Below are 518,351 nucleotides of genomic sequence, written 5' to 3' on the forward strand. Positions count from 1 at the left end.
ACTACCTGGTCAGTGCCCTACCGCTGGAGACGTCCGCGCGTGTGATGCAGTTCATCACCTCCCCTGCTGCAGACGGCAAGTACGAAGCGCTGAAGGTAATCATGCTTCGAACCTTCGGGTTTAGTAGACACGATTGAGCCGAGAGGCTTATACATCTGCCAGACCTCGGAGATCGGCTGCCGTCCGTCCTCATGGCCGAAATGTTGGCGCTGGCAGGCGGGCACAGGGATTGCCTCATGTTTGAGCAGGCATTCCGGGAGCAACTCCCAGAAAACGTTAGGCTTATGCTCGCGGATTGTTCTTTTGAGGACCCCGTGGCATACGCGGAGAAAGCCGATGCGCTCATGGCGTCCAAATTGCGAAAATACAGCTCGATCAACAGAGTCTCGGTACCATCTGGCAGCCCACCGCGACACCAAGATGGCGCCGCGACTCCCGCCATTTCTCCAAAACCCCGCCAAAAGGTTGTTTTGGCGCCCAAAACCAGTTTGTTGGGAGAGGACTTCGATTAAGTTTAAGTTTAATGGTTGTCTGCGATCTCGATTGTTATCTTTGAAACTGAATATTGCTATCGCAATAAACTTCTTTGACAAAGTTACACGTCTTCAGACCAGCCATAACACTCACAAAGATCTAGTGAAATGAAATAATTTAAGAATGCATCTTGTGAATTCTCAATCCTTGTTTGTTCCCAAGTTATCCATGAATTAAATAGTGACCATTGCTGTAATTCATTGGTGCCAATGCTGATCAGTTGCCCAATCCGTGTTAATTGAGCGCTTTGTGTAGGACAGCAGTCAGATCAATGAGTTCACATTAAGCTCACTTGACAAGCATTAATCCTGATTCATTTTCCATATAGAATTGCAATCTACAACACAAGTGCAATGCAGAGCGTATCCTTTAATTCTCTACAGTATTATGTTTATACCATGCATTAGTCAAATGAAATTGGTAACGATTGGGCATATATTTTAAATAAATTATTGTGTTTTTTTTTGCAGGAAGACATCAGTAATGTTACTGTGATTTTCTTTCCAGCAAGCTGCCCATCTGTTCTTAGTTGTGGTGTAATATCCTTGTGATAAAATATTTAATGACAATTGTATTATTAATAATATAAGAAACTAGATCATTTTAATGAGTAATTTACCAAGAACCAGCTGCATTTGTTAGCAAGTTTGTATATCTGGGAATCGATTTGCTATTCTCATCATGAAATAAGATGCAAATTAAATAAACATCAATTACCATTAGTGAATAAAGAGACATTAATGTACGTAATTAAAGGTATCACCTTTTTCTAAACAATCTGCTCATCAATTATAGTCAATCACAAATGAAGTTAGCAGGTAATCAGTGAAAACACAATTTTAATTTTTTATATGCTAAAATGTAGGCTTCTCTCTCTGTAAGTTGGCATCTTGTCTGGTTTAGTTTCTCTTGTGAAGGTTGTTGCGAGGGATTTAACACATTGGAGGTCTCCCAAATTACTCCTAATGCCCATGAAGGAACACCAATAGGTATCTGGGATGATGTGTGATGTAGAGAAGAATCTGAGGATGGTCTTTCCATCCATCTGCTACCCTTCTCCTGGAATTAGGGAGAATAGAAGGTTGAGGGTGGTGGGTGGGGTTTGGTCGGTGCAGGTTTTATAGATGTTGCCAATGAATCTTATATCCACCTTTGGACCTGGACTACAATGAGATCTGGACTCAAATGATCTCAATGAAACCCAAGTTGTATAGGAAAATAACTGCAGATGCTGGTACAAATCAAAGGTATCACAAAATGCTGGAGTAACTCAGCAGGTCAGGCAGCATCTAGGAGAGAGGGAATGGGTGATGTTTCGGGTCAAGACCCTTCTTCAGACTGATGTGCACATCAGTCTGAAGAAGGGTCTCGACCCAAAACATCACCCATTCCCTCTCTCCTAGATGCTGCCTGACCTGCTGAGTTACTCCAGCATTTTGTGATACCTTCAATGAAATCCAAGCTGACTACTGCTGCAAAGACACGGATGCACAAAATGTTGCTTAGTTTAATTTAGTTTAATTTAGAAATACAAAGCGGAAACAGGCCCTTCAGCCCACCAGGTCCACGCCGACCAGCGACCCCTGTGCACAAACAATATCCTACACGCCAGGGACAATTTACTATTTTACCAAAGCCAAATAATCTATCAACCTGTACATCTTTGGAGTGTTGCTCGACAGAGCATTTCTGCCCCAAATTTTAAAGATTAGAATAAGTTGTAATCCTGATGATATCGTAAACTACATCATTGCAAATTACTGATTCTGTTGTTCACTGTTTTTTTCATTGGCAAATGGGAAATTAACTTGGACACAGCAGAGTGCCACTAACACCAATTAAAAATAACTTGTTCATCTGGTTTTAGTAAGGTTGGTTGACGGATAAATGTTGGCTCAAACACATCTTTTGCTCTTTTAAAAAAAATAGTGTTGGTGGAATAAGCAGATAATGCTTCAGTCTAATTTCATCCAATATGCAGCAGTGGCAGTGAAGTGCTCTCTAGCAGTCTACTGAAACATTTGTCTCAATTATAGTTATTCCAGTGTTGCAATCATGGGGTTTGAAACCACAACCTACAGAAACGTAGGTGAAAACATTTTCACTGAGCCAGCATGCAATTAAAAGTAAGTTTTAAATCCATTGTTTTGTTTCCAGAAATATGATGGGATTATTTAGTATTGTGCTACATGTAAAAAGATGTAGCTTTTATCTAATTGGCTGATCTACAATTTACTGGCATTTTATGAATTCGTATAGAAAGTTTTTTTTTTAAATTGGTAGGCAAAAGCTTGGAAACCTAGAAGTTTGCAATAAAATTGCCAAATCATAGTTGTATTGACATTTAACAGCTTCAACTTTAATATTTGTAATATGACAAAAGTAATAGACAAAAACAGTGTGGGCTTGTTTATTGTGCCCAAAACATTCAATAGATTAACTTAGCTACAATTGGAATCCTCTGCACTTCTGTTTAAAGTGCAATTGTCAACACAACATTGCATGATTCTAGAGCTCTAAGCAAAAATAATCTTTGTCAGAAAAGAACATGGTTGTTCTTTTTATATTTGCATTTACTATTAAGTTGAAAATAATAACGTGATTAAAATATTTAAATTTGAATTATTCACATTAATAATCACATCAACATTTCTATCTCTATCTTTCTTTTATGTTTCTTCTTATCTTTCTTTCTCCCTAACATTTGTTCTTATCTTTCATTTTCTTTTATCTATCTATCTATCTATCTATCTATCTATCTATCTATCTATCTATCTATCTATCTATCTATCTATCTATCTATCTATCTATCTATCTATCTATCTATCTATGAAAATAACTGCAGATGTTGATACAAACCAAAGGTATCACAAAATGTTGAACTCAGCAGGTCAGGCAGCATCTCTGGAGAGAAGGAATGGGTGACATCTCGGGTCGAGACCCTTCTTCAGATCTATCTATCTATCTATCTATCTATCTATCTATCTATCTATCTATCTATCTATCTATCTATCTATCTATCTATCTATCTATCATATCATTTCATATACATACAGCCGGAAACCTATCTATCTATCTATCTATCTATCTATCCATCTATCCATCTATCCATCTACCCATCTACCCATCTATCCATCTATCTATCTATCTATCTATCTATCTATCTATCTATCTATCTATCTATCTATCTATCTATCTATCTATCTATCTATCTATCTATCTATCTATCTATCTATCTGTCTATCTGTCTATCTGTCTATCTGTCTATCTGTCCGTCTCTGCCCGTCTCTGTCCGTCTCTGCCCGTCTCTGTCCGTCTGTCCGTCTGTCCGTCTGTCTGTCTGTCTGTCTGTCTGTCTGTCTGTCTGTCTGTCTGTCTGTCTGTCTGTCTGTCTGTCTGTCTGTCTATCTATCTATCTATCTATCTATCTATCTATCTATCTATCTATCTATCTATCTATCTATCTATCTATCTATCTATCTATCTATCTGTCTATCTGTCCGTCTCTGCCCGTCTCTGTCCGTCTGTCTGTCCGTCTGTCCGTCTGTCCGTCCGTCTGTCTGTCTGTCTGTCTGTCTGTCTGTCTATCTATCTATCTATCTCCTTTATGACCAGCTACACTTAAAGGAACTCGGACTTTGAAATTGGCACCAAATTGTGGTGACTCTTGTACATGGTCTCAGTGGACTTTTTCTATACACTTTGTACTTACTCTGGGATTGTGTTTATGTATAGCAATAATTTACTCAACTGTATACAAAAAATAATAATTTCTCTGTACCTGGGTACATGTGATAATAAAGAGCCATCAAAGCATTGAATTGTTAAGGGACTCTCGGTTTCTCCTGTTTGGTGCTCAAGTTTGAATATTTCAAGGTGTTATATTTGGAAGTCTTTTATGCCTTGTCTTCCCAAGACTCAGATTTAGAACAATTGCAATAAGCCTGAAAACCATTTTGAAAAAGACTTTCAATTTGCTCCTGTCTCCCACAACTTGGAAAATAGCCCATTGCAAGAGGAACTATCCGAGATTTACCAGCTAAGCTATAATATTCTCTCGGTGGATAATCTTTTATTGACCTCAGGATGAGTGATACAGGAATTACATTTTATTGGATTAAGTGGATGGATCGTAGGAAATATATAGTGATATAATGTCATGCTAAAAAATATACCTGGGTTCATATTCTGCCTTTCACAGTCTCAGGTCATTATAATCCATTCTGTAGCCAGTTCAATAGTTTTGAATTAGAGCCATAAATGGAGGAACACCAACTGTCCAAATGGACAAGGGTCTCTCAAACAGTGATGTAATCAAGGATCAGATGTTGGTTTGGGTGCTGGGTAGATTCTTGTGATTATTATACAGAACTAGACCAAGTGTGGGTCCAAACCTCTCCTGCATTGGTGCAGCACCCCCTCGACCCGTTCACCCCTCCTCCTCACCCCTCCCCTCCACCCCTCCCTCCCCTCTCCCCCACCCACTCTCCCATTGCCTTCACCCCTTCCCCATCCCTCCCCTCCCCCTTCCCCCATCCCCCGATCCTCTCCCCCCTCCCTCCCCTCTCCCCTCTCCCCTCTCCCCCCCCTTCCACCCCCTCCATCCCTCCCCTCCCACCCCCCATGGCCCAACCGTGGAGCCGTTGCCAGGCGGGGAGTGCCCACGTGGCCGTGTGCGGGAAGGGGGGGAGAGGGGAAAAAGAGGTGACCTCGTCCCCGTTCTTCCTGCGGAGCTGAAGCGTCTCCTGCAGCTCGGCTGCAATCTGCGGCAGGGAACGGAGGCGACGGCATGGACCCGTTGCCGGGCAGGGAGTGTCTCCCGGGGCCATGGGTGGACGAGGGTGGACAGGGAGAAGGCACTGACCTCAGCCACATTTCTCCTGCTGCGATTGGCGGGGAGCAGCGATCTTGTTGGCCCCTCTACTGCCACCACTGCGGCGCGCTGCACCACGGGAGGAAGGTCAGGAGCGGGGCACGCCGGGACGGGCGGTAGTCCTCCCGCTGGTGCTCCCGGAGGGGGGGGGGGGGGGAGCGCATTTATTAAAGTTTATTAGCTAAATTGTTTTTAAAAACTAACAAACGTGGGTTTATTCACACCACAGGGGAATGGTGAGTGGGGTGGGCCTGAACTTGTCGCGCTGTCCTGTACCATTGTGGCGAGAGTTTTAGTAATATACTAGACCAAGTGGACCCATTGGGTCCATTCCTCGTAGAGGGGTAACAGGGAAGGGGAGAGGGTGTGACTGAGTGAGCCCAGGACCCAAAGCCTCTCCTGTATTGGTGTAGCACCCTCAATCCCCCCCCCCCCCACTCAATTCCTCAATTCCCCTTACCCCACCCCCACTTGGCCCTCCCCTGCTCCCACCCCCACTCCCCCCTCCCCACTCCTATTCCCTTCTCCTCCCACTCCCTTCCCCTCACCCCCACTCCCCCCACCTCCTTCCCCTTCCTCCACCCCCACTTTCCCTGCCCACCCCCACTCTCCGCAACCCCCTCCCCTTCCCCCCACCCCCACTCTCTCCTCCCCACCCCCACTCTCCCCACCCTCAACTCACTCCTGCCCCCCACTGTCCCCCTTCCCCCCACCCCCACTCTCTCTTCCCCCCACCCCCACTGTCCCCTTCCCCCCACCCCCACTCTCTCTTCCCCCCACCCCCACTGTCCCCTTCCCCCCACCCTCTCCTCCCCTCACCCCCACTATCCCCGAACCCCTCCTCCCCCACCCCCACTCTCCCCTCCCCCCTACCCCACCCTCCCCTCCACCCACTCGGCCGCCACGCCCACTCCCCTCCGTGGAGCTGTTGGGTGCGAAAGCCACTTACCAGTGCCCGTGCGTTCAACGTTGACTGCCGAGGTGCGAGTCTCCCCCAGGGCCAGGGGCGGGCGAGAGGCGAGGGGCGAGGTGCGAGGGGAGAGGGGAGAGGGACGAGAGGGGAGGGGAGGAGTGAGGGGAGAGGAAGCCACTGAGCCCGGGCGGCCATCTTGTTTTGGTGAGTGAGGAGAGAAGGGCAAATGAAGTCGTACGTGGCCCATTCTGACATCATACACTGAGCACTTTCAAGAAATGGGTTAGAAAGGAAAATTTTAAACTTTAAAATCTCTCTAGCTTTAAAAATGTAGCTTCAATTTGAATGAGAGTTGTTGCATGTTGTGCCCAGGATAATGCTGAGTAACGTGGGCCAAAAATTGTGGCGCTATGGTGTATCGTTTTGGCTGTGCGAAGCACAAAGTTATGGTGGACACATACACACAAACACACAAACAGAGAGTTTTAGTAATAAAAGATAGATAGATAGATAGATAGATAGATAGATAGACAGACAGACAGACAGACAGACAGACAGACAGACAGACAGACAGACAGACAGACAGACAGACAGACAGACAGACAGACAGACAGACAGACAGACAGACAGACAGACAGACAGACAGACAGACAGACAGACAGACAGATAGATAGATAGATAGATAGATAGATTCTGACGGTCAACAGAGATCCCTCAGAAGTCTTGTCAAGCTTTATTTTTCAATTGAGCTGCATTTTATTCCCTGCCATTTTTTTACACTAATCGTGAATTATACAAGAAACACACAGATTTAAAATTGTACATGTTTCAAGACACCACAGACCCTCTCCATGGTCTGAAGAAGGGTCTCGACCCAAAACGCCACCCATTCCTTCTCTCCTGAGATGCTGCCTGACCTGCTGAGTTACTCCAGCATTTTGTGAAATAAACACCTTCGATTTGTACCAGCATCTGTAGTTATTTTCTTACACTCTCCATGGTAATGAGGGATGAGTATTACTAATTGAAGACTTCGCTCACCTGTGTAAAAAACCCCATTGATCTTTAAGACGCCCTATTCTCTCACCTTTCTCATCTCCCACACAGCTGCTTTGTGTCACACCCCCCTGCCAGACTAGCTGAAACCCAATCAGCACTAGCAAATCTCCTTGCCAGGATATTGCCTTCAACCACTGAAGGTCACCTCACCTTCTGTCTCCTTTCTCTGTTCGTTTACTTATTTATCTATTTATTCACTTCCCTATGTTCTCTAAATCCCTGTAAAGCGTCTTTGAGTATATGAAAAGCGCTATATAAATGTAATGCATTATTATTATTATTATTGACTCCTCCCCCCCCCCCCTCCCATCCTCAGCAACCTGCCATTTCACATTTTTTAATGAGAAGAAACTCAACCTGTGAAAATCAATAATTAAAGGACAAGATTAATCTTGCATCTGTGCTCCATTTCCTGGAGGCTATTTGGGCGGAGCAAAAGAACATTTTGGGCATCTGATTTTTTTTTTTGCCAGGATAGGTTATCACTTGTGCTGAATTGAGCAATATTTCTCATGTACGATTCAAACTCAATATTATGAATAATTTTCTGCAGTATTCCATGCAGAAAACAGTGAATATTTCTCTGTGATTACACATATGCTCCTGGGGAATCAATACAAGGACAGGTTGAAAACTCTATGGTGCTGAGGAAATGACGTTTGGGCTATTTTAACCATGGAAAATTATTTGAGAAGCTGCCAGCTGACAGGCTTGTCAATTCTATCATGTTTCAGTGACTTCAACAATACTCAGGTCCTAGTTGGATTTGATGAATTTCTTCAGTACCTTGACTTTTACATATATATTCCACTGAAGTGAGGAGTGAGAAAAGGTCACACGTTTGATTTCATTCAAACTCAATAGAATTAACTAAAATTTGTGCTACCCATTTTTCTACCAGTGTAATTGTATTTGTCAATCTTATATTTTTAAAATTACTAGAGCAAGTGGACCCATTGGGCCCATTCCTCATTGGGTTCCCATCGTGAAGGGAAAATCGCGTTTGTTCTTTGAAATAAATGGCGTTTTTTTTCTTTAAAATAAAATAAATCTTATCTGGAACATTTTTGCTTTTTATGGGTATAATCCTCTCTTGGAGATCCTCGAGACTGTGCCCTCATTCAGCAGCAGGGTCTGCTCGACTGCCACGGCAGTTGCTTTGAGCGGGAAGAAACCGCTCCACCCATGTGGGACCCGGACCAATCGGGCGTCGAGCGGGAGATCGGAGCCAATCATTCGACCCCACGTCGGGGTGAGTGGCAGGAGCAAATCAGGACGCGCCGGCGACCAATCAGAGCGGGGAATGTTGGCGGTCCTCCCACATGGGCACCCGGGCCTATCGGGCGTTGAGCGTGAGGTCGGAGCAGAACACAAAATGGCAACCTTCCCCCAACTGCACATGCGCCGGAGCTGAACACAAAATGGCAAACCTCCCCAAACCGCGGACGCACGAATGCGGCCACCATCCTTTGGGCCCAAAGCTCTCCTGCATTGGTGTAGCACCCTCCCCTCCTCCACTCCCCCCTTCCACTGCCTACCCCCACTCAATCCCCCCCTCACTCCATCCCCTCTCCCTTCCTCCCTCCCCTTACCCACTCCATCCCCCCTCCTTCCCCCCACTGCATCCCCCTCCCTCCCCCCCATTCCACCCCCCACTTCCTTCCTCCCCACCCTCACAATACCCCTCCCCCCACTTCTCCCTCCCTCTCCCCCCACTCCCCTCCCCACCTCCACTCCCCTCCCCCAATCCCCCACCCCCCTCCCCCTGCCCTCCCACTCCCCTCCCCACTCCCCCCTCCCCCACTCCCCTCCCCCCAAATCCCCCACGCCCCCCCTCCCCCTGCCCTCCCCCCATTCTCCCCCTCCCCTCCACTCCCCCCACCATGCCCACTACCCCACCCCCCTCCCCTCCCTCAACCCAGCATCAGTCAGACCCCCCACATCCCCCTCCCCTCCACTCCCCCCACCATGCCCACTACCCCACCCCCCTCCCCTCCCTCAACCCAGCATCAGTCAGACCCCCCACATCCCCCTCCCCTCCACTCCCCCCACCATGCCCACTACCCCACCCCCCTCCCCTCCCTCAACCCAGCATCAGTCAGACACCCCACATCCCCCTCCCCTGCAAGGGAAAAAACATGGAGATAAAACTGCGATAAAATAATCCAAAGCCGAGCATAACAATTTTATATAGATTTCACGATCTTTCTAACTTTTATTTAGTAAACTATTTGCTGAAAGTATGTCTTGACAATGTAGCCAATTATTATTTTTTTGAAATTGGTAACGCCACTTAAAGATAACTAAAATGCAGCATTATCTCATAGTTCAAAAAAGATACTGGGAAGTTTTAACTGTGGTAATGATTCTCCATAATATTTACATATTAATGGACATTATCCTGCAGGAAATCGCATCACTTCAAGGATCTTGTTAATGTCAGCCACGGGGAATGGCACATTAGTCAACACTGAAAGCAAGCATATCGCCTTCTCTGAACCTGCTGGCCAACAAGATGATTATGAACCTCAACTCAAGAGAAAGGAACTTTGTGGATCTGGTTCATGAATAAATTGAAAATAAATTAATCATCAGCTAACACACTGCGCTAATTTATCTGTGAAATGTAATCAACGCGTGCAGTGAAATTTGTGTAAAAAGAGCTATTATTATCTTTGAAAACTACAGAATGTTCTGAGTCACTTCAAAACCAAAGAAATGTAGCAATGATCAGAGAGAAAAAAAGATTCACTGGCAGGTCATAACATTTTAACCAGAATAAATTTCAGGTCATTTTGATATTAAGACATTGATATATGAATGAATGAATGAATGAATGAATGAATGAATGAATGAATGAATGAATGAATAAGTTTATTGGCCAAGTATGTGCACATACAAGGAATGTGCCTTGGTGCTCCGCTCACAAATGACAACACAAACATACAGTTAACAATTAAGAATAAAGCATAAACACATCAAAACAATAAGGATACAACATTATGGTCTAAACATGTGGGTGAAAATAAACCAGAGCAAAAAAGAGACTCCAGACTTTGGTTATCGAGTAGAACTATCACTCGTGGAAAAAAGCTGTTTTTATGTCCGGCTGTGGCTGCTTTGACAGGCCGGAGTCGCCTTCCAGAGGGAAGTGCTTTGAAGAGTTTGTGGCCAGGGTGAGAGGGGTCAGAGATGATCTTGCCCGCTCGCTTCCTGGCCCTTGCAGTGTACAGTTCGTCAATGGGGGGAAGGTTGCAGCCAACAACCTTCTCAGCTGTGCGAACGATCCATTGCAGCCTCCGGATGTGGTGCTTGGTGGCTGAGCCAAACCAGACCATGATGGAGAAGGTGAGGACGGACTCAATGACAGCAGTATAGAATTGGACCATCATTGCCTGTGGCAGATTGTGTTTTCTCAGTTGCCGCAGGAAGTACATCCTCTGTTGGGCCTTTTTGACTGTGGAGTCGATGGTGGCCCCCCATTTAAGGTCCCTGGAGATGATGGTATGGAGATGATATTTAAATACAAATACAAATCGCTGCATTTACTGGAGGTAAAAAATAAATTTAAAAAAACTATAATAAAACAAAATACTAGGCTGGGAAAAGGGTGGTAGGTAACAGGTAGACATAGGCGGCCAGCGAGCTGGGTGTTTGATAGGCAGATAGTTGGATCAAAGGCCAGAGTTAAGAATGGAAGGTGTGAGACAGGTTTGAGGAGTTGCAAATTATGAAGCCAGAGAGAGGAAAGTAGCTGGGGGAGGGGAGAAATAGGTGGGGTCCAGGTGACGTAGGGGGAAGGGAGGTGGAAGAAAGGTGGGGTGGGGGAGGATCATTAGAGGTTACCTAAAACCTTCATGTTATTGGGTTGTAAGCGACCCAAACATAATATGAGGTGCTGTTCCTCCAGTGTTCATGTGGCCTCACTCTGTAATGGTGGAGGCCCTGGACAGAAAGGTCAGAATGAGAACGGAAAGGGGAGTTAAAATGGTTAGCAATCGGGAGATCCGGCAGTCTTTGGTTCAATGTTCCCAATGTTGGAGGAGCCCAGAACAAGGGGCCACAGTTTAAGAATAAGGGGTAGGCCATTTAGAACTGAGATGATGAAAAACCTTTTTCAGTCAGAGAGTTGTGAATCTGTGGAATTCTCTGCCTCAGAAGGCAGTGGAGGCCAATTCTCTGAATGCATTCAAGAGAGAGCTAGATAGAGCTCTTAAGGATAGCGGAGTCAGGGGGTATGGGGAGAAGGCAGGAACGGGGTACTGATTGAGAATGATCAGCCATGATCACATTGAATGGCGGTGCTGGCTCGAAGGGCCAAATGTCCTCCCCCTGCACCTATGGTCCATTGTCTATTGTCTATTGTCTATTGGCAGACTGAGCACAATTGTTCAGAGAAATGGTCGCTGAGTCTGTGCTTTGTCTCCCTGATGTTCTGGTGGCCACATCAGGAACACTAGATAATGTAGTAGATGAGGTTAGAGGAGGTGCACGTGAACCTCTGTTTCACCTGGAAGGACTTGTAGGGTCGCTGGACGGAGGCGAGGGAGGAGGTATGGGGACAGGTGTTCCACCTCCTGCAGTCGCAGGGGAAAGTGGCTGTGGAGGGGTGGTTTGGGTGGGAAGGGATGAGTGAACCAAGGAGCTAGAGGGAGCAGTCTCTGTGAAAAGCAGGAAGGTGATGAGAAGATGTGACTATTTGTGGGATCACGTTGGAGGTGACAGAAATGTCGGAGGATAATGTGTTGGATGCAAAGGCTGGTGGGGTGAAAGGTGAGCACCAGGGGAACTGTATCCTTATATTACCTGGGGGAGGAGGAGCGAGACACAGGAGACACGGGAGAGTGATCTATCTATGGCAGAAGGTGGGAAACCATGATTACTAAAGAAAGAAGACATCTTGCGTGTTCTCGAATAGAAAGTCTCATCTTTGGAGAAGATGCGGCGGAGATGGTGGAATTGAGAGTGGGGATTAGTGTCTTGCGCAAAGAGGAGTTGACATCCCCCATTGATGACTTTTGATGCCAAAAATGAAAGACAAAATTGTAGGTCAAAAAGGAAAGCGTAAAGGGGTGGAAAGAAGTGACACGTGGAGATGCCAAAAGATTAAGTAATACACATGGTGTTGCCACCATTAACTGGAACAGGTTGGCGAAAAGATAAATAGGAGATAATCTGTGAAATCTGAAGTCTTCAGCAGAAGACTGAGGAAAGCATAATGCTGAAAACGATATCTGAAATTGTTGAACTTAATTCCTTAGGAGGTGAGGTGTGCCACATTTTAAGATGAGGTGCTATCCCACATGCGCTTATTGAGCTTTGTTGAAACAGTGTCAAAAGCCAAGGACCGAGATGTTGGAGTCTGAGTTGGGAATGAGTGTTACAGAGGCTGGCATCACAAAGCTTAGGGTCACCCTGGCAGACTGAATGGAGGAGCTCGGCAAATTGGTCACTTAGTCTGTAACTGCTTTCCTTAGTATTGAACAGACCACATCATCGCACTGGATGAAATCCAGCCACTCAGAACAAATGCATTAAAAAAATAACTGCATTGCCTGGCAAGAATGCCAAGAGCCCAAGGCAGACAGGAGGTAAAAGGACAGGTGTTGGATCCCTGCAGTCACCTGGGAAGGATTTCCAATGGTAGAGTGGATGTGGGTGGAGATGGAAGGGAATCATTGTCCGGGGCAGTCAATGGGGACTAATCAATTAGGCAATTTTGTCTGCATGGACTGCTTGTTCCCATGCTGTTCAGATCTATGAAATGAGAACAAGCTCAGCCAGGTGAAGGAGTGAGGCGGTGGAAATGAATTGGGTCGAGCTCCTTTCAAGTGAAGAACTCTCAGTCTGCCCTGATGTGGAATATGTGGAAATCCGCGATGAAATGAGCTAGTTGGGGGAAACTGTCAAAGTGGAGCAAGGCATCAGAACTGCCAAAGATATAGGGGGGGGAAGAAAATGGATGAGGGGTGGAAAAGGTTGGAGTTCAACCAGAAAGAAATACGTTCAATGTGACATGAACGGGTGGAAGCAATGTATCTACAGTACAGAGGTTTTGGAATCTTTTAGAGATACAGCATGGAAACAGGCCCTTCAGCCCACCAAGTCCACACCGACCCTGAACACTAGCACGATCCTACACAAGGGACAATTCACAATTTGTAGAAGCTGATTAACATACAAACCTGTATGTCTTTGGAAGGTGGGAGAAAACCGGCCAAAAACCGACATGATGACAGGGAGAACATACAAACTCCACAAAGGCAACACCCATAGTCAGGATTGAACCCAGGTCTCTGGCGCTGTAAGTCAGCAACTCTACCGCTGCACCATTGCACTGTCCTGAAGAATCAAGAAATGTATTCATATGTTTTTCACAGCTTTGAATAGAAGCCCTGATTGATCCAAAACGATAACTATTTAACCAAATCCTGAAATCTTCCACGTTTTTCCCGAGGTCATTATACCTGTGCTCTACTGTCAAATAAGCTAACTGAACCTGTGCTAAGATGGATCTGCTGTGGGTTCATCAACTCTGTTCATATCAATGGAGAGAACAAGGCTCAGGGAAAAGCTGGCAAATCCCATTTTTTAGCACTAAGTTTAATTAAATCTTTTTAATAGTTAACTGATCAAAACGTATTGTTGCTATGTTTTTTGAGTATTTTTTCACCAATATTTAAATATATTTTATGAACCTTTTAACTAGTTTAAATTATTCTTTGAATGTTTACAAAGCAGTCTTTTGAGCGTTTGTTCAGCTGGTAGGCATAAGGTCATAAGGAAGCATGCAGGTACAGCAGGCAGTGAAGAAAGTCAATGGAATGTTGGCCTTCATAACAAGAGGAGTTGAGTATAGGAGCAAAGAGGTCCTTCTGCAGTTGTACAGGGCCCTAGTGAGACCGCACCTGGAGTACTGGGTGCAGTTTTGGTCTCCAAATTTGAGGAAGGATATTCTTGCTATTGAGGGCATGCAGTGTAGGTTTACTAGGTTAATTCCCGGAATGCTGGGACTGTCATATGCTGAAAGACTGGAGCGACTAGGCTTGTATACACTGGAATTTAGAAGGATGAGAGGGGATCTTATCGAAACGTATAATATTATTAAGGGGTTGGACATGTTAGAGGCAGGAAACATGTTCCCGATGTTGGGGGAGTCCAGAACAAGGGGCCACAGTTTAAGAATAAGGGGTAGGCCATTTAGAACAGAGATGAGGAAAAACTTTTTCAGTCAGAGAGTTGTGAATCTGTGGAATTCTCTGCCTCAGAAGGCAGTGGAGGCCAATTCTCTGAATGCATTCAAGAGAGAGCTAGATAGAGCTCTTAAGGATAGCGGTGTCAGGGGGTATGGGGAGAAGGCAGGAATGGGGTACTGATTGAGAATGATCAGCCATGATCACATTGAATGGCGGCGCTGGCTCGAAGGGCCGAATTGCCTCCTCCTGCACCTATTGTCTATTGTCTATTGTCATGGCCTGGCTGACTGTCAAAGTTAATGTTGGGAAACTGGGGTTTGCTGCTTACACCAGGAAGTCCGACACTGATCTGGGACCAACTTTGAGAATGGTTGTTGTTCAGCTAAATGTGCTGGTGGACTCTTGAATGCAAGTGGCTAACCATTCATTGGAAAAGCAGGTGGAAATATCGATGCATGGATTATGTTTCACACTGTGGATGTAAGGCCACATGCTGCAATAACTCACCAACATTAATGACAAGAGTATCCCTCTTTACTCTCATCACATCTGCGAGGGTAATCTGAAAATATTGATATGAAGATTAAAATATAAACTTTGTCAAAATGAATCATTTTATATGACTTCATTTTTACTGATTTGAAAATTGACTTACCAATTAGTCAATGTTTATATGGATTTTAAACTGGAGTATAAATTGGAGCACTCCAACAAATGAAATATTTAGGCATAATCTTCCAATTTTAGAATTATTGGTCATTGCCAGTTAGTAGGTTTCTTTAATTTGCATTTTACATTTGGCTTTCCTCTGTCATAATCAAGCTGGAAAAATAGAATATGAAAAAGAATTAAACTTGCTGGCAGTCAACTAATGACTGCTTGCAAGCACCAATGATTAAAAGCTCAAATCCCTCAACAGGATAATCACTTGACTTTCAATGGTGTAAGATATTACATTTGCACAGATAATAGGACATTTTCATTTATGTATGCATCATTCTGAGCTCAAATGAGAGGACACACACAAAATAGTTTGAGTTCAAGTTTTGGTTATTCACTTGGCACCACTAATTGCAGAATCTAGGATCCCATTTGCTCCCCTTGTACAAAAATAACAATTCTGTGTATTTTGGGCACTCAGAAAGAACTCCTTTGCGAGAGGGTTGTCATGTGTCATGTGTGATTTTTTTTTGTATTTTAAAGAATGGAGGGAATTTGGGGCAAACTTTGACAACTTGACTAATCTCCTGTGGCAACATACTCCTCCGAAAATTAGCAAGAATTGTGCAGGTAAATAATATCTAAAGTTAAAGACAGATTGCGAGTGGATACAAATAAACTAATAAAGATGGGAACAAATTGACCCCTCTCCAGGTACCTTTCCCTGCAACCCCAGGAGATGTAACACCTGCCCCTGTACCTCCTACCTCAACCCCATCCAGGGATCTCAGAGTCCATCAGCTGAGACCGAAGTTCACATGCACCTCCTCTAACTTCATCTACCGCATCCCTCTAACTTCATCTACCGCACCTCCTCTAACTTCATCTACCACACCTCCTCTAACTTTATCTACCGCACCCAGTGTTCCCGATGTGACCTCCTTTACATCAGTGAGACCGAGTAGACTGGGAACTATTTCGCCACAAACTTGCGCTTCGTCTGTCAAGGTCTGCTGGATCTCCCGGCCATTTTAACTCCCCTTCCCATTTGTATACCAGACTTTCTGTCCTGTGCCCCCTCTATTAATAGAGTGAGACCACACGCAAACTGGAGGAACAGCACCTCATATTCCACTTGGGTAGCATACGACCTAATGATATGAACATTGAATTCTCCAGTTTCAGGTAACACTGCACCCCATTATTTTCCTTCTCCTTCCCCCTATCCCCCCCTCCTTTTCCCCAATGCTCCCATTCTCTCACTCTCCTGTCCCTTTCACCTTCTCTGCAGCTCTCTGGCTTCATATTTCATTCCTCTTTCCAATCTCCTCTCATTATCAACACCCTTTTGTCTCCTTTATGCCCCTAATGTCAACCTTTAGTCTCCTTTCCGTCTGTAGCTTTTGTCCACCCATCTGCCCGTTGCACATATCTAACTATCACTTGCCAGCTTTTGCCCCACCTCAACTCTTTTCCTGATTATTCTCTCCCCACTACAACCAGTTTGAAGGAGGGTTACCGAAACATTGCCGGTTCATGTCCCTTGGAGGTCTTGCTGACCTGCTGGCAACTCCAGCACTTTGAGTTCAATGCAACGTTCCAGCATCTGTAGTTCCCTGGGTTTACTGGGAACAGACTCATTTGATGACTACTGGACTGAGTTATAATACAATAACTGCAGACGCTGGTACAAATCGAAGGTATTTATTCACAAAATGCTGGAGTAACTCAGCAGGTCAGGCAGCATCTCGGGAGAGAAGGAATGGGTGACGTTTTGGGTCGAGACCCTTCTTCAGACTGATGTCAGGGGGGCGGGACAAAGGAAGGATATAGGTGGAGACAGGAAGATAGAGGGAGAACTGGGAAAGGGGGAGGGGAAGAGAGGGACAGAGGAACTATCTAAAGTGGGAGAAGTCGATGTTCATACCACTGGGCTGCAAGCTGCCCAGGCGAAATATGAGGAGCTGTTCCTCCAATTTCCGGTGGGCCTCACTATGGCACTGGAGGAGGCCCATGACAGAAAGGTCAGACTGGGAATGGGAGGGGGAGTTGAAGTGCTCGGCCACCGGGAGACCAGTTTGGCCAACGCGGACCGAGCGCAGGTGTTGAGCGAAGCGATCGCCTATCGCGATAGGAAGGACAAGTGAGGTAAGGTTACAGTAAATGCTGTGCAAATTCATAAGAATCCAAAGGTTGTATTTTACATAAAAACATAGAAACAGAGAAAATAGGTGCAGGAGGAGGCCACTCGGCCCTTCGAGCCATGGCTGATCATTCACTAGCCCCCAGAGCCCTATCTAACTCTCTCTTAAATTGGCCTCCACTGCCCTCTGTGGCAGAGAATTCCACAAATTCACAATTCTCTGGGTGAAAAAGGTTCCTTCTCTATATCATCAGTAGTTTCTAAAATATCCCGTTATATTATTCGTAGAGTCCATATTTATAGTTTATTTATAACACCAGCTAAGTCTAAAGGGCCTGTCCCACTTTAGCTATTTTAAGGTGACTGCCGGTGACTAGGCTGTCGCCAACAGTTCGCCGGGGTGTCGCGGTCATGATCGTGAGGAGTCTTCCAAAGATCGTAGTGGATCTCGGCGCGTCGCTGAGAAATCAAACGGTTTAAAATTTCTCGGCGACAGCTGGCTTGTCGCCAGGTATCGTTGCTTATTGCGGGCGCTGTCGCATGCTGTCCCCAGGTTTGATAGGTTCTCTTAGATGCATTTAGAAGCACATTATATTAAAATAAGTAAAGTCATTTCAAAATACCATAAAATGCTTGTGTTTAACCAATTTATTTACCGTCAGGACATTTGACAGGTAGATTGGAGGCGACAGTTTGACGGTCAGGTAAGCATGGGAATTTTGCGATGTTTTTGGCCTCAGCCATTACATTTAAAGTGGGCTCCAAACCCAGATATGCAACCCAGAAACCAGATATGCATCTCCCTTACATTTTCAAAGAATGCCCACACACTTTTCACAAAAATCCACTTAACCACTTAAATTTTTTTTTTTTTTAATACAGCTATTAGTAAACTGGAAGTAAATCCAGTTTATTCATTGTTACAGTGAAGCTTGGTTTTTAAGTAACCCATACAAGGTGTTATAGTTCAAAACTCTCAAGTACTTACCGACTTGTCAGTGATTTCAGCGCAAACCAGGACGCCGGAGAAGCATTGACAGCGTGGGAATTTCGCGATGTTTCAGAAGACACTGTAATCTCGACCTGACTCGGCATTGTCGTGGTCACTGTCGTTGGGTAAAAGAAAAGTTCGGTGATCTGCTACGACTTTGACAGTCGCCGGTAGTCGCCAAAAAGATCGCCTAAGTGGGACAGGCCCTTTAATCAACTTTTAAAAGTTCCAGAGGGGTGTTGCTCAGTGAGTCTTGACTAATTTAACCCCCCAGGTAGATTCTGGGCGAACTCAGTGAATTGCAGACAGGTATCTAATCCGAAGGGTTAGATGAGGAGGTGTCAGAAAGCCAGCACTCACCACCCGTTAGGATGTCAGGATGTATACTGTTCTTAGTATCAAGTTTAATATTGATCTCCCGGTGGCTGAGCACTTCAACTCCCCCTCCCACTCCCAGTCTGACCTTTCTGTCATGGGCCTCCTCCAGTGCCATAGTGAGGCCCACTGGAAATTGGAGGAACAGCACCTCATATTTCGCCTGGGCAGCTTGCAGCCCAGCGGTATGAACATTGACTTCTCCAACTTTAGATAGTTCCTCTGTCCCTCTCTTCCCCACCCCCTTCCCAGATCTCCCACTGTCTTCCTGTCTCCACCTATATCCTTCCTTTGACCCGCCCCCCTGACATCAGTCTGAAGAAGGGTCTCGACCCGAAACGTCACCCATTCCTTCTCTCCTGAGATGCTGCCTGACCCGCTGAGTTACTTCAGCATTTTGTGAAATAAATACCTTCAGTTTATACCAGCATCTGCAGTTATTTTCTTACACTTAATATTAGGTTTGGTCGTCATTGGGAAGAGAGCTTCAAATTCAGAGGTAAGCGTTAGAATAAGTGAACTGGAACTATTGGAAGAGCTGGCAAAATTGAAGATAATGGTTTCCAAGGAGAAAACGCTGCAATAGTTGGCCTACTCACACAAATAGTTGTGATTGTTGGAGATCAATCATTCCAGCCCCAGGCTATCTCTGCCCCAGGCTATCTCTTCGGAGCAGTGTCCAGGGCCCATTGACCTTGTGATGGTGAGACCTCAGGAAACAGCTTCATTAGTGACATTCTTTCCAGCAGAGCGTAAGGTTTCAACTCAGTCCACCGGGAACTCACCTGAGTCTAGAGCAGATGCAAAAATCTTCGTCAAGGCTCCCACAATGTCTTCCCTTGCCGATTTCAAATTCCTGGACAGAACTAATGAACAGAAGAGATTCTCAATCTGGTTCAAGTTATACCTGACTCTTTGTAGGGTACCTAGAACACTTTCCAGTCTCAGTCCTCCACAGGGTTGTTCCATCACCTCCTTCCCTGGTACACGGATGATGACCAACTGACTCGTTGCAGTATTTTTTGGTTTATTTCAGAAACACGTGCACGTTGCTTGGATTGCATTTAAATGTTTTTGTGGAGTTATGGTTTCCCAGTCACTTTTTAAAAAAGAGTCCCTGGAGAAGATACCAAAGCAAGGGATCAAATTGAAACTGACGGATTATATCTATCACAAACGTTTGGAAAAGGCTGGGGGGCATGTTTCTCTTTAAAAACAGAAAGCTGAAGGGTGGTCATGAATTAAAGCCAAAGGCAGCAATTGAAAATTCCAACGGGAAATTCAGGAGACACATTTTTCATCCAGCGTGTGGCCATAACACCATGAATAACTAAAATCAATGGCATACGTGCAGAGAAAGGAAAATAAGTATTTGCTTTTAAGGATAGGTGGCGAGGCGAGGATAAAGGCTCATGTTGAGCAGAAGCACTGCCATGGATTGGTTGGTTGGAACGAATAGTTTGCCTTCTGCAAGCTATGTAATTCTGCACACAATTTTCCAAACAAGTTTTAAATGAATCCTTCATTAACAACACATGTGCACAAACAGCGACACTCTCTATCGAGAAGGCCCACATGATGACGTGGCAATTATCCAAAGAATGGATTCAGATCTCGTACCATGAGCCTGTAGTTTTAATTATTTTGTAAAGAATTCTTCCCTTTTGCTGAGCAAATTATATAAGTTCCGTACTTCCAACTTTTTCAGATTTTCAATATAATTCCGATGTATAAAAACAATTCTTCGTCCTGGGCTCCTTGTTTTGGAAAGTGTAAGCTTTTAATAATAATAATAATAATGCAGTACATTTATATAGCGCTTTTCAAACACTCAAAGACGCTTTACAGGGATTACTAGAACATAGAGAAGAAAATAAATAGATAAATAAGTAAACGAACAGAAAAAGGAGACAGAAGGTGAGGTGACGGTCAGTGGTTGAAGGCAGTGCTGAACAGGTGAGACTTCAGTGATGTTTTGAATGTGGTGAGTGAGGAGGAGTCTCTGACGGTTTGGGGTAGTGAGTTCCATAGGGTGGGAGCAGCGATGGAGAAAGCCCTGTCCCCCCAGGATCTGAGTTTGGTCCGGATGGGGGGGGGATAGGAGATTGGCAGCAGCAGAGCGGAGGGTGCAGGTGGGAGTGTGCCTGTGGAGGAGGTCGGTCAGGTAGGATGGGGCCAGGTTATGGAGGGCTTTGTAGGTCATGAGGAGGATTTTGTACTGGATTCTCTGGGGGATGGAGAGCCAGTGGAGCTTGTAAAGGACGGGGGTGATATGGTCACGGAAGGAACCTTTTGAAGGAACCTTGGTAATATTTGATGAACGCCTCTAACTCCAGATGCCAATATTTGCTAATTTTTCAATATTTAAATTAATTATTCTGATTTTGTGTTCCTCCTACAGTGAACATTTCTTATTTCATATTTTTCCTGCACCATTCATTTAAAACTGTCTGTATTCAGCAATCAAGAGGGAGTGAAGGTTGTTTAATTGGCATAGGTACTGACAACAAAACACTGAAATTATTACTTGCGAAGCATAACAGGCCTGTAATCACAATACTCATAGAAAACATAAAAAACAAAGACATTCAATAAATTAATAACCCAATAATAATGCAAAAAAAGCACAATTTCACAGTATTTTATTATGAAATTCTTAATTCACTTAGTCCAACCAAAGACAGTGCAGGTTAGTATGATAGATCTAATAACCACATTTAAACATTCAGAAATAAAACACTCTCAAAATATTTGAGTCAAGAACTCAGGGCGAAATGTTTGTCCATTGCAGGTAATCCACTGGCCACACTACTTCAAAAATAAAGTACCAGAATACTAATGGAAGAATGCCACTTTGTACTATTCACCATGAGATCTTTCTTAAGTAGTGATTAAAATGTTCAATCTTTGATGAAAATAAATCATGAATTCTAGAAAAAAAGTGTTCCAGACGTTTAATGGATTGGAGCAGGCTCCCCACTACTTCAGAGATTTAACTTCCTTTAGGTTAATGAAGCATAGTATAAAGGAGTCAAGCAATTACTTTAAAAATAACATATTTAATTCTGGTCAATGCTAAGGAAATGAATAAAAGAAAGAGAAATTAAGGAGCTGGTATATAGAATTGTTGAAGTTAGATTTGGTTGAATTCCGCATGCTTTTGCAATTCAAACTTTCCACAAAATACTTCTCCAACAGCAGATCGCTCTTCCCAAGCAGAGATCTCCAGAGCTTTGGTTGGCGTGAGCAAAGTACAGGTGATCTGCATCCTTTCATTCACCACACGTTGAATAACTTTGGCATTTGTGTTTGCGTCCAGCATGTATTTTTGCACATTTAATTTTTAACCAAATTTATGCAAATACTGTGATGTTTCTACTCACCTTTCCAACCTTTGTCACAGCTAGCCTGTTCTCTATGACCCTCTGGAAGATAGAACACATTGCCTGCATTTAACTTTCAACAATTTTCAGTTTTGCCTCCCTTCTGGAACTAGTTGTAAATCCTTGTCCCCTGAATTCCAATCAGATGAAAATCTAGTTATTTCCACCGAGGGTGGATGACATGATTTTGTTTATTTATTCTTTGGGATGTTTGTGTCAAGACCAGCATTGATTGTTTATTACAACTTGTGTTTGTGAAGGCTGCGACAAAGCAAATGGAAATACTGTAGTCTTTCTGGTGAAAGTCCTTTCACAACACCATCATGAGAGAGTTTCAGGCATTAAACCCAGCAACAAATCTACCATCAAGATATTTCCAAGTCAGCATGATGTAGAACAATGAAGGGTCCTGCTGGGAGTGGCATCCCCATGCAATTTCACATCAGCAAAAATCTCACTTCTTACGCTCTGGTTGAAAGAAGGTTAATGATGAAGCTGCTTCCTGAGGACTCACCATCACAAGGTCAATGGGCCCTGGACACTGCTCCACAGAGCAGTGCAGAGATAGCCTGGGGCTGGAATGATTGATCTTCAACAATCACAACTATTTGTGCAAGTAGGCCAACTATTACACTGTTTTCTCCTTGGAAACCCATTTTCTTCAATTTTGCCAACTCTCCCAATAGTTCCAGTTCACTTATTCTAACTCTGAATTTGATGCTCTCTTCCCAATGACGAAAAGCCTAATATTAAACCTGCTACTAAGTGTTGTACAGCTTCCTGACCTCCAGCTTTTGGGTGGTAAATGCTGGCTTTCTGACACTGTCGAGTTCGCGTTCCCGGTCAGTTGGTTGATAATAATCAGAGTCGGCACAGACTTCACTTATCCGTAGTTTATTAGAGATCTCGTAGACAGGTTTCTAAAAGCACACACAGAGTCGTGGACTCCGGGGCCAGTGGAAATGTGTCTCACCAGCCCCTAGAATCAAGCTTACTTTATTCCCCAAAACTCCAAAATGTACAGTTTATTACAACCAATCAGTTATTGGACCATAGTCAGTTTTCCCTTATAAGGCCCTAACATGCTGTTACTCAAGGTTTAGCCGGCATGGCTGTTTACTGTTTTTTGTTCTTATACATTGTGTTCTTCCCCTCTGAAGACGAGCTGGAACATTCTGCGGTTTGGGATACTGATTACTACTAGCTTTAGCAAGTTCAGCATTTATGTGATTATGTAGCCTCAAGCATGTGTGTGAGAGAGAGAGAGAGCCTCAAGCATGTGATTTAACCTAGCACACAATGTTGCAAAGCCCATGCAAAGTCCAGTGGCCCAAGCAAACAAATAAGACAGATCTGGCTCTGCGTTCCTCATCTCCACAACACCTCCTCCTACTTCCCTTTTGATTCAGACTTGCATGTAATTCACTGAGTTTGCCCAGCATCTACCCAGGGTTACATTTTTCAAAGTTCACTGAGCAACACACCCCAGAACTTATAAAAGTTGATCAAAAGTTGATCCCTCCGTACATCGATTCTGTTAAGGTTTTTGGCATTTATATTTTACCCTTACATTCAACCTCCCAAAGTGCAACACCTCACACTTGCCTGATTAAACGCAATCAGTCAATTTTCTGCCAATTTCTGCAGCCTTCCATACAGTCTGTGACCCCAGCAATCTTGGCATCAATCGCAAACATACTAACCAAGCTGTACACGTTTACGTCAAAGTCATTTATGTACATTACATTTCCTCCCTCGGAAAAAGGTTCTGACTGTCTACCCGCTCCATGCCTTTCTTAATGTTAGAAACTTCTATCGGATGTCCCCTCAGCCTCCGACGCTCCTGAGAAAACAGTCCATCTATTTAACCTCTCCTAACACCTAATCCAGACAACATCCTGATGAACTTTTTCTTAACCAGCTCCAAAGTCTCCAGTCTTTCCTGTAATGGGGTGACCAGAACTGCATATAATTCTCCAAATGCGGCCGAACCTAAGTTTTATAAAGCTTCAACATGACTCCTGACTCTCATTCTCTATGGCCTCAATGTCAAATTTAACAACTTTAACTAACGTGCTTTCTGTCTGTAGTGGAACTGGCAAGTTTTACTATAGACTATCCATCTGTAATATTAATTCAGTTTTTCACTATCCACAAGCACTGTGTTGGGCTTTTCCAGCAGTTTTCATTTGGACTCAATGGTTCTTATCGATATTTCACAGCGTCATCATATTCCTCTGTTTTCTCTCCAGTTGAGAATTGGGGTGAATCTACAGCATTCGTGATACAGGATAGGGTTCTAACAATCTAATTGACTCATTAAAATCTATTTACAACTCTGACCTTAATATAATTTTTAAATTACCTCAACGTTTCTGATGAAGATCAAACAGTACAAGATGTCTTGCAGTAAACTTGTTAGTGGCAATTAAACACTGGTCAATATGTGGTATATTACAGAGCGAGGAGAGTTTTACAACTTGCTCAGGTTCATTGGGACCTATGCCAATGATTAGTTTAATCTGTGGTTTTGGTATCCTGACAGTAATCAATTACAATGTCTATATTAGAATGCTTGACAGTCCTTTTCCCCAGGGTTTCTGTGAGTTCACAGCAGGCCAATGTGGAAGAAGCTGCAGTTGCCCAGTTTATTAGTTCATCAAATTTCTCTATGATTAACTCTTGGAAACTCACTTGAAGTTAATAATCTCCACTACTTCAACACAAAATGTATTTTCTCTCTGGTAATTTTGTGTTCAAATTGTTCTCACTCCATATATTTGCTTCATGTTAGAAATATTAAAATCCAAAAAATGTTAGCCATCAGAGTTCAAAAGAAGTTTGGTCTGTACAATTGCTTACAGCTGGTAGCATGTCCATTCAGGATAAAGGATGTCAATGTATAATGGAGACACAAGAGACGGTAGATGCTGGTAGTTGGAGCTAAAGGCAAACTGCTGGAAGAACTTAGTGAGCCAAACAGCATTTGTAGAGGCAAAAGGGAGGCCAGGGTTCTGGGTGGAGGTGCCTGCAATGAAATTTTACAATTGGTTTTCTTAAATTTTACAATTTGGTTTCTCAAGTAACTAAAAGAAGTTAAAACCATTCATTAATTGAAAAGAGAATCAAAGTAGTTTTGTGCAGATTTTATTTTCTGTCCATTTAGTGGAAGGCCAGGATTTATTGCCTACCTCTAATTGAATAATTTGGTTTGTTAGGGTACTTCAGAAGGTAGTTAAGATTTGCTGGTCTGGAATCATATTTGGGTCAATCTCATTTAGAGATACAGCATGGAAACAGGTATTTTGGCCCACTGAGACCACGCTGACCATCAATCACCTGTTCACGCTAGTTTTTTAATTAATTAAAGATTTATTTGTCATGTGTAGGTTGGCACAGGGTCAACGATACAATGAAATGTATTTGACAAGACAACGGGTCACCTCAGCAGTAATATTCCAAGGATAAATAAGATAAAAATGACATTAGTAAGGTAAAAAGACAATATTAAAATAATCAACATAAATGATGTGAAATGTGTTTATGAGTTCAGAAGCCTGATGGCCTGATGGTAGAAACTGTTCTTAAGTCTGGTGGTACGCACAGCCATACTCCTGTATCGTCTGCCTGACGGTAACAAGGAGAACAGCCTGCGTGCTGGGTGGCTGTGGTCCTTGATGATGCTGCGTGCCTTCCGCAGGCACCGCCGGTAGAACATGTCCTGAATGGCCGGGAGGCAGTTGCCAGTGATGTGCTGTGCCGTCTTCACCACTCTCTGTTGTGATTTGTGGCTGTGGACAGAACAGTTCCCGTACCAGACTGTAATGCAGCCCGTCAGCAGGCTCTCGATGGTGCATCTGTAGATGTTTGTGAGGATGCTGGCGTTCATGCCAAACTTCCTCAGTCTTCTCAGGAAAAAGAGCCGCTGGTGGGCCTTCTTTGTTATTGTGTCCGTGTGCAGTGTCCAGGAAAGGTCCTCAGTGATGTGCACACCGAGGAACTTAAAGCTGCTGACCCTTTCAACCTCAGCATCACCAATGTGGATGGGGAGGTGTCCACTCCCCTGCTGTCTCCTGTAGTCCACCATCATCTCTTTAGTTTTGCTGACATTGAGAGAGAGGTTATTTTCCTGGCACCAGCTGTTTAGTGCCTTTACCTCCTCTCTGTAGGCCGTCTCATTGTTGTCTGTGATGAGGCCCAAGATGGTCGTGTATTAGCAAACTTTAGGATGCTGTTTGAGCTGTGCTTAGCAGTACAGTCGTGCGTGAACAGGGAGTACAGGAGAGGACTGAGAACACAGCCCTGTGGTGTGCCTGTGTTGAGGATCAGTGAGGAAGAGGTGTGGCTGCCAATTCTCACCACCTGGGGCCTGCTCGTCAGGAAATCGAATATCCATCCGCAGATGGAGGTCTCCAGTCCAAGATCAAGGAGCTTGGGGACGAGTTTTGATGGAATAATAGTGTTGAATGCCGAGCTGTAGTCAATAAAGAGCATTCTCACATATGTATTTCCTTTGTCCAGGTGGGTGAGCGCAGTATGTATTGCCATGGCGATGGCATCGTCCGTGGCCCTGTTTGGTCTATGTACAAACTGAAGAGGGTCCAAGGTGTCTGGGAGAGAGGAGCAGATGTGAGTTTTGACTAGTCGCTCGAAGCACTTCATGATGACTGATGTCAGTGCGACAGGACGGTAGTATTTTAAACAGGAGGTTACTGGTTTCTTTGGAACATGAATGATGATGGATGCTATGAAGGAGGTGGGAACCACAGACTGACTCAGAGAGAGGTTGAAGATGTTGGTGAACACCTCTGCCAGTTGATCAGCGCACGCTCTGAGGGCCCGCCCTGGAATACCATCCGGCCCTGGAGCTTGGCGGTCGTTGACCTTTTTGAAGGACCGCCTCACGTCTGCCGTTTGTAAGGACAGTGTGGTAGTCCCTCTGCACACCTGTGGACTCATGGTGGGCGCTGTGTTGTCTGCATGGAACCGGGCGTAAAAGGTGTCAAGCTCGTCCGAGCGCGATGCGGTAGGCTGAAGAGTGCTCCTGTTTTTCCCTTTGTAGTCTGTGACGCAGCGTAATCCACTCCACATGCGCCTGGAGTCCGAGCTGTAGTAGTTAGATTCCACTTTGTTTCTGTAGTCTCTCTTGGCTTTCGTGATGGACTTCCGGAGGTCATATCTGGCTACCTTGTAGGCATTGAGGTGGCCTGAGTTGAAGGCGGTAGTCCGTGCTTTAAGTTTAGCACGGATTTCCCGTCCGACCCAGGGTCTCTGATTTGGGTAAGTGCAGATGGTGGCTTTTCGAACCACATCATCGATGCACTTACTTATGTAGCCTAAGACAGAGTCTGTGTATTCATTGATATTGCCTTCTGCTGCATCTTCAAATATCTGCCAGTCAGTTGTGTCAAAGCAGTCCTGTAAGGCCTCATCAACCTAGTTCTTCTTTATCCCACTTTTGCATCCATTCCCTACATTCCAGGGATAATTTACAGAGGTCAATACCAACAAGCTGTCTATCTCGACCTTGAATATATTAAAATATTCATTCTCACAGTTCTTTGAGGTGGAGAATTCCAAAGATTTATGACTCTCTGAGAGAAATAAATCCTTGTCAACTCTGTCTTTCAGTCAGAGGGTGGTGAAGGTGTGGAATTCTCTGCCTCAGAAGGCAGTGGAGGCCAGTTCGTTGGATGCTTTCAAGAGAGAGCTGGATAGAGCTCTTAAGGATAGCGGAGTGAGGGGGTATGGGAAGAAGGCAGGAACGGGGTACTGATTGAGAGTGATCAGCCATGATCGCATTGAATGGCGGTGCTGGCTCGAAGGGCTGAATGGCCTACTCCTGCACCTATTGTCTATTGTCTATTGTCTTAAATGGTCTGCCATTGTTTTCTGCAACCATGCTTTTATGTAATCCTGCATGTAAAAGCAATATATCCCATATTATGTTGACATTGAATTGTTGGGCACTTTCTAGAGAGGTTAGACTGGAGAATATAGAAAGTGACCTGACTTCCTCTCAGTTGTATCTCAAAGCAATATTAACATGGGAAAAAAAAACTATGCTTCCTTCATCAAACATTATTTGTCACTAGACTTCTATCCCATTGTAATAATTATATGAAAATACCATAAACATGTTAGTGAATGCAATGAAATATAAAATGATTCACAAGAGATGCAATTGGTTTTAAATTTGCCTTACATTATACAGTGTTAACAGTTTAGTATTTTATAATTTCATAATTCTAAATAGAGTTCTCGACTTTAAATATTGACTTTACTTTTTTATGCACATGTTAACAAAGTTAGGAAAAGGGAACGTACAACGAGATCTGGGTGTCCTAGTGCATCAGTCACTGAAAGGAAGCATGCAGGTACAGCAGGCAGTGAAGAAAGCCAATGGACTGTTGGCCTTCATAACAAGAGGAGTTGAGTATAGGAGCAAAGAGGTCCTTCTGCAGTTGTACAGGGCCCTAGTGAGACCGCACCTGGAGTACTGTGTGCAGTTTTGGTCTCCAAATTTGAGGAAGGATATTCTTGGTATTGAGGGCGTGCAGCGTAGGTTTACTAGGTTAATTCCCAGAATGGCGGGACCGTCGTATGTTGAAAGACTGGAGCGACTAGGCTTATATACACTGGAATTTAGAAGGATGAGAGGGGATCTTATTGAAACATATAAGATTATTAAGGGGTTGGACACGTTAGAGGCAGGAAACATGTTCCCAATGTTGGGGGAGTCCAGAACCAGGGGCCACAGTTTAAGAATAAGGGGTAGGCCATTTAGAACAGAGATGAGGAAAAACCTTTTCAGTCAGAGTTGTAAATCAGTGGAATTCTCTGCCTCAGAAGGCAGTGGAGGCCAGTTCTCTGGATGCATTCAAGAGAGAGCTAGATAGAGCTCTTAAGGGTAGCGGAGTCAGGGGGTATGGGGAGAAGGCAGGAACGGGGTACTGATTGAGAATGATCAGCCATGATCACATTGAATGGTGGTGCTGGCTCGAAGGGCCGAATGGCCTACTCCTGCACCTATTGTCTATTGTCAAATGGCCAAAAGTAATAATTGTTTTGTCAAACATGATAACAAATGTCACCTGGTGAAAATAATTATGTCTTGCCACTTTTTAATTGTTTATGAACATAAATTCTAATAAATGGTACCAAACGTTATAGTGCTGTTGACATGTTTGCATCCATTTTTCAAAAAGTGTTAAACTGAGGCAATATTTTGCTGGTCGTGTAGAATTTATAATTTAAAAACTGTGATTGCAGAACAAAATCTTTTAAAAAGAAAATGGCATGAATGGATGATGGTCATTCTGAAAATATTTATTGGAAAACTACAATACACGAGATATAATCATGCAACAAACACACATTTGTTCATAGTAGTTAATAAAGCATGGCAACTAGTGAATTCTAACACATGGTACCAACCATCATAGGTCTGTTGGCATCAATTTTTCAGAACATATTAAATTGGGGAAAGATTTTGCTGATCGTATAGAATTTATAGTTTAAAAAATGTGAATGCAGACAAAATCATTTATATAGAAAATGATATGAATTGATGATGATGGTCATTCTGAAAATATTTATTAGAAAAAGACAATGCATTAGATATAATCATGCAACAACACACATTAGTTCATAATAGTTAATGAAATCATGGCAATTTCTCCATCTATTCCAATGTATAGGCCTTTGAGCATATGGACTAAACATTCAGTATTCTTATCAACTTTAAGTCGCAATATGAAAATGCAACTAAATGCGAATTGCTTTGCATTTACTTTGCTCGACATGTTTTGCTTGATGTGACAAGAGGAGTGCCTTTAAGAGGAGAGGACACTGCAGTTGCCATCACCTTGAGGTTTTCACGAATGAAGTTGCGTTGTCGTACCGGAACACAGTGCCTAAACCCTGTAGTGTTGACTTTGCCATGTTGAACGTTAGGAGGACTGTACTGGGGATCCAAACCATTGACCTCATACATCCATTGCATGTCTGCTGTCTATAAATACAAGTGTCAAGAGGTCAGGCTTTTTCTTCACAGCTTTAATACAGTATACATACAAAACTCTAGGTTAAAAATGTGAATATTCCCATTCCATCACAAATGGGGCAACTACTGTTTCCACACTGATTCCAGCAGATATCGTGGATCCATTAGTAAAATATTGTAATGGAGCAACAATGCAAGTGCTCTGTTGTGAAAGATAAGAGATGGATTAAGAAAGGGAATGTAGAATAAGTAGGTAATCTGTTGAGTAACTGTTGGAATTATTTGACACAGAAGGCTGTCCAGGCCACGCCAGTGGATATTTTTAAGGAAGAGATGGATAGATTCTTGATTAGTATGGGCATCAGAGGTTATGGGGAGAAGGCAGGAGAATGGGGTAAGGAGGGAGAGATAGATCAGCCATGATAGAATGGCGGAGTGGACTTGATGGGGTGAATGGTAAAGAAGCTAATTCTACTCCTATCATATATGATCTTATACCCTTATATCCACTGGGTGGCACCGTCAACGATGGCAGCCTCGCCAACAGTCTGTCTTGAATTTTCATCTTTTTATTTTTTTTTAGTGTGTTTTAAAAGTTTGTGTTAATGTTCTCTGATTTGTTTTATGTGGGGGTGGGGGAGGGGGATGGGGGAAACTTTTTTCAATCTCTTATCTTGTCGGAGATGCGATTGTTTTCTGGGTTGTATCTCCGGTCGTTCTGCGGCCTAACATCATGGAGCTGGCAGCCTTGCTCGAGACTGACTTTGAGCCCCACCGCGGGGCCCTGGACTTACCATCGGAGCCTGTGATCCTTTGCCTGGGATTGGCGCTCCTGGGATTAACGCGGCCTGCGGATTTCAACATCGAGGAGCTCAGTCTCGGGTAGAGACTGATGTCGGGAAGCTCCAAGCCACACGAAGTTCGACCAGCCCCGACCCGGGGTCCAATCGCCCAGCGCGGGGGAGCTGAGATCCCCCTGATGCGGGAGCTTGATCGCCCCGACGCAGAGGGCACGACTGCCCAGACAACAGAAGGTTCGAGTGCCCCGACCGCGGGAGAACAAAGAAGGGAAGTAGATTGAACTTTGTTTTGCCTTCCATCACAGTGAGGAATGTGGGGAGTCACTGTGGTGGATGTTCATGTTAAAAATGTATTTGGGTGTCTTGTTGCTCTTTATTGGTATGACTGTATGGCAAATCAAATGCCTCGTTTGTTGCAAAACATACTTGGCTAATAAAGTACTATTATGATTATAATTATGATTATATAACTATAAAACTGCAACTGAAGGTAGTAAATTAGGAATGGGATGAGAAAGCAGTACCTCGAGGATAGTAATCTCAGCTCATTCCTCGTGGCATGCATAAACAACAGCAGAAATAGGAGGATACATGAGAAGAAAAAGTGGCTGAAGGATGATGTAGGAAGACGGGATTTAGATTCTGAGGCATCGGAGCTATTTCAAGGGAAGATGGGACCTATATAAAATGGATGAGCACATCCACACAACATTGGGATTAATACCCTCACAGGGTTTTGCTGGTGCTGTTGTACTTTAAACTAGAATTGCACCGTGAAGACTAGGAATCAAGAGAAAAATAGAATGTAATCGAGGAAGGCAGGGAAGAATGGGGTTACACACAAAAAGCTGGAGTAACTCAGCGGGACAGGCAACATCTCTGGAGAGAAGGAATCGGTGACATTTCAGTCGAGAGGGATTAGTGACAGGAGAAATGGTAAAAAGACAAATTTAAGAACTACTTCCAAGTGCATATAGTTTCTGAAACAAAATCAATAAACAAACAGCACAAGGAAGGGGAGAGAGAAATATGTCCTAATCACCATGGTTACTTGGAGACCAAAGCTGGAAACTCAATATTAAGGGACATTTGACTTTTAGGCAGGAAGTTAAAGGTGGTGGGTGGCTCTGCTAATGAGGGATGAAATAAGTGTGGTCGTGGAGATGATGTAAGCTCAGAAGCTGGACTTCATTTGGATGGCAATTAAAAATAGTAAGGGAATAAAGAATCTGGTTGCATCACCATCATCATCCTTGCGTGTGACAGTCTCGGGTAGAGGGAACAGTCTCGGAAAAAGGAACTGTCTTTTAAGATTTAGGTGATGAATCTCTTCCTCGCAAAGGGTTTTGAGTTTTTGTAATTTCTTGTAGCTGAAATATCAGGAGGGCGAATCCTCAAATATTTTCACAGCTGAGATAAATAGATTTTTAAACAGTAAGTGAATCACAGAGGGTGGAGAAGGGGGAGGAAACTGAACTTAAGGAAAGTCGGATCAGCCATGATTCTATTGAGTGATGGAGCAGGCTTGAGGGGCTGAATGGCCTACTTTTAGTTTGGTTAGTTTAGAGATACAGCATGGAAACAGGTCCTTCGGTTCACTGAGTCCACGCTGACCAGCGATCCAGGCACACGAACACTATCCTACACACACTAGAGACAACTTATCACCAAATCCACCCAAAACTTCATCCTCAACATTGATGGTCTCCCAGTATCCACCTCACCTCACATCCGGAATCTTGGAATCATCCTTGATCAAACCCTCTCCTTCGACAAACACATCAAACACATCACAAAGACAGCCTTCTTCCACCTCAAAAACATTGCCCGTCTCCGTCCATCCCTCTCCTCCACAGCTGCAGAAACCCTCATCCACGCCTTCATCACCTCCCGTCTGGACTACTGCAACAGCCTCCTCTATGGCGCACCCTCAAAAATCATCAATAAACTTCAATACATTCAAAACTCCGCTGCCCGTCTACTCACACACACCTCGATCCGTGACCATATCACCCCCGTCCTTTATAAACTCCACTGGCTCCCCATCCCCCAGAGAATCCAGTACAAAATCCTCCTCATAACCTACAAAGCCCTCCATAACCTGGCCCCATCCTACCTGACCGACCTCCTCCACAGGCACACTCCCACCTGCACCCTCCGCTCTGCCGCTGCCAATCTCCTATCCCCCCACATCCGGACTAAACTCAGATCCTGGGGGGACAGGGCTTTCTCCATCGCTGCTCCCACCCTATGGAACTCACTACCCCAAACCGTTAGAGACTCCCCCACACTCACCACATTCAAAACATCGCTGAAGTCTCACCTGTTCAGTACTGCCTTCAACCACTGAAGGTCACCTCACCTACTGTCTCCTTTCTCTGTTCATTTATTTATTTACTTATTTATCTATTTATTAATTTCCCTATGTTCTCAAAATCTCTGTAAAGCGTCTTTGAGTATATGAAAAGCGCTATATAAATAAAATGTATTATTATTATTATTATTATTATTATTTCACCGAAGCCAATTAACCTACAAACCTGTAAGTCTTTGAAATGTGGGAGGAAACTGGAGAAAGTCCACGCGGACATGGGGAGTACATACAAACTCCGTACAGATAAGCGGAGTCAGGATTGAACCCAGATCTCTGGCGCTGTAAGGCAGCAACTCTACCACTGCCCCACTGTGCTCCTGTTCCTATTTCTTGTTGTATTCAATTGTCTAGTTTGACATCCATTTATAACTTTCACCCGTTGGCAAGATGAAATCACAAGTTGTTAAGATAGATCAGATAAAGTGTCAACACTAGGTGATGCATGATGCTCAAGAGAGCCGAAGGATAAGATATTAAAAGTGGAGAATTATGTTGCTGAATGGAAGCTCGAAAGGTATCAGCCTCATGTTTTTAAGCATTTAGAATGCTTTGTCAGAACACCGGCACCAGCAAAGGGAGTTTTCATCAGTGCCAAAATCAATCATGCTGATGGGCATGTACTAAGAAAGCAATCTGCAGTTATTTCACACAGCCACAAATGGTTAACAATATTAAAGCATGATGAAATATAACATGCTGTGGTGATCGCTAACACAGTAACATCTATGTACTGTTGAAGGTACCATTTCTTCCCTAGTCCCTATTTTGAATGCAAACGTGAGCTGCTATTTCAGTGGTCTGACTTAATGCCATTTATTTCCATGGTAATAATGAGTGGTATTCTTCATCGAAAATCCAGCATGTATCTGATTTTGTAATAATGAAATGTTATTAGACAGGAAAATAATAGATGAAATATGACTATTCTCTGCATTTTGTCCTTTGACATACATTATTTGAACGTTAATTCCTTTTATTTTTCATCTAAGTGGGTTGATAGAAAGATCGTGTGCAAGTACATGCAATCTATTGCAGCACTTAATGAAATCCACGGATACATCTAGCAATTAATGGGCCACTTGTACATTTGTCTTGCTCCTGTATTAAAGACAATAAATATGCTGCCTTGGAAAACAGATGATTAATTATTTGTTCTGTGCATGAATATTGACCAATTTTACGGAAGTCACATGTTACTCTTTTAAATGATCCAGCGACTGGAAAATTAAGTATTGTGATTACTCTGCACCACATTACTCATTTCTTGGGAAAGTTGAAGCAAAGATTACCCATGACTGTAGTACAGAACCTATTGTTTTTTAATCAAAACGATTTTGTCCTCCTTTAGATTTTCGCCAAAAAATTCAATTCAATAGAAGTCAACAGAAATCATTTTGGATGCTAAGAACTCCGTCTTGATGTACATTGCCCTAAAACGATTCTAAACATTAACTCTGTTTCTCTTTTTACTGATATTGCTTGGCCTGCTGAGTATTTCCAGCAGTTTCTGGTTTTATTTTAGTGCTGGTTCCAATTTGGTGCACTATTAGTATAAATGGAGGATGAATTTCAAGGCACTTCTACTGTGTTGCCCTTTAAAATTGACTTATTTGACCTCGTGTTTAGCATTATTCCCTTCCTTGCCAATAAAAGATGTAGAGGAGGTGCTTCCCATTCAAAGGTGCTGCTTTGCTTCCCTGGAGAATAATTGTGAATCTTCAAAGTTTAAAAAAAATCTCAAGAGCCAAGTGAAAATTGGAATATCGCAAATACATTTCAAAAAACCTGGTCGAAAAATAACAATCTAAAGATTTAAGCATAACTAAGTTAGCTCAATAAAGCAGTAGTAATTCACTTGAGGATCTTGTCAGTATTTCCAACAGATAATTCATTGTAAAATACTTGTTTCATGGAAATTTACGTGGGAGGGTGTATGCTAGATCAAAACAGCTGAACTGAGGGACCAGTAATTGTTTGGTAGAATTTCTTTCACTTTCCTGGTACAATCTATGGTTGTCGACAGCGGGTGGAAATTTTGCGGATTCACGAAATACGGTATTTTGTCCTAATTTTAAATGATTTACCGCCTGCCTTTTAAGCAGTAAAGTGAGTTTCTGGTTTGAGGCTGCATAATATTTCTGACCTGAAGATTTACTTCACACATTTTGAGTGAAATTCATTTATAGGTGTGTGGATAGAAACAATAAATTGTTAAGGAGTGTGTGAATGAACAACATTTTTAGCAGATGGAGCTTGAAGTGAAAAAGTGCAAAGTAATTTATTTTCGGTTCGGAGAAATGAAACAAATTTAGAACTTGTAAAGCAGAAGTTAGAACTTCACGTCTGGTCAAGGGAACAGGGGGAAAAACACCAGTTCGCACATACTACTAACTACAGTGCAATGTCGCCTACAGTGCAACTACATTAATGTCGCCTTTCAAAACTCATGCGCATCTTTCACCTGACAAATGCAGACACACACACATACACTTCCACCTAATGGCAGTACATCACACTTTCACAATGCACACAAATATGAACATTCCTTCCCGCTTGCAGGAAAATGGGGCAAGTGGAGATGATTCATAAATGGCCAGGGGCTAAGAAATTGAGGGCAATGACGCAAGTCACAATCTAGATATGAATGTATGACTGATTCCCTGCCTGCAGAGCTTCAGGAAACCATAACTTGCAAATACATTGGACCTCAAACAGGGGGAGGCAAAAACATTCCTTCCAGATTGACCCTCCTCATCATAATGCTCTATTTTTAATCTCATCTGCAAGTTTGAATCTAAGGAATTCCCTGCAAATTAATTACTCAAAACACTTGCATATACTTCAAATGTAAGAAAATAGCTGCAGATGCTGGTACAAATTGAAGGTATTTATTCACAAAATGCTGGAGTAACTCAGCAGGTCAGGCAGCATCTCAGGAGAGAAGGAATGGGTGACATTTTGGGTCGAGACCCTTCTTCAGACTGAAGAAGGGTCTCGACCCGAAACGTCACCCATTCCTTCTCTCCTGAGATGCTGCCTGACCTGCTGAGTTACTCCAGCATTTTGTGAATAAATACCTGCATATACTTGAAGATGCTTTTACAATGCAAGTTGTGTTTCTTACTGTTCAGGCCTTTTATCCTATGTAGTCCACACCCTGTAGAAATTGTTTTACATGTGAGTAGGGGCTCTGTAGGGGAAGTATGGTCTAAGCATTAACTATATGTTCTATGTGCTTCATGTGTATGCGTTTGAATCCCATGGAGACAAGAAACCAAACATTCCATTAATAGGAGGATGTACTCGAAGGTGTGGATCACCTTTTGCAATTGATTTTATACATCCTGTAGTACCTCAAAAAAAAGAGTAACATTCTGACTAAATTTTAATGCCCGTTTTTAATGGCAATGCAAAAGGATTTCATGACCCTTAAGTTAAAATACATTTCTGAAAGTTATTGTGCATATTCAAAAAGTAATCAAAAGGGTGAATGGAACATGGATTTTATTTCAAGTAGGTTGGACTGCAAAGTGAGTGTGTGTTTTTTATTGTACACATTGTTCTGGTCCACTTCTGGGTACTGAACATCAACGGTGTTACTAGTGCTGAGAAAACTATATCACTAAATCACAAAGTATGATGTAGTGCTTGAAGGTTGAATTATGAAAAAAGATTCTAGAATGTCAAAGATAGACATAGGGTGCTGGAGCAACTCAGCAGATCCAACAGCATCTCTGGACAAAATGAACAGGTATTGTTTCGGGTCAGAACCCTTCTTCGGACTGAAGGGTTCCGACCCAAAACGTCACCAGTTCCTTTTCTCCAGAGATGCTGCCTGACTCACTGAGTTGCTCCAGCACTCTGTGTCTATCTTCAGAATAAACCAGCATCCGAGGTTTCTTCATACACATTCCGGATGTCAATTAGTCTTCCCATGATGAAAAGTAAACTGCCTTTTTCATGTACAGTATTGTGCTCCATAAACACAGGAGCCAAAGTTGCTACAGAAATATCCTACAACCATCAAAATGATAATAAACAGATGAAGTAGAAATTTGTTCAGTGCTATCTAACCTCTGTGTGCATAAACAGTATTGGCTGCAAAATGCACGCTGCTGCCAAAATAATGGAAGCAGATTTTGGAAAAAGAGTACAATACAAAACTATTACTGCATAAATGAATTTAGCTCAGAGAACTTAGGGTAAATTTTCATCCTGTTTAGCTTTTTACCTGTTATTGGCATTTGAAAGAAGAGAATTCATCAGAAAAGTGGGGAAAAAAATCATTGTTTTCATTCTGTCCAATCTATTTGCAATGCTTAAAAGACAAAGAAGAGATAAAGAGATTTGGATCAAACCCGGGTCTCTGGTGCTGTAAGTGCTGTAAGGCGGCAATTCTACAGATGAGCCCAGTTATTTTATAAAAATGGGAGTGGAAATATAGAACCAAAATATTGTGAATAATACATCAGTTTTCAATATTTTTAATCAAAACTTAAACAAAAAAGAGAGGGAGATAAATTAGCATTATCCAAATGAATCATGCTAAAAACTTGTGGGTCTGAATATTTCACTTACATTCGTGCAGGAATAGGATTAACTGAACAATAAAATCTGAATAAATCTTACGTAATATTTTTACTTTTCACTTGTTTATTTAAATTTAACTTTGGTATACTTGGCTATTAGGACATTATGTGCCACTAAAATATTTTAAATCATACAAGTAACAGCTGTTATTTTGTTCCACTGTGGCAAGGTGAAATGGGGAATATTGCGTCTACAAAGTGGGTTGATAAGTGGGAGAATGTGCTAATAATAAATCTGAATCTATATTAATAAATCTGATTGAAACAAAATACAGAGAAGATAAATTGTTGCTTGAAGCTAAATTGGGGTGAAACACATTAAATGTAATTGTGTAATGTGGGAGGATTTTCATCACGACAAAAACAAATAAAACTTTCATCTATAGAGGTCTGTCTAAAATCAAAATGTTTATTATATTTAACCTGGTTCCATTATTTCCGAAAGATCTAACATATTCTTAAATTGTTCCACAGTACCTTAACAACTGAAAATGTACCTTTTAAATTGCAAATACTATTCAATTATCCTTGCCTTGGTCCTTAATTAGTTTATTTCTTATAATAGAATACTTTATAGGTGACCATTATTATCCCGTTAGCGAGGGGTTTATCTTCATCCCCTCCAATTGTAGATTCAGCAGTTAGTTTGATTACATAAGAAATCACAAACTATTCATGCTATGTTTGACCAGCTGATATGTTATCTGAAGAAGGGTCTCGACCCGAAACGTCACCCATTCCTTCTCTCCTGAGATGCTGCCTGACCCGCTGAGTTACTGCAGCATTTTGTGTCTTCCTTGTTTTGTGTTACGTTGTTTAAAGAAGCATTGTCCGAAAATCTTTCATCGGTGATTATGCACACCATACACATTTCCAAACTGAGTGAAGAATATGCTCTGTGTAGCCAAACCAGCTCACAAGCTTCCATTATAAAAGGATTCATCCAATTTGTTGCTGACTCAGTCAAAGCAAACTGAATTAACTGACTGCTCAGGAACAGAGCCAAAGAAATCTCGTCACCTTGATAACTTACATAGTACTATTAGTCCAGGATTCTTCCTACCTAGGTTTGGGTGCACAATGCTCCCTGACGTGGCAATACCTAACACTTTGACACCTGGTAGACTGAAGAAAATTAATTTCAAAATTTACACCTGCAACTTATTCTTGAAACAGAGTGGACGGCTCATTAATTTCAATCAAATCACACTGTTTCTAACTTGGAAGCTTTTCATATAGTCAGTGGGTGTCTAAGTGAAACGTGATTAGATTCCCAGTGCTTCAATTAAAAGTACATTCACCAAAAACTGAATATACCAAATAGATGCAGCATTGTTTAACCCTGTAAAATGTTCATCTCTTTGGTCAGTGTGGGATCTGATTAGTATAATTGTGATATACCTACAGCAATATGCGTAACATTGCCCTTGGAATGATTTCTCTACTGTTTCTTTTATCATATCATCATATCATCATATATATACAGCCGGAAACAGGCCTTTTCGGCCCTCCAAGTCCGTGCCGCCCAGTGATCCCCGTACATTAACACTATCCTACACCCACTAGGGACAATTTTTACATTTACCCAGCCAATTAACCTACATACCTGTACGTCTTTGGAGTGTGGGAGGAAACCGAAGATCTCGGAGAAAACCCACGCAGGTCACGGGGAGAACGTACAAACTCCTTACAGTGCAGCACCCGTAGTCAGGATCGAACCTGAGTCTCCGGCGCTGCATTCGCTGTAAAGCAGCAACTCTACCGCTGCGCTACCGTGCCGCCCATCGTATGTAGACCTACTCTATACAGCACTCAGTAAATTTGAAAAAATATATAATTGAACATCCTTGAATCTTCTGGTGTTCCAAAATGATATGTATACACTGATGAGCCAAAACATTATGACCTGATGAGCCAAAACATTATGACCACCTGCATAATATGCTGTTGGTCCTCCGTGTGCAGCCCCATACGCAGCACTGTGCACTGATGCACTGTGTATTGTGACACATTCCTCCCGTGACCACCATTAACATTTTCTGTGACTTGTGCCACAGTAGACCATCTGTCGGTTCGGACCAGACGGGATAGCCTTCGTTGCCCTCGCGCATCGATGAGCCTTGGGCGCCCAACACCCTGTCGCTGGTTTGTGGTTTGTCTCTCCTCGGACCACGGTCGGTCAGTACTCACCACTGCTGACCGGGAGCACCCCACAAGCCTTGCCGTTTCAGAGATGCTCTGACCCAGTCGTCTGGCCATAACAATTTGGCCCTTGTCAAAGTCGCTCAGGTCTTTACTCCTGCCCATTTCTCCTGCATCCAACACATCAACTTCAAGAACTGACTGTTCACTTGCTGCCTAATATATCCCACCCCTTGACAGGTGCCATTGTAACAAGATAATCAATGTTATTCGCTTTGCCTGTCAGTGGTCATAATGTTTTGGCTGATCGGTGTTTACCATTTTGTTGAACATATGGTGCAATATTTCATTTCCATCGCATACGTTCCAATACAAACAGTGAGCAACCAAGCATTCCTTTTGCCACTTTGAAATCTCATGTGGGACAAAGGTTATCCCATTTCAGATCTGTGGTCCAACATGAAGCAGCTGAATTTCAATGAGTTCTGAAATAGCAATTCATCTCATTAAAAATCACTTGAAGGTGGCATTCCTGACCAAACATTAATCTGAGAACTCAATTACCACATGAACTAGTGCAGTTTAAAATGGCCGGGCATCACCTTCACCATCACCATCACCATCACCATCACCATCACCATCACCATCACCATCACCATCACCATCACCATCACCATCACCATCACCATCACCAAGTCAAACAGAGGTGGCATGAATGCAACAAGTGAAACAATTTCCATCCAACCCAATCTAAATGCACGCCCAAGTTTAATATTATCATCACAGAGCTTCCAGTTACTTCTGAATACATTTCTGAATGAAAATTAATGAACACATAAGAAAACAAAAGTAAATATCTTTGACAGACACAAGGCTCCTGACCCAAAACGTCACCTATCCATCCTACCGAGATGCTGCCTGACCTGCTGAGTTCCTCCAGCACTTTGTGATTTTTGCCGAGCATATTTGATATTATTTATTTGGCTTTAAAACAACAGCTTTGAGTTCACATTATCTCATTTGTCTTTTAAATTGCAACAACCTGTGTTGGCTGAACAAATCCACAATCCATTCTTTAAATCCATCCTCCCACCAATCACACAAAACACTCTTCACAACAGTCAACAGTTATCTTCCAAACAAAATCAAGTTTTGCAATTTCTAAATAGATTAGTAAGTAAATAACCAGGTTAGTTATGTTACTCACTGAATGATAGGTTGTGTACATTATTGCAAAGATTATCTAAGAAGGTCATTCCATGGTGACATTTGGAAAGGGTGTTTTTGCTTTAAAACTGCGTTGCTAATTTTGTTTCAGAGAGACATGTTAAAATTCATCAGTTGGTCTGGTGTTCTTCTTTTGCCTCCATCACAGTGAGGGGGTGTTTGGAGTCACTGTGATGGATGTTTGTGTTGGGGTCATGTGTCTTGTGTTCTTTTTTTTTGTGTGTGACTGCAATGTAATTTCGTTCGGTACCTCGGTACCGAATGACAAATAAAACTCTGTATTCTGTATTAGAGTCAACTAAAGAGTTAACAAAAAAGGTAACATCAAGCAGTCCTGGATATTCACTCATGCATTGTGCACCAGAAGCAAGTCTTGCCTGGATTCCTCAGAACTATGCTGAGGAAATCATGGCTTGAATCCTGCATCGGATCGGTCATCGCACAGGATCTCCAACTCCAACAGCCTGACCGCGGGACAAGACGGCAGGGAAGAGAAAAATACATTCTGGCCTTCCATCACAGTGAGGAGGGACAGGAGGAGACTCACTGTGATGGATGTTTCTTTTTGTTTGGTGTTAGTTGTGATTGTATGTGTTATTGCATTTTTATTGATTAATCTTATTGGTCTTATTGTTCAACTGCGGGTAATGTTTCATTTTACTACACATTTATGTGTATGTAACAAATAAACGACTATTGACTATTGACTATTGACTGAGGCCTCTCATTGACTGTAAAGCCACAATTTTGATGGGGATGGGAAAAATAAATTGGATTTGAAAAAATATTTCCCATTAGTCTAATGTTTTCAATTGATTGTTTATGTTAACTGCTTTTTAAATTATATTTATTATTTTATCATTCTTTTTCATAAGTTATTAAGTATTCCTCAATGTCAGAGGCATTTAAATATCAATGTCAATAACACTCAACAAAGCCTCAATCAGAACTTTACTGGGTATCATACGCTGTTAAAGATGTTAAGGTTATTTTCCAGCCAAGCCTTCCTCATTGTTCCACCATAGTGCCTTTTGATGTCTGGGTGCAGATGGCCAGTGAGGTATGTGCTCGTGTGGGTGGACCACTACAGTAATTTTGACTGAGAGTGGTAGGGTAGACAGGCCAACACGATTTCAGTTCGCGATTTAAAGAGGATCCCCTTGTGCCAAAACATTTGCCACTTACTGTACACCAGCCGCACTACAGAGGTAACATGACTTTGAAGTATCATGGGATTTGCAAACCTGCTTCCAGATCAGAAACAGTAATTGCAACACAGGCACCAGATCTCTCTTTTTCAGCAAGACCTTGTTATTCCTAAGTTTTCTTTCAATTGCAGTAGTTTTATTATTGGGCTAAGCTTTGGGGCTGAAAGCTCAGTTCTGGCTCAATGCCCAAACTGTAACTTTTAAGCTGCATTAATTCTGCAGTGAGTCTGCTGAATGGCCTGATGTTCATTCATACCTTAATTGGAGATCAATCTACTATAGACTGAGCTGTTTCCAAATTACATCTGTTGGAGGAGTTAATTAAAATTCTATTAACTATAAAGTATTCACATTTTCAAAAAAGTTTTTTATTGAAGTCATGTGTTCTGATTCATTTTTGGAGATCTTCCTTGTACACTTGTGAAAACTGAGTAGATTTTTCAAAATTATGGACATTATGTAAAGTTAAGTTTGATGTATATCCGAACTAAATAGTTCAATAACAGTTAGCACATAAATGATCAAATGTATTGCACATTATGTCATCTTCTCAAATAAATAGTGTTGTAATGGAAATTGTACCTGCAAATTTATTTAATTTTAGTTTAGTTTAGCTTAAAGATACAGCGTGGAAAGAGGCCCTTCAGCCTACCGAGTCCATGCTGGCCATCCATCGCCCATTCGCACCAGTTCTATGTTATCCCACTTTCTCACCCACTCCCTATATATTAGGAGCAATTTACAAAGCCAATTAACCTACAAACTTGCATAACTTTGGGATGTGGGAGGAAACTGGAACACCCGGAGAAAACACATGCAGTCACAGGGAGAAGGTGCAAACTCCACAAAGACAGCGGCCGAGGTCAGGGTCGCACTCAGGTCTCTGGTGTGCGAGGCAGTAGCTCTACCAGCTGTGACACTGTGCTGCTCATGTTCGAAAGAGCAATATGATGCAAGATTGCTATTCTTTAATTGCAAAATCTTTCCAAAGTTAATTAATGTACCAGATCATAATTAATATATTAGAGCACAAATTACATCAGGAAATAAAAAATACATGTAAGAAAGACAATGTTACATTGGTCATGGGGTTTTCAATACGCAAGCAGACTGGGAAAATCAGGTTCGTACTAGATCCCAAGAGAAGGAATTTGTAGAATGCCTACAAGATGGCTTCTTAGAACAACGTGGTCAAGCCCACTAGGGAAAAGGCAGTTCTGGATTTGGTGTTGTGCAATGAACAAGACTTGTTTGGGGACCTTAAGATGAAGGAACCCCTAGGAGGCGGTGATCATAATATGATTGAATTCAACCTGCAGTTTGAGAGGAAGAAGCTGAACTTGGATGTATCATTATTACTGTTGAATAAAGGTAACCACCAAGAGGCATGAGGGAGGAGGTGGCCAAAGTTGATGGGAAGGGACCCCAGCAGGAATGATGGTAGCGCAGCAATGGCAGGAGTTTCTCAGAGTAATTCGGAAGATACAGGATCTTTTCATCCCAAAGAGGAAGAAATATACCAAGGGGAAAATGAGGCCACCGTGGCTGATAAAGGAAGTCAAAGTTGGTATAAAAGCAAAAGAGAAGGCATATAACATGGCAAAAATTAGTGGTGAGTTAGAGGATTTGGAAGCTTTTAAAAACCAACAGAAGGCAACTAAAAAAGCAAAACGGGGTGAAAATATGAAAGTTAGCCTGTGATCTGAAAGAGGATAAGAAAAGTTTTTTCAGTTACAGTATATAAAGAGTAAAAGAGAGGTAAGAGTGGACATGGGACTGCTGGAAAATGACGCTGGAGAAGTAGTAATGGGGGACTAAGAAATGGCGAATTAATTGAAAATGTTTTTTGCATCAGTCTTCACAGTGGAAGACACCAGCAATGTGCCCAAAATTCAAGAGAGTCAGGGATAGAAGTGAATGCAGTTACTGTTACAGAGAAGGAGTTTGAGAAGCTGAAAGGTCTGAAGTTGAATAAGTCACCTCAACCAGATTGACTACACACCAGGGTTCCGGAAGAGGTAGTTGTAGAGATTGTGAAGACATTGGTAGTGATCTTTCAAGAATCATGAGTCAGGAATGGTTCCAGGGACAATTGCAAATGTTACTCTTTTGTCTCGGAAGGGAGCAAGGTAAAAGATAGGAAATTATAGGCTAGTTAGTCTGACTTCTGTGGTTGCTAAAACTTTAGAGTTCATTATTAAGGATGAAGTGTTGGGCTACTTGGAAGCACTTGATGACATTGCCCCAAGTTAGCATGGTTTTGTTCAGGGAAGATCTTGCCTGATAAATCTGTTGCTGTTTTTAGAGGAGGTAACAAGCAGGATACACAAAGGAGGGGTCAGTGGACGTTGTATACTTGGATTTTCAGAAGGCCTTTGATAAGGTGCCGCATGCGAGGCTGCTAAATAAAATAGGAGCTCGTGGTATTAAAGGCAAGGCACTAGCATGGAAAGAGTATTAGCTGATGAGCAGAAGGCAAAGAGTGGGATTTTCTGGTTGGTGACCAGTCACTGGTGGTGATCTACAGGGGTCGGTGTTGGGTAGTTATATGTTAACGATCTGCATCATAGGATTGATGGCTTTGTAGGTAGGTTTGTGGATGCTACGAGGGTAAGTGGAGGGGTAGGTGAGTTTGAGGAAGCAGGGTGCCTGCAGAGGACTTAGACAGGTTGGGAGAGTGGGCAAAGAGGTGGTAATTGGAAAACAGCATAGCAAAGTGTACGATCATGCATTCTGGTAGACTACTTTCTAAAAGAGAAGAGGAAATGAGGGGGGATCTCATTGTAACCTACTAGATAATGAGAGGCCTAGATAGAGTGGACGTGGAAAGGATGTTTCCAGTAATGGGAGAGTCTCGAGCCAGAGGGTACAGCTTCAGAGTTCATACCTTATCCTAGATAAGGAGCAATTTCTTTAGCCAGATAGTGGTGAATCTGTGGAATTCATTGCCGCAGACAGCTGTGGAGGCCAAGACATTGTTTTTTTAAAGTGGAGAATGATTGTAGTGAAGGGAGCCTGAATTTTAATGCCCTTTGTAGCTATGGAAACCTCAACTGAGGAGTTCATAAGCTATAGGAGCAGAATTAGGCCATTTGGCCCATCAAGTCTACTCCGCCATTCAATCATGGCTAATCTATCTTTCCCTCTAACTAGGGGGCATAGGTTGAAGGTGAGGGGGCAAAGATTTAAAGGGTGTCTGAGGGACACATTTTTCACACAATAGGCAGTGGGTATATAGAATATGCTGCCAGAGGAAGTGGTACAGACGGGCATAATTGCAATGTTCAGAAGATATTTACACAGCTACATGGATAGGAAAGATTGAAAGATATGGGACAAAAGCAGGCAAACGGTTCTAGCTCAGGTAGGTAACTTAGTTAGCATGGGCGAGTTAGGCCGATGGGCCAATTTTCTCCTTGTATAATTCTATGACCGTGTGATGATTTGTGCTGTGATGGAATTTATTTGCTCTTGCATTACCTGAAGTGGAACCTAATGAATGGGAAGGATGCTCAGTACTAATGAGAATATCAAATTGTGGACAATATTTGTCTCCCAAACCAACTGATTAATTGTAAGTGGTATTTAGCAGTGAGAGTGCACATTTTACCAGGATCATTCTTTATATATTATGTTTATAGGTGATATTAACTTCAATAACCAGTTTTAAAGTAAACTCATGATCCATTTTATTCACAATAAACTCAATAGTTCATTGCAAATTCACTCAACTATTTAAAAAATAGGCTACAGAACTGATATTAACACAATTGATTGGAGTGGTAAATTACCCTTGAATCTCATGAGTCAATGCTCATTTCAGTTCCACAACCATGACGCCAATAAAGCTGTATGATCATTTTCTCCAGTTGTAAAGGGCATTGGTAGATCAGATCTTGAGTACTGTGCATTGTATTAGTCTCCTTCTGTAGCAAAGGATAGTGATGCATTGGAAACAATTCAGTGACAATTACTAGACAGGTTTGGGCAGGCAAGGGCAGGTTTCTTGTGAACAAAGATTGGATAGCTGGACATGCATCTGCTCCTGTTTGGAAAAGTGAGAGGGTGTTTGATGCAAACATACAAGAACCTGAGGAGTCCTAAATGAATATAAAGAGGGTGTTTCCTCTTGTGGTAGAATCTGAAGCTAAAGATCACTGTATAAAATTAAGGGATCCACCATTTAAGACAGAGGCTTTGTTGCAGGAACTCTCTTCCTCAAAGTGTAGTAGAGAGTAGACAGATTCCTTATGAGAGAGCAAAAGGGTTTGCACATAGACAACAATGTGGAGGTACGGTTACAATCAGTTCAGCCATAATCTTATTTAATGGCAGAGCAAACACAAGAAGTCAAGTACCTTTTCCTGCTTCTAATTGATATGGTCATATATATATTTCGACCAAAGAACTTTTGAGGGTAAGACTTTGCTGGTTGGTTCCATCTTTCATGAATCTTTTTGGCATCTGTCTATGGTAATACTCACCGTGACTGACAACTGTATAGTGGTTTGAGCTTCAAGAATAGTGTCCATGATGATCTCCATTGTCTGCTGACAATAAAGACAATAGTGCTGTGGAAGATCAATTAGCACCACGCTGTTGTATGTGTCATGATTGTGAAGAAACCATGGAGTGCCTTGTTAATGATAATCATAAGGTATTAATCAAAGGTATCACAAAATGTTGGAGTAACTCAGCAGGTCATGACTTGATGACTTGACATCAGTCTGAAGAAGGGTCTCGACCCGAAACGTCACCCATTCCTTCTCCCCAGAGATGTTGCCTGACCTGCTGAGTTACTCCAGCATTTTGTGATACCTTCGATTTGTACCAGCATCTGCAGTTATTTTCCTGCACATCATAAGGTATTACATTGTTTCTGATTACATGGCCAAAGAAAACCTCCCTTCAATAGTGCATTAACTGATCCTCTTACAGTATGCTGTTGGCTATCTTCCTCTTCCTGCTTATCGACTTGGTGTACCCTCAGACAGGGACTGAGCTCTCCAAGTGATTTTGCAGCAGACATTGACTGAGTGCAAAGACCTGTTTGGTGTACACAGCAGTGTAATGCTGGGTGGGCATAGGGAGTGGAATCTCCTTTTGGGGAGACAGATAACATACTCGACAGAAGTCAATGCAGTGACAGCGAGCTGGAATTGATGGCTCGCAAGAAGAATGAGAGCTGCAATCCCCTTAGATGTAATCATCATATACTACAGACCTGATAGACACGATTGATTGATGAGAGTTCCTATTGGCTATATTTAAGAGGGAGTTAGATGTGGCCCTTGTGGCTAAAGGGATCAGGGGGTATGGAGAGAAGGCAGGTACAGGATACTGAGTTGGATGATCAGCCATGATCATATTGAATGGCGGTGCAGGCTCGAAGGGCCGAATGGCCTACTCCTGCACCTATTTTCTATGTTTCTATGTTTCTATCACAGAAGAGGAGGGGCTGGGGGGTTCTTAAAATGCATAAAGGTAGATAAAACCCCAGGACTGATCAAGTGTATCCAAGAATGTTGTGGGAGGTGAGCGAAGAAAATGTGGGGCCCCTGGCAGAGATACGTCTGTTATGAATAGCCACGGGTGAGGTACCAGAAGACTGGAGGGTGATTAATGTTGTGCTTCTATTAAAGAAAGGCTGCAAGGTAAAGCCAAGGATCTACAGAGAGTTGAGCCTCACATCCGTAGTGGGTAAGTAATTGGAGGGGATTCTGAAAGATAGGATTTACATGCATTTATAAAAGCAAGGACTGATTAGGGATAGGGAGTTAATCCTTGAAAATGGAGAATTCAATGTTCATACCGTTGGGTAGTAAGCGACACAAGCAGAATCTGAGCTGCTGCTCTTCTATAGCAAGGGAAGAGTGATTAGCACAGAGATCAATGCTGGCTCCACTGTTGTTTGTTATTTACATTAATGATTTGGATGAGAATGTAGGTGGCATGATTAGTAAATTTGCAGATGATACGATAATTGGTGATTAGATTCATGGGCAGTAAAGAAAGTTGTCTCAGATTATCCAAGATAATTGAAGGGTGATCTGAGAGGTATATAAGATCACGAGGGGCATAGATAAGGTGAACAGCCACAGTCTCTTCCTCAGGGTAGAGCAGTCTAAAACTAGAGACAGAAAACAACAAGGTGTTGCAGAAACTCAACAAGTCTGTGGAGGAAGTGGACAGGCAATATTTTGGGTTTGAACTCTTCTTCAGATTGAACGTCACCTGTCTATTCCTTCCAAAGATGCTGCCTGACCAATTGAGCTCTCCAGCACTTTGTTTTTTGCTGTCTCTCGTGTTTCCATTAAACTAGAGGTCATGCGTTTAAGGTGAGAGGAGAAAGGTTTAACATGGACCTGAGAGGCAACTTTTTCACAAAGGGTGGTGCTTATATGGAACGAGCTTTCAGAGGAGGTAGTAGAGGTGGGAACATTTAAAAGACATTTGGATCAGTACATGGATTGGAGAGGTTTGGAGGGAAATGGGCCAGGCAAAGGCAAGTGGGACAAACTTGGTTAACATGGATGGTTTTGGCTGAAAGGCCAGAAAATGTGCTGTAACGCTCTGTGACTCCCAAAGAATGCAAAAGTCGCGTGAGCTTTCTGGATACCTAGTACTGACCATTTGGATTTCCCTCTGTGAATTTGATTATTCAGGAGAATTGTGATTCATGAAGAGATCTGGGTTTTGAAAAGTAGCCTGAAGTGCCATATCCACACGACCTATTGTTAGCTGTACTTCGGCAGACCTGCTTGGCCACATTCTTGTTTAGCCTCAGTAATAGCAGAAGCCTGCTTTATCTGGAATAGAGAACATCCATTACCTCCCTGTTACTGCAACTAAAAGAAAACTCAGACATGCTGCAGATCATCAAGGTTAGGACATTCGTTGTGATGGTGATCTTGGACACAGGAGTATAACATCTTGGACTAGCTGCAGAATGTGGCATATTTCCTTTCCAAATACTTTGACAAATATCACAGATATTGCTACTTGGTGAGGTTGGGATAGGAAAATGTTTCCCTTTAGACGCAGAGAGAATAAGTTCTTTGGACATGAGCACTCCGCACTATCTCCCTCCTCTTGCATGCAGCATCTGCATAATTGGGCCTGAAGCTTCCATTCAGTGAGAGTAGTCAATGCAATATTAAGCTAACTTAAGATGTTTCTAAGCAATGAAATGGCAATGGGCTCTGTGGAAGTCCTAGTATGCCTTGTAGGACCAGTTACTAGAATGAACAGCTGGCCTCCATCAGCTCCAGCTGACTGGCTAAGTCTGAACTATCAGTGTAAGTGGCGTTTTCAATGGCACTACTGCAAAGGAAGCTACGTTATGGAAACCTGCTTGAGTTGTGACTGACCAATACCATCTATGTGCTGGACCAAAGTCATAGAAACATAGAAAATAGGTGCAGGAAGAGGCCATCAGCCCTTTGAACCAGCGCCGCCATTCATTGTGATCATGGCTGATCATCCACAATCAGTAACCTGTGCCTGCCTTCACCCCATATCCCTTGATTTCACTAGTTCCTAGAGCTCTATCTAACTCTCTTACATCCATCCAGTGATTTGACCTCCACTGCCTTCTGTGGCAGAGAATTCCACAAATTCACAACTCTGGGTGAAAAAGTTCCTTCTCACCTCAGTTTTAAATGGCCTCCCCTGTTTCTGGACTCCCCCAATATTGGGAACATTTTTCCTGCATCTAGCTTGTCCAGTCCTTTTATAACTTTATATGTCTCTATAAGATCCCCTCTCATCCTTCTAAGCTCCAGTGAATACAAGCCTAGACTTTTCAATCTTTCCTCGTATGACAGTCCCGCCATCCCAGGGATCAATCTCGTGAACCTACGCTGCACTGCCTCAATTACAAGGATGTCCTTCCTCAAATTAGGAGACCAAAACTGTACACAATAGTGGTCTTACCAGGGCCCTATACAACTGGAGAAGAACCTCTTTACTCCTATACTGAAATCCTCTTGTTATGAAGGCCAACATGCCATTAGCTTTCTTCACTGCCTGCTGCACCTGCACACCAGCTTTCAGTGACTGGTGTACAAGGACACCCAGGTCTCGCTGCACTTCCCCCTTACCTAACCTAACACCATTGAGATAATAATCTGCCTCCTTGTTTTTGCCACCAAAGTGGATAACCTCACATTTATCTACATTATACTGCATCTGCCATGCATCTGCCCACTCACTCAACCTGTCCAGGTCACCCTGCAACCTCCTAACATCCTCTTCGCAGTTCACACTGCCACCCAGCTTTGTGTCATCTGCAAACTTGCTCGTGTTACTTCTAATTGCTTCCTCCAAATCATTAATATATATGGTAAATAGTTGTGGCCCCAACACTTAGCCTTGCGGCACTCCACTCGCCACTTCCTGCCATTCTGAAAAGGACCCGTTTACTCCTACTCTTTGCTTCCTGTCTGCCAATCAATTTTCTATCCATGTCAACACCTTACCCCCAATACCGTGTGATCTAATTTTGCTCACCAATCTCCTGTGTGGGACCTTATCAAAGGCTTTCTGAAAGTCTAGATCCACTACATCCACTGGCTGCCCTTCATCCATTTTACTTGTCACATCCTCAAAAAATTCCCGAAGATTAGTCAAGCATGATTTCCCTTTCATAAATCCATGCTGACTTGGACTTATCCTTTTACTTCTATCCAAATGCACCGTCATTACCTCTTTAATAATTGACTCCAGCATCTTCCCCACCACCGATATCAGGCTAACTGACCTGTAATTCCCCGTTTTCTCTCTCGCTCCTTTCTTGAAAAGTGGGATAACATTAGTTATCCTCCAATCCACAAGAACTGATCCTGAATCTATTGAGCATTGGAAAATGATCACCAATGCGTCCACTATTTCTAGAGCCACCTCCCTGAGTACCCTGGGATGCAGACCATCAGGCCCTGGGGATTTATCAACCTTCAGTCCCATCAGTCTACCCAATACTATTTCTCGCCTAATGCAAATTTCTTTCCGCCTCTATCCCCCTAGATAGAGTCATAGAGTCATAGAGTCCTACAGCACAGAAAGAGGCCCTTCGGCCCATCGTGTCCGTGCCGCCCGTTACCAAACACAGTCTAATTTTAATCCCATTTTCCCGCATTTGGACCGTAGCCCTGAATGTTGTAGCATTTCAAGTGCCCATCCAAATGCCTCTTAAACGTTGTGAGTGTTCCCGCCTCCACTACCACCTCAGGAACCTCTGTCCTCTAATACATCTGGGAGATTGTTTGTGTCTTCCTTAGTAAAGACAGATCCAAAGTACCTGTTCAACTCTTCTGCCATTTTCTTGTTATCTATAATAATTTCACCCGTGTCTGCCTTCAAGGGACCCACATTTGTCTTTGCTAATCTTTTTCTCTTAACATATCTAAAGACGCTTCTACTGTCCTTCTTTATATTCTTGGCCAGCTTCCCCTCGTACTTCATCTTTTCAGCCTGTATTGTCCGTTTTGTTACCTTCTGTTGTCCTTTGAAAGTTTCCCAATCCTCTGGCTTCCTGCTACTCTTTGCTGTGTTATACATCTTTTCTTTTTGTTTTATTCCATCCCTAACTTCCCTTGTCAGCCACGGTTGCCTCCTACTCCCCTTAGAATCTTTCTTCAGCTTTGGAATAAAATGATCCTGCATCTTCCGGATTATGCCCAGAAATTCCTGCCATTGCTATTCCACCATCATTCCTGCTAGGATTCCTTTCCCGTCTACCTTGGCCAGCTCCTCTCTCATGCCTTCATAGTCCCCTTTGTTCAACTGCAACACTGACACTTCCGATTTAACCTCTCCCTCTCAATTTGCAGATTAAAACTAATCATATTATGAGCACTACCTCCTTTACCTCAAGTACTCTTATCAAATCTGGTTCATTGGACAACACTAAATCCAGAATTGCCATTTCTCTGGTAGGCTCCAGCACAAGCTGCTCTAAGAATCCATCTCGGAGGCACTACAAACTCTCTTTCTTGGGGCCCAGAACCAATGTGATTTTCCCAGTCTACCTGCATATTGAAATCCCCCATCACCACAGTGGCATTACCTGTCTTACATGCCAGTTTTAACTCCTGTTGCAACTTACACCCTACATCCAGGCTACTATTTGGGGGTCTGTAGATAACACCAATTAGTGTCTTCTTGCCTTTACAATTCCTCAACTCAATCCACAGTAACGCTACCTCATCAGTCCCTATGTCACCCCTCGCAAGGGACTGAATTTCGTCCCTCACCAGCAGAGCTACCCCACCGCCTCTGCCCACCTGCCTGTCCTTTCTATAGGATGTATAACCCTGAATATTAAGTTCCCAGGCCCGATCCTCCTGCAGCCACGTCTCTGTAATCCCCACAATGTCATATCTACCAACCTCTAACTCAGCCTCAAGCTCATCTACTTTACTTCTTATACTTCGCGCATTCATATACAATATTTTTAATTCCTTGCGCATCTCACCTTTCACATCGATTCCTATTACACATGACCATACTCTCCTATCCCTTTGTGAGCTTTCTTTCCCGTTTATTCCAGGGTCATTAACTATCCCTTTACTCTCTTTCTCTTTAACTCCATCCTTGACGATCCCATTTGACACTCCCCCCCTCCCCCCCTCCCCCCCCTCCATTTCTGCACTAAACTGGTGTTGCATGATGCTGTATTTCCGGGGAGTATATGTTACTGGCCAAAGTACATGTAAATGTTCCAGCAAATGACACAATTTAACCAGAATATTTGTAATTGCTCTCTATTCCAAAAATAATTGACTTCTATTTGCATAGCACTGGGGAGGTTCAGTGTTGGGGATGGATAGAATTCCATGGCACTTTCCTTGCTTCAGTCTATTGCCAACTGAATTATAGGCTGAAGGGAAAAATACATCTAGATTTGCCTGTACTTGCTTTTGAGAAAAGCAGGAACAGCCAACTCTCCTCTTTCTGTTTGGTGTGAATGCTGAACCTCGTGACATTCGTGAAAGTTTTGCAAATAAGGCACAGTTGGGTTCAGAGGAGGTCATATTAGGTACTTGGACAGTATTCACAACCCAGCTTCTGCTAAAGCAAGATATAGAGCTAAAGTTTGGAATAACAGGGAGATGTGTGAATGTAGTAGGAAGGAAAATCCTGATATATTACTGATCTCGTGCTCTGGTGTTGGGGTACTCTAGATTAGGGAGTATTCATTAAAACACTTCAAGTGTTTTATTACATTTCTGTCACAAAATCCACACTGATGTGATTACGCACTAATATTTAGATTTAACCATACCGTTTTAAAGAAACAAATGTTCATGTTACATGATTTGTTGAAATGAAGTACGTCATAAACTAACATTCCTATCGTTAAACTTGAGGGGAAAGAGTTTCTATAAAAAGTGAGTGATACTCTGGATTGTTAATGTTTCTATTAAATACTGAAGAAGGAAGTGTTAGATTACTGAAACATTTTACATTTAATTACTGTCAATTTAATTAACTTGCATTACTGAATTAGGAGGTGTCAAAATCAATCTCATTAAGTTGACAACATGAAAGTCACCACCAGCAAAGCTCAGCAGTAAGTGTGAACTGACTTTGAAGGAAACAGCACTGTTTATTTGTATCTGCAAATGAGAAAATCAACTGAACTTTACATATAACCTGTTGCTTTGCATATGTCTTCCCTGGGTATTGAAAACAAAATGTGACCAAAAAATTATGACACAAACTGAAAATTGCATTTAGATCGCAAGTTGAAAGCACATCTGTCCTGCAATGTGATGGGAGGCAACAAAACCCGCAATAATATAATTCTGTTCTGGGTATAACAGAATAAATGGTGAGCATTTAACATGGGCTTTACCTGGGCTTTACTCTGGCACTGCCTTCAGAAGTAATACATAATGTCAAAAAAAGATAATGATGGAATAATGTTTACGAGTCTTGAAGGAAGAGGCAGTACTGCAAAGCCATGACATTTTGAATACAAACGATTTCGCTTTTTAAAACATTTTCGTCCAGATGTTATTAAATTCCAGACAGCACAATGTTTAGGTAAAGTGGGAAAAGGAGATCAATGGGGCAATGTTTTTACACAGATTTAGGTGGCATAAGCCTCTCAGCTCGATCATGCCTACTGATTCCGAAGGTTCGAAGCAAGAGTACCTTCAGCGCCTCGTACTTGCCCTGTGCCGGAGGGGAGGTGATGAACTGTCTCGGGCGGTAGGGCGCTGACCAGGTAATAATACTTTGTCTCGTCCACCGAGATGTTTCTCAGGTGGAACTGAGCTTCCGCATGGGCAAACCAAAGTTGTGGCTGATGCGCCCAAAACGGCGGAAGATGAACGCTGACCGCGTTTAGCTGCGGTACGCCGGGCGTTGGAACCGAAGAAGGGGCGTCTTGTCCTTCCATGGTAGGTGATCGGCTAGATCACGTCGGGGTCACCAATATGGCGAGTCTGGAGGCTTGTACTTTGCTAAAGAAGTTTATTGCGGTAGCAATATTCAATTACAAAGGATAACAAACGAGATTACAGACAACCATTAACTCAAACTGTTCACATCGAAGTTCTCTTCCCACTGACTGGTTTTGGGCGCCAAAACCACCACGTGACCTTGCTGGCCAATCCGAGGGTTCGATTCTCAGGACCAATCCCTATGGTCGCTACATTACACAGATTTAGGTGCCTGGAACCAAAGTGAGGGAAGTACAAACGTAGTGATATTTAAGAGGCATTTAGACAGACACATGGACTGGCAGCAAATAGGGGATATGGACAATGTGCAGGTAGATGTGCAGTTTAAATTAGCATCACCGTCTGCAGAAACATCACTGGGCCCTCGGACTTGTTACTGCACTATACTGTTCTATGTTTGATATTCATTTGTACCCATTAGGATGTGCAAACAGGGCACATCAGCAGGGCAGCAATAACCATTTACTTGTTGGCTTAGAGGTGTAAATAGGGGTGCCAACTATCGCACTCCCAAATACAGGACAAGGTGATGTCACCACCCCGCGCCACACATGACCTCACCCAGCCAGCGGCCAAGTGCTCCTGCTCCACCAATGGCGGCCATCTGGGCCGGGAGGCGGGTTGCTACGCAACCTCAGCTGAAATGGCGGAAGCCTAGAGTGTCGGGACCTAAACTATCAGGACCTACAGCGTCAGGGCCTACAGTGTCGGGGCCTACAGCATCCGGGCCTACAGTGTCGGGGCCTACAGCGTCCAGGCCTACAGTGTCGGGGCCTACAGTGTCGGGGCCTACAGTGTCAGGGCCAACAGTGTCGGGGCCTACAGTGTCCGGGCCTACAGTGTTGGGACCTAAACTGTCGGGACCTACAGCGTCAGGGCCTACAGTGTCGGGGCCTACAGCGTCTGGGCCTACAGTGCCCCTGGGCCTAATACAGGACAAGGGCGGTCCCGGACGGGACAAATCAATTTAGCCCAAAATACAGGATGTCCCGGCTAATACGGGACAATTGGTAACCCTAGCTATAAACCAGATGCCTCCAAGGCTGCGCATTGGACACTCTAATAGCCAAAAAATGTATAGCTTGTAACTACTTTGTAAGGCAAGGGTAGAATTGAGCAATGGACATCACTTGGTGTAGGGAGGTAGGGAGGAGGCAGAACAAAGGAGGACCTGGCTGGGTTACTTTGTAAGTTTGTTGGCACCATTTATGTGGCGACTCTTTGCATACCTTGGGTATGCAAAACAAAGAATTTTACTGTGACTCATCGCATGTGACAAAAAAATATTCATTCAGGGTGTCTTTTCTTGAAACATTCTTTCAAGGTCATGGAGAACACTAAATGACAACTGTGAGTAATTATTCCGTTCATGATGATAAAGGACAACAAAGCTACCATTTTAGGAATAATGCTGGAAAAAATGCATCTGATCAGATAGTTATCGTCAAGGCCAGAGCTCCTAGAATAAACTCGTCTTTTATTTTATTTTCAACAAAACCGTCCAAAACCTTAAACCGAACAACCAATTTTCAAGTTTAATACTGCCACCCCCACGATAAATCCTCCTTTGTTATTGTTTAAAATACCTCTTTTATAAATAGAACACAACCAAATCAATTCAATGTTCCAAGTGCATTGAGTCTTTTCAAATTAGTTTTACTTGTACAATGCTGCAGCTAAAAAACTCGACAACAAACTTTTTCACATTTCTTTGAGCTGCCTTAGCAACCCTCAGAAACAAAAAGGAGGAAACTTCCTTTTCATTCTATGAGAAAAAAAACATTGCCAAAATACCCCGCAGAGCTTAATTGCTTTTTCAATTCTCCCTTCAAAACTAAAATACTTCTCTGCTAAAAATGAGCAGGTAACCTGTTTGGCAAACCAACTCTTCACTTCATATGTCCTCAAAGTTAGATGTGGCAGATTGCATGGTTCAATCTCATCTGTGCAGAATTATTTTCATTATGAACAAAATATCTTATTATTACAACTGTGCATTATTTATAAGTATTTTACTATCCTTTGCATCATTTATCCCATTTTATTATGATGTTTTGTCAAGCAGCTTTAATACAACTGAATGGCTTCCTGTAGCTCTGGTTTCTCAGATAGGCAATAGATTTATTTCCCTTAAGAATAATGATTAATTAGGTGGCATGCAACATGCAACAGTCCATAATAATAGTTTTTAATTATTATTAAGATTATAAAAAAGTTGAACAAATGTTTTTGACAAAAAAAATCATGTTTGACCAATAGACTGGAAGAGAGGTCCTGCAATGAGAATTTAGAGATTTAGAAGGAAATTTAAAAAACAGGGCCTCGAGGATTGTAATTTCTGGATTACTCCACATGCTAATACGGGAAGAAATAGGAAGAAAGAGCAGTTGAATGCATGGCTAAGGTGCTAGTGCAGGAAAGAGGCCTTCAGGTACAAAGATCATTGGGCTCTCTTCTCGGCCAGATGGGTCAAATGGTGCAAGAAAAACTGGTTGCACATAAACTGGAGGGGCACTGATATCCTTGTAGGGAGGTTTGCTAGTCAGGAGGCTTTAAATTGTCGTGGCAGAGCTAAAGAGTAGCAAAGTCTCATGGAAGGTCAGGCAGAGACAGGCAATTGAACACATTAGGCCCGATGGGCTGGTGTGTTTATTTCAATGCAAGGCCTGAGAGCCTGGTTTAGTGCATGGAACTATAATGCTGAGACCATTGCAGAGACTTGGCTAGGAGGCAGGGCTCGCAGTTTATCATTGTAAGGTTTTGATGTTTCAGACATGATAGAGATGTAAAATATATGGATGGTTGCATTATTAATTAGGGAGTGTAGCGACCATAGAAAGTGGTACTAGTTGTCGAACCCTCAGATTGGCCAGCAAGGTCACGTGTGGGTGTGACCGTAGGGATTGGTCCAGAGAGCGACACCGCTGATTGGACAGCGTGGTCATGTGCGCTTTTGGCGCCCAAAAAGAGTCAGTTGGGAGATGTCTTCGAAGAGAACAGTTAGTTTTAATGGTTGTCTGTAATCTTGTTAAGAAAACTTTGTAATCGAATATTGCTGTCGCAATAAACTTCTTCAACAAAGAACAAGTTTCCAGACTCGCCATATTGGTGACCCCGACGTGATCCAGCCGATCACTTACCATGAGTGAATCAAACGCCTCGTTGTTGGTTCCTACGCCCAGCACACCGGAGCTAAGCGCGGTCAACGTTCACCTTCCGTCGTTTTGGATACATCAACCACAATCTTGGTTTGTCCATACCGAAGCCCAGTTTCACTTAAGAAACATCTCAGCAGACGCAACAAGGTATTACTACCTCGTCAGCGCTCTACCGCCGGAGACGACCGCACGGGTGATGCGGTTCATCGTCAATCCTCCGGCAGAAAACAAGTACGAGGCCATGAAGGCACTGTTGTTACGGACCTTCGGGTTCAGCAGGCAGGACCGAGCTAAGCATCTTATGCACCTACCGGATCTCGGAGATTGGCTGCCGTCCGTTCTCATGGCTGAAATGTTAACGCTAGCAGGTGAACATACGGATTGCCTCATGTTCGAGCAGGCATTCCGAGAGAAGCTTCCTGAAGATGTCAAACTTATGCTCACGGATTGTTCTTTTAAGGACCCCGTGGCATATGCAGAAAAAGCTGATGCGCTCATGGCGTCCAAATCGAAAGAAAGAGGTTCGATCAACAAGGTCTCGACATCAGCGGCCGCGCCACAGCGACATCAAGATGGCGCCGCGTCTCCCGCCATTTCTCCAAAAGCCCGCCAAAAGGATCCGCACAAGCGCGGCTGGTGCTATTACCATCTATGATGGGGTGGAGAATCCCGCAACTGCCGCTCGCCTTGTACCTTCTCGGGAAATGCCTCGGCCGATCGTACATAGAGGCGGTTGCGATTGGCCAGAACCGACGCCTCTACGTCCGAGACCGATTCACGGACACAGAATTTTTGGTTGACACGGGAGCCATTGTCAGTATCGTACCGCCGACCGACCTTGAGACTAGATTGGGTAAGACAGGTCCTACCCTCATCGCGGTTAACGGCAGCCCCATCCGCACGTATGGTACGCGGAAAATGTCCCTGGTTTTAGGCCTCCGCACGTATGAATGGCCATTCATTATAGCAGACGTCAGCCAGGCGATCCTAGGCGCAGATTTCCTCTGGGCCTTTTCACTAGTCCCCGACGTCCGCGGTAATGACCTCCGACCCTCCGCCAGCAACGATGAGCCCGCCGCTCCGACAACCGCCACCCCGCCAAGTCCGACTGTCCAGGCCGTCGTCGCGGCCCCCGACTCGTATGCTGAGGTCCTGGCGGAGTTTCCAGAGCTGCTCATCCAGCATTTCAACGCCCCTTCGGCCAAGCACGGCGTGGTCCACCACATCTGCACCGAGGGCCCCCCGTTTTCGCTCGGGCCCGGAGGCTACCGCCCGACAAGCTGGTGGTGGCGCGGGCGGAATTTAGGAAGATGGAGGAAATGGGCATTGTCCGTCAGTCCGACAGCCCATGGGCCTCTCCGTTGCATATGGTCTCCAAAGCATCTGGGGGGTGGAGACCATGTGGCGATTATTGGCGTCTCAACACTGTCACCACGGCTGACCGCTACCCCATACCGCACCTGCAGGACTTCTCGTCTGGGCTGGAAGGTGCGGTGGTGTTCTCCAAGATCGATTTGGTGCGGGGATACCACCAGATTCCTGTGCGGCCGCAGGACATACCAAAAACTGCCACGATCACTCCGTTCGGGTTGTTCGAATGGTTGCGCATGCCTTTCAGTTTAAAGAATGCGGCACAGGCTTTCCAGCGACTGATGGACCGTGTGGGTCGGGATTTGCCTTTTGTGTTTATTTATTTAGATGATATCCTGGTCGCCAGCCCCTCTGTGCAGGAACACCGGGCCCACTTGCGGGCCGTATTCGAGCGGCTCCGGGCACACGGGCTCGTCATCCAACCCTCCAAGTGTCAATTCGGCCTCCCTTCTCTCGATTTCTTAGGGCACAGAATCACCCCTGCCGGCGCCACCCCTTTGCCCGAGAAGGTGGAGGCTATCCGGGCATTTCCGCGGCCCACCACAGTGAACGGTCTGCAAGAGTTCGTAGGCATGGTTAACTTCTACCATAGGTTCGTCCCGGCAGCAGCGCAGGTCATGCGCCCGCTCTTCCAGTGCCTTGCGGGTAAACCTGTAGAGTTGATATGGTCCCCGGCCGCGGAGTCGGCCTTTGCAGCAGCTAAGGCGGCTTTGGCAGACGTCACCATGTTGGTCCACCCGAGCGCCACGGCCCTGACGGTTGATGCCTCTGACGTGGCGGTGGGTGGGGTTTTGGAGCAGCAGGTGGGTGGCTTTTGGCAGCCCTTGGCGTTTTTCAGCCGGCAGCTGAGTTCGGCTGAGCTGAAATATAGCGCTTTTGACCGAGAGCTTCTGGCCCTCTATTTAGCTGTTCGTCACTTCAGGTATTTCCTTGAAGGCCGCCCTTTTGTGGCCTTTACAGACCATAAACCATTAACTTTTGCTTTTTCCAAATTGTCCGACCCATGGTCGGCCCGTCAGCAGCGGCACCTGACTGCCATCTCCGAGTTTACCACCGATGTCCGTCATGTCGCTGGTAAGCTTAATGCCGTTGCTGACGCCCTGTCTCGGCCTGCTTTTTCCCCCATTTCAGCGGTGGGCTGCGAGGTGGATCCCCAGGAGCTTGCGGAGGCACAGCTTCTGGTGGATACCGCCTCGGTATACCAGTCCACCACTTCGTGGTTGAAGTTGGCTCAGGTGGCCTGCGGACCGGAGGGCACAAAAGTCTGGTGTGATGTTTCCCTTCCCCGTCCCAGGCCGGTAGTGCCGCCCTCCCTTCAGCGCCGGGTATTCGATGCCATTCACGGGCTGACGCACCCGTCCATCCGCTCCACCTCTGCCTTAGTAGCCGCTCGGTTTGTGTGGCATGGCCTGCGTAAACAGGTAGCTGTTTGGGCCCGTTCCTGCGTTCCCTGCCAGACCGCTAAAGTCCAACGCCATGTCCAGCCCCCGGTACAGGAGTTTGAGGTCCCAGAGGTCCGTTTTTTCCATATTCACGTGGATTTAGTCGGGCCCTTGCCTTCCTCCCGGAGCTACACCCATCTGCTCACGGTGGTGGATCGGTTCACCCGGTGGCCAGAGGCCTTCCCATTGTCAGATACCTCTGCTGCCTCTTGTGCCAGGACCTTGGCCCTCCATTGGGTGGCACGTTTCGGGGTTGCGGCTGTTATTACCACCGACAGGGGGCCACAGTTCACTTCGACCCTCTGGGCCACGCTAGCAGAGCTGTACGGTTCCCGGTTACAACACACCACAGCGTACCACCCCCAGGCTAATGGGCTTGTGGAGAGGTTCCACTGACAACTCAAGGCGGTCCTCAGTGCGAGGCTGGAAGGCCCGGACTGGGTAGACCAATGTCCCTGGGTCCTTCTGGGCATCCAGACCGCTCCTAAGCAGGATCTCGGTGCTTCGTCCACGGAACTAGTATATGGCTCGCCACTTCGAGTACCCGGGGATTTGCTTCCGGACTCCTCCGGCCAGCTGCCTCCAATTCAGTCAGTCTTAGCATCTCTCCGGGCACGCGTGGGTTCCCTGGCCCCGGTTCCGACTTCACGTCATGGGTGTCCCATGGTACACGAACCGCCTGCCCTGCAGGACTGCGAGTTTGTATTTCTGCGTAAGGATGCCCATCGTTCCCCGTTGTAGAGGGTCTATGAAGGGCCATTCCGGGTTTTGCGTAAGGGGACGGTCACCTTCACCTTAGACGTGGGCGGCAGGAGTGAGCTCGTCTCGGTGTCCAGGCTTAAACCTGCACACTTGGATCCGGACCGCCCGGTCCTGGTCGGCCAACCACCTCGGCGAGGTCGGCCTCCTGCAGTTCCACTCAGTCCAGGACCCCCCGCTCCGGTAGTTCCACCAGGTCCGGAATCCCCTGCTCCTGTGGTTCAGGCTGCCCCTCTCCTGGTCGTGAAATCCGGCTCCCTGCTGGGTTCCGTACCTCGGGTTCTGGGGGGGGGGGTCATGTAGCGACCATAGAAAGTGGTCCTAGTTGTCGAACCCTCAGATTGGCCAGCAAGGTCACGTGTGGGTGCGACCGTAGGGATTGGTCCAGAGAGCGACACCGCTGATTGGACAGCGTGGTCATGTGCGCTTTTGGCGCCCAAAAAGAGTCAGTTGGGAGACGTCTTCGAAGAGAACAGTTAGTTTTAATGGTTTTCTGTAATCTTATTAAGAAAACTTTGTAATCGAATATTGCTGTCGCAATAAACTTCTTCAACAAAGAACAAGTTTCCAGACTCGCCATAGGAGAATGTTGCAGCTGCACTCAGAGAGGACACATAGGACATCCATTGAGGCAATAAGGATCCATCTCAAAACTAAGAAGGAACAGCACCTCATATTTCACTTGGGTTGTTTACACACCAGCGGTATGAACATTGACCTCTAACTTCAGATAGCCCCTGCTTTCCCCTTCTATCCCCTCCCCCTTCCCAGTTCTCCCACCAGTCTTCCTGTCTCCAACTACATTCTATCTTTGTCCCGCCCCCTCCCCTGAGTCTGCAGAAAGGACTCGACCCGAAACGTCACCCATTCCTTCTCTCCCGAGATGCTGCCTGACCCGCTGAGTTACTCCAGCATTTTGTGCCTACCTAAGAAAGGTGTTGTCAGCACGATGTTGGTTTATATATAGGCCTCCCAATAGCCAGTGGGTCTCAGAGGAACAGATGTATGACTTTGATTTCCCCACCACTGACTGGGACTTCCATTGTGGCTTAGATGGGCCAAATATGTTTGGTGTATCTAAGAGGGTTCTTGAAACAGTATGGAGATAGTTCAACCAAGTAAATGCCAAACCTGTATTGGGAAATGAGCCTTGCCAGGGGTTTCAGTGGGAGAGCTTTTGAGTGATCATAATTCCTTAAGTTTTAAGCTAGAGTAAACTCTCTCAATAATGGGCCTCCATATGGCGGGTATTGGTTGGAATGGATGGAAGCATCTGTTGTCTCATCCCCCATTACTGCCAGGCCACCCGATGAGCTGCCGCCATGTGGCGTGCTTCTGGCCGCGGAAGTGGAGAGATGGAGTTGCGTGAAGCCGGAGTGACTACCAGGCCTGTCTCGGCGCACTGCGTGTGGGGCCGGGGGCTCTGCGGCTTTCTGGCCTGTGAATGGCCGTTTCTTTAACAACCCCAAGGCCGCGTGTTTTCCCCCCCGGACTTGGGTTAAACTTCAACCACCTCCAGCCTTCTTTCCTGTTAATTCTGGGTTCATTAACTATCCCTTTACTCTCTTTCCCTTTAACTCCATCCTTGACTATCACATTTGACCCCCCCCCCCCCCCCCCCCCACCTTATTTAGTTTAAAACCTCCCGTGTAGCCATACATCTTGCCAATTCATTCATGTTTACTTTCTATTGCTGTTATCCAGACGCTGTTTCATATAGACCAAGTTGTTCGCTCCTGTGGTATCATGGTTGTCAAGGAGTCAACATTTCAAAAATATGATTGTCCATTTAGGGCAGAGTTGAGGGAAGTTTATTCCTCCAGAAGTGCGCGAGTCGTTAGAACTCTTTTGCTCAAAGGGAATTTGAAGCAGAGTCATTAATTATTTAAAAAAGTAGAGATAGGTGCTTGATAACGAAGAGGCAAAGGTTACCTCTGAGAAGACTGGAATATAGAGTTAAGGATATAATCAGGTCAGCCATGATCTTATCAAATGACCTATGGCCTAACCCTGCACCCAACTTGTGTGTTGTTAGATACGTTTATGTCCTATTCCATTGACTTCTCATTAGCTTCAAACATTAAATTCCTTTCAAAAGTCTAAAAAACGTAAACAAATCACTCCTTAATTTTCTGTGGTATCACAAAATGCTGGAGTAACTCAGCAGGTCAAGCAGCATCTAGGAGAGATGGAATGGGTGACGTTTCGGGTCGAGACCCTTCTTCAGACTGATGTCGGGGGACGGGACAAAGAAAGGATATAGGTGGAGACAGGAAGACAGTGGGAGAACTGGGGGGGGGGGGGGGGGAGGGGGCGGGGGGGAAGAGAGGGACAGAGGAACTATCTAAAGAAAACCTTAATTTTCTGTCGTCCAACGATGCCATACAAGATCCACTGAACAGCAGGATTGGGAAAGGTAAATAGAGGAAATTGTAATTCCCTGGTGGTATGAACACAGATGCTCATTCTGTTTCTATAGTAGCTGAGGTTGCCAGAAGTGAGGAAGTTTTGCGTCAGACTGCATGGTGATTACTGCAGCAAAAAAACAAATTTCTGAAGTGCTGTTTGAAATCTAGTCCAGAGAACCTTGGGCTTGCCTGTGAACTTTAAAAGGTTTTGGAAAATTATGAATCTTGCCTCCAATCTACATTGCTTGTTCTGAAGCACTGGGATTTCCTCCAGGCACAACTTTGAAAGCTATTGCAGCAGTTGAAGTAATGAAGAAAGAGCAACAGAGACAAATTCCCACTTCCTGGCATTCTCCATCCTACAATGAATTTCAGGCAGAACTGGCTATTGCAAGACTACACAATTATAGTATTAAACATGGGATTTACGTCAGTAAACCATTCAATGACTAACAGTACTGATCTATTGGACTTTGGTATTCTTGGTTCTGCAGAGATAAATACTTGTCACCACTGACTCCATGAAAATTTTGTATCAATAGTTTTGTGAAATTCCTATATGTTCAAATGGAAACATCCCTATAGCTTTGCACTCACGCAAAATATCTGATTTTATGTTATACTAGACCAAGTGGACCCGTTGGGCCCAAACCTCCTGCATTGGTGCAGCACCCTCCCCTCCCCCCTCCCCTCTCTCCTCAAACCCCCCCCTCCCCTCTCCTTTCTCCCCCACTCCCCCCTCCTTCCCTCCTCCCCTCCCCCTAAACTTTAAAATGTGAATAACTTTAAAAATATAAGACCGATTTCAATAAAACTACTTGCATTATCACTAAAGTGACAATGGTGAGTAAGGTGGGCCTAAAATTGTCACGCTATCGTGTACCGTTTTGGCCGAAGTTCAGTCACAAACAAGATAACAAACGAGAGTTTTAGTATATAGATATTAACAATCATACTTATACATTGGTATAAGGGAAATTAAATCAAACTTAGTCATTCTTATTGTGTTATCTTTGGCAATTTTAGTTAGGGACTGTTTTAATTCACAAGTATTTAACATTTAACTCTATTTATTTATGGAAAGATGGTCGGGTGTAAGTGTTTGGAATCATTGCAGACTCTGTGATGAAGGTACTACCAATGTACTGTTGGATAGCAGGTTCCAGTATCTAGACCAATGGGTGTTGAATTTGTGCAATATGAGCCGAAAGGCACTTCCGTTTTGTTGATGATCCCTCAGAGAAATGCAGCTGATGACCTCTATATTGGTGAGCATGTGGCTGACCTCCTGCTTTACTACCAAAGATCCATCAGTAGTGCATTAATGTCCTGGGCTGAGAGGCTGGGCATCTAGTTCCTCAGTTTAACATTGCCACAGAAAAATCCTGTTCTTTGAACACGGTTGCTAAAATTGATCAGAAAGTTAAAATAAAAAGTTTGTTTATTCAACTTTTTATTTTCTTATAGCTTTTAAAATTTTTGAATTAATCTTCAGTAGTTTAAGTTTTTTAAAGCGCATTAAGTTGTTTATTTTTTGATTGTGTAAATCTGTCGGATTATCAGGGACTTTTAAAAATAGATTAACCGCCATTGATAACAGCAGGCTGTCGAAATGCCTTCAAAGCATTCCATGGGTGTACCTCAAGATCAATCACGAGGCCTCATTCTCCCATCACGTCCTGATATGCCCATGCTTTGACTGCAGCTGAGTTGTTAAAGGTAGGTGCAGCTGCAGGAAAAGCATGGGGTTTAAATGTGGGCAGCAGTGCACACCAACCACGATCCAGTCTGATATTTGTCCTTTAGAATGAGGTGAGACTTTGAGTTTGCGTATTCATGTGTGCCCCCTTCCCTTAAACGGCTGGGTGGCCATGATAGAGATGTCTAGCATGGAAACAGGCCATTTGGCACACCAGGTCAAGCCATCAGCCATTCTTTTATACTAATCCTACATTGATCACTTCTTGTTTTAATTCTCCCATGTTCTCATTAGTTCCTCACAGATTTTATCACTAGGGGCATCCACATACTAGGGGCAATTTACAGTAGCCAATTAACCTACCAACTTGTATGTTCTTGGGAAATCATCATATCATATCATATATATACAGCCGGAAACAGGCCTTTTCGGCCCTCCAAGTCCGTGCCGCCCAGTGATCCCCGTACATTAACACTATCCTACACCCACTAGGGACAATTTTTACATTTACCCAGCCAATTAACCTACATACCTGTACGTCTTTGGAGTTGTGGGTTGGTAAGTTCATTGTTCTAGATTTTTAAGGGCAATGGTCTCTATATTGGATTAGCAAAATTAAAACACATTTTCTGTCTAATTTTCTCACCTGGATGAGCAGTCTTGCTTTGTATTTCCTGCTGTACATTCGTGGGGTGAATCCAATAGTAATTAGAGTCCCAGTTGTACCAAGAGGAAGCAATTCTCCAGTTTGAGGTGACACCACAAATTCCAGATCACTACAAGGTAGGAAGTGTGCTGTGAATGGCATGGAATTCCTAAAAGTTAAAGAAAATGAAGTCAAAAACCACTTAAAAGCAACAATTTCAAAAAAGAAAGATAATCATCATGTGCTGACAATGTGTTCTTCTCTACACTGTAAAAATATAAGCAGATTGGTGATTGTATTTCCCATATGTTGTCTGCAAAGAATACCCTAAACTTCCAATTGCCCCTCATTTCAGTTCTTCATCCCACTCCCACTCGGTTCGTGTCCTCTTCCACTGTTCTAATCAGATCCAGGATGTTTTGTTAGTGTGTTTCCTTTCTGTAACCTGCTCCATTACAGCTACACAACTAATTAACAGAGGCTTGGCTACTGCCTCATGGGTAATATATCCCCGGTACTGTACCACAGAGTGCGCTATTCCCATAACATCCCCCTTTATTTACAAAACAGATATGTACAGGAACTTTACATGTATAGCCATAAATTAAATTCTTCCATGGCATTGTAGCGACCATAAAGAGTGGTCCCGGTCGTCGAACCCTCAGATTGGCCGGAAAGGTCACGTGTAGGCGCGACCGTGGGGATTGGTCCAGAGAGCGACATCGCTGATTGGACAGCGATGTCATGTGCGCTTTTGGCGCCCAAAAAGAGCAGTTCAGAGAAGTCTTCGAAGAAGACAGTTAGTTTTTGATGGTTGTCCTTTACCTTGTTGTTTAACCTTTGTATTCGAATATTGCTGCCGCAATAAACTTCTTCTACAACCAACAAGTTTCCGGACTCGCCATATTGGTGACCCCGACGTGATCTGAACGATCACCGACTATGCAGGAACACGACGCCCCGTTGTTGGATGCCGCGCCCGGCACACCGGAGTTAAGCGCAGTAAGCGTTACCCTTCCGTCGTTTTGGACACATCAACCGCAATCTTGGTTTGTCCACACCGAAGCCCAATTTCATTTAAAGAACATATCAGCCGACGCGACGAAGTATTACTATCTCGTCAGCGCTCTATCACCGGAGACGACCACACGCGTGATGCGGTTCATCGTTAATCCGCCTGCGGAAAACAAGTATGAGGCAATGAAGAAATTGTTACTGCGAACCTTCGGGTTTAATAGGCACGATTGCGCTGAAAAACTTCTGCACCTACCGGACCTCGGAGATCGACGGCCGTCCGTTCTCATGGCCGAGATGATGATGCTAGCCGGTGAGCATACGGATTGCCTCATGTTCGAACAGGCATTCCGAGAGAAGCTTCCCGAGGATGTCCGACTGCTGCTCACGGATTGTTCTTATAAGGACCCCGAAGCATATGCAGAGAAAGCGGACGCGCTCATAGCGGCTAAATCGAAGGCAAGCGGTTCGATCAACAAGGTCTCGACATCAGTGACCACGCCACAGCGACATCAAGATGGCGCCGCGTCTCCCGCCAGTTCTCCAAAAGCCCGCCAAAAAGATCCGCACAAGCGCGGCTGGTGCTATTATCACCTACGATGGGGTAGAGAATCCCGCAACTGCCGCTCACCTTGTACTTTCGCGGGAAATGCCTCGGCCGATCGTACATAGGGGCAGTTGCGATTGGCCAGAACCGACGCCTCTACGTCCACGATCGATTCATGGACACAGAATTTTTGGTGGACACGGGAGCCAATGTCAGTATAGTGCCGCCGACCGACCTCGAAACCAGAACGGGTAAGACAGGTCCCACCCTCATCGCGGTTAATGGCAGCCCCATTCGCACTTTCGGTATACGGAAGATGTCCCTTGTGTTAGGCCTCCGCACGTACGAATGGCCATTCATCATAGCAGACGTCAGACAAGCGATCCTAGGCGCAGATTTTCTCTGGGCTTTTTCACTGGTCCCTGATGTCCGCGGTAACGACCTCCGACCCTCCGCCAGCGAGGAGCCCGTCGCTCCGACAATCGCCTCCCCGCCCAGCCCTACTGTCCAGGCCGTCGTCGCGGCCCCTGACTCGTATGCTGAGATCCTGGCGGAGTTTCCAGAGCTGCTCATCCAACGTTTTGACACGCCTTCGGCAAAGCACGGCGTGGTCCATCACATCCGCACCGAGGGCCCTCCCGCTTTCGCTCGGGCCAGGAGACTACCGCCAGACAAACTGGTGGTAGCACGGGCGGAATTTAGGAAGATGGAGGAAATGGGCATTGTCCGTCAGTCCGACAGCCCATGGGCCTCGCCGTTGCATATGGTCTCCAAGGCATCTGGGGGGTGGAGACCATGTGGCGATTATCGGCGTCTCAATGCTATCATCACGGCTGATCGCTACCCCATACCGCACCTGCAGGACTTTTCGTCTGGGCTGGAAGGGGCGGTGGTGTTCTCCAAAATCGATTTGGTGCGAGGATACCACCAGATTCCGGTGCGGCCGGAGGACATACAGAAAACTGCCACGATTACTCCGTTCGGGTTGTTCGAATGGTTGCGTATGCCTTTCGGTTTAAAGAACGCGGCACAGGCTTTCCAACGACTGATGGACCGTGTGGGTCGGGGTTTACCCTTTTTGTTTATTTATTTAGACGACATCCTGGTCGCCAGCCCCTCAGTGCAGGAACACCAGGTCCACTTGCGGACTGTGTTCCAGCGACTCCAAGACCACGGGCTCATTATCCAACCCTCCAAGTGTCAATTCGGCCTCCCTTCTCTTGATTTTCTAGGGCACAGAATCACCCCTGCCGGCGCCACCCCTTTGCCCGAGAAGGTGGAGGCTATCCGGGCATTTCCCAGGCCCACCACAGTAAAAGGGCTGCAGGAGTTCATAGGTATGGTTAACTTCTACCATAGGTTCGTTCCGGCAGCTGCGCGGGTCATGCGCCCGCTCTTCCAGTGCCTTGCGGGAAAACCGGTAGAGTTGATATGGTCCCCGGCCGCAGAGTCGGCTTTTACAGCAGCTAAGGCAGCCTTGGCAGACGCCACCATGTTGGTCCACCCGAGCCCCTCCGCCCCCACGGCCCTGACGGTTGACGCCTCTGACGTGGCGGTGGGTGGGGTCTTGGAACAGCAGGTCGGTGGCCGTTGGCAGCCATTGGCGTTTTTCAGCCGGCAACTAAATTCGGCTGAGCTGAAGTATAGCGCATTTGACCGAGAGCTTCTGGCCCTCTATTTAGCTGTTCGTCATTTCAGGTACTTCCTTGAGGGCCGCCCATTTGTGGCCTTTACAGACCATAAACCATTAACTTTTGCATTTTTCAAATTGTCTGACCCATGGTCGGCCCGCCAGCAGCGGCACCTGACTGCCATCTCCGAATTTACCACCGATGTCCGTCATGTCGCGGGTAAGCTTAATGCCGTTGCTGACACCCTGTCTAGACCTGCTGGTTCCCCTATTTCGGCGGTGGACTGCGAGGTGGATCCCCAGGACCTTGCGGAGGCACAGCTTCTAGCGGATACCGCCTCGGCATACCAGTCCACCACTTCGGGATTGAAGTTGGCTCAGGTAGCCTGCGGGTCGGAAGGCACAAAAGTCTGGTGTGATGTTTCCCTTCCCCGTCCCAGGCCGGTAGTACCGCCCTCCCTTCAGCGCCGGGTTTTCGATGCCATTCACGGGCTGGCGCACCCGTCCATCCGCTCCACCTCTGCTTTAGCAGCAGCTCGGTTTGTCTGGCATGGCCTACGGAAACAGGTAGCGGGTTGGGCACGTTCCTGCGTTCCCTGCCAGACCGCTAAAGTCCAGCGCCATGTCCAGCCCCCCGTACAGGAGTTCGAGGTCCCAGCAGTTCGTTTTTTCCACATCCACGTGGATTTGGTCGGGCCCTTGCCTTCCTCCCAGTGCTACACCCATCTCCTCACGGTGGTGGATCGGTTCACCCGGTGGCCAGAGGCTTTCCCATTGTCTGATATCTCGGCAGCCTCTTGTGCCAGGACTTTGGCCCTCCATTGGGTAGCACGTTTCGGGGTCCCGGCAGTTATTACCACTGACAGGGGGCCGCAGTTCACTTCGTCCCTCTGGGCCGCGCTCGCAGAGCTGTACGGTTCCAAGTTACAACCCACTACTGCATACCACCCCCAGGCAAATGGACTTGTAGAGAGGTTCCACCGTCAACTTAAAGCGTCCCTCAGTGCGAGGCTTGAAGGCCCGGACTGGGTGGACCAACTCCCCTGGGTCCTTCTGGGCATCTGGACTGCTCCTAAGCAAGATCTCGGTACTTCGTCCGCGGAGCTAGTATATGGCTCGCCACTTAGGATACCCGGCGATTTGCTTCCGGACCCCCCCGACCAGCCGCCTCCAGTTCCATCAGTTTTAACTTCGCTCCGGGCACGGGTGGGTTCCCTAGCCCCAGTTCCGACTTCACGTCATGGGTGTCCCAGGGTACACGAACCACCTTCCCTGAAGGACTGCGGGTTTGTGTTTTTACGAAAAGATTCCCATCGTGCCCCGCTGCAGAAGGTCTACGAAGGGCCGTTCCGGGTTTTGCGTAAGGGGACGGCTACCTTCACCTTAGACGTGGGCGGCAGGAGTGAGCTCGTCTCGGTGTCCAGGCTGAAACCTGCACACTTGGATCCGGACCAACCGGTCCTGGTCGGCCAACCACCTAGGAGAGGCCGGCCTCCAGCAGTCCCGATCAGTCCAGAACCCCCCGCTCAGGCTGTTCCACCGAGCACGGAATCCCAGGCTCCTGTGGTTCAGGCTGCTCCTCTCCTTACTCGTTCGGGTCGCGAAATCCGGTTACCTACTAGGTTCCGTACCTCGGGTTCTGGGGGGGGTCATGTAGCGACCATAAAGAGTGGTCCCGGTCGTCGAACCCTCAGATTGGCCGGAAAGGTCACGTGTAGGCGCGACCGTGGGGATTGGTCCAGAGAGCGACATCGCTGATTGGACAGCGATGTCATGTGCGCTTTTGGCGCCCAAAAAGAGCAGTTCAGAGAAGTCTTCGAAGAAGACAGTTAGTTTTTGATGGTTGTCCTTTACCTTGTTGTTTAACCTTTGTATTCGGATATTGCTGCCGCAATAAACTTCTTCTACAACCAACAAGTTTCCGGACTCGCCATAGCATCTTATTTCACTGAGTACAACATGTCTCCAACAGTCCATTTTCCAACATGCCTTTGACAATCCATTTCCGTGGTAGCTTCCAAATTCTCCTCCCTTGGATTATCCATCTAAAGTATTGACTCTGTTTTTTCCTCTCTGCACAGACATTGTCTGATCTGCTGGGCATTTCCCACACCTCTGACCTCATTTCACAGCTTTTATATTTTCCTCTATTCGTTTTCTTTCCCTTAACCTCATTAGCTTACTGTCAACCAGATGAGTACATCAACATTTATCATTAAGGCAACCCTGGGGCAGGGTTACAGCTTTTGTCCTATTCACCCTCAATTCCCCTCTCTGTAATTTAAACTTATTTTCTCATTTCTCCAGTTCTGACAAAGCCTGGCAAGTGATAAGACCATTTTAGTTTGGTTTTTCTTTCCTATTTTATTTCAGATTTACAGCATCTGTGGTTTAAAAGAATATCATTGGCAGTCATTAAAGGCTGTCTCTTAAACACTGTCGTGTATGATTACATTTGATCTTAAGGTCTGAAGAAGAGTCTCGACCCGAAAAGTCACCCATTCGTTCTTTCCAGAGATGCTGCCTGACCTGCTGAGTTACTCCAGCATTTTGTGAAACCTTCGATTTGATCTTAAGAAGGTATCCAAGGTTCTAGGAGTATAGGAGAGACAAAATGCTGGAGTAACTCCATGGGTCAGGCAGCATCCCTGGAGAACAGGGAAAGATGATGCTTCTTCAGATTGAGACCATCAGTCTAAAGAAGGGTCCTGAGCCAAAACATTACCTATCCATATTCTCCAGGGATGCTGCCTGACCTGTTACGCCAGCATTTTGTGTCTTTGCTTAGTCTACAGTTGGTCTACAGTCTACAGCATCTACAGTTCCTTGCTTCAATTTCTTGGAGTATAAGAGCATTAGAAAAACTATGACCTCCCACCTCTTTACCCTTTAGTTTGAAAGATTCCCAGTAGCAAGCATGGCGTCCTCTACTAGAATTTTTTTTTATACCATTATTTAGGAAGATTAAAATAGAATGAACGAAAAACGACTTTTAAGAAGGATGTACAGAACAAGTGAACTGTACTCTGAAAAATATGTAATCAACAGAGGTGTAAGAGCATCTGACTAAGGGGATGCGTATGTACTGTGCTTCACTAAAACAAGTAACAGAGCATGGCCAAATACTGCCTGCAGCGCTGGGGATAAGTTATCTCTCTGCAGGGCATGCATCACATTTTGAGGGAAGATAGAATTCATGGGCATTAATTTGGTGCAACTTGTTTATGGAACTTATCATCATGGCAACCCTAACTTACAACGTATTTAGTTAACAGTATTTCTTACAGTATATCTCCTTTATTGAGGTGAGTGCAGCCTAAGAAGTTGTACTATCATTTGTTTAAAAATCAGAATGAATAAACTAGGAACAGATATATTTCTGGGAAGGAAAAATTCAGCAAACTTCCTTGTAGAACCTTACCGTTGCCATTTGCCTTCACAGAGGAAAAGGCAGGAAGAAAATGTCATAAAATTTTCAAGCAAACTTTGGTTGTATTGTACAGATGAAAGGAGATATTTAGAATTGATGAATTTTACATCCAATCTCAGAATTCAATTACAGATATTAACAAAGTCTCAATTGGATAAAACCCCCAAAATTAGAGTAACACTATGATTTTCAGCAAGAAATATAAATTGATTAGCAGGAATACACATTAGAAAAATCATTAGAAACTTAATTCTTCGCTTCCATTGATTCTATTTGGCCAGATGAATATTTCCAGTATTTTGCTATTTTTGACATCTGATTAACATTTATTTCTATTCTCATCAATGATGATTTTGCAACTCAGTTGGTTGTGGAAAATGCTGTAGCTCTCCCTATTCATGCAAGTCTCATTCCCCAAGGGGGATAATGTACAGAAATGGCTCTCTGATCATGCACAGCTCCAGGACAAAATCCATAGAATTTCTGCAGGCAAAGGTTTATACAATAAAACATATTGACGTTCAGTCACTACTGAAAGCAAACTCTAGCCGATAGTACACTCAGAAATTAATTTATTTTGTATGTATATCACCATAAAAAGTCTGCTTTGTGTGGAGCATTAGGGATATTAACCTTCTAGAGTACAGCAAGTAATTAGAATGTATTACAATACCTTGTCTGGCTTGTAAGCCTAAAGCATACAATAGACTCTTTATTCAGCCCAGTTGCTTCGATGTTGATGATGTCGTCTACCTGTGGCTCAGTGGCAGTCAGATGCAATGGGAATTTCCAGACCCCACCTGTAACAGACTGCACCTTCAGCATCACTGTTTGGCTGAATAAAAATTATAAAATGATTAGAAATGCAATACATGAAATGCAATCATGTTTTAAATATTGTGATACTTTGCCATTTTAACTGTCTTTTAATGAATGGAAAATACTAACTCTGACATAAAAAGACACTTAAGTGCGTCAAGAATTAACAATAACTTATCGAGATATAATGGCAAGTTGGCACTGACCCACTTCCTCAATCCAATGTTATCATCACTGTGACGATTATGCCGGTTAATTTTTCAGACACACCAAAACCATACCAAAAATAGTCAATTAATAAGATTAAGCACAGAGTTTGCCTCTGGGCACATTCCACAGACTTAAAATGCTTCCTAATATCTTGTCCAATCTAATCCCAGATAAGAATATGATGCAGGGAGAGGTCACAGTGAATTTATAACACAAAACAGAAATGGTAGAATTAATAACCTTGAAATGAAGTGTAACTGAATACTAATTTGATTATTTCCTAAGTGTGATCAAATATTAAAAGATGGCCATGACTGATTATCTTGGAGAATAAGGAAGGTTTTTTCATTTGTAAATGTGGGCAATAATCATTTATACTTGACTTGCCTTTGTGCACATAATTTATTTTTTAATAAAACAGTAATTGATACAGATGGTTCCAATCTGTGCAGAGCTACAGGAGGGCTCTGTTGTTATGAAGTAGCATGTTTAGTTACCATTTTCTCAGAGTGATGACTTTAAACAACATAAGCTCTACTCTGTGATTCAGCCAGAAATGTTGCCTCAATTTGTCACGATATTGTAAATAGTTCAGTAAATACGAAAAGATCACTCATGATCACTGAGAGGGAAGGCTCAGCATGGCTGAGGCCTAGTTTATATTTTTGAGAGTTCTTCTCTAGATATAATTGATTGTCACTGTTTTTTCTGCTGCAGAATTTTAATGATTACCAGTTATTTTTGTGAATCATCACAAATCATAATTAATTTTGAGGTGTTTACTTATTTTGGACTTTTTACATTATTTTAGGCTTTAACAAATCTATCATTCAATTTATAAATATAGCTCCAGCCATATTCAAGAAGAAACAAACACTTTAACTTCAAAGGTAAGCCAGAAATGCATTTTCATCTAGAAAATACTCCCGCATCTATTTTATTCATTAGCAAATTAATAAAATGATATTCTTGTTCAAGAATGGATATTCAATTTCAAATATAGAATGTTCATTGCCAACAACTGGACTCAAGATCAATATGGGAAGGTAACACGTGATTGATGAACAGAATGCATGTTGGATGAGGCCCAGATTATTCTTGAGGCAATATTCACAAAGGCCCTACAAAATTGATGCAAAATGTACTTTGAAGAGCCTGTTCAAATCTATAGATCTAGAAATTTATTGGCAAGTACATGGAGAAAGACCAGAAGAAGTCCTAATTAAATGTCAAAATGGGTTCTATCATATTAAAAGAACCTTCTACTTGAAAAAGGAAATAAAATCATGTCGAAACATAATGTTGAGTATAAGGGCCTGCAGCATTGAGGCCACAACATCCCCTCTCAGTCCATGTATGCATTGAAGAGCATCGTACATAAAACCTCTCCCAACTATATGTTGGTACAATGCATGCTTGCCATTGAAATCTTGCTCCACTTAGTTTTGCATATCACTGCCTTAAAGGTTACCGTGACAGCAACTCAGCCAGAAATTTCTGAATATCCTTGTTGATTTACCAGTGGCCAACAAGTGAACACCAAAAATAAGGCAAATTGCTCTTGTACGCCTTTAAACACTGCTTTCCGCATCTTTCTCACAAATTTTGCATTGGCAATGATTACTCTACGGTGCCAATTTTAAAATTCACTTACTTTACTGGAGTGGATGGTGCAAAAACCACATTGAAGGCGAGCAGAACAATGCCAGTCTGGGTGTCCCATTCCTTCTTCACAAAGCTTATTGCAACCGTTGGCTCCATTTGAACTCTTACCTTCTCTGTCTCATACAGAATTTCATAAAAAAATTCATTTCCTATGCTTTGTCCTGTTGTATAGAGCAAATAGAAAAAAATCATAACATTTCCACATCATTTATAAATTAAAATAGGCAACTCTGACAATGGCGTCATTAATAGAGACATATAATTGCATAAGCAAACAGGCACAATAATGATAATTTACTGGATATATACTGTTTGATATGTTCCAAATTTCTATAGGGAAAGATGAATGGAAAATGACAGGCGTAGGAGAAAAGGAAGGAAATCCAGAGTACAGACATAAGACATAAGAAGTAGCATGCTAATATACTGGGGACTTAAGTGGAAATATAAGGTGGCTGCAAAGACTGTAGTCCTCTGTGTCACTCATGCACCACCTTAAGAGATGAAAATAATTTTAATGAGGCGAAACCAAACATCAGGCTGCAGACGATCGTTGCTGTCTCTGAAGTACCACATTTACAAAGCACAATAGCTGCAAGGGTCTTCACACCAAGTGGCCTTGGCACGCCCTGGACTCGGTTGTTGTTGAGGCAGTTTGTGTCCTTGTTGTTACTGCATAACTACTCCAAGACATGCAGAAACCATTGGCGGCCTCTTGTTATTTGTGGCATGAAGGACAATGTTTCTGATAGTTCCACTGCCAACTGTCCAATTAAAGATGCTACAATTGCCGACAAGCTCATTATTAGGCAGTGAAATCTGGTAGTATGAAAAGTTGAGCAGAAATAGAAAACTCATTGGATCGAAATTCCTTTGTCACTTATTTTAAGAATTGTTAACATAATTAACATTGAAATAACGGCTAATGTAATAATTCACAAAGGAATTGGTCAGAATGTGTTAATTGTTGAAGAGTTAATATAATGCAGTTTCAAGATCATTAAGTTTGGTGTGAAAATTTTAGATGAATTCCCAAGTTGCTGATTTTGTAACAGAGCCCGTTTAATTCTTCTTCAAGAATTCAATCTAAAAAGAGCAGGCACCATTAATACAAATATTTATTTCCTTTTAAGAGGAAATGCCTGGCCTCAACTTGGCAATTCCCCATGGCAACGTACTTGAAATCTAGAGTTCACTGTGTGGGAAGTTGAGATATAGACCTACGTAGAACAATCCCTAGAACAAAATGTCAGGAGTATTCAGGAAATGAATGCTTCAAGAAGACACTATACAGATTGCAACCCTGGTCAAAAGGTCTAAAAGAAATGATTTTAAGGATTTACGAGAACAACACAAAATGAAAAATGTAATAAGATGCTTTTACACAGCCTTTCACGGGTTCAGATTTCAGGAGACCAGCATGTATTAAAACCATTAATTCCATCTCAGTTTTCTGTGATTCTGCTATGAATTAAGAGAGTTGAATGCAGATGAGCAATTGCAGGGAGCCAATGATCAAAACACAATTCTCCTGGAATCTGAAACATGTTATGCTTAGTGCAAATACAGAGAAAAGCACAAAAACAGCAGCCTTTTACAGAGCCAGGAAGACCCATTGACCTGTAAAAATATATATTGTTTATATAGTTTCTGGGATACAGCCAGAAGAATGAGTTTTGTTCATTCTGCATCACAAGTTAATCAGCAGGAATGATGAATTAAACAATTGCCCTACAGTTGCTAATAGTTAGGCCCTAACTTGCTTTAAAAGATACAATTTTTTGTAATCCCGTCTCAGACTCAGAACTTCAGATGCCGGTTTACCATGTAAAGACACAAAGTCCTGGAGTAAAACAGCGGATCAGGCAGCATCCATGGATACGTCACGTTTTGGGGCGGGACCCTTCTTCAGGCTTCAGGTGTTCCAGTGCTGATGGTTATTGAGGAGTAAGTGTTGTTGCCAATTCGTACTCTGTCTGTAGTCTGCTGGTCAGAGAGTCAAGGATCAAGTTACATAGGGATGAGCAGAAAACCAGTTCCCTGAGTTTGGTAACATGTTTGGAGGGGATGATTGTGTTGAGCGTTGAGTTGTAGTTGATGAACCACAGCCTGATGTACATGTTCTTAGTGTCCATGTGGAGAGGCAGCAAGTTTGTATCCCCCCTTGCTCTATTGTAATGGTAGGCAAATTGTAGAGTCAATATCCTTGCTTAAAGTAGGAGTTGATATGAGTTATAACCAACCTTTCAAAGCACTTTGCCACAGGCATTTGTACCACCAATTGGTAGTCATTGAGACACGGCCCCTTACTCTTTTTGGGCGCCTCTATTATTGATGCCCTTTTAAAGAAGGTGGGTATGTTAGACCTCGGTAATGAAAGGTTGAAGATGTCTTCTAAAACTCTGGCCAGTTAGTTCATGCAGGATTTAAGAACATAGCCAAGTACATAACTGGGGCTGGAACTTTCCAAAGGTTTACCCGCATGAAGGATCTTCTGATATTGGCTTCAGTAACTGTTCTCCCATTTGACGTGAGGATCAAAAGCATCAGCTCATCTGGGGACTGACGCCTTACTGACGCCTTGCTGCCACTTGAGCTGCCACTTGGTTTCGTCTTATAGAGAATGATGGCGTACAAGCTGTGCTGCAGCTGCAGTCCGTCTCATCCTCCAGTTTAGAATGAAAGTGTTTCTTTGTGTTTTTGATCTACTCAAGGAGATTGCCCCTGGACCTGGAGGATACAGGCTGGTGGTGGTCAGGAAGTGATTTCTTCACACTGGCCTTGTGGAAGTCCCTGGCAATGACAGGAAAGGTGTCAGGATACGATGTCTGGTGTTTAAAGTTTGTAGCTCCTCTAGCGCTCGAAGACCGTCTGCCTGGGGCGGGATGGAGACCATGGTCATGAATTCCCTCAGGAGGGAGAAGTGATGGCACTTCACCACAGCAGAACCACCACGTCTGAGCACCACAAAGAGTTTACCATGAGACAGACACCATGACCTCTCACATTCCCCGATGCTGTCATTCGGTCCATATAATGAATGGAGAAACCTTCCGGTTGGAAGGCTGAGTGTGGAGAGCTGCGGGTGAGGTATGTCCCTGTGAAATCATCTCTTGGCAATTTAGAGACCTGCGATATCCACATTTCAACAGTTCTGCAACAATAACTCATTTTAAATAACCTTTTTCTGTTTTTTACTATACTGAAGCTAATTTGTTACCAAACAGACAAATTCTTAAACATGAAATCAAAAGTTGTTATTCAAGATGCAAAGCTCCACTCTGAATTTCATGAAATGAACATGTTGCTGTCTGCCTCAGAATTGAAAAGCATGGAAACCCATGAAGTTAGCTCACTACTGAAAGTTACATCTAGTTCAAGTTAAATACTCTTACAATTACAAACATGAGATGGCATTGAAAATTTACTTTTCCTAGTATAGAAACACATTCTTTCAGATTTTAACTGTAACTACAGATTGGAATCATTTAATACTTTTAACAGTGTAATGTAATGACCAAAGATAGGCACAAAATGCTGGAGTAAATCAGCGGGCCAGGCAGCATCTCTGGAGAAAATAGATAAGTGACATATTGGATTGGGACCGCTCTGTAGATTGTACACTAGACTGTTGTTCTTCGACGACAACTCAGTGTTCAACACGGTCATCCCCTCCGAACTTTGTCAAACTCAGGGAACTGATTTTCCATTCACCTCTGTGCAACTGGATACTTGACTTCCTCATCGGCAGATCACAATCAGTATGAATAGGCAACAGCACCACAGTTCCTTGTGTATCCACTCTTGATTCTTTACTCTATGGAACTGTTGGCCTCCAGGCTCAAGAACAGCCATCAACCATGAGACTCTAGAACCCTCAACCACACTGCATAATAACAACTACAGCATGGAAACAGGCCCGTTCGGCCCTTTCAGTCCTCGCCGACCACTCTCCCTGACCTAGTCTCATCTACCTGCACTCAGACCATAACCCTCTAATCCCCTCTTATCCATATACCTACCAATTTACTCTTAAATAATAAAATTGAGCCAGCCTCCACCACTTCCACCGGAAGCCCATTCCATACAGCCACCACCCTCTGAGTAAAGAAGTTACCCCTCATGTTACCCCTAAACTTTTGTCCCTCAATTCTGAAGCTATGTCCCCTTGTTGGAATCTTCCCCACTCTCAAAGGGAAAAGCCTACCCACGTCAACTCTGTCCGTCCCTCTCAAAATTTTAAAAACCTCTATCAAGTCCCCCCTCAACCTTCTACGCTCCAAAGAATAAAGACCCAACCTGTTCAACCTCTCTCTGTAGCTTAAATGCTGAAACCCAGGCAACATTCTAGTAAATCTCCTCTGTACCCTCTCCATTTTGTCGACATCTTTCCTATAATTTGGCGACCAGAACTGCACACCATACTCCAGATTCGGCCTCACCAATGCCCTGTACAATTTTAACATTACATCCCAACTTCTATACTCGATGCTCTGATTTATAAAGGCAAGCATACCAAATGCCTTCTTCACCACCCTATCCACATGAGATTCCACCTTCAGGGAACAATGCACAGTTATTCCCAGATCCCTCTGTTCCACTGCATTCCTCAATTCCCTACCATTTACCCTGTACGTCCTATTTTGATTTGTCCTACCAAAATGCAGCACCTCACGCTTATCAGCATTAAAGTCCATCTGCCATCTTTCAGCCCACTCTTCCAAAAGGCCCAAGTCTCTCTGTAGACTTTGAAACTCTACTTCATTACTAACTACACCACCTATCTTAGTATCATCTGCATATTTACTAATCCAATTTGCCACACCATCATCCAGATCATTAATGTAAATGACAAACAACAGTGGACCCAACACAGATCCCTGGGGCACTCCACTAGACACTGGCCTCCAACCTGACATACAATTGTCAACCATTACCCTCTGGTATCTCCCATTCAGCCATTGTTGAATCCATCTTGCAACCTCACTATTAATACCCAACGATTTAACCTTCTTAATCAACCTTCCATGTGGAACCTTGTCAAATGCCTTACTGAAGTCCATATAGACAACATCCACAGCCTTGCCCTTATCAATTTCCCTGGTAACCTCTTCAAAAAATTCAAGAAGATTAGTCAAACATGACCTTCCAGGCACAAATCCATGTTGACTGTTTCTAATCAGGCCTTGTTTGTCCAAATAACTATATATATTGTCCCTAAGTATCTTTTCCATTAATTTTCCCACCACAGACGTCAAACTAATAGGTCTATAATTGCTAGGTTTACTTTTAGAACCTTTTTTAAACAAAGGCACAACATGCGCAATGCGCCAATCTTCCGGCACCATCCCCGTTTCTAATGACGTTTGAAATATTTCCGTCATAGCCCCTGCTATTTCTGCACTAACTTCCCTCAATGTCCTAGGTAATATCCTATCAGGACCTGGAGACTTATCCACTTTTATATTTTTCAAAAGTGTCCGTACCTCCTCTTCTTTAATCCTCATAATACTAAGAACAACCCAGCATCAAGACATGATGGCCTTTGTATACGGTTACACCATGTATTTCATCTTGTACTATTATGGTTGGGTTACTTTATATCACTGATAATTTATTAGATTATTGTTTATAGTTTATTGATTTGTAGCGGGGTGAGTTAATGTGCCCATAAAACTGCAGCAAGTAAGAATGTCATTGTTCCATTCCTGGTGTATTTGACAATTAAACACCCTTGACTTGAATTATTTAAAAACCTATATGTTTAAAAAAAATAACATTCAAGAAGAATGTAACTGCCCACCCACTAAAAATAATATCATTTAAACTAATTTGGACAAATCATAAAAACGGAGGCTATGTTTCCCATTCATTTGGATGCAGCCTGAGAGCTGGGAAAGTGATTGAAGATCATCATGCCCTGAGCCATTGGAGTAGCACAGTGCAGCCAGAAGCTGGGGGGACAGGAAAGAAAGATGCTTCTGTCAAGTTAGACTGACAAACGTGCAGAAAACTGGAACTTCTGTAGGAATACACAGCAACTCTTGGAAATCGTACTGGGGTGGAAGGTCTGCCTCAATAATATTAACCCAATTATTTTATGGTATAAATAATGCACATTACTGCAAAACAACTATCCCTAATCACATTCTGTTAAAGGGCTGGATGGTTTGGAGTTTGTAAAATGTGTGCAGGATAGTTTTTTGCAGCAATACGTAGAGGTACCTACCAGAGAAGGGGTAGTGTTGGACCTCCTGTTAGGAAATGAGACGGGTCAGGTGACGGAGGTATGTGTTGAGGAGCACTTTGGGTCTAGTGATCACAATGCCATTAGTTTCAATATAATTATGGAGAAGGTCAAAGGGTTGAGATTTTGGATTGGAGAAAGGCTAATTTTGAGGAGATGAGAAGGGATTTAAAAGGAGTGAAATGGAACTTTTTGTTTTATGAAAAGGATATAATAGAGAAATGGAGGATATATAAAGGTGAAATTTTGAGAGTACAGAGTCTTTATGTCCCTGTTCGGTGGAAAGGAAAGAATAATAATTTGAAAGAGACTTGGTTCGGAAAAAGAGGGAATTATACAATAAATATAAGCGGCAGGGAGTAAATGAGGTTCTTGAGGAATATAAAGAATGTAAAAGGAATCTTAAGAAGGAAATTAGAAAAGCAAAAAAAAGACATGAGGCTGCTTTGGCAAGTAATGTAAAAGTAAACCCCAAGGGGTTCTACAGATATGTCAATAGCAAAAGGATAGCGAGGGATAAAATTGGTCCATTAGAGAGTCAGAGTGGACAGCTATGTGCTGAGCCGGAAGAAATGGGGGAGATATTAAACAATTTCTTTTCTTCGGTATTCACCGAGGAGAAGGATATTGAATTATGTGAGGTAAGCGAAACAAGTAGAGTAGTGATGGAAATTATGAGGATTAAAGGAGAGGAGGTACGGACACTTTTGAAAAATATAAAAGTGGATAAGTCTCTAGGTCCTGATAGGATATTCCCTAGGACATTGAGGGAAGTTAGTGCAGAAATAGCAGGGGCTATGACGGAAATATTTCAAACGTCATTAGAAACGGGGATGGTGCCGGAAGATTGGCGCATTGCCCATGTTGTGCCTTTGTTTAAAAAAGGTTCTAAAAGTAAACCTAGCAATTATAGACCTGTTAGTTTGACGTCTGTGGTGGGAAAATTAATGGAAAAGATACTTAGGGACAATATATATAATTATTTGGATAAACAAGGCCTGATTAGAAACAGTCAACATGGATTTGTGCCTGGAAGGTCATGTTTGACTAATCTTCTTGAATTTTTTGAAGAGGTTACCAGGGAAATTGATAAGGGCAAGGCTGTGGATGTTGTCTATATGGACTTCAGTAAGGCATTTGACAAGGTTCCACATGGAAGGTTGATTAAGAAGGTTAAATTGTTGGGTATTAATAGTGAGGTTGCAAGATGGATTCAACAATGGCTGAATGGGAGATACCAGAGGGTAATGGTTGACAATTGTATGTCAGGTTGGAGGCCAGTGTCTAGTGGAGTACCCCAAGGATCTGTGTTGGGTCCACTGTTGTTTGTCATTTACATTAATGATCTGGATGATGGTGTGGCAAATTGGATTAGTAAATATGCAGATGATACTAAGATAGGTGGTGTAGTTAATAATGAAGTAGAGTTTCAAAGTCTACAGAGAGACTTGGGCCTTTTGGAAGGGTGGGCTGAAAGATGGCAGATGGAGTTTAATGCTGATAAGTGTGAGGTGCTGCATTTTGGTAGGACAAATCAAAATAGGACGTACAGGGTAAATGGTAGGGAATTGAGGAATGCAGTGGAACAGAGGGATCTGGGAATAACTGTGCATTGTTCCCTGAAGGTGGAATCTCATGTGGATAGGGTGGTGAAGAAGGCGATTGGTATGCTTGCCATTATAAATCAGAGCATCGAGTATAGAAGTTGGGATGTAATGTTAAAATTGTACAGGACATTGGTGAGGCCGAATCTGGAGTATGGTGTGCAGTTCTGGTCGCCAAATTATAGGAAGGATGTCGACAAAATGGAGAGGGTACAGAGGAGATTTACTAGAATGTTGCCTGGGTTTCAGCACTTAAGCTACAGAGAGAGGTTGAGCAGGTTGGGTCTTTATTCTTTGGAGCGTAGAAGGTTGAGGGGGGGCTTGATAGAGGTTTTTAAAATTTTGAGAGGGACGGACAGAGTTGACGTGGGTAGGCTTTTCCCTTTGAGAGTGGGGAAGATTCCAACAAGGGGACATAGCTTCAGAATTGAGGGACAAAAGTTTAGGGGTAACATGAGGGGTAACATCTTTACTCAGAGGGTGGTGGCTGTATGGAATGGGCTTCCGGTGGAAGTGGTGGAGGCAGGCTCGATTTTATTATTTAAGAGTAAATTGGATAGGTATATGGATAAGAGGGGATTAGAGAGTTATGGTCTGAGTGCAGGTAGATGAGACTAGGTCAGGGAGAGTGGTCGGCGTGGACTGGTAGGGCCGAACGGGCCTGTTTCCGTGCTGTAGATGTTATATGGTTATATGGTTATATTAATAGGAGAAAGCTAGTAAAGATAATGCCCTAATACAATAACTAAGTGTACATATTGATGCCAAGTTCTGTATTTACTCTTTGGTGAAAAATTCTACTTATCCATGCTGAAGATTAGCAAATAATTTTCACCTTCAAACAGGTGCAGTCCAAGTGTGGTAAGGGTGACCATGTGGATTGTGTGAACATTTAGACTTTTTTTTAGGTGGTTGTTCAAGGGCTGACGTCGAGGAGATGTAATTGCGGACACAATATAAGTAATTGAATGTGCACATTAGTCTTACTTTGCTATGTATGTCAGGTAGTGATGTTATTGAAGTGAAGATGTTGTTATTCTCTCTTTGTACGCTTGTATCTATTAGTGTTGCATTTGTCTATACAGATGTAATTGAATGTATACATTAACATGTTGCTATGCTGGATTACTTTTGGGAGCGCCGATTAATTTTAGAGTATTTTATGAATTTGCAAATCAAATAGTTTCCCAATGGAATTGGATTGAAATATTGCATTGTGCTTTTGGATCCTCACAGTTTTGCCACGACTGAGGAAACCGATAACTCTGTATGGATATCTCAAAGCTACTGCACCCAAGTGTATTGATTATCAAGACAGTCGGCTGGATTGTGAAGGGGGCAATGGACGATTCTTGTGAAATTAAATGGATCACCCAGATTGTCGTAGCAGGTACTTATGGACCATGGCACTAAATAGTAGAAAGTTCATAAGCCTATTATTTATTTGTGCTGATGAGCAATTGCAATGAATGAACAGGGCTTTGTCATTGACATCTCATAGCTCAGTGGGCACACCATAGATTATACTGGGTACTCCCTTGAGTAACGCAACCGTCAGTGAGAATTAAAACCCCACAAATCCAGTGAATTTTATAAATTTCATTGTGTTTCAATCCAACATTATGAAAATAACCATCATTGATGTACTTCCAAATCTCATTTTTTTCCAAAGAGGAATATTTGTCTTGATAGACTTACAAAGCATTATTAGCAATCTGAATTACTTAGAATTTTGTTAAGTATTTTCATAATTAAACAGCTAGTAAAAAAAGTGAGTTAAATGGAAAACATTAACATTTCCATGAGATGCCAAGCGATGTCTGGCTCTTTTTTGTAATGAGGGGAAGAAAACAGACAGAAGATTGTTTTGTTGAACTCTGTAACTTACTGTTGGTTTTCTGAATCTCCTCGTGTTCACAAGAACAAGAAGTGGTAGTTTCATCCTCCATTATTGCTGTTTGTGCAGAACCAGGCACGGCACCAGTCAGGACAATCTCTATTGTTTTCTCGATTCTTTGTCGAGCTTGGCATTGGATCGCAGCTACGGAAAATAAGGATATTTATATTTTGTAGATGTTGCGGGTTTAGCATTACTTTTCAAAAATCTTTGTAGTTCTTGGATACGAGTAGTTTGTGTCAACCTGCATTTATATCAACATAATAAAATTTCCCTTTGGTTTAGTTTAGTTTAGTTAAGTTTAGTTTAGTTTAGAGATACAGAATGGAGACAAGCGTTTCAGCCCACCAAGTCCATGCCAACCATTCACACTAGTCACCTATTCTCACTAGTTCTATGTTATCCCACTTGCACATCCACTTTCTACATACAAGGGGGGCAATTTACAGAAGCAAATTAACCGACAAACCTACATGTCTTTGGGATGTGGGAGGAAACCAGAACACCCAGAGAAAACCCACGCGGTTACAGGGAGAACATGCAAACTCCACACAGACAGCACCCGGAGTCAGGGTTGAAGCTGGATCCCTGGTGCTGTCCAGCAGCACCACTGTGCCACCCTTGAACAACATTTAACACCAGATCCCCAAAGAAGATATTAAATCAAGTCGACAAAAGATTTTATTAATATTTTAAGGAGCATCTTGAAGTTGCCCAAACAGTTAAAGAGACAACAGATATAGGAAGGTAGATCCGGAGGTTAGGGTCTGGCCGACTGACCAATGGTGGAGTGCTGGAAATCGGGGAAGGGGTAAGTCCTAGGTTTGCGAAACCGCAGAGATCTCGAATTGTACGGCGTGAGGAGAAGTAAGGTCATGGATGGAGTTGTAAATAAGAGGGAGAACTTTAAAACCAACATGTGGCTGGAGTGGAGACATTGTAGTTCAGCAAACACAGGCGTGATGGGCATACATAGAACTGCAGATGATGGTTTAACAAAAAAGACACAAGTGTTGGAGAACTCAAGATGTTAGGCAGCATTTCTGGAGAAAGTGAAGAAGTGATGTTTGGGTTTAGGACCCCTCTTCAGACTGATTGTGGTGGAGTGTTGGTGGGTGGGTGGGGGGGGGGGGGGAAGAGAAGCATGGAAAGTGACAGGTGGACACAGGTGAGGTGGTATTTTTGATTGTCAGATGGTTGGACAAAAGAAAGAAGGAGATAAGGAAAGAAGAGGTGAGAATTCTGAAGCCAGAGGAAGGAATTTAGGTGGAAGATGACAGGGGGTGGGGGATGGGGAGAAAAGGGGAATGGTGTTTGTAGGTTCATTACCTAAATTAGAGAATTCAATATTAATTGGGGCCGCAACTGTTGGGGCCACAACTGTTTACCATATATATTAATGATTTGGATGAAGGAATTAGAAGTAACACTAGCAAGTTTGCAGATGACACAAAGCTGGGTGGCGGTGTGAACTGCGAAGAGGATGTTAGGAGGTTGCAGGGTGACCTGGACTGGTTGAGTGAGTGGGCTGATGCATGGCAGATGCAGTATAATGTAGATAAATGTGAGGTTATCCACTTTGGCAGCAAAAACAAGGAGGCAGATTATTATCTCAATGATGTCAGGTTAGGTAAGGGGCAAGTGCAGCAAGACCTGGGTGTTGTACACCAGCCACTGAAGTTGACATGCTAGATGCAGGAAAAATGTTCCCAATGTTGGGGGACCAGAACCAGGGGCCACAGTCTTAGAATAAAGGGGAGGCCATTTAAAACTGGGGTGAGAAGGAACTTTTTCACCCAGAGAGTTGTGAATTAGTGGAATTGTCTGCCGCAGTGGAGGCCAATTCACTGGATGAATTTAAAAGAGAGTTAGATCGAGCTCTAGGGGCTAGCGGAATCAAGGGATATGGGGAGAAGGCAGGCACGGGTTACTGATTGTAGATGATCAGTCATGATCACAATGAATGGTGGTGCAGGCTCGAAGGGCCGAATGGCCTCCTCCTGCACCTATTTTCTATGTTTCTAATGCCATTAGGTTGTAACCTACAAAAACAGAATAAGAGGTGCTGTTCCTCCAGTTTGCATGTAGCCTCACTGTAGCAATGGAGGAGGCCCAGGGCAGAAAGAGAATGAGAAGGGGAGTTACAATGGTCAGCAACTTCGAGATCCAGCTGGCTGTGACAGACCGAATGCGAGTGTTCAGCAAGGATGCAGAAAGATGACCCTGGCTGAAAGTAAGTAAGTGTGAATTGCAGGTAAAAGTCCGTTTAAAAAAGAGCGCCAAAGGGGCGCTAGCAGTCATTCAGTAAAGGTCAGGAGAGCAGCAGCAAGGACGACCGTTGGCTGAAAGTAAGTAAGTGTGAATTGCAGGTTAAAGTCCGTTTAAAAAAGAGTGCCAAAGGGACTCTAGCAGTCATTCAGTAAAGGTCGGGAGAGCAGCAGCAGCTGCAAGGACAACTGTTGGCTGAAAGTAAGTAAGTGTGAATTGCAGGTAAAAGTCCGTTTAAAAAAGAGTGCCAAAGGGACGCTAGCAGGCATTCAGTGAAGCGCACACCTCCCAGCTAGTCAGAGGAAGGCAGGATAGGAGTGAGTGCAGGGATTGGCTGATCAATTAAATTAGAAGTTTGGTAAATTGGCTAGTCAATTTAGTGACTGATATAAACAAGGCTTGCACAAGGGGTGCGGCCCTGTTGAGGGAAGTGCCCCGTGAGAAAAGTGTACGTCTTTGGCTGTGAATCTTGGCTGCAAGTGCCCCGTGAGAAAAGTGCACGTCTTTGGCTGCGAATCTTCGGCGAGGAGGCTGAGGTGAGGAGGATACACTTGTTTTTGGGCTTGAATTGTTTTTGACACTAAAGTAATGGCGGGCAAGTTGGTGCAGTGTGTTTCCTGCAGGATGTGGGAAGGTAGGGACACCGCTGGAACTTCTGGGAGCTACACCTGCAAGAACTGTGTCCAGGTGCAGCTCCTGAATGGACGTGTGGCGGAGTTGGAAAAGTGGCTGGATGACCTCAGGGCCATCCGGGAATGCGAGAGTTTACTGGACAGGACCTACTGCGACGCTGTCACGCCAAGGGTCCAGGTCGAGCAAAGGTGGGAGACCGTTTCAAAGGGGAGCGAACGTGGACTACAGGAGACCCCGGTGGCTGTGCCTATTGCAAACAGGTACACCCTCTTGGGAGCTGTCGGGGCAGAAGATGCTTCCAGTCCGAGTGAGGGACAGGTCGGTGGCTCTAATCCAGGCAGGGAGACTCGACCGGGAAGACCGAAGTCGGGAAGAGCCATAGTAGTCGGTGACTCCATTGTCTGAGGTACGGACAGTAGATTCTGTGGCGGCAGGAACTCGAGGATGGTCTGTTGCCTCCCTGGAGCCAGGGTTCAAGACATCACAGACCGGCTTCAGAACATCCTAGCGAGGAAAGGTGATCAACCGGAAGTAGTTGTGCACGTGGGCACGAACGATGTCGGGAAGAAGAGGAAGGAGATACTGCGACGTGAGTTTAGAGAGTTAGGAAGAAGACTGAGAAATAGGACGTCGAAGGTGGTTATCTCTGGACTGCTACCTGTACCTCGTGCTGGTCAGGGCAGGAACAGAGAGATCGGGGATATGAATGTATGGCTGAGTAGTTGGAGCAGGGATTAAGATTTCTAGACCGCTGGGATCTCTTCTGGGGTAGGGGTGACCTGTACGAAAGGGACGGGTTACACATTAACAGCAGGGGGACCAACATTCTGGCAGGTAGGTTTGCTAGTGCTACAAGTGTGGCTTTAAACTAAGTAGTGGGGGGGAGGGGTTGACAAATTGGGAATATGAAGATGGAGTTAAAGGGGAATCGAATACAGGAGAAATTGCAAAGGACTCTCAAATAAATGGGAAGGAAAGTTCTGGATGGGATAAGAGGGTAAGTTCAGGTGACCGGTGTGAGAGGGGAGGTGAATACCGAAGTTAAAGTGTTGTATTTAAATGCGCGAAGTATAAAAAATAAAGTGGATGAGCTTGAGGCTCAGTTAGACATTGGCAAGTATGATGTTGTGGGAATTACAGAAACATGGCTACAAGAGGACCAGGGTTGGGAACTGAATATTCAGGGTTATACGACCTATCGAAAAGACAGACAGGTGGGCAGAGGGGGTGGGGTCGCTCTGTTGGTAAGGAATGATATTCACTCCCTTGCAAGGGGTGACATAGAATCAGGAGATGTAGAATCAGTATGGATAGAAATTAGGAATTGTAAGGGTAAAAAGACCCTAATGGGAGTTATCTACAGGCCCCCAAACAGTAGCCTCGACATAGGGTGCAAGTTGAATCAGGAGCTAAAATTGGCATGTCGCAAATGTAATGCTACGGTGGTTATGGGAGATTTCAACATGCAGGTAGACTGGGAAAATCATGTTGGTAATGGACCCCAGGAAAGGGAGTTTGTGGAGTGCCTCCGAGATGGATTCTTAGAACGGCTTGTACTGGAGCCTACCAGGGAGATGGCATTTCAGGATTTAGTGTTGTGTAATCAACCTGATTTGATAAGGGAACTCAAGGTAAAAGAGCCATTAGGAGGCAGTGATCATAATATGATAAGTTTTAATCTACAAATTGAGAGGGAGAACGGAAAATCGGAAGTGTCAGTATTACAGTATAACAAAGGGGATTACAGAGGAATGAGGCAGGAGCTGGCCAGATTTGACTGGAGAGAGGACCAAGCAGGGAAGACAGTGGAACATCAAAGGCAGGTATTCCTGGGAATAAAGCAGAAGTTGCAGGATCAATTTATCCCAAAGAGGAGGAAAGATTTTAAGGGAAGTAAGAGACACCCGTGGCTGACAAGGGAAGTCAAGGACAGCATAAACATAAAAGAGAAGAAGTACAACAAAGCAAAGAAGAGTGGGAAGCCAGAGGATTGGGACTCTTTTAAAGAGCAACAGAAGATAACTAAAAAGGCAATACGGGGAGAAAAGATCAGGTACGAGGGTAAACTAGCCAATAATATACAGGAGGATAGTAAAAGCTTTTTTAGATATGTGAAAAGGAAAAAATAGTCAAGGCAAATGTGGGTCCCTTGAAGACAGAAGCTGGGGAATTTATTATGGGGAACAAGGAAATGGCAGAAGAGTTGAACCGTTACTTTGAATCTGTCTTCACTGAGGAAGATACACACAATCTCCCAAATGTTCTAGTGGCCAGAGATCCTAGGTGACGGAGGAACTGAAGGAAATTCACATTAGGCAGGAAATGGTGTTGGGTAGACTGATGGGACTGAAGGCTGATAAATCCCCAGGGCCTGGTGGTCTGCATACCAGGGTACTTAAGGAGGTGGCTCTAGAAATTGTGCACGCATTGGTGATCATTTTCCAATGTTCTATAGATTCAGGATCAGCTCCTGTGGATTGGAGGGTAGCTAATGTAATCCCACTTTTTAAGAAAGGAGGGAGAGAGAAAACAGGAAATTATAGACCAGTTAGTCTGACATCAGTGGTGGGGAAGATGCTGGAGTCAATTATAAAAGACAAAATTGCGGAGTATTTGGATATCATTAACAGGATCGTTCCAAGTCAGCATGGATTTACGAAGGGGAAATCATGCTTGACTAATCTTTTGACATTTTTTGAGGATGTAACTAGGAAAATGGACAGGGGAGAGCTAGTGGATGTGGTGTACCTTGACTTTCAGAAATACTTTGACAAGGTTCCACATAGGAGATTAGTGGGCAAAATTAGAGCACATGGTATTGGGGATAAGGGACTGACATGGATAGAAAATTGGTTGGCAGACAGAAAGGAAAGAGTGGGGATAAATGGGTCCCTTTCAGAATGGCAGGTAGTGACTAGTGGGGTACTGCAAGGCTCGGTGCTGGGACCGCAGCTATTTACAATATACATTAATGACTTGGATGAAGGGATTAAAAGTACCATTAGCAAATTTGCAGATGATACAAAGCTGGGTGGTAGTGTGAACTGTGAGGAAGATGCTATGAGGTTGCAGGGTGACTTGGACAGGTTGTGTAAGTGGGCGGATGCGTGGCAGATGCAGTTTAATGTGGATAAGTGTGAGGTTATCCACTTTGGTGGTAAGAATAGGAAGGCAGATTATCTGAATGATGTCAAGTTAGGAAAAGGGGACTTGCAACGAGATCTGGGTGTCCTAGTGCATCAGTCACTAAAAGGAAGCATGCAGCTACAGCTGGCAGTGAAGAAAGCCAATGGAATGTTGGCCATAACAAGAGGAGTTGAGTATAGGAGCAAAGAGGTCCTTCTGCAGTTGTACAGGGCCCTAGTGAGACTGCATCTGGAGTACTGTGAGCAGTTTTGGTCTCCAAGTTTGAGGAAGCATATTCTTGCTATTGAGGGCGTGCAGTGTAGGTTTACTAGGTTAATTCCCGGAATGGAAGGACTTAACCTATGTTAACCTCCAGTTGAAAGACTGGAGCGACTAGGCTTGTATACACTGGAATTTAGAAGGATGAGAGGGGATCTTATTGAAACATATAAGATTATTAAGGGGTTGGACACATTAAAGGCAGGAAACATGTTCCCAATGTTGGGGGAGTCCAGAACCGGGGGCCACAGTTTAAGAATAAGGGGTAGGCCATTTAGAATGGAGATGAGGAAAAACCTTTTTCAGTCAGAGTTGTAAATCTGTGGAATTCTCTGCCTCAGAAGGCAGTGGAGGCCAATTCTCTGAATGCATTCAAGAGAGAGCTAGATAGAGCTCTTAAGGATAGCGGAGTCAGGGGGTATGGGGAGAAGGCAGGAACGGGGTACTGATTGAGAATGATCAGCCATAATCACATTGAAGGTTCGAAGGGCCGAATGGCCTCCTCGTGCATCTATTGTCTATTGTCTACTCTTGGTCTTGCCGATGAAAAGGAGAATACATTGGGAACACCCCAAATGCAGGAGATGAGGTTAGAGGAGTGATGTGTGTACAGGACTTGATTCATGCCATGCAATTCATTAAAATATTTCAGTTTCCTGAGACACAATTGTTTGGCTTTCCACCATCCTCTGTACAGTCATAGATGGCAGACTTTGGTCAATGTTGATAACTGGAGTATTGTCTGCCTATCCTCAAGTGCAACGAGATTGAAATCTAGTTAAATTCTTTGATCCCCCCCCCCCCCCCCCCCTTGTCTGAAGTGGGAAATCGTTGTATTTCATAGCTGACTCTGCATAAACACATCAAGAAAGTGCCACTTAATGCCAACCTTCTCAAAAGAGAGAATTACAATCCCCATTAATTATTCTGAAAATAAGTGAATTTGTTTCCCTTATTTACCTCTTTACCTCTACTGCTCTGGACAAGGGGAGATTTTTTGTAAAATTAAGACTTCAGTTCATGCCAACTAGTTATTAGAAAGTTTTCATTGGCTGCCAAATGAAATTATCACGAATTATCACTTAAATGGTTCAGTCATACAACAACTAGTCTCATTGATTCTTCATTAAATCATTGAGCAGGATGAATGAAAACTGGTTGAGATGGAATTTCAGTGACCAGCAAAGAGTCAGCATGTTATTTTGTTCAAAGAATACTGAAAGTATGATCCTCGTGTGCAGTGGCTGAAGAAAATCACCCGTGAGCCACCTTTCATGTGACAAGCACCACAGGTCTGTTCAAAAGCTCCTGAAAAGAATGAGTTCAAATGTCAGGATTTTTTTAGAAGGTCTATGTATTTTGTAAATCAAGAATTGCAAACACCATTAGTTGTGGTTTTAGAGGAAACGATAACTCCTGCCAGTGAATAGATTTAGTCAGATGTTTTGAATTGAAAATAACATATCCGTGGTATAGGATAACACATCTTTTAGTTGAAGTTTGGAAACACGGAAACCATAGATATGGTTAATTAATAATAAGTAAAGTGATACTTTAAGGTTGGTAGAGTCGCAGTTCATTAAGAACACACGTTATCCAAGTTTCATTCAAACTGGTCTTATAATTTTTAAATTACAGAGATTTTAAAGTTTAAAATTCCCTTATCAAAACGATTTCTTGCCATGTTCAGCGTGTGACGTCACAATGGGACCTGCCCGAGTGACGGCCAATGAGGGAGGGGAGGCCTCATGATGTGGGCCGGGGGCAGGACCCCCAGAGTGACGTCCCACATGGGGGGGAGCGCCGCCCGTTTTTAAGAGGGGGAGAGGGGGTGGTGGGGAGGGGAGAGGGGGTGGGAGGGAGAGGGGGTGGGAGGGGGAGGGGGAGAATGGGGGTGGGGAGGAGGGAGTTTGGGTAGGGGGGGGAGTGGAGGGGAGGGGGAAGGAGAGGGGGTAGGAGGGGAGGGAGGAGTGAGGGTGGGGAGTAGGGGGGGTAGAGGGGTGGCCGGGGGAATGGCAGTGGTGAGGGAAGGGAGGAATGGGGGAGGGGAGGGTGCTACACCGATGCAGGAGAGGCTTTGGGTCCACGGCTCGCTTTGGTTGCAGTGCTGGGGGTACGGGCCGAGGTGAGTGGCACCCTCTCCCCATCTCTAGCCCGCCTACAGCCCCAGGGGACACTCCCCGCCCGGCAACGGGCTTCATCAGTTGGAGAAGGTTGCTGGGCCCACAGGATCGTCAGTTGGGGGAAGGTTGCCCCAGGAGACGCCCGCAGAAGAGATTTGAACCCAATGGGTCCACGGTCTAGAATTGGATAAAAGTAAAAGTGTGCCCAATATACGTGTACGACTATATTGCACTCAGTATTACAGATAAAGAAAAATTGCTCGTGATATTTATTTTTTCTTGTGTGCAGCTTACAATCCTCAGTTCTTTGGGTAAAACATCATTCATGTGTGGTTGGGCACAAGAATACATATCATATTATACCTGCTGATTACATTCTCTTTCTGATTATCCTGAAATCAATGGAATTGATCATAAGGATGAGCGTAAAATTAACACCAATTAGTTGTCTATCAACATAGCAATACTTAACCATGTAGACTATGTGCTTTACTTTGTGCCTGTTTGTACATCTGCAGTTCTCGAAGAATGGGCATGTCCCAGTAAGCAGCAATTTTCAGAAAAAAACAGTTTCAACTATCATCCCTGCATTTGTAAATGGTTTGAACTGCTGTGCTGTGATTTAATAGTTTCAGCTGTGTGCTGCAGTTTAACCAACTTCTAAATGATTGATGACGTCTCACTGGAAGCAAATGTCCTTTACTGACTTACCAGGGGGCCATTTTGCTGGCAATGCTTCAGGGATACCATAAATCGGATACAGCCATCGAATTGCACAAATTTCCCCCTTTTCCGATCTGTAAAAGCTAAGGCAGAATAGAATTATTGCTACTCCTACAGAACGTATTGATCTGCACGGGATTTAAAGCCCCTCTCCTTTCCCTCTTAAACCTTACTGATTGCAGTGCCAGCACCATGATGCTGCAGTGGAGGGTGGGAGATAATTTTCTCATCTGTCAGCTAAGCACTAATCTTGTGGAACATAGTGATTCCCTGTTGTATAACCTGCATTATTATCATCCCATTGAAATTCGACTGCCCATGCCTTCCCTGAGCATCATCTGTCATCTTTGTCAGATATCAACAGCTCAGTTCTTTGTGTACTTTCAAAGCCAGACTACTGATTTACTGGCAAAGATAAATGAGTTTGGAGATGCCACGATTATATGAAACGTTATCTGGAAGATGAGGGACAGGTTCAGGTTGGCAAACAGTGGAGAAGCAAATCGTGATCAAGATTGGAACACTCTGGTGTGAGCAGGCAGTTGAGAACAAAGGGAGAAGAGAAATTGTGACTAATTTAACTGACTTGTGACATTTAAAGATGTAATGCAATTTTGGGTTGGGGAAATGGAATATGTGGGTGGAAATACAGGGAAGAATACTAATGCCGGTGAATGGACATGTAAAACTGCAAGGAGATTTTGAGGGTAAAGAGATATCTGGAGTTACACAGATAGGGAGGGGAGGGGGGCATATGAGTTTGATAGACAATAGACAATAGACGCAGGAGTAGGCCATTCAGCTCTTCGAGCCAGCACCGCCATTCAATGCGATCATGGCTGATCACTCTCAATCAGTACCCCGTTCCTGCCTTCTCCCCATACCCCCTCACTCTGCTATCCTTAAGAGCTCTATCCAGCTCTCTCTTGAAAGCATCCAACGAACTGGCCTCCACTGCCTTCTGAGGCAGAGAATTCCACACCTTCACCACTCTCTGACTGAAAAAGTTCTTCCTCATCTCCGTTCTAAATGGCCTACTCCTTATTCTTAAACTGTGGCCCCTTGTTCTGGACTCCCCCAACATTGGGAACATGTTTCCTGCCTCTAATGTGTCCAATCCCCTAATTATCTTATATGTTTCAATAAGATCCCCCCTCATCCTTCTAAATTCCAGTGAATCGGGAGGGAAAAAATACATCACTGGACGTGAAAACAGATGTACAGCTGCAACAATAAATGTCTTGCTTTTTACTTCATTGGCTTCTGAGTTGCAACACATCAGCCTAACTTGACCCATCCAAGCCACCTCAGGTTTTTAAGCAACTCTAGCTAGATTGTTACCAATCTCCACTTGAATCACCCCATGTGGTCTCCACATTTCTCAATAACAAGAGATGTGAAAGAAAAATTTGAAAGGCAAGTCACAGAAACAGTTGCACTGCGAGCCAAAAAAATCAAAGAATAAAAAAAGAAAATAACGAAAAGAAAAGAAGTAAACAGGACACTAAAAACTGGAACTTTATTTATGAAAAGATAAGGAATAATACCAGAATGCAGACAAATAATTTTTTTCAATAATTGTTTTCAAGGTAAGCTAGAATGTTATATAATTTTAATATATTTTTCAGGTGTCTCGAGAGATCTGCATTTGCTCAAAAGAGATAACTTCAGTTTCAACAGAATAGAGAGATTGGGAATATTGATTTTTCAAATGAGAGTTCCTGAGCTGATGGTTCTATTCGCGGAGCCCCATGCAATGAGTCTCGGAGTATGAAGTGCTTGACAGGATTTGCTTTTGCCATGCTTTGTTATTTTGAAGAAACTGGCTCCACTTGAGTATGTCTGGTACCATTTCAGAGTAGATTTAAGCAGATTTATTATCTGACCATCAAAAATTACCTCCCACTTGCCAATGTGCCATGAGATGTCTGAAGAAGGGTCTCAACCTGAAACGCCAGCCATGCCTTCTCTCCAGAGATGCTTCCTGTCCCGCTGAGTTACTCCAGCATTTTATGTCTGCCATGAGATGAAAATTGACTTGTGGCCTTCAGTTGGCCTTTAGCATCAGGGACCTAGTTCCTTTTGAAGTGTTTTTTTAAAACTTATTAATTGTGTAAAATGGTGATCTGCTGTATTGTTTCCTTCTCTGTCAAATGTTTGGTGATTAATTAATCCCCTCCCTAATCTTTTCTACAACTTGCAATAAATACTAAACAATGGATGCATAAGAATTACTGTTGTGATTCTGATCCAAAAGAAAAATAAACTATATACACAGTAAATATATATCAAAAGGTTGCTGTGATTTGCCGATAACCTAAAGTTCTTTATAGATTTTCTGTGTTTTTCCCATATCTTATTTATTTGCCTAACTTTGTCTTGGTCTTATCACCTTAATGGTTAGTGTAAAGAGCTGAAGATCCCTGTCACACCTCCTTCATTCCAGTTTGCAAACCTAAAAATGACCTATCCCCTCTCTGTTTTCTGTCACTTAACCAATCGTTGGCCCCATAGCAGAAGCGTCCACGTTGCGGGGCTGGAAACAGGAAGTGTCCTGAGCTAATTCTGCTAGCACCATCATCTATTGCACAAGTGATGGCTCCCACTGACTGTCGCCGGAAGCTTGCGTCCTTTTCAGGATGGACGATGACAGTGATGTAACATTTGAAACATAAAAGATGGACACGAAAGAAGAATATCCATAACAACTCAATACCATGAGCAATTACCTTTTAAGGTAAACCTGATACAATGTAATTTAAAAATTAAAACAAACTCAATCCAGTTTTTCCTTTTTCCACCTGCCAAGTTGCAGTCTCAAACAATTCCAATACATTTCTCCATGATTTCCTGGTCATAGGGCTTTTTACTAAATGTAGAATAATTTTCTGAATGTCCCTTGACTTCTGCTTCATTCGTGAATTTGAAGATTTCCCAGTGGCTGGTGTGCAGATAACTGGGTTATCGTACTCTGCATTCTCTCTCTTTCTTGAGAAGTGTTGTTCCCTTTTGATTCTGGAAAGGGCCAAAGAGTTCTCCAATCTGTTAGAACCTTTGCAGAATCAAAAGTGAATTTTAAAAGGTCACACACAACACATCCACTATCTCTGCAGCCAGTTCTCTGTAAACCAGACAATGTACATCGGGGGTTATTAGTCTCTAGACTCTTTGCTGCCTAAACTGTTAAGTACTTCCACCAATCTTTTAAAAAAATTTTTAGTCCTTTTGGTTTATCAGTAACCTTTGTCTGCTGCTAATGTTATTTTCAAATATTTCCCTCACTTTGCCCTTTATATCCTCATATTATTCACATAGAAACATAGAAAATAGGCGCAGGAGTAGGCCATTCGGCCCTTCGAGCCAGCATCGCTGTTCAAAGTGATCATGGCTGATCATCCAAAATCAGTACCCCTTTCTGGCTTTTTCCCCATATCCCTTGATTCCCTTAGCCCTAAGAGCTAAATCTAACTCTCTCTTGAAAACATCCAATGAATTGGCCTCCACTGCCTTCTGTGGCAGAGAATTCCACAGATGCACAACTCTCTAAGTGAAATGTTTTTTCCTCATCTCATACCTAAATGGCCTATGACTTATTCTTAAACTGTGACCCCTGGTTCTGGACTCCCCCAACATCGGGAACATTTTTCCTGCATCTACTCTGTCCAATCCTCTAAGAATGTTATATGTTTCTATAAGATCCCCTCTCATCCTTCTATATTCCAGTGAATACAAGCCCAGTCGACCCATTCTTTCATCGTATGTCAGTCCCGCCATCCTCGGAATTAACCTGGTGAAGCTATGCTACACTCCCTCAATAGCAATAATGTCCTTCCTCAAATTAGGAGACCAAAATTGCACACAATACTCCAGGTGCGGTCTCACCAGGACCCTGTACAACTGCAGTAGAGCCTCCTTGCTCTTAAACTCTGTGTTGGTAAGTATTGGTGTGTATTGCTATCGTCCACTGTGAAAATAAATTCAAAATACTGCTTTAGTGTCTCTGGCATTTTTCTTTAGCGCATTGTTAATTCCCATTTCTGTTTCCAAGGGAATGAATTTTATACTTGCTACTCACTTCTGTTTCACATAATAATAACCAGTGCTGATTTATAATTATACGCTACTTTGTCCTTCTTTATCGATTTTTTTAATCAACTTTAGTGGATATATGAAATGTTTTCAATCCTTTGATCTACCATAATTCTTCACTTTACTATAATCCTTTCCTTACAAACAAAGGCACAAAATGCTGGAGTAACTCAACGGGTCAGGTAGCATCTGAAAGATCATGGATACGTGACATTTTGGGTTGGGGTCCTTCTTCAGACTGATTGTGGTGGTGGGGGGGAGAAAGCTGGAAAAGAAAAGGGGCAAGACAAAGCCTGGTGAATGATGAGTGGAAACAGATGAGGTGGGGGTGGGAGGGAGGGTAGGCAAATGATTGGATGAAGGACGGAGATGAAAGGACAAAAGATGCAAGGTGAAGCTGCAAAATGTGAAACCAGAGGAAGGAATCTAGGTGGAAGGCTTCCACTCTCCCTCTCTTCGTTGTGTCCCACCTGGACTCTCAACCATTTCTCCCCTTTCATTGCTTCACAATTCTCACCTCTTCTATTTTTATCTTGCATCTTTTATCTTTTCATCTCCGGCCATTGTCCAACCATCTGCCTATCAACCCCCCCGCTTCACCTGTATCCATCTGTCGCTCACAAGCCCTTGTCCTGCTCCTCCTCTCTTCCAGCTTTCTGCCCCCACCTCTGCCCACCATTATCAGTCTGAAGGAGGGTCCCAACCTGAATCCATGTTCTCCAGAGATGCTGCTTGACCTGCTGGGTTACTCCAGCACTTATTTTCATAAAACAGCATCTGCAGTTCCTTATGTCCTCATCCTTTGCTTTCAATCTAATTCATCACTTAACTTCTCCAGTTAGCCACATTTGAACCTTATTTCACACGGAGACTTTATCCCTCAATGTTATGTATCTTTGTTGTGGATTGTAACTATCAAGTTTTTATATTATTTCCCAATCCACTTTGGCCAACCCACCGTTGATTTCCATATCACCATCTTTATTCATTTAAGTTTAAGAGCTAAGTTTGTGACGGTAAACCTAAGTGTGAATTTAAACAACAGCTCATTATTCCTGCCCTTGGTTATGCCCATCAGTTAGGTACCCAAGGCTCTCTGTTTCAGAAGGTTCCAAAGATTTAGAAGGAGATATTTCTCCTCCTCTCAGGCCTAAGCAGATCATCTCTTATCATGAGACAATGTTCCTGTTCTAGAGACTCCAACCAGCGAAAATAGCCTCCTAACACCCTGCTTTTCAAATCAGCTCTGCGGTTTCTTCCAAACTCTAGTGGGTAAAGGACAAACCTACTCAATGTCTCCTCAAGGGAAAATACTCTCAATGCAGGAATCAGACCAATTATTCCATCTTGCAAAGTCTCGTATCCACTGGAAATCAAAAAAACCTACAGATGCTGGAAGTCAAAAACAAAAATGCTGTAAATATGCAACAGGTCAGATTGCACCTGTGAGACGAGAAGCAGAAACAACTTGTCAAGTTGGAGATGCTTCATCAAAACTGAAAAGGAGACAAAGGAAGTTTGTAAAGGAGCAGAGAGGGTGGGGAGAGAGGTGGACTCTATTCAGGTGAAACCAGGATGACATTGAAGATAAGCTGTCGGCAAGGTTATCTGGTCCAGTCCATTAATGAATGGGAGCCATTGGAGAGTGAGAAGGTGGCAAACGACATTGGCAATGTGGGGGTTGCAAAATACAGAGGAGGAGGATGTGCCCAGTCTGACTGCTGGCAAATCTGGGCAAGCCCACCATTCCCAGAGAGAAAAAACACCAAACTGGGCTAACATCACAGATTAATGACTGATACAGACTGAGAAATCAAGTTACCTGAAGTTACAGAATTCAAGATTGAGTCTAGAAGGCTGCAATGTGCCCAGACGGAAAATGATTTGCTATCCTCAAGCTTGCGTTGGACTTCGCTGCGCCAGTACAAGAGGCTGATAGGTAAGAATTGGAGTGGCTGGGGAATTAAAGTGACAGGCAATGGGAAACTCGAGGCTACCCTTGCAGACTGAATGCAGGTGTTCCACAAAATGTTCTCCCAATCTGGTATTGGTATCTCCAATGTAGAGAAGACCAGATTGTGAACACCAAATGCAGTACCCTAGAATGGAAGAGGTACAAGTGAACGGTTGCTTCATGTGGAAAGACTGTTTGGGTCTCTATATGGTGGGAAGGTAAGAAGTGAAAGGACAAGTGTTGCTTTGCCTTTGGTTGCAAGGGGAAATGTGGAACGAACGGTTGTTGTTGGTGAGAATGGAAGGGTGGTTGAAGAAGTTGTGAAGGGGACACTCCCTGCGAAATAGACAACAGACAATAGGTGCAGGAGTAGGCCATTTGGCCCTTCGTATGGGAGGAGGGGGTAAGATGTCGGGTGATGGAATCTCTTATCCCCTTTTCAGCACAGAGACCAAAACTTCCTACAGTGCTTCTGGTCTGATTTAATTTAATTTCTGGGCAATAAGGCTCCCTTCCTCGTATACCCCAACCCCCTTGCATAAAGCAAGGCCAAACCTGCATCTATTTTTCAAACTGCTCAGAGTATCTGCAAGTTAATTGTCTGTGTTTCATAAATCAGCACAACATCCCTGAACATAACGTTTACTAATTTCCCTTAAGTTAAAAAATATCCTCATTGTTAATCTTCTTTTTAAAAAAAAGCACAAAGTTTATGTTTCTTTCACGACACTTCCTGATCCGACCTCCTTCCTATTTATTTATCATCTGCATTATTTTGCTCCCTTCACACTGATCATTTTCTCATCTAGCTTTCATCACCATCAAGCTCGTTACACTCTGGTTCATCATCTTTGTAATTTAGATGAATCCGTTTGCTTTTGCATAATTTATTCATATTTAATTGTCATTGTGCACAAATGTACAGTCAACACGTGTACATTCCACTATTTGCAGCACCATGAGTATAATAGTATTGCTTACTCAGTTAATATTTGAACCAATTATTAGAACACATATTTCTGCTTGCACATTTGCTCTGCTTGTATCTTACCTTCTCATGTCTTCAGTTGCTATATCAGGCCAAGCACTTCCATCCTGTTTCTTAATTTGGACCACAATCAGACCCTCATACATTGTCATGTGTTCTGGTGCAAATATCAAAGGGATGTCCAAATTCTCTTTTGGCGGAAGTAATATATCTATTCAAATGAATAATGTATGGTATTAGCGTGTATTGTCAGAAAATCTTAAGACCCAGAGACAAGAGATGTGTAATTCACCTTTAGTAATTTCACATTTGACAAATCTAATTTAATATATTAGATTCTGTAAATGGCATGATAGAACAAGATGCCAACTAAAATAAATTTGATGCATCACACAGACAACTCAGTTGATATGCAATTTATTGCTTGTGATAAATATAAAATGATTTAAGACACGCAATTAGATTCAGGGTGTTCTGCAGGTATAAAATTATAAATTACCATAGAAACATAGAAAATAGGTGCAGGAGAAGGCCATTCGTTCCTTCGAGCCAGCACAGCCATTCATTGTGATCAAGGCTGATCATCCATAATCAGTAACCCATGCCTGCCTTCTCCCCGTAGCCTTTGATTCCGCTAGCCCCGAGAGCTCTATCTAACTCTCTTTTAAATTCATCCAGTGAATTGGCCTCCACTGCCCTCTGTGGCAGAGAATTCCACAAATTCACAACTCTCTGGGTGAAAATGTTCCTTCTCACCTCAGTATTACATGGCCTCCCCTTTATTTTTAGACTGTGGCCCCTAGTTCTGGACTCCCCCAACATTGGGAACATTTTTCCTGCATCTAGCTTGTCCAGTCCTTTTATAATTTTATATGACTCTATAAGATCCCCTCTCATCCTTCTAAACTCCAGTGAACCCTAGTCTTTTCAATTTTTCCTCATATGACAGTCCCGCCATCCCAGGGATCAATCTCGTGAACCTGCGCTGCACTGCCTCAATTACAAGGATGTCCTTCCTCAAATTAGGAGACCAAAACTGTACACAATACTCCAGATGTGGTCTTACCAGGGCCCTATACAACTGCATACCATACCCTGATACCGTATGGGGAGGGGGTTACATATGCATGAAATTGTAAATCTTTTCTTCATCTGTACAAAGATGTAACATAATTCAGTATTCTTTGAAGTGTAAATGTGCTCTGAGGAGATAATGTATTGGAATACAGATAATGTATTGGAATACTAAATACAGTTACTCAAAACCTTTCCAATGGATTGCTTTTCATATCCAGAACCATTTGTATAAATATGTTCTATGGAAAGCAAGGATGAAAAGTTCCCACTGGATGAGTTAAATCCGGCATTTTCTATAATAAACTTGGCCTCAAGCTTCCTGTGTTTGCTGTTTTATTATGGTGGTTGTTAATGAGCAGGAGGTCAAGTCTGGGGGAAGATAAGTAAGTATGTTTGGAAATTGTAGAGATTGTGATTAACGAAGAACCAAGGTTATTCTCTTTCCCCTGCCCATCTCTTCCCACCCAGAGGAAAAGCAGGAAACCACAGGTCAGTGTGCCCTACATCTTTTGTTGAGAAGAAGCTGGAATCTACTCTACTTCCTATACTTTAATGCCTCAACCTCTTTAGAAGATTGAGGAGATTTGGTATGTTGACAAAATCTCTCTCAAACCTCTACAGGTGTACGGTAGAGAGCATATTTACTGGTCGTATCACAGTGTGGTTCGGCAACGCAAATGCCTAGCAATGAAGGAAATTTCAAAAAGCAATGGATACTGCCCGGTAAATCACGGGTAATGACCTCCCCACCATCGAAGGGATCTATAGGAAACGCTGCCTCAAAGGCAGCCAGCATCATCGCGGATTCGCACCACCCTGCCCATGCTCTCATTTCACTGTTGCCATCAGGATGAAGGTGTAAGAGTCTGAAAACTGTGACCTCAACGTTTAGACTCTCGCATGTCCTCTGCACATCCACTCTACCCAGTATACGGTAAATTTCAATCCTTCCCCCATCCTTCAAGCACAGGCCTTCAAATGCTCATCACATGTTAACCCAATCATTCCTGGCATCATTCTTGTAAACCTCCTATGTCCCCTCTCCAACACCAGTACACAGTATTGGGCCCAAAACTGCTCATAACACTCCAAATGCATCCTGACCAATGCCTTATAAAGCCTCAGCATTACATCCCTATTTTTACCTTCCAATTCTCTTGAAATAAATGCATTTGCTTCCTTACTACCGAATCGACTTGCAAATTAACATTTTGGGAATCCTGTACCAGTACTCCCAAGTCCCTTTGCACCTCTGATTTCTGAATTCTCTCCCCATTTAGAAAATAGTCTACGCCTTTATTCCTACTACCAAAATGCATGACTGCACACTTTGCTACGCTGCATTCCATCTGCCACTTCTCTGCCCATTCTCCCAACCTGTCCAAGTCCTCTTGCAGAGTCCCTATCTCTCTACACCTGTTCCTCCACCTATCTTTGTATCATCTGAAAACTTGGCCACACAGCCTTCAATCCCCTCAGCCAAATCATTGATATACAACGTGAAGAGTAGCGGCCCTAACCCCGACCACTGTGGAACATCGCTAGTCACCGTCAGCCAAACAGATAAAGCCCCCTTTATTGCCACTCTTTGCCTTCTGCCATCCAGCCAATCTGTTATCCATGCCAGCGTCGTCCCTCTGATACCAAGGGCTCTCATCTTCTTTAGCAGCCTCACATGTGGCAACTTATCAAGTGCCTACTGAAATTTAGTTTTGCAGCTGTGTGCAATCTCCTGGCATATTTGTTCTTCTAATTCCCGTTGACTATTTGGGGGCATATAGTAGACTCCCAACTAGGTGATGATCCCCTATTTATTTCTCCGCTCCACCCATTTTGCCTCACTGGATGACCCATCAATAATGACATCTCGGATTACTGCCATGACAATCTCTATAATCAACTAGACCAAGTAGACCCATTGGGCCCAAACCTCACCTGCATTGGTGCAGCACCCTCTCCTCCCCCCCCCTCCCCCCTCCACTCTCCCCCCTCCCCCTCGTCCCCTCCCTCCCTCCTCCCCTCTCCCCTCCTCCTCCCTTCCCCTCTCCCCCTCCTTCCTCCTTCCCTACTCCCCCGCCTTCCCCCCCTCCCTCCTCCCCCCCACCCTCCTCCTCCCCTCTCCCCCCCACACCCCTCCTCCCCTCCCCCTCCCCCCTGCACCCTCCCTCCCTCCACCCCCCTCCCCTCCTCCGTCCCTAGGAGATAGATTTAAACTTTAAAATGTGAATAACAAAAAATATAACACCGATTTCAATGAAACTTCTTCCATTAGCACCAAAGGGACGACGGTGAGTAATGTGGGCCTAAAATTGTTGAGCTATCGTATACCGATTTGGCTGTAGTTCAGGAACAAACAAACAAACAAACAAACAAACAAACAAGAGTTTTAGTATGTTGATAAAGCAACAACCCTCCTCTTTTAACCCCAGCTCTAGCTCGGCTGACACACTTATCTCATGAAACATTAAGCTGCTGGCCCTGCCCTTCTCTTGGCCAGGTTTCCATAATCGCTACATATACTGAGCTCATCCACTTTACCTGTCAGGCCATTCACATCAAAATAAATGCAATTCAATCCAACAGTCCTTCCTCGCTCCCTGTCATACTCCTACCTTTTCTTTCCATTGAACTCTCCTTCGTTACATCCTTCCACACTCTCACTAGCCTCGGTCCCGCGTCAGATCCTGCACACCTGCCAATTTAGCTTAAACCCATCCGTGCAGCATTAGCAAACCTGCCGGCCTGCCCTCCAGTTCAGGCGCAACTTATCCCTCTTGTAAAGGTCACCTGTCTGTCCCAGAAGAGATCCCAGCAGTCCAATAATCTGAATCCCTGCCGCCTGCACCAACTCCTCAGCCACGCGTTCATCTGTCTTATCTTCCTGTTCTTATCCTCACTTGCACAGGGCACTGGGTGTAAACCGGACATCACTGCCCTGGAAGTCCTGCTTTTTAACCTTTTGAATACTCTCTATATTCATTTTGTAGGACCTCATCTCTTTTTCTAACTATGTAATTTGTAGCAACATGCACAATGACTTCTGGCTTCTCATCCTCCCCCTTTAGAATATCACGCAGCCACTCTGATACATCCTGCGCCCTTGCATAAGGGAGGCAACACACCATCCTGAAGTCTCAATTGCTGCCAAATAATCCCGTCTGCCCCTAACCAACGAGTCTCAGATCTCTATGGCTCTTCCTGACACTTCCCTTCCCCACTGTTCCTCAGAACCAGGTGCAGTGTCACAGAGCGGACCGCTACTGCTGCTCACCCCTGACAGTCATCCCATTCAACCGTGTTCAAAAGGGTATACTTGATTTCATGGGGAATGGCCACAGGTGTCACCTGCAAGCTCTGCCTACTTGTGTAGTAAGGAGCTGCAGCGGGGGAGCCATAGAGTAGGAGGGCAGGAGGAATCACAGGGGAGCTGAGTCTGAAGAGGGGTCTCGACCTGAAACGTCACCCATTCCCTCTCTCCTAGATGCTGCCTGGCCTGCTGAATTACTCCAGCATTTTGTGATACCAAAGTAGTATAAGAAAATAACTGCAGATGCTGGTACAAATCGAAGGTATTTATTCACAAAATGCTGGAATAACTCAGCAGGTCAGGCAGCATCTCGGGAGAGAAGGAATGGGTGGCGTTTCGGGTCGAGACCCTTCTTCAGACTGATGTCAGGGGGGCGGGACAAAGGAAGTGCAGCAGTGATTTACAATTAGAACGATCTACGTATGTTTAGGTAGAGAATCCAGCAGTATGAATCGTACATTAGCCAATTTTGACAGTTAATCTGGTTTTAGGAGAGGTTCTCAAAAGAAGCAACGTGTTATTATTTTCCAAAATGTCAGAGACTGGAGGGAAGGCCACTGTAACTTGCAAACCATTAAATCTAACTTGTTTGTTCAAAGGAAAGAAAGAAAAACAGGAAACCACAGGTCAGTCTTTTGTTGGAAAAAGGGTAGAATCTATTATTGAAGATGTAATAGCAAAGCACTTTGAACCGTTTTCGGTAATCAGGCAAAGTCAATGTGTTTTTTTGAAAGGAAAAAATATTTTTTAATCAATTCCTTTGATGAACTAACACATTCTGTGGAGAAAGGGGTAAAGGTGTACCAAGATTTTCAGAAAGCATCAAATGTTATTGAAAAAAGTAAAAACTCATGGTGTAAGAGGTAACATTTTGCTATTGATACAGATTGATTGTCTAACAGAAAATAGTAATAAGACATCAATGGGTCTTTTTCTGGTTGGCGTGATACATCAGTATCCTCACCATTTACAATGGTCCTCACCATTTACAATTTACATAAACAATTGGATAAAGGCGACAAAAGTATCAGTACTAAATTTGCTGTGAGACAAAGACAGGTAAGCAGTAAGTTGTGATATGAACATAAGGAGGCAGGTTACATGAATGGGCAAACATGCGGTAAATGAGGAAGAATGTGGGGAAATCTGTAATTATCCATTTTGAAAGGAAAAAAAATTGTTGATCCAAATTACAAAAGATTGCAAAAAAGGAGAGATTATGTTGTATTAGTCGCCATTGGCTACTATTGGAGTCCTAAGGTCATGGAGCTATGCAACATGGAATCAGGCCCTTTGGCCCACCGTGACCATGCTGACCAAGTTGGCATACTGGGTTAATCCCATTCGCTTTATCCATGCCCCTCATGATCTTGTACATCTCAATCGGTCACACCTCAGCCTCCTCTTCTTCAAAGAAAAAAAGGCTCAACTTATCCATCCTCTACCTGTGCACTTCAATCCCTGGGCACTTCCTGGTGAATCTCTTTTTACTCTTTCCAACGTATTGACATCCTTCCCATAGCTGGGCAACCAGAACTGTGCGGTATTCCAACTGCGGTCTTACCAACAACTTTGGTCAGCTGCATCATGATGCTCCGACTTTTCAACCCAATTCCATTCCCAATGAAGGCAAGCTTGCCAAGTGCCTTCTTCACCACACTGTCCACCTGATATGCCACCTTTAGGGAACCATGCACCTATACTCACAGATCATTCTGCTATGTTGTAATTAAAAGCAGAATTGGCCTGGGGAGCTGAGTAAGCTGCTCCTCCTAATTCATATGTTCATACATTATTCATGAAGTAAATTTAGTGCAGTCAAAATACAAATTTCGAGATGACCTCAAATTTACAAAAGGTCGGGAGAGATCAGTCAAATTTAAAAGTAACAACGATGTGGGTAAAGGTCTCAAGAGCACATGAGATGATAAAGCTTCCAGCACTGCTTAAGACTCGATATCAATGGTTTTAATGATTGTGCAAATCTGTGATTTGAAGCTTAATCTGGTATTTGTTTCAGTTTAAGCCCATTGGCAGAGAGAAGGTTGGAAACGGTCACTGGGGAATGGAGGTTCTGATGGAGAACAAAGAGAAAATCTTTGATATGTTTAATATTCAGTTCATTTGAAATTGGATGTCAGACAATCAGTTTGATCATTTAAAAATGATTGCAGATTTAAGAGAGGTGGGAGTGAAGCGGAACTGGTAGTTGTCATGTTGAAAGCAACATTTTGTTTTCAGATGTTACTAACGGGCTGCATGTGGAATGATAAATAGGAGAGAGTGCAAATTATATTTTGAAGGATCTTCAGTGAAAACAATGAAGGTAAGAGAAGTTATTGCAGATATATTTCCTTCCATATTGCATAGATCAAAATGGCCCTTTTGGTCCCACCCAGCTGAAAGGCAGTAGAAGGACACTGGGAAAGTATGGTGCTGGGGTCAACTAGCTCAAAGACGGAAGGACAATCAAAACAGACAAGCAGATGTAGGTTAGAGCTGTCATAATCATAAGTTGTCAGAAGCAGCTATGATAAGAAAAAGTTTGGCAGTGGGAAAAACCTGATTGAAGGCATTCAAATAATGAGGACATGAAAGACATGAATTTGGAGCCTGCCACATGTTCAACAAGGAAAGGGAGTTTGTAAAATGAAAGGATTAATGATTGATTTTTGAAGGGGAGGGTGATAAAGACAGATTTGAAAGCCGAGAAGTATTAACATGATTGTCTAATGCAAGGTCGAGAAGGGAAATGGCGGTTATCAGTTAAAGTACACAGGCAAGCGTTTAGATGGATTCATGGGCAAATTAAATATTAGACAAAATCATAAAATAAATGAGGGAAGGAAGTTAGTTTGAAGTGAGGGACGGAAGATTGCTTGCAGTTTGGCTCTGCGGCAGCTGACCGAATGGGCTCTAGCTTGAAGACAAATGATATCAAATAAAGATTTTAACAAAAATATAACAAATGCTAAAAAAAAAGTTGTATTTATTTTTTAGCAAGCTGTTTGGGATAATTAATAGCCATATATAAATAACAATAAATAGAGATAACAAGCTAAATTCAATGATCTCCAACAAGAGGCCAAGGAATTGTAATTAATCCCAGCTCACTGGTTGCAATGTAAATAGTATTCCAGCTTCATGCTGCCTACTTATTATAAACATTTCAAGGTTTATTAAATGTGTTTAACATCATGAACAGTTTGCAATCTTTCATGCTCTAACGAAAGGTTGAGTTTCTAAAATATTAAGATTAATTCTCTCTCCACAGATCTGCTGAGTATTTCTGTTAAAGGGTCCCAGATCTGAAATGTTAACTGTTTCTCTTTCCATGGATCCTGCTTGACTTAGTGAGGGTTTTCAACACTTTATGTTGTATTTCAGATTTATAGCATTGCATCTTTTTTGATCTTCATCGAGCATTTTCAGCGTTTGATGAGCTGAAAGCGATTAAAATTATTTTCCATCAGCAGACGAGCTATTTTGTGCAGTGGTATCTGTCAGCAGTTGCCACCAAAGTGCAGTTTACCTGGGAAATAATGAAAACTAGCACAAGATGTGGGAGAGAGGGTAGCAGAATTTTTGGATCTTCACTGAAGGGCTTCATGAAGAAAATAGAAAGTGGGAGAGGTGTCTAATATCTGCAGACTCTCAGATGCGTGGTCAAAGGTTAAAACAAAAGATGTTGGTGGTGGCCAATGCATTATACTTTATCCTGGACTTGCTGCAGAATGCATAACCAGTGACATTTTGTAATGTACGGATCCCAACTCTACTCAATCTCTAAAAACACATCAAAGATGGTGAAGAACCAAGCATGACTATCCTGTACTCAGGCCAAATGGTAAGAATAAGTGCAGGCATGAGGTTACACACAAATTCCGTTACATTAGAGAAATTAATATATTGACTGGCTAGATTGTTGAGAAAGGCTGATGCATTGGGAAATCTGCCAGAAGACCCATGTCAAATGTCCAAGAGTATTGACAACTTGAGAGAGCACAATTTGACGCTCATTCTCACTATGGAACTTGTCTCCATTTACAGAAATGATGAAGTATGTGATGGTTGATGCTGAAGTTGAAGCAGAAATCACCGAAAAAGGTTGAGTGATGCATTGCACTTTTGTCACTATGTCTGTGGGCTTGCAGGATGTCAAAGTAGTTCAGCACTTTTCCTCCAACAAGGCAGAACATAGGTGGATTTATAAATTGTCTCATGAAGGGTCTTCAATCAGAAAGATTCATTCTGTTTTCTTCCAACAGATGATGCCTGACGAGACTTTTATTTAGGATTTCCCCTTCCCATTCCCATTGCGACCTTTCTGTCCTGAGCCTCCACAATTGCCAGAGTGAGGCTACATGTAAAATGCAGGAACAGCACCTGATAATTTGCTTGGGCAGCTTACAACTCAATGGTATGAGATTTGAATTCTCAAATTTTCAGTACGAAACCAACAATCACACATCCCCCACGCTCCCTTATTTCCACTTCTCTTCCTTGGGCCCCTCCCAGATGCACACACATGTCTCACACTATCATGTCCCCCTTTCCCCTTCCCCTTCCATCTATATCAATTCCTTTGGCTTCACATTTCTTCCTCTTCCCTCCTCACTGACAGCCTTTTGGCCTCTTTTCATCTTTGGCCTTTGTCTACCCATCTGCCAATATAACCCTCCCTCACTTATCTCCACCTATCACATGCCAGGCTTAGTCCCGCCCCAACTCTACCAGGGGTTTCTCCCCCCTACTACAAATTAGCCTGAACAAGGGTCCCGACCTGAAATGTCACCTTCCCATATTTTCCATGCTACCTGATCCAGTTTATGGACCATTTTATCCACCATTTTATTTTTTATTTGCTAGAAGGAGAGGGTTGGACAAACTTGGATTGTTTTCACTGGAGCTTTAGAGGCGAAGGAGCTACCTTAAGTGCCCAAGATTGTGAGAGGCATAGATAAGGTGCATAGTCAAGTACTAAAGGGCATAGATCACTTCAGCACAGGAACAGGCCCTTTGGCCCACAATGTTCACATCAAACCAGATGCCAAGTTAAACTGATCTCAACAGCCTGTACATGGTCCATATCTCTCTATTCCCTGCACTTGCATTTGCCTATCTAAAAGTCCCTTAACTTCCATGTCATATCTACCTCCACACCACACCTCGCAATGCGTTCCAGGCCCCCACCACGCTGTTTCAAAACTTTTACCCCACACATCTCCATTAAACTTCCTCCTTTCACCTTAAAGCTACACCCTCTAGTGGTGGACATTTCTACCCTGGAGAAAAGAGCCTTACTGTCTACCCTACATCTCCCATAATTTTATTTACTTCTCCGCTCAAGTCTCCTCTCAACCTCTGAAGTTCCCGACAAAATAATCCAAGTATGTTCAACCTCTCCCTGCAGCTGAAACCCTCTTAAAGATCTTCCATTTGTGCTGCATTGCATGGGAACAATCTATTAATGTCATCCAATTTGCGCAAAATCTTTGCAGTCAGCTAAATAATTTTCACCTGTTATTTTTCTACTCCCTCTGGAGGTTTGGCAATTGAAATAACTTTGAAAGGAAGCAAGGACTTAGAATTGTAGCAACAAACCACAGAAATCAAGCGCCACTCTCCATAATGTCTAGCCTTCAAGTTAAAGGGATTTTATGGTTCGGGTGGGTTACTTGCATTTTCCCGAGCGAGGTTTTCAGTATGTACTACTACATAAAGGTAGGTATGTCGAAGCATATTTCATCAGATAGTAAAATCCATCACTCTGGAGTTTAGATATTTCATAAAACAGCAGAGGTTTTATTATTGGTGGCAATTCAAAAATAGATTGTTTTTTTCATGAAATGGCTAGTAGAAAATGTAATGCAAATTAAAACAAAACAACATTGTCAAAGAAGTTAGCAATGAAAATTTTGATTTCTGTCTTGTACAAATGCTGTGAATTTGACAAGGAGTAAGAAACAAAAATATAAACTGAGCCCCTGATGAATCACCTTAGCAAATGCTTCAATATAAGCATGAAATGCCCACAAATATCCACAAATGCCGTCACTTGTGAATGCTAATACATCTTATTTTTTTAAAAACCTGTGAAGCAACACGTACAACTGGTGTCAGAGTGGCAGGTAGATCATGGCAAGTTGTTATGGTTTCATTTCAGAGCCAATAACCGTCTTTTTTCCAAAAAAGGGAAATACAATTTAACTGAAAAATTCAGAAATAACTAAAAAGAAGAGAACGGAAAAACAGGAGTCAAAAATAAACATAGTATGAAAATAGTAGAAACTGTTGACCTTCACTTCCCACTGTTAAGAAAAATACTGCCAAATATTGACAGGTCAAAATCATGCTTCCTTTGAAAGTGCAATGACTTAAATGTGATATAGCAATTATTTAGATGATGAATTGATTTTTGAATTTATTACTATAATGTTACACTTTAGATTTTTAGCCTCTTCCTTTGTATTTGGTATATGTTGTACATTATGGGTGTCAGAGTGGGATTGAGAACATCTTGGAGAGCTTTATTTTCTGTTTAATTGCTATTTTGAACTTTAGCTTGGACAAGTGTGAAAGAAATACCAAGTATGCAAAGAATGAAATCAGCATTCCTTTCTTATTCCCATCTGATGCTTGGCCTTTTAATAATTACTGCTGTCATTTTTCCTTCATGTTCTTGAATGCATTAATCTAAAATTAATGAATGTTATTCTTTCTTCGTAGTACTGCAACAAATGAACAATACATTCATGAATGAGCTGATTTCCTCAAAAATACACTAATTTTGTGTATCCATCTAGGCCACTCTTTATTTCCCTTTTATGTTACCTTTAGCTGTTGTTTCAATGGGATATCATAATCATGTTCCCCAGGCAATATGTCGAGGTCGCTACATGGAAGAGGGCAAAGCTGGATCTACTCTTAGGGAGGAGTAAGTGACTGAAGTATCTGTGGGTTATCCTTTTGGAGCCAGCAATCACTGTTGTTGTTAACTATTTTAAATAGTTATGGATAGAGACAGGGTGGCCCCACAAATTAAAATTCTGACTTGGAGCAAGACCAACTCTGATAGTATTAGACAGGAACTTGCTCAAGTTGATTGCTGAAGGTCGTTTGCAGGGAAAGGAACATCTGGAAAGTGTGAGGCTTTTAAAAGTGTGGTGACAAATGTTCAGGGCATGCATGTTCCTGTTAGAGTGAAGGACATGCACGTGAGAGGAAGGAAGCTTGGATGACGAGAGAAATTGAGGCTCCGGTCAGGAAAAAGGAGGCATGGGCCATGTACTGTATAGTAAGCTGGGATCAAGTGTATCCATGGAGGAGTTTCAGGATCTGAGGAGCATACTTAAGAAGGACATCAACGGGACAGAAAGGAGGCAGGAGATAGCTCTGGCAGAAAATATTATGGGAAATCAAAAGAGATTTAATCAGTACATCATATGGGAAAGTGGGTAACTAGAGAGAGAATAGGGCCCCTTAAAAACCAAAGCGGTCATCTGTGTGAAGCTGCAGCAGATGGGCAAGGTCCTTAATGAGTATTTCTCCTCTATGTTTACAGTGGAGAACGATGTGAAGACTGGGAAACTTGAGGCAGTCAATAGAAATGTCTTAAAGACAGTCAGTAGTACAGTCGAGGAGATGCTGAATGTATGAAGGTGGATAAATCTCCCAGGCCTGATCAGATATATCCAGTGAGAGGGTGGGAAGCTTGAGAAGGAATTGCAGGCGCTCTGGCTGAGATATACAAGTCATCATTAGATGCAGGTGAGGTGTCGGAAAACTGGAGTGTGCTAACGTTGTGCATCTCTTTCAGAAATTTTGTAAGGAAAGGCCTGCAAACTATAGACCAGTGAGCCTAATGTCTGTGGTAGGCAGGTTACCAGACAGTATTCTGAGGGATAAGAGATATACACGTTTGAATAGACAGGAGATGATTAGGGATAGACAACATGGTTTTGTACGTGGACGATCATGTCTCACGAAGGTATTTATTCACAAAATGCTGGAGTAACTCAGCAGGTCAGGCAGCATCTCGGGAGAGAAGGAATGGGTGATGTTTCGGGTCGAGACCCTTCTTCAGTCTGAATAAATACCTTCGATTTGTACCAGCATCTGCAGTTATTTTCTTATACATCATGTCTCACGAATCTGAATGAGTTTTTTTACGAAGTAACCAAAAAGATTGATGAGGGCAAAGCCATGGACATTGCCTATCTGGACTTCAGCAAGGCATTTGATAAGATTCCACATGGTAGACTGCTCTGGAAGGTTAGATCGCATGGGTTCCAGGGAGAATTAGGCAACTGGAGAAAGAATTGGCTTATGAAAAGAAGCAGAGGGTAATGTTAGAAGGTTGTTTTTCATACTGGAGGCCTGTGACTAGTGGTGTGTCTTAGGGATTGGTGTTAGGCCCATTGCTGTCTGTGGTCTATATCAATGATTTGGATGAGAATGTACAAAGCATGATTAATAAGTTTGCAAATGACACGAAAGTGGGTGGCATCATAGATAGCAAAGATAGTTATCAGTAGGATCTTCATCAATTGGGCAGGTGGGCTGATGAATTGTTAATGGAGTTTAATACAGATAAGTGCAAGGGGTTGCATTCTATGACGTCATACCAAGGCAGAACTTTCACAGTGAATAACAAGGCTCTGGCGAGTCGTAGAGCAGAGGGATCTAGGGGTGCAAGCAAATAGTTCCTTGAAAGTAGCGTCCAGGTATATAGAGTGGTCATGAAGGTTTTTGGCACATTGGCTTTCATCAATCCAAGTATTGAGTATAGAAGTTGGGATGTTATGTTACAGTTGTACAAAACAACAGCAATGCCACATTTGGAGTATTGTGTTCAGTTTTGGTCACTGTTATTGGAAAGATGTTGTTAAGCTGGAAAGGTTGCAGAGAAGATTTACAAGGATGTTTGCAGGACTCGAGGCTCTGAGCTATAAGGAGAAATGAGCAGGTTAGGAAATTCCTTAGAGTGCAGGAGAATGAGGGGTGATCTTACAGATGTGCATAAGATCATGAGGGGAATAGATAGTACAGTAGGGGAATCAGGAACCAAACAATCAAGGTTTAAGGTAAGAGTAAAGAAATTTAATAGGAACCTGAGGGGCAACGTTTTCACACGGAAGCTGGTGGGTATATGGAACGCACTGCCAGAAGCTGGTGGGTATATGGAACGAGCTGCCAGAAGCTGGTGGGTATATGGAACGAGCTGCCAGAAGAGTAATTATGACAGGTATTATCATAACATTTAAAAGACACTTGGACAAGTACATGTATACCAAAGGTTTAGAAGGATATCGATCAAACGCAGGCAGGTGGGACTACTGCAGGTGTGGCACCCAGGTCTGTATGGGAAAGTTGGGCTGAAGGGCCTGTTTCCATGTGTCTATAACTCTATTTGCAGACATAATCGAGGAACACATTAGTGAATTGAATAAAATTAATTGGAAATGTAAATACAGATGTTTGAGTCAAGTTTGAGATATTTTAATTGTCCATTAATATAGGTTTGAGACTCTGTATTAAAAAAAACACCCCATATATCACTTTTAAGCTTTCCCCTTCTCATCTCAAAGCTATGCCCACTAGTATTTGACATTTGGATCCCGGGAAAAAAGATTCTATCTACCCTATCTATGACTCCCATAATTTTATAAACATGTATCAGGTTCCCCTCAGGCTTCGATGCTCATGAGAATCCAAGTTTGTCCTGCTTCTCCTTACAACTAACACCCTCTAATCCAAGCAGCATCCTTGTAACCTCTCATGTTATGAAACACGTGACCATTGTGTATTGATTCTAGTACATATCAACATGCTTTTTGCAAATACAGTAAACTCGTTATCACAGACCATGGGGATGGGGGGGTGGAATGGTGTCCGTTATTGCTGATTGTTTGCTATAACTGAGTAAGAGTTTGTCCCCCATTGACATCACTGCCTGGACACCGGACCTAAATCCACAGTCACTGAGAGCCCAGTGGGACTTCCCTCACCTTGTGGAACACAGTGGCCTAAAAGCTGCCAGGCACCTCCTTTTCCAATGCAGCTGGGAAATGGCAATAACCACTGCCCCTGCTGCTAATTCCCTCATTCAAAGATTGAGAGCAAAATGGGAGGTCGAGGATGTTGGGGTAGCGGCGTAGCGAGGTGAGGAAACCTTGTCCCTCTCTGTGTGAGATGTTCAGGGTGAAAGGACATCGACCATAAACGTTAACTCTGTTTCTTCTTCCAAAGACACTAACCTACTGCCTGTACAAAGTTCTTAACAGCTAAAAATGTAGTTTTGTTACTGCATTCTAAAAATACTAAAGGCTGTTTGTTATATTGTTTAATAGAGTTATGTTTTTTTTCACAAACTCACCAGGATCTTTAACCTGTCGTTATCTCTGGCTACGGTCCCCAAGTGCCTGAAGTCGGCTACCATAGTGCCGGTGCCGAAAAAAACAAAACTCACCAACCTCAATGACTACCGTCCGGTTGCCCTAACGCCAATAATCATGAAGTGCTTTGAAAGGCTGGTCCTCTCACACATCAAATCCTCACTGGACCCACATCAATTTGCATACAGGGAAAATAGATCCACAGAGGACGCCATCTCTCTGGCTCTTCACACTGTCCTGACTCACCTGGAGAGACAGGGCACGTACGTGAGGATGCTATACATTGACTACAGCTCTGCCTTCAACACGGTCATCCCCACCAAGCTCATCACCAAACTCCACCAGCTAGGCCTCAGCTTGTCGTTATGCGACTGGATCCTGGACTTCCTGCTGGAACGACCGCAGGCAGTGAGAATGGGCCCGCACCTGTCCTCCACTATCACCCTGAGTACCGGCACACCACAGGGCTGTGTTCTGAGCCCCATGCTCTACTCCCTATTCACACACGACTGTGTTCCTGCATTCGACACCAACACCATTGTCAAGTTTGCAGACGACACAACGGTGATCGGGCTGATCACCAACGGTGATGAAACAAAATACAGAGCGGAGGTGCAGAACCTGGCGGACTGGTGCTCTGATAACAACCTGTCCCTAAACACCTCCAAGACCAAGGAGCTGATCATCAACTTCAGAAGGTCACATAATGGGGAATATGCCCCGATCTTTATCAACGGGGACAGTGTGGAGAGTGTGCAGCTTCAGGTTTCTGGGCACACACATTTCGGAGGACCTCACATGGTCCAATAACACTGCTGCGCTGGTCAAGAAGGCACAGCAACGACTGTTCTACCTGAGAACACTGAAAAAGACTGGTCTACCCCAACAGCTGCTGACGATCTTCTACCGCTGCACCATAGAGAGCATCCTAACACATGGCATCCCTGTGTGGTACCTCAGCTGCACGGAGGCGGAGAGGAGAGCTCATCAGCGGGTAGTCTACAGAGCTCAGAAGACTATCGGAACACAGCTACCAGCCTTGGAGGGCACGATGCCTCAGGAAAGCCACCAGCATCCACAAAGACTCTTCACACCCCTGCAATAGTCTGTTCGAACTTCTACCATCCGGCAGATGTTACAAGGCTTTCTACGCCCGCACCTCCAGACTTAGGAGCAGCTTCATCCCCAGAGCCATAGCTGCTCTGAACCGGTCCTGCTGAGTCTCCCCCCCCCCATGAACTGTCTCTTTTGGATGGTCACGTCGCACAGCGTCCCGGCACAGACCTATTTGCACTTTATACTGTTTTAACTGTTTCTAATTTTGTTTCTCTGGGTTGTCTAAATTTCTGTTGATTAGCTAATTAATTTATTGCATCGAATGGAAGTCGCATTCCCAATCTCGTTGTACCCCTGTACAATGACAACAACAATATATTGTATTGTATTGTTGTATTGTTCTACTAGGTTTCTAAGGGGGCCTATTCACTCTCTAGTTATCCACTTTCCCGTAATGTACTTATAAAATCATTTGTTGTTGCAATAGGATATTATAATCACAGACAGACCATAATTGCAGAAAGCTTTAGGTGGGTGAATTGGATAAGGTGAATGAGAAACCTAACCACAGAAGTTTGAATTAAGCATGAGATATTTTAATTTTCCATTAATATTTGTTTGAGCTCCTAATCACAAGCCAGGGTAACTGGAGGGCCAGTCTGTAGAATATTATTGAATTATTATATATTTTGATTTCCTCTGGGTTGAAGCCTTGCTCTCCCTCTCTCTCTCTCTCCCTCTCACTCTCACACACACACACACACACACACACACACACACACCTTCCACAGCTTCCCATTAAAATCGGACCAAATATAATTTGAGTAAATGTCAAGTGATCAAATTTTTATTAACTTTAGGTTTAGTAGTCCCATAATGTGTGGATATTAAACCTTATTTAGGCAATGTAAAGCCTGCAGTCTTATCGGCTTCCTCTTTCCATTCGGGATTGGTGTAAACACAGAAACTGATCAATAATTAGAATCATATTTTTCTTTTGACGATGAAGAAAGAATCAAATCAGTTTCCTGCCAAAATGCAGGTTGATACAGAAATGATTTCCATTGACAAATCTGCAATTGATTTAAATGTCCTTTTATCCTGCTGTTGAAAGGGTTTCACAAAACAATTTTCGAGATTTAGTTTAGCTTGTCAGGTCTGGGTCAGTGCAATATTTAATTAAACCATATTTTCGAATCTTGTTTTCTCATCCAATTCAGAAGAATACACATGTATCATGCTATTTCTTTTAAATATTTATACTGTTTCTAAGCATCCAATTAGTCCTTACTTCAAAAATAAAGTCTCAAGTTTGCTGTTTATTTTTCATTTTGCTTTGATTCCAATGCAAGAGTTTTCAACTAATTTCAAAAAGGTTGATCATTGAGATGATCATGGGTGAAAAAAAGTGAGTAAAGCCTTGAAATTATATAAAGTGACATTCGTTTTTTAATGTACTTATATAAAATATATGTAAACATTTCAACATTCGATGTACATCTTGAGTCTGCTACTTTTCTCATTAAATATTAATAATCTGGATGATGGAGTTGTTGGCATTGTGGCCAAGTTTGTGGTTGGAACAAAGATAGGTGGCGTTGAGGAAGCAGGGAGTCTGCAGAAGGACTTGGACAGGTTGGGAGAGTGAGCAAAGAAAGTGCAAATGGAATACAGCGCAGCAAAGTGTAGGCTCATGCACATTGGTAGAGGAATAAAGGTGTAGACTATTTTCTAAATGGGGAGAGGATTCAGATATTGGAGGTGCAAAAGGACTTGGGAGTGATGGTGAAGGATTCGCAAAAAGTTAATTTGCAGGTTGAGACGGTCGTAAGGAAGGCAAATGTAATATTAGCATTTATTTCAAGAGAAATGGAATATAAAAGCAATGATGTAATGCTAAGGTTTTATAAGTCACTGGTCAGGCCGCATTTGGAATATTGTGAACAGTTTTAGGCCCATATGTGAGGAAGGATGTGCTGACGTTGGAGAGAGAAGAGGAGGTTTACGAGAATGACTCCAAGGATGATTGGGTCAACATATGTGGAGTGTTTGATGGCTGTGGGCCTGTACTCGATGGAGTCTAGGCCCAGAGAGCACAATCTCAGAATAAAATTTATTTAGCCAGAGGGTGGTGAATCTGTGGCATTCATTACCACAGATGGCTGTAGATGCCAAGTCAGTAGGTATGTTTACAGCAGTGATTGAGAGGTTCTTGATTAGTAGAAATGTCAAAGGTTATGGAGAAAGGGTAGGAAAATGGGGTTGAGAGGCAATTATAGATCAAAGGGCAGAACAGACTTGATGAGCCAAATGGCCTAATTCTGCTGCTGAGACATGAACTTATAACAATCACTTGGACTTTATTTTAACTGTGGAACTAAGTAATCAAATTAGTGATTAACATAAATACAGTTGTATTTCATATTTATTTGGCTAATTTCCTACCTTATAATTTTTATCCCTGACTAAAATAATGTCTTTCCTGGAGGGAAGGAAGTGAAAGTAACTCACTGCCTTCTTATAATGACTTTATGGTTCGAACTTTAGTTTACTTTAGTTTAGAGATACAGCGCGGAAACAGGCTTTTCGGCCCACCGAGTCCGCATCGACCAGTGATCCCCGTACACTAGCACTATTCTACACCTTGGCGACAATTTACAATTTTAACCAAAGCCAATTAACCTACAAACCTGTATGTGTTTGGTGTGTGGGAGGAGACAGGACCACCCGGGGAAATACCCACGTGGTCACATGGAGAACGTGCAAATTCTGAACAGACATCACCCATAGTCAGGATCGAACCCGGGTCTCAGGTGCTGTAATGCAGCTACTCTACCGCTGTGCCACGGTGCTGTACAAACTTGCCAGGCATGAATCAAAGTCTTGTCATTTGAAGCACATTCTCTATCACTATCCCAAGGGATAACAAGTTTTCATAGTCACAGAGTCATACAGAATGCAAACAGTCCATCCAGGCCGACCAAGATGTCCATCTAAGCAAGTCCCATTGTCTGTGTTTGACCTCCGAATCGTTCCTATCCATGTATCTGTTCAAACGTCTCATAAATGTTGTTATAAATATTGTTATTTCCCTGCGAAATTCAGCCGTCATCTATAATTTCTCCTAAATCATTTCTAATCTCTTTGGATTAAATTCCTAATCATATACTATATTTTGTTTAAACAATTTCCATTTGTTTTCTGTCTTCAAGGTGTAATATCAAAGATTGTCAGCTTTATATTTAAATCTCTCCTAGCTGTTTTAGTGGCAGAGGTCTAGTAGTCCTGGATCTTAACTCTGCGATGCCAACACGACTTCAAAAAAATCCTCAAAATCTCTTTAATCATTCATTTGATAATCCTATTAATTCGACTACTCCTGCAGTCATTTTTTTTTCACTGTTGTTAAATTTCTTTGTACATCTACTGATTCGAAAAAGGATTAAACTGAATCTTTCGGATGTCAAATGGTTCCATTGTAATTTGCTGACAGGTTTATATGACTGTGACTGTGATCAATGTTATTACTGTTCATGTTCCCCAAGATATAACGTCGAGAATAACTTGCTCAGGTGGCTTCTATAAGAAGAAAGCATCTAATGTGTCTCACCACTTGATATTGCAAGGATTTATTGTTCTAAACCTTTTTGATATGAATGATTCTGCCTTACAGATGGTTAGATAATTGGTTTATAATAAGGTGCACTGAGGTCTGCCAGCATTCACTTCTCCAACTCCCAGCACAGCAGAGACTTTCTCTTGTCCCCCAGCAAATGCACCCTGTCCAATCTCATACCAATTTGCAGTAGATGTGTGGGAGCAGTTGTGAACTTTATTGTTTAGATTTAATTTATCCACAATTTTCAATTTCTGCAGCACAAAGGTAAATTAACTTTTAACAAATTAAAAATGTGACATATTAAATGGTCAGTTTTTAATACTATTTATTCAGTCTTTTATGAAACATGCATTCTAAGTTATAATCCTAAACCCAATAGTTTTTTTAATAAAGTGTATGACTATCAATACTCCTTGAGTACATTTTATTTCAAATCTATCATGTTAAATATAGATTCTTATAGATCTTTTAATTCTTTCATCTTGTTGAAATGGCAGGAGTTCTGAATGTCAGAAATTTTTAACAGTTAATTTTATTAATTTGATTCATTATATTTTGATTTAAAAAAATATCCTTGCTTTAATACTAAATGTCTGATGAAAAATAGTAAAGGTATTTTCCTACTATTATTTACAAACTCATCAATGGGAAAAGACTGCAGCCTAGAGATTAGTTGGAGCTTCCAAACATCTGTTAGCCATTCCTTGCATGGCAAATCAATAAATGTTTTGCTCACAGGCCCATTGCCAGGAAATTCAGTAGCACAAAAGCCTCAAGAACTCATGTGCCATGAATTTGTCTTAGGAGCTTAGGATTGTCTAATGCATATTCACCAGTGCAGTGTCTGTAAACAAAATCTGGCAAATCTCAAGTGAGAGGGAAGATGTGATGCAGTGAATTGCAAATGAGAGATAGGGGCCCAGTGATTCAGTAAGTGGAACTGTCAGAACAAATATTAGTAAGAAAAGCTGATGCAAGGTTACCCAACAAGGATTGAAGATAGGGGTATGAGAGTTAGGAAAGAGACAATTGCCAACATTGCAACAACTATTTGCGAGGGGGGAGTTGAATTTGGTATATTCAGCAGTCAGGAAGTGGCAGTGGTGAAGTGAAATGTTGCAAGCTGGCGTTTTATTAGCTTTTGAGTGGGTGAGGGAGTCAGTAAGCAAGAGGTAGAATGCATAGTTGGGTATGGCAGGTGTGCATTCAAGGAGGTGTTTGGTATTGGGGTTTGTCAGGCCGAATGGGCAGAAGGAGCTGGGGATGGGGTGGATAGTTGGGTGAGATTTACAAGATGAGGGATTGCTGATGGAATCTGGAAATCAGGAGTTTTTATGGGGGGGGGGACCCAGAATGGGAGTCAGAGAGATAAATTATTTAAGATTGTTAACCTGAGGCAGACTCCCAGTGATGATTTGAAGTTAGACAGAGCTCTAGGGGTTAGTGGAATCAAGGGATATGGGGAGAAGGCAGGCACGGGTTATTGATTGTGGATGATCAGCCGTGATCACAATGAATGGTGGTGCTGGCTCGAAGGGCCGAATGGCCTCCTCCTGCACCTATTTTCTATGAAACCTGATCAGATAGCTAAGTTTAAATGTTTGTATTTGAATAAATCTTCTGTAAGCTCCACAAGCATTATATCAATTTAAAGTAATGGGTGTAGAGTCAAGATTGTTTGATTGTTTTATGCACTGGGAGCAGAACAATAAAATTGTTACATGCTGCAGCTTAACAGGCACATTAGTATAACAACACAGCAGATACATATATAATAATCAATAACAAAATAAATTATTATTAATGTTTGGCAAACAGATCATAAAAGTGCAAACCGAAATACATAGTGTAACCTAAACAAAGTGCATAGTAGATCATTGGTGAGCTACATTTGTGGTTAGATTGCGCAGGGTGGTTCTATAACCTGATAGTTATGTGAAGAAGCTATTCTTGATCCTGTAGGTCATTGATGTCAGGCTCCTGTAGGTCATTGATGTCGGTCATTGATGTCTTCCTGAAGGTAGTAGTGAGATGAGAACATGGTCAGGGTGGTGTAGATCTTTGATGATATTAGCTACCCTTTCCAATGCAGTCCTTCCTGTTGACCTCCGCACCATTCTTTGATGGTGGGGATATCAATATCTGTGATGGACCGGGTAATGTCCATCACCTTATCCATAGCCTTCTTTGTTCCTGGGCTTTTGAGTTTCCAAACCAAACCAAATGCAACCAGTCATTATGCTCTCTACTGTACATCTGCAGAGGCTCCTTAGAGTTTTCTGTAACAAACCAAATCATCTCAATCTTCTGAGGAAGTAGAGGTGTTGATGATCTTTCTTTGTGATTGCATTATTGTGCTGGGGCCAAGCCAGATCTTCAGAGATGACTGATGGCATATGCATTTCTTACATAGTGAGAAGAATAATGCCCAGATTGAAAAGGAGGCATTGACCATCAACTTCACTGGTACAATTCTGCAAATTCTTCTTGGGAAGACCCTTCATATTTGGGATGAATCATGCACCTCTGCTGGCTACTGTTAGACCAAAATTAGCTCTCCCCACAAAGGCAAAATGGGGGTTACATTGACTGGGTACAAGTCCTCCCATGGGTATTAATGTCTGACTTATGGACACCTGGTACATATGAATGAGGGTTTTGGACACCGGCAAGTTGGATGGATTATCAGCTGCTGCAAGGCGACTTCTACCAGGTGGAATGGGGCATTTTCATGTGCCTTATCTCCCCACCTAAGCAATAATAGTGGGCAGCAGAGTTGGGAGTGCTCAGCAGACTCAATCATTCATCGAGTCAGTGAGACTGCCTGGCGAAGTGCCTCCCTGCAACTGTTCACTCTTCTGTCACAGTTGTCTCTGTGATTCGTGCCAAGACACTGTTTTTGTTTATTTCCACCTCATGAACAGCTTAGGTTTGAAACAGTTTTCCGCAATGGACCTCTGCATAACCAAAGGACTGGCTCTATGCTACCCTCCTGATATGATTATCATGTTGAATGATGTACTTGAAAATAGAACAATTTGGCCCATGCTCCCTTGTGGATTCTATTTGAAGGTGAAAATAGACCTCAAGATCTCTTTTTACAATACAATTAGATATTTATGATTTCCCAATTATGGCAGTAGAAATCACACTACCTGAAAAAATATATAATTTTCTGACGTATGTGAATATCCTTTAGTGTAGTGGAAAGACTCTGTCCTGGCGTAAAAGATAACATTTGGCTTTCTCATTGAAGGAGCCATGAACTGCATTGGAGTGAGTGTTGTTTCATGTGAGGCCACCAGGTAATATCCCAGAGTGCTCATAAGTGGTGAGCTGTATGCCAAGCAACCAATTGGTTTTGTTTCTTATTATTGACACGTGACAGTGAAAAACCTTGTTTTCCATGCTCTCCAGTCGATCAAACCACATCAAAGTAGTGCAAGAGAAACAGAATGCAGTAATATAGTGTTACAGCGACAGAGAACCAATTACAACTGGATGCGACAGTCCCAGCACATTTTTGCCATCATAATGAAAAATAGATGCCTCTATTTCGTCAGAAGTGTTAGGAGATTCGGCATGTCACTGAATAGTATATTGAACTTTGACAGATGTAAGGTGGAGAGTTTAGTGACTGGTCACATCATTGCCTGGTTCGATAACTTGAACACCCAAAAAACAAAGGACGCTGCAGAAAGTGGTGGACATTGCTTGGTTCACCTTGGGTATTGAGTCACGAGTATTGACCTCCCCACCATCGATGTGCTACCTCAAGAAGGCAACTGATGTTGTCAAAGATCCACACAACCCCAGGCGCACTCTCCTCTCGCTGCTACCTTTAGGAAGAATGTTCAGGAGCATGAGAACAGTTATCTCCATGTTCAGAACTAGTTTCTTCCCATCAGCCTTCAGGCTCTTGAATCACTGTATAAGGTTGTACTACATACTTCAGTTTGCCCTATAGTAATCTGGTCACCTAGTATAACTGACAATTCAATATGTAATGTTAATAGGCCTGTAAAACTTGGGTGGCACGGTGGCGCAGTGGTAGAGTTGCTGCCTTACTGAAAGTAGCTCTGGAGACCCGGGTTCGATCCCGACTACGGGTGCTGACTGTACGGACTGTACGGAGTTTGTACATTCTCCCCGTGACCTGAGTGGGTTTTCTCCGAGATCTTTGGTTTCCTCCCACACTCCAAAGACATACACTCCCTGTAGGATAATGTTAATGTGCGGCGATCGCTGGTCGGCATGGACCTGGTGGGCCGAAAGGGCCTGTTTCCGCACTGTATCTCTAAACTAAACTAAATTAAACTTGCAGCAAATAAGAATTTAATTGTCCTGGTCCCATTGCACATGGAAATGCAACATTCTTAACTCTTGATAGCAAAATCTTGATCTGATCTGTAGGTTGAAACTGATTACGTTTATTTTTGCTGCATAATGCACCTGTAATCCTGAGTTACAGGTTTACTTGGCTGGTAACTCACCGAGATTGTAGATGGTAGATGAATACATTTCTGCTGCTGATGATGGTCCATTATGGTACACACTTTTGGGTGGCCTATCCCATTTAATATGAAGGTTTATGCTTCAAATGGTTCTATCCACACCAGGTTCTATCCATCCCTCTGTGTTGAGTTTTCATGTTCTTCTTGTAGTTGTGTGTTTTTGCCTTGGGTGCTCCAGTTTTCTCCCACATCCCCAAGATATGCTAGTTGTTATATCATTTGGGTACTGTGAGTGAGTGAGTAGTTACGTGAATTAAAGGAATGTTAATGGAAAGTAAAGGGAAACAAGGGCAGAAAAGAGATTGGTGGATTTGTTCAGACTGGCATCAGAGTTTGAGTAAATATTCTATATGAAATTAAATTTGTAGTCTGATAACTAACTGACGAAGACGCATTTTGGAAGTTAAGTGGTAAAGGACTCAGCTAGCTCATTCAGTGGTCGCACTGCTACACCATTCTTGGTCATGCACAATGCATTTTCCACCTATGCTGTCTCCTTGATATTTTCAGTGGCTCTTCCAAATGGTGATGAACATCGAGGTGTGCTGATTCCTCAGCAGAAAGGAGGTAGTAGGTGAAAATCAAAAGGTTTCTTGGCAAAGGTCTTCTAGGGGCTAGCGGGATCAAGGGATATGGGGAGAAGGCAGACACGGGTTACTGATTGTGGATGATCAGCCATGATCACAATGAATGGCGGTGCTGGCTCGCAGGGCCAAATGGCCTCCTCCTGCACCTATTTTCTATGTTTCTGTTTGACCTGCGATGAGAGATCATTGGCCCTGGAATCAGAACGTTTGGGACAACTTGCTTGCACCTGGAACCATCCTGTCACCAGGTTGGGTAGATCTGTCCTCTCAGTTAGACAGACATACCAAGCGAATGTTAGTTAAGAGCTTTGTATGTGTGTGTTAGTACAACTATGGAAGGTTGTTGCTTAATTATATGTTGGACAGCTTTCCTAGTTTAGTCCTCATTCCCCTAATGTTTCTAAAAAAATCATATGAGGTCAAATAGGCTGGGATTGCCTTGTCCAAATTCCAAAGACAATTCAAGTGATTTCATCAATTATTTAAGAAGTTACTTCAACGTTTCTAATTATTTCTTAACATTGTATTGTGTGTTTAATTAATTACAATTTCAAACACATAATGATTTTATAATAAAAAACATTTACTGCAATCTTAATAGTTTTGTCGCTGAATGTTGGAGACATTTAACATCTGTATGGAAAAGCATTGCAGCTTTGACAGATGTGTCTGCCTCTGCTCCCAGCTTTGTCATCTGTCAGAAGCTGTCAGTGTGCTCCATGGGTGGTGGTGGTAAGGGTGGGAGGGGGGTTCTCAGCACAATACTGCCCAAAGCCTGCTCACCTGATGCCTCACAATGCTGAAGTGCCTGCCTATGGAAGTGGCAGTCAGCTTGATTGATTCTCCAACCCAACTCAGGAAAGTGTAGGTGTCCGGGGTCTGGGATAGTGAATTTAAAGGCAATTTGGTTCGTTATTTTGCAAAGAATCTTTACAGCCTTTGAAAAGTTTGTTGAGCAATAAAAGCCCTGCAGAAGTGCAAAATTAAGTTATCTTTTGCTTGAGGTTTCTGTAAAAATGGCAAAGTAGTCAATACTTATTTTACTAGCCTTTCTCAACATCGGAGGAGCATAGGTGAGTGCATAAGCCTCCCATCACCACTGGGAGCAAGTTGACATTTGGCACTTTGGATTTCTAACATCTTGTCCTGTGTATTTGGAAACATGGTCTTCCATTCAATGCACTGTTGGTATGTTGAACATATGCCTCATTCACATCTCATGCAAGGCTTTCAGAAAATCAACAACTCAGACTGTAAATGCCAGTGACACAGATACAGTATAATGTAAAGGCTCCAGAAAATCTACAGAATATATTAATTAATCTGCAGAATAAATAGGCCATTTAAAACTGAGGTGAGAAAAAACTTTTTCACCCAGAGAGTTGTGAATTTGTGGAATTCTCTGCCACAGGGAAGCCAAATCACTGGATGAATTTAAGAGAGTTAGATAGAGCTCTAGGGGCTAGTGGAATTGAGGGATATGGGGAGAAGGCAGACACGGGTTATTGATTGGGGATGATCAGCCATGATCACAATGAATGGCAGTGCTGGCTCGAAGGGCCGAATGGCTGCCTCCTCTTTTCTATGTTTCTATGTTTCTAACTGAATAGTTTGGTCTTGGACTTTTGAATCATATTGCATGTTGGCTGGAATACTACGGGTTTTATAAAAGCTGCCACTAATGTGATGAAATATATAATTAAATAACAATTTCAGATGTTATGGATTGAACATGCACATGATTTAAAAACTGCAGGAATCCACTTTTATCAAAATATTCTAAATATCATTACCTCTACTTTGTTTCAATGGAATGCAGAAAATAACCTTTGCATTGATGGATTGTTGCAGATCTGCAGAACATTTATCGTTGGTGATTTGGTCATCATCTGAAATGAAAGTTAAACTCCTTTTATAATTTACTTTCACATCCATGGAACAAATCTACAAGTAATACATTTTCCCATCATGACAAATCAATGTAATCAGTAAATAAGTGGAATATTTTATAAAATAAGTGGTAATTTTCAACTTCACCTTCAACATGATCCCACCACCAGTCACATCTTCCCATCACCACCCCTTCCTGCCTTCCGCAGACCACTCCCTCCGCAACTCTTTGGTTCACTCATCCCTCTCCCAACCCCCTCCCCCCTCGGGTACTTCTGCAGGAGATGCAACACATCTCCTCCCTCATCCATCCAGGAACCCCAGCAGTTCTTCCAGGTGAGACAAAGGTTCATGTGCACCTTCTCTAATCTGATTTAGTGCTCCCGATGTGGCCTCCTTTACATCAGCAAAACCAAGTGAAGACCCAGCAACCATTGCGATAGGCATAGGCCTGCTGGACCTCCCAGTTGCTAACCATTTAAACTCTCCTTCCCATTTCCATACTGATCTTTCTATCCTGTGTCTCCTCCATTGCCAGAGTGAGGCCACACAACACCTGAGGAATGGCACCTCATATTCTGCTAAGGTAGCTTACAACCCAGTGATATGATTGAATACTCCAATGTTATGTTACCCCTCACCCTCGATCTCCCCCTCGCTTCCCTGTGCCCCACATAGGTGGAGGCATTCTCCCACTACTCTGCCCAACCCCCTCTCCCCCTTACTCTTTCCTCTTCCACCTAAATCCCTTCTGCTGGCTTCATATTTCACTCCTCTTTTCACCTTATTTTAAACCATTTTGTTTCCTTTTTAACTCTAGTCTGTCCACCTTTTGCCAATCACCCTCCCCCGGCCCACCTGCATCGGTCTATCACTTGCCAAGCTTTGTCCTGCCTCCAGTTCTTTTCCATCTTTCTCCCCCCCCCCCCCCCCCCACAATCAGGCTGAATAAAGGTTCCATTCCAAAATATCCCCTACCCGTGTCCTCCAGAGATGCTGCCTGACCCACTGAGCTACGCCAACACTTTGTCATTTGTTTTAGTTTGTAAACCAGCATTTGCAGTTCCTTGTGTCTACGTCTTAGATAATATTCCCTATCTAAAGCTTTGGCATTCTGTACTGCCGTTGCTGCTGGCCTGGCTAAGATCAACTAGACAAGCAAGTTCTAGAGTATAAACATAATCAACCTAGTATGAATTGCTCAGCTACTTATTGGAGAAGACCACTAATCTGTCAGAGAAAGCCAATTAGCCCACTGGTATGAATTTTGATTTTTCTAACTTCAAGTAACCCCAGCATTCCCTCTCCCTCTATTCCTCCCCCACCTAAGTCGCACCAGCTTCTCGTTTTCACCTAAGCAGCTAACAATGGCCTGTTTTCTTTATCATCGTTACTTTTTTGCATCTTTCATTCCTTGTTCTTTATCTCTCTACATCATCATCTATATCTCTTGTTTCCCTTATCCCTAACCAGTCAGAGGAAGGGTCTCGACCCGAAACATCACCGATTCCTTCTCTCCAGAGATGCTGCCTGTCCCGCTGAGTTACTCCAGCTGTTTATCTTCGGTTTAAACCAGCATCTGCAGTTCCTTCCTAAGCCTTTGAATAATCTATTTGTGATACCAGCATATTTTGATAAACAGGAGATTTTTTCATGTGCTTAACCACTAAGTTTTAAGCTACAATAATAAAATTCAAGACGACAACTCTAAAACGATCTAATTTAATGAGCTTTGGTTCATTACCTGTCAGGACCACATCTACCAGAATATTATCATCAGTTGGATTCTTGAAAGGCACAATAACTGATGCATGAGAGTTAACACAAGTGGTGATACTAACAGGGTCCATCTGAAGGGGAAGCAAGCCTATTCCTGACAGATGAAAGGTCCACTCTTGTAACTGTTGAGAAAAATGGAAGGCAGTTAGCTACATGAGAAATCCACAGCTGTTTCTTTCAGCAATGACAGTTAACTTGCTTGCAAAATGTTTTTAAATTAGCAATGGCTGTCACCATTCATTGACAAAGAACGACTTTGGAACATTCAAATTTAGAGTGTCTTTTTTTAAGAGAAAAGTAGGTGGAAGGTAACTGGAGAAATTGATTGATTTGTGCAAATGATTCAGGAGTTAAGTTTGCTTTGATTTCTGTTTTTGTTAAGCAAAACCATAATTTTAAGAATTATACAAGATGTTAAGGTGGAAATTGAAAACAGGTCCTCCCCAGGTTATGACAGGGTTCTGTTCCTGAGAACTGTTCATAGTTTGAAATGTGGTTGCCTGGCAATATATTTAAATATGAACATAGGCCAAACGAGGGCATGAATTATTAAAGCAGGGCATTTAACTCAACCGTCAGATAGTGCTGTGAACTGAGTTCACCCATGGCATAAGATGCCTGCAGCGGCAACAGCCAGCAAATCCATCCTGCTGGTCCCCCAAATGATTGCACTACCTACATAACTTAGGCATTCAGAACCTGAGAAGGACTACAGAAACAATAGCTACTAAGGTAGTACTTGGGGAATTCCTGCCCGTTTGCCTCATGTAACTGTATTGCTTGCATTTATAAAATGGCTTACTTGAATTGGTAAATGCCTCGATATAAAGTGTCTTAAATGTTTGTATTTTCATCTATTGCAATTAACCAATGCAAACTGGCGTAATGGCTCCAGTACTTAGAGGCAAATTGACGACTGAATCAGCTCACTAATGCATCTGTACTGAGAGGAGCAGACACTCAGATTTCTGATGACAATTTTAACTTTAGAAGTGGTGGATGAGTGTAAGGAAGTCCTACACATACGTTCCTGCCACGAGGGAAGCTCCCTCTAAGTACATCATCTTCCACCACAGCCCCAAACCCTTCCTTTCTAGCTCTGCTCATTGCCCACTAGGGGTAGCTTGCTACTAGCCAAGAAAGGTTAGTGTAACTAATATCAGAAAGTTTCAACCAGGCCAGCTGGCTACTAGCCAAGAAAGGCAGCATAACGAGCATCAGAAAGCTGCAAGTGGCAAAGTATTGAAACTCCTGACTTTGTCTGCAGAAAGTAAATAGCTGGACCTCAGATGCTCAGAGCTACTGAGGGCAGACATAAGATGCAGCACGAAGGCTAAGGATGATGGGTGGTTTTTTTGTGTGTTTTTAATACTACTGCAATTCTTTTTTAATCAACCTGTTGATGTATTTTCGACTTTTATTCAATATATAACTCAATATGTTTGAATTAATCCCCATTATTGAAGTTAGCAGGTTTCTGTACATTGGCCCTAGTGCTTAGGACATAGAACTAGTGTCTGGGTGATTTCTGGTTAGTGCGGACTCGGTGGGCCGAATGGCCTGTTTCCACACTTCGTCTCTAAACTAACCTACACTAAACAATAGCCATGTGGATTTAATATCAGTGCTGCCAATTCGGACCACAAAGCTCAAAGAGAATTTGTTATAAGCTCATTCACGGTAGCTTCATAAACTCCTTAGGAGAAATGGTCAGTCTCAGAAGTTCAATATCCATAAATAAATCAGAAATGATTACTGCCTGTATAGAAGTTTCTCAATGTAATCCTAAAGATCACGATCAGTGAAGGTGCACCGCAGCAGTTTCCCACAAGTGGCAGGATTGTGAATCTTATTATGGAAATTAATATCTCGGTAATTAACACGCAAGAATCTGACCGAACCTCAGAAAATAACTAAAAGAGCTTTGTCACCCAACAATAAAATGGAGCAAAATTAATTACAATATTTTAGGTATGGCCTGATTAAGGTTTGTCAAAATATTACATTGTTTCCCTTCAGTGATCCTTTTCCCCACTTCCTTGCTAAAGCTGCCTCTTGAACATTATAACAGCAAATGCTTAACTGGAAAACGTTCACTGATCCAGTGGGTGAAGACAGTTGGGTTAATGTGTAGGAAGGAACTGCAGGTGCTGGCTTAAATCGAGCAGAGACACAAAATGCTGGAGTAACTCAGCGGGTTAGGCAGCATCTCTGAAGAGAAGGAAAGAAGGAATGGGTTCTCTCTCCAGAGATGCTGCCTGTCCTGCTGAGTTACTATAGCATTTTGTGTCTACAGTTGACGTGTGATGATGTGGGGCAGTTATCTTACGTTTTTGTCTTTTATTCTGATTTACATCTATATATTCGCAAGGTTTGTTTATCATTCCAATAAGTGTATCAACCGTGGCCTTCTGCCTCATGATGCTGGCTCTGAAACTTTAGAATCTCGTGCCTTCTCACATATTGGTGCCTTTCAGCAGGTTTTCGTTCAAAAAATATGGTCTACTGTATATGCTCCACATATGTCCACAATCTATGTTAAATGCCATTCCCTTTCGCATCAGGGCTCAATTCTTTTCTTTCTCCTCATCCAAGGCATCACGTCACCATAGATATTTATGACATCTATGTATTTACAAAGAGTTCCCCAAACTTCTACTTCCATATCATTAACATAGATTATGAAAAGAAATGCGAAAACACACTTGAGGACACTTGAAGATAATCGTCGCGCAATGATTGCCTTTTCCCAGTGTTGAAGGGAAGAATTGAACAGGTACTTCAGTTGTAGACAGCGGATTCACAATTATCTGTGAACAGGATGAAATAAAATCATAAAATTGATATGCATTTTTAAACCTTATAATGAATTATATTGCAAATATTGCTTGGTAACCTTTTTACAGCCATCAGTCGACTGCTGAGATCAAAAGGTGGTCTTGTGTTTTAATACAGAATTTCAGAAGCTGATGGAAAACCGAAGACCACAATTGTATCTTGATGACTTTGTACATTTGCCTCTGGTTACAGGAAAATGGAAAAATATTCCAAAGAGCAAAATGTATGGCACAGCTGTATTTTAGGCCATGTGCCATGGGAAAGGAACATGATTTCCTGGAGACAGAAAGTCAGATAGACAGCCTCTTTGGAAAGAAATAAGCAATGAAAGGGAGACAGCTCTCAGGATTTGCAAGAATACTGAAGGGATTTTAATGGCCTTGCCAAACTTGGAATCACAGTTCAAAGTTCAATTACGGTTTGCTTACACAAACAATGCTCAAATATTTCCATTCATATCATAACATATCATATATATACAGCGCGGAAACAGGCCTTTTCGATCCCACCAAGTCCGCACCGCCGAGCGATCCCCGCACATTAACACTATCCTACACACACTAGGGACAGTTTTTTTAAACATTTACCCAGTCAAATTAACCTACATTCTCGCACCTCTGTCAGTTTACATCAATCACCACATTATGCGGGACTATTTCTTCTCTTTTAATGTACCCACTAGACTGTCTTCTCAGTATCATAGGTGCTTGAAATCTGGTAATTTTCAATCTGACATACATGCAAAATTCGGGCATGACTTTGACATCTGTCGAAGATTTTATGTGCTTTCTCATGGGCAGAGCTTGCTCGCTCTTTGCAATTTTGGATCATGCAGCCTCTGGAAGCCAGCTGTGAGTGTGATTCAGACATGATGCTTGCATACCATTCCATAGAAACATCAAAAATAAGTGCAGGAGGAGGCCATTCGGCCCTTCGAGCCAGCACCGCCATTCATTGTGATCATGGCTGATCATCCCCAATCAATAACCCGTGCCTGCCTTCTCCCCATATCCCTTGATTCCACTAGCCCCTGGAGCTCTATCTAACACTGTTAAATTCATCTAGTGATTTGTCTTCCACTGCCCTCTGTGGCAGAGAATTCCACAAATTCACAACTCTCTGGGTGAAAAGGTTTTTTCTCACCTCAGTTTTAAATGGCCTCCCCTTTATTCTAAGACTGTGGCCCCTGGTTCTGGTCTCCCCCAACATTGGGAACATTTTCCCTGCATCTAGCTTGTCCAGTCCTTTTATAATTTTATATGTTTCTATAAGATCCCCTCTCATCCTTCTAAACTCCAGTGAATACAAGCCTAGTCTTTTCAATCTTTCCTCATATGTCAGTCCCACCATCCCAGGGATCAATCTCGTGAACCTACGCTGCACTGCCTCAATTACAAGGATGTCCTTCCTCAAATTAGGAATGGGAATGTGGGGGGTGGGCGGGAAGAACATGTTAAAGGGAAAGTGAATAAAAAAATGGGATTGCTCTGTGAGCCAGCACAGACCTCATGAGCCAAATAACCTCCTAACTTTGGTCAGGATGTATGAAATAAAGATGATCAAGGAGCAAAGCCAAGCCATTGGCAGCAAATTCCGGCTCATTAATTGTACAAGTAAAGCCATGATGCTGGAACGCAGGAAGGCAATCTGACAATGGTTATGAAAGAGATTTGTGTGTACTGGGAAGGAGAGAGATGGGTTGGGTGCAAATTGCTTTTGGAAATCTTTGGTAGCTAGGGGTATTGTTTAACAATGTTTCTCTTCCTCTTTGTGCTACTTTTCTTCCTCATTCTGCTGGCCCTGGTGGGTGGAAGGCTCATCCCTTCTTTACACATATATTACACCACATTAGATTTGAAGATAGTGATAATTTGTGGAGGTTTTCAGGATCGTCTAAAATGTTGGAGGATGTAGTCATAATGCCCACAGGACAACCGCTGGCACCAAGGATCTGCGATGATGTTGGCCTCCTGATAGAGATACTGAGCTAAGTATGTGGGCAGCACTGCCTGTAGCCAAGTTGCCAATAAAGTATCCTGATGGTCCAGTGGAATTGAAATAATAAACATGATTGAGTAAGGTTGAAGGCATCATGGTGCTGGTTGCACCATCTGTGATCACAAAAGAGATGAATAGAGGATAGCACAGTGGCAAGCTGCTGTCTTACAGCGCCAGAGATCCAGGTCTGATCCTGACTATGGATGCTGTCAGCATGGAGTTTGGACATTCTCCCACTGATCACGTGGGTTTCTTCCGGGTCCACCGGTTTCTTCCCAAATTCCAAAGATGTGCAGGGGATGTAGGTTAATTGCCTTCTGTGAACCACCCCCAGTGTGCAGGACATTGAACAGTGATCAGTGGTCGGCGCAGACTCAGTTGGCCAATTTCATCAAATGTCTTAAATCACACAGCAATCTAGTCCTCTATCATTCTGTTTCTTTCAATTTTGAAGAGATGCAGGAGTTTCTCCAGAGACGCTAGCAATGGCAAGCTCTAGAGATGCTGCCTGATTCACTGAGTTACACCAGTACTTTGTGTTTTACTCAAGATCTGAAGTTCTTTGAGTCTCCTTGCTAATATACCTACTGTAGCCATGAATTTCCCCGGTGTAAATGTTAAAACACAGACAAATGGTATCCTACTAAATGGCTATATTGAAATAACAAATGCATTTTATGATAGGCAGGTAAAGCCACCTTTAGAATCAGAATCAGAATCAGAATTACCTTTATTTGTCAGCCAAAAAACAAGTCTTTTGGACGAGATTTCGTCACCCACAGCCCAACAATAAGAGCAATAAAATACGCAATTACACAACCACAACCAACTCAAAAAAAAAAAAAAGAGACATCCATCACAGTGAGTCTCCTCCAGTCCCCTCCTCACTGTGATGGAAGGCCAGAATGTATTTTCTCTTCCCCTGCCGTCTTTACAGTGCCCTCTTCTTTCCTCTTTGCCTAGCAGCTTTTACATGTTGCTATTTTCTTTGCAATAACAATGACAATCTTTAGTTTTTAGATTTCACTTTATACTTTTAGACTTTAGAGATCGGGCATGGAAGATGCACTCGCACTATCCTCATTATTTAACTGGAGGATATTTATGCTGATCGAATACTGTGAATTATATGGCTCCAAACAAAAACAAATACTTTGGTCATATGATGATTTTATACAAATACTTACATGCTTTCTTGGATCAATTTCTACTGAAAAATTTGTTGGGTTGCTGTTGACAATTTCCAAATTCAGAGATTCAATAGTAGAATTAATAAGAGGAATGAACTGTCGAGCCCATCTGCAGAAAGACCATCATTAGCTGCAATGATTGCACAGAACGACTTTCCTTCATTTCAGTACTTCTACATTTAAAGTAAAAAAGTCTTAAAGCACATCAGCAAATCATCCAGTTTTCAGCTTTCAGCATGATTTTTACCACATTCACCAGAAGCATGAATAAAAAACATTGAAGAAAAGTTCAAATAATCTTTGAGAAATTATACAGGAGTATAACAATATTGTAGCTTCTCTACAACTAACTTTGAACAGTGATGTTCATATTTTACCGATATTTGCTGGATATTTTGGCATAGTGCACACAGTACACAGCAGAACGGGCACACAGCCATACAGGTACACAGCAGAAGAGGTACACAGCAGTACATATACAGCGCAATTGATTGAAATTACATTTTGCTGTAATCCTGTAACTTATTCTCTCCCATGTGCCATCAAATTCCCACCTTTGATTTTATGCCCACTTACTACACTAATGGGAAATTTACAGCAGTTAATTAAGCAATTAGTCCTTTGTAATTTTACATTTCCAAAAACGTCATTTATTTAATTATTTTTAATAGCAGCTGTTCAACTGGCTACAATCTATGACCTCTTCGTCCGCTCTATTTTGGGACTATGTATTGCTTTCTCCACTCCCACAGAGGTACGCTGGTATCCAATTTCGTGGGAGTAAATTTCACTTTGCTATCACATCACAAATAGCTGTTCATTGAGCGTGATTCTTTGCAGGTTATTTATGGAAATATCATGGTACACTTATATGACAATTATTCCTAATTGAGCAGAAGCTCGAGATTACTTATCCCTCTCTCTGCACACCCCACAGCTGAGAAGTCATGAAATGAGGAATGACATTGAACCTTTGATGACTGTATATCTCAGTCAACCACTGTAGAAATTCATCAGGGGTGTCCTCCAATATGGTTATTTAATCATATAAAATTCTTAAGGGGTTGGAGAGGCTAGATGCGGGAAGATTGTTCCCGATGTTGGGGAAGTCCAGAATCAGGGGTCACAGCTTAAGGATAAGGGGGAAGTCTTTTAGGACCGAGATGAGAAAACATTTCTTCACACAGAGAGTGGTGAGTCTGTGGAATTCTCTGCAACAGAAGGTAGTTGAGGCCAGTTCATTGGCTATATTTAAGAGGGAGTTAGATGTGGCCCTTGTGGCTAAAGGGATCAGGGGGTATGGAGAGAAGGCAGGTACAGGTTACTGAGCTGGATGATCAGCCATGATCACATTGAATGGCGGTGCAGGCTCGTAGGGCCGAATGGCCTACTCCTGCACCTATTTTCTATGTTTCTATTTAAATTCCAAGTCAAAATTCATTGCCAACAATCATGTTCCCATGTCCAATTTCAAGCTTATTACAAAAAGTTAACAATCATAGGTATTTATTCACAAAATGCTGGAGTAACTCAGCAGGTCAGGCAGCATCTCAGGAGAGAAGGAATGGGTGACGTTTCTTCAGACTGAAGAAGGGTCTCGACCCGAAAAGTCACCCATTCCTTCTCTCCTGAGATGCTGCCTGACCTGCTGAGTTACTCCTGCATTTTGTGAATAAATACCTTCGATTTGTACCAGCGTCTGCAGTTATTTTCTTACAGAAAGTTAACAAAGTCATTTTGGGGAACATTAATTTGGAAAATGTTGAAATGTTCAGTTAGTCCAGCAACATCAGACAGAAACAGAGCTAACTTATCAGTTCAATGATGACTGAACAGGAAAAGTTTGAAACAAAATAAGTTATAAATTGCAGGGCCAGGGGCACGAAAACAAAGATCTAGGTTATGATAGAGACCAGTAGAGTTTGAATGAGAGAGTGGTGGTGATCTTGATAAGGGTAGTCAAGATAGTCTTAAGTAGGTGTAAGCAGGGTGAGACAAGTGGAATATGAAACATGAGGAGAATTCAAACAAAATGATGCTGTTAACATGAAACAAAAGGCTAAAAATGGTTATCGGAAAAATATGAATTCTATGTTGAGTCTTGAAGAAGCTAGAATGCAAAGTTGTAAGATGAGGTAGAGTTCTTGAGATCACATAAAACTTTGTAGTAATGGTGTAGGAAGCTAAAGATAGAGTAATCAAAGTGGAAGTGCAATAGAGAATTAAAGTGACAAAGAACTGGAAACTTTGGTTACACTTGCAAATTGAATAGCAGTGTTCTACAAAATAATCATTAAATCTGCCTTTGGTTTCCTCGGCACATCAGAGATTATGTTATCAGCCTCAAAGGCAATTCACTAAATTGGAAGTTGATTTGCTGCTTCATCTCCAAGGACTGTTTGTATCCTTGGATAATGAAAACGGGAGATGTCGAAGTCCAACTACCGCCATTCAGCTGCAAAGGAAAGTGCCATGAAAGAATGGCTTATTCTTGACGGGTAAAGAATAGCGAGGAGTAATAATTAGTAAATCAGTTTGCAGCCCAGTGGTATGAACATTGACTTCTCCAACTTTAGATAGTTCCTCTGACCCTCTCTTCCCCTCCCACTTCCCAGATCTCCCACTGTCTTCCTGTCTCCCCCTATATCCTTCCTTTGTCCCACCCCCGACATCAGTCTGAAGAAGGGTCTTGACCCGAAACGTCACCCATTCCTTCTCTCCTGAGATGCTGCCTGACCTGCTGAGTTACTCCAACATTTTGTGAATAAATACCTTCGATTAGTAAATAGGGATGTGCTGATGTGCTGACAGGGAACTGCAGACAAAGCCTAAAAGTAGAGACATGGAATGCAGCTGTGATGGCACCCAAGCTTCAGGAACTGCATTGATGATGTTATAGTGTCCACCCATCATAGTAATAGAAAATTGGATCTACTGTTAACGAAGTTTAACTTGTGGATAATCATCTCATTCTGTTTGTCACTTAATTAAGTCTTTCTGAATTCCATTCTGTGTAAGAAGTCGTTTTATTGTGAGTCAAGTTTCTGTGCAAGACCTCATTTTATTGCTAGTCAGGTTTCTGTAATTAAGGGGTAGGCATAAAATGCTGTAGTTACTCAGCAGGACAGGCAGCATCTCTGAAGAAAAGGAATGGGTGATGTTTCGGGTCGAGACCCTTGTTCTGTATATAAGACCTCATTTTAATGTCAAGTTTCTGAGTAATCTAGTCATCTGAGAATATAAAAACCATACCAAAGTCACCTCGTGGTGCATATCAGTTACTTATGAAGATGGAAGCATGATGTCGTGGAGATAACCGTCTCTTCAGATTGATGAAAGGGGAGGGGAGAAGGATACATGTCTGGTGGGGGAGACTTTTTTAGCGTAGTTTAGCGTAGCACAGAAACAGGCCCTTCAGCCCACCCAGTTTGTGCCGACCAGCGGTCCCCACACAATAACACTATCCTACACACTAGGGAATATTTACAATTTTACCGTAGTCAATTAACCGACAAAACATTTTCGCTTTGGAGTGTGGGGGGTACTGGAGCACCCAGAAAAAAACCACGCTGTTCATGGGTGGAACGTACAAACTCCGTACAGATAGTACCCATAGGCAGGATCAAACCCAGGTCTCTGGCGCTGTAAGGCAGCAACTCTACTGCTGCCTCACCATCTCACCCTCTCATTGAGGGTGATGAAAATAACGGATAATGATTCACGCAATGTGAACACTGAAGGCTTCATATGAAGTTTGAAGAAGTATAACTACATCTTACCCCTTATCTCTGGCTGGTCCATTTGACTGGAGGAAGCAAAGTGGTGTTGAAAGAGAAGTTCTTCGGTGAGAAAACAAGTTTGGCTAGATGAAGAAAGGTAGTGGTAGAGAGGGTTGGTTTGAAAAAATAAAGAGCATTGGGAGCACTGGAATGAGATGGAGATGGAGGAGGATCGGACATGCACAGCAAAAATAAGCCAGATGCAGCTAGGAAAGTGGAAACTATTGAAGTTACTAAAGAAGCTTTGAAGATGAAGATGGAAAGAGAACGCTTGATGAGAGAAAAAATAAAGTTGGAAGCCATCATTTATGTGAGATACAAACTGGCTGAAATGATGGGTGTATCTGCTTGTGTTTTAAAGGAAGGAGGTAGAAGCTGATGGTCGGGGCATTACATTTAGAGGCTGTGAAGGGAAGAGATCAAAAAATATATGAGGTCAGTGATGAGCTCAATGAATGGGGAACAATGGCATGTTGTATTGTAAAGGACATGATCCCAATGGACTTATGGAAAGAGATCAGAGAGCTGACATCTAGCCTCTGCAAGACAAAGATTGAAGAAAAGCTCACTAAAAAAGAGCATCTTCATTTTGAGCCCCTGGCACTTTCAATTATGTGTTACTTCAAATGCGGGCGTCAGGTATACTCAGGGTTTATCCCAATCTGTATCCTATGTTTCCGAAGTAAAAGTGCCATTTTTGTTATTTATACTGGGACAAGTGACCTAAACAGTGATGCAGCATCTCTGGAGGGAGTGAACAGATGACATTTCAGACCACTGACGTAATTCATTGAGCTTTTAGTTACTAAATCCCTAAGGAAATTCCCAGTTGTTTTCTAGATTGTTCACAGCCACAAACTGTGCAAAGCACCCCTGATTCACTGGTGTTAGAACTCAGAAATCAGACGTAGAGATCCCTGTTTCTAAATTGAAAATCTCTCTCTCTAAACGCCACTAATTTTTCAAAAAGGATTGTACTCTTAAATGCTATTTAAAACCCTCTTGACTGAATTCACATTTTCTGAATAATACTCGGTATCTTTGCAACAAATGGACTGATGGTGAAAGATTAGCATTTCACATGCTTGGAATCTATGGACATCCAGTCTGATTTTCCTTTGAGCTCTTTCCTTTCATTAAAACTGTCACATTTTACCTTTCTTATGAATCTTGTGGGTGTTTTATGATTAACAGCACAATCACAAATATCAAACCTCCAACCTGGAGCACATTAATTTTCTCCACTGACTCCACAATAACCGCTGACTTCACTGAAATACTCAACTGCTTTAACCTCACTCAACACGTCAATTTTCCCACCCATAACCGTGGACACATTCTGGACCTTGTCTGCTCCACTGGACTAAATCTACATCACCTCTCTGGTTCCGACCCCACCCTCTCTGATCACTTAGCCATCACCATGTCTGTCAACATTCCCACCCCAGCTCCAAAGCAAAAACGCAAAATCAACTTCCGCAAGCTGAACTCTGTTTCACCTACCTCGCTCTCATCCTCCCTCTCTGAAATAATGTCCGCCTCTCCCTTCGTTGACCTCCACAGCCCCTCTGACCTCACTGACTACTACAACCGCACTCTCTCCTCCTGCCTCGACCAGCTTGCACCTATAAAAACCAAAACAGTTTCCTTCACCCACTCTGCTCCCTGGTTTACCCCTGAACTCCGCGTGATGAAAACTCATGCCCGCTAACTTGAAAGACTCTGCAACAAAACAGGTCTCACAATTCACTCCCAAGCCTACAAAGACCACATACAGCACTATAAAGATGCCCTCTCCCGTGCCCACTCCACCTACTACTCTCAAAAAATTCACTCTGGCTCCGGAAACCCAAAAACACTCTTCTCTACAATAAACAAACTCCTCAGCCCCCTGGACACCATCTCCCAATCATTCACAGTTGACAAATGCACCACTTTCCTTTCATTTTTCCAAAGCAAAATAGACAACATCTACAGCACCTTAACCACCAACGCACCTGCTCCCCCTCAAACCACCTGCCCCCCCTTATCCTGTCAGCCTCTGCCTCAGTTCTCCCCAATCTCCACCACCGACCTCTCTGACCTCTTCACAGGAATAAAAACTGCCACCTGCTCTCTGGACCCCATCCCCTCCAGCTTTGTCAAGGTCTGCCTTCCTGCTCTCTGACAAACTGCATCACTGAAATAAAATCTTGGCTTCAATCAAACTTCCTCAAACTCAATTGCAACAAATCTGAAATCATCATCATTGGTCCAAAAACGCTCACCAAATCTAACCCAAAACTTCATCCTCAACATTGATGGTCTCCCAGTATCCACCTCACCTCACATCCGGAATCTTGGAATCATCCTTGATCAAACCCTCTCCTTCGACAAACACATCAAACACATCACAAAGACAGCCTTCTTCCACCTCAAAAACATTGCCCGTCTCCGTCCATCCCTCTCCTCCACAGCTGCAGAAACCCTCATCCACGCCTTCATCACCTCCCGTCTGGACTACTGCAACAGCCTCCTCTATGGCGCACCCTCAAAAATCATCAATAAACTTCAATACATTCAAAACTCCGCTGCCCGTCTACTCACACACACCTCGATCCGTGACCATATCACCCCCGTCCTTTATAAACTCCACTGGCTCCCCATCCCCCAGAGAATCCAGTACAAAATCCTCCTCATAACCTACAAAGCCCTCCATAACCTGGCCCCATCCTACCTGACCGACCTCCTCCACAGGCACACTCCCACCTGCACCCTCCGCTCTGCCGCTGCCAATCTCCTATCCCCCCACATCCGGACCAAACTCAGATCCTGGGGGGACAGGGCTTTCTCCATCGTTGCTCCCACCCTATGGAACTCACTACCCCAAACCGTTAGAGACTCCTCCACACTCACCACATTCAAAACATCGCTGAAGTCTCACCTGTTCAGTACTGCCTTCAAGCACTGAAGGACACCTCACCTACTGTCTCCTTTCTCTGTTCATTTATTTATTTACTTATTTATCTATTTATTCATTTCCCTATGTTCTCAAAATCTCTGTAAAGCGTCTTTGAGTATATGAAAAGCGCTATATAAATAAAATGCATTATTATTATTATTATTATTAAATACAAAGCAGTTTCCAACAATAATCCATATGAATACATAAAAATTACAACACAGAAACAGATCATCCTGAAAACTATAGTCCTAAATACACTTGCCTGTTCTCAATAATCCTTTACTCCTTTTTCTTTCACCCAACGATCCATTTTAATTTTGAATATCAGTATAAATTCTACATTAACCAGTGATGCTATGAATCAGCTCCACAGTCACATCTCCATATATATATAAATCTCCCTGCAAAATCTCACCTTGTATATCTATTATTCTAAAGATATCTGTATAACTGTAATCTGTTTTCTCAAATGAAAATGAATTAAACTTTCTCATCCCATTTGTTTCTATATTTTTGAAAAGAGAGGCATCCTTGTGAATCTCAATACTGGACATAGTATTGAGGTATACTTTAATAAGATTCCACACAGGCTCATTATTCTTAGCTTTAATATTCTACAACTATTTGGTGAAATCTTGAACTCCATTTACTGTTTTTAATGGTATTATTGGGTTTATGTGCGGCGATTAACATATAACCCAGCAAGCCCATATTTTTTTACTCCTTTATTGCAGATTCCGCCTAATTCTAATATTTATTTCTTAAATATAGCGCTTCACATCCACTATTACTGAATGATATCTTCCAATTTTTAGCCAATTCTTGGTCATGAGAGAGCTAGATAGAGCTCTTAAGGATAGCGGAGTCAGGGGGTATGGGGAGAAGGCAGGAACGGGGTACTGATTGAGAATGATCAGCCATGATCACATTGAATGGTGGTGCTGGCTCGAAGGGCCGAATGGCCTCCTCCTGCACCTATTGTTTATTGTCTATTGTCTATAAATATCCCATTTGGCTTGCTTGGATCTTCTAAGTGATTTATTATTCCCATTATTTTTGGTATCATCTTTCAGTATCCACATTATTTATAATGTGCTTACAAACAAAGCAAAGAATAAAAACAAGCACCAATTCTCTTTCTGTGTTGAATTGTGTGCCTATTTGGCCCTTATCTTCAGTTTGAAGCAGAACCTGGTTTTGCATTCCTGAATTTAACCAACAGGTCTTGCCATGCATAATTTATATGTGAAAAAAACACTTATTTTTCACAAATATACAGTACCTCTGTCTTTTTCAATCTATCATCTTGAATGGAACACATTAAATTCACTTGTTGAATCATTGCTATCTGTGATTCAGTTCAAAATGTTTTGATATAGATTCAACAGAAATCTGAGCCATCCAGTCCCATTCAAGAGTTTACAAAGAGTATGTGCTGTTTTAGCAGTCTTCTTAACTTGTCTTACTATCACAAGATATCTTTGAGCATACATCCAAAAACGCTCACCAAATCCACCCAAAACTTCATCCTCAACATTGATGGTCTCCCAGTATCCACCTCCCCTCACATCCGGAATCTTGGAATCATCTTTGATCAAACCCTCTCCTTCGACAAACACATCAAACACATCACAAAGACAGCCTTCTTCTACCTCAAAAACATTGCCCGTCTCCGTCCATCCCTCTCCTCCACAGCTGCAGAAACCCTCATCCACGCCTTCATCACCTCCCGTCTGGACTACTGCAACAGCCTCCTCTATGGCGCACCCTCAAAAATCATCAATAAACTTCAATACATTCAAAACTCCGCTGCCCGTCTACTCACCCACACCCCGATCCGTGACCATATCACCCCCGTCCTTTATAAACTCCACTGGCTCCCCATCCCCCAGAGAATCCAGTACAAAATCCTCCTCATAACCTACAAAGCCCTCCATAACCTGGCCCCATCCTACCTGACCGACCTCCTCCACAGGCACACTCCCACCTGCACCCTCCGCTCTGCTGCTGCCAATCTCCTATCCCCCCACATCCGGACCAAACTCAGATCCTGGGGGGACAGGGCTTTCTCCATCGCTGCTCCCACCCTATGGAACTCACTACCCCAAACCGTTAGAGACTCCTCCACACTCACCACATTCAAAACATCGCTGAAGTCTCACCTGTTCAGTACTGCCTTCAACCACTGAAGGCCACCTCACCTTCTGTCTCCTTTCTCTGTTCGTTTACTTATTTACTTATTTATCTATTTATTCATTTCCCTATGTTCTCAAAATCTCTGTAAAGCGTCTTTGAGTATATGAAAAGCGCTATATAAATAAAATGCATTATTATTATTATTATTATTATTTTTGGATTATATACAACATCATGGCAGAACTTCCATTGTTCTCCTTAGTCATTTATTTTGTTTTTTACATTTGTTCCTTTGTGTGTTCATATCGGAAACAAGAACATTTCCCAGAATGCTGCTTGGATTAGAAGATAGGGAGAGGCTGGACAAACATGGAGTGTTTTCTCTGGAATGTCAGAGGCATGTAAAAAAAAAGAAACAGATACGAAAGACAGTCACCTTTTTCCCCAGGGTGTATAGGAGCATAGTTTAAATGAGATGTGTGGGGCAATTTATTACACAGTGAGTAGTGGGTGCCTGGAAAGCAATACCAGGAGTGCTGTTGGAGGCAGATACGATAGTGGCATTGAAGAGGATTTTCTATAGGCACATGCTTATGCAGGGAATGGAGGGATATGGATCACGTGCAGGCAGAGGAGATTAGTTTAATTTGGCATCAAGTTTGGCATGGACATACTGGGCCTTTTTCTGGGCCTGAACTATGTCCTTTGTTCTACATTTACAAGTGCTGCATGACAATGCTTAATCTGGTTCTGCTTTGTCAGTGAACCCAGTCTGCAATAATACACCACTACGATATATTTGGATATTGCCATTTAGGCATTTCTAGGAGAGTAGACAATCAGAGTTATTCGAACTCTTTATAGATCAGCTCCTGAATTATATCACAGTGCCCCTTGAGGATACCAAAAAGAGAGTGGTTGGATTGTCATGTATACATTAGCTTCCCTCTGAAAGAAATGCAAGTGTGCCTTCTAAGTCCCGTCTTAGGCCGGGAGGGGGGTTGCTTACGCAAACTCCTTTAGGCGGCGTCCGGGCCTACAGCGCCTCTCGGGCCTAATACAGGACAAGGGCGGTCCCATACGGGACAAACCAATTTAGCCCAAAATATGGGATGTCCCGGTAAATACGGGACAGTTGACAACCCTATTAGTGGTTCTTGAAGGGGTGAAGGAATACAGGCAACAGGAGCCAGATGGAGAGGAGGAAGGGTGAGTGGTGGAGGTAGGGTTGGAGGCAGATGGGGGATAGTTGGAAGGAGACAAGGGGGAAAAAAGGGCAGATGGAGCCAGGTGTTGGGGGAGGGAAAAGGAGGGTGTACATGGAGACAGTTGTTGGCGGATACTAAGCAGGGACACAAAGGCTAACAATGCTACTAAGTCAGGAGTGTGATCAAGAAAAGGAATAGAGGAAAGATGAAGGACAGGTGGAGGCAGAGGGAGTCTCGTGCGTGAAATGTGTGGGTGGCTCATGGATGGAATCATGATGGGGACGGGACAAAGATGGGTGATGGGGGCTGAAGGTGGGGTATCTGAAAGGGAACAAAGATGGGTGGACCAGAGGCAGATTCGTAGGAGAGAGAGGAGGGGGGGGGGGGGGGCACAGGAGGTAAGGGTTAACCGAAATTGGAAAATTCAATGATCATACCATCAGGTTGTAAACTACCCCGGAAGAATGGGAGATGCTGTTCCTTTGGTTTGCATTTGGCCTCACTCTGACAGTGCTAGAAGGCCAGGGACTAACAAGCCAGAGTGGGAATGGGAATGGGAAGGGAAGTTGAAAGGACTGGCAATCAGGAGTTCATGATGGGCATCCCCTACTTCTCTCCCACCTGTCTGTTACCCTCCACCTCTCCCGTCCTTCTGTCATCTACTAGCCCCTATCTCACCCCCCCTTCCTCACCCCCTCCTTTATACTCGCTATCTTCCTTTCGAGTCTCCCGAACGCAGAGTCTCAACGCAAAACATCGACAAATGGTTCTCCTCCAACAGCTGAAAGTCGACTTGCTGAGTTCCCCCAGCAAGGGGGAATCTTTTGTTCCATATTTCAGCATCTGCATTCTCTTATGTCTCCTCATATTAACAAACCGGACAAATGAAATGCAGAGAGTTTGCAACTATCTCAAGATACTGGGTAAGTAAAACAAATTGATATCACTCCCACATAGCTGTTTTGTTGTAATAAGTAAAAGATCTGCTGCAGCATTACTTATTGTCAATCAATGCTTAACCTGTTTACCTCATCTATTAAATAATGCAGTGAATTAATAAATTGTACATTGGTACATGAGTTAATGTTTACTTCATGATGACATGCATAACTATATAGAAAGCCTAAATGCACATGATTTTAATGAGGGAGTAAAGGGATATGGGGAGAAGGCAGGAACAGGGGGCTGGTTGTGGAAGATCAGCCATGATCATAGTGAATGGCCGAATGGCCTACTCCTGCACCTATTGTCTATTGTCTATTTACTTGTTATTTTAAACATGAGGTTAATTTAGTCTCTTATTTTAAAACATTAGAATGTGTTGGCAGTTTGAAAATGCATGAAGGTGGATAAATCCCCAGGGTGTGACTACGTACAACTTGGGAACTTGTGGGAAGCTGGGGAGCATGTAATACCTCCAAAATCAGAATTGAAAAGCCCCTTGCAGAGATATTTGCATCATCTTTAGTACAAGTGAAGAATGGAGGATGGCTAATGTTATACCATTGTTTAAGAAGGGCAGCAAGGACAAGCCAAGGAACTACATGCCATTTCGACTGATATCAATGGTGAGAAAATTGTTGGAGGGGAATCTTAGGGATGGGATCTACCAGCATTTAGAAAGATACAGTCTGATTAGGGATAGTTAACACATCTTAGTGCATTGGAAATCATGACTCACAAATCTGATAGTTTTTTGAAGAAGTCCCCAGAAGGTTGATAAGGCAGGGCAGTGAATGTTGTCAACATGGAGTTTAGCAAGGCCTTTGACAAAGTCCCCCATGGTGGGCTAGTCTGCAAGGTTAAAGCGATGAAATCCAGGGTGAGCTCATCAATTGGATTGAAATTGGATTGGAGGAAGGAGTCAAAGGACAGCTGTGGACGGTTGTTTTTCTGATTTGAGGACTGGAGTGCCACAGAGGTCAGTGCTGAGCCCACTGTTGTTTGTTATCTACATTATTGATTTGCTTAATAATGGAAGCAATATTCTCATTACATTTGCAGATGACACCAAATTTGGAGGTATGGCGGATAGTGAAGAAGGATATCTAACTTTATAACAGAAGGTATTTATTCACAAAATGCTGGAGTAACTCAGCAGGTCAGGCAGCATCTCAGGAGAGAAGGAATTGGCGACGTCACCCATTCCTTCTCTCCTGAGATGCTGCCTGACCTGCTGAGTTACCCCAGCATTTTATGAATAAATACCTTCGATTTGTACCAGCATCTGCAGTTATTTTCTTACACTAACTTTATAACGGGATCTGGATCAGTTGGGGAAATGGGCCGTGGAAAAGCATCCAGAATTTAACTCTGACAATTGTGAGGTGCTGCAGTTTGGTATGTCAAAGCCACACAGTAAAGGGCAGAGCCCTAGAGAGTGTTGCAGAACAGACAAACCTGGGAGTACATATGTATAGTTCCCTGAAAGTGGCGAGTCAGGTGGACAATGTGGTGAAGCAAGCATTTAGCACCCTTGCCTTCATTGGGAAGAGTATTGAGCACAAAAGTTGGGAAGCATGATGCAACAATGCAAATCATTGGTGAGAACCAATTTGGTGTATTCTGCGTAGTTCTGATCATCAAGCTTTAGTAAATTGGAAAGAGTGCAGGAAAGATTCGCTAGAATGTTACCTGGGCTCGCAGGCTTAAGTTATAGGGAGAGATTGGATACGCTGGGACTTTTATCTTTGGAGAATAGGAGGTTGAGGGATGATGTTGTTGAGGTGTACCAGATCATGAAGCATGAATAAAGTGCATGCTCACTTATGAGCATTCAAAAACAGATTAAAAAACTAGAGGGCATAGGTTTAAGGTGAGAGGGGAGAGATTTAAGAAGAGCTTCCGGGGCAACATTTTCACTCAAAGGGTAGTCCATATCTGAAAGGAGCTGCTACAGGAAGCTGTATCTTCAATTACAGCTTTTAAAAGGTATTTGGATAGATATGTGTGCAGAAGGGTCGAAAGGGCTTTGGGCTAAACTTGGTTGGCATGGACAAGATGGGCCAAAAGGTCTATTTCCGTGCTGTATAGCTGAGTTTAGTTTAATTTAGAGGTACAGTGCAGAAACAGGCCCTTCGGCCTACCGAGTCCGCACCGACCAGCAATCCCCGCACATTAACATTACAATTATACCAAGCCAATTAACCTATAAACCCTTATGTCTATGGAGTTAGGGAGGAAACCGAAGATCTCGGAGAAAATTCACGTGGTCATGGGGAGAACGTACAAACTCCGTACAGACAGCACCCGTAGTTGGGATCAAACCCCGTTCTCTGGCGGGCAGCTACTCTACCACCAACGTACCGCCCTATATGACTCTATGTTGCAACATTATGCATCTTCACCTTCACATAAAGTGCTGGAGTAACTCAGCAGGTCGGGCAGCATCTCGGGAGAGAAGGAATGGGTGACGTTTTGGGTCGAGACCCTTCAGAAGAAGAAGAAGGTCTGAAGAAGGGTCTCGACCCGAAACGTCACCCATTCCTTCTCTCCCGAGATGCTGCCCGACCTGCTGAGTTACTCCAGCACTTTGTGAATAAATACCTTCGATTTGTACCAGCATCTGCAGTTATTTTCATATTCACCTTAACATAGGTGATTGTTTCAGATGGTTTTGTGTGCCTTTTGGAAATCCCTTCTTAAACTATTCCTCCTTTTTTTAAATCTATTTTTCTACTCGATGTTGTACCATTATTTCTACTGTTCTTTTCTACTGAGAAAAGGGGAGTGAGTTTTCTACTCAAATCTCATGTTCATATTCCTCAGAGCATGAATGCATTACTTTCCTTACCTAATCTCTCTTTAAACACACTGAGAACTCATTGAAAGTAACTCAAATAAAAAATTTGAATTTTGTAGGAAAAAAACAACAGACATAATGTGGTATGATTACATTTGCTATGACCATGCAGTTAGCAAGATGCATGTCACCCTGAGATCACAACAGACATACAATGTTTTATGTAGCCACACGCTGCGTTACAATTGGTACTCAGTTATGGAATTTGCAGTAAATGTGCCAACCAAAAGTAACATGAAGAAACCAAAGACATCTAAATGCATAATACTTACTTAGCTTTACCACCGTCTCTACTTCAGAAATAATGTGCTATAACGTACTTACTTCCCCAGCTCACACTGCAGTTCTGGAAGTGATAGTGGTGTTGGTTTCTTTGCAACAAGGTTGAGTTGATACCAAAACTCTCCTATGAGGTCTGAGTAGAAGGTAACACTGTGAATAAGAGCAGATTGTCATGTAAATTTTCTAGGAATCTAACAAATTGTAAAAAAAAATTAATGAATATTGCATTGTTATATTTATTGGTGATCATATCTAAACATAGCACAAAAAGTAAGGAAATTTGTGTTTGGTAGATTATTTCTTTGTTGTAACAATGCTTCTTGGCAATAAATCTTATACCGTTGGAAAGCCTGTTTATTTCCCTTTTAAATGGTGCCACATTTGTAAGGAACATGCATTTGTGGGATGAGCAGCAGAGCTGAGTATATGGGTTGCGCCCATGAAAAATTTGCCAAATCTTCTCTGCCAATGCCAAACAGCTTATTCTGCTGTTGCTATTGACTCTTGTTTTGAGCTTCTGGTACCCCCAGGTGCTGACAATCAGGTGCATGATTGGCACCTGATTGGCAGCATCTGAGAGCATGGGCCCTGCTACAGTGGTCAGTAGGTGTCTGCTCCAAGAATCGGCATGCCACGTTTGATTGATCTGGATAGGGCCCGTGCGATAGGGCAACTTCAAGCAGGTGTTCCGCAAAACCAAGTTGCGGCATTATTTGGAGTGAGCCCTAGTACCATCTCCAAAGTGAAGGCCAAGTTCCATATAACGGGGGATGTCAGAGACAGGCCGCGAAGTGGGCGTCCCAAGAAGACGACACCCGAAGAAGACCGTTTCCTCACCCTGTCAGCACTTAGGAACCGTAGGCTGTCTTCTACAGATTTGCAGTCAAGGTTTGCAGGACGATATGGCCGACGGCTCTCTGCCCAGACAATTCGGAACAGACTGCACGCAGCCGATCTCCGGTCTCATAGGGCTGCCAGGAGGCCTGCCACAACTGCTCTTCACCGTCAGGCCCGTTTGCACTGGTGTCGGCAACACGTGCACTGGAACCTGAACATGTGGAGGAACGTTATGTTCAGCGATGAGTCCAGATTCTGCCTACGGCAGTTGGATCATAGGGTCAAAGTGTGGAGAAGACGCGGAGAACGCTATGCTGATTGCTGCACCGATAGAGTAACATCTTTTGGTGGAGGCAGTGTGATGGTGTGGGGCGGCATCTCCCTCACTGGAAAAACGAGGCTTGTCATCATTGGAGGCAACCTCAATGCAGAGAGATATCGAGATGAGATTCTGCAACCAGTGGCAATCCCATATCTCCACAGTCTGGGACCGAACTCTATCCTCCAAGATGACAATGCTCGCCCCCACAGAGCAGGGTTTCTCAGAGACTACCTCCAGAATTTGGGAGTGGAGAGGATGGAATGGCCTGCCAGCAGTCCTGACCTCAACCCCATTGAACACTTGTGGGATCAGCTTGGGCGTGCTGTTCGTGCCAGAGTGACCAACACAACCACGTTGGCTGACTTGCGACAAATGCTGGTTGAAGAATGGGATGCCATCCCACAACAGTGTGTGACCAGGCTGGTGACCAGCATGAGGAGGAGGTGCCAGGCTGTTGTGGCTGTGTATGGTTCTTCCACACGCTACTGAGGCTCCTGTTTATTAAATTTTTCAGACTTCAATCATCCAATCCACCAAACAACACCGAACAAGAGTCAATGGCAGAATAAGCTGTTTGGCATTGGCAGAGAAGATTTGGCAGATTTTTCATGGGCGCAACCCACATACTCAGCTCTGCTGCTCATCCCACAAATGCATGTTCCTTTAACAGGCTTTCCAACGGTATAAGATTTATTGCCAAGAAACATTGTTACAACAAAGAAATAATCTACTAAACACAAATTTCCTTACTTTTTGTGCTATGTTTATTTTTTAATGCCTGAAATAGTTATGACTATCAATAGTCAATAGTTCTTTATCTGTCACATATGCAACTGCCCAGTGGAATTCATTTTGCATATATTACACATGCGGGTGCTGCCATTTTTGGCGCCATTATTCAAAGTCCTTCTCCGTGGATTGTCGCCTTGTTGTGGTGGAGAGGCTTGTGTGGTCCTGAGATCCTGAGAGCGATGCCGTCTGGAACTACGCTCCTGGTAGGGTCACCCATGGCGGTAAGGTCGAGGGGGAGGTCCCTGACAAAGAGCAATCCAACCAAGATCTCAACGGTGGAACAGGCAGAGGATGATGGCTGACTTTAGTGGAGCGTCACAACGGCTGGGAAGGCCGATGAAGGCTGTAGTGGGCAGGTGCTGTAGATGGGAAGGTAGACGCTCCTGCCCCCCACGAGTCTCGGGCAGATGAGTCTCGTAAGCCTGGGAAGGCAGTCCATCTAGGAGAGGGAAAACTCTGATCTAAAACCTCCACTGCCTTGTGGCCATATCCAGTCATGGAAAAGGCTCCAGGAGTAAACCCCAAGAAAAATCCAGAGTTGGAGTCCCTAAGGCAGTTTGTCGTTGTCTACAACCTCGTTCTGGCAGCTCCTGCGACGGCGCTGGTGCCAAACTGTAACGGCTCTGCTGTTCCTTTGGATCAATCAGCGACGTGGAGAGGGGGGACGTGCTGCATGGGCAACAGCCTGTCCATATGACATCGCCCAGGCTTGCATCCAACCCACACATCCACGCTGCTCTAGCCAAGGTTTGGAGCAAGCAGCCAACAACCAGGATGCATCACCCATGGTCAGCCATGACCGAGGGGGGCCTTAGATATTCAAAGTCCAAGGTCCAGTTGTTTGCCTAGTTATTACAACATTTCGACATAGACAGATCTTATGTTTGGATCTTATCATATGCCATAATGATTTTAGTTAAAGAAATAGTACAAGTTGTTCAGGGGAATGGGATAAAATAAACTAATAGATTTAGACTAATTTGCTTAATATAGGTTCTTGCAAATTTCTAAAATATACTATAAACCAAAATAAAATTACTCAGAATTTAGAAATGCATGAGTTAATTAAAACAACCGATTGGCAGAATGCATTTAATGTTTTTTGAGGAAAGATTAAGGGGAATGTAGAGAATTTCAAAAGTTTCATAGTAAAATTGTTGCAATAAATCAGACAGATTATGCAAGAAATGTAGCAGTAGGAATCAAAGCTTCACAAATAAACAAAGTAATCAATGGGATAGGGATACCAGGGTTTTTAAAAAACATTGGAAGTAATCTGTGTCAATCTCACATTTTTCAGTAAATAAAGACATTTTTGACCTGGATGTGGACAACACAATATTAAACTTTTTTAACAACATTAATTATTTTGCAAATTGAAGAACAGTAAAACATTTCATGATGATTGCAATGGTTGATATATTTTGACCATTTTACCCAACACAAAACTCAATTTACCCTCTATGCTGAAAAACATACTCAAAAACTTCAAATGAGATCCCACAGGTTTATTAACTTTCTGCTTGTATGCCTATGTTGACAGTAAAAATGTGTTCCTGTGAGTGACACCTTATGCTAAGAATAAGTAAGTGTGGGTGGCCTAGTGGTGCAGCTGGTAGAACTGCTTCTGCATAGTGCCAGAGAGCCAGGTTCAATCCTGATCTTGGGTCCTATCTGTGTAGAGTTTACACGTTCTCCCATGGCCGTGTGAGTTTCCTCTGGGTGCTACGGTTTCCTCCCACATTCCAAAGACGTGCAGGTTTGTAAGTTAATTGGCCACTGTAAATTGCCCTAGAATGCAGAGAGTGGATGTGAAAGTGGGATTAAATAGAACTTGTGTGTTCACATGATCGATGGCTGGCATGGACTCGGTAGGCCGAAGGGACTGTTTCTATCTTTCAATTGATGAAAACCAAAGTTCCAGTTCTTTCCAAATGCCACTTCAGATCAGGAACATGTGGGACACATTGAGTCATCTCAAATCAGTCTTTTGGACTTATTTGTGATAAACACTAATTTTAGATGGGATTCAAAACTTTCATTATTGGTTTGCTGGAGTGTTTATCTAACTTCCAGCCGTTTACCAACTGTCGGCTATCTTTTTAGAAAACTGGACTGCCATGCAGTACTTTTACTTTGACTTTGTCAAACACGACTTTTAATCTGTACTCACTGAAGTGGCAAAGAATATTTGTAAGTTTATATTGTGTTTGTTGTGGTTTGTGCATTGCACATTTTCAGAAGATTAGTGGTTGAGGTTCCATTCATTGTGTACATCACACAGTAACAGATCTTTTGGCACAGCCGTTCCCTGCTGGCATCTATGCTCCACTGCAGCCTCCTCCTCTTTCCTCATGTCAATCTATCAGCACAGCTATTTTAATGCACAACACTCCCTGTTGTAGAAAGTTCCAAATGCTCATCAATCTTTAGCATAGTTTTTTCAGAATTCCTCACTGAATTCCTTGGTGTGGACTTTATACTGATGGCTTGCAGTTGTCCTTTTTAGAAACATCAAAACATAGAAAATAGGTGCAGGAGGAGGACATTTGGCCCTTCGAGCAAGCACCACCATTCATTGTGATCATGGCTGATCATCCACAATCAGTAACTCCTGCCTGCCTTCTCTCCACATCCCTTGATTCCACTAGCCCCTAGAGCTTTATCTAACTTTATTTTAGATTCATACAGTGAATTGGCCTCCACTGCCTTCTGTGGCAGAGAATTCCACAAATTCACAACTCTCTGGGTGAAAAAGATTTTTCTCATCTCAGTTTTAAATGACCTCCCCTTTATTCTTAGACTGTGGCGCCTGGTTCTGGACTCCCCCAACATTGGGAACATTTTTCCTGCATCGAGCTTGTCCAGTCCTTTTATAATTTTATATGTTTACACAGGCGGAAACATTTTCTCTGTATCCATTCTTTTAAAACTTTTCATCTTTTTAAAGATCAGATAATGGATGTTTGTTTGGACATTAAGGGAGCCAAGAGAAATTGGATTCATACTAGAAAGTGGTTTTGAGGTTAAAAAGTCTACAAGCATCTTATTTAATGGCAGAGCAGCTGTGAAAGGCTTGCCTTGCCTCAATTATTTTATTTCTTGCCCTTCAACCTTCTATGCTCATGAAAAAAGAAAAATTAAGTCTGCTCATCCTTTCCTGTCATTAATATACTCACATTGCTGGTGTCATCATTTCAAGTTTTCTCCATACACCCATTTCAATGCCTCCACATCTGTTTAACATTATGGTGCTCATGCCATTACAATCCTCTAACACTTTTTGTGATTGGTGTTATTTGTGTTTCAAGATCCCTTTATTTCTTCACCATCTAGGTCTGCATGTTTCAATTAATAAGAGACCTCAAACTCAAATGTACTAGCTCAAATAAATCCGTGTGAACTTAATCTGTGCATTGTTCGCCCATTTAGAAGTCCTGAAGTTTATTGAAACCCTCAATATTATTTTGTCACCCCTGTTGAACTTGCCAAGCCAAACTCCAGCACATTACAAGTCGGTGTCAGATACAACTTTAGAAGTGTTTTTAATTTCAAACCAAGAATTATTAATTTAAACCCCAAACATCAACAGCCATCCTCTTTCATTACGATCCCTCACTCCCAGTCTCCACTTTAAATCTGGAAGCCAACTCGCAATTCATTCTGCTACTTCCATTCTGGGTCAACATTCCCTGATGTTCAGTTATCCATTAAGAGCTGATCCTATCAAAAACCTTTTGAAAATGTACATTGCATACATTCAGCATACATTACCATTGTCAATATTTTACCTATTCCAAAAGTTCAATAAGGTTAGTGGAACAATCTTTTCCCTTTGCAATCCACTCTGATTGTTCACTACTACGCTTTTTACTCTTTCTTTCATAAGAATTTCATTAATTGCCCTGATTCTAATATAAGCTCTAAACGACCTGCAATTCCCTGGCCACGCTCTATCCTCCTTTCTAAAGTATAATAACATTCCAAAAAATTAAGTTTCTAATTTAGATTGATATCCTAGTGCATTACTTTGAAATGCTGCACCATTACAAAGCCCTTGCCAATATTTATTCCTAATTACCCAGACAGGTGATTGTTTTTATAGTTCAGTGCTACTTGTAGAGCTCAATACTTAATTGGTAAAATACCATGACTGCAATATATAAGATATGCAAATATGCTTTTTCTTTCATTTCACTGCACCTCTGAAGCAGCTGGGAATCTCTCTTGTTGCTTCTTCCAGAAAACACAGAAAGTGACTCTGCTACAGTTTAACCAAAAAAGTCACTGACAAATGGGGACAGAGATGATTGCTCCAATGTGAATACAGCAGAACAGTGGCGTGCCAAATGCAAGTTCTTCCCCAGCAAAGATGAAGGACCAATAAAAAAATAGTTCAAAGTCAGGATGATGTGAATCTTCGAGAGAAATGTGCAGGTGGTTTTCCCCAGGCACACTGTAGGCCTTGCACTACAGTGTTGGGGGAAATGAACGTTAAGGTGGGGGTTCATGGGGGTGGTGAGGCAAATAGGCTGATTTGTCCACGATGTTTCTTCACTGTTGATGATGCTGCATTGGTAAGTGCAATACATTCTACTGAGTTCCTGACATATCTTGTTGATGGTAGAAGAGCTTCAGGTTATCAGCACATCAGTCTTTTGCCACAGAATACCCAACCTGATGTTGAAGCTATTTTATTTGTGTAGCTGTTTCAGTTTCTGCTCAATAATACCCTCACGATTTTTGGTGGTGAACGGCAGTTCACTGGACGGCAGTTTTAAAGAAGTCAGAAGTGATGCCCATTTAACCATGCATTGAGCACTATATGCTATTTATTTGACACCGAGGAAATGGCCAAGCGGTGAAAACAAAAGTAGACTCAATTAAAAAGGTTTTAAGAACTTGGATAAACAATTAAGTATTGATGCCCCTTACAAGTGCCCAAGATCATAGCAGTCTGTCATCTTCAGTGGACATGACATGGGTAAGCAAAAAGTAAATTTAAAAGTAAATCTAAAATCGGTAAGAACTGGAAACTCCAGCTGTGGAGTGTTCTAATAAATAATTACTGATCTGAAGTATTAAATCCTCAAGTGCTGCCAGATCTGCCAGTATTTCCTTCTTTCAATTTTTATTTGCCATTGAATGGATACTGGAAATGGGAAAGCTGTCATCGATTTGACCGGGGCGGTGAAGTGGTCACTGCTATCATCGCCTACTCATTTCTCTGAGCAAAGCTTTGGGACAGCACATGTTCTTCCCAGCAGTTCCAAGAATTTGCTCCCATTTTTCATCATTCAGTCACTGTGTGGTATTACACCACATTCCTTATGCTGGCAATCACACCATCAGCACCTGCTTCTGTCCTGAGAACAGACTTAACACCATTCAGCTGCCATCCGGCTCCACGTAGATTGTATTTAACTGTTCTGCAAATTGATTCCACATCGGAAGCACTTCCTCCTACTACACCCCCTTGCTGACAACCTGCGGCTTCTCAGCATCACAAGAAGCTAGATTACAAATTTTCATAAATATTTCAAACACCGCATACCAATCTATCTACACTCTTCCGACAGGATGATGAAGAAGAGCTGGAAAAATAACTGAAACAATTGCTGCAACCATCCAATCTTCATCCTGATGCTGATGTAACCAAGAAATTACTGGCACAGGCAGGATGCTGAGTATTAGAAATGACAAGTCTGATGGTCAAGTAGGACAGAGCATTTTGCTATTTCTGTGACCTTTCTTCTTTCTCAATCCCACAAAGATTATTTTGATGTGTTGTGGCTATTTTCTCTCACCAGCTTCTGTATGAATATCAAGAGAGCTATCCACGGGGGGCACGGGGATTTCCGGGAACGCTGGGCACCGCGGGGGATGGAATGCATCCTTAATAAGGATAATGATATAGTTGTATAATAGTTTAATGCGTATTGAAGTATATTTGTTTGACTTGTATTATGGTGGTGGGTTTTGTTTTGATTTATTTCGTTCTGAACATATTATTGTAAATAATTGATTAAATTATTTTTGGTAAAAAAAAAAGAATATCAAGAGATGAGTAGATTCAAGCACAGAGGAGACACACAAGTCAGGAACAAGTTAAACTCAAAAAGGCTTTTACTAGAATCCTGATAAACAAGAGTTCAAAGCTCAGCATGAGAAAAAAACCCTGAACAAGAGTACAGAATCCAAACAAAAATTGCATTTTGGATTTTAAAGATCATAATTGTTGCAGTTAAAAGGCATTCATTGATTTGACCAATTTGAGGGCAAGTTGCTAAAGATTTTCCCCAATGTTTCTTGGCTTCAGCTTGCTCGAATCTCTGCATGCGCAACTATTGAAGACTGCAGTCACCTTGGACCACTCCTTTGAAGATTTAACTACAGTAGGAGCACATTAATGCTGGTGTGGCGCGTCGATAGAGGCCCGAAATAAAGGCAAGGAGCCAGGTATTTCGGGGATGTTATATTTTATTGTACCTCGGTTATCAGACGGGTCGAGTCTGCCGGAATGGCTTCGCGCCCAAAACCTTGTCCTTATATACATGGTACCGGACCGCCTCCCTGGACTGGTCCATTCCCGTGCCGAGGGGTCGGTAGTAGTATGGCCCGACCCTTGGGAGCCGCCACACTGGGAAATTTATTTTAAAAAGTCTTTTGAATGTGGGAGGTTTGCGACTGACCTCAGAATCTGGGTTAACGATGTATTGATAAAGAGCGCTTCACTGTTATAAACACATATTCTCTATATTCTGTAATTTTTCTTATCTTACCTTCCAATAGTTTCACCAACAATGCTTGGAGCAAACGTAGCCACATAGCAAATTGTTTCTTTCGGCTTAACTACCAAACAGGTGTCTCCTGTAATTCCAGCTCCCGACCCTTGGGAGCCGCCACAGGACCCCCCCCCCCCCCAGAACCGGAGGCACGAAGCACACTGGTGGTCGCACAACCCGACCGGACCGTGTACGGTAATCGGTCGACAGAGGAGCCGGCGGAGGCACAGTTGGAGGGACAGGTGGTGGGTCCCGGAAGGGTGGGCGACCTCGTGGCCGAGGCTGGGCAACCCGCACCGGTTGGTCGATGTCTAAGTGGGCCGGCTTCAGGCGGTCAATTGACACGGCCTCCGGCCGGCCCCCCATGTCCAAGACAAAGGTTGTCTGTCCATGCTCCAGCACCCGGTACGGGCCCTCATACGGCCTCTGGAGTGGCGTCCGGTGGGCATCACGGCACAGGAACACATAGGCGCAGTCCCGGAGGGCCGATGGCACGTAAGGGCGGAATGTCCCATGGCGGGACGTCGGCACGGGTGCGAGCTTGCCAACTCGCTCTCGGAGGCGTTGTAGGGTGGATGAGGGCGGTTCCTCTCGCCCCGGCAACGAGGGCACGAACTCCCCGGGCACCGTGAGCGGGGACCCGTATACGAGCTCCGCTGAGGATGAAGCCCAGCAAGACCCATGGTAGCTCGTCCATCCAGTCGGGGCCGGAGAGTCGCGCCTTCAGCGCTGTCTTCAGCTGCCGGTGGAACCTCTCCACCAGGCCGTTTGCCTGCGGGTGATAGGCCGTGGTGTGGTGCAGCCGCACGCCCAACAGGTGGGCCATGGCCGACCACAGCTCGGAGGTAAACTGTGGCCCCTGGTCCGATGAGATGACCACCGGCACCCCAAAGCGAGCAATCCAGTGCGCGGCCAACGCACGAGCGCATGTGGCTGTAGATGTATCGGCCAGTGGTATGGCCTCTGGCCACCGCGTGAAGCGGTCCACCACCGTGAGGAGGTGTGTGATGCCCCGGGACGGCGGGAGCGGGCCCACAATGTCCACGTGCAGGTGGTCGAAACGGCGGCGGGATAGACCGATCTCCTGGAGTGGCGCCCGGACATGGCGTTGAATTTTTGCCGTCTGGCACGGAATGCAGGTGCGGGCCCAGTGGCCAACCTGCTTGCGCAGACCGTGCCACATGAACCGCGCAGCTACCAGTGCGGTCGTCGCCCGGATGGATGGGTGAGCCAGCCCGTGGACTACGTCGAACACCCTCCTGCGCCACGCGGCCGGGACGATGGGGCGCGGCTGACCTGCCGACACATCGCATAGTATCGTCGCTGCTCTGGGGCCGAGGGGAACATTCTCAAGGCGGAGGCCGGAGATGGCAGTCCGGTAGGCGGGCATCTCCCCGTCCATTAGTTGGGCCTCCGCCAGGGCAGAATAATCAATGCCGGGTGCCACTTCTAAAACGGCATTGACGGCGGGGCGAGACAACGTGTCGGCCACCCGGTTTTCCTTCCCCTCGATGAAGCGGATGGAGGTGGTGTACTCGGATATATACACCAACTGGTGCTGCTGTCGGGCGGACCATGGGTCGGAGACCTTTGCCAGGGCGAACGTGAGCGGCTTGTGGTCCGTGTACGCGGTGAACGGGCGGCCCTCCAGAAAATAGCGGAATTGACGAAGGGCCAGGTACAGGGCCAGGAGCTCGCGGTCGAAGGCGCTGTACTTCCTCTGGGCGTTGTTGAGGTGCCGGCTGAAGAAGGCCAGGGGGTGCCAACCCCCGTCCGTCAGTTGCTCCAGTACGGCACCAACCGCCAACTCTGAGGCGTCCACCGTAAGGGCTGTCGGGGCATCCTCCCGTGGGTGAACAAGCAGCACAGCCCGAGCCAGGGCCTCCTTCACGCTGTCGAAGGCTGTTACCGCCTCGTCGGTCCACACGACGTTCTTACGCTTGCCAGCCAGCAGCTCGTATAGCGGCCGCATGATGTGGGCCGCGGATGGCAGGAACCGGTGATAAAAGGCCACCATGCCGACGAACTCCTGCAGGCCACGCACCGAGGACAGACGGGGAAACCGGCGGATGGCGTCTACTTTGTCCGGCAGGGGAACCGCTCCTTGCGAGGACACACGGTGGCCGAGAAAGTCGATTGTGGTCACGCCAAAGCGGTACTTGACGAGGTTTATAGCCAACCCGTGCTTGCTGAGCCGCTGAAAAAGCTGCCGGAGGTGGGCACAGTGCTCCTGCCGCGAGCGGCTAGCTACCAACATGTCGTCAAGGTAGACAAACAGGAAATCCAGCCCGCGACACACGCCGTTCATTAACCGCTGAAATGACTGCGCGGCGTTCTTGAGGCCGAACGGCATCCGTACGAACTCGTAGGGTCCGAACGGCGTGATGATTGCCGTCTTGGGCACATCCTCCGGGTGGACCGGGATCTGGTTGTAACCTCGCACCAGATCCACCTTCGAGAATATCGTGGCCCCAGCCAAATGGGCGTTGAAGTCCTGGATGTGGGGCACGGGGTATCGGTCCTCGGCGATAGCGACGTTCAGCCGCCGATAATCCCCGCAAGGTCTCCAGCCCCCGTTTGCCTTGGGGACCATGTGGAGTGGGGATGCCCATGGGCTGTTGGAAGGGCGGACGATCCCCAAGGACTCCATCGTGCGGAACTCCTGTCGTGCCAGGCGTAGCTTCTCAGGCGGCAGTCGGCGTGCTCGTGCGTGGAGGGGTGGGCCGGTAGTTGTTATATAATGGAACACCCCATGCTTGGGGGTCGACGACCGGAATTGCAGGGCCATAATATCGGGAAACTCCGCCAGAACCCGAGCGAAATGGGAGTCCACAGACGACAGCGGGCGTATAATGGGCTCATTCAGCCGCAGCGCAATGGACTCCATCGTGGCGGAGTGGACCAAGCGCTGCTGCCTGACGTCCACGAGGAGAGAATGAGCCCGCAGAAAGTCAGCCCCGACCAACGGCTGGGAGACGTCGGTGATCGTGAACTGCCACGTAAAATGACTGGCGCCGAAAACGATGTGGACCGTGCGGACGCCATAAGTCTGAATGTGGCTCCCGTTTGCTGCGGTGAGGATGGGCCCCTGCTTCCCAGAACGAATGTCCAGCGGCGAAGGGGGCAGGACGCTCAGCTCCGCCCCGGTATCCACGAGGAAGCGGCCCCCGGAGCGCCGATCCCAGGCGAAGAGGCGGTGAATCTGGCCAGCCGCCGCGGGGACTATTGGCACCCGGCCCCGGCGTTTCCCGGGAACGTGCACGGCTGGCGGCATTGTCGGGCTGCCGCACCCCAGCGCTGGTGGTAATAACACCAGTAACTCCTGCTGGTGCTGGCTGGAGCCTGCCGGTGTGGGACTGCAGGTGCATGTGCGGTTGCAGGACCCGCAATGGCCACCGGGGGCGATCTCTCAGGCCTCCGGGGCATAGCTGTCACTCCTTCCACAGCTCCCCCGCCCGACCGGAGAAAATCGGGCCCTTCTCGAGTGACATTTAGCACGCTGACGTCATTACGGCGCGCCGCCCACAGCGCGTCCGCGCGCCTGCCGAGGGCCCGGGTGTCTGCAAAGGAGGCGTCGGTGAGCTGCAGGCGAATGTCGGCCGGCAGCAGGTGCAGGTAAGTGTATTCAAACATCAGGCACGGTCTGTGCCCGTCGAGCAGCGCGACCATCTCCTTCAGGAGGCTAGATGGGCGCCGGTCACCGAGGCCTGGCATGTGGAGGAGCCTTTCGACCCACTCCATTCGGGTTAGCCCGTAGGTTTGGAGCAGCAGCTCCTTAAGGGCTTCATATTTATCGTGGGCCGGGGGGTCCTGGAGGAACTCCGTTACCTCTTCGGCCGTGTCCTGGTCAAGGGCTCCCACCAGGTGGAAAAAAACGCAGCTGGAACTGGGCCTCCGCTTGGTAAAACCAAACGCGAGCCCGGGTGGTCCTGAAGGTCGGGAGCTTGATGGCTACCACGTCGACAGCTGCGGCCTGGTCGGCCTGCGAGCCGGACGGACGGTCGGCTATCCATTGTTTGTCCATCCTAGTCTGAATGGACCGTCGAGGTCACCAATGTGGCGCGTCGATAGAGGCCCGAAATAAAGGCAAGGAGCCAGGTATTTCGGGGACGTTATGTTTTATTATACCTCGGTTATTAGACGGGTCGAGTCTGCCGGAATGGCTTCGCGCCCAAAACCTTGTCCTTATATACATGGTACCGGACCGCCTCCCTGGACTGGTCCATTCCCGTGCCGAGGGGTCGGTAGTAGTATGGCCCGACCCTTGGGAGCCGCCACACTGGGAAATTTATTTTAAAAAGTCTTTTGAGTGTGGGAGGTTTGCGACTGACCTCAGAATCTGGGTTAACGATGTATTGATAAAGAGCGCTTCACTGTTATAAACACATATTCTCTATATTCTGTAATTTTTCTTATCTTACCTTCCAATAGTTTCACCAACAATGCTTGGAGCGAACGTAGCCACATAGCAAATTGTTTCTTTCGGCTTAACTACCAAACAGGTGTCTCCTGTAATTCCAGCTCCATTCAGCGTAACATCCAGTGTCAGGGGTTCAGCAATGGGATTAGTTATCACGATCTTCACATCAATCGATTCCTAGATATGGGAAAAACAAATTGCATTATTAAAATGCTGAATCCAGATGTCTTGCGGGTTAGTTTATTTTTGAACATTTCACACACCTGGAAAAATAATGTATAATCTCGCAACTAATTTCTATAAAGGGTAAATATTGCAGATCAAAATGAAGATTGCATGCTGACTGAAACAAAATCTTAATAACTGGTATATCTAATGTTATTTAATTATAGAGATCAGGACTTACAATTTGATCGCACAGTAAAACTAAATAGTATCAGAACACAACTGATAGGATTTAGTTAACATCGTTCGTATCTGGGGGAGTCCAGAACCAGGGGCCACAGTCTTAGAAGAAAGAGGAGGCCATTTAAAACTGAGGTGAGAAGGAACTTTTTCACCCAGAGTTGTGAATTTGTGGAATTCTCTGCCACAGAGGGCAGTGGAAGCCAAATCACTGGATGGATTTAAGAGAGAGTTAGATAGAGCTCTCGGGGCTAGTGGATTCAAGGGATACGGGGAGAAGGCAGGCACGGGTTATTGATTGTGGACGATCAGCCATGATCACAATGAATGGCGGTGCTGGCTCGAAGGGCCGAATGGCCTCCTCCTGCACCTATTTTCTATGTTTCTATGTATCTTTGTATACAGATTCATGGATGACATATTTAGAAAAACTTCATAGAGCAGTACAATCATTTCAGGGGCTTTGAGGTTGAATTATTAGTGGTTTGAACAGAGAAAGGGGGTGGAAGCAGTATAATTGGGATATTTAAATTGAATAGTGTTATAACATCTGTAAATTACAGTTACATAGCTGTTAGGTAGTTCTTTTCCTCAAGATTATTGTTTACTGGAGCAATTTGCCAATCTATGTGGTATAGATCCAAATATTGCATGGCCCAGTGTATTATTCAAATTCCCCAATAAAAACCAAAATATTGTAAAACTACATGCAACTAATAGGTTAAATATTCAAGCATTTAAAAAAGCTTGAGGTATGAGCATTAACTAGAATTGATTGAGATTTGTATTGAGCCCATGCTTTTACAGATTTGCCAACCTAATTCTTAATATACTTTGTGTAGGAAAGAACTGCAGATGCTGGTTTAAATTGAAGGTAGACACAAAATGCTGGAGTAACTCAGTGGGATAGGTAGCATCTCTGTAGAGAAGGAATGGGTGACCTTTGGGGTCAAGACCCTTCTTCAGATTGAAGAAGGGTCTCGACCCGAAACGCCACCCATTCCTTCTCTCCAGAGATGCTGCCTGTCCCGCTGAGTTACTCCAGTATTTTGTGTCTACCTTCATCTACTTTACTGCATACTTTTATGCATCAGATATGGAAGAATCAGGGAAGGGGAATAGATAAGTTACGTTTTTTTTAAATGCATTAGTGAAGGCTCTGAAATGTTCTTGGAAGCCAATCAATTACATGTTCATTGTCTTCATGAGTGGGAGTTAGTATTTCAACAAAATTTGATTTCAGCATTCATCTCCAATATCTGTCTTTCCCAGGAACACTCCAGTATAAACATTGGTTATGTTGATTGTGCAGATGTTGGTATCATTGATGATGGTTTAGAACTTAAGAACATTGTGAATCAGAGCAGTAGGCCAATTGGCCACCTGTGCCACTTAATAGTTATTCAGTCTAAGATTAGTTGGTATATGGAATAAGCTGCCAGAAGATGTGGTAGAGGCAGGTACAATTACAATGTTTGAAAGACATTTGAATAACATATGGGTAAGAATGGCTGAGAAAGATATGGAGCAAGCACGGCAAATGGGACCAGCTCGGGTAGGCATCTTGGTTGGCATGGACTAAGATGCTGTATTACTGTATTACTTTATGGTGTATAACTCTATGGGGATATGGGGGAAAAGCAGGAACAGGGTACTCTTTCTGGATGATCAGCCATGATCATATTGAATGGCTGGCTCGAAGGGCCGAATGGCCTACTCCTGCACCTGCTTTCTATGTTTCTATGACTTCATTATCATCAGAGGATTAAAATGGCATATTCAACATATTTACTATGTTCTATTATAAGACTATGAAAATCTGAAATCTGTTCTACAAATATATTAATAAGGTATTACTTATGTCAATACATGACCTACAAAATATGTTTAGTTCAGTTTAGAGTTTAGAGATACAGTGCGGAAACAGGCTCTTCTGTACACGAGTCCTCACCGACCAGCGATCCCTGTACACTAGCACTATCCTACACACTAGGGACAATTTATAATTTTACAAAGCCAATTAACCTACAAATTGTACGTCTTTGGAATGTGGGAGGAAACCGGAGCACCCGGAGAAAACCCACGCAGTCACAGGGAGAACCGTTGTGCCACTGTGCCGTGTTGTATATGAAAAAAGACAAATTCCAGATTTTGGACAAAAAGTACAGAGAACGGATGTGTTGAAATGCTCTTCCATTTCGTTGTCACTTTTAGAATGAACTAGACCAAGTGGACCCGTTGGGCCCAAACCTCTCCTGCATTGGTGCAGCACCCTCTCCTCCCCTCTTCCCCCCTCCCCTCTCCCCTCCCTCCCTTCCCCCACAACCCTCTTTATCCCCCCTCCCTCCCTCCTCCGCCCTCCCTCCATCCTCTCCCTCTCCCCCCGGAGATAGATTTAAACTTTAAAATGTGAATAACTTTAAAAATATAACACCGATTTCAATGAAACTTCTTCCATTAGCACCAAAGGGACAACGGTGAGTAAGGTGGGACTAAAATTGTTGCGCTATCGTATACTGTTTTGGCTGTAGTTCAGGAACAAAAAAAACAAACAAACGAGAGTTTTAGTGTATAGATGTTTCAACCCTCTTCTGACAGGCTCCCATCCTGCTTTAACCATGATTTCGCTCATCCCTGTCTTCTGTCCATATCCTACCCTGCATTGACTCCAGCATACCTTTACAGCTTGTTGAATTGAATGGACACTCTTCTATCAGCACCTCAAATTTTAAAATTCTTATCTAAATTTTATTTTCCCCTCATTTGTAACATAAATTTCTTGCAATTTAAAAGTTGAATGACCCCATAACATTTTTCTCCTTTGTATCTATCCTTTCTTTGCTCTTCTACAATATTGGTAGCCATGCCTCTAACTATCTCAGCACAAGTTCCACAATTCCCTAACCATAGTTTTGTTTCTTTCCAACTTCATATTCAGGTCCATATTTTAATACTCTCTTTTAAATCTCTTTAATTTCCTGTTGATTCACTGTTCCTACTATTGTTTAGGTTTTCTTCTTTCCTTCAGATATTCCTCAATATCAAAAGATTCTTTGGAAAAACATGCCATTGCTGAAACTTATGTCTACTCTTTTTGGCTGTTGACTAACATGCTCAGAATTGTAATTATTTTCTGGTTTTATTTCATGTGTCATCCATAGGAAACTTGCTGCACAAAATTCATCTATTACAAAGGAGATATATAACTAAAATGAAAATATTTGACTGGATCTCCTGCTGTGAGCAAATAACCCTCCTGCAGTGAAAACCCATTGATCTAAATGCATTACATTCCACAGAGTTTAACTGAAGGAAATGGATTTAATGCTTCCACTTGGAAACTAAAATTATGATTTCAAGATTGTGGATATTATTCCAAAGCTATTTTTTTGCCATGGATCTGGAAAAAGCTTGTGCAGTGTAGAAATTATTTAAATATTAACATATTTGTGACAAAGTGGGATAAAATTGCATGGTGCAAAATATATTTTTTCTTAGAATCATACTGAAATGTATTATATGTACAGAATAACTTTATAATTTCAGGTAAAATAGCCATTGCTTACATAAATAAACCACTTTTAAAGAGATAATAGTTCACAAAAGTATTCAAAAATGTCACGATCAGCATCTGCACTTCTGATTTAAATCCTAACCAATCTTAAATGTTGCTAAGCTTAATTGTTTTTATATCACTGAATCACTTCCAGATAATAGCTATCAAAAGTTAACCAGACTCTAAAAATGTGCATATTTACAAGATTGTTAAACTTACATTTGACCATCAACTGGAAAGATCCATTTGGGTGGATGGTTTGAGTAGAATAAATATTATTATTATAATAATAATAATAATAATAATAATAATAATAATAATAATAATAATAATAATAATAATAATAATAATAATAATAATAATAATAATAATAATAATAATAATAATAATAATAAAAAATATATTTTTTAATCCTTTATTCGTCCCATATTGGGGAAAGTTAGTGTTACAGCAGCAAAGTGGATAGCAAGAGAGCAAGAGATCATTCATTATAAATAGAAGATACATAAATTGTCATCAGTTTTCCATGTGTTCTTAGCTGTTATTGTTGACTGGTCTGCTGGGACAGTGCTGGTTATGCAGTCACACAGCAGCGGGAAGGAAGGACCTCCTATATCTCTCCTTCACGCACTTGGGGTGAAGGAGTCTGTCATTGCTCTGCAATGCACCGATTGTTAGGCATGATGGTATTCTCCTGCTTGAAAGGTAAGTCCAGACAATAATGTCCATCTGTCATCCTTGCTGAACAATTCATAATATCCATGAACTTTACCTCTTCCCTCGACATTTCTTCCTTGTCCTTGCTGGTTTCTTCATTGAAGTCATGGTTGTATTGTTTGACCAGAAGTTCTTCCAGATTAACAACGGATATTCGATTAACAACCGCTGTAGGAAAGCCTTTTCCAATGTCATGGTCCTCTCTATTTTGACCACAAATAACCCATCCCAACAAGGTTTTCATGGCAAATGGTCCATCCTCTTTGCTGTGGACCACTTCCCAAGGTTCCAATACCTTGGAAGCATTAGCTCCGATGAGTAAGTCAATACCAGAGTCTATTTCAGTTATCTTGATATTCTTCAAATAAGGCCATTGCTCCAGGTCTTCCTGTCTAGGAATGCTTAACCGTGAAACAGGAATGGTCGTACTGGTAAGCATGTCTGGAAGTTGAACAAAATCATTGCTGTCCAGACCAGATATTTCCAAACCAGAAATAACACAACTGGTTATAGACTTCTCTTGATTCATGGTATGCAGGGTAAACTTCTTCCTTTGTCCTGAGACCTTCAGCCTTCTTACCAGGCTTTCGATGCAGAAAGTAACTGAACTTCCACCATCCAAGAAAGCGTATGTTTGGAACACCGTGCTCCCATTGTAGCTCTTTACTTGCACTGGTACGATCGAGAAGATGCAAGTTTCTTCACCGGCTATATCCACACATCGGAGAAAAAGGAGTGGCGTCACTCTGGCTCGCCTTTTCCTTGGCTGGTTGCTCAGGTTTCCCTTCTTTGTCCTTCTGTTCAAAATGAAGTATCTCAGGATGCTCTCCTTTGCATACAGCACAAGTCAAACGATTCTTGCAATTTCTGCTCATATGACCTTCTTTCAAACATCCAACACAAATTCTGTTCTCTTTTATAAATTCTCTTCTCTCCTTTAGTTCTTTATTTTTGATCTGCCGACACTTCTCCAGTGTGTGATCCCTCAGGTTGCAGAACAGACAAGGATCTTGCTGCTTGCCGATAGGTGAGTCAGCTTTCTCTCCTTTAGTTGCCAGGTTCCCTTGGGCCTGTTTCTCCATGGGTTCGGCAGCCATAGCAAAACTGCTTTTCTTTGTCCTCAGCGTCTCTCTTGACTTACCCGTGGTAGGGTTTTTAACAGCTGCTGGTGTTTTGGCCTCATCAATATTCCCAAAAAGTGGATCCATCAGTATTTCCACTTGTACCTTTATGAAGTTTTCCAAGTCCGGAAATGTAGGCGAACGTTTTTCGTTTTTTTGAATTTCATATGACCGAACTCTCCAACTTTCTCTGAGCTTGTAAGGCAGCTTTCGAAGAATGATCAACATATTGGAATGAACGTTCATTTCATCCATGTATTCAAGTTGCTGCATTGCATTACAACAACCTTTGAGGAATAATGAGAACACTTGTAAAGCCTTTATATCACCTGGCTTGATGATTGGCCAGGCCAATGCTTTGGATATATAAGCAGCGGCAATCTTATGCTCATGGCCAAAATGTTCTTCAAGCAATCTTCCTGCCTCCTTATAGCTCTGGTCGGGATGCACATGTTGACAGCTACGAACTAATTCTCTGGCTAGTCCTCTCGTATATTGATCACTTTCATCGTCAGTCTTCCTTTCTCCTCCTCTCTCAAATGCCTTGATAAAAGGTTGATATTGCAATGGATCACCATCATACACAGGAATGTCTCTTGCCGGTAGGGTAGAAGAAAGATTTTGTTTAGCCAGAAGTTCGGTCGTTAAACTTTGCTTCCGTAATAGCTCACATAAATAACGTTGGTCTCCATCATGACGTTCCGACGATTTAGTGCGAGCACGTCCCTGCTCATCCCTCGGTTCATGAAATCCTGTCTTCCTTCCTTGATGAGGATGTGGTGTAAAGTGTGCCGTACCGCTAGCTTTTACCAATGGTCTCCAGGTTGTTTGCTTTGATCTAACAACCTGTGGCTCCCATTCAGGCCAGGATTCAGTCCTGGGTGGTTCCCGCCCAACTGGCATCTGACTTAGGACAGCTCCTCGTCCTGAATAAGAACTCATGCTATCGGATACCATCGAGCTGCTTCTTGATCTTGGAGCGCTAAGTACACTTAGTTTTGTCTTGGCTGCTGTCATTTTAGACTCCAGCTCCAATTGTTTTTTCTCTCTTTTCAATTGATCACTCTTCTTCTTGTAATCTAATCGTCTTCTCTTCTGTTCTTCTTCTTTTCTCAGTTGTTGTTCTTCTTCTTTCTGTTGTTCTTCCTCCATTTGGCCTTCTAGCTTCTCAATCTCATGTTTCTGTGCCATGAATGCAGCTTGTTCAGCAAGAACAGCCAGTTCCACATCAGCCTCCTTACGAACAGAAAGCGTCAAAGATGCACGAGATTTGATGCTCACCTTAGAGGTCGAAATATTTGAAGCACTATCTCCAGGTTTGATGGAGTCTACGTCATCGCCACCCTCGGATAAGGCGCCCTCAATATTGGAGGGTACGGCCTCATGACCTTCTTTGCTTAGCCATTCAACAACATCTTGGATAAATCCATCGAAATTTTCGACCACCTGCTGCATCCATTTCTCTTGCGCATCCTGGTCTTCTGGTGCTAACTGTAGCTCTCTCAATGTTTCATAGATGCTGTAGATTTCGTCTTTGAGGTGGTTAAGTTGATCCAGATTGAGCTCCACCTCTGCCCTCTTTCCTAATTTTATTAGCTCTTTGATGCTTTCCATGGTCTTCCCAGCCATCTTATATTTACGTTTCTTCAGCTTCTCATTGTTTTCATAAGCCATGTGCTTGCCAATCTGAGTAAGCTTACTGGCCCTTTTTGTCACTTTAGGCCGTGTTCCACTATCGCCACCCTGTGACTGAACATCGGATTTCATTTCAGACATTCTGAGGTTTGTAACATAAGCCAGATGTGCTTTCTTTCTCCTTATCACTTGTATATTTTTTAAACAAGACTTGGTAACCAGGGACTCCCAAGGTCGTTGCTACGCTGTCCGCATTCCAAGCTCTTGATGGTTCGAAAACAGCCTTTGTTTTCTCATACAGAAAAAACTATTTAAAGCGGAATACGATTTCTGCAGATTTTTCCCACAGTCAGTTTTCAAGAGCTAATTCTCTTCAATAATTCTTAGAGACAGATATAACGCTTCAGCTTTTGGCAATAAATCTCTCACTGGTCAGTAAGCTCTCGTAGCCTACGCCTCTCCTTTGCGAAGACAAGATTTCTGAACTGTCAATTCCAATAAATCGTTCCAGCTTAGGCAGATTTCACGATGAATCACTCCAGTTCAGATAAGATCTCACACTTCGTCTCGAACGAAGGCAAGTTCTCTGAACTTTCCGAAGGAGTGGATTCAAGCTGATCGCTTCAGATAAGAAGGAATTTTACACGATGTAGCGGCCAGCTTCTCGTCTATATCAATTAGCTCCCAAGCTGCCACTTGCATAGACCAGGTCAGCGAAAAGCGTAATGACTCAAACAATAATAATAGAGATCCTCCTAGACGTTTAATAGTTAGTCTTCTTTATTTGAAGGTACAATAAACATATTGGCATATCTCTTGTCATCGACTGGTTATTAATTGCTAGGTAAAATTCCATATCTTACCAGAGTCTATGCGATCGTTACGAATTGCCAGATATAACTTTGATGCAGTTTGTATTAATCTTCTAGTTAATAAAACTTACAGGCGATTACATCATGGCTGATAAATCTTTTGGCGGAGCTTCTAGCTGACCCTCACACACTCTGCCAGCACGTACCCAACTGCCCGTACTCTGGCCCCGCCCAGCCCCTACGTAAGCATTGCATTAACTCTATAGTGTCCAAACTACAGCAGAATACAAGGTAATGATATCAATAAGCAAAAATGACTAATAGCTGCAAAATGGCTCCAACAGCCGCATTGAAATCTACCTCTATCACTTATGCAAAAAGTGCATTCCTCATGCCATTCACATGATACATTAAAAAATGTCCTCATATCTTCCTTCATTCTCATCCCCTTTATATCGGTGACTTTTCGTCCTCAACAATTCCTTCAAAGGAAATAGCCTCTCACATTCTATTCTGACTAAAATACTCATTATTTTATATAATCTCATCAAATCTTCCTTCAACCTCCCCTCGAGAGAAAATGTAGATGCCTGCCATGCATATACACAGTTGTGTGTGTGCCCTTAACGAGGTTAACCATTAATAGGTGGATTCAGGGGGCATCAATAACAAGGCCCTGCTGATGTTATCATGTGGCTACCGCTACTTCCTTAACATTTAAAAAAATATATACATTCCCTATGTTACTTCATGTTACATATTGTCAACTTATGTTTAAAGAAATTTTATCAAGAAACTCAAGTGAGCTCATGGTGTTAAAAATATATCTAAATGTGTATTGATATGTGGGAAGAAACTGCAGATGCTGGTTTACACCGGTTTATACTTAAATGTATAGATATTACTAACTTCAAAAATGTCAGTTTGAATCTTGCATCACAGATGCATTAAGATAGTAAAACATCCTATCAATAAAAAAATTTGGGATGAGATTCAGACCATTACCGAAAGTCAAGTCTATACCACAGGTGATGACATGGAGTTGACGGAAATATTAATCCATTATTAGACATAGAAACATGGAAAATCGGTGCAGGAGGAGGCCATTTGGCCCTTCGAGCCAGCATAGACATAGACATAGGCATACAAAATAGGTGCAGGAGGAGGCCATTTGGCCCTTTGAGTAAGTTCCGCCATTCATTGTGATCATGGCTGATCATCCACAATCAGTAACCTGTGCTTGCCTTCTCCATTCCAGTGAATACAAGCCCAGTCTTCCCAATCTTTCCTCATACGACAGTCCCGCCATCCCACTTTTCAAGAAAGGAGCGAGAGAGAAAATGGGGAATTACAGACCAGTTAGCCTGACATCGGTGGTGGGGAAGATGCTGGAGTCAATTATTAAAGAGGTAATAATGGTGCATTTGGATAGCAGTAAAAGGATAAGTCAAAATCAGCATGGAAAGGGAAATCATGCTTGGCTAATCTTCTGGAATTTTTTGAGGATGTGACAAGTATAGCCTTTGATAAGGTTCCACTCGGGAGGTTGGTGAGCAAAGTGAGAGCACATGGTATTGGGGGTGTTGACCTGGATAGAGAATTGGTTGGCAGGCAGGAAGCAAACAGTAAGTGTAAACGGGTCCTTTTCAGAATGGAAGGCAGTGGTGAGTGGAGTGCAGCAAGGCTCGGTGTTGGGGCCGCAACTATTTACCATATATATTAATGATTTGGATGAAGGAATTAGAAGCAACACTAGCAAGTTTGCGGATGACACAAAGCTGGGTGGCAGTGTAAACTGCGAAGAGGATGATAGGAGGTTGCAGGGTAACCTGGACAGGTTGAGTGAGTGGGCAGACGTGTGACAGATGCAGTGTAATGTAGATAAATGTAAGGTTATCCACTTTGGCAGCAAATACAAGGAGGCAGATTATTATCTCAATGGTGTCAGGTTAGGTAAAGGGGAAGTGCAGCGAGACCTGAGTGTCCTTATACACCAGTCACTGAAAGTTGGCGTGCAGGTACAGCAGGCAGTGAAGAAAGCCTTTATAATGAGAGGATTTCAGTATAGGAGTAGAGGTTCTTCTGCAGTTGTATAGGGCCCTGGTAAGACCACATCTGGAGTATTGTGTACAGTTTTGGTCTCCTAATTTGAGGAAGGACATCCTTGTAATTGAGGCAGTGCAGCGTAGGTTCACGAGATTGATCTTTGGGATGGCGGGACTGTCATATGAGGAAAGATTGAAAAGACTAGGCTTGTATTCACTGGAGTTTAGAAGGATGAGAGGGGATCTTATAGAGACATATAAAATTATAAAAAGACTGGACAAGCTAGATGCAGGAAAAAAATTCCCAATGGTGGGGGACCAGAACCAGGGGCCACAGTCTTAGAATAAAGCGGAAGCCATTTAAACCTGAGGTGAGAAGCAACTTTTTCACCCAGAGAGTTGTGAATTTGTGGAATTCTCTGCCACAGAGGGCAGTGGAGGCCAAATCACTGGATGAATTTAAGAGAGAGTTAGATAGAGCTCTAGGGGCTAGTGGAATCAAGGAATATGGGGAGAAGGCAGGCACAGGTTACTGATTGTGGATGATCAGCCATGATCACAATGAATGGCAGTGCTGGCTCAAAGGGCCGTATGGCCTCCTACTGCACCTATTTTCTATGTTTCTATGTTTCTATTAAACTCATGAACCTACGCCGCACTGCCTCAATAGCAAGGATGTCCTTCCTCAAATTTGGAGACCAAAACTGCACACAATACTCCAGATGTGGTCTCACCAGGGACACGGTACTCCAGGTGCGGTCTCACTAGGGCCCTATACAACTGCAGAAGGACCTCTTTGCTCCTATACTCAACTCCTCTTGTTATGAAAGCCAACATTCCATTGGCTTTCTTCACTGCCTGCTGTACCTGCATGCTTCCTTTCAGTGACTGATGCACTAGGACGCCCAGATCTCGTTGTACATCCCCTTTTCCTAACTTGACACCATTCAGATAATAATCTGCCTTCGACAGATAATGACCACGACAATGCCGAGTCAGGTCGATACAATTTACTTTTTTTGTGAAACTAGCACCTGGCTAAGAGATTACACCGTCTTCGGAAACATCGCAAAATTCCTACGCTTATCAATGCTTCCTAATTTTTGCTGTAATCACTGGCAAGTCTGTAATTACTCGAGAATTTAGAAATATAATATCTTGCCCGGGTTACTTGAAAACCAAGCTTCACGGTAACAAGGCAAAAACTGGATTGACTTCCAGTTTACAAATAGCAGTATTAAGAAATTTAATTTTAAACGTGGTTAAATGGATTTTTGTGCTTGTGTGGGCATTCATTGAAAATGTACGGGAGATGCATATCTGGCTTCTGGGTTGCATATCTGGGTTGGGAGCCTACTTTAAAAGTAATCACTGATGGCCATAAACATCGGAAAATTCCCACGCTTTCCTAACCGTCAAACTGTCGCCTCCAATCTACCTGTCAAATGTCCTGACGGTAAATAAATTGGTTAAACACGTATTTTATGGTATCTTCAAATGACTTTACTTAATTTAATATTACGTGCTTCTAAATGCATCTGCGACAACCTAGCAAACCTGGGGTCAGCATGCGACAGCGCCCGCAATAAGCTACGATACCTGGCGACAAACCAGCTGTCGCCAAGAAATTTCAATCCGGTTAATTTCTCAGCTACGCGCCGAGATCCACTACGATTCTTTGAAGACTCCTCAGGATCATGCCCGCGACACTCCGGCGAACTGTCGGCGACAGCCTAGTCGCCGGCAGTCACCTTATAATCGCCTAAGTGGGACAGGCCCTTTAATGATTCTTTAGGAAAATGTGTGGTGCCAGGAAGGTAGCTAACATGGTATCTATATTGACGAAGGGGGTTAGAACATATCCAGCCAATTGTAGACCAGTTAACTTGACATCCGTGGTTGGAATGGTAATAGAAACCTTATTTCTATGAAAAAAAGATCTGAAGTTCAAAATTATCGTAAGTAGATAGCACAGATTTCAAAAAGTGAAACCTTGCTTGACCATCCTAATTGAATTTTCTGAAGAGATAACAAAAGAAAATAGAGTATCGTAATTCTGAAGATGTAATATATATAGATTTTCAAAAGGCCTTGAATAAGATCTCCCATTCACAAATTATGAATGCAGAATGCAGATTCAGGAACAGGAACCAAAATGAATTGCTTACCGGCTTCAAAACATAATGGCAATAAAGAGTAGCAATTCATAAGTGGAAGATGGTGACTCATCGTATTCAACAAGAATCAATATTGGGACCACTGTGGTTTCTACAATTAATATTGCAGATTTAGGCTTAGGAATCAAGACCACATTCACAATTTGTAGTTGTTGCAAACTGTTGGGGATGCAGAGGGGGATGGGGGTCAAGTCAAGGAGGATTGCAACAAATTGTAAGAAATCAAAATACATCTGTAGAGTAAGCGAATAATTGGCAAATGTAGTTCAACATGGATAAAGACAAGGTAGTTCATTTTTGTAGGAAAAATATATGGAGGTCAGTTGGAAAGTGCAAGATGGGGAAGGGGACAAAGGCATCTCAACATACTAAAACAGCACTGCAAGTTAGCAAGGCAATAATAGAAGTAAATAATCTCTACAAATATTTTCACATCGGGAAGAGCATAATCAGACAATATTAATATGACAGTAGCAGCAGCAGCATAGCAAGCAGCAGCAAGCAGCAGAAGCAGCAGCAAGCAGCAGCAGTAGCACCAAGCTGTGTTGCTTGGGAAGTAGTGTGTGGGGATTGTGTGGGGATTGTGTGGGGATTGTGTGGGGATTGTGTGGGGATTGTAAGGGGTAAGACCTGTGTGATCTCCCGGACTAGTTTCGATCGCCTAGCTTGGGGTCGGAGAGGAATTTCCCGGATTTTTTCCCAAATTGGCCTGGGTTTTTTTATCCGGTTTTTCGCCTCTCCCAGGAGATCACTCAGTTCTTTTGGGTGGGCGGTTGGAGTAGCGGCCGGGCGGTAGGTTTAGTAACTGAGCGCGGGGCTTTGTTTGGAGAGTATGACTGCCAGGGCAGTTTTTTGTTCTGGGTGTCAGATGTGGGGAATCTGGGAGTCTGATAGTCTTCCAGACATCCACATCTGCGCCAGGTGTGACGAGATGGGGCTCCTAAGGGACCGTATTAGGAACCTGGAGCGGCAGATTGATGACCTCCGTCTGATCAGGGAGAGTGAGGAGGTTATAGATAGGAGTTACAGGGAGGTGGTCACTCCTAGACCACGGGAGGTAGACAAGTGGGTCACTGTTAGGGGGGGCAAGGAACAGAGGCAGGGACTAGGGAGTACCCCGGTGGCTGTACCCCTTGGAAATAAGTACTCCTGTTTAAGTACTGTTGGGGGGGACAGCCTACCTGGGGGCAGCGACGTTGCCCGGGCCTCTGGCAAGGAGTCCGGCCCTGTTGCTCAGAAGGGTAGGGAAAGGAAGAGGAGAGCAGTAGTAATAGGGGACTCTATAGTGAGGGGGTCAGATAGGCGTTTCTGTGGACGCAGTCGGGAGACCCGGATGGTGGTTTGCCTCCCTGGTGCCGGTGTCCGGGATGTGTCTGAGCGTGTCCAGGATATCCTGAAAGGGGAGGGAGAGGAGCCAGAGGTCGTGGTACATATAGGTACCAACAATATAGGTAGGATAAGGGAAGAGGTCCTGAAAGGAGAATTCAGGGGGCTAGGAAGAGAGTTAAAAAAAAGGACTTCCAAAGTAATAATCTCAGGCTTACTGCCTGTGCCACGCGATAGTGAGAATAGGAATGGAGTGAGGTGGAGGATAAATACGTGGCTGAGGAACTGGTGCAGGGAGCAGGGTTTCAAGTTTCTGGATCATTGGGACCTCTTCTGGGGGAAGTATGACCTGTCCAAAAAGGACGGGTTGCATCTGAACCCGAGGGGAACCAATATCCTGGCAGGGAGATTTGCTAAAATAACTGCGGAGACTTTAAACTAGTACGGTTGGGGGGAGGGACTCAAACACAGATAGCTAATAGGCAGTGTGTGAGGCAGGAGGCAGAAAAGGGAAACACTCAGACCCAATATGTAGGAGAGAAAGAAGGGAAAAGAAATAAACTGAGAATAAGAAATGATGGGTCCCTTAAATGTGTATATTTTAATGCTAGGAGCATTGTAAGAAAGGTGGATGAGCTTAGAGCCTGGATTGACATCTGGAAGTATGATGTTGTGGCGATCAGTGAAACATGGTTGCAGGAGGGTTGCGATTGGCAATTAAATATTCCAGGATTTCATTGTTTCAGATGTGATAGAATCGGAGGGGCAAGAGGTGGGGGTGTTGCATTGCTTGTCAGGGAGGATATCACAGCAGTGCTTTGGCAGGACAGACTAGAAGGCTCGATTAAGGAGGCTGTTTGGGTGGAACTCAGAAATGAGAAAGGTTTAGCAACACTTATAGGGGTGTATTATAGACCGCCAAATAGGGAACGAGAATTGGAAGAGCAAATATGTAAGGAGATAGCAGATATTAGTAGTAAGCACAGAGTGGTGATTGTGGGTGATTTCAATTTTCCGTATATAGACTGGGAATCACATTCTGTTAAAGGGCTGGATGGTTTGGAGTTTGTAAAATGTGTGCAGGATAGTTTTTTGCAGCAATACGTAGAGGTGCCTACCAGAGAAGGGGCAGTGTTGGACCTCCTGTTAGGAAATGAGATGGGTCAGGTGACGGAGGTATGTGTTGAGGAGCACTTTGGGTCTAGTGATCATAATGCCATTAGTTTCAATATCATTATGGAGAAGGTCAAATCTGGACCAAGGGTTGAGATTTTGGATTGGAGAAAGGCTAATTTTGAGGAGATGAGAAAGGATTTAAAAGGAGTGAAATGGAAATTGTTGTTTTATGAAAAGGATATAATAGAGAAATGGAGGATATTTAAAGGTGAAATTTTGAGAGTACAGAGTCTTTATGTCCCTGTTCGGTGGAAAGGAAAGAATAATAATTTGAAAGAGCCGTGGTTTTCCAGGGAAATTGGACACTTGGTTCGGAAAAAGAGGGAGATATACAATAAATATAAGCGGCAGGGAGTAAATGAGGTTTTTGAGGAATATAAAGAATGTAAAAGGAATCTTAAAAAGGAAATTAGAAAAGCGAAAAAAAGATATGAGGCTGCTTTGGCAAGTAATGTAAAAGTAAACCCCAAGGGGTTCTACAGATATGTCAATAGCAAAAGGATAGTGAGGGATAAAATTGGTCCATTAGAGAGTCAGAGTGGACAGCTATGTGCTGAGCCGGAAGAAATGGGGGAGATATTAAACAATTTCTTTTCTTCCGTATTTACCGAGGAGAAGGATATTGAATTATGTGAGGTAAGCGAAACAAGTAGAGTAGTGATGGAAATTAGGAGGATTAAAGAAGAGGAGGTACGGACACTTTTGAAGAATATAAAAGTGGATAAGTCTCCAGGTCCTGATAGGATATTCCCTAGGACATTGAGGGAAGTTAGTGCAGAAATAGCAGGGGCTATGACGGAAATATTTCAAACGTCATTAGAAACAGGGATGGTGCCGGAAGATTGGCGCATTGCGCATGTTGTGCCTTTGTTTAAAAAAGGTTCTAAAAGTAAACCTAGCAATTATAGACCTATTAGTTTGACGTCTGTGGTGGGAAAATTAATGGAAAAGATACTTAGGGACAATATATATAATTATTTGGATAATCAAGGCCTGATTAGAAACAGTCAACATGGATTTGTGCCTGGAAGGTCATGTTTGACTAATCTTCTTGAATTTTTTGAAGAGGTTACCAGGGAAATTGATAAGGGCAAGGCTGTGGATGTTGTCTATATGGACTTCAGTAAGGCATTTGACAAGGTTCCACATGGAAGGTTGATTAAGAAGGTTAAATCGTTGGGTATTAATAGTGAGGTTGCAAGATGGATTCAACAATGGCTGAATGGGAGATACCAGAGGGTAATGGTTGACAATTGTATGTCAGGTTGGAGGCCAGTGTCTAGTGGAGTGCCCCAAGGATCTGTGTTGGGTCCACTGTTGTTTGTCATTTACATTAATGATCTGGATGATGGTGTGGCAAATTGGATTAGTAAATATGCAGATGATACTAAGATAGGTGGAGTAGTTGATAGTGAGGTAGATTTTCAAAGTCTACGGAGAGACTTGGGCCTTTTGGAAGGGTGGGCTGAAAGATGGCAGATGGAGTTTAATGCTGATAAGTGTGAGGTGCTGCATTTTGGTAGGACAAATCCCTGAAGGTGGAATCTCATGTGGATAGGGTGGTGAAGAAGGCGTTTGGTATGCTTGCCTTTATAAATCAGAGCATCGAGTATCGAAGTTGGGATGTAATGTTGAAATTGTACAGGGCATTGGTGAGGCCGAATCTGGAGTATGGTGTGCAGTTCTGGTCGCCAAATTATAGGAAGGATGTCGACAAAATGGAGAGGGTACAGAGGAGATTTACTAGAATGTTGCCTGGGTTTCAGCACTTAGGCTACAGAGAGAGGTTGAATAGGTTGGGTCTTTATTCTTTGGAGCGTAGAAGGTTGAGGGGGGACTTGATAGAGGTTTTTAAAATTTTGAGAGGGACGGACAGAGTTGACGTGGGTAGGCTTTTCCCTTTGAGAGTGGGGAAGATTCCAACAAGGGGACATAGCTTCAGAATTGAGGGACAAAGGTTTAGGGGTAACATGAGGGGGAACTTCTTTACTCAGAGGGTTGTGGCTGTATGGAATGGGCTTCCGGTGGAAGTGGTGGAGGCTGGCTCGATTTTATTATTTAAGAGTAAATTGGATAGGTATATGGATAGGAGGGGATTGGAGGGTTATGGTCTGAGTGCAGGTAGATGAGACTAGGTCAGGGAGAATGGTCGGCGTGGACTGGTAGGGCCGGACAGGCCTGTTTCCATGCTGTAGTTGTTATATGTTATATATGTTATATGACAACTAGAAACCCCATAGGTATTTCAGAAGAAACATATTTGCTTCCATAAGGAGTAGTGAAAGCGAATAACATCAATGGATTTACGAGAATGTTGGGAAAGCATCTGATGGAAAAGGAAATTGAGAATTCTGCTTGTAGACTTAGATGAGGAATGATAGGAGGCAGTTGAGTGAACCATAAGTGGCTGCATAGACTGATTGGTTGAAAAGCCAGTTCCCATGTTAAAGATACTAAATAATACTTTAGACACTGACACAAAATGCTGGAGTAACTCAGCGGAACAGGCAGCATGGATGGATAAAAGGAATTAAATGCTGCCTGTTCCGCTGAGTTACTCTAGCATTTTGTGTCTATCTTCGGTGTAAACCAGCATCTTCAGTTCCTTCCTACACGATGTAATACTTTGTTGCTCCTACTTCACTTTGTAAAATATGGTTCAGAAAAATGAAGATGGTTCCATGGTTTTTCCAATTCCAAGACTTTGCAGGCCACTCCAATATGAGTCGCTACTTTCTGTTACTATTCCCTAATTTTCGATTACTTATACTATGTCGGATTCCTATTCTCATGACTGACAAACTTCAATCAGTTATTTCCTCCAGACCTACGATAAAGTTACACAAACAACTTCTGGAGAATGATTGATTCGGGGCAAGTAAAATTTTTAAATGACGACTGTCACCCTTTGAACAAGATAAAAAGCAATTGCACAAACATAGCAATATCACTGGTTTCACCAAGATCACGCTGACAAGAATTTTGAATGTAGCAAAAAATGAGACTAATTAGCATAAATATTACATTGTCTTCAACATTTAGCTGAACCCAGCTGTGCAGCTGGCATGATCTGCAGCATAAAATTGAGAAATTACCAATAAGATTTCTCCTCACACTAGGAGAGGAAACCTGAACTGACTTTTACATCGAGCAATGAATCTACATCAATTATAGCAATGTGGACAATACCCAACCAAAAGACATTGTGATAAGATTGAATGTCCATTGCCAATCTCGCGCACTGTAATATTAGCATAGAAATTATTTTGTGGGAACCATCTGCAGACACTTGGCTGGATTGTGATCTTGATCTTGGGTGTGAAAGAACTTATTCAGAGGTTTGGTTCTTCCTTCAACAAGCGAAAACGATTCAGAAAGCCAACCAGCACAATTCTTTGGCTATTCACAGTGATTAAAATTAAAACTAAAATGGTGGAAGTTATTTGGTACAATTTTGACTTTGGATAATAATGTAAAACAAACACCACTGATCCTGTTGCATCATAAAATTATGGAATGGTTGCAACACAAAAGGGGCATTCAGCTAAATATGTCATGCCTCATGTCTACCAGAAGGGAAATCAAATTACCAGAATGTCTGTATTCTCAACTAGAAAATAGGGTGATCATCTGAAAGACAATGAAAGAAAATGTTTGAAAAATACTGTTCATTTTTATATTGGAATGATGCACTACTTGCAGAGCCAGGGTCTTAAATTGTTTTAAAATTAATAATTAGTGTTCAGATGACCCCCATCTCACAGATGTTCAGGGAATGGAAATTGCCCTGTACAAAACTGCCCAAAATTGCCCTGTACAAATCACTGCCCAAATATTTGAGATATGGAATAAAATTTGCTCTGATAGAACTTATGTGTAAAAATGAGTAAATAAATCAACAGAGATTTATTTTCATTTTACATTTCTCGATACATGCGCAGATGTCGTGGCTTTGTGTTCACGAAAATCATGATACAGGTCGTTTTCTAGACCACAACTCCACCCTGCACCCACACTGTGGGAGGTTACCAGTAAACTGAGAATATATGTCATACTGAACTCATTGCAAGGTTCATATCAGTTTCAGATAGAAAACAATACTATTTTTTTCTTATTTGAGAATCCAACGATCCGGATACTTTCATTGCCATTGTTCATATGAATGCCCTTGTTCCAAAAATGATTCTGCTCTTCTCTTATGTATAAATTACTATCCTTAAAAAGGAAGAAATAAGGCTAATTTCACAAGAAATTACTTAAATCATTAAGAAAAGAAGATGGAAGGATTAGCTCAAAAAAAGATATGTCCTTTCCTAAGCGTTAGGTTAATAGCTATGGCAAGGGGAAAGAAGTTGTGTTTGAAAAGATGATTAAATATGGCGGTAATTCATTTCATATTTTAACGTGTAACATTGTTGCATGTGAATGAAGGCTCTTGTCTTTGAACAAAGATGGCCCGCTAACAAAGTTCCTCTTTTACCATCTCTATCCCTGCTCTACAGTGTCATCTGCAAGCCTTTCTCTTCAGCTGAGTTCAAGTTTCTAACAGAGAGGACAACACAATGGAAGAAATATTAAGAACTGGTGAGAATTATATGCACTTTGGAAGAAGTCATAGGAAAACAACCCAAATTCTTGTCTCAAATGGAAGTTGCAAGACTGGTAGACAGCCAGTGAAAATGAAAATAAACTGAAGATGCTGAAAATCTGAGTAAAAAAATATAAAAGGTGGAAAAAACATAGCTGTGCACATAGCAACCATCAAAAGTAAAGCAGAGTTGATATTTCAGGCCCAAGATTCCTCGTCAAAACTGGGCAAGGGAAAAAACAAGTGCGTTTTTGTGGCAGAGAAAGTAGGTGAGGGATGAGTAGAACAGAAGAACCTGTAATAGGGTGAGAAGAATTGATTGAAAGTGAGTTAGAATCTCCTTACGCTGAGTAGTTACTAGGGGAATGACACACTACTGTGTAGGGCAGAACATTGGCACAATGGCAGACTTGCTGCCTTACAGCATCAGAGACCCGGGTTTGATCCTGGGTTTTCTCCGGGTGCTCCAGTTTCATCCCACACTCCAAAGACACAGGTTTATTTGGCTTTGGTAAAATTGTTAATTGTTCGTCGTGTGATCACTGGCCAGCGTGGACTCAGTGGGCCGAAGGGCCTGTTTCCCTGCTGTATTAAACTAAAGTGGCAGGGGGATGGGAGCAGGAGCAGAGAGACAGAGGGGTGTAAAATGAGGGTAGAAGCAACAGGTAGCAAGATGAAAAGTAAAAGTGGTAGGCAGACAAATCCAGGGCAAAAATCAAAAAGGGCCACTTTTCAACATAATTGTATAAGGGGTAAGAGAGTTGTAAAAACAAGCCTGAAGGCTTTGTGTCTCAATGCAAGGAGTATACGTAATAAGGTGGATTAATTAAATGTGGAGATAGTTATTAATGATTATGATATAGTTGGGATTACGGAGACATGGCTCCAGGGTGACCAAGGCTGGGAGCTCAACATCCAGGGATATTCTATATTCAGACGGGATAGACAGAAAGGAAAAGGAGGTGGGGTAGTGTTACTGGTTAGAGAGGAGATTAAAGCAGTGGAAAGGAAGGGCATTAGCTTGGAGGAAGTGGAATCGATATGGGTAGAGCTACGAAACACTAAGGGGCAGAAAACGCTAGTGGGAGTTGTGTATAGGCCACCTAACAGCAGTAGTGAGGTTGGGGATGGCATCAAGCAGGAAATTAGAAATGCATGCACTAAAGGTGCAGCAGTTATAATGGGTGACTTCAATCTACATATAGATTGGGTGAACCAAACTGGCAGGGGTGCTGAGGAAGAGGATTTCTTGGAATGTTTGAGAGATGGTTTTCTAAACCAACATGTCGAGGAACCAACGAGAGAACAGGCCATTCTAGACTGGGTATTGAGTAATGAGGAAGGGTTAGTTAGCAGTCTTGTTGTGCGAGGCCCCTTGGGCAAGAGTGATCATAATATGGTAGAGTTCTTCATTACGATGGAGAGTGACAAAGTCGATACAGAAACAAGTGTTCTGAACTTAAAGAAAGGTAACTTTGAGGGTATGAGGCGTGAATTGTCCAAGATAGACTGGCGATTGATGCTGAAAGGGTTGACGGTGGACATGCAATGGAAGGCATTTAAAGGTCGCATGGATGAACTACAACAAGTGTTCATCCCAGTTTGGCAAAAGAACAAACCAGGAAAGGTAGTGCATCCGTGACTAACAAGGGAAATCAAAGATAGTATTAAAACAAAAGATGAAGCATACAGATTAGCCAGAAAAAGTAGCATACCAGAGGACTGGGAGAAATTCAGAGTCCAGCAGAGGAGGACAAAGGGCTTAATTAGGAAAGGGAAAATAGATTATGAGGGAAAACTGGCAAGGAACATAAAAACAGACTGCAAAAGCTTTTATAGATATGTCAAGAGAAAAAGATTAGTTAAGGCAAATGTAGGTCCCTTGCAGTCGGAAACAGGTGAATTGATCATAGGGAACAAGGAGATGGCAGACCAATTGAACAAATACTTTGGTTCTGTCTGCACTAAGGAAGACATAAACCGTCTGCTGGAAATAGCGGGGCACCGGTGGTCTAATGAGATGGAGGAACTGAGGGAAATCCAGGTTAGTCGGGAAGTGGTGTTAGGTAAATTAAATGGATTAAAGGCAGATGAATCCCCAGGGCCAGATAGGCTGCATCCCAGAGTGCTTAAGGAAGTAGCCTCAGAAATTATGGATGCATTAGTGATAATTTTTCAAAACTCTTTAGATTCTGGAGTAGTTCCTGAGGACTGGAGGGTAGCTAATGTAACCCCACTTTTTAAAAAGGGAGGGAGAGAGAAAACGGGGAATTATAGACCAGTTAGCCTAACATCGGTAGTGGGGAAAATGCTAGAGTCAGTTATTAAAGATGTGATAGCATCACATTTGGAAAGTGGTGAAATCATCGGACAAAGTCAGCATGGATTTACCAAAGGCAAATCATGTCTGAGGAATCTTATAGAATTTTTCGAGGATGTAACTAGTAGAGTGGATAAGGGAGAACCAGTCGATGTGTTATATCTGGACTTTCAGAAGGCCTTCGACAAGGTCTCACATAGGAGATTGGTGTACAAACTTAAAGCACCCGGTATTGAGGGTTCAGTTTTGAGGTGGATAGAAAATTGGTTGGCGGACAGGAAGCAAAGAGTAGGAATAAACGGTTCCTTTTCGGAATGGCAGGCAGTGACTAGTGGGGTACCGCAAGGCTCAGTGCTGGGACCCCAGTTATTTACAGTGTATATTAATGATTTGGACGAGGGAATTGAATGCAACATCTCTAAGTTTGCGGATGACACGAAGCTGGGTGGCAGTGTTAGCTGCGAGGAGGATGCTAGGAGGCTGCAGAGTGACTTGGATAGATTAGGCGAGTGGGCAAATGCATGGCAGATGCAATATAATGTAGATAAATGTGAGGTTATCCACTTTGGCGGCAAGAACAGGAAAGCAGAGTATTACCTGAATGGTGACCGATTGGGAGAAGGGGAGATGCAACGTGACCTGGGTGTCATGGTGCATCAGTCATTGAAAGCAAGCATGCAGGTGCAGCAGGCAGTGAAGAAAGCGAATGGTATGTTGGCATTCATAGCAAGAGGATTTGAGTTTAGGAGCAGGGAGGTTCTGCTGCAGTTGTACAGGGCCTTGGTGAGACCGCACCTGGAGTATTGTGTGCAGTTTTGGTCTCCTAACCTGAGGAAAGACGTTCTTGCCTTAGAGGGAGTACAGAGAAGGTTCACCAGATTAATCCCTGGGATGGCGGGACTTGCATATGAGGAAAAACTGGATAGACTGGGCTTGTACTCGCTGGAATTTAGAAGACTGAGGGGGGATCTTATAGAAACATATAAAATTCTTACGGGGTTGGAGAGGCTAGATGCGGGAAGATTGTTCCCGATGTTGGGGGAGTCCAGAACCAGGGGTCACAGCTTAAGGATAAGGGGGAAGTCTTTTAGGACCGAGATGAGAAAACATTTCTTCACACAGAGAGTGGTGAGTCTGTGGAATTCTCTGCCACAGAAGGTAGTTGAGGCCAGTTCATTGGCTATATTTAAGAGGGAGTTAGATGTGGCCCTTTTTGCTAAAGGGATCAGGGGGTATGGAGAGAAGGCAGGTACAGGCTACTGAGCTGGATGATCAGCCATGATCATATTGAATGGCGGTGCAGGCTCGAAGGGCCGAATGGCCTACTCCTGCACCTATTTTCTATGTTTCTGTTTCTACGTATCTCGAAAGTCTAATGTCTAAAAACGGATTCCATATGAACAGCAGTTGAAGCGGCACTTTGAAATCGACGAGGTAGGCTAAAGCCTCTGTTGCTCCCAATCAATTGGAATCAAGTAAAATTCATATTCCCAGCCTCAAAGAAACAAGCATGACCCACAGTGAGAATTCACCTTTTTCTTGCGAAAGGCAGGGTTTCCTGGAATGCATATGGAAGCACTGAACTGGGATCAGTATAGGTCTCCTGTGTGCAATTAATATATATTTTTGGCCTTCGTAAATATTCATATTGGAGGAGATCCAGACAATAAACAAGAAAGAGGATTTGGAAAGAAAATCTTACAGAATGGTCCCTTTATAAATTCTGAGCTTTATCATGGATTTGGGAGACGAGAAGATCGAAAAGAAAATCTGGCTGAAGATAATCTGGCTTGACATAGGTTTCCAGCACGAATTTGTAAAGTCATTACAACAGTATGACAACATTGTAGATGAACAAAATCTCTGCAACATGGTTGGCACAGTAGCGCAGCGGTAGTGTTGCTGCCTTACATTGCCAGAGCCCCAGGTTCCACCCTGGCAATGGATGCTGTCTGTATGGAGTTTGGACGTGCTCTCTGTGACAGAGGGTTTTCTCTGGATGCTCTAGTATCCTCCCATATTCCAAAGACATGCAGGTTTGTAGGTTAATTGTCTTCTGTAAATTGCCCCAAGTGTGCAGAACTGGAACTAGAACTACACATAGAACTTGTGCACGGGTGATCATGGCTCAACAGGGACTTGGTGGGCCAAAGGGTTTGTTTCCACACTGCCTCTCCAAACTAAACTAAATGTTTGTTAGAAACTGTGGTTAACCATCAACAATGGTTAAATGCTCTCAAAGACATCTCGGAACAGCAAAATCGGCCATAAGAATTGTGATCACTCTATTCCCATAATCGATGGAAAATTTGCATATATAAAGATCGAAGATGGAGAAATAAATATGCACATTTCTCAGGGAAAGATATCATTCATGAAGATCAATGGTCAAATACCTAAACAGATGCACAGAGTCTCTTGCCCATAGTAGGGGAATCGAGAACCAAGGAGGAAAGATTTAATAGGAATCAGGGGGATAACGTTTTCACACAAAGGGTGATGGGTGTATGGAATGAGCAGCCAGAGGAAGTAGTTGACGCAGGGACTATTGCAACATTTAAGAAACAATTGGACAGGTACATGGATAGTCAAGTCAAGTCAATTTTATTTGTATAGCACATTTAAAAACAACCCACGTTGACCAAAGTGCTGTACATCTGATTAGGTTCCAATGGAAAAAAAATGAAACATACAGTAGCACGCAAACAGTTCACAGCGCCTCCTCAATGAGCCTCAAACGCTAGGGAGTAGAAATAGGTTTTGAGCCTGGACTTAAAGGAGTCGATGGAGGGGGCAGTTCTGATGGGGAGAGGGATGCTGTTCCACAGTCTAGGAGCTGCAACCGCAAAAGCGCGGTCACCCCTGAGCTTAAGCCTAGACCGCGGGATAGTGAGTAGCCCCAAGTCGGCCGACCTGAGGGACCTGGAGTTAGAGAGGGGGGTTAGAAGATTTTTGATGTATGGGGGGAGTGTCCATTTAGGGCTTTATACGTGAATAGGAGGAGCTTGAAGTTGATTCTGTACCGTACAGGGAGCCAGTGGAGAGAGGCCAGAATCGGGGTGATGTGGTCCCTTTTACGGGTACCCGTCAGGAGTCTCGCTGCGGCGTTTTGGACCAGTTGCAGGCGGGACAGGGAAGATTGGCTGATCCCAGTGTATAGGGAGTTGCAGTAGTCTAGGCGGGAGGAAATGAAAGCGTGAATGAATTTTTCTGTGTCGTCGAATTGGAGGAAAGGTTTGATTTTAGCTATGGTTCGAAGTTGGAAGAAGCTGGCTTTTACCACAGCGTTGACTTGCTTATCAAATTTTAATGCAGAGTCAAATATCATGCCGAGGTTTTTGACATGCGTTTTGACTAGGCAGGATAGACTTCCAAGACTGCCTGTTATCAATTTGATGGAGTTGGGGGGGGGGGGGGGGGGGCGAATAGGATGACCTCAGACTTGCTCTCATTTAATTGGAGGAAGTTCTGTGCCATCCAACATTTTATGTCCTCAAGGCAGTGTAAGAGGCTGTTTAAATTTGACTGGTTGTTGGGTTTCAGGGGGAGGTAAAGTTGAGTGTCATCGGCATAGCAGTGGAAAGAAATGCCGTGCCTTTGAATGATTTGGCCAAGGGGGAGCATGTATAGAGAGAAGAGAATGGGGCCTAGGATGGAGCCTTGTGGAACTCCGCAGGAGAGGCTAGCTGGAGCAGAGGAATAACTGCCTATGTTGATGGCGAAACTCCTATCTTTGAGGTACGAAGCGAACCAGCTCAGGGCAGTGCCATCAATGCCAACCGCGTACCAGAGACGGTCAATAAGGATGGTGTGGTCCACTGTATCGAACGCTGCGCTGAGGTCGAGAAGGAGCAGGATTGCACAGTCGCCGGTGTCGATGGCGATAGGACAAGTTTGGAGGTATATGGGCCAATAACAGGCAGGTGGGACATGTTGGTCAGTGTGGGCAAGTTGGGCCGAAGGGCCTGTTTTCATGTTGTATGACATTGTGAGTCTACTATACCAAGTGGACCCGTTGGGCCCATTCCTCGTAGAGGGGGAAGAGAGAAGGGGAGAGGGTGTCACTGAGTGAGCCCTGGACCCAAAGCCTCTCCTGTATTGGTGTAGCACCCTCAACCCCCCCACCCAATCCCCTTTATCCCCCCTCCTCCCCCACTGACCAACTCCATCCCCCCATCCCCACCTGCACCTCCCCTGCCCCCACCCCCACTCCCAGCCCTGCCTCCACCCCCCTTCCCCATCCCCACCCCTAGACCCCTCTCCCCCTCACCCCTACCTCGCTCCCCTCCCCCCAACCCCACTCTCCCTGCTCGCACCCCACTCTCCCCCACCCCTCCCTTTCCCCAACAGCCCCCCTTTCCCCCTCACTCCCACTCTCTCCTCCCACCACCCCCTCCTCCCCCACTCTCTCCTCTCCCCTCCTACCCCCACCCTCCCCTCCACCCACTCGGCCCCCACGCCCACTCCCCTCCGCGGAACCGTTGGCGGCGAACGCCGCTTACCACTGGCCGTGCTTGGAGGGAGGAGGAGGGAGCTCCGCAGTGCGGAGGTGGCGGCGGCTGTGGCCTGGCGGAGCTGGGACTACTTGAGGATGGCGGCGCGGCGGCTGAGACCCGGCAGAGGTGGGAGGCGGATAGCGCGGCGGGAGCTCGGACTACTCGAGGTGGGCGGCGCGGTGGTGGGCACAAGATGGCGGGGTTTGAGGAGAAGGAGGAGAAGGAGGCTGCCATTTTCTGCAGTCACGACGGGGCTGTTGGTGGAAGCGGCCCTCGTCGACGACGCCATCGGTGAAAGCGGCTGCTGAAGGAGGAGGAGAAGAAGCTGCCCGCTGGTGCTTGTGTGCGGTGATGGTGCGGTGCGCTGGGCCCGGGCGGGAGCGGGGACTCGAGGACGCTGTGGGTTGAAGGGACGGAAGGGAAGGATGAGTGGACCATCAGTCCGGCCATCTCCCTCCTGCTCGGATTGTCCCCCGGGTGTGGGAGAATGGGGAGAGGGGAGCCTCTGACCCTGCTAACGGCGTCCATCTTGTTTGGGCGAGTGAGGAGAGAGGTCGTGCGTGCCCCATTGTGATGTCATACGCACAGCACTTTGAGAAATTTAGTTTGAAATGAAATTATAAATGAAATTTTGGAACTTTAAAATCTCTCTAACTTAAAATATATAAGACCAATTTAAATAAAACTTGTTATAAACAGTCGCCAGGACAGTGGTGATTAAGGTGGTGCTGAAATTGTGGCACTATGGTTTACTGTTTTGGCTGTAGGTCCACATGTCCACAACCAAATTTCAAAATTTCAGAGAGATATATATATACAAATATATATATATATGAATAAAAATTACAATTTCTTCTTTTTATGGCTGCTTAAGATTAAGACTACATGGTAAGAATGTTCCCACTGGTTGCAATCACACTGAACATTAGCAATGAAGAACCATCAGCTAGCAATATTGTACAGGTCAGTATGGCTCCCAACCCTTTTGTTAGCACCTTGCAAGTCAAATGCCTGACTTCCCATTCGAACACTAAGCTCAAGGCAGAACTCAGACATGCTGAGGTGAAGGAATGGATGTACTTCAGATCCAACTCTTCAGCTTGGTAACTTGAAATGGAGTCACCAAACAGAGTTGAAAGATGCAGAGTAATGCTATTTCTTCTAATTAATATTAACATTGTAAATTAATTTGTATTAGTTTAATACTTTCCTGGAATTATTTGCAGTTCTTAAATTTTTGGGGGGATTAATTTCAACTATTTTTATATGTTCCTGAACATCATAGACATTCGGAAACAGTTGGGAATACCCATGACAGCACAAAATTGCAAAACTCCATCAGGTCAATCAAACAACAAAGCCTCCCAATCTAGTTCAATTCGAAACAGGCCGTTTCAGCTGGCTCCAGTGTGACATAGACCAGAGTGTCTGCCACGTTTTGTTGAATACACACTATTTTCTTTTTACTTCTAGAACTGCTTAAAATGAGTACAAATCCTCATAATTAACAGATATTTTAAGTTCCCAAGCAAATTGTAAATCACAAAAAATTACTGTGTAATTTGCATAACTAAGCTATTATCTTTCCAAAAATGACATCTGAAACTTCACTTCCAATGAATTTTATGATGTTGTTCCAACTGCATACCAAATTTAGCATAATAATGAGAAGAAATTAATGGCTGAAATAACCTTTAAAAAATTTGATCATTGTTAATTATTGCCATCATCTTCACTTGCCAAGAAAGTGCATATATTTTGTGGAATCTGATACATTTAAAGGAAGTGCAAAGGAAGTTAAACCCTTGAATTTGTATTATTTTTGTCTTATTTTCTGTCGCTCTGCCCTTGTTCTCATTCCTTATTTTTCCCTGTGGGCTATTTTAGCAACCAATTCTCCCCGAATCGAACTCACATTGAAACTTTAAGGGCCTGTCCCACTTAGGCGATTTTAAGGTGACTGCCGGCGACTAGGCTGTTGCCGAACGTTTGCCGGGGTGTCGCGGGCATGATCGTGAGGAGTCTTCAAAGAATCGTAGCGGATCTCGGCGCGTCGCTGAAAATTTTTCCAGATAGAAATTTCTCGGCGACAGCTGGCTTGTCGCCAGGTATCGTTGCTTATTGCGGGCGCTGTCACCTTCTATCCCCAGGTTTGCTAGCTATCGCAGGTGCATTTAGAAACACGTAATATTAAATTAAGTAAAGTCATTTGAAGATACTATGGGAGATAATACGATATTATTTTATACATTAGACATTGTTGTTTAAGGTTTGTAACTACTTAGGCATCAGGCTCCTCTCTGTAACTAATTAAGGCGCTCTAGACATTCCTTACCCTTGACACGTGTCTGTAACTGCTGCTCAGGAGGAGGAGAAACATTGATGGATGAACCAGGATAGAAGACAAGGGTGGCAGAATGGAAAGAGATACAGACATTCATCAATGAGTGGTGGGGTGATTACTTGAAAGTTTAATGGTGGCAGGGTGAAAGGTGACATGTGAAGAAATACAGACATTCATCAATGAGTGGGGTGATTACTTGAAAGTTTAATGGTGGCAGGGTGAAAGGTGACATGTGAAGAAATACAGACATTCATCAATGAGTGGGGTGATTACTTGAAAGTTTAATGGTGGCAGAGTGGAAGGCGACATGTGAAGAAATACAGACATTCATCAATGAGTGGGGTTTAATGGTGGCAGGGTAAACAGGGTGACTGCAAAGAGATGAATGACTGTAAAGAGGAGTATGAGGGCGAGATAAGGAAAAGAAGATAAGGCTGGAAGAATCCTATAAAAATAGGCTGCCCGGTGTACTAAGGGGGCAGTCAGATGGTTGACATCCTGATTGTTCCAGCCGTTGTTTGCAAATAAAGGCTTTTAACTTCTTGAAGAATTCTCCGTGTCATCTGCTTCATTTTGAACACCGGTAACCACGACAAAATTGGCGTAGTCGGCAGGATCGGAAAGAGGCCCGTTCGATAACGGACGACAAGCTAAAGGCGCTCCCAAGCCCTTCAGGGGCTCCCCGGTTCAACAGGTAAGGGGTGGCCACCCGCAAAAAAGGTAGGCGGTTTTCCGCTTTATTTGGACTAATAGCCTGTTGAAAACGGGGAACCACTGGTGGCACAGGAGCGCCCAGGCGGTCCAAGGGCCTCTCCGATCCAAAGAATCTGTCTAAACTATTCTAAAAAGAGACCCGGAGGATTGCTCAAGAAGGCTGCGCAGTGGGGTAAATAGAAAATAGATAAGTTAAGAAAGTAGATTTAGTTGAGTAAGAGTTTGTGACGTCACTAAGACCTCGTGGATACCGCCCTAAGAGGATAGGGGACTGAATAGACGAGGCGTCCTGTGGATACCGCTCTAGTTAACTTGGGATCACTCTGTTTAGCTAGGGGTCTGGACGGGCAGGATAAAAAGTCCTGTGGATACCGCTCTAGTTAACCGGGGATCACTCTGGTTAGCTAGGGGTCTGGACGGGCAGGATAAAAAGTCCTGTGGATACCGCTCTAGTTAACCGGGCATTACTCTGGTCGGCTAGGGGTCTGTACGGGCAAGATCAAAAAATTGGAATAATTGGATAACATAAAAAATAAAAATTGCAAAATATTAAAGGAATATAGTAGAACTGTAGAAAATAGAAATAGCGTAATAGGTAGCCTAGTGACTATAGAGACGGAACGGAGTGAGAACAAGGACTGCATTTAAATTGACTGACCAAGTGCACTAAAATAAGACGAGGACAATGAATAAAATAACTGCAGTTGAAATACTAAGCAAGAAATTCCCCGTATCCAAAGAAGATATTAGAAAACATTCTGAAAAATGGGAAAAAAGGACGAAAAAATTAGTTACGAAATGGCCCAAGGAAGGCACGTTTGATATAAGTATGTGTGACGAAATGGAAGTGCTGATTAAAAACTATAAGCCGAACGATAAATCAAAAACCCGAGTAACGAAAAAGGGAAAAGAACTAGATGTACTTAAATTGTTTAGAATAGGAGAAAGGCTGAGGAAAGCATACCAGGAAAAGAATACCACCCCAAACAAGGGTGAAAACCCCCCAAAACAGCATGAAAGGCATGAGCGTCAGGAGAAAAAATCAACTCTGTACCCCAGCCTAAGGGACCCTGGGTATCCCCCTCCCTATTCCAGCCAGGGCGGAATAAAACAGTGCCCTTTGGTGAAAGGGATAGTGGAGATAGAGGGAGAAGTCGAAGTTTGGAGGAATGGGCAAGACATAAAGGAATATAGACAGAGAAGGGGACAGCGAGAAAAGGAAAGGATGAAGCAGGAGGAACGGGAACTAGAAGCAGACATCAAAAGGCTGCAGGACCTCAGGGACCTCAGGGACAGAAAGATTTATGAGACCCGTCAGGCAGCAGATGAGGGGTGTGAGGGAGACAACAACGCAGAATCACAGGCAAGTAATCAGCAGGCATCGGAGAGAGGACAAAACTGTGAGAGTGAAGCAGAATTAGAAAGTGATGGGGAAATAACAAGGGAGCGTAGAAGGGAAATAAAGGCATCCATGAAGCGCTTAGAGATTGAGATAAGGGAGATGGAAAAAACTATAGAAAGAGAAAGAAAGGAAAGCGAGGGGTACGCCCAGGAAGGAATGAGGTGGGAAAGTATACAGGTAGAACCACAACAAGAGATGGCAAGCGAGAGACAGGAGCTGAAGGGTGGAATGATGCCGTTACTTGTGAAAAAGGCAGGACAAACTCAGTATATTCCTTGGCCGACCCGAGACCTAGAAGGGCTGAAAAACACCTTGCCCAGTATATATAACGGGGCAGGAAAATGGATTAGGGCCTTTGAGGAGGAAACTACAGGACGATTATTGGCTATGGGAGATTTGAAGGCACTACTGGTGAAAGTAATAGGAACCACGAAATTAGCAGAACTAATTTGATCAAGTCAGGCAGAGGGTATGGCAGGCCCTCAGAGACTGTTACCCGCTCAAGGTGGACTTAAAGACATTGAAAGGAGACCCGCTGGGGGACACTGAGAACCCAGCGGCTTATCTGGAGGATCAACTGAAAAAGTGGAGACTTGAAACCGAACAAAACATAGACGGTAACGAGTTGATGACCACTTTGTTTCGGACCTCTATAGTGGGCGCCATGTCTCCTCGAGTTAAGTCCAGACTGGAGGAAGTGGTGGGATTGTCAACCATAGCCCCCAGCACCATCTCTTTTTAGTACAGAAGGGAGAAGGTCAGACAAAGGAAAACATGTTCAACAGGCTGCCACATGGCTTATGGTCACAACATGATACAGATGTCGGGAAAGTGAAATCTGCAAACCCAGTAGAAATAGAACTAAAACAAGGGGCGATTCCACCAAGGAGACCACAATACCCCTTAAAGCCAGAAGCAGAGGAAGGCATAGCAATAACTATACAGGGTCTGTTGGAAGCGGGAGTACTTGTTAGAACAAAAAGTCCCTGTAACACCCCGCTATTACCAGTTTTAAAAGCAGACAAGTCAAGGTGGAGATTAGTGCATGATCTACGAGCAGTCAATGAGGTAGTGAGAGATTGGCCAGCAGTGGTTCCAAACCCACACACACTGCTGACTAACATTCCACCGGAAGCAGCGTACTTTTCAGTGATTGATCTCTGCTCAGCATTCTTTAGCGTGCCGTTAGCGGAAAGATGCCAGTTTTTGTTTGCATTTACTTACAGGGGCATTCAATATACTTATACTAGGATGCCGCAGGGATTTAAACACTCGCCTCATGTTTTCAATCAGGTACTGAAGGCATATTTGGAAGGTATATCCCTACGTAGTACGTTAATACAATATGTGGATGATTTGTTGGTCTGCTCTGAAAGTGAGGAGCAATGTGAGCAAGACACCCTGACTCTTTTAGAAAGTCTGGCAGACGGAGGCCATAAAGTGTCCAGTAAAAAGTTGCAGTTTTGTAAGCAACAGGTAGAATATTTAGGACGGTTGATCTCCAAGGGAGTAAAGGCTATAGCACCAGATCAAATTGAGGCAATAATTAAAGCTCCCAAGCCTCGGACAGTAAAGGAAATGATGACATTTTTGGGAATGTCTGGATATAGCTCAGACTGGATTGGAGAATATGCTGAAATTGTGATGCCATTGAGAAAAATACTGAAGGAAGCAGGACACACAAATTTGAGAAACGTTTTACAATGGAATGAGGAGGCGGAGACAGCTTTTAACACCATTAAGTGAGAGTTACAGTCAGCCCCAGCCCTGGCCCTGCCAAATTATGAGAGAATCTTTCACTTATACGTTTCCAACAGGCAGGAGGGCTACGCTAAAGCAGTACTGACGCAGGAAATAGGCACAGGTAAAGCTAAGCAGCCTGTGGCATACTACAGTACAAAATTGGATGAGGTGGCGCAGGGTTACCCACCCTGCTATCAGGGACTGGCTGCGTTGCACTATGCGTACAACAAAGCCTCATCTATAACCATGGGCTATCCTGTAACTATATATACACACCATAAAGTAGTAGAGCTGTTGGAAAAGGGGAAGTTTGTATTAACACCGGCCAGAATAATAGCATTTCAAATGCTGTTGACATTCCCAGACATTACAATACAAAGATGCACCACAAGTAACATAGTTGATTATGTTCCACTGGGAACCCCATGATTGTGTTGGGGAACGATGGTTTTTTCTAAATTAAGGGCGGACTTACAATCAGAACCATTGAATGATGAGGACAAGAAAGTTTTGTTTGTGGATGGTTCATGCTATAGGGATTATGATGGCAATCATGCAACATTTGCAGTAGTGCAGCAGGACCAATCAGGTTTTCAAACAATCGGATTAGAAGCTTGCCCACAACCTTGTTCAGCCCAGTTAGCAGAGATTAAGGCTTTAACAACAGCTTGTGAAATGATGGAGGGTGAGAAAGCTGACATTTACACAGATTCAGCATATGCACATGGAGTCTGTCACCTGTTTGGGGCAGTTTGGAAGCAGCGTGGCTTCAAGAAAAGCAATGGGGACCCCATACAGCATTTTCAGCAAATTTCAGACCTAATAGGGGCACTGACTAAACCTAAGGCACTAGCTATCGTTAAATGCCAGGCACATAAAAAGAGAAACGACATGATCACAAAGGGCAATCATGCCGCAGACGAAGCAGCCAGAAAAGCGTCTGGTTGCCAATCAGCCATTATTGCCCCGCAGGTAAATTTGGACCTGCAACTCACACAGGAGGATATAGTTGCGATGCAAGGTAGGGCTACTTTAGCTGAACAAACAATGTGGAGACAGAGGGGAGCCAAACAGAATGCAGAGGGCCTGTGGACTACGGACGAAGGTTTGCTGGTAGCACCTACACCTCTGCTGACCATTCTCATCTCAGAAGCGCATGGGCTAGACCACTGTGCAAGGGGGGAAGTGTTAAGGAAGATAAAAAGAGATGGGTTTTGGTCACCCTATCTACAGGCTTCAGTAGATTACATTTTGTCACAATGTGAGATATGTGCTCAAAACAATGTTAGAAAGGGAATAACAACACCTATAGGACATATACCTGTGCCCGAAGGACCATTTAGGCACCTGGTTATTGACTATGTGGACATGTTGAAAAAAGTAAGAGGGAAAAGGTATATGCTGGTAGTAATTGATAGATTTAGCAGATGGGTGGAGGCAGTACCGTCTAAGGATTTAGGTGCAGGAACTGTAGTCAAGTTTCTGACAAATGAGGTCATCCCACGATTCGGTATACCAACCGAAATCAGTTCCGACAATGGAGCGGCTTTTATTAAAAAAACAGTTAAGTTGGTGCTGCAAGCCCTGAGAGTGAAACAAAGATTTGGGTGTGTATACCACCCTCAATCTCAGGGCATGGTAGAAAGAGTTAATGGAACATTGAAGGCTAAATTAAACAAGATTTGCGCAACTACAAAGTTAAATTGGATTGATGCCCTGCCATTGGCATTAATGGGCTGTCGCATGCAAACTAATCGAATAACTCATTTAACACCACATGAGATGCTCACTGGCAGACCCATGCCAATACCCAAATGGAGAGGTCCTTACAAGGGACCAAGCCTGGAACAATTAGAGGTAGAACTGAAACAATACATGCAACAGTTAACTATGATACACAAGTCTATTTACACACAGGAAAAGCAAAAGGAGCCAGAGGCAGACCAGGACGAAGGACCTATTAAACCCGGAGATCAGGTTTATGTGCGAGCCTTTCGACGAAGGTGGAATGAGCCGAGAAGGGAAGGACCGTTCACAGTAACTAAGGCCTCACCGACTGCTGTTCAGGTAGAGGGCCGGTCCACGTGGTACCATCACAATCATTGTACAAGGACTGTCCCACAGGCACAACCTGTGAATGACCTCGAGTGAAAGCTACTGCGAATCAGCTGCCGTTGTTCCAGGATACAGGCACAATTCACCTCCAAGAGAAACAGATCCCTCCGATAGAATACTATACTGATGAGCAATTTACTCTGGAGAATTACTAAGAACGTAGTTGTAAGGGAAGCTAGGTCTTTTTTCCTACCCTAGACATATGGGGGTAGGTTTTTGGCCGAGTGACACAGGATATTAGCATGATGGAAGGAGAACACTGACAAACTGCACATTATTTATAAAATCCTAAGTTGGGGGGCTAATGGTTGAGAGTGGATTTATGATTTGAGTTAACAACATGTGCATTTTTGTGGTTTTCTTTTTCTGTGAGACCGTGTAGGTCTCAAAGGGGGGAAATATGGGAGATAATACGATATTATTTTATACATTAGACATTGTTGTTTAAGGTTTGTAACTACTTAGGCATTAGGCGCCTCTCTGTAACTAATTAAGGCCCTCTAGACATTCCTTATCCTTGACACGTGTCTGTAACTGCTGCTCAGGAGGAGGAGAAACATTGATGGATGAACCAGGATAGAAGACAAGGGTGGCAGAATGGAAAGAGATACAGACATTCATCAATGAGTGGTGGGGTGATTACTTGAAAGTTTAATGGTGGCAGAGTGGAAGGCAACATGTGAAGAAAAACAGACATTCATCAATGAGTGGGGTTTAATGGTGGCAGGGTAAACAGGGTGACTGCAAAGAGATGAATGACTGTAAAGAGGAGTATGAGGGCGAGATAAGGAAAAGAAGATAAGGCTGGAAGAATCCTATAAAAATAGGCTGCCCAGTGTACTAAGGGGGCAGTCAGATGGTTGACATCCTGATTGTTCCAGCCGTTGTTTGCAAATAAAGGCTTTTAACTTCTTGAAGAATTCTCCGTGTCATCTGCTTCGTTTTGAACACCGGTAACCACGACAATACCATAAAATACTTGTGTTTAACCAATTTATTTACCGTCAGGACATTTGACAGGTAGATTGGAGGCCACAGTTTGACGGTCAAGTAAGCATGGGAAATTTGCGATGTTTATGGCCATCAGCAATTACTTTTAAAGTAGGCTCCCAACCCAGATATGCAACCTAGAAACCAGATATGCATCTCCTGTACATTTTCAAAGAATGCCCACACTCCGCACAAAAATCCATTTAACCACGTTTAAAATTAATTTTTTTAATACTGCTATTAGTAAACTGGAAGTCAATCCAGTTTATGCCTTGTTACCGTGAAGCTTGGTTTTCAAGTAACCCGGGCAAGATGTTATATTTCAAAACTCTCAAGTAATTACAGACTTGTCAGTAATTTCAGCGAAAATTAGGACGCTGGAGAAGCATTGATAAGCGTGGGAATTTTGCGATGTTTCCGAAGGCGGTGTAATCTGTAAGCCAGGTGCTAGTTTCACAAAAAAAGTAACTTGCAACGACCTGACTCGGCATTGTCGTGGTCATTGTCGTAGGGTAAAATAAAATTTTGGTCTGCTAAGACTTTGACAGTTGCCGGCAGTCTCCTAAAAAATTGCCTAAGTGGGACAGGCCCTTTAAGCTTCCAAAATAGTATCCTCACCTATTCCCTTATCAATCTTTAAATTTTATAGCTTATGTAAGAATGTTCATCTTCAACCTTGTGGGTAATTAATGTATACATACGTTTCATTAGGACACACTACTGAACTTTAAACTCCAGGAAATACTAGCCAATATCTCCCAAAGTATAAGAACTCTGTGCCCTTGTATTATATGTTGCTCTAAGTTTTATTCTAAAGATTAAGAGAATCTACAATATTTTTAAGCTAATTTCACGATGTTTATGGCCATCAGCGATTATTTTTAAAGTAGGCTCACAACCCAGATATGCAACCCAGAAACCAGATATGCATCTCCTGTACATTGTCAAAGAATGCCCACACTCCACACAAAAATCCATTTAACTACGTTTAAAATTAAATTTCTTAATACTGCTATTAGTAAACTGGAAGTCTACTATCAGGGTCGGAGAAGCATTGATAAGCGTGGGAATTTCGCGATGTTTCTGAAGGCGGTGTATTCTCTTAGCCAGGTGCTAGTTTCACAAAAAAAGTAACTTGTATCGACCTGACTGGACATTGTCGTGGTCATTGTCGTTGGGTAAAATAAAATTTTGGCGATCTGCTACGACTTTGACAGTCGCCGGCAGTCGCCTAAAAAATCACCTAAGTGGGACAGGCCCTTAAATCATTTTCAACATTATTTAATTTTGGTTAAGTGTAATCTTTTGAATTATTTAATGTGATTTTCTTAAATAATTTTAGTTTAGTTTAATGATACTAATTATTTAATACGATCACTTGATTTGAAGTGCCTCACCCTATAGATTAATCTGATTGTAATTGAATAAATATTATTTTGATTTGGACCTATCAGAATTCAATTCTAACAACATTCCTAATATTCATATCCCATGTAGTGCTTTTCACATATGATTGAAGGTAATTTTGTACAACATGCCTCATAATGCACTTACCTGTACAGCACAGGTTACATCCAGGGATTGCTCAGGAGGACCTGGGACAGAATGAATCTCCAAGTAAAACCAGACTCTGTATATTTTGTTCTTCTTTGCTGTCATTGAAAGAATAAAACAGGTGTTTTCACAAACAATATTTGAACAGCATCAACATTATTTCTTCTGAACAAATTTGAAGCGAGCACCAAAAGATTACATACATAACTTTGGAAGTCTAAAACCAAAAAGATATTATCTTTAAAGAATTTCCGTGTTTTGTGTCTGATATAAACATTAATTGTAACTCAAAATAATTGGCACAATGGAAATTTTCCATTCCATGTGAGGGTCAGTGGTTGTAATAAGCTGGTGAACTGGAACAGAAACACAGTGTGGTGCAATGTGACTTAATGACCCAAATCTGCCAGTAAATGGAAGCAAGCCCATGATTTCTCCTCATTGACTCTCAAATACATAGGTTGCAAACTTAGTAGCCAATTCAGACCCGAAATTGTTTAGTTCATTCTGACACCAGCCTCCACTTGGATGTCTTGCTGAGATTCCTCTACAATTGCCTTTCAAATCCTGACCTCGTCTGAACCCATTGATTCCAATAGGAGTTGCAAATCTGTGGAGAAGTAAGCAAAAGGTATATTCCTTTAAAAAAATTATTCACTCCAAAGACGTACAGGTATGTAGGTTAATTGACTGGGTAAATGTAAAAAATGTAAAAAATTGTCCCTAGTGGGTGTAGGATAGTGTTAATGTGCGGGGATCGCTGGGCGGCACGGACTTGGAGGGCCGAAAAGGCCTGTTTCCGGCTGTATATATATGATATGATATATGATATGATGATATGAGGTTAGTGTTTATAAAGACTTACTAGGATGTTTTGATGTTTTAGAAAAATGTGTTTTGTTTAAAATATATTTTTTTCCAACATACTTTGTCAAAGTTTGGAGTGAATGTTTGCCAACTGTAAAAACTATCAAGCCATTCAAGGCAAGGACAGGTATTGTTAGCAAAGTTAGTGTTATAGCCTGGTTGGTACAGTGTTGCTCATGAGAAGATGTGTGTGGTGGGGGGGGGTCTTCTTCTCTCATTATTGCATTGTATGTGCTGATGGTCAGATTAGAATTGTCATTCTTTAAATCGATTGGATACACCGGGAAATGTTGTCATTTAAATTAGGTCTTCAGCACCAAAACTATTGGGATTCCTTGTTTTTGAAATGTTGAATGCTTTCAGCATTTATTAATGAGAAATTTAATCAATCAAACTGAAAATTTGCATTTTCTGAACTAGGGACCTCAGGGTGAGATCCTGACCCAGGTGTAAAGCTGAAAAAAATTGTGAACGCTTTAGCCTTTAGTTTTTGCACACAGACTTTGCCATCATTTATATTTGCAACATTCATGAAGCCTCCTCATTCATTACTGGATATGACAGGACTGCAGATATTGATAGATCTATTCAATGTGGATGTGCAGTCAGAGAAAGAAACAAGGGGATTATAGCTAGTTAATTTAATATAAAATATAGGGAATATAGTAAAATCTAAAAGATGGAGCGACTGAACATCTTGAATTTTTTTATTTTGATCACAGAGAGAGAGCCAACATGGGATTATAATGGTCTGATGAGCCTACTTCAGTTTAAAAAATAAATAAATAGTGGATTGGGGAATACCTCCACAAACGTCCTTGTATCATCTGATAAAGTCTCTCATAAGAGACTATTAGATGAAGCTGGTGCTTGGAATTCAAGGCAAATTTTTGACTTCGTTATCACTTGAGTGGCAGGAGATGAGACTACATTTCATGGGAAGCTACTCAAATTGACAGGATGTGTCTTGTGATTTACTACAAGGTTCTATGTTGCAGCCTCGCCTATTCACCGTGTTAATAAATGATAGAAGATGGGATTATAAAAATCAACTCATCCAAGTTCAAAGATGATAGATAAAAAGGCAGAAGAGTAAAGAGCCATTAAATTACAATTAAAGATTGATTTACTGAATGGACAAATGGCAAATAAATTTCACAGTAGGATGAAAATGTATCCAATATTTTTGAACTAGCTGACAATGTAAAATATTTTGTTTGCTGAAATGCTAGAAAATGGATCTTGCGCAAATCAATAAGTGCTGGAAAGTGATAGGTGGAAGAAAAACACAAAGGCTGGAGTCATTCAACAACACAGGCAGAATCTGTGGAAGACATTTTGGGTTGGTATCCTTCTTCAGATTAATTGTAGTAGGTGAGAGAAAGCTGGTAAAGAGATTGAGGCAGGAAAAAGACTTACAAGTGACAGGTGGATACAGATGAGGGGGATTTAATTTGTCGGATGTGTGGAAAAAGGCCAGAGATGAAAAGACACAAGGCTGCAAGATATGGAGAGAAGAGGGAGGTGAAGCCAGAGGAAGGGGGTGGGGTAAAGGGAAAGGGGATGGGATAGTGGGAGCAATAGATGTGCATCTGAGTAGGGCACATGGAAAAGAGGGGCAAAAAGGGGGAAGCATTGGGTTGTTCCCTAAAATTTGATGTAAGCTACCGAAGAGGAATATAACGTGCTGTTCCTCCAGTTTGTATGTAGTCTTACTCTGGCAGAAAGGTCTGTATGAGAATGGGAAGGGGAGTTAAAATGGGTAACTACCAGGAGGTCCAGCAGCACTAAGTGGACCAAGCACAAGTGTTTGGCGAAATAGTCGTCTGGTCTACGCTCGGTCTCATCGATGTCAGAGAGGTCACATCTGGAGTACGGAATGCAGTAGATTAGGTTAGAGGAGATGCATTAGATAGAAGACAAAAGGGGGCCACAGTTTAAGAATAAGGGGTAGGCCATTTAGAACGGAGATGAGGAAGAACTTTTTCAGTCAGAGAGTGGTGAAGGTGTGGAATTCTCTGCCTCAGAAGGCAGTGGAGACCAGTTCGTTGGATGCTTTCAAGAGAGAGCTGGATAGAGCTCTTAAGGATAGCGGAGTGAGGGGGTATGGGGAGAAGGCAGGAACGGGGTACTGATTGAGAGTGATCAGCCATGATCGCATTGAATGGCGGTGCTGGCTCGAAGGGCTGAATGGCCTACTCCTGCACCTATTGTATATTGTCTACTTCTCTTTTGTAGTTAGTTCCAACATGAATCATGGCTTTTTAATATAATTTTGTGAGATGTGGGCATTCATCAATTACTCCTAATCTCTAATTGCCCTGGAGAAGTTGGTGATAAATAATCTTCTAGACCATTGCAGTGGTGTTGAGAAGATTATTTTACAGAGCTGTTAGAAGAGTGGTGATTTGTTTTAGGTCTTGTAACTTGGAGAGATATTTTCATAATGCGTTGTGCTCATGCTCATCTTCCTCCATATCCTTCTTAGTGGCAGAGGTCACTAGTTAGGGTAGTCTATCATTGTAAGTGAATGAAGTATATTTTGTCGATGGTACATTTTGCAACTACAGTGCACTTAAGGTGAAGGAAATGAAGGTTGAGAGCAGTTAATAGGGTGCCATTCAATTGACGAACAGTGTGGAGCTTCTTGAGTTGTTGTAGTTACACTGTACCAGTAATTGATGAGCGTTCGAATCATGCTCCAGATTTCTTTTGTATTTAGAAAGTGGAAAGGCACTGGAATCTTTGGAGGTGAATTATTCATGCAGTCTCTCACATGTACTTATTGATATAGTGTTTATGTGAGTCGCTGTCCATAGTGACTTGCAGTATATATTGATTGTGATGAACCTGGTATTAATAATCCTACTGAGCATCCCGGATAGATAGATACGCACTCTGCTGTTTAAGATGGTAATTGCCCAGCATTTATGTGGGGTGAATATTTCATGCCACTTAGCCACTCGTGCCTGAATATAGAATTGGTCTTGCTCCATGCAGGCATTGACTGATTTATTTCCCAAGGAATTTCTCCCAACCTCTTTTTCAAATACGATTTCAAGTTGCTACAAAATATCTTTTAACATAGTTGTAAGAGACGACACTGGATTTTGAATCTGTTCACAATGAATATCAATTGAATCTGTTCACAATGAATATCATTATCCCCAAATTGTTGAATATCAGGAAAACCATAATTTGTGTATTTTGTGGATGATGGTGAGTCAGAGTACAGGAGGGAGATCGATCGTCTGACTGAATGCTGACAGAACAACAACCTTGCTCTCAACGTCAATAAAATCACGGCAGGCGGAGAATCCACAAACCTGCCTTCATCAATAGGGCGGTGGTGAGGAGAATAAAAAACTTCAAATTCCTGAGCGTGCTTTTCTTTGAAGATCTGTCCTGAATCCAGCACATTGATGCAATCATAAACAAAGCCCATCAATGCTGCTACTTCCTTTGAAGATTGAGGAGATTTGGTATGTCGACAAATACGCTCCTCAACATATTGACCAGTTGCGTCACCGGCTACTTCAGCAACTCGAACAACCAGGAATGAAGAACATTGCAAAAAGTGGTGAACACTGCCTTGTCCATCATAGTTACTAACTATCCCACTATCGAAGAGACCTACAGGAGGCACTGCCTCCTAAAGGCAGCCAACATCATCAGGGACCCACACCACCTTATTTCACTCCAGCGTCGGGAAGAAGGTATAGGAACTTGGAAACCGCAATGTCCAGGTTCAGGAGCAGCTTCTTCCCAGCAACCATCAGACTATTCAACACTCCAAACTCCAACTAAGCCACGAACTACAAACTGCTTGGGGGAGCGGGGGGCATAGTTTTGTTTTTGCACGATATTGTTTGTTTTGTTTTTATATATTTAAATTGTTATCTACTGAATACTATATTTCCATATCTGTTGTGCTGCTGCAAGTAAGAATTTCATAGTTCCATTTCAGGATATATGACTTTAAAACTCTCTTGACTTGACTGAACTCAATCTGCCATTTCTCCAGCCACTTTTGTAGCTGATCTACAACCCACTGTATACTTTAACAGACTTTCTCAAAGCCCATGTCTCCAGCAATCTTGCTGTAATCTCTAAATTTATTAACCAACCTATCTACATTTACACCCAAGTCATTCAAACAACAAAGGTCCCAGCACAGATCCCTGTCAAAATCCACTGCTACAGGTCCCCATCCTGACTACAGAACTTTCACCACAACCATCTGTCTTTTATCAGGAAGCCAGTTCTCAATCCACAAGATCAAAGATCTTCGTCAAGGCTCCTGCAATCTTCTCTCTTGCATCACTCCAGTAACCCTGGGATAGATGCCATGAGGCCCCGGGGATTTAACCTTAATGCTCTTCAAGAGCCCAACACCACCTTCTTCTTCATCTCAGGCCGCCCTTGTATATTAGTATTCTGATCTCACTGTCATCCATATCCTCCTTGATGAATACAAATGCAGAGTACTTGTTTAGTACTTTTCCTACATTCCCTGACTCCAAGCTCAATATCCCTCCTTTATCCTTGAACAGTCCTACATTTCCCCTGGTTACCCTTAAGGGCTTTAATGTATGTATAAAAAGCCTTGTGATTTTATTTAATGCAATTTGCCAATCACAAAAAAGCCTTGTGATTTTATTTAATGCAAATGGCCAAAGCCATTTTGTCAAAATATTCTCAAAATGGGAGCAATGAACGTTGTAAAAAAGATGCAAATGTTTGTGCAAATAATGATCATGATCTCATTGTAGTTTAGTGGTGACCATTTAATGTGGCTGCAGCTGAAGAAGTGAGAAGTTGAAGTAGCAGAGAATGGACGGGAATATTCTCATATTTACAGTAACCATCGCTCTGGCTTAAAATGTCACCGTCTTTGATCTATAAGGCAATTAAAAATGTATTTTTTAAATTTCCATTTGTGAAGTTGCCTACTCGTACTAGTAGTCCTTCAGGAAATCATTCAGATGACCTTATAATTAAATGTGTGTATCCTTTTTGCTGATTGTATTCATATAAAGTAAATGACAAGAATAGAGCAGCTGGCCCATTTAGCTTGTCTCATCCTGACAAGATATAACATCTACATATCATCACATGATTTCCATCCCGATGTAAATTTATGATATATCTGCCTGCTGCATTTCAAGTGCAGGGAGAAATAATAATAATAAGTGTCTTGAACTAACAAACGCATTTTTGTGCAAGAAAATACCCAGGATGTGAATATCCTCAAACAAATAATAATCTGCCGGAGAACTGCAGGTCAAGCAGCATGTGTGGAGAGAAAGGAATTGTTGACGTTTTGGGTTGAAATCCTGCATCAGGACTAAAGGTGGGAAGGGAAGATAGCCGGTAGAAAAAAGAGAGAGGGACTGTGTGATAGGGGTCGGCAGGTGACAGGCGGATCAAGGAGGTGTGGAAGATAATGGGTTGAAGGAACCAGATGGGGGAGAGGGAGGGGCACCGTTTGGAAACAGAAGCAGGTGGGAGATAAATGAAAGCAGACAGGGAAAGGAAAAATAAATGGCATTTGGAGCCGGGTGGAGGGAATGGAAGGTAACGATGACAACGGAGGCTAGAGGATGAGAAGCAGGTACTCAACGGCTACAAGTCTGGGATCTGAGAATTAAGGAAGATGATAATTAAAAGCAATACCGGAGAGATGAAGACCACGTGAGATGAGATTTGGAGGAGGGGAAGAGGGTGAAAGTGGAGGGGAGGCTGGAGGATGATCAGCAGGGACAGCAAGGCCCCTGGTGTTAGAATCTAATATGTAAGGAAGGTGATAATGGGAAGCATTAAGGGAGAGATGAAGAATACTTGGAATCAAGTAGGGGAGGTGATCAATGGGTGAACTGTGTGCGTAATAAGTGAATGGAATTAGGAGGGGAGGGTCTTGTGTGACGTCTGTAACAAATTCAACAATTTCTCTATCACATAGAAAGAAAGAGCTACAGATGCTGGTTTACCAAAAAAGTCACAAAGTGCTGGAGTAACTCAGCAGGTCAGGCAGCATTACTGGAGAACTGAGACAGATGATGTTTCGGGTCGGGCCCCTTCTTCAGACTGATTGTGGGAGGGGAAGGGGAGAAACCTGGAAGAGAGGAGGCGCAGGACAATGCCTAGCAAGTGATAGGTGGATACAGGTGAGGGGTTTTGGATAGGCAGATGATTGGATAAAGCCCAGAGATGAAAAGACTTCACTTTCTTCACTTCTTCCACTCCTGGCATGAGCAAGTGTTTTCTTGCATTCCTGAACGACCAAAGTCAATATATCCCTTTGCCTCAGAGTGTTCAGAACTGTTGCAAGTACTCGAGAAATGGTCTAAAAATGTGGGGAAAATTAGTAAGGGAATGGGATTGCTCTGTGGGCTTATAGACTTGACAGGTCTTCTATTTTAATGAGGATCAACGGTTAATATGGAAATGTAGAAACCAGGATTGTAAAGTTTTCGATGACTTTTGGCACTGTCTAAAATTGTAACATGTTTATCAAAAGACTCTGAGCGAATATCAATTAACAGTTATGGTTAATTCATTGCCCTCCATATTTCAGGAATATCCAGCAAATAGAAAGGCGCACATTTCTCCATATTCCCCACTTGCAGAATTTGGAAATATTTTTCTAACAAGCTCAGCTTTATATTGCAAAAAGTTGCTTCACATTTACCATTTATTTTAATTGTGCTGCAGGCTTGTTCAAAGACGTTGCATTCTAATTGAGCAAACATAATTGATGAGAAGAGGAGGAGGAGGAAATATTCCATAAAGCAAAGTTTTCAATTTTACAGAGTCATCTGCACCCACTGAGGTCAAACTTGAAAGCAACAGAACTTACTTTTCAAAGTGAATTCAACACATACGCATCACCAGATTATGAATTTAATGAATGTACCCGGAAACTATTTTCTAATGCTAAATCAAAAGTTATCCAGCCTCACTTAATTAACAGTAATTATTTTCAATTCAAGCTTGCATAAAACTTTTTTTGAAACCTGAAGACCTTAGAAACATGCCTCGTCAGGAGTTCAATAATCAAAAAAATAATTTGTGTCTGAGGCAACACAACCTATTCCTCATTTTACTCATTTTCATTCTGGCAAAACTATGTAAAACAAGCTTTGACCAATCGTTTTCCAGATTCAATGATCCAGATCCAATATGCCTCTGCCTATTACAGTCTAGTCACATGTTTGCCAACAAACTTTGAATTCACAGCTCCTTGCAAATGGATATCTATTATATAGCATGCATAATTTTGTCAAAAAATAGAACAAGTGATATTTTGCAATTACTGAAAGAACACATTGTACAAACCAGAGTTCATATCCCCAGTTGTTTCAGCTGCCATTGATGTGACATTCGTTGCTGGCTGTTCACCATCTGCCTTTTCCACTGAGCAACTGCTGTCTGGCAGCTGGTCCTGCTGTAGAGTGTCATCTCCCGCCACAAATGAAATGACACCTGAAACCAAGAGGTAATAGATTCTCTGTCAAACGCTGCATTATTTGCATTATAGAATTATAGCGACGTATAAAACAGAAACCGTCCTTTCGGCCCACTTGTCCATACCGACTGTAATGCCCATCCACACGTGTCCCATAGACACAAAATGCTGGAGTAACTCAGTGGGACAGGCGGCATCTCTGGAGAGAAGGAATGGGTGACGTTTCGGGTCGAGACCCTTCTTCAGATATTCCCAGGCAGGTTCTGAACCTCTCTACTCCTTTCCTAGCCAAGCTGTCTAAATGCCTGGTGTAATTAGGTGTAATTGTATCTGTCTATCACATCCTCCAGCAGTTCGTTCCAGACATTCACCACTGCCTGTATGAAATACTCACTCCTCAGATCTCCTTTAAAATTTCTCCCCTCTCACATTAACTCTATGACCTTTCCTTCTAGACATCACTGCCAAGTGAAAACGATTCTGATTATCTATCCGATCCTTTCCCCTCGTCTGTCTGTCTGTCTGTCTGTCTGTCTGTCTGTCTGTCTGTCTGTCTGTCTGTCTGTCTGTCTGTCTGTCTGTCTGTCTGTCTGTCTGTCTGTTATTAAAACTCTCTGTTTGTGCATTATATAGTTTGGGGCTTGACACAGCCAAAACGGTACACGATAGCGCAACAATTTTAGGCCCACCTTACTCACCATTCCCCTGTGGATGGAATAAACACACTTTTGTTACTTTTTAAAAACAATTTACGTTATGAACTTTAATAAATGCGCTCCCCCCCCCCCCCCCGGAGGACCAGCGGGAGGACCGGCCCCGTCCCAGCGTGCCCCGTGCCTGACCTTCCTCCCATGGTGCAGCGTGCAGCAGAGGGTCCACAAGATGGCCGTTCGCGCCGCTCCCCGCCGAGCTGCAGGAGACGCTTCGGCTCCACGCCCGGCCCGCAGTAGAAATGGGGCCGCGGTCAGTGCCTTCTCCCTGTCCACTCTCGCCCACCCACAGCCCCGGGAGACACTCCCCGCCCAGCAACAGGTCCATGCAATCAGGAGATGCTTCAGCTCCTCGCCCAGCCTGCAGGAGAGGCCCGCAGGAGAAATGGGGCCGAGGTCAATGCTTTTCCCTGTCCCCCCTTGGCCACTCACAGCAACGGGGGCACTCTCCGCCCGGCAATGTGTCCGGGGTTGGGCTGAGGGGGGAGCGAGGAAGGGGGGAGGGAGTGGGGAGGGTAGGGAGGGGGGAGGGTAGGGAGGGGGGAGGGTAGGGAGGGGAGAGCATGGGAGGCTATGGGTGAAGGGGATGGGGAGGAGGGCATGGGGGGGGGGTGTGGGGAGGAGAGGGTGCTGCACCAATGCAGGAGAGGTTTGGACCCAACTTGGTGTAGTCATTTTATAAAACTCCACAATGTCATCTCTTCGACTCCTGTATTCCAGCGAGAATAAACCTAGCTTATCCAATCTCTGCTTGTAACTGTGGCCCTCCATTCCAGGCAATGACTTCTGACTTTACTGCTACCATATAATTTAAATAGTGCAGTGACAAGAATTGTATACAATACTATAAGTGTAGTTTAAGCAATGTTTTGTATAATTACAACATGACAGAGGGCCCTTATGTATTGTTTCTTAGAGTCAATTTTTGAGTTTGGTGTCAGATTTCTGGTGGCAGTGATAGTAATCAATCACAATGTCTATCTTGCACATTGTAAAAACCAAATACAGACTGGGTGACCACGTTGGAGAACAACTCCATTCAGTCCATGAGGTGATCCGGAGGTTCCAGTTGTCTGTCACTTTCAGCTTTAGAAATGTCTTCTCAACTTTCATCTTCAGACTTAACGATGACATTAAAAATATTTACAACAATTGCCTCCTCCATTTGTATCCAGTTCAGATGAAAACTCATCTATCTGAAATGTGACCTCAGATTTTCTCTTTCCACAGATGTAACTTGACTTGTTGAGTATTTCCACCATTCTCTGTTTATGTTTTAGATTTCCAATATTTCCAGATGTGTTTCACATGTGTCGTCCCTCGAAGATCCCAAATTTATTTTCTTCTTTTTCTCTCCTGTTTTTATTCATCTCCTATTTACATCTTTTTCAGAAAGATCATCCACAGTTAACAAACCTCCATCACTCTCTCCCAAATACCATTCATACGACTTATTTCATTCAGTCTCTCCTGGCCACCCTTTCATTGTATTCCCTTTTTCATTCTATCCCTCCCTTTTCTGCAACTGTAAACATGTTTAATTTCCCCTTTGTAGTTAGTTCCAACATGAATTATGGCTTTTTAAATTTCTGAGATGTGGGCATTCATCAATTAAATTTTGATGTGGGCATTCATCAATTACTCCTAATCTCTAATTGCCCTGAAGAGGTTGGTGATAAATAGACCATTGCAGTGGTGTTGAGAAGATTCTTTTACAGAGCTGTTAGAAGAGTGGTGATTTGTTTTAGGTCTTGTAACTAGGAGAGATATTTTCATAATGCGTTGTGCTCATGCTCATCTTCCTCCATATCCTTCTTAGTGGCAGAGTAATGTAAGAAAGTAACTGCAGATGCTGGTCCAAACGAAGGTATTTATTTCACAAAATGCTGGAGTAACTCAGCAGGTCAGGCAGCATCTCAGGAGAGAAGGAATGGGTGACGTTTTGGGTCGAGACCCTTCTTCAGACTGATGTCAGGGGGGGGCGGGACAAAGGAAGGATATAGGTGGAGACAGGAAGACAGTGGGAGAACTGGGAAGGGGGAGGGGAAGAGAGGGACGGAGGAACTATCTAAAGTTGGAGAAGTCAATGTTCATACCAGCCCAGTGGTATGAACATCGACTTCTCCAACTTTAGATAGTTCCTCTGTCCCTCTCTTTCCCCTCCCCTTCCCAGTTCTCCCATGAGTCTTCCTGTCTCTGACTACATCCTATCTTTGTCCCACCCCCTCCCCTGACATCAGTCTGAAGAAGGGTCTCGATCCAAAACGTCACCCATTCCTTCTCCCCAGAGATGCTGCCTGATCTGCTGAGTTACTACAGCATTTTGTATCTACTCCAATTCTGTTTGTAATTTCTTGGCCCAAATTATGTTTATATCTATTGCACTGTTAATTTGCTTGCATTATCTCACAGAGTTTTTGTTTATAATTCATTCAGGTAACAAATTCAAGTTTTTCCTTAGATATTCTGTTTGCTTAGCATAACCAGGTGACCAGTATTTTGACACTGACATTTAATCTGATTAACATTATTTTTATAAAGTTTTTTAAAAGAAACTTTAAAAACAAATCAACACTCATCTTCACTCAACAAAACAAATTTCAGAAAGGTTGCAACAGAATCTCTGCCTACATCAATGTTTAGTTTAGTTTAGAGCTATGGCGCGGAAACTGGCCCTTCAGGGCACCGAGCCTGCACCGATTTGTGATCCCCGCACACTAACACTATCCTACACATACTAGGGACAATTTGCACTTATACCAAGCCAATTAACCTACAAACCTGAACGTCTTTGGAGTGTGGGAGGAAATGGTAGATCTTGGAGAAAACCTACAAGGTCACGGGGAGAACGTACAAACTCCATACAACCAGCACCTGAAGTCAGGGTCGAACCCGGGGCTCTGGCGTTGCATGCGCTGTAAAGCAGCAACTCTACTCCACCACCATGCTGCCCCACATGTAATAGCATTTGTAATAGCAGTTTCCAGAATTGGTTTCATTTTATAAGAGTGAGCACAGCATGCACCGGGCACACCTCCCCACAGTCTTGTGTGGGTCCTATGGAGACTATTGGAGTCAAGACAACAACAAGATAATCCCACCATATTTTGGTAGTTGCAGGATGACAGCCACAAAGACGATGCAAGAACTAAAGCCTTCAAGTCAAAATACTAAAAGCTGAATATAGAGATACAAAAACACCTTCATAGTTAAATTCAATTAAGTTACATTAAGGAACAAGAGAAAGATAGAAATTGGCTACGTAAATGCACGCATAATCAAACCCCAGAGGTATGATGTCCAAATCTTTCATATAAATGGAGACTAAAAGTAGTCGTAATAAAAGGATTTGTATTACAACATATTCTAGATCCGAGCAACTTTTGCTTTCTACCTTTCAACCATCCCCACTTTAAACTCTCCAATTTCTTGTGAAACTTTTGGCTTTAAATTTCACAGGTTTCTCAAGCGATATTATAATTGAATGTAATTGGGAAAAGCGGCAGATCGACTGGTGGAGCTTGGGAAAATTATAATTGAATGTCTGACATACCTGTAAAGTTCCCTTGCTTCCATGGTAAAATGTTAATCTCATAGGGAACACTTTGTCCAGGTTTTAAGGTAACATGTGGTACTCCACTCACTATTGGTAAGTCTGAAACAACCTGGAATCATATTTGTGTCCATTCTTAAAAAACAAGTCAAGTTCATTCGTGAAAGTAATATAAATTTACCAATTATTGACAATTTGGGAATAAAATAGTTTAATATTACAGCAATTTGACTGCAATTAATTGTCAAGTATTTGTCTCAATAGATTAATATTTAGATTACTGAAAAGATGCAACCAATTAGATGTTTATGTATGCCATTGACATTTATGTGTACATTACATAGTATAAAATCAATTTTGTAAAACACTGATATACATTACATTTTTATCACTGGGGCATTAACAAGACAAAACTCTGCAGTTCATTTCAGAGTTCCTGCAATCTGCATGTTTCTGACACATCTCGTCAGAAGCCAATTTGAGCAATTAAATGGTCAGTGATCAATTAAATGAAATTAAAATTGTCTATCCCCAATATGCAGTTATAATACATAATCTAACAAAATAATTTAAGAACTATTATAACAGAAAATCTTTGGCCTAACCTCCTGTAAAACTGCTTAGAGTGTATGACATTATCTGGACAAGTGAGGTTTTATGAAGGTAATAAAACTTTATTTGCATTTTAAATGTGGTGTTTTACCAAAAAAAGATTGAATCAAAATAATCTTTACATATTGCACAAGGGCAAAAATGCTGGAGCAACTCAGCAGGTCGGGCAGCATCTTTGGTGAGCATGAATAGGTGCCATTTTGGGTCGGGATCTTTCATCAAACTGATTGTAGAGGTGTGGGGGAGGGGGTAAGAAAGCTGCAAGAGAGGAGAGAAAGGACAACACCTGGAAGATTGATACAGGTGAAGGGCAGGGGGTTGATAGGCATATCCTGGACAAAGGCCTGAGATGAAAAAACAGAAGGTGTGTGACAAAAGGATTGAAGAGTTGCGAATTGTGAAGCTAGAGGAAGGAACATAGGTGGAAAGGGAGGAAGGTGGGAGAAAAAGGTGCGAGTCCAGGTGGGTCACAGGGGAGAGGGAGGAAAGGAGGGGGGGTTAGGGGGAAGCAAGGAAAGGGGGGAGGTTTTGTAGTTACCTAAAATTGGAAAATTCAATGTTCACACCATTGGGTTCTGTAAGTTACCCAAGCTGATAATGAGGCTTTGTTCCTCCATTTGCATGTGGCCTAACTCTAACGATGGAGGACAGCTCAGTATGGGAATGTGAAGAGGAATTAAAATGATTAGCAACCGGGAGATTCTGGGTGGACCAGGTGCAAAATTGGCAAAATGGTTGCTGAGTCTATGCTTGGTCTCACCAATGTACAGGAGAACCACATTGGGGACACTGGATGCAGTAGATGAGGTTAAAGCAGGTGGACGTGAACCGCTGTCGCACTGATTGCTGGAGACCCAGGATGCAGGAGAGGGAGGAGGTGTAAGAACGGCTGTTCCATCCCTTGCAGTTGCAGGGGAAAGTATCTCTGGAGAAGGTGGTTAGGGTGGGAAGGGATGAGTATTCCAATGAGTTGTGGAAGGAGCGGTCTCTGCAGAAGGCGTAAAGTAGTGGGGATGGGAAGACGAGACTGATGGTGGAATCACGTTGGAGGTGACAGAAATGTCGGAGGATGATGTGTTGGCTGGTGAGGTGAAAGGTGAGGACCAAGGGAACTCTATCTGTGTTCTGTCTGGGAGGAAGATGGATCAAGCACAGGACTACAGGACAGAGGAGACACATGTGAGGGATTCATCTAGGAGAGCAGGGGGTAAACGACGTTTATTACAGAACAAGGACATCTAAGATGTTCTAAACTGGAAATCCTTATCGTGGAAGCAGATGCAGCAGAGAAATTTAAGTCAACACTATTTACTAATCTATTACTATTTAGGTTGTCTCATAAGCTAGCAGCTGAAAGCATATCAATATATATATATACAGCGCCCTCCATAATGTTTGGGACAAAAACATTATTAATTTATTAATAATTTATTAAAAATTTATTAATTTGCCTCTGTATTCCACAATATAAGATTTGTAATAGAAAAAAATCACATGTGGTTAAAGTGCACATTGTCAGATTTTAATAAAGGCAATTTTTATACATTTTGGTTTCACATTGTAGAAATTACAGCTGTGTTTATGCATGGTCCCCCATTTTAGAGCACCATAATGTTTGGGACACATGGCTTCACAGGTGTTTGTAACTTCAGGTGTGTTTAATTGCCTCCTTAATGCAGGTATAAGAGAGCTCTCAGCACCTAGTCTTCCCTTCAGTCTTTCCATCACCTTTGGAAACTTTTATTGCTGTTTATCAACATGAGGACCAAAGTTGTGCCAATGAAAGTCAAAGAAGCCATTATGAGACCGAGAAACAAGAATAAAACTGTTAGAGACATCAGCCAACCAAAATCAACTATTTGGAACATCATTAAGAAGAAAGAGAGCACTGGTGAGCTCACTAATCGCAAAGGGACTGGCAGGCCAAGGAAGACCTCCAAAGCTGATGACAGAAGAATTCTCTCTATAATAAAGAAAAATCCCCAAAAACCTGTCCGACAGATCAGAAACACTCTTCAGGAGTCAGGTGTGGATTTGTCAATGACCACTGTCCACAGAAGACTTCGGAATCAAGGGATACGGGGAGAAGGCAGGCATGGGTTACTGATTGTGGATGATCAGCCATGATCACAATGAATGCTGGCTCGAAGGTCCAAATGGCCTCCTCCTGCACCTATTTTCTATAGTTCTATGAACAGAAATATAGAGGCTACACTGCAAGAAGCAAACCACTGGTTAGCCACAAAAATAGGATGGCCAGGTTACAGTTTGCCAAGAAGTACTTAAAAGAGCAACCACAGTTCTGGAAAAAGGACTTGTGGACAGATGAGATGAAGATTAACTTATATCAGAGTGACGGCAAGAGCAAAGTATGGAGGAGAGAAGGAACTGCCCAAGATCCAAAGCATAACGCCTCATCTGTGAAACACGGTGGTGGGGGTGTTATGGCCTGGGCATGTATGGCTGCTGAAGGTACTGGCTCACTTATCTTCATTGATGATACAACTGCTGATGGTAGTAGCATAATGAATTCTGAAGTGTATAGACACATCCTGTCTGCTCAAGTTCAAACAAAATCCATTGGCCGGCTGTTCATTCCACAGCAAGACAATGATCCCAAACATACTGCGAAAGCAACAAAGGAGTTTTTCAAAGATAAATAACGGTCAATTCTTGAGTGGCCAAGTCATTCACCCAATCTGAACCCAATTGAGCATGCCTTTTATATGCTGAAGAGAAAACTGAAGGGGACTAGCCCCCAAAACAAGTATGAGCTAAAGATGGCTGCAATACAGGCCTGGCAGAGCATCACCAGAGAAGACACCCAGCAACTGGTGATGTCCATGAATCGCAGACTTCAAGCAGTTATTGCATGCAAAGGATATGCAACAAAATACTAAACATGACTACTTTCATTTACTTGATATTGGTGTGTCCCAAACATTATGGTGCCCTGAAATGGGGGGAATATGTATTAACACTGCGGTAATTTCTATATGGTGAAACCAAAATGTATAAAAATGGCCTTTATTAAAATCTGACAGAGTGCACTTTAACCACATGTGATTTTTTTCTATTACAAATCTCAAATTGTGGAGGACAGAGGCAAATAAATAAATGATGGGTCTTTGTCCCAAACATTATGGAGGGCACTGTATTAGTTCTTATTCTAGTACAATAGTGCCAGGATTATAATGGAACACCAAGAGACATGGGTGTCTGATATGCATACAGTGCATTCAGAAAGTATTCAGACCCCTTCACTTTTTCCATATTTTGTTACATTACAGCCTTATTTAAAAATGGATTAAATTCATTTTTTTATCATCAATCTACACACAATACCCCATAATAAAAAAGTGAAAACAGGTATTTAGAAATTTTTGCAAAGTAATTAAAAAGAAATAACTGAAATATCACATTTACATAAGTATTCAGACCCATTACTCCGTACTTTGTTGAGGCACCTTTGGCAGCGATTACAGCCTCAAGTCTTCTTGGGTATGACGCTACAAGCTTTGCACACCTGTATTTGGGTAATTTCTCCCATTCTTCTCTGCAGATCCTCTCAAGCTCTGTCAGGTTGGATGGGGAGCATCGATGCACAGCTATTTTCAGGTCCCTCCAGAGATGTTCGATCGGGTTCAAGTCTGGGCCACTCAAGGACATTCACAGACTTGTCACAAAGCCACTCCTGCGTTATCTTGGCTGTGTGCTTAGGGTTGTTGTCTTGTTAGAAGGTGAACCTCCGCCCCAGTCTGAGGTCCAGAACGCTCTGGAGCAGGTTTTCATCAAGGATCTCTCTGTACTTTGCTCCGTTCATCTTTCCCTCGATCCTGCCTAGTCTCCCAGTTCCTGCCGCTGAAAAACATCCCCACAGCATGATGCTGCCAGCACCATGCTTCACCCTAAGTATGGTATTGGCCAGGTGATGAGCGGTGCCACTTGGCATTCAGGCCAAAGAGTTCAATCTTGGTTTCATCAGACCAGAGAATCTTGTTTCTCATGGCCTGAGAGTCCTTTAGGTGCCTTTTGGCAAACTCCAAGCGGGCTGTCATGTGCCTTTTACTGAGGAATGGCTTCCATCTGGCCACTCTAGCATAAAGGCCTGATTGGTGGAGTGCTGCAGATATAGTTGTCCTTCTGGAAGGTTCTCCCATCTTCACAGAGGAACTCTGGAGCTCTGTCAGAGTGACCATCGGGTTCTTGATCACCTCCCTGACCAAGGCCCTTCTCCCCGATTGCTCAGTTTGGCTGGGCGGCCAGCTCTATGAAGAGTCCTGGTGGTTCCAAAGTTCTTCCATTTAAGAATGACGGAGGCCACTGTGCTCTTCGGGACCTGCAATGCCGCAGAAATTGTTTTATATCCTTCCCCACATCTGTGTCTCGACACAATCCTGTCTCAGAGGTCTACGGACAATTCCTTCATCTTCATGGCTTGGTTTTTGCTCTGACATGCACTGTCAACTGTGGGACCTTATATAGACAGGTATGTACCTTTTCAAATCATGTCCAATCAATTTAATGTACCACTGGTGGACAATCAAGTTGTAGAAACATCTGAAGGATGATCAATGGAAACAGGATGAACCTAAGCTCAATTTTGAGTGTCATAGCAAAGGGTCTGAATACTTATGTAAATGTGATATTTCAGTTATTTCTTTTTAATTACTTTGCAAAAATTTCTAAACACCTGTTTTTGCTTTTTTTAAATTATGTGTGTAGATTGATAATTAAAAAAAAGAATCTAATCTATTTTAAAATAAGGCTGTAACTTAGCAAAATGTGGAAAAGGTGAAGGGGTCTGAATATTTTCTGACTGCTCTGTACATATTGTTTTTACATTTTCTTCAACAACCACACATATGTTTTGTGCCATCATGTAAAACATATTTACAAACACAATACTGATTCCCCTTTTTTTTATTAGGTGTGAGGCATATTCAGACCATTTAAAAATTAAACCTCTTTTCTCAAAGGAAATAATATATAATGTAAGTCAGAAAATTCTCACCTTACAGATTAACTTGGTTTGAGTATAATTGGGAACTGTTAGGACCTTCTTTGTAGTGTGTCTTACTTGACAGTCTATCACAATATGATCAATTGCCATTGGACTGTTGCCTATCGCTTTAAGGTTGAAGATACGCTCAGTACCATCCGTTAGGTTTGTCAAGACAAGTTTACCCTTTGAGAAAGGAAAAATTTGAGGAGAAATTTAGTTTAAAAAAATAGAATCCTATTTCATGGTTAAGCAGTTACTCTGATTTTCATTAGCAACCATATATTTCAGATGCAGTTGGGAGCTATTTCCTTAAAAATATATAAACTAGCAAAATTAATAAAGCTGATGAAGGTAACTTCATTTATATTACTATATAAATACATAACCTAAATAACTTGAAGAGTGCACTCTTTTGTAATAAATGAAAAGTATGTTAAGAATAATAAAGTGCAAGAAGAATTGGAAGTTAGAAGTTAGTTTTCTGACCGGATTACATAATCAATCTATCTATCTACATTATACTAAAACTCTGTTTGTTTGTTATTCTGAGGGTCTGGGAGATGTTATCCAGTCTGAGGGATGTTATCCGATGTCTGTGATGTAACCGTATGTTTGTGTCCCTGTCACACGATAGCGCAACAATTTTAGGACCACCTTTCTCACCTTTGTCCTGGGTACCCTTTCATCCGTTTCATTCAAATTGGTCTTATAATTTTAAAGTTAGAGAGATTGTAAGTTTAAAAGTTACCTAAAAAAAAAGATTTCTTGCCATGTTCAGCGTGGGACGTCACAATGGGACCTGCCCAAGTGACGGCCAATGAGAGAGGGGGGCCCAGGGAGTCACGGCCAATGGGGGGGGTGACTTTAACAAATGCGCTCCCCCCCACACTGGCGCATGACCTTCCTCCCGTGGTGCAGCACGGCGCCAGAGGCGGCAGCAGAGGATCCAACAAGATGGCCATCGTCACATTTCGGCATCGCCGCCGTTCCCCGCCCCCGATCAGTGCTGTACACATGGGACACAGGCAAGTGGCTTTCGCCGCCAATGGGTCTACCGATCAGTAGGGTTAGAAACATAGAAACATAGAAAGTAGGTGCAGGAGGAGGCCATTCGGCCCTTTGAGCCAGCACCGCCATGCATTGTGATCATGGCTGATCGTCCACAATCAATAACCCGTGCCTGCCTTCTCCCCATATCCCTTGATTCCACTAGCCCCTAGACCTCTATCTAACTCTCAAGAATACAGGAGTTGCTGCACTCGGCATGGCCCTGGGGGACACTTACCGCCCGACACCGCGTCCGACCCACGGCCCCAGGGAGCACCCCGCCCGCCAACGGGTGCACAGATCGGTAGGGTTGCTGGGCCCGACACGGCCCTGGGGAACACTCCCGTTGATCCGATACGTAAAATGGCCACCGGATCCCCAATGGGTCCGCGCCTCCGCAGTTGGGGCCCGTTGATGTTGAGAGGGGATGGGTTGGGTGAGTGGGGGGGTAGGTTGAGGTGGGGGGGAGGGGGTAGTGGAGGGGGAGGGGGGAGTGGGGGGGAGGGGGTAGTGGAGGGGGAGAGGGGGAAGGGGGGAGTGGGGGTAAGTGGGGAGTGGGGGTGAAGGGGGAGAGTGGGAGTGGGGTTTGGGGGGGTGTGGTGGGGGGAGGGGAGGGGGAGGCAGAGTGGGGGGAGGGGAGGGGGAGTGGGGAGGGGGAGTGGGGGTGGGGGGGAGTGGCGGGAATAGGGGTAAGGGGAGGGGGGAATTGGGGTAAGGGGAGGGGAGGGGAAGGGGGGAGTGAGGAAGGGTAGGGGGTGAGTGGGGGGGGGTGTGGGGGAGGGGAGTGTGCTAGACCAATGGTAGGAGAGCCTTTGGGTCCACGGCTAGCTCTGGCTGCAGCGCTGGCGGCACGGGGCCGAGGTGAGTGGCTCCCTCTCCACTTCCCTGAACCCCCTCGCCCACCCACGGCCCCGGGGGACACTCCCGGCCTGGCAATGGGCTTCGTCAGTTGCAGAGGATTGCAGGATCGTCAATTGGGGGAGGGCTGCCCCAGGAGAGGCCCGAAAAAACGCAAATAGAAGGAATGAAGAGACGCAACAAGAAAGAACTGAACGTCTCAAGGATCTCCGAGAAACAGCGCAAAACTGAAGAGACAGGAGATGAAAGAACTGAAAGACTGGCTGAATAGTGGGCCAGAGATACAAGAAGATGAAATGCACAACTCGCAAGGAGAAATCTTTCTGCTGATGTAGGTGAGATGACCAAGGTTTGCCCTCAGTGTTGACCGTACCTTTCTCTGGAGAAACCGCCAACTTTTCCTGCATTAAGTGTAAGGTAAATATTGTTCCTCTGCGGGCTCTACCTGATGAACTCATGAAATTGTATACAAGTGACACCCCACAAGCAAACGAATTCAGAAAGAATATTAGACAGAACAACTGTCTCTTTCATCTGACGTCATTCGGTGCCAAAGAAGTGGTGCCACCAAGGCCTGGATGGAATCCATCAGTGATCATTCAAGGCCAGATTCATCAGTACCTTAGTCCGTTGATGCCTGACCTCGACCAGCAAAATCAATTCTTGCAGATCTATTTTATGGACCCCCAAGATAGCATTGAATTGTGAATGGGTATACTGTAAGACGCTGGTATTCAAAGGGAAATTGTTGAGATGCTTGAAAACTTGATAAGACAAAACACTTGAAATGGCAAAGGAAAGAATGAGAGATTTACCCGAGGCATCAATCGTCATTGATCCAGATCGTCGGCCAGCTTTTGAACATGAAAGGCGATTTAACCCACAAATTGCCAATGAAGTTACCGTCATTATACCAAACAATGATGAACCTGAGGTATGACCACGGCACATTGTCTTGAAAGAAAGAAGAGGAGGCCTGCAAATCATTCCAGAGTCTGATAGGCCGTATGATAGTTTTCAATACGTCCTTTTCTTTCCGCTTGGTAATGATGGATGGCATCACCAACCTTTCTTTCAATGGTATGACTGAGGGAACTAATGCTACTCACTTCCCAACAAAATTCCTCAATTCAGTCGAGATCTCTGGATTACCACTACACTAATTGGTGTTGAAAAAAGGGTCTCCAATCACTTTAATGAGAAACGTGGAACCCGCAAGGCTATGCAATGGAACGAGGATGATTGTGGAACAGCTACACGATAATCTGATAATTGCAAAAATCAACATTGGAGCCTTCAAAGATGAGATTGTTATGATTCCTAGGATAACGCTCAATTTGACAGAAGGCGAAGACATTCCCCTTAAGTGGAGTCAATTCCCGATTCAGTCAAGTTTTCCTATGACGATCCCTAAGGCGCAAGGACAATCCATGGAGAATGTGTTGATATACCTCGAGAAAACGGTATTTCAGCATGGACAACTGTATGTGGCTCTTAGCCGAGGAAAGATGAAGGAAAATGTCAAAGTATTTCTGAACGATGGGAGATCAACCAAAAATGTGGGCATTAAACGTGTGCATTGTTGAACGATGACTCCTGAGGTAAATGCTCAGATTTTCTTCAAGTTAAAGTTTGACCACTCAATAATATTAAAATTGTGGGGTTTTTTCATCAACCGCTCAAGCGCTTTTGATTGGAACATGCGCCTGCCGGGGTCAGTGGCTCCCTCTCCTCTCTCCCCTCTCCTCTCTCCCCTCTCCCCCCTCGCCCACACCCAGGGGACACTCCGAGCAGGAAGGAGATGGTTGGACTGATGGTCCACTGATCCTTCCCTTCCGTCCCTTCAACCCACGGCGTCCTAGAGTCCCCGCTCCCGCCCGGACCCAGTGCCCCGCACAATCACCGCAACACAAGCACCAGCGGGCAGCTTCTTCTCCTCCTCCTCCTTCAGTGGCCGCTTCCACTAACGGCCTCGTTGCGACTCCAGAAAAATGGCGGCCGCTCTCCTCCTCCTCCGCCTCACGTTTCGCCATCTTGTGCGTGCCTTCCGCCGCTGCGCTGCCCGCCTCATGTAGTCCCAGCTCCCGCCGGGCCCTGCCGCCGCCCCCGCCTGTCTTTAGTAGTCCCAGCTCGGCCGGGCCGCCAACGTGCTGCCCGCCATGAGTAGTCCCAGCTCGGCCAGGCCCAGCCGCCGCTGCCTGTCTCAAGTTAGTCCCAGCTCGGCCGGGCCGCCACCGCGCTGCCCGCCTCGTGTAGTCCCAGCTCCCGCCGGGCCCAGTCGCCGCCACCTGCCTCGAGTAGTCCGAGCTCCGCCGGGTCCCTGCCGCGCTGACCGCCTCCCACCTCTGCCGGGTCCCAGCCGCCGCGCTGTCCGCCTTGAGTAGTCCCAGCTCCGCCGGGCCACAGCCGCAGGCCGGCACTCCCTCCTCCTCCCTGCACGCACGGTGGAGAGAGTGGGGGGAGGGGGCGGGGGCAGGAGAGAGTGGGGGTGGGGGGGAGAGTGGGGGTGGGGAGGAGGGCAGGGTGGTGTTGGGGGGGAGGAGAGAATGGGGGTGGGGGGGAGAGTGGGGGTGTGGAGGAGGGCCGGGTGGTGTGGGGTGGAGGGAAGAGTGGGGGAGGCGGAGAGTGGGGGTGGGGAGGAGGGAAGATTGGGGGTGGGGGGAGAGTGGGGTACGGGCAGGGAGAGTGGGGTGGGGGGAGGGGAGGGAGGTGGGGGCGAGGGGAGGCGGAGGGGGGAATAGGGTGGGGAGGGAGAAATGGGGGTGGAGACAGGGCTGGGGGGAGTGGGGGTAGGGGAGGGGCAAGTGGGGGAGGGGTAAGTGGGGGTGGGGGCAGGGGAGGAGCAAGTGGGGGTGGGTAAGGGGGATGGAGTGGGTTAGTGGGATTGAGTGGGGGGCTTGAGGGTGCTACATTAATACAGGAGAGGCTTTTGGTCCAGGGCTCGCTCAGTAACACCCTCTCCCCTTCCCTGTCCCTCCTCTACGGGGAATGGGCCCAACGGGTCCACTTGGTCTAGTATATGTCACTAAAACTCTCATCTTGTATGTACGTATGTTCCCGAAATACAGCCAAAATGGTACACGGGAGCGCAATAATTTTAGGCCCACCTTACTCACCTTTCGCCTGCAGTGTGCAGTAGCAGGTTTCATTCAAATTGTTGTTATATTTTAAAAGTTATTCACTTTTAAAACTTTAATAAATCGTTCCCTCTTGCCGTGCCCGGCAGCCGTGCCTGCGCAGTAATACTTCCGTGTTCGGCATCACAATGGGAACCCAACCGGTCATATATGAGATCGCCATTTTGAGATCGCCATTTTGATCTAATACGGCACCACAACAGGGGAGGGTTTACAGGCCTGGCGGTAGCACGCCTGCGCAGCAGTGCTGGGAAGACCAGCGCCCGTCCCGGCGTGCCCCGCACCTGACCTTCTTCCCGTGGTGCAGCGCGGCGGCAGAGAGAAGGTAAAGGAAGATGGCCACCGGCAGGACGAGCATGCTGCTATCCTGCTACTGGCCGCTCGATGGTCGCCTGGGGCCGGGGTGAGTGGCTCCCTCTCTCCTTTCCCCTCCCCTCTCTCCCGCCCCCGCCCCCGGGAGGCCATTGCGGCATCCAGCAGCAGGACAATGGCCATGTTTGTCCTGCTGGCGGCCATCGTCTCTCTGTCAAAACGTGAACCCAACGAGTCCATTTCTCTAGCTTCCTTTAGCAGCTCTTGCCAGATGTAGACTACTCTGAGTGAAGAAGTCAGCTGAACACAGTACAGAAAAGGTTTACCTGAATGTTACCTGATTTAGATGGTGTTCACTACAGGGAAAGGTTAGATAAATTTGTATTGTTTCCTCAGGAACGTTAAAGGCTACTTCCCTCATAGCTGTTGAAGTCTTTGAATTAATCTTTATCCAAGGGCATTTTTAACTTCCCAACGGAATTCATATGCATTGAGCATTGTGAGATGTATTTTTAAATGTTTACCAATATTTATCGATTAGCAAGCCTTTCCCTCTAATTTCCCAACCTGCATTACCCAATTCAACCCTTACACCTACATAATGGGTTTCATTAAAGTTCAAGATTATTTTCCAATTTAATTCCTCTCTCTCAAAATTCTGAGAAATTACGGTCACTTTTCCCTAAATGATCCCTTACCACAAGCTTTCTATGGGGTTGTGGTTCAGATGCAAGGGTAATTTGAGTATAATCTGAGTGGGATCTTGCTGTGCATTGCAGGGGAAGGGGATGTGGGGGGTCTGACTGATTCTGGGAGATGAGAAGGGTGCTAGACCAATGCAGGAGAGGTTTGGGGGCGATTGGGGTTGTGGTTCAAATGCAAGGGTTATTTAAGTGAATTGGAGTTGTCGTTCAAATGCAAGGGTTATTTAAGTATAAACTGTGCGATCTTTCTGTGCATTGCACGGGCGGGGGATGTGGGGGGTCTGGCTGATTCTGGGGGATAAGAAGAGTGCTAGACCAATGCAGGAGAGGTTTGGAGCCGATTGGGGTTGTGGTTCAAATGCAAGGGTTATTTAAGTATAAACTGGGATCTTGCTGTGCATTGCAGGGAGGGGGATGTGGGGAGTCTGACTGATTCTGTGGGAGGGGGTATGGAAATAATTACATTTGTAATATCTCGCCAGCGCCGTGGTGCCGGTGGAGCTGCAGAAGCTGGCCCGTGCAACATTCTAGTAAATCTCCTCTGTACCCTCTCTATTTTGTCGACATCCTTCCTATAATTTAGCGACCAGAACTGCACACCATACTCCAGATTCGGCCTCACCAATGCCCTGTACAATTTTAACATTACATCTCAACTTCTATATTCGATGCTCTGATTTATAAAGGCAAGCATACCAAACGCCTTCTTCACCACCCTATCCACATGAGATTCCACCTTCAGGGAACAATGCACAGTTATTCCCAGATCCCTCTGTTCCACTGCATTCCTCAATTCCCTACCATTTACCCTGTACGTCCTATTTTGATTTGTCCTATCAAAATGCAGCACCTCACACTTATCAGCATTAAACTCCATCTGCCATCTTTCAGCCCACCCTTCCAAAAGGCCCAAATCTCTCTGTAGACTTTGAAACTCTACTTCATTATTAACTACACCACCTATCTTAGTATCATCTGCATATTTACTAATCCAATTTGCCACACCATCATCCAGATCATTAATGTAAATGACAAACAACAGTGGACCTAACACAGATCCTTGGGGTACTCCACTAGACACTGGCCTCCAACCTGACATGCAATTGTCAACCATTACCCTCTGGTATCTCCCATTCAGCCATTGTTGAATCCATCTTGCAACCTCACTATTAATACCCAACGATTTAACCTTCTTAATCAACCTTCCATGTGGAACCTTGTCAAATGCCTTACTGAAGTCCATATAGACAACATCCACAGCCTTGCCCTTATCAATTTCCCTGGTAACCTCTTCAAAAAATTCAAGAAGATTAGTCAAACATGACCTTCCAGGCACAAATCCATGTTGACTGTTTCTAATCAGGCCTTGTTTATCCAAATAATTATATATATTGTCCCTAAGTATCTTTTCCATTAATTTTCCCACCACAGACGTCAAACTAACAGGTCTATAATTGCTAGGTTTACTTTTAGAACCTTTTTTAAACAAAGGCACAACATGCGCAATGCGCCAATCTTCCGGCACCATCCCCGTTTCTAATGACGTTTGAAATATTTCCGTCATAGCCCCTGCTATTTCTGCACTAACTTCCCTCAATGTCCTAGGGAATATCCTATCAGGACCTGGAGACTTATCCACTTTTATATTTTTCAAAAGTGTCCGTACCTCCTCTTCTTTAATCCTCATAATTTCCATCACTACTCTACTTGTTTCGCTTACCTCACATAATTCAATATCCTTCTCCTCGGTTTATGCTTCTTATAATTTTATATAACTCTATTAGGTTATCCCTTAGCTACAATGAACACAAGTATTCTTCTCTCATTATTCAAGCCTGTATTCTTTGCTCATTATTCAAGTCCTCTAATCCAGGAAGCACAATGGCGAATCCCCTCTGCACTCTCTTCGGTGCAACCACATCCTTACGAGAGTGTGGCAACCAGAAATGCGCACAATAATTGCAACCGCAGATTCAACTACCCTGTGCAGTCTGATGTGAGATGCAGCTGGACACACCACACTAAAGTACTAAGCTATTCAGCCATGTGGATTATCAGAGCGAAACCTAAAAGATCAATATTGAACGTTCATCTCTTCCTACAGCAGTGCATTAATCATTTTTGAAATTAAAATCATCTTTGTCAAGTATCCCAGAACCCTTAATATGGAATTACATGAAACAGAAACCTCCATCAATGAACTCTGTATATCCTGATGCAAGTACATACAGTATTATCACCTGCTAGCAAGGCTTTTTGGTGCAGACTCATTTTCTCCAGTTGCTATTTTGCTTTCATTACATGAGAAGACATTTGCCTGCACAACAAAGCCTTTGAGGAATTCAACCATGCAAATATTTAAAAACAGTTAGAAATCTTACCATAGTCACGCATTCAAAATCTGGTTTGAACATTAATGGGTACATTGCCGTTTCACAAGCTCGAATATTAAGCATCGATGGGCCAAAGAAGCCTTTCCCTTCCAGAACAGCTTGAATTTTCCAGTCTTCTTGGGTGTCATTATGCTAAAAAGCAAATTATCTAATTAGAATTAGAATTATAAAATTAAACAATGATGCGTGGATTATACTCGGGTTTTTGCTTTAGTCTTATAAACAAAATATACGATAAAGCAAATAACATGGTGGTCAACATGAAATGCGTTCTGTATCAACATTCAAAAGCTGCTATGTTCACAGTTCGGAATTTCAAATACCTAAACTAATAAAGGAAAGGTTTTTTTCACCATTAAACTGCAGATGATGGCCTGTGCTTATGGGCTCCCCGATCTAAGGTCACTTTATGACCTTGAAGTATCCCAATGTGCTTTAATCATGGATATATCTGAAGAATGGTGACTGCTGTAAGAGGTAAACTATAAGAGGGCAGTGGGTATATGAAATCAGCTGCTCGAGGAAGTAGTTGAGGAGGGTTTTAAACAGCATTTAAAAGACACTTGAAAGTGTACGTGGATAGGTGAGGTATAAGGAGATATGGGCCAAATGCAGGCAAATGGGACTAGCTTAGATGGGGCATCTTAGTCAGGTCCTGATTCTGTGCTGTTTGTACTTATGACTATAATTCCACAGCTCAAATGACCTTCACTTATGTCTTATGTGGGTACATAGCTGCTGAAACCCTGGCTCCACTGTTTCTGCTACTTGCACTGCAGGAATGCTAGGAACAAAGACTGTGTTAAGTCCAGGTGTCCAGCGTTCAGGTTTCACATGGGGAGCACTGGAGCAGAGGAGTTTATACAGAGGTTTCGACCACACACTGTCATTAGCAGACAACATCTCCCCTCACCTCCACCTCCGGTAACAGAGAGCTTTTGTTTAATGGGTGGCTTGCTTGCCTCATATTTTTCAAGGGCTCTGAGTCTGCTGCGTAAAGGTCATGTTGCCATTATGGTTCTGACTCATTGTCAAAGCTGATGAGTAGCCTTTTCTTCATGATCACCAGACCAGAAGTATGGCTGGGGTCTGGGAAATGGTAAAGGAGTACTGTAGTTGGAAATCAGAGAAATTCTATCCATTAAGAAATGTTTCACAATCATAGGAGACATACATAGATACCCAGACAATAGGTGTAGGAGTAGACCATTCGGTCCTTCGAGCCAGCACCGCCATTCAATGTGATCATGGCTGATCATCCCCAATCAATACCCCGTTCCTACCTTCTCCCCATACCCCTTGATTCCGCTAGCCCTGAGCTTTCTATAACTCTCTTTTGAATGCATTCAGTGAATCGACCTCCACTGCCTTCTGAAGCAGAGAATTCCACAAATTCACAACTCTCTGGGTGAAAGTGTTTTTCCTCATCTCAGTTCTAAATGGCCTACCCCTTATTCTTAAACTGTGGCCCTTGGTTCTGGACTCTGCCAACATCGAGAACATGTTTTCTGCATCTTGCGTGTCCAACCCTTAATAATTTTATATGTTTCTATAAGATCTCCTCTCATGCTTCTAAATTCCAGTGAATATAAGCCCCATCGCTCCATTCTTTCATCATATGACAGTCCCGCCATCCTGGGAATTAACCTGGTGAACTAGCGCTGCACTCCCTCAATAGCAAGAATGTCCTTCTTCAAATTAGGAGACAAAAACTGCACACAATGCTCCAGGTGTGGTCTTACCAGGGCCCTGTACAACTGTAGAGGACCTCTTTGCTCCCATAATAATAATAATAATAAACATTTATTTTATATAGCGCGTTTCCAAGTGCTCAAAGACGCTTTACAAAACAGTCATGACATAAAAACAAACAGACGAACTGTCCTGACGGAGAAGCGGCGAACAAATAGCGCCAGCGTCCTCTCACGTCAGGGTCCGGCAGTAGACAATAAAGAACACAAGACACACAATTACAATTTTAACACAAACAGCCATCGCAGTGATTGCTCCAGGCACACCCTCACTGTGATGGAAGGCAAAGAAAAGTCTTATCTCCTCCTCGGTCTTCTCCCGTAGTGCCACGAGGCGATCGAGGCTCGCGACTTTTGAAGCCCCCACCGGGCGTTGGAAAGTCCCAGGGCCGAGCCGAGCAGGCCGATGAAGGTCCTGAGCCCCCACCGGGCGATGGAAGGTGCCACGGCCAGGCCACGCAGGGCGATGAAGGGCCTGCGAGCGGGTCGATCAAACCTCGCGCTCCGGGGCGGTCGAAGCTGCTACGGCTGGAGCTCCCGAAAGCCGGTCGCCAGCCAGGGACCTGCGAACTCCAGATGTTGTGGTCTGCAGGGCCCACGGCCGAAGCCTCCGAGATGGTAAGTCCAGGCCCTGCAACCGGAGTCTTCAAGGTCGATCCCAGCTGGAGGCCGCCGACTCCACGGTGTTAGGCCGTAGCGCGAATGGAGATACGACACGATAAAGGTCGCATCTCCGTTGAGGAGGAGATTGGAAAAAAAGGTTTCCCCCACCCCCACCCCCCCCCCCCCCCACCACCCCCCACATAACAGAGTTAAAAATAAATCAAAACGTACATTTAAACGATGACAATAGACAAAACAACAAAAAAAAGACAGAGAGACTGCCGGTGAGCCGCAGCACGCAGCCACGCCCCTCTCCATACTCAACTGCTCTCGATATGAAGGCCAACATGCTATTAGCTTTCTTCACTGCCTGTTGTACCTGCATGCTTACTTTCACTGATCAATGGACTAGGACACCCAGGTCTCGTTGTACTTCCTCGTTTCCTAACCTGACACCATTCTGATAATAATCTGTCTTCCGATTCTTGTCACCAAAGTGGATAACCTCACATTTATCCACATAAAGTCTTGTCCAGAGATTGAAGAAAGTATATAATTTAGCTGTGGAAACAATTTCCTTTCAACCTATTGCACATAAAGTAGTTGAATTAATGAACTTCAATAAAATCAATTCTGCTTAATCCAGTTATTGACTGAAGTAATTCATTTTGGTGCATTAGCTTTATTTTTATATTTTATGACATCAGCAAAATTATTTTAACCAGAACGTTGATGCTGTATAAAACAGAATTATGCAAATGTAATGGGATTATTAAAATTATCATATTTGATTCTAAAATAGCTAACAAACTATAGCATTCTGAAGATCGCCATTTTTATAGAACACGATTGCGCCTTCTGTACAAGCTAAATTTGGAAATATTGGAGGAGCTATCAAAAGGTATGGAAAATAATATTTTTGCAAATAATTAAAGCAATTTTAATCATGAAAAACTTGAATAAGAAACAATGGAAGAAAACTACAGTCTAATGAAGATTTGAATCAGTAACAGCTCTTCAAGTATTTTATGATGTGTCATTCCAGAAAGCATTTCGAAGGAGTCTGTCATCAATTGCAATGAACTTTAGTTGAACATTTTGCTCAGGAGTTTGCCAAGGTTTGACCTCCCACAAGGTCAAGTGGAACCAGACAGCTTATGGCCATCAGTTGAAAAGGTAATTTTCAAACTAGAATTGATGGAAATTGGAATTAATTGGAACTATAGACTTGCAGAACTCTGAACTCTTGATACCCTTAAACCGCATCCTGACTTTCTTTGAAATACGAAGAGTTCCGACTTCCCACAGTATATTCTGGAAAAACACAAAAGACTGGAGTATCACAGCAGGTCAGGCAGCATCCCTGGAGAAACATGGATAGGTGATTTTCAGTTGGGACCCTTCCTCCCAACCAGAAACGTCACCTATCCATGTTCTCCAGGTTTGCTGGCTGACCCGCTGCGTTACTTCAGCCTTTTGCATCTTTCCTTTGGTAAACCAGCATCTGCAGTTCCTTGTCTCCACAATGTAGTCATCCTTCTAAATGCTGCCTTTGCACAGCTTCTCAAGGAAGAATAATGTGTCAGCTTGGTTTTTGGATCACAAGGCCCGCTTCATCTCATGGATTACTACCTTTTTTTAAGTTCTGCAAACAACAATGCAATGCATCCTAAAATGATGCTTCTATCAAAATGATCATCAAAGCCACATTTGAATCCAATAAGAAGAAACGAACTGCCATGATTTATCTAGAGGGATTCTACAATATGACATATTGGTGTTGCCTTCTGTGCCCTGCACAGATTTTCCATCCAAAAAAGTAATAGAGATGCCTCTGACTTTGAAAAATATGAGGCTCTCCAGGGGTTTGCAGAGAATTGCAGGAGTGAGTGTTAGAAACTGCTGACTTTTTGGAAAGAACAGTCTGTGACCTGAAGTAACTTCAACCCAGAGACAAAGAACAGTTTGTGAACTCAGGTAACTCAGGTCCAGCCACTAGCCTGAACCAATTATAACTGACACTAACGAAGGCAGATCTGTGAATAACAACCCCTTATTAGGAGAAATGCCAACTGGCCTCCCGGGATCAGGATCAATAAGGAAGTGACACAACCCGGGTGACTGGTTTTAAACAAATGAAAAGAAGGACAGTGAAAGATAATTAAATTATTGTATGATAAATTAAGCTTGTACAGTAGTGAAGTGTGTTGATTTTTAGTTTGTCTTGGTGGATTTGTCTCTTCTTGTCTAAAGTCTAACAACTGAAAGCTGTGAATAAAGAAGCCGTGAAACCTACCACCAGACTCCGAACATCCATGGAAAAAATGTTCCAGCACTAACATATTGGCCATTAAACAAAAGCTCTCTACTAATACCAGAATTGAAAAGCTTTAGGCCAATCACCAATTATTTCAAGGACTCTTACAAAAGTTTTCAGACCACAACTGATCAAGTATATATCCTCTTCACTTTAACACTTTTCACCTTCATTATCTTTGCCTTCTCCGCCTCAAATAAAGGATTAATCCTTCAGTTGAGTGCCAATGCTTGAAAACTATATTATCTCAGACCTTTGACCCAACACAACTAATCATGCTAATTGATTGAAATAAAAAACATAAGTGCACCATTATCTTTATTACCCCCAATATCCAAAGAAAATCATTGCACTACAAAGCACATTCAGTTTCAATACCTGGAAAGTACCTGTACAGATGAGTCTTTCTTCTTGGTGCGCTTCCTATGGATGTATTTATCATTTGTTCTATTCTCAGTGGAATTTTGAGAATAAGCTTTATATATGGAGATTTGATTTTCTACAGTGTAAAACTGATCAGTATATGATGGCTCTCCTCACACAACAATTAGCTCTAGAGATGAAGTCAATGTTGGTTATGCATCCTACATGGTACTGATGGCAGAATACCTAGAATATTTTGACGTCTTGAGAAACAGGAACTGCAACATGGTATGTTGCATGCATCACCAAATCCCTGGACAGGATCTGTCTCCACAGATCCATGCTCTCTATCACATCCTGAAAGCTTTAATGAGGAGCAGCCTAATTCTTGATAACATGGTCTGTTATATTGCCCATGGTGGTTGCCTTTACAGCCACCAGAGTTCCAGTCTGTGGTTTTGAGAAGAAGGGATCATTGTCTTCTGACCAATTCGTTGAAGTCTCTGTTGGACAGCTGTAGGCACAGTTAAGATCTCCTCAGAATCTGCCTGCAAAAAAACGTTGATGTTCCACATTTCTTTTTGGTGTGTGGTCTGTTCTAATTCTCACACTAGTTCTTTCTTACTCTGTATGTTGTGTTTGCCTTGTCATCATACTCATCGCCTTCAACATCTTATAGTCAATGAACAGTAAACTCCACCCTACTATCCATTACAATAGTCTTGCATTGTGCAAGAAGCCAGCTGTAAACACCATGTTCAAACTTTCAGAATTTGTTTAAAAATAATAAATTAAAGAGTGCTTTTGACTTCAGAACATTGTCTTTGGAATAGAAAATATTTTTAGTCTTTATCATTAAGATGATTTGCAACTAATGTCAAATCTAGTGGGCAACTTCAATCAGTGCATAAAGGGCACCAGTTGGCACCTTACGTTCAGAGTCACAGCTGTCATGTGGAGAAAATGATGAGCCTGGTGTCTCTTGGATGCCATGAATGTTGCAAAGTAATGCTGAAACATCTATTGCATATTAATCCTATTTTGCATGAGACCCACATTATGCAAATAAAGTGGCATACAAGATTTTAACAAAATCAACTCTATTAAGAATTGCTGATTTGCAACTCCGCCTGTCAACATCAATTTGCCACAACCTTCCCTATAGAATTTCATCATTTTTTAAAAAAATTTGGAGATACCGCATGGAAGCATGCCCCTCGGCCCACCAAATCCATGCCGACCATCGATCACCCGTTCAGACTAGTTCGATGTTATCCCACTTTCTCATCCGCTCCACAAAGTGCAAACTCCACAAAGACAGCATCCGAGGTCAGGATTGAAGCTGGGTCTCTGGCGCTGAGAGGCAATAGCTCTAACCTGTTGCACCACTGTTCCACCTGTTGATAGTCTCAATCTGTTTCCCATACATATTTATTGATTCTCATCTATCACATGATAATTAGAGAAATAAATCTGGACATCCATATCATCTGAGATTTTGTACATTACCATGTCAAGTCAAGTGAAGTCGAGTTTATTCTCATACGAACAAATATGAAGTACAAGTACAATGAAACTCTTGCTTGCAGCAGCACCATAGACACATAGATAACATAAAACAACCTAATTTATACATAAATTCTACGAGACAGTGAAAAGAAAAGGACTGTGCAAGAAAAACATTAGTGTACAATTTAATTTGAAAGCATGTCCTTGGTAGTGCAAGAAGTTGCATTGTAGGAATAGCATTGTACAGGTCAGTTCAAGAACTTGATTGCTGTAGGAAAGTACCTATATTCCAATGTTAAAAGATTCTTTAAATGCATGTTTTATCTGGAAGGTTTAGTTCATAGGTATAAATTACCATTGGCCAGTTGAATGCCTCCCTCTCAGTTAATACACAATATAAAACATGAATAACCCAATTAATCAATTTTGTTTACAAATCTTCCAATGTGAAGAATGATATTTTAATTATTCTGCCTGGTGCCATGTTATTCAATGCATCAATCAATATCAATGGGCAATTCAGATGTGGCTTAAAGCACTTTGATTAAAAAGTAAGACACAAGTAATAAATTATGTGGTTGGACATTTGATTCCAATACTCATATTTATAGAGTGTATTTCTTTTCTTTGGGTAAAATAATAAGGTGAAGTATGGGTGTATTTTAAATTACTATATATGTTTACTTCCTTGGTTACAGCTGATTAGAAACTAATTTAAATCATGTAAAAAAGATAGACACAAAATGCTGGAGTAACTCAGCGGGTCAGGCGGCATCTCTAGATGAAATGAATAGGTGATGCTTCGGGATCGGGACATTGTGGGGAGGGGGGGGTGAATTCAATAGCCTCCTCCCTTCCCCCCACAATCAGTCAGAAGTTGGGTCCCGACCCGAAATGTCCCCTATCCATTTAATCCGGAGATGCTGCCTGACCGACCGAGTCTTGTGTCTATCTTTGGCATAAACCAGCACCTACAGTACCTTTTTATTACATTATAAATTATGCACATGTTGGGTGAAAACTCTGGACATCAGCATTACAGGAACATTATAAAGAGGTAAGGTGCTATCACTGTGGCCAATCAGAATAATTATCCAAGGTCTGATCACTGAAGTTTTCAAGTATTGGGTGCAAAACATGGGCACCACAAGTCAGGAAGAATACTTTGAAAAGAGTGCAGTACAGATTTGCTGGTGGGAATCAAGTTCCAAGGATTAAATTATGAAGAGAGATTGCTTATAAAAGAATTTAGATGATGAAGATGATTTCAGATTTTCGTAAGATTAAGGGAGACTGTCAGGGAAACGTTTTCGGCTGGAAGGGATTTTGGAACTAGGCATTGCGGTTTTAATATTAAGGTTAAATTCAAAAATACTTGTGCATGCACTCACTGGTGAAATTGGATTTTTTTCACAAATGAATTTGATAAAGAATCTATTATTGGTATAGAATATCTGCAGGAGATATTAAATGCATTTTTTTCCCCACATGATTTCAATGCTGTAAGGACTCTGCAACCAGGACCATATTTTCAGAATTAGGGGCCACCCATTTAAGACAATAATGAAGTTGAATTTCTTCACCCGGAGGACTGTAAATCTTTAGAATTCTCTTCCTCAGAAGCCCATGGAGGATGAATCATTCAGTATATATTTAAAGTCTAAATAGATTTTTTTTGTACAGTGGTGAATCAAAGATTATTGCGAATAAACAAGAATATAGAATTGAAGTCAAGATCAGATTAGCTGTGAATTTATTGAAGGTAAATCCTGACATTGGGTCTCCAACCTGAAAGATTGATTTTCTTTCTCTTCCCACAGATGCAGTCTGACCTGCTGAAACTTTCAAGCGTTTTGGTTTTTTTCTTAGCACCTATGCTTTTTTTTTTTTTAACTGAATGGTAGAACAGACTTCAAGACCCATATCCCCTAGTTCTTATGACTTTGTACTTTTATGTTATCCATGATATTAGGCATATACAGTGCATTCAGAAAGTATTCAGACCCCTTCACTTTTTCCACATTTTTCTATGTTACAGCCTTATTTTAAAATGGATTAAATTCTTTTTTTTTTATCATCAATCCACACACAATACCCCATGATAAAAAAGTGAAAACAGGTGCTTAGAATTTTTTTCCAAGTAATTAAAAAGAAATAACTGAAATATCACATTCCCATAATTATTCAGACCCTTTACTCAGTACTTTGTTGAGGCACCTATGGCAGCGATTACAGCCTTATGTTTTCTTGGCTCTTCCCATTCTTCACTGCTGATCCACTCAAGCTCTGTCAGGTTGGATGGGGAGCGTCGATGCACAGCTATTATCAGGTCCCTCCAGAGATGATCGATCGGGTTCAAGTCCAGGCTCTGGCTGGGCCACTCAAGGACATTCACAGACTTGTCACAAAGCCACTCCAGCGTTGTCTTGGCTGAGTGCTTAGTGCCATTGTCCTGTTGGAAGGTGAACCTCTGCCGCATTCTGAGGTCCAGAACGCTCTGGAGCAGGTTTTCATCAAGGATCTCTCTGTACTTTGCTCCGTTCATCTTTCCCTCGATCCTGCCTAGTCTCCCAGTTCCTGCCGCTGAAAAACATCCACACAGCATGATGCTGCCACCACCATGCTTCACCGTAGGTATGGTATTGGCCAGGTGATGAGCAGTGCCACTTGGCATTCAGGCCAAAGAGTTCAATCTTGGTTTCATCAGACCAGAGAATTTTGTTTCTCATGGTCTGAGAGTCCTTTAGGTGCCTTTTGGCAAACTCCAAGCGGGCTGTCATGTGCCTTTTACTGAGGAGTGGCTTCCGTCTGGCCACTCAAGCATAAAGGCCTGATTGGTGGAGTGCTGCAGATTTAGTTGCCCTTCTGGAAGATTTTCCCATCTCCACATTTCCCAGCTCCAGGGTATGGAGCTCTGACAGAGTGACCATCGGGTTCTTGGTCACCTCCCTGACCAAGGCCCTTCTCCCCCGATTGCTCAGTTTGGCTGGCCAGCTCTATGAAGAGTCCTGGTGGTTCCAAAGTTCTTCCATTTAAGAATGACGGAGGCCACTGTGCTCTTCGGGACCTGCAATGCTGCAGAAATTGTTTTATACCCTTCCCCAGATCTGTGTCTCGACACAATCCTGTCTCGGAGGTCTTTGGACAATTCCTTCGGCTTCATAGCTTGGTTTTTGCTCTGACGTGCACTGTCAACTGTGGGACCTTATATAGACAGGTGTGTGCCTTTCCAAATCATATCCAATCAATTTTTTTTACATCTGGTGGACTCCAATCAAGTTGTAGAAACATCTCAAATAATCAATGGAAACAGGATGAACCTAAGCTCAATTTTGAGTGTCATAGCAAAGGATCTGAATACTTATGTAAATGTGATATTTCTTTTTTTTTTATTACTTTGCAAAAAAATTCTAAACACCTGTTTTCACTTTTTTATTATGGGGTATTGTGTGTAGATTGATGATAAAAAATAAGAATTTATTCAATTTTAAAGTAAGGCTGTAACGTAGTAAAATGTGGAAAAAGTGAAGGGGTCTGAATACTTTCTGAATGCACTGTAACTAATTTTAGTATCGAATAGGAACCCAGATGATGAGAGATATTGAGCCTCTGGTCATGAAACAGGAAGAGGCATAAGTCAAATATAGGCAGCTGGGATCAAGTACTTTAGACTTTAGAGATACAGCATGGAAACAGCCCTTTGGCCCACGGAGTTTGCGCCGACCACGATCACCCCGTACACCAGCACTATCCTACACACAAGGGACAATTTATAATTTTACCAAAGCCAATTAACCTACAAACCTGTACACCTTTGGAGTGTGGGAGGAAACCACAGCACACCCATAGAAAACTCACGGGGTGACGGAGAATGTACAAACTCTGTACTGACCAGCACCCGTAGTCAGAATTTAACCTGGGGCTCTGGTGCTGTAAAACATCAACTCTACCACTGCGCCACACGTAGTGAATCCCAGCAGTATAGGGGGTTAACTGTAGACTTACGACAGCAATCAGAGAGCAAGAAAGAGGACATGAGACAGTTTTGCTGATAAGGTAAAGGAGAATGCAAAATAAATCTACATCTATATATTAAGGGGAAAAAGGTAATGAGCGAGAGAATACGGCTCATAGCATCAACAAAATTGTTAATGTGTAGAACCACAAGACATGTGCAGGGTGTTAATTGAATATTCCTCATTTGTGTTTAAGAAACGATGCATAGGAACTCAGGGAAGTTAATTATAATGTCCTGAATAGAATCTATGTTACTCAACAGAAGGTGCTGAAGGTCAAAAAATTAATTAAGAAAGAGAAATCCCCAGGAACTAATGATGTGTATCGTAGGATGTAGTGGGGAGCGAGGGAAGAAATTTCAGAGCCATGGGCTGAGATATTTGTACCATTGATAGCATGATGGCTGAGGTGCCAGTGGACTGGAGTGTTGCTAATGCTATGACAGTATCAGAATGGTGGCAAGAAAAAGCCTGGGAATGAAAGACCGCCGAGTGTTATGTACACCACTGGTACAGGCCTCCATCGGAAAAATAACCAGAGAGGTGGGTAAATTATTGGAGGGGATTCTGAGGGACAGAATCTACATGCATTTGGAAAGGCAAGGACAGATTAGGGATACTCAGAATGGCTTTGTGTATGGAAACCATTTCTCACCAATTTGACTGAGGTTTTGAAGAGGTAACCAAGAACATTGGTGAGGGCAACGCAATAAATATTGTCTACGTGGATGTTAGCAAGGCGTTTGACTTAAGGTACCACATTTTAGGATAGTCTGTAAGATCAGCTCACATGGGATCCAGGGTAAGCTAGTGAATTGGATACAAAATTGGCTTGATGATAGGAAACAGAGGATGGTGGTCGAGGGTTATTTTTCCGATGGAGGCCTGAACCAATGATATACCAGAGGGCTCATTGGTGGGTCCCCTATTGTTTATTATCAATATTAACTATTTGAATGTGAATGTAGATGACATGGTTAGTAAGTTTGAGTATGATGACACTAAAATTGGTGGTAAAGTGGATAGTGTAGAAGGTTATCTTAGTTTACCACAGGATCTTGATCACATGGGCCAATGGAAGACAACTGGCAGATGGTGTTTAATTCAGATAAATGTCAGTTTAGTTTAGTTTGGTTTAGAGATAGAGCGTGGAAACAACTCCTTCGGCCCACAGTGTGCATGCCAACCAACGATCACCGTACACTAGCTTAATCCTACACACTAGGGTCAATTTACAGAAGCCAATTAACCTAGTAACCTACAGGTCTTTGGAATATGGAAGAAAGCTTGGGCACCCGGAGAAAACCTATGTGGTTACAGGGAGAACGTACAAACTGCGTAGGATCGAACCCGGATCTCTGCTGCTGTAAAGCAGCAATTCCATCAATGCACCAATGTGCTGCCCAGTGAGTTGTTGTGTTTTGTAGGACAAAGCAGAGCAGGACTTACACAGTAAACATACAGTGAATGGTAAGCCCCATAAAGTGTGATAGAACGGAGATACCAAGGGGTGCATGTACATAGTTCCATGAAGATGGCATCACGGGTGAACAGGTGAGGCGGTTCGCAGGCTTGCCTTGCCTTCATCAAGTTATTGAGTATAGAGTTAGTACATAATGTTACAGCTGTTTAAGGCACTGTTCAAGCCACATTTGTAGTACTGCATATACGTCTGGTTGCCCTGCTCTGGGAAGAATGTCATAAAACTAGAAAGAGCACAAAAAACATTAAAGGATGATATGGCATATGGAGGTTGAGTTAGAAGTAGAAGCTGGATCTTTTTCCATGGAGTGCAAGCCACTGAGAGGTGACCTTCTAGAGTTTTGTAAAATCATGAGCATATATTAGTAGAGTAGCCACAGTCTTTACCCCAGGGTAGAGGAGTCAGATAGTAAAGATAGTATCTAAAGATAGTATCATTTAAAATGATAGATTTTAAAGTGTCCTGAAGGGCAACTTTTTCACACAGAGAGTGGTACATACAAACGTAGAACGAGCTGCCACACAAAATGGTAAAGGTGGGTACAATAATGACATTTAAAAGACACTTGGACAGGTAAGATATAGGCCAGGCACGAGTGAGTAGGACTAACTCAGCAAAACAATTGGATCTGTGTGGATAAATTCAGCTGAAACGCCTGTTCCCATGCTGTACAGCTCCATGACTATGAATATTGATAGACTTGATAATCAACGTATTAAACAAGGTGGAGATAATATATTCAGTCACAAGGACCCGAAATGTCACCCATTCCTTCTCTCCAGAGATGCTGCCTGACCCGCTGAGTTACTCTAGCATTTTGTGTGAACCTTCAAAGACAAGCATGTTTATATGAGATGTGTGGGACAATTCTTTATACAGAGTGGTGGGTGCCTGGAACACGATGCCAGCGGTGGTGGTGGAGGCAGATATGACAATGGCATTCAAAAGGCTTTTCGATAGGCATGTAGATTTGCAGGTAATGGAAGGATATTGATTACATGCAAGCAGAGGAGATTAGTTTAACTTGGTGTCATGTTCAGCACGGACATTGTGGGCCGAAGGGCCTGTTCCTGAGCTATTCTGCTCTATGTCCTAATGTACTTGAGAAACATAATGGTGTATCCCTGTTATTATGTCCCTATGCCCCAGCATTACAAGAGTATCACGGATGAGAATATCATTTAAAAAAAAGGAAATGCTGGAAACTGGATGTCAGGCAATGAAGGTAGACACAGAATGCTGGAGTAACTCAGCGGGACAGGCAGCATCTCTGGAGAGAAGGAATGGGGTGACATTTCGGGTCGAGACCCTTCTTCAGGCAATGAATGTGGCTAGAGAAATAGAGTTAACATTTCAAGCCACTGATTTGATAGCAGAACATCTACAGACTTGGCTATAATAATCTGAGGATTTTCAACCTCAGTCAAATTACATTTGTTCTTAACCTTTGAGTAATTTCCTAGACTTCATCCCAATTTTAATAACAATTGGTGGATCTGCTCAAGATAAATTAAAATATTCATTAAGTACTTTCATTTCCATGATCAGGGCAAAAACTGAATTCTAATAAAGTTGATCAGAATCATTTAGAAAAGAGTAAAATATTATTGGTTATAACATGCCGGATCAGAAAATTCACACTCAAAAATTAACATTTTCAATAAATTTAAGAAAGCAAATTGGTGACTAGAATATAATGTGACATCTGCATGAAATATTAAATACAATGTTTTTCTTGAGATGGTTTGTACTTTTCCATCTTCTTTTCCATAACACTTTTAATATGTGTTTTACACCAATTTAAAAATAATGATTCGAAATTATCATTTCATTTCATTGAAATTGAGAATAAATATATTACTTCATGCAGTGATTAATGAACTTTCTCAAAATGAGTTTACATTTTCAGCACTTACCAAATGAATATTTTTAATGACGGATTGGTGGGTAGACGCAGCAATTTCCAACTCGGTCTCAAAGTACTCTTCATGATTTACCACACACAGAATGTTATACAAACGGACATCATATTTGGACTGTAACACGATCTTACAAGGATAGTGGCCTGGCCCTTCTGATATAAATTTCATTGGCAGGCTGGCTGTAGCTTCCTCATCTAGATTTAATGGAAAAAAAGAAAATCTCATTTTCCAAATTCCAAAGCTACTTGACATAAGCATGCATTCTGGAGCTAAGTACAACTCTCATTCATGATAATTTAGCACAAATTTTATCCTGTCCTATTCTTTGCATTTCAAAACGTTGTTCCTGCTTACATTAGCTTACATTAGCAGGTGATTACCCAAGTAAAAAATACAGATATGAAACTAATATCAAAAGGAATTCTCCGTCCATAAACTGAACTCCATCAAACGGGTTTCAAATTTGATCCAAATGTTATTTATTTTTATTGTTCCTTAAGAATTTTACAAAAGAAACCATTACAAAGATTATAGAGTGTAGGAAGGAGTGGCAGTTGCTGGATTATAACAATGATAGACATAAAAATCTGGAGTAACTCAGCAGGTCAGGCAGCATGTCTGGAGAAAAAGAATAGGTGACGTTTCGGGTTGAGACCCTTCTTCAGACTGAGAGTCAGGTGAGAGGGAAACAAGAGATATGAAAAGGTACATAGAACAAATGAATGAAAGATATGCAAAAGGGCAAATCAAAGCCAGCAACTTTAGTTAGATAGAGTAGAGCTCTAGAGGCTAGTGGAATCAAGGGATATGGGGAGAAGGCAGGCACGGGTTATTGATTGTGGACGATCAGCCATGATCATAATGAATGACTGTGCTGGCTCGAAGAGCCGAATGGCCTCCTCCTGCACCTATTCTCTATGTTTCTATGTTTCTAACGATGATCAAGGAAAGGTGGAGTCCACAATTGTCCATTGTTAGCTGTGGAGAAGCTGATAACAAAAGTTACAAACAGTGAAACTCAGCAGGATGACAGTAAAACTAGTACACCGACTAGGGTGGGGGAGGGATGGAAAAGAGGGGATGCAAGGATGACTTGAAGTTAGAGAAATCAATGTTCATACCACTGGGTTGTAAGCTGCCCGAGCAAATTATGAAGTGCTCTTCCTCCAATTTGCGTTGCAGATTGCAAAACACAAGAGTCATGGAGTCATACACTATAGAAAGAGGTCCGTTGGCCCACTGTATTTTTGCTGACCATCAGGTGCCTATCCATTGCATTCTGGCCAGATGTTATTTTCTTTCACCATCCCATTGCCAGTCTGACCTGTTTTCTACGGTGTTCTAATGAAACTCATTGAGAAATATCAGATTTTGAAATTGTCCCATTTCAGATGAAATATCACTGACTTGACACATGAACATTAAAAAGAGTGTTTTCTATTTCAATCGCAAAGTAGTTTGGGCCACAGATTTGCATGCAAAACAATATTTTTCAGGGCAATACATATGAAAATTATTAGTATTATTGGTGATGAAAGCAATTGCAACAATTTCTAGATTTAATTGCACAATACCTTTCCAGTCATGACCCATGTAAAATTATGTAATTCCCCGTGCAACACTCGTGTATAGTATTAACTGGAAAGTTAAGTTGCATTGCTCTGAGATGTGCCTGTGGTCAGACATATTTCAAAGCAACCCTGTTTTAATGGCTGCGATCTCTGAACAAGGTACATGGAACATCACTCAAATAACTTCCTTTCCTCTGGGATTCTTCCTCCAGAGTACTTCTCCCACCCACTTTCTGAACTGTCTACCCCTAGTCCTCTTTTATTCCAAATTCCAACTGCTTCGATTTGCCCCACCAACTTTATTTGACAATGTTATCCCTAAATCTCAAATCCTGGTTTCAACTTTTTTAATTATCCACAGGAGTTGAATAAGGCTTTATTGGAGCAGAAAATTGAAAACAACTGCAAAAGAATGGGACACCAGCAGTGCAAACCTCCACCAATCAGGTTCTATTGGCTTCACTGTTTTCTGTTGTTTTCTAAATTCTTCTGTAGACATGCAGTTTATAATTATTTTTATAAATAAATTATATTGGTAATTGAATAACTCACTGTTAACATTTCATAACAGAAATCATTGTACAATTATGTAACTGCATTGCTATTAATAAGTGTCTTTCAAAGAAACTTTCATATGTACGAAAGCCAATTGTGGCTGTATTGGTCAAAGCACACACCTCATGATTGCTTCCATGGAATACCCACGCTGGAGGAGGTCTCTCCTCTAGGATCCCTGGACGGAGGTGCAGGAAGAGATGTAAGGGCTGGTGTTACATCTCCTGCAGTTACAGGGGAAAGCACCTGGGTGGGGACAGATTTAGTGGGAAGGGTTGAGCGAACCAAGGAGTTGCAGAGGGAGTGGTTTTTACAGAAAGCAGAAAGGGGTGAGGGCAGGAAGATGTGAGGAGTGGTGGGATCATGTTGGAGGTGGAGGAAATGACAAACAACGCTGGTTTGGACACGGAGACTAGTGGGGTGCAAGGAAAGAACCAGGGCAACACTATCCTTGTTCATCTTGGGGGAGAGGGAGCAAGGACAGAACTACAGGTCACAGATGTGACATGGGTGAGGAATCCATTCACAGCCCTAGAGGGAAACCACGTTTACTAAAGAAAGAGGACATCCTGGATGTTGGCATGCACCTTCTCTAACCTCATCTACTACATTCGGTGCTCTGGATGCCTTCTTTACACCGGCAAGACCAAACGCAGACTAGGTGCCCGTTTCGCCGAACATTCGCACTTGGTCTGCAAAGGCCTGCTGGATTTCCCAGCTGTTAACTATTTTAACTCCCCCTCTCATTCCCATACTGATCTTTCTGTCCTGGTCCTCCTCCATTGCCAGAGCTTACAACTTCAAGGTATAAACATTGAACCCACCAATTTTAGGTAACACACCATCATGTTCTTTTTTTTCTTCCCCCCGCTCTTACCTGTTCTCCCACCAACCCATCCCCTTTTTCACCATGCCCAACATCCCAGCCCCGCCCGCTCCAATATTACCCTCCAGCTTTACATTTCACTGCTCTTTCAAACCTCTTCTCTCCTTATCACCTGGTCTGCTTGTCACCCTTTTGTCACCTTTCCATCTCTAGCCTATGTCCATTCATCTGCCACTTACAAAAGCCCTCCTCACTGTATTCAACTATCACTTGCCAGGCTTTATCCGCCCCCACCTCTTTTCCAGCTTTATCTCCCCCACTACAATCAGTCTGAAGAAGGGTCGCAACCCAAAACATCGCCTATCCATGTCCTCCAGAGATGCGGTTGTCCTACTGAGTTACTCAAGCACTTTGGTGGGTTTTGAGCAAATGGGGATAAATGTGTTAAAACTCTTAATAATTCCACCTATCCATTTTCAGGTGACATGAACAATGCTGAGGGAAAGACAGCCAACCTGCTCCCCAGAATAAAAACAAACTATCCTGGAAATATTCTGCTGGTCAAGCAGCATCTGTGGAAAGAGAACCAGTTAATATATCAGGTCCAGAATCATTTGTCGGCAGATGTTTATCAGATGAAGGGGCCTAAACCTGAAACACTATTTTTCTGTGAACACACATTGCCCAACTTACTAAACATTTCCAGCATTGCCTATTTTTATTCAATTTTCCAGCATATGCAGCGTTTTCTTTACAAAAGTATTTTATTACTTTCAGGAAAGAGTCTGGCAATTTAATTATGCAATTAAGTTGATACAGGCTCATTTAACCAGCTTAAGAAGAAGGGTCTCGACCCGAAACGTCACCCATTCTTTCTCTCCAGAGATGCTGCCTGTCCCACTGAGTTACTCCGACATTTTGTGTCTATCTTTGGTGTAAACCAGCATCTGCAATTCCTTCTTACACAATGAGTGCTGCCTTCCAGGTTAGGACACAGCTCTCCCACCCAACTGCATTCCACCACCCAACCACCAAAAAGGACAATCTCTCAAACTGCCCGTCACACCACACCACCACCTCCACATCCCCAATGAAAAGGTCTCTTGCATTTGATGACTGATCTCCAGTCAGATCATGAATCAGACGGCTCCATGTGAACAGAGCAAATACCTTTGGCCAACAAAATCAGATTCTAACCCTCCCCACCCCCACCTCCCCCCACCACCACCTCTACCAACCTCCCAGACCATTCACCCTGGAATCAGATCCCTATCTAACCCAGAATTGCAGATTGGTCTAATGGGCCTTAACACCTGATCTGGAAGCCTCGCATCTCAGACAGCAGGCTGTTTTCCAGGCATAGTACCTATTAGCGAGACAAATCACAGGAATGAAAATGTTACATGTAAGATATCCAGACTTGTTTCCCATGTGAAACTCCATAAATACTGGCCATTAAATTTGCGCCTGTAAATATCCAGGTCAATGTTCTTATAAAATTTGGATTCTGAACTGATACTGAAAATTATCAAAACAAAGAAAATAATTTTTAAGGATGATTATCTCACTCTACTTACTGCACTGCACTTGACAACGATTTTCTACCAGCATGTCGCACAGGGTGCAATTGCAACAGGTGCAACTGCACCTCATTTGCAGCCTAATGGACTGCGAGGAGCTAATACACTGCTATTCCACAGCAGAAAAGCCAATGCATTTGCATTACATTGCATTTATATTGGTGGTTGCACAAATTCCATTTTAACTGAATGAATTGCCCTTTGCTTCTCCAAGGTCTGAGATGAATTTGTAAGATTATGTGCAAATAAATATAAAATGATCGAGTAGTGCTGTTCAGACTCATTATGAAGTGACAGCCATGAAGTCATTGTTCTGAAATGCATCATGTTACATTTGAAACAATGTGGAGTTTAAAATAAATACTGTGATATACTCCAAAGCTTCACTGCATAGGTGGCAGTAGTAGCTTTTCTACTAAACACAACATGTGCATAATTATTAATGTACATCAATTATTCATTCTTCATCATTCCTTTTTTTAATTTTAACTCCAGTACACACGTTGTGCTTCACAATAAAATGAGCCAAGTTGATTTAGACTACACTGAATGTTGTGCGGTTTGCACTTATCATTTGAATTTGGAATTTTGTCCTGAAAGGAAAATAATGAATTCATGACATTTTTAAAGATTTGTACATTTGAAAATAAAAACTGCTGTCTTGAATGGCTAATCCATGATCTTCTGCACATGCTAATGAGTCATAGTATTCTGGCCAGTTCATTGCCAGGACTCCGAACCCACCAGGCCTGATAGATGTGGAGGCACGTAAGACTGGCCCTCCACATCCAGTACTCAGTTTGCCAATAGATCATAGGCAGCTTATTGTTAAGGTCCTGCCCAAAAACAATACAAAGTTTCACACAAAGTGTGATGAGGATATCGAACAAGCTGCCAGCGGAGGCAGTTGAGGCTGGGACTATCCCAACGTTTAAGAAGCAGTTACACAGGTACATGGATAGAAAAGGTTTAGAGGGATGTGGACCAAGGGACTAAGTGTAGCTGGGACATGTTGGCCGGTGTGGGAAAGTTGGGCCGAAGGGCCTGTTTCCACACAGTATGACTCTCTGAGTCTAAAGTTGGGCCAATGTTTTGCTTGCACCAAAGCTGTGAAACTGTTTTAAGTTTTAATTGGCTGTCATTCAGCAACATTTAGAAAATATCAACATTGATGTAAATACTCTAGAAAGTAATGGGTTAAATTTAAATACATTTAAAAACCCAGGAAGAACACAGAAAAATTAAAAACATTAAAGTAAAAGTGAAACCACTTTTTAAATTAAAATTTCTCCACAGACTGACTAACTCTCATTCAAAAGAATGAAGGTACTGATCTCACAACAGGTCTGACTGGGTAGGTGGAAATGCAATTTCTCAGCATTACACTGCTGCAGGTCTTCATGTGGAACACAAGACCAGAGCAGTGACAGATGCAACAGCAGTTCATTACAGAAACATTCATCAAAATCACGAGAATTGCATCCGTCATGTTTTTAAAACCTGCCCTGAATAGTGAAATACATTCAGGTTGTTGATCATATGCTTGTTTAAATAACTGCAATTAGCTCTTTTATTTGCTGCCTTTAATATATTGAAACAGCCCAAAGCCTGGAATTTGTAGATTTTAAATGAGGTTTGGCATTAAGCTTTTACAATGATATTTCTGAACTGCACACATCACCACATTTTGTTTTACTTTTATGGTAAAAACAGTAATTTGTTCTCTCTAAATTATCCCTATAGATTCCTTATTTATTCCAACCTCTGGCAGCAGCACATTTCAAAACTGCTAATTGGTATTTTGAGTGACAGCGTATATTTTCTCAACTATAAAAATTACATTTTCTTACAAATAAAAAATGCTGTGGTAGGTAGTCAAACACAGGAGCCAATTTTTACAAGGTAAAATCCTAGCAACAGCAATGAAATAATGATCTACAAACATGCTTTTATTCTGCTTGATGATCAGTATCATCTCGCACGTCAGAAGAACATCCCATGCCAACTTTATATCTCTAAATGAACAGATAGAGCTGCAGTTTAACAGATCATCTGATTGATGACACCTTCGAGGCAGAGCACTTCTATATTCCATTTACATATTTTAACCCCTGCAACGCAGCTTGAATAATGAATTTCCGACGCAAAGTCAATCATGATACAAACTAGCACAGTGCAAGTTTCTACTGGTTTTCTAAGCACAGTCAAAATCAGAAGTTCAGGTAAATATTTTTATAGCATGTAAATGATTATGGCTGAACTAATTTAATAAATCACTGGGAAAAATAATAAAATCCAGTATCTGGGTGCAAATTGAATGGCTCATAAAATGAGTATAAGAAAATAACTGCAGATGCTGGTACAAATCGAAGGTATTTATTCACAAAATGCTGGAGTAACTCAGCAGGTCAGGCTGCATCTCAGGAGAGAAGGAATGGGTGACGTTTCGGGTCGAGGCCCTTCTTCAAACTGATGTCAGGGGGGCGGGACAAAGGAAGGATATAGGTGGAGACAGGAAAATAGAGGGAGATCTGGGAAGGAGGAGGGCTCATAAAATGAGAGTCAATTCACAATTTTAACCAACCCACCCACATAAAATTAGCAGGACTGCATTAACCACCTATATTACAAACCACATAACTTTGAATGGCTATAGGGTAAGATGTAAAACAGTAATTTTACGAGTAACAGTAGACCTAATGATAAATTTTCCTGGTGCTTTCCCAAAGGTTCCAAAACAACAACGTTTATGGACCCCAATTCAAAAAGATTCTCTTTTACTGCCACCATCCCAATACTGCTGCTCCCCTCACCACACTGCCCACTATGTCAATGGTGATTTTAAAAAAATGTGACAATTATACTGATGTTTCAACTGTACCCAGTTGGGAGCATTTCCTACATCCATCTGAAAACCTAAATGGAAAATTATGAATTACAAGGTACATTTATTTCCTAACTTTCTGTGGTATGATTTATGGTTGCTCAGTAACAGAAGAACTGCACAACCGTATCCAATATTTTGAAATAAAATGAGTTGAGGCCTGAAACATTCCAAGAGTCAGAGTTTATATTGAAGCTTTGGAAAGCATTTATCTAAAAGAAGGGAAGAAATAAATTGCTGGATGGTGCTGAAACTGAAACTTCAAAAATTGACTGTAGTGTCATCTGGTGGCAAGTGATGAAATATTCTTTTTTAGCCAGGGTTTTCCCTGCCTAAAAACGCAGGAATGTAAGGCCTTGTGGATAGAAGTGCCTCCCATTTACAAGAATTTACAGGTAATGTAGCTTGATTTGCTTTGTCTACATGATTTTGAAGCAAAGGATAATTCTGCAAAATTAGAATCACACCATAATGTATCTACTGCATTCCTCAAGCAGTGAATTTTCTGCATGTACTGAATTACATTTAGACCTTTTAAATGGGTTCCATCATTCATTAGCCACTGGAGGGAGATACATGATTTCCTGATTTACGTATTTGCATATCAAGAGAATCACGAGTGTTTAATTGTCACATGTACCAACAATGTGTACAATGGAACACTGAAAATTGTCAAATGTACCAAGAATGCAACAATGAAATTCTTAGTTGCAGCGGCTTAAAAGCCTGTAAACACAGGACGCATAGATAATATATAATATAGAAAAAAAATAATATTAATTTAATAACCACAATATAAGTGCAAATAAAACTCCAAAGACCTTCCTGCAACTAAAGATAGTCCATAGAATTTCATAGTTGACGTTAGTGTGTACTGTTGAAGAACCTTATAATTGATGGGAAAAAGCTATTCTGGAAGCTAGTGTTTGCAGTTTTTAGACTCCTGTACCTGTATAGATGAGTTGGGACAACGAGCCAGAGCTAGTCAAAGAGCCAGTGTATTGCATGATTTGGCTGCACTGAGTCATTTTATAAAATTACTGGAGAACTTGAATATGCCTACTCTCCCTCCAAATTTATTTCTCTTTCAAATCCTGCAAAACTTTGGCATCCTCGGAGCAATAACCAATAAGTGGGCAGATGCATGGCAGATGCAGTATAATGCGGATAAATGCGAGGTTATCCATTTTGGTGGCATGAACAGGAAGGCGAGATAATTTGAGTTTAGGAACAAGGAGGTCCTACTGCAGTTGTACAGGGCTCTGGTGAGACCGCACCTGGCGTATTGTGTGCAATTTTGGTCTCCTAATTTGTGGAAGGACATTATCACTATTGAGGGAGTGCAGTGTAGATTCACCAGGTTAATTCCCGGGATGGAGGGACTGACATATGATGAAAGAATGGGTCGACTAGGCTTGTATTCACTGGAATTTAGAAGGATAAGAGGGGATCTTATAAAAACATAATATTCGTAAAGAATTGCACAGGCTAGATGCAGGATAAATGTTCCCAATGTTGGGGGAGTCCAGAACCAGGGGTCACAGTTTAAGAATAAGGGGTAGGCCATTTCGAAAAACTTCTTCACCCAGAGAGTTGTGAATCTGTGGAATTCTCTGCCACAGAAGGCAGTGGAGGCCAATTCACTGGATGTTTTCAAGAGAGAGTTAAATTTAGATCTTAGGGCTAAAGGAATATGGGGGAAAAAGCAGGAATGGAGTACTGATTTTGGATGATCTGCCATGATCATATTGAATGGTGGTGCTGGTTCGAAAGATCAAATGGCCTTCTCCTGCACCTATTTTTCTCTGTTTCTATGCTCCATCTAGCAGGGGGTGATTGGCTCTTTGCCTTTGATAAGCTCTGCTTTAAGCTTGTCTCTCAATGAACGGGCACTTGGCTGCAGGCTCACTGGTGGTTATTGACAGCATTAAAGAATTCATGCAGTGTAATTATCAGTTCATCGCTCGATCTGCTGTGCTCTTTCGACCCAGCATCTGTTCCTTTGCTTATGAATGATTAATCTGACCTCAGCCTTCAAATGCCTGTAGAGGTGTTTATTTCCCCTTGTGGAATGGTGGGGCCTCAAACCTGTTTCAAGAATACCTTGGCTTATGGTTAATTAGCTCCCGCACGTACTGATCTTTCTCATCAAACCAATCCTGATGCCTTCTAGTGGAGAAGCCAAGAAACTCTTCACAGGTGCTAATTATGATGGATTTCAGGGCTGTCAAGGTACAGAGAATACCCTCAAATGTTTTCAGTACTTCGTCAGGAGGTGGATTCCTTCTGAGTTAGCCTTTCTTTCTCCTTCTTTGCCAATCATACCTTTTCAAGAGATTTGCATCCTTTCCATCCCTGGACTTGAAGACGCAAAGTAGAATTATTTTGTCTCTTTTTGCGATACACCGCAGGGTTTTCTCAAGGTACGAATGCAAATCATCATTGGCCTCACCCGAAGGTTCCGGAGATAAGGCACGTGTGCTGAATACACTAACATGGCGGTTACATGTGAGGTCATGAGGCATTCACTCATCACACAAGGATATCAATGAGATGTCAGATTAGTTTGTTCTTCATGGCAATACCATCTCATGAGCCACTGTTCCTATTCCTATTTGCCCTTATAGATCATGATGTACTCATAGAGTCATAGAGTGATACAGTATGGAAACAGGTCCTTCGGCCCAACTTGCCAACACCAGCCAACATGTCCCAGCTACACTAGTCCCACCTGCCTGCGCTTGGTCCATATCCCTCCAAACCTGTCCTATCCATGTACCTGTCTAACTGTTTCTTAAACATTGGGATAGACCCAGCCTCAACTACCTCATTTGGCAGCTTGTTCCACACACCCACCACCCTTTGTGTGAAAAGGTTACCCCTTTGATTCCTATGAAATCTTTTCCTCTTCACCTTGAACCTATGTCCTCTGGTCCTCAATTCCCCTACTCTGGGCACCTTTATAAGATCACCCCTCATCCTGTGCTCCAAGGAATCGAGACCCAGCCTACTTAACCTCTCCCTCTAGCTCACACCCTCTCGTCAATCTTTTCTGAACCCTTTCAAACTTGACAATATCTTTCCTATAACATGGTGCCCAGAACTGAACACAATATTCTAAATGCGGTCTCACCAACATCTTATACAACTGCAAAATGACCTCCTATGCAAAATGAACTTCTATACTCAACACTCTGACTGATGAAGGCCAATGTACCAAAGGTCTTTTTGACCACCTTATCTACCTGCGACTCGACCTTCAAGGAACCATGCACCTGCACTCCTAGATCCCTCTGCTCGACAACACTCCCCAGAGGCCTACAATTCACTGTGTAGTTCCTGCCCTTGTTAGACATCACAAAATGCAATTCCTCACACTTCTCTGTATTAAATTCCATCAACCATTCCTCAGCCCACCTGGCCAATCAATCCAGATCCTGCTGCAATCTTTCACAACCATCTTCACTAACTGCAAAACCACCACTTTTGTACCATCAGCAAACTTGCCAATCTTGCCCTGTATGTTCTCATCCAAATCATTGATGTAGATGACAAACAGCACCGAACCCTGAGGCACACCACTAGTCACAGGTCTCCAGTCCGAGAAGCAACCTTCCCCCATCACCCTCTGCTTCCTTCCATGGAGCCAATTTGCTATCCATTCAGCTATCTCTCCTTGGATCCCATGTGTTCGAACCTTCCAGAGCAGCCTACCACGCGGAACCTTGACTGCTGTACTGCTGCAGGTTCTGGTCCTGTTGGGGTTGTCCATGAGAGTCCTGACATTCAAAGTCATGAACTTCGTGGGGAGTGCAATATACCTCCATGTAACCTATTTTTATGCAGGTGACCATTACAAAGCAACTACCACATAGAGTAGACAGGGCAAGACAATAGAGAAGGGGTTCAAGATGATTGGAGATCAGGCTTTACTGCATGGACACTAACACGTTCATGGATCTGAGTGAGAGGCAGGAAATTCAGCAATGATAGCAATTGAGATTGACGAGATCTGGGCAAGGCAACATGGAGGGAAGCTGACTTCAAGGCATGGGCTGTGTGCATTAGCCAACGTGTGTTATCTGTGAGTGCACTCACATCTGTATAAGTTAACATCAGCAATGAAGGTACACATTCCGCCCTAACCATCAATTGTTCTTTTCAATATTTTTGAAATAAAAGACTACAAAAAATGTTATCAATAGCCATGCTCTGACAATCTAAGTGAACATACAGTGGTGTTTATGGAATTAATTTAACCTGAAAATCAGTGAACTTTGAGCCTCAAAAATACTCTTCCACCTATTTGCTGAGCAGATACATGTATCACATTGAGTATGGCTTATAGGACTGTTCTTGCCATGACAGAAAAGACAAAAGGACAATTCAATAAAGATATTTCAAACCATGAAAGGTAATAGGATAGATACAGACTATTTGTGACGATGGAGAGGTCGAGGTGAGGAGTCACAGACTATCAATTTAAGTATAGTAGATTTAGGATAAAAAAGAAAAAATGTCTCATCCAGAACTCTCTTATGTTGCAGAATAGTTTACTTGATATAGTGATTGAAGCATTAATGAATAAATAAACAATTGTTGGAAATGTTACAAAAATAGGGCATGTGGGAATAAAAACAAATGACTGTAGGATAAATATCCATGTTAATTGGATGGCCGTGAATTGTATTTACTGTGTAATTCAACGCATCAAATTGCATGAAACTCTCAGAAGGAAGGATGCAGGCAATACTCCACCATTGCAGAAAAGGACATGTCCAAACAATACAAGGAAATGTGACACTACAACCGTGAAACACACCACCAAACAACTGCAAATAGATCGAGATAACCTGCTCCACACTAGCAATGAGTGAGCTACATATTAAGTGCCAAAGGATATGAGAAAAGGAAATGCAATCTGGCGTTCATGAGTTGACAGCTAGCAATACTTCACCCACTGTTTGCAGGCCATTATTTTGCATATCTTCTATTTATTTATCTATTTTATTTTTTTCCGGCATCTGCAGTTTCAAAAAAAAATCTTAATGTCCTTAATTTGGAAACTTCCATTGATAACTTTTAAATATTAGATGACTAGAATACTGCCAGTATATTATTCTTTGAGATCTTGTACAGAAACAAAGGTATCTAATATCAGAGGCTTTCTCTTAGGTCAGAAAGCTGAGTAGGGCTCTTATTCTGCAGATCAATGAGATTCTGGGAGCGGCCTGTACCCCTTCATAAGGACAACATAACTTAGCTCAGTGGGCTGTCTTTCACAAGCGGTAACGATAATAGACACAAATCCCTGGACATCTGGATGAAGATTTAAACTCTGCAATATGGTTGGCTATTGGTCAGGTCTGAGTGGAAATTCAGAAAAAGTTCATATAAAGGCATCTATCACTTGCCAGGCTTTGTCCCATGCCCACCTATTTTCCCAACTTTCGTCCTTCTATTGCAATCAGTCTGAAGAATGTTTCCAACCCGAAATGGTACATTGGCATGTTCTCCAGCGACTGCCAGACCCACTGAGTTTCTTCAGCACTTTGTGCTTTAAGTTGTAAAAGTTATCCTGCCCTATTTGAAGTCAAATTGCACCTTTTAAAAGTTAGCTATATTTCTTAAATATAAAAAATAATTGAATTGACTGTCTACCAATAGGTTCTGAATTCCCAACACAATCTTATCCCACCCCGGCTACCAATTACATTGGTCGAAATACAAATTTATATTTCCATAAAGCGTGCTAAAAGAACAGTGAATTACTTTCTTCTGTTGTCAACTTAGATGTTTATAAGTGTATGGGAAAATAATAAATCAACTTTGAATTCTGGAATAATTATGCAGTGTTGACTTACATCATTGATGTCATTAAACACAGGACATGCATAGGCTCTCATCTCAACTGTCAATTGTAATTTACAAAACATCATTTCAGAACAGATTTAATTGGAAATTACACAATCATATTTTAAATGCAATTTAAAGTCATCAACTTGTTGCATGCAAATATCAAGCAATATTTTACGATAAAATGCCATATAAGCCATTCTGAAAAATGACTTCTGTTGATATTGATGTATTAAAACTTGTTTGTTTGTGTCAACTCTCATTGGGTTAAACAGGTTCTCATTGCAATCTTAGTCGAAGGGAGATGCAGCTTAGAAGTAGCACCTCCGGCACACCATGTCCACACAAACTATCAACAACCCATTTATACTGCACCACAGTTATCCAACATCTTGTTTTTCCCATCAACTCCCCACACACCAGGTGTAATTTCCAGAGGCCAAATCAGCTACCAATCCACATGGCTTTGGGATGTGGAGAAAATCAAACCTCCCAGAGGGAAGCTACACAATCACGGGGAGAAAATGCCAACTCCACACAGGCAGAATCTAAAGTCAGGACTGAACACAAGTCTCTGATCCTGTGGTCCTATGAGGCAGCAACTCTACTAACTGCTCCAGTGTCGCCCATTTATAAAGTAAAATTATGACAAAGTGTAATTCAAGCTAAACCATGCAATAAAAAATCAAAATTTCACTCGAATAAGACACAAAGACCACTTCCAAATGTACAGGTAGATAAGGTGGTCAAGGCGGCTTTCGGCACATTGACCTTCATCAGTCAGGGTGTTGAGTATAGACGTTGGGATGTTATGTTACAGCTGTACAAGGTGTTAGTGAAATCAAGGCACAGTTGGAGTATTGTATTTGCGGTTGGTCACCCTGCTATAGGAAAGATGCTGCTAAGATGGAAAGAGTGCAGAGAAGATTTAAGAGGATATTGCCAAGACTTGGGGGCCTGAGCATTAGAGAGAAGTTGAGTAGGCTATACTCAATACACTAATGAAGCCCAATGTTCCGAATGCCTTCTTGACCACCCTATCTTCCTGTGATGCACTTTCAAGGAACTGTGTAACTGCACTCCTAGAGGCCTCCGCTCTACAACGCTCTCCAGGGTTTTTCCATTTACCGTGAAGGTCCTGCCCTGGTTTGTCTTCCCAAAATGCAACACCCCGCACTTATCTGCATGTCCATCAATAGGAGGGAAGTGAAACAGTCCCTGTTAAAATGCCAGTTGTTGCAATTGAATTTCTGTGCCCGTATATTGTATTGACAAAATATTAAAGCATTTTTCATCTACGCCTGAATCTTTTATCATGTTCAATGAATACTAAGCTGAAACTAAAATCAACTACTCCACAGGGTTCTTGAATTTTGATTGAAGTTCTACGGTTGTCCAACAGCTCATGGACTGATATTGGGAGGTGAGAGTTCAGTTGGTCCGCTAAATCAACCCAAAGGAAAGGATAATCAAAAGATACTGAAGATGCGGCAGACTGTGAGTGTGGACGGGGCCTCCAGACTATGGAACATCTCCTGAGCTGTGACATGCTGCATGACACACGCACTGTAAAGGATCTTGCAGAGGCCAACGACGTGGCACTAAAATCTGCTCGCCATTGGCAAGCAGTTGTGTGATGATGCCAAATATATATATATATACCCAAAGGACCTGACAAAGTCCAGCACGTGTCATGCTTGTTGTTGCTACAGGTCTCCACCCATGAGCCAGCCAGATGGATATAATAAAAGTGGGATTACATTTCAATGTATCCTAACTATTAATTTGGCAAGTTAAGTTAGAAAACCGAGGAATTAGTTGCAGTATATTATTTTGTAAAGTACAAGTTGCTTCACCTGCATGATATGGTTTGGGACAAATTGCTGTTGGTGAATTAAATTTTAATTTCTGTCTTGAATGTTTTTAGACCATCCCGTTTAGATGAAATCCCAAATAATGAACCTGAATTCAAAGCCATCAAGTTTAGATTTTTTTTTATGTTGGAGAAAAGCATAAAATAAATAATAATATAATTCATCAATACTACTTCAAATGGCATAATGGCAAGATCATCAGTTCCACCTTATTATCCTTTTTAATCAATAATTCTTTATTCTTGGCTTTTCTTTTATCTAAAGTAAAAAGAGCTTAAATTTGATTGACCTAAATTTATCTTTCATTTCAATATGATTATGAATATATTTTCATTAAGTTTTCTCTGAGTTAAAGGGATATTATTTCAGACTACGTGTAGGAAAGAACTGCAGATGCTGGTTTAAATCGAAGGTAGACACAAAATACTGGAGTAACTCAGCGGGACAGGCAGCATCTCTGAAGAGAAGGAACGTTTCGGGTCGAGACCCTTCTTCAGGCTGAACCCGAAACATCACCCGTTCCTTCTCTCCAGAGATGCTGCCTATCCCACTACGTTACTCCAGCATTTTGTGTCTTATTTCAGACTACAGTTCCTTCAAAATATAGAAAGTATGTGACCTTGCTGATTCACTTACATTTTCATCACATGGAATGTTGCCACGATTTTTTGTCAGGGAATGAGCTTGAAGTAGTGAATATATTTAATGATTAAACTTAGCCACGGTACTGACTAAGTGTCTGTCACTGAAGAGCAGTTTAATTTGCATATTTAGTGCAATCTTAGTTTTACAAATTGCTTAAATTTAGCTCATACATCCTTGAGTTTATAAAGCTAAGGGTCATCTAATCAAAAGTTTTCAAATTATGTAGGGATTTGATGCTGACTCCTTCCTTCATTTCCAGAACCTGGAATGAATCTTAAAATTAGACCACAGTCATTCACTCAACATAAATATTTTTATTAAATAGTGCCCACATAGGAATAGAGAGAACAACAGCAGAAGTAGATCATCCAGACCTTTAAGATAATCTAGTTCAAGTTTATGATTGATGCTCCCCATATTATAAATGATCCCATTGATTGCTTTAATATTTTTAAAAAACAATATAAATTTCAGTACTGTGTATTGAATAACTGAGAATACACAGGTCTTTAGGACAGAGAAATGCATAGATTTACAACACCTTGAAATGCTCAGAAATGGATGTAAAGATATATATATAGAAATATGCTGCGTGCTCCAACTCCAGCTCCATTCACATAGCATGATAAAGACTGTTTTACTGGTGCTAAAAAGATCAGCACGGCAAAATGCATGGGGCTTTTTCCAAGGTGCCATTAACAATATGACAAGTAGGACATGGAAAGATTACATGTACCGGAAACCTAGAAACATTTTTCTTGACCAAGATTTCCTTGAACTACACACTGTAGATAAACAAAACTTTATTTCAGTGTTGGCAAAAAATAGGTAACCTTCGAGAGTGATGTTGAGACCCAGCTGCAAAATGCACCTTCTCGGAATGAACTGAAATAGGCTAGAATGGCTGGTTAAAATGCAGCAGAAGGGCATTGATGGGATGGCGTGCTGAAAACTATTGTTATCCTGTTGTCCTGCGAAATACCTTAATTGGTACATGTGACAATAAACTGACCTTGAAACCTTGAAACCTTGAGATTCATGCTGCACAAAGCTACAGAATCAGATGAAATGTTTCCAGGTTCTCAAAACAAGCTAGGAACGAAACTGCATAGGGTTTGACCATCAGTTTGCAGCCATCTTTAGCTACAAGTGTGGTGCCGGAACACTGTAAAATTGATAGAACATGGAATATGAAAAATAGAACAATTCAGCACAGGAAGAGGCTCTTCGGCCCACAATGTCGGTGTCAAACATGATGCCAAGACCAGCTCTTATTTGCTTGCACATTCCAAATCCCTCTATTCCCTGCATATCCATGTGTACACAAAAGCCTCTTAGATGGCACTATCGCATCTGCCTCCACCACTGATACCAGGCATTCATCGCCCTCTTTTTTAAAGATCGGCCCAGCACATCTTCTTTAAACTTTGCCCATCTCACCTTGAAGCTATGTCCTTTAGTCTTTGGCATTTCCAACCTGGATAAAGAGATCTGACCGGGAGAAAAGTTCTACCCAAGCTATGCCTCCCATAATTTTACCTATCAGGTCTCCCCTGCAAGCTTGGGCATTCCAGAGAAAGCAATCCAAGTCTGTCCAACCTCTCCCTGTTGTAAATACCTTCTAAGATAGGCATAATTCTGGTAAACCTTCTCCGCACCTTCCCATAGTCTCCACATCCTCCTGTAACGGGTGACCAGAACTGCACACGCAACTCCAAATGCGGCTGAACCAAAGTCCTATAAAGCTGCATGACTTCCTGACTCTTAAGCTCAATGCCCCAACCAAAAAAAGGCAAGCATACCAAATGCCTTTATCACCACTCTAACGATTTGTGTTGTCACTTTCAGGGAGTTATGGACAGACCAAAGATCCCTCTGATTATCAATGATGCTAGGGGTCATGCCATTATTTGTATATTTTCCCCTTACAGTCGACCTCCCAAAGTGCAACATCTTGCTCGGATTAAACTCCCTATTTGTCCACCCATTTCGGTAGCTAATCTACATCATGTTGTATCATTTGACAACCACACACACACAATATTATATATCTCAAGCAACAGAGATCCCTATGGAACTCCATTGGCCAAGTCCTCCAGCCTGAATATTGTCCTAACAGCACAACCCTCTGTCAGTAAGCCAGCTCTGAATCCAAAGAACCTAGTCACTGTTAATCCTCTATATCTTAATATTCTGGATCAGCCTACCATGGGGGACTTTAACAAATGTCCTACTAAACTCCATGCAGACAACATATAGCACTTGACCATCAATAATCACCATAGTCTTACTTTTTTTTTTTTTATAAAGGATTAACAGAAAGACCAAATATTTTTAAGGCCTTAAAGCAAACATAATTGTGTGGTGATTTTTGGAAAATGGTTTAGGGGATAACATTTTGCAGCAAAGATACAGGCTAATCAGAGAATTGTTGCAGCCTAGAAAGAAGTAATTTGGTTCATCAACTTAACCAAGGTTTCCAAGTTGAGAAATCCCATGTCCCATTCCTCAGTTATTTATTTCAGAAGGTATATTTGATTGATTGTTTCACCACTCTCACTCTCTAAGTAGATTACACTCTAAATGAAAGGGGATTTTATTCCCATTTCCTTTGTATCTTCTGTCTAAACTTTTAATTCTGTAGTATGTGGCTCTTTAATCATTCAATACTGGAAACAACACCACTTTATTAAAATTATACATAATTTAGAATCTTACATTAAACCTCCGCTCAACTTGTTATCTTCAATTAGGACTGCAAGGAAAGATTTTTGTAGGGAGAACTCAATTTTGACTGCCAATTGAATCTCTTTGAGAAATTATTTGAATTAATTTGGCCATGTCCACATTTCATATTTTGGTCATGTCCACATGGATATTGACAAGATTGCTCACAAGGTTAAAATTCTACAAATACCACGCGTCCCAGAAGTCAAACTTCAGTCACATTAATTCTCTCCACTTGACATCAAGAAAGTGGAAATAGTAAAAGGCTCCCAGTCCAGGCTACAATCTCAGCTACAATACTTGAGGTTTCTGGATAGTGGGGAAGGCGTTAAAAGGGAAGGTGTTGTCATAGCTGCACGCTGGAAAAGTGCAAAAAACAAACTGTTGAAGGAACTCAGCGAGTCAAGCAACACGTTTACAGGGAGGGAATTGATGATGTTTCAGGTCGAGGAGACCTTGCTTCAGCACTGAGAGTGGAGAGGGAAGATAGCCTGTAAAAGACGGAGAAGGGGGTGGGTTAGACAGGGGCCAGTAGGTGAGAGGTGAACCAAGTGGTGAGAGATGATGGGCCAGGTGGGGGAATGAGAAGGTGGAAGTTCAGAATTATTAAAATTCAGAGTGAAAATTAAATTCAGAGTTCTGCAGCTTTGGAAATTTAGAATTTTCTGTCCTGAAACGTATGAGTATTCACTCAATTGAAAGTTTCAATACAGTTTATCAAGATTTTAAAATTTTATACTGAGGAATCACAGAAAATTGATTAAATCCTCTGGTCTGAGTGAGTAATGGAGAAAGTTTCAAGGTATATTACTTTCTATCTCCAATATCTCTAATAAAATCTCTAATAACATTTCTAATCCCCAAGGAAGAAAATATCCCTTAAAAAGTATATTTATCTGACTTTTATGCCTTTGAAGGATGAATTAACAATATATAAAGCATAAAGATTAGATGCCATCCTGGTGCTGCTGGATCACATCTACAGAACCAAGCTGCTCCCAACTGATCATCAAAGCTCTGCGGTCCTAGGGTACCTCATCATAAACTATCATGAATAGTGAATAGGAAGAGGCAGCTCCGAGCATCACAATCCTTGACTGTGAATGGACCCAAAATGAGTAACATAGATGAGACTGAAGCACTTGCAACCAGTTTCAGCCACAAATGCTGAGTGGATGATCAATCTGTTTCCTCCTGAAATCTCCATCATCAGAGAAGCCAGCTTGAGCCAATTTAGTGGACATTATCCTGGATATAGTATTGAAATCTTGAGTTTCAGAATCTCTTAACCAAGTTGTTCAAGTACAGTTGCATTATAGGCATAAACACAATAACATGGAAAATTGGCCCAAAAACCCAATCTGACTGAATACTACTCAATTACCCCACTGTGACACAAAGTTTTGTCGACACTCACTCAACAATAAACTGCTCTTCGATGCCTTGGTTAGAGTAGCTGACCTGAGCATTAGGGTGTTATTTGACCAAGTCAATGATCCCTGGCAAAATTGAGGTCAATGTACATCATGGAGAAAACACTCCAATACTTGGAGTTATACCTTGCACAAAAGGAGGTGGTTGTGACTATCGGAAGGCAATGATCCCAACCCAAGGATACTGCTGCAGTATGGCCACAGAAGTATCCTGGGCATGATCATTTTCACCTACTTCATCAATGATCTGTTTTCATCATAAAGTCAGTTCATTGATGATTGCACAATGTTCAATTCCATCAAATGAAATGGAACCTGTCTGCATGACCTAGACAATATTGAGGCATGGATTACGAAATGGCAAGGAATGTTTGTGCAAAGCAAATATTTGGCAATGATCTTCCACAAAACAGAGAGTCTAACCACCTACCCTAAACACCCAATTAAAGTTTCTCTGGATTCCTCATTTGGGTGTTCACCACTAAACAGAATTTCAACTGGACCAGCCTTATGTGGACAGTGGCTACGAAGGTTTGTTTTACCATCATGAATGACTCATCTCTTAACACTGCAAAGTCTTTCCATTATTGATAATCTTAGACAATTGAAGAGTGTGATAAAATACTGTCAAATTTCCTGGAGAAGTGTTGCTCCAACAGTACTCAAAACATTCAACACCATCCAGCCAAAGCTAACCATTTGATTGTTACTCCCTTTGTCACCCTGAAGAAGGGTCTCAGCCCAAAATGTCACCCATTCCTTCTCTCCAGACATGCTGCCTGTTAGTCCCGCTGAGTTACTCCAGCATTTTGTGTCTACCTTCACCCTAAACAATAATCTTTACAACCAGATTATCGTTTACCATCCTACAAATTACACTGCATAAGTAAGCCCTGCCCATTTTGACAGCAGCTCCAAATCGTAACTGGTCTTCCACTCACTTGATGGCTCTTAACTTGGTCACATAACATCCTGATGAGCAAATATATTGCTGTTCCTTTGCAATGGGTGTTTTAATTTCCGAAATACACCAATGACCCAGTCCAAGAGTACGTACACTCGAAGGACTGCCACACTTTTAGGAGGTGGGTACTTACATTTTCCTGAGAACAGTTGGGTGTGGACAATTAATGCTGAAGATGTCAAACTCAAAAAAGTGTTTATCATTAATGAATTTATTTTTCTCTCAATTCAATCAACATTACTTTATAATTTGAAAATAGTCTCACTAACATTCACTCATAAGTGAATAAAGCAAACTGGAGACAGCTTTTGAGGCAGGAATCCAGAGCTTAGGATAGATGTTTTTTTAATTTCCATCACAAATTTCTGAAATTCCTGTCTCAATGGCAATGCTCAGAAATGCCAGAGAACCAATCCTCCAGTAGATTCCAAACTGCCAATATTGGAAAATATTTGGCCCTTATGAAATGCTTCAGGGTGAAAAACAGAACTGCATGCTTTAGAAATAGCAGCATTCCCTTGATCAGATGATTTGCATGATTTATTTAACTTATTTAATAAAGTTTTATCGTATCGTTTCATAATTTACAGAGAGAGTGAGTATCTATGCACATTGATGATCTCATTATTCCATAGACTCAATATTTTCCTATTGCCTGATGCATGGTGCCTTGTCAAAGGTTTTCTCAATAAATCACCCTTATATTACAAGCACAGTATTTCATTTTCCCCAGCAATGTTGCAGTGAAATATAACTAAATAATTCCATCTTCTTAGTAACTTAATTCAGAATGTCACAAAAAAGTATTAGTTGACTTTAATTACAGATTAAAATTTGAGAAGTAAATTGTTCATACAATCAGTACCTACGCACATTAAAATCCAACAGGCAAATTTGATGAATAATTCCTGTAAAAGACGTGAATGCCAAAAGATAAAATAATGTTTACTTTACCTATTTCACTAAAGTTCAGACCTCCAGGCATCAAATTTCCCCTGTGTACTCTGGTTATAGGAAAAGATATTGTGTCTGGACTTTCAAAGTGCTTCGGTGCAGACACCTCTATGTTGTAGTCAATACATCTTGGATTTTTGCAATATTTTCCAGGGGAGTGTGATATCTTTACCTGTCCAAATAAAATGTGAAAATTATTTTTGTTAATTTCTATATGAACTGTTCAAAAGTTCACTTGTGAGAAATGAAACTTTTACTATTTATCTATTGATATTTCTTCTGGTGTCGAAAAAGATAAAACCTACATCTGCTCGGTTGGTGCAACACTTTAGATGATAGATTTTAGACTTTAGAAATACAGTGTGGAAACAGGCCCTTCGGCCCACCGACCAGCGATCACCCTGTAGATGAACACTATCCTGCACATTAGGGACACTTTACAATTTTTACTGAAGCCAATTAACCTATAAACCTGGTATTTATTCACAAAATGCTGGAGTAACTCAGCAGGTCAGGCAGCATCTCAGGAGAGAAGGAATGGGTGACGTTTCGGGTCGAGACCCTTCATGTCTTTGGAGTGTGGGAGGAAACCGGAGCACCCGGAAAAAACCCATGCAGTCACAGGGTGAACGCACAAACTCCATACAGGCAGCACCTGTATTCAGGATTGAACCCGGGTCTCTGGTGCTGTAATACTTCACACATAAGGGGTTTGTGATACTTTTCAGGTGGGCCAGCACAAGTCTTTCAAGGGTTTTCATGATTATAGAGGTCAGTGCGACAGGCCTGTAGTCATTAAGACCAGTAATCCGTGGCTTTTTGGGTACAGTAGGATGCTGCAGATGTTCTACCAATCAGTTGTAGCCAATGCTATTTTCTTCGCTGTCGTGTGCCGGGGCAGCAGGACGAAGCCTGTGGATACCAATAGGATTAACAAATTCATCAAGAAGGTTGGCTCCATCCTGGGGGCAGAGTTGCATTCATGGGAGGTGGTCTTGGAGGGGAGGATGCTCCTCAAACTGCGGAGCATCTTGGACAATACAGCGCACCCCCTCCATGACACACTGGTCAACCTGAGGAGCACCTTCAGCAACAGACTGGTTCCACCAAGATGTAATGCAGAACGCCACAGGAGATCTTTCTTCCTTGTGGTTATCAAACTGTACAACTCCTCCCACATCTATCATGGTGTAGACTGACTCCCCCCACCCCCCCCCCAAATCTTTGCACGTCCCCCACCATTTCCACTCATCACTTTAATTTCATGTTTCATGCATTTTGTGTTTATGACCGTTGGCAGATCAAGTTCCCTCCTAGGATAAATACGGTTCTATTGTATCGTATCGTATCGTAAGGCAGCAGCTCTGCCGCTGCGCCACTGTGCCACCCCCAGAACACCTTTTCTTTTCCACATTCCCTTGCCATTAGGAGCCCAAACAGTGTTAGCAAGTGGTGCAGTAATTCACTTGCACTTTTTACAATCAACTATACTGCATTTGGCTTCCTCCACACTGGAGAAACCAAATGCAAATCAGGTGACTGCTTTGCAGAGCACCTGCATTTAATCCAACATATCTGACCAAGTTATTCCAATTTGCCCAATTCATCTAGGTCCCATTCTGAACTAAATAACCTTTTTCACTGTCCACTATGCTATCAATTTTGATATTATCTGCAAACTTACTAACCATGTTAACAACATTGTCATCCAAATCCTTAATAAAGATGACAAACAGCAATAGATCCAGCACCGGCTCGTATGGAACACCACTCCTCACCGGCCTCCACTCTGAATAACAACCTTCCACTACCAACTTCTGTCTCCGTTCACCAAGCCAATTTTGTATCCACTTGGCTACCTCTGTAAATCCCTCTTTCCTCTGCCTTCACCAAGTTGAAGATGCCGATGGGCTTCTTTGCCACCACTTGGAATCATTCATTCAATTGTTCTTATCACTTCAATGCCTTTCTTTTCTATACCAACGCCAAAGTTCATCCTGCTCCAGTACAGAACTCTCCCATCTTTCTCAATTTTCTCTCCACTGTCCCCATTCCCTCTCAAAGCTCATCTCATCTTTTTGGCTCTTTCAGTCCCATTCTCACTGAATTGCTGACCATTCCCTTTCTGATTTTCATTCATGATAGTTCTGAAACTTTCCACAGAAAGTTTACAAACCAGGACACAAGTGCTGGAATTACTGGAATCAGGCAGTATCTCAGGAGAACATGGATATATGACGTTTCAAGTCAGGACTGTTTGTAGGGGTGGGGGGGGGGGGGGGACTTTATGTTCATAAATGCATGTGATAGGAGCAGAATTAGGCCATTTGGCCCATCAAGCCAAAAAGCTGTCAGAGAGCAGAGGCAGGATAGGCAGCCTCATTGGCAGCTGCAGGATAGGGGATGATGGATAGTTCCTCTCCCAAAAGCATTTTTTCTCCTTTTCAAATTAGCCATTTTCATATCGCTTAAAAGAAATCCTCAGAACTCATGCCCCATTTCCAACACATCTTTCCTTCTGAAGTTGACTCCCGCTCAAAGCTGATCTTTCACACATCCACGTTTGACCCTTTACAGATTTCTGTAGCTCCACAGTACTGAAATGAGCCGAATGAACAACGCAAATGAGATCATATCTCAGTTGAGCATTGATCCACTATCATCCTAATCCTTCTCAGCCTGCCTCAATCATTGCACGTTTTAAATCTAATACACGATATTTCACATTCACAATGTGGTCTCCACAAACACTGGGCATCTTTAACCGACTCGTTTCCTTTGGCATTCAGCAGACCAGAATTGCCCTCATTTCACTGTGGTCCAGTCAAATTTGGGGTATCTTCTGCAATGACCATTCTTCACACCACTTCCCCATTGCCAGATCTGATCGCTCCAGAAAGATTCATCCTTTTTCCCCCTAATTCACATTACATATTCTCCCTCTGTCCAAATTCACATTCAGCTGGATGTATCAAACTCAACTCTTCCTTTGAAACAAAGAACTACAGATGCTGGTCAATACACAAAAGGACACAAAGTACTGGAGTAACTCAGCAGCTCAAGCAGCATCCCTACAGAAGATAAATTGGTGATGTTTTGGGTCAAGACCACATTGCGAAAATGAAATGTAGTATAGTAGATTTGAAAAAGTACAATGGTTGAGGCAGGTTGAGAAGGATTAGGATGACAGTGGACCAATGCTGAACCGACACAAGATCTCATTTATGATCTTGATAAGGGCCATTTCAGTACTTTGTGTCCTTCTTCCTCACCATTATCTGTCTTTATGTTACCTTTACCTCTACACTATCAAACTGCTAATCTAATATGCAGTCAACATTTCCTCCATTTAAACAATGAAAAGATGAAATTATTGTTATTATGTTGTTACCACTGATCTTCAGATGTTATACCCTTTCCATCACAAAGACTGTCTTGTTTCATCTTTGTTACCTAATCTGTCTCTTCTTTTCACAGCCTACCTGCTGCTGCTGCTGAAATTATAGATTCCATGATTGGTTCAGCAAATGCACATTCAAATGCACGTCAGCCCTCTTGTCACCTTCCACCCTTGCTGAATTTATACAAAATTGTTATTATTTCCCACCTTAATCCAGAATGACTCACCATCTATACTGGCCTAATTTCAAAGTTCTCCGCAGCTCGCAGAACAGGGAACCTGGGACTCATGGGAAGTTGGGCAAACTGATATTGGACAAGTGGAAGATTCAACCTACTTCAGAACTAGCTGGATCAGCCAATTAGCATGAAGTTGGAGATTGATGAGCGTATGAAAGAATAGGTTCTACTGACCACATACTGGACCATTGATCAGTGACTGAATATTCAACATAAGTATCAGTCCAGAGAAAGGTGGACAATGGAGAGATTGAGTGAACGGAGCTTCGGTAGCTTGCCTGTACCATATTTGGAGGGTTGCTTTCGGTTCCTTGACCAAACTTATTATCCTTTGAAGTGACACTTAGTGGCCCTCTCACCTTGCCACCCAATTGGTCAGGCTAAGAGAAGTCTCTGGAAGTCTCTCCAAAGACGTACAGGTATGTAGGTTAATTGGCTGGGTAAATGTAAAAATTGTCCTTAGTGGGTGTAGGATAGTGTTAATGTACGGGGATCACTGGGCGGCACGGACTTGGAGGGCCGAAAAGGCCTGTTTCCGGCTGTATATATATGATATGATATGAAGTCCACAGTAAGGGTATACCTAGCCACCCATCAGCAAGCCAGAGTAGTAATATCTCCACCTGGGCAAAAAAATGTTATCTCCATCTTGTTGCCAGCGATAACTCCACCTGGTGGCCAGCAGTGCAGAAGCTGGACAGCAGCCAGCAAAGGCAGAGAGAACTGCAGATCCAAAGGCAAAAAGAGCTCCTGCCAACGAAGTGAAGACGTTGTCGGCACCGCGTGAGGTAGGAGACCAACCCTTGTGAAGAGCAGAGAACCGTCGACTCCAGGAGACACTTGTGACCAGTCCCAAGCCCTTTAAATTTCTGCCCCACCATCCCCAGATTCCTGACTCCTCTAATTGATTCAAACAACCCAAATGGCACTCACTCCCTTCCAAACGATCTTGCCCTCCAAAAAATATACGCATTCCTTTGATTCTGCCCGTTCACCAGTGTGCTGTTGAAATCACACAAGTAAGAGCGTAACAGGCAAAAGATGCCTTGATCAACGTCCATACCTCAGAGCCGTGCAAGACAATCGTTGCAACTGAAGCTCGGACACTACTGCTTTCCAATGTCCCAGCAACCTTTCTGCGTTTGTATTCTATTTCTGACATCCACCGTTGTCCGACAATTGCCAGAGATTTTTCTCTGGCTTCATTTATCAATGGGATTTTCAAAACTTGATCAAAGGAACAGGCATCATTGCATTTGTAGTACACAATGACTTGTGATGTATTCTTATTATCTGCAACAAAACAAATTGTGGGGAAATAGAAGTTAATAATAAATATCATAACAATAGGATTTTTTAAAAATATTACCGAAGAGATGACGCATAGCAAATCTCCCCCTCTCGATGATTTGAATAACTACTCACCTGCTCATCATGAGCCCAAATCCCATTTTATTAGAAACATATCTTTTCAACATCAGTGGAAGTTTACCACAAAGATTGCATTAATGATTTGGCCCAGGAACTTGAACGAGCCAAGTTTCTCAGAAGAGCTGTCTGTAGACATTTTGTTGTGGTAATGACATTGATTTTCACAGCAAAACTAGTTTCATCAACTTTCACAAAATGTAACAGAACAAAGAATGGAATTTAGAAAGTGGAATACAGTGCGAAAAAAGTGACAGTGGATTAAACACAATAAACAAACTGCAAGAGGAACTCAGCAGGTCAGGCAGCATCTGTGGAGGGAAACCGGCATGGATATTTGAGGTTGGGACCCTTCTTTAATGTATGCCCACTCTTGTGGTATGCATTTATCACTTTGCATTGTTAGGTAGTCAGTTAGTGATTGTATAATATTAATTTTGAATTAGAATTATTTTTATTCCTTTAATAATTTTGATAGATCTTTCCCACTCAAGTAAAGGAATGACCAGATAACAGACAAGGGAGTATTATTTTTTTTAATGTTGCAGGTGGGGTTAATAAAGTTAGGCACTGACCAAGAAATTAAGAAGAATGATGCCCTTTAACATCATCACAATTTACCTCTTAGAATAGAATAAATTAAAGTAACATCAATGTGTTAACTTGTGACAATAATGTTAACTGTTAATTGTTCATCTTAGTGTAGAGCTTAAAATTATAAGATTTAGAGAGATATGGGCCAAGCCCAGAAAATTGAATTAGCATAGACAGGCATCTTGGACAGCATAGATGGGTTGGGCAGAAGGGGTTGTTTCTGTGCTGAACAACTCTATGAATCTATTTGTGGAGAAATTTAACAAAGCAATAACTATAAACAAATCCCTTAATATGTAGCAAAGTCTTTTGGTTTCATTCGCTTATTTACTGCAAGATTACTGGAGTTTAACAAGGGAAAAGCTAAAGAGTTTTTATTTATTAACTTGTACTCAGTACAAAGACATAAACAAAGACAAAGGCAACTTCATTGCCAACGATGAAATATAGATAACTGCACATTTCAATGGCTGCTAGCAGGACAAGATAATTGAATATTTCATGCACGTAGATCTTTTCAGGCCAGTAAGCTCAACAATAATTATCTCTTGAGCTGCTTTAAGACATAACTGTATTTTCTTTCTGAAACAAATTAAGCAAAGCAAGTTTTTTCTGGATAATTGAATTAAAAATATTTTGTAAATTATTTTTTATATTAATATGCAAGTTCCCACACAAGTATAAATGTAAAAGTCATAATGGCAAACACACTTTATTACAAAATAAAATGTGATATTTAGCTATTATGCACATGGTAGAAATCCCTAAAGTTATATTTATCATATTTTATGTGATAAAGATGACAACATGGGGTCCAAAATTAATTTTGTATAGCAGAGCAATAATAAATCAACTGCCTGTTTCACAGTTTGCCAATTATCTTTTCCACTGCATTGCCGGTTTGGTTTCACAGCCCACATGAATTTCCTTGTTTTCACATCATAATTAGACAGAAATTGTTTTCTCTGTTTCAACTGAACAGATGCAACAAGAAATCAATATCTACAGTACCTGAAGCAACACAATGGTTCTGTATTGCATGAGAACTAAGCACTTGTAGTCCTGTGGAGGGTAATGGTAAATTACCAGTTCCTTCAAGACAGTACGCAAATTCTCCGACCTATAAAATAAATCAGAATGTATCAGTGATAAAAGCTGGGGGGGGGGGAAACAACCAATATTTCATTTCATTTCATTTCATTTTATTTTATTTCGTACATGTTAAAAGACATCAATTAAAAAACAAAATAAACAAAAAAACAGAAGAAATACAAAGAATTTCATCCATTACTTAACGTCTTTACATGTGCGAAAAGGAGTAGGAAGAAGTGTGAATTTATTTAATCCTACCCCCATTCCCTAATCAATATTTATCAAGTATTATCTATAATAACTAATACCTAAAATACATATATAACTACATATATACTCACTCACCCCTACAATTATATGAATATACCTATTTACACAATAATGTCTATATTAACTACATCTGATATATATACATACATTAGGCCAATCATATATATACATATACCCGACCATTTACATACAAAATATTAATACAAATATAGTCACCCACCCATATAAAAGGAATTTTCTGGAAATGTAGATTATTAAAAGGAGTGTTAATATTTTGAATGTAACTTTTTATTAGAAGTTGACAACCCTGAGGTATGAAAACCACTTTATTTATATGACATTAAATAATGCAACATATATAACAATTTCACAAAATGAAATATTTCTATTGTCAAGTTCCACATGAGAGTACTAAGATCAAAATGATACTGAAGCTTCAAAGCAGTAGTACCCTATTGTCAGGGCTCCAACTTTCAGATGAAATATTAAACAAGAAATCAGCTTGACATAAAAGACCCAAAGATACGTTATTCAGATGCCAAGGAGAGTTTTCTTCAACAAGAGCAAGTCCTGAGTCAGGTCAGAAAGTACAGGAATGATTGTCCATTCATATTAGTCTTGCAAGTCAGAGCCTCAGCTTAGAATTCTAGATTAGCACGTAGCTGGACAATCGCACTTGCAGATAGATGGTTGTGAAACCTATTGAAATCTTACTGTCAATGAAAGACTACTTAATCATATTAACTGGTATAATGATTACCAAAGGCTTGGTGGCTCATGATGATACCGACATCTTTGTGGAAATCTTCCACTATTTCTTCTTTGTCGGAAGTGCAATCACATACCAAATAAAATGCTGCAACTGGTTATTTATTTCCGTGCTGGTTGTAGAATCCAAATATGGAAGTTTTCCCACAAACAATTAGGAATTCACAATTATGAAAAATGCTATAAAAATGCTAATTCTTGCTCTCAGCTAAACTAACCTAACAACTGGAGATGCATTTGAGAATTTGAATTCACCTTTTCTATTTTAAACATTTCTTAAATTAAAGATGAATACTTTTTATTTGTGTTAATTTAGAATGTTTAAATAATAATGGTATCATCTATGTCACGACTTAAATTTAACAGTGGGGGAGGGGGGAGCTGCACACTGGTAGATTCCTGGTGATCTGTCAATGTGGGAGGTGTCTGCAGTTCAAGATTAGTGCTGAAGCTCAGGACCTTCACACCGCTGCCCCTCTACTTCCAACAACCCCTACCGCCTCCCCATTACCACACTCATTTGTCCCATGCAAATTTGACTTTCTTTCCAGTTGCAATTGAATAATAAATTGCACTTTTACTTGAGAGAGAATTCTGGGAAAAGAGCAGGAAACAGGATTGCTCTACTCGGACCCAGAAATGGTTGAATCTACTCTATTATGTCAAAACAATTCTATAATTCATTGTTTTTTCTCCCCTCTCCTAATTCCAACCTCATCATCAGCTGATGCTCCCTATCTTTATTGATTGCAAGGGACCCTCTCCATGGGTCCCCTGCTACAACTTCCTGTCACTCCTGCACCCTCCCTCCCCCCCATTGGCAGTTTGGCTGATAGCATGGAAAATTGCAAGTGATAATCTACAATGGATTATTTAAATAACTCCCTGCCAAATCATAGAGTCATAGAACTACACAGCACAGAAACAGGCCCATCGAACCAACATCCATGCCAAATAAGTTAGTTAAATGAGCTAATCCCACATGCCTGTGCTTGTTGTATATCTCTCTAAACAAAATCCCTATTTATGGAGCTTTCTAAGTGTCTATCAAATGTTGTAATCATACATGCCTCTATAACTTTCCTCTGGTACCACCAACTGACCACCAGTTTTCTGTGTGAAAATGTCAACTTTCAGGTCCATTTTAAAGGCATATATCCTCTCATCTTAAACCTAGGCCCTCCAATTTTAGACTCCCTTACCCTGGGGGGAAATCTGCTGCTATTCATCTTATCCATTCCACTCCTGGTTTTATATACCTCTGCAAGATCACCTCAGCTTCTTAAGCTTCAAGAGAAATCCTAGCCTATTCAACCATTCTCCAGAATCAAGTTAATCAAGCCAAAGCAAGTAATCGAAGTGAAAATCGAAATGGAACATAAACATTACAGAATACAAAAAAATACGAAGAATGGCTGGAAAGTACCATGATGAGGAATTCTAAACAGTTCCAAAAAACAGATTAAAATGTTTCAAATTAATTGGGAGAGTGAAAGGATGTCAGAGATTCCAAATGAAAATGTTACCACGATTTTTTATGTTTGTGAAATTAACTAAAAAACATATTAAAACACCAAAACAATTAAAAAGTTGTTAAATTTGATGTAACCCTTTGCTGCTGTATCCTCCATTGTAATCAATGAAGAGTGCAGCCAAGCCTGGAGCAATGGCTAGGTTCCTCATGGTAAGGATTGAGGAATTGCTCCCATAATATGGTTCCATACAGGGGTGTGGGGTATGGGGTGGCACCGTACAATGGCAGTCTCGCCAACAGTCTGTCTCGTCCTTTTCTTTCTTTGTTGTTTTTAGTATGTTGTTAAATATATGTTTTAGTGTATGTTTAGCTTTGTATTATGTGGGGGATGGGGGGGGGGGGATGATTAACTTTTTAAAATATCTTTCCTTGACGGAGATGCAATTTTTTCCTTATCAATAGACAATAGACAATAGGTGCAGGAGTAGGCCATTCAGCCCTTCGAGCCAGCACCGCCATTCAATGCGATCATGGCTGATCACTATCAATCAGTACCCCGTTCCTGCCTTCTCCCCATACCCCCTCACTCCGCTATCCTTAAGAGCTCTATCCAGCTCTCTCTTGAAAGCATCCAACGAACTCCCATTATCGTATCTCCGTCCGCGCTACGGCCTAACATCGAGGAGCTGGCGGCCTCTTGCTGGTGATCGACTTTGGGAGTTCCAACCGCGGGGACCTGCAGGACTTAACAGCGTGGATCTGGCGGTCCCTTTGTCAGAGATCCACCTCGGGAGCTCCAACCGCGGGACCCTGCGGACTTACGATCGTGGAACTCATGGTCCCTTGTTTAGGGACCGACTTTGGGAGCTCCAACCGCAGGAACTTTGACCACCCCGAGCGCAGGAGCTTCGATCGCCCCGACGCGGGGGCTTCGATCGCCGGCTACGGGAACTTCGATCGCCCCGACTGCGGATGGTTCGACTGCCCCGTCCGCGGGAGAATGAGGAAAGACGATAAGACTTTATTGCCTTCCATAGACATAGACATAGACATAGAAAATAGGTGCAGGAGTAGGCCATTCGGCCCTTCGAGCCTGCACCGCCATTCAATATGATCATGGCTGATCATCCAAATCAGTATCCCGTACCTGCCTTCTCTCCATACCCCCTGATCCTTTTAGCCACAAGGGCCACATCTAACTCCCTCTTAAATATAGCCAAAGAACTGGCCTCAACTACCTTCTGTGGCAGAGAATTCCACAGACTCACCACTCTGTGTGAAAAAAAACGTTCTCATCTCGGTCCTAAAAGACTTCCCCCTTATCCTTAAACTGTGACCCCTTGTTCTGGACTTCCCCAACATCGGGAACAATCTTCCTGCATCTAGCCTGTCCAATCCCTTAAGAATTTTGTAAGATTTTTGTAAGATCCCGACAACAAGATGACTTTGAAGCTGGTACGTCTTGGGTGGGGGAAGGATGGAGGGAGAGGGAATGCAGGGGTTACTTGAAGTTGGAGAAATCAATATTCATACCACGGGTAACATCACGGTGATGAATGTGGGGGAGCCGCTGTGGCGGAAGTTTATGGTAACTTTTATGTAGTTGTGTGCCTTGAAGCTTTTTTCTGGTATGACTTTATGGTAAATCAAACTTCACTGTACCTTAAATGGTACACGTGACAATAAAGGACCATTGAACCATTAAACCATACAAAAACATAATTGGTAAGACAACTAACCAGGACTTTGGGACATCTAGTGAACCAGAAGCTCCAGTCAGTTACATGGAGAAATGTTAGCAATTAAGTAGGAAACTACTGACAGAAATTGGGCCGTAGATTTTACTACTTATTGCACCAATAGTAACTAGGTTTATGTTTAAAATCCTAAGTAAAAGAAAAAAGAGTCAGAAGGAATATCTTATATCCCATCTATATCCGCTTTTAAAATTATATGAGACTAGAGAACGTGGCTTTAAGGTGAAAGGGGCATTATTTTAAAGGAGATGTGCAAGACAGGTTTCTTTTACACAGAGAGTGGTGGGTGTCTAGATCAGCTGCCAGGAATACAATAATGGTGTCTAAGATAGGCACATGGAGATACAAAGAATGGAGCGATGTGGTTTTCATATGCAGGCAAAGGAGATTAGTTTAAGTTGGCATCATGTTTGGCACACGCATTGTGGGCATGTTCCTGTTCCAAGTTCTATGTTCTGATCTATGTGTTCCAGCATGAGCAGAGAATTTGATTGTCAAAGTTCCTTTTGAAACAATAAATCGGTAATTGATTTATTATTTTTGTAATGGTTGTTGGCTGTTTCATACACTGACCTACTTCTGCTCTGCTGATGCATTTTCCCTTCAGATATGTGCCAAATGCAAAATTATTATTTCAGATTTCTTAAACTGAATAAATATTAATGCTCATCTTCCAATACTCAGGCTAAGAATAAGTCTGAGAACTCAGACTCAGAATAAGTCAAAAGAAACTGGTTTTAATTTAATTTCATTTGGTAAAATTCCTTGAAGTTACATCAAAACTTGATTTTATTCATTCTGCTGTTATAGCTGATGATGAACCAAACTAATTTTCCACCTTCGAGTAACATTGAAAAAAAAAGCATTTAAATGTACCTGTTCATTGGTGAAGAAAATGGTACAATGGGAATTCTTTGTATGAAAGGGAAGATACAAAACATCCATAACTGAAGAACCTTGAGCTTCCATGTGCAATGACTCCACATTAGTGAAGAACTCAGGCACCCAATTATCCTGAAGAGCTGTGAGTGAAATAATTAGACGCATTTATTACGATTTATCAAGGTAGAATTGAAAAAGCATGCAATTTTTTGGTTAGAATTTTATATTTCTATATCAAGCATTGCAATAATACATTCAACAATTACCATTCTGAAGTTCATCGATTAAAAATTAATTTGCACAGGCACTTTAATAATGCAAGAAAGTATATGTGAAATTTTAATGCTGGAATAAGACCACAGGAAGGTTTTCATAATTTGACCAGCCGACACTAATGTGGAGATATAAGCCTGTCAACTCTTCATTCCATACCAGCCCTCTGCCTCACCATCAGTCCAAAAGGCAAGGCACAGTGGGGCTCCTTAAGCAATCGTCAACCCATGCTCTTTGTGAAAGGCCAAAACATTTTTTGATCGTTGAATCTCATGTTGGTAGACTTATTCTGCAGAAGCCTATGTCCAGATCTGAAGGGACATTAAGCAATACAGGTCATGGAGTGGTTTCCATTAAAATGTATCAAAGATCTCCAATGTCAATGAACAGACCTCCAGTCAATTTTGGATATTGTGTTTTTCTCAGAACTGACTATCAATCAAAATTTCTATCTATCCTATGGGGTATTCATTTGTTTGGCTATTTTGAAAAAAGACGGGAAAAAAACCTCAAAAACTTCTCAAAAGCACTTTGAGAAAAACAGCAATTCATCAGTTTTTTATTCAATCACCGAGAAATGTGAAAGATGTTTGAGATTGTAAATGATGACACAAGTTGACCGTTCTATTCAAAGTGAGAACACATTCTATTATATGAAGTACTTTATAAACAACTCTTCTGTCATTAAACAATGACTTTCATCAGAAAAGAAATTTGGGTTGTCACTCTATGCCTGTAGTTTTCAGCAATGTAAAATACCATCTCAAATTTGAATTTAAACAAAATTGCATTATGGTAAGCATGAAGTTAATGTTACTGATATTTTAACAGAACTACTAATCAATTTGAATGTAATGAATCTCATTAAACTTGACTTGTTCCACTAAAACTCAATTGAGGACTTTCTGTTGGATATTTGGATCAATATTCATGTAGCATAGTAAAATGTTAAGCACACAAGGTTAATTTTAACTTCAGACAAGTCACTCTTTATTGTCATCAAATTGTTGTGCTACTATGACTTGTGGTGTTATTGCAATGTGCCTTTAAGATTACACAGGTCTTTTGGTAGAGGGGTCATCAGAGGGGGACAGAGAGGGAGAAGCCCGGCGGAGCAGATGTGCGGTTGAATAAACACTCACGCAAAAACACAGTCGGACTCACTGTATCTTTTTAAAGAACACAACATGGTGTCAGAAGTGGGAAAAAGACAGGAGCCGTACGCATATGCGTCGATCTCACTAACCTCAACGAGTCGGTGTGTCGAGAAAAGTACATCCTGCCATCGGTGGAGGAAACACTGGGGATGCTGGCTGGAGCCAGAATATTCAGCAAATTGGATGCCAACACGGGGTTTTGGCAAATACCCCTGACCGAAGACTCAGCAAAATACACAACATTCATCACACCCTTCGGTCGTTACTACTTCAAGCGGCTGCCCTTCGGCATTGCCTCTGCCCCCGAACACTTTCAAAATAGGATGGTGTCAGAGGTCACGGAGGGACTCAAGGGAATCGTCTGCCACATGGATGATGTACTGGTCTGGGGCCAAACACGAGAGGAGCACGATGCTCGTCTGCATACTGTGCTGGCGAGGATCCAAAAGGCGGGCATTACGCTTAACATTGACAAATGTGACCTGTCGAAGGAAGAGGTGACCTTTCTTGGTCATGTCCTCTCCTCCAGTGGCATTAGTCCTGACCCGAGCAAGACTGAGGCTGTAAGGAAGATGGAGGAGCCGACCAATGTGAGTGAGCTGAGGAGCTTTCTCGGAATGGTTAACCAGCTGGGGAAGTTCATCCCGCAACTAGCAGAGAGACAAGGCTCTGCGAGACCTCCTGTCAAAGAGGAACTGCTGGCTGTGGGGCGTCGACCAGGCAAGAGCGTTTCAAGATTTGAAAAATGCACTGGTATCCCCACCTGTTCTAGCCATGTACGACACAAACCGTGAATGCAAAGTCTCAGCAGACACGTCATCTTACGGCCTGGGAAGTGTACTTCTCCAAAAATGGGATGAGGAGTGGAGACCGGTAGCCTACATGTCGCGATCTCTCACACAGACGGAGCAGAGATACGCGCAGGTGGAGAAAGAGGCCTTGGGCCTGACCTGGGCTTGTGAAAGGTTCCGCAACTTTCTCATCGGTAAACACTTCCATATGGAGATGGATCATAAGCCTCTCCTGAGTCTGCTGGGGTCACAGGCACTGGATGCTCTCCCTCCACGGATTCAGCGTTTCAGGATGCGCCTCATGCGCTATTCTTACTCTATTTCTCATGTGCCAGGAAAGTGTCTGTGGACAGCTGATACGCTGTCGCGTGCTCCTGTGAAAATGGGGGAAACGCCTGACGAAAAGGAGTTGTTTGAGAATACAAACATCTATGTGGACATGATAATACAGAACCTGCCGGCAAGCACTGCCTACCTGGATGAGTTGAGAGCGGAGCTAAAAAGGGACAGTGTGTGCGCACGGGTAATGCAGCTGTGTCAGGAAGGATGGCCAACGAATAGCAACAGTGAACCGGCACTCAGGCTGTACTGGGCAGAACAAGCATTGCTCATGGTAAATGACGGACTGTTACTCAAAGGGGACAGATTAGTCATACCCTCAACTATGAGGAACGACGTGCTGACCAGACTACATGAAGGTCACCAGGGAGTGGTGAAGTGTAGAGAGCGTGCACGACGGTCAGTGTGGTGGCCTGGACTAAGTCAGCAGCTGAACGAATTGGTCCTCAACTGCCGGACATGCAGCAAAGAGAGACAGAACCACACAGAGCCGCTGATGCCATCACAATACCCAGGCCGACCATGGCAAAAGCTGGGAGCTGACTTGTTCATGCTGGGAAGCAAGAACTACCTGCTGGTAGTGGATTATGCATCGAGATACGTGGAAATCGCTCCACTCAGCCCCACCAAGTCGACAGATGTAATCCACCACCTCAAATCAATGTTTGCACGACACGGCATTCCGGAGACATTGGTCACAGATAATGGGCCTCAGTTTACCGGAACCGCCTTTGCTGCATTTGCAAAGTCGTATGATTTCCGCCATGTCACAAGCAGCCCGAGATATCCTCAGAGTAACGGGGAGGCCGAACGTGCAGTCAAGACAGTGAAGGGTCTCCTGAAGAAAGCGGCGGATCCCTACCTCGCTTTACTTGCATATAGAGCGACCCCACTACAAAACGGGTACAGCCCAGCCCAACTCCTTATGGGGAGAAGGCTTCGCACTACGGTACCAACACTTCCAGCCCTGCTGAATCCTGCTCTTCCCGACAATGAAGTGGTTGCGTGGAAGGAAAAGGAGAAGAGAATCAGAGATGCACAACAGTACAACCTGCGGCATCGTGCACGGAGTCTCGACAGGCTCTTTCCCGGACAAGAAGTGTGGGTCACGGATCAAGGCGAAGCTGGAGCTGTGATCGGCAGCCACACCGCCCCCCGCTCTTACATCGTGGAGGGACCTCACGGGACGGTCAGGCGAAACCGTCGCCATCTAATTCCCATGAAACCCTTGCCGGACCAGAGTGGGGGTGGTATGAAAGAGCAACTCCCGGGTTGCATTCCAGAGCAGAGCTCAGCAGAACCACCAAAAGAGAACATTCCAGAGCAGAGCTCAGCAGAGCCACCAAAGGAGAACATTCCAGAACTGCCATCCACTCCCAGAACCAGGTTTGGGAGAAGAGTGGTGAGACCAGATAGGTTGAACTATAAGTGAAAAAAAAAAGAGTGTTTCACTAAGACAATGTGTTTATATGTACTTATGGTGAATTAATTTAGTTCAGATAGGAACAGACCTTCCAGCTAAAGAGGCAGAAAAATCCTCTAAGGTCTGGTGAATCAACCGCAGTCTACCGATTGATTCTAGAAAGGGGAGATGTGGTGTTATTGCAATGTGCCTTTAAGACTACACAGGTCTTTTGGTAGAGGGGTCATCAGAGGGGGACAGAGAGGGAGAAGCCCGGCGGAGCAGATGTGCGGTTGAATAAACACTCACGCAAAAACACAGTCGGACTCACTGTATCTTTTTAAAGAACACAACAGATTAATCCAATGTTATTTTGAGAGGTATCAGTTCAGAATGTTTCTGTCAAATTATCTCCCTCTTACATCGCACACATTATTTCAATTTTGAATGGAACAAAAAATATCAGGTGTTACTTAAAATATAGTTTCAATCCTGCAAGTACTCACTGTTCTTGAGGTTCACATCTGGATCATCCGCACCATTTTCAAAAACATTCTCTTTTCCATTTTCAAATTCACTACACAAAAAACACAATTATTTACATGGAGAGATGTACTTGCACCAAAGTAAATAAATTATTTCTAAATGCTTCTTTGAAAAAAAATAAGCACACCAATGAAACTTGTTAAAAAAACGAATGATAAATAAAGTAATATCCATAAATTCTGGTCTCCTCAGGATTTTATAGACAATAAACAATAGACAATAGGTGCAGGAGTAGGCCATTCGGCCCTTCGATTCAATGTGATCATGACTGATCATTCTCAATCAGTACCCCGTTCCTGCCTTCTCCCCATACCCCCTGACTCCGCTATCCTTAAGAGCTCTATCTAGCTCTCTCTTGAATGCATTCAGAGAATTGGCCTCCACTGCCCTCTGAGGCAGAGAATTCCACAGATTCACAACTCTCTGACTGAAAAAGTTTTTCCTCATCTCAGTTCTAAATGGCCTACCCCTTATTCTTAAACTGTGGCCCCTTGTCCTGGACTCCCCCAACATTGGGAACATGTTTCCTGCCTCTAACGTGTCCAACCCCTTAATAATCTTATATGTTTCGATAAGATCCCCTCTCATCCTTCTAAATTCCAGTGTATACAAGCCTAGTCGCTCCAGTCTTTCAACATATGACAGTCCCGCCATTCCGGGAATTAACCTAGTAAACCTACGCTGCATGCCCTCAATAGCAAGAATATCCTTCCTCAAATTTGGAGACCAAAACTGCACACAGTACTCCAGGTGCGGTCTCACTAGGGCCCTGTACAACTGCAGAAGGACCTCTTTGCTCCTATACTCAACTCCTCTTGTTATGAAGGAGTACTGTACTTGTTATGCACTGTAAGGAGTTTGTACGTTCTCCCCGTGACCTGCGTGGGTTTTCTCCGAGATCTTCGGTTTCCTCCCACACTCCAAAGACGTACAGGTTTGTAGGTTAATTGGCTGGGTAAATGTAAAAATTGTCCCTAGTGGGTGTAGGATAGTGTTAATGTACGGGGATCGCTGGGCGGCGCGGACTTGGTGGGCCGAAAAGGCCTGTTTCCGTGCTGTATATATATGGTATGATATATGATATGATAACATTCCATTGGCCTTCTTCACTGCCTGCTGTACCTGCATGCTTCCTTTCAGTGACTGATGCATTAGGACACTAAGATCTCGTTGTAATGTGGATTTCCTCCAGTTCCTCCGTTGCCTTTTTCCATTATTTTCAAAATGAAGCCTGTGATTTTCAGTAAGTTTACTTACCCAGAGAGCATTGCAGCAGGGGGAAAAAAGACTAACCCTGGAATCAATTTTCAGCTACTGTGAATGTATGTAGAAGATTTCAGCAGTTTCTTTCACAAACCCCTTTCCAAATCATGCTGACCATGCACACCCAATATTGTAAATTTTGAAAAGACTTCCTGCATTGAAAGCTGACCACTTGTGCATCTTTTGTATATTTTACCACGTACGTAATTTGGCCCTTCAATAAATTTCCATTTTTGCTGGTGTATTTTTTGAGAGTGTCACTTTGCTGTTTCACAGGAGACCTTTACAAACACTGTCTGAGGGCGGCTGGACATTGAGCATACAGTTATCGGCGGACAAATTTACTACGCCTTTGAAAGGGCTAATCACTGCAACTCAGACAGCAACGCCTTTGGATCTTGGGTCCACATGCATTTCTAGCAAGTTATTATAAAACTAGGTAACAGCAAATTACTGCATGCTATGTAATTCCCCTGCCTTTCACCACTAATCCTATAAATCTTAGAGAACGCGAGCAGAAAGATATTTATAATTTTGAGATAAGATTGGGCAGCACATTGAGCTTCATCAAAATGTCATAGTTTGCACCCTTGCTCATCTCCAGTCCTTCCCATTCACAGAAAAACATCCATGATGATGTGAAAGACAAAAGTTACATGCTAATCTTTCAAACTCTTCAAATTGTCCTTTCCTCTCCAGGTCATACAATGGTTCTCTGGCAGAAGCAGTGTTTTTCATGATGATTCATGATACATCATTTAGGAAACCAAAATAACTGGACAACTGCAGTGAGGCCTGTTATAATTTCATTTAGGAAAACTTGTCAATGTGATATCAGGATAAAGAAACTGGCTAATCCAGATTGCATGAACAATGCAGAAATAATCTATTGCAGAGGATATCATCACTAGCCAGATCTTGTTTCTACTTGAAATGGGTCAACTATCTTTATCCATTTGAATCAGGACCAAGAGCCTTGGCTATCATTACTAACCCTTTTCTAAGGTATTGGCCATTGTTACCAAACCAACAGAGCTTCTCTCCAGAGATGCTGGCTGTCCTGCTGAGTTACTCCAGCATTTTGTGTCCATCTTTGGTTTAAACCAGCACCTGCAGTTCCTTCTCGCACAGTGGTCTTGTTAACCTGACTGACATCTGCCAATTCCATTAAAAATCTAGTTTGTTGGGCATTTACACTAACCCCATTTATTTTCCTGCCAAAGACAGTAAAACATTTGAATGCGAGTTACTCTACAACTATGTTCTGTGAACCACCTGCTCATTTTTTTTTTGATATTATAGTGTAACTTTCAGTTATTGCTTGTTAGAGGTAACAGTGATTAAGGACTCTCCTGGATTCTTCCAAAGAAATACAAAAGTATTCAAAGGCTCAGTGGCAGTAAAGGAGGAAGTGCAAAAATGTACAACCCAAGATTTTACATTAGTAATTCTTATAGTTTCATGCACCAAATAACACCTGGTACCTGTGGCCTTTCTGTTCAGCGCAAGCTCATTTCACCAACCAAAGTGTGGAAAACCAAGAGGTGCACATGGCTCATGCCACAGCTCACAGGAAGCCGAACCCTAACCATTTCCTACATTCTGCTCTTGAGGTAAGAAGAATTGCTGACTTCCAGGAGCCGGCTTAATAAAAATATAAATATCTGAGATTGATTGTGAAGTTCAAACCATTTGGATGTAATTAGCCACATCTTTAATAACAAGGTTTTGCACTGAGAAAGAATCTTCACATATTAATCCAATCATATGGAGCTGGAACTTGGAGAGGCCAGAACTAGCCTGGCCCATCACAATTGCAACATGCTGAACCATGCTCCCTGACACAGTTGTAAATAATTATAACTGTTTCTGATATTCAAGCACTATTAATAAATAGCCACGATTATTTGAAAACGGGAGACAATTAAATAATTAATTAATGCACATTAAGTACGAAATATAACTATTCACTTGAAACCATTCATATGAACTCAATTTTAAAATCTCACAGATGTTTCCATTTATTGAAATCACACCAATGATTTTCTGGACAATTAATTTCTATTGCTGTGATGATTTTTATTCATCCAAATAAAAGTACAAAAATTAATTGGCTACCAAATTAACTCCAACTCACCACAGTAGCAGGAGCCTATATCTATAGTTTATACAGAGCTTCCTGTTCCAATTCCATTTAGGCCTAGTTTTTAATTTGTCACTGTTGTACCTGCTCTATTTCCTATTTTCACTCTAATCATGAAGTGAATCGATTTATAGTGATGAGTAGAAGAGTAAATGCCAAGAGAGTCAATGTGTTTTTGTGAAGAATTTGGTTGTCATACTTTTTTTTTTAAACACACCAGAATAAATGGATGCGTCATCCATAAAATGATATCACGGTACAATTTTCCCTTAGTTTTGTCCTTTTGCCATTAGATCACCCGGTACTGCATATGTTCCAGCTAATGTTCAATAAAGCACGAGCCCTAAACCCATATCACTTGATTGTTGCCTCTCCCAAAATGATCTGGTGCATTGCTGTCATCAACAGCAGTACTGAAAATACCCACTCCCTAGGCCGCAGCTCAGGGGGGAGGGTCGGGAGGGAGGAGGGGGTCTCCCTGTCGGTCTGCTCCTGGGCCTGGCCAAGATGGCCATTCGCGTGTCCAGGCAGCGGGTAGTCGACGGCCGCACAGGGGTCGGCTGCCTGCCCCTTTTCCGGCCTTACGTTCGTGCCCGCATGTCTCTGGAGAGGGAACACGTGGTCCACGGGGACTTTGGAGGCCTTCCATGAACGCTGGTCGCCGCGGGAGGTCGATTGTATTGTTGACAAAGTTGGCGGGATTTTAATTTGATAATTGTTAGTTTTGTACATTGCCGATACAGGCAGCTTTTGATTTGATCACATCACCACGTTGTATATTTGTTTTTGGAATAAAGTATTTGTAAAAACAAAATAGGCCGCAGCTCAATCATGATATAGTGTTTTAAATGGAGATAACCAGATAATTTTGAGATATTCAGGTATCTAGAGAATCCATTAATTGTGCAAGACAACCCATTCCTTAATTTTAATCTGATCTTCCGCCCACTTGCTGGATTTTTCTCCATTCTGCTGCATATTTTCCTTCTCGACGGTGGAGCTCATTGTTTAAGATATTGTCATTCATAGCAGCCATGGTAAATAACTCAGATGCTGACCTGTTCTTGAGCCATATATTTATGTATCTACTTTGATTATTAAAGTTTTCTTTAAAAATCAAGAAGCAAAACAGAGAAGAATGCTGAAATGAAAGTCCAAAATGCGAGAAATAGTCATGCTCCAAGCGGCCTGGGGGCTTTAACATCGAGGAGCTCGCAGTCTCGGGTAGAGACCTATGTCGGGAGCTCCAAACGACGCAGAAGGTTTTGACCAGCCCCGACCCGGGTCCGATCGCTTGGCGCGGGGGAGCTGAGATTCCCCCCCCCCCCCCCCGATGCAGGAGCTTGATCGCCCCGATGCGGAGGGCCCAAACGCTGCCGGCTACGGGAATAACATCGTCCCGTCAACGGAAAGCTCAAGGTCCCCGACCGCGGGAGAACAAAGAAGGGAAGAGATTGAACTTTTTTTCGCCTTCCATCACAGTGAGGAATGCGGAGGAGTCACTGTGGCGGATGTTTATGTAAAAATGTATTTTGTGTATTCTGTTGTTTTTTATTGGTATGACTGTATGGCAAATGAAATTCCTCGTATGTTGCAATAGATACCTGGCTAATAAAGTATGATTATGATGACTATGATTATGATTATTATGGAGCCTGCATTCTTCTCACTTCACATTTTCCACTTCTGTGGTAATTAGGAGACTCCCACATTACTGTCTTTTGTACATTGACCTGAAGTAGTGAGATAGGATTTTAAGTAATTTATTTCTACAACTGCTTGGCATTGAAAGCTTTTTTGAAAATGTTTGGACTTGATCAAGTAAAGGTTGTAAGTTCCTCATACCTAAAGAATGCAGATGAAACAATCAGGTTTTATGACACTCCCTTTACCTCTCCCTCTTCCTTTGTTTCTCAATTGACAGCTCCAACTCTGCAATTCCCTTCCTAATACCTCCCACATATTTCTGTCTTTCTGTGGTCACTTAAGACCTCTTTCTTTAACTAAGCCACTTCCCCATGTGGCTCAGTATAATATGTATGTCTACTGAGGTTACTCAACTGTTGATTATATTAAAGGAATTAGAGAAATGCAGATTGATGTTCTCTGCAGTGTATGGACTGATGACTCCAATTTTCATACCAGATTTTCCAAAATAAGGTTCCTGGAGCTGCAGCCTGACATGACAAGAGACTTGCAGGCTGTTTTAGTGGCAGGAATATAATTTCTCGTACGGCCACTTCAATCGTAATGCAAAGAATGAAAGAAGGTGAGCTTCTAAAACTCCACAAACTCCTCCGGCATTCAGTAAGATCATGATACGTCAAATCCACATTTTGATTTGTCATCTGGATTCCCTTTGTGTTCAAAAATCAACTTGAATGTATCTATGACAAAGCATCCACAACATCTTGAGTTGAGAATTATTACAATTTAAAATGCTGTGCCACAATCATCAATCGAAAAAGACTGACCTGTTATCCTGGTACAAGACCCTCTAGTTCCAGACTACCTAAACTGAGGAAACAACTTCTTTGCATTTACTCTTTCAATCTCACCTTGAATATTGTATTTAATCACATCAACCTCAACCTCATTAATTTAGGTACACTCTTTCCACCTTTAAGGCATTTTTCTAATAGCAGCGTGGCCAAAACTGAACACAATACTCCAATGTCACCAAAGTATTGTATAACTGTGACATGATGTTCCGACTTCTATACTCCATTTCCTGACTAATGAAAGGCAGCGTGTCAAAAGTCTTCTTCATCCCCTTTCTGCCTGCAATGCCACTTTCAGGGAACTAGTACTTGTACTACTAGATTCCTCTGCTCCGCAACACTCCCGAGGGGTCTACAACACTCCCTAAGGCTCTCCAACACTCCCTCAGGCTCTACCATTCACTGTGAAAGTCCTGCCCTGGTTGAACTTCCCAAAATGCAACATCTCACACTTAACTAAATTAAACTCCATTAGCCGTTCTTTGGCCATTTGCCCAGATGATCAAGATCCCATTGTAATTCTGCATAAACATTTTCATTATCAGTGAAGAAAGCTAATGGCATGTTGGCCTTCATAACGAGATGATTTCAGTCTAGGAGTAAAGAGGGTCTTCTGCAGTTGTATAGGGCCCTGGGAAGACCACATCTGGAGTATTGTGTACAGTTCTTGTTTTCCTAATTTGAGGAAGGACATCCTTGTAATTGAGGCAGTGCAGCGTAGGTTCACGAGATTGATCCCTGGGATGGCGGGACTGACATATGAGGAAAGAGTGAAAAGACTAGGCTTGTATTCACTGGAGTTTAGAAGGATGAGGGGGGATCTTATAGAGACATATAAAATTATAAAAGGACTGGACAAGCTAGATGCAGGAAAAATGTTGGGCGAGTCCAGAACCAGGGGCCACAGTCTTAGAATAAAGGGGAGGCCATTTAAAACTGAGGTGAGAAGGAACTTTTTCACCCAGAGAGTTGTGAATTTGTGGAATTCTCTGCCACAGAGGGCAGTGGAGGCCAAATCACTGGATTAATTTAAGAGAGAGTTAGATAGAGCTCTGGGGGCTAGTGGAATCAAGGGATATGGGGAGAAGTTGGGCACAGGTTACTGATTGTGGGTGATCAGCCATGAACACAATGAATGGTGGTGCTGGCTCGAAGGGCCGAATGGCCTCCTCCTGCACCTATTTTCTATGTTTCTATGTCCTCCAGTGCCATGGTGAGGCCCGCCGGAAGTTGGAGGAGCAGCACCTCATATTTCGCCTGGGCAGTTTGCGGCCCGGTGGTATGAACGTCGACTTCTCCAACTTCAGATAGCTCCTCTGTCCCTCCCTTCCCCTCCTCCTTCCCAGATCTCCCTCTATCTTCCTGTCTCCACCTATATCCTTCCTTTGTCCCACCCCCGACATCAGTCTGAAGAAGGGTCTCGACCCGAAACGTCACCCATTCCTTCTCTCCCGAGATGCTGCCTGACCTGCTGAGTTACTCCAGCATTTTGTGAATAAATCGATTTGTACCAGCATCTGCAGTTATTTTCTTATACCCTCTATTTTAATGTCATCTGCAAACTTACTAATCATGTCTTGTACACTCTCATCCAAATCATTGATGTCAAGCAGCAATGGGCCCAGCACTGATCCCTGAGGCACTCGACAAGGCACAGGCCTTCAGTCCAATAAACAACTTTCCACCACCATCCTCTGCTTCCTACCATGAAGCCAATTCTGTATCCAGTTATCGGGCTCTCCCTGCATCATGTGTGTTCTAACCTTCCAGAGCAGCCTATCATGCCGAACCTAATCAAAGGTTCTCCAAGTTAAGTTGCACCAAAGCCCTGTAAAATTCCTGCAAGACTTTCTTGTGTACTTCAAACTCCTTGAAATATAGTCCAATATACCACATAACCTTCACGATTGCTGCAGGTATCTATCTGATGATCGAATGGCAAGTTGAAAGCATAAATGACACAGAGTCCATGAAGGAGGTTACAAATCAGGCAAAAGACTTGTCCAGTTAAAAATTGTTTCTGTGACATTAACAATCCACGTGATGTCTGTAAGAACAGTCAACTGTAGGAAAATACAAGGTACAAGATTTATAACAAGAAAACATATTATAAATTCCTTACACTGGAATATAACGTATGTGAAAAATAGGTGGCCTTCTAGACCACTAGCTGTAGGAATCTTAAATAAAGGCATTTTTATTTCACTCAGGTATTCCTTTAATAGGTGCAGGGAAGTTCCTCAGTTATATTCTTTGGATATTCTATGTTTATTCCTACTCCTTTCAACATCCATCAGACTTTTTAAAGTCATCTACAAAACATTATTTGAATCAAACTGCTTCTATCATCTTGTGTCAATAGTCGTTTCCCAAGGGGAAGTGGCGGCGCCTAACGGCTGCGGCTCGCTAGCAGTCTGTTCGTCTTTTTTCTTTTTTTTTGTTGTGTGTCGGTGTTGGGATGGTTTTTGTTTGTTTTTTTGGTTGTGTATGTGTGCGGGGGTGTGGGTGTGGGTGGGAGGGTGTGGGTGGGGGGGTGTGGGTGTGGGTGGGGGGGTGTGGGTGTGGGTGGGGGGGTGGGGGAAACCTTTCTCTTTTAGGTCTCATCCTCACGGCGCGGGGTGCGGCTCGGCTGCGGGGCCTTCCATCGCCCGGTGCGGCTCGGCCGCTGGACTGAACATCGCCCGGTGCGGCTCGGCCGCTGGACTTAACAGTGCCCGGTGCGGCTCGGCCGCGGGGCCTTCCATCGCTGGTGCGGCTCGGCCGCTGGACTTAACAGTGCCCGGTGCGGCTCGGCCGCGGGGCGCAACATCGCCCGGTGCGGCTCGGCCGCGGGACTTTACATCGCCCGGTGCAGCTCGGCCGCGGGACTTTACATCGCCCGGTGCGGCTTGGCCGCTGGACTTAACATCGCCCGGTGTGGCTTGGCCGTGGGGCCCTACATCGCCCGGTGCGGCTCGGCCGCGGGACTTTTCATCGCTGGTGCGGCTCGGCCGCTGGACTTAACATCGCCCGGTGCGGCTTGGCCGCGGGGCCTTCCATCACCCGGTGCGGCTCGGCCGCGGGACTTAACATCGCCCGGTGCGGCTTGGCCGCGGGGCCTTCCATCGCCCAGTGCGGCTCGGCCGCGGGACTTAGCTGCGCAAGGCTCGGTCGCGGGGCTTTCCATCGCCCGGCTCGGCCGCGAGACGTTTCAGCGCCCGGTGCAACTCGGCCGCGGGGACTTCCATCCCCTTGCGGGGACTGTGCGGGTCGGTCGGGGACGAGCTGTCTGTCCGTGGGCGTGGGGAAGAGAGGGGAAGTTTTGTTGCCTCCATCACAGTGAGGGGGTGTTTGGAGTCACTGTGATGGACGTTTGTGTTGGGGTTATGTGTCTTGTGTTCTTTTTTGTGTATGACTGCTATGTAGTTTCGTTCGGTACCTTGGTACCGAATGACAAATAAAGCTCTGTTGAACTGTTGAACTGTTGATTTGTCACATACACATAAATGTCTAGTGAAATGAAACATTACCCGCAGTTGAAACACTAAGACCAATAAGAATAATCAATAAAAATGCAATAACACATACAATCATACACTAACGCCAAACAAAAGAAACATCCATCACAGTGAGTCTCCTCCAGTCCCTTCTACCTGTGATGGAAGGCCAAAATGTATTTTCTCTTCCCTGCCGTCTTCTCCCGAGGTCAGGCTGTTGAACTTGCCACGTCGGGGCGGTCGGGGCTCCTGACATTGAAGCCCCCGCCGGGCGGTGAAAATCCCGCGGCCTATTCCAGGCCGCGCCGGACGGTGAAAGGTCCGCGGCGGGCCGACCCAAGCCCCGCGATTCGGGGCGGGCGAACACGCTGCCTCTGCCGCTGCCGGAGCTCCCGATGTCGGCCCCCATCCAGGGGCCTGCGGGCTTCCGACGTCCACGCGGCCCGCGCCGGAGCCTCCGGAGACGAGTCGCAGCCGCTCCCGCATCATCCGCAGGCAACCAGCGCCGCAGGTGGAGTCCGGGCCGCGGGCTCTGCGAACCAGAGCCCCAGATGGTCCCAGGTGCATGGCCGGTGGTAGGCCGCAACGGGCACGGAGACACGACACAGAAACAAGTTCGTGTCTCCGTTCGGGAGAGATAATTTTTTACAGTTCCCGTTCCCCCCCACCCCCTCCCCCCCACATAACATACAAACACTACACCATATTAAAACTACAATTCATACAAAAACAACAAAAAACACAAAAGACAGACGGACTGCAGGCAAGCCGCAGCTGCGACGGCAGCGCTGGCTCCTCCTCCCCTATGTAAGAAAATAACTGCAGATGCTGGTACAAATCGAAGGTATTTATTTCACAAAATGCTGGAGTAACTCAGCAGGTCAGGCAGCATCTCAGGAGAGAAGGAATGGGTGACGTTTCGGGTCGAGACCCTACTTCAGACTCTATCATCTTCATTCACTGTTTCATACTCACTATTCCATTGCTCTTTCCCAAGCAATTTTCCATCAACCACAATCATTGCAATATTTATCCATATCATTTACCCCATGTGATTATCTAGAAATGGAACTTCTTTGCACAATTTTGTATTCTCTCTATTGGTATTCGACAATATTAAATGAAAAATAAGGACCAATATGTAAATTTTGTTTATGATTTACATGAGAATTTCTGCAGTGCAGAATGCAACTTAAACTTATTTCGCATTTAACCTTCCTACAGTACATAAAGAAATAATGTTTTCTCCAAGCCTGTCACTATGCGACTTAAAAATCTAGCCGGAGTGGAGTACGCTATTGATGTTATGCCTAATTGGATTTACTTGATTCATTGCATGTTTGAACTGCTTTGGGAAAGGGTTTCACAGCTTTTATTAGTTATTTATTTGTATTATTATAAGTAATGGAAGTAAACATAAATGAAATAAAGATTAAATTGCTGTTCAACAACGAATAAAATCCCTAAATGGTTACTACATAAGGATTTTTTTTTCCACAGACCAAATGTCAATCTTTGGAATGTGGCTCAAAATTCCTAATTACAGTTATCTTATCCAGCCATTGTATACTTGTATGTTGCAATTCAGAAAGATACCGCTCAGCCCATCAGGTCCATACTGTCTCCTGGTCATCAGGTCAATTCTATCTCATTCTTCCTCTTATCTCCATGCAACCTATTATTTTTTTAGTTCAGTACAAAAAACCCACAGGAACAAGCATTGTGACCATTTAACAGTTAATCACAGGAGATCAATTACACAGAACTGGAATAGTGATACATAATTCCTGGGATTGCTAGTGTGACCAAGGGGAGTGTGAGTTATCTTAGCCTCTGCAGAAATAGAGGTGAGGAATTGCAATCTGACCAAGGATGGATCTGGGAATGATTTTTACATTGGCTAAGGTTTCTAGAATTAGGAATCACAAAATCAAAATATTTGGTATTGCAGTAATAACTGACTCAGCCACAGAAAAGTTATATTAATTCATTTTAAAGGGATATCGTTTGCTTTGGAGAAGTGAGGTGTGGGTGTAAGTTCAGAGAGAGCATCTGGAGTATTGTGACTGAAAATAGGAATATTTAGGTTAAAAGATCAGGAAGTGAGGAGCAATTTCTTCAGTCAGAGGGTCAAGAATCTTTGGAATTCTCTTCCCCTGGGGGCTGTGGAAGCATTCAAAGCAGACCTCTATAGGTTTCTGGATACTTGAACCAAATGGAGAGGACAATTCATCACAGCGCCTGATCTGAGCACCAAATGTCTACAAGTCCTTCTTCAAAAGAAGGATTCATCAACATCATCAGTGCATATGCACCAACTCTGTGCCATGGCTGAAGACAAGGACCAATTCTATAACATTATGCATGACACTTAGAAGTGCATCCCAAATGGAGAGAAGGTATTCCTTTGCGATGATTCAAATGCTTGTGTGGGCGCAAACAGAATCATGACCAAATTGCCTCGGCCATTATGGTGTTGGAAAGATGAATGAGAAGGACAGCAATTGCTGGAATGATGTGCACAAAATGAACTGCATCACAAACACTTTTTTCCTGAGCAGGCACCACCACAAAGTGTCCTGGCATCACTCCCACTCTGATTACTGGAACCAACTCGGTCTATTCATCACATCCAGTCCTGTGTAATTGATCAAGAAAAGATCTGCCATGTGTTGTCCACACTCAAACTTATCATGGTACAGATTACCACACTGGCCACTCACTCATCAAGAGCAAGATGAAGCTACTTCCACGCAAGATACATACGTCAAAATAGAAAGGCCAGTCCCTATCAACATCTCCAATAACGTGAGTGAACATCAACATTTCTCAGAACTGCTCACCCAAGCGCTCTCAATCCTGGACCCTCCAAGGAATGTTAACAATCTCTGGAAATTGCTGAAATCGGTCATCTGAGGCAGCATCACTTGCCGTCAGAAAAGCCTGAGAATGCAGACTGGTTTGATGCATATTTAAATGAAATGTTACCCATCATTGAAGCTCAATGCACCTTGCACATGACATACAACCGAACCCAATATGCAAAAAGGTCTAAAGTTCGCAAAAGTAGCCACATTGAGAGCAGCAAACCATTATGCAAACAGATACTGGACTAAATTGTGAGAAGAAATGCAAGGTGCAAGCAACTGTGGAAACCCACGTGACAGGTACAATGCATAAACCGAGCAATAGGGTCAACTGTCTCCAAGATTGCTCCTTTGAAATATGCAAATGGCACCATCAATAGTGACAAAAGGAAGCAGACAGATCGCTTGGTCAAACACTGATTTCAGCTATATTCATGGGAGGTTGACGTTACCACAGCATGCCAGTGATGAGTGAGATCAATGATGAACCACCCCTGCTTGAACTGGATAAAGCCATCAGTCCCCTGGAAGGCTCCAGGACAGAATGGCACATCTGCTGAACCTCATTAGTATAGAAACTGTCAACGCTTACCATACTGCACACCCTTCGTCTGTTTTGCTGGAGAGCGGGTGGTGTTCCTCAAGACATGTGTAACGCCAACATTGTCATGCTGTACACAAACAAGGGAGATCGCAGCAAATTCAACAACTACAGGGACATTGCACTTCTGAGTGTTACAGGAAAGGCCTTTGACAGAATGATCCTGCAAAGACTTCATAGACTCAATGACCAGATATACTTTGAGGGGCAATGCAGTTTCTGCTGAGGTAGATCTACAAGCGTCATCATCTTGGCCCAGGGTCAAATTCAAGAAAAATGCAGAGAGCAGCCAACCCCACAAAACATCATCTTTGTCGGTCTCACGAAAGCTTTTGATTCTGTCAGCAGACATGGCCTCTACCAGGTACTGGAGAAGATTGGATGTTCTAAGCCTCATTCAGTCCATCCATGAGAATGTGCTAGCACAGTGCAATTTGATGACGCTACGTCAGACAGTTTCCCCATGAGAAGTGGAAGGAGGCAAGGCTGTGTCCTAGTTCCCACTCTGTTCTGTCCTTTGCCTTCCACATCGAAGGTGTGTCTCTTCACACCGGATGCGACAGAAAGCTCTTCAATCTAGCAAGATTGAAAGCCAAGGCGAAGATGAGAACTGTGCTTAAAAATACTCCTGTATGCTGATGATGCTGCACTTAATGCCCTAACAGAAGGACTCTCGGGACTGATGGACAGACTGTCTCATGCTTACAATGAATATCGACTAACCATCAGCGTTAAGAAGATTGTTGTCATGGTTCGGAGCACTTCACTCCCCGCTGAAATCACCCTAAATACCACTCTTCTAGAAACTGTCAACAATTTCATCTACCTAGGATCTACGGTGACTGATAGCCTCTCTCTGGATGAGGAAATCAATTCACATATAGGAAAGGCAAACCATCTGTTTGAGCCAGTGCAAGCTGGACAAAATACAGTACATGCTGCCAGTTCATTATCAGGAATTCTGCCTTCATCCAACATTAACCACAAAGGCACCTTAGGGAGACTAACCAAGCAGGCATGCAAGAACGGGACACTCATAATCAAGACCGAGATGACAGTCTACAAAGCATGCGTCTTGAGCACATTACTGTACAACAGTGGACGACTTACCCACATCAAGAACGGAAACTGAATAATTTTCATTTCCACTGTCTTTGTCGCATCCTGGGAGTTTCTTGGCAGGAACAATCACCAATGAATCTGTCCCCTTCCTGACCAACGCGCCTAACATCCCTGCGATCCTCCAGCAGAACACCTCTGCTGGCTTGGACGTACACAGGATGGAAAATAGATGCATCCCCAAAGATGTGCTATATGGGGAGGTCGCCAATGCACAGGGGATAAGAGGAAGACCAAGACTTCACGACAAGAAGACGATCAAAAGAGATTTGGCAAATTTTAACATTGACACTGAAAACTGGGATGTGGCTGTTGAGAACCAGGGGAGGTGGAGAAAGAAGGTCCAAGCAGGTAGGAAGCATTATAACAGCATATGGTTCAAGACTCTGGAGGCCAGTTGCCAATGCCACAAAATGATCAATGGCAATAGCAACACATTTACCAATCCAACTGCCAGAACCAACTTTGCCAGTGGAAGCTGTGGGTGGGGCTGCCTGCCAAGGATAGGCCTAGTTAGCCACAGCAAGAAATGCAACCATACATGAAACATTCTCCCTTCCAAACAGGACAACATCAAAGCCATGCCATCACCTCTCGCAGATGGACCAGTGCCAACGACCCAGTCAACCTAGTGCAAGCAGGACAAAACATATGCTGCCAGTTCATGATCATCATTTCAGCCATCACTCAAACATTAACCACAAAGGAATTATCTATTTTCATGAGCAGCTGACACCATATTTTTCATCTTATTAAAAAAAATTGTGGCCATTCAGCCCAACAAATCTATGCCTGCTCTCAGAGTGATCCCATTCCCAGTAACCTATTATATCTCACACAAGGCAATTTTACCCTCATTCACCGACCTACATTAGGATTTAACCTTGTCAGGCAAAAACACAGATTTAAAATTAGAAGATATTTTTAATAGCGCAAGGACATATTAATGGAGCCAAGCATGGGTTAGACTGTGCAGGTCCTTGGAGCTTTGTGACAGCCAAAGATGACTATGCATGAGAATGGGCACAAAGATTTACTGATGTAGTAAATTATATCTTAGCACACTAGCATCCAGGAAATCCACCAGGCAAATGCTGAATTAGCTGTGGAAGGAGTAAACTTCAAAAGGAATTAAGTTGTAAAACATCAATGCATTACAGAAAAGTCCAATTGTATCATACAGATGTTCAAGATTAGTAAACAAATATTTGAAAAGTATGGGACCCGCAACAATTGTTATCCACTTAACACCATTCCGTGGTTGACATCCACAGTTTTCACACTATATCTGCTATTCATCCTTGGCAGCACTTTCAACAAAATGGGTATAGCTGATGACATCCCGATTTGTCAGGAAGCAAGTCCATGTGTACTCGCTGCCTGCTGCAGTCAAGATAAAGAAAAAAGAGAGAAAATCAACTCTCCGACAGCAGAGACTGGTGCTGTCTGGTAAAATGTTAACACTGCAGATGTGCTGTGCAGTCTCTTGGTAGGATCTGGAACCACAGAGACTGATGGCCATTAGATTTTCTATAATGACTGTCAGTGCACCTCTATCTGTGCTCCTGATGCAATGCTGCTGACAATTGACAGATATTGTCTTCAGAGAAATAGTATCTGTCAGAAAATTGCTTCCTAAACATTATTTCAAACCACTGCTAAGCAAACGATGGATGCCACAATGATATATATATTGACCCACACCTTTCTCACTTTGATCATGATGCCGTGCGGACTGAAATGTTGCCTGTGGCATGTTGGCGATTCAATCTGCTTGAGGCATATAATGGGGCAAATAGAAACAATATCTAATAACATAGTTGGTGTATGTCAGCTGGAAAATTTCCACTTTGGCCAGAATACGATGCCAGGCAATGAAGCAGAAAGGGAAATTCATGAATACAAAGTCATTTCACGCAGTGATAGAATAACTAAAGATAACTTTGGAAAATAAGAAAGTGGAATCAATGTCTAAAATTTCAGAGAAAAGAGGAAAAGAATGGGAAAGATTTCAGAACAAATAACAATGGTTAAGTTATTTCATGCTGACTGAATAATCTCCTCAAATATCTGCTCAGTGGTTAATAGATTCCCAATTTTTCCTTGTGAGAGTAGGCTATTGTCCTTAGGGCAGGGTGAAGTTCAAAAGATTGACATTCAATATTAATGAGAGATGCATAACCTCTGACAGACTAAATTCTATGAGTGTGCTTCTGTTGGCTACAGACCCTGAAACTGGAGAATGGACACACAAAGAAATGCAGATGCTAAAATCTTGAACAAATCACAAAGTTCTGGAGTAACTCAGCAGGTCAAGCAGCATTTGTAGAGGAAGTGGGTAGGCGGTTTCAGGTTATGACTTGGCTTCAGACTGATTGTAGTGGGGGGAGAAAGCAGGAAAAGAAGTGGGAGTGGATCAAAGCCTGGTGAGTGATAGGTGGAGACAGATGAGGTAGGTTTGATTGGCAGATGGGTGGAGTAAGTGACAAAAGCTGGAGATGAGAAGGAAACATAAAGGTGCCAGGCAAGGAATGAAGAGGAGTGAAATGTAAAAACTGAACAAAGAATATAGGTAGAAGATGAAGGGAGAGAGAAGGGGGGGGGGAGAGGGATGGCATAGAGGGGGAAATGGATGTGCACTGGAATGGCAGAACACACAAATTACTCTTAAATTCTCTTACGTTACTGTTATATGTTGGAAGGAAGTTTAACTGGAATACTTTGAGGGATAAAATAAGGTGCCACTATCTCCTTCCTCAGTTATGGGGCCCAAAACTGCTCACAATATTTCAAATGTGGCCTATCTATTGTCTATTGTCTGTCCAGTGCCTTATAAAGCCTTAGCATTACATCCTTGCCTTTATATTCTGGTCCTCTTGAAAAGAATGCTAGATTGCATTTTCCTTCCTTACAACTGACTCAACCTGAAAATTAACCTTTTGGCAATCCTGCACTCCCAAGTCCCTTTGACCTCCGATTTCTGAATTCTCTCCCCATTGAGAAAATAAGCTACACTTTTATTCCTTCCACCAAGTGAAAGGCAAAACATGTGATGAAAGGCGATATATAATGAGGCTAGAAAAGAAATAAAATATGGATCAAAATGAAGCTGAAAATCGTAAAAGCAGAATTATTACCAGCAGCTGCTCTCTGCACTCAATCATAAGCAACGTCGTGTCAAGAGTGCACATATTCTGTTTATTTTGGTTTTTGTCTGGATCCTTTCCTCCACTATAGTAAAAATAACTGCAGATGCTGGCTTAAATCGAAAGTAGACACAAAATGCTGGAGTAACTCAGCTGCTCAGGCAGCATTTCAGGAGAGAAGGAATGGGTGACGTTTCGGGTCGAGACCCTTCTTCAGTCTGAACCCTTTACGTCACCCATTCCTTCTCTCCCGAGATCCTTTCCTCCACTGTTCATCCCATTCTTTGTTCATGCATGGACCAAATAGCCAAATTCCACAGATAAGGTGAAAAGGACTGCCATTAGCATGAACGTAGTCTGATAAATGTGGCATCAAAGAGGGAAACACTCCAATATCTGGAGACTTACCTTTCATAACATCAACACCAAGTGAGATTGATTAGTAGGACTAGATGTTACAATCCCTAAGATTTGCACTACAATTGACTGGTGTTGTTCTTGGGGGTGACCACTAGGTGATGTTGCTATCATTCAGACACATCTTCAGTTGTGTACCTCAACGTCACTGGGTGTTTCGGCCTTTTATCACAAGTGAGAAGCTAATTATCCTTAATGTTTAATGACATTATGTCATGATTCTGCAGTCTGAAGTTGGGACCCGACCCGAAAAGTGATCAGCCTATTTCACTCCACAGATGCTGCGTAACCTGCTATGTCTCCTCCAGCCTTTTGATTTATGCCACGATTCTCCCCCGGGAAGTAGACGATATGAGGAAGTTTACCAATCACCAGCAACTCAATTGAGCAAACCGCATGAATATTGTGATACTGTGGCTAAAAGACAGGTCAGTGTCTGGTTATCCTGCAACAGCTCACCCATGAACCTCACCTCTGTGAAAGCAGTCTTTTACCCAGGATAGGGGAATCAAAAACCAGAGAACATAGGCTTAAGATGAGAGAGGCAAGATATAATAGGAACATGAGTGGCAACTTTTTCACTCAGAGGGTGGTGGATATATGGGGAGACAGCTGAGATAGGCACTATAACAGGATTTAAAAGACACGGACAGATACATGGATAGGAAAGGTGTGGATGGAAATGGGCCAATCACCAGCAAATGGGAATAGCTTGGGGCATCTGGGTCAGCAAGGATAAGCTGCGCAAAAGGACCTGCTTCCGTGCCGTTTGACCCTATGGCTCTAACCCCCAAAAGCATTTCCACCATTGATAAGCAAGATTGCCTCTTTCCATCTTTTTTATCTTTCTTAAAATCCTCACCTTAAAACCTACTTCTTTAATCAATCTCTCACCTGTCCATCCTAATATGTATGTGGTTTAATTTAAAATATTGTTTGGTATTGCCCTGATTTCTTGAATGTTTGGAATAGGTGTAAATTGTCCCTACTGAGGGGAGGCTGGCTGGTGCAGTGGGCCTAAGGATCTGTTTCTGCGCTGTATCTCTAAACTAAACTAAAAGTACATAAATGCATGTTATACAAGCGAACATCAATCTATTTCAACCAATATGAAATAAACCAAAAATGACAGAGATCTCAGTGGTGGTTTGTGCACCATCGGCCCATCACCTGTTCCTCAGAAGCATGCTGCAGAACTGTGACTGTAAATATAAGAAAATAACTGCAGATGCTGGTACAAATCGAAGGTGTTTATTCACAAAATGCTGGAGTAACTCAGCAGGTCAGGCAGCATCTCAGGAGAGAAGGAATGGGTGACGTTGCGAGTCGAGACCCTTCAGTCTGAAGAAGGGTCTCGACCCGAAACGTCACCCATTCCTTCTCTCCTGAGATGCTGCCTGACCTGCCGCGTTACTCCAGCATTTTGTGACTGTAAATATAGTGCTTATGACCATTTTGACCCATTTTCCATTTAAAATGAATACAGTTAAATACACCATGCAGTCCTCGTGCTATTCCGCTTTGTATGAACATTAAAAGTAAATAAGGGATAGTTCAGAATGAAAAAGGTAGTTCTCTTGACAACTATTCAGACTGATTAACAATGGAGTTGACAGTTAGTTAGCTGCACTGTCAGCCTTGCTTCCTAAAGTCATCTGCTACTTGTAGATAATGAGGGCAACTAAATGAAGCATTTCTTGTTGAATGATTGAAAGCTTCATGGTAAAACCTCATTGATTCTTTTAAGCAGATTAACCTTTAAAATGACAAAAAAAAACACACACAATTAATTTTAAAATGGTTTTAACTGTTGAGATTATTGATTCTTTGCTGTGGATGCAATTCTTTTTATGAAATATCCAGCCAGATTCTGATTATATCATAATAACACAATTGAAATGTTATTCTAAGGTCAGCACAGCAAAGCTGATGTGGCCTCACATTAGATCAGCCAGCCAGAACAGAAGAAACCAAAAAGATATATGAGCTTTAGTCTCTGATTCTTCCCTGTCAGGCTTTGAGGAAAACTTGGGGCTTCCCCTAAATTCAGATTCCGTCCTCCTTCCTTAACAATGAAGATGTCCCAAATACTCACTCCATTCCAACAATTGTTGGCAAGACTGGTAGTCCAACATCAATATACTATTTTCTAATTACAGGCAGAAAAAAAGTCAAATCAATGCAGAGGTTGGCCAGCAACCTCAAATGACATACGAGCAAATAATCTCCAAACACCCCATTAGTCCTTTAAGTAATAATGCTGAAGGATCCTATGTGGTGGGTAGATCAGATGACAAGTCTGCAATTGGGACAGATCAATGTCATAATAAAGGCTTCCAAAAAAATTATCCTAATTTGAATATTTTATTCATCATTTTAAATAGTTTGGAAATGTGCCCCAGACTCCTATAGAGCAGCCTGTGATCTCACATAGCAGGTGGTACACACCCAGTTTGTACTGAGTGACCTCTGTGAAATGTGCTCAGGGAGTTGGCGTTTGCCTTGCAGTTGAAAATAACAACTGCACTCTTGGATTTATACCCCATATCCTTATTCAAAGATAAACTATAATCCTTCCTTGTCATCATGCCTCGCTGAATCAATAGTAGCAAAATAACGGATAATTTGCTTCTGTTTTGTCTGTGCGATTCTGGGCAAATCAAAAGAGTTGCCTGCATCCGTACATACATCCAAACATAAACTTCATTATAATTCATTCCATGTGAAACATATTTTTCTGATTTGTGAAAAAAGATACTGAAAAACATGGAGGATCCTTCCGCCTGAGTAAAATAAGAAGAGCCTGTTTCCAATGGCAAAAGAGCACACAATCAGAAAGCATAGATTTTAGGTGCTTGACAAATGAACCATCTCACTGTTGAGTTTACTTAGAAGAAAATACAACTTTATTTCTGTTGAACTTCCAAATAGAGTCCTATTGGAGGATTGTCTATGGTTGGGTTATCTACACATTAGATAGAGGCTTTCCAATACACAAAGTTACCATCGTATTAAAGATGGGGGGGAAGCAATCTGCACCCATAAAAGAAAATTACTTTGACAGCAGTCGAAGTAACATCCCAAAGCAGGAACTATCAACCTGCTTCAAAATTTTCAAAACACTGAGTGGTTCTGATTGTTAAATCTTTCTGGAAAGATATTTTCAAAGGAAAGTAGAACAAAGAGTTTAAATTATCAAAACATACAAGTTAAGAATAAATTATTCAAATGACAAGCCATTAATTTGTAACTATCTACCAGCTGCCATTCTGGTTTCCAAATGTTTCTTCTCACCTCAGTTTCAAATGGCCTCCCCTTTATTCTTAGACTGTGGCCCCTGGTTCTGGACTCCCCCAACATTGGGAACATTTTTCCTGCATCTAGCTTGTCCAGTCCTTTTATAATTTTATAGGTCTCTATAAGATTCCCTCTCATCCTTCTAAACTCCAGTGAATACAAGCCCAGTCTTTCCAATCTTTCCTCATATGACAGTCCCGCCATCCCGGGGATTAACCTCGTGAACCTAAGCTGTACTGCCTCAATAGCAAGAATGTCCTTCCTCAAATTCGGAGACCAAAACTGCACACAATACTCTAGATGTGGCCTCACCAGGGCCCTATACAACTGCGGAAGGACCTCTTTACTCCTAAACTCAAATCTTCTCCTTATGAAGGCCAACATGCCATTAACTTTCTTCACTGCCTGCACGCTTACTTTCAGTGACTAGTGTACAAGGACACCCATTTCTCATTGCTCTTCCCCTTTACCTAATCTGATACCATTGAGATAATAATCTGCCTCCTTGTTTTTGCCGCCAAAGTGGATAACCTCACATTTATCTACATTATTATACTGCATCTGCCATGCATCTATGTGCCCACTCACTCAATCTGTCCAAGTCACCCTGCAACCTCCTAACACCCTCTTCGTAGTTCACACTGCCACCCAGCTTTGTGTCATCTGCAAACTTGCTACTGTTACTTCTACTTCCATCATCCAAATCATTAATATATATTGTAAATCGTTGCGGCCCCAACACCCCAGTGGCATGCGGCACTCCACTCTCCACTGCCTGCCATTCCTAAAACGGGTCCTTTATATTGTACTGATTGATAAAATCACCTCTGAGATAACTATAATATTCATGCTGAAATATTTAAGGTTTTTCTTGCATATTTTCTTATAATATACCAGTCACACTTCTTAAAGTTATTTTCAAAAATGAACCTAGCATACCCAGTTTTTATCACAATTCCTTGTTTTCCCCATTGGGTAATTCAACTCCTGGATTTGTTTGCTATTATACAATTATTTACTGTCAATCTAAAGTTTCTGCTTGTGATACCACTGAATCCACAGCAAATCATACAAGGCAAGTCTGATGAAAAATCATTCTGTTAAAATAATTCATTCATAAATGTAAAACTGCAACTAGAGAAAGGGTCAAATTTAAATAAATTAAAATTTATTTTGTATTATCTATCGACTGTGTGCTGATAATCTGTAACAAGGCAAGAGCTCCACATAACACATCATTTATTAAAGCAAATCAACATCCTGACAATATCAGTGGCCAATGCAACATTGAATAAAAGTCATTGAATTCAGCATCCATTCACTGCATTCCTCTAAGGAAGTATTCCTCACAGTAGGCCACTTAGGGCTATCAATATACATATTTTAGGACGTTCTTTTAGGAAGGAGATGAGGAGAAATTTCTTTAGTCAGAGGGTGGTGAATCTGTGGAATTCATTGCCACAGAAAGCTGTGGAGGCCGTCAGTGGATATTTTTAAGGCAGAGATAGATAGATTCTTGATTAGTACAGGTGTCAGAGGTTATGGGGAGAAGGCAGGAGAATGGGGGTAGGAGGGAGCGATATGATTGAATGGCGGAGTAGACTTGATGGGCCAAATGGCCTAATTCTATTCCTATTCCTTATGACTTTATCTCAATTAATTATATGCAAACATTATTTCAGAATGTTAAATATTTCCATATAAATACAATCAAAAACTATAGATGTGATCAATCTGCAGTTTTCCTGACCTTTTGTGACATTCTCAAAACCAAAGATTTCATTATCACTCCATAAGTTTCCACTTCAGAAAACTTGAATTCTGACAGATTACTTCTTCTCTTAGGACTTAAAGTTTTCTATGTCGTGTGATCCAAGTCCTGCCAAGCTATAGTTGCATCATAAAACCATCCTGAGTCTTTCACGTGGAGAAGAGGAATCAAGAACCAAGGGACATAGGTCTAACGTGAGAGGGGAAAGCTTTAATAGGGACTTGAGGGGCATGTTTTTCACACAGAGGGTGGTGGGTATATGGAACCAGTTGCCAGAAGAGGTAATTGAGACAGATTCTATAACACCATTTAAAAGGTATTTGGACAGGTACATGGATAGGAATGGTTTAGCGGGATATGGGCCAAACACAGACAAGTGGGGCAACTGATCTCCCGGTGGCCCAGCACTTTACCTCCCCCTCCCATTCCCAGTCTGACCTCTCTGTCATGGGCCTCCTCCAGTGCCATAGTGAGGCCCGCCGGAAATTGGAGGAGCAGCACCTCATATTTCGCCTGGGCAGTTTGCGGCCCGGTGGTATGAACGTCGACTTCTCCAACTTCAGATAGCTCCTCTGTCCCTCCCTTCCCCTCCTCCTTCCCAGATCTCCCTCTATCTTCCTGTCTCCACCTATATCCTTCCTTTGTCCCACCCCCGACATCAGTCTGAAGAAGGGTCTCGACCCGAAACGTCACCCATTCCTTCTCTCCCGAGATGCTGCCTGACCTGCTGAGTTACTCCAGCATTTTGTGAATAAATCAATATGTAGATGGGGCATCTTGGTCAGCATGGGCAATTTGGATTGAAGGGTGTGCTTCAGTGCTGCACGATTCTATGATCTAAATCTGTCTTTGTTGTTTACCCAGGGCTAGGATTGTCCTTTGTGGAAAATGTGAAGAGTACCCAGTATATTGGCTAACCTCATTAACATTGTTGAGTAATGTTGAACCATCCCTGGAAAGAGTGAAGCTCAATAATATTGGTTGGCATGCTAGCATTCAATACAGCTCCCACCTTCTCCCATGCACATCTATGCTCACTCTTCTTTTATTCTACAGATTCTTTTAGATCTACAGAGGACGCCATCTCTCTGGCTCTTCACACTGTCCTGACTCACCTAGAGAGACAGGGCACGTACGTGAGGATGCTATTCATAGACTATAGCTCCGCTTTCAACACGGTCATCCCCACCAAGCTCATCACCAAACTCCACCAGCTAGGCCTTAGCTCGTCATTATGTGACTGGATCCTGGACTTCCTGCTGGAACGACCGCAGGCAGTGAGAATGGGCCCGCACCTGTCCTCCACTATCACCCTGAGTACCGGCACACCACAGGGCTGTGTTCTGAGCCCCATGCTCTACTCCCTCTTCACACACGACTGTGTTCCTGCATTCGACACCAACACCATTGTCAAGTTTGCAGATGACACAACGGTGATCGGGCTGATCACCAACGGGGATGAAACAAACTATAGAGCGGAGGTGCAGAATCTGGCGGACTGGTGCTCGGATAACAACCTGTCCCTAAATACCACCAAGACCAAGGAGCTGATCATCAACTTCCGTAGGTCACATAACGGGGAATATGCCCCGATCTCTATCAACGGGGTCAGTGTGGAGAGAGTGTCCAGCTTCAAGTTTCTGGGCACTCACATTTCGGAGGACCTAACATGGTCCAATAACACTGCTGCGCTGGTCAAGAAGGCACAACAAAGACTGTTCTACTTAAGAACACTGAAAAAGTCTGGTCTACCCCAACAGCTGCTGACGACATTCTAATTAAGGGAATTAAGGGTGAGGCAAGATAAATTCAAGCTTGATTACATTCTTAACTATATGTAATATGTGCACATTTCTAACACATTGTACATTTGGTGCTTTGGTAAAGTTGTTAGCTCCAAAACATAAAGTCCAGTATCTATATACTAAAACTCTCGTTTGTTTGTTTGTTCCTGAACTACAGCCAAACCGGTACATGAGAGCACAACAATTTTAGTCCCACCTTACTCACCGTCGTCCCTTTGGTGCTAATGGAAGAAGTTTCATTGAAATCGGTGTTATATTTTTTAAGTTATTCACATTTTAAAGTTTAAATCTATCTCCGAGGGAGGGAGGAGGGTGGGAGGGAGGGATGGAGGTGGAGGGAGGGGGGCAGGGGGGTTGAGGGGGATGGAGTAGGGGAGGGGAAGAGGGGGAGGGGAGGGGGAGGGGGAGGGGGAGGGGGAGGGGGAGGGGGAGGGGGAGGGGGAGGGGGAGGGGGAGGGGGAGGGGGAGGGGGAGGGGGAGGGGGAGGGGGAGGGGGAGGGGGAGGGGGAGGGGGAGGGGGAGGGGGAGGGGGAGGGGGAGGGGGAGGGGGAGGGGGAGGGGGAGGGGGAGGGGGAGGGGGAGGGGGAGGGGGAGGGGGAGGGGGAGGGGGAGGAGGAGGGGGAGGGGGAGGGGGAGAGGGTGCTTCACCACTGCAGGAGAGGTTTGGGCCCAACGGGTCCACTTGGTCTAGTCCTTATCTAAATGCATTACCTCGTGGTATTAATCCAGAAGATGGACCGTTTATTTTGGCTAAATTTACTGTGAAATCTAATTTCAACTAAAATGGTCGCTGAAATATCAGAAATGTCCAAAGTACCCCATGGCATGAAACTGAAAAAAACAAGTAAAATTCCAGCCCATTATTGTTTTTCGGTGATTCACAATACACTGGGGTTTATTTTGCAATTTGACGAAGGATGGGATCAATTATAACTGATATTTCCCCTCTATAGTTTTGATGATTATATATAATTATTTTTTTAATTATAATACATATTTTAAATGAAATCTATCTAAATAGCATGAGAAATAATATAATTTAGGTTTGAAACTTACTCAGGTTTTGCATTCCATTTTTGACTTTGCGTCTTCAGTTTGGTAAGCAAGGTTACAATGCATTTAAATTCCTTAGTCTTAAAAAGATCATTGTGGTGCTCCATTAAAATCACCCTAGGGAAAATAAAACAATGTAAAATACTCAAAATCATCTCTATGCTGTCTCGATACCTTAAAAAGATCCATGTCAAAAACAATGAATTTCCATGGGAATTATTCGCAACAACTTTGCAGAAAAGTTAAAAAAATATTGTGACCAACACATATCAACTTACAGAATTTATTCACAAAATGCTGGAGTAACTCAGCAGGTCAGGCAGCATCTCAGGAGAGAAGGAATGGGCGACGTTTCGGGTCGAGACCCTTCTTCAGACTGAACTTACAGAATTTGGTATCCAAAAATAGGTCAGGCAAAGATGCAACAACAGGATAACAACAGCCATTTCAATTGTTAGCCTCCGATGCAAACTTCAGTTGGTCCAAGGCAGTGCCCATGGCACCACTGGATGGTTGCTGTCCATTTCTGAAATTAAAATATTCCTCCACGTATTCTGTTCTGAACAGGGAAAGACTAGAGGGAATGGTGGCCTGGTCCATTGGACCGGAACAACGATGGGTATAGGGGAGTGGGCATTAGTATAGGGGAGTGGGCATTAGTATCGGGGAGTGGGCATTAGGTCCTGCAATAATAAATGGTTTGGGATTTGGGGTAGGTGCAATGCACAGAACAATTGAAACTTGCATTCATTGGATACTCAGGCAGAATACCAGTAAGCTGCAGTGCTATTTGGTGATGGTTTGGAGTAGTGGAGTGTCATTAGATGCTAAGCTTGCGTCCTTTTCAGGACGGATGATGACAGCAATGTCAACATTTGAAACGTAGATGATGGACACGGAAGAAGAAGAAGAAGATGCCCAAAGTGATATCTGACATAGAGCAGGGACAGAAACATTGAGGATCTGTGTCAATGGATCAGATTTGCATCAGGTTTGGAGGAAAGAGGGATACAGCAGATCACGGTAAATGATGTAGTACCAGGGAGACCACAGGGGATTAAAGGCAAGTAGATACCATTTGACTGGTATCTCAATTTGGCAAATGAACTAGAGAACCGTGAGGTCCCAGGAATGCACAATAATGGTGACTCCTGGGACAATGTAGCTCAAAGGCAACATTGAATGGTGAATCATGCCATGCCAAATGCTCTAATGCAGGAATTGCATCAGAAATGACTCACACTTGGAAGTGCAGGGATAAACTTCCAGAACGACACACAGCAATCCAGAAATAACTATTGTTCCATTACATCCCCCCCCCCCAAAAAAAAAGCAAATTTCAGTTGAATAACTCTGGGAAAAAAAAGTCCCAATGTGTCCCCAAACAGCCAATTTTCCAGATTTTCCCGAACTCTTCCATTGAAGTTGCAGGTGAATAAGAATAAAAAACCTCACAGAAAATCAACGTTTAAAAATGGTGCAAAATAAGGTATAGCAATCTGAAAAATATCAACAGATGTGCACTTACAGGAGGACAACGTGAGATAATGTTTTAAAGGAAAACGATGCATTATTTCCCAAAACTTACATATCTAAAGAAATAAATTATTTCTGATACAATATTCCAATGTTGCAATAACAATGCAGAAAGTGATTTTTTATTGTGTCCTCTGTATATTGCACTCAGAAAGTATTCACTTTCACTTTTTCCACATTTTGTTACGTTACAGCCTTATTTTAAAATTGATTAAATTCTTTTTTTTATCATCAATCTACACACAATACCCCATAATAAAAAAGCGAAAACAGGTGTTTAGAAATTTTTGTAAAGTAATTAAAAAGAAATAACTGGAATATCACATTTATGTATGTATTCAGACCCTTTGCTATGACACTCAAAATTGAGCTTAGGTTCATCCTGTTTCCGTTGATTATCCTTCAGATGTTTCTACAACTTGATTGGAGTCCACCAGTGGTAAATTAAATTGATTGGACATAGAAACATAGAAAATAGGTGCAGGAGTAGGCCATTCGGCCCTTCGAGCCTGCACCGCCATTCAATATGATCATGGCTGATCATCCAACTCAGTATCCCGTACTTGCCTTCTCTCCATACCCCCTGATCCTTTAGCCACAAGGGCCACATCTAACTCCCTCTTAAATATAGCCAAGAACTGGCCTCAACTACCTTCTGTGGCAGAGAATTCCACAGATTCACCACTCTCTGTGTGAAAAAAAACTTTCTCATCTCGGTCCTAAAAGACTTCCCCCTTATCCTTACACTGTGACCCCTTGTTCTGGACTTCCCCAACATCGGGAACAATCTTCCTGCATCTAGCCTGTCCAACCCCTTAAGAATTTTGTAAGTTTCTTTAAGATCCCCCCTCAATCTTCTAAATTCCATGATTTGGAAAGGCAAACACCTGTCTATATAAGGTCCCACAGTTGACAGTGCATGTCAGAGCAAAAACCAAGTCATGAAGATGAAGGAATTGTCCGTAGACCTCCGAGACAGGATTGTGTCGAGACACAGATCTGGGGAAGGGTATAAAATAATTTCTGCAACATTGCAGGTCCCGAAGAGCACAGTGGCCTCCGTCATTCTTAAATGGAAGAACTTTGGAACCACCAGGACTCTTCATAGAGCTGGCTGCCCGGCCAAACTGAGCAATCGGGGGAGAAGGGCCTTGGTCAGGGAGATGACCAAGAACCTGATGGTCACTCTGTCAGAGCTCCAGAGTTCCTCTGTGAAGATGGGAGACCCTTCCAGAAGGACAACTATATCTTCAGCACTCCACCAATCAGGTCTTTATGGTAGAGTGGCCAGAAGAAAGCCACTGCTCAGTAAAAGGCACATGACAGCCCACTTGGAGTTTTGCCAAAAGGCACCTAAAGGACTCTCAGACCATGAGAAACAAGATTCTCTGGTCTGATGAAACCAAGATTGAACTCTTTGGCCTGAATGCCAAGTGGTACCGCTCATCACCTGGCCAATACCATGGTGAAGCAGCATCATGCTGTGTGAATGTTTTTCAGGGGCAGGAACTGGGAGACTAGGCAGGATCGAGGGAAAGATGAACGGAGCAAATTACAGAGAGATCCTTGATGAAAACCTGCTCCAGAGCGTTCTGGACCTCAGACTGGGGCGGAGGTTCACCTTCCAATAGGACAACTACCCTAAACACACAGCCAAGACAACGCAGGAGTGGTTTCGTGACAAGTCTGTGAATGCCCTTGAGTGGCCCAGCCAGAGCCCGGACTTGAACCCGATCGAACATCTCTGGAGGGACCTGAAAATAGCTGTGCATCGACACACCCCATCCAACCTGACAGAGCTTGAGAGGATCTGCTGAGAAGAATGGGAGAAATTACCCAAATACAAGTGTGCCAAGCTTGTAGCATCATACCCAAGAAGACTTGTGGCTGTAATTGCTGCCAAAGGTGCCTCAACAAAGTACTGAGTAAAGTGTCTGAATACTTATGTAAATGTGATATTTCAGTTATTTCTTTTTAATTACTTAGCAACACCTGTTTTCACTTTTTTATTATGTGGTATTGTGTGTAGATTGATGATTAAAATTTTTTTTTTAATCCATTTTAAAATAAGGCTGTAACGCAACAATGTTGAAAAAATGAAGGGGTCTGAATACTTTCTGAATGCACTGTATACTTTTTATTTATATTGATAGTCTATTTCTACTACTGGCTGAAAACTGACAACTGCACACAAACAGGCACATATGAAATACAACCTTCTAGATCGTTAAACTTCTTTTTTTGATATTGATAAGGAATATTTAAGAATTATTCATTTTTGGTAGAAAATAAAGTTTCAGCCTTTATACTATTGCATATCTTCATGTCATTTACCTCAATTAAAGCGTTGGGTTAATTCACATACTCTACATATTAAAATAATCTGTCATAAGGTTCCATTTCACTATTTGTACATCCAACAATTTAGCCTACCTGAAGACTCCCTTTTCTTTCAATGGGTTGGTGACATTCAATTGCACTAGTTTCTGCTCATAACATGGAGATTCGACTTTAATAGAGGCCTAGAAAATTGGGAAAACATTATAAGAAAGAAAAGTCCTCAAAAGCACTCAATAAATAAACAATCAACTGCAACATGACACTGAGGGCTATTGTGCAACTGAACACGCCAAAAAAGCTATTGAAAAAATAAAGGAAATGTGTCCTCTGCTGCAAATGGGAAAACTGTGCAAAAAAAATAGTAAATGAAACCATTTTGAACTGGTGCTTTTTCATGAATTCCTTGCAATGCAAATCCAGCTTTAATTTAGAAAACAATTTCCAGTTTGTGGACACCAGGTAAGGGTATCGTACACTGAGGGACAGAAACATGTGTAAAAAACACTCATTTGGAAATATGTCAAATAAAAATTAAAATCATGCTGATATAGCATAAATTATGTCACTAAATGTTGATGGCAACCTACTGTATATGTTGCCATTCACATTTGCCGACATCATTAACACTACATCAGCATGATTTTAATTATTCTTTACATAATTCCAAATATATTCCAACATATATGAATATATGTTACCATTCACATTTGCTGACATCATTTATAGTGTATTACATATCAGTGAATTTTATGAATAAAGCATGTTTATGAAAGAAATAAAATTTGTATTCACTCTTGCGATTCAAAAAAGACCAAGACATTTTCTTTTAACAAAAGCACAGACATAAAATTACAAGTGATTATTCACTTACAGAGGGATTCATCTTGTTTACTTGTGATATTAGTGAGAATGTTTTTGTTGCACACACTATTCCTTTTTTTAACCTCGATACAAACACTAGGAGAGCTTGTACTGGCTCCAGGAATCGGCTTGTGAACTCCACAGTCACATCAACATAACCCCTGTTTAAAAGAAATATTTAATCCTTCAATAAACAGAAATCTGACAAATCATTACTTAAATCATCAAACACATTGCATCTCATGCATTCAAAATTAGTATGGAGTTGCATTTTCTGATAATAGTATGGACAAAAATGTTATTTCCACTGGATGTTGGCTTCTTAGATGTTAAATTCCAATGTCAACACCAGCTTAAAATTCAGAACTGTATTTGTGCATTAGAAACATCCTGCTTCAATGTGCCCATAATTGTAAGTGTGGATTGTTGGAATACAGGTCCTTCCCAGGTTACTGCAGGGTTCCATTCCAATGACCTGTCCATAACACGACCAGCTGGTAAGTCAGAACTGCGTCTGCACACTGTGCAAAAGATACCTGCAGCCTCACATCGTTCCAAAAGTTAATATCACTGGACATTTAAAAGTTTATTTGTATGTATGTATTTTGCATAAGTTGGGCATTCGTAAGCTGGGGAGAACCTGTATAAACTCTGGTTAAAAACATTCCAAGTCTGCCACCGAAAGCACATATGGTGAATTGTAAGATTTATATAAAGATGATAATTTTGAAAACTAATTTCCATTGTACGTGAACTCATCAAACGATTAACTATTGATCAATTTTCAAAATAAAATACTGTAAACCCTCGTTATGATGAACCGCTTTAAAAAGGATTTTGGTTATTACAGATGGATCCGACACCACTGTCTCTTTCAGACAGTGTCTTTCACGCTGCTAGTTACACAATAGAGGGCATTGAAATTGACAAGCCGTGGGAATTGACAAGCAATGGCTTCGATCGACACTTGTGCAATGATGAAGGACACATCACATGGAGTAATTCAGCAGATCAGGCAACATCACCGGAGAGCATGGATAGGTAACGTTTCGGGTTGAGATACAATGTTGGATCAAGCTGTGCAGCCAACCACCATGAGGCAGAGACTCACAGCGGCGCTGGGACAGACAGCGCCAATATTCACTGCCTCACCAGACTCTCAGAGGCCGGGACTACCAAAGCTGCCACTGAACCGCACTGCCATCACAGCCGCTTCCAGGCTGGGCTGCCGCCAACACCCCTGGCCCGCACTGCCACCAGCCACTTCCAGATCGGACCTACTGACCTTCATCGCCAGGGAGGGCTGCTGACACCACACTCAGTTACAGCGATGTCACGGCGTCAATCTCAGTGATGGCCTGCCGACATCACACTCAGCCCGCACTGCCTCCCCGGCCACTTCCAGGCTAGACATGCCTACATCACTGCCAGGCCAGGCTGCCAACGTCAGTTCGCACCACCCGCTGCTTCCATGCCAGGCTGCCGATGCCATTCCTAGTCCTCATTGCCTCCACAGCCACTTCTTGGCCAGAGCTACTGTAGGGCTGGCAGCTGCGCCAGCCCGCACCACCTCCCCGGCTGCTTCCAGACTGTACCTACTGCCGCCACCACAGGCTGACACAGCTTGCTCAGCCACTTCCAGACCACGTTTGCTGCCACCGCCACTGTCGACCCTTATCTGCACACCAGCCGCCCGCGGGCCATGACGATTTGACTCCATTGATCCTCGCGTCTCCCCCAGCCATCAGCACACCGGGGCTGACAACTCAGATTCCAGACCGAGACAGGCTGAGTTACTCAAGCACTTTGTGTCCTTTTGTATGTTAACCAGCATCTGCGGTTCTTTGTTTCTACTACTTATACAATGATACTCTATTACTCGGTAATCCCTTAGTTATAGTGGACAATCGACAATAACGAACACCATGCCCCCCCTCCCTATAGTCCATGATAATAATGGTTTACTGTACAGTATTATTTTGTTTATTGTACTGTGATTTTTTCTCAACTACTTTGGATTGCACTACAATTGTGCACCATTCTGCACAATTTTTACATTCATCTTTGCATTTATTGTTATATTTATCATTGGTGTATACATACTGTTTATTCTGTGAGCTTCATAACAAGGAATTTCATTGAACCCTGGTGCTTATGAGAATAAACTAATCTGAATCTGTATCTGTATCTGAATTACTCATTGATGATTCCCACTCAGAAAACTAGTTTATGCAGTCTAAGAAAATTGCAAAACTATCAAAGAAATTCTGCATGAACTCGAAAGATTTCCAGGTCTTTATGGAATCACAAAACTACACCATCTTCCAGACTAAATATGATGGTTCATTCATGTTAACCGAGTTTTAGTCCAAAGCAAACTCATATTGAATTCAACTCAGCTTAACAATATAATATACATTTCAAAGCCAAATAATATTTCTAATAATATTTCTAAGTCAAAGAAATCAGTCAAGGTCAGGGGTGCAGGTGCGAGAGATGAAGGGTGGTAGTGAAGTGGAGGTTGGGGAGGTGCAGGGTGCAGGATAGAGAAGTGCTTGGGTTTGGAACCATGTAGAAGATAATCGATAATCAAAGAAGACAGCGAAATATTTAGAGGGATCGGGGTGAGGATCAGTCGGTGGAAATCAGTCCATGGGAGAGAACAATTCTATTCAAAGGAACTGATTCTATTTAGTCCATAAATCAGTGCATGGGAGAGAACAATTCACTCATGAGAACTGATTCTATTTACCTATCTAAACTCATCATGATTTTATACCCTTCCATCAAATATTCCATCAACCACTTTTTGCTCCAAATAACTATAGCATTTGCAGTTCTAAAGGTGACCAGCGTTAATGGGATTTTCAACACCTCATATTCATCTCCCCTGTGCAATCCACATCACCAGTCACATTGCTTGTGGGTCCACGTGGTTAATTGCCCTGGAGCACTCTACAAACTTTGGTGAAGCAGTCCATGAGTGATGAACAGGTCTCAGATGCTGGAACTCAGACTGCCATGGCATTCTTTCATGCTTGCCAACATTGAAGGAAAATTTCACTATTTAACTGTCAGTGTTTTAGAGCCATTTAAAATATTTAAATGCACTTAATTTATTTAAAAAAATAATTGTCAAGAACAGTAAAAGATACATTTGGTGAAAATACATCAAAGTACAGTACTGCAAATTAATTAAAACATAAATATAAATTGAAATTTAAAAAATCAACAAACAATGTAATAAAAACTTTCTAAATTTTCAAGTGAGAACAGGATTGCCACTTGTACATCAACCATAGTTGTGGTAAAACTGAGAAGCCATACTCAAAATGAATCTGGCCCTATTGATCAGTAAGATCCAGGTTTGTATCTGGATTTAATGGTGACTCCAGTGACAGAGTGGGAAGTCAGGTGCATTTGCTTCTATTCAGTCACAGCATGTATAATTTCCACATTATTTTGCAAAGAAACCAATGAGGAAATACCTTAAAATGTGATCAATTTACACATTGTCCTTAATTGTGATGGATAATGATGGACAGCTGGTTCCCACAACTAATATCTTAAAGTTAATTGGAATGTGCACAGAAATCCCCAGATTATTGTCAGTTACACATTGTGAAAATACCAAAAACTCTCATTGCTCTAGCCATCTCAAAGGGTGTTTCCTGCTGAGTTGTCCAAGTAGCCAAAACAAAGAAAGATAAAATTTGGTAACATTATACTGTTTTTTCTTCACACAAAGCAAATGAATCATCAGAAGCAATAACCCCATGTCCACTTTTATCTGGATGAGATGCAAAGTGTCTACAATCGCATGGTTTATGGGCATTGGGCATTCTCCCATAGAGGCACCACCCTGAAGTATCTGTCACAGCCCTTGCCATGCAGCAAATCTCCATCTCAGCCCCCCAAATAATAAAAGGATCAGCAGGAATTTGGTTGCAATGCTTTATTGGGTGAAAAATCTAGCAGACAAGAACGTGAAAGCAAAAGAAAAAAGGTAATAAACAAAAATCACAAAATAAATCAAAGAGAATACATATCTCAACCATAACTTACCTTGAGGGGATTGACAACTTGTGTCCATCAGGCAACGAGAAATGTCGAGCATCCTTTCCTACTATTGATGCAAAATAAACTATGCGTTTGTCAATTTGATTTTGCAATCGAATCTGTATTAAAAAAAAAAATGACAAGTCTCATCTCTGACAGACGGTGCAGAAGTCATGGACCATTAAACTAAATGTTTGATGCTAAGTATTTCTAAAAAACTTTCAACAAGCCATCTCTCCAGAAACCTTCCGTTGCCTTTCAATATTCCTTTTGCTCAAGGACATGCTGATTTACAGAAAAAAGCATTCTTTTAAACCATAAAATTCTATTCTTTAAAATAGTAAACTATTATTCTTCATAATTACAAAACCAGAAAATTGCCAGTAGTCTGTAATAGTAATACCCCACAATTTACTTAAAACATCACCCCTTCAAGAATCATCAACCGACTATAAGTATTTCAATAATGGAACTGGTCCTGTTTCAATAATGCATGCACCTGTTTTTTTTAAATTACGTTTTGCACCATTGTCTTAGTTTTCTAGTAGTCTATATTTAAAAAATGCTACGTGCAATTTATGTATGACTTGTTTTAATGCGCTTATCTGAGTCTGTGCCCCTGTGATGCTGCAACAAGCAAGATTTTAATTGTACTTGCACCCCATTGTATTTGTGCATTGGGCAATAAACAACTTGCTTTGACTTGGATTATTTGATGATCCCTTTATAAAGCACAAAATTGGGGTTGTCTTCCCTCAATAAATCATCCCTATCAGTGAAAATCAGCACGCATAAAGAATTGCATAATGATTTGCCTGCATTGTATACTTCCATGGTGGATGAGTGCTGCACACACCCCAGTGCCCTCCCAATAAGGTACACAAAAACTGCATTTCCAACTGCACCACATTAGAACTAATTCATCAGCCATGGCAACCAAACACAGTGTGTTATTGAAAGAATTTCAAGGCAAGCATGTCTATTTATGACTGCCATAAAGAAACATAATTTTTTTTTAAATTGCTAACGAGCCTTATATTTACCCCATCATTACCTTCATAAAGTTAGTAGCGAGTCACTTTATTGAGCGCAACATTCCATGTGCTGAAGGTACTCCCACAGTAGTGTTTGGTGAGTGTTCTAAGATATTGACTCAAGGACAATAAACCTTGATGCTGGTTTACAAAAAAAGATGCTGGTTTACAAAAAAAGACACAAAGTGCTAGAGTAGCTCAGCGGGTCAGACAGCATCTCTGGAGAACATGGATGCGTGACATTTTGGGTCGGAACCATTCTTCAGATAGTAGTATGGTTGGGGGGGAAGGCAACGCCTGGCAAGTGAAAGGTGCATATGGGTAAGGGATTGTTTTATTGGCAGATAGTTGGACAAAGGCCAGACATGAAAAGACAAAAAGTGTGGGATATGAAGATAGAAGAAGCATGAAATGTAAAGCCAGAGTAAGGAATATATGGAAGGGTACAGAGAGAAGGGGGAAGGGATCCAGGTGGGGCACAGAGAGGGGCTAAACAGGAGGGGAAGAAGAGGAGTTAACTAAAATTTAGTTAACTAAAATTGGAGAATTCAATATTCATGGATTGAGTTGTAGGCTACCCAAGTGGGATACGAGATGCTGTTCCTTCAGTTTGCATGTGGCATGGAGGTGGCTCAAAATAGAAAGGTCAGTTTGGGAATGAGAAACGGGATTTTAAATAGTTTGTAACCAGGAGCTCCAGCAGCCCTCTGCGGACCGAGCACATGTGTTTGGCGAAACATTCACCTGGTCTCACCGATGGATAAGAGGTCAATTGGGAGCACCAAATGCAGTGTATCTGAAAGTATATTTCTCTTCATGATGATGTGTAAATTATAAGGAACCTACCCATGTCCCTGCTGCTCCACTCCTCTTAGACAGAAGAGGTCGTAACTTGGAAGATCTTGTGAAAAAATCCTTGGCAAGTTGTTGCACAAAACGTTATAGATGTGAGTACAACAACCCCATGTGCTTGGAATGGAGAGAGGTGATGTATAGTTGAAGTAATGTATAGTATAGTGAGTATAGTTGCTTAATCCAGACATCTTAAGAATTTTTGGAGGTGCTCCGGACATTTCCTTCACATTTCTAACTTACTTATATGGTTGTTTAGTTAAGGTTTGAGGCAATACTGAGTCGAAGATTCTGACCTGATGTGACCTAAACCACAATCAATCACAGTCACAATAATACTTTATTAGCCAGGTATGTTTTGCAACATACGAGGAACTTCATCATGTGTACAAATAGAGCTGGCAATGCTTCAATGTGCATTGTACAGCAGACGACAGTACTTCACTAGCCTGATTTCTGATGGTTTTATCTTACAAAACAAATTTCTAGGATTTGTAATTGTGTGATTTTAAGAGTTTAGTTTTTTCACACAGAGGATGGTGGGTATATGGATTATACTCGTCTCAGTAGACCAAGGTATGAATTGAGGTACACAATAATTTGGAAGTTGGGTCAGTGCGCTGAGGGAGGGGAGTGGAGTGGGTTGGGGGGGGGGGAGAGGGAAGGTGGGGGGGAGGGGGACAATGGGGGCAGTGAGAGTGGGGGTGGGGGGGAGTGGGGATTGGGGGGAGGGGAGGGGGGGTGGGGGGAGAAGGAGAGGGGGGAGTAGGGCTGGGTGGGGGAAGTGGGGGCGTGGAGGGGGGAGGGGAATGGGGGGGATTGAGGGACGGGTGGGGAGTAGGGGTGGGGGAAGGAGTGAGTGAGTGTGGGGGAGGAGGAGAGATAAGGGGGATTTAGTAGGGTGGGGGGGGTGAGGGTGCTAGACCAATAGAGGAGAGCCTTTGGGTCCACGGCTCACTCTGGCTGCAGCGCTGGCACCACAGGCCGAGGTGAGTGGCTCACTCTCCCCTTCCCAGTCCCCCCTCTATGAGGAATGAGCCCAACGGGTCCACTTGGTCTAGTGTATACTACTAAAATTCATCTTGTATGTATGTTTCCTAAGAGTGGAGGGGAGGAGGAGAAGGGGGGGGATAAAGGGGGTTGAGGAGGTTTGGAGTTGGTGAGTGGGTGAGTGGGGGGGGGGAGGAGGGGGATAAGGGGGGCTGAGGGGGGAGTGAGTGGGTGAGGGGGGAGGGGAGATAAGGGGAGGGGGGATAAGGGAAGTTGAGGGGGGATGGAGTGGGTGAGTGAGTGAGTGTGGGGGGAGGGGAGATAAGGGGGGTTGAGAGGGAATGGAGTGGGTGAGTGGGGGCGAGGGGAAGGGGGGAGTGCTGGAGAGCCTCTAAGAGTGGAGGGGGATGTGGGGCGGAGGGGGAGGAGGGGGGATAAGGGGAGATGGAGTGGGTGAGGGGGGGTGGGGGGAGGAGGGGGGATAAGGGGGGATGGAGTGGGTGAGTGGGTGAGGGGGGTGGGGGGGATAAGGGGGGATGGAGTGGGTGAGTGGGTGAGTGGGAGTGGGGGGGGATAAGGGGGGATGGAGTGGGTGAGTGGGAGTGGGGGGGATAAGGGGGGATGGAATGGGTGAGTGGGAGAGGGGGGTGTGTCAGGGGGCATGGAGTGGGGAGTGGGTGAGGGGGAGTGGGCGGGGGATAAGGGGGGATGGAGTGGGGAGATGGAGTGGGGAATGGGTGAGTGGTGGGGGGAGTGGGGGGTGCTAGACCAATGCAGGAGAGCTTTGGGCCCAATGGGTCCACCCTGTTCTAGTTATTACTAAAACTGCTGTTCTTTTAATACTGATATTAAAATGATGGAAATCATTTGATGGAATGGAAATTTGCAACAAAGTGACAAACTGCAAATATTTTCAAAATCTTCCTCCAAGACAATCCATTTTCCAGTCGTGCTGTTCAAAAAGTGTGCGATTGAACGAATAGCAATGCAGGAAGATTGAACAACTATCTTTAACAAGATACTGTCTATGATTCTATTGTTAGTTCTAATTTCGCAATGTTATTCAGAGCTTATGAATTTCAATCCTTAAATTGAACAGAAAGGAGAGGAATCATTGAAATGTATGATTAAAAATATCCCTGAAGTCAGCCATAGAGTGATAGTGTGGAAACAGGCCCTTCGGCCCAACTTGCCTACACCAGCCAACCGACTGCCTCGACGTGGCAACTTCAACAGCCTGACCGCGGGAGAAGACGGCAGGGGAAGAGAAAAGACATTCTGGCCTTCCATCACAGTGAGGAGGTGACTGGAGGAGACTCACTGTGATGGATGTTTTGTTTGTTTCTTTTGTTTGGTGTTAGTTTATGATTGTATGTGTTATTGCATTTTTATTGATTATTCTTATTGGTCTTATTGTTGAACTGCGGGTAATTTTTTATTTCACTGCACATTTATGTGTATGTGACAAATAAATGACTATTGACTATTGACTACACTATTCTCACCTGCCTGGGTTTGGTCCATATCCCTCTAAACCTGTCCTATTCATGTATCTGTGTAACTGTTTCTTAAACATTGGGACAGTCCCCGTCTCAACTACCTCCTTTGGCAGCTTGTTCCATACACCCACTACCCTTTGTGTGAAAAAGTTACCCCTTAGATTCCTGTTAAATCTTTTCCCCTTCACCTTAATCCTATGTCCTCGATTCGTCAACTCTGGGCAAGAGACTCTGTGCATCTAGAAATAAAAATGTAATGATTTTGAAAGGAGTTTGAATGTTACTTACTTTTTTAACAATGGTAGCATGCAGTTCACCAACAAATTCAAACTTGTTCACAGGAAGATAGCTGGGAAGTCGATCATACAAATAAACACAGAGTATAAGCATCATGATAGGATTTGGATCTGAAATGTCCGTGGCCTATTAAACAAATAAAAAGGATATTCAATATTTTTAAATAATTAAATTAATATTTTAAGATTTATTGTTCATCATGAGTACAATTGAATGCCAGATTACCAGCTAACTAACACACTAAAACATCTACAATAATATAGCACTTAAAATTTTTAAAAAGCCTTATTTTCATCAGAATGTAATTATTTTTTATAATTTAATAATTATTTTTATAAAATATTTAGAAGAGGAAACTATCACAAAGCTATAGAAGACTATCACAAAGAAGTGGAAAAATCACAAATTCCTTTCGTTGATCAGTTACTGAGTATGTTTATAAAGAGATTGACAAGAAAGAAAATATAGAACTGATGAGAGAAAGAGAATTTATAATCAATTTTACAGAAGAAATGGAAATCAATTAGAAAAATAAAACATTTAAAAGATGGCAAAAGAGGATATGGTGAAAGAGGCTCAATGGATAGAATAGGTATGGTGGGCCAAATAACAACTTACTAGAAAAAAAATTGTTGAGGCTGTATAAGACGCTGTGAAGGTCGCATTTGGAATATTGTGAGAGGTTCCAGAGGAGGTTTACAAGAATGATCCCAGGAATGAGTAGGTTAACCTATGATGAGCGTTTGTCAGTACTGGGCCTGTACTCGCTGGAGTTTAGAAGAATGAGTGGGGACCTCATACAGAATAGTGAAAGGCTTGGAATGAGTGGACGTGGAGAGAATGTTTCCACGAGTGGGAGCGTCTCGGACTAGAGGTCACAGCCTCAGAATTAAATGACGTTATTTTAAGAAGGAGATGAGGAGACATTCCTTAAGTCAGAGGGTGGGTAAATCTGTGGAATTCTTTGCCACAGAAGGCTGTGGAGGCCAAGTCAGTGGATATTTTTAAGGCAGAGATAGATAGATTCTTGATTAATACAGGTGTCAGAGATTATGGGGAGAAGGCAGGGGAATTGGGTTGGAGGATGAGATAAATCAGCCATGATTGATTGGCGGAGTAGCCTTGATGGCCAATCCTTATGACCTTATGAAAAATTGTGCTTGTTAATTAAAAAAGTATATCTTTGAAAAAAGAATACAGCTTTGTGTTACATAAAGGAAAATGCTGGTTGCCAATGTAATTATAACACTGTGGTATTTAGAATTTTATTAATATCTTAACCAAGACCAATGGAATTGTTATCATTACCTTGTGCAAAAAAACTATAAATGTATTAATTCTGCATTCTAATTATATTGTGACATTGTGCACACTGTTTACCTGTATGTCAAAATCAAGGCCAAGAGTATTAAATGCATTCAAGAGTACCAAGCTATTATGCAGGCACTGCTCAGGAGTACATGGAGTTGTGAACATATTCACCAGATGAGTTGGAATCTGTAAAGAGAGGCATTGGTTCATTTCTTGTTGAACTTCTTATTGCACCAATATATAAAGTAATGCAATTGTGAAATAATTCTGGCAAAATCATTTTAATATTATTTCGTGAAAAAGAAGAGAAATTGTGAAATGATGCATCAAAAGTTGATCAGCAGTATTTATAACCATTTGCTGCACTGCTCACACGTACAAAATGTTCACGGTTGACTTTGAGCTTCTTTCACAAGGTTATTTTAATTCAAGTACCTTAAATCATTCTCAGTAGTGTAGGAAAATAACTGCAGATGCTGGTACAAATCGAAGGTATCACAAAATGCTGGAGTAACTCAGCAGGTCAGGCAGCATCTAGGAGAGAGGGAATGGGTGACGTTTCCGGTCGAGACCCTTCTTCAGACCTGAAGAAGACCTGAAGAGACCCTGTTTGAAGAAGGGTCTCGACCCGAAACGTCACCCATTCCCTCTCTCCTAGATGCTGCCTGAGCTGCTGAGTTACTCCAGCATTTTGTGATACCTTAAATCGTTCTCATGATTGCTAATTCCCTAATTCTCGAAGAGATTTTCAAAGCAAACCCTGGAAATCATGTCTGTTAACACTCTCAGAAAATGGTCTTAAAACTTTGGGCTTTTTCTAAATCATTACAGAATCAAATGAGACCTCATTTTGAACTACAAATATGAAAGGAAAACTTTGAAAACACATTACAATCATTATGCAGATGCAGGTATAAACCGAAGATATACACAAAAAGCTGGAGTAACTCAGCGGGTCAGACAGCATCTCTGAAGAAAAGGAATAAGTGACATTTCCTGTTGAAGGGTCTCGACCCAAAACGTCACCTATTCCATTTCTCCAGAGATGCTGTCTGACCCGCTGAGTTACTCCAGCTCTTTGTTGCAATCATTATATTTGAAGGACTCTGCTGCAAAGGAGGGCAAACTGAATACAGAGTGTGTTAGTATGATCCTTTGAATCATTTATGCTTCACTGGATAACAAGGTTGCTACTGGTGAATTATGTGCTCCTGTCCCGTGGCAGTCTACCCCAATTCTCTGATTCTTATTGTATTGCTGCAAGAGTAGTACTTATCCTGAAATCTTTGTGGACTCCTGCTAAGTGCAGTAAGCAAATGCACAAGCTGAAAAGTGTTGAGATTTCACAACAAATTGAACAAGAAGCTTTGTGAGCAAGGTGTGTGCCACAAAGCTTTCAGAAAAGAATAACCTTTGGTCGGCACAGTGGCGCAGTGTTAGAGTTGTTACCTTACAGCACTTTCAGCGCCAGAGATCCGGGTTCGATCCCGGTTACGGGTGCTGTCTGTACGGAATTAGTACATTATCCCTGTGACCACGTGGGTTTTCTCTGAGATCTTCGGTTTCCTCCCACACTCCAAAGACGTACAGATTTGTAGGTTAATTGGTTTGGTTAAAGTGTAAATTTTGGTTTACAAAGTGTAAATTTGATTAAAGTGTAAATTGTTCCTAGTGTGTGTAGGATAGTGTTAATATGCAGGGATTGCTGGACCTGTTTCCACACTGTATCTCTAAAACAAACTAAAACGAAAAAAACTTTGTGAACATTTTTTTTTTATGGAGACACACAAGACAGCATTTGTGAAGTTAATGTATTTATAGCTAGAATTGACAGGCAATTCCAAACAAAATCCAATGTTATCAGACAGCAATTTATGAAAGCCCATGGGACAGATGGTTTACCAACATCATATTTAGATTGGTAATCCATTTATCTGATAACTCCAGGTTATATCTGGAAGTCAGAGGATTCTCAGTGTTTGCAACCTGCCAACATTTTGTTTTGCTGGTTTCCTTCCCACCTGTTGCTGTGCACACAAACCCTCAAGAGTTATAATCATACTATTCCACAAATACCTGATCACTCAAATTCAAAATTCATTGTTCACTCAGATACCATAACCCAATAATACAACATTGAAAGGAAGAATAACCATTTTTTTTAAAGTAACAAGTTTTCAAGCCAGGATGTTGCCTGGATTGTAGTTATAAGGTGAACTGGGAACTTAGGAGGCTGACAGATTACCTTACGGACAATAGACAATAGACAATAGACAATAGGTGCAGGAGTAGGCCATTCAGCCCTTCGAGCCAGCACCGCCATTCAATGCGATCATGGCTGATCACTCTCAATCAGTACCCCGTTCCTGCCTTCTCCCCATACCCCCTCACTCCGCTATCCTTAAGAGCTCTATCCAGCTCTCTCTTGAAAGCATCCAACGAACTGGCCTCCACTGCCTTCTGAGGCAGAGAATTCCACACCTTCACCACTCTCTGACTGAAAAAGTTCTTCCTCATCTCCGTTCTAAATGGCCTATCCCTTATTCTTAAACTGTGGCCCCTTGTTCTGGACTCCCCCAACATTGGGAACATGTTTCCTGCCTCTAATGTGTCCAATCCCCTAATTATCTTATATGTTTCAATAAGATCCCCCCTCATCCTTCTAAATTCCAGTGTATACAAGCCTAATTGCTCCAGCCTTTCAACATACGACAGTCCCGCCATTCCGGGAATTAACCTAGTGAACCTACGCTGCACGCCCTCGATAGCAAGAATATCCTTCCTCAAATTTGGAGACCAAAACTGCACACAGTACTCCAGGTGCGGTCTCACCAGGGCCCGGTACAACTGTAGAAGGACCTCTTTGCTCCTATACTCAACTCCTCTTGTTATGAAGGCCAACATTCCATTGGCTTTCTTCACTGCCTGTTGTACCTGCATGCTTCCTTTCAGTGACTGATGCACTAGGACACCCAGATCTCGTTGAACATCCCCTCTTCCTAACTTGACACCATTCAGATAATAATCTGCCTTTCTATTCTTACTTCCAAAGTGAATAACCTCACACTTATCTACATTAAACTGCATCTGCCATGTATCCGCCCACTCACACAACCTGTCCAAGTCACCCTGCAGTCTTATTGCATCTTCCTCACAATTCACACTACCCCCCAGCTTAGTATCATCTGCAAATTTGCTAATTTGGAGGTTTATAAAACTATGATGCTACGGATAGATAGTCATTTTTCCCCCCAAGGTAGGGGTGTCTAAAATTAAAGGGCACAAGTTTAAGGGGAGAAAGGAAAAATTCAAAGAAGATCTAAAGGGTACGTTCCTCACAGAGAATGGTGAATATCTGGAATAAGATGCCAAAGAAGGTTGGAGAGGCAGACACAATTACAAAATTTGAAATGCTTTTGGACAGACATTCAGTTAGGAAAGGCATAAAGCGATATGGGCCTAGTACTGGCAAATCAGATTAACGTGGACGAGGTGGGCCGAAAGGCCCTGGCTCAGTGCTTTACAATTCTATGATTCTATGAGCCTGCTCAAACATTCACTAAAATCATTTCCCGATTTTCCACCTCAACAACTTCATATCCAAACCCTATATCCTAAATTCCTATATATTTGTTTGTATTAACTCATATCTGACTTCTGTTTGGAGAGATACTTACTCATTAGATGAAATATCTGTAAATGATCCATCCACAATAATTATTCCCTGTGCATGTTCAATACTTTCAAGGTGGCTGTAATAGTAATTATCCCAGGAATATCTCAGAGACTGTTCCCAGGTCTACAAGGCCTGCACTGGTCATCTGGCAAATACCAGAGAAGCCAGCGTACTTAGGAGCCTGGGGGCTCATCTTAATGAAAAAATATAGAAAGCAGCAAACAATGCCAAAGCACTCTACCCCTTCCTTGCTTTTATTGTATTAGACTTCATCCCTTCCTTCCTTTTATTGTATTAAACCCGTTTTGTATGATATGCCTGCGTTGCTAAATCATGCAAAGTTTTGTCTTTAAATAAAGCTCTATGTATGATTTCTAATTGATTATTTGGGCATCGGATAAACCTAATGTCTAATCTGGAACATTCTGTTACAAAACACCAAAAAGGAGATCTGAAAAAAATCACAGAGAAGAGAAAGAAAAAAGATGTGATTGATCAATGCCACTAATTGTGTGAAAGTAATTAATCTGTTGTTAGCTCATCAACAAAGCCAAAGCAAGCATATTCCTGGGCCTCAAGGGAGGTAAATGTTGCTATTGAGGAAAACCAACTTGAACAGGAGGGAAAAGAATAAAAGCGGTAATGTGGTACAGGTTGACCCCTGTTCAGTTATTTTACTTGTCTTTGTTTCATTTTAAATAATAAGCAAATTTACTATTACAGATAGATCTACATACTCTAAAGATAGTTAAACAAAGTGAATAAAAATAAAATACATTGAGAGATTTCATTTTTATTTTTAATTATACACATATTTGTGCACAAAGAAAAAACTTAACCAGGTGCAATGAAATAATGTTCCCAAGCACGGTGTCCAAGGCTTGACCTTATACTATGTTCTTTTAATTTCAGGGACAGTTGTTTTAGAACCAATCTGTCACTGTATGTACGATGATTTATCTGGTGATTCTGAACCTCCTCATAAGATAATATTACATTTGTTTTGATTGTATAACATTGACTGTGGAGATATGTCTATTTTACACCCTCTTTCGGCCAGGTCTATGGATGGATTAGTTTTTATTCTTCTCTTAAGCACAAATTCAGATCTATCAATAACTTAAAAATAAAATCTTCTGCCATGGAAAGTGGTTGGAATAATAATTATTCGTCTAGTTTTTAAAATCAATTTGTGTACTTTATATTCTAAAGTAAGAATAAATTGATACCAAATCAATTCAGTTGGCGAAGTTGTTACAGTAAAGGTTCAAAAACGTACAACTCAGAGATAAGAAGAAAAACGGTTTAGCTTTGCAGTGGTAGATTCAAGATTCAATTTAATTGTCACACGTACCAATTAAGGTACAGTGAAATTTGGTAGTGCAGGGATATCTGTAACCATAATTTGGTTCTTAATTGACGTTGATGGGCAACTGATTTAGAGTTACTTTGAATCACACGGCATAATATATGTTGAAAGCTTTGTGTCAGTGCAATATTGACCATAAATAGAAATGTGAATCCATTCCTCATGGAAAATGATTCAGCTTAATATGTGATTCATAATAAAAGTGCTGTAAACTAGCACAGTATCAAAATTAACAACTAAAGCTCACATTGCCTACTTTAACGAATCCACCTATTGATGATAAATCTGGCTATGTTTTAAAATGGCTGCCAAAAAAATCAAATGCTAATGACTTGAGTAAAGTCACTTACCACATCAGGGCAATAAGCAGCCAAGACAGCTGCCAGCACCAACCCATCCAACAAATCTAAATCAAAATTAATTATCCAGCGTGTCGGAGGTACAACACCTATTCAAAGGAAAATGAATAAAGATAAAACAATCATGTGAAAGTGTAAACAAATATGAAGACAATAGTAGTAATTTACAACATACAATCAAACTTTACATGTTCATGTGAATGACAATACAGCTTTTCCGCAAAATATTACCAGTTCATTGAAAAGCGAATCACTTCCAGCCGCTGCTAATTATGTTGCACCTCAGCAGAAAGTATTTAATATTGTGCATTATAAATGCCAGTTAAAGTTGGCATGTACCACCTAAAGCTACCTACAACTCTTAAAACAAAAGGGACGGTGACTGTAAGAGCTGTGGAGTGGTAAGCAGGGCAGCAATTACAACTTTGTCACGCTGCCATATTATAAATGTAAAAAAGTGGGCTCTGTACTTTTCCATTACTCCAAATAAAACCTTTGCAAAGCAGATGAAGAAGAGTAATGAACTGTTCTTCATGAAGAACTATCTCTTGGATACTGCCAGGAGATGAACTATCTCCTGGATACTGCCACATCAATACCCATGATTCGGCCAATAATAGTGGTGTCATCGGCAAATTTATATTTGGCATTGGAGCTGTGCTTAGCCATATAGTCATGGGTGTAAAGAGGATTGAGCAGAGGGCAAAGCTCACTATGGTAGGGGTATCACAAAATGCTGGAGTAACTCAGTGGGTCAGGCAGCATCTCTGGAGAGAAGGAATGGGTGACGTTGCGGGTCGAGACCCTTCTTCAGACTGATAATTCAGACCATAGTGACATATTGTCACTATGGTAGGGGTAGCTATGAATGTTATGTCGAGTAATGATATTTCTTCATCTTTACTGTTTTTGAGGTGTGCCTGTTTTTATGGTCAGTGAGAAAAAGATGGTATTACCAATCCACACTGATTTGAGGGCTGCCTATGAGGGTCAAGAATCTAGTTGCAAAGAGTAAAAGAGAAGCCCAGGTCTTGGAACTTGCTGATGAGTTTGGAGGGGATGATAATGTTGAATGTAGAGCTGTAGTCATTGAACAACAGTCTGACGTATAAGTCCTGTTATCCAGACCAGAGCAGAATGACTAGCTAGTGAGATAGCATCTGCTGTTGACCTGACATCGGGATAGGAAAATTGAAGCGGATTCAGGTCATTTCTGAGGCACAAGTTGATTTGCGTCATAACCAACCTCTTGAAGCACTTCATTTTGGTGGATGCATGTCCTACCAGACGGTGGTTATCGAAGCAAATCACACGCTCTTCTTGGGCACTGGTAGGATAAATGCCTTTTTGAAGCACATGGGAGATGTAATTGAATGCTCCAGTCATTTGGTCCTCACAGATCTTTAGCGCTCGGTCAGGTATGGATGCTTTTGTGGATTCACCCTCTTGAAGAATGTTCTGTCATAGGTCTGAGACTGAGGTCACGGGATTATCATGTGCTGTGGGGCTCCTGTTGGTGTGTCATTATTCTTCTTTCAAAGCATGCATAAAAGGCATTGAGCTCATATGAAAGTGATGTCATGTTGCCAAGTCAACGTTCATACCGTTGGGGTGTAAACTGCCCAAGCGAAATATGAGCTGCTGTTCCTCCAATTTGCGCTGGGCCTCATATCTCATATTTCTCATAAATGTCTCATAATGAGACAGCATCTCATATTTCGCTTGGGCAGTTTACACCCCAGCGGTATGAACATTGACTTCTCTAACTTCAGAGAGTTCCTCTGTCCCTCTCTTTCCCCTCCCTCCTCCCAGTTCTCCCACTAGTCTTTCTGTCTCCTACTACATCCTATCTTTGTCCCATCCCCTCCCCTGACATCAGTCTGAAGAAGGGTCTCGACCTGAAACGTCACCCATTCCTTCTCTCCCGGGATGCTGCCTGACCCGCTGAGTTACTCCAGCATTTTGTGTCTACCTTTGATTTTAACCAGCATCTGCAGCTTTTTCCTATACATCAGGCCATCTGTGGAGTAAGATTATTTGACTGCTACTCTGCAATCCCTTTCAAACACTGATGCTGCCAGACAGAGACCCATTACATCATATTAGTCATAGTTTTACAGCAGGGAAACTCCCTCTTCAGCCCACTGAGTCTGTACCAACCATCAACCACATTTACATTAATCTCAGTTTATTTTATTCTCCACACATTCTGATCAACTCTCCCAGATTCTGCCACTCAACTACACAACAGTGGGAATTTACAATTAGCCAATTCACCTGCGCATCTTTGGGATGTTGGAAGAAACCAGATCATCTAGAGGAAATCCATGCAGTCACAGGGAGAATGTACAAACTCCCTGTAAGAGGTCAAGATTGAACCCAGCTCATTGAAGCAGCAGTTCTAATTGCTGCCGCATGCCTGACAACAACATAGCAGCAAGCTGCGTGAAAAAGGTCTGAGCATCCAATTAATTACCCAAACATTCAGAAGCTTCTAGCTGTGCTCCTATAGATGTCGGCAGGACATGTAACATGTAGGTCATGCCTCCTCAGCACCCTCCTGTATGGCAGTGAAACATGGACTGCATACAGTACATGCGTCAGGAGCGCCATCTAAACACCTTTTATATGCCATGCCTTAAACGGTCATACAATATACTTCAATTATGTAACTGTCTTAGTTGAATAACTGAAAGTGAACACAACCTATGTAAAGTAGGTATGAGTTGTAAAATTAAGTTCGTAAAGAAAGGTGGATCTATGAATTTAAAGCAGGAATTCTAATTGTTTGATGTCAGTGTGGTGGATTGAGAAATTGTTAAGGCTAATGGTCCAGTCAGTGTATTATGGAGCCTGAAGATATTTTCACTCACCTTGACCAAAGGTATGAGAAAATTGATTTTCTCAAGAAACAGCTTCTGGATCCTGAGGGCTTGAACCTGTCATAATCATCACAGTTATCAACTATCATCTAAAAGGTCAACTAGATATTAATCTTAATTTTCTGCCCTTCTGATTCAGCGCACCTCTTTATCTTTTCCCTTCCTCCATGAAGATCTCTGGTGAATGGACCAAATGTTGTTAAAACACTCACTAACATTATGTTCTTAATATCTTTAGCTCTGTAAGGATGTGTTCCATCATGACTTCCACCAGCTTCTGCTGCTATATTGTTCCATGCAGAGGTTGAAGGTGGCTGGGAGTCATGCAGGTGAGCTATTATTGGTGTTTAGCACCTACAGAATTTGAGGAATGCATTTTTCATATTATTGATCCCTGGCATAACATGTAGCCATTCAGCAGTGCAGTCAGAATTGAGAGTATGCATTAATCACATTAATTAACAGACAGCATGAAGGTGATGTGCTGCCTGCTTCAGAAAAAAATAGTGATGGTTTAATTGTCCATTTTTAGAGATTACCGAATTTTGCCTCTGATGATTACAATTTCCATTCCAAAAGCAAGAACACACACTCTACAATTACCTTTCATGCAACATGTCCACACAGAATTCCTCATGGATTCGTAGTGAAAGTTGAGCCATGTCAGCAGGACACGCTCACCAATGGAATATATATTGCTGGAAAGAGGATCAGCATTTATTCTCGGTAAGCTTTCTAAGCATCCGAGACTGCTTTGCATATTGTTGATATCCTTCACAGTCAATCGAGAAAGAACAAAAACCTGAAGAGAAAGCAAATCAACCTTGGCATTACTATATTATCAATTTTACAACTAATATATGCACTCGAGCAAATAAATTAAACGTCTGGCAGTAAATTTTAAAATGGCTTTTTTAATCTCTGACAATTGAAATTTTAACAAAGCCCAAAATACTACTTTGAAACATCCACTCTCTTATCTGCAGTATTCATGGATGTGTGACAATTGTCATCAGAGAATGAAGCATCTTCTGCTGCTTACCCTTCTCACTGATTGCCACTTTGGCCTACTGAATTTCACAGACTTGAAGGACACCAACCAGAAACAGACTCCGTCTGAAAAAGCGAAGGTGATATAAATGGAGTACTTGTATTTTTACTTGGGAGCTGAATACACCAAGCCCTCTGGACTCAAATGAAAATTATAAACCTAACTCTAAGGGGGTTTACTTATGATTTGGGCAGAATAAAAGCTCTTCAGCAAGCCGCACAAATGTCATATTCATCCAAGCAGCCTTAACTTATTTTCTTATTTTAACTCACACATATTATTATCTATCATTATCCTATCTTCCTTATACCCAAGAAATAGGAGCAAGAATAGGCTACTCGGCCTTTTGTGGATACTTATATTCAATAGCTTCATGGCTACATTTATTATAAGTGCATTTTTTGGTACTAACCCAAGATTCCTTGATTTAACTAATATCCAAATATCCATTGATTTCGGTCTTTAATATCTTTTTCTCAGGAAATCCCTCAGGATCAAGGATAACTTGCTATCATGCCAGTTAAGCTGGGATGTGGTCCACTCATTCCCCATTCTGAATGATACTGACACTTGGCTTTGTGGCACAGCATCCATATCTCTTTTCTCTGAGAGATAAGACAAGATATGGGGAGTGTTCCATAAGATCCAGGGCCTTATCATGGACATTTATTGTTGAAGGACTAAGTTGTAAGGCAGGGTAAGTTTAGTAGAAGAATTTGTTTTGCCCTCTCATATACTTCAGTAAATACATTTAACAATGGTTTTGAGTTCAGCTTCCAAATACTGAAGTACACAGGCACAGTCTGCATACTGGAACTTGACGTTAGTATGACCTTTGTTCTGGAGTCGAGACAACGTAGATCAAATGGTTTCCTAGTTGTCTTGAAGAACAGAGACTCGGGGTATTAGAGTCATATAGCATTGAGTCCCATGCTGTATATCATCCTTAAACACTAATCCTACACTAATCCCATTTCATTTTTCACAAAATCCAATCAACTCCTTACATCTGGAGCAATTTACAGTAGCTAATTAATCCATCAATCTTTGGACGCTGGAGGAAACTCGAGTATCTGGACCCACGAGGTCACAGGGAATATGTACAAACTCCACACAGGCAATACCAGAGTTCAAGGTAGAACCGGTGTCAATGGAACTATAAGGCATCAGCACTACTAACTGTTCCATTATGCTGTCACCACAAGTTCTACTCCAGCAAGAAGCTAATTGGAGATGAGATGCAGCACTACAGTGAGAAAAAAAAGAAAAGTTTAAAGCCAATAAAGCAGGCTTATCTGGCACCAGTTTGTATTGACATTCATTCTATTGTGAAACCATTAGCTAAAATCATGGCTTTCGAGCCATAATCATATCATCATCATATATATACAGCCGGAAACAGGCCTTTTCGGCCCTCCAAGTCCGTGCCGCCCAGCGATCCCCGTACATTAACACTATCCTACACCCACTAGGGACAATTTTTACATTTACCCAGCCAATTAACCTACATACCTGTACGTCTTTGGAGTGTGGGAGGAAACCGAAGATCTCGGAGAAAACCCACGCAGGTCACGGGGAGAACGTACAAACTCCTTACAGTGCAGCACCCGTAGTCAGGATCGAACCTGAGTCTCCGGCGCTGCATTCGCTGTAAAGCAGCAACTCTACCGCTGCGCTACCGTGCCGCAAATGAAGCAAAGTTGGAGATGAATTTCTGTAGAAAAGGTACTACAGTCCTTCTTACTGACAGGGTCAAATGCTTTCTTCTTACATCCGTTAATACCTAAAATGATACTGTTTTATATCTTCAATATATCCAGCAATTGAGATCCCATTACCATCCCAGGTAGTGAATTCCAAAGATTCAGTACCTGTGGATGAAGGAATTTCTTTTCATCCATGTTTTGAATCACATTTCACGATTATGACCTTGGTCATAAATGAGAATAAGAGAAATCATGTTTGCTTTAAGTTTCAAAAAAGATTGAGGGGACATGGGAACATGGACATGGGAATATCTATAAAAGGGCGAGCCAGGATTACCAAGGGATAATTTGCAGTGGTCACCCTGTTGCCAACTTAATGGGGACAGTTGGAGGGATGGGGAAATGAACAAAAGATATGAAATGGAGAAGATGGGCCTGATGGTGAAATATCATTTGAAGTTGGAGAATATTGCACAGGATAACTTGTTGAAAAGCAGATGCTGGTCGGGTGAAAAGATAGGACCAAAGGAACACATATACTTGCAAGAGCTCCAGAGTACCACAGGGATCAATGCTTGGGCCCAGCTCTTCACTTTTAAATGTGGGAACTGAATATATTATTTCTAAGACACAGAACTGAGTGGGATTGCAAACTATGAGAAGGATATAGGAAGCTTCAAGGCAAGTTAGACAAGTTTAATGCCTGGCAGTTGTAGTATTATACAGATGAAAGTGTAGCTATCCACTTGATAAGATAAACAGAAAGTCTGAGTATTATTTAAAGAATGACAATACTGGGAAATGCAGATGTTCAAATGGACATTGATGTCCTTATTCACCAGTCACCAAAAGCAAACATCCAGGTGCACTGAATGTTTGAAGTGGCAAACATATATTGGTCTTCATTCCGTGAGAGTTTGAGTCCAAGAGCAAGGGAATCTTATCACAATTGCACTGCACCCTAGTGAGACCACACTTGCAGTATTGTGTGAAATTCTGGCGGAATTGAAGAAAGTAAGTGCTTGTCATATAAGCAGCACTACAAAGCTTCACTAGTCTGATTCCTGGGTTGATAAAATTGATGAGAGATACATTCACTGGTTTGGAAAACTTTGAGGAGATTTCATTAAAACATACAAAGTTTTGATAGTTTTGATGGGCCGGAAGTGGGGAAGAGGCCTCCTCTTGTTGTGGGGTGTAGATTCAGGGGTCATGAACTAAAAAATGGGGATTAAACATTTAACACTAAGATGAATGAAAGTTCACTCAGAGAGTGATGATGAGGGATTCTCAACTGCAGAAGGTCATGAAGGTCAAAGTTTAAAGCTAAAAGCTTAAACACATAAAGCAGATGAATAGATTTTTGAACATAATAGACATCAAGAAGTATGGGCAAACAGCAGAGGAAACAGCAGGGACATCTTAATGAGAGGGAGGAATAGCAACAATCATTTTGAATGTTGGAACTGGTTTGAAGGCCTACATCAAACATAAATCATGTCCTTTAATAAATGCCAGACCAGGCTTTTTTCCTTCAGTCGAGGTTCACTTATTTATGAATTGCTCAAATTGCTGCAGATCCTTTGACATAACTGCATCCACCCAATGACCTCTGTATTTATGAACAACATAACCATAAAAAAACAGAATGCACTGAAAGACCCTTTGTGCACACAATTAAGCACCATTTCTCAACATTGATCTCTAATAGTTATAGAGAGATACAGTACAGATGCAGGCCCTTCTGCCCACTGAATCTGCCCCGACCGTCAACTATCCATTTACAATAATCCAACATTAACCCTCATTTTTTAATTTTCCCCCAATCTCATCAACTCCCCTCTGTTTCTCCATATAGTTTCTCATATTGTTTTGCACCTTCAGAATCTTATGGTCCCTTAAGGGCCGGTCCCACTTAGGCGATTTTAAGGCGACTGCCGGCGACTAGGCTGTCGCCAAACGTTCATGTCGTGGGCATGATCGTGAGGTGTCTTCAATGAATTGTAGCGGATCTCGGCGCGTCGCGGAAAAAATGTCCAGAAAATTTCTCGGCTACAGCTGGCTTGTCGCCAGGTATCGTAGCTTATTGCGGGCACTGTCGCATGCTGTCCGCAGGTTTGCTAGGTTGTCGCAGATGCATTTAGAAGCATGTAATATTAAATTAAGGGCATTTGAAGATACCAGAAGATAGTTTTGTTTAACCAATTTATTTACCGTCAGGACATTTGACAGGTAGATTGGAGGCGACAGTTTGACGGTCAGGTAAGCGTGGGAATTTCGCGATGTTTACGAAGACGGTGTAATCTCTTAGCCAGGTGCTAGTTTCACAAAGAAAGTAACTTGTATCGACCTGACTCGGCATCGTCGTGGTCATTGTCGTACGGTAAAAGAAAATGTCAGCGATCTGCTACGGCTTTGACAGTCGCTGGCAGTCACCTTAAAAATCGCGTAACTGGGGCAGGCCCTTTAGAATCCTACGATCAATTCCTTGATCAAGTGACGATTTAACTTTGTTCAAGACTGGCGAGATGATTGATTGGCCACAAATATAAATTCAACATCAAAGCATCTCAAATATTTCCTTGTTACTTCACCACAAATATAAATGACCTTCAAATATACAAAATATTGCTAACATATTTAGCTCATACAAATATCTCCCTCTCCTACATATATTAGAGAATAAACATGGTCTAATTATTGGCAACAAAAGCCAGGTGATAATTACGACTTTTAAAATTCAAATAATTTACTTACAGCAAGATTGTATATTTGAAAAAAAAATCTTGTTTTGTCTTCCTTACTCTACATTTCACAATCTCAAAATATATGAGTAGTAATTGGAGGCAAACTGCTTCATTTGCTTTATTTTGAAAATTAAATAAGAAGCCACCATTGAATCATCTTCTCGATGCTATTAAACAAAACAGCCTCAAGCAACCGAAAAATCCTCCAACACTTTAAATATTGAATGATATAGATGTATCCAAGAAAATGATTTTATGCACTTGATCTATCAATTGAATTGGACTAATTATCTTTTACCTTATTCAAAAATATCATTTGCAACTAACATTAAGCCTGGAGTTTATAGAATAGCTCAGTGTTGAGAAATTCTGCTCAATTGTGTGCACAAAGAGTCTTTCAGTGCATTCCACTTTCACAAATACAGAGGTTATTGGGTGGACGCGGTTATGTCAAAGGCTATTCTTGCTATGGAGGGCGTGCAGCGTAGGTTCACTAGATTAATTCCCGGAATGGCGGGACTGTCGTATGTTGAAAGGCTGGAGCGATTGGGCTTGTATACACTGGAATTTAGAAGGATGAGGGGGGATCTTATTGAAACATATAAGATAATTAGGGGATTGGACACATTAGAGGCAGATAACATGTTCCCAATGTTGGGGGAGTCCAGAACAAGGGGCCACAGTTTGAGAATAAGGGGTAGGCCATTTAGAACGGAGATGAGGAAGAACTTTTTCAGTCAGAGGGTGGTGAAGGTGTGGAATTCTCTGCCTCAGAAGGCAGTGGAGGCCAGTTCGTTGGATGCTTTCAAGAGAGAGCTGGATAGAGCTCTTAAGGATAGCGGAGTGAGGGGGTATGGGGAGAAGGCAGGAACGGGGTACTGATTGATAGTGATCAGCCATGATCGCATTGAATGGCGGTGCTGGCTCGAAGGGCTGAATGGCCTACTCCTGCACCTATTGTCTATTGTCTATTGTCTATGCAGCAATTTGTGTAATCTGGCATTTGTTCAAGGACATGAAGTTTATGTTTGATATAGGCCTTCAAACCAGTAGATTTATAGAATGGTTAATACTTTTAAATAGCGACGTCTTATACTAAAGAAACAAAAGACAAATCAATAGACACATTTGAAGATACCCATCATATCATATCATATCATATATATACAGCCGGAAACAGGCCTTTTCGGCCCTCCAAGTCCGTGCCGCCCAGCGATCCCCGTACATTAACACTATCCTACACCCACTAGGGACAATTTTTACATTTACCCAGCCAATTAACCTACATACCTGTACGTCTTTGGAGTGTGGGAGGAAACCGAAGATCTCGGAGAAAACCCACGCAGGTCACGGGGAGAACGTACAAACTCCTTACAGTGCAGCACCCGTAGTCAGGATCGAACCTGAGTCTCCGGCGCTGCATTCGCTGTAAAGCAGCAACTCTACCGCTGCGCTACCGTGCCGCCCATGTTCTGATGTACTTTTTAAATTGTTTAATATTTTTATTTAACACATTAAAAAGTTAGATATACTGTACAGGTTGGGTTTTATGCACATAAACAATTAATGATGTTAGAATAATTTTACCTTGTAAATCTGCAGCAACATATCAGTCCATGAACACTTGCTTATTGATTCAAAGACCTCATCATCCAGGTCAAAAATGCTGGTACTATTGGTGTTCTGTAAACAATGCTGAAAAAGTGAAATATAATCTTGATACTATGCTGTTTTGAAGTGCATTTTAAGTACCAAGTCTTACAACTCTGAGTGATAGATTTTTCCAATCTGTTATAGGCAAAATAAATCAGGTAATCATTTCCCTTATACAATATAACATAAACAACCACCGTTATTTGAATATAAATTCTTTATTTTAAAAAGAGTAGCTTTCCAAACACAATTACTCTCATTTGTAACACGTTATAAAGTATCTGCAGGATTAGGCCAAGCTGCAGAAATTAGCCAAACTATATTCTGCAGTTATAATCTTAGTAATATCTCTACCATGTGAGCAAAGGAAAACAATCTGAACAAAAAAAGTCTCCAAACCATTTTTCTTGTTTATTGATATCATAAGACATATGAGCAGAATTAGGCCATTCAGCCCATCGTCTGCTCTGCCATTCTATCATGGATGATCTAGTTTTCCCTCTCAAGCCCATGCTCCTGCCTTCTCCCTGTAACATTTGACATCCTTGCTAATCAAGAACATATTGATCTCTGCTTTAAAAATACCCAATGTCTTGACCTCCACAGCCGTCTGTGGCAATGAATTCCGCAGATTCACCACCGTCAAGCTAAAGATATTTCTCCTCACCTCCATTCTAAAGGTATGTCCTTTTATTCTGATGCAGTGCCCTCCAGCCCTGACTCCAACTACTGCAAACATCCTCTCCACATCCACTCTATCTAAGCCTTAGATACCTGTCTCTTTAGCAACTGAAAAACGTGGCATTGTTATTGATATTCAGCACCGTGATGTCGCTTCATTTTCCCAAAACATTTGCCACTTTTAATTGAGCATGGACATGGATATTCACAATGCCTGGATACCATTATTACTCCAAATATTTAACAAATTTAGTGCTAAAACCTTACTCCACTTTCCTCTCAGGGATAATTAAAGCATTGTTTGAAAGTTGTTAAAAAATGATCGAATAAGTTTATTTTCATTGTGTGTGCAGCAAAATGGCAGTCAAAAACTACAAATATCTGCCTGCCCTTTCATCGTAATGCTCTTTTAAAGAGCAACAGAAGATAACTAAAAAGGCAATACGGGGAGAAAAGATGAGGTACGAGGGTAAACTAGCCAATAATATAAAGGAGGATAGTAAAAGCTTTTTTAGGTATGTGAAGAGGAAAAAATAGTCAAGGCAAATGTGGGTCCCTTGAAGACAGAAGCAGGGGAATTTATTATGGGGAACAAGGAAATGGCAGAAGAGTTGAACCGGTACTTTGGATCTGTCTTCACTGAGGAGGATACAAACAATCTCCCAGATGTTCTAGTGGCCAGAGATCCTAGGGTGACGGAGGAACTGGAGGAAATCCACATTAGGCAGGAAAAAGTTTTGGGTAGACTAATGGGACTCAAGGCTGATAAATCCCCAGATCCTGATGGTCTGCATCCCAGGGTGCTTAAGGAGGTGGCTCTAGAAATTGTGGACGCATTAGTAATTATTTTCCAATGTTCTATAGATTCCAGGTCAGTTCCTGTGGATTGGAGGGTAGCTAATGTTATCCCACTTTTCAAGAAAGGAGGGAGAGAGAAAACGGGAAATTATAGACCAGTTAGTCTGACATCAGTGGTGGGGAAGATGCTGGAGTCAATTATAAAAGACGAAATAGCGGAGCATTTGGATCGCAGTAACAGGATCGTTCCGAGTCAGCATGGATTTACGAAGGGGAAATCGTGCTTGACTAATCTACTGGAATTTTTTGAGGATGTAACTAGGAAAATTGACAGGGGAGAGCCGGTGGATGTGGTGTACCTCGACTTTCAGAAAGCCTTCGACAAGGTCCCACATAGGAGATTGGTGGGCAAAATTAGAGCACATGGTATTGGAGGTAGGGTACTGACATGGATAGAAAGTTGGTTGACAGACAGAAAGCAAAGAGTGGGGATAAATGGGTCCTTTTCAGAATGGCAGGCAGTGACTAGTGGGGTACCGCAAGGCTCAGTGTTGGGACCGCAGCTATTTACAATATACATCAATGACTTGGATGAAGGGATTAAAAGTACCATTAGCAAATTTGCCGATGATACAAAGCTAGGTGGCAGTGTGAACTGTGAGGAAGATGCTATGAGGTTGCAGGGTGACTTGGACAGGTTGTGTGAGTGGGCGGATGCATGGCAGATGCAGTTTAATGTGGATAAGTGTGAGGTTATCCACTTTGGTGGTAAGAATAGGAAGGCAGATTATTATTTGAATGGTGTCAAGTTAGGAAAAGGGGACGTACAACGTGATATGGGTGTCTTAGTGCATCAGTCACTGAAAGGAAGCATGCAGGTAGAGCAGGCAGTGAAGAAAGCCAATGGAATGTTGGCATTCATAACAAGAGGAGTTGAGTATAGGAGCAAAGAGGTCCTTCTGCAGTTGTACAGGGCCCTAGTGAGACCGCACCTGGAGTACTGTGTGCAGTTTTGGTCTCCAAATTTGAGGAAGGATATTCTTGCTATTGAGGGCGTGCAACGTAGGTTTACTAGGTTAATTCCCGGAATGGCAGGACTGTCATATGTTGAAAGACTGGAGCGACTAGGTTTGTATACACTGGAATTTAGAAGGATGAGAGGGGATCTTATCGAAACGTATAAGATTATTAAGGGGTTGGACATGTTAGAGGCAGGAAACATGTTCCCAATGTTGGGGGAGTCCAGAACCAGGGGCCACAGTTTAAGAATAAGGGGTAGGCCATTTAGAACAGAGATGAGGAAAAACTTTTTTAGTCAGAGAGTTGTGAATCTGTGGAATTCTCTGCCTCAGAGGGCAGTGGAGGCCAATTCTCTGAATACATTCAAGAGAGAGCTAGATAGAGCTCTTAAGGATAGCGGAGTCAGGGGGTATGGGGAGAAAGCAGGAACGGGGTACTGATTGAGAATGATCAGCCATGATCACATTGAATGGAGGTGCTGGCTCGAAGTTGATATTTTGTACTTTTCAGATGAACTTGATTACCTAGGATTTTTCATCCAAGTTGCAGCTTTGCAAACTCTTTAAATCTAAAATGCTATTCTATATTTATTGCCATTGTATGTTCGTTTCTTAGTACCTGAACTGATGTACAGCACTTTGGTCAACGTGGGTTGTTTTTAATGTGCTATACAAATAAAATTGACTTGACTTGACTTGACTTGACTATATTTAGCCAACTGCAAATTCTAATTGTCCTTAAATGTTCTATCCGACACATTAGGAACAGTTTACAGAAGCCAATTAACCTACAAACCTGCATATAAAATTTAAATGGTACGTTGGCCCAGGAGAGTTTATGTTGAGCACAGATTTCACCAAACTCATTAATTCCAGATATGGAAACATCAACAAACATTCCTATTAGCAGGTAAGATGACAAGGAGAAAGAAAAGGGTGTGCTGAGCTAAATAACACAGTTTACTGTAAGAGAGAGGAACAGAGGGGTGAAAGGCTTCTCAGCAGAATGCCTTATCCATCAGGGATATTCCAATAACAAATCTCTCATGTCTACCTCAGTGGAGAATATTAGGTGAGGTGCCTAATGAAGTATGGCGGTCCTGACGGATATACGAAACATGTTCGCATTTCAACAAGCATCTGATTTTCTATGTCAGGCTTCCTCCAGAAAATGGTTGAATATATCCACAACATATTACAGTTTGTAATGGTTGAACATATCCACAACATATTACAGTTTGTAATGCACTGATATATGAAACAGTGTTATGATCGCCATTCCAAGGCCGCTGGCAAAAAACAAGCAGACAAAGCAACCTTATATCTTTGAGAGGATTGGAGGCATCCCATTGGTGCAGAATACTTTAGTTAGATGGCATATTCCATACACCGTGTAATGTATCAACCCAAAGATTTGCCAGCACCTTGACCCTTCTTACTTTATATCAGTGATCAATATCTAGACTTCAGTTATAAGGCATTGATTTTGTGACAGTCTGTCTGAAATCTATAGCTTCTGAACACATGTGTCTATCACTTGTTCGCAGTATTTCTGACTCCATTGTGCAACCCAAAGAAATAAAGACACTACACATTGCAGTGGAAGTACAACGCAACGCACAATGCCACAGAGCAAACTATTGGAATTCTCAAATGAGTATTTAATTCTATAACCATTGAACCATTCTGAAGAACCCCTGAGGATTTGTCTTGAAAGTCATCGTGGTCTACAATCACTCTTCACAGTAGCGCAATAGGGTGAGGTTGATACCATTATTACCTTGCTGTGAGGCAGCACAAAGTTTGCTTGCTGCCTATACAAGGTTGAATGCCGATGGGTTAATCTCTGTCACTGTGCCTATTTTTAAGCATTGTCCGAATTTGCTCCTTTTAACTGCAACAAGTAAACATATTCGCCTCTCCGATGGCACCGACCCTCGCTTCCTGCCCGGCCGTTCGCTGACCGGGACTACCGATGCTTCCCCCTCTGTCCCGGACCAGTCCCCTGCGGGCCTCCACCAGCGACTCTGCCGACCCTCACCCACCAGTGGGCCGCAGCATCGCCATACCCGAGTCCCAGACTCAGCGCCGGGCCCACAGTCCCCACGAGGCAGAGTCCCACAGCGCATAGTCTGACTCCGCTGGGTCCTACTGCCCACCCCCTCCTACAGGCTCAGTAGTGGTTCCACCTCAGTAGAGGTACAACCTCAGTAGTGGTTCCACTGGGTCTCCCCCTTCCCCCTTTAGCCAGATGGCCCCACCTACTCCCCATCCACACATTGATCCTCATGCCCCCCTCCTCTCAGTAAACCAACCATCCCTCCACCAGAGGTATCACAAAATGCTGGAGTAACTCAGCGGGTCAGGCAGCATCTCTGGAGAGAAAGAATGGGTGATTTGTGATACCTTCGATTTGTACCAGCATCTGCAGTTATTTTCCTACACATCCCCTCACCAGACATCGCCTCGGCTTCCATCTGCCCCCCTGCCTTCATCCAACCCCAACCCCCACACTTGCCAGGTGTTCACCATCCCCCCTGACCTCCCACTTTCAGACACCGAGCGGTCTGTCCTCAACAGAGGCCTCACCTTTGTTCCCCTCCGCCCCCACATCAACGAGTTCCGGGTCCGCCACGATGTGGAGCTCTTCTTCCGTCGCCTCCGCCTCCGGACCTTTTTCCATGGGAAGGAGTCCTCACCACCCAGTAATGACCCCTTCTCCCGTCTCCCTCCTCTTGGACTCCCCCGGCTGGCCATCTACCTTCACTGGACCTTTTCATTTCTAACTACCGGTGGGACATCAACCGCCTCAAATCTTCCACTCCCCTGACTTACTCTAACCTCTCCCCACCTGAATGTACAGCCCTCCACTCACTCTGCAGCAACCCCGACTTAGTAATCAAACCCGCTGACAAGAGAGGTGCTGTCGTAGTCTGGCGCGCTGACCTCTACCGGACCGAGGCTAGACGACAACTTTCAGACACCTCCTCCTACTTATCCTTGGACCATGACCCCACCGACGAGAACAAGGCCTTAATCTCTAACACCATTACTAATCTCAATGCTTCCAGCTCTCTAGCCTCTAGAGCCTCCAACCTTATCGTTCCCCAACCCCGCACGGCCCGATTTCACCCTCTTCCCAAAATCCACCAACAGAACTGTCCTGGCAGACACATTGTTTCTGCCTGTTCATGTCCCACCACATTAATTTCCACCTACCTCGACTCCATCCTATCGCCCCTGGTCCAATCCCTCCCTACCTATGTCCAAGACACCTCACATGCTCTCCGTCTCCTCAATAACCCGTTTTCCAGGTTCCCACTCCCTCATCTTTACTATGGATGTCCAATCACTCTACACCTCCATCTCCCACCAGGAGGGTCTTAAAGCCCTCCGTTTCTTCCTCGACCGCAGAACCGGCCAATTTCCATCTACCAATACTCTCCGCCGCCTAGCAGAGCTGGTTCTTACCATCCACAACTTCTCCTTTGACTCCTCCCACTTCCTCCAAATCCGAGGCATAGCTATGGGCACTCGCATGGGCCCTAGCTGTCTCTTTGTCGGGTACGTCGAACAATCCCTGTTCCAGGCGTACACTGGCCGTATCCCCGAACTCTACCTCCGCTACATTGACGACTGCATTGGAGCTACCTCTTGTACCCATGCAGAACTCACTGACTTCATCAATTTCACCACTAATTTCCATCCTGCTCTTAAATATACTTGAACCATCTCCGACATCTCCCTACTGTTTCTGGATCTCACCATCTCCATCACAGGAGACAGACTCATGACCAACATCTACCACAAACCTATTGACTCACATAGCTATCTTGACTACACTTCTTCCCACCCTGTTTCCTGTAAAAACTATCCCGTACTCCCAATTCCTCCGTCTACACCGCATCTGCGCTCAGGATGAGGTGTTTCATTCTAGGGCATCAGAGATGTCCTCATTCTTTAGGAAACGGGGATTCCCCTTTTCCATTATAGATGAGGCTCTCACTAGAGTCTCCTCAATATCCCACAGCTCCGCTCTTGCTCCCCCTCCCCCTATTCGTAACAAAGATAGTCCCCCTTGTCCTCACCTTCCACCCTATCAGCCATCGCATACAGCAAATTATCCTCCAACATTTCCGCCACCTCCAATGGGATCCCACTACTGGCCACATCTTTCCATCTCCACCTCTTTCTGCTTTCCACAGAGACCGTTCCCTCCGTAACTCCCTGGTCGACTCGTCCCTTCCCACCCAAACCACTTTCCCCTGCAACCGCAGGAGATGCAACACCTGTCCCCTTACCTACCCCCTCGACTCCATCCAAGGATCCAAACAGTCTTTCCAGGTGAGGCAGAGATTCACCTGCACCTCCTCCAACCTCACCTATCGTATCTGCTGTTCCAGATGTCAACTTCTCTACATCGGCAAGACCACGCGCAGGCTTGATCGTTGTGCTCAACACCACCGCTCAGTCCGTCTTAACCAACCTGATCTCTCGGTGGTTCAGCACTTCAACTCCCCCTCCCACTCCCAGTCTGGCCTGGGCCTCCTCCATTGTCAGAGTGAGGCCCAGCACAAATTGGAGGAACAGCATCTTATACTTCGCTTGGGTAGGTTACACCCCAGCGGTATGAACATTGACTTCTCTAACTTCAGATAGTTCCTGCTTTCCCTCTCTATCCCCTCCCCTTCCCAGTTCTCCCACTAGTCTTCCTGTCTCCGACTACATCCTATCTTTGTCCCGCCCCCTGACATCAGTCTGAAGAAAGGTCTCGACCCGAAACATCACCCATTCCTCTGCAGAGATACTGCCTGACCCGCTGAGTTACTCCAGCATTTTGAGTCTACCTTCAATTTAAACCAGTTTAAATGCAGTTTTTTTTCTTACACCTTTGAATTTAGTGAATCAGTGATTTAAAACAGGCACGTGATTGTACAGAATCGGGCATAGTGTACACTTAGATCCACCAATGCTTAGAATATGGTATTATTGAAGAAGTATCTATGTTTCTGTTAAGGGTGCTTGGACAGAAATACAGTACACCACAAAAACATGTACATGATCTGATAATAATGAATGATAGGTGATGGTATTTGCAGAACAGTTCACTCCATGTAATTAAGATATGCAATATTCGGTATACTAATTAATGTTAACAACACGCAACATATAAATGAACATCATCATTTGATATATTTTAATGCAAAAAAATTATTGGGGAAATTATAAACTTCCTTAGTTTATCTAGACTATCAAAAATCAGGAAGTAAAATATATCCACAGGAAGATTCATCAAAATGCATGGTTTACAATGCAAATAAAAAATGTTACGATCTGGAGTAAAATGGTACTTATGACATGTGTTTGGTCGAGCAGGAAAAGTCATACCTGTAATTGATTCCATTGCTTAAACTGTTCAGGCTCCAATAAGAACTCGGGTTTCACGTGAGCAAGGCAAGCTCCTTGAGCTCTATAATAGATCCCAATTAAAAGAGAAAGAAACATATTTTTAATTGTACCCAGAGACTGAATATTATTCATGTATTTTGTTTCAGATTTTCTTTTTTAGTTTTAGAGATACAGCGCAGAAACAGGATCTCCGGCCCACCGGGTCCGCGCCGCCCAGCGATCCCTGCACACTAACACTATCCTACACACACTAGGGACAATTTTTTTACATTTGTCCAGCCAATTAACCTACAAATCTGTACGTCTTTGGAGTGTGGGAGGAAACCGAAGATCTCGGAGAAAACCCACGCAGGTCACGGGGAGAATGTACAAACTCTGTACAGACGGCGCCCGTAGTCAGGATTGAACCTGAGTCTCCGGCGCTGCATTCGCTGTAAGGCAGCAACTCTACCGCTGCGCCACTGTGTTTGTGTTCTTGTTCTATGTCTGTATGAAACTTTGCGAGTCTTCAAGGTACAACAGAAGTCTTTAATACGGTAACTCAATGCTGGCAGCAAGGCAACTCCACACTGTGTACAGCCAAGATAACTATGTACAAAACATCTCCCTTTGTCCTGTGCAGCTGCACAGGAGGAGCAACGGGTCCTCCCGCCCCACACAGTCCATCAAACATCACACTCCCCCTTTCCAGTTTGAACGTCTCTATTCCTGAATGAGTCGCCTGGGGGGAGTACCACGATTGCAACGTGTCGATCGACGAAGGACCACAGGCTGATCGGCGGGGAGTTCATCTGGTGGAACTTCGTCAAGCCAGGGGAGGGGCAAATCAGGCACTCCAGTGTCCACATGATTCGTCACCGGGGTGTCCGACTGCTTGGTTCTGGTCAGGCTCTGCGCAGTCTTCGCTGGAGGAACGCGGCTTCTTAATTGGTTATCATGCCGTCGGCAATGTCCTTCGTGTCCTTGGACGGTGTACATTTTGGTTCCAATGTGAGCCATGATCCTACCAGCGCACCATTTGTTTCACTTGGTCGTATAATTGCGATAATATACGTAGTCGCCAATGTCGAATTTGGACTTGTTCGACTTCGTTGGCTGAGTGCGCGCCTTGTTAGAGTTACGGGTCGGGTTCAAAACTGATAGGGGAGAGCACACTTGACATCCGAGCATCATCTCCGCTGGCGTTCGACCGGTAGTGCAGTTTGGAACAGTTCGATACTGCTGTAAGAAATCGCCCAATGTCAATTGTTTCGATTTCTTTTCAATTTCTACAGCGCATTTCATGGCTTGCTTGAAAACGCCGACAAGCCGCTCCGCCTCACCATTGAGGGTGGATGAAAAGGTGCTGATGTCAGATGCTCGATTGAGTGATGTTTGCACCAGTTACTGAACATTTGCGAGGTAAATTGGGGTCCATTGTCGTTTACGATTGTTAAGGGCAATCCCCAAATGGCAAACAAATCGCCGAGCGCAGAAGTGGTTGTTTCGGTGGTTGGATGTTTATTCATTTGGATAACATGTGGCCATTTTAAATGGGCGTCCATGACGACCAGCCACATGCCCTCCAGGAACGGTCCAGCAAAATCTATGTGGATTCGCTGCCATGGTTGGTCGGGGACGGGCCATGGGGAGGTCTTTTCCGGTGGATTCGGCGCTGTTTCGGCACATGGTAGGCAGTCCTTGCAGTGGTCGGCTATATCGGCCACCACACATGCATGTGGGCGAGCACCTTCATTCGCACAATTCCAATGTGTGTATTGTGTAACATTTTCAGGATTGTCGATCGCAGTTCCGTGGGAATGATCACTTGACAGTCGCGGAGCAGAGTGCCATCCTTTGAGGAGATTTCCGTTTGCGCATTCTGGAATGAGCGGAATTCCTTGTCCAGCTTGGGACTGTCCAGCCACCCCTGAGTGACAAAATGTCGTACCTTCGACAAAATGGGGTCTGTGCCCGTATAGTTAGCGACCATCCTCGCGGAGACGGGGAAATCGGCGATGACCCGCGTGTTGAGCAAGTTCACGTCCCTCTCAATTTCCATAATTGCCTCCTCTTTATCGAACGTCAGGTCGGGTCCAATCTGTAGACGGGACAGTGCATCGGCATTGGCATGCTCGGCAGACTGTCGGTAAATTATGCGGTAATCATATCCCATCATGATCAGGGCCCAACGTTGTAGACGCTGCAACGTCATGACAGGCAAACTTTTCTCCGGACTGAAAATAGTCAGCAGCGGCATGTGGTCGGTGATGAGCAGGAAATGTCGCCCACTCAAATATTGGTGGAACTTCCGGACACCAAACACGATGGCCAGTGCTTCTTTCTACACTTGGCTGTAGTTTTTCTCGGCGGTCTTCAGCGTTTTGGATGCGAACGCGATTGGTTCTTCCTTGCCGTTCTGCGCCGTTTGTGAGATTACAGCTCCAAGACCAAATAGTGATGCATCGGCGGCCAGCGAGATCAGCTTCAATGGGTCATAGTGGACCAAACGCGTTTTCTGGGCGAGCATCTCCTTCAAGCTGGTGAATGCATGGTCACACTCTTTGGACCAGTGCCATTCGACGTCCTGTTTTCGCAGGTTGTTCAATGGTGCGCACAAAGTGGAAAGTGCCGGTATGAACTTGCCATAGTAGTTTACCTTGCCAATGAAGCTTTCAAGCTGCTCCACATTTTCAGGCGTCGGCAATTTCACAATGGCGTCCACTCTTTCTTCCGATGGCTTCAGACCACTTGCCGAGATCACATGTCCGAGATGTGTGACCAGTTTTCGGACGAATGCGCACTTGTCCATGCACAACGTCATGCTGTCGTTGTTCTGTGCCGTGAGGACCTGTTTTAGGTTCTGCAGGTGTTCTTCCTATGTCCGGTCGGTGACAATTATGTCATCCAGGTAGCGGGCTACATACGGAATCCTGGCAACCAGATTGTCCACCAGTTTCTGGAAGATGGCCGGCACGGTACCGGTCCAAATGACAACTGGTTGTATCTGAACAGTCCCTTGTGCGTGTTGATCACGAGCAGGTTTTTTGTCTCGTCGTCCAGTTCCACTTGGAGATGCACGTCGGACATGTCCAATTTGGAGAAGTACTGTCCTCCTTGCAGCTTGACGAACAGCTCGTACTCTTGGGATGGGGTGTTGATCAATGTGCAATTGAGGGTTTACAGTCACTTTGTAGTCGCCACAGATGCGAACCTTGCCGCAAGGTTTCTGAACGACAACTATGGGTGTGGCCCATTCTGAATGGTCCACGTGGGTGATAATTCCCATTTCTTCAAGATGGCAGAGTTCCTTGTCAACGGCGTCCATCCGACTGAACGGAACTGGTCTTGGTTTGAAGAACTTAGGAACAGCATTGTCTTTGAGTATAAGCCGTGCCTTCATCTTTGTGCAGTGCCCGAGTCCAGGTGTGAAAACGGCCATAAACTGGTCAAGAACCTTCTGCAGGTTGGTCCCGCACTTGCTGACCATGTTGCAGTGCGTGGTAGATGACAATGACATAGTTGATCCATCGTAGATCAAGGCGTTCATGTCAAGCTTGAAAGCACGGATCCAGTCGATGGCGCACAGGGACGTACCTTCTTTGCCAACGACGATCAGCGGCAACATCTGTGTCATACCATTACAGGAAACGGCGACAGTGCATTTACCTTTCATGGAAATGGCCTGTCATTCGTATCTGAAAAGGCGGATGTTGGCCGGTTTCAGTTTCGGCGATCCGATCCTCTTCCAGATGTCCTGACCCACTAGCGACACAGCCGCACCAGTGCCCATCTGGAACTGTAGATTAACGTTCCTGACCCGCAGCGAAATCCTCGGCTTGTCGGCAATCGTGGACACACCGAACACTTCAATAGAAATGGTCTCCGCAATTTGGTCGACTGTGTTTTGTGCTTTCTTGCCCTTTCTCCGCTTTCCTACGGATTGACACACTGCCTGGAGATGACCTTTTCGGTTACAGGCGTAACAAACGGACTCGATATATGGGCACTCACGGTGATGATGAGCAGTCGAGCCGCACCGGTAGCAGGGTTTCGATCCTCCCCCCACAGGGGAACGGCTCTTCTGAAACTGTCCCTTCTTCTCCGGATTTGCTCTGGGTCGATCAAATGGTTTCTGACGTTGTGGACAAATCTGACAAACTGTATGTACGCGTTGCGGACAAGTCTGACGAAATGTATGCACCTCTTGAGGGAGCGTCGACACTGTATCGCTGGCCATTTTGTGCAGTTCTTTACTTAACAGCTCGGCCATCTTAGCACACTGCAGTACATTCTTCAATGAGGCGTCCGATTCCTTGAGAACCGCCTGCTGGATGAATGCGTGCCTGCAGCCCATTACCAGTCTATCCAGCAACGCATTGTCTTGCCACTTTTCGCAGCATTGAGCTTTAAAATCACATGCCTTTGCCTTGGTGCGAAGTTCAGCAAGACATTCGGTGATAGATTGCCCTTCCTGTTGCACCGAGGCATACAGGTTTGAATGTTTCTGGAGACATTGATGAACACAAGACAGCCTTCTTCCTCAGGTCAGTCGTAATTCCCACACTTTCAAAATACAACTCAGCGCGCAATAAATACAACGACCACCTTTCTCGCTCGGGATCGAAACGATCAAATTGCCGAGACATGTTTTTTTTTAAATCGAAAAATAGGCTCTTATCTGGGTCTTTCGACACAATCCGAAGTCTCACGTTCCTGACACCACTTTCGTGTTCTTATTCTATGCCTGTATGAAACTTTGCGAGTCATCAAGGTACAACAGAAGTCTTTATTACAGTAACTCAATGCTGGCAGTAAGGCAACTAAAAATGGCTGCAACCCCACAATCTGACTGCACACTCACACACTGTGTGCAGCCAAGATACCTATGTACAAAACATCTCCCTTTGTCCTGTACAGTGCCACCTGCTGCATGGGAGGAGCAACGGGTCCTCCCACCCCACACAGTCCATCAAACATCACACTTTGTTTACAGTACCTTTGGGGCAAGCACAATAATATTTCTAGACATCTTCTTTTTAACTCTTGAAATTGAAATGCATTATGATAATAGATTTTCACATTCAATAGTTTGAATACCCTTACTGGAGCTTTGAAGCTGAATAACTGAAAAGTTTCAACCTTTCAAGCTGGAATTCAGAACCAGCCAAATAGCTAATACATGAATGAGGAATAATGAATAATAAAAGACTATATTTCATTTCCAAAGATGCAAAGGTAAAGTCTCTGATACAGTAAATTATAAATTTTAACCTTAGGTTGCCATAATTCATGTATAAAATAAATGTTAATGCAACTATCATAAATCAGAAGTGCAGAACAAATAATTTTAAGCCAACAGAATTATTAAGCCTACAGAATTTACTTTTAATTTGTTCAAGGAATAGGGACAATGCTAGCATAGCGTTGTATATTATACTTCTAATTGCCCTAAGGAGGTGCTGATGGTTTGCCTTCTGTAGCCACCGAGTCTTTGTGGTTCTTCTAATGGCATCACGGTAAGGAAATAATTGATTTGACTCAGAGAAAATGAAGAACAACCAAACCAGATCAAAGTCAGAAATGAGTAACTTGGAAGTTAAGGGTTTTGTGAGAACATGCCAACACAATAAATTTACACCTCTTAGAATCAGTTTTGTATCCCCCAGTCGATATATAGTCAGAAGTTGTCAAGTTCAATTTGACAGCATGACTAATTAGGTCTCTGCAACCACCATAATTTTCAAGTTTTCCTCCCAGATATGCAAATTTTCTAACTCTTGAATGTGGTGATCTGTAAGAAAATTGAATGGCTGCAAATTAAGTTTTGGTAGCTGGACATTTTAATGCCACTTTGTTCAGAAAAAACACTCAATTCAAGACTTAGAATGAGGTTTCCAAAAACTTAAATAGTAACCATAACAAATTTTCACCATAAGCAACAAGCATAAACTAGAAACGATAAGCTTATTTTAGTTTATTACTGTCAGGAGTACGAGGTACAGTGAAAGGTTTTTGTTTGCGTGCTATGCAGTCAAAGACTACATGAATACAATCAAGCCGTCCAGAAAGCCATCAAGATTGCCTCCCAACAAAACTGGAGACTCAGACAGACGTTCAGCAACTGTGGGGCAGGGCTTGATTGCCATCACTTCTGACAAGGTGAAACCAAGTAGCTCAAGTGACAATGACTTATCACTCCTGAACAAGCTCAATACTCTCTCTGCTTGCTTCAAAAGGGAGAACAACGTAGTTTCGTTTTTTTTGTTTAATGATACAGCACGGAAATAGGCCCTTCGGCCCACCGAATCTGCGCCGACCAGTAATCACGCTCATACACTATCCTACACACGCTAAGGACAATTTACAATTCTACCAAGCCAGTTAACCTACAAACCTGTATGCCTTTGGAGTGTGGGACAAAACCGGAGATCCCAGTGAAAACCCACGTGGGTCACGGGGAGAAGGTACAAACTCCAAACAGACAAGCACCCATAGTCAGAATTGAACCCGAGTCTCTGGTGCTGTAAGGCAGCAACTCTACCACTGCGCCGTCATGCCACCCTTCATTTTCGTGGGCCCACAGTCCCCAGTGACTCTGTGATTTCAATCTCTGAGACTAACGTCAGAAGATCCTTCTCAAGGATGAACCCCTGGAAAGTGCCCGACCCTGATGGGGTACTTGGCTGTGTTCTCAAAATCCACGTGGACCGACTGGCACAAGTTTATGTGGACATCTTCAACTTCACACTACTACACTCCAAGGTCATCTTCTGCTTTAAAAGGGCAACTATAATAACAGTGTCCAAGAAGAGAAGGATAACATGCCTCAATAACTTCCGACTGGTGCAGTAAGATCATCGTGGTCTAGTTTCCATAGAATAACGGATAATTTATTATATATTTATTGTTATTGTTGGTTGCATCTAAAATGTCTATAAGGTTACAGCAAGTAAGAAATTCATTGTTCCAGTTCATATCCAGTGCATATCACAAATGTTACACTACACTCTTGTTCTGCTCTTAACTATAGATAATATCCAAATGCAGAACATCCAAATATTAAGCATATACAGTAAGAATTTATAGTGATTTAAAGGTGCCACAAAGGTTGGGAATTTTTGTTTATGTGGTTGCCATCACATATATGGTCAAGCTATGAATGGTAGAATGAGTGCAGCCATCAGGAAATTCCCAACCATTGTCTTCTTATAGGAAATGCAAATCTGATGTGATCTTAAAAAAATATTAAAAATTAAATATGTAATGCTTTCAATTCATTAAGTGCCGTGTTAATATGAAAAAAATATTTGTTTACCTTAGGAAAACGAGAAGTGTTGAATAGTGCCAATGCAATTGTAATATACATTCCACAGGGTCACCGGGCAATAACTGGTTTGCTGTCAGTCCAAGCAAATGATGGCCACTTAGATGGTTCAGCAGATCATAAATTGTTTTTGTTCCCTTGCAGTGCGATTTTGTTCTGCATTCAGAAGAAATGTTACCTTTAGATATACAATAATGTTGTACTTTAGTTTAGTTTAGAGATGCAGCTGGGAAACAGGCCCTTTGCCCCACTGAATCCACGCCGACCACTGATCACCCATTCATGCTAGTTCGATATTATCCCACTTTCTTATCCACTTCCTACACATTCGGAGCAATTTTTAGAGAGACAATTAGCTTACAAACCAAACCCACAAACCTGTTTTTGGGATGTGGGACAAAACCGGAGCAGCCGGAGTTAACCCATGTGGTCAATAGACAATAGACAATAGACAATAGGTGCAGGAGTAGGCCATTCAGCCCTTCGAGCCAGCACCGCCATTCAATGCGATCATGGCTGATCACTCTCAATCAGTACCCCGTTCCTGCCTTCTCCCCATACCCCCTCACTCCGCTATCCTTAAGAGCTCTATCCAGCTCTCTCTTGAAAGCATCCAACGAACTGGCCTCCACTGCCTTCTGAGGCAGAGAATTCCACACCTTCACCACTCTCTGACTGAAAAAGTTCTTCCTCATCTCCGTTCTAAATGGCCTACCCCTTATTCTTAAACTGTGGCCCCTTGTTCTGGACTCCCCCAACATTGGGAACATGTTTCCTGCCTCTAATGTGTCCAATCCCCTAATTATCTTATATGTTTCAATAAGATCCCCCCTCATCCTTCTAAATTCCAGTGTATACAAGCCCAATCGCTCCAGCCTTTCAAGGAGAATGTGCAAACTCCACACAGACACCACTCGAGGTCAGGATCAAACGTAGGTCGCTGGTGCTGGGAGGCAGCAGCTCAAAAGCAACACCACTGTGCCATCCTTATTTACTTTACGGTTATCAAAATCTTCCTTTGCTCATCTTTGATTCAGAATTTACAACCCTTCAATTTCCCTGAGCAGATTACCTGTGATGTTGCTTGTCCAAAATGAAAGGATATGTTGGAATTATAATGATAAGATTGTTACTCCCTGAAAATACTATTTATTATTATAATTTAAAAGTTAGAGAAAAGGGCTTTTCTTCTTAGTTATCAAAATTTGAACTTCTCTAGTTTCACCTTAAATTCCTGTTATCTTTCTTTCATTCACATTGCCTTCCATATTATGGTGGTTTCGCCTTTATATCCAAGATTGTTTTCAACTCTTTCCCTGCCTTTCTAAATGTCTCTCCTCATCTCTGTCATCCATGGTTCTAACAGCATTCCTCTCTTCAAGTATCTAGACTGTATTGCACACTTGCATTGAAACTCAAGGTAATGATTAAAGAACACAAACTGTTATTGGGCTGAGCATATGAAGGTGCTTTACTGCAATGTCAGCAGTTTCCCTTTGAGTTAGCAGTCGGGGCTGCAGAGAAGAGCCATAGCATTCATTTTAAGGGAAAAGCGCACAAGGGAAAAAGCAGCGGTGGCCATAAGGTCCCTCAAGCAAACTGTTGGAATAACTTAGCAGGTTAGGCAGTATTTGTGGAGGCAAAGGGGTAGTTTTTGTTTCATGTCAGGATCCTGCACCAGGATTGGGAGTGTAGAAGGGAGATAGAATATAAGGTGTTGTTACTCTGCATTGGGCCTCAACCTTCCACTTTTTTTTTGGGGGGGGGGGGTATATTGGCATCACTGGCAAAGCGAGATTTTATTACTCGTTCCTAATTGCTCTTGGGATCAACATTTCTTTCTGTTGAGGAACCATCACTTGGGAATTACTAATTAACCTAGTATCATTATACACACTGTCAATGATAGCCTGATTGCTAATTGTTTCCATGATGTTTTCTCTCAAAAAAATCTATTCCAAATGTTTCAGCCATGGGTCAAAGGTGGCTTATGAGCTGTAGGTTCCTCCCAAGGGGTATAAGCAGTTTAATTTCAGTGCAGCACTGGAGAAGGCAATGATGAGTAAACATTTAAACATTATTATCTCAATGAAATTAATGACAACCACCAAAGAGTCTATTGAAGGCATATTGTGTTAATTATGCAGAGAGATTAGAGGAGCTTGAGTTGCTTTCCTGACTGTTAATTATGAAATTTACTGGCGGTTTTCAAAATTTGATGAAATAGGAAAAAAATAGTTTCCCCTAATGTAAAGGTCAATAACCAGAAGGCATGTACTTAAGATCATTTGCAAAATTAAATAAAGAAAAAGTTATTTAGTTAGTACTTTAAAATTGACGTAGACAGCTACATGATTCCTCATGAAGTAAACTGTTCCCTCCTATGACACCTTAAGGAAAATTTGTATGAGTTATATCATCCTCACCACTAAGATAAACTTTATGGATTCTATTTAATAACACTGGTTGATACTTCAGTAGAGCATCTGAAGTGCTATCTTTTAGAATAAATGGATGAAAGAATAGACTTATCTGCCCTCTCATTTGTAAGTCAAAATTCCCAAGGCACTATTTGAGTAATTGTGGAATGTTGTCCTGACCAACATTTAACCTCCAATAGACACCATCCAAAACAAATCATGTGGTCAATTAATTGGTATTTGCAGAACTTCACTTTTGTGCAAATAAATTATTTCATTTCCTTATGGTGGAATTCTGTTTTACTCCCAATGTCCAAATAAAGGCATTCAAATGTTGGTCAAGCTAGTGAAAAATGGTAATCACAATTATTTATAACTGCATGATTTTATCATTTTCTGTACTTACCTTCTTAGTGACTCTGGGATAGTAATAGGATGCATTCCATTTGACCAACCAAACAAACTGACCCAGACCTGTACAGCTGTTAGGACCTTTTGGCAGAATACATCTTCACTATTAAACATGAGCTTTTTCCAATTGTTTCCACCTAAAACGTCACGATCATTCACTACACTGCTATTGTCTACTTTGGAAGATTCATCGGATTCTGCAAGAAAGAGATCATATTTCATGTTTGTAAAACTTGAAACAACAAGAAAAATGTCCTTAACTGGGTCGGCACAGTAGCGCTGCAGTAGAGTTGGTGCCTTACAGTGCCAAAGACCCGGTTCGATCCTGCCTACGGGTGCTGTCTGAACAGAGTTTGTACCTGTGACCTCCGTGGGTTTTCTCTGGACGCTCTGATTTCGTCCCACATCCAAAGACATACAGGTTTGTAGGTTAATTGGCTTGGTAAAATTGTAAGTAGTCCCTAGTGTGTGTAGGATAGTGTTAGTGTGTGGGGATCGCAGGTCAAAAGGCCTATTTCCATGCTGTATCTCTAAACTAAACTGAATGAATTTGTTAACTGTGAGTTACTAGATTTAAATCTAATGTCATCTCTTCTTACGAATTCTTTCACAAGTTAAGTCAAAATAGTAGAGTTCAATATTCGAGTACTTGTAATTACCAGAGGACAGCTTTTGGCTCTTTCGCTGCTCTTACAGTATTTCCTTTAAGTCTAGCATTTTCTTTGTGTACTCTGTACAATATTGCATTCATCATAAAACCTTAATTAAAATTCTTAAAAGTCACAGAAATCAACTATAGTCTAACAAGTCAACACAGATCAATGTGTTTCATTCATAAATATGGTTTATCAAAATACCATGTCCACCAGTATGTTGACCAAGAGGTACACAGCATTTATTTTACAGGCAAATCAAAAATCTCATGAAGTCCCACATTCAGACACCAACTGTTGAGTAAAACTCAGATTTTGCATAATATGGAGAAGGTTGAATGAAGCAAAGACTTAGGTTGAACACAATGTTCTTTTTTTAAACTAAGAATGCTTGTGGCAGTTTAAACAATTACGTAATCCTACCTTTTCTCTCATAGCACATCAGGAAGATGTTGGTGGAACCGTGTTATATCATCAACCATATTATATCATCAAAAATAGCATTAACATTCATTAAAATTCAAAATTCTTCATTAATGGAAAGGCTGTGGCCATTATTCTGGATACCCCAAGGAAAAGGAGCAGGTACTTAGTTTATCTAATTTTTCTCCAGCACTGATATGTCTACAAGATAGATCGCTCATGTGGAGGCTCAGATGATTATTCTCAATATCTTCTCTCCAACTCCTGCCTGCTCGAAGGCAAATTAGAGTATCTTGAAAATGCATCAAATGTAGTCCCAATAATTCCTACTTTGATCTCCCAGCAATGCAAAGGCATATCCTTCACATTTCATTCCTGGTTCTAACTAAGTCTTTTTTTACTATCTTTGCAATAACTTTATTTTATCAAATTTCTATTTGATAATCCATGCCACGTGGAGACATTTAGCTTCAGATTTATACATATGCATACAAGACAATAGTTTACCTGCAGAAGAATCTGGAAAATAAGAAGACACAGTCGAAAATGCCACGAGTGAAGATGAACTTAGTGAGGAAGTTCCAGGGGTGTAATAAGGTTGAAGAATGACTTTTCCATCACTTGGATAGTTGGTTGAAGTAGGTGCTAAGAAGCAAACAAAGGATTACTAGTGAATACCCATTCATTCTATATTTATCATAGTATAGTAAAATCTCATATTTTATTTTAAAGACAGCATGACCAGATGGTTTAATCATATTGTAAACCAAGATACGAAAAAAAAATGTTCTCGTCAACTGTTTTCTTCAATAATGATTAGCACAAAATCCAGGCAAAATTTACACATAAATAAATTGTCACTTTTGAGAAATTTGCATGAAAGGGATAAGGCCTGCAAAAAAAAATTTCGCCAAATTTGTTGAGAGATAATAACAGAGAAATTGATAATTTGGTTGAAGGTAATAATTCTGAAAGTCAAAGATCAGGGCCACAACATAGAACATAGAACAGAATGACGCAGGGCAGGAATGCCCATTGTCACACAGGGTATGTGCTGAACATGATGCCATGTTAAATCAATCTCCTCTGCCTGCGCATCATCCATATCCCTCCATTCGATGGCTCTCCATATGCTTCTTAAATGGTGCTATCATTTCTGCTTCCACCACCATCCCTAACAGCACGATCCACTTTTCTCTGTGTAAAAATAAAACTTGCTCCACATATCTCCTTTGAAATTTCCTCCTCTGACCTTAAAGCTATACCCTCTAGTCTTTGACATTTTCACCCAGGGTAAAACGGTTCTGAATGTCTACCCTACCTATGTCTCTGATGATTTGATATACTTCCGTCAGCACTCCCCTCAATCTCTGACACTCCAAAGAAAACAATCCAAATTCAGGTTTTGGAATGACTCAGATATTGAAACGCCAGCATCCTGTGCAGTCAACCATAACACTAATCCTTTACTTTGCCCTATTTTAACATTGTTTCCTTTCATTTCTACATTGCCCAATTTGTCGCAAAACTCTCATTCCAAAAATTATCACCTACTGAATTGTTGTTTCCAAATGTATGAGAAAACATACCAGTTTCCAAATGGTCTCTTAGCTGACTTTCCATTATCTAGTGGTTGCAGAGCAATGCTCCACAGTTCAAATTTCTACTTGGTCCATTGATAACCTGTTTTCAATTAATATGGGCAATGAGATGCTTGCTCAAAATTAGGAAAAAACAGTATTATAATTAAATTTCAGAATTTTTGTGCTATTTAAACATTCGTGGAATCAGAAGTGTCAAAGAATATATATTCCTTCAACATATGAGTGGCTTTTCATTTGCAAAATCAGTATTTTTCAAATGTACGTACCATTGTCCCACTATCTTAGACCCCTCCCACATTAGAAGAACCATACATAGAAGGCAATGCATGGTCCTAACTCCTAGCAGTATACCAGGAAAGTCAAGCCACCTTCTCATAGCAATGAATCAGGCTACAATTCTTTGTTACAAAAACACAATCTGCTGGAAGAACTCAGGTTAGGCAGCATTTATGTAAAGAAATTCAGAGTCAATATTCAGGGTCAAGACCTTTAATCTGGACTGAAAGAGTGGAGGGAAGATAGCCAGTATTATGAGAGACGGGATTGGCGGCAAATGAGGGAGCAGGGGCCCAAAATGATTGCCGGGGGCGGGACCCCCCCTCCCTCAGCCGCACAAGCAGGACCGCCCGCAGCAGAGATTTGCACCCAACGGGTGCACACCCGTCTAGTACTAAATAAATAGACTATAATGGTGCAAGCCAAGGAGTAAAGTATAACCTTAGCAGTCCATTGTTGTCGGGTGCTAAGGCAGGATTGTGGTAGAGTTAGGATTGTGCAGGATGGTTCAAGAGACTGATGGTTGATGGGAAGAAGCTATTCTTGAATCTGGAGGTAAAGGTACTCAGGCTCCTGTACTTTCTTCCTGACTGCAGGCAAGTTGAGTATATAGCCAGTGTACGTGGGTCTTTGATGCTATGAGCTGCCTTCTTGAATTGGCGCTTCCACGATCCCTTCGACAGTGCATTGTTTCCATAAATACAGCACTCCCTAGTGAAACTGAAGGTCTCCAAAATTCCAGGCTATTTTCCTATTTATATGTAATATTTCAATTGTTTCATATCCTGTATTTTAAGTGGTATAGATCATGGTGTATAGCCAAAATAATGAGATGAAGCAAAAATTGAAAAATCTGTTTTTACAAAGAACAATATCAGATATGTCCCTGTGTTTTCTTGCCTTTTGGTGACATTTTTCAAGCAGGATTTAATCAAATCCTTAGGCTAATTTATACCAGAAAGATTACATTAATTTTGCAATTAAATAACTCTAATTATAAGCCAAATTCTGATTATGCTTATGATTGTTATCATTTATCACCTGATAAGATGTTTTCTGATGCAGCACAACGTGAGTAGCAGTGTCCCTTTGGTCACGTGTGAATTAAAAGCAGAGTAACCATTTTTATATTTTTTGTTTCTTTTTTATTGTTTATATTTTGTGTTTAAGCTTTCCATTGAAATACTTAATAATGAATGAAACTTAAAATAATGAAATAACAATCTAGCTTGCTCACCTATTTTATCAATGTCTCATTCTGTTGGCCCTCACGTTTTTTGACGTCGTCAATGCTATTACTTTTTTTTTGCACTCGTCGCGATTTTAAAAAAATTCAAACAACAGTTGTAATGACCCTGACCTGAACTACGGGCATCATGGGGGATACGTGCCGACATTTTGTAAGGGAGCTTGGAAGTCAGTATAAGAGACAGTGTCCCAGTGGTCACGTTGGGGGCACTCTGTGCTCTGAATAACACAGTGTTCACTTTTTTTGGCTTGGAATCATTAGTTAGTAAATATTTTTTTGCACTTTTTCGTTCTTTTCTCGTAAATGTTGCTTCTTGTTTATTATAGAAATGGTTAAATTCCGTTAAATTTTCATTGCTTGCTGCTATGTTGTTGTAAAGTGTGTGCACTGTGGCGAAGGGAATAGAGTGATTGGGTTCTAGATAATGCCATGTCTCGTTGAAAGTGTGCTCCTGTCTACAGATGCTTTTGGTTCCGGACAAATTTTGAGTCGAGATTTTAACATCGAATTCGATGAAAGGTTACCATATTCTTTTTCATTTATGTATATATATATATATATGTATTTAATTTAGTGCGTCAGCCATGTGAATATATAATGTAAGAAAATACATTGCTTATGGTATATATTTTCTCCTAAACTTGTAGATCAATTTAATATCACTGCTGGAAATGAATGTTATCTTTTGCCTCAGGATTATGTCAATGCAAAGATAAAACTCAATCCAAAAATATAAGTATCCCTTAAAATCAACAATTTATACACTTACCAGTTTTGAGGACAATTTGCTGGTCTGCTTGGTGAACTCTTATGTATCTGTACAAAGTCAACATACAATTATCTGCAGATGCAGTGATTGGAAGCTTCAGCCTATATTGGAGATAAAGGTAAAGTTTATTGCACCATTGCACATTAAGTGGAATTTAAAATTGCAAACTCCTAATGTTTGAGTCCACACTTCCCAGACATAGGTTAAAGTACTTTTCTGCACAGATTAGTGGAATCTATAATTTTCTCTTCTAAAGGCTGTATGTGGTTCATCATGAAGATGCTCAACAATGAGACCAATAGAAATGTTTACAATGTGGAGGTTTTATGATTATGGAGCAAAGCCTAGGAAGGGAAATAAGGTACAGCCAACTGTTATCTCACTGAATGGCAGTTGGAATTGAGGAGTAAAATGGCTTGTTCTTGTATTAGTTTAATTGGCATTTTCTCATTTTATACTCACTAGGCTGACTGACATATAAATTTTTTATCATATTACAATGTCATGAAATACATGGATCTTCAAGGTGGTATGGCCGAAATCTCATCTTAGCCTATCAGTCAGCCATTCCAGACTGCAACTACTCTTGACAAGGAGATAGACCATCTGAACCCATAACTTCTTGAGATCATCTTGCAAGGGCATCTGGACTTTCCTCCATGGCAGCCTTCGACCACTCGTGCTGCCATCATTGGAGAGCATTGAGAAAAACATAACACCAAGGAAAGGCTTGCCAATAACAATATGCACAATTACTTAACTTGGTTGATGCTGATATGGTATTTGTTAATGTTTATGTAAAAATTTGTCATTGAATATAGTTTGATATTGACTGTTGTTTTGACAAAGAGATCAAGAAGATATGATGGTCAACAATAGAGGATTGTAAAGTGGATTCTTGTTGAATTGGGGAATGTGGATTGTGTCTGTTGACTGTGCGGACTGCTAAGCCTGAAAGGGCCTCCGGTTTGATGCAATTTGCCTTCATATTTCTTCTCATCATGTTTTGTAACACATGGCAGACTTCAGCAAACCTTGAGATCCTTTCTGTATTCCACCAGTGCTGTTAGGATGATGGAAAGGTTGCCAAGCCAATGACCTGCTGCATCTGGTTGCAACCGGCAGCTCGGCTTTTCTTGAATGTGCATTTCCCATGTAAATGTGTTACAAAATAGAACCAAAAGACGCACACTTTTTTTAGTTTTACAGCTCAGATAAGGAGGGCCAGAACAAAAATAATTCGTCATGAATGTGTTAGATACTTGGCAATAACCAGCATGTTCCAATGGTTACATAATAGCTGAACCTTGGGGAAGTGAAAATCCTCTTGCACAATTTACAGTGAGACAGTACGTGCAATGTTATCCGAGTGTAGCCAATGGCTCACTGCATTATCAGAACTCCTCAGCTGGTCCAGTCATTGGACTGATGTGATCTGCATTATCAAGTTTTCAGTTTCAAATAAAATCACACAACTTCTAATTCTCCAGCTCCACTCCAACGAGACTTTGACGAGACAGATGTTCAGCAGCAATGTTCATAGATGTTCATATCCAACAAGGTAAAATTGAGTGGCAGCTCAAACAACAGCAAAGCATCACTCGGACAAGTTCAATGCATTCTATGCATGCTTCAGTAGGGAGTACCTTCACGAGCCCCCACAGCCACCGATGGCATTGCAATCTCAGTCACCGAGATCAGCGTCAGAAGATCGTTCAGAAGAGTGAACCTTCAAAAAGCATTTGGACCTGATGATGTAGCTGGTCATGTTCTCAAAATCAGTGCAGACCAACTGGCTAGAGTTATTGAATACGACAGAATCTAACTAAACTTTAAACTACGGACTGCCTTCACTGCAATAGGGACTTTGAGTTTTGTTTAGTGTTTGTGCTGGATTTTTTTTTTTAATTATTGAATTTATTTATTTTCATGTTTGATTATTATATTATCTATGTGATTAGAACCCTGTTGTGCTGCTGCAAGTAAGCATTTCATTGTACCATTCTGGCACATATGACGATAAAGCGCTCTTGAAGAATTGTAAGGCCGGCATGGTGGCAAGTGGTAGAGTTGCTGCCTTGCAGTGCTTACAGCACCAGAGACCCGGGTTCAATCCTGGCTGCCGGTGCTTGTCAGGATGAAGTTTTTTACGTTCTCCTGTGTGGGTTTTCTCTGACAACTTTGATTTCCTCCCACACTCCAAAGACGTACAGGTTTGTAGGTTAATTGACTTAGTATAAATGTAAAAATTGTCCCTAATGTAGTGTTAATGTGTTGGGATCGCTGGTCACTGCAGACTCAATGGGCCAAGGGCCCCCTTTACGTGCTGTATCTCTAAACTAAACTAAGTCTCTTGTGTGGGAAGGAACTGAAGATGTTGGTTTAAACTGAATATAGACACAAAATGCTGGAGTAACTCAGCGGGACAGGCAGCACCTTCGAAGATAAACCTCTTATTAACCTCTTGTTATCATAAATGTATTTATACAGTTCTCAGCCCACTGCCCTTCAGCATACCAAGTATTCACCCATTAGCAATCTTATCCTTTTATTCAACACACATTGCCTTCAGCTCCTATGAATTCTAACATTTACAAATACAAGGGTTACCATACAGCAGCCAATTAACTGCCAGCGCACATTTCGGATATGGGAGAAAATCGTGGTGTCCATAAGAAATTTATGGGGTCACAGGAAGAACAGGCACACTCTGTATGATGCATAAATGCCAGAATTTAACCCAGATGACTGGAGCTGTGATAATACAGCTCTACCTGCTGCACCATCCTGCAGCTGCTTCTTTCAGCTTTTAGGGCCATATGTTCATAAGTGATAGGAGTAGAATTAGGCCATTTGGCCCATCGTGTTCACCCTGTCATTCAATCATGGCTGATCTATCTCTATCTCCTAACCTTTCTTCTTCTTCTTCTTCATAAGCCCTTGGCTCCTCCAGGGAGCATAGGCCATTGACAAATGTCCTCCACCTCACTCGGTTGTTGGCGGTTTTTTCGAGATCTCCCCAGTTGAGCCACTCCCAGACATTTCTGCCTGGACACCTCTTCTCCAGCTGTTCCTGGGGCCACCTCTTTTCCTTTTTCCTTGGGGGTTCCATTTCAGGGCTTGCCGGGTGATGTTTGTGGCAGGTTTTCTGAGGGTGTGTCCAATCCAACCCCATTTTCTCTTTTGAATTTGTAAGTCAATGGGATCCTGGCTTGTTCTTTTCCACAGGTCCACACTGCTTACTTTGACTCTCCTCCAGATGTTTAGTATTCTCCTGAGACAGGTGTTAATGAATGTTTGCAGCCTGTTTGTTGTGTGTTTTGTTGTTTTCCGTGTCTCTGATCCATACAGCATTACCTGCTTCACATTTGATGCGTGTTTTGGTGTTGATTGAGATGTATTTTGAACTCCAGATCTTCCTGAGCATGTTAAACACCACCCCAGCCTTATTGATTCTGTTTTTTATGTCTGCATCTGCCCCTCCGGTGGTGTCCACAACACTGCCTAGGTATGTGAATGTTTCTACCTCCTCCAGGGCAGTGCTGTGCATGAGGATAGGGTTGCTGGTTTTGGAGTGGATCTTCATCACCTGTGTCTTTGCTACATTGGGTGTAAGACCAAGTTTTGTTGCAGCTTGTAAGAGTCTGTCTGTCTTCTCCTGCATTTGTATCGCCTAAGCCACTGAATCCTAATCCTACCATCACTGAATGCAGGCGAGTAAGGACTCACTATTCCACTGAATCCAGGCAAATGACAGCCAGCCAGCCAGCCAGCCAGAGAGACCCAAACTGCTTTCTCAATAAACACTTCACTTGATTTAGTAGAGGAAATAAAGTGTTACTCTTATTTCTTTACTTGTAACCATTTTTCATCATGTTATCAATGATTTAATTTGCACCTCTTAAAATCCAACAATTCACCCAGAAACTTTGTAACATCCACAATCACTTTTCAATTTACCTTTTCTGTTCCTGATCAATGAATATGATATCCAGAGATATTGAAATTGGGGTGAATGAACAGAAGGTGATGTTGCACGTTATACTTTTGCTTGTTCCATTCTCATACTTCAAAGTTAAACCATCAGGGAACTCACAAGTTATGGGTTTAAACCAGTTCCCGTCTTCAGTTTCCACTTCTGGAATTTCAACCTGCATCTTGGAGTCACTGAAAGCAAATTAAGAGTTTAATTTTCCAACATGTAAAGATGTTGGAGTTAAGACATTTCCTTTTTCATTTTGCATATAACTTACCATATCTTAAACATTTTTGAGTGAATTATTCCCGTATGTTTGTTAAAAGTAATTTGAAATTCAGCTTCACAACTATCTTGGACAAGATTAATCAATAGCTATAATGCTTAATATATCACAACGTGATTCTTGAAGGAACTCTAAAGGTTTCTTAGAACCTGAGTGATATTTATCTGAATATGAGGAATGCTGATATCCTGTCTGGCAGATTGAGAATAACTTCATGGTAATCAAATATGCTGTCCTCTCTCAGAACAACAATGCGTATCCTCCTGCAACCAGCACATTGATGGTGTCTTCACTTTTGTCTATCAGCCACTTATAGTCATAGAGATAGACACCACGGAAACAGGTCCTTCGACCCACTTCATACATGTCTCATCTGAGCTGGTCCCATTTGCCTGCATTCGGCCCACATCCCACTAAACCTTTCCTATTCATGTAGTGTATTTTAAATGTTTTCATTGCCTCAGCAATTTTCACTGCCTCAGCAATTTTCTCTGGCAGCTCATTCCAAGTACCCAGCATCCTCTGAGTGAAGAAGTTGCCCTTCAGGTTCCAATTAAATCTTTCCCCCTCTCACCTTACATCCAAGTCCTCTGGTTCTGGATTTCCCATACCTTGGGTAATAAGATTCTGCATTCATCCTATCAATTCCCCTTATGATTACCCTAGAGCCTCGTGCACTCCAAGGAATAAAGTTCTAGCTTCCCTAATCTCTCCTTGTAGCTCAGGCCGAGTCCTGGCAACATCCTCATAAATCTTCCCTGCACTCTTTCCAACTTAATGACATCCTTCATATAACAGGGTGTCCAAAACAGAACATAATACTCAAAATGATATAATATTCAACGATACTTTAGACTACCAGAGTTCATCTAGTTATTGCTCTTGGTAAACAAATGCAGTTGAATTCAGACCATTTCGAAGCCCAACTGCATGGCTGTTTTGCAATCTTTTCCATGTTAAATGCATAATCATCCTGCAGCTGGTGAGAAAGTAAGATATTATAGGACAGGGCCAAGCATCTGAATGACAAATAGTAAGGATGGGCTCAAGAATGATCAACGATGCCTGAATGTTTTTTGGTACTGGTAAAATATTTTAAATGCGGCACTGGAGCTGCAATTTGCAGCCAAACAAAATGCCTTAGATTCACAGATAACCTCCCAAAAACTGCAACTGTTTGTGATCATGTCAACAAGTTCTCAGTGCTAACTGATCCAAAAGGTGAGGATGTGCAGGGCAGCTATCTGGGTAAAATTGCCATTATGGGGATGTACCCAAAGAGGTAGCATTTGCTGATATACTAATAACCATTTTGACAGCATTTTGGTAACCATTTCCAATAATGATTGTTAACTTTAGTGCTAAATTTAAAGTAAACAAAAGGAGTAGGATGTCCAAACCTGAGAGAGTTGAAACAACTAATTTGGACTGATGCTCCGGTCTCTGTATTGAGAGGAACTGGGTGCAGGTTCACAAAAGGGGGATCGATAATCATCTTAGAAATATGTACAACACCCGTCACAGAAATCACTCGATATCGGATGTTCTTTTCCTCATTAATAAACATGGGTATTTCCATTGAGTAATTGCCTGGGTAACCTGAAAATTGTGCAAAAGTAGAAATAATATAATTAGTTCTGCAGGTAATTAAAAATATAACAAATTATTAACACTGCCTCCACATGTCATCAACACCCTCCACCTCATCCCACGGGGAACACTTACAAACTGTACAATAATTTTCAGAGTAGCAAGGAATCACAAACCTAATATCACATACCATTCAACTAAACAAGACAAATATAGAAATCCAGCTTTTTTTGTGAGGTGGTAATGAGGTGAGGTAAATGAACTAATTTAAAACAATCTACTTGTGGTAATGTACAGCACTTGAAAGTTCAAAAAGTTATTTTGTCCATTCACGAGGCTTCTATAACAGATTTCAATTCTTCAAATTAATGGGCAAGAAAACAGCAGAATTTAAAATACTTGGCAATATAACAATGATACTAAATGTAAACACCTATCCAACATGCAATGAGCTTTGCCAGAATCAAAATTAATTCTCTTACCTATATTAATAATACAAAACAGGGGCACTTCTAATAATACTGATGCAACCAGATTTTGTGGCTGATGCAAAGGGAAATTAAAAAGTGATGAAAGTCATTTTCTTTCAACTGACAAGGATGATAAGGAATCCTCACCACAGTATTTCTTGAGAACAATAGATCTAAAGTAAAAACATCACATGGTTTCGTAAAGAAGAATTTTGAAGGACATGAATGGTTGAAGGGAATTCAGAAACAAAAAGACAATTCTGAAATTTATGGCTCAAAGTTATGAGCTGATTTGAAAATAAAGGTACTTTTATGAAGAATGTTCAAAGCGACTATGTGGTGGTAGTTATACGAAGAATTGTGGTAAAAATAAAAAGGTCAGGAGATTGTTAATAGATGCGGCACATTAAACGTAGGCAAACATTGGTGGCTAGTAAAAGCCCAAAGTCACCATCTACAACACTTTGCACCCATGGGCTACGTATTCTACTAAATTTAGCAACATTTACTTCAATGTTCAACGTCTTTTAAAGACAAGCTGATGAGAATTTAGATCCAGTGGTTCCAGTAAGGAGTAGGGATAAGAATGGCAAGGTGAGGAAACCTTGGATGAACAGTGAGGTTGGTCAAAAAGAGAAAGGAAATATATGTGTTGGAAAAAAACTGCAGATGCTGGTATAAATCGAAGATAGACAAAACATGCTGGAGTAACTCAGCGGGTCAGGCAGCATCTCTGGAGAGAAAGAATGGGTGACGGTATGGGTCGAGACCCTTCTTCAGTCTGAAGAAGGGTCTCGACCCGAAACATCACCCATTCCTTCTCTTCAGAAATGCTGCCTGGCCCGCTGAGTTACTCCAGCATTTTTCGTCTACCTAAGGAAATATATGTGAGTGTTTCCATAAATACAGCATTCAGTAGTGAAACTGAAAGTCTCCAAACCTCCAGGTTATCTTCCTGTTTATAATGTAATATTCCCATTGTTTCATATCCTGTATTTTGTAGTATAGTGTATAGCCAAAATAATGAGATGAAGCAAAAATTAATAAATCTGTTTTCAAATTTAAAAAATCAGATATGTCCCTGTGTTTTCTTGCCTTTTTTGGAGACATTTTTCAAGCAGGATTTCATCAAATCCTTAGGCTAATTTATACCAGAAAGATTACATTAATTTTGCAATTAAATAACTCTATATAAGCCAAATTCTGATTATGCTTATGATTTCTATCATTTATCACCCGATAAGATGGTTTTCTGATGTCCCAAGTTTTTGCAGCAGAACGCGAGTCACGTTGTGAAATGTATGATTTAAAAGCAGAGAAACTGTTTTTTATATTCATTGTTTCTTTTTTTATTGTTTACATTTTGTGCTTAAGCTTAACATTGAAATACTTAATAATGAATAGAACTTAAAATCATGAAATAAAACTCTAGTTTGCTCACCTATTTTAGCGATGTCTCATTCCGTAGTTCCTCCCGTTGTCTAAGGTTGTCAACGCTATTTATAACTGGGTTTATTTGCACTTGCCGCGATTTAATTTTTTTTTTAAACAACGCGATTATAATGACCCTGGCGTTAACTACGTGCCTCGTAGTGGGTTAGGTGCCAACATTTTGTAAGGGAGCTTAGAAATCAGTCAGTGTCCCACATGTTTTGTATGTCTCATAAATATTTTTTTTTCCAAAATTCTGGAAGTATTACATTTTGGTCAAATTTTGGTTGGTTTAATCACAAATTAGCTCAAAAGGATCATAGGTAGGCCCATTTTTAATGCTGTGATATTTCATTATGATTTAATAACTTTCAAATTTGGCCTCCCATGTCACAGGTTGGTGCCCTTATTTACAGAAACATCCACCTACGTTTTAGAAATAAGGATCAGATAGGGTCCTTGAGGAATAGAAAGTAAGCAGAAAAGAACCAAAGCAAGCAATTAAAAGGGCCTAAGGGGCCATGAAATGTCATTGGCAAGTTGCATTAAAGAGGATGAAGTTAAGGTACCAAATGCGTACATCTATATTCACCAAGGAGAACAGTAAGATGAATGTGAGATATACTAATATGCGATGCACGATTGAGATCAAGAAGTTCAGAAGTTCTAGGAGCAGAATTAGGCCATTTGGCACATCGTCTACTCCGCCATTCAATCATGGCTGATCTATCTTTCCCTCTCAACCCCGTTCTCCTGCCTTCGCTCCATAGCCCCTGATACCCTTAGTATTGAAGAATTTGTCAATCTCCACCTTAAAAATATCCACAGCAGTCTGTGGCAACGAAGTCCACAGATTCACCATCCTCTGACTAAAGAAATTCCTTCACAACTCCGTTCTAAAGGTAAGTCCTTTTATTCTGAGGCTATGGCCTCTGGTCCTAGACTCTCCTCTAGTGGAAACATCCTCTCCACATCCACTCTACCCTGTTCTTTCACTATTTGAAAAGTTTCAATGAGGTCCCTTGTTATCCTTGTAAACGGCAGCAACTACAGGACCAATGCCTTAAAACGCTCATCATTTGTTAACCCAATCATTCCTGGGATAATTCTTGTAAACCTCCTCTGGACCCTCTCCAATGATAGCACAACCTTCCGCAGATTTGGGGCACAAAACTGCTCACAATACTCCAAATGCGGTCTGACCAGTGCCTTATGAAGCCTCAGGATTACATCCTGTTTTGTATTCTAGCCCTCTCGAAATAATTGCATTCGCCTTCCTTACTACTAATTCAACTTCAAATTAACTTTTTCGGAATCCTGCACCAGCACTCCCAAGTCCCTTTGCACCTGCGATTTCTGAATTCTCTCCCCATTTAAAAAATAGTCAATGCCTTTATTCCTCCTACCAAAATGTACGACTTCACACTTTGCTACACTGTATTCCACCTGATACTTCTCAGTCCACTCTCCCAACCTGTCCAAGTCCTTCTGCAGAGTCCCTGCTTTCTCGACACTATCTGCCCCTCCACCTATCTTCATATAGAAACATAGAAACATAGAAAATAGGTGCAGGAGTAGGCCATTCGGCCCTTCGAGCCTGCACCGCCATTCAATATGATCATGGCTGATCATCCAGTTCAGTAACCCGTACCTGCCTTCTCTCCATACCCCCTGATCCCTTTAGCCACAAGGGCCACATCTAACTCCCTCTTAAATATAGCCAATGAACTGGCCTCAACTACCTTCTGTGGCAGAGAATTCCACACTCACCACTCTCTGTGTGAAGAAATGTTTTCTCATCTCGGTCCTAAAAGACTTCCCCCTTATCCTTAAGCTGTGACCCCTGGTTCTGGACTCCCCCAACATCGGGAACAATCTTCCCGCATCTAGCCTCTCCAACCCCTTAAGAATTTTATATGTTTCAATAAGATCCCCCCTCAGTCTTCTAAATTCCAGTGACTACAAGCCTAGTCTATCCAGTCTTTCTTCATATGAAAGTCCTGCAAACCTCTGCAAACTTGGCCACTAAGCCTTCAATTCCCTCATCCAAATCATTGATATACAACATGAGGTCCCAGCACTGACCCCTGTGGAACACCACTAATCACTGGCAGCCAACAAGAAAAGGTCCAATTATTGCCCCTCTTTGCCTTCTCCATCCATCCACGCTCGTGTCTTCCCTCTGATACTATGGGCTCTCATCTTCTTTAACAGCCTCATGTGCAGCACCTTATCAAAGGCCTTCTGAAAATCCAGGTAAACTACATCCACTGACTCTCCTTTGTCACTCCTGCTATTTATTCAGCTCCATATACCCTCACTGGACGATCCTTCAGTAATGTCATTTCAGACAACCGCCGCAATGTTATCCTCAACAATAAAGCAACTCCCCCTCCTTTAGAAATACAGCACGGAAACAGGCCCTTTCGGCCCAATGGGTCCACGCCAACCAGTGATCCCCGCACACTAACACTATCCTAAACCCACTAAGGACATTTTTTTACATTACCAAGCCAATTTACCTACAAACCTGTACGTCTTTGGAGCGTGGGAGGAAACCGACGATCTTGGAGAAATCCCACGCAGGTCACGGGAAGAACATACAAACTCTGTGCAGACAGCACCCATAGTCGGGATTGAACCCGGGTTTCCGGCGCTGCATTTGCTGTAAGGCAGCAACTCTACCGCTGCGCCACCGTGCCGTCCTCTTTGACCCCCACCTCTACCTTGCCTGTAGCACCTGTACCACGGATATTATACTGCCAGTCCTGTCCCTCCCTTAACCAGGTTTTAGTAATGTTCCAGTCAGACATGCTTTCCCATGCCCTGAGTTCATCCACTTTACCTGCCAGGATGCATCATCATCACATAGATTTCTAACATCTATATTGAATAGAGTTTCTGATGTAATAAGGTTTTGATAAATTTTCCTCCCTGACCGAACTTTGTGGTGAATATTCGCTTTATCTATTTATTCCAAGATTACATATTACAGCAGATGCTAAATAAGAAAAAAAACATTGTTTTACCCAGCCATGGCATTGATAAGCACTTTAAGAACAACAAAATAAACATGTGATCAATTCATTTTCTACTAAATCTGTTTTTCAGCTAGTTGCCTTACATTCTGAAAAAAATAATCACTTAACATGAGCCAGAACCTAAATTACTAATGTGTCTTTCTAAATAGTTACCATATAAAATTGTTTTAGAGCAATATTTTTACAATAAATACTTACTTGGGCAAAAGCCAATTGTAATGCAGTATCTTTGGCCTGGTTTAAGACTCCCATTGTAGTGATAGATTCTGAAAATACCTTCATCGAGATCTTTGTTTTCTTGACTGTTTAAATCCAACAACCATTTTACCTCTTTTGTGGAGGTGTTCTGTATTTCAATTTTCTATTCATTTATACAAAAATAAAAAGAATAAAACAAAATCAATACTTCTTTCTCACAATGAAACAGAGACCATGTCATTTTCCAGATGATGAAATTGTGAAAATAAAAATAAAAAATACAAATTCTAGGCATAGCATATGGTACCTGCATAAATGGATCTGCTGCAATAACACCCAAATCATTGTATCCCGGCATCAGGGAAAATTCCACCTTGGTAGTTGAAAGCTCAATTGGTGGGTAAAGTGCTGAAAGATAAATTTAACCATTTGTGGGCCTCTCATTTTCTTGCAAGTCAAGTAATTTTAAATGTTATGAATGATAAAATTAAAATTATGAAAATGTATGAACAAAATCAGACATATTTAATATAACAGTATAACAGTATAACAGAGCTTTATTTGTCATTCGGTACCAAGGTACCGAACGAAACTACATAGCAGTCATACAAAAAAGAACACAAGACACATAACCCCAACACAAACGTCCAGCACAGTGACTCCAAACACCCCCTCACTGTGATGGAGGCAACATATATTACAACAATCAAATATACAACAATCTACAGTTCAGGAGAGATTCAAAATTTGAATCTTGGTCTACGCCAGATTAGATCATTGAAGCACATACAAAAAATAGATAATTGGAATGTATTATAAAATGCAGCAATATTTTCAAAATATATAACTTTTAAAGGTTCATTGGTTCATAAGTTATAGAAGCAGAAGTGGGCCATTTAGCCAATCAAGTTTACACCACCATCCAATTTCTGGGAGGGCGGGACTGTCATATGATGAAAGAGTGGAGCGACTGGGCTTGTATTCACTGGAATTTAGAAGGATGAGAGGGGATCTTATAGAAACATATAAAATGATTAAGGGATTGGACATGCTAGATACAGGAAACATGTTCCCGATGTTGGGGGAGTCCAGAACCAGGGGCCACAATTTAAGAATAAGGGGTAGGCCATTTAGATCTGAGATGAGGAAAAACTTTTTCACACAGAGAATTGTGAATTTGTGGAATTTTCTGCCTCAGAAGGCAGTGGAGGCCAATTCACTGGATGCACTTAAAAGATAGTTAGATATAGCTCTAAGGGCTAGTGGAATCAAGGGATATGGGGAGAAGGCAGGAACAGGATACTGATTGTGGATGATCAGCCATGATCACATTGAATGGCAGTGCTGGCTCGAAGGGCTGAATGGCCTACTCCTGTGCCTATTGTCTATGTATCTATGTATCAATCATCGCTGATCTATCGTTCCCTCTCAACCCTATTCTCCTGCCTTCTCCCCATAACACGCTTACCAATCAATTATCTGTCAATCTCCACCTTAAAAATACCCAATGACTTTGCTTCCACAGCCGTCCATGGCAATGAATTCCACAGACTCACCACCCTCTGACCAAAGAAATTTCTCCTCATCTCCTTTCTAAAGGCTTTATCATTTAAAACTGTCATGACAAATGTCATTGTTCGGAATGGGGCTTGTATGTTTTCATTATAACAAATTAATTTATTTAACATTAATTTGCAATGATTATTACTCAAGATTTTAAAGATATAGTATTGTTTGAAGTAACACAACAGACTATTCTTTAGACTTAGACTTTCTTTCCCCTTCCGAACGTTCCTTTCCCTGCAAACAACTTGTTCCATTCAATTTTACCAACAAGGCCATCAAAGTTGACCTTGCCACAATTCAGAATTTTAATTTGTGGGCCCACCCTGCCTTTAGCCATTACTATTATAAAGCTAATAGAATATTCACTGGTCCCAAAAGGCCATGCCATGCACACTTCAGTAACTTTCTTTCATCACCTTCCATATTGACTTCCAGTCTCTCAACTGCCTCAGTCCTGCATTGGTTCCCACCTCCTTGCCAAACTAGTTTAAAACCTACTTGAGTAGCAGGTGCAAATCTGCCTGCCAGGATATTGGTTTCCCTCCAGTTCTTGTACAGATCACCTCTGCCCTGGAAGAGGTCCCAAAGGTCCAAAATCCTGAATCCCTGCCCTTTGCACCAACTCTGTTGATTATGGGATTACTTTGGTCAGTCAACAGCAAACATGCATATATGCAGTCCCATGTTGTATCTTCATGAAACTGGATTCTCATTTGAATCACCAATTTTAAAGTTTATAATCTAAAAGTTAGAAATTCAAAAAGGTACATAGATAGTGGAAGAATACAAGTACAAATCAATGTACTGGGAAAAGACATCAGGCAAGATAAACTATGTGGTGGTGATGGTATTACTTTATGAAGTTTTGGTCCTTATTTTCCCTGTTTAAAACATGTGGAATAAAGCTGAATCCCAAATGTTTTCTTCATACCATTCTGGTGTTTCATTTCTCCATTATTGAGTCCAGATGAGAGGTGTTATCAAGTATTCGCAATTTTTAAGTGTGATGCTAACCTTGATGTATTTATGGCAAGCCTTCCTGAATGTGATTATGTTGACATAAAATTTAGCAATATAGATATTTGTTATGTTGAAGCAGCACTTGATAAAATCTCCAAGAGGTGCAAATTTGTGACTCACTGAGAGGTTTCTCATCTTTGTTTTAAATAGCAACTCCTCATTCTGAAACAATGCCCCATAGTTGCATTGTCCCTTATAAGGAAATTATCCTCTCTGATTCTATCTTGCCCATCTTCCTCAGAATTCCATGTCTAAGATCATGTCTCCCTCCACGTCCTTTGAGTAAAGTCCAAACCTGTTCATTTGTTGTTCGTAAAGCAATTCTTTTCTCCCAAGAATAAACCAAGTGAACCATCTCTAAACTCTCAAATACAAATGGCTCCCTCCTTAAATAAGTGGCACCATTATTCATGGTAATCTGGATATCAAGTCAAGTCAAGTCAATTTTTTTTGTATAGCACATTTAAAAACAACCCACGTTGACCAAAGTGCTCTACATCAGTTCAGGTACTAAGAACGAACATACAATGGCACACAAACATAACAGCACATACATAAACAATTCACAGCGCCCCCTCAGAGGGCCTCAAACGCTAGGGAATAGAAATAGGTTTTGAGCCTGGACTTAAAGGAGTCGATGGAGGGGGCAGTTCTGATGGAGAGAGGGATGCTGTTCCACAGTCTAAGAGCTGCAACCGCAAAAGCGTGGTCACCCCTGAGCTTAAGCCTAGACCGCGGGATAGTGAGTAGCCCCAAGTCGGCCGACCTGAGGGACCTGGAGATAGAGTGGTGGGTTAGAAGATTTTTGATATGGGGGGGCAAGCCCTTTTAGGGCTTTGTATGTGAATAGGAGGAGTTTGAAGTTGATTCTGTACTGTACTGGGAGCCAGTGGTGAGAGGCCAGAATCGGGGTGATGTGGTCCCTTTTACAGGAACCCGTCAGGAATCTCGCTGCGGCGTTTTGGACCGATAGTCTCGCTGCGGCGTTTTGGACCAATATGGTTCATTTTGGACCGATATGGTCTCGTGAATGCCTTGTCAAGTTGAAGTATGACTTTCATTCACAAAGCAACTCTTTTCTCCAAAGAATAAACCATGTGAAGCTTATCTGAACCATCTCAAGTGCAAATGGATCTGTCTTTAAATGTAAGGTAATATTGTACATGGTATGCTGGATATGGTCTCACTTATGCCTTGTTAAGGTGAAGCAAGACTACATTTCTTTTAATTCCAATTCCCTTGCAAGAAAGGCCAACATTCCATCTGCTTGCTCAATTAATCATTTGCTGTACCTGCATGCAGATTTTGAATGTTTAATGAATGAGAACAACCAGATCTTCCCAACCAGCAGCACTCTATGGTCTCTCTCCTGTCAAACAATATTCTGCCATTTTATTCTTCCCCAAAATAGATAACCTCAAATTTCCCCACAATATACACAATATTTATTTTGCCAATATTTATTATACAATTTTCCCTTTGTTGAGTCCTTTTTCCCCGTCAGTCCAAAATAGATCTAATACCACCCTCTAAAGTATAATCAAACATGAGGAATAAATTAAGTAAAAGAGAAATGAACATACAGGACAAGACATTATTGGCAAAACAATTAAAGAGAATTGGTTCTATGAATGGCAAGCATTGACGATCACAGTAACATTTTCATTGAATTATAATTACAGTCAACCCTCGCAATAACAGACCACGAGTGGAGGGGGCTGGTGCCCCTTATTGCCGATTGTCCATTATAACCGAGTGAGCGGGGGGATACAGTTTAACCCAAGGCTGGGAGCAAAGAAAAACGGCATTGAGGGGGGTTAAACAAGTTGGAATTTACAGCCGGGGAGCCGTGCAGAGCCATGCAGAGCCGCTGGCTTTCTCCACTCCTGCGACCGGAAGCATGCCACGTGGTGCCTGCTCATTACGTAACTGGCGGAAGTGGGGAGGCAGTGCAAGGGAGCCTCGTCCGCTCTAACCAAACTCAGCTGTGCAGAGGTCCGTTATTGTGAGAATTTACTATATTGAAATCAATGTTGTTTATTTTGTGTGCATGGCATACGACATACTGAAATCCTTGCTTTATGATTAGCATACAAAATCATTACGATATTCATCAACAAAAAATATAATTTTACTGGTAGTTCTGCCATATGTTTGGATAAGATTTGGCTCCGATGTGTATCATGTATCATACAAGATATTTAAAAATATGAATGAGATCACAAAAGGTGGGGATGGCAGGATAACTAGAAAGGGTAATTATATCCACAATATAGGGGAAGTTGATTAATTGGAGGAAGCTGTATGTGAAAAAGGGTGAGAGAGCTGTTCCAAAGATATCTCCTGACATACATAACAAATTTACAGTACAAAAACACGAGCAAGACAGGGAACAAGTAGCTAAATTAGACCAGTGGTTGTCTTGATGCTGTTCAATTTTAAATATTGATCTTTTAATTAGTCTGATGGGGAACAGCTGGGGACAGAAGAAACCAAGATCAATGCATTTGTTGATACAGTTAAGAATTGCTATTTTGACCAACAAAGCAGTCTTCAACATAGAATAAAATTCTGTGTGAAAATCATTTCGGACTCTCAATAACTCCAGAAATTCAGTGTTACTTCCCATGGCTTGGAAGAAATCTGCTGCAGATTAATGATTTCAAGGGAAGGAATCTGAACCTTGGTAACAATAAACCCGTGATTTTGATAAAGAGTTCCTGTGAAGCTATTGCAATGTGATGTAGTGGAAAAGTTTTATGCAGAAATTACCAATTCTGATACAAAGTAAGCTTCAACAACCTCCAACTGCCAAATTGGCTCAGTTTTTCTCCCTGCATCAGTATAGCTGGACCTGCTGGACATATTGCAGAGCCCTACTACTATTGCAGAACCCTGCAACACTTCATGGTTCTTTCTGTATTATAATCCAATAACTATCCTTATTAACCCATTTGACCCGAGGGCCCACGACACTTGGTTCACTGTTTCACAAATATTCCCTTGTCTCACCCATCCCTCTCACCACCTTCTCTGCAAACTAAAACCACCTATTTTGTCTTTCTTTCCCAGTTCTGAGAAGGGTTTTCAACGTGAAATGTTAACTCTATTTCTCTGTTCAAAAATGCTCACTGATCTGCTGTGTGTTCCCCCAACATTTTCTGATTTAATTTCAGACTTCCAATATTTGAGGTTTTCGTGATTGTCAAGAGTCAAGAGTGTGACATTGTCATAGATCCCAAAGCGGAACAATTAAATTCTTACTTGCAACAGCACAACAGATTTGTAAACATAGTACTCTGCAGACACCATAATAAACAACAACTAAAAAGTTCAATACATAGAAACAAACAAACACTACAGTGCAAAGACAAAAACAATGCCCCGAGTTTAGAGTTCAGAGTTTAGTTGGTGTTCATCGTGTCCTCTGGTCTGATGATTGTTGGGAAGAATATCACATGAGCAATTTGCTTTACAAAATATGCCTCAGGTAGTATTTTTCCTACCTGTAGCTTTCACTTTGTGAGATGGTGTAGGACTCTGTAATTGTTCTGAAGAAGAATCAGAGACCATATCTTCATAAGGATCAGGTGGTATAGAACTTGGAGGAGGAGATGGTGATGGACTACCATTAATATTGACTGGCAGATTAAAATAGTAGGATGCAACCTAAGGACAAAAAAGTTATAATCTTTCAAAGACGAGAGGAACAGTAATATCTTGCTCCAAAGAAGTTGACATGAGTTTACCGTGAGGGATGAATTTGGCAAAACAAATTGAAAATATGCTAAACAATGCAACAGATCCTCAAGAGATAGTTTCTGAACAAACACATCAATTCAAAAAATATTGTATAATGATATTAAATCAACACAATCAAGCAGGACAATCAAACTTTCACAAAAGCAGTCAATGAGCCTCAAGGTGCTTGAGGGATTATAAAGTCATAAAGAGATATAAGCGCAGAAATAGGCCATTCGACCCACGTGCCAACCATCAAACACCAATTCTTTAAATGATCCTAGCTTCTCCTCCCTCTGGGCAAGAGACTGCATCTACCGAGCTGTTCCTCTCATGATTTTGTACACCCCTATAAGATCACCCCTCCTCCCCCTGTGCTCCAAGAAATACAGACTGAGCCTGCTCAACCTCTCCCTGCAGCTCAGGGCCTCGAGTCCTGGCAACATCCCTGTAAATCTTCTCTGCACCCTGTCCAGCTTGTTATAAATATCGTCAAAAATCTTTTCAGCACTTATTTACTTGAAACTTCACAGTTTTTCAAAAGCCAACTTTTCAAAACCTCCATAATATCAACCGTTAGTATATCTAGTCTCTCAATTATCTACACTATTAGTTCCAAAGCATTCTATCCCCTTGTGAAGTCAAATGCCAAGTATTCATTTAGTACCTTACTGTGCATCCATGAGCAAATTTCTATTGTTGTGCTCAAAAGACCCCACTCCTCAACATACCACCATTTTACTCTGGATTCGTTACTTACCTTATTTGCTTCAACTTATATACTTTTTTAAAAATCTGACTCTTACTGCTATTTACAACCAAATACTTGTAAGTAGATTTCTCTTGCTTTTTCTTCTTCAGTATCTTTTTGAAACAGTGTGTGACTAGTCCAACTTGAGGAGGGATCTTGTCTTGGGAAACCAGCCTGGCCAAGTGACTGGTATTTCAGTGGAAAACCAATTTGAAAACAGTGATCATGTCTACATAAGATAATGTTCTCTAGGGGTGCTGCCTGGCCTGAATTACTCCAGGACTTTGTGTCTTTTTTCTTGTAAACCAGCATCTGCAGTTCCTTGTTTCTCCAAAACATTTAAATTAGTTGTGAATAAAGTCTGAAGCCAGGAGGAATGTACTAAATTGGGGTAAAAGGGATTACAACATTATTAGGCAGGAGCAGGGTAGAGGAAATTGGGAGTAGCTGTTGTTGGATAAGTCCACTTCAGGCATGTTAAAGTTGTTTAAAGACCAGTTGATCAGTGTTCAGGACCAGTATGTTCCATTAGGAGCAGGTAATAAGGGACAAGGAGCAAGTTAAGGGATCCTTGAATGACCAGAGGTTGCAAATTTGATCACCAAGGAACCAAATGGAAGGATTACGAAGATGAAATTAGACAGGACATTTGAGGAATATAAAACAAGCAGGGAAGAACTCAACCAGGTATTTAGAAGGACCAAAAAGGCCTTTGAAAAGTCATTGACGAATTAAATAAAATTGAAAGGCTTTATATATATGCACATTAAAAACAAGAGGGTAACCAGGGAGAAGGTAGGGCCATTCAAAGCTAAAGGAAGGAGTTGATGCTGGGGGGTTAAGGATGAAGACAAGGTACTTAGCGATTACTTTCCATATATATTCACGACGGACATGAAGGATCGTGATATCCAGGCAAAAGAGATTGAGCCTCGAGGAAGATCTTTGTATATTCTCTAGCCACAGGGGAGGTCCTGAAAGATTGGAGAGCAGCTAAGATTGTTCCTTTGTTTATGAAAGGAAGTAGAGATAATCCGGGAAATTATAGGCTAGTGAGCCTCACGTCAGTGATGGGAAAGTGATTAGAGAGAATTCTTCAGGATAGGATTTACACACATTGAGATGTGATAATGTATGGGCCCATTCCTTCTCTCCTGAGATGCTGCCTGACCTGCTGAGTTACTCCAGCATTTTGTGAATAAATACCTTCGATTTGTACCAGCATCTGCAGTTATTTTCTTACACGGATAATTAAGGATAGTCAGCATGACTTAGTCTGTGGGAGGTCATGTTTTATGAACTTGATTAAGCTTTTTGAGAAGGTGTTGAAGGTGATCCATGAGGTAGGGCAGTGGATGCTGTCAACATGGATTTTAGAAAGGCATTTGATAAAGTCCCTCATGGTAGGCTGATTCAGAAGATTAAAATGCATTGGATCTATGCTGATTTGACCATTTAAACTCAGAACTGGCTTACGTGGTGTGTTGTGGTGGAAGAGTTTTATTCCGGTTGAAGGTCTGTGAACAATGGGGTTCTGCAGGGATCCGTGTTGGGATCTCTGCTGTTTACAATACATATAAATAACGGACATAAATGTGGATACAAGGAAATGCAGTTGCTGGTTTATAGAAAAAAGATACAAAATTCTGGAGTAACAGCGGGTCAGGCAGCATTTCTGTGTTAAATGCATATCTATGTTCTCCAGAGATGCTGCCTGACCCATTGAGTTACTTCAGCACTGCGCCTTTTTTGGACTTAATTGTAGATGGATTTGGTAGTAAGTTTGCAGACGACACCAAAATTGGAAGGCCTGTCAAAGCAGCCACAGCCAGACATAAAAACAGTTTTTTTTCCACGAGTGATAGTTCTACTCAATAACCCAAGTCTGTAGTCTCTTTTTTGCTCTGGTTTATCTTCACCCACATGTTTAGACTGTAATGGTGTATCCTTATTGTTTTGATGTGTTTATGCTTTATTCTTAATTGTTAACTGTATGTTTGTGTTGTCATTTTTGAGCGGAGCACCAAGGCACATTCCTTGTATATGCATACTTGGCCAATAAACTTATTCATTCATTCATTCAAAATTGGTGGAGTTGCAGACAGTGAGGAGGACTCTCTGAGAAGAGCAAAGAGGGATCCAGATCAGCAATTGGCAGAAATTGGCAGAAAAATGGCAGATGAAATTTAATATGAACAAATGTGATATGTTGCACTTTGGGAGTTCGACAGAAAGAGGAAAGTATACAGTTAAAGGCAAGATGCTTAACAGCATTGATGTACAGAGGGAGCTTGAGATTCGAAGTCCTTAAATGCCTGAAAGTTACAACCAAAAACTAGATAAAGTGGTAAAAACGGTGTAGCCTATACTCACCTTGATTTCATTGGGGCATCGAGTATAAGAATCAGAAGGTCATGTTGCAGCTGTAGGGCTTTTGTTAGGTTGCATTTGGAGTACTGTATGCAGTTCTGGTCACACCATTATGGGAAGGATGTGGAGGCTTTGGAGAGGCACATGGACAAATATGGAATGGAGGGATATGGATCACGTGCATGCAGAGGAGATTTGTTTTACTTGGCATCATGCTTGGCACAGACATTGTGGGCTGAATGGCCTATTCTTGATTTGTACTGTTCTATGTTCATGTTCATGAAAGTTCTGGATTGGTTGTTCTTTCTTTGCCCCTCATGGAAATGTGCCGCAATGTTTTGAGTCTAATTTACCAAAGAGCTAGATTCACACTCGTTTTTCTCCGATTAATTAAAATGAACCTTCTTTCCTTTAGCTAATCGCCATCTTCTAAAAGCAGTCCTTGCAAAATTGATGCACATGCCTCATAAAATGACCAATTACATGTTACTGTGCCCTTTTTCAGACCTGTTAGCAGACATTCAGGAAACATATAATACTCCCTTAATTATGTAAGTGAAGGTATTAATTGCTGTTTTGTGGCCCTCTCTCAGAATTTGAATTCTTACACCATTGATAATCCTCACAGAATTATTCAAATAAATTAATTAACCAAATTAATTTTAAATGTTGAACGTATGGGGGAGGTTTATAAATCAGGAGAAGCCGATCTCCATTTGCACAACCTTCCTGAGTCAACACTGGCATGCAATTGGCCTATCTCCAGACATCATTGCAACTCTTTCTGTGGACCTGATGGAGCCATAATTGAGATAAAGCGCTTGTCTCTAAAAACACCTCTCAAATCTACGAATACTTGTGCAAGTGGTCCAGTCTCCGGTAATTCATTACAATTATCTAACTGAGATGTAAAAGCTTCCATCAATGAATGCCAACATTTGGTGTGTAAAAAAATATAGCCTAAACAAATTTCTGGACATTCAACTTTTGCAGCACAACAATACCCCCAACTCCAAATCCTTTCATTTTGATCATTATTGGAAAACTCATGAAGTATAACAAACATAAACACTCATTTAAGTTGTCAGTAATTTCTTCATGAAAATTGAACTAAATTGGACTTGAACCAAATGTCTTTCATCACTTAACTATTCATGTCAAAGTGATGATTCTGCTTTACAATTATAACTGAAAAGGTACACAAAGAAATTCATATGTTGCTGCCATTTTCAGTCATTTTGTTTTACTAAGAAATTATGAATTAATTTACATCCTTTGCAATTCATTGTAAAACTGAATGAATAACTGCTGCCCTCATGTGGCTTCAGCAGATACTTGCACAAAATTGTATTGTGTAGTTTTGGTCTCCTAATTTTTGAGGAAGGACATCCTTGTAATTGAGGCAGTGCGGCGTAGGTTCATGAGATTGATCCCTGGGATGGCGGGACTGTCATATGAGAAAAGATTGAAAAGACTAGGCTTGTATTCACTGGAGTTTAGAAGGATGAGAGGGGATCTTATAGAGACATATAAAATTATAAAAGGACTGGACAAGCTAGATGCAGGAAACATATTCCCAATGTTGGGCAAGTCCAAAACCAGGGGCCACAGTCTTAGAATAAAGGGGAGGTCATTTAAAACTGAGGTGAGAAGGAACTTTTTCACCCAGAGAGTTGTGAATTAGTGGAATTCTCTACCACAGAGGGCAGCGGAGGCCAAATCACTGGATGGATTTAAGAGAAAGTTAGATAGAGCTCTAGGGGCTAATGGAATCAAGGGATATGGGGAGAAGGCAGGCAAGGGTTATTGATTGTGGATGATCAGCCATGATCACAATGAATGGTGGTGCTCGCTCGAAGGGCCGAATGGGGGATGGAGTGTTGAGGAGGGTGAGGGGTAGGGGGGGGAGGGAAACGGGGAGGGGGAAGGGGGGAGTGGGGGGGAGTGGGGAGGAGAGAGGGGGGGTTGAGGGGGATGGAGTGAGGGGAGAGTGAGGGGAAGGGGGGAGGGGGGGAGGAGGAGGGAGGAGGGGGATGGGAGGGGGGAGGGAGGAGGTGAGGGGTGGTGGGAGGGGGCGAGGGAGGGGGGAAGAAGAAGAAGAAGAAGAAGAAGAAGAAGAAGAAGAAGAAGAAGAAGAAGAAGAAGAAGAAGAAGAAGAAGAAGAAGAAGAAGAAGAAGAAGAAGAAGAAGAAGAAGAAGAAGAAGAAGAAGAAGAAGAAGAAGAAGAAGAAGAAGAAGAAGAAGAAGAAGAAGAAGAAGAAGAAGAAGAAGAAGAAGAAGAAGAAGAAGAAGAAGAAGAAGAAGAAGAAGAAGAAGAAGAAGAAGGAGGAGGAGTGGGGGAGGAGAGGGTGCTGCACCAATACAGGAGAAGTTTGGGCCCAACTGGTCCACTTGGTCTAGTAAGCCTTAATTTAACACACAATATGAGTATGGATTTAATGTTATTGGTAATCAGTACTTACTTGTGTTGGGGTGAAGATTAAAACACACTTGATACTTTCCTTTCCTCTTAGATTTGCAACAAACAAATGAGGATTGACTGGATCTTGAATTGCATCTGAAAATAAAGGTGAAAATCTAATAGCCTCTGCATTTTTGCTTGCATCTCCAAAGTGGGCGGCACGGTAGCGCAGCGGTAGAGTTGCTGCTTTACAGCGAATGCAGCGCCGGAGACTCAGGTTCGATCCTGACTACGGGTGCTGCACTGTAAGGAGTTTGTACGTTCTCCCCGTGACCTGCGTGGGTTTTCTCCGAGATCTTCGGTTTCCTCCCACACTCCAAAGACGTACAGGTATGTAGGTTAATTGGCTGGGTAAATGTAAAAATTGTCCCTAGTGGGTGTAGGATAGTGTTAATGTACGGGGATCACTGGGCGGCACGGACTTGGAGGGCCGAAAAGGCCTGTTTCCGGCTGTATATATATGATATGATATGATATGAAGGGAAAACCTATGCTTCTACTTAAAGCAACCTTTATAGTTTTGTGTGAAAACATAAATCTGCATGTTGAAGTTAAAAAAAAAAAATGCCCTGTAATTTATGGTAAGGCCAACTAGTAGTGAGATTGCATGAAGTGTAGGGAAAAGACAGAAAGTATTGTGCACACACGAGTCCTTCCAAATTTAATTACAAGATTAATTTGCATTCTTCATCCATTCTAAGACCAACACTGACCTACTGGGTAGTTCTGGGCAGGCAAATTTGTGGTAAAATGCCCCAATTAGAGAACATTGAGAGCTTTCCCCAGCAATTGTAAAATATCCAAGCTTTATTGGGTTGACACAAGGAACTGCCTTCCATCTAGGGGGAGACGGAGTGAGAGCAGAACTACAGGTTCCTCTGAGGGTCTGAAACATCGCTATCCATGTTCTCCAGAGATGCTGAGCAGATGCAGAGATCCGCTGAGTTACTCCAACTCTTTGTGTCAAGATTTATTGAGGTTGACTTGGAAATGTGGGGCAGAAGGCCACATATGGGTAAAGTCAAGTTACAAATCAGCAGGAAAATAACCTGTAACCAATTTTCTGAACTAGCCATTCACAAGTTTAAAATCCCACCTCCCCTTGAATCTGTAAACTACAAAATAAAAGGATTGCCAATGTTTAATATTTAATCCTTCAAATAATTCAATAAAACTGATGCAACATGATGTTCCTTCCAGAATTAGTATTTAGTACAATCTATGCCCTTGATGTATCGTTAACCACTGTATTTATTACTGTTGACATTACGTCAATTAGCACACACATTCCTCAGTTAGTTATTTTTCCATGTTTGAAAGACAGGAATTACACGCCATGTTTGCTTGAATTGTGGAACTCTTTGTTTCATAATTTATTTTTCTTTCCATTTCCCTATATATCTGCTTTCTCCACTTTAGTTTCCCGGCTGCATTCCATCTAGATCTGGGGAGTTTTGTGTCTTTAATATTGGACACATTGTCCAATATTTCCTTTCTCTCCATCCTAACTGTTGTAACGTCTCTTCTGACTTCAGGCTATTCCTTTCATCCACCTAAATCTATCTAAATCACATATTTTTGTAATGTATATACAATTTACTTGCTGGCCTATTTAAATTAGGTTTTTTACCCATTTGTTGTCCCTGGATTATTCCAATCTATGTCTCTGTTATTCAACTAATAATATGCTCTGATTTTTCATTATTTCTGTTTAAATTGTTTCTGATACTTTATCTGAAATTTTGTTATTGCTTTCTACAATGACCTTTGTTCCTTGAGTACATGCATTCTCTTTATATTTAAATAGTAGTTCTAAAATTCATTTGCATTTCTTCCTTTTCTTATATTTAGGTTAATTTTGGATACAACTGGCCAGAGTGAAAGGATTGATTGTGTGCCAATTAATTGATTAATTAATTGATTGATTGTGTACTATTAGCATCTCCAGACAAGTACAAATTAAATAACCTGTCCACGAATGGCAGTATTCAGGAAGTCACCAGTGACGCAAAAACAAATGAGCCCAGATATTTGTTGCTAATGGTGAGACAGTGAAGGACAAATTCTGACCAAGGTCATCCATCCCTCACAGTTATATCCAAGGAGCAAACTTCCAACAGTTTGTCTGCAACAATGCAGGTAGCATGGCATTGAAATAATGGGTTGCACAAGGCTAATTTGTCAACAATTATGAATTTTTGATATTGATTGGATTACTACTCAAAAGATTATATAATTGGACACGGATTGATTGATGCAATGAATGTTCTCGGTTACACGAACATTTATATTAATGCTAAATGCTGTAAGAGAAAAGTTCCATTGACTAAAATATTAAGATGATGGGCAGGATTTCTGGGTCCTATTTTAGATCTCCCCTCGAAGTATAGCAGATGACAAGTGAGATGCAGATAATTTCTTGGAATGGATGATGAGCCACCTGAAATAACTGCTGGGTAGTGCCGAGCATCAGACATTGACCGAAATATATCAGTGAATGGACAAACACTGCACGACACATGTTCAACCAGGGTTTGATGACCTAGGATTACAAGAGCAAGTTCCAAAGACATCAAGGAAGTTGCTTTTCTTTATGTTACTCTTTCAACAAAATCTCTGCATTCTTGACATTAATGCTGTTCCAAATGGGTTAGGATCTGAACTGCAAAGAGTACTGGCACTTAAATAAATCAGCATATGTTATTGACTGCATGCAAATTTAGTCCACAATCCAGTTTCAATCGACCCTGAGGCCAATATTTTCCAGCTAACAGGATTGAATTGGTAATTTTGCACTGGAACTTTCTTGAGTTCTTGTCACACTGAGAGATGAATGGAAAAAATTGGAAATAACAACAATATTCTAATTCTCTTGTATTTCTAAATAAAAAATTTAAACAGTGAAAAGAGTATGAAATTATTTTAAATAATAATTTTAGATTTCCTTGCATTTAGATTTCCATTTGTTACTGTTTCCATACTAATGAACCATTTGTAAAAGTTAAACATTACCTTAACAGTGCAGAACAGAAAATATTTTTGCCTCAAATCACACAATGTCACTTAGAGTGCATGTTATTCTGAAAGTCACTGCATTCTTGCAAATGATTACTGCAAGAACAAGTCTAAACCCCCTTTCATTCACTAGAATGGAATACTGATAGAGCATGCCATATAGTCATTATTCTTAGATATGTATGTTGTTAACTTTGGGTGATAATTGCGCATTTTGCATTACGACCAATGTGACACTAATCCACTGAAAGCACATTATGCAATCTGTAGGCAAAGCGATTACAATAATTGGAAGATTTCAATGAAAATAAAGTTCAGATTACTTTATGAGAGAAAATCATCGAGTCATAGACCTGTGCAGATTAGAAACAAGTGCCTTGACCTGCCGCATCTGTGGCAACCTTTCTGCTCATCTACTTTAATCCTCTTTGCCTATATTAGGAACACTAGAATCATAGAAGTGACTACTACTACCCTTAAATTATAGCATTGGTATGGTGTGGGTTCATTGATCCATACTGGAAAACAGTAATAGATTCTCAGTGTGCTTGGTTGACTCAAAAGAGAGACTAAGACCTTTCTTAAAGCGTCTTCCAAACATTCATTTTACTTTTGAACATGCAGATCAATATACCTCTTGTAAAATGAAATTATGGAGAAAATAAAATGGGATTTGTGTTGAATTAGTGCTTGGTGAATTAAAACACTCAATGTAACTTCAGAAGTCAGCAAAAGCACTTAGGAAAATGGAAGAAGTCCCTACACTGGAGGGAAACTTTCCTGAAAATCTGTTGGTGTTCCTCAGAAATCCAAGAAAAATATCATCAGTTTCTAGGCTTTATAATCATTTTTACATCAATGTTATTGATACTAAAATTCATAACTGCATAAACTGTTTATAAATATACCTGCAGATGCGTCAAACTTCAGTGAGAAATCTTTGTATTGAGAAAAGTCAAATTCAACCTTAATAGGCGATTCTATTAAGTTGAGTAAAGTGAATGGAATCGATGAAGTCGCACCACAGTAGATGCCATAGAACATGAAATATTTCTGCATACAAAGAAAGTACAATGAATTATTTGACATAGAGAGTTACACAACATAAATCAGTTCGAAGTAAATATAGTTAATTGTTAGTTATATTTTTATAAACATTAGCAAATACAGCTATTTTGGGCATGAAAAGAATATGTGAAGGTCATATGCAATTTCCTGGACAACAGTTACATCAAATGGCAGTCCGACATAAAAATGAGCATTCAAGTCATTTTCATGCCAGAATAAAATTTCCTCATGTTTTAGTTGCTTATTATGCTTGTTAAAAATCTGTACAATAATGGTAAGCCAATCTAAAGCAATTTTTTAAAAAACAATCAGATAGTTGGCTAAATAACTGCTCAATGAGATTTCTTGTCTTTGTTTAATGACTATTTGAAAGACTAATGCTGTATTTACACTGTTTCAAAACATTTTTGCAACATTTAGTCCAATTGTGATTGGGTACCTTTACTTAAAATTCTAATAAAAATGTCCATAAAATTACAATGACAATAAATAATTGTATGTTGTAGTGACAGAAAGAGGTGAAAATAAAAGACCACGGGTTTTGAATGCAAGGACCTGTGGAAATTTCCTTCAGATGCCCTGTGTATGTTGGTTTCCCTCACATCAGTGCTCGGAAAAACACTGATTCTCTGAATACTCTCAGGAGCAGCAGGAGTGGGTGATAGTGAACCGTTCATTGAAGTCTCTTCTATTTATCTAGTGCCTCAAACCTTCTCATCAATGTTAATCAAGAAAGAAGATTATTTAAGGGCGGCACGGTAGCGCAGCGGTAGAGTTGCTGCTTTACAGCGAATGCAGCGCCGGAGACTCAGGTTCGATCCTGACTACGGGTGCTGCACTGTAAGGAGTTTGTACGTTCTCCCCGTGACCTGCGTGGGTTTTCTCCGAGATCTTCGGTTTCCTCCCACACTCCAAAGACGTACAGGTATGTAGGTTAATTGGCTGGGTAAATGTAAAAATTGTCCCTAGTGGGTGTAGGATAGTGTTAATGTACGGGGAATCGCTGGGCGGCACGGACTTGGAGGGCCGAAAAGGCCTGTTTCCGGCTGTATTATATATGATATATATGATATGATAAGATCATCCAGTGTAGGAAAATAACTGCAGATGCTGGTACAAGATCATCCAGTGGATAGACAACTATAATCCTTTTACTTTCTCTAGGTGTTGGGGATTCTGAGTATCGACTCTTAGTGTTCAGATGATAAAATTGACAAGAATGGAAAAAATTGAGAATCAAAAAAATGAAAATAATTTCCATTATTTCTTGCAAGGTGAAGACCATAAATCCCATGGGATTATTATGCCATTGGCTCATAATTTTGTGGTGAGAAGCAAGCCACGAAGATTCTGAAAATAATTCTATTTACCCGGTGCAGTTCCCCTAGTGGGAACATGTGGTCTGAAGCTCATTCTATCTGTCATGGTGATGCCCAAATGTTGGCAGAACCATTGGAGCATCATATAATCACATGAAAGGCCAAACCAATCCCCGCACATAAAAAGGTTTAAGGTCCCGAGGGAACACCGTAGGTAAGGCTTTCAACAGGCTTGAGGATAAGAATTGTGCTCATCAAGAACGTATTGGTGGGAAAAATACAGCACATGACAACTGAGGTATGAACTTTTTTTTTAGGTTAGTTTATTGTCACGTGTACCGAGGTACAGTGAATAGCTTTAGTTGCCTGCTAGCCAGTCAGTGGAAAGACAATATGAGATTACAATTGAGCCATCCACAGTGAACAAATACATGATAAAGGGAATAAAGTTCAGTAAAATCCAACAAAGATAATCTGATGGTCTCCAATGAGGTAGATAGTAGCTGAGGACTGCTCTCTAGTTGTTGGTAGGATGGTTCAGTTGCCTGATAAGGTTTCAAGGTCAGTTTATTGTCACATGTACCATTAAGGTACAGTGAAATTTGAGTTACCATACAGCTATACTAAGTGACATAGAGTGGCTTAAATACACAATTTAGTTAGTATTAAATAGTTGTACAAATGGAATGGAGTCTGCACTGTGCATATTCCGCCTCTTTATGCTAACTTTGATTATTTTAACCAGAGGTCTTCAAAGGACAATTAACCACTCAAAATAAAGGTCCATTAATTTTTATTTTTCTGGAGTTAAGGATCAGGAATCTGAACTCAATAATACATGATACAAAGTAAACACAAACCAGTTAAATACTAACCAGATTGATTTCAGCCATCGGTTGTACCACTGATCCTCCAACCCGTAGTTTCAACATATTTGAATTGCTAATGTCTATCTGAGAAAATACCAGAAAATACTAAATCTCAACATCTTGTAAACATTTTTAGCATAACAGAGATTGTTGATCTCTGTAGAACAGAGATATTGGTGTCAGTTCATTGGTCATTAACCATAAAAGTAATACCACTAAAATGGATGTGCATATATTTCAATTTACCTTTAGTCTGGTATCAAATTTGAACATTGTAGTTGGGTGGAAGAAAATATTTAAACATGTATAACCTCCAACAGGTATTACTCCATGAGTGGGAATTACTGTCATTCCCGGCACAGGATTTGCATTGTTGACCTTTTAGGAGAAAGAATTGCATAAAAAAAATTATTGCTTTATTCTTAAAAATACAAATTAATAATGGGTTACTTTCCCAATGAACAGAATTAAAAAACAGAGAGGTTACATTGAACATGTGTAGCCTTGATTAGAGTGCACAATCTAGTCTCCATATTTTAAAGAAGATAAAAGAGCCGATGAAAAATGCAAAAATATGACAAGGATGAAAACTGAGAAGTTGTACCCATCAAAACTTTGAACAAGCTGGTGCTCTTTGGAGGCTGCAGTGAGATTTTAAAAAGGCATTTTGATACATGAAGGAATTTGAGAGGGTTGTCCTTGTGAAGATACATCTAGTTGTGAGAAAGCCAAACCTAAGATCATAATTATGAAATAGGTCATTCATAAATGCGTTCAGGAAATCAGGATAAATTCTTTACTTGGGAATTAGATAGAATTTCAAACTGAGTAATTGAGGCAATGAACAAGAAGTAGAAGTATGCAAGAACAAGAAGTATGCGTCAAAAAGGAAAACAATCACTGATAGGATTAGATAAAACAATACATATCTGCAGAATAAACACTCTAGAGAGTATTTGGGTTAACCTGTGTAGGAAAATAACTGCAGATGCAGGTACAAATCGAAGGTATCCCAAAAAGCTGGAGTAACTCAGCGGGTCAGGCAGCATCTCAGGAGAGAAGGAATGGGTGACGTTTCGGGTCGAGACCCTTCTTCAGACCGGGTTAACCTGACTGTTCCTGTGCTATGAAAGGCTTGCATTTCAATAACAGGTTTTACAACTTCAGGACTTCACAATTGTTTTTACAGATAATGAAGTACTCTATTATATAGAAGACACAACAACCCATTTTCACATAATTAGCTCTGACAGACAGCAATGTGATAATGACCAGATACTGTGCTTCTAATATAATTCTGACTGAGGGATATATTTGCACCCAGGACACCAGGAATAATTCCCTTCCTCTTCTCATATCACATCTTTTACATTCACCTCCAATAAATGGTACTAGCAGCACTCATTCAGTAGTACACCTAAGCTTCAACCAAGGTTTATGTGCTCAACTGTTGAAATGTGACTTAAATCCACAACTTTTTAACTCAGTCAAGAATGTTACCCACTGAGCCCACAGCTAATAATTAATACAAGGAAACATGTTCCTGCATAACCAAATTTAACAACTTACAAATTACAAATTTTACAAATTTCACAACCAACTCAGCTAGATTAAGGATTTTGCTTTCCTCATTTCTATCTCACAATTTCTACAAAAGTAACACATAGAAAAGATAATTTTTTAACAATTACTAAACATTTTACTGAATTCAACTGCACTGCAAATAATATTGCTTTGATGTTTGTTGCCTAAAGGTATATTAGAACATAAATTATACTTTCTGATGTGGTTAATTCACAATTTTACATAGTGCAAGTCAATTTCTAATTTTATGGTACGCATATTTAAATGTCATCTTATAACTCCCATATTAGGAACTGATATAGATCCTTTTTAACTGTTTTGCGAGGAATTCTTTATTTAGCATCTGCCAGTACCTTTAAATTTATAGTGTAATTATCACTAAAGTGCTTATTCTACAAAGAATAGATTGCAAGACTAATGCGAGTCTCCACTCCACATTCCTATTTCCACTAAGCTCCTTATGTTACAACTCCCTAGAACACAATACCCTCTCCCACACTTCTTGTTGTTGGCTGTGATTCCATTTGGGGCCTTCTTTCCACATTTTATTTCTATACCTCTCCACTTCAACATCTCTCACCACTTGAAAAGTCTCATCAAAATATGGTTTTCATTGGAATGCTTCCTCTCACGTACTTCTTCGACTATTCTTTTTGTGAAGCACTTTAAGAAATGTCATTATATTAAACTGAAAATAATTTTTGGAAAATATCACTTTTCAAATGCCGATGAAGCTGTCCTTTCATCCATTCCCTCTCCCCAAAACACCCCACCAAAAGAATATGCATATGTGAACAATGTAAGAAAAACTGAAATATAGTTCAACATTTTTCTTAAACTACAATTTGTTTTTATTTTTTATACACTTCCAACAATATTTTTAAGAATTAAATAACTAAATATAGCAATAGGCCCAACTGAAAAGTAAATTAATGACATACCTTAAAGTACGCATGGTTTTGCCCCTGATTTTTGATAACAGCCATCTTTGTGGTACTTATGTTCAAAGCAGCAGAATTAAAAAGCACACGGTTCTCAACAAAGTGAACATTAACGTGACCAAGCTGTAAATTTAAAAATATGTAAAGTGGTTTTGGAGGTTGACAATGGTAAGACCTAATATATGTAACAATCCTTACAGATATAACAGGTGTTATTGCAGAGTTATTGAAAAGTTCAACACTGAAGAAAATATAATTGGTGGTGAATGTAGCCCCATATTTTTTTGTGCATTATTTAAACACAATTGAAAGTGGAGGAAGTTACATAAAATTGGATTTATTATCTGGGTGCACTGCGTATTTCATTGCACTGACACATGGACATGCGCAGTAATGTCCAATGGCTTCAATGCACAATTGGAAGTGATATAAATTATCTTCAATGCACAGAGTGGCTCTGAACCTCCTTGTGGCACATGCCATGCCTACAACATGGAACCTACAACATGCCTACAACATGGAGCCATTCTCTCTGACTTCTCTGCCGTGAAATGCCACCTCTTTAGGTAATGTTCCTTGATATTGTGGAAATATGCCAAGCGTTCTCAGAATATTCTGAGCGAATTAGGCCTCCTGATCCAAGCCCTTCTCCACCGTTTTTCTCGTATCAGGTAGCCCGGTTCAGATGGTCCCCCTGGCTATTCTCCATATAATATGAAAAGCCCATGAAACACTGATCCAAAAATAGTGAGTGAAGGCTCCACAAGTGAATATTGGCGCTGGCCAATAATGCTTGTTTCTCAATATGCTGCAGCAATGTACCAGTACCCAAACAACACTAGGAATAATTGATAATTCCTTTAACAGATCCTGAGTCAGGTTGGACCGAAGCTTGCAACCTGTTGGAACAAATCGGTCATCAAGTGGAGCTTCTGGCCATGTTTTATCATTGACTATCTGACACGATTGTACACAGCATATTTGTCTCCTATTTGGATCCTTCTGTGTGTGCAGTTCAAGAACAATAGCGGAATGCAATCTGGCATATGGTTGCTAAATGTCATTGACTAAGCAATTTACCTTCCATAGATGTGTGTCAGCTATTTAGTCGGTCTGTACTGAAATATCTTGTAAAATATGATTTGCTTGCAAGAATAGGCAATCATGTCCACTCTTACCATAGTGATAAGAAGCAGATTAAGCAGACACTCAGGCTTGCTATTATGACTGCAAGTTCACGGGTGACAATCACAACTTCCCCAAGTCATGGAGCAAGGTTACTAATTTCAGCAGCTTCCACTTCATCAATATGAGGCTGGTGCCGAAGTGCAAAAAATATGCTTATGTTGGTCCATGCAAAATTCTCATTTAGGTGATAAATCATCCAGCAGTTCACTCTCCCCAATATCACCCATCTGATCATTCAGATTAGGGATACCCCCTTAAAACATGGCAAATTGCACCTATTAGGAACCTAAGATGTGTGGTTTAGGAATGTGTGCAATTTTTGGCATATGATAACTACAGTATCATTCACTAAACAATCCACCGGCTGTAGATTTGTGTCAGCTGCTCAGTCAGAAATGGAGACACTTGTGAATGCTCCAGCCAGAGGTTCCAGAGTGTTCATTGTGTGTGTGTGTGTGTTGGGCACAACAGTGTGCAGCAGTGAACTTTGCAGAGTAGGTCATCAGAAACATTTAAAATATGTCAAATACATTTAAATTAAAAAACCTAAAACTAACAAATTAAAACAAACTAACCACTTATACTTAAACCATCCAGTGTGGTGAATAAATGATATATTTGCCAGCCATGACAGACACAAGGCTGAGAGGTCAGTCATAGACAATAGACAATAGGTGCAGGAGGAGGCCATTCGGCCCTTCGAGCCAGCACCGCCATTCAATGTGATCATGGCTGATCATTCTCAATCAGTACCCCGTTCCTGCCTTCTCCCCATACCCCCTGACTCCACTATCCTTAAGAGCTCTATCTAGCTCTCTCTTAAATGCATTCAGAGAATTGGCCTCCACTGCCTTCTGAGGCAGAGAATTCCACAGATTCACAACTCTCTGACTGAAAACGTTTTTGCTCATCTCAGTTCTAAATGGCCTACTCCTTATTCTTAAACTGTGGCCCCTTGTTCTGGACTCCCCCAACATTGGGAATATGTTTCCTGCCTCTAACATGTTCAACCCCTTAATAATCTTATGCGTTTCGATAAGATCTCCTCTCATCCTTCTAAATTCCAGTGTATACAAGCCTAGTCGCTCCAGTCTTTCAACATATGATAGTCCCGCCATTCCGGGAATTAACCTAGTAAACCTACACTGCACGCCCTCAATGGCAAGAATATCCTTCCTCAAATTTGGAGACCAAAACTGCACACAGTACTCCAGGTGCGGTCTCACTAGGGCCCTATACAACTGCAGAAGGACCTCTTTGCTCCTATACTCAACTCCTCTTGTTATGAAGGCCAACATTCCATTGGATTTCTTCACTGCCTGCTGTACCTGCATGCTTCCTTTCAGTGACTGATGCACTAGGACACCCAGATCTCGTTGTACGTCCCCTGTTCCTAACTTGACACCATTCAGATAATACTCTGCCTTCCTATTCTTACAACCAAAGTGGATAACCTCACACTTATCCACACTAAACTGCATCTGCCATGCATCCGCCCACTCACACAACCTGTCCAAGTTACCCTGCAACCTCATAGCATCTTCCTCACAGTTCACACTACCACCCAGCTTTGTATCATCTGCAAATTTGCTAATGGTACTTTTAATCCCTTCATCCAAGTCATTAATGTAGTACACCTGGCGACACAGCTCAGTACAATCACTCTTCAACTCTGCATTCAGCCTCAAGCCTAGAAGCCAAGCTAGAGATCAGAAGCATTGGCATCTGACCTCAAAAACATCCCATACGTTCATACAAGTCACATACATGTTAAATCGCAGAATAAATGGGCAGGAGCACCTGTAGAATCACCTCCCACATCAGAGTAAGACCAGCATAAAGCAGATAAGGCATCCTTTCATTCGGAAGTAAAGGCAATTTACATTCAATGGTAAATGACATTAATAATGTATACATTTGAATTCGATTTATACAAAATAACTTTAAAATGATCTGTACAAATAAATAAATGTTGTACCTCGACAGCACACTTCAATCTGATCTTGTTCCCATCATGCACAATAAGATCAAAATCACCTTTAATAGGGGAGAAAAATGATGCATGCCAGACAACTTCACATTCCAAATCATTAAATGCATCAACAACACCTGCATTAAAAAAAAGTACAAAATCAGTATTTTAATGCTTAGGCCAATTATATAAATGGGGAATAAACGTTACCATTGAAATGAGGTGATTTTTTTTCCTTCTAATGTATTAACGACTGATTACAGGATTTATAGAATGAAATTGCTGAAAATTAGATAACTCAATTCATTCCACCAGTGCTGACTCTTCTGAAAGAGTTCCAACAATAAGAATACTACTTTTTCTTCTGTTCTCCCACACAGTACTGAAACCTTTTTTTCCTTCAGTATTTATTTGCTTACTTTTTGAAAGTTGCTACTGAATCTGCTTTCACTATTCTTTAATGAACACATTTAAAATATCTTGCTGCTAAAAAAAATAATGTTCTCATGTCACCTCTAATTCTTCTGTTTGCCAACTTCAATCACTAACTTCCACAACTGCTCTTCTCACACTGGAAGTGTGTCTCCCCATTTACATCATTAAAACTATTATATAAATTTGAAAGTCTCTATCACATCACCTCTTAGCCTCCTCTGTTCTGGTGATAAAGACCACAGCTTGGAATCATGAGATATAACATGAAACTGGCCTGGCCCTTCGGCTCATCAGGCCCACACAAACTGTCAACCACCCAATTACACGAATCCTACATTAATCCAATTTTTATTCTACCCACATTCTCAACAACTTCAACCTTTGTTTAGGAGCATAGATAGGTGATGATTCAGATTGGGACTCTTCTTCCTGGCTCGAAACGTCACCTATCTATGTTCTCCAGCGATGATGCCTGACCCACTGTGTTACCCTAGCTCCTTTTGTCTTTTTTTTTGTAAACCAGCATCTGCAGTTCCTTCTGCCTGCACCCTTTGCCTGCAAGCCCATCACCACCGTATCCTTGCAATCTCCATACCAGTCTTTCAGTCCAGATAAAGGATTCCAACCATTGGAAGGACCTCACACAGACTTTCTCTTTGGGAGACATGAGGAACACGCCTCTGCAAATGAGGTCATTAGATTTGTTTCTTGTCCTGAAGATATTCAGTTATAGTATGTCAGATAACCTGTCATATCTCCCTCTTCCCGCATGCAGAAGATGAGATTGTGGATGGATGAATGAAATTCCTCTCTGTCATGATTTAGAATGTCCACTGAGAAACCATGTACTCCCAAAACACAAACCCTTTGACCCAGAAAAAAACTGTTTACCCTACCATCCTTTGAGCTTCTGAGATTTGGACGATCTACAGCTTGAACCTCAATGGAATGGAATGATATCCCCAATGCTGCCTCCACAAAATCCTCCAACTGGACTAGCAGGTTATGCAATACCACATGAGCGTTCTCCAAAAAAAAACTACTCCCCGCATTGACCCTAATTACTGCCAATCAACTTTGTTGGGGATATAATATCCAGCAGCAGTAGACACTTTATTATGAATGGTCACGGAGATTGCAAGATGGACAGAGAGAAAGATATGAGGATTTTCTCAAAATCTACTTTCTCAAAATGTGCAATAGATGCTGAATTCATGGCTAAAACGACACAAAATGAAAAAGTAATGAGATCCTCATATCCTTGTGTGTTAAAAACACACAGTTGCCCCCATAAATGATAGAGGACCGCCTTCTAAATGCCCCTGGCTATCTGTCCGAGCGCCCTCTGTCATTACTAGTTTATAAAATCTATAGGTCTATCACTGCCCTCATCAGTAATCTCAACTCTCAATAGAATGGAAGCAAGTCATCCTTGATCTCCAGGGCCTGCCTAAGAAAAAGTATTTTTGATTGAATGGTTTGCAATGTTCATTGGATGCTACATTCACTGTGAACAGCAGGCTGCACAAAGTTGGCATTTTGCCAAAGTTATATTGAATAGGCAGCAATTAACTTTACAAAGCTATCAAATTGAACACTTCAAATGTCTTTTCCAATTCAGTTAGTTTGTTTTACAAAACTTCTCAGAATGTGCACAACAATATTCAAGTACACTGATTTATTAATATCTACCAATGAAAATAAATGTCAGTCAGCAAATCAAATTCACTCCTTGCATAGACCGTCAGTGATCTGAACTAATTTTCCTGGAGCAATGAATGGTTAGAGGGAAATTTATAAAGAAGTTGGGATTCCAGTCAAAATTACAGATTTTTATAATACGTACCATTGCAAAAGTTTCCTGCTTATAGGACATGATAAATTTTGGCTCGGTGCACATTTGGCAAACATTTTCCCTTTTATTCATATTTTATTTATTTCATATTTCAGATACAGCGCGGAAACAGGCCTTTTCGGCCCACCAAGTCCGCGCCGCCCAGCGATCCCCGCACATTAACACTATCCTACACACACTAGGGACAATTTTTACATTTACCCAGTCAAATTAACCTACATACCTGTACGTCTTTGGAGTGTGGGAGGAAACCGAAGATCTCGGCGAAAACCCACGCAGGTCACGGGGAGAACGTACAAACTCCTTACAGTACAGCACCCGTAGTCAGGATCGAACCTGAGTCTCCGGCGCTGCATTCGCTGTAAAGCAGCAACTCTACCGTTGCGCCACTGTGCCGCCCTTGTTAGGTTTTTTTTTAAACTCCCATAGTTCCTAAAACACATTCCAGGGACCTTTGTCAATGTTATTCCCAAAGAAGTTTACAACACCTGTCCGACTGATTTACCCTTTATCCTGAATAAAAAATTCAGTCCATTTTTTATTCACAAAATGCTGAAGTAACTCAGCAGGTCAGGCATCATCTCAGGAGAGAAGGAATGGGTGACGTTTCGGGTCAAGGCCCTTCTTCAGACTGATTTTTTTCAAATCAATTTTTTACATGATCTACCTCCATCAGGTCGGATGAAGAAAGCCATTCCCTCTTCTGTAAGTACTGGAATCCAGATGAATTGAGCAGGGTGGTTTCTTCTGTTATAGAGCTGCACTGTTGTCCTCATGCCCGATTCGTGCAGGAACCCATAGTTTGGGGTTAAAACCAACTCATTGGTTGACAGCTCAAGATCAACGCTAACCACATTTGCCATTACTAATATGCGACCAAAATGGATGTTATTTATTCTGTAGGTAATTGATCTGCAAAATAAAAGAAAACTGGCTGAAGTTTCAACAGTACCAAAATAAAAAGTCCATCAAGTAGCGATCGTTCAGAGAGAAAAAGAAGTGAAAGACTAAAGGAATAGAACAAGGTAAAGGAGAATGATGGCATGATCATATTGAAGTTGGTGGTGGAAAGAAAGAGAACATAATTAGGGTGAGGATGCAGAGAATGACATGAAGGTAAAAGTGAAGGATAGAGGTAAAAATGAGAAGATAGACACAAAATGCTGCTTCAGACTGATTCATTCAGTGATGATGATGATTCATGAAGGATCTCGACCCGAAACGTCACCCATTCCTTCTCTCCAAAGATGCTGCCTGTCCCGCTGAGCTACTCCAGCATTTTGTGTCTATCTTTGATTTAAACAAGTATCTGCAGTTCTATCCTACACGAGGTAAAAATGAGAAAGGATTGTGATGATCCAAAGAAAAACTGATGAGAAGGGAATGAATAAAGAAAGAAATCGGCCATATTTCAAAGTTTTTGCCTGATTTTCAGAATGGTCAAACTGTTGATTATGTCAAACTGTAGCCAACCTCATCAGGTAATGGACTATTTTACCACAGAAAGCAAGGGAAAATTATGATTTTCTAACAATTATGTGTTTTCTAAGATCTTTTGCAAAATAAACAGAAAATCAGCAAATTCAGGATTTTTCAACTAGCTACCGGTGCTTCAGAGACACATCAATAAGACGATCTCACAAAATGTTTGAATTTTAAGACAAATCAGACTGAAGCATTTCGCCTGTTTCACAGTTTGCACTGTTATAGAGTCGTAGAGTCTTGGAGTCTTACAGCTTGGAAACAGGCCTTTCGGCCTAACTTGCCCACACCGGCCAACAGGTCCCATCTACACTAATCCCACCTGCCTGCATTTGGCCCATATCCCTCTAAACCAGTCCTATCCATGTATGTGTCCAAATGCTTCTTAAATGTTGCGATAGTTCTTGCCTCAACTACCACCTCCGACAGCTCGTTCCATACACCTACCGCCCTTTGCATGAAAAAGTTACTGCTCAGGTTCCTAATAAATCTTTCCCCCCTCACCTTAAACCAATGTCCTCTGGTTCTTGATTTCCCTACCCTGGGCAAGAGACTCTGTGCGTCTACCCGATCTATTCCTCTCATGTACACCTCTAAAAGATCACCCCTCATCCTCCTGCGCTCCAAGGAATAGAGCCCTAGTCTGCTCAACCTCTCTCTATAGCTTAGGCCCTCGAGTCCTGGCAACATCCTCGTAAATCTTCTCTGCACCATTTCCAACTTGACAACATGACCTCCCAACGTCTATACTCATTGCACTGACTGATGAAGGTCACTGTGTCAAAAGCCTTTTTGATCACCCTATCAACCTGAAATGCCATTTGCAACAAATTATGTACTTGTGGTCCTCGATCCCTCTGCTCTACAACACTCCCCAGAGCACTACCTTTCACTGTGTAGGTTCTGCCCATGTTAGTGCTACCAAAATACAACACCTCACATTTCTGTGTATTAAGTTCCTCAACCATTCTTCATTCCACCTGCCCAACCGATCAAGATCCTGCTGCAATTTGTGACAACTATCTTCACTATCTACAATAGCACCCACTTTTGTGTCATCTGCATACTTGTTTACCACACCATGTATGTTCTCATCCAAATCATTGAAATAAATGACAAACAGCAATGAGCCCAACACCAAACCCTGAGGCACAACACTAGTCACAGGCCACAAAATGATGCTGGAGTAACTCAGCGGGTCAGGCAGCATCTCTGGAGAGAAGGAATGGGTGACATTTCAGGTCAAGATCCTTCCTCAGACTGATGTCAGGGGAATGGGCAGTACAGGGATAAAATGTAGAGACAGTAAGACTGGTAGGAGAACTGGGAAGGGGGAGGGGTTGGAGAGAGAGGGAAAGCAAGGGCTAATTGAAGTTAGAGAAGTCAATGTTCATACCTCTGGGGTGCAAGTTACCCAAGCGAAACATGAGATGCTTTTCTTCCAATTTGTGCTGGGCCTCACTCTGACAATGAAGGAGTCGACACTTTAACTCCCCCTCCCATTCCCAGGACAGAAAAGTCAGTGTGGGAATGGGAGGGGGAGTTAAAGTGTCGAGCAACCGGGAGATCAAGTAGGTTTAGGCGGACCGAGCGGAGGTGTTCAGTGAAACGATCGCAGAGCCTGCGCTTGGTCTCGCCAATATACTGTCATCCATACCTGGAACAGTGGATACAGCAGATGAGGTTGGAGGAGGTGCAAGTAAACCTCTGCCTCACCTGAAAAGACTGTCGGGGTCCTTGGACGGAGTCGAGGGAGGAGGTATAGGGACAGGTGTTGCATCTCCTGCGGTTGTTGGGGAAAGTACCTGGGGAGGGGGTGGTTTAGGTGGGGAGGGACGAGTTGACCAGGGAGTTGCGGAGAGAACTGTCTCTGTGTAAAGCGGAAAGGGGTAGAGATGGCAAGATGGGGTTAGTAGTGGAATCCTGTTGGAGATGGTGAAAATGTCGGAGGAGTATGTGTTGTAAGCGACGGCTGACGGGGTGGACAGTAGAATAAGGGGGACTCTGTCTTTGTTACAAATGGGGGGAGGGGGAGCAAGAGCAGAGCTGCAGGATATCAAAGAGACCCTCATCTATAATGAAAGAGGGGAACCCTTGTTCCCTAAAGAATGAGGATATCTCAGAAGACATGGTATGGAACACCTCATCCTGGGTGCAGACAGAACCAAAGTACTTGTTTAACTGTTCTGCCATTTCTTTGTTTCCCATTACAAATTCACCTGTCTCTGCTTGTAAGGGACCTACATTTGTCTTCACTAATCTTTTCCTTTTTACATATCTAAAGAAGCTTTAACAGTCAGTTTTTATATTCCCCGCAAGCTTTCTTTCATGCTCTTTTTTCCCCCTCTTAATTAATCCCTTTGTCCTCTGTTGAATTCTAAATGACTCCCAGTCCTCTGGTTTGCTGCTTCCCCTGGCCAATTTATATGCCTTTTCCTTGGATTTAACACCATCCTTGATTCCACTCGTTAGCCACGGTTGAGCCGCCTTCCCCGTTTCTTTTTCAATGAACAATTTTTGGAGTTCATCCATCAAGCTGTGCTTTTGAGGATGTGATTAAAAAGGTCGATGAAGGTACAGCTGTCGAAGTTGTATACATGGATTTTAGTAAGGTATTTGAGAAGGATCCGCATGGAAGGCTGCTCTGGAAGTAAACAACCTCCCAGTAATACTAGGGGACCGAGGATCTAGTGGGAGGGAGGAACTGAAGGGAATCCACATTAGTCAGGAAATGGTGTTCGGTAAACTATTGGGAATGCAGGCAGATAAATCCCCAGGGCCTGATGGTCTCCATTCCAGAATACTCAAGGAGATGGCCCTAGAAATCGTGGATGCATTGGTGATCATTTTCCAATGTTCCCTCGACTCTGGATCAGTTCCTGTGGACTGGAGGGTAGCTAAGGTAACTCTACTTTTTAAGAAAGGAGGGAGAGAGAAAACGGGGAATTCTAGACCAGTTAGCCTTACATCGGTAGTGGAGAAGATGCTTGCGTCGATTATTAAAGATGTTATAGCAGCGCATTTCGAAAGCAGTGACAAGATCAGCATGGATTTATGAACGGGATATAATGCTTGACTAATCTGCAATTTTTGAGGATGTAACAAGTAGAAAGGATAAGGGGAAGCCAGTGAATGTGGTGTACTGGACTTTCAAAAAGCCTTTGACAAGGTCCCATACAAGAAACTAGTGTGCAAAATTAGAGCACATGGTATTGGGGGTAGAGTATTGACATGGATAGAGAACTTGTTGGCAGACAGAAAGCAAAGAGTAGGAATTAATGGGTCATTTTCAGAATGGCAGGCAGTGACTAGTGGGGTGTCGCAAGCTCGGTGCTGGGACCCCAGGTAGTTGCAATATATGTTAACGATTAGACGAAGGAATTAAATGTAACATCACTAAGTTTGCAGATGACACAAAGCTGGGTGGCAGTGTGAGCTGCAAGGAGGATGCTATGAGGCTGCAGGATGACTTGGATAGGTTGGGTGAGTGGGCAGATGCATGGCAATTGCAGTATAATGTGGATAAATGTGAGGTTATCCACTTTGGAGGCAAGAACAGGAAGGCAGATTATTATCTGAATGGTGTCAGATTAGGAAAAGGGGTTGTGCAATGAGACCTGGGTGTGCTTGTACATCAGTCACTGAAAGTAAGCATGCAGGTACAGCAGGCAGTGAAGAAAGCTAATGGCACGTTGGCGTTCATTGCGAGAGGATTTGAGTTTAGGAGCAAGGAGGTCCTACTGCAGTTGTACAGGGCCCTGGTGAGACCACACCTGGAGTATTGTGTGCAATTTTGGTCTAATTTGAGGAAGGACAGCGTCGGTTCACCAGGTTAATTCCCGGGGTGGCGGGACTGACATATGACGAAAAAGTGGGTCGACTGGACTTGTATTCACTTGAATTTAGAAGGATGAGAAGGGATCTTATAGAAACATATACAATTCTTAAAGGATTGGACAGGCTAGATGCAGGAAAAATGTTCCTGATGTCGTGGGAGTCCAGAACCAGGGGTCACAGGTTAAGAAGAAGGCGTTCTTTAGGACTGAGATGAGGATTTTTTTTTTCAAAGTTGTGAATCTGTGGAATTCTCTGCCACAGATGGCAGTGGAGGCCAATTCCCTGGATGTTTTCAAGAGAGATTTGATATAGCTCTTAGGGCTAAAGGAATCACGGGCTATGGGGAAAAAGCAGGAACGGAACACTGATTTTTGATGATCAGCCATGATCATATTGAATGACGGTGCTGGCTCGATGGGCCGAATGGCCTACTCGGCCCATCTAAGACTTAGATGGACTTAGATTCTAAGTGCATGTACATCCTATCCCTCAAAATACTCTCCTGTAACATTCTGACCACAGAGGTGAAGCTCACTGACCTGTAGTACCCAGCCTTTTCCCTGCAGCCCTTCTTGAATAGAGGCATAACATTTGCCTCCCTCCAGTCTTTCGGCATCTCGCCTGTATTTAATGACGACATAAATCTCCTCGAGGGCTCCTAGAATTTGCTCTCTAGCATCCCACAGTGTCCTTGGATCTCATCAGGCCCGAGAGATATGTGTATCTTCATATGCGTCAGGACCTTCATCACCTCTGCGACCATAATACTGACAGCTCTCAAGACACCTCCAGTGACTACATCAAGATCCCCCATCCTCCTGTCTTTCTCCACGGTAAAAACAGAGGAAAAATACTAATTGAGGACCATGCCCATCTCCTGTGGCTCCACACAGAGTTGACCGCTTTGATTCCTGAGGGGTCCCACTCTCTCTCTGGTTACCCTTTTTCCCTTTATGTGCTTATAAAATCTTTTGGGATTATCCTTAATGCTGTTCTCTATATTCAGCTGTTCTGTGCACTTCAGTAGAGCTGAACAATGAGCATGTGATATAATGACAATCTTGCTCCAAAAGCAATATTGCTAACATTGTTACTTACTTTCTCCCCAAACTACCTTTCTATTGTAAAAAAAACCTTTTATACTTACTTCTGAAAAGGACCCTTGATTGTACTTTCGAACACCAGTGGTAGGTAAGCTGCAGACATGGGTGGGACAACCTGTGATAATGGACTGGATTCTCGCAGCTCTACACAAACAATGTCCACGTCAATTAAAATGTGTGTAGATAAGTTGTTTACAATATTCAAATTCCGGGTTGATGCTGAATGTGCACACACCTCTCCATAGTCAACGGTAGATGGGCCTGGTTAAAAAAAAGTATGATTTTAGCAAAAACTATTTTAAAATACTTTTGAGAAATATAATTATCTCTAGATGAAAGGTAATCATGCTTGGGGGAGAGGTTATGTGGCACTTGGGTATGTAATAAATTTTTCAAGATGAAAATGCACTTCTAACCTGTGGGTGTTGCCTCCTACTAAGAATAAAAGATAGCTATATACAATGTAGAGCTTTGCTCCAGCATTGTGGAGAGAATATAGAAACAGAAAATCCAGAAACCATTCAGCATGTCAGAGAGCATCCTTGCAAAGAGAATCAGGGTTAATGTTTCAAGTCAGAGACTTTTAATCAAAAATGTCTGCGCTTTCTCATATTTGGTTAGTTAATTTCTATATTAAATGGCAGAGTTAAAACATATCCTTTTGTCTATAATATATTTTAAAATTAAGTTACATTTTTCTGTGTAAAGAAGAAACACAGAAACAGAATTTAGAGGTTTATATCTCAGTTTATATTTGAGTTTATATCTTATACGTTGAGGTTTATATCTGAGTTTTAATGAGTAAATAATGTTTTTTCGCTAATTTCTAAAAAAGGAAATATTTATTCATTTGCTGTCCAAATTCCTGCACAAATTCAAGGTCAGTTAATTATCACGTGTACCAATTAAGGTACAAAGAAATTTGAATTACCATACAGCCATACTAAAACAAAAGTAACGAGACACAAAACCACATAAAAGTTAACAGAAACATCCACCAAAGCGATTCCCCACATTCCTCACTGTGATGGAAGGCAATAAAGTCTAAGCTTCTTCCTCTTTATTCTCCCGTGGTCGGGGCAGTCGAACTATCCGCAGTCAGGACGATCGAAGCTCCCGCGATCGGGGCGATCGAAGCTCCCGTGGCTTGGAGTTCCCAAAGTCGGTCTCTGACCAGAGACCGCAAGCTCCACGATGTTAAAGACCACAGGTTCCCGCGGTTGGAGCCCAGAGGTCGATCCCTGGTAAAGGGATCGCGAGCTCCGTGATGATAAGTCCACAGGCTTCCGCGGTGGAGATCCCGAAATCGGTCTCCAGAAAAGGCTGCCAACTCCTCGAAGTTAGATACGATACGGAAAAAAATCGCATCTCCGTCGAGGTAAGAGATTAGAAAAAAATTCCCCCAAACCACCCTTCCCATTTCCCACATAAAACAAGCTAAAGAACACTAAAAACATACATTTAACACATGCAAACAAACAACAAAGGAGGAAGGGACAGACAGACTGTTGGCTGGCACCAACATCTATTAGAGTGAGATACTGCAAGGTACACAGTTCTCTTGCAACCCACACAGTTTCAATAGAGGAAGAGACAAAAATGTAACCAATAAAATAACAATTACAACCTCAACCAGTGATTGCTCCTTGCATCTAGCTTATTCTGCAATTGTTCATTTAGGCTTACATTTAGATTGCATGCAGCACTGTACATACATTTTGTGATTAGTAACTTTTCTCTCAGTGCCAAAATGGGTTCTGTGCATCCACAGCTGTTATATTTTTACCTTGCAGTTTTATAGTCATGGAGTCATATAGCACAGAAACACTCGGCACTCTGTACTGACCCATCAGGCACCCATTTACACAATTTCTATACAAATCCCACTATACTCTCTCATAATTCCATCAATGCTCCTAAATTTAACCTCACCTACGGATTCAGGCAATTTAAAGAGGCCAATTAACCTACTTGTGATGTGTCAGCAAACCCTTGCAAACCTCAGGGAGAATCTAGTCACACAGCACTGGAAGTTATGTCTGAATCTGGGCCATTGACATTGTGTGTTAACAGCTTTACTAGCTATGGCGCTCTTCATTTTTAATTTTTAGTTTTTACAAATATTAATTTTCAGTATAGTTGATGACATTAATTTCAAGCAACTAAAGCTCAGTTTATGCAATTCTTCTTCTGCCTATCTGTCTGTCTATCTATCTATTTATCTATTTTGTTATCCACGAGATGCTGCCTGACCTGCTGAGTTACTCCAGCATTTTGTGAATAAATACCTTCAATTTGTACCAGCATCTGCAGTTATTTTCTTATACTACCTGTTGCTCCACAGCGATTTCTCCTCAAGGTATGTCCACTTTGAAGAAGTTCTCCTCCTCTCTTCGACGAGAGTTTAGCAACATGCTCTCTCGCTGCTCCCCCTCTGTGATTTCTCCTGCCCTCCTACTCTACGACCACATCATTGACTTCTCCAACTTTAGATAGTTCCTCTGTCCCTCTCTTCCCCTCCCCCTTCCCAGATCTCCCTCTATCTTCCTGTCTCCATCTATATCCTTCCTTTGTCCCGCCCCCCTGACATCAATCTGAAGAAGGGTCTCGACCCGAAATGTCACCCATTCCTTCTCTCCTGAGATGCTGCCTGACCTGCTGAGTTACTCCAGCATTTTGTGAATAAATATCTATTTTGTTAAGTGTGACTTTATCAGCCCGATCTCACTAGCAAATACCAATGGTTCCAAATGGAACATCTTGAACTCAGCAGTCTACCTCACAGTAGCCCCAGCAATGGGTTGTCAAATGTAGGAGTAACTGTCAGATTCAGTTTGTTGGTTTAGAATCCCGTTGGCCTCCACAGCGTGCAATCATAGAGCCCATTAATACATCAATCTCCCAGCAATAAGCAGTTGATACTGCTTCTCTGATATTACATGAGATGAGGCTGGCACCAGGATCCAAGTGTCCATGGATTTTAACAGGAATTGAATAGGAATGGAAGGAGAGGATAGGTGACATTTAAAAATTATTATATATTTACTATCTTCAATATTCCCGTTAATTCAAAACGTTTTAGATTTTTTTTGTTAACTGTACTTTAAAAAAAAATTGTTACCACATTTGATTTTTAATAAATTATATTTTTCAATGCTCATAGTCTTTACATATTTCCAAATGCTGGCACGGGCACAAAGGGAAGTAGGAATATCTTGGCTCAAATGTACTGCAGCTCTGCTTATTTCACATAATCATATTCATGACCCACAAACCACAAACCTGAGAGTGAAAAGATTATGTATTTTCACTTCTCATTGATGAAATGTGTTTCCTAACTCATTCTTCAATGCTCTTGCACTAAGTTTAACTATATGTCCACTTGTTTTGGATTCCTCGTCAAAGGAAATAGCACCGAGCTTCATTTTCAACAAGCATCTATAACACTTAACTTTCCAAACCCAAACATTTATCAGATATGTTGGTGACATCCTAACTTTTAATGAAAACTCTAAGCCTCACCTTGCATCAACATGGTGAATCATGCCTCCCCACCATCAACCCCCCCCCCCCCTCCCCTCCCCCACAACACCACCACCACCACCATCCCCACCAGAGCAAATATTTGCTTCCTGGGAGGTGGTGTCCAAAATTGAATACAATATCCCAGATAGCGTTTGATCAATTCTGTGCACAATTTAAGCCTCAATTCCTTCGAATTGTGTGTGGCATCAGAAGTCCAAGCTTCCCCAGAAGCACATCGATGCTCGGTAGTTTCTGATGGTGCTGCAATCGAAGTGTGAAGTGCGAATTTGGAAAAGCAGTAGGCTACTGCAGCAATAATCGATTTGATGGGGGGGAAAGGCCAAAGTCAAAAGCAGCAATACACTATGAATTCCAATAACCAGGTAGGAAAAGATCGTTGGATTTCAAAGGTAAATCGATTTTATTGTCATGTACACAAGTAGGGTGAGGTGCCAGTGCAATTAAAATCTTATTTGCATCAGCAGCACAGGCACATAGACTCAGACAAAAATACTTTTTTAAACATAAATTGCGCAGAACAATTCTAGAAGAAACACTGCGCAAAGTAAAGGACATTAGTGAAAAACATAATGAGAAAGAAAATCCTTAACAGAGTTACAGAAAAACATGTCTCCTCTATAACTTCACTTGAAAATATAAGTATTCATTGCATTTTTGAACTTGGCAACCAATGAATATTTGCATTCGCGATCACTGAAGATAGTGAAGTGCTCGGTCCCATGAATCCACTATCATTGAAGATAGTGAAGTGCTCAGTCCCATGAATCTGCTATCATTGAAGATAGTAAAGTGCTCGGTCCCATGAATCCGCTATCATTGAAGATAGTGAAGTGCTCGGTCCCATGAATTCGCTATCATTGAAGATAGTGAAGTGCTCGGTCCCATGAATTCGCTATCTTTAATTTCAGGCCACATGTGGTAACAACACGACCATCAGAGAGAGAAGGAGTGATTGGATCAAACATGGGTTGATTATGCCTGATGAACAATTGAAATATGTGGCTTAGATTATTTAATGCCCATTATTTGTATGCAACTATCGTTCACTCACTGCATTTTTTCACATAAATCATTTTGTTATGATTGGCAAGATTTATAAACAGTTCCCATCATCAGTTCAATTTCACCCTCACTGCACTCTATTTTCTGAGTAATATCATCATATCATCATATCATCATATCATATATATACAGCCGGAAACAGGCCTTTTTCGGCCCACCAAGTCCGTGCCGCCCAGTGATCCCCGTACATTAACACTATCCTACACCCACTAGGGACAATTTTTACATTTACCCAGCCAATTAACCTACAAACCTGTACGTCTTTGGAGTGTGGGAGGAAACCGAAGATCTCGGAGAAAACCCACGCAGGTCACAGGGAGAACGTACAAACTCCTTACAGTGCAGCACCCGTAGTCAGGATCGAACCTGAGTCTCCGGCGCTGCATTCGCTGTAAAGCAGCAACTCTACCGCTGCGCTACCGTGCCACCCATGTTCTGTTCTGCTTTGCTTCAAACTCATTGAATGACACAGAGTTGACAATTAAGACTCTGCTGATGAACATCTACATTTATAATAAGCAGTACCAGAGGATTTCACAATTACTGCCCAACAGCAATTATTCACAACTGATATTTGAATATAAAAATTATAAATTATTACGGAACCTACCAATGAATATTTGGTGTAGCTGTTGAGGTGTCAGTGTTAAACTGCAATCCATCTCTTCTTGAACTGAAGATGGGACAGCATTAAGACCATACTCTGCCTGCAATAAATCAATTACACTGAGGTCAACTTTGGTTAAAATCAAAGAGGAATGAAAAAAAAACACTGAATTGCCTCCCAAAACCAAATGTATGCCTTAATGTCTGAGAGTATATTGAAAAACAGACATGTAAAATTATTAATTTCCCATAAAATTTCCATTGGGAGTATAACTGGAATATGTGCAATTTATTTCTCAAATTCCCTGTTCTCCCTGTTGTCATGCCCAACATTTCTTTCTTACATAACACCTAACCAAAATGATTTGGTTGTTTATAAATTTGTATTTATGGATCTATGTCATGTACAAATTGGCTGTTACATTTCTTACATTATAATACTGACACTTCAATTGATGGTAACTTTTGGGAATCTTTGGCACTTTATAACTGCAAGCATTTTTGGACATCTTTCTCTAATTGCTAACTTTGTATCTTACCATTAGTGTCTATCTTCTGTGGTTTTATGAAAGTTATTCATTAATTATTTGACCATTCATAAGTTACAGGAGCAGAATTAGGCCATTCCACCTATCAAGTCTACTCCGCCATTCAATTATTGCTGATCTATCGTTCCCTCTCAACCCCATTCTCCTGCCTTCTCCCCATAACCCCTGACATCCTTACTAATCAAGAATCTGTCAATCTCTGCCTTAAAAATATCCATTGACTTGACCTCCAGAACCACCTGTGGCAATGAATTTCACAGATTCTCCACCCTCTGAATTACTCCTCACCTCCTTTCTAAAGGTGCATCCTTTTATTCAGAAGCTACAGCCTCTGGTCCTAGATTCTCCCATTAGTGGAAACATCCTCTCCACATTCACTCTCTCCAGGCCTTTCACTATTCAGTAAGTTTCAATGAGGTCCCCCCCTCCTCCGTCTAAACTCCAGCGAGTAAAGAGAAGTGCAGTCAAAAGCTCATCATCATAAGTTAACCCAATCATTCTGGGGATCATTCTCGTAAACCTCCTCTGTAACCTCTCCAACACCACCACATCCTTCCCCAGATATAGAGCCCAAAACTCCACACAATACTCCAGATGCGGTCTGACCAGTGTCTGAAAAAGCCTTAGCATTACATCCCTGTTTTTATATTCTAGTCCTCTCGAAATAAATGCTAGCAATACATTTGCCTTCTCTGCTACCAATTCAACTTTCAAATAAACTTTTTTGGAATCCTGCACAAGCACTCACAAGTCTCTTTACATCTCCGATTTTTGAATTCTCTCCCCATTTAGAAAATAGTCTAGGTCTTTATTCCTACTATCAAAATGCATGACTCCACACGTTGCTACATTGTATTCTATCTGCCACTTCTTAGCCCACTCTCTCAACCTGTCCAAGTCCTTCTGCAGAGTCCCTGCTTTCTCTGCACTACCTGCCTCTCCATCTATCTTTGTATCCTTTGCAAACCTGGCCATAAAGCCTTCAATTCCCTAATCCAAATCATTGATATACAGCGTGAAGATTAGCAGCCCCAGCACCTACACTTGCGGAACTCCGCAGGCATTCACTGGCAGCCAACCAGAAAAGGTGCCCTTTATTGCCACTCTTTGCCTTCTCCCATCCAACCAACCTACTATCCATGATAGAATCTTCCCTCTGATTTACATGCGGCACCTCATCAAAGGCCTTCTCAAAATCCAGGTACAACACATCCACTGACTCTTCTTTGTCTCTTTGCCTGCTATTTACTTCCTCAAAGAATTCCAACAGGTTCGTCAGGCAAGATCTCCCTTTCACAAAACCATGCTGACCAGTCTATTTTATCATGTGCTTCTGTATAGTCGGAAACTTCATCCTTTATAATGGACGCTAAAATCTTACCAACCACTAAACCCAGGATAACGGGCCTATGGTTTCCACTCTCCTGCTTCGCTCCCTTCTTGAATAGCCTAGTAATATTTGCAATTTTCCAATTGTCTGGAATTACTCCTGATTCTAGTGATTCGTGAAAAATCACAACTAATGCCTCCACAATCTCTAAAGCCACCTCTTTCAGAACCCTGGGGTGCAGTCCATCCAGTCCAGATCCACCTTCAGACCTTTTGGCTTCCCAAGCACCTTCTCTTTAGTCAGGTGTTGATGGTGTCTTCCACTGTGAAGACTGATGCAAAAATCATATTCAATTCATCTGCCATCTCTTTATTCCCCATTATCACTTCTCCAGCATCATTTTCCAGCAATTTCCTTGCCTCTTTCTTACGCTCTATTAAGAATGCTGCAATCATACGAGACACTATATGTACTTCCATTACCTTTCTCTGCTTTCTTCTTGTCTTTCTTGTTCAAAAATGTAATCTACACAATGTGCTATTACCATTAAGGAAACAAAATTGGATGGTAATGGAAAATGCATGCAGAAAGGATGCATGTAGAAAATGCATGTAGAAATTGAATGTGGAGAGGATGTTGCCTCTAGGGAGAGCGTCTTGGACCAGAGGCCATAGCCTCAGAATAAAAGGACATAAGTTTAGAAAGTAGAGGAAGAGGAATTTCTTTAGTCAGAGGATGGTGAATTTGTGGAGTGTATTTCCACAGACAGCTGTGGAGGCCAAGTCAATGGATATTTTTAAGGTGGAGATTGACAGATTCTTGATTAGTATGGGTGTCAGGGGTTATGGGGAGAAGTCAGGAGGATGGGGTTGAGAGGGAAAGAAAGATCAGCTATGATTGAATGGCAGAGTGGCCTTGATGGGCCAAATGGCCTAATTCTGCTCCAAGAACATGTGAACTTATGAGCTTAGAGGTCATGATATCCACTGAATCAGCACAAGCCAAACACAAAATTCATATTCGTGATTTATCACCTCCAGATGATTTTTCTTCTTGGTTACTTTCACACTATCCTTGAAAATGACTTTCACAACAGTTTTACAATCCAAAGGATGACAGCAGAACAAGTGTCATCTCTGATTCATCATCCTATTTCATCCATTTTCTCATATACGTTGTATATATGGACTTCAGCAAAGCTTTCGACAAGGTTCCGCATGGTAGGCTGCTCTGGAAAGTTAGACCGCAAGGGATCCAAGGAGAGATAGCTGAATGGATAGACAATTGGCTTCATGGAAAGAAGCAGAGAGTAATGGTGGAAGATTGCTTCTCTGACTATAGGCCTGTGACTAGTGGTGTGCCTCAGGGTTCGGTGCTGGGCACGTTACTGTTTGTCATCCATATTAATGATTTGGATGAGAATATATATGGCAAGATTAGCAAGTTTGCTGATGATACAAAAGTGGGTGGTTTTGCAGATAGTGAAGATGGTTGTGAAAAATTGCAGCAGGATCTTGATCGATTAGCCAGATGGGCTGAGGAATGGTTGATGGAATTTAATACAGAGAAATGTGAGGTGTTGCATTTTGGGACGTCTAACAGGGGCAGAACCTACATGGTGAATGGTAGGGCTCTGGGGAGTGTTGTAGAGCAGAAGGATCTAGGAGTGCAGGTACATGGTTCCTTGAAGGTGGAGTCGTAGGTGGATAGGGTAGTCAAAAAGGCTTTTGGCACATTGGCTTTCATCAGTCAGAGTATTGAATATAGATGTTAGGAGGTCGTGTTGCAGTTGTATAAGACGTTCGTGAGGCGGCATTTAGAGTATTGTGTTCAGTTCTGGGCACCATGTTGTTATAGGAAAGATGTTGTCAAGCTGGAAAGGGTACAGAGAAGATTTATGAGAATGTTGCCAGGATTAGAGTCTGAGCTATAGGGAGAGGCTGAGTAGGCTGGGACTCTATTCCTTGGAGCGCAGGAGGATGATGGGTGATCTTACAGAGATGCATAAATTCATCAGAGGAATAGATCGGGTAGATGCACAGTGTCTCTTGCTCAGAGTAGGTGAATCAAGGACCAGAAGACATAGGTTTAAGGTGAGGGGGGAAAGATTTAATAGGAACCTGAGGGGTAACTTTTGACATAAAGAGTGGTGGGTATATGGAACAGGCTGCCAGAAGAGGTAGTTGAGGCTGGGACTATCCCAATGTTTAAGAAACAGTTAGACAGGTACATGGATAGGACAGGTTTGGAGTGATATGGACCAAATGCGGGCAGGTGGGACTAGTGTTGCTGTGACATGTTGGCCAGTATGGACAAGTTGGGCCAAAGGGCCTGTTTCCACTCTGTATCACTCTATGACTCTATGACTCATCCTTACTCAGAATACTTTGTAACAACTCACCTTTGAAGAATGACTATGATCGTCACATGTCAATCCCTTCAGAAAAAAAGAAAATAAATAATGAATATTTAAATAGTGAAAAAAGTAACAGAAACTTGTGTCATCTTAGTAGTAAGTAAAGCTACTTTTTATTTCATGATTCAACATTTCTACTTATAAAATAAACATGCTGAAAGTCTGAAAGAAAAACTTTGCCAGCCAGGCAGTAGAGTCACCTGCAACAAAATGGCGAAGAAAAACTGAGCTTTTCCTTCAAACACATTTCTGATAAAAGATCTTTGACCTGAATGGTTAACTCAGTTTCCCTTTCACAACTATTATCTTACCACATGAATACTTCTTGCATGCTCTGCATTTATTTCTAGCTTTGTTTATTTATACAATATTTCTAGCTTTATTTATTTCTAACAATACTGCCTCAGATTTTATCTTAATTCGGAAGAAACTAACTTACTGGTCTTGATAGTGGAGGGACTCCTTTGACTCTAAGCCTGCGCATTTGGATAGGTGGTACCTCAGCACATATCGATAACATCGGTTTATCGTGAACTATGTCTTTGGCTGAAAGTTGTGGAGAATGCAATCCTTCTGCCGGTCTTATACCAATGTCCACTGCATTATTAAATTCATCAAATTCTCTAATGACACAGAATGAATAAACATTATAATAATGATATGGAAAATATAACAATAATACGTCACAATTAGGTTCAAATGCAGATCATATTGTTTTCAAGATGCACTTCAAAAGGTACTTCAATTATATTTTTAAATCTTGTACTTGAACCTAACTTTGGCAGTGAAATCTCTTTGACCTGCTCCATTACAACATTCATGAAGTTATTTTCTCAAACAGTCCATAATGGCATTTTATTGTGGAAAAACTCAGAAAGTTGTGGTACATCAATGCCTGTGCTTTTCCGATCCTGATACAAGGGTATCTTGTATCTGACTTGCCTGCACCATTCTAACTTCACTGCTTGGCTTGGGCCTCAGCACAGTAAAGGCCCTGTCCCAGTTAGGCTTTTTTTAAGGTGACTGCCGCCGACTGTCATAGTCGTAGCAGGTCGCCGAAAAACCGTTGATTGGATCCCCCCTATGACAATGTCTACGACAAGCTACAACAACCTACCACTTAGTCGGCTTCAAGCTACGGCAAGCTACCGAAATCCGGCGAACCAATTGTCGCAAGTAGAACGTCCACCTACGACCGCATCTACGACAACCTACGACGACACCTACAACAACCTACCACCACAGAGGCGACAACCTACGACAACCGAAGTCAACCTACGTCCACCCGCGACAAGCTACGACAAGCTATGACCTTGAAGACTGAAGACAACTGAAGACAATTCACGTTTCACCCACTTTCCCTATAAAAGGGGGTGTACGGTAGGGTTTCCAATCATTCTGCATCATGACTATTTGAAAGTGATGCCATGAGAAACTACTCTGAAATACAATTACTTCATACATCAATTTTCCATCAAATTGTCAAGAATTTCCTTTATTGATATTCAAACAAAATGTTTAAAAAGGTTGATAAGAACATACAACAATGCATACAAAAATATTGTAATAAACTTCAATAAACTTCAAACTTTAAACAGAATACAAGTGCAAAAACATACAAAACCTAACATCGTTTATGGACATATTACACTGATGGATGATCAGATCAAGTCCACACTTGGAATTCGCTGAAGTCAGCAAGCTTAATCACCTGGCGACAACCTACTTCACCAGGCGACAACCTGGCGACAACCTACGACAGCGCCCACGTCAGGAGACGTCAAGCTACGCTCATTGGCGTCAAACCAACAGTCAACGAAAAATTCACAAAATCCTGCGACGACCAGAAAAATGCTACAACTCTTTGTAGACTACTCACGACCATGCCCGCAACACCCCGGCGACCGTGTGGCGACAGCCTAATCGCTTGTGGTCGCCTAAAAAAACGCCGAACTGGGACAGGGGCTTAAAGAAGCCCCAACTTCAAAACACCCACACAAGTATTGGCCGCTGACAGGGCCCTATCTCCAGGTTTTGCCAGCAGTAGAAGCTGTGTGGATTCTTGAATAGCACAGAATATGTAAGTTAGAATCCTTTAAGATTGACACAAGTTTAAAATATTAAAATATAATTCATTAAATAAATAGCTAAAAACACAGAAATAATTAAAAATACAAAACTAAATGAAAATAGTTTCATGGTAATTACCTTCCCCTTAGTTTTATAGCCCTATGATCCACATTGAAAGCAATGGAACTGTGGAGCATACACTAGATTAGACATGGCACAAGATCTGAAAAGCAATTCTCCAGTGTATACAAGGAAATATCAGGGAAGCTAGAAGTTTGCCACACAAATCCAAGTGGATGTTATGTCAGAAACATCGGTGTTCAAATAGAACACTGGAGTTACATAAAACAACCCAGAAAGAGACTTGGGCTAGCTTCATTCCAGAAAATAGTCACAATGTACCATACTACAAAAGGCACTATTTTGAAAAAAGTGTAAATGAAGGAAAAGTGCAAATGAAAATAAAGACTACAAATAGTTAAGAGTGCTAGGCAAATTGGCAAAACCAACCAGATAGGTTATTGGGTTTAAATAGGAAGCACTGGATGTAAAAACAAAGACATTAAGCGAGAACTTCATAAATCATGTTTGGCTTCAGCTATTCCATTGAGTCGTAGAGTTATACAGCACAGAAATAGGCCCTTCAGCCCAACTCATCATTGTTGACTCCTTTTAAAACTGAGCAGGTCCCATTTGCCTGCATTTGTCTCCTATCCATGTACTCTTCTAAATGTTGTTTAAACATCATCATTATACCTGCCTCCACAACGTCCTCTGTCTGGGCCCCAGTAACCTCTTCCCTAGCTTTCCACACTTGGTCAGGCCTTTGGGATTTATCCATCTTAATATTCATTAAGACTGTTAGCATCTCTTCTTTAATAACTTGGATATGGTACAACACATCACTGCTCATTTCCCTCAACAACTCTGCTTCTATCAGTCTGAAGAAGGGTCTCGACCCGAAACATCACCCAGTCCTTCTCTCCAGAGATGCAGCCTGCCCGCAGAGTTACTCCAGCATTTTGTGTCGACCTGCTTCTTTGAGCTTCTTATGAGTAAATGCAGATGCAAAATGTTCATTTAACACCTGGCCCATCTCCTGTGGCTTGCCACATGAATGACCATGTTGATCCTGAAGGGGACCTATTTTCTCGTTTGTTAACCTTTTACTCTTAATGTATCTGCAGAATCTCTTTGGATTTTCCTTTAACTTGGCAGTCAGGGCTATCTCATATCCTCTTTTTGCACCACTGGATGCCCTCAAGTGTACTATATTTCTATTCTTCAAGGGATTCACTTAATCCCAGCAGCCGAGATCTGACATGTGGCTCTTTCCTTTTTTCTGATTATTCCTCATCAATCCAGGGCATTAGGGTGGCGTAGCAGTGGAGTTGCTGCCTTACAGCGCCACAGACCCGGGTTTAATCTTGACTACAGGTGCTTGTCTGTATGGAGTATGTATGTTCAATCGTGACCTCTGTGGGTTTCCTCTGGGAAACTCCGGTTTCCTCCCACTCCAAAGACTTGTAGGCTAACTGGCTTGGTATAAAGTAATGGTGTAGATTGAGAAAATTATTACTATTGATTAGTGAATCAATATTTAGAGGTCACAAGTTTGAGATCTTTAACATAAGACTGAGAAGAGTTTTTTTCCCAACAAAGTTATCAAGAGATGGAACACGATAAGTGGTTTTATAAATAATAGAATAGACAGTTAAACAAGTACGCAAGTACAATCAGCTGCAGGCAAAGGATGGGATCTGGGAACTAATCATGAAGGAAAACATAGGCATGAGGAAATTCTTCTGTTCTCCTACAATAGCATGCTTCCTCCCTTGAGCAATTTCTATATTACAATGCTACAAAAATATCCATTAGTTATCAAGCATTTTAAGGTATTGAGATCTGGAAAGACACTTTATTAATACAAGAATGTCTTCATTTTTGTTTTTCAGGTATCAACACCATATAAAAGCTCTAACCTTGTTAATGCAGATTAACAATAATTTGGGGTCAATTAATAAGCATACAAAAATTAGTTCTGCCTCTTCTGTGCACTGCTAACATTTACATATGTAGGAAAAAAACTGCAGATGCTGGTTTAAATTGAAAGTAGACACAAAATGCTGGAGTAACTCAGTGGGTCAGGCAGCATCTCAGGAGAGAAGGAATGGGTGACGTTTCGGGTCGAGACCCTTCTTCGGACTGATGTCAGGGGAGGGGGCGGGACAAAGATAGGATGGAGTTGGAGACAGGAAGATTAGTGGGAGAACTGGGAAGGGGGGGGAAATAGAGAGGGAAAGCAGGGACTATCTGAAGTTGAAGTCAATGTTCATACCGCTGGGGTGTAAACTACCAAAGCGAAATATGAGGTGTTGTTCCTCCAATTTGCTCTGGGCCCCACTCTGACAATGGAGGAGCCCCAGTGCAGAAAGGTCAGATTGGGAATGAGAGGGGAAGTTGAAGTGTTGAGCCACTAGGAGATCAGGTTGGTTAAGAAGGACTGAGCGGAGGTGTTCAGCGAACCGATGGCCAAGCCAGCTCTTGGTCTCGCCGATGTAGAGAAGTTTTGTGTCCAAAAGAAAAAATATATATACTTTTGTTTCAGATTAATTGGAGGAAAGTAAAAGAAAAAGAGTAGGTTGGTTGTGTGCGTTTGTCTTTGCTGCATAATAGTAGGAAACCTTTAATTACAGTAAAAACAAAGGAACAAATATTATATGCAATTTATTTTATAATTGCTTACTTTATTGAAACTCACAAGAGCGAATTTAGACTGTGCAATTATGTAAAATAGATTGAACTCTCAAGAAAAAATTTGTATTATCGCACACAAAATATTCTCTGTCTTATGCTGCAGTAAGTCATAATTTTAGCCCTGAAAACCATTAAAGCCACCATATTACTTCTTTTGAATCAGGGGAAATATGAAATATTGCTTTTTGAGCATAACAGTCTGTTAATTCTAACTTCTTTAGAATTTTGTTTTATATTTGTGTTTGCTTCATTCAACAAAAAAGCTGTTGAAATGATTTTGTAAATGTTAAACTCAAATCTCAATGTAATCAAACACTGGTACCTGAGTAACAGTTAAGAATACTAAACAATATCTCCCTCCTGATGGTTGAAGAAACGATTAGAAAGGTAACCATTATGGCTCTCTATCTTTCTATCATTGTTAAAGCAACATATTGTACATTGATTGCTGACCTGCGATCCTGCTTTTGGAGACGACGTATCCTCAGACCTTGGATAAACCGTTCATAATATTTCTTCCGAGCTTTCATTGCTTCTACCTCCTTTTCATCAAGAGCGTATTCAGGATCCACATAAGTGTGATGTTTCATTCCTATGGCACTGCCACAAAATAAACTTTCATTAAAATATGCTGTGTTACATATCAGCTTAACATATTGCAAAATGTTGAGTAATTACAATACAACACTGTGATCAAATTGTTAAGAGTGCAGATAGTAACAACATTTTTTTAAAAGTATTTTACAATTAATTATTTTATAAAAATCTGCCTTATTTTTCTCTCTCCATTCATTTTCCTCCAATCCTTTTCTCTGTCTCCATTTCATTTATCCCCACTTTGTAATTCCTTTTTTTCTCGCTGGTATCCCTTCTCTTTCTCTCACCTTCCTTTTTCTGCTCTCCCTCTTCCTTCACTTTTTATACGGAGATTTCTTCTCTTTCCCCACACTTTTTTCACAACCTCCTTCCCCTTTCTTTTCTATTTCTTTCATCAAGTGGCAGTGCCCACTTTTTAAGAAAGGAGGGAGAGGGAAAACGGGAAATTATAGACCAGTTAGTCTGACATCAGTAGTGGGGAAGATGCTGGAGTCAATTATAAAAGACAAAATTGCGGAGCATTTGGATAGCAGTAACAGGATCGTTCCGAGTCAGCATGGATTTACGAAGGGGAAATCATGCTTGACTAATCTTCTGGAATTTTTTGAGGATGTAACTAGGAAAATTGATAGGGGAGAGCAGGTGGATGTGGTGTACCTCGACTTTCAGAAAGCCTTCGACAAGGATTAGTGGGCAAAATTAGAGCACATGGTATTGGAGGTAGGGTACTGACATGGATAGAAAATTGGTTGGCAGACAGAAAGCAAAGAGTGGGGATAAATGGGTCCCTTTCAGAATGGCAGGCAGTGACTAGTGGAGTACCGCAAGGCTCGGTGCTGGGACCGCAGCTATTTACAATATACATTAACGATTTGGATGAAGGGATTAAAAGTACTATTTGCAAATTTGCAGATGATATAAAACTGGGTGGCAGTGTGAACTGTGAGGAAGATGCTATGAAGTTGCAGGGTGACATGCACAGGTTGTGTGAGTGGGCGGATGCATGGCAGATGCAGTTTAATGTGGATAAGTGTGAGGTTATCCACTTTGGTGGTAAGAATAGGAAGGCAGATTATTATCTGAATGGTGTCAAGTTAGGAAAAGGGGACGTACAACGAGATCTGGGTGTCCTAGTGCATCAGTCACTGAAAGGAAGCATGCAGGTACAGCAGGCAGTGAAGAAATCCAATGGAATGTTGGCCTTCATAACAAGAGTTGAGTATAGGAGAAAAGAGGTCCTTCTGCAGTTGTACAGGGCCCTAGTGAGACCGCACCTGGAGTACTGTGTGCAGTTTTGGTCTCCAAATTTGAGGAAGGATATTCTTGCCATTGAGGGCGTGCAGCGTACGTTTACTAGGTTAATTCCCGGAATGGCGGGACTGTCATATGTTGAAACACTGGAGCGACTAGGCTTGTATACACTGGAATTTAGAAGGATGAGAAGGGATCTTATCGAAACGTATAAGATTATTACGGGGTTGGACACGTTAGAGGCAGGAAACATGTTCCCAATGTTGTGGGAGTCCAGAACAAGGGGCCACAGTTTAAGAATAAGGGGTAGGCCATTTAGAATGGGGATGAGGAAAAACTTTTTCAGTCAGAGAGTTGTAAACCTGTGGAATTCTCTGCCTCAGAAGGCAGTGGAGGCCAATTCTCTGAATGCATTCAAGAGAGAGCTAGATAGAGCTCTTAAGGATAGCGGAGTCAGGGGGTATGAGGAGAAGGTAGGAACGGGGTACTAATTGAGAATGATCAGCCATGATCACATTGAATGGTGGTGCTGGCTCGAAGGGCCGAATGATCTACTCCTGCACCTATTGTCTATTGTCTATTGTCCACAGGTTTCCTTCGTTCAGCTGTGCTTAATCTTATTCATCTCTCCCTGCTTCTCCTGAGATTCCTTTTAGTTGGCAAGTCTCTTTTCTGAAAGTTGTACATTTAATTCCACTTGAACACAAAAATCTGGGCCAGCACTTGAGTGTGGAGTGATAAATTTGAATATTCTCAGAGAGGAATATGAGCAATGCTGTAGAAATAAAACAGAGGAAGAAGATAGAAAGCAGGAATTGAGGAGACGGGAAAAGAGCAAGGGTTCGAGAGGGGAAAGGAGACAAGGAAATATAAATTGGAACATTAACAGTAAAGAACACTGAAATGGGTGTAAAGATGGGCCATGTATCTATCTGAATGTAGGAAAATAACTGCAGATGCTGGTTCAAATCGAACGTAGACACAAAATGCTGGAGTAACTCAGCAGGTCAGGCAGCATCTCAGGAGAGAAGGAATGGGTGACGTTTGCGGTCGAGAACCTTCTTCAGACTGATGAGTCTGAAGAAGGGTCTCGACCCGAAACATCACCCATTCCTTCTCTCCTGAGATGCTGCCTGACCTGCTGAGTTACTCCAGCATTTTGTGTCTACCTAACTGTATGTAGAGTAAAACCAATAAGACTGAAGTGCATGGTACTCCAAAAGCTGTGTTGAACCACAATGAACAATTAACCAACATTATTTCAATCATCAAACTCAGGCCAAGGAATAGAGGCACTCTCACAGTCAAAAGTTATTATTTGGCTGTAAAGTTCATTGAGAAATCTTGAGTTTGTTATGCATGTTTTGTGAAATAGAGACTTTTTAAATGTAATTACCCACATGTATTTTTCAGATCTGCTGCCAAGTCCACCCCTTAAAGGGCTGCTTTCAGAAATAGACACACTTGTTTTGCTCGCTAACCTTTTGGGTTTTTTCTTCCCAGAATAAACACTTTCACACCCAGTACGCAGTGTATCCGGAGTTAATTCCCTCATCTTGCTGATTTTACCGGTTATCTGCTGGGCCGAATGTTCCGTTTCTTTGCCTACAGGTGAATCACATAAGTAAACTTGGTCAAACAAAAATTTGATTTGGGTTCCACAAATTCTTCCTGCTGGCCACATTTGGAATTGTGATGAAAGAAAAAAAATAGCCAGTGTCTGAAGGTTCCATCGTGCCCGGTGCAGATACTAAACGGCACGGTGGCGCAGCGGTAGAGTTGCTGCCTTACAGCGAATGCAGCGCCGGAGACTCAGGCTCAATCCTGACTACGGGCACCGTCTGTACGGAGTTTTGTACGTTCTCCCCGTGACCTGCGTGTGTTTTCTCCGAGATCTTCGGTTTCCTCCCACACTCCAAAGACGTAGAGGTATGTAGGTTAATTGACTGGGTAATATGTTAAAAAAAGAAATTGACCCTAGTGTGTGTAGGATAGTGTTAATGTGCGGGGATCGCTGGGCGGCGCGGACTCGGTGGGCCGAAGGGCCTGTTTCCTCGCTGTATCTCTAAATCTAAATCTAAAAAATCAAATGACATCAAGAGATTACCGCTCGAAGGCTCGCCGGTCGGTGGGACCAGTCACCCTGCTTGAAGGCTCGTCGGGACGGCGTGAATAGGAGGGAGCTGGAGACGTCGGACGCGATGAGCAAGGGCCGGGAGGAGGGTGAACCTGGGTACTGCCTCCGGCTCCTTCTAGGTCTGCTGCCAGAGGCGCCCCCGGGACACAAAGATGGCCAGACGAGGAGAGGAGTTGGTTCACGGGAGCTGCTCCAGTACACCAAGCGCATGGGTGGACCAAGCTTTGGACTTTGAATCATGGCACCATAACATGGTGGCACCTGCATGTGTAACACATGCAAAAAGCAGTTGCCTTCGTGGCAAATAAAGCACCATTGATAAATAAAGCACCAATGGCAGCAGAGAGTGTGAACGCATTATTTCACCTTATTGAACAAAACCCTATAAAATATTAGAAGGGAGAAACAGGGATTATACCTGACCACACCATGAAGTTGGTATGTTTAGGGAAGTTTCAAAATCAACCCTGACATTTCACCCATACTACCAACAGACCTATAGGGGTTTGAGTCCTGTTGAGGTCTGAGAAAATGCCCTAGATCTATGAACACAAAGCAGCACAGAACAAAAGAATTAATGGGCCTAATCCATTAAAATGAATCCATCAGGCAGCATTCTCGTAAACCTCTTCTGCACCCTCTGCAAAGCCTCCACATCCTTCCTGTAATGGGGAAACCAGAACTGCACGTAATACTCCAAATGCAGCCGAACCAAAGTCCTATAAAGCTGCAACAGCCTTTTCAGTCCACCGAGTCTATCACCAGTACACTACTTCTATCCTACAGACTAAGAATCATTTACAGAAGAAAATTAACCTACAAACCTGCACGTTTTTGGAATGTGGGAGGAAACTGGAACACCCAGATAATATCCACACGGTCACAGGGAGAACATACAAACTCCGTACAGGCAGCACCTGTGGTCAGGATCGAACCTGGGTCTCTGGCACTGTAAGTAATCTGTTTTGTGTTTCCTGTCACTGAAGCCAGCTATCAGCAGTTTCCTTCAGGGGTTTGAAGGAGCAGGAATAAAGTCCCAGCTTTCCCTCTGGATCTGTTTGCTTACCTCCCTGCTAGATGGTCCAAAATGCAAATCGTGACATGACATGTCTCAAAGTCAGTCGCAACTTGTGACCCCAGCCTCACCTGCAAGATGCTGCTCTTGAGCATATTCCATGTGGGAAGTGGACTGAGAGTTAAAATAAACCAGGAATAAAGCTGAAATTATTCAGCACATTTTGCACTTCCCCAGGTGCACTTCTCTACTTTGAGTCAACACGATCTCAAACATACAAAATTTTGCTTCAATAAATTTCATTATTTAAATAGAGACTTAAGAGCCTGCACATGCTGTAAACCTGACCAAAACACAAAGTGCTGGAGAAATTCAGCAGAGTAGACAGTGTCTGTGGAAGGAATGGACAGGTGGTGTTTCAGATTGGGAGCCTTCTTTAAATATTTATAATTCAATTTATATTAATATTAGAATTAGTATTTGACACAAAATATTTTTTAAATGGCCACTTTAACAAAAGCAAGTAAAAATCAGTCATTAATAAGGAAGCAACCTCAATTTCCAAGGATAAATCTCCTTTTAATAAGATAATTTCATGGCTCGCATAACCCAAACAGCTACAAATCTGTAGCAGGGAATTTCCAATCCGGAAAAATAAGTTAAGAAATACTTCTTCTATTGCATTCAACATTAATTAATAACTGTAAATCAAAGATATGCTAGCCAAGAATGTTATAGCATTTGGAGCCAATTTAAGTAAATTATATCTAGTTACAGTTAAGTCATGATCTCACTGAATCTCAGAATAGCATTGAGATTTAATAGCTTCCAAGAGTAGTGGGGCACTACAATATGTAAAATTATCCATAGACATCGGCACAAAAGTAGGTTAACTATGTTATAAGCCTACCAGGCATATGGTTTATTTTTGGTTTCTTCACAGGAGAATTGCAAACACCTATAAAGGGAATTTTTATCTGATAAAATATTTCCATCTTCAATTCCACTGGATTGCTTGGAAATGCTATCAATCCAAAAAAGTCGACCACTTGATATATTTCAACTTTTCCAAGCTGGTGTGCAGCAAAAGAGATTACAACTTCCTGTTCAAATAAAAGTAAAAGTATTTTAATTTGCATTAAATAGTTTTTTCATCATTATGGAATCAAAGCTACTATTATATGTAAAATTAATTCCAGTATAATTCCAATTGTAAATCATGCTACATCCTACTGTGTTATCTCATATCACAAAGCACACATATCCCCCTATTTTGTCCGGCTTTAGAACCCTTCTTCTCTGTTGCCCACAAGGAGGTCATTCCTCCAAGCATTTTCAGAGCCATTCATTCTGTCTTCCTGATCCTTCTTTGGTTGCCTGGTACCTAGTTTAAAAAAGGAGACTGCAAATGTGAATAGACATGCATCATAGTGCATTTGGAAACAACCTACATACTCACATGTTCATTGTATTTCATATTTTTGAATTAAGTTGGTGCCATTTACAACAATTTATAATTCTAGTAGTCTGAATTACCATTCCCTATCATGCTGCTGATGTAGAGCCAAGGAAAAAAAATATGAGTTTCTACTTGCAAACAATGCTCTTACTGCCAGATTGATGCATTAGTATACTACTAACTGATTTACTATCATGTATTTCTTGTATTACCGGGAATGATCCAGTGACATCTTCACAATGACTACCAGAGCCATCTCTATGACATTTGCTGACAGCCACGCACTACACGACTTTGTCACAAAACATAGGATACAAAAGAAGATTAAAAGTGAACAATTCTACTCTGTTATGTCCACTTGTCTCTGATTGCCTACTTCAAAAGGAATTACCAGAGGAATGCTTATCCTTTATTTTTGATTTTTTCAACTAAATCAGCAACACCCATCATTTATGTAATGTGGTAAACAGTTAAATCAAAGAAAATTGCAAGAAAAAGACAAAATGGTACCAAAATAAGTATGACAGCAGCATTCAGTTCATATATAATAGGAAACACTACAATTACTTGCAAAGGGAAAAAAAACTCCCATAAATCAAAATATTCCCTCCTCAGTGACCTGCTAAATGTGGGCTTTCAACACTCTCAGCACATTTCAAGCCTAAAAAGCAAGAACTTTCACCTGGTATCCATTACTATTATCTTCCATAATTGCTTTGGTCCAAAATCCTGCTGACTGAAAAATCACATTTCTAAAAATAGAAGAGCCATAGATCAAAGACCTGTTTTTCACAATCCCCAGTTTCCCGTAGATTTTGGCACAATTAGTGAGAGTGGAAAATCTGTCCATGTAACTCCATATGAGTTTGCAACCCAAACAATAATTTCAATGCATACTGTTATAAATCCAAATCCAGTAGGAACCTGAGTAAGTCAACGGGTCAGGCAGCATCTCTGGAGAACATGGATAGGTGACGTTCCAGGTAGGAATCTTTCTTCAGAATCTGACCTGCTGAGTTACCCCAGCCCTATTGTCCTTTTGTGTAAACCAGCATCTGCAGTTCCTTGTTTCTCCCATAGGAACTCACTTGATTCTGTTATAAACTAAATTCACATACCAACTCAGCTAGCCTGATGAAGGAATTGTCATGACTACTCAATATTACCAAAAAACTTCATAACAAAACAGTCCGAATTGTTTAAGTCATCAATCCACTTTAAAAATATTTCCTATGCGAGTTAAAAGGAGGGCCATATGAAGCAATACTTTATTTATTCTAACAGTAATAATACATTGATCACTTCTCCCAAATCTATGCATTTTAAAGTGTCATGTAATTGAGAAAATAACAGTCCATCTGGAAAACATTTACCATTGACTGTCCTGGCTTAAGGTTTCCTTTAGCAGGAGTGACCCGAAAATGGGCCATCTTACGAAACTGGAAGTTGAGTGGAAGTAAAGGTGAGTCATTTCTAAGAGTGCCCTTAACGTTCACTTTTTCACCAAGAAGGCATTCCATGAAATCAAATTTTGACACTGGACTGATGTTTAAGTGAACAGGACACGCTATTCCAGTAAGTGCTACCTCAACTCGTTGTTGACCTGCAAAATAAAAAAGGAAATAAAATAACTAACGCCAAGTGCTCACATTCAAATGCAATGAGATTTGGAGTTTATTATCTTGGACCTTAAAAATTATTTCTTGCAATGATGAAATTGACAATTTGACAATTGGCAATTTGAAATCCAATCTCATTATTGGTAATGTTTACTAACTTTTTCTCATGCCAGATTAGGATAAACTTCAGTTGACACCTCAAGTCAAAAAAGGTCAGCATAATGCCAATGCAAAGTGCCAAGTCAATTGGGGTTAATTTGAGCTGCGTGTTTGAGTGCTTTGAACACACATTACAAAGTCCTGATTTCAACTTCAGGGCAGTATTGGTCTTGATAAATGACAGGAAGATTGTAACAAGCTTAGAGTGCGAAAGATTATAAATATATATATTCTGCTTGAAATGCTACTCTTATTTATTTGTAAGAGTTCTGAATCATCTCTTAAATACCTCCCTTCATCTTCACTTTTACCTCTGATCCATCTCTCTGTTCATTCAGTTCAACTTTATCACTTTGAACAAAATATACAGGAAAGAAGGTGGGCCCAGCAATCAGCATCCATCATAGATGAGGCCCTCACTAGGGTCTCCACAATATCCCGCAGCTCCGCTCTTGCTCACCCTTCCCCCTAGTCGCAAAAGGGACAGAGTCCCCCGAGGCCTCACCTTTCACCCCACCAGCTGTCGCATACAGCACATAATCCTCTGACATTTTCGTTACCTCCAACAAGATCCCACCACTAACCACATCTCCCCACCTCCACCCATTTCCGCTTTCCGCAGAGACCGTTCCTTCCGCAACTCCTTGGTTAACTTGTTCCTTCTCACCCAAACCCACCACCCCCGGGTATTTTTCCCTCCAACCGCTAGAGATGCAACACTTTTGCCAATACCTCCCCCCTCGACTCCTTCCAAAGACCCCAACAGTCTTTTCAGGTGAGGCAGAGGTTCACTTGCACCTCCTCCAACCTCATCTAATGTATCTGCTGTTCCAGGTGTGGTTTCCTTTATATTGGTGAGACCAAGCCCAGGCTCAGAGATCGTTTCGCTGAACACCACCGCTCAGTCCGCCTAAGCCTGACTACCTGATCTCCCGGTTGCTAAACACTTTATCTCCCCCTCCCATTCCCACACTGGCCTTTCTGTTCTGGGCCTCCTCCATTGTCAAGAGTGAGGCCCAGCGCAAATTGGAGTAGCAACACCTCATATTTCACTTGGGCAGCTTACACCCCAGCAGTGTGCTTGTGGACTTCTCTAACTTTAAGTAAACCTTGCCTTATCCCTCCCCCCTTCCCAGTTCTACGACTAGTCTGACTGTCCTCAATTATATTTTATCTGATTGCTATGATGTTACCCTCTCCTAGCTAACTATGATCTATTCTACATTTTCCCTGATCTGCATCACACTTATCTGGGTTTCACACCTTATACTCCCTTCTCTGTATCTTGCTCTCCTAACTCAGCCTGTAATGGCAACTTTCCGACTTTTCCAGTGACTTCTTTTCCACTTGCCATTACTACACAGGAAGTAGGAGTGAACTTACGCAGACCTAATAGAACAGATCTTCCAGTGGTTATTGCCAGTTTAATTGGTTGTGTATGAAAGTAGTCATACAAACAAGGAGATGAACATACCAGGCTTTCCTTATTCTACATGCAAGTTGTAGCTGGCTGCTCAGTCCCTGGTCTGGTCCCAGGTCTGTATGCTCTCCCTCCCTGTGCCTGTGCCTGCCACTTCCTGTCCCCTATGTCCATATATATATACACCACCCTGTGCATCTAATTACAGCTCCCAAGTGTCCAAAATAATATGGCAAGATAGACAATAGACAATAGGTGCAAGAGAAGGCCATTCGGCCCTTTGAGCCAGCACCGCCATTCAATGTGATCATGACTGATCATTCACGATCAGTACCCCGTTCCTGCCTTCTCCCCATACCCCCATCTTTAAGAGCTCTATCTAGCTCTCTCTTGAAAGCATCCAGAGAATTGGCCTCCACTGCCTTCTGAGGCAGAGAATTCCACAGATTTACAACTCTCTGACTGAAAACGTTTTTCCTCATCCCCGTTCTAAATGGCCTACCCCTTGTTCATATGCCCCTGGTTCTGGCCTCCCCCAACATTGGAAACATGTTTCCTGCCTCTAATGTGTCCAATCCCTTAATAATCTTATATGTTTCAATGATCCCCTCTCATCCTTCTAAATTTCAGCATATACAACCCTAGTCACTCCAGTCTTTCAACATACGACAGTCCCGCCATTCCGGGAATTAACCTAGCGAACCTACGCTCTACTCCCTCAATAGTAAGAATATTCTTCAAATTTGGAGAACAAAACTGCACACAGTACTCCAGGTGCGGTCTCACTTGGGCCTTGTACGACTACAGAAAGACCTATTTGCTCCAATACTCAACTCCTCTTGTCATTAAAGTCAACATGCCATTAGCTTTCTTCACTGCCTGCTATACCTGCATCCTAACGTTAATTGACTGATGAACAGGGACACCCAGATCTCTTTGTACTTCCCTATTTCCTAACTTGACACCATTCAGATAATAATCTGCCTTCCTGTTCTTTCCACCAAAGTGGATAACCTCACATTTATCCACATTAAACTACATCTGCCATGTATCTGCCCACTCACACAACCTGTCCAAGTCACCCTGCATCCTTATAGCATCCTCCTCACAGTTCACACTGCCACCCAGCTTTGTGTCATCCGCAAATTTGCTAATGCTTTGTGTCATCCGCAAATTGCTAATGATATAAAGATATATCCAGATAAAGTAATATAATATGCCAACAGTAGCTACCCAAACATAAATGGCTCCTACACACCGGCCCCTAATTCTTCCACATATATAACAAACAATTACCAATAAATATTAAAAGGAGCTCTAGAAACTTTACACATTATCAACAAAAACCATATGTACTATGTGTTGGCATATAATCTTATTAGTGATTCTTCCATCTTCTAGTCCTTATCTATAAATCAAGGCTTGTCTGGTAGAATCCTCTCCAGGGGCAAATCTGCCATTTTTTGTTCTTCAACTCTTCCCCGCTGTCGTTTACACACAACACAGTCTGTTATGCCCTTTCTTGCAGCTGAGTTAGCTTTGATAATCCAGTATCTTTTTCAAAGCTACTCACAGCAGACTGAATGTCCTTTCTCCTTCGACTCAGCTGCAAGAGTGTTGTCTTTATTTTAAGAAGGCAAGCTATGGCAATCTTCAGATTCCTTCATGATGAGAAATAGGTGATCAGAGAGTTTGTGGGGTTCAATGGATTTTTGACAATGATGTTCATTGTGATGTCTTGCTTGATTTCTGGATCATTAGCAGTGATTGCAGATTCCAAGTGAAGTTTTGGCCATTATCGGTCTGGCTTACAGAGAAACTCTGGTCCCCTGATCCATATCTTACAGCTTAAGAAGCGGTCTGCTGTTAGTCCTCTAGAGGCTTCATCTGCAGGATTTCCCTTTGTGCTAACATATCTCCATTGTGATACCTCAGTAGCATCCCTCACAAAAGAGATCCTATTTGCTACAAATGTTTGGAAGTGTTTGGATTCATTGTTGATGTACTTGAGCACTGTTGTGCTATCGGTCCAGAAGATGGATTTGTCGAGTTGAAGCTGTAATTCTTTTCGCAGCATTGTGTCAACTCTGACAGCTAGGATTGCAGCTGGAAGCTCCATTCTGGGAATCGTCATTTGTTTTAATGGTGCCACTCTGAATTTTCCCATTATGAATGCAACATGCACTTCGTTGTTATCGTTTTCCAACCTTAAATATGAAATAGTACCATAGCCACTTTCACTGGCGTCTGAAAAGTGGTGCAGCTGTACATATCTAATTTGACCAAAGCTTGTGGGCTTCATGCACCGGTCCACTTTAAACTCGGCCATCATGTTGCGATCTGCTAGCCATCCTGTCCATTGCTGAGAGAAGATTTGGGGTATGTTTTCATCCCATCCAAGTTTTTCCCTTACAGAGCTCCTGCATAATCAGTTTGGCTGGCAGAGTAAATGGTGCTAGAAATCCTAAAGGGTCGTATATAGAGCCGATCACAGACAAGATGCCACATCTAGTGTATGGTCGTTCCTGTGCAGCAATTCTGAAAATGAACACATCTGTTTCAACGTACCAGCGCAATCCCAATGCTCCCTCCATTGGCAGAAAATCTTTATCCAAGTCCAACTCCTTGATCTCTTTTGTTTGGATTTCTTGTGCAATGGATACCAATACAGCACGGCTGTTGCTGATCCATTTTGACAGCATGAATCAATCCCATTTGGCAGATGGCAGTCAAGTCTCTTACCATTTGAATTGCTTCCTGTTCCGAAGGCATGGATTTTTTAAACAATCATCTACATAGAAGTTGTTCTTTACAGTGTTTGTCACCTATGCTGGAAAGTGAGCTTTGTTGTCTTCATCAGTTTTCCTTAATGCAAAATTTGCACAACTTGGTGACGACACGCCTGTAAAAAATGTACCTTCATCCGGTATTCAACAAGATCTTGCTGCACATCACCCTCGGGCCACCACATGAATCGCAGATAGTCAACATGCTTTTCTGATACCTTGACCTGATGAAACATTGCTTTGATGTCAGCCATCAAAGCAACCGATTCTTGTCCGAATCTGATGAGAACTCCAATGAGTGAATTGGTAAGGTCTGGACCTTGCAGTAGTTGGCAGTAAAATGATGTTCCTTTGAAGACTGCACCACAGTCAAAGACCACCCCTAACGTTCCTTTCTTTGAGTGATACACCCCGTGGTGAGGGATGTACCAGAGTTCTCCATCACTTCGATTCAGCTGGTCCACTGGTACCCTTTCAGCATAACCATTGTCAATCATTTCTATGAGGAAAGATGTATATTAATCATGAAATTCCTTATTCTTGCCAAACTTGCGTTTCAGGCTCTGGATGTGTTGATCTGCAATGTAACGGTTATTTGGCATGCTGGTGTTTTCTTGTTTGAAAGGTAAATCTAGACAATAGTGTCCATCTGTCATCCTTGCTGAGCGATTCACAATATCCAAGAATACATCTTCTCTGGACATTTCCTCTGTTTCCTTGCTGGTTCTTTCACTGAAGTCGTGATTGTATTGTTTGACCAGTAGCTCCTCTAGGTTTGCAATGGATATTCAATTGACTGCAGCAGCAGGGCAGCCGTTTACATCCCTTCCTTCATTGTCTCTTCTCAGGGGACGATAGATGACCCACCCCGGTAAGGTCCTCACAGCATATGGTCCATCCCCTTGGCTGTTGACCAGCTCCCAAGGTTCCAATAACTTTGAAGCATTTGTTCCGATGAGTAGGTCAATGCCAGAGTCTTTTTCAGGAATCTTGATATCCTTCAAGTAAGGTCATTGTATCAGGTCTTTCCGTCTGGGAATGTTTAGCTGAGAAACAGGCATGGTCTTATGTGTGAACACATCAGATAGTCAAATAAAATCATCATTGTGCAGACTTGTTATTCCCAAACCTGAAATATGATGACTGATCACAGGCTTCACTTGATTCATGGTACGCAAAAGAATATTGGTCTTTTGTTCTGTAATGTTCAGCCTTCTCATCAAGCTTTCTGTGCAAAAGGTAGATGAACTTCCATGATCCAAAAATGTGTATGTTTGCAACACTGTTCTCCTTGTGGCTCTTCACTTGTATTGGTACAATGGAGAAGATGCAGGTTTCATCACTGGCCCCAATATGCCTACACATATGAGGTGAGAGAACAGCATTACTCACTATTGGTTTCTCATTTTGTTCTGTATGTTCTGCTTTCTTTTCTTTGTCCTTTTGTTCAATATGAAGTATTTCAGGATGATTTTGGTTGCACACATCACAAGTCAAATGACTCTTGCAGTCTTTGCTCATGTCTCCTATTTTAAACATCCAAAACAGACTCCCTTCTTCTTTAAGAAGTCTATCTTTTCTCTGTGCATTTTCTTCCTGATCTGTGGACACTGCCCCAATGTGTGACCACTATTATTACCGAACACAAGAACCTTGAGAATTGGTGGTAGATATATTTCCTTTCATTCCACCTGTTGTCAGATTTTCTTGAACCTGTGCTTCTACAGGTATTACAGTTGTTGCAAAACTGTTTCCTGTTAGTCTTGACCTTTCTCTTGCCTAAACAAAGGTAGAGCTTTTGACAGTTGCAACTGGCTTAGAATCCTGAATGTTTCCAAAAAGAGGATCTGAAAGTATCTTCACTTGTCTCTCCATTAAGTCTACCAGGTCAGAAAATTTAGCTCTGTGTCCACGCTTTTCATGTAGCTGACATGCCCTATTCCCTCCCCCCCCCCCCCCCCCCCCCCCCCCTTGTCTCTGGGCTTGTAAGGCAGTTTTAGAAGGATAGTCTTTATATTGGAAGCGACGTTCATGTCCTCCATATAGGTGAGATGTTCCATTGCATTGCAACAACCTCTAAGGAACAGTGAGAACGCTTGCAGTGCCTTCATATCCTCTGATCTGATCACTGACCAGGCAAATGCCTTGACCATATACGCAGTGGCAATCTTATGATCATTACCAAAATGCTCTTTATGCAGGTCTTTTGCTCTTTGATAGCCCTGGCAGGAGGCAAGTGTTGCCAGCTGCAGACTAAGTCCATCATTCGTTACGGGGGGAGGGTAGTGCGAACATGCCCCTGCACACCATTTTGCATATGAGTCTGTACATTTTGCCTTTGAAGAAAGTATTGAATTAGATGGGACATCAAATTTTCAGCAGACACCCAAGATAAATGAATAATCAAGAGTTTTGGTGCAGTTCGTTACACATTTGCCACTGTGTCAGAAAGTTGTGGCTAAAGTCCGATTCCAAAAGCCTCTGCTTAGGCTCCAGAGCATGACAAGGAGGGAAGTGCTATGTATTGGATGAGCCACTAAGCCCATTCTACATCTGTTCACTCACTGGATGGAAAAGTTTCCTAAGTTTAACCATGAGAAAGAGCACAGAAGATATCCCCTGTGAAGTGGGCAATATTTATCCCTCAATCAACATCACTAAATAAAAACTACCTCGTCTTTAAACCCATTGTTATTTGTGGTATTTTGTTGTACACATATTGGCTGCTATGCTTTCAATATACCAACAATATACATTTCATTAATTATTTTATTATCTGTAAAGGTGAGGTCAAAATTGGCACAATGTCAATTAAAGTTTATAAATTGGGATTGAGGCTGAAATCATGACTGCTTTCCCACTGCATAAACAATGCTTTCAGTTCAACAGCTGATACTGAAACTATAGCGAAGTTCCTACTGCCATTAGAAATATACTTAACATTTATTTAATAGCAATAAATCACATTGCTTCTGAGCAAGCAACTAAAATGGAAGGTTTGCCTGCTGACTGACAAATCAGCTGAGTTTGCAATTGGAGAAATGTGAGATTTACTCCCAATCAAGGAAAATGATGATCACCATTAAATTGAATAAATGGAGCAGTGATTAACAATTCCTCACCAGTTGTAGTATGACAGAAACCAAGCTAAGCAAAAACAAGAGCAAAATAGGGCATGGCAAAAATGATGGTGCATATTATCTAGGTCATAACCAATCTTCCTTGAGTATCAAATAAGAGTCCTCATTGAAAATGAGGCTGGTCCTCAGAAAAACTCTGCCATCATTTGATCTATCAAATTGGCGACACAGTGGTGCAGTGGAAGAGCTGATGCCTCACATCGCGAGAGACCCGGGTCGGATCCTGATTAAGGGTGCTGTCTGTGCAAAGTTTTTACGTTCTCCCTGTGTCTGCATGGGTTATCCCCAGGTGCTTTGGTTTCATCCCACATTCCAAAGATGTGCAGGTTTGTAAGTTAATTGACTTCTGTAAATTGTCCTGAGTGTGTAGGATGTAAAAGAGGGGTAACACAGAACCAGTGTTCAGGTGATCGGTGGTCAGCCAAGGGTATCTGTATCTCTAGATTAAACTAAACTAAACCAGATACCATTTGTACATGCTAATAAGAGATCTAGCATATTACAGGGGTTCTGAGACCTTACTCATAAAACATGTGAAATACCATTGTCTGTAAAGATATATAATTTATGGTTTATAACCGATTGAATAGTAGATGTGTGAAAGCCTAAAACGTTGCTTTTGCCTTAAAATGAAATTAAGGTCATGATAAAATATCAAAATTGCTTCAGTCGTCATTAAATACAGGTTACTTAATTGGCAACTAAGGTGGAGAAAAAATTATCGTTAATTATATTTCAAACTAAATAAATATGCAACAATTTTTTTGTGTTCATCGACTGTTTTTTCAAAGATTCCCCACAATAGTCTCATAGAAACATAGAAACATAGAAACGGCCCTTCATTGTGATTATGGCTGATCTTCCACAATCAATAACCCGTGCCTGCCTTCTCCCCATATCCCTTGATTCCACTAGCCCCTAGAGCTCTATCTAAAAATATTTGGTCTCCACTGCCCTCTGTGGCGCAGAATTCCACAAATTCACAACTCTCAGGCTGAAAAAGTTCTTTCTCACCTCAGTTTTAAATGGCCTCCCCTTTATTCTAAGACTGTTGCCCCTGGTTCCGGACTCGCCCAACATTGGGAACATTTTTCCTGCATCTAGCTTGTACAGAACTTTTATAATTTTATATGTTTCTATAAGATCCCCTCTCTTCCTTCTAAACTCCAGTGAATACAAGCCTAGACTTTTCAATCTTTCCTCATATGACAGTCCCGCCATCCCAGGGATCAATCTCGTGAACTTACGCTGCACTGCCTCAATTACAAGGATGTCCTTCCTCAAATTAGGAGACCAAAACTGTACATAATACTCGAGATGTGGTCTTACCAGGGCCCTATACAACTGCAGAAGAACCTCTTTACTCCTATACTGAAATCCTCTCGTTATGAAGGCCAACATGCCATTAGCTTTCTTCACTGCCCGCTGTACCTGCACGCCAACTTTCAGTGACTGGTGTACAAGGACACCCAGGTCTCGCTGCACTTCCCCCTTACCTAACCTAACACCATTGAGATAATAATCTGCCTCCTTGTTTTTGCACACCTAAAATACACAATATTAATCACATTGCTTGTCGTGTGATGTTAACAAATCAATGTGTTTGTACATTCATATAGCATTATACCCTGCTGACATTGTGATTATTGAATACATTTAATCAAATCAAGAAATCTAACGTTAAATCTAAAGTTGAGTACCTTTTCTCCCATCGCTTTCATTGAATAATTGCTGCTGCAATGGAAAAATATCACAGCTGCGCACAGTCTCAAATCTCACATAAAGTGCATACTCTCTGAAGTTTGGTGTTTCATCCTCTTTTCTGTGAAAGTTTGTAGCACTGTAGGAAAGTTAAAATTTCATTCATTAAAATTCAACCTGGGAGATTAATTTTCATCAAAAATCCCCAAGAAGTAATTTGGTGAATTAAGTTCCTCAGTCCCATTACCATTCATTTTTTAAATCAGCTGCATGAAATTTTGTCACTTCCACAATATCTTCATAACTCTCTCAAGTTTGCCAGCCAGTCAATATTAACATTTCTCTTTGTAACTGTGCTCATTATATATATTTGAATATTTTAAAAACCATTGTGCCAAGTCAGCTACTGGTCAGAACGGCATCAGGCAAATAGGAAACAACGGATAACTAGTCCACCAGGAGTGATGTGACTTGTCAACCTATCGATATGTGACTCAGTCTAAAGGGGAACAAGTTTGAATTCCCAAAGAAAGGTCAAATTACATTCAATTAGTTCCATTAAAGAAAGGACAATCATCAGATTTTCAAACAGTATGGCCAGGAATAATGCAAGTTTGTGCACATGAATCAAGAATCAAGTGTTTTATTGTCATATGTCCCAAAACGGAACAAGTACATTTTTGCTTGCAGCAGCATAGATATGTAAACATAGTACTCTGTAAACACCATAATAAACAACAACAAAAGTTCAGCATAAATGTATATATATTTTAAATTAATAGTGCAATGACAAAAACAATGCCACCAATTCTCTGTAGTTCAGAACTTATTTGGAGGTTGCAGTGTTTAATAGCCTGATGGTTGTAGGAAAGAGGGTGCTCCAGAATGTGGATGTTAGTTTTTTGGCTCCGAGACCTCCTAATAGCAGGATTGAAATGAGAGTGTAACAAGGGTGATTGGGTCTCTGATGATGCTGGCTGCCTTTAAGAGGCAGTGATTCCAGTAGATCCTTTTGATGATGGGGAGGTCAGTACCCATGATGGACTGGGCAGTGTTCAATACTTTTTGCAAAGTTCTTCGTTCCTGGGCATTAAAGTTGCCAAACCCGGATGTGATGCAACCAGTCAATATGCTCTCTACTTTACATAAGGTCAAAAGGTCATAAGGAATAGGAGTAGAATTAGGCCATTCGGCCCATCAAGTCTACTCCACCATTCAATCATGGCTGATCTATCTCTCCCTCCTAACCCCATTCTCCTGCCTTCTCCCCATAACCTCTGACACCTGTACTAATCAAGAATCTATCCATCTCTGCCTTACCAAGTCACTGACTTGACCTCCACAGCCTTCTACAGCAAAGAATTCCACAGATTCACCACCTTCTGACTAAATAAATTTCTCCTGATCTCCTTCCAAAAAAAAGTCCTTTAGTTCTAAGGCTGGCTATTAGCTCTAGTCCTTGACTCTCCCACTAGTGGAAACATCCTCTGCACATCCACTCTATCCAAAACTTTCACTATTCTGTATGTTTCAATGAGGTCCCCCCTCATTCTTCTAAACTCCAGCAAGTACAGGCCCAGTGCCGACAGACACTCATCATAGGTTAACCTACTCATTCCTGAGATCATTCTTGTAAACCTTGTTTGGACGCTCTCCAGAGCCAGCAAGCACATCCTTCCTCAGATATGGTGCCCAAAATTGCTCACAATATTCCAAATGTGGCCTTACCATCGCGTTATAGAGCCTCAACATTACATCCCTGTTTTTGTATAAAAAGCCCTCTTGAAAAAATACCATTGAGTTTGCTTTCTTTATTACCAATTCGACTTTCAGATTTCAGATTTCAGATTTCAGATTTCAGATTTCAGATTTCAGCGCCTGACCTGCTGAGTTACTCCAGCATTTTGTGAATATTTCAGATTAACTTTTTGGGAATCCTGCACCAGCACTCCAAGTCCCTTTGCACCTCCAATTTCTGGATTCTCTCCCCATTTAGAAAATAATCTACGCCTGCAGAGGTTCAAGAGAGGGTTTGTTGCAATACCAAATGTTCATAATCTTCTAAGCAAGTGGAGGCATTGATGGGTTTTCTTTATGATTGCATCAATCTACTGCTTCCAGGACAGATCTTCAGAGATAGACACAAAATGCTGTAGTAACTCAGCGGGACAGGCATCTCTGGAGAGAAGGAATGGGTGACGTTTCAAGTCGAGACCCTTTTTCAGGCTTAGAGCCAGGGGAGGAGTCTCGAGATATAGAAGGGTATAAATGACAGATCAAACCAGATGATGATAAGGAAATGTAGAATGATTCATTGTTAGCTGAGGGGAAGGTGACAGTGCAGCATAAAATCAATAAGGCCAGTAGAACGAGTTGGGGATCTAGGATGGGGGAGGGTTGGAGAGAGAGGGATGGAGAGAGAGGAAAAGCAATGGTTCATTGAAGTTGGAGAAATTAATATTCATACCATTGGGTTGTAAGCTGTCCAAGCGAAAGAGGTGCTGTTCATCCAATTTGCGTTGGGCCTCACTCTGACTTGTGGAAGAGGCCCAGGACAGAAATGGCAGTATGAGAATAAGAGGGGGAATTAAAGTGTTTAGCAACTGGGAGATCATGAAGGCCTAGACTGACTGAGCAGAGGTGTTCAGCGCTTCGTGTCACCGATATATAGGAGTCGACACCTGGAACTGCAGAATCAGTAGATAAGGTTGGAGGAGGTGCAAGTGGACCTCTTCCTAACCTGAAAATACTGTTGGGGTCCCTGGACAAAGTCAAGGGAGGAGGTATAGGGACAGGTGTTGCATTTGCTGCGGTTGTAGGGGAACGTACCTGGGGAGAGGGTGATTTGGGTAAGAAGGGATGAATTAACCAAGGAGTTGCTGAGGCAATGGTCTCTGCAGAAAGCGGAAAAGGATGGAGATGGGAAGATGTGACTAGTGATGGGATCCCGTTGGAGGCGACGAAAATGTCAGAGGATTATGCTTTTGTAGGGGAAAGTACCTGGGGGATTTGGGTGAGAAGGGTCTCGACCCGAAACGTCACCCATTCCTTCTCTCCTGAAATGCTGCCTGACCTGCTGAGTTACTCCAGCATTTTGTGACTAAGCACCCATTAACATTATAATTTGTGTTCTCTTTTCAAAATAACATATCAATCTTATTGAAATAAATTCTGTTAAAAGTACAAACAGAATTACTTTTAGTACTCTTAGAGCCGTTCAACTTACGGAAATTCCTTGGGGCTAAAGCACAGAGTAACAATGACTTTGCCATATGGGTTCAGAATCCCTTGGCAAGGTTGACATGTAATCAGATCAGAAGTATAAGCCGTTGGTCTGAAGTCTTCTTTCATTTTATCTGCCAAAACTGCCTCTGAATTCAGAGTCAGATCTGTACCCTGTCAAATATAAGTAGTTTAAAAAGCAATTAATTTTCCAATAGCATTTGTCCTACAAAACCTATAACAAACTTATTTGCAGATATAAAGAACTTTTTGATTTTAAAGATATTGGTTACAAAATTAAGTTTATGGTGCTGTTTTATTTGGTGCAATTGGTATTGATATATGCTTCCAATTTGGTGCACAATTTGTGACTGCCCAGCAAATTAAGAGGTGAAGTAGCATGTGTACGTTAGTCGGCAAAACAGATAGGTTATGATGTCAGTCCTGAGACAAGACAGATTCAATCATTGCACTGGAAAATTTGGCCACAATGATCCAGCTAATGCCATATCAAGTAAGAGGAACAAGTGTTTCAATATTGGAAGTAACTTCTCATATACCTACCCCCCCCCCCCCCCCCCCCCCCACATTGGCACCATTTAAAGGGATTAAAGGGAGTCATAATTACTTATTGGAGTTATTCATGATAGATTGGCGCTAGAGTTCATTGTAAATAATTGCAGTGATTCCTATTGTCAAAACAGGCAAATTCTCTCTCATTCAATGTTTTAGTGTTAATTATATTCTCAACTGCTCTGTTTAGCAAGTACATTTCCCATACTGGAGTTCATTTCCCTAGGGCTTTGACATAATGAGGTGGTCCCCAATGTAGGAAAACTCACCAGAAGAAAGAGAATGTGTAATGATCCTGATCTGATAAGGGGACTAGAGGTAAAAGAGCCATTAGGAGGCAGTGATCACAACATGATAAGTTTTACTCTGCAAATGGAAAGGCAGAAGGGAAAATCGGAAGTGTCGGTATTACAGTATAGCAAAGGGGATTACAGAGGCATGAGGCAGGAGCTGGCCAAAATTGATTGGAAGGAGGCCCTAGCAGGGAAGACGGTAGAACAGCAATGGCAGGTATTCCTGGGAATAATGCAGAGGTTGCAGGATCAATTTATTCCAAAGAGGTGGAAAGACTCTAAGGGGAGTAAGAGACACCTGTGGCTGACGAGGGAAGTCAGGGACAGCATAAAAATTAAGGAGAGGAAGTATAACATAGCAAAGAAGAGTGGGAAGACAGAGGATTGGTACTCTTTTAAAGAGCAACAAAAGTTAACTAAAAAGGCAATACGGGGAGAAAAGATGAGGTACGAGGGTAAACTAGCCAATAATATAAAGGAGGATAGCAAAAGTTTTTTTAGGTACGTTAAGAGGAAAAAAATAGTCAAGGCAAATGTGGGTCCCTTGAAGACAGAAGCAGGGGAATTTATTATGGGGAACAAAGAAATGGCAGACGAGTTAAACCGTTACTTTGGATCTGTCTTCACTGAGGAAGATACACAAAATCTCCCAAATGTTCTAGGGGCCGGAGAACCTAGGGTGATGGAGGAACTGAAGGAAATCCACATTAGGCAGGAAGTGGTTTTGGGTAGACTGATGGGACTGAAGGCTGATAAATCCCCAGGGCCTGATGGTCCGCATTCCAGAGTACTTAAGGAGGTGGCTCTAGAAATAGTGGAAGCATTGGAGATCATTTTTCAATGTTCTATAGATTCAGGATCAGTTCCTGTGGATTGGAGGATAGCAAATGTTATCCCACTTTTTAAGAAAGGAGGGAGAGAGAAAACGGGTAATTATAGACCAGTTAGTCTGACATCAGCGGTGGGGAAGATGCTGGAGTCAATTATAAAAGACGAAATTGCTGAGCATTTGGATAGCAGTAACGGGATCATTCCAAGTCAGCATGGATTTACGAAGGGGAAATCATGCTTGACAAATCTACTGGAATTTTTTGAGGATGTAACTAGGAAAATTGACAAGGGAGAGTCAGTGGATGTGGTGTACCTCGACTTTCAGAAAGCCTTCGACAAGGTCCCACATAGGAGATTATTGGGCAAAATTAGGGCACATGGTATTGGAGGTAGGGTACTGACATGGATAGAAAATTGGTTGACAGACAGAAAGCAAAGAGTGGGGATAAATGGGTCCCTTTCGGAATGGCAGGCAGTGACCAGTGGGGTACCGCAAGGTTCGGTGCTGGGACCCCAGCTATTTACGATATACATTAATGACTTAGACGAAGGGATTAAAAGTACCATTAGCAAATTTGCAGATGATACTAAGTTGGGGGGTAGTGTGAATTGTGAGGAAGATGCAATAAGGCTGCAGGGTGACTTGGACAGGTTGTGTGAGTGGGCGGATACATGGCAGATGCAGTTTAATGTAGATAAGTGTGAGGTTATTCACTTTGGAAGTAAGAATAGAAAGGCAGATTATTATCTGAATGGTGTCAAGTTAGGAGGAGGGGGAGTTCAATGAGATCTGGGTGTCCTAGTGCATCAGTCAATGAAAGGAAGCATGCAGGTACAGCAGGCAGTGAAGAAAGCCATTGGAATGTTGGCCTTCGTAACAAGAGGAGTTGAGTATAGGAGCAAAGAGGTCCTTCTACAGTTGTACCGGGCTCTGGTGAGACCGCACCTCGAGTACTGTGTGCAGTTTTGGTCTCCAAATTTGAGGAAGGATATTCTTGCTATGGAGGGCGTGCAGCGTAGGTTCACTAGGTTAATTCCCGGAATGGAGGGACTGTCGTATGTTGAAAGGCTGGAGCAATTGGGCTTGTATACACTGGAATTTAGAAGGATGAGGGGGGATCTTATTGAAACATATAAGATAATTAGGGGATTGGACACACTAGAGGCAGATAACATGTTCCCAATGTTGGGGGAGTCCAGAACAAGGGGCCACAGTTTAAGAATAAGGGGTAGGCCATTTAGAACGGAGATGAGGAAGAACTTTTTCAGTCAGAGGGTGGTGAAGTTGTGGAATTCTCTGCCTCAGAAGGCAGTGGAGGCCAGTTCGTTGGATGCTTTCAAGAGAGAGCTGGATAGAACTCTTAAGGATAGCGGAGTGAGGGGATATGGGGAGAAGGCAGGAACGGGGTACTGATTGAGAGTGATCAGCCATGATCGTATTGAATGGCGGTGCTGGCTCGAAGGGCTGAATGGCCTACTCCTGCACCTATTGTCTATTGTCTATTGTCTAATGAAGAGGTACAGCGGAAGATTAAGTCAAGTCAAGTCAATTTATTTGTATAGCACATTTAAAAACAACCCACGTTGACCAAAGTGCTGCACATCTGACTAGGAAAAAAAAGAAACATACAGTGGCAGGCAGCCAAACACAACGGCGCGGCCATCTTGAACAAAATGTTAATTCAATCACCCACAGTCCAACAATAAAAGCACTAAACAGGCACCCAAATTACCCAACCCCAAAAAACCCCCAAAACACAGTCCAACAATAGAAGCATTAAATAGGCATTCAAATCACACACCCTAAAACCCCCAAAAACACAGTCCATGGGAGAGCTAATCCACAGGTTCAGGTACAGGTCCCACACATGTATCACAGCAAGTTGGTGAATTAGAATCTGACACAAGTTATAGCCACAACTGTAGCTGCACAGCATATAAGGACAACTTTTGCAGTGGCTGTAAAAATAGCAGCATCCTTCAATTTCTTTGCCTGCGATTCTTAACAGCAACATCCCTCAAAATCGCTGCTGTCACCCCCATTCTGAAAAAACCTGGTCTCAACCCTGACACCCCAAACAACTTCAGACCAATCTCCAACCTACCCTTTCTGTCCAAAGTTTTGGAACGTGCTGTAGCTTCCCAACTCAAATACCACCTCTCTACCAATAACCTGTATGAAACTTTCCAATCCGGATTCCGCTCCAACCACTGTACTGAAACTGCGCTCCTCAAAATCACAAACGACCTTTTCCTCTCCTCCGACGCTGGCAACCTCAACATCCTCATCCTACTTGACCTCAGCGCCGCCTTTGACACCATAAATCACTCCATTCTCCTCACCCGACTTGAAACCTCCTTTAACATCACCGGCACAGCCCTATCCTGGTTCAAATCTTACCTCTCTGACAGGCACCAGTTCATCTCCATTAACAACTGTAAATCCCCCACCGTTCCCCTCCCCCAAGGTGTCCCCCAAGGCTCAGTCCTTGGCTCCCTCCTCTTCATCCTCTACCTGTTCCCCCTTGGTCAATTAATCCGCCGTCATGGTCTCAACTTCCACTGCTTTGCCGATGATATCCAGCTCCTCATCTCCACCAAGTCAATCTCCCCCACCATACACTCTACACTGACAAACTGCACCACTGAAATAAAATCTTGGCTTCAATCAAATTTCCTCAAACTCAATTGCAACAAATCTGAAATCATCATCATTGGTCCAAAAACGCACACCAAATCCACCCAAAACTTCATCCTCAATATTGATGGTCTCCCAGTATCCACCTCCCCTCACATCCGGAATCTTGGAATCATCTTTGATCAAACCCTCTCCTTCGACAAACACATCAAACACATCACAAAGACAGCCTTCTTCCACCTCAAAAACATTGCCCGTCTCCGTCCATCCCTCTCCTCCACAGCTGCAGAAACCCTCATCCACGCCTTCATCACCTCCCGTCTGGACTACTGCAACAGCCTCTATGGCGCACCCTCAAAAATCATCAGTAAACTTCAATACATTCAAAACTCCGCTGCCCGTCTACTCACCCACACCCCGATCCGTGACCATATCACCCCCGTCCTTTACAAACTCCACTGGCTCCCCATCCCCCAGAGAATCCAGTACAAAATCCTCCTCATGACCTACAAAGCTCTCCATAACCTGGCCCCATCCTACCTGACCGACCTCCTCCACAGGCACACTCCCACCTGCACCCTCCGCTCTGCTGCTGCCAATCTCCTATCCCCCCACATCCGGACCAAACTCAGATCCTGGGGGGACAGGGCTTTCTCCATCGCTGCTCCCACCCTATGGAACTCACTACCCCAAACCGTCAGAGACTCCTCCACACTCACCACATTCAAAACATCACTGAAGTCTCACCTGTTCAGTACTGCCTTCAACCACTGAAGGTCACCTCACCTTCTGTCTCCTTTCTCTGTTCGTTTACTTATTTATCTATTTATTCACTTCCCTATGTTCTCTAAATCCCTGTAAAGCGTCTTTGAGTATATGAAAAGCGCTATATAAATGTAATGCATTATTATTATTATTATTATTATAATACAGGGGAATTCATAAAGGTATCAATGTAAGGTAACATAGCAAAAGCTGATAGTTATCAAATAATATTTCTGCTGTAGTTTAATCAGTTGGTGGAGAATAAAAGCTTGCTACTCAAATTCACTTTGTTTATACATGTAGAGCATTAAACAAAGTTAATTCATTTGCAATAAATTGACCAATGACTGCATAGTTAAGAAATTGGCATTGAGACAAAAACCATAGAATGTGGGAAGTGTTTTTGTTTCAGACTGAAGAAGACTTTGTGTTCCCCTGGGTCGATGCTGGGACAATTGCTATGTTTTATTAATATTACTGAAGTACCGTTTTCAAATGTTCACATGATCAATAGCAGTTTAATAAATAGTAAGGAGGATAGCAGTAGACTCGCTGGGAATGTCTGAGAGACATTGATGTTGGCATGAACATAGGCTGGCAGAGGAAGGATTTTCTTACAAAAATTATATAGTGTCAACCTGCAATTAATAAGGCAAATGGTATTTAAGTTGTTTTTTTTTGACCAATAATTGATCACTAAACTGAGATCACAAAGTTCATTGTTTATTGTTCATAAAGTTCATGGTTTCCTTTCAAGTCTTCCTGTCTGACATACTAATGCATTGTGAAGCACAAATGTGTGCAATGGGCAAATTTACACCAGACCCATAACATTTCACAATACCTTCAATCGCTTATTTGTGATTCAAATTTGGAGCATTAAATTACTCTAAATGAAATACATTCATATAGTCCATAATGACAATTATGTACCACTTAATCAAATGATCAAACGACTCAAACTAAATACATGTCAATATTTCAAATAAAAATCTCAGGCTTGATTGTAATTTGACTAAAAGGCAAATGTTTCTTATGCAATGTAATATTATTACAATAACATTGTTATTACCACTTCAGATCCAACAGCATCATTTTCCATCAGTGTCACCCAGTTAATAGATTCAGGGCTGTTGTTGTACACAAAAAATTGCTCCAGCTTTGAGGTTCCGTAAAAGGCACTACCAAACTGAATACATTCAATTTTCTGGCCAGAAAAATCAATAAGTTCCAAAGTTGGCACGACAATATTTCCCTTAATTTTCACAACTGTATCTTCAGCATCTTCCAACCTCATCCTGGTAAGAGAGAGAACAAAAAGAAAACAATACAGTAAAAATACTGTTTTTAATCATTAATCATTCTCATCATTGCCCACAAAACAGGAATTCTTAAGTCTAATAACTGGATTAGTCGAATCCAGTCAGCAATTAGAAAGTGTGCCTAATAATTCAAAAGGACAAGAAAATATGTGCACATATCAACAAAACAAATCAACAAAAAAATTGATTTGGTGCAACTACCAACTGAAACTGTATGTGTTGCTTTTAATTGGTGCCAAATACACCAAATACACACAGGCAAAAAACAAACTGATAGAGGGATTCAGCAGATCAAGCAGCATCTGTGAAGGCAAAACGCTAGTCAATATTTAATTGTTTTACATATTAGCATATAGATTTACATATAGCAAAGCAGTGTTATTTCAGACATCTTTAAAGCCAGATGTGTTTAAACTAGTGTTGATTTAAGTAATGACTGCACCTCTTAACAAGGAATGTTCACTGATTACAACCTCTGCTAGAAGTCATTTGAAAATATTCTTTACTGTACCAAGGCCAGAACAGTTACCCTCATTTTTCTGGCCCAACATTAATGGAAGAGAAAGAGAGCAGGGAAAAGGACCTGCTTGTTGTCCAACAAAAGTCTCCAAGAAGCCCCTGCTGAGCAAAAAAGAAAATTCCACTAGGAATTAATAACCAGAAAGGTTATACAAGAAGTGATCTTAAAGATCCATTCAATTCACTGTCATGGGGAGAGTTACTTGCCCAGAAGTGATTCACGTCCTTTTTTTTCACATTATATTGCAATTTTCACTGTTTTCCATTATGTTAGATCGGGAGAGTTTTCTCTTGATTCCCAATGATCTCTTGCTTCCTTACTTGGCCAAATGCTGCCTTGAGGTTGAAGACGATATTCTCATTACCTCTTTGGAAATCCATATTCAGACTAAGTCCCCTACAACGTTCAAGAAGCTCAACATCATCTAGCACAAAACAGGCTATCCGAAACATTAATTCCCACTCGCATGGTGACAATAAAAACACCACAAACGTTCCGAAGCTTCTTTGCCTGCAGTTCCCAAACTCAAAATGTTGATCACCAAGGATAAAGGACCAGATGTGTAGGAATGCGAACATCTGCAAGATTTTCCCCAAATAACAAATATTCTCAGTTTGAATTATAATCAGCATTATTTCATTTCTGTTGGATTAAAATTTGGAATGTATCTATTAAGAGCAAACTGCAAGTACCTTCAACCAAAAGACTTTTAACGGTTCAGGAAGACAACTCACAAATATCTTCACAAATAAAATTAGGAACAAAAAATATCGGCTGGCTTTGCCAATCGAAAATTGGATTTTCAGAGGGTCGGAGAGGCGGTGGATGTTGGTGCCAGTCCTCGTGGCAGCGATCGAATCCCGGGTCTCAGCCTCATGGTGGTCGGGCAGGTGGCATAGTCGACTTGGGCGGTCGAGTTGAGGAGTGTCGGTGGAGGGACCGGTTTGGAGCTTGTGATCCTTAGTGGAGATTCTAAAGTTGCTTAGGTTAGGATGATTTGTTGATTTGTTCAGTCCAAGCTTGCTTGACTAATGCCGCTTATTAAAATTATGGCATCAGTAGTCATTGATAATATAAGCATCCAAATTAAATTGCAAGGGGATATAAAATACACTGGGACAAAATAAATAAATAAAATCTGTATTTTAGGAACAGCACTCAAATCCTGAATATGAGATCCACATTAAAAAGGGAAGCATTGAAAACATCGAACAGCGCAAAGTAACTAAATGATTTACATAGAGGACAAAGGCAGGCAATTTTGATTTTAAAAATTCAAATTGTGGAAGTCATGGAGATTCAGAGATCTGGTGTCAAGGATAAGAGAGGCAGGGAAGGGAAAGGCAGCATTGGAAGTTGGAAAGGGAGGCAGTGAGTGAGGTTTGGAAAAAAACAGAAGACAGGCAACTGGAACCAAAGAGACTGATTCAAAGTCAGGCCGAGGCATGGAAAGCTGGAAGGGACCAATCAGCAACGTGGAAGTTGAAGAGGCATCAGGAGTTGGAACCAGGGACCAAATTGCAGGACTGACCACCAAAAGAGTAATTACCTCATTTTAACACCCAAAGTGCTGGAGAGATGGTTAGCAAGTAGACATCAGTAAATTATGAAACAAAATTCAATCAGACACACTTACTTGATCGTTTCATCAAGAACCATTGGTTGATAAGTATACAATTCAACTTTGATCAAAAACACATTATTAGGTTGAACTGTTCCATTCCTTGGCAAAATAGTCATGAATTGATTTCTTGGACTTGCAATTGCAAAGCGCCCTATGGGAAAGGGAAAAATTAAAATGTTTCAGGCCACTTCAGCATAATGTAAATTTTCTAAGTTATGCCAATAACACTCAGTTATATCTCTGTCGAACCCACTGATGCAAATGCCTTAAGTTCTTTGACCTCCTGCCTATTTTCCATTAAAAAATGGATGAATGCTAACTTTCTTAAACTCAACGATGACAAGACAGAAAGTTTATTACTTGGATCAAACCCAAGAGGGAGATGTTACTCGGTAAACTGCGAAATTTGACTGCCTATGTCAAGCAAGAAGTCACAAGCCTGGGGGTAATAATTGACAATGATCTTAATTTTAAATCTCACATAAATAAGGCAACAAAATGTGCTTTCTATCACCTCTGAAATATTGCTAAAGTACGGCCTTTCTTAACTCAACATGACTGTAAAAAACTCATACATGTCTTCATATCAAGCAGGCTTGATTACTGTAATGCCTTATTTACTGGTCTGCCTTCAAAATCCACCAACAAGTTACAGCTCATTCAAAATGCCGCAGCCTGGCTTTTAACAAATACCAAGAAAAGGGAACATATCACCCCAGTATTACACTCCCTTCATTGGGTCCCTGTAAGATCCAGGATAGACTATAAGGTTCTCCTTATAGTCTACAAAGTGCTAAATGGCTTGGGAGCAGCATATCTTAAGAGTCCCTCCTTCCGTATGCGCTCAGGTCTTCTGATGCCGGCCTGTTAGCCACTCAATGCCGCAGCAGAAAGAAAATTGGGGAAGCAGCCTTTTTCAATTACGCCCCCAAGCTGTTGAATACCCTACCCAGGGCTATGAGAGACGCCAACTCAGTTGAGATTTTTAAACGACAGTTAAAAACATATCTTTTTACTCAAGCTTTTAATTGATTTTACTTCCTTTGTTCTTTTACACTCCCAATTTTACATTGTGACTGTTAAATGCAACCAGTAAGAACACATTTTTGCAAATGGTTTTTACGTGCTTATGACTTGAGACTAAGAGTTGAAGGGTAGCTTTCATTTTTGGCGAAGGGGCACCCATCCAGTATTCAAAAAATTCAGAATGCTTTACATTTGTCAGTTTTAGATGATGATATACCCAACATAATCAAAAACATTAACTCCCTTAGTCCTATTAATGTTGTTTTAACAACGGTCCCCTTCATTATTGAACAGAAATTGAATCAATATACTCGATGCATCAATCAGCTGAATTTCATGTTTTGCTAGAAAATGTCCATTGTGGTTTAGTGGATTATGGTCTTGATTTTAAGTCTTAAGGCTGTAGATTGGAGTTGCAGTCCAAAGATAACCATGATACTCTGCAATAAAAAGGAACTGCAGATGTTAGTTTATACCAAAGATAGGCACAAAATGCTGGAGTAGCTCTGTAAAGGGTCCTAACTTGAAATGTCACAAATCAATTTTCTCCAGAGGTGCTGCCTGACCCACTGAGTTACTCCAGCATTTTTTGTCTACCTTTACAATAATACTCTGGACTAACACTCCAGTGCAATACAATTGGATGTGCTATTGTTTAGATGAAACATTAAATTGAGCAGTCTGCTAAGTCCCTTATGTGCATCTAATAGGTCATGTGAAACGATATTGCATCAGAGCAAGAAGCCTATGGCCAAAATTTATCCCTTAATCAGCAATATTTAACAGAAGGATGATTATTTTTGCTCTTTTCAGAGATACTACTGTGTTCCCACCATTTTCTATTTTATTTCAGATTTCCGTTATTTGAAGTTTATTCATTTTCAGAAGGCAGCAGGGTAGAAATAGAGAAATGAGTAGCACATGTGGAGCTTCAGAAAGCATTTTGTAAGGTATTGCAGTAAAATATTTTACTTTAAATAAGGGGCCATGGGGGTTGGATTAACAGATTCCATAGATCAGTTAAAGAATGGAAATCAAACAGTAATTAGCTGGACTCTTTGGTCAGGCTGACTGCCACTTGAGAAATGTCAAAGGGCTTAGTTGCCATTGAGAATGTAATTGAAAACACTGTGAAATATATTCAGATTTGCTAAAGATAAAGGGGAAGGCAGAAAAATAAATTGTGAAATGAATACAAAATGTGGCAATGTAGAAAAATGTATGGCTTGATTGGAACAGAAAACAAAAGTGTTTTGATTGGGATGGAAAAGCCAAGAATAATAAGAATTTATTAAGCGGTTATGTACGGGGTGTAATAGTTCGAGATGCAGACGATAAAGATGTGAATACAGGAAGCAATTAAGAAAAGTAGTGTTATCCTGATCTTTTTGTAAATGGGTTGAAATTATAAAATCGCTAAGTCTACGTCTCACTGAGATTGCACAGAACGTTGTTAAGACCACATTTGGATTTAGTATGCTATGGCCTTCCTACTTTAAGATGGAAATAGTGGTGTTGAGGACCATGCAACCTAGACTTAGAAGATTTATTCCTGAGATGAGAAGGTTCTTCAAAGAATAATAATTGAAGAAACTTGGCTAACACTCATAGAAGCTTAGAAGAATAAGAAGTATTCTCATTGAGATTTTCAAGATTTTGTATTTCCTGCTGAGGAAATCCATAACCAGAGGGTGTAGTCACACAATTAAAAATCAGCCATTTAATAATGAGATAAGGAAAAGTTTTTTCATGCCCTAAATCTTTGGAATTCCATCTCTCTTCCTCCCTCCAGGAACTGAGGGTGCTCGGTCATTTTATATCCTAAAGCCTGAGATCTATCGTGTTCTTGGGATATGGTGTCGAGGGGAGAAATAAACACAGGAAAATTGAACATTTTTTAAGGGCTATTTGGCTGCTTTGGTGATCTTGTTCTTTTCATTAAAAGACACAAAGTATTGGAGCAACTAAGCAGGCCAGGCAGCATCTCTGGAGAACATGGACAGGTGATAATTCAGGTCAGGACCCTTCTTCAGAAATGCATGTTCACCAAAGATGCTGCCTGGCCCACTGAGTTACTCCGGCACTTTGTGTCATTTTTTTGTAAACCAGCATCTGCAGTTCCTTGTGACTCCATTGTTCTTCTCATTACCTGGTTATCATCATATTGTGGTTTATTAGAATCTACCATGCTTCCTACAAGATTATCTCTTAATGATTATTAAAATCGCATCTTTTCTGTAATATATAGTTCTTATTATGAAATAAGCAGTATAGTAGAAGTTGACCATTCAGTCACAAGAAAACCTAATTACAAGTAAATACTTAGGTTTGTAAGTCCTCAACATTTTTTAAATTATTCATTTTGTATTGGATTTTACACCTGATGTATTAATGAGCATTGGTGCAGAACATCAGCATTGTTGTTATTACAAAGATCTAACAATGGTCCACTATGTCAAATATATAGCTATCCAATCAATATACTTCCTCACACTCCAACATTATTCAGACTTCTATAATTTTGTGCCACTCATTGTTGATTACCTTCAACAAATTTATTATAGGTACACAAGTTATGGCCTCAATGAAATGCTTTAATTATTTTAGAATGAAAATAAAACTTTTCAACAAAAGTTTTTCAGCTCCTAACGTAATCATCCATTGTTTATTTGTCTATGTAGCGGCGGTACCCGGGGATTAGGCCTCTCCCTGGATCATCCCCCTCGGCACGGGTTGGACAGGGCTGGGGAAGGGACTAGTGCTGTGGGGTTTGCCTAAAGGTGCTAGAGAGTTAACTCGTGTTTGAGCCTGAAGAGAGTGTGGATGTTCTGTTGCTGCATTAAATTACTGTTAATACCTACCTGGTCTTGCCCGATTCCTACTGCGTAGTCCTACCCACTACACTGGTGACCCTCGACATTTCCTCGCAAGTCGCGATGGACCCAAACGTTCCTCAACACGCACTACCCGGCCCTGCCGGTCAGCCACCCCTGGACCCTGCTGGTCAACCGCCTCTGGACCCTGCCGGACCCCACCCCCGTGGACCCTGCCGACCGCGCCGCTCTCCATGCCGTGGCGTTGAAGCTGCCTCCCCTTTGGACCGACGAGCCTGATTTCTGGTTTGACCAGGCTGAGGCGCAGTTTGCACTGCGGGGATGCCCTGGATACGGCCACGATGCTCGTGCACCCACTGGCGGATGCACCGACCAGCCTGACGGTCGACGCTTCGGATGTGGCGGTTGGGGCGATGCTAGAACAGCAGATTGATGGATGTGGAAGCCTCTTGCTTTCTTCAGCCAGCACCTCAGAGAACTACCGCCTTCTCGGGGCTTCACCCACCTCCTGACCATGGTTGACCGTTTCACGCGGTGGCCAGAAGCAGTTCCACTGCCGGACACTTCTGCCGCTACTTGTGCCCGTGCCTTGGCGGCACACTGGATTGCCAGGTTTGGAGTGTCGCTCAACATTACGTCCGACCGGGGGCCGCAATTCACCTCCGAACTGTGGACGGCCATGGCTCAGCTACTGCGGGTTAACCTGCACCGCACCACAGCGTACCATCCGCAGGCGAACGGCCTGGTGGAGCGCTTCCACCGCCAGCTCAAGGCTGCCCTGAAGGCCCGGCTCGTTGACCCGGACTGGGTCGACGCATTGCCGTGGGTTTTACTGGGCGTCCGCACTGCGCCCAAAGAGGACTTGGCCACCTCCTCGGCTGACAGTGCCCGGTGAGTTTATTCCATCAGCCCTGGGTCAGGCGGAACAACCATCGGCCGCCCTTCAACGCCTTCGGGAGACGGTGGGCAAGCCGGCACTAGTGCCGACATCTCGCCACGGTTCGGTCGCATGTCCCTTCCGCTCTGCAGGACTGTCCATTTGTTTTCCTGCGCTGGGATGCACACCGGATGCCCCTTCAGCGTCCGTATGAAGGACCGTTCAAGGTGCTTGAGCGTGGCTCTGCCACCTTCGTTTTGGACATGGGGGTCGTCCTGAGACGGTCTCTATTGCACGGCTGAAGCCGGCGCACATGGACATTAGCCAGCCGGTCCTACTGGCGCGGCCTCGCCCTCGGGGTTGTCCTGCGTCCCGGCCCTTACCCCCAGCGTCCCCGCAGCCTTCTTCGCCTGGCAGTGTGGCTCCAGTTCCTGCGACCGCCGTGGTGCGCACACGGGCTGGTCGTCATATACGTCCCCCTGTCCGTTTCGTGCCTCTGGTTCTGGGGGGGGGGGGGGTCCTGTGGCGGTACCCGGGGATTAGGCCACTCGCTGGATCATCCCCCTTGGCACGGGTTGGACAGGCTGGGGAAGGGACTAGTGCTACGGGGTTTGCCTGAAGGGGCTAGAGAGTTAACTCGTGCTTGAGACTGAAGAGAGTGTGATGTTCTGTTGCTGCATTAAATTACTGTTAATACCTACCTGGCGTCTTGCCTGATTCCTACTGCGTCCAGACCCACTACAATGTGATACTTTAAAAGATTAGTTAAAAATTGTGCTTTTTGGTTCATGTTTGCTAATGTGCAAATGCTTTAATATTGCTCGGTAAGGTGTATGCTGGCTACACAAACAGCTGTGTAACCATACATTTGCTGAATAGCATTATCTCTTTGAATAGAATCCCAATAGCAGATGTGCCAGAGAAGGGAAGGGTCTTGCCTCAGAGATCTCCAGATCTCTATTGTGAGGGTTTTGTGCAGGTCAGCATTGAGTGTTATTCTGCTATTGCCCTAAAATTCAGAGCCAGAGTATTAAACTGTGATGTTTTAACAAGAATTCAGAATAGATCAAGTTGCCATAAACAAGCAAAAATTTAAGTATTATGAGGCCCCCCCTCATTCTTCTAAACTCCAGCGAGTATAGGCCCATTGCCATTAAACGCTCATCATATGTTAAAAAGAGACAAAAAGGTATTTAAAGTTACAGAGAAGGGGGTAGGATCTCCATCCACCTTTCTTGCAACTTTTTTTTTTTTTTTCCCAGTCATTATATAATTTTTGTGTGAATATTGTAAACCGTTTTCATATTTCTTGAGGTATGTAATCACAATTTTCTTTCAAATATTACATTTTCAGCTTTCAAATTCAGAATGGAAAAATAGCACGAACAAATAAATACATCACGTTTGAAAGATTTGTCCTTTACAAGATGCTGTTAAAAAAATCATACCTGAGAGAGATCCTTTATTTGTAACATATATCTCTTTGAAAATAACTCTACTATCAGCTACAACAGCACCAAAATCAACTTCTCGGTCAACACTAAGATCACAGGCAGCAGTAAACCTGCATTAAAAATACAAAAAAAAGATCAAGTTAAAATATTTCAATATCATTAATTCGCTGACTTCTAAATATGTCAGAAAATAGTGTTACACCAAGCTATGCAATTCTAATACAGCCTGAAAGCCTCACATGAATAACCAGGAATCTAGATGATGTCCTCCATCTGAAAGAAAGCGATGTGATTATGGAAAATCTAAAACAAAGTCAGTCCTCAATAACAATGCTTCCAGTTGGTTTGTAATAGAACATCACTGACCCAAGGTGCAAAAATATTCCATTCCCAAATATGCTGTACACTTCTTTTGGAACAATGTTATTTTATGAGGCATCTGATGAAATCTCTTCAACTTTCTTTCCTCTCAACTTGCTTCTTGAAACCTATATTTTTGATTAAAAGTTTAGTGAATTTCTAATTATACCTGTAGGAAAAAAACTGCAGATTCTGGTACAAATCAAAAGTATCACAAAATGCTGGAGTAACTTAGCAGGTCAGGCAGCATCTCTGGAGAGAAGGAATGGGTGACGTTTCGGGTCGAGACCCTTCTTCAGACTGATGCACTGATGGGAGTGGGAAGAAGAAGGAATGGCCAGGGTAGGATAAGTTTTAATTATGTTAGCTGCTTTTCTGAGGCAGCATCAATTGTAGATGGAGTGGGATTCCGGTCTGTATGTTAGATTCTGGTTTGTATGAACATTGACTTCTCTAACTTCAGATAGTTCCTGCTTTCCCTCTCTATCCCCTCCCCCTTCCCAGTTCTCCCACTGGTCTTCCTGCCTCCGACTACATTCTATCTTTATCCCGCCCCCTCCCCTGACATCAGTCTGAAGAAGGGTCTCGACCAGAAACGTCACCCATTCCTTCTCTCCAGAGATGCTGCCCGACCTGCTGAGTTACTCCAGCATTTTGTGATACCTCTAATTATACCTGATCTATTTTTTAACTGTTTATTTTTTGTGATCTGAGCATCAGTGGTAAGACCAACATTTTATGGCCCATCCTAAATTGACTTTGAGAAAGTGGTGGTGAGCACCTCCTTGCACCACTGCAGTCCCTCTGATGATGGCAATCATGCTATTGAATTGAAAATTCAAAATACAGGTGAGACTAATGATAAAAGCCGTTTATTTCCAGGCCAGAATAATGTATGGTTTGGAGGGAATCTGCAGGTGATAGGTGTGACCTCAGTTTGATACTATGACAAGAATAGTGAAACAATTACAAGAATAGGTGTTACTGGCCACATGCAAAATTGAACATTCAACGAAGCATCGGAACGGGAAAGAGAAACAATAGAGAACAGACTGCATGGAGCCTTGGTTTCATGCCTCTACTTTATTTGGAGGATTGCATTCAAAGCTTATGCCAAACTCATAATCCTTTAAAGTGACACCTTACTATTCAATTGGTCAAGTTAAGTGAAGTTTAGTTTAGTTTAGTTTAGTTTAGAGTGTGTCGTCGGAGAATGTCGCTGGTCTTTGTTTCTTTTTCCTCTCTAACTTCCGCTTCTGCTTCCGCTTCCACTTCCTCTCTTACCTTCTCCCCCCGGTGGGAATGCCTGTGTTTTCTAGAGAGTATGCTGACAAGGTTGTAGTGGTCAACCAATATCTGCCAATTGGACACAGCTGTTACCACTGATACTGGGGAATGGCCTTGCCAGTCAGCCAGTGATAGGGATCAAAGCGGCATCCAAGGGATGGGGCACTATCACAAGAGATAAACCGTGGAACCAGGGCCTTTGGCCCACCGGGTCCACACAGAGCACGATCACCCATGCACTAGTTCTGTCCTACACACTAGGGACAATTTACAGCAGCCAATTAACCTACAAAACTGCATGTCGTTGAAATGTGGGAGGAAACTGGAGCACCCGGAGAAAACCCACGTGGTCATAGGGAGAATGTACAAACTCTGTACAGATAGCACCTGTAGTCAGGATCAAACCCGGGTCTCTGGCTCTGTAAAGCAGCAGCCCTCTGCCACCCCAAAAAAACAAAGATTCTTCCCGCATTTGAGGGCGTCACAGGCATCAACACACCCAGAGTGCAATGGGATAGCCTTGTCCTGGGAGATCGGCCATCGTGACCTCCGATTTCCCCTTGCCAGGTGAGTTTCTGGAAGGGATATAATGAAACCCTATCAGCAAGGCAGAGTAAGTGATAATTCCACCCTGGTGGTCAGCGGTACAGAACCTCTACAGAAGCCAGCAAGAATACAGCTAGCAAAGTCTACTTTGAGGGCTCCAACAAAGGACGAGAAGACTGGACTGGCACCACTTGACGCAGGGATCCCTGGACCCATCAAGACAGCTGTGACCAGGCCCAAATGTGACAGATAGTGATTTGGGACACAGATGGATAGTTAGAATCTAAGTACTGCACAAATACAAGTATTGCAACTGTGAGTGTGTGAACAAAGCTGTGTCAATGCTGGAATCAGACTTGTGTTCTTTGTTGGCCTTGAAAAATTTAAGCTCCCAGTAAGACACTTAAAGGAATATCAATTAAAGTGCTCAGGGAGAGTAGGAACAACAATCCCATAGTTTACTAATCCTGATAAAGCACATCTGATTCATTGCTACATTCATAAATGTAACGCAAATTCAGTTATCTTACATTTTCAGTATGAGGTAAAAAATGGTTTCAATGTTGGACAAATACAAACTTTTAAGCTTCACTATTGTGTAATGTCATTCTCTTAATTTTTAATGGGATGCATCAGTAAGGATTGACGACAAAATATTCTCCACGATAATTCTCAGATTTGATGTCCCACAAGATTCCCTTTACATTCAGGACTGTGCGGCCAAATTCTGCACTAACTCCATTTACAAGTTTGCAGGTGACTGCACTGTGGTACCTTGAACAATGATTCTTAAACAATATCAGACAGAGTGCAGGAAGAAGATAGAGCTTCATAACATGGTGTCAATGTCAGCAAAACGAAGAAGCTGGTCATCAAATTTAGGAAGTGGGGTGGAATACATGCCCTAGCCTGTATCAATGGTGCTAAAGTGGAGATGCTTGAGAGTTTTAATTTCATAAATGTAACGATCACCAACAATTTGACCTGGTCCAATCACATCAATAAATTGGCGAAGAAAGCACACCAATGTCTCCACTTCCTCAGAACACTAAGGAAATTTAGCATGTCCCGAATGACTCTTACTAATTTTGACAAATGCACTATAGAAAGCATCCCATCGGATGCATCAGTTTGGTATGGCAACTGCTCTGCCCAAAGCCACAAGAAACTGAGGAGAGTTGCAGACGAAGCCCAGCATGCACACCAGCCTCCTCCAACCCCCACCATCGACTCCGTCTATACTATAGGTTGCTTTGACAAGCAGCCAATATTATCAATCATTCTCCTCCCCTCTTCCGTTGGGCAGAAGATATAAAAGTTTGATAACACATACCAACAGATTCAAGAACGGCTTCTTCCCTGCTGTTATCAGACTCATGAACAGACCTCTTATACGCTATGGATATTTCCCCGATCTTCCAATCTAACTCATTATGGCTCTTGAATATTTTTTTAATCTGCATTTCTCTGCAGTTGCAACACTATATTCTGTACTCTGTTTACTGACTCTGATACACTGCCTGTTTTTCCCCATGTATAGTATGATTGCACATGTATAGTACGACCTGACTGGATAGCACACATAACAATTTTTTTCCGTTTCTTGGTAGATGTGACAAAAGTAAATTAATACCAATACCCCTAAGTGGTTTCAAATCCATTTCTACTTAATATACATTGTACATTTCACAATGGCATATCAGTGTATGAATTAAATTAATTATTGAGTAATTCTTATGCAGATAGCAGGATTGTTCAAACATCATTATCTATGCTTATAGTATTTTGAATAATACTTACGCAAGTAGTGGTATTGTTATAATTTCATCATCTATGCTTATATTCCATACACCTGTTGCATCAACTGCTTTTTGTGTAGAAAACTCTACAATTGCTGACATTTGTACTCCAGGAGCAATCTTTTTATTCTTCTTCTTCGCAATTATTTTAAATAACTGTAAAGGAAAAGACAAATATTACTATATTGGATCCATTCAATTAAATTAATTAGTCCATCAAGATATATTGCAGACCCAGAAGCTAACCTTTACCTTTGGAGGCAAATCTTTACTGGACCCTGCAATCCTGACTTAAGCCTGAGGGGACATGGATATGTATGTTGGGTTCTAATAGGATAAGAATGTACATTCTGATAAAACTTTCAGGTTCAGATCTGGTAAGGCCAGACCATGCTATCCCAGCTCAGAACCTTACTCAGGTCATGATGCTTTACAGTATTATTGCATGTGCCCGCTCTACTTGTTCAACAGCATTACCTGTCAACTGTAATGCCACTGAATGTTAAGAGCCAGTGGTTAAATTCTCTCTTGCTGGAAATTGTAATTGCCTGGCACAATAGACAATAGACAATAGGGGGGGGAGGGGGGGTGGGAGGGCAGATTTACCTTGCTCTTTGATGGACGAATGATCACCTCTCTGGAGCTGCTGCTGATGTTGAGCATGGTGAAGGTTGTGCGGTACGTTTCCCCGGGCTCCGTGGAACTGAAGATGATTTCAGCGTGCGAGGTCCTCACGCCCGCGATGTCCATGTGTACGGCCTGTGTGGCCTGGCCTGGGCCTCTCCTCCAGTCTGCTGTTGGCACCGACGGTCTCAGCGCCAACTGCCCGTCTCCATGGAGATCCAGCCGCTCGCCGCTCGCCGTTGCCTGGCAACCGCGGGTAAACCCAGCAGCTTACTCCGTTCGCACAGATTCGTAAACAAAAGCCACGTTTTTTTTTTAAAACCCCACAATATCCCGGGCACATCGTCGATTGAGATATTTAAACCTTTTTTTTCCCCAAAAACAAATTACCGTTGTAAATGTCCCCGCTGACCCTACGTAAGCGCCTTGGAATGTGCGGCCGCTGAATCGTTGTCCGTTTCCAGTGCTTTAAGAGCCTGGTGCCCGTGTGGGGAGAAGTTGCTTCGTGTTGAAAACCCATCCCGCTTCAAAATTGTAAACCAGAGTACCACAGAGTACCAGAGAGTACAACAGAGTACAACAGAGTACCACAGAGTACAACAGAGTACCAAAGAGTACAACAGAGTACCAAAGAGTACCACATGGTACCACAGAGTACCACAGGATACAACAGAGTACCACAGAGTACAGCAGAGTACCAAAGAGTACAACAGGATACAACAGGGTACCACAGAGTACCACAGGATACAACAGAGTACCACAGGATACAACAGAGTACCACAGAGTACAGCAGAGTACCAAAGAGTACAACAGGATACAACAGGGTACCACAGAGTACCACAGGATACAACAGAGTACCACAGAGTACAGCAGAGTACCAAAGAGTACAACAGGATACAACAGGGTACCACAGAGTACCAAAGAGTACAACAGGGTGCCACAGAGTACCACAGAGTACAGCAGAGTACCACAGAGTACAACAGAGTACCACAGAGTACAACAGGGTGGCACAGAGTACCACAGAGTACAACAGGGTGCCACAGAGTACCACAGAGTACCAAAGAGTACAACAGGATGCCACAGAGTACCACAGAGTATAGCAGAGTACCGCAGAGTACAACAGGGTACCGCAGAGTACCACAGAGTATAACAGAGTACCGCAGAGTACCACAGAGTACAACAGAGTACCACAGAGTACCAGGAGTACAACAGAGTACCACAGAGTACAGCAGAGTACCACAGAGTACAACAGAGTACCACAGAGTACAACAGGGTACCGCAGAGTACCACAGAGTACAACTGAGTAACAGGAGTACACCAAGTTCATGGTTTCCTGAAAGTGGCATTGCAGGTTGACGGGGTGGCGAGGAGCACGAGGCAAAGTTCAGCCAGGGCGAACCCATCTGATCAGGCAGCATCTGTGGAGGGAAAGGATCTCGGCCCAAAACGCCTCCTGTTGCTTCTCTGCAGAGATGCTGCCTGTCCCGCTGAGTTACTCCAGCATTTTGTGTGTCTATGGAGGGAATGGATCCGTGACGTTTGGGTTCGGACATCCCTTCAGAGTGATGGGAGCTGTCTGTAAGAAATGCACTTCACTTCTTTGGTTGGGACAGGACCTAAAATGCCTTTGCCCCCATCAGTCTGATGAAGGGTCCCAACCTGAAATGTCACCTGTTCATTCGCTCTATAGATGCTGCCTGGCCCACTGAGTTCCTCCAGCACTTTGTCTTTTGCTCAAGATTCCAGCATCTGCAGTTTCTTGTGTCTCCAGGGTGGTGACTTTATTCCTTGGCATGTAGGAGACTGAGGGTTAATCTTATAGATAAGGTAAATGGAATTTCCCAGTGACGGGGATCAAAAACAAAGTTTAAAGTGAAATGGGAAAGATTTAATAGGAAACTGAGGGGCACCTTCACACCAAGAATGGTGAGTATATGGAACAAGCAGTCACAGAAAGTGGTTGAGCTAGGTATAGTAACATTTAAAAGACATTTGGACAGGTACATGGGTAGAAAAGGTTCAGAGGGACATGGGCCAAACATGGGCAAATGGGACTAGCTTAGATAGTCAAGTTGACAAGTTGAACCAAAGACCCTTTTCTCGTGTCGTATTACTCTTGTGATTCAGAAATGATGTTGCATTTCCTTTGGTTATGTGGGGAAGTGCCAAGAGGATGGGAATGGAATGATGGACCAATGAGTTGTGAAGGGAATAGTCAATTCAGAAGACAGGGACATGGATAGGACAGGTTTGGAGGGATATGGACCAAGCTCAGGCAAGTGGGACTAGTGAAGCTGGGACATTGTTAGCCGGCGTGGGCGAGTTGGGCCAAGGGGCCTGTTTCCACACTGTATGGAACTCTATGACAGACACAAAATGCTGGAGTAACTCAACAGGTCAGACAGCATTGTTGGAGAAAAGGAATAGTTTATCCAGAGATGCTGCCTATCCTGCATAACCAATGGAACTGCATCTGCAGTTCCTTCCCACACAGTTCAGAATGCTGTCCTTCCCTCCTGCTCCACTTCTGCAACTTAAAACATGTTCTGCACAACTTAAAACATATTTGTTTTCTCACTTTACCAATTCTGATGGAAGGTCCACAACCAAAACATTGACTTTGTTTCTCTCTACATTGTGCTACTTGATCTGCTCAATGTTTTCATCAGTTTCAAAGGGACATATTCTCAAGGTAGTATGGCACTGCATAATTTAATAGAAATTTGTGTGCAATTCCTGTTACTGGCAATCTCTTCCATTCTTATTCACATGACGGGACCACACATATATTAATCTCTGCATGATTTATTAAATCTTAAATGTGCTCAGATAAATTCAGGATTACAGCAATATATCTGAAATATATACAGCTTTTACACCATGTTACAAACAGATAGAAATGAAATCTCCAATACGCAGACAAAGTTAACATTGATCTTTCAAGTGTGTAGAGATTGTTATTTTATTTTCCATTCTGATTCAGGTGAAGTGAGAACTCATAGCATAGAAACATAGAAAATAGGTGCAGGAGGAGGCCATTTGGCCCTTCGAGCCAGCACTGCCATTCATTGTGATCATGGCTGATCATCTACAATCAGTAACCTGTGCCTGCCTTCTCCCCATATCCCTTGATTCCACTAGCTCCGAGAGCTCTATCTAACTCTCTTTTAAATTCATCCAGTGAATTAGCCTCCACTGCCTTCTATGGCAGAGAGTTCCACAAATTCACAACACTGGGTGATTTTTTTTTTTTCTCACCTCAGTTTTAAATGGCCTCCCCTTTATTCTTAGACAGTGCCCCCTGGTTCTGGACTCCCCCAACATTGGGAACATTTTTCCTGCATCTAGCTTGTCCTGTCCTTTCATAATTTTATAGGTCTCTATAAGATCCCCTCTCATCCTTCTAAACTCCAGTGAATACAAGCCCAGTCTTTCCAATCTTTCCTCATATGACAGTCTCGCCATCCCGGGGATTAACCTTGTGAAGCTACGCTGCACTACCTCAATAGCAAGGATATCCATCCTCAAATTGGGAGACCAAAACTGCAAACAATACGCCAAATGTGGTCTCACCAGGGTCCTCTATAACTGCAGAAGGACCTCTTTACTCTTATACTCAAACCCTCTTGTTATGACGGCCTGCCTTCTTCACTGCCTGCTGTACCTGCACGCTTACTTTCACTGACTGGTGTACAAGGCCACCTAGGTCTCATTGCATTTCCCCTTTACCTAATCTGACACCATTGAGATAATAATCTGCCTCTTTGTTTTTGCTGCCAATGTGGATACCCTCACATTTATCTACATTATACTGCATCTGCCATGCATCTGTCCACTCACTCAACCTGTCCAAGTCACCCTGCAACCTCCTCTTCGCAGTTCACACTGCCACCCAACTTTGTGTCATCTGCAAACTTGCGAGTGGTACTTCTAATTCCATCATCCAAATCATTAATATATATTGTAAATAGTTGCAGCCCCAGCACTGAGCCTTGCGGCACTCCACTCGCCACTGCCTGCCATTCTGAAAATGACCCGTTTATTCCTACTCTTTCCTTCCTGTCTGCCAACCAATTCCCTATCCATGTCAATACCTTACCCCCAATACCATGTGCTCTAATTTATCCCACCAATCTCCTGTGGGACCTTATCAAAGGCTTTCTGAAAGTCCAGATACACTACACACACTTCGTCCATTTTACTTGTCACATCCTCAAAAAATTCCAGAAGATTAGTCAAGCATGACTTCCCCTTCATAAATCCATGCTGACTTGGACCAATCATTTTACTGCTATCGAAATGCGCTTTAATAATTGATTCCAGCATCTTCCCCACCACTGATGTCAGGCTAACTGGTCTATAATTCCCTGTTTTCTCTCTCGCTCCTTTCTTGAAAAGTGGGATAACATTAGCTACCTTCCAATCCACAGGAAATGATCCTGAATCTATCGAACATTGGAAAATGATCACCAATGCATCCATGATTTCTAGAGCCACCTCCTTGAGTACCCTAGGATGCAGACCATCAGACCCCGGGGATTTATCAGCCTTCAGTCCCATCAGTCACCCAATACTATTTCTCGCCTCATGCAAATTTCTTTCAGTTTCTCCTGTCTCCCTAGATCTTCCATCCTCTAGTACATCTGGGAGATTGTTTGTGTCTTCCTTAGTAACGACAGAACCGAAGTACCTGTTCAACTCTTCTGCAATTTCCTTGTTACCCCTAATAATTTCACCTGTTTCTGCCTTCAAGGGACCCACATTTGTCTTTACTAATCTTTTTCTCTTAACATACCTAAAGAAGCATTTACTACCCTTTTTTTATATTCTTGGCCAGCTTACCCTCGTACATCATCTTTTCACCCCGTATTGCCCTTTTTGTTACCTTCTGTTGTCCTTTGAAAGTTTCCCAATCCTCTGGCTTCCCGCTACTCTTTGCTCAGTTATACATCTTTTCTTTTAGTTTTATTCCATCCCTAACTTCTCTTGTCAGCCATGGTTGCCTCTTGCTCCACTTAGAATCTTTCTTCCTCTTTGGAATGAAATGATCCTGCAGGATGTATTTAATCTTAAGTGTGCAGAGGCAAGTTCGGGATTGCACTGACCCTATTCTGAAATATATACGGTTTTTGCCATGTATGGTTTTGTACTAAAACAAGGTGCCCTGTTGCATGCAAGGATAGTATTGATCTTTTCAGTTTTTTTGAAATTTTCAAATGAAAATTGCACTGTTTAATACAGGTGCAATTACTCACAAAAACGTTTCTACACAATAGATAACCTTGTAACCATTTTCTCATTTTAGAGGCCAATGTTGCTGTGTAAGGGTGAATCTGTCTTCCATTGGAAAGTTAGCAGTAGAACTGGACAGCGATTAGTCTGCATGTCTTCACCACTAGCCTGCTAATCTTTTTCTTGGTGCTTCATTATCCATAAACAATAGTAACACCCTGTTCAGTCAATCACCATTGGGAGGAATATAAATAAAAGTTGTTGAATTTTTAAATCACGGAACTCGCTTAAAGGAACATCAGTTTATGAATACCAGGAAACAATAGGCAACAGAAACTTGGAATTGCAGATGCTGGTTTATAAACAAAAAGACACAAGGTGCTGGATTGGAGTAACTCAGCAGGTCAGGCAACATCTCTGGCGAATATAGATAGGTGACGTTTCAGGTCTGGATCATTGCCACTGCCTCATAGTGCCAGAGACACAAGTTCAATCCTGACTGTAGGAGCTGTCTGTGTGGAGTTTGCACATTCTCTCTCTCTCTGTCCATGTGGGTTACTGCCGGGTGCTCCAGTTTCCAACTCTGTAGGTTGTAGGTTAATTGGCTTATAAAATTGTCTCAAATGTGTCAGGAGTGGATGTAAAAGTGGGATAACGGGACTAGTGTAAAAGGTAATCAGTGATCCACATGGAACAGTTTCCATGCTGTATCTTTCAATCAATCAAAAAATGTTTCAAACAATCTGATGAACTAACAGCAGCATTGCAAACAGCAAGGCGAGGTTTAAATTTTCCTGGCCAAACATGGCTGAGATGGATTAATCAAGAAGCTCCACCATAAGATGACGAGCTGGATGGGGAAAGATTACCAAAGCCGCTTCGGCAAACCCTTTCACCCCATGCTGCAAAGGGAGAGGTCTAATGTGGGGTCAGGGCACTGCAGTGTCCACCTTCTGTGCTGACGACTTGAGACCTCACTCATCTCATCTCTTTTTTTTTGTACCCACTGGCAAGACACTATATATGCAAAGAAAGATTTTTGTAAGTAGCATTTCAATTTCCTCAATCACATAAAAGCTCAGAACAATGACAGTTATCATTTATACACAGTGGCACAGATGGTAGAGCTGCTGCCTCACAGTGCCACGGACATCTATTCTCTGTGCTCTGAGCTGCACCATCGGTTTCGATCATCCCCTCGGCTGCTGCTTATGTGCACGTTCTCCCTGTGATCATGTGGGTTTCCTCCAGGTGTTTCAGAGATATGCAGGTTTGTAGGTTAATTGGCCTCTAAAATTGATCCCGACTGTGTAGGCAGTGGTGAAGAAAATGGGATATCAGAGAACTAGTGTGAATGGATATCTCCAAGGTACTGTTTCTATGCTGTATCTCTATAAGTATGTAAAACTGTATTAATGCCTGAGGCTGGAAGTAAGATCCATGGTCAAAATCATACGATACGATAGAACTTTATTTATCCCAGGAGGGAAATTGATCTGCCAACGGCCATAAAAACACAATATATATGAAATTAAAGTGACGAGTGGAAAGGATTGCGGATGGGGGAGGAGTCAATCTCAGTCTACCTCACGACAGAAGGGGGGAGGAGTTGTAAAGTTTGATAGCCTTAACTTTATAAGGCTTTCCAAGGGGTTGTTACAATACAATACATCTTTATTGTCATTGTACAGGGGTACAACGAGATTGGGAATGTGCCTCCCATACGATGCAATAATTTAATTATCTAGTCAGTATTAATTTAAACAACCCAATGAAACAAATTGTAACAGTTTTAAAACAGAATAAAGTGCAAGTAGATCTATGCCGGATCACTGTGCGATGTGACCATCCAGCAAGACCTGCCTGCACTGAAATGCTCTACATTTCTTAAATGGGACTGAACTCGGCTCCTAAAAAATGTGTATCGGCTGGTTTAAGGCGTTGCCCCTGCAAGTTGTGGATTCTGTCCATTTGAAGCTGGTTATCTTTGATTGCAAGATTGTGCTGGGGCTGATCTGGCGCATGCGCACGGGCGCCTGCCTGCCGGGATCGTGGACGGAAGCTTCGGTGAAGCTTCGGGAGCTCTCCGAGAGGAGGAATAAAGTGTGGTAATTATCCCCTCTTTACCCTGGAACCTATTCTCTGCACTTGGTTCCAAATGTTTTTTTTGTACGAGTGGTTATTTAAAAGAGGGGGAGGTTGAAGCTAGAGCGGTGTGTGATGGGCGGCGCTGCCCTGGTCCTAGTCCCAGTCCCAGTCCCAGTCCCGCCTGCGTTCTCTCTCTCTCTCTCTCTGCTCTGCTCTGCTCTGACTCTCTGGGCGGCGCTACCCTGCCCTGGTCCTAGTCCCAGTCCCGCCTGCGCTCTCTCTCTCTCTCTCTCTCTGCTCTGCTCTGACTCTCTGGGCTGCCCTGTTGCTGATTAAGGCTGTCCCTGTTTGGCGGTGATCATGTGAGTCTGGGCATGGGAAAGAACATTCCTGTTCATGAGCTCGGCTGTGTGGAGTTGGGGAATTAGGCAGCAGGGAGTCGCGACCTCAAACACCGACTCTATACTATTTAAAGTATTGTTTCCGTCTAATTGACGACCCGTATTCGACACAGCGATCACAAACACGTTCAAATCGTATCGTTTTGTTTATTTCCTGAGGTAAGTTTAACAATCCGCACCTTTGAATTGGCGTTAAGTAACTGTCTTTTTATAGGACGTGGTGATAGGAAATGTGTTGGGAGTGCAGCACTGAAAAAGTATTTCAATTATGTTTTGGTGTCTTGCCGTCTGACCATGGAGTGTTAGGAGTTATTTTGTTGTGAGTATTGTTACGGCTTGGCCGGGTAATTGAAGTAACCTTTCCTTCCTCGCCCTGTCCAAAAATGTTTTTTTTATATTGTGTTTTGTTCTGATTTTTAAACCGGTACTTCCTCTCACTCTAAACTGGTATTCATGGGGGGGGGGGGGTTTCTCGAACCTTTTGTCATTTTAATTCTTTTGTCATTTAAATTCTTTTGTCATTTTAATTCTTTTGTCATTGGAATTCTTTGCCACAGAAGGTTGAAGGTTGCAGATTGAAAAAATTAAAGCAGAGACTGTTTCCGGCTGTAAATATATGATATGATATGATATGATATAGATTTCGTGATTTGTACGGGTGTTAGTCAAGGGGTATGGAGGGAAAAGTCAGGGGAATGGGGTTAGGAGAGAGAGATAGATCAGCCATGATTGAATAGCGTAGACTTGATGGGCCGAATGGCCTAATTCTGCACCTGCCACTTATGATTTCTGTTTTTCTGATAGCTGTAGATTTGGGATGCATCAATCTGCCTGGTTTTGATGCGGATCTTGGATGCACCAACCAAACTAGTTTTATTTCCTCTAAAAATGGGGAAGTATTCAGCCTGTACTTATCCAAAAGAAAACTTGACAGAAACCATTGGAATGACGGCATCAATGGATGCTGCGATCTTGCCAGAGAAGTTCTTGCTCCCCCTCCCCCCACTCGCTCTTGCTCCCCCTCCCCTCGCAACAAGGACAGAATCCCCCTCGTTCTCACCTTCCACCCCACCAGCCAGGGGATCCAATAAATCATCCGCCAACATTTCCGTCAACTACAACGGGACCCCACCACTGGCCATATCTTCCCCTCCCCTCTCTGCGTTCCGCAGAGACCGTTCCCTCCGTAATTCCCTGGTCCACTCGTCCCTTCCTACCCAAACCACCCCATCCCCAGGCACTTTCCCCTGCAACTGCACGAGATGCAACACCTGTCCCTTTACCTCCCCCCTCAACTCCATCCAAGGACCCAAACAGTCTTTTCAGGTGAGACAAAGGTTCACCTGCACCTCCTCCAACCTCATCTATTGCATCCACTGCACTAGATGTCAACTTATTTACATCGGCGAAACCAAGCGCAGGCTCGGCGATTGCTTCGCTCAACATCTGCGCTCGGTCCGCATTGACCAAACTGATCTCCCGGTGGTCGAGCACTTCAACTCCCCCTCCCATTCCCAGTCTGACCTTTCTGTCATGGGCCTCCTCCAGTGCCATAGCGAGGCCCACCGGAAATTGGAGGAACAGCACCTCGTATTTCGCCTGGGCAGCTTGCAGCCCAGTGGTATGAACGTCGACTTCTCCAACTTTAGATAGTTCCTCTGTCGCTCCCTTCCCCTCCTCCTTCCCAGATCTCCCTCTATCTTCCTGTCTCCACCTATATCCTTCCTTTGTCCCGCCCCCCTGACATCAGTCTGAGAAGGGTCTCGACCCGAAACATCACCCATTCCTTCTCTCCCGAGATGCTGCCTGACCTGCTGAGTTACTCCAGCATTTTGTGAATAATTGCCAGAGATGTTTATTTGCTGATTACAACACTTGCATGCACAGATGCTATGGAATTAAGTCTTGCTGAGCACAGATATCTGGTGGTATAAATTTTGGATACGTAGAATCAACCTTATTCTCAAAAATGCATGCCACATTTTTAGTTCAAACTTGAGTGTTTTAGAATCATAAATATTAGCATGCATAAACTGATGACTGCTAAACCTTTTCGTTAAAACATGTCTTTTCAATTATATCGACTGAAATGTACTTAAATATCAGTGTAACTCTGCCAACAATATTGAACATCATCCAAGGAGTTGTTGGCTTAGGAATGTTTTGTATCAGTAGGGGTAAACTTGGTCCGCTTTGAAATGGTGTATGTCAACAAATAAATGGTGCATATTTCAGCTTTATTTGTATGGTTAGTAATTCTGGAACTGTGGAAGTTTACACCAGATTTAATGAAGATTTTTAGCAGGGTTGAGTGGTGAAAATCTTGTGAAACCATTTTGAGAGATTCTAATTATGATTGATAAGGACAGTGGTAATGTGATATGTTTGACATGTTAGTCAAATAGCAATAACCGTACAGTTTTTGTATTGGGTGCATGGTACAAAATAATTCAGTACACAAGAGATTGTTTCATTCTGTGTGAAAGCCAAAGGAAAAATTTATTGAGTTTCTGTTTTCATTAAAATATTAAATTGAATTACAGGACTAATGTAGAAAAAAAGTCAGTAAGCTTAGCAACTTGTATGCCTTTTTCTGTCCACTCTTTGTACAGATTGCAGTTCTTTTTTGTGGTTACAATGTTCTTGGTTTTGTGTACGTCACAAAATCAAAGATATTGGCCTTTTTGATACATTAGTGCTAATGTTGCTCTTTTCAAATCAAAATATGTTCCTTTTTCAATCAGGAAGGAATACAGCAGATATTGTTATTATAGATTAGCATTTTTAAAGCCACTTAATTTTATTTATTTCATTCGTCATCAAGAAATGGCTAAATCTGGTATCTTCATAATCAATGTATTTTACATATCATACATTCTAGGAGCAGAATTGGGTCATTTGGCCCATCAAGTCTACTCTGCTATTCAATCGTGGCTGATCTATCTTTCCCTCTCAACCCCTTTCTCCTGCCTTCTCCCCATAATCCCAGACACCCTTACTAATAAAGAATCTGTCAATCTCTACCTTAAAAATATCCATTGACTTGGCCTCCACAGCTGTCTGTGGCAATGAGGTCCACAGATTCACCACCCTCTGACTACAGAAATTCCTCCTCGTCTCCTTTCTAAAGGTACGTTCTTTTATTCTGAGGGTATGGCCTCTAGTCCTAGACACTCCCACGAGTGGAAACATCCTCTTCACAGCCACGGAGGTATTTATTCACAAAATGCTGGAGTAACTCAGCAGGTCAGGCAGCACATGCTGCCTGACCTGCTGAGTTACTCCAGCATTTTGTGAATAAAGACCTTCGATTTGTACCAGCATCTGCAGTTATTTTCTTATACTCTTCACAGCTACTCTATCCAGGCCTTTCATTAATCGGTAAGTTTCAATGAGGTCCCCACTCATCTTAAATTCAAGTGAGTCCAGACCCAGTGCTGTCAAGCGTTCATAATATATTAACCCAATCATCCCTGCGGTCGTTCTCGGAAACCTCTTCTGGGCCCTCTCCAACAGCAGCACATCTTTCCTTGGATATGGGGCTTAAATCTGCTCACAATACTCCAAATGCTTTTTGACTAGTGCCTTGTAAAGCCTCGGTGTTACATCTGTTTTTATATCCTAGTCTTCACGAAATAGATATTAGCATTGCATTTGCCTTCCTTACTACCGATTTGACTTGGAAATTAACTTTTTGGTAATCCTGCACCAGCACTCCCAAGTCCTTTTGCACCTCTGATTTCTGAATTCTCTCCCCATTTAGAAAATACTATATGCCTTTATTCCTACTACCAAAATGCATGACTGCACACTTTGCTACGCTATATTCATCTGCACTTCTCGGCTCACTCTCCCAACCTGTCCAAGTCATTCTGCTGAGTCCCTGCTTACTCTACACTACCTGCCCTTCCACCTATCTTTGTATAATCAAACTTAGTCAACCAGAAAAAGCCCCCTTTATTGTCATTCTTTACCTTCTGCCATACAGCCAACTTGCTATCCATCTAGCATCTTCACTCTGATACCATGGGCTCTCATCTTTTAAGCCACCTTGCATGCAGCACCTTTTTAAAGGCCTTTTGAAAATCGACTGACTTTATCTGTTCTGCTATTTACTACTTCAAAGAATTCCAACAGGTTTGTCAGGCAACATCTCCCTTTCACAAAACCTTGCATTCCTGCATCCATTAGAAGGATTAGAGGAGAGTTGAGGGTTTTCTCATCTAATGGATGAAAAGCGTTTTGAATTGATTTCTTGCAGAATCTCCACCATTAAGATGTGTATTTTTCTTCTTCCAGACATCCTGATTTACTTTCTCTAAAGAGCCATGGAAAATGGTGAGTACGGATTCTATTAGTGAATACTGTTTAGATTCTAAAAATCTAAATGATAACATTTTTAATTTTAAAGTTTCACCTAAAAACATTCCCAATACCATTGATTTTCTTCTAACGTTGCGATAAAACAAGCAAATTACATGCACTTCGATCGTTTTGATTTTGTATGACTTCATAATCTCTGTCCTCAGTCACTTCCTTCAACAATGAATTGCACTATTTGAATTGTTATGGTGGGATGTGTTTTTCTTTTACAATCCTATAATTAACATTCCCTGGTGTGTGCAGAGCCCAGTGATCCTGGATAGTCTTTGCATAAACATGTTTGGAGATTGTTGTGTTCAAATCCCACTCTTCCAAAACTTTAAACCAATACCAATATTCTAGAACAATCCCTGAGTATGTCCTGTCCAATTGGCAGGACAGAATTGCTAAATGTGGTGGCCTGGTGATAGTTTGGAGGGAGGGAGTAACCTGGCGACCTGTCAAGGATTATCCCCGGATACTGAAATTTCATGTTGTTAGTTCAAAAGTTTATTACTGCCTATTGTCTATTGAACAAATTTGGAAAAGACACTGAAAATTGATAGGGCATAGATTATACTCTGGGTGAGGAACTTCAATACCCACCACCATGAATTGATAGTGCTAGTTAAGTCGTGAAAGAGAGACCTGCCAGAGTGGGTCTGCAATGTGAGAGATAACCGTGATCTCTTCTTTGGCAAGATATGTGGTGCTAATGCATCTGTCCAAAACAACACTATTTGGAGTGCTACCACGCAGTCCTGTGGAGACAATCGCATCTTCATGTCAAGGACATCCTCCATGTTGCATGGCTTTATATTTATTCCAAGTAGTTTAGAATAAATCTGGCAGCTCAATACTGCCAGGGAGTGAACCAAAACCAACTCCAAGAGACGTAGGATTCCTATGCTTCTAACCTGAAAAACAAAAATTTCTATTATTTTGCGCTATAATGTCAGTAACCAATCTGCTCAAAAACATATTGCTTTGAATAGAATGTTGAATTAATTGTACAGAAAAATTGTTAAATTTCCTTTGAAATGTAATGTGATCAACAATCACTGGGGTAGCAGGAACAAGCAGCAATTTAAAATGTACTCCAGTTGTTTTGATGCCAGACTGGGTAATTAAGGGAAATTGAACAAACGGGTTACATAATCTTTTAACTTGCATCAATGCAATTAATTTGATTTTGAATGATACAACTTTGTAGCTTGGCTTTAGAGAAGGCAAAGACTCGGATGTAAATATTTTACTTCCGTATCTCAAATCTGAGACACAATCTTTTCCTGAATGAAAATTAAAATCACTACTGGGAATCCAACTAAAAACAGAAATCCCAGTATCTGGGGAAAGAAACTGATTTAATGAAGGGTCTTCAATCTGAAATCTTTATTTATGATTTCCTCTCCACAGATATTGCATATTTCTGTTATTTTATTCACCTCCCTCATCCTATTAACACTATGCCAATGTGCTCTTGACTCGCATAATAATCCAAAAGTTATTACCTTTTGTAGTTCTGTTTCTTAATTTGGACCCTAACTGCTCAAAGTCTCTGAACAAAACTTTCTTTTTGGTACCAATGGTATTGGTAAGACTATGGAGCATGTCAACTGGATATTTCCCCCACCAACTTCAAGTTTCTCTATGCCCAAAGGACATGCCTGTCACCTGGGCATTACCTTTTAGATTCTGTATGCCTGGTTGCCGTGGACATTGTCTATCCCTCTAAATATACTGACCCCTGCCTGAACTACCTATTTTTATTCCCATTTGAATGGCTACCTATGCCACAGTAAATGTATTCACCCTCCAAATCCCCAGGCTTGCTCCCAAGTGTTTGAAGAACCTCCAATCTACTGAACATGAATAGGATTGGGCTCTAGTACATGCACCTGGCTCATTTGCTGGTAACTTGTATCTATAACCTTGTCATTTTCTGAAGTTGAGATTTTGCTGTCAACTGGAATGGAATGTCCAGGAAATTTTCTGCCTCCATGATGACTCTCCCACTTGGATTCCAGCTCCTTCAATGCTGAACCTTTGATCTCATTGCCATGAACAAAAATTACTACTGGTTCCCATGTATTGACGTCACAGAACATCGCCATTTTTCATGTAGACACAAAGATGCTGGTTTAAAAGAACCTTTTAAATTTATTTGTTTTGTGTTCATTATTTACCTGTAGTTTCTATTGAATTGATGGAATTTAGTTGTTAAAATTAAGTGCTGTAATTTAATGACCCACATTCACTACTAATCACTTACCTGCTACTCCTGTGACATTGTACAACAGATTTATTTTCCTGCAGTTTTGAAACCACTCAGGCATATTCTCTTGTACTCTCAAGCTTTTGGTTCCTGGTCTGTACAATAACTCTTTAGACGGGTGTATTTGCCCAAATTGATACTTTATTTTAGCACATGAAATTAATTATTTTCATTATTCAGGGCACTATGTTTCGTGAATTACTTTGTTTGTTGTAGTATTCTTGAAGCAAGGCGAGGCTAACTCTATTCTGAAAAGATACCGAAGAAAAAACACATTCTTGGAAGAGGTGCAACAGGGAAACATTGAACGTGAATGTCGGGAAGAAGTATGTACTTATGAAGAAGCAAGAGAAGCTTTTGAAAATGATGAGAAGACGGTAAGTTGACCAGGGGTTATATTGATTGACTGTGGAGCTGATGCGTTTGCTTTCGTGTCTAGGTTTGAACATGACCCTTGCTAATGAGTGGCAATTTGCTTTACCTACTCATTGTAAGGAATTAAAAGTTTGGGTCAAGTATCCATTCTTTAAAAATCAGAGGTACTTTTCCTGAAAGGATGATGCAACCAGATTCTGAGGTGATGCATATAGCTCTGGAGAGACAAGTAAGATGGTTAAGAAAAGCATGCTAAGGAAGTGATAGGAAGTAATACTGATATTAATCAGTAACGCAAGCAGGTGTGGCTCTAAAATAAGGGATATATGGTGTGAATAATTTTTTGGTAAATGTAGTGCATGAGAACTCATTTCCATGTTTGGGAATCTCAATCTAAATTTATTGAACAATCAGCACAAGTAGTTTCCGTTTGCCTGATAAATATTACTCCGTTCCCTAGTAGAATATAATCGAAATTGATCAACGTCTATTTCTGCCTTTCCTTCTATGCAAGTTTGTACTGGGAGGTGCCAATAATTAATAGTCCAAAACCACTGCATTTTCAACACTGAGAACTGGTATACACACATTCAAGTTTTTGTTCTCAACCCCAAGACATGTTACAAAAGAAGAAAAAGTGTAGGCCACTCCGTCAAGCCAGCCATTCAGTGTGGTCATGGCTGTGTCAATTCTCAAGTCCTCAATTCCATGGTCTTGGGTCTTAAATATGACCTAACCTTAAAATCTTGAGTTTGGATTCCATGAATGGTAAAATAGTTTGTTCTTTGCAAGATAATACATCAATTTCCATTTGATGAAATATTATTATTAAATAATTATTGAATTACTAAGTGAAATTTGATAAAGGATTCTTCAATAACATTCAACAATCCCTTGCAAAATTTGCTCGGAACTGTAAAGTGACTAAAAATAATTAAATAATTGAGCATGCGGTCAGTGTTGCGGTAGTCATTGAATGCATTCCATTTTAGTAACCATAGCGTGCGTACGTAATAGTAAAGAGAAAATAAGGAAGCAGATTTTAGAAATGAAACTGAAATAAGGGTTGGCATAATTGAGGTGTTTTACGCTTCAAAAAAGGTAGTCTAAGAAATAAAAATTAACTGCCTAGTGACTAACCAATTCTGACCTAATTTCAAATAAAAATTAAAAGCTCTGAAAGGCAACTTATTTTTAAAGTGTGTGTATGAGATTGAATGTGGTGAAAATAGAAATGTGGGAAAGCACAATTGCAAAGAATGAGATGAAATAGTAGAATCTGACAAAGTTTCAAAAGTGTCATGAATTACATATATAGGCTGAGAAAACTTTCCTGAACACGTTTAACAAATTCCACCTCGTCTCAGCTTTTTGCACTGATAGTTGCAGTCTATATTGAGAAAATTAAAATCTTCTATACTATGACAATCTTATTAGTTGTGCTGTTACCTGCAGTCTCATGGCATATTTGCTTGTCTAAATCCCGATAACTATTTGAGGCCTGTTGTACATTCCCAACAACTTATTGTTCCATCTGATGAGGAAGTAGGAATCTGAGCAGAACTGCAGGACACAAAGGAGACACGGGTGTGGGACCCAACCACAATAGCAGGGAGAAAGTCATCTATACTGAAGAAAGTGGACATCTCAAATGTTTTAGAACGGAAAGCCTCAACTTGGGAGCATATGCGACAGAGGAAAGTTTGAGAATAAGGGATGGCATCCTTGCAAGATGCATCATAGGAGGAGATATAGTCGAGGAAACTGGGAGTTGGCGGGTTTGTAGATATCAGTACATAACCTTCCCCCTGTGATGACACAGATCAAGAAAGGGGAGAGGTGAATTTGAGGGCAGAGTGGAAGGTGATATTAAAATTGATTAATCAATGAGTGTTGCATGAATGAAGGAGGCAGACCTGATGCAGTTATCGATGTCGCAGAGAAAGATTTGTGGAATGGCGCTGGGTTATGTTTGGAACAAGGAGTGTTCAACATACCTAACTAGAAAAGCAGGCTAAGCTGGGGCCCATGTGAAGGGTGCCATATAAATTTCCATCTTGCATTTGAGCAAGAAAGCCTTCAACGATTTCAAGCAGTCCTTTATTTTTAACTCCTTTATCCTCTGCTTTTCATGCTTTTTTTATGCCTTTGCTTTGAAAAAAGTATTACATAAACTACTGTTTCACTTGTATAGAATTGCCAGATAATTTAAGTATTAAATAAAGGATTCTGGCAGTAACCGATTTGCCAAGCTAAGGATATGTATGTTTCTCGTAAAGTCAAGATTATTATTTGTCCTATGATCTTGTTGAGAAAGTATGAAACCTGAAAGAACAATCTTTTTCTCATGAGGGTGCTGTGTGAGGGGATTTGGAGGAAGTGTGGTGGTGGAGGTTGCATGTTTGAAAGGGGTTTTCAAGTTTCTTTGGTACACCATGAGAATATTACATATTAATGGTGGAGGTGTGTAGCAAGGAACTGCAGATGCTTGTTTAAACTGAAGATAGACACAAAATACTGGAGTAACTCAGCGGGACTGGCAGCATCTCTGGAGAGAAGGAATGGGTGACGTTTTGGGTTGGGGTTCTGGATGTTTAGGCTGGAGGTCTCCATACTGGTGACGTAGTCTGCTGGTGTCGAGCTGCTTGAATGTGAGAGCTGCATTCAATCAGGTAAGTGAGGAGTATTCCATCACACATCTGACATGCTTGTGGCTAGTGAAAAGGATTTGAGAAGTTGGAAAATTCACAATGGAATGTCTGGGTTCTAATGTGTAGGAAGGAACTGCAGATGCTGGTTTAAACCGAAGATGGACACAAAAAGCTGGAGTAATTCAGCGGGACAGGCAGCATCTCTGGAGCGAAAGAATGGGTGACATTTCAGGTCGAGACCCTTCTTCAGACTATGTCAAGGGTCTCGACCCAAAATGTCACCTATTCTTTCTCTCCAGAGACGCTGCCTTTCCTGCTGAGTTACTCAAGCTTGTTGTGTCTATCTGGGTTCTAATCTTTTGTCCTTATGGTAGTTGGTATTGATAATCTTTGTCTTGCATTCTTAAGTCAATGATGATATTGAGGAAATTTAATTTGGTCTAGATGTTCTGTCTGAAGCACAAGCACTTGCCTTTAATTGCATTCCAGTCTTTTACATGGAACATCTGCAATGATTTGTATTTTTCTTTCCCTATATCAATTTCTTTCTCATTTTATAACTGAATAATTTTGTTAAATTAATTTCACCAACTGTAATATAATTTTTGTGAAGTGCAGAAAAATGTTGTCTACACAATAAGCTATGAACGTGGTATAAAATCAGTTTAACGTGATTTACTTTTATTTTCAGAATGACTTCTGGGCAGTTTACGTAAAGGAACAAAATGGGGATGAAGGAAATGGTGCTGGTATCAATATGGAATCTGTTTACCTTGTGGCTCCTCTAATGGCTGGTCTTCTTGTGATTATTATTATACTGTTTGTTATTTGGAGGTGCCAGGTGCGAAAGGCAAATTGCAGGCAAACCACTTACGCCCAAACTCAACACCAGGCAAACCAGCCCACCAGAAATTTATCAGTGGTAGTATTTGGTTATAATCAGCATCCTGTCAGTCCACTTGATAGATTAAGTAGCCTGCAACTGGAAGGCACAGGTGGTGAAAACTCCAACCAAAATGGATTCCCTGTAAGATTGTCTGGACTCTTAAATGCAGATTTACCTCCATCCTATCATGAAGCTACTGGCCAAGTAGAGAATCTAAGAATTAATGATGAAGGAAGGCAAAACGAAGATCCTCCGAAGTATGAAGAAATTGCATATGCCAATGGTAGCTAAACGCATACCTTAAGTTGCCAATGATGCAAGATTTTTTATATTCCAAATTAAAAATTAATTTGCCATTTTTTATTATCACATGAAGGCTTTCTTGTACTGTATGTAATGTGTTTTTTTACAGCCTGCTTTGCAAATGAAATCCTTGTAAAATTCACAATTTGATAATCATTGATTTACTTTTCAATTGAGTTGGTATTTTTGTCGGGGAACAAGAACAATTGGGAACAATAATAAAATGCAAGAGTCTGCAGAAAAGTAAACATTATTTTACTCCTGGTGAATGAAAGTGCTAGTCTTGAGAATTAACCACTTTTAATATCATACTTGGGATGGACACAACTATGGCTTTGGAGTTTTTTAATGCAGCATTTACTTGGTTTCCACCTCTATAAACAAAATTGATTCTATTTAATATCCAATCATCAGCTTGGAAATAAACCTGAAATGCTGCCTCAAAACACGATAGAATTACAAAAGTTCATTCATCTTGGTCTCTTTAGTTGAGGCCCACCTTGCACCAGAAATCTTACATGGGTAATAAGTAACAAAGAATGGTCCCCTCTGCTGTTGCTATTGAGGAGATATTGGGATTTAGATTGTGTGTGAAACTCCTAATGCTGTTAAATTTGGGACATTGAATCGATATCTATAGCTCCTCAAGAAATTGCACGTATCAGACTTCACCTTGGTATGGCGGAGGATCACATTTTAAGGATTGAATGGTTGATTTTAATCCATTCCTGAAAATGTTTAATGTTCAACAAAAACTACGTAAAATATAATTGATGTTGCCCTTTTTGTTGTAACTATTTCTGCACTTTGTCCATCAAAAGTGCATATACAGCATGTTAAGTTTGAATTTCAGATGCTCCCCGGCTTACGATGCTTCGACTTACGATATTTCGATTTTGCGATGCTGCAAACGGCAGCGACCCGTAGGAAGCCGCAACTTGCTTCCAGCCATGTGATCAGGCGTATTAAATGCATTTCCACATGATATTTTCGGTTTGCAATGGGTTTTCCTGGAACGTAACCCCATCGTAAGTTGAGGAGCACCTGTATTCAAACTGTTCATGTCCTGATTGCTCTTTCTTCAATTTATTACGGTCTAACTAAATCTCCTAAAATATGTTTACTTCTGTAAATTACTTAATTATTTATCAAGCATCTCGCCTATGATCAAAAATTGTTTTGTTGCCCTTTCCCCTACGTTGTCATGGAAAAATTAGCAACCCATGTGCAAGGTTAAAATATTGAAAATATAGGTGGGTTTATAAAACATTGAATCTAATTTGGACAAGATGTCACATTTTTATTTGTCTAGCAAAATCTCATCTGGACATTAATAACACAAGATATTCAACTTTCTTTTTCATGTTTCTCATTCTAATAAACTGCATAGTTTTTTTTTTCAAATACTTACCACATTCATGCAAGACAGTGGTGTGCACTTTTGGCACAAGTGAATAAGGGGTTTCAGGTGATTTTTATTGTTTCTACAAAAATACAAATTTCAGGAAGCTTGTGTGATATTTGGGAAGAGTGAAATATTTTAGGTGCATCTTAAATTGAAATGCATAGTTAAGATTTTTTTTTAAACTGCTCAGGATTCCAATTGAACAAATAACTTATTTTCACAAATGGTGGCTGGAGTGTAAATATACTTGATATTTTAACAATGTTTACTTTTATATCCAACTCCCATGTGCTTCAATCAACAGAAAATATTGGAATATCTAACTTGTGAATGCTGAAATATTGGAAAATCTGATTCTTTCGCAATGGATTTTTCCCACATGAAAACATTTGGATATTGACTTTATATTGTAAAGATTTTGTACAACTTGTAAATTTAATGGAATGATATTTTCACTAAATCACATTTTGAAGAAATGTATTATATTCGAGCACAAAAATTCTGAACAGATGCCTTTTTTTGTATGTTAATGCACTTAAATTTATAATTCATTAAGGAGGACCTGATTCAAAAAATGTAATACCATAAGTTTATTGTAACAACTAATGAGTAACTATTTTGCTCAAAAGACAACAAATAAAATTATTCACAATGCTATTGTAGTTGCAATATTTTAATGATTTTAAAGACGAGCAACTAGGTTCCAAACAAAAAGTCCCTTGTCACTATAAGTTATAACACCTGCCATATTTTTGCTTAAGGAATACTTGTATTTCAATAAGCCAAACCAATTGGAGTTAGCTTTACTTCAGCATTATTTTAAATCTTGTTTTTTTGGGGCAACAACCAACTTATTTGAAGAAGTACAGTGCTTTTTGGCAGAATAAATTAGTCTGCTTTCCATTTACCAGCCCAAACACTCCTACAGATAAATGTTCTCACTTGTTTTTATCTTAGCAACGATTCTATATTTAGACCTACAGAACTTCCTCATTCCATACCATTCACTTCTTTGGTACTGAGTGACTAGTTATGCAGCAGGTCTCATTTCTCATGGTGTTATTACAAGATACATTACAGTTTGAGTATTTTCCTGTTTGCCCTGTCTAATTGAAGATGTTGCAATAATTTTGGTGAGTTTTTATTCATAAAATAGAATGTATGGAAGTATTTACAATTGATATTTGGCAATATTCAATATTGGATATAAACCCTATCCTACACTTTCCCCTATCTAGCTCAGTTATTTTTTGTGTGTGAACTAACACATAGTTGTCTTATGTTTAGGAATAATAGCCTTTGCTGTGTTATTTGGTATGAAGTAGAGATATAGAACATAAGCATTATAGCACAAGAACAGGCCCTTCTGTTCACAGTATCTGTGCCAAACATGATACCAAGACCATCACTTACCTATACACATAACCCATATCCCTTCATTTCCTAAATATGTGTCCATCAAAAATGTTTGAACATCCTTATGTTAAAAAAAAAAACTGCTAGGATATGATAGCTAATTTATGGGGAAGTTTTTAAAAACAATAGTCTGAAGAAATAATTGAGAGCCACTTAACGGAATGAGCAGACCCATTGTGTTTGACTACTTAGCTTTTTTTTAAATGAATTCAGAGGTTGAAGAAAATACACCAAATGTATGTTCATGGCATGTAATACTCTGTTTCATTCCTCCTACCTCCACCCCACTGAATATTTTGATGCCTGTGGAGTTATCAGAAATCAAATCATTTGGTTATGGTACTTTAGGGGAATACTTTAGGGAAATTAGTTCTATGGAAAAAGCAGAAGGGTATTAACAGGGTTACATAGACTCGATGAGCTGCACAGTCGCCTCTGGCTTTAATAACTTTGTTAATTTAGTAAGCACTTGAGTGCTCCCTGCAGGAGGACAAAATAAGGCTTGATAAGACACCCTCTCAAATTAAATTGCCACTTTTCTTGCACCACCTTGTTAGGCAGACAGGAGAATAATTATGGAACTATATCCTTGTAAAGTGGCATAGCTTAAGTAAATATGAAAATAGTTTATCTTAGTGGACACAAGGAACTGCAGATGCTGTTACAAAAAAAGACACTAAATGCTGCATTAACTCATTGGGTCAGGCAGCATCTCTGAAGAACATGAATAGGTGAAACTACCCATTCAGCCCATCACATCTACTGGTGACTACTGTGCACCCACAACTACAATATGTCAGGCTACAGAACTGTGTCTTGGAAATGGTAGTGAACAACACAGAACTGTGTCTCAGACATGGCAGTGAGCAACACAGGGGCCACACGGGGACGGCCCTCCTTCCAGTTCACTATCTACATCCCGGACTTCAGATATAACTCGGACTCCTCCCAACTGCATGTTTTCAGATGACTGCAATTGTGGGCTGCATCAGTGAGGGAGGGAAGCTAAATACAGAGGTGTAGTCAACGACTTTGTTGAATGGTGTGGGCTGAATCACCTGCAGCTCAACACCAAGACTATGGATTTAATGGTGGACTTTAGGAGGAGAGGAGCACCCCTGTCTCCATAAATGATGTGGATGTGCAGTTTACCAGGAATTGGAGTGTACCTGGACAGTAAACTGGACTGGTCCAGGAACGCTAAGGCCCTGTACAAGAACGGACAGAGCCGGCTGTACTTTTTGAGAAGGCTCCGCTCCTTTAACGTCTGCAGTGAGATGCTGCAGATGTTCTAACAATTGGTGGTAGCCAGTGCCATCTTCGCTGTCATGTGCTGGTGCAGCAGGGCGAAGGCTGCGGACGCCAGTAGGATTAACAAACTCATCAGGAAGGCTGGCTCCGTCCTGGGGATGGAGTTGGATTCATGGGAGGTGGTCTTGGAGGGGAGGATGCTCCTCAAACTGCGGAGCATCCTGGACAATACAGCTCACCCCCTCCATGACACACTGGTCAACCTGAGGAGCACCTTCTGCAACAGATTGGTTCCACCAACATGCAGCACAGAACGCCACAGGAGATCCTTCCCTGTGGCTATCAAACTGTGTCCCCCTTCTGTCGTGGGGTTGACTGACTTCACCCCCTTCACCCCCCCCCCCCCAAAAAAAATCTGTGCACATCCTCAATCCTTTCTACTCGTCACTTTAATTTCATGTTTTATGTATTTTGTGTTTTATGAATTGACAGATCAATTTAAATTTTCCTCCTGGGATAAAGTTCTATCGTATTGTATCGTAATCGCATCTTCCAGCATTTGTCTGCAGCCTTCGATACCAAGACGATTCAAGTATATTAAGCATCACACAATCTTCATACCCACTTCTGATATAATAATGGACAGAAGGTCATTGATTAGGCAGTTAAGTATGATTAGGCTATGCATAGTTGCAGGAATTCCACGGGATAATATCTTGGGGTTGAGATCATTGATCATCAGTAATGCAAACCATCCTCTGCGTGACATTTAAGTTCATGAAACAAATATATATTTTTCTTGATTTCCTTTGACTTCACTTTTATCAGGACCATATGGTGTCACAAGCAGAGAAGTGCTGATGTGAAAGGCCACCACTTTCATCTGTCCTCTAGAATTTAATTTTAATTTTGTTTCTCACTGCCCAAAGGCGTAATGTGACTATTTATGAGTAATTCCCCTCAGCAACTACCTCTTCTATTACTTTACTGGTGAGGCAATAACCAATAAAACGGGATTTTTCTTGCCTTTGTGTTCCATTCATACCTAAGATACCACTGTTGTTGCTTTTCTAAAATAGCTTATTCATAGTTATGACATTTCTGTGTCATTGGACTGTCATATTTGTGGTATAGGCATGTGAGTGAGGTAAAACAAAAGAGGAAAAGTGCCGAGCGCTTGCGCGAGACGTACAACTGGGGTAAAAAATATATATTTTTTGAAAAATTTCACACAAAATGACCAGTTTCAAGCCTCTTTCAGTGCATTTCAAAGTAAAAACAGACATTACAAAATAATGTGAATATGTCACTGTATACTAATAACATTGAAGTAAATTCGCACATTAATTGATGATCAGCCCAAAAAGGTGGTAATTGGCTTTTCTGCTGTGTTTTATATTTATAACCCTGTCTTAAATAATTTAGTTATATAATCTTGACTTAAATGTAATATTTACTCATTACAGTTCCACCACTGATTTTCTGGCACTCTTGGTTCCGGAGCTTTGCTGGTTTATCCAGCTGGCCAAGGAAGTTGGCTCTGGGGATAGATGTGCTGGCTTCAGCTGGGCTGGAGTTCCAGAGCCCCGGCCACAGGTTGCAAATTCAACACACCGATCGGCCATGGAAGTCCCGATAAGGTCGAGATTGGCTGCCTTGCCCAGCCTGGGTGCCACATTTTCGGGAAGACTTCCAGGGCAGGGGGATTTCTCACGGAACCCCCAGCGACCTCTAGCGGCCGAATTGACAAATCGGCCATGGAAGTCCCGATGAGGTCGAGATTGGCTGCCTTGCCCAGCCTAGGTGCCACATTTTTGGGGAGACTTCCAGGGCGTGGGGGATTTCTCGCGGAACCCTGGTGTTCATTACAAGTCTATACATCGTTTATTTATTTATTTTTTCGATCCGATTTCTCCGTTTAAATGGCAAAGTGAAAAACGCGGAAATCGTGCAAAAAGCGCAGAAAATTGATTTTAAAAACGCGGAAATCCGCGGAAAATTCACATGCCTGGTGCTACAAAGGGTGAATTAAAACTTGCAAGACTAGTGCCAGACATATGAATTTATCAGGCTCTTCTGGCTATTGTCCCCTTAATGTACTTAATTTTCCATTCACCAAACATAAAAGGAATATGATAATTTATTTTCTTACTAGCTAATCCTGTGTTGCTATCAAACAATGGATCTAAACATTCACGCATAGATTTAACATGTAATTTAATCTGAAATAAAGTTTGAGTTGGATAAGAGCTACTTGGCCCACGGTGATTAAGTTTCTTGCACCATATTCAGTCAAAATTATAGGTAAGAGAAGAAAACCAATTTGTTTAACTACCCTAATATTAGTTAATTCAATTGTACATGCCAGGGCAAATTACAAAATACATTTGATTAGAGAGTCCAACTCACACAGCATGGAATCAGGACCTTCGGCCCAACTTGCCCACACCGACTAACATGCCCTTTCTACACGAGTCCCAACTGCCTGCTTTTCATCCATATCCCTCTAAATGTATCTTATCCATGTAACTCCTAAATGTTTCTTAAACGTTGAGATAGTACGTGTCCCAACTACCTCCTCCAGTAGTTTGTTCCATACACCCACCGCCCTTATTGTAAAATAGTTCCCAGTAAATCTTTCCCTCCTCACCAAGACCCCAGTTCCCTCTCCTCCCGGCCTTGCTCCTAGAAGGTCACTTCCATCATCGCCTGCTCCACCCTCGGTCTTCGGGGACGAGCGGGGGCGGGCTCAGTGGGCTCCCCCTTCCAGGCCATACATTCTCCGAGCAGGAGCCAGCTTGGCGGGCTCTCCCTTCCAGGCTGCAGTCCGCCGGATCTTACTTTTGGCCGAGGGGGAACCCACTTCCAGGACATGGTCTTTCGTTCGAGCGTGGTGGTCCGGCTCGGTGGCTACCCCCTTTTAGGCTGTGCTGCTCTGGGAGCTTCATGAGAGAATGGAAATAAAGATCTGCAAAACAAAGTTCTGATAGCAAATTGCCTCTGCTGCATAATACCACCCCATGACAATAAAGGTTGTGGACAAGACTTGGAAATATGATCCACTTCAGTGTAGAGAGCATTCAAGAATTAAAGAGAAGTTACCCAGCCTCTGACCTGCTCTTTTAGCTTTGACTGGAACGTTTAATAATAGTGATCAATAGGGTGTTAATGTTCCTGGTCTCAGTGCTCATTGCTGTGGTGAATGTTAAAGGCATGTGATTGAACTCCCATGTGGAAGCTGATCATATCCAGACAGTTGTGCAATATTAGGTAGACACAAAATGCTGGAGTAACTCAGCGGGTCAGGCAGCATCTCGGGAGAGAAGGAATGGGTGACGTTTCGGGTCGAGACCCTTCTTCAGACTGATGTCAGGGGAGGGAGCGGGACAAAGATAGAATGTAGTTGGAGACAGGAAGACTAGTGGGAGAACTGGGAAGGGGAGGGGAGAGAGAGGGAAAGCAGGGACTCTCTGAAGTTAGAGAAGTCAATGTTCATACTGCTGGGGTGTAAACTACCCAAGCGAAATATGAGGTGCTGTTCCTCCAATTTGCGCTGGGCCTCACTCTGACAATGGAGGAGCCCCAGGGCAGAAAGGTCAGATTGGGAATGGGAGGGGGAGTTGAAGTGCTGATCCACCAGGAAATCAAGTAGGTTGTGCAATATTATTGTTCCTTTTAATGAATCACCATGTGCCTGGATTTTGTCCACCTCTTACTGCATGCATGATTTTTTTCATTATCTGAAGAGTAGCAAATTAAATGTTGTGCAACTAATAAACATCTCTTCCTTATGATAAAGGAAAAATAATTGATGAAGCAACTGAAGATGGTTTACAATATTCACTGCCTTAAGGAATTCCCACAGTGATGTCAAACAGGAAAGATGATTGATCACCAGTGACCACAGTCACCTTTACTCCCGTTCTCACCTTTTCACTGGCTATGAGTAAAACCAATGGAAGATTTCCCCCTAAATTCTCAATGCCTTCAATCTTAACAAGTAGTCTTTTTGTGTGGGTTATTGGTGAAATGTGTAACATGCTTGTATTCAATTATTTTGTTGGTGATTCAACATTGACTGCTTTAGAATGAATTAGCTGCACTGAATTTGACTTTGTTTTGGAGATATATTACATAGTCCTTCCCATAGTCCTTTGTTAATTCATTTCGGCAAATCATAATTCTATTTTAATTAAATTCAAAATTATAAGTCATTTTCATGCATCAAATTATATTTATGTGACTGTTCTATCCAGTGTGGTTATTCGATATCTCTGCTATACACAAGCCCCATCTGAACTTCCAAATCCCAAACCTTTATTCTATATAGGTCACAAAATTACATAAAAAGTGAAACAGTGGGAACAAATAGTAAATGAGTAAAAGTATGATCACACATGGACAGAACTGTTCAATTTAGATTTGCACACAGACCCAGATCTTATGAAGTCAGAACCGAGGACGGCGTCATCTATCGTCGGAATCGGCGCCATCTGAGGAAGACCAACGAGCCATTTCATCGCGTTGATGTTGACCTAGATGACCTGGTGACGTTGCCTGAACCGGAGCGAGAAAATCGACCTATGAGCCGACCACCGGTCCCCAGGGAGCATCAAACCCTGACAACAAGATCTGGTAGATGCGTTCGAAAACCACGCTATCTGCAGGATTATGTGCCCAAATAAGGATAGGGCCTGTACATGTAGTTAAATATAGATGTAAAGGCTATTAGGTTATGTTTAAAAAGTTAATGTTATATTTTAGGTTATAGTTTGATATGCATTGTTTTATGTAGAAGTAGTGATAATGGCTAATAAAACTAAATAAATAAACAAACAAATTAATAGATAAAAAGGGAAAGGGAATGAGGAACCAGACATGTGTTGTTCAAAGTTTAGATAATTCCGAGCACTGAACTGTCGCAGATCCAAGGGAGGAAAATTTGGAAGCTACCACGGAAATGGATTGTCAAAGGCATGTTGGAAAATGGACTGTTGGAGAAATGTTGGACTCAGTGAAATAAGATGCCATGGAAGAATTTAATTTATGGCTATACATGTAAAGTTCCTGTACATATCTGTTTTGTATATAAAGGGGGATGTTATGGGAATAGCACACCCGGTGGTGCAGTACCGTGGATATATTATCCATGAGGCTGTAGCCAGAGGGATCCTGAATTAAAATGGCTGAACCCAAGACTCGAGTGTAAAGCCTCTGTTAATTAGTTGTGTAGCTGTACTGTAGCAGGTTACAGAAAGGAAACACACTAACAAAACAGAATGAATTAGCTGCACTGAATTTGACTTTGTTTTGGAGATATATTACATAGTCCTTCCCATAGTCCTTTGGTAATTCATTTCGGCAAATCGTAATTCTATTCTAATTAAATTCAAAATTATAAGTCATTTTCATGCATCAAATTATATTTATGTGACTGTTCTATCCAGTGTGGCTATTTGATATCTCTGCTATACACCTGCCCCATCTGAACTTCCAAATCCCAAACCTTTATTCTATATAGGTCACAAAATTACATAAAAAGTGAAACAGTGGGAACAAATAGTAAATGAGTAAAAGTATGATCACACATGGACAGAACTGTTCAATTTAGATTTGCACACAGATTCGGAAATTGGAAATAGATTGCAGCAACAATATTTAACTCCGAGAGCAAGACTACGGAGGTCATAACAATATATAGTCCTGCCCAGTTAGCAGGCAATAGCTGCATTTTTATTATAAAGTACTAGACCAAGTGTACCCGTTGGGCCCAAACTTCTGCATTGGTGCAGCACCCTCTCCTCCCCCTCCCCTTCCCCCCGCCCTCCCCTCCCTCCCTCCCTCCCCTACCCTCACCCCCTTCCCCTCACCCCCCCACTCCATCCCCCTCAAGTCCCCTTATCCTCCCTCCTCTCCCCTCCCTCCATCTTCCCCCCTCCCTCCCTCCTTCCTACCCCCTCCCTCCCTCGGGGATAGATTTAAACTTTAAAATGTGAATAACTTTAAAAATATAACACCGATTTCAATGAAACTTCTTCCATTAGCACCAAAAGGACGACGGATAAGGTGGGACTAAAATTGTCGTGCTATCGTGTACTGTTTTGGCTGTAGTTCAGGAACAAACAAACAAATAAACAAGAGATTTAGTATATAGATGAATTCTAGAAGTAATTTTCTGATGGTAAAGAGCTTCAAACCCTTTATCTTCTATGCAGGTACAGTATTGAACTGCAGCACCATCTGGTGGATCTTTTTGGTTAGCATTTATGTGATTGACCTGGAGATTCCACGGTTGCACTAGCTTTTTGAAATGCAAAAGATTGAGCAGTTTTAAATACATACTATGAGATTGTACATTTAGTTGGGATGAACTTACTGGGTCACATTGCACTTGATCTGTCCCATTCTTTGCTTTACTTCTTGAAGAATCCCTGTGGTCAAATGTATCCTTTGCAGTTGGACAGTGCGGAACATCCTGCTACAATGTGGAGAGAGAGCCACAAACAACAGCTCAAACACAAGCGGCAGAAATATTGATTCAGAGGGCTTGGGTAGTCAGATAGCTACTTCCACTATTTCTCAATGGTTAGAGACGTTGAAATTAATTTTAATTGCTAATCAAAACAACACTTTTTAGAACAGTGCCTGTGGAGGAGCCCTTCGGGAACAGTTTGGTAATAGACAATAGACAATAGGTGCAGGAGGAGGCCATTCGGCCCTTCGAGCCAGCACCGCCATTCAATGTGATCATGGCTGATCATTCTCAATCAGTACCCCGTTCCTGCCTTCTCCCCATACCCCTTGACTCCGCTATCCTTAAGAGCTCTATCTAGCTCTCTCTTGAATGCATTTCAAGGTTCAATGTGGTCATGGAAATAGATAATGTTGATTCTGGAGTTGGGACTGTAAACTTGTGGGGGGGGGCAGGACCTGGAAGAGGTAACTGGGGAAAAAACATCTATAGGTGGAGACAGGAAGACAGTGGAGAACTGGGAATGGGGAGGGGAAGAGAGGGAAGAGAGGGACAGAGGAACTATCTAAAGTTGGAGAAGTCAATGTTCATACCGTTGGGCTGCAAGCTGCCCAAGTGAAATATGAGGTGCTGTTCCTCCAACTTGCGGTGGGCCTCACTATGACACTGGAGGAGGCCCATGACAGAAAAGTCAGACTGGGAGTGGGAGGGGGAGTTGAAGAGCTCAGCCACTGGGAGATCAGGTTGGTTAAGGCGGACTGAGCGAAGGTGTTGAGCGAAATGATCGCCGAGCCTGCGTTTGGTCTCGCCGATGTAGAGAAGTTGACATCTAGATCAGCGGATACAATAGATGAGGTTGGAGGACGTGCAGGTGAATCTCTGCCTCACCTGGAAAGACTATTTGGGTCCTTGGATGGAGTCGAGGGGGGAGGTAAAGGGACAGGTGTTGCATCTCCGCCCCCTGGTGAGACCATCAATGGATCCGCTACAGGTCGCCTACCAGACTCGCATCGGGGTGGAGGACGCCATCATCTACCTGCGGAACAGAGCTCTCTCACACCTGGAGAGGCCGGATAGCACTGTGACAATCATGTTCTTTGATTTCTCCAGTGCATTCAGCACCATCCAGTCGGGGCTTCTGGGGGGCAAGCTGGAGCGCACAGGAGTGGATCACCACCTCACATCCTGGATTCTGGACTACCTCACCAACCGACCACAGTATGTGAGGACAAAGGACCTGGTCTCGGACAGAGTGGTCTGCAGCACTGGGGTTCCGCAGGGAACAGTGCTAGCTCCATTCTTGTTCACCCTGTACACTGCGGGCTTCAGCCACAGCTCTGCAGACTCCTATCTACAGAAGTTCTCTGACGACTCTGCCATCTTCGGTCTCCTCACGGGCGACGAGGACAGGGCGTACAGAGAACTGATCAAGGAGTTTGTGGACTGGTGCCAGCGGGTTGATGCTTCCGGATCAACGCGGGGAAAACCAGGGAGATGGTGGTAGATTTCCGCAGGCGCAGCCAGGTCCTTCCGGCACCGGTGAACATCCAGGGAATGGACAGCGAGAGGGTGGATTCTTATAAGTACCTGGGTGTTTACCTCAACAATAAATTGGACTGGACCGAAAACACTGATGCGCTATACAGAAAGGGCCAGAGCAGACTTTATCTGCTAAGGAGACTCAGGTCCTTTGGAGTGCAGGGGGCACTCCTAAGGACCTTCTACAACACGGTGGTTGCATCTGCCATTTTCTATGGAGTGATCTGCTGGAGCAGCAGCATCTCAGCGGCAGAAGGGAAGAGACTCGACAAGCTGGTCAGGAAGGCCAGCTCTGTCCTGGGTTGCCCCCTCGACTCAGTACAGGTGGTGGGAGAGAGGAGGATGATGGCAAAACTAACATCGCTGCTGGACAACGACTCCCACCCCATGCAGGACACTGTCACTGCACTGAGTAGCTCCTTCAGTGACAGACTCCTTCACCCCAAGTGCGTGAAGGAGTGATATTGGAGGTCCTTCCTTCCCGCTGCTGTGAGACTGCACAACCAGCACTGCTCCCAGCAGACGAGTCAACAATAGCAGCTAAGAACACACAGAAAACTGATGACAATTTATGTATCTTTTATTTATAATGAATGATCTCTTGCTATCCACTTTGCTGCTGTAACACTGTAAATTTCCCCGGTGTGGGACAAATAAAAGGAATCTATATATCTCCTGCGGTTGCAGGGGAAAGTGCCTGGGAAGGGGGTGGTTTGGGTAGGAAGGGACGAGTGGACAAGGGAGTTACGGAGGGAACGGTCTCTGCGGAATGCAGAGGAGATGGGAAGATGTGGCCAGTAGTGGGATCCCGTTGGAGGAGACGGAAATGTTGGAGGATAATTTGTTGGATTCGTTAGTTGATGGGTTGGAAGGTGAGGTCAAGGGGGATTCTGTCCTTGTTATGAATGGGGGGAGGGGGAGCAAGAGCGGAGCTGTGGGATATAGTGGAGGCCCTAATGAGAGCCTCGTCTATAATGGGGGTGCAGATGCGGTGTAGACGGACGAATTGGGAGTAGGGGATAGACCTTTTGCAGGAGACAGGGTGGGAAGAAGTGTAGTCCAGATAGCTGTGGGAGTCAGTGGGTTTGTAGTAGATGTCAATCACTAGTCTGTCTCCTGTGATGGAGATGGTGAGATCCAGAAACGGTAGGGAGATGTCAGAGATGGTCCAAGTATATTTAAGAGCAGGATGGAAATTAGTGGTAAGTGGGTAGCATAGAAACATAGAAAATAGGTGCAGGAGTAGGCCATTCGGCCCTTCGAGCCTGCACCGCCATTCAATATGATCATGGCTGATCATCCAGCTCAGTAACCTGTACCTGCCTTCTCTCCATACCCCCTGATCCCTTTAGCCACAAGGGCCACATCTAACTCCCTCTTAAATATAGCCAATGAACTGGCCTCAACTACCTTCTGTGGCAGAGAATTCCACAGATTCACCACTCTCTGTGTGAAAAATAACTTTCTCATCTCGGTCCTAAAAGACTTCCCCCTTATCCTTAAACTGTGACCCCTTGTTCTGGACTTCCCCAACATCGGGAACAATCTTCCCGCATCTAGCCTTTCCAATCCCTTAAGAATTTTATATGTTTCAATAAGATCCCCCCTCAGTCTTCTAAATTCCAGCGAGTATAAGCCTAGTCTATCCAGTCTTTCTTCATATGAAAGTCCTGCCATCCCAGGGATCAATCTGGTGAACCTTCTCTGTACTCCCTCTAAGGCTAGAATGTCTTTCCTCAGATTAGGAGACCAAAACTGTACACAATACTCCAGGTGCGGTCTCACCAAGGCCCTGTACAACTGCAGCAGAACCTCCCTGCTCCTATACTCAAATCCTCTTGCTATGAATGCTAACATACCATTCGCTTTCTTCACTGCCTGCTGCACCTGCACGCTTGCTTTCAATGACTGGTGCACCATGACACCCAGGTCACATTGCATCTCCCCTTTTCCTAATTGGCCACCATTCAGGTAATACTCTGCTTTCCTGTTCTTGCCGCCAAAGTGGATAACCTCACATTTATCCACATTATATTGCATCTGCCATGCATTTGCCCACTCTCCTAATCTATCTGCAGCCTCCTAGCATCCTCCTCGCAGCTAACACTGCCACCCAGCTTCGTGTCATCCGCAAACTTAGAGATATTGCATTCAATACCCTCGTCCAAATCATTAATATTGTGATGTCTTGAGAGGTCGGGAGCTTTTCTCTTGAAGGTTGGGAGGTGTGGGTGCCGGAAATGAAGACAGAAAAGTTCTTGTTTTCAAACTTAAATTCCATATATTTAGTCTTTTCCTAAAACAGGTAAACTTAATTGTTTGCAGGCAGGTACACAAAACCAAAACAGGTAGTTAAATCAAAACTGTAGCTTGCTGCCTTCTTACAAAATATAACTCAAACACTGCTTCTCTCTCTCTGTCTGCTCCAGTCGTTGTCTCTCCTTCCCATTTAGCTCTCTCACTGAGGCAATTAGTTCATCTGGTTCAGCTGGGCAGCAATCAGTGTCAGCGGCCATCAGTGTCAGCGGCCATCAGTGTCAGCGGCCATCAGTGTCAGCGGCCATCAGTGTCAGCGGCCATCAGTGTCAGCGGCCATCAGTGTCAGCGGCCATCAGTGTCAGCGGCCATCAGTGTCAGCGGCCATCAGTGTCAGCGGCCATCAGTGTCAGCGGCCATCAGTGTCAGCGGCCATCAGTGTCAGCGGCCATCAGTGTCAGCGGCCATCAGTGTCAGCGGCAATCAGTGTCAGCGGCAATCAGTGTCAGCGGCAATCAGTGTCAGCGGCAATCAGTGTCAGCGGCAATCAGTGTCAGCGGCAATCAGTGTCAGCAGGGCAGGTAGCCCTGCTGACTATGGGTTTTGTAGTCTTTTGCTGGCAGCCATGATGGTTTGTAGTCCTTGTTGCATCCACCAGGAGGAAATGTATCTCCCCTCTATGACTCTACCTCTCATGATATCACATTTCCCCCTCCCCTGACTTGAGGCCTCCGGACTGGGGAAGGAGGCCCACAGGACGTCTCTTCGGGAAAGGACATCTGCATTCCCATGTTTCCGACCTGCCCTGTGGACAACCGAGAAGTTAAAAGCCTGGAGGCTGAGAAACCATCTTGTTACCCGACTGTTCGCTTCTTTATTTCTTGACATCCACTGCAAAGGAGCATGGTCTGTGAGTAGAGTGAATTTGCGCCCAATAAGGTAATAGCGAAGGGTTTCAAGGGCCCACTTAACTGCCAGACATTCTTTCTCCGGTGTAGGGTATCTTTTCTCATGGGCCAAAAGCTTTCTGCTACTGTAGAGGATTGGGTGCTCCTCACCCTTCTGTATCTGAGAGAGTACCGCTCCAAGACCCACCGCTGAGGCATCTACCTGAACAACAAACTCCTTGTTGAAGTCTGGGATGGCCAGAACTGGGTGGGAACACAAGGCCTTCTTCAGGCTGGTGAAAGCCTCCTCTGCTTCCTGTGACCATTTCACCATTCGGGACTGTCTTTTAGTTGTCAGATCTGTTAGGGGGGCAATTAGATCAGAGAAGTTGGGAACAAAGCGTCTATAGTAGTTTGCAAGGCCTATAAAGGATTTTACTTGTTTCTTTAATACAGGTCGTGGCCAATCTTGGATGGCCCTTAGTTTAGCATCTTGAGGTTTAACAAGGCCACGCCCTATTGTGTAACCAAGGTACTCTGTTTCACTATAGGCTAGCCTGCACTTGCGGGGATTGGCTGTGAGACCTGCTACACAAAGAGCATCCAGTACCTTCTGTACTCAGGGCAAATGACTTTCCCAATCCTGTGTGTGCTATGTATCACTATGTCATCTAAATAGTCTGCAGCATATTCTTTGTGGGGCCGCAGGACCCGGTCCATCAGCCGCTGGAAGGTGGCAGGCACTCCGTGTAGACCAAATGGTAACTTGGTGTACTGGAAAAGCCCTTCACTTGTTGCAAAGGCTGTTTTCTCTCGGGATTCTAGGGAAAGCGGAACTTGCCAGTACCCCTTTGTGAGGTCAAGGGTTGTGATGAAGCGAGCCATTCCCAGACGGTCTATTAGTTCATCTACCAGGGGCATGGGGTAAGCGTCGAACTCGGACACTTCATTTAGTTTTCTAAAGTCATTGCAGAATCGAGTCGACGTATCAGGTTTGGGGACCAGTACAATTGGGCTTGCCCAGGCACTATGGGATTCTTCAATAACTCCTAGTTCAAGCATCTTTTTAATTTCCTCTCTAATTGTTTCCTTATGGGCTTCTGGAACTCTATAGGGCCACTGATGGACTACCTTTCCAGGCTTAGTGCGAATTTCATGTACCGCGAGATGCGTAGTGCCCGGCTTGGCCGAGAACACATCTTGGTTACGGTCAACCAGCTCCATGCACTCTTGACGTTGCTGGGGTGACAGCTCTGGGCCCACCTTTATGTCATCTCTTGGTGGTGCTCCTGACTCTTTTGGGGGTAAACAACTTAATAGAACCTCTGCCGGGTGCCATTTTTACAACAGGTTCACGTGGTAAGTCTGTTCTGGTTTTCTCCTTCCCGGTTGCTTTAGCTTGTAGTTTACCTCTCCCACCTTTTCGATGATTTCGTATGGCCCCTGCCAAGTGGCTAAAAATGTACACTCAACAGTGGGCACCAGAACCAGAACCCAGTCGCCTGGCTGGAACTCTCGGGGCTGTGCAGGGCAGTTGTAGGATGCTTGCTGTTCCCTTTGAGCTTTTTCCATATGTTCTCTGACAATAGGATAGATAGTAGCCACCCTGTCTTTCATGGCCTCCACATGCTCAATAACCGTGCGGTGAGGACAAGGCTGTTTCTCCCATGATTCTTTAGCTAGGTCAAGAAGCCCCCTGGGTTTGTGACAGTATAGGAGCTCAAAGGGTGAGAAGCCTGTAGAAGCTTGGGGCACCTCCCTAACTGCAAACATCAGGTACGGAAGGAGCTGGTCCCAGTTGGGCCCATCTCTTTCAATTGACTTCCTTAGCATGGCTTTAAGGGTCTTGTTGAACCTCTCTACTAGACCGTCAGTTTGAGGGTGGTATACTGATGTTCTGAGGTGCTTGATCCTTAGGAGGGAGCACAGGCCCTTGGTGACACGAGACATGAAAGGGGTCCCCTGGTCTGTTAATATTTCTTTTGGAATCCCCACTCTACTGCACAGGAGGAACAGTTCCTTTGAGATATGCTGGGCTGTAGCCTTTCTGAGGGGTACAGCCTCGGGATAACGGGTAGCATAGTCTACCAGGACCAGGATATACTGATGCCCCCGAGCACTTTTGGGTAGGGGGCCCACAATATCTAACCCAATCCTTTCAAAGGGGACTTCAATGATCGGTAGTGGGATAAGGGGATTCCTAAATGAGGGCCGGGGGGCAGTGAGCTGGCATTCTGGACAACTACAGCAATAATTTTCAACTTCTTTGTGGATGCCTGGTCAAAAGAACCTCTGCAGAATTCTGTCTTTTGTGTTTTCCTCTCCTAGATGTGCCCCGAGCAAGTGTGTATGAGCCAGTTGTAACACTGGGAGACCAAAAGCTTTTGGCACTAACAACTGCTCTGTTACCTCATCTTGCCCTTTTTTCATCTGGTACAGAAGCCCATTCTTTATAGCAAAATGAGGGTAAGTTAAACCACTTCCCGGCCCCTGGTCCACACCCTCTAGTACTCTAACATTTATCAATGTAGGATCTTTGAGCTGAGCAGTACCATACTGGCCTGAAAGCAGGGGTGGTCTTGTCTGCTCCCCCGGTTGGAATCCTTACTTGATGATGGCCAATTGTTTCCTTGCGGCCCCTCCCCTTCAGAAGCCGGCCCCGTATCACTGGATGATGCTACCGCGCCCAGGAGAGCATTTACTGGAGGAGAAGTAGGTGTTAAACTAGCACTGGACCTATTCTTAGGACTGCTTCTCTTATGCTTGTTCTTACCTCTGGGCAGTGATGTCTCCCTAGATCGTCTCTCTTGTATTTCCCTCCAGAGTCTGTGGAACAGGAGGCAGTCTCGTCCTATTAAGAGTGGGACTGGCAGGGCATCCAAAACCCCTGCGTTGACTTCACACATGCCTTGGGTTGTGACTAGCTTCAAACTACTAGTAGGATACTCACGAGTGTCACCATGGACGCAGGATACGGGTCGGGTCAGACCCTGCAGCAAGTCTGTTTCATCTATTAAAGATTTGTGAACTAGTGTGAAATTACTCCCTGAGTCCAGCAAAGCTTCCACATCTTGGTTATTTAGCTTCACAGGGCACATAAAAGCTGGGTGTTCAGCACCCTCCATCAAGGCAGCATAAAGGTTTGTGGGTTGGTTGCAGAGGAGTCTGCAGTGGGCATCAATTCATCCACTTTGTCACATTGCCATGAAATATGACCCATTTCCCCACATCTGTAGCATCTTCTGGTGTCCCTGTCCAGGATTTGTCTCCTTTGTTCAGCCTGATATAATCCCTGTACATTAACCTGTCTGGTTGGGTTGCCCTGTATGGGTTTTTGGGGCTGTGGCCCAGGATTTGCTTGATGTCCTTGAACGATAGGTTGCTCTTTTTCCCCCATGCGGAGCATTTCATTAGTAGCCTGAAACTGTTCGACTGCATCCACTAAGGCACTAGCTGCAACAAGAGCACTGTGGCCGATAACCCTTTTTGCCTCATAGGGCAGAGCACGTAAATATCGATCCACAACAATGGCTTCCACAATGGCTACTGCAGAGTTTTTAATCAGGATCAAGCCACTTCTTTGTAATACAAATAAGTTCATGCATCTGAGTCCAGGGGGGTTGGTCATTCCTAAAACCCCAATTATGGAAACGCTGAGCCATTCCAAACTGAGCCATTGTAAGTCCTATTCTACTCAATATTTCCTGCTTCAAGATGTCATAGTTATTCGCTATTGTACTGTCCAAGTCTTGAAAAGCTTTCTGTGATTCCCCGGCTAGGAACGGGGCTAGGATACCAACCCACTGGTCTTTAAGCCACTTTTCTCTGGTTGCAGTAGTCTCGAATACATGGAGATAGGCCTCTGGATCATCCGTGGGTCCCATTGTAGGAATAAAATCACTGGCACGGACCCTCGGGTTGGTGGTTGATGACTGGATCCTCTGTAACCTGAGTTCCTCTTCTTTCAACATATTGGCTTTTCTTTGTTCCTCCAAAAGAGCCCGGCTCGTCTCTATTTGGAGCTGGTTACTCTCAGCCAGCATCTTCAACATTTCCTCCATGTCGTTCTCACTGGTTCTCAATTGTGCCAAGCGGATAGTCAAATCACTGATGGACATTCGTACTCACCCACCCCTCCTTATTTGGCATTCTCCACCATTGTGATGTCTTGAGAGGTCGGGAGCTTTTCTCTTGAAGGTTGGGAGGTGTGGGTGCCGGAAATGAAGACAGAAAAGTTCTTGTATTCAAACTTAAATTCCATATATTTAGTCTTTACCAAAAACAGGTAAACTTAATTGTTTGCAGACAGGTACACAAAACCAAAACAGGTAGTTAAATCAAAACTGTAGCTTGCTGCCTTCTTACCAAATATAACTCAAACACTGCTTCTCTCCCTGTCTTCTCCCTGTCTTCTCCCTGTCTTCTCCCTGTCTTCTCCCTGTCTTCTCCCTGTCTTCTCCCTGTCTTCTCCCTGTCTTCTCCCTGTCTTCTCCCTGTCTTCTCCCTGTCTTCTCCCTGTCTTCTCCCTGTCTTCTCCCTGTCTTCTCCCTGTCTTCTCCCTGTCTTCTCCCTGTCTTCTCCCTGTCTTCTCCCTGTCTTCTCCCTGTCTTCTCCCTGTCTTCTCCCTGTCTGCTCCCGTCGTTGTCTCTCTTTTTAAATACACGGCTTCCCTTCCCTTTTAACTCTCTCACTGAGGCAATCAGCTCATCTGGTTCAGCTGGGCAGCAATCAGTGTCACCAGGGCAGGCAGCCCTGCTGACTATGGGTTTTGTAGTCTTTTGCTGGCAGCCATGATGGTTTGTAGTCCCTGTTGCATCCACCAGGAGGAAATGTATCTCCCCTCTATGACTCTACCTCTCATGATATCACAATATATATTGTAAATAACTGGGGTCCCAGCACTGAGCCTTGCGGTACCCCACTAGTCACTGCCTGCCATTCCGAAAAGGACCCGTTTATTCCTACTCTTTGCTTCCTGTCCGCCAACCAATTTTCTATCCACCTCAACACTGGACCCTCAATACCGTGTGCTTTAAGTTTGTACCCCAATCTCCTATGTGGGACCTTGTCGAAGGCCTTCTGAAAGTCCAGATATAACACATCGACTGGTTCTCCCTTATCCACTCTACTAGTTACATCCTCGAAAAATTCTATAAGATTCGTCAGGCATGATTTGCCTTTCATAAATCCATGCTGACTTTGTCCGATGATTTCACCACTTTCCAAATGTGATGCTGTCACATCTTTAATAACTGACTCTAGCATTTTCCCCACTACCGATGTTAGGCTAACTGGTCTATAATTCCCCACCTCCATTTTTAAAAAGTGGGGTTACATTAGCTACCCTCCAATCCTCAGGAACTACTCCAGAATCTAAAGAGGTTTGAAAAATTATCACTAATGCATCCACTATTTCTGAGGCTACTTCCTTAAGCACTCTGGGATGCAGCCTATCTGGCCCTGGGGATTTATCGGCCTTTAATCCATTTAATTTACCTAACACCACTTCCTGACTAACCTGGATTACCCTCAGTTCCTCCATCTCGTTAGACCCCCGGTCCCCTGCTATTTCCGGCAGACGGTTTATGTCTTCCCTCGTGAAGACAGAACCAAAGTAGTTGTTCAATTGGTCTGCCATCTCCTTGTTCCCTATGATCAATTCACCTGTTTCCGACTGCAAGGGACCTACATTTGTCTTAACTAGTCTTTTTCTCTTCACATATCTATAAAAACTTTTGCAGTCAGTTTTTATGTTCCCTGCCAGTTTTCTCTCATAATCTATTTTCCCTTTCCTAATTAAGCCCTTTGTCCTCTTCTGCTGGACTCTGAATTTCTCCCAGTCCTCTGGTATGATACTTTTTCTGGCTAATTTATATAATAATAATAATAATAATAATACATTTTATTTATATAGCGCTTTTCATATACTCAAAGACGCTTTACAGAGATTTTGAGAACATAGGGAAATTAATAAATAGATAAATAAGTAAATAAATAAATGAACAGAGAAAGGAGACAGTAGGTGAGGTGACCTTCAGTGGTTGAAGGCAGTACTGAACAGGTGAGACTTCAGCGATGTTTTGAATGTGGTGAGTGTGGGGGAGTCTCTAACGGTTTGGGGTAATGAGTTCCATAGGGTGGGAGCAGCGATGGAGAAAGCCCTGTCCCCCCAGGATCTGAGTTTAGTCCGGATGTGGGGGGATAGGAGATTGGCAGCGGCAGAGCGGAGGGTGCAGGTGGGAGTGTGCCTGTGGAGGAGGTCGGTCAGGTAGGATGGGGCCAGGTTATGGAGGGCTTTGTAGGTTATGAGGAGGATTTTGTACTGGATTCTCTGGGGGATGGGGAGCCAGTGGAGTTTATAAAGGACGGGGGTGATATGGTCACGGATGCTTCATCTTTTGTTTTAATACTATCCTTGATTTCCCTTGTTAGCCACGGATGCACTACCTTTCCTGGTTTGTTCTTTTGCCAAACTGGGATGAACAATTGTTGTAGTTCATCCATGCAATCTTTAAATGCCTTCCATTGCATGTCCACCGTCAACCCATTAAGTATAAATTGCCAGTCTATCTTTTAAAGCAAGATAGTTAAAGAGTCCCTCTAAGAGTAAAAAGTTAAAGATGGTAAAGTTTTACCTGTGAAAAGAAGCATGTGTAAGGTACAGGAAATTGTTATCAAATGAATTACTTGAGGTTTATCAGGGATATGGGAGAAAACTTAAGAAATTAGGAGGACACAAATGAAATGATCTTGGCAAGTAGATTATAAATTCATAATTTGCATAAGGAGCAGGATTAGGTCATTTGGCACATCAAATCTACGTTAACATTCAATCATGGCTGAACTATCTTTCCCTCTCAATCCCATTCTCCTGCATCTCCCTGTAACCTTTGACACCCTTACGAATCAAGAACCTGTCAATCTCTGCTTTAAAAATACCCAGAGTTGGCCTCCACAGCTGTCTGTGGTAATAAATTCCACAGATTCACTCCCAGGCTAAAGAAATTCCCCTTCATCTTATTTTTAAAGATATGTCCTCTTATATAGAGGGTGTGCACTTTGGTCCTGGACTCTCCCACTAATCATCCTCTCCACATCCACTCTATCCAGGCCTTTCATTGTTCGGTAAGTTTCAATGAGATCCCCCCTCATTCTTCTAAACTGCAGCGAGTACAGGCCAAGCAAGACCCATCAAACGCTCATCATACGTTAACCCAATCATCCCCAGGATCATTATTGTAAACCTCCTCTGGAACTTCTCCAAAACCAGCACAACTCTCCTCAGATGTGGGGCCCAAAACTGCTCACAATACTCCGAATGTGGTCTGAACAGTGGCTCATAAAGCCTCGGCATTACATCCCTATATTTATATTCTAGTTCTCTCAAAATGAATGTTAATATTGTATTTGTCTTCCTTACTACTGATTCAACCTGCAAATTAACCTTTTGGGAATCCTGAACTTAAAGGTTCCCTTGCATCGCCGACTTCTGAATCCTCTCCTCATTTAGAAATTTGTCTGCGCCTTTATTCCCACGACCAAAATGCATGACTCCACACTTTGCTTTGCTCGATTCCATCTGCCATTTCTTTACCTCTCTCCCAATCTGTCCAAGTCCTTCTGCAGACTCCCTGCTTCCTCTAAACTACCTGCCCCTCCACCTATCATTATATCATAAGCGAACATAAGTAAACTTGGCCACAAAGCCATCTATTCCATCATCCGAGTCATTAATATACAACGTGAAAAGTAGCAGACACAACACTGACCCCTGCAGAACACCACTAGTCATTGCAGCCAACCAGAAAAAGCCCCCTTTATTCCCACTCTTTGCCTTCTGCCATTTAGCCAATCTGCTACTTCTTCTTGCGTGTGTCATGCACAGCCTAAAGTTGTAGGTCAAGGGTAGACATCCAGGCCAGGGCAGCAGAAGTTGCTGGGTGGATTGCCTTGATGCCACCAGGGAAAAGCCTCAGTGAGCAGTCATTCATTCACGATGTGTGGGATGGTCTGGTCTGGATATCTGCAGTGGCAAGCAGGGCTCTGTCATCCCCCACTTGTGCAGGTGGTGGGATGTTCATGCTTGGAGGGTGCGGATCCTGTTCAGGGTTAGCCATTGCTTGCGATGGAGGTGAAATTCCAGTGGTTTCACTGTGGGGTCTGTGATGACCTCTCCGTTGTTGGTGTTGGCATCTTTCCAGGCTCTGCACCACTCAGTCTTAGGGTCAAAGTCTTCCAGGGATTTGTCTGAAGACCAGAAGGGTTTGCGGGACTTCAGGCGCATGTTGGGCAGATTGTTCAAGTCAGCATGGATGGGAAGGTCAGGGTCAGCCTCGATGGTGCACCAATCTGTCAACATCCTCTCCCTTCTGCGTATGCTGGGAGGGGCGATGTGAGAGAGGACAGGGAGCCACTGCAAAGGTGTTGACTTAAGTGTCTCTGTGATGTCCCGCATTGCAGAGTTAAGGACAGTGTCAACTCGTTTGGTGTGGCAGCTATTAGCCCAAGCTGCTGAGCAAAATTCGGCTGTTGAGTAGACTAGGGCTAAGCAGAAGGGTGTGTGCATTGGACCCCCAGCTGTTGCCTGCAAGTTTCTTGACGGTGTTGACCCTTGCTTTCAGTTTATCAACCACCCTCTTCAGGTGTTCACGACAGGTGAGGGTGTGGTCCAGGTACTTGGGGAATTCCTCATTCTTCACCGGCTTACCACAAATGGACACTAGGAGCTGTGCATGGGTGAGCCGATTGCTGAGGTGAAAGGCAGTGACAGTTGTCTTAGATGGGTTGGGGCGAAGTCGCCAGAAGGTGAAGGGAGGCCACTCCTCCATCAAGTTTCGGGTTAGCACCCTGCTGATATCCTCAAGGGCAGCTACCTGGTAGGCAAGGGCAAGGTCATCTGCATATGCAAACCTCCTGGACAATAGACAATAGGTGCAGGAGTAGGCCATTCGGCCCTTCGAGCCAGCACCACCATTCAATGTGATCATGGCTGATCATTCACAATCAGTACCCCGTTCCTGCCTTCTCCCCATACCCCCTGACTGCTATCATTAAGAGCTCTATTTCGCTCTCTCTTGAAAGCATCCAGAGATTTGGCCTCCACTGCCTTTGGAGGCAGAGAATTCCAGAGGTTTACAACTCTCTCACTGATAAAGTTTTTCCTCATCTCCGCTCTAAATGGCCTACCCCTTTTCTTAAACCGTGGCCCCTGGTTCTGGATTCCCCCAACATTGGGAACATGTTTCCTGCCTCTAACGTGTCCAATCCCTTAATAATCTTATATGTTTCAATAAGATCCCCTCTCATCCTTCTAAATTCCAGTGTGTACAAGCCCAGTCGCTCCAGTCTTTCAACATACGACAGTCCCGCCATTCCGGGAATTAACCTAGTGAACCTAAGCTGCACTCCCTCAATAGCAAGAATGTCCTTCCTCAAATTTGGAGACCAAAACTGCACACAGTACTCCAGGTGCAGTCTCACTAGGGCCCTATACAACTGCAGAAGGACCGCTTTGCTCCTATACTCAACTCCTCTTGTCATAAAGGCCAACATGCCATTAGCTTTCTTCACTGCCGGTTGTACCTGCATGCAAACTTTAAATGACTGATGAACAAGGACACCCGGATCTCTTTGTACTTCCCCATTTCCTAACTTGACACCATTCAGATAATAATCTGCCTTCCTATTCTTACCACCAAAGTGGATAACCTCACATTTATCCACATTAAACTGCAACTGCCATGCATCTGCTCACTCACACAACCTGTCCAAGTCACCCTGCAGCCTCATAGCATCCTCCTCACAGTTCACACTGCCACCCAGCTTTGTATCATCCGCAATTTTGCTAATGGTACTTTTAATCCCTTCATCTAAGTCAGGGGCCTCCGAACTTTTCAGCATGAGGACCACATTATATATTTGGCACATTTTTGTGGGCCATAGGAAAAAATAAAGAAGTGTGAGTTTTATAAATTCAATGAACTCAAAAAAAGTTTAGACTAGTTTACGTTAGATTAGATTAGGAAAGGTTAAAGTAGGTTAGATTAGGTTAGTTTACATTAGGTTTCTATGGCGACAAATAAATAATATTCAATTATTAAAATGAGCTCGAAATATTGGAATATATATATCATAGGTATACAATTATTTATAAAACAGAATAAATACTGTGACAACCACTGGGGGAGAGAGAGAGGGGGGTAGAGAGGGGGGGGTGGAGAGTGGGGGGGGGTGGAGAGTGCGAGGGGGGGAGAGAGAGTGGGGGGAGAGAGAGAGAGTGGGGAGCAGGGAGAGAGTGGGGGTAGAGAGAGTTGGGGAGAGCGAGTGGGGGGAGAGAGAAAGTGGGGGAGAGAGAGTGGGGGGGAGAGAGAGTGGGGGGGAGAGAGAGTGGGGGAGGGAGAGTGGGGGGAGAGAGAGTGGGGGGGAGAAAGAGTGGGGGGGAGAGAGAGTGGGGGAGGGAGAGTGGGGGGAGAGAGAGTGGGGGGAGAGAGAGAGTGGGGGGAGAGAGAGTGGGGGGGAGAGAGAGTGGGGGGGAGAGAGAGTGGGGGAGAGAGAGTGGGGGTAGAGAGAGTGGGGGAGAGAGAGTGGGGGGAGAGAGAGTGGGGGAGGGAGAGTGGGGGGAGAGAGAGTGGGGGGAGAGAGAGAGTGGGGGGAGAGAGAGTGGGGGGAGAGAGAGAGTGGGGGGGAGAGAGTGGGGGGAGAGAGAGTGGGGGAGAGAGAGTGGGGGGAGAGAGAGTGGGGGGAGGGAGAGTGGGGGGAGAGAGAGTGGGGGGAGGGAGAGTGGGGGGAGAGAGAGTGGGGGGGAGAGATTCGGGGTAGAGGGAGCAGCGGGTGAGCGCGGGGAGGGGGAGGGGGAGGGGGAGGGGGAGGGGGAGGGTGCCAGAGGGTCCGGTGACGGAGCGCCGCTACTTGTGGGGGCTGCTCCCTTCCACCCTCCCTCCCTCTCTCTCTCTCTCTCCCAGCGCCAGCGTGATCTGCGCCCCTCCTCCGCTCTCTTCCCCGGCCCCGTCTCCCTCCAACGCAGTTGTTGTTGTTCAGAATCCCCGCGTCCCCGGGCTGAGCGGCGGCGGCGGCGAGGAGGGAGGAGGGAAGTTTCACTTGTGTTTGTTCGTATTTCGCTGCGTTCGAGGGAGACGGGGCCGGGAAGAGAGTGGAGGAGCGGCGCAGATCTCGCTGGCGCTGGGAGAGAGTGGGGGGAGAGAGAGAGGGGAGGGAGAGGGGAGAGGGGAGAGGGAGGGAGCAGCCCCCGCAAGTGGCAACGCTCCTTCACTGACACCCTCCTCCTCCCCGCACTCCCGCTCTCATCCGCTGCTCCCTCTACCCTGACTCCCCCCCTCCCACCACTCTCTCTCTCCACGGGGTGAGCGGCGGCGGCGAGAAGGGAAGTTTCCTTGAGGTTTGTTGTGTGCGAGGGGGCGCTGCCATCTCTCGCCTTGTCCCGGCTCTGAGTCGGTGGCGATCCGCTCTCCAGCAAACCTTCGTCGGCAGCTTCTGCCTCCAGTCCCCGCTGTCTAAGAGCTTGCTGCGGGCCAGATAAAATCGTGGCGGGCCGGATGTGGCCCCCTGGGCCAAAGTTTGGAGATCCCTGATCTAAGTCATTAATGTATATTGTAAATAGCTGCGGTCCCAGCACTGAGCCTTGCGGTACCCCACTAGTTACTGCCTACCATTCTGAAAGGGACCCATTTATCCCCACTCTTTGTTTCCTGTCTGCCAACCAATTTTCTATCCATGTCAGCACCCTACCCCCAATACCATGTACTCTAATCTTGCCCACTAATCTCCTATGTGGGACCTTATCAAAGGCTTTCTGAAAGTCCAGGTACACTACATCCATTACATCCTTGTCCATTTTCCTAGTTACATCCTCAAAAATTTCCAGAAGATTAGTCAAGCATGATTTCCCCTTCGTAAATCCATGCTGACTCGAAACGATCCTGTTACTGCTATCCAAATGCTCCGCAATTTCTTCTTTTATAATTGACTCCAGCATCTTCCCCACCACTGATGTCAGACTAACTGGTCTATAATTACCCGTTTTCTCTCTTCCTCCTTTCTTAAAAAGTGGGATAACATTTGCGACCCGCCATTGGGAATTGGGAGTAGGGGATAGACTTTTTGCAGGTGACAGGGTGGGAAGAAGTGTGATCCAGATAGCTGTGGGAGTCAGTGGGTTTATAGTAGATGTCAGTCACTAGTCTGTCTCCTGTGATGGAAATGGTGAGATCCAGAAACAGGAGGGAGATAGTCCAGGTATATTTAAGGGCAGGATGGAAATTGGAGGTGAAGTGTATGAAGTCAGTGGGTTCTGCATGGGTACAAGAGGTAGCACCCATGCAGTTTTCGATGTAGCGGAGGTAGAGTTCGGGGATGGGTCTGGAACAGGGATTGTTCGACGTACCCGCCAAAGAGGCAGGCGTAGCTAGGGCCCATGCGAGTGCCCATAGCTGCTACTCTGGTTTGGAGGAAGTGGGAGGAGTCAAGGAGAAGTTGTTGAGGGTAAGAACCAGCTCTGCTAGGTGGAGGAAAGTGTTAGTAGATGGGGATTGGCTGGTTCTACAGTCGAGGAGGAAACAGAGGGCTTCAAGACTTGGGCGGCACGGACTTGGAGGGCCGAAAAGGCCTGTTTCCGGCTGTAGATATATGATATGATATGATAATCCACAGGAACTGATCCTGAATCTATAGAGCATTGGAAAATGATCACCAATGCGTCCACGATTTCTAGAACTACTTCCTTAAGTACCCTGGGATGCAGACCATCAGGCCCTGGGGATTTATCAGCCTTCAGTCCCATCAGTCTACCCAACACCATTCCTTGCCTAATGTGAATTTCCTTTAGTTCCTATGTTACCCTAGGATCTCTGTCCACTAGTACATCTGGGATATTGTTTGTATCTTCCTTAGTGAAGACAGATCCAAAGTACCGGTTGAACTCGTTTGCCATTTCCTTGTTCCCCATAATAAATTCCCCTGCTTCTGTCTTCAAGGGACCCACATTTGTCTTAACTATTTTTTTCCTCTTCACATACCTAAAGAAGCTTTTACTATCCTCCTTTATATTCTTGGCTAGCTTACCTTCGTACCTCATCTTTTCTCCTCGTATTGCCTTTTTAGTTATCTTCTGTTGCTCTTTAAAAGAGTCCCAATCCTCTGGCTTCCCGCTCATATTTGCTATGTTATACTTCTTCTCTTTTACTTTTATACTGTCCTTGACTTCCTTTGTCAGCCATGGTTGCCTCTTACTCCCCTTAGAATCTTTCTTCCTCTGGAATGAACTGATCCTGCACCTTCTGTGTTATTCCCAGAAATACCTGCCATTGTTGTTCCACCGTCTTCCCTGCTAGGGTCTCTTTCCTGTCAACTCTGGCCAGCTCCTCCCTCATGCCTCCATAGTCCCCCTTGCACAACTGCAATACTGACACTTCTGATTTCCCCTACTCCCTCTCAAATTGTAGATTAAAACATCATATTATGATCACTTCCTCCTAATGGCTATTTAACCTTGAGTTCCCTTATCAAATCCAGTTCATTACACAGCACTAAATCCAGAATTGCATTCTCCCTGGTAGGCTCCAGTACTAGCTGCTCTAAGAATCCATCTCGGAGACACTCCACAAACTCCCTTTCTTGGGGTCCTTTCACCAAGCTGATTTTCCCAGTCTTGAAATGTTGAAATCTCCCATAACCACCGTAGCATTACCTTTGCGACATGCCAATTTTAACTCTTGATTCAACTTGCACCCTATATCCAGGCTACTGTTTGAGGGCCTGTAGATAACTCCCATTAGGGTCTTTTTTACCCTTACAATTCCTCATTTCTACCCATACTGATTCTACATCTCCTGATTCTATGTAACCCCTTGCAAGGGAGTGAATATCATTCCTTACCAACAGAGCGACCCCACCCCCTCTGCCCACCTGTCTGTCTTTTCGATAGGTCGTATACCCCTGAATATTCAGCTCCCAGCCCTGGTCCTCTTGCAGCCATGTCTCAGTGATTCCCACAACATCATACTTGCCAATGTCTAACTGAGCCTCAAGCTCATCCACTTTATTTCTTATACTTCGAGGATGAGGTAGTTGGCACGTCACTCACATAGACGTTGAAGAGTAGGGGAGCTTGGACAGAGCCCTGGGGGAGGCCATCACTCAGGGTCCTGACAGAGCTGGGCTGGTCCCCAAGCGAGACCCTAAATCTACGGTTGCTGAGGATGGATGAGAGGGCACGCATGGTGGTTTTGGACTTCAAGATTCTGGAAGTTTTCAGCAACAGACCATGTCTCCACACGGCGTCATAAGCTGATGACAGATCGATGAGTGCAACACCAGTTTTCAGGGCACGTTGGAAGCCCGCCTCTATTTTGGTGGTGTGGACAAAGACTTGATCTGCGCAGCTTCTACCAGGTCTAAATAGGTTCTACCTGGGCAGAACAGCTTCTACCAATGGAGGAATCCTAGAAAGCAGGAGGCGCTCAAATAGCTTGTTGGATATACACAAGAGGGAGATGGGTCGGTAACTAGCTGGATTATCAGCAGGTTTCCCAGGCTTGAGGATGGGGTGGGAGATTGCAACCTTCTCGTGGTCCACCCTGTTACGACAAATGCAATCAACCTGACATGCACAATCTATTACATGTAGCCAATCTGCTATCCATGCTAGTATCTTGCCTCTAATACCATGGGCTCTCATCTTGTTTAGCAGCCTCACATGCGACACCTTATCAAAGGCCTTCTGAAAATCCAAGTACATAACATCCACTGACTCCCTTTTGTCCACCCTGCTTTTTATTTCCTCAAAGAATTCCAACAGATTTGTCAGGCAAGATCTCCCCTTCACAAAACCGTGTTGACTTCGGCCTATTTTATCGTGTGCTTCTAAGTACTCAGATACCTCATCCTTAATTATGGAATCTAAAATCATACCATCCACTGAGTTTGCCATCTCTTGTCTTGTTCCCTTCTTGAACTGGAGAATAACATTTGCAATTTTCCAATCCTCTGGGACCACTCCTGACTAGTGATTCTCGAAAGATCATTACTAATGCCTCCACAATCTCGAAAGCTGCCTCTTTCAGAACCCTGAGGTGTAGTCCATCTGGTCCAGGTATCCACCTTCAAACCTTTCAGCTTCCCAAACACCTTCTCCTTAGTAATAGCAACTCCACTAACTTCTGACCCCTGACTCTCTTGAATTTCCAATACGTTGTTGGTGTTTTCCATTGTGAAAACTGATGCAAAAAAAGTATTCAATTCATCCACCATTTCTCTATTCCTCATTACTACTTCTCCAGCGTCATTTTCCAGAACAAGGGGCCACAGTTTAAGAATAAGGGGTAGGCCATTTAGAACGGAGATGAGGAAGAACTTTTTCAGTCAGAGAGTGGTGAAGGTGTGGAATTCTCTGCCTCAGAAGGCAGTGGAGGCCAGTTCGTTGGATGCTTTCAAGAGAGAGCTGGATAGAGCTCTTAAGGATAGCGGAGTGAGGGGGTATGGGGAGAAGGCAGGAACGGGGTACTGATTGAGAGTGATCAGCCATGATCGCATTGAATGGCGGTGCTGGCTCGAAGGGCTGAATGGCCTACTCCTGCACCTATTGTCTATTGTCTATTGTCTATTGTCTCTCTATATTTCTAAAGAATTATAGAGAATTTTAAAGCCTTTCACTAGTATATTCGAAGCAAAGTGTAGCAAAGGAAGTAATATGACCTCTCAGGGACCAGAAAGACAATCCATATGTGGAGCAAGGGGATATGAACAAAATCCCAAAAGGATATTTCTAATTGGTATTTCCCCAGGGATAGGATGCAGAAATTGGAGTTTGGAAAAAGATACACTAATACTCTGGAATACATCTATACAATGAAGGAATAAGTACTAGAAACAATGGAGTACATTGAGGTGGATAAGTCCCCAGGGCCAAATAGAAAATGCAGTAGGCACCCTTCTGTATTAATTACATTTCCCAGCACTTGGTCCACTGTCTTCCATCCTTCAGTGATTCAAGTGCTCATTGAGACATTTCTTAAATGTTTAGTTTTTTTTAGTTTAGTTTAGAGATGTTTAGAAATGTTGTCAGCAACCCAGCTTCAAACACTGTCTTAAGCAATAAATTCCAGGTACTTGTCGCTCTCTGAAAGAATAAGAAAATAACTGCAGATGCTGGTACAAATCGAAGGTATTTATTCACAAAATGCTGGAGTAACTCAGCAGGTCAGGCAGCATCTCGGGAGAGAAGGAATGGGCGACGTTTCGGGTCGAGACCCTTCTTCAGACTGAAAGAAGGGTCTCGACCCTTCTCTGAAAGAAGGTTCCCTTCATATCCTCTCTAAATCTTTTTGGCCTTATTCTAAATATATGTTACCTAGTTTTTTAATCTACCTTTGACATGGGGGAGTTTCCTGCTGTTTACCCTATAGTGCCCTCCATAATGTTTGGGACAAAGACCCATCATTTATTTATTTGCCTCTGTACTCCACAATTTGAAATTTGTAATGGAAAAAATCACATGTGGTTAATGTGCACATTGTCAGATTTTAATAAAGGCCATTTTTCGACATTTTGGTTTCACCATGTAGAAATTACAGCAGTGTTTATACATAGTCCCCCCATTTAGGGACACAGCAATGTCATGTAAATGAAATGTAGTCATGTTTAGTATTTTGTTCCATATATTGCATGTAATGACTGCTTGAAGTCTGTGATTCATGGACATCACCAGTTGCTGGGTGTCTTCTCTGGTGATGCTCTGCCAGGCCTGTATTGCAGCCATCTTTAGCTTATGCTTGTTTTGAGGGCTAGTCCCCTTCAGTTTTCTCTTCAACATATAAAAGGCATGCTCAATTGGGTTCAGATCAGGTGAATGACTTGGCCACTCAAGAATTGACCGTTTTTTATCTTTGTAAAACTCCTTTGTTGCTTTAGCAGTATGTTTGGGATCATTGTCTTGATGTCGAATGAACCGCCGGCCAATGAGTTTTGAGGCATTTGTTTGAACTTGAGCAGATAGGATGTGTCTGTACACTTCAGAATTTATTATGCTACTACCATCAGCAGTTGTATCATCAATGAAGATAAGTGAGCCAGTACCTTCAGCAGCCATACATGCCCAGGCTATAACACCCCCATCACTGTGTTTCACAGATGAGGTGGTATGCTTTGGATCTTGGGCAGTTCCTTCTCTCCTCCATACTTTGCTCTTGCCGTCACTCTGATATAAGTTAATCTTCATCTCATCTGTCCACAAGACCGTTTTTTCCAGAACTGTGGTTGCTCTTTTAAGTACTTCTTGGCAAACTGTAACCTGGCCATCCTATTTTTGCGGTTAACCAGTGGTTTGCATCTTGCAGTGTAGCCTCTGTATTTCTGTTCATGAAGTCTTCTGCGGACAGTGGTCATTGACAAATCCACACCTGACTCCTGAAGAGTGTTTCTGATCTGTTGGACAGGTGTTTGGGGATTTTTCTTTCTTTTAGAAAGAATTCTTCTGTCATCAGCTGTGGAGGTCTTCCTTGGCCTGCCAGTCCCTTTGCAATTAGTATGCTCACCAGTGCTCTCTTTCTTCTTAATGATATTCCAAACAGTTGATTTTGGTAAGCCTAAGGTTTGGCTGATGTCGCTAATAGTTTTATTCTTGTTTCTCTTGTCTCATAATGGCTTCTTTGACTTTCATTGGCACAACTTTGGTCCTCATGTTGATAAACAGCAATACATGTTTCCAAAGGTGATGGAAAGACTGGAGGAAAGACCAGGTGCTGAGAGCTCTCTTATACCTGCATTAAGGAGGCAATCAAACACACCTGAGCAATTACAAACACCTGTGAAGCCATGTGTTCCAAACATTATGGTGCCCTGAAATGGGGGGGGACTATATATAAACACAGCTGTAATTTCTACATGGTGAAACCACAATGTATAAAAATGTCTTTTAATAAAATCTGACAATGTGCACTTTAACCACATGTGATTTTTTTCTATGACAAATCTCAAATTGTGGAGTACAGAGGCAAATAAATAAATGATGGGTCTTTGTCCCAAACATTGTGGAGGCCATTGTACCTCCAAGAAATCTTATTTACTTGAATCATACTCCATTTTAATTAACAACACTCCAGGAAGAATACCTGTTGTGCTGCTGCAAGTAAGAATTTCATTGTTCTGTTCTGGGACATGTGAAAATAAAACAATCCTGCCACTCGAACCCTAGCTTCTTGAATCTCACCTCAAAACTGCACAACTCTATCCCAGGCAATATGACGGTGAATTTGCTCTGCACCTCTCCAGCACTTTGACATCCTTCCTACAGCACGGTGATCAGAACTACATACAGTTCTCTAGCTGAGACTTACCAAGGTTTCATAAAGTTGGAGCATAACCTCATTACGTCTGTATTCAATGCCCCAGTTAATGATGGTCAGTATCCTATTTGTTTTCCTAATCATGTTATCTACCTAGATTGCCACCTTCAAGGATCTATGGACTTGTTCTGTAATCTTCCTATTTTCCTCAATACTTCCTATCATTCATGGTAATATGTCCTAGCTTGATTATTACTCCCAAAATGCACCACCTCACATTTGCCTGGATTAAACTCCATCTATTTTTCAGCCCATCCCACCAACACATCGATATCTCTCCGCAGCCCATGGCTAGCTATCATACCATCCACAGCTCCGCCAACCTAACGTCATCCGTAAAAGTAACTCATTGGGCCTCGCAACTACATCCAAGCATTCAAATATATTACAAACAGCAAGTGTCTCAACACCAATCCTTGGGGGATACAACTAGTCACAGGCATCCAATCATCAAAAAAACCTTCTGCCATCATCACCCTTTGTCTCCAAAGCCAATTTTGGATCCAGTTTGCCAACTTGCCACTGAATGCAGAGTCACTTTCCCAGGGTAGGGGAATCATGAACATAAGGATGAGAGGGAAAGATTTAATAGGAACACGAGGGACACCATTTTCACACTGAAGGTGGTGGGTATATAAAACGAACTGCCAAAGTCAAGTAGTTGAGGCAAGTAGTCCATAGAGCTCAGAGGACTATCGGAACACAGCTACCAGCCTTGGAGAGCATCTACAACACACGATGCCTCAGAAAAGCCACCAGCATCCACAAAGACTCTTCACACCCTTGCAACAGTCTGTTCGAACTTCTACCATCGGGCAGACGATACAAGGCCTTCTACGCCCGCACCTCCAGACTCAGGAACAGCTTCATCCCCAGGGCCATAGCTGCTATGAACCGGTCCTGCTGAGCCGGATGGTCACATCGCACAGTGAACCGGCACAGATCTACTTGCACTTTATTCTGTTTTACAACTGTTCTAATTTGTTTCATTGGGTTGTTTAAATTAATACTGATTAGCTAATTAATTTATTGAATCGTATGGGAGGCGCATTCCCAATCTCGTTGTACCCCTGTACAATGACAATAAAGATATATTGTATTGTATTGTAGAATAACAACATGTAAAAGATATTTAGACAGGTACATGGACATGAAAGGTTTAGAGAGATTTAGGCCAAATGCAGGTGAGTGGGACTAACTTAAATGGGGCATCTTGGTGGGCAGGAACAAATTGGGCCGAAGAGCCTGTTTCTGTGCTGTATGATTCTATGACTCTCAGGACATTTGTGAAACAAAGGACGTACATGACAGTGGTAGCTTAATGGTCACCATTAACAATATCTACTCTTCTTTTCCAAATTTCAGTTTTTAGTTAACAGATTTTAAATTCCCTTCCTGCCATTGTTGTATTCAAACATAAGTCTCTGAATGACATATCCAGAATGATTAATCAATAACTCAACCATTACATAATTATCCATTTACTGCATCATGGCTTTCTATTTTTTTTAGGGAGTAATCTTGCTATTTAGGGATCTTGCAGATCTAATATAATTGTTATTTTTGAGTTGATTTTAACAACACTTGCCGGTTTTTTTACTTCATCTTTTAGCATTTCTTGCAATCTGCCTTGTCATATTTTTTGCTCAATATCTCTCCCATTCACTAAGACTTGAACTTTTATTCAGCCTTTTCCCTGCTTGTTTTATCTTTCTATTATTCCTTATCTTTTTCAGCGTCCATGGCTATCTTTGTTTACCAAGTAGTGTCTTTACCTTTTCAAAACATAAAATGGTTCTATAGCAAAAATTATTTTAGGAACATTTCGTACTGGGCTACTGTTGTTTTATACATCAGCAGATTTGCCCAGTTTACCAGAGCAATCTCTCTCATTCCATGGAAAGTAGTCTCACCATATATAACATTTTCGAGGATATTTTGAATTTCCCCCTTGCAACCCTTAATTGAACTCACTCACGTTATAAATGTTCACATGCTGTTGGACAAATAACTAAATCTAATATTATCCCTCCATTAATGTTTTCAGGTCAACTCAGTGGGACAGGTAACATCTCGGGAGAGAAGGAATGGGTGATGTTTCGGGTCGAGACCCTTTTGAAGGGTCTCGACCCGAAACATAGCCCATTCCTTCTCTCCCGATATGCTGCCTGTCCCGCTGAGTTATTCCAGCATTTTGTGTCCACCTTCGATTTAAACCAGCACCTGCAGTATTTCTCCTACACATGTTTCCAGGTCACATTGATATTGCCAGAAAATGATCCTGTACGAAATCCAGAAATGTATTACCTTTCAGGCAAGAGCTAATTTCCCTTCCAAATAAAATTATTGCCAGCCCCAACTGTCTCCCCCACTTCCATCCCCACAGGACCATCCCCAATTATATTACCTTGGAGGTATCACATTTGGTGATTGGCTATTTCTGCCCTATTTCTTCATGTCATAGAAACTCATTTGTTTCAACTCCAGCCATCTCCTCTCCATTGGCACTCTCTCAGCATATTCGCTCATGGGAACAGATACTGTAACAACACAGAAATTGGATATAATAGTTACCTCAATCTTATTCACTAGCAGATGAAAGAGATCCCAAAGTCTGCATCCTGGTGAGGATGAGAGGTATTCACAATGAAGGATATTCACCATCTCATTCTTCACCTTTGGGGTTCCTTACATTACCTCACGCTCAATAGTGGACTGTAATTCTGAATGTTTGACAGTTCCCTACAAAAGTTTCTGGAGGGGCATTGATAAGACCTGAAGGACTGCAATCACAAATATCATCAAATAATAATCAGTTTTATGTGCAGTGTCTGTGACACAGATTTACCAAGTCTCTGCAACTGAGGACCGCCACTTAGCCTTTAAGACCGTCTTCTTTTTCCTAGCACTTGATCAATATGTCAAGTAATCTATATACTAAAACTCTTGTTTGTTTGTTTGTTCCTGAACTACAGCCAAAACGGTACACGATAGCGCAACAATTTTAAGCCCACCTTACTCACCGTCGTTTCTTTGGTGCTAACGTTTCATTGAAATCGGTGTGATATTTTTAAAGTTATTCACATTTTAAAGTTTAAATCTATCTCCTAGGGAGGGGAGATAATGGGGGTTGAGGTGGAGGGGAGGAGGGGGGAGGCGGGGGGAGAGGGGAGAGAGGGGGAGAGGAGAGGGTGCTGCACCAATGTAGGCCCAACGGGTTCATTTGGTCTAGTGTTCCCCGAAAATCAAGATTTGCTGATGGGCAAGTAATGATGAAAAGTGGAATTAAATTCATTTTTCGTGATGAGTGCATTGCTGACCTCCAAAATAACTTCAGACATTATGAGATATTGGCTACTTCTGAGGAATTGGGTGTTCTGAATGATGTTTGCGAGATATATATTTATGAATATTGAATGCAAAACATTCCTGAAATACTGTTATTTGAAAATAGATGATGTGCGGAAATATTTAATTTTTGTGTAAGACAGCAAATTAGAAAATAGAGAGGAAAAGGACAAGAGTCCTTGGAATGAGAGGGTCTTTGCCCTTTCCCCCTACTCCATTTTCGCTAATAATTGTAGATTTAAAATGCGTCATCCTCAAATGAAAGTGTGCAGGGTTCCTGTTGTGTATCTTGTTTTCTTTGTGCCTCATGCCATTTCTCCCTGCTGGGTATAATTGTAGTTTTAAAATATGTTAAATGTGGGCAGTGCAGCTAATGGTGCTATTGTCTCACAATTCAAGTCATCTGCATTCATTCCTGACCTCTGGTGCCATTGTGTGTCTGTACGTTCTACCTCTGATCGTGTGGGGTTCCACCAGCAACTCTGGAGCAATATGATAAACTTTATGGCATAGTCAACCTGACCGCGGGAGAGGACAGCAGGAGAAGGGAAAAGACATTGTGGCCTTCCATCACAGTGAGGAGAGAGAGGACTGGAGGAGGAGACTCACTGTGATGGATGTTTTCTTGATGGATGTTTCTTTTGTGTGTTTTGGGGGTTGTGTAATTTTAATGCCTATTTTGATGCTTTTGTTGTTGGACTGTGGGTGACTGAATTTCGTCCAATTTGGATGACAATAAAGCTATCTTGAATCTTGAATCTTGAATCTTGAATTTGCATAAAGAAGCAATTTGTCCTGTGAACATTCTGCTTTCTAGTGTAAAGTAAAATTGCAAACTCATCAACCTATAGTTTATTAACGTAATAAGTATGCACATTACTATATAAAAATGCTGCTGTTACTCTTTTCTTCACATTTTAATGTTAATTTTTTTCCTTTCACTGTATTAATTCCTTTATAGAGTTTTGTAATGGAATTCACATCTAAACATTACTCAAACTGCACAAATCATTATTAGGTGGCCTTGCATCAAAATACTAGTTTGTTTGTTCCCGAACTACAGGAGGAGGGAGGGGGGAGGGGGAGAAGGAGGAGGGGGGAGTGGGGGGAGAGGGGAGAGAGGGGAGAAATATGAAGAAAGACTGGATAGACTAGGCTTGTACTCGCTGGAATTTAGAAGACTGAGGGGGGATCTTATAGAAACATATAAAATTCTTAAGGGGTTGGAGAGGCTAGATGCGGGAAGATTGTTCCCGATGTTGGAATCCAGAACCAGGGGTCACAGCTTAAGGATAAGGGGGAAGTCTTTTAGGACCGAGATGAGAAAACATTTCTTCACACAGAGAGTGGTGAGTCTGTGGAATTCTCTGCCACAGAAGGTAGTTGAGGCCAGTTCATTAGCTATATTTAAGAGGGAGTTAGATGTGGCCCTTGTGGCTAAAGGGATCAGGGGGTATGGAGAGAAGGCAGGTACAGGTTACTGAGCTGGATGATCAGCCATGATCATATTGAATGGCGGTGCAGGCTCGAAGGGCCGAATGGCCTACTCCTGCACCTATTTTCTATGTTTATATGTTTCTAGGAGGGAGAGAGGGGGGAGAGGAGGAGGGGGGAAAGGGGGAGGGGGAAAGGGGGAGGGGGGAAAGGGGGAGGGGAAAAGGGGAGGGGAGAAAGGGGAAGGGGAAAGGGGGAGGGAGAAAGGGGGAGGGGGAAAGGGGGAGGGGGAAAGGGAAGGTGGAGGGGGGAAGGTGGAGGGGGGAAAGGGGGAAAGGGGGAGGGGGAAGGGAAGGTGGAGGGGGGAAGGTGGAGGGGGAAAGGGGGAAAGGGGGAGGGGGAAAGGGAGAGGGGGAAAGGGGGAGGGGAAAAGGGGAGGGGAGAAAGGGGAGGGGGAAAGGGGGAGGGAGAAAGGGGGAGGGGGAAAGGGGGAGGGGGAAAGGGAAGGTGGAGGGGGGAAGGTGGAGGGGGGAAAGGGGGAAAGGGGGAGGGGGAAGGGAAGGTGGAGGGGGGAAGGTGGAGGGGGAAAGGGGGAAAGGGGGAGGGGGAAAGGGAGAGGGGGAAAGGGGGAGGGGAAAAGGGGAGGGGAGAAAGGGGAGGGGGAAAGGGGGAGGGAGAAAGGGGGAGGGGGAAAGGGGGAGGGGGAAAGGGAAGGTGGAGGGGGGAAGGTGGAGGGGGAAAGGGGGAAAGGGGAGGGGGAAGGGAAGGTGGAGGGGGGAAGGTGGAGGGGGAAAGGGGGAAAGGGGGAGGGGGAAAGGGAGAGGGGGAAAGGGGAGGGGGAAAGGGGAAAGGGGAGGGGGAAAGGGGGAGGGGAAGGGGGGAAAGGGGAGGGGGAAAGTGGAGGGGGAAAGGGGGAGGGGGGAAAGGGGAGGGGGAAAGAGGGAGGGGAAAGGGGGGGAGGGGGAGGGGAGGAGGGGGAAGGGAGGGGTGGAGGGGGAGAGGAGAGAGGGAGAGAGAGGGAGAGGGGGGAGCGAGCCGTGAGGAGGGGGAGGGACGAGGGTGGGAGGGGGAAGAAGGGGAGCGTGGAGGAGGGGAGGAAGGGGAGGGAGGGAAAGAGGAAGGAGGAGGGGGAGTGGGGGGAGACGGGAGGGGAGAGTGGGGGGGAGGAGAAGGTGCTGCTCTAATGCAGGATAGGCAACCCTGGGGGGAGGGGGGAGGAGGAGGGGGCAGATGGGGAGGGTGAGCAGGAAGAGGTGAGTGGAAGAGAGGGAGGGAGGAAGAGAGGGGGTTGTGGGGGGGGGGGGTTGTGCTGCTCCAATGCAGGAGAGGCAACCCTAAGGGGGAGGGGGCAGAGGGGGAGGGTGAGAGGGGAGGGAGGGGGAGTGGGAGGGAGGGGGAGGAGGGAGGAGGGGGAGGGGGAGATGAAAGGGGGGAGGGGGGAGGAGAGGTGGGGGAGTGGGGGAAGAGGGAGGTGGCAGGAGGGGGGGGCGGAGTGGGGGGGAGGAGGGGTTGGGGGAGGAGAGGGTGCTGCACCAATGCAGGAGAGGCAACCCTTGGGGGGGAGGGGAAGGAGAGATGGGGAGAGGGAGAGGGGGGAGCGGGCCAAGGGGAGGGGGGATGGAGGGAGGAGGGGGGGAGGAAGGGGAGGGAGGGATGGGGGGAGGAGTGGAGGGTGGGGGAGGGAGGGGAGGAAGGGGGAGGGAGGGGGAGGGAAGGGAATGGGAAGGAGGGGGGAGGAAGGGATGGGGAGGGGGGAGGGAGGGAAGGGAGGTGGAGGAGGGGAGGAAGTGGAGGGAGGGGGATGGAGGGGAATGGGAAGGAGGGAGGGGGAAGGGGAGAGTGGGGGAGGAGAGGGGGAGGGAGAGGTGAGGGGGGAGAGGGGGAGGGAGGGGCGAGGGGAAGGGAGGGAGGTAGGGGGCGAGGGGAGGGTGTGGGGGAAGAGAGGGGGAGAGGGGAGTGGGGGGGGGGGGGAGGGGAAGGGGGAGTGAGGGAGGAGAGGGTGCTGCACCAATGCAGGAGTGGTTTGGGCCCAACAGGTCCACTTATCTAGTAAATAGATAATGTTTTCTTAAGAAGAAAAATTGTCTGAAAATGCTTCAACTACCATCTTTTCATCGCAATGTCCAAAGTAAAATTAAATAAAACTAAAATTTAAGCGAATCACATCAGTCTATTTCACAAACGAACTTTCTAAAATAAAGATTTTAACTTGATGCCTTCAATATGTGAAACCTTAGGTTTTACTTTGTTCTTTTGCTTGGGTCCAGCGCTTCCTTTGCCTTTCAAACAGTGTGAATAGGATCTTCCAAATGTTACATCACTTCTGCAATTTCTAATTGCACAGAGAAATATGATTGCTGATGTGCAACTACATGACTTTGTTTAGGAAGGAACTGCAGATGCTGGTTTACACCGAAGATAGACACAAAATGCTGTAGTAACTCAGCGGGACAGGCAGCATCTATGGATAGAAGGAATGGGTGATGTCCCGCTGAGTTACTCCAGTATTTTGTGTCTATCTACATGACTTTGTTAGTAGTGCCACCTTTAGGATGACAATAAGTTTACTATCCTATAATTTTTTGATACTGCACGTTTTGGTGCAAGAAAACTGATGGTAGGTCTGAATTCTCTGGGCAGTGCTGTTGTGCTGCAAAACCTGACAAGCTTAGCTCTTAACATGACTATCTCAGATGTTCCCACTGGTTTGTAAACCAGTTCCTTGTGTCTCCACCTTGTGTCGTATTGTGTCCAATACGTGTCCACCTTGCGTCATATGAAACAAATAAGGCAAGCACTGAAAGATTTAGTTTAAAATTCATTATAAAAATCTTGCAAACACCTTTTTTAGTACTGTATTTGTTCGATTTGCTGTTATTCACCATCTACCTACAAGGAATTGGTTGATGGCAGGAGGAACCAAAGATAATAGATGGACCACTCCGTTGAAATCGCCTATACTGATGTGGCGACGAAGCGGAACGTCCGCTATTTTAGTAGGCAAAACCCGCCGTTCGCTATGCCTCTCGCAGTGTAATCAGTGTTGTGGGGGAACAGTATGTGTGATGATACCATTAAAATGCAGAATATATCTCATCTATCAATTCACTTTTTTTCGTTATTTTTCTTTTTAAATGTTTTCCCCCTGCTTAATTTCTCTGATTTGATTATTTCTTACTGTTTCTGCCCATTTCCCTCCCATTCCTCCCCAGCTCCCTCTTTTGTGCAATTTCCCTTGTATTGCTCTAACACACACTCTGCACAAATATAAATATATATATATATAATAATAATAATAATAATAATATATTTATTTTATATAGCGCCTTAACACATGCACAAAGCGCTTTACAAATACAATTAACATAGAAACAAACAGACAAACAGACAAACTATCCTGACGGAAAAGCGGCGAATAATCAACGCCAGCGTCCTCTCACGTCAGGGTCCAGCAGTAGACATTAAAGAACACAAGACACACAGATACAATTTTTTACACAAAACAGCCATCACAGTGATTGCTCTAGGCATACCCTCACTGTGATGGAAGGCAAAGTCTTATCTCCTCCTCATTCTTCTCCCGTAAATATATATATATATTTGTGTGTTTGTGTGTGAGAGGCAAGATAGAGATAAATAGATCTCAAAGTTCCTTCTCATGGATCAGAAGCAACGCTCTATTTCTCTCTTCATCGTATTTTTCACATGATGTACATAAACCATAAAGGCGATTCGACCTTTATAGTTTATGTATATGTGTAAATATATGATACTGGAGAGATTTTTTAATGTTATTTTTATTTGTATGCAAAAGTCTATTCTGTTTACTTGATGGGAACGTTTTACTGGTGTGTGGTACTTCATATAGCCATGTAATACATAATATAAACTTATGGTTCCAGACTGTCTTCAACTGTTGTAAAATTCAAATTTGTATTTGATTTTTACCCATAATTGGACACGAAAATGTGACATTTTTTACACATCATAATTTAAGTGAATATACCTATCGTAATGGCCTACATTTGTCTAGACCAAATATTTTTGAGGACGTTTGATATGCCTTTCCAAACCCGACTTGGAGAAAGTAGTTGCACATATTCATATGGGAGAGCAAAAAAATATCATGCTCATGTACGTAACTCAGTGTGTCCTGAGAGTTACGTACGTAAGATGCCGTTGGCAATCATGAAAAATGAATATATATCGGATCAATATTCATTTGTTTCTATGATGCCCAAGCCAAGTAAAAAAAAAACATGTTCCAAAATTCTTAACTCAACATACTTTAAAGCAAAGGAGACATACTGTGCTTACTTTGTTCTCCGTGTCCAAATCGTTACGTGCATAAGCAGGCATCGTTCACCCACTGTTTTCATGTCTGGTGGATCTGTCAACTTATAAAAACAATAACAATGCTGTCTGGAACGAAAGTGTAGTGTATCAATTTTCTGCTGACAGTGCTGCAGCCTGATGACCCTTCGTGTCTTCGGAACGTCTGCTGGTTACGTACAGGAGACGTTCAATTGTCCAGCGTTTACGCAGCCCATCGGACACAATCCTGTCGGCGTATTGAAAGGTAAGATTTTGTTTGTATTTTAAATGTATTTTGGGGGATATACTAGGATGAATTTTGATGTTTCATATATCATATATCATATATATACCGTTTCGTTCGACATGTAGTCCCACATATTGATTTTGGTGTTGTACATACCTAACGCGATTCTAGATCGCTTGACGTGTCGGTGTATGCACTCATCCACTTTAATTCGTAAAATAAATAGTGTTACAATTAAGTAATATTTGTACGTGAGGTATCGGGTATATGACCAAAGTCATTCTTGTTTAAATGTATTTGTCAGAGAACTAGGGTAAAACTGCCTATCATCGGCAGGGCTTCGGCACGCTTAGTTACTGCCGCGGCAATGTTTGCGCCGGGTCATTCATTGGGCAAACAATGCCGCGGCGGTAAATAAGCGTGCTGATGCCCTGCAGATGATAGTCTGTGTTACCCTAGTGGCTGATCTATACCTCTATGTGATGTAGCGGGTAGTTCAATATGACCAGTAATACAATCTGATTTTTAAAGGTATTTATCCATCTTTCCCTTTGTTTTGAGTATGAAGAGAGATCACTCTGACAGCACCCATTTTTTAAGCAAAACTCTTTGCATGATACTTTAGAAACTTCGATATGGACTCTGGAAGAATTGTTTTATATATGACAGTCTTGAATATGTGTGTCATAAACTTGCACATTTCAGAGAACCAGGACTTGGGAATGATTTTCTTGTTAGCAGCATTTTGCTATGTTGTACTGAATACATTTCATGTTAATTCCTCAGCAGTTGTTCAGTGGATTCTCGTTGTAACAAACTCCTTGGGACCAAGAAAATTACTTTGTTTGACATGAATTGACATTTTAATATATCAGCGTTGCAAAAACAAAACACAAAGAAAATTAAATGTTTGGCACCTGGAAAAATTATTTTGCTATAACAAAAAGTTGTTATATCGGTGTTCTTTAAAAATAAAGTCCACTGTGCCGATTTC

At 42.5% G+C, this 518,351-nt stretch overlaps 2 protein-coding genes across 4 annotated transcripts; one reads left to right on the forward strand and one right to left on the reverse strand.

Moving 5' to 3' along the window:
- Positions 1-29,446: 29,446 nt before the first annotated feature.
- LOC144598635 (cilia- and flagella-associated protein 47-like) lies at positions 29,447-456,057 on the reverse strand. Its single transcript, XM_078408845.1, has 65 exons — positions 455,842-456,057; positions 455,237-455,391; positions 451,238-451,353; positions 445,065-445,203; positions 442,641-442,884; positions 436,491-436,660; positions 433,264-433,403; positions 423,813-424,042; positions 421,891-422,083; positions 419,310-419,433; positions 416,434-416,580; positions 411,593-411,776; positions 411,139-411,174; positions 406,864-406,960; positions 401,690-401,906; positions 395,891-396,135; positions 392,940-393,070; positions 389,774-389,896; positions 387,495-387,626; positions 387,255-387,332; positions 384,901-385,045; positions 380,979-381,073; positions 375,161-375,323; positions 369,376-369,476; positions 369,069-369,231; positions 363,739-363,937; positions 362,037-362,243; positions 358,077-358,177; positions 354,686-354,823; positions 353,098-353,299; positions 350,263-350,427; positions 342,945-343,026; positions 334,993-335,100; positions 328,505-328,703; positions 325,011-325,108; positions 319,685-319,801; positions 318,296-318,430; positions 313,639-313,751; positions 309,584-309,734; positions 308,806-308,894; positions 304,840-304,953; positions 279,338-279,408; positions 274,864-275,009; positions 269,638-269,746; positions 267,668-267,897; positions 262,966-263,137; positions 241,091-241,290; positions 227,121-227,264; positions 218,691-218,864; positions 213,065-213,176; positions 208,672-208,818; positions 200,467-200,564; positions 163,232-163,407; positions 150,117-150,224; positions 135,921-136,032; positions 132,603-132,707; positions 129,863-130,019; positions 128,022-128,117; positions 101,735-101,882; positions 94,629-94,723; positions 85,480-85,632; positions 75,730-75,901; positions 73,720-73,881; positions 66,426-66,594; positions 29,447-30,141 (listed from the first exon to the last, which is right to left on the reverse strand). The coding sequence occupies exons 1-65, from the start codon at positions 455,983-455,985 to the stop codon at positions 29,917-29,919; spliced, it is 9,411 nt and encodes a 3,136-aa protein (XP_078264971.1). The 5' UTR covers positions 455,986-456,057; the 3' UTR covers positions 29,447-29,916.
- A 7,069-nt stretch (positions 456,058-463,126) lies between these two features.
- prrg1 (proline rich Gla (G-carboxyglutamic acid) 1) lies at positions 463,127-476,461 on the forward strand. 3 transcript variants are annotated; one of them, XM_078408620.1, is made up of 4 exons: positions 463,127-463,199; positions 467,880-467,918; positions 470,434-470,594; positions 473,935-476,461. In XM_078408620.1, exons 2-4 carry the CDS (start codon positions 467,909-467,911, stop codon positions 474,418-474,420), a joined length of 657 nt encoding a protein of 218 aa, XP_078264746.1. In that variant the 5' UTR covers positions 463,127-463,199; positions 467,880-467,908; the 3' UTR covers positions 474,421-476,461. The 3 variants fall into 3 exon arrangements, with proteins under 3 accessions (XP_078264746.1, XP_078264747.1, XP_078264745.1); XM_078408621.1 differs by lacking the exon at positions 463,127-463,199 and adding an exon at positions 463,496-463,739 and having other exon boundaries at positions 467,842-467,918; XM_078408619.1 differs by lacking the exon at positions 463,127-463,199 and adding an exon at positions 463,497-463,739.
- The last annotated feature ends 41,890 nt before the right edge of the window (positions 476,462-518,351 follow it).

This window comes from Rhinoraja longicauda, chromosome 12 (genome assembly GCF_053455715.1).
Source record: "Rhinoraja longicauda isolate Sanriku21f chromosome 12, sRhiLon1.1, whole genome shotgun sequence".
Classification (NCBI taxonomy): Eukaryota; Metazoa; Chordata; class Chondrichthyes; order Rajiformes; family Arhynchobatidae; genus Rhinoraja; species Rhinoraja longicauda.

Bases quoted from the DNA above. Each gene is read 5' to 3' on its own strand.
- prrg1 (XM_078408620.1), top strand. The intron at 470,595-473,934 runs GTAAGTTGACCA...TTTTATTTTCAG, and splicing joins TTGAAAATGATGAGAAGACG to AATGACTTCTGGGCAGTTTA.
- LOC144598635 (XM_078408845.1), bottom strand. From the start codon at position 455,985: ATGGACATCGCGGGCGTGAGGACCTCGCACGCTGAAATCATCTTCAGT. The intron at 387,627-389,773 runs GTATGTCATTAA...TTCTCCTAAAAG, and splicing joins AAAACCATGCGTACTTTAAG to GTCAACAATGCAAATCCTGT. The intron at 385,046-387,254 runs GTTAGTATTTAA...CTTTGTATGCAG, and splicing joins CGATGGCTGAAATCAATCTG to AAATATTTCATGTTCTATGG.